At 37.0% G+C, this 576716-nt stretch overlaps 11 protein-coding genes and 3 long non-coding RNA genes across 26 annotated transcripts in view; 7 read left to right on the plus strand and 7 right to left on the minus strand.

The window, feature by feature from the left end:
- Window positions 1–28852: 28852 nt before the first annotated feature.
- On the minus strand, window positions 28853–86259 carry tgfb2 (transforming growth factor, beta 2). Its single transcript, XM_088624866.1, has 7 exons — window positions 85061–86259; window positions 48864–49027; window positions 36912–37044; window positions 34515–34625; window positions 32415–32559; window positions 30187–30340; window positions 28853–29468 (listed from the first exon to the last, which is right to left on the minus strand). The coding sequence occupies exons 1-7, from the start codon at window positions 85404–85406 to the stop codon at window positions 29310–29312; spliced, it is 1212 nt and encodes a 403-aa protein (XP_088480992.1). The 5' UTR covers window positions 85407–86259; the 3' UTR covers window positions 28853–29309.
- Window positions 86260–93532: 7273 nt separating this feature from the next.
- Window positions 93533–109234, minus strand: rrp15 (ribosomal RNA processing 15 homolog). The gene is made up of 5 exons (XM_088624868.1): window positions 109150–109234; window positions 103414–103673; window positions 102258–102355; window positions 101495–101690; window positions 93533–94869 (listed from the first exon to the last, which is right to left on the minus strand). Exons 1-5 carry the CDS (start codon window positions 109199–109201, stop codon window positions 94762–94764), a joined length of 714 nt encoding a protein of 237 aa, XP_088480994.1. The 5' UTR covers window positions 109202–109234; the 3' UTR covers window positions 93533–94761.
- cnih3 (cornichon family AMPA receptor auxiliary protein 3) lies at window positions 107492–163930 on the plus strand. 5 transcript variants are annotated; one of them, XM_088624869.1, is made up of 6 exons: window positions 107511–107843; window positions 127173–127241; window positions 132376–132423; window positions 156810–156922; window positions 159114–159257; window positions 162847–163007. In XM_088624869.1, exons 1-6 carry the CDS (start codon window positions 107760–107762, stop codon window positions 162872–162874), a joined length of 486 nt encoding a protein of 161 aa, XP_088480995.1. In that variant the 5' UTR covers window positions 107511–107759; the 3' UTR covers window positions 162875–163007. The 5 variants fall into 5 exon arrangements, with proteins under 5 accessions (XP_088480997.1, XP_088480995.1, XP_088480999.1 ...); XM_088624870.1 differs by lacking the exon at window positions 107511–107843 and adding an exon at window positions 113033–114380; XM_088624873.1 differs by lacking the exons at window positions 107511–107843; window positions 159114–159257 and adding an exon at window positions 113029–114380.
- LOC148674595 (uncharacterized) lies at window positions 152896–153525 on the minus strand. The gene is made up of 2 exons (XR_015935583.1): window positions 153416–153525; window positions 152896–153347 (listed from the first exon to the last, which is right to left on the minus strand). It is a non-coding gene; the product is annotated as an uncharacterized LOC148674595 (long non-coding RNA).
- A 38760-nt stretch (window positions 163931–202690) lies between the features above and the next one.
- Window positions 202691–329097, plus strand: LOC148674596 (dynein axonemal heavy chain 6-like). 5 transcript variants are annotated; one of them, XM_088624874.1, is made up of 87 exons: window positions 202691–202894; window positions 207140–207340; window positions 208024–208157; window positions 209103–209278; window positions 219625–219780; window positions 220876–220997; window positions 221380–221544; window positions 222794–222897; window positions 223911–223973; window positions 224952–225090; window positions 225599–225730; window positions 226116–226369; window positions 226808–226937; window positions 228430–228613; window positions 229089–229164; window positions 229456–229553; window positions 229652–229824; window positions 230929–231276; window positions 232740–233081; window positions 233325–233727; window positions 234669–234859; window positions 235354–235599; window positions 236683–236804; window positions 242195–242366; window positions 242766–242870; window positions 243567–243685; window positions 244633–244707; window positions 245458–245545; window positions 247165–247415; window positions 248226–248457; window positions 250064–250117; window positions 250682–250827; window positions 251199–251267; window positions 251777–251963; window positions 253128–253207; window positions 257793–257955; window positions 259014–259103; window positions 263514–263642; window positions 266107–266325; window positions 267445–267508; window positions 268018–268235; window positions 269226–269475; window positions 270422–270551; window positions 270917–271140; window positions 271819–271935; window positions 273428–273601; window positions 274574–274706; window positions 278818–278873; window positions 279385–279593; window positions 280225–280353; window positions 281073–281213; window positions 281451–281618; window positions 282208–282378; window positions 284551–284718; window positions 286305–286391; window positions 286964–287161; window positions 287634–287804; window positions 288315–288509; window positions 289082–289263; window positions 289952–290060; window positions 290712–290837; window positions 291226–291320; window positions 292008–292167; window positions 293610–293741; window positions 301600–301695; window positions 302945–303085; window positions 304092–304307; window positions 306645–306875; window positions 308172–308293; window positions 310328–310572; window positions 311016–311455; window positions 312142–312343; window positions 313654–313863; window positions 314523–314659; window positions 315890–316046; window positions 317225–317435; window positions 317764–317866; window positions 319155–319370; window positions 322383–322580; window positions 322747–322946; window positions 324008–324159; window positions 324547–324743; window positions 326430–326542; window positions 326895–327001; window positions 327300–327445; window positions 328171–328317; window positions 328666–329097. In XM_088624874.1, exons 1-87 carry the CDS (start codon window positions 202892–202894, stop codon window positions 328876–328878), a joined length of 14148 nt encoding a protein of 4715 aa, XP_088481000.1. In that variant the 5' UTR covers window positions 202691–202891; the 3' UTR covers window positions 328879–329097. The 5 variants fall into 5 exon arrangements, with proteins under 5 accessions (XP_088481000.1, XP_088481001.1, XP_088481004.1 ...); XM_088624875.1 differs by having other exon boundaries at window positions 314526–314659; XM_088624878.1 differs by having other exon boundaries at window positions 209148–209278; window positions 228430–228592.
- On the minus strand, window positions 293786–298365 carry LOC148674597 (uncharacterized). Its single transcript, XM_088624883.1, has 4 exons — window positions 298199–298365; window positions 297499–297697; window positions 296457–297155; window positions 293786–294846 (listed from the first exon to the last, which is right to left on the minus strand). Exons 2-4 carry the CDS (start codon window positions 297680–297682, stop codon window positions 294656–294658), a joined length of 1074 nt encoding a protein of 357 aa, XP_088481009.1. The 5' UTR covers window positions 297683–297697; window positions 298199–298365; the 3' UTR covers window positions 293786–294655.
- Window positions 329047–346787, minus strand: lbr (lamin B receptor). 3 transcript variants are annotated; one of them, XM_088624880.1, is made up of 14 exons: window positions 346637–346787; window positions 343135–343313; window positions 341088–341252; window positions 339381–339458; window positions 338106–338292; window positions 337470–337666; window positions 337081–337135; window positions 336475–336669; window positions 335183–335286; window positions 334552–334677; window positions 333608–333776; window positions 332955–333035; window positions 332752–332874; window positions 329047–331098 (listed from the first exon to the last, which is right to left on the minus strand). In XM_088624880.1, the coding sequence occupies exons 2-14, from the start codon at window positions 343297–343299 to the stop codon at window positions 330938–330940; spliced, it is 1806 nt and encodes a 601-aa protein (XP_088481006.1). In that variant the 5' UTR covers window positions 343300–343313; window positions 346637–346787; the 3' UTR covers window positions 329047–330937. The 3 variants fall into 3 exon arrangements, with proteins under 3 accessions (XP_088481006.1, XP_088481008.1, XP_088481007.1); XM_088624882.1 differs by having other exon boundaries at window positions 343135–343309; window positions 346637–346766; XM_088624881.1 differs by lacking the exon at window positions 346637–346787 and adding an exon at window positions 344196–344218.
- Window positions 346788–346941: 154 nt separating this feature from the next.
- LOC148674599 (uncharacterized) lies at window positions 346942–351363 on the plus strand. Its single transcript, XR_015935346.1, has 3 exons — window positions 346942–347078; window positions 347732–347816; window positions 349806–351363. It is a non-coding gene; the product is annotated as an uncharacterized LOC148674599 (long non-coding RNA).
- Window positions 347827–349523, plus strand: LOC148674600 (uncharacterized). Its single transcript, XR_015935347.1, has 2 exons — window positions 347827–348840; window positions 349356–349523. It is a non-coding gene; the product is annotated as an uncharacterized LOC148674600 (long non-coding RNA).
- A 10274-nt stretch (window positions 351364–361637) lies between the features above and the next one.
- On the minus strand, window positions 361638–477654 carry enah (ENAH actin regulator). Its single transcript, XM_088623448.1, has 13 exons — window positions 477478–477654; window positions 445242–445407; window positions 432332–432509; window positions 406688–406772; window positions 382435–382796; window positions 376487–377305; window positions 372351–372682; window positions 371306–371445; window positions 370870–370924; window positions 370076–370124; window positions 369013–369079; window positions 362932–363016; window positions 361638–361733 (listed from the first exon to the last, which is right to left on the minus strand). Exons 1-13 carry the CDS (start codon window positions 477570–477572, stop codon window positions 361638–361640), a joined length of 2529 nt encoding a protein of 842 aa, XP_088479574.1. The 5' UTR covers window positions 477573–477654.
- A 41830-nt stretch (window positions 477655–519484) lies between these two features.
- Window positions 519485–524324, plus strand: srp9 (signal recognition particle 9). The gene is made up of 3 exons (XM_088624884.1): window positions 519485–519683; window positions 521354–521422; window positions 522566–524324. Exons 1-3 carry the CDS (start codon window positions 519612–519614, stop codon window positions 522683–522685), a joined length of 261 nt encoding a protein of 86 aa, XP_088481010.1. The 5' UTR covers window positions 519485–519611; the 3' UTR covers window positions 522686–524324.
- An 11152-nt stretch (window positions 524325–535476) lies between these two features.
- ephx1 (epoxide hydrolase 1, microsomal (xenobiotic)) lies at window positions 535477–551389 on the plus strand. The gene is made up of 10 exons (XM_088624885.1): window positions 535477–535573; window positions 538722–538755; window positions 540597–540796; window positions 540962–541142; window positions 541976–542194; window positions 543353–543482; window positions 544168–544382; window positions 547965–548073; window positions 549146–549271; window positions 549556–551389. Exons 3-10 carry the CDS (start codon window positions 540608–540610, stop codon window positions 549752–549754), a joined length of 1368 nt encoding a protein of 455 aa, XP_088481011.1. The 5' UTR covers window positions 535477–535573; window positions 538722–538755; window positions 540597–540607; the 3' UTR covers window positions 549755–551389.
- A 1318-nt stretch (window positions 551390–552707) lies between these two features.
- tcf23 (transcription factor 23) lies at window positions 552708–558234 on the plus strand. 2 transcript variants are annotated; one of them, XM_088624889.1, is made up of 3 exons: window positions 552708–553010; window positions 554833–555114; window positions 555891–558234. In XM_088624889.1, exons 1-3 carry the CDS (start codon window positions 552888–552890, stop codon window positions 556029–556031), a joined length of 546 nt encoding a protein of 181 aa, XP_088481015.1. In that variant the 5' UTR covers window positions 552708–552887; the 3' UTR covers window positions 556032–558234. The 2 variants fall into 2 exon arrangements, with proteins under 2 accessions (XP_088481015.1, XP_088481016.1); XM_088624890.1 differs by having other exon boundaries at window positions 552876–553010; window positions 554816–555114.
- A 5530-nt stretch (window positions 558235–563764) lies between these two features.
- The window catches only part of slc5a6a (solute carrier family 5 member 6a), a 33488-nt gene continuing 20536 nt past the window's right edge, over window positions 563765–576716 (minus strand). For both annotated transcript variants that reach the window (XM_088624886.1, XM_088624887.1), the window contains 7 exons: window positions 576571–576683; window positions 574483–574550; window positions 574069–574155; window positions 570887–571071; window positions 569873–569976; window positions 567746–567867; window positions 563765–567174 (listed from right to left, as the gene is read on the minus strand). In XM_088624886.1, coding sequence (XP_088481012.1) covers window positions 567016–567174; window positions 567746–567867; window positions 569873–569976; window positions 570887–571071; window positions 574069–574155; window positions 574483–574550; window positions 576571–576683 — 838 coding nt within the window. In that variant the 3' untranslated portion in view covers window positions 563765–567015. The remainder of the gene's footprint in view (window positions 567175–567745; window positions 567868–569872; window positions 569977–570886; window positions 571072–574068; window positions 574156–574482; window positions 574551–576570; window positions 576684–576716) is intronic.

Genomic DNA, 576716 nt, shown 5'->3' on the forward strand with positions numbered 1-576716 from the left:
TGGAGAAGGCAGAGTCTTGATTAAAGAAGAACAGATCAAGCAAAGATGGCTGGAGTACAAAAATCTGTTAAATGCAGAAAATGAGAGGGAGAACCTAGTGGAGGCAGACGTAGTGTGTGGACCAATCCAAGAAATTTCAGTAAAGGAAGTGACAGAAGCTATCAAAGAGATAAAAGTGGGCAAAGCAACTGGACCATCAGGAATAGAAGCAGAACACTTTAAGAACCTCGATGAAGAGGGGATTCGGTGGCTGACGAGGTTGCTAAACAATATTGCAAAAGAAGAGGGAATTCCAGAAGAATGGACAAAAAGCAGTATGGTTACCATCTACAAGGAGAAAGGAGACCCAATGGAGTGTAAAAACTATAGAGGAATAAAACTTCTGGAACATGGATTGAAAATCCTGGAAAAAATTCTGGACAAGAGACTCAGGAAGATAGTCAGGATCCACAACTTGGATTCTCAGCGGGGCCTGTATGTGGCCTTTCTGGACTTGGAGAAGGCATATGACTGTGTGCCCAGAGAGGTGGTGTATTGGTGCTTGAGGAAGAAAGGAGTACCAGAAAGCATGGTGAAGTTAGTTCAAGCAACCTATAGAGATGCAACTACGAAGATGATAACACAACGGGGAGAGACAAAAGAGTTTGAAATCACAGTTGGAGTACACCAAGGATCAGCACTAAGTCCTTTCCTATTCATAAACATATTGACACACTGACAGAGGAGGTAAGAACAGAAGTGCCTTGGGAACTCATCTTTGTTGATGATTAGGCACTGATGGCAGATTCAGAAGTAGAACTACAGGAGAAAGTGTTCAAATGGCAGAGGAGTCTGGAAAAGGGTGGACTGAAAATGAATGCAGAAAAATCTGAAATAATGGTAATGGAGAGAAGAGGAGATACTATGACCAATGTTGAGAAGACAAATGGAGGAAAACTGAAACAAGTTGATGGCTTTAAATACCTTGGATTAAAACTGGTAAAGGGAGGAGAAACACTGGAGGCAGTAAAACAAAGAGTGAAAGCTGGATGGAACAAGTGGAGAGAAATAACTGGAATAATCTGTGACAGGAAAATGTGCAAAACTGTGATTAGACCTGTACTACTATATGGAGCTGAATGCTTGGCAGTTGGAAAGAGGGAAGAGAACTTGATGAGAACTGAAATGAGGATGTTGAGATGGATTCTGCAGATTTCAATGAAGGATAAGATCAGAAATGAAGAAATCTGTAGAGGATGTAGGGTGGTGGATGTGGTTGAGAAGATGCGAGAGGCGAGGTTACGGTGGTATGGACATATCATGAGGAGGGACGTTGAGGAAGTAACAAAGAGGGTAATGGAATTTGAGGTGGAAGGTAACAGAGGAAGAGGCAGGCCTAGAAAGAGATGGATAGATTGTGTGAGAAAAGATATGGAGGTATGTGAAGTGAGTGAGGAAGATGTGCTCGACAAAGACAAGTGGAGAAGAGCAACCAAAGCAGCTGACCCCAGGACAGTCTGGGACTAAGGCTGTGAAAAAGAAGAAGAGAGTTGGAGCATTCACCCCTTATCTGCACTCTGTTTATTATCCATTAACCTATTGTTAATCCCAACACACACATTACTTTGCATGCCTACCATCTGTAATTGTAGACTAAATCATGACAGACTTTAACAAAAGACTTCAGTTCAATTCAGTTTGTCACATGCACAAGTTTAATGAAATTCTTATTTGCATGCATGCTCCAATACAAAGACATTAAAGAAATAACCAAACCCAAACAGCAGCAGCAACAATATTAAATTACATAACTTAAAAACAGTGCAAGCCACTGGTAGGGGTATAGTTCAGTAAACTGACAGCTTGTGGGGAGAAACTGTCTCTGAATCTGGAAGTTTTTGCTCCTATAACGCTTACCAAAGGGAAGGGGGGAGAAAAGCGAGAAACCAGGAAGACTGGTATTCTTAGGGATACTTCCAGCCTTCCTGAGACAGCGAGTTGTAAAAATGTCCACAATAGGAGAGCTTTACTCCAGTGATGGATTGGGCTGACTTGATCACCTCCTGTAATACCTTCCAGTCAGACAACAAGCTGCTGCCAAACCACGCTCCAATACTACACATGAGCACACTCTCAATAGCACACCTGGAAAATGTGGCAAGGACAGTTGAAGATAGACCAAATTTGTTCAGCTGTCTGAGGAAGTAAAGGCACCATTGTGCTCTTCAGTTTTGCCGATGTTGAGGGTGAGATTTTTGTCATGACACTACTCCACCAGATTCCCAACCTCACTCCTTTTGGCTTGATCACCTGTGTAGGGAAAACCGGTTCAGGGACGCCAAATATGTAATCATAGTGGCTCTCTGAAGGCACCAGTTCTGTAGGGTTTGGGCATTTACTGAGACAACTATTAATTGTAGCAGTAAATCACAAAGTTGATTCTTTTGATGGCTCTAGAATCCAACCATGCGACATAACTCAAACAACGCACACACGCAGGTACTAATACATGAGGATACATTTATTAATACATAGAATATGCATATAAAACTAACAGATCTTATCGAGAGGGTTATCAGAATACAAAAGGTATATATTCAGTCAGTTACGAAGTGTTACGCATATCAAGAGGACATACGTTCAGTATATCATTCATTAAGACCGTTTCGTAAAGTGAACTTGGTTACAACTTCTACATTAGATACTCAAAACAAGTACATAACTCTTAGGAATTAAATTGATATCAACTGGTTGGGATAACAATTGAATTCTCGAGCTGTAATGCATTGAAGTTGAATACTCATCCAATCTTTGGGGATTCAGATCTCCTGCGGGCACAAAGGAACAGTTGCAGGCTGTTGCTGTCCAATCCGCGCTCTCTGGCTCGGTGCCAGGCTGTGCTGTGCGGCTTGCGACGGTGCGCTGCTGATGTTCACTGTTGGCTTTAACTAGCAAAGTTTGTGCACAGGAGAAAAGATGACTGTGGGTCCCAGCAAGTCAGGAAGAGGACCGGTTCATTCCTGATGAAGAGCTGGTTCTGAATAGTGATTCAGCTGTCCACAGTTCCGACCTGTTCACGAGGCCTGCTGCTGGTGCTAACCTCGGGCAACCTCCACTCTAGACTCTTAGAACAAAGGAAAGTTCTGGCACTCGGACACACTGGCCGTTCCGTGGTTGTCCGGGCTGAGTCTCAGGATGGTCAGGAGGCGCGCTGCGAGGATGTCCTGCCCTTGGGAGCCTTCTGCTCCTGGGCCGTCCTGCCCTGGAATTCTCCTTTGAATTCCCTTTAGAACAGTCCACAGAATCCTCTCCAGAATCTTACTGAATCTTGTCGAATCTCACTGAATCTCTCAGGCTCTCTGTGTTGCCTGTTTTTACCTGGAGGAACTTCAGCTCATTGATTGGCTGAAAGTTCCATGGGCATCAGAGTCCCACGTGGGTTACGCGGCCCTACCAGTCCCCGATTGGTTGATCAAGGTGAGATATGAGTCACTTAGTAATGCAGTCCAGATGTCCAACTGGCACTCCCTAGACAGATAGGCGCCAATGGATGACCATTGATCATGATAGCCAGGCTTAGCTAAGTGCATCCCCCTTTGGGAGCTGTCCTTATCAAAAGAAAACATCTTGCATGAATAGTTTCTCTGTGGCTGCACCACAGAGATGAACAGAGAAATGGGGCCTCATTTGGGAAGGCTCAGAACACTTAATTCTTTCTTATTAATAAGCCTCGCCGCTACACCTGTAAGGATTAGGCAGCCTATGATGTGTCAACAGCATATTTGTAGATGGAGTTGGAGCTATGTTTGGCATACAGTCATTGGAAAACAAGGAAAACAGCTGGGGGCTAAGCACACAGCCCTGAGGGGCACCTATAAAAGAAAGCTTTCCATCTACCTTTACAGTCTACCAAAATAATGGTACAATTGCAATGTACAAAAAAAAAGTACTATCCCATGGTAAGTACACAGATTCATTAGGTAAATAAAAATTGAAACAAACTTGGCTGCTGAACTTACACTCCAACTCTAAAAATGTTCTCAATGGCAACAAACCCAAGTAACAATCGTAGCCCTTTAGTCCCATACTTTAGTATCCCCTAATTGACTGTGCAGCTGGGCATGATCTGAAGATAGTACTGTACTTGCTAGTATTCAACTTTGTATGCAGCTCTGCACAACATCAACAAGTTCATTGCAATTGACCCAGCAAGACTAAAAATGTGTAAACAATACATTGGAAAAGTGATAAAGAACCAACAATAGAAATAAACTGAGCTGACTAATGGTGTTAAAATTGGAAGAATAATTGGAAGTTATGAAACAATCAAAGAATGTACTTGTGGAACTTATTTCAGGGAGCCACAAGTAACTAAAATGCAGAATATAAAGTTCCCTTGTTAAATGAAACTAGTTTCCATATCTACACTTTACTTTTTACAGTGCCTCAGTTATTCCACTCATGTCCCATTTTTGACACTACAAATATGCATTTTAAAATAAATATTCTAAAATATTAAATTTTTGGGAGAAAAGTTAGTTGTAATCAAAAACTGACAATTTAAAAACATACTACATAGGTATTCACCACCTCTGCCATGACAACCCTAAGTAAAATCAGGTTTTCAAAATTACACTGACCAATTTACATGAATAACAATGGATCACATACTGTATGCAATATTGAAAATCCCAGCACTATATACTAACTGACCATCAGTTAGATGGTCACTTAAAGTTAAGTGGTCTGTTTGCCTTTTGGACCTCCTCCAGAATCTTTCCTCTGATACTGTAGATTGGTCCTCACACAGGCAAGATTGCATCTTGGATTGGCCAACACCCTTCATTATAGCTTTAATTCTTAGTTCCACTGAAATAATTAACACTTGTCCATCTACCTCTTGATCACCAGGAACTGAAGAATTAAACTCAATGAACTCCTCATCACCATTTGCTTTTACTCAATTTAATCACTTTAGTTCTACTCCCCAATCACTACCTCTTCTGGCTGTGAATATTTGGACAGACACCCCACTGAACTCAAATCTTGCAACCCCTGACAAAGAAAAACAGGCATTTTTTGTCTGAGGAATGTTCATAGATTTCTTACCACTTGTCTACCTGCTAATGTTCAGAGACAAGGAGCTGTCAGAATTCAACTTGCATCATCTAGACCCCTACCTTTTAACTGTGAATGGACAGTCTATTACTATACTGCTAAGCAATGCCCAACTCCTCCAGGTCCCAATGCCTCCCATCAGCCCTGGTTCAACTTGCACACCCTGTTCTTCTGCCATCTTCATCACCCACACCAAGTATAGCAAATTATCAAACCAATGTTAGCCCAACTCCTGTTTTGGTTCATAGTTCACACCTAAACTGTTTTGTCCCTCACATATAACTAGCTCACAGGTCCACAGGCCTATAAGACAGCTCAGTCAATTACATGTACTAGTGTCAGTATAGCTCTCATTCACCCTCTCCTTACAGCCTGGAATCTAGATGCTGCCTGAAACAGCCTTCTTCCTAACCATTCTTATAAGACTCATAATTAGCCCCGAGGAGTAGCTGATTCCATGTAGAGCCAATCACACCAGCTCCTTTCCCTCATGTTGAATTTCCCTCCCTCTGAGCACTTACTTCATTACTTATTCAGAACAGCTGTGTTTCTCATTCCTCCCGGTTCTTTCAATTAACAGCTGGACATCCTGACACCTCAAAACTACATAGGGATAATGGATGGAATGGTCTGACAGACCTAGTGGAATACTTTAGTCCCATATTTGACACCATACTGTCATTTAATTACACATGGTTTTACTTAATTAGTTGTGTAATTAATTATACAGATTTGAAAATTGCTGGTAATCAATAATTCCCAACCAACGTGACAGAGCCTGAGCAATGAGAAAATGGCAAAAATTACACCATCCAGGTGTATAGAGATTTTTCCAAAAGACATTTAGATAAAATTGCTGCCAAAGGTGCTGCAACCAAATTCTGATTCTGGGTGGATGGGTTGGAGGAGGGTCTTTAAAGCTATTGTCCTTTAGAAGACCTACTGTGCATGATAATTATCATGTTTAAACACAGGCTTGATCTTTGTTTGAATTAAGACAACTGCTTCAAGTAGCTTTCTGAGGAATTATCTTTTGATGTCAGTTTATGACATCAAAACATTTGAGTTGTATACATGACTATGTTAACTTTTTTGTTATGCCTACTTTTCAAAGGCATTCATTAGTCTTATTTAATCCTGTACATCTCAGCAACCAATCTACCCATCTATAAAAATGCTGTAATTATTGTTTGATTAAGATTCAGTGAAAGCTTAGAAATGGAAAAAAAGATATAACATCTAAATATAAACATATGTAAATTTCAAAAATTGTATAGTTTTCAATTACAATGAAGGTTTCAAATTAAATGTCCTTCATGTATGTGTAATAATTCACCAGAATTTCTATAAACACTAAAATTATTTGACAGGAGATTTCTAATATTTTCATAGTAGTTAGACTTTTTTGGCATTTCTCAGTGTTGACATCATTCTAACAATGTTTTCCCATGATTTTGTATTGTCTCTAGCCATCTGTTCATGAATCACCAAACTCTGAACTGTTTAACTCACTGATAAAGAAAATCTCTGACAAAAAACTTTCTCGTAACTAAAGCTTCTGCTACAAATGATTATACACTACAAATATTTGTTTCTCTTTTTAAATACAATAATACTGCTTGGTTAAATGCTGAGTGGAGTCAGATGAAAACTTCAAAATGCACGCTGAGAAAATAAGCTTGATCCTGCTGGCCACCCAGTCCGTTTTACTTACCATAAATACTTTACAGCTTTAAACAAAAGTCCCCTTACTCAATCAAGCTGTGTGTGTGGTGTAGGCATGGAAATTGTGGAGCAAACAACATTGACACTTTCTTGCATATTATTCAGATTCTTTCATTTCACATTTGTAGGCCAGACATTAATTGTAATCATTTTTAATTTGATTTAAAAACCAAGCTTCTGTGAAGAAATGTTAACATTATTTAAATGCACAACTTGTAACTAAACTAAAGGCTTGACAAGGAGAAAGAACAAAGTGAAATGAAACAGCAGTGAACAATGCTGCATATTTTAGACCACAGGAATATATTAGACATGTTTGCATTCATATACACTACAGAATATGTTTCCTTGAGAACAAGATAACCCAATTTCTAATCAATAGTTGTTGCCTATGCACTGTGAAACATTTTTACCATCCTGAGGGTCAAATACATTCCACATTCTTGGTTAACCTTTGATGCCTACATGTATGTTCTCTGAGCCATATTCCTCTGAAAGCAATGGGGAAAATGTATCCATCTTCTCATATTTGATCAATTATTTTCCTCCAAAACTGGGAAGCAAAGGTTTCCTAGGACCATTGGCCTCTGCTGTCTAAAAAGATATAGCCTTTGTTATCTACTGCATCAGAGGAAGAAGGGCTATGCAAGTGACTGAATGACAGGCATGTGTGAGGTTTTAGGAAAATCTGAAGTTTTGGAAGAGACTTTGGGTTCTGGTAGGATAAGAGAAGGATAAGTGAAGTGTAGTTCCGTAGAGCTTGAAGAGTTTGTGAATTACCATTTTCTTGTTTGAGGGTGTGATAAAACTTTTAAAATGAAGCCTGGAAATCTCCCCAACCTTAAGAAACAGGTACAGTAAGTGTTCAGATACAGTAGGTTTCTGTCTCCCCGTCCCATTTACCTGAAACTGGAATCTATCAGAAGGTCACCTAGGGACTGCACTGATCAGACTTTGTTCAATTGTATAATTTTATAACACCTAAACCTTCACTGTCAATAAATAATTTATAAATAAATAAACATCATCAACACAACCTTTCAGCCTTCAAGCATGCTATTATGGGGTACAGCACCTTGAGTTGTACTAAAACATACTAAGTCTTGCCCAATGAGTCAAATAAAGACTTTAAAAAGCCTGTGGGAAAACCTATCAGAGACAACATTTTTCACCATCACTGTATTAGAGATTAACAAATATGGGTTAAAATTGCCTTTATTTCTGAAGAAATAATTTAAATCTCCAAAGATAATGTAAATATTTGTGCAAAATTACCATCTAGCACTTTGTGTAAATATGTGTTAATAAATACAGGTTGAAACTAATATAATTTAGAATACGCAGTTAAGTACAGTACTATACAGTAACTCCAGATTTCCTAAAGTGACAAAAGGCAATGAAGACCATCTTCTTTTCTGCACAAATAAATATCCACAGTTTTAGAAATAAGTTAAAAGTCTGCAACTTACTATGGAAGATAATGAGTGCTTTAACTGGTTATTTTTTGTTTTAATGGAGATCAGAGATACTGATGCAGCCTTTATAACAAAGGTAACAGAAATATAGTCCTCTACAGAACAATGACTCATTTCTTTTGTTGTTTTGCATTTGCTGTATGTGTTAAGATAACCATCTGGTTTAACAATCTGTGTCTCAAGACACCACATTTTCTGTTAAATGGGATAAGTACAATTCAAATGGGAGGGAAAAGTTTAGCAATTTTCCCCAAGTACATTTTGACTGAGGATGTGGTTTGTTCAGACAAGATTGAGGATATTATAAGGTAAGTGTTCAATTATCATCAGTGCAATTAATAAGTAAAATATGCTTATTTATTTCTCCCCTAAGCATTTGAAGTATGCCATGCCTTTCCAAGCATACATATTACTGTGACTAAAAGATTAAGGGTAAGAGCACAAATTTGCCTTGTTTGGTTGGTTTTTCCTCATGATCTTAATGAAAATTAATTTAAACACACCATGTCCTATTGTAAAGGCTTACATTATTCAAAATTGTTGCATATATGGCCGTATAGGACACCTCCTGGGATGTTGAATTCTAGATAATGTTCTGTGTAGAAATTAAAGGAACTATTTTAGGATGGATTTAATTGGAATAATGACTTTAAGATACTATACTTACAGTACATTACTGCTAAGATGTGGTGCAACATCCTGTAAAAAAGTTTCAAAAGTTTCCTTATTAAGGCAGCACAAGAAGTTCCTAAGGCCTTGATCTTAAACAAAAACACGTAATTTGACAAGATTGAAATATGTAATAATCATAATTATTTACTCTTCTGAATATTGCAAGTTATGTTTAATTTCTGCTTAAAGCAAGTTTTAAGAGATCCAACCTTTATGTTCTTTTGTAAATGTTTTTTTTCTTTTATTTTACCCCTTACATCCACCTTCAGATAGGATTTTGCCAAACATTTAATCTGACAAAACTACTATTTTGTGTGTTTTATCCAACATATTTTTAATATAGTTTTTATGTCCATATTTTCCATGTGTGCCTTGTTGTTGTCATGCCCTCCACATCTGCTCTATCCTGTTTCTAGTTTCCCTTGCTTTCCTTGTGCTTCCGGTGTGTCTTGTGTCTCTTGGGCTTTATATTTCCAGGTCTCTCCTTCCTCCTTGCTCTGCATTGGGATCGGTTGTCGAGAGGCTCGCCTCACCAGGTCCGCTACCTCAGGGCTCATGTCTCGTTCCAACTCCACCCAATACCTTGAGCCTGGACGAACCCTCTCATTCGCTCCGTTCCAACCGCTTCACATAGGGTCCTACCGTCTTGCCGGTCTCTCTCCACGGCTAGCCCCCGGCTTCCATGACAGAATGCCGAGCCCACACTGGACCCCGTGAGCGGTCTCCTGGCCAACCTGGTTTCTGTTCCTTGTCTCCCTTTACTTCTTTCCCTGGCTTTTGTTTTTCTGGCGGATCTGGCTTCTGGTCCTAGTCTCTCTTGTCCTTTTTCCTGGCCTCTGTTTTTCCGACCGTCCTGGCTTCTGGTTTCCTGGCCTACCCGGCTTCTGGTTCCTTGTCCCCCTGGCTTTGTTATTGTTGTTTGCCCCCCTGTTCACTCAGGGGTTATCTTTTTTGTTGTGTCATTTTGTTTTTTTTTTCGTATTTTGTCCACCCGGGCTCCCACGCCTGTTGTCTTCCCATCCCGGGCTCCCAAACCCACTGTCTCCCTATTTTTTGTCAGTCATTTTTATGTGTTTTTTGTTCCCCTGTTCCATCAGGGCTTATTTTTTGCTTTGTGTGCTTTGTTACATGTTTTGTCTGTTTTTTTGATGTCTCGCTCCCACTGGGCTTTACCCACCCCACCCTTCCTCCACCCACTAAAGGTTTTTACCCTGGAGGAGGGGGTGGCTCTCAGTTGTGGATTCTCGGAGGTTTCCTTTCAGTTAAATGAGGTTTTTCCTCCCCCTAGTGCTGTGCATCTTATTTATTTTTTGGGCATCAGGAGCCGCCCATGGGGGGGGGGGTTACTGTCATGCCCTCCACAGCCGAAGGGCGCTCCTGCTCTGTCCTGTTCCTAGTTTCATTGTGATTTCCTTGTACTCTGGGGCATTATATTTTCGGGTCTTGCCTTCCTCCTCGCTCGCCATTGGGATATTCCTTTACTGGAAAATATAACATTCACTATAATGTTGGCTAAATACTCTGTCATCATAGCTGTGTATCAAAGGTATAGTCTCAGACCTGAGGGGGAAGGGGGGTTGCAATATATTGTGCGATACATTTCCTGAAATATACTATATTATTTTAAGATGCTACAGGATATCAGTCAGGTAATCCATAACCAAACCTTAGATTTTAAAAAATGTCACAAGAAAAGGAAACTCTGCTCTTTTGCAAAATAAAAAGCTCTTCATCTCAGGGCCATAGATACAGTAGAACTTTTTGCACAGATAATGTCCAGATTCATGCCACTTGCTTAGATGTGCCCACCAGCAAACCAGTGTGGTAAATGGGACCTTGTTTGAACCTCAACAATGTATTATAACAAGGGTAACCTGCCTAAATTCATAAATTTATTTTCAAAATTTGCCTTAAGCTGAGTCAACTGTAGATGTTCTCATGAAATCAAGGCATATTTCCTGATTACAGTTTCTATATACCTTCTATCTATGATAGAAATTTATATGCAATCCACCAATACCAGCATACCAGTGGTATCTGAAGCAACTGAATACACAAGGAAGACTGTCAACAAGAGAAAGCTACTGTATGTGACCCAATTTGCTTGACTAGTAGTAGCCCAAGGAATCCATGTAGGGATCACAATCCAAACAATATAAGAGCCAACCAACATAGATTTACAGTAGAAAAGAAGATGTGGTTGACCTTATATAGACAAATGTTTAATTTTCAAATTGAAAGCTATAGGAATCCAAGGTAATATATGTGCATACAGTAGAACTTGTAAACAGTGGTGTCCATGTTTTGTTTCAATGACCTTCCTGACCTACTGTATATCAAGATTCAATTTTGCTATTGTTAAAAGTGAAATTTGTTAATGACAGAAAAATAGGGGGAATAACAACTAAGACAACTGAGGCAAATAAATTAGGTAGCAAATGAAATGTAAAATTTCAAAAAGTATAAAGTGATCTGCACAGGTAATAGGAACATACAGTACATTGCATGAACCTAATGTACATATGAAATGGACTTGTTTGATTATATACTGTACATGCAGATTCTTATATGTCCTCAACAAGACAATGCTTGTGTCACGACCACCAGCCAGCAGAGATCAACGCGTAAGCGAGCTAATCATCACCAGCAGCGGGTAACTATTAACAAGCGCCGCCGCACGAGTTAACACACCTGCAATTGCTCTACCATGCGGCACGCCGGGTTATTTATACTATTCTAACCTACTTGCCGGTGCTCAGTATTGAGTACACTTCTTGTTGCTCTGCCTAGTGTTACTTGCCCTTTTGCCTTCCTGGAAATCTGTCTACACCTTTTGCCTTCGGACTTCGGATCTCGTCTCGCCCCTTGGATCGTTTGCTATCTGTGACTGTTTCAGATTTGACCCTGCCGCTCTCATTTTGACCACGATTCTCACATTTTGGATTGTTCACCACCAGTGCCTTTACCGGATCTCGACCTACCTTACGCCTTTTGGACTACGACTCAGCTCCTGGTTTTGCTCTGTACGCTTACTTACCTCCCATCGACTCCTGCATCTGCATCGGATCCTTTTCACCTCTTCAGAGCAGCGTTACAGAATACCGAGCCTGATTATGGATCCCGCAGACCCACAGACCCTTCGTTCCCTTCTCCCGCAGCATTCCTAAACTATCACCCAGCTTCAATCTTCACTCCAACTGCTCACTAACCAGGTCGCCTGGCTTTTTTCTTCCCCTGTTTCGCCGGCTCCCGCACCGATTCCTGTAACGCCTTTTGTGCCAACACCTGCACCAACCCCCGCGGCCCCGCCCACCACTCCCCCAACCTTACCATTTGTCCTCCCGGAGAAGTATGATGGCAATCCTGCAGGCTGCAGGGGCTTTATTGCTCAGTGCTCCCTGGCTTTTCAGCTGCAGCCTGAGCGTTTTTCTACTTCTCGGGAGCAGATCGGATTCGCCCTTTCCTTGCTCACAGGCAAAGCATTGGATTGGGCAGCAGTATTGCTTGCTAGAGGAGATCAGCTGTTCTCTGACTTTCAGCTTTTTGCGGACCGTCTCCAGGCGCGTTTTTCTCAAAGCAACCCGGATTTGACTTGCCTTCGGCTTTCCTCTCTTCGCCAGGGCAACAGACCACTGCAAGATTATGTGGCTGAATTCCAAGCCCTTGCCACGGAGTCAGCCTGGAACCCTGAAGCTTTGGTTAGCCTCTTCTCTAATGGTCTCTCGGAGGATCTAAAGGACCACCTGGTGCTCAGACCTCTACCCACCTGGTCTCTAGAGGCGGCTATTGCTCAGGTGGTTGAATTGGACACCCGCATTCGGCTTCAGAGAGCGGAGAGACTCCCAGGAAGCAGACCTGTGCGCCCCATGGGTCCTCCCCTCTTGGCGCCCACCTTGCCACATGCACCCCTGTCCTTGGAGGAAAAGGAAAGGCGCCGTCAGGAGGGGCTGTGTCTGTACTGCTCTGCGTCGGGTCACCTGCTCGCTACTTGTCCTTCGAGACCCCCACATCCACCTCGAGCTCCCCCACTGCCTACTGTTAGAGTCAGTAGTGCTGTTTTTTCACAATCCTCTTCTGGGCCTTTATTCCCAGCCGAGATTTCTTGGATGGACACGCACCTTCCCCTTTCGGTTTTGGTGGATTCAGGGGCAGCTGGGAACTTTGTGGATGCCTCTTTTGCTAAGAAGTGGGATATTCCTCTTGCTCTGCTTTCACCCCCTGTCTGCATTCAAACTTTGGATGGATCACCGATCGCTCCTGGACGCATTACCTGGCAGACCATTCCCCTATCCCTTACTGTTGGTGCCACTCACGTGGAGGACATTTCACTCCTTCTCCTGGATTCCCCTGCTTACCCTGTGATCCTGGGCCTTCCCTGGCTCAAGAAGCATGATCCCCACATTTCCTGGGCCAAGAATGAGATCATCGCCTGGAGCCATGCCTGTCGTGACAACTGTTGTCGTCCTCCACTCAAGGTTGCTGCTGCAGTAAACCCCTTGGAAGAGCACTCTATTATTCCCCCCCAATATGCACATCTGAAACAAGCCTTTGACAAACGGAAAGCTCTATCGCTCCCCCCTCACCGCACCTGCGACTGTGCAATAGATTTGCTTCCAGGAACACTCCCACCCAAAGGACTGATCTACCCTCCCACTCAGGCAGAGAACGAAGCCCTGCAGGATTATATCAAGGAGAACTTGAATTCCGGTTTTATTCGTCCCTCCTCGTCCCCAGCCTGTGCTGGGTTTTTCTTCATAGGGAAGAAGGACGGCTCCTTGAGGCCCTGTATTGACTACAGAGGGCTGAACTCCATTACAGTCAAACATCCCTACCCCTTGCCTTTAATCCCAGCCGCTCTGGAGTCCGTACGTGGAGCGTCCATCTTCTCAAAACTAGATCTACGGGGGGCTTATAATTTAATCAGGATCCGTGAAGGGGATGAGTGGAAGACGGCCTTTATGACCACCCACGGCCACTATGAATATCAGGTTATGCCTTTTGGACTCGCTAATGCCCCAGCGGTCTTCCAATCCTTCATGAATTACATCTTTAGGGACATTATTGGAAAATTTGTTTTGGTATACTTGGACGACATCCTCATTTTTTCTGCCGACCCTCAGGAACATGTCCATCACGTCCAGGAGGTCTTGTCCAGACTCATCGACAACCAGCTCTACGCCAAGCTCGAGAAATGTATTTTTCATGCTTCTAAGATTCACTTTCTGGGCTACATTATTTCTCCCCTTGGAGTCGAGATGGACTCGGCTAAGGTCGTGGCTATCATTGATTGGCCTGTGCCTCGCAATTTAAAGCAAATCCAACGCTTTCTAGGTTTTGCCAACTTCTACAGACAATTCATCCGGAACTTTAGCTCCGTTGTGGCACCCATCACGGCTCTGACCCGCAATCGACCCAGCCGGGGTAAATGGAATCCGGAGGCTAACCAGGCATTCCTGCGCTTGAAACAACTCTTCAGCTCCGCTCCTCTCCTACGGCATCCGGATCCCTCCCGGCCTTTCATTGTTGAAGTTGACGCCTCTGCCCATGGGGTTGGTGCAGTCCTCTCCCCTCGAAGAGGATCGCCTTCCTCAGCCATGTGCCTTCTTTTCCAAGAAGCTCTCTCCCGCTGAGGTTAACTACGATGTGGGCAATCGTGAACTCCTAGCTATCAAGCTGGCTCTCGAAGAATGGAGACACTGGCTGGAAGGGGCTCATCACCCCTTTGTCATTATCACGGACCATAAGAACCTGTCCTATATTCAATCTGCCAAGCACCTCAACTCGCGTCAGGCCCGTTGGTCACTTTTCTTCTCTCGTTTCAATTTTGTTATCACCTACACTCCTGGCTCCAAGAATGGGAGGGCTGATGCACTCTCTCAGCTCCATGACCCCCCAGACCTGGACTACACGCCTGAACCAATCATCTCTTCCAACAGAATTGTGGCAGCGATTCATTGCTCCATTGAAGATCAGGTCAGGCATGCCCTCAACGGAACTACAGTTCCTCTGTGCTGCCCCCCGGATAAGCTTTTTGTACCGGACAACTTGTGTTCTGCTGTCTTGCAGTGGGGGCATGACTCCTGGTTTGCCGGCCACCCTGGATGCAGACGCACTCTGGACCTCCTCACCAGGGACTTTTGGTGGCCTTCCATGCGATCTGATGTTGCAGAGTACGTCCGGGCTTGCCTGGTCTGTGCCAGGAGCAAGACTCCACGCTCTAGGAAGGCTGGCCTCCTTCACCCCCTTCCGATCCCACACCGCCCTTGGTCCCACATAGCTGTTCACTTCATTACGGACCTTCCTAACAGTCAGTGTCATACCGTAATCATGGTGGTCTCCGATCGTTTTTCCAAAGCAGCCCATTTTGTCCCCCTCCCAGCATTGCCCACAGCCCAGGAAATGGCGTCTTTGTTTGTGCAACAGGTCTTTAGAATACATGGTTTGCCTGACGATGTTGTCTCGGACAGGGGACCTCAATTTGTCACTGCCTTTTGGAAGGCTTTCTGTCAAGCTCTAGGGACCCATGTGTCTTTGACTTCTGGTTATCATCCTGAGGCCAATGGTCAGGTGGAAAGGATCAACCAAAGCCTCCTTACCTTTTTGAGAGCCTTCACCTCCAGCTCACAGGATGATTGGTCATCACTGCTTCCCTGGGCAGAATATGCCCACAATTCTCTTACCTCCTCCTCCACAGGTCTCTCTCCCTTCCTCTGTTCATTAGGTTATCAGCCCACTCTCATCCCTGTCACACCTCCAGACACGGCAGTGCCGTCAGTGCAACAATATATTTCCAAGCTGCGAAGGACCTGGAGAATGGCGAGGACAGCTCTCATTAAGTTGACCCAGTGCCACGCCAAATTTGCCAACCGACACCGCAGACCAGCCCCTCATTTTCGGAGAGGACAGTTTGTTTGGTTATCTACACAGAACCTACCTCTACATCAGCCTTCCAAAAAGCTTGGGCCTAGGTATATCAGCCCCTTCCGGATTCTCTCCCTGATCATCCCGGTTACCTTCCGCCTTGCTCTCCCCCCTACCCTCAGAATCCACCCCTCATTCCATGTCTCCCTCCTGAAACCCTTTTACCGCTCGCCCCTTGCAGCTCCCCAATGCACCCCACCACCTCCTCGTCGCATTCAGGGGCGCCCGGCATATACGGTCCACAAGATCATCGACTCCAGATGGAACCGTGGTACCCTTCAGTATCTAGTCGACTGGGAGGGTTTTGGCCCCGAAGAGAGATCGTGGGTTCCGGAGAAGGATATTTTGGACCCTACACTAATCACCGACTTTCACAGGGACTATCCTGATCGGCCGTCTTGGGCGTCGGGAGCCGCCCGTGAAGTGGGGGGTACTGTCACAACCACCAGCCAGCAGAGATCAATGCGTAAGCGAGCTAATCAGCACCAGCAGCGGGTTACTATTAACAAGCGCCGCCGCACGAGTTAACACACCTGCAATTGCTCTACCGTGCGGCACGCCGGGTTATTTATACTATTCTAACCTACTTGCCGGTGCTCGGTATTGAGTTCACTTCTTGTTGCTCTGCCTAGCGTTTCTTGCACTTTTGCCTTCTTGGACATCTGTCTACACCTTTTGCCTTCGGACTTCGGATCTCGTCTCGCACCTTGGATCGTTTGCTATCTGTGACTGTTTCGGATTTGACCCTGCCACTCTCATTTCGACCACGATTCTGTCTCACATTTTGGATTGTTCGCCACCAGTGCCTTTACCGGATCTCGACCTACCTTAGGCTTTTGGAATACGACTCAGCTCCTGGTTTTGCTCTGTACACTTACTTACCTCCCATCGACTCCTGCATCTGCATCGGATCCTTTTCACCTCTTCAGAGCAGCGTTACAGCTTGGGTATATAACAGAAAATCTGGGATATGAATTCAAGGAAGTTATACAGTACTCAGGCTTCACAATTCACTAGTAATTGTAATTGTAATTGTGACCACTTGGTCAGCTTTTAAGATCACATGGCCTCAGCTTTCATTTTTACGCTGACGATACTCAAATATACATCCATACCAAACCCGACACTGATGTGGCTGTCTCTATTCTATCTAATTGCATCTCTGACATAAAAATTTGGATGACTCAAAACTTCCTTCATCTTAACTGTGACAAGACTGAAGTCATGCTTATTGGTACCCCCCATCAACTTCCCAAAGCCAGTCCTGTAACCCTGTCTGTAGATGGCTCTGTACTTGAGCTCCAATCAAAATTGAAAAACCTTGGGGTTATATTCGATTCTGGCTTAACATTCGACCCACATGTACAGCATACTGTCAAAACATCTTTTTTTCACCTTAGAAATATCGCAAGACTACGCCCTATGCTATCATTAACTGTGGCTGAAAAGCTGATCAACATATTTGTATTCTCTCGAATTGACTACTGCAATGCTCTGCTCCCTGGGGTATCTAAATCTACTCTGAACAAGCTGCAGTATGTCCAAAATTCAGCAGCCAGAATCCTGACCAGATCTAGTGCAAGTGTTCACATTACTCCTATCCTGGAGTCCTTGCACTGGCTTCCGGTCAAATTCCGCGTAGACTTTAAAATCCTCATGCTCACCTACAAGGCTTTACATGGCTTGGCACCTCAATACCTGTCTGAACTTTTATCGCCCTACTCCCCACCTCGCAACCTCCGCTCTTCAAATTCTGCCCTCCTTACTGTCCCCCAAGCCCGTCTACATTGTATGGGCGACAGGGCCTTCTCCTGCTATGCCCCCAAGCTCTGGAACTCCTTGCCCAAGGATATTAGAGAGTCACCTTCTCTAAACTCCTTCAAATCCAGACTCAAAACCCTCCTTTTCAGAAAAGCCTTTACTTAACTGGTTCCATTCTTCACCCCTCTGCTCTTCTTAATACCATCTTCCACGGTCTCCTCTATTGTTATTGTTGTATTGCCGTAATTATAATTGTGTCCTGTCTTGTGAAATTTTTCTTATTTATTGTTGTAGTCTTCTTATTTATTGTTATTGTCATCCTGTAAAGCGCTTTGAGAAGCCACCTTTAAAGGCGCTATATAAAATAAAGTTTATTATTATTATTATTATTATTATAGTAAGACCTAATTTAGAATATTAAGATTAGTTTTGTTCACTATACAATAAAAAGACATTATAGCCTTAACAAAACGTTTTCAGAAGAGCAACAGAAAATGTCTATGGACTCCATGATGGGTTAATAGTTAATAAGGCTGAATCCATATAGTATGTGTTTCAATGTTAAATCTCTTGAGTTTGGAAAAAGGATATTGAAAGACGATGTAATCCACATACAGTATACATACAATGCTTTTATTGAATTACAAATGATTCATACCTTTAATTATTAAACTGAGAATTTACATTAGTTAAAGAACTTAAATGTGAGTGAAAACTGCAGAGAAAAAAAACAGAAAAACAAATATACAATGTATTGTTTAATAAGAATCCAATAATGCATTTTTCTTTCTTCTGTCTCTGATCTTTTTGGATGATTGATAATATGAGACATTTGAACAAGTTCTTGTGATTACTGCACCATAATGGTCTTACAGATACTCTTTCACAATTGTTTTTAATCACATAAATTAAATAGATTTTTTACATGATTTATGCAGACTGTCTCCATATGAAAGCATGTGTAAAGAGGAAAGGGTTTGGCAATTGTTTACAATATTTTTCCTAATGACTGCAGCAGAATGTCTGTAATATTTGGAAATTCAAAGGCCAAATAATATCAAAACATTTGGAAATACTCAGATGAAGAATGAGAAGGAACAGAGAAGTGTAAATTCTGCCAAACAAAACTTGCATAGAACACAAATAGTGCTCTCATCACCAACTTGTGTGAACTAAATTGGAATATGTTGATCTTTATTTTGCACTACTTGAAAAAGTCAGTCAAGGTAGCTGAACTAAAGTTAGTTGATTTAAATACAGTACTTAATATTTATTACACAGCATGTTTACAGCTGTATTTGAGTTCTGAAGTACAGTAATCAATGAATTATCAATCCATACCTGTAAAGTTATATATAAATATGTTATTCTTTCTGCAGACATGGCAAAGGCAAAGGAGGAGTGCTTTGAAAAATGTCATTAAAATAGCTAAGGGCAGCAGAGTCACAGCTAATAATTGAAAAATATGTACTAGTTATTTACCACAAACCAGCAACATCAAAACCTAATATGGAACAATAAGAGAAGAACAGTTTACAAAAATAAACTTGTATATTTCAGCCGACAAATCAGTGAGTTCCAACCTTTCTTTCGTTTGACACATTCAACCATTTGAAATACGTTTAGCTATGTAGTAAATCCTAGAACCCTCCAAGAAAGCACAAAGATGCTGTTTTGTAGTTATTATTACTACATTAGGACTGTCAAAATCTAGGAATGCCAGGATACAATAAGGATTATTGTAGGCAGCTTTACCTCTTTGTCTCCACATTGGGATGTTACTTCTTTCTGCAGAAATCTAGCAAACTTTTTCTGTAGTGTAAAGTAGGTGGATTTTCTTCCTGCTTCTGTGGGTGGTAATTAACCCATTAATTTAGCTAACAATGAAGTTAACATTCATGACATTGTAAATGAATCCTGATTCATATTGTCATTTCAGACATACTTTCCACAATGCGACTCCAGCATGGCAACATTGTTTGTCTTTTTCAACTATTACCCGACGCAGAGATCAAAAAGATTAATACTCTCTTTTATGATAGTCATAACCACAAAAAAGGGCAAATTTCTGCAGTATATCATAACACAGTTGGAGAGAAATACTATACTGTCTCCAAATTCTACTGGACCGCAACACAAATAAACAATGCTACTGTATCACACAACAAATAATCAACGATTAGGCCACACATACAGTATGGTTTCAGCCCTATTTATGAGCCAAGCAGGGAGTAAAACGGAATCTGAGTTTAACTATTGCCATATGTGGGAAGAAAGGGTGTGCTCCAACCTGTGGTACAGTACCAATGATTTAGATCTTGAGCTTTCTGCACTTTATTCAATGTCTCTTCAATTAGATCATGTTTCACACACATCACTGAAATTACAACGATGTTTACAATTTCAGTTTGCTGTTTTTCATATTTCTGTTCGTCAACTTTTTTAAGAGAAAAAGCAACAACAATGTAATAGCACAAAAAAGAGGGTCAATGTCGTAGACATTTGAAATATATTCATGTCTATGTTAAGTATCTCTCTGATCATATTTGTGTTTTTGAAGAATCTTTTTTTGCTTTAGAGGAAAAGCTTTCATTCGAACTCATGCTATTTAGTTTTCATTTTCCATTGGTTATGCTTGTTTTTCACAGGACCATTATTACCCAAGCCTGACTGTTTGTTCAATGTTAAATGTTTTAAAGCAAAACTTTTTGTCTTCACACAAGACACGTGTTGTAACTGTACAACCCAGGAGCTGGATGGTATTACAAAAACAACATGTTTTTAGTCTTTATTTGCCATGAATATCCTTTGATGTATACTCTTTTATTTATCCAGATGAGTAATTGCATGATATTAGGGTTTTAAAAATAGGAAGTCTCAAATAAAATGCCAAACATTTTTTTATACTTCTTCCTTGTACTACAGTTTGCTCCACTGTGAAAATCTGTTTGACTAATTAACTCAAAACATAGAATACTGTATATCAATTACATCCGTTGGTCAATGACAGCTCCCAAGAATTAGACAGGGTCTCAACATCTGTGAATTTAACATTTGCAATTTGGTTAATTCCAAATTAAAAGTTAAAATTAAAAATTGTAATTATTGGTGGTATTGCAAAAACAACCAATTTTTAGTCTTTATTTGTAATTAATATCCTTTAATATAGGCTCTGTTATTCATTCATTAGTAGCCAAACTGCTGAACTCCTTTTTGGATAAATGCAGAAGGAATGTTCATTTAAGAACAGCACAGATAATTTTTTAAGTGACCATGCCTTGAATATCCAGCATCCAATTTGTTTAATGGTGTAATCAGATATCCTTTTTCTGAAAGAATGAGAAATCAATTAAAAGACAATACAAAACCTTCCTCATTAAAATAGGATCAACGGGGAGATGCTCATTCAGTTATGTAGAGCTGGAGATAACTGAGCAGGCATTCATAAGGACTGATAAAGTATTTTGAAATAATATATAAATGTGCTTGAATTGATCTGGTTTGCTTTGCATTACCTAAGGTAAAATGCCAGTGTACTGTATCTATAGATAAGATTCTGATAGGATTCTGATATCAGATAAGTATGGGGTTACAAGAAGTACTGAAAATGAAGAGGAAACAATGAAATCAGAACACCTCAGAAAGCTGGAGAAGGCTGACAGGAAGAGAGATTATAGAGTACTTTCCATTCAAGGGCAGTGGTAACCAAATCTAATAGTACTGTATGTATACAAGAAGCTAAAATCCATCCATCCATCAATTTTCTAAACATTTCTTCCAATTCAGGATCAAGGTAAGCAATGTTTCACAAGAAGGGTACAACCTGGACAGGACACCAGTCCATCACAGGGCAGACACATACACATTAAACCTAGGTCCAGTTTTTCTGGAAGGCAATTAACCTACCAGTATACAGTATCTTTGAACCATGGGAGGAAACTTGATCACCCAGAGGAAACCCACCACCACAGGGTTGAACATACAAGCTCTATGCACATACAGTAGCAGACCGGCTCCAGATTTGAACCCAGAACCTCTACACTACCAGGCAGCAATGCTAACCACTGTGCCACTATGCAACCCAGTAGTAAAAATATCCAATGTAAATGGCGGGTAATTGTTTTGTAAGGGCAACTCAAAGATCTTGAGTTGTTTACTTTTGATGAGCAAAATAATGTGCTGATGAGAAATAGACTCACAATAGAAATAGACTAGGATCCATAAAGACATTTCTGACAAAAAACTAAAGCAATGAAAATTCCTCAAAAAAAGAAAGACAGCCCATTCCAGTTTTCCAAGAATCGTTGCCACAAATTAACCTCCGCTTTGTTGTTTGATGTGAGGGTTACATGGTAATGTAAGGAGATGGATGAAGTGAGATCTGGAAGAATTGAAATGCAAATTAATGCTCAGCCTTTATTAATTTGCATAGCAATTGTTTAGGTGACTCAACAAGGACAATAGCTTCTTCTTTGTATAAGACTTTGGCATAGAAATGCTGGCTGACAAGTACTGTATGTATGCAATCAAGTTTATAAAGAGACAAGAAGGTGGAGAAATCTTCAGAGGGACTCTGTTTTAAAAATCAACAGAAATTAAGGTAGATGGAGTTTCTGCAGGGGGCACTGGGAAAATCAATTGTAAGAAGATTGTCAAGGAGATGAGGGAGAAAGGAAGTCTGAATTATTTGAAGTCTGAAATTATTTATTAAGGATCCAGCAGAGTTTCGGCTAGAGTCTTGAAATTGTTAGAGTTGTTCCTACAGCCAAAGGTTAAACGAACTGCAAAATATTTTTTTTTCCACCAGTAAATGCCAAAGAGATACCATAAATCGTGGTCGAGAGGCATTATTTTGAAGGCATTGAGAAGAGTTTTGCTGACATTTAACATTGCATGCTTAAAAGTGTTCCTTTTGACCAGTCAGGTTTTGATTTAAACTATTCACTCTAAAAATAATCACATATTTCATTTGTAATCTAAGAAAATGGGACAACAGCCATATCACCCTGCAACTCACAACTGGCAACCCACTGAAGCTAAGCAGGGAGACCTCCTGGGAAGAACTAAGGTTGCTGCTGGAAGAGGCGTTAGTGGGGCCAGCAGGGAGCGCTCACCCTGTGGCTCATGTGGGTCCTAATGCCCCAGTGTAGTGACGGGGACACTATACTGTAAAAATCCCAGGGTGTTTCTCGAAAAGAGTAGGGGTGTAACCCCGGCATCCTGGCCAAATTTCCCCATCGGCCTTTATCAATCATGGCCTCCTAACAATCCCCCTCTGTGAATTGGCTTCATTACTCTGCTCTCCTCCCCACTGATAGCTGATGTGTGGTGAGCATTCTGGCGCACTATGGCTGCCGTCGCATCATCCAGGTGGATGCTGCACATTGGTGGTGGTGGAGGGGAGTCCCCATTACCTGTAAAGCGCTTTGAGTGGAGTGTCCAGAAAAAGCGCTATATAAGTGTAAGCAATTATTAATTATTATTATTAACATTGGAAGGGGGTGAATAATCTTACTGCACTACACAATTCCTTGTTTCCATATTAACGCAGCTATTCTAACCAATAGATTTATTTGGAATGTTAAATCTGACATGAGCTATTTGCATGCATTTCCTTTTTGATTTACAAAAATTACACAAATATGTAACATTTCTGTTTATGATTGTTCTCATAAAGTCTCATATTTGATTTTTTTCTGAGAACACGTGGAGTTCAAATTTGCATGCAAAAGGCAGAAACAAAATGTTTTTAGTGCAACTGTGATGTCTTCAGATGACTAATTATGATGACAATTTTGATGTTACAAAATTCTTAAATGGAAAGTTTATTAGAAGTAAAATTGATCAGCTTTAGTATGAAATTCATTGGAGCTACAGTATATGCTAGATTTATTAGATACATTGTTTGCCATTTCTGCTTGAAATAATTAATTGCGCATGATTTCTGAGGAACAAGTACTTGCAGTTGTAGGTTTGTTTTTCCTATTTTGCATTTTGCATGTATTATGTCTCTTTTTGTTTCAAGATGGATTTTGTCAAGTCAGAGGGACACAATAGTTTCATTTCCGAGATGTCTACTCTTTTTCAATGTCTTACATATCATTTTCCTAGTTCACCAATAAATCTGTCACTATCTGACAGTCTTCTCAAATTCTAGTGTGTTCAATTGCTTGGATTTTTTCAGGATATTTTGTGTTCAGCATAAAATGTTGACATTTGAGTAGTAATAGGCATAATACATTACTAACAAGGATAAGAGTAATGTAACTGCCTTGACTTAAATGTTAAATGTTGATGAATTTCAAATAAATATGCAATCATTAGTTCTGGTTTCAATTACACATGTGAAATAACACCGTGAAATATTAGTACTGTAATTAAAAATAGATGACAATATAAACGTTTTTCAGTACCCTCCATTCAAATAATTTGTCCACTTACATTCTTATAGGAAGCAAAGGAGATTTAAGTACTAAATTGTTTGGAATATGGGGCCCTGTGTGCCACAGAACACTTGACTAAAATGTTTTTCTGTTATTTTTAGCAAAACATATTGTAAATCATGTACAAGGCTCTACTTGGTAAACCTTTGTCATTGTTGTCGAAATGTGGTAACTTTTACATAATCCATGTTCCTGTCATAAATTAACAAGGAAAAAAGGCATCCACCAGATTTATTGAGTGTTTATTTTTTCCATTTCATTTGGCATGCTACAAGAACAAAATGTGTCAGTTAAACACAAAGCTTTTTTACAAAGAGAAAAGACTTGTGTTTGACAGTTGGCAAAATGAATGAAACACTCTCACTTCAGTGAAATGGAAGGATAATTAATTGCTGCAGGAATGGCTTAACACTGCTTTGGGATAATGACTTCAGTAAAATGTTAATTCTCTGCTTTCCAGTATTCACTAACCATTTAAATGTTTATTATTATGTGAATTCATGTAGTGTAAATGCAAAAGTAATAATCCTCCTATCAAATAGACTTTTGCAAATCGTGCATTTTTCTTGGTTTGTTTTATGATAAAGTTTCAGCAAGATGACTAATTAAGTGAAATGTATTACAAAGTTCACATTACCAATTATCAGGACTAGTGTGAAACCATAGTTTGGACAAAAACTATTCCAGTACAATTTTAAGCACTGTTTAATAAACAAGTGACACAAATGTAGTCAATTTAAATAATTTATTTACCACTACAGCACCACAACATTACATGTTACAATATATTGGAAACAAACAAGCATTGTTTTATTTTTACTGGATTGATTCCATGCCCTCCATTTATCTTTCATCTTCATAGCAGGGAATATTGGTTAAGCCCTAAACCTTTTTTTTCTAAGTGCTATTTTTAAGTTTTGTATTTTAACAAGGGGTAAAACAGCAATGAAAAAACAAAACAAAATTAGAAATATATTTTTTAAAGCATTATAAGGAAAAAAGCATGAATGTTCTATCAGTGCAATTTTTGAATCAAACAAACTTATCCCAAATAAGAAAAAAACACAAGGGAAGTCATTAAACAATAGGAGAGAAATGAAAGCACAAAACATTTTGCTGCGCCCAGCGCAATCAAAGAAAATTCTGCATTTTCCATGTTCACCTGAATCTAATAACACAAGCAGTCATGCAATGCTTTGCGTAACCTGGGTTGTGCACATTTGTGCCTTTTTCAGAAGTAACATTCTTTACCGTAAAGTTTTTAATGTACATTGAATTAATCTTTTCATTATTACTTCTGCAAATGTTTGTCCAAGCCTAAAAGAGATGTGTTGACCTTATTTTCCATGCATGCCACAGTAGACTTGCAGCTAAATAAAAACACAATCCACAGAGATGTGAAACACCAGATAAAAAAGACATTTTTTACATCCAAATTGTTTTTAAAAAGACTACACTGACAGTGCAGCACGGAAACCATTATGATACACACATGAAACATCAAACAATGACATTTATTTAATAGATGAGCCAGGTTATTGAATTTTCAGTAAGCAATCTATATGCACTTAATTCTCAGCAGAGAATCTAAAATTTGACATGTTTAATTTACATTTTGTCATGAGGACAAGCAGAAAAGATTATATACAGAACTGCCTGTCCAAAACAAGGCCAATACTACTCATCGCACTATGCTAATCAAACACCTAGCTTACAAAAATAGTTTACGAAATCATTACTAACTTTCCACTTGTAACTAACGTGACTACTTTGTTTACTGTACATACAGCACTATGTTTCTGTAATTATCTGTGCTATGAATGGATTCTTTTAAAAGAGACAACTAAAGAAAGCACATCCTCTGTTATACAGACCTAGGGGCTGATGCCTGAATAGGTGCACTGCAAAAACTGAGGCTGCAAAATCCAGTTTGCCTTGCAGTAAAGCAATCGTTTTAGTGCCCTATGTTGGCCTAATAGCTGTAGTATGCTTAAAGACACAGTTTAGCTGTAAATATGATAATAAAGATCATCTTCAGCATTGCAATATTTAGTAATTGCTTTGACAGTCCAGAGATGTGGTGAAACTGCAGAACAACAGCATTAAGTTTAAAATGAACAAATCAAAAAGCACAGACAAAAGCCTGGGTCCTGTATAGACATACTGTAATTTTACGTGTCTAGGTTTCAAGGGGCACTGAGCCCTGTTACACGTGAGCTCCCATTGCAATAGAAGACATACAGATCCACATAAGTGAAGAGAGCCGAAGCTACCAGGAAGACCATGACACAGGCAATGAACAAATGGCGTGACTTCCAGCACAGCGAAATAGGCAATGTGGCACAGGACAGAAAAATTACGATGATAACTGCTAGTATGTGATAAACACTGTATGTCAGTATTTATCATACTATTACTAATTACCAAAGTAATATCACCTAATGAACAAAACAAATATCAGTCTAAGACAAATAACAGCACTCCAGCAGTCTGAAGGCCTGTGCTTCTACAATAAATTGCATGTTGTAAGGGGAGATTTCAGGAGAGTGTGGAGCTGCTTAAATGCAAGGCAAATTCCTCACATTGCGTTTTCATGTTTGTGCTTCTTACTCTTACAGATTCCTGCCAGAGATACTCTTTATTCTTCATTTAGGCACGATACCTGTACATCTCAATTTGCAGAATTCAATGTTGATAGATTGAATTAAATAAAGGGTACAGAAAGAAATGGTCAACTAATCTTAGCACAAGCTGGATCATCACTAAGATCCTAATTTGTGCAGCTTTAATAGTAAATGCAATATGGCCAGTGTTGCAGCCACAATTCACTTTGTACCTATCCCCACGGTTTAAATTTACAATATGTCTCTTTGTAGATGGCTTATAGTGTACCAAAAGGGGTATGCTTCCAAAAACTTTCCAAGTTAGACTTTTATGATGTCACTTTAAACATGAAGCAACACATTTACATAATTGATATCTTATCTTAACAGATTAAGTTTACACAGCAGAATTGGCATTAATTTTATTTTTAATAGTGCATTCAATACACTCACATAATCAAGTTCTTGGTAACTTACTTTATGTTTAATAGGCTACATGTAAAATCACTGAAAGTTAGTATTACCTATAGTTATTAAGAGATTCAGGTGGGTAGCTGCGTCAGCACGTGTAGGCTGCAAAGGAACAAGCAATAGGTTTATTCCATGCTGAAAAAAAGAAGAAAGAAAACACAATGTTTCGGCCGTGGAGCCTTCTTCAGGTGTGACGAAGGCCTGAAGAAGGCCTTCACCTGAAGAAGGCTCCACGGTCAAAACATTGTGTTTTCGTTCTTCTTTTTTTCAGCATGGAATAAACCTATTACTTGTTCCATTATTAAGAGATGCACAACTGGGTGATCTCTATAGCTATAAAATATATTTTCAAACTAGGAAGCAACAGTATTAACTAAGGCTTTTCATTTTTTTATGTAATGACTTTTATCTTTGTAAAATGTAGCCATTTGCTTTTTAAATCCAAAATTTGATTTTAAAAGTTAAAAAATTGTACTTTGTTTTCAGGACACAGCATGTGACAACATACTGTACCTAAAGGAACAAAAAGGAAAATTCTTGACCCACGCTAATGACATTTTAGTATACAGTGCTGTGTAAGATACTTAGACATTTTTTATTATTCTACTCCTTTCATTTTATGTTTTCTACATGCAGAGATAGAACATTGCAATCTTCTGACATTTTAGCCATATTTTTAAGATACAGTAAGTCCTAAACCACAATACAGCCTTTTAGCTTTATTGACATGAAAAGAAATACAAATGCTATTAATGAAAAGGAACTTCACAATGGAACAAAATTTGATTGGTAAAGGTGATGGGGAAGCTTCACTAAAATCTCAAATCAGCTGCTCATATCTAGTTTTCATTTAATTCTTTACGATTTTGATACTGTTTATTAAAGGATTGCTTAATGAGGATCTTGTTTTTTTTTCCTTAATAAAACTAAATTACAGTAATAACACAGTTCTTATAATAGTAGAACACACAAGTGAAGGCTTTGTGAAAAATGTTGATGCCTATAATATACATAGATTTTATACTGCTATTATGTCAAAGTCCTTTAACAGCAGTGTATACTATATAAGATAAAACATTTTCCTGTATTTTATCTTGTTTTAATATGTCTAATATTAAATATCTAATTAAATAGGAAATCACATTAACACAGACTCCACACAATTCTCCTAATGCAATTCTGACATAAGTTCCCAAGACATGGACAACATATATATCATAATAAATAATCCTTCTCAAGAATAAAAAAAGCATGATTTATGGAGAAGAATTTGACCCCATGACTAGAAACTGATACATAAGAAATGGTGAAACAAAAAATCATTGCAGAAAGGAGTCTGGGAAAACGTAAGTGATGTAAGTTCTTGGTAAGCTTTGTTTGAATTTCAATGCATTCTAGAAACTGAGTGATCACAGTAGCACCCTTGTTTTAATGTTATTTTGCCACAGTTTGAGAGTATTTAAAATTATTTTTATTAATTTAACGTGTTAAATCAACAATGTTACCGGTGTCTTTTTTACATAATTAAATGCTGATAAATCACTTCGAAATAGTCCCCTTTCTTCCTTCCAATTGCCATCAGAAAAAATAATGGTGACAATGCTGTACTGGCTACAAGATGAAATCAGCTCCACTCCACATTGGGCCATTTTCTGCTCTTTCAAAAAAGTATTCTTAAAAAGTATTAGCAAAACGAAGTGCTGTTGAGGAAAATATCAACACTATTCGGTATGAAAAGACAGTCTTTTAAGCAGTGCAACTACTTCTGAGATTTGAAGGCCTTAAAATGTACACTTCCTTTTAAGTACTAAACAAATTGGAAGTGGGTTTTGTTATTTTAAAAGGGTAGCTCTAAAGATGGAAAACAATACAGAGAGAAATTACTGGCACCAGACTAGGACAGTAAAATCAGGGAAATGGAATTCTTATATTTATTTCACATATTGACACTTAAAGATTCTTCCAGTGTTTACAATTATCTCCTTTATCTCACGAACAGAGTAGGTGAAGCAAGGCAGTTAATGCCTTTGAAAAGCATTTCTTCTGTTGGCCTTTAAGATTCGTCCATCCATACTATGGTTCTGTTTTGAAGGTGTCTTTTAACACACTGATATAATCAAACTTCCCAACTACGAAATGTTTTATCTGCATTTGCAAGATTTGACAATCATGTTTGAAAGCTGTTCAATTTTGGGGGTTTTGCCAATGTAATACAAGATGGTAAGAGGCTCTAAATCTTGAGACACACAGCAAGGAGATGCTGAAGCTTCTGGGTTTATTGTGCTGTACAGACCAATTACCTGTAAAACAAACATGTATATGTGAAACAATAAACATCAAAAGTGAAACATTGCAATATTGAGGCCTGTACCCATTAATTGTACCTAATACTAAATTAGGGCACTCTGTATTTAAATGCTGTTTAATATTATTGTCTAATAATGTACTCCCTTTATTATTTACAGTGTGAATGCAATGTTTAAAATCCTCCTTCTCTCCACTTTCACTCCATTTTGTGACAGGAGTGATGATTTGTTTCAGCAGTAAACCAAAATTATCTAGGCTAAATTATCAATACGTATCAAACGCAGGGGTCATTGTGGTGTGGTCCAGTGGCCAAAAGACTATCTAATCAGCAGCATTAAGCTAATCTGGTACTGCATGTAACTAGTTGCAAATGACATGACGCATACTTGGACCAGTGATGTTTGGGTTCACATGTAATCTGCACAGGTGCCTTTTTCAGATGAGCCATTTAAAAGTCCCAGTCTATTTATAATTTAACAGATGAATAAAACATTATTTAACAGATGATTTCAAAATATTATTTGAATACCGAATTATAGGCTACATCCATGTTTAAAAAGAAAACATGTTTTTTTTCCTCCAGTGTATTGTGATAAAAAAAACCTTATTTATATACTATATTTATTAAATTAATTATATGACTTCATATTCTCAATAATGCTGTAGTTTGCTTATGTATTTAAGAAAAGTTCACACATGCAAACCACTCACCTTGCTATTTTGAGTATCTGCACTCCATAAATATGGACAAGCCCCTGCGCAAAAATTTGCATTATATCCCTTTGGTTCATGAATCCATTTCCAGCCAAGATCCCTCTTAAAGTCAATGTATAATGGGCGCAGGCAGCAGTTGTCCTGTACATTCCTGTTATTATATAAAAAAAATATAGCTGAGAAAAACACTTAAAATCACAATTCCTTCTACTTTCAACATTAATATTTTAATTCACCAATGTTAACTTTATTATTTGTTAATATTGAATACGTAAGGAGAGTACACAAAACATTGGTGTGGGTCAAAAGGTGTTTGGGGCTATATAGGTCTTAAGGTTGCATAGAATGGCTAGCATCCCTTGTAAAGCGCGGTGCATATGTATTTCCTTCTTCTTAAGCTTCCCATCGATCAGAGATTCTTGTGCAGACACTTGTTAATGTTAATGACACATAGTTCAGACTATAGGTGACATGTAGGATCCTGAGACAGGTCTCACTGAGCCTTGGACTCAGAGGCTCTGGAACAGGGTGGGAATACACAATGCATCATTATACACGGCCATCTGTATACAGCCAGTTCACAACGGGGAGAGACAAAAGAGTTTGAAATCACAGTTGGAGTACACCAAGGATCAGCACTAAGTCCTTTCCTTTTTATAAACATTATTGACACACTGACAGAGGAGGTAAGAACAGAAGTGCCTTGGGAACTCATCTTTGCTGATGATGTTGCACTGATGGCAGATTCAGAAGTAGAACTACAAGAGAAAGTGTTCAAATGGCAGAGGAGTCTGGAAAAGGGTGGACTGAAAATGAATGCAGAAAAATCTGAAATAATGGTAATGGAGAGAAGAGGAGATACTATGACCAATGTTGAGGAGACAAATGGAGGAAAACTGAAACAGGTTGATGGCTTTAAATACCTTGGATCAAAACTGGTAAAGGGAGGAGAAACACTGGAGGCAGTAAAACAAAAAGTGAAAGCTGGATGGAACAAGTGGAGAGAAATAACTGGAATAATCTGTGACAGGAAAATGTGCAAAACTGTGATTAGACCTGTACTACTATATGGAGCTGAATGCTTGGCAGTTGGAAAGAGGGAAGAGAACTTGATGAGAAGAATTGAAATGAGGATGTTGAGATGGATTCTGCAGATTTCAATGAAGGATAAGATCAGAAATGAAGAAATCCGTAGACGATGTAGGGTGGTGGATGTGGTTGAGAAGATGCGAGAGGCGAGGTTACGGTGGTATGGACATATCATGAGGAGGGACACTGAGGAAGTAACAAAGAGGGTAATGAATTTTGAGGTGGAAGGTAACAGGGGAAGAGGCAGGCCTAGAAAGAGATGGATAGATTGTGTGAGAAAAGATATGGAGGTATGTGAAGTGAGTGAGGAAGATGTGCTCGACAAAGACAAGTGGAGAAGAGCAACCAAAGCAGCTGACCCCAGGACAGTCTGGGACTAAGGCTGTGAAAAAGAAGAATAATAATAAGAAGAAGATCTGTATACAGCCAGTTCATGAACCCCGGGTGGTTAGCTCCGCCCAGACTCAAAGCACCAAAAGGGACACTTCCACCCCCCTAAGAACAAGTCATGAGCCCCTGTTAAGGGTGTTTCAAATAGCCCCAGTGATGAAAACTAAGGAAAATTTTGGGGAAGTCAAAGAAGGACTGAAAAAGTGGGAGATCACAGCTTTGGTCCCAGGTGAGGACTCGGACACCAGGAACTCTAGAAAGCGCAGAGAAGGAAGGCCCAGGCCCTGTTTTCTCCTCTACCAAAAACTGGGCTCAAAGACACACAAGGTAGATGGGGGAGGCACAAAGGACCACACTGATTTGGATTAATATTGATTTTGTTATGTGACATTAATATTGACTATAAAATAGATTGTGTTATATTACAAGGGAAATTTGCAAGCATTTTATTTAGGAATTTTCATTCTTTATGATTTTGAATGCGCATTTTATGAGGAATTTTAATGTGTGAGAAGACAAGTTAACGATAATGTTCTGGTCAGAAAGAATCAAGTATGAGTAGGGGTACAGCAGAGATACTTGTAACAGGGGCCGTCTACACTTCATTACTAATTTAAAAAAATGGGGCATCATTGGAAGAGGGTGAATACTTTTGCAAGGCACTGTATATCACCAGAAAGATTTACAGGAAAAAACAATATAGGTACAACAGAAAAGCCTTTTACAGATTGTATCCACATCCATACCTTGAGCAATATGCAGCATCTAAGGCCCTTTTTTTCCTACGGCTGGTTTGTTGAGACTCAAGTCTGTATGATGGAAGCAGCATCAGCAAAAGGTGAGGACTTCTTTCACTGTCTTTCGAATTACGGGTGTAGATGTCATCAATACCTTGGAAGATATTAAAGTGCTAAATAGCATTTTAACACATTCTTTCCATTTAGCTTAGCAACTGTATTTCCCTTGTTTGGATAATTATGCTTGTTACTCTACTCTACTGCTTCAAATTAAAAAAGAAAATGAGAAGACGACTAATTGGTGAGAATTAAACATCTTGTGATTTTCTGGTGCATGATGGAAACTATCACGCTATGATTCTTTTCACGCAATTTGAAGATCATTAATATAATCATTTAACCATTTCTTTCATCTACCATTGTAGTAGAAAAGTGTTTGTAAATCTTGTCAAATCTAGAATGATTCACATGTGAAGGAAATCAGATATTGTTGAAAAAATGTTCATGAGCAAAAGGCATGGCATGTGACATTCCTAGAAACCTCAGGTATACATTGCCCATTACCTGTTACTGCATATGCAGAGCTGTGTGCATTCTAAACAAATGGGGTTTGGGTGCAGTTTAGAAGCTATGATTGTGTATGGTCTCTTTCAAGCGAAGGACTGTCAACGGTTAAAGATTAAATTACTTGTCCTATATTATTTTATAATAATATGTCATGATATTGTTCTAATAATTGTTATTCTAGTAGTTGTTACAATTGTAACATTCGACACACTATAAAAGAACACATCAGATGTCTTGTAAAAAATGTCCCAACTTTACTTTCTTTTACTATTCCCCAGATTGATACTGAAAAGAAAAATAATACTTAAACCTAAATGATTAGAAAACAATTCAGAAGGATTCATAATCTGTCCTGTGACATCTGGGTCATTTTGTTAGATTTTCCCAGGCCAGCTCAGTACAAGTACTGTGTGCTAACAAGGGTAACTAATATCAATATTAATGAAGTAATCCCTCATTATATAAGCTTAATTCATTCCCCGGAAACTACTTATAAGGTGAAAAAATTGTACAAAAGAAATTCAGTTTCCATTACTTCCTGTGTTATAATCTCCTATTGGTTTCAGAACCCACACTTCACCTTACTATAGTAACGAATAGTACCCAAGTACGAAAACAATAACACTTCTGGTTAATTATTCAAGTGAAACGCCACAAAAACTGATTTTTGGCATTATTAGAGACCCCGCTTATCCAGCTGTGCTCAGTAAATGAAAAAACAGGTAGGAACTGCTGTTTTGTAAACAAAAACTCATATAGCAGTTACTCTCCTACTGTAATCTATTTGTATATTAATTCAAAACATCTTTTCCATGACATCTTTTTCTAGGTGCAAAACATAATTGGATTCACTTAGACAATTCAAATTATGTTAGCACGCTATTTAGATGTTATTCAGTAAATAACCAAGAGTAAATCACATTTACTCACATCTCATGTATCCCTCCTTCACGCCATCTCCACCTTCGTACCTAACCCTTGGTTAACTTCTCATTCTGTATTGGCATCCTAACTTCTAGTCTAGCCTTCACCCTCAGCCAAGATGGTTAAACTAATCTCACTGAACTAAATACTCAGTAAACATCCACAAACACCTAATTCTTGGCGGTTGTTATTCCTTGTGAACCCAGATGTAACCAGGTCTAAACTCTTACAGTAGTCAATTCACAGAAGTACAAATGTTGGTAAAAGCCTACATGTTTTTTAATGTCATAAAAGCACATCACCTTACACATTGCAGTTTTTGCAATTCTTCAACAATGTTGTGCAACAAACAAAAATTCCAGTATAATTGCTATTTAATCATATTTTTATGAAATTTTCCATGGTGAATCTATGAAAGCTAGACAATTTTACAGCACATTTAAAATATAAAATATTATCAAAATAAAGTCCACTTAATATGTCTTATGGATGTCTAAATCTAAGAAAACCACCAGTTATTTAAAATAAAACCATTAGTCCAGTACATTAATTTAAGAAAAGTGCCAAACCAAAACAGTAACAGTTTACTTTGAGAACAAGGACATTTTAGGCAATTACCTGCAAATTTGGTTTCTAGCTCCTCACTCTTATTTGGTATGATGTAATTGTTTGAAGGTACAAATGTACAACATGGGCAGTGCAAACTTATTTTGAATCCATTGTTTCTTTCTGGTAAAAAAAAAAACATTAGAATTTTAAATGTTTTATACAATGATATAGTTATATTTTGTCTTATACAGTACATGTTCACCCCGTATTTAAATCCATAGTGTCAGAATGCATTGCATTCGTAATGTTTTGTGTTGGCCATCTCCACACAATGGTTTCATGACATTATAAGAAGACAAAGACTGTACCTGACATCTCTAAGTGCCCCATTTGCAGCACAGCCCCATTAACTTCATGGCCTGCTAGTATACAACATAATTAGTTGCAAAGCCATAACAGCATAGTCCCATCACTGTGTGGCTCATTGCGTTGCATTAAACTACAATACATTTAAATGACAAAAAAGAGAGGGCTTAGTCCATGACTTTGAGTAAACCGTCTCCTTTTCAAGTCATGATTGTAAAATCATTGTCACGTTTGCTGGATAATGACTATTAAATAATTACATTATTAACTGTTAAATAATAATTTAACAATTAAATAATAAAGTTTCTGGAAGAGGTGTTAGTGGTTACAGTAGGGAGTGCTCACCCTGTTGTCTATGTGAGTCTTGATGCCCCAGTAGAGTGATGGGGAAACTACACTGTAAAAAATGTGCCATCTTTCAGAGGAGATGTAAAACCAAGGTCCTGACTCTCCATGGTCATTAAAAATCTTAGGACATTTCTTGAAAATAGTAGGGGTGTTACCCCAGTGTGCTGGCCAAATTCCACCCCTGGCCTTTACCAGTCATGGCCTCCTAATAATGCCTATCTATGAATTGGGTTCATCATTCTGTTCTCCTCTCCACTGAAAGCTGTGTGGTGAGGGTACTGACGCACTTTTGCTGCCAGGTGGTGCTACAATTAGGTGGTGGTGGAGGGAAGTCCCCACTACCTGTAAAGCGCTTTGAGTGGAGTGTTCAGAAAAGTGCTACATACTGTAAGTGTAAATCATTACTGAAACATTATTAAATAGTTTCTAATAAAGCAGAAATCATTTCTCAAGTGTCCTTTACTAATTAGAAAAAATGTCCTTTCTGAAGAGAGAAACTTCCAACAGCTGTGTTATGTAACCATTCAATGCTATAAGCAATACTACACTTGTAATATAGCAGTGCAACAGAAACTACAGTTAAACAGAAACTGCGCTCTGCAAGGTGTTGAGGCTACTCTGTAATAGTCTTTCACTGTACATAAGTGATGTGGTAATGGGGCTGAGGTGCTGAAAGTTAGTACTTGCTGTAATGACCCGTGTCATACTGCACTCTGCAGAGATGTCGGCATGATCTTTGTCGCATGGCAATCTTATAAAACGTATATAACAACTTGTTTAAATCATGGATCAACACACCTCACACAAACTGCACTTTCATTATTTGTTGTACAACTATCCCAAAACACAATGGGTTTAAGATTTTCAGTGTAACTTAAACTAAAAATGTATTTCAAACAATTTTATGAAGACACATGTGCAAAGATCTATAAATTAAGTATTTTACTTCGTTTTTTAGAAACTAAAGTACTTTGGAAGTACTTTAAAGGAGGGCTGGAGACAAGCACTGGGAGCAAAGCAGGACACCCTGGATTACAGTCCATCACAGGGCACACACGGATACAAACACATGTTCACACTCACACCGGGGCCAATTTATACCAAAGCCAATTAACATACCAGTATGTGGATTTTGGAACTTGGAGCAACCAGAGGAAAACTGTGCAATCACGGGAGAACATACAAACTCCATGCAGCTAGAAAACCCCAGGATCTGAATCCAAGACCCCCGTTTTGCAAGGCAGCAATGCTTACCACTGCACCACTGTGCCATCCAGAACATCAGAAAAGTTAAAAACAAGAGGTGGCCTTTCAGCCTATTTAGCTAATTTATCAGTGACTAGCTGAGTGATATGAGGATCTCATCTAGCATTTTCTTAAAGAAAGAAAAGTGATTGGCTCCAACTACATTCTATTTGTAATTAGAAACAGTGTCATTTCTTGCAGTGTGGTGGCAGAAACCATAAATAAAACCATTAATTTCCCCCAAATAAATTATCAATTGTCTCAACCAATAATTTCTTGAATGTTTGATTACACTATTAAAACGTCTAATTGGGTAGTCTTAAATGTATTTAGTGTTTTTATATGTTGCTGATTAAAATTAAGAATAAAAATAAATTCACGAAAGCAGAACTTTACAAATAGGATAAGCAATATTCAAATTCTGGGCTATTTTAATAATGTCTGCATTTAACAAAACATTGAGATTTTTAAACAAGATTAGTAGAAATTCAATTTTTAAAGTCTTACCTCTGTGAAGAAGCCACTCACTTACAGCTTCTGTAACGTCAAAAGATAACCACTCTCCCTCCATTTTTGTTTTCACTACTTTACTGTCAATGTATCGTTGGGTTGGTGATGTTAGTTCTTTGTGACCAAGGACCTGTAAGATATGAAAGGCAGATCTGTATTGGTACTGTACATTGAAATATAAATGGGTGGGCCATTCCAACATTATCATTATTTTTAGTTGCATTTTGTGATGCCCCAGGGATGTGGACACCACTTTGGACACTGAACAGGTGAGTTCTTATCGATTAAGACCCCTTCACAGTCTGTTAGAGAAACCTTTTCCTTTAATTTTACAGCAGTTTCCTCTGTCACATAGACCCTTCTCCAAGGGTAGTGCTATTACTCAGCCCCCTCGTCAGGATAACTAGGACACGAGGCGAAAACTCACTTGTTTCTTATGCTAATTCCATCCCAGCTAGTCTACTCTCAACATTCACTGAGCCCTTGGCTCATGAACTCTCAGATCTATTCACTTTCACCAGTTTGTCTCTTCTGGGTAGTAGGAAGTGTTGGGTAGTAGGGTAGTGGAACATCCTTGACTCGGTTATTTGGCCAGACCTGCTCTATGGCCATCTTTGCATTACTTGCAGGTGGTCACTGCAACCACCTGCAACTATTCGAGGCAGCTACTCACTGTGAGTCTTCCCTGCACCTCTATGTTTCTTAATTTGTCTAGGAGCCTCTCTGTTCCCTGACTGTTTCCTGTCTAGTCCAGATCTCTCTTGGACCTCTCTCATGTAGCCTCCTCCTCTTTCTCTCATTTGGAGACTCTCGTGCTCCTTGCTCTCTCCCAGAACGTCTCATGCTCCTCACTTTCACTTGAATCTCCTTTGCATACCTGAGTTCACACACTCTCCCATGGACTCTTACTCCCAGAGCCTTCTTCTCCCTGGATGTCTCTCACACAGTGACTGCTGGCTTTCTCACTCTCTGCCAGTCAGTCCACAGACCTAACATCAATGACCGGTGATGGATGCTTATACTTGAGCTACTGTATGAGGCTGAGACTCACAACATACTCAATTTGCTTAATCTCTAGGCTCAGAACATTCACAATAAAACTCATAAGCTCCCAACGCCTCATCCTCACATCCCAGGCTGTGCACTTGCAGCTGCCAGTGCACCTCTCTCTCTCACCCAGACACAACTGCCTTTGCTCACAACACACTCCACATGGCTTCTATGTCACTCTAAATTCACACACATCAGTGGCACCCTCACTTCTGTTGCCACTTCATGACTATCATCAGAGCTCAGCCTCAAAATAAGCTTTATTCATCACTCCATGCCTCAAATTTCCAAAGTGAGGGCCCCTCTACCACCCCTACTCTGTGGCTCACACACTTATTCACATTTATCACACACCAAAATTCCCACTCATTTAAAACCACTTTTGCAGACATCTGTCTACTCAGACAGTCCTGTTCTTTCTCAGAACAGGCTGTTTGCTTTAATGACCAAAGCTCCCTTCTGAACTTTCATTATTACTCACTGCACCTTCTGGGGGCAGAGCTTTCTCCCTCACATAGGCTGTCTTTTTCACTCTCCACTTTAAAACAGCCTTTTGAACTCTTCGATTCTTACATAATCATATGAGTCATTAATCCGCTGCTCACACTGCATCCCTCGTGGGGGGGTATTCACACAATTGCAATTGGAATTATCGCTCTCATCTATTCCCACGTGGGGGTTTTGAACTGAAACCTGCTTTGTTTGTTGCTTCTCTTTTCTAAATCTCACACACACTGCCACAAGCCTTCTGTTTAGTGTTATTTTATAGGTGGTTGTTACTCAAACACTGATTGTCTTATCAGAACAGAGACTGTCCTCAGCTGTGGTCACATAGAAACACAGTGTCGCCATGGAGAAGCTCCACCCCCACAGCATTCCTGCACCCTGGGAGGCATTACAATTTATATAAATTTAAATATTTCTCTCCAAATTTCTCTGGCATTATGTCACCAGGAGCAACTGTCCTTTTTAATCAGATGGGAGTTTTTAGGTCACTTAAATCGCACAAATGTCTGGTACAATTTAATACTCATAAATACATGTATTTTTTCAAACTGTGTAGTTAAAAAATAACTTGGATGAGCTATCTTTTGGAAAAACTTTACTTTTCATATTATTTCATCTACTGAAAGTTTTATATAACACTTTAATGGTTTTATCAACCATAATTACAATGATAACCTGGAGAATACTCATTTATGGTATTGGGTATTTCTTTGGAGCTGTATTCCTTCAAGTAACTTGTCCAAGTGTAAAACAACAGTGTCCTACATGGGATATGAATGCACAGCTCTTTCACAACTCTATGGTCCAGAACCCTAACCACTACTCCACAGTGCTGCAACTAGAAATGGGATTGGTACATCTGCTGCAAGGTAAAATATACACAAGCCCTTTGCCTTTTGCCTCTTATTAGCGAAAAGGATTAGCTTACGTTTGTATAGTGTGTACAGTATTTATTTAAAAACAAAAACCTAGTAATCAGTGCTGGTGTATAGCGTGCATATTGAATTTTCCTTCACTGTAGAGGCCAAAAGAAATTAAGCAACTGGTGATATAAGTCCAATCAACAAATGCTGAATCCCAACCACAGGAAAGTAGCTGCAAAATGGGCGGTATCCCATCACAACAGCCAAGAGCAATAAGAAGCTTGGAGAAGATGACGTAAGCTTTGAAAATGTAAGAAACTCATGCTAGCACAAAACTGAACATTGTCTTATATGTGTCTAAAACAAATCAGTATGATTACCATGCTTTTTATCTTTACAAAATTACATACAGGCTCAGCCTGCATTGCTTCATATAACAATGATACAGATTAGATGGAGTTGCAGATACTATTATAACAGTATACAGTACATTTTACAAGATTTAGACATATAATCAGATCTAGGCAAATAACTGCCAAACAAATACTTAATGCAAGTATCAAGAATGTCCATTTTAAATACCAAACAAACGGTATTAAGCAATACATGAGAAAGGTTACAGGTATTTTTTAATTTACACTGCTGAAATCACAATGCAAAAATTAAGCTCAGATTTCACTGAACACAGAACTGAGTACGCAGTGTACATTGTTTCAAATGTTCTGAACATTTCTGATTGCCTGGATGATCTACAGAATTTCGGAAGATAATTAAAATATCAAGATTCTTCACAGTAACCTATCAAACACTATAATGATGTCGTTATTAATTATTAATTCATATGTGTATTCATCGGAACAGCATCTCATTCTTATATACTGTACAGTAGCAATTATTATAATATTTCTGCCTCACTTGTATGCAGCTTTACACTGCCACTGCTACTGCTACCCCCCTGGAAGATTATTATCAACAGTATGGTTTACATGGTTATACAATACCTCAGCTGTCAATCTACAAACCCTTGTGTACTGTAGGATGGTACTGTTCAGCAAAAGTCCCACAAAAAAACCTCCATTATTTAATTAATGTGACAAATCACTTGGCTATTTCTAACTTGTAATTTTATCTTGCATACAAGTACTGTTTCATTCCTGGTACACAAAATGCTGTTGCTGATGGCTTATCTTACTTTCAATTCCAGGAATTCCATAACCTGTGTCTAGACACTGGTCCAGTGGGTAAGCTGTGTCTGATATTCAACACCATGTCCCTAAGCTAACCTTTTCCCTCTGTCACACTTTCTATACTTATCAAACCGATATATATGCCAATATAAAATCCAGATGCCAAGGTTACAATTTTGCATGACAACAGTTTTGCATTTTTGTTCATCCTGAAATTAACCTTTATTAATCTAATCTATATTAACATATCTATTAAAATATTCAACATCTCTGCCTTCATCATGGATTATTCGGACAACATTATTTATCCCCAATTTCCACTTTCATAGAGCTTACATGTGCAGTACATGTATACTGTCATATGTGATATGATAACATGGTCTAAAATTACCCCACCATCTGTCTATTTATGGTATTTTTACAAATCAAGGCTTTCTTTTTCTGACAGAAAGAAAGGCAATATGTTACAGGACAGTACCCTCCAAAACTATTAAGAACGTGAAGTTTGAACTGAGATTTTCTAAGTATTGTTTATTTATAAAAGAAAATTCAGTTCTTCCCTCTTTAGTTACTAAAAATATCAAGAGTGTTGAAGAAATAGGTGTTTGTTGTTGTGTAATCAGGCATTCATAAAAGACCAATGAGCATTCTATTAACTTGTCTCACTTTGACATAAGTGTGTAGAGTCTATAATCAATAGTCAAAATGAAAACCAAAGAACCTTATGTTAAAGAAAAGCAGGGAATACTGAAAGAAGAGAAGAACTCAATCAGAACCATAATACAGAAATTGGGCATATCAACAGTTTTGCAAGACAATGAAGAAGAGAGAACTTGCAGGTATACTAACCAACCAGGCAAGAATGGTTCAGCCAATAAATAACCTGTACATGACAACTTTTTTGCCATGGAAGGCTTTGATTGATTCCCTTCTCTATAGCCTGTGTTATTTCTCCCCTGCAGAAATGTGATGTTTCTACAACATGATGTGTTACAATGTCTGGTCCAAATGGAATGTCATACTTAAACAGATTAAGGGAACTTTATCTTTTTTAGTTTAGAGCAGAAACAAAAAAAATGAAGGGGCTTTATTCTGGTATTCTCAATCTTGACAGGCACTCAACAAATCAATTCAGAGGAACTAAGATCAACAACAATACAATAACCTAGGAACACAAGTGGAATTAAAGCTTAGAAGCCTTTCAGGTCAGAAGAGAATTGAAAGGTTAAATGCTCAGATTCAATCTTTTGAATCTCATTGAAAGTTAGAAAATAACTCCATAGACAACTCCTTAGTTATTGAAGATGAATGCAAAATTCTTTAAGCTTGTAACAACCAAATACGCAAGATGGATTAATAGGTCTCCTCTCACATGTGACCTTTCAGTATATATTACTTATGAACAGTAAAATTCAAAGTAATAAACTGTATAATTTCACAGAAGTTAGTTTTTTTCATTTTCTGGACATATTCATGTCTGAAGGGCAAGACAAAATAATATTAGTTAACACTAGAATGGCAAACAATGATAATGATATTTGTCTTCACTCTCAGTCTACACCGCTAAACTTCTTATTACTTGAAGTCTCCTCAGTAAAGTTAATTATGGCAACACATTTACCTCAGACCACTATATACTGTACATGATTCCCAACTTAATTAAACAGTCATAATAAAACAAAGTCATATGTCTTGTATATTGACTGTTCAGTCTGAGCATTTAACAGAATGTGTAAGCGAAAGGTGAACAGATACTAAATCTTAAGACTACGGTCAGGTCTCTCTTCCAGGTCATATAAAACAAATTTAGAAACAAAATGTCATAGAATGGTAGCATTAGGATAAATTATTGCAATACAATGATTTGCTGTATAACTTAAACAGGAAGCCAAAAATGGAAGGCAAAAAGAATCCTGAAATATCTACAAAGTCCACTTACTACCTGTACAGGTTAACATTATTAAGCCTGGTACCAAATGCCGAAAAAGAAATTGTACAGAAATTAAGTGATTGTAGCCATAATAATCACACAAGAAGTTAATAAATTAATTAGTAAATATCATGTTGCTGTTTCTTTTTCTGCAAACAAAAATGGGCTGAGTGCTTGTGGTTTGTAGTGTTATAACTCCCTGCTGCCGTGTTTGTATTTACTGTATGGAGGGATGGAGATTGGATGGAGATTGCACCCTTGAAAACCAATTTAGAGGATTACAAAACACCTTTACTTTGTTCATCTCCCAACAATAGTTCACAGATTTCAATACTTCCACATATACCCTATAATGGCCTATTATCGGACATTTCTGAACAGTTTTTTTGCTGATTTGAATGCTGTCCTTAATCCAGGTCTTGATATACTGTGTTTTCAGCACAGCTCCTGTGCACCGATTTACAACTGACCTCAGGCTAGTCAACACAAGGCCAGTGTTTATCCCATCTAATAACGATTTTAATTTTATATTTTATTCTTTGAGATAGAAATCATTTCCATCAACTTGACCTTGTGGACATTGTACCAAGAGTGGATCTCATCAGTGGATCTCAAGATCTTTTCCATCTATTTCTTGAAACAACCCAGGATATTGAATCCAATAACAGAAGTGGGTAACTTACTGAAGACCACAACAATCCTTCTATTTTCTGAGTAAGTCCATACTGTCAAAACCATTGAGGATTTTGAATAAGGTTTGAAACTAAACAGATGTAGCTCACAGTAGGACATTCCTTTGAGCCCTTGACTTAATTTTCATCATAGCAGTTTACCATTGAACATGAAAGGCACTGAAAACAGTTTCTATGTAATCTCTTCACATACACACATACATCTATAATAACACAGATAGTATATTACAGTGTTACACTACATTAATGTTTTCATATATAACATTTCTGATTGTATTCTGTCCTGTTAAAACTGTGCAGATTGATACAAAACTGCAGAAATCTGAGCTACAATAATGCACTCTTTAATCATCTGTAAATTCTGTTACATTTGCCGTAAACTCTGTCAACCAAGCAAGTGTTTTCAGTTTCATGTGCACTCTTGCTAAATCTTAATCATGGAATCTGTGCTTCCAAAGGTTAGCTCATTTGGATTAAACTATGAAAGCATATTACATCTGTTTTTGTTCCATGTCTGGTCTTCAGTTGCTGCACACTTATTCTGAAAATAAAGCATGGTGAAAACTGTTTTCATTTCTGTTACACTTTCTTGTAATTGATGCACTGTGTCTTGAAAAATTATTTATCCGCTGGTGAGATGACCACATTTTAATGCTATTTGAGCTTGCAATCCAAACACTTTCAAATAGCACTTTATATTTGTAATTTTTGCAATGTATTATAAACAAACGGAAAAGCTCAAATTTATTTAAAAATGTAATTAAATCAAAGAAACTCAGAAAAAGATTAGTTGCATAAATATTTAACCCCCCTTGTTAATAATTCTTAATTTATTTCAGGTGCAAAAGAGTAGAATGAAAGGTCCCAAAATTATTATTATGATTTCAGTGTGTAAATAAAGTGATTTCACTTGACTACAAAATAAACGCATCTGTCACTGTTAGTTCTCTAAGACAGATATTACATTTCAAGCCGCAACTCACATGTCATGAATGATTGACCATGAAGCCCAAGGAACTTTTAAAACAAATCAGGGATGAAGTAATAGAGATTCACAGATCAGGAGAAGGTTATGTTCTTCTTTAATTAGGGTGAACTCAAATCATAAATCAAACCATCAAGTAGAATTTGCATCACCCCATCCAGATACTTCCTGAATCAGTCCACCCTTCCAAACTGAGCACCAGAGCATGCAGGTAACTTGATAGAGTAACAATGTGTAATATCTCCAACTTTCTCTGGCTGAAATGGGAATCATTCTATATAAATGAAGCATGTTCAGGCTCAGAGCTGGCCAGTATGATCAACTAGTAACAAGAAAATGTTACTCAAAAACTGATGTCACATGAAAAATAATCTCATACTCAACATCTAGTTACTGCAGACAATAACTGATGTCTATTGCTTTGTTATATTCATTATATACAGTATATACAGTATAAGCAAGAATTGTTTTACTGATCAGGTACTGCTTGAGGTCACTGATAAGGAATAGATTACTGTGGATGTACTGGTCTAGGATTTCAATAATCACTTATCTAAGTTGATCTTAAATATCAAGAGATGATCACGCAACCCAACAGTATCTTATTAATTTTAATTTAATCTTTTCTACATACAGAGCAGAGCTCTCCAAAATATTAGGAGAATGAAGCCTAAAGTGGAATTTGTTAATCTCTGTATGTTGAAAGAGCAAACGTATTGTGACATTAGTTTGCAGTTGACTCTTGTTGTCCAGGTTTTGTCTGTTGTTGGGTAATTAGGCACTCATAAAAGAATTGTAAACATCCTAACAACTTGTCTTGCCTTAACTTTATTGTCTGGGGTCAGTTCTTGAAAATTAAAATGAAAACCGAAGAACTTTCTTTAAACAAAAAGTAGGCAGTTTTGAAGGTGCAAGATAAAAAACAATCAGAAACATAGTACTGAAATTGGGCAAGTGAAAAATAGCAATCTGGTTCATTCAGAAAAAAAAAAACTATGAAGATTATCAATCAGCCAAGACCGGCTTGGCCTAAAAAAATACATCTGCAATTGGCAGAAAAATGATTCAGCTGTTAAAAAATGTTATAGTAATGTGTCCAACAACCTCCAGAGCACAAGTGTAAAGGCCAGTTGTGGGTTGCCAATTGTGAGTTGCAGGGTGATATGGCTGCTGGCTAAAATAAACCTTCCATCATTACAAAGATGAGCTAGGAGACCTTTTACCTATCATAATCTACTGTTTAGTCATGACTGAGACAGCAGAATTAAAAAGGAAGCAGAGCCCAAAATAATAATAATAATAATAATAATAATAATAATAATAATTGCTTACACTTATATAGCACTTTTCTAGACACTCCATTTAAAGCCCTTTACAGGTAATAGGGACTCCCCTCCACCACCACCAATGTGCAGCATCCACCTACAGTAGATGATGCGACTGCAGCCATAGTGCACCAGAACACTCACCACACATCAGCTATTGGTAGGGAGGAGAGCAGAGTGATGAAGCCAGTTCATAGATGGGGATTATTAGGAGGCCATGACTGGTAAGGGCCAATGGGAAATTTGGCCAGAACGCTGGGGTTACACCCCTACTCTTTTCGAGAAACACCCAGGGATTTTTAATGAGCACAGAGAGTCAGGACCTTGGTTTTATGTCTCATCCGAAGGACAGCGCCTTTTTACAGTACAGTGTCCCTGTCACTATACTGGGGCATTAGGACCCACATAACACCTCTTCCAGCAGCATCCATAGTTTTTTCCAGGAGCTCTCCCATCCAGGTACTGACCAGGCTCACACCTGCTTAGCTTCAGTGGGTTGCCAGTTGTGAGTTGCAGGGTGATATGGCTGCTGGCTAAAATAAACCTCCCATCATTACAAAGATGAGCTAGGAGAGTTTTGTAAGTCTTATAGGCAGATGAGACCTTTATAGAAAGATCAGCCATTACCAAAGTGACAGAAAGTAAGGAACTGCACATGCTCCAAAGAACATCTAATCTTTGAAGCATAGTAGAGGCAATGTCATGCCCTGCACATGGCTGCCTCTAGACTAAGTTCACTCATCTTTCTTGAGGATTTCACTAATGGTGGCTGCACCATTGAAGAATTAATTGTGGAATTTACAGCAACATTTTATTTGCATATGTAGAAGAAAATGCTTCCATACTAACTGAGCAGCACCATGCAGTACGATAATGATCCAAAACACACAACAAATCACACGACTAATGCAAGCAATGAGCTCACCAGGAGAAAAAAAATGAAAAAGGCTTAGAGTGGATTGGATTTAAATCCAATAAGGTATGCCTGTTTTGCGAATAATTACACAAAGAGTTTGGTGAGCTCAGTGGGGTGCATAATGCAGATATTGCCACAAATTTACTTAAAGTAATGTGCCCCGATACTTATGATCACCTGAAATTATGATGTTAAACATAAAGTATGTAATCAAATGTATGCATGAAATTACCCCAAAATAAAATGTATATTGTACATTGGTGGTGGTGGAGGGGAGTCCCCATTACCTGTAAAGCGCTTTGAGTGGAGTGCCCAGAAAAGCGCTATATAAGTGTAAGCAATTATTATTATTATTATTACTTATCATTCATAAATAATACAAATTTTAAAATATGAATTGATTGACTATAAAATAAATAATAGAAGTTTTGACTATGCAGTCAAAAGGGTCTAATATGCATGATAAACCTCTATTATTGAATTTAGATTAATTGTTTGGGCCTTCTGGTGGCTAAAGCTGGCCTTACAACTTTTCTTTTCAAATGACTTTAGATGTTTATGGCTACAATTTTGTAAATAAGGTTCTGTCAGCATTTTCCACATCCTACACCACTCTAAAATAGCTTTGCAACCTCCTTGTAAGTTTGGAAACTCTAGTTTGAGAAACGCTGATGCAGCACAAACAAACATGATATATTTAAAATATTGTTCAGCAAAATCATTTACAATTTTTTATGCAACCACAATAAATGTATTGTGATGGGAACTCTCAATTTCCTCAAGGAGAAAGTCCAGAGGTGTTTCAGGAACATCCAAGGTGTTATGAGGTGTTTTGTAATTTATAATGTTTTGCTACTTTGCAAAAGCAAGGCACTGTTGAATGTGAAAATCTAAACATTGCAGTGTCAATATTAACTCTCGTGAAAATGTCAGGTTCTGAAGGTGGTGATTAAATGGCTAATGGTGATGCTCTTCATAAATAACTTACTGCTAGGTATTTCTTTTGTTGTTGTTTTTGGATAGATGTGATGCAGTATTCCACAATTTCGTATAGGCAACTCATACAGGAACCAACTGAAAACATTCCTAAACAGAAATCCTCCACCTACCAGGCTTGTGAAAAATCATTAACTAAGTGTTATGTCTGATCAGCCTTCCTTACTTAAAATTAGCTCTGTAGGAACAACTGTTTAAAACATTATCTTATTTTCTAACTTGACAAATTGTACTAAAACATTTTGCAACTATAATGCAATATAGTATTTTAAGCCTTTAGTTTAAAATTGTTATAAGTCCTAACAGTAATGTATGTATTACATTTTTAAATAATAAATTGTCTTCTGGGAAAACTGACCCTAGTGTGAGTGTGTGATTTGCCTGTGTCTTTGTGTGCCCTGTGATGGACTGGCATTCCGTCCCGGCTGTGCCCTGCCTTGTGCCTGTTGCTGGACGGTATAGAGTTCGGCTTCCCTGTTACCCTGTATTGGAGCGATTCGAAAATGGATGAATGAATCGACTTTATGCATGCATCCAGCTTAGACACAGCTTAGAGGAATCTAAGCTGAAGGGCAATTAAAACAGACCATAGGAGGCAGTTCTTTACATAAAGGACTGTGGAAGTAAGGAACAAGCTGCCCTGTCATGTTGGTGAGCCATCACCCTCACTTCTTAAAAGAAATGTCACAATGCGATCCTCAAATCTATTAGCTACTAACTGCCTAACAGGCTAGATGAGCCACATTGCCATTTGATCTTTTACATAAAAACATAACATTAGTTGTATCTTGTTTAAAAACCACTTACACAGGCATACTCAACATTACACATAGGACAGAAAAAGAAACTTGTACAAAATTAGTGTGTGTCTGTAAATGGAACAAACAATGTATCAGTTTCACTAGAGTTAATTTAAGGTTTACTGGAGCCCTTCAGACACAACATTCTCCAAACGGTCTCCTCTTACAGTAGTTCTCCTTTGAGTTCATACTTTAACTGTACTGTTCAGTGAGAGCTACTAATTTTGCAAAAGTGAATCAATAATTGAGTGTACAGTATGTGAGTCAATACATTTTCATAAAAGCTGTAGCCATGCTCTTTTCACAAGAAGTGCTTCACTACTGTACAAACAGTCTGGAATTGTAGAACTGTGAAACTGCTCACATATTTGGAAAAAAGCATCACTCTTCTGCTTTGCTGTAACAATGTTAAGTAGCATCACTAAGTAGGGAGATACAGTAACTGTTCATAGGTCTTTGTTTAAAAAACAGGAACTTCACTAAGAAATTATTAATGCAAAAACAATACTTTTGGTTTGGAAATACGTTTGGAAAATCAGCAAAGCTTTGTGTATTTCTACATATTCTATGTTTGTACATACACTTTGTTTATAGTTACAGTAGTTTATATATTTTATGAGAAATACAGTAAAACACATTTTATTTTTTTCCACAGGCAGTGATACCTTTACCTTTACTGTATAAAAAAGACAAATTACCTGATAAAGTTCTATTCGCTGCTCAGAAACTCTTGCCTTCGGATTTGGTAATCGAAAAATCCTAAGTTCCGCCTTCACCAAATTTGAGGCATTCTTCTCCATTGGTGAGACATCAAATGTGAGTCGTCTGAAGTAAGGATTATATAGCGTCGAAGAGATGACATCTGGAAAGGATTTGAAGATGTGATAAGGAAAATGTTAAAACGTTTATCCTGAAACACACCTGAAATCTGATAGCCACGGTCGCTCTATTTCTATTCGAATGCTGATAAATTCCAATCCTAACATAATTCAGCACGGTTCTACAGTCGGGCTTTTTTTAAAAAGGAAATGATAAGGCATAAGGATTATAAAGACATATACAGCTTGTAATTTTCATTTTGCAACTACATTATGTTCATATAATATGAATGGGAAACTGATTGCTTGAAACTGTATTGTGAATGGTGTACAGCAGTGATAGGCAACCTTAGCTTGTTTTTTTTGTAGATTTTATTCAGGTAATCATTTTGATAAACATACAATAACTGATTTTACAGTATGTTACCATTGTTGTCATACTTTGGAAATACTTATGGAATTTGTGTAAAAAAGCCAGAAAATAGTAAGTCATACATACAAAGAAGATGTGTAAAATAGTCTCATAAATCTGTATATTTTACCAATTTTACATCAACTAAATGTGTTTTAAGTCTGATCTGGTGATATTCCAATACAGTGGATAATGTTTTAGGCTACTGCCAACAGGAATTGTGGAATGCCATGCCAACACACTTTATAGCAATCATATTTTATTATGAGTAAATAAAACTTTGACAAAATAATTCCTTACTAATATGCTGGGAAGGTTTCAGTTTAAAAAAGCTGTCTTTTGAAATAATCACACTTAGGAACAGTTGACTGGACAATTACAATTCTCATGAAAGCTTTGGAAAGTGTTCAACCCTTCTGTTGCCTTAAGAGCCCACACAATTTCTGAATGTAAAGTAAGGGTTTTGCAGGAATTAAAAATAGAAAATAGGACAGAATCCATTATTTTAAACATTTAACACTTTCTGCATAATCAGAATTCTGGCCAAATCAGCCAGGATTCATCCTCCTACTATCATCAATGCCAATAGGGAAAAGTAGAACAATTAAATAATAAATTTAACCTTACTGTACAGTATAGAATAGTTGCTACGTTTTTATTTGATGTTGTGATCTGCATCAATCCTGGTTGTTTAAATATGGAAAAATATATATTTGACTGTTGTAAGGCACCATGATGGGTAGGGTGCTATCTTATACGAGTATATTTTTAACATAATTGCCTTTGGATCACTTTTCCTCTTTCCATACTACCAGGGAAGGTTTTTTTCCTTCCAGCACAGGCTGCTTCTTCTCATAGTCGACAGTGGTTCAGATCTGGGCTCTGTCATTAGTTAACTGTGACTGTGACTCCAGAAAGAGGATGAACAGGGAAGGAGAGGTTGTAAAGCGGCTTCCCAGGCCACAGCATACCTTGAAACTTGCACTGATAATGGTGAAAGATATGTCTGACCACAATTCTGTGCTTAACCCTATTGTTTGTACTGCTGGCATGCAATGTAAAAAGTGGATAATGACAAACAATTGCCTGAAGAGTACTCATCTGTAGTCTACATTTCTTTCATGGACCACAGTTGTAATTGTATATCACATTGAATAACAGCTGTGGAATACAAAATTCAAGGAAAAAAGAATATATAATTTGTTTACCTAGAAACTATAATGTATTACCATACCAAGTAAGGTGTTGGTGAGATTCATAGAAACAAGAAAGAAAAGGTATATTATTGAGTAAACATAAAGAAATGTAGTCTATAGGCATTTCCAACAGAAGTTCTGGAAAAAAAACAACTTTTCAAGCAGCTTCATGGACGCACACTACAGACCTCACTACAACAACCGACAGCTTGATATTGTGGTGGAAATAAATGCTTGGTTTGAAGATTTTTAAGTAATGAACCATGGAAAGAGCAATTGCAGTCACATTTGTAACCACACATGGTATAGTCCAACCTGCGTGCTCTGTAAAATTGTTTATCCACTTTGTTATGTCGTTGTTGGGTAAGGTTGCTGTATTTGAAGGTGCAAATTGGCATAGGTTCTTAAATCCATGTCATGTTACTTAAACATACTGCCTTGGCAATTTCCACAGCAAAGTAACGGCAAAGTTGCCAATGGATTTTATTGTCATATGGTCTATTAAATGCTTCAATTAAATCCGTTATAAATACTATGTAATGCTACCATTGTTTTAGAAATCACATAACAACCAGCTAAATATCTGCTAATTAACTTTCCTATTCTTTAAAAGTGCTACTAAAATTATACATTTGATATTTTCAGAAATGAAAGAAATACTGTTATGAATCCTGAGATAATCATGATTACAATCTTATTTGAATAGATAAATACTTCTATACCAAATGTCGCAAAGAAAACATGAACAAGGTGAAAATAGGGGAGAGGTACTTTTGTTTGAGAAAGTTAAGTCTGTGACATATAACACATGATCAAAATTCTCCTTTAAAACACTGTATATAGTTCATTTCAAAATGGACACTTTCGCTATGGAAAGAAACAGGGACACAGGGTCACAAGGGCACCCAGTGACTTAGACACAAAGGATAGAGAGAATAGAAAGCACCCCAAAGCGATCTGGAACACTCTATCTAACCAAGACCACATTCTGGAGTCATTCAAGAAGTGGCACAATGAGACTCTGCACTCAACTAGCTACTAAGCATCAAACAAGTCAGACGGGCTGAAAGGTCCCCTTATGTTTCTTACCCTTCTTTCTTAAGAGGAGCCACAAATTCTACAGAGACAGTCCATCTGTCATGGAAAATCGAGCAAAATTGATGTTCCAGTTTCAGACTGCACAAGGAAACCTGGAAGCTGTGCATGGAATGAATGACAAATAAAAGGCAGCTGCAGTTATCCCTTTTTCTCTTTTCTGAGAAACATCAAACAGGCCAACAATAACAGTGCTTTCTTCTTATCAACAAAACAAGCTAGATAAACATTAAAGTCACACTTCAACTTCCTCTCACAGGTCTGGATTTAAAAACACACCAATAAAAACTTTAACACCATGAATGACACCGTTGTGCTAAAACTAACACTGGCTATATTCATCTTATACAAGGATTTTCATTCAGAATACTGCATATCTGCAGAGATGGGACTGGCAGTCATCAGAATTATAATAATAGGAGAGCAATACAGTTTATCGTGATAAACCTAGACCATGATTAAATATATGATAGAGTTATAGAAAAGGGAAAATTATTATTATTCGCTGCCAAGAGATTTTTAGTCATTCAGTTACACAAGCCAAATTTGTTAATACTTTTGTAAGGTCTGTTACAAATGCAAAGTGACAAGGTTTATTTTTTTATTTAACACATGATGTAATCACTTTGGAATTGTAACTTAAAAAAATCACAGTTACAGTTATGAAACATTGCTAAAATTTTGTTTTACTGACAATTCTACTGTAAATCAAAGAATACATCTTTTTATAGATGTCTATTGGGCAACTTCTTGTATTAGAAAAGAGTACATTTACAGTAGGTGATACTCTGTTGGTTACACCCATGGGTGCTCCACTTGTTTCCATTTAAAGGAGTAGAGCTGAAGAGTTTAAAACACGTTTACTGTGCTATACTCAGGTTAACCTGATAGAAATGCAAATTACTGCAATACTACTGTAGTACAAAATCACTAGAGATTCAAAACCCTTGGAGGATGAGTGTGAAAGGTAATCCTACATTTCACCACATAAAGAAAAAGGCTCCACTCAAAACACACCTGCCAAATCACAAATTCAGTTTTTAGACTTTTTTTTGTCAACAATGGCACTATGAAAGATCATCAAAACTGTAATATTGCTCAGATCACACAATACCCTGTGCATACATCAGTGCACTCAAATAACAACCTAATCAATCTCACAGGCAAACAGTACACTACAGCACACTAACTGATGGAAAAGTTTGTAAGACTAACATTCATGTGGCCCTGCACAATTTGTATTTCATGATAATTAAATGAGAATTTGCAGGTGTAGTGTATGATGAAATTAAATCACAGATATCCTAAATAACTATTTCAGTTACTGTTTATCTTTACTTATGAAGAATAAATAAATATGCTAATTGCTACAAATCATATATGGCACAGAAAACTAAGTAGCAGACAAACTAATGCATCACTAGGCTCACACATCACCCAATGGTTTGTAATGAGCTCAGTGAAGTAATTTGCAAAGCACTAGCAGCAGTTAGATTTTTAACAGTCATTTCAAAAATATAAATAATCAAGCAAACTGAAAGACTGCCATCAAAATTCTAATATACACAAAATTGTCTAATATTCTAGAGCAGGGGTGGGGAACATCCGGCCCGCGAAATCATTTGGTCTGGCCCTGCCAAGGCAACCGCAGGCGTAGAGTTGGCGCGATATAATTTTCCTCGATATAATTTTAACAAAAGTTCGATAAATGTTCATGCTTTGTGCATGCGTGTTGCAGACCGGGCAGCTAACAGATTTGTTTAATGTTTCTGCTGTTTGGCAAGTGTTGTGTTCTTATAATAAAGAGTTGTTTAATTTACCAATTAACTGTCTGGTTTCTTCAACTTTCACTCAGGAGAAAAAATCTGCCTTTAAACTTGAAAGAAATAATGATTTGACATTTATCGTGATAATTATCGATATTGACTGATATGAACATTTTTATCGTGATAATGTTTTTGGCCATATCGCCCAGCCCTACGCAGGCGGGACTAGAAATTCAATAAATCTAGGAGCTTTTTTCATAGCAACATAAATTTATATTAAGTGAATCATAATAATAACGTACATTTTGAGGGACAAGCAAGGAACGTCCATTATGGGATAGACAGGACACATACGAGTACATGACGGGACAGACACGCTTGTTTCTCGTCGGCTGTCCGCGGCCTGTCTGCCTGTATTGCGGTGACTCAGAGGACAGTCAGTGCAAGGCAGGCCTGGAGTGTACTCGTTGTGAAAGTGTTAACACACTGTGTTTTACGAACTGGAGGATGAAGTCAAGCAGTTCATGGAGATGAAGGGAAAACTTGTCAGGGAACTCAATGATAGCAAGTGGCTGTTTGATCGACTGCGCTCCAGACTGACCGACACAAACCTGGAAAAGCAGTTGCGAGTAGCAACATCATCAATGCCAGCTAACATCACATGCCTCACCAAAGAGAAGCAGTTCTAGCCATCACATTAGGGGTGAGTTAATTAAATGTTTGACCAAATATAGCAGGCTAATTTTTAAATTGATAATTTTGTATGGCCCGCGAATGATGTTATAAATATCCAAATGGCCCTTGGCAGAAAAAAAGGTTCCCCACCCCTGTTCTAGAGTATATCATTAGGGAAAAAATCTTATTTTTAAAGTAATTCTGTTATTGGTGACAGGAAATACAGTTCTGTAGAGAAGACCTATTCTAGATTTTTCTGAAGAATCTACAAAAAGACAGCACCTGACTCGATTTTCATAAAGGCTCTAATGCGTTTCCCCATATATTGGCTATTAATTAAAAGATGTAGGAATTGAGGGTGAGCCATGTAGATGGATTCAAATCTAGCTCCAGCACATAATCTGAAGAGTAACACAGATAGGAAGCGTCAGTCAGAAGTGGATTCCCACAGGGCTCTGTGCTGTTGCTGCCATTCCTCTTCATATGCAAAAGGTCATATTAATCAAATTGTCAGTAACAAATTAAACCTGGTGATGATACAAAGCTTGGAAAAATGATTAACAATAAAGTAATAATTCAGACAATACAGTAAAATGTTATGGGATTTCTAATTGAGTAGATAGACGTGAAGTGAATGTTTGCAGAGCTTGCAGTTAGGTATGAAAAATCTAGAACATAATTAAACCACAGGAGTTACACAATAAGAAAGCACACAGTGGGAAAGGGACCTAGGGGCTTGTCTAAAGACAACATGATCTCCCATTGAAACAAAGGTAAACCTTTTATTTATGTGGTCTGCTGGCTACTTCTGCTGACAGTACTTTTCTCATTAATCGTCCCTCCCCATGTGCATTTTCCATTCAATAAATTAGAAAAATAAACGGCCTCTCCCCTAGCCACTGCACTCCTCCATCTCACTTTACAGGGGCAATCGGGCACAAAGTCAAGAGAAGCTATGATGACACCACATATTGCAAAAGTTGGACCACACGTCACTTTGACTGACTCATTGATTTAAACAGCTTGAGAAGAGGAGTAGACCCATTGGCAATAGTTAGAGAATTAACTTGCATACATGCATGGCTTTCCACTGATATTCCACTGATCCACTGATATTAAATCATGAATGTGTTTTTACCAAATCAGTTTTAATATAATTTTCAATTTAATTGTTTTTAGCAATTTAACTTCTTGATAAGATTGTATGAATACTTTTTAATGGAAAATTAAAATATGTATATATATATTTAAAATAACAAAATTATTTTTTGAATGTATGACCATTATACCAATTAGTGGCTAATCTGATTTCTCACTGCTATGTTCTTCTGAGGAGCAATAATTTTTCAAATTGAATCCATGGCTCCATGGGGCTACTTAACAGTCTAACAACAGGAAACTCCAAAGGACAAATTGTGTTACAAATTAACTGTGCTTCCTGATGTTAGGAAAAAGAAAACATTCTTGAAGAATCGTACAAGCTGATTCTTCACAGTGCACAACTGCGGCGGAAGTCTCTCTGGCTTCACCCTAATAACAGGGATTAAAAATAATTGCTGGCATGCTTTGATATTTTTCCAGTTTGACTGTTATACTTCCCCTTTGTGCCTTATCCCACAGCTACATTAACTAACTACCACTCAATGAGATAATGCATGGTGAAACTTTTTTATTCTATTTTTGGGTTAAATGTCACTTATTTTCTTTACGTGATATTAGTATATTAGCTGCTTCATTGGAATACTGATATAAGTAGCAAACACCATTCTTTATAATGTCACATATGGTTGAAAAGTAAAAGTAAACTCTTCAGAATGAATTACATAGTACTTACTGTATGATTAAGCTGCATAAATCCTTGAAAATTATCTAATTAGGTCATCACCTCACCATTATCCCTAACAGCAGGGTTTTTGCTTGAAATAATACTGTGCCCAGTGGACTGTCCACATACGACCCCTAGTAAGTATTGTCTCCACTCATATTTTGTCATTGTGGTTCAAGGTAACTGGGTTTTCCAGTCACATGTTCCATAACAAACATTCCAAAGAGATATGCTAACAAACTACATGCTAATAAATATGTTCTTTTCATAATTCTATTTTTCTGAACTTCCAGAGATTTGTGACCAAGACACCAGGTAAGGAGCTCCCACTGTTTAATTTTAATAGTCACTACAAACGTTAGGAAAGTCTTTACATTTATGGTCACCATAAACAGACCCATGATAAACGTGATTAATCAGCTGCTGTGTGGAGAGAGGTCCTAACTCCCTGTCCATAAGAACCAAGGAAACCTTACCTCGGAGACTGCAACACTGGATAAGGTTCATCCCTGTAATGATCTCTTAGGCTCATAATCTCCTGATTGGCTGGAAAATAGTTTCACTCATTGAAAGAATTGTGAAATGAATCAGGAAATGTCTTATAAAACACATTGGCAATTTACATATATTAAATTATTGTGTTCAGCGGGTAGAAGAGAGGATTTTCACCCCACTTTCTTCTGCACAAGAAGTGTGTGGCTACTCCTAAGAATGCCAATCAGAAAGGGAGATATCTTTGCTTAATGTTCTGTCAAGCTGAATTGGAAGGCCTATAACACAACCTGTGTATTATGAACCTTCTAGAAAAGAGTGAAGGAGCAGATTCAAATAAACTTTTACAAAACTCTGCCAATATGGCTTGCCTTGTTGGTTATAACCAGTCCCATAGAAGCTTACTCTTTACTCTTTTTTGCAATGCAACATGGCAGTTCATCCTTCAGATGGCCAGTAAATAAGTTGCACCACTTTGACCTTAAGGAAGCTCTCTTCTGTTTTCATTGGATTACTCTGTCTTCAATGTATAGCACAGAAAATACATCAGACTGATACAAAGTCCATCCAGCAGGTTGGTTTGCCTAGTTATTGTCCTATGTGGTACATCTTAAGACTTACTGTACAAGTCAGCCAATACACTAGTCAACTAGTTATACTGGGAACACTCATCTCAGAGCTCAAAAAAACAAAATATATGGACTAAGCCTGGACTAATCTATCTATGGATTAATTTATGGACTAAGCCTGTTACTTTATTATCAGTTAGTACAGATGATTTTGTATATTTCTGTTTTGAATAATCCTGTTTTTTGCAGTATATTCTTGAATTATAACATATATCAGTGGATCTAATCCAGTGGAACTGGAACTCGTTTAAATTGTAAGGTGTATATTTCTCTCATTTTTTTTTCATTTCACTTAATATTGATTTGCAGAGCTCTATTGACCTTTATTCTGACAGAAAGATAGATTAATTCAGTCATGGTAACTTTTACTGTATATGTTTTGGGTGTGCCTTTTATATACAGTATCACAAAATTTAATACCATTGTTAAAAACTGCATCTCTAAATACATTATATTGGGCTTCTGAACACCATGTTTACCATCCTGATTTGTTTTTGTTTTTTTAATTCAGTATTGCTATGAGTATTTGAACACTGTTATGAGCTGTTTCTGTGTATATTTCTAAGATTGATTTTCCATTTAGTGTTTATTTTGGATGTTGCTATTAACTGTCATTGTACAATATTAAAAATATTTTTTGTTTTATTGCCTGGCCATTTATCATCTGTTTACATAAATGTCTGGATGAGCACACTTCTTTCTCTACTGTGTAGATAACTACTGACTTGCTCAATACTGCTATGAGCGAACCTTCATAATTGTGCTTTACAAAATTTTATCTAGAAACTTGGATTCTCTAATAAAAAATATTAGATTCTCTAAATATTTTGAATAAATATCCACACCATTTGATCTTCAGGAAGCCCATTTCAAGTCTGACAATGTACTGTATAAAGATGTCAAAATAACCAAAATCAAGAGTAATGTTTTGATAAAACATATGAGTTTCTGATAGAGTCTGCCATATACATGATCATAAATGTTTTCAGAATTTGTAGAGATTATAATCCGATTTTTTATCTGTCAACGGTTTTCTCATCACAGGTTATACACAAGTTGTAATTCACCACTTATTTGAACTGTTTTCTATTCATAAACTAATTCTTATTTCAACTGCATATACTTCCCCGAAGCTTACTGCTTGCAACCAGTGAGATCATAAATATATAATTAAAATCATGGTATACCTTATTGTCATATTATAAAGAAAAATGTAAAGTGCTGCTTTAAACAATGAATATAGTGTATGTCCCCATCTTTCAATTAGACAATGTTTTATGTCAGGATATATGACACTATACAAGCCAAAAGAAAATAAATGATACATATTGTATCACACGGGTGGTACAGAATTTAAAATGTCTGTTTGTGACAAACTGTAGTCATAAGTGACCTAATCCAGACACTGTTGAAAATCCATTTTAAAAAGCCAACATAAGGATTTTATTTAAAAATACAGATTATATTACAGATATTTGGTAATTTTCAAATAATATAATGCTCTACTGCAACCACAAAATACGTTCGATTCTGGTTACCACAATACAAAAAACAGATTGCTGCCCTGGAAAGAGGCCATAGCGCGGAGACTGACTTAAAAGAACTGATCTCTTCAGCGAGAAAAAAAGAAGGTGGGCACACAGGTAGAAGCAGCAAGAACCCATCTCATTTGTCAGCTCTTGTGATTTTATTGTTGTGTTCATTTAATTATCAAATTATTATTCTCAAAGTAAAACATATTTTTCCTGTTCACATCAAGCTGGTGACCATTTTTTCCACTCCTGTTAACATACAGTACGTACTTAACCACTCTTTGCAAAAAATCTTGGTATCCTGCTGTTCAAGCCCTTCAGCATATTATCCAGTTGCAAGGAGAGTACTATTTACTGTATGTACTGCTAGATAGGATTTAATTTCATAAAAAAACTTCCTGGCACCAACTGTCAATGCAGTAAAGAGTGATTCTCAACACTGCGTACATACCCTCTCAACATAACCTCTGCCTCAAGCAAGTACAGTATTTGCTGGTTATTGTGAGGGAAACTTGGGTGTGTTGATGGCTACATAAATATTATACTTCGAGTCCATTAAAGTCATAACCAGTTGGATGCCTCGCTAAATGTGGTGGACATTTACTGTAACTTATTTTTTCTTGCTCTTTCTTCCTCTAATTTTAAGGGAATCATTTAGCATCTGTGAAATAACTACTTTTCAGCATATTGTTTTCATCCTATCCAGATTACAGCTGCTTTAAAGGGGACCTGCAGTCCCAATTTCCCAGACCAGACTTTAAATCTCAGTAACAAAAAAAAATTATGTTATAGTAAAAACTTACAAATTTCTAATTAAGCACTACATTGTGAACTTTGTGAAAGTATTGTAAGTCTCCATGTTGTTGCAAACTCACCATCGAGTTCCACGAATTACGACTTGATGTGGCTCTTCCTGCTCACTAGTCTCCATAATGAGTACAGGTTGTGCAGCATATATTTCTCTGCAGAAATGTTCCAACACAATCTGCATGCAGAGTTAACAAGTAAGTTGTATTTGTCAGCAAAACCGCCCCAAAATCTAAAGCAATAGTTCTATTGGATTAAAAGAGAGGTATTCACAAGCCTGTTTGTTTACAATGTCACAGGGCCGCACACGTCACTGGAAGTTTTGTTGCCTCATTCTGAATCGCAGAACATGACGTTGCGCATATCTGGAAATTTATTCTATTTTGTTGTGATATAAATCAGAGGTGTTACAAGTTACAGTGTACATTCTACTTTTATTGTGGTTTAAAATGCGCTCTTTCTTGCAATTCTTTCTAACCTCGAAATATGAAAATAGCATTGCAGTTCCCCTTTAATTATCAGCTTCTTATGAATACCCAAGGTTACAGGTCCCTGACCTCCATTTAGGTCTGCATCAAGCTTCTTGCACTTGCTTATTTTAATATGCACAGAAACAGCATCGGAACAGTTCTTCCTTAGTTAAACTTGATTCCTTGGATTCCTTTGATGTATTTCAAGCCGTAATATTACAATTTGGAATTTGAATTTCACACTCTGGACATAGGCCAGTCTCCTTTTCCTCACCATCTGATTTACATCATGATTTTTTGCACAATCTTGTCACTCTATGGTTTGAAATTCTAAGCAGTTTCCCACCACTGACACAGTGTCACTTTACTTAGAGACTAAATTTTACATGAGACAGAAAGCCCCAAGTGAACAAGTGATAATATATGGCAATGTAGTCCACTGTCTCTACTCATTTCCCTTTTTTGAAAATATTTTTTGTATCAACTATAATGTCACATCACTTTCAATAACTGCTTATCCAATTCAGGATCACAGTGGCTCCAAGCCTATCTTGAAAAGCACAGGGAACAAGTGGATAACTATAATATACAGTAACAGAACAAAAAACAAATACAGAACTACAGCACTTCAGTAATATACTGTACATATTTTCTCCACAATACAGCCTTCTTGCAGTTGAATCAGGCACACACATTACCATCACTGTCACTGTTAATGTCAACCAACAACTCCAAAAACTATATATCCATTTTCTAACTGCTACTGTATATCCAGTTCTTGGTCACAGGGGAGCCAGAGCATATCACAGGCTTCTAAACATTTTTCATTGTCATCAAATTCTGTAGTAAAGAAAAGTGGCTGTAATATGTTTTGCACAGTTGCAGCTTACAATGGTGTATTGAAATCACCATTTCACTATAGAGTAATTCGGTTCACACTATAAAGATGCCTACTGAGTAAATACTGAGTTAATCAGCCAAATGCATTTTTTATAGGCCCTGTTTGCTTTACAGGCCAAGTACAAGTACATTATGATATAGCGTGGGTGTAAAAGTATCACTGTAATCTGTGAAGTGCAAGTTGGAAGCAGGTTTGAGTATTATTAAAACCTGCCAAGTTTTGATTTTAACTGAAACAGAAATTCCCATGACAGGGAAAGCTGTAATTGTAAGAAAAAAACGGTGGTCAGGCAACTGTCTTGGTTTACATAAAAACATTATATTGCCATATTTGAAATGTGGCATTATTAGAGGTTTTGCACAGCAGCGGTCTGTGGTATGGGACACATGTCAACAACAGAACAAAATGGTGGTCAGGCAGCCATCCTAGTGGAAAATACAAGTAGGTATACACTGTATTATAGGTTTTACACTTGCCATTACCACTTTGGAGCATACAGTAGCACCAGCTGTAACAGCCTCTACCTGAGTATGAGTGCAACAGAGAGCATCAGCCTTGAACAGAGGCATTGAAGGCTAAGGTAAATAGGATAATTTATGTAATAAAGAAGTGCTTTAGCTAAATAAAACCACCAATAAAGTTGGAAAAGCTCAACAGAAATCCTAGATCTGAAATTCTGCAAAGATCTCCTGCAGACTCATGGAAATGCACCCAGTGTTTTAAATGCACTCCACTTACCTCACTCTATAAAGAAACAAGTTTCTGTGTCCATCTGCAGTACGGTGACCTACTCTTCTACCTCCTCAAAAGTCTGCGGGACTCCTGTCTCCTACAGTTTGTCCTCTCACTCAGCTGAACCACATTACCACCATATAATGCTGAAGCACTTCCAAACCTTCCAGCAACAATAACACAAGAATTCAAACTGAAACTCTGCTTAGAAAATAAGAATAAATTATATTGGAACTGTATAATACACAACAAGCTTGAATATTATCGGTCACAGCCATGGAAAAGATTTCAATTCAGCCAGGGTTTGCCAGGTTTAGAAATCCAAAACAAAAGACAGTGACAAACCATAGAAATTGCCGAGCACAAAACGAGTGCACATCCAGAAGTGACAGACTGTGTAGTCACTGTAACCTGGGACTAATCAAGATAGAGATTTAATTGCTGCTAACCTTGCCTAAAAATAAAACAAGAAAAAATAGCAGAAACCAACTTACTCAAAATCCTGAGTAGGAAAATATTATTCATAAACCTCTATGATGGTTTGAATAATAAACTACCCATCCTGCTAGGAGAGGATGAGCAAGCTTTGGAGCTGTCAGTACTTGTCTGCCTGTCACAACCTGAGGGACAATGGGTGGATACACTCAGCAGATTCAGACTTAAGAGCTAATACATAATGTAACTGGGGGGGACTACATGTAACACAATAATCCATTGGAAGGGATACTGTACATTATTTCTATCAAATCAAAGAAGTATCTTTATTATTGTTCTGTTTTACACAAATGATTTGGCAATACCTGTGTTACATGTTATGAGAATAAAGTTTCATTAAATTAAATTTAAATTAATTGCATTATTGTAATTGCATTGTGATTTCAGTAATGCCTAGCAGGTTTGGCATTAAGAACAACAGCAAGTGGAAGGGGTTTAATTGGTTGGTAGGTTCTGTGATTTTTAATGTAACAACTGACTTTGAGAGGGAATCTGTCTCAGTTTACTGTATATATACCAAATACTGTTCCAAGTGGATTCAGAGAACAAATTGTTTAAATGTTTAAATGACCTGACAACCTGTTGTAAACAAATCTATATATTGAATATTAGGTAACTTTGTCAAAGATGGTTCAGTTCAGTACTTTAATTGCTTTCAGATAAAAAAAGTTAAACTCAAACTCATAAAGTTAGTACAAATTCTAACACAAGTGACATACCAGCCTCTTTTTTTATCATCTTTAAGCAGAATAACAAAACTAATAATCTGAACAATTACAACAGGCTACCAGCCTGTAAATTGTTTAGCCCCTAAAAATTATAGCCTTCTGCTTTTTGGAACCCTGAATATTCACCTTCAGGCAAATCTTTAAAACTTAAAGTGGACATTACAAGAACATAATAATCCAAATAAGAAACATTTTTTATTTGCAAATGTAATGCCTTCATACAGAATATGATGAAAAGCAAAAAAAATACCATTGTGTTTTTTGGCACTATGTGTCTTGCTCTGAATTTTGGATTCATTACCTTAACAACACATTCCTTGTGCACATCCTGGGAAATGAATTCCATTTAAACAGGAAGCCAATAACTACAGTTACTTGCTGAAAATATTGCCCTTGGTAATACACTACTAGGCAGATGCTAGAAGCTCTTCACATAATGTCTTGGTACCTAAAGTTTTTTTTTAAATTGTAATTGCTATAGCATTACTGGATAACAGTTCTGTGTAATCACTGAAGTGATTTTGTCTCGGCTGATTTGTGTCTTTATAAACCATTTTTAAGTAGGCATGCCTCAAATCTAAGCTACATTGTTCTTTGAGTGTTTCTAATGTAATATACTGTATGTTATCTTATTTTAGAAGGATTTTAAACAGTAAAAAAAAGTTTAGGTAAAACATTGTTTATCCCTGATAGAGATTAAGATGTTCGATTGTTTTTAACATGTCCTGTGTGTTATGAGCAGAAGCCAGTCTTTATTCATTTTTTATTACAATTAAGGCAACTTCCATATCTTTTTCTAATGTGTTAAAATGATTAAAAGGCAAATGGCTACACATAAAGCTTGCATTTCTAGCAGATTAGAAAGGAATTAGATGAATTCCAAGAAGTAGATTAGATACAGAGTAAACAAAATAAATGGTGGCACTACTAAAGGTGTCCAATTTGAAACACAGAACAGACACATTACAGAAGTAAGTAAAAACCACTGCCATGGTGTCTCCTAATCTGGGTTTGTATGAAAATCTAAAGTTCTAAAGTTCCCACTTAATTCAATTACTGAAGCAATTTCTTGGTTTTTGACTTGATCTGCTGCATAATGGGGCAGCTGGCCATCACCCATGTGATTGTGAAAAAGTGCATTGCCTTCTATATAGGAAGTGTATTGTAAAGAAAAGCACTATATTAATGCAATGAATTATTATTCAATCATAAGTTTAGAAAACAGTGACCTTAATATATCAATTAAAAGAACACTTTAGACAAAGAGAACAAATGATGATATCCATTTAAAGTGAACAAAAAAATGAAAGCAAAGGTTATATATACTGTAAAGGAACAAGTAATAGGTTTATTACAAACGATACAAACGATATATCGATGACTGTGTCGGTGCCGCCACATGCTCCAACGATCAGCTTGAATTCTTCCTGCACCATTTCACCAACTTCCACCCGTCCCTCAAATATACGGTTAACATTTCTTCCACCACTCTTCCGTTTCTAGACATCCACTTGTCTATCAACTACCCCCGACTGTCCACTTCAGTTTATTACAAACCCACGGATTCACACAGCTACCTCCTGTACAGCTCATTTCACCCCAACCACACTAAAAACTCTCTTCCTTTTTCACAGTTCCTTAGGTTACGACGATTATGCTGCGACGACATCGACTTCGAAAACCAAGCCCTCGAAATGTACTCATTTTTTATCAACAGAGGATACCCCAGCAGTGTGATTGACAGGGCCCTTGCCCGAGCCAAAAACACCCCCCGGACCATCAACCCGATCAGGAACTCCCGCCGTAACAACCGCATTCCTTTGGTGCTTCCTTACCACCCTAACACACTTCCTATCCCCAGGACCATTAACCAGAACTTTTCCATCCTACAGGATGATCCCTCCATTGGGGCCCTCTTTTCTGATCGCCCTATCATCTCATATCGCCGACCACCTAATCTGCGTAACCTCCTTGTCCACAGCTCCCTTGACCGCCCTCAGCAACCATCCACACCAGGCACTTTCCCTTGCAAAAGAGCTCGCTGTATCACCTGCAAGTACACAGCCACCACCACACTCATTCAAGGCCCCTCAGGACAATTCCGGATCACCCAGACAGCATCTTGTACCTCCAGCAACCTTATTTACTGTATCTCTTGCAGTAAATGCCCAGCCATCTACATTGGGGAAACAGGAAGGAGACTCGGAGACCGCTTCAGAGAACACGTCAGGGCTGTGAAGATTAAAGATCTCTCCAAGCCCATTGTTTCTCATTTCACCTCTGACGGCCACGACCACTCTAATCTCTCCGTCTGTGTTCTCAAAGACGGTTTTCCGAACTCATACATCAGAAAGACCACCGAAACTAAAATTATTCTGCAGCTAGGATCACACATTCTCCCTTCCCTTAACGACAGATTACTGTTCTTTTAAATTTTCTCCATTCATTGGAAGTTTCATTTCACACCTCTCTGCACCCATTCTGACTTCACACCTCTTGATTGGCCTCTCTTTCTGTCCCCTGCTCCCGCCTCTCACTCCTCCTCCCTCTCAACCTTTGTTCTCCCGCTACTTTACCTTTGCCTACTGCCCTGTCTCTCTCACACCTGAAGAAGGCTCCACGGCCGAAACGTTGTGTTCTCTTTCTTCTTTTTTTCAGCATGGAATAAACCTATTACTTGTTCCTTTGCAGCCTACGCATGCTGACGCAGCTACCCACCTGAACTATATATACTGTATATATATATACAGTATATACTATTATAAATACAAAGTATATACCAACAGCCAGAAGATAAATAGAAAAACTTATTGCAATGAGACAAAAAATGTTTTTTAGAAAGACAGAACATTAAGAATGAAATACATTGTCTAGGAAATAGCTAATGCACTGTGAGCATAATGTATTGAGAGCAATAAAATGGCAAGCAGGATGTTAGGATATACAGCTGAAGTGCAGAATATAAATCAAGAATGTTAAAATGTTGGTCACCATATTACAAAAACAGATATGTCTGTAATCAAATCAGATCCAAAAAGTGCAACAAAGAAAAACATCCCATCTTTAAAGAATGCTTTACTGCAACAGGGAAACAGAGAAAGAACTGAATTTGTACAAAAGTACAGTATTATTTGATTAGAATGAAATGCATACAGTATAGCCTTGGTATTTGTGAGGGTTAGGTATCTTGAAGTCTGTGGTTCTGTGGCTTGCAAAACAAGCATTATAGTAGTAATATTTTGTTATAACCGTAAACTATTTCAGAAATAGTGGTAGTATTAATTGCGATGGACTGGTGTCCCATTCTGGGTTTATCCTGTCTTGCAACCATTCCTTGCCGGGCCAGGCTCTGTCTCCCCCATGACCCTGTACTGGATAAAGTGGTTAGAAAACGGATGAATGGGTGATAGCATTTATTGGTATCAAGTATTTTTAATGAACCATAATACTGTCAACTTAAAACAATGCTTTATTTTCCCCTATAATTCTAACAATTGCATATGCAAAAAAAAATTATGATGTTACACTGCAGCTTACCCAACAGTGTATTAGAGGTCTTTTTTTTTTCATTTTTAGTAGAGCATTTTTTTATTTTTTACATCTTGTTATTATTATACAAGCAGCACTGCCGTATTGTAATGAAGTTTATTATAACATAGTAATAACAGACAAGAAAGGAACTTACATTTTCTCAACCAACTGATTCTCCTGTTCCTGCAATTTGTCTAATTCTTCTTCTTCTAATTTATTTTATCCTTTCATGTGAGACTCATGACGACTGTGATAACTTAACGGTTCTTTTATTTAACGATACAATACTCACATACAGGCATTACTCTTATAAAGAACTACACACAACGTACTGTATATGTAACGCTTTCCTGATGGAAACTGAAGAAGTAAAACATAACCCATGATGCACTTCTACATAAACCTTAACTCTTTGTAAACCAGGGTAGGCCATTATTACAGAGACCACTGCAGGCTGAGAAAGCAGATCTGTGAGATGAAGTTATGTGCCTCACATTTACTCTCCTACTGCACAGCCTGCAAATAGGAGCTTTTGGTCTGTGAATGCAGATAAAGGGGTTACTAGTAGTTTTTCATAAATAGACAAAACTGCAAATGTAGTAGTCACAAATATTGAAGTTTAATAGTGCATCATTCTTAGTAAGTTTCTCTGTGTTCATGTACAGTATGTTTCCTCCTTGGGTCCAAAGACATACTGGTAGGTTAAATGGCGTCTGGGCACATGGTTCTGGAGTCAGTGTTTGTGTCTGTATATGTCCTGCAATGGACTGGTGTCCCATCCAGGTTGTATCCCACCTTGTACCCTTTGCTTGTCATGATAGGCTCCAGGTTCCCCCTGACTCTGATGGTTGGATGAAGCAATTTGAAAATGGATGGACTGAAATTGGTAATACTTAAAATATGCAAATACACTTGTATCAGCTGCTACACACACTGCAGGTGCACATAACACTAACTTGCTCACGGACCAGCCTTCAGCTTGAGCATAGCATAGAAGCAAAGTTAATATTGTTAGAAACAAGTGATAGGAAAGTGTATAATTATACTTTTTCTCTTGCTTTAAACAGAAAGGAACCCTGGCACTGCTTAACTCCTTTGAATCAGCTTCTTAAGAATGCAGTGGAGATGGGATTCTGATAAGTAGGATATTCTGGCTCTCTGACACAAACCAGGGCACCATAAATTGTGTGCATTATGACACCTCCAGTGATGAACTGCCCACATCAATGCCTCTTATACTGCAACTCCAAGAGGGAGAAAAATCTGCACTCAAGCCCCAGTTGGAGGTCACCTGTCATAAATCCACTTGACTGGGCTAAAGTATAAGTATCCACCAAATGGGGAACCTATTATGTGGCAAGGCGCCACTATACCTGATCAACACTTATGCTGACACGACTCAAAAGTCTGTGCGCAGTGGTTTGTAATGTCCTCTGAAATCCTGACAACTTCACAGCTAACTAATCTAATTTGCAACTACCCCTGTCCAAACCGCAAGTGGAACTAATTCGGCTGAAAGTAAATGCTGGGATAAGAGACATATACAGTATAAAAGGAAATCTGCCCAAGTGCTTATTTCGAACAAGAGACACTTTGTGACAAGCTTGCAATTACAATTTCACCTGATCAATGAAATAATACTGCTAAAAGTTTGTTGGCATCACTCAATATCAATGATTATTCCTATTATTTTATGTCTTCACCAGCTGTTGTGCTGCCATTTACTGAGGCTTTGTGCATGTTCTACCTGTAAAGCTGTCTTCAGTGCGAGGCTAAGTGGAACTCTCCTCTTTTCCTGTTTGAACCAGATTTTGATACAAAGCCAGCAGAGAAAGGGGGGCTTAAACTGGATCCAGGTTTCCTCCCCTCTTTCGACAAGCAAAAATCCTGTCAGAACTGTGCCTGACCAAGCAACTAATTGTGATGAGTATACTTCCAAAGTTCACATTATATCCCTCAAGAGCTGAACTTCATTCCAATGAGTATATGTTTGACAAAGATTAGTTCTGGGAAATAATGGAATATTTACTTGTCATTTAAGTCTTTAGGAATGTGTATGCATTTGTAAGAAACTAGTATTGATTAGAATTATGTGTTGTTGACTACATTAACGTCTTAAAATGCAATTTTAAAGACTGTCTGTTCAGTTACAGTATAAGTGCATAATGTCCATTCAGTGCTGATGTAAAAAGAAGTACTGTATATAATTAAAGAACAGATATTACCTAGTAGAAGATGCAGTATGCCATTGACAGTTTTTTGGACAGCATATACTGTATTTACTTTCTGGGCTTTGTATCAGAAACACATTTGCAAGCCACAACAGGTACTTTACTTCTGTACACATACTAAAGCCTAGATTGCTTTGCTATGGAAGACCTGAGCCACATGCTTCAAAATATACAATAAAATCAGATTGTTACTGGTAATCACATTAATCACACCAGGGCCAAATGTCCAAAGCCAACTAGCCTATTAGCATGTCCTTAGACTGTTGGGAGGAAACAGGAGCACCAGGAGGAAACCCACGCAAACACAGCAAGAACATACAAATTCCACACAGAAAGCATTCCAGGAACTGAACCAAAGAGCCACACTACAGTGAGGCAGAAATGCTCATCACCACTGTACAATGTTAAAGTAAACTGCTTCCTTGTGATTCACCTTGAGAAAGAACATTATAAAACTGCTTTATTTTAATTAGATTTGTCCAAACTAAAAGCACAAAAAAGAAAATATTGCAATACTGGCAAATAATAACAAATAAAATGTAAATGGAGAGCACTGTGGTAGATCCAACAGTATGCTTTAGTTTTCATGACACAACTGCTTCATACCTAAACAATATGTTAAATAAGTTGGAAACTATATAATCCCAAATCCTCAAAAAAAACCACACACAGCTCTGTAGCCTCTTCTACAAAAGTTGGAAAATCCATATGCTGTGTTTATCCAGCACAGACATACACTCATACCAAGGCCAGTTCTTCCAGAAACCAATAATTAACCTACATGTATGTCTTTGGACCCTGGGCTGCAAACACAGGGAGAAAACACAGCTGATAGCACTCAAGGAACTGAACCAAGTAAACAATGCTAACCACTGCATCTCCCTTCAATGCAACTTCTCTGATTTCATTCATAACTAAAATAACTGACCTAAGTAAATGACAAACTCTGTAGAAAAAAACATTGATTAAATTCTTATTAAAAAGGCACACTTTAGCTTTTGAAAAAACAATATTTAATAAGTGAGATTATATTTTTTTCTTTAATGTTTATATGAGCCAGTACCCTGACTAAATTGCCATTACTAAACATTTTAGACTTTCACAATCTGGCCTTCCCATTAAGTTCTCACTTGATCTGCTATGCAACAGCCCTGCTTTTAAGTTTACTTAATACTTTAGTAGTGGATTAAGTGGGTCTCCTATTATATGTGAAGTACTTTGAGAGCATTTGAGATTAAATGAGAGATATAAATGTAAGCACATAATTTACAGAATAATTGCATTTGTAATGTGGCATCTAGTGGTCTGCGGGTATTACTGCATGACAGAAGCTCAAGAGGTTAATTACGCAATCCCCACCTCAAGGGGGCAGCCTTTACAGGCCTTACAAGAACTGTTCATGTTTCCAGCTCATTAGTTCATCTTCGTTGTAAACTACCCCCACCCTCACTGGAGTTTGTAACCCTAACGTGAGTACATGGAGGAGTGGGTTTGTAACATGTGGCTATGTGAGTGTGGGGGTTTTGTTGCGTTGTAGCGTTGGGTCCATATAAATGGAGCAGTTCTCCCTCTTGTGATCATTTTGAGTCAGAGCAATTTATTCTGAGCAACACTTCCATTCTCCAGACAATTCCACAGAAATACTTGGTGCTACCTTACTATTGATTTTTATAGTTATGCATCCAAAAGCTAAACCCCCAAAATATAACCAAAATATAACTTTGTGATCTTGATAATTCTCAAGACACCATCATTTTTTTCATTTAAAAAATACCACTTTTTGCATTGCACTTTTTAAAACCACTTTAGCATATAAGGGTTTTGTCACAACTCTTTGAGACCTAGATTGCTTTACTTCAATGTTAAGTTATCAGTCTGTAAATTAGACCATGTGCTAGTCAACATGGTGAACATTTAACCCATCTACCAAGGAATTATGTTTAATTCTGACAGCTATAAATTGCTTTCTTGGATCAATTTCATCCTCACATCAAAATTCCTCTTCTCTCAGTTCCATAATGTGTACATTCTGACGTGTTTTATTGGATCACAACACGAAGTACCAAATATTTTCCACTATGCAGAATAGAGTCACACAGTGCTACTTCAGTAGCTTGCATCCAAATCTAATGAAATCCAAGTTGATGAATTTCTAGGTTTTAACTTTGGCTTAGTGAGTGATTTTTTTGACACAATAAAGGGCTTCATCACCAGTACCCATAATATGTTTGCAACTAACCTTAACAAATCTCACTGCATAAAATTAAAGAATTTGATTCTAAGTCAATATATCTCAGTATACTAAAAAGCTTTCTTACTGAAACATACATTGTAACAAGGAAAGAACTTTCGGCTGTTGAAACTTTGTGTTTCCTTTCTTCTCTTTTCAGCAGGAATAAACCTATTACTTGTTCCTTTGCAGCCTACGCATGCTGACGCAGCTACCTACCTGAACTACACAGGCATGTGAACTGAGTTAAATAAAAATAAAAGACAATATGCTACCTCCACAGTAATAGTTTGGAACTACTGTACAGTGTTCTCCAAAGATCTCTATCTCTAAGGGTACTTGTCTTGTCTATGGTACTGACTCTTCCCACTGCTGTTGACTTTTTGTTAGGACCCCACCCACAAGCACAGCCTTTCTGTCACATCTGACCCACATAACATTGGGTCCTTAAACATTATAATAATGTTCCATTAAACATGGAACATTAAAAATAAATCTTGTACTTGATACTGATGATACTATATTGTTTATGTGAACGTTGCTCAATCACTCCCTCTTTTACTCTGTTTTTTCAATGCTCAATCACTCCCTCTCTTGCTCAATTACTCCCTCTCTTACTCTTACTTATTTTAGATATAATATGAACTGGTCTAAGATTCTACATACTGAAGGTTAAGTATTTTAAAAATATCAGTGCCATCACTTCAAAAGACCGTGCTTACTAATTTTAATTTTAAAATCACAGCTAACCTGAGACTTCTCACAATCATGGTTTAGTTTTATGCTATTTCCTCTGCATCTTGGTAACTATAATTCCTTATAGTCTCTCCCTACAGGTTATAAGATTATGTTTAATCTGAAATTTCAGTTTTGTTTCTATTATTTCTTATTTGATCACAGAATGGAGATTGGTGGAAAACACCAAATATAGAGCAAGCGAATGCTGCAGTTGTCAACTGATTCTGTTTTACTTAACAAATAGCAGAAGTTATTTGACTACTCAGACACATTTCCTAAGGGACTCTATGAGGACCAAAGTGTGTTCTGTGCCATTTGGCACCTTCTTTTATATGCACATATATTGTCAAAGCCTTTAAATTTAATTTTAAAACTTTTAATCCAGTGAAACTAACAATAAGCATGAGTGCAAAATATGTTACATGCATACAGTGCCTTGCAAAAGTATTCGGCCCCCTTGAACTTTTCAACCTTTTGCCACATTTCAGGCTTCAAACATAAAGATATAATTTTTTTATTTTATGTGAAGAATCACCAACAAGTGGGACACAATTGTGAAGTGGAACGAAATCTATTGGATTTTTGAAACTTTTTTAACTAATAAAAAAATGAAAAGTGGGGCGTGCAAAATTATTCGGCCCCTTTACTTTCAGTGCAGCAAACTCACTCCAGAAGTTCAGCGAGGATCTCTGAATGATCCAATGTTGTCCTAAATGACTGATGGTGATAAATAGAATCCACCTGTGTGTAATCAAGTCTCTGTATAAATGCACCTGCTCTGTGATAGTCTCAAGGTTCTGTTGAAAGCGCAGAGAGCATCATGAAGACCAAGGAACACACCAGGCAGGTCCGTAATACTGTTGTGGAGAAGTTTAAAGCCGGATTTGGATACAAAAAGATTTCCCAAGCTTCAAACATCCCAAGGAGCACTGTGCAAGCGATCATCTTGAAATGGAAGGAGTATCAGACCACTGCAAATCTACCAAGACCTGGCCGTCCCTCTAAACTTTCAGCTCAGACAAGGAGAAGACTGATCAGAGATGCAGCCAAGAGGCCCATGATCACTCTGGATGAACTGCAGAGAACTACAGCTGAGGTGGGAGAGTCTGTCCATAGGACAACAATCAGTCTTACACTGCACAAATCTGGCCTTTATGGAAGAGTGGCAAGTTGAAAGCCATTTCTCAAAGATATCCATAAAAAGTCTCGTCTAAAGTTTGCCACAAGCCACCTGGGAGACACCCCAAACATGTGGAAGAAGGTGCTCTGGTCAGATGAAACCAAAATCGAACTTTTTGGCCACAATGCAAAACGATATGTTTGGCGTAAAAGCAACACAGCTCATCACCCTCAACACACCATCCCCACTGTCAAACATGGTGGTGGCAGCATCATGGTTTGGGCCTGCTTTTCTTCAGCAGGGACAGGGAAGATGGTTAAAATTGAGGGGAAGATGGATGCAGCCAAATACAGGACCATTCTGGATGAAAACCTGTTGGAGTCTGCAAAAGACCTGAAACTGGGACGGAGATTTATCTTCCAACAAGACAATGATCCCAAACATACAGCAAAATCTACAAAGGAATGGTTCACAAATAAACGTATCCAGGTGTTTGAATGGCCAAGTCAAAGTCCAGACCTGAATCCAATCGAGAATCTGTGGAAAGAGCTGAAAACTGCTGTTCACAAACGCTCTCCATCCAACCTCACTGAGCTCGAGCTGTTTTGCAAGGAAGAATGGGCAAGAATTTCAGTCTCTCGATGTGCAAAACTGATAGAGACATACCCCAAGCGACTTGCAGCTGTAATCGCAGCAAAAGGTGGCTCTACAAAGTATTAACGCAAGGGGGCCGAATAATTTTGCACGCCCCACTTTTCATTTTTTTATTAGTTAAAAAAGTTTCAAAAATCCAATAGATTTCGTTCCACTTCACAATTGTGTCCCACTCGTTGGTGATTCTTCACATAAAATAAAAAATTTATATCTTTATGTTTGAAGCCTGAAATGTGGCAAAAGGTTGAAAAGTTCAAGGGGGCCGAATACTTTCGCAAGGCACTGTATATACATTTCAAGGGGCAGCCACTGAAAGAATCTCTCACGTACTTATACTATAAATAAGTTTTCAACCATTTGTAATTGCGGTTTTAAACTGTTAAGGGGTTTACTCTTCTGGGAGCATAAGGATTGAGAGGATGCCACTCATCCCATACTTGTTAAGTTGCCAGTAGAGACCCAAGAAATACATCCGGTCATTTCTTAATGCCATTCCATAGATTCAGGTTGAACCATGTATCTACTGTAGGAAGTTGGTCCTCTGTCTCTGTTTTCTGTCCTGAGTGTTCCTAAACTCCATTTTGCTCTCGGGTCCTTGTATTATTAATCTTGAAAAAGGCCCTTGATGTGCCTAAGTCACAACCATTCAGATTTCTGAATACCCGAAACAAGTCCCCACATAACTGTCTTTGTTCCTAAGAAGATCAGGCCTGTTGAAAGCTAAAAAGATTAAATTACCTTAATTTGTCTTTGTATAACATTCCCTTCAGACTAGGAATTAGTCTTTTGTGCTCATATTTGCTCTGGAGTATTTGCCAATACCTAATTTGTACTTTTTCACATTTGTACAGTTTTTCAGGTGGTAGAACAAAACAGAACATAATATTAAAATCTGGTTCTAACTAATGTACTACTATAATGTGCTATAATTTTAGCTTTCCCATCATTTTGTTTTCTTTTTTATTTATTATTTGGCCTTTCTCATACATTTCTTCTTTACTACCCTTTCAATATTCAGATCTTTAAGATAATGCTGATTAATTGCCAGGCTTATTTTCCCTTTTATAAGAATGAAATTACCTGCAATTTTGAAATTAGTAGACATAACTCATATTTTGAGTGTTAACTGAATCATCCTAATAAGTAGATAAAATATGGATAAAACATATGGATAAAAATCATCTAGCCCTGAACATGTTTGTCTTTAATTTCCTCTAGAAAATGTAAACATCATCCTTGATTATGCTGAACATTCTTAGAGCTGACGGTGACTGTCTCTTAACATGTACTGTAGCATGTTTTTACTACTAAATGAACATTTGTGCAGACTCATAGAGAACATCTGCCATTCCCTGCTTCTTTTGTAACCTAATTGTGTCTCTTTGTATATTTTTGAGATATTGTATATCTTCTTGTTAATCTTTTGCTGCTGAAATATTGACAGAAAAAAAACCTAGGTATTATTTTTAAACTGAATGGTTATATTTTTTCTATCATATGTCTGTTTTGCTTCGCATTGGTCCTTTTTATGAATAAAAAGCTGTGTGTGAAATACATGTGTTATCTATTGTTTCAGCTACCAATAAAGTGTTACTTTACTGTGCTGAATCTCTTTTGTACCATTGCTTTACTATTAATCTTTTTATAACTCAGTTTGCAAGCAACAAGAGGTTCTCAACTATACATTTGTAAACAGCAACTTTTGGAATTAAACAGCTGAAAGTAATATTTGGAGCTTTGATGTAACAATTTGAATGCTGAAGCATTATTATTATTCACACTGCCTACACAAGAAAGCATTTACTGTGCTTGTAAGTCTAGTTTTTAGAGAAAGTTTCCCCTTGTAATATTTTCCGCATTACATGGAACAAAGATGTTTTCGTCACTGGTGTGATGTTTTTGGTCAAAACTGACCGATAAGATATCCAGTCTGGTATGTGACAGCTGTACAGTATGTGTGACCTGTAAGATACATGTGAGTCTTGCTTATTCCCTGTTTTAATGGTGACATGAACTTTGAAAAAAGTCTATCAAATTTTGAAAAATAAAAATCTATAAAAAACACATGTAATTTGAATGTATATTGTATGTTGTATGTACTGTATATTGATGAGGGACGTTTTCGTAGAAAAGTGGTAAAGGGTAGGGTTCCTTGCTTTGATATTACATTTCTATTACATATTACATTAACAGCTGAATTGCTCAATATATAATTGGTCTATGTCTAAGTTCAGTATGCTAGATACTTTATTGTTGAAGAATACTCATAATGATCCATCCAGTGCGTGGTATGGTGGCACAGTGGTTAGCACTGCTGCCTCCAAAATCATACTAGTAGGTATCACAGTACACACACACACCAGGACCAGTTGTCCAACAAGCAAATTAACCTAGCAGTATGTTTTTGGACTGTGGAGAGAAACCAGAGAGAAGAAACCCATATGAACACAAGGAGAAACAGCACAGGAATTGAACCCAGGGTCCAGCAGTATGAGACCACAATCCTAACCTCTGCACCACCATGCCACCACTCATAATGATCCATGAAAAGAAATTCAGAAAAAGGTTTGATCCACTTCCATATTCATTTAATGATTTATCATTTGGAATTAAATAATTCCAAGTAATTTTGGCAGTTTACATTAAAACATAGAAGTATAAACTGCTGCTAAAACACAGATGCTTAAAGTAAATTAATATCCATTTTACACCCCATAGCCCAGTAATCGGTGCCAGTGAGAATAATCTGTTGATAAGTAATCTGGGTTGATTGGACGTCAAATATTTGTCTTTTGCATCAATATCTAATTTATTACTTGACACAAACCACTAAGTTCTCACCATGATCTAAATACATTGCTATTTCTGGGCACTGAAAAATTGATATGTATACATAAAGTTTGGGAAAGACTTGCTCATAGAAAAAGGCTGATTTGTTTGTTTAGACACTCGTTTCCAATGCGATTTAGCCTTGGCATTAGAAAAACTAGCCCTGTAGTTCATCAGCCCAGTACTGCTTGACTGATAAATATTTATACTGATAAACCTTGAACAACAGTTCAAAATTACAACAAAGTTTATTTAAATTTCTTCTTCTTCTGAATATTTTGGGGATTTTTGCCTTCTCTTGGATTTCCCTTGGACATATTTCTGGATTGTTCGCCTTGGCCACACCTCCCCCGAACACCAGCACACCATGGACACGCCCCCTGTTTTCATTCCCGACTCCCGCATGCTCCTTTGTTTTCCTCACTCTACCCCAGATCATGTCATCTGCATAGGGTCCTGAAAGAACACTTTCATTACACAGACAACACCAATCTTAACATAATTGTTATGTGTGTGAAAATAAAATTAACTTAAAATTACTGTTTAGTGTAATTACGCTACAGTGACACAAAACACAGGTTTAGTTTTCTTGTACTAATTTTTATACACTCTTTGGAGGTAACTATGGGAAGATAAAAGAAACATCTGCAGACTTTGGAAAATATTTATTTTATAATATTTTATATGGATATCTCATATGCATATACTGCACAGTATATTATACTTTTATATAGATATATACTGGAGATAATATATATTTAATATATAAACATGAATTATTTGTCAAGAACGAACCAGAAGCCAGGTCAAGTAGCATTTTTGGCCACCAAGGAATGAATGATTTTGTATAGAATCCAAATGAATTAAAGAAAATAAAACTAATAAAAGTCATGTAGTGTTCTGAAAAATCATACTTTTAAAGAATGCATGGTAATGCCAGTATCACAGTGTTCAACACACTTGCATGCAGCATAGTTAAATTAACAAATAGTTACTCACATTTTTTATATTTTCCTGGACAAAATCAGAGGCATAAAAAAACCTTATGTTTCACTTTATTGTATGTTATGCATATCTGAAAGCTTCCATCGTTTGTAAAATGAAAAGAGCAGTTTGTGAGTCCAGAAACTAAACTGAGTAGGTGTAGGTATTCAATAATTTGCTTCATGACTATAAATGCATACAGTAAATTGGTTCATTCACCACCATCTAAATGTGTAGTGTTTACCAGGACACAATATATTCAATGTTCATTCAGTTTACAATTTTTTCATATAAGGAGACTCTGATGAATCAAATACTGCCATCTATGTAATGTACTGATAAATACTCAGAGACTTTGTCTCTCACACATAACCTTAATTTACTGTATAAAGACAGGATTTGGCTTCATCTCTATTTGTCTGGTAAGTCACCTATTATCATTTTATGGGACTTTGTTGTTAGTAACCTGGATAAAGTAACCTGAATACTTTTACAAAATCTGTTGGCTAGGTTGTATTTGACTTCCTGCTGGTATTTGTGCTAAAGAAATAAAAGAATAACTTTCACAAATGACAATCTAATGCAGGCTTTCCACTTGTTAGACAAGGACTGTAACAAACATCAAATTATCATCAATTTAAATGTTTAAGATTGATGATTTTTCCTTCAGCTCCTGCACTGAAGTTCCTGTACAATTTTATTCAATGCTACTCTATGTATAACAATAACACATCCTTGAATACCTTTTTTGCCAGGTGTACACAGTTCCTTGTACTAAACGGTTGGATCTGATCCTCAGATCAATTAGCTACTATCAGTCAAATATGGTAGTTGGGATGAATTGTCACGATTGTAGTCCCTCCTCCTTAAGGGCGCTCCGGCTCTTGCACTTCGGACCTAATTTTGTGCACCTGCCCCTTGTTCCAGCCTCCTTCCCACCCCCCTTAAAACCCAGACACCCACTCAGTTCGGGGCTCTGCATTGATTCCCATATCGTGTGAGCCCGGGACCTGTAATTGCTTGGCTCCGTTATGTTTTTAAGTTTCTGTTCCTGTTCCCGTTCCGACCCGGTTCCTGTTTTTAACCTGTCTATTCTCGGATGGACCGCCTGGCTTTGGACTTCGCCCATTTTTGGATTCTCCGTTTGGATTACCTCTGGATTGTTTGCCCCAGACTCACCTCCCTGGACACCTGCGCACTTTGAACACGTCCCCCCGTATTCATTCCCGATTCCTGCATGCCTCTTTTCCCCTGTGTTTCTCACTCAAGCCCGGATTGTGTCGTCCACATAGGGTCCGGAAAGAACTGTTCGTTTCATGAATAGTCTCTCATATGCAACAATTCTTATGGCTACCAACAGCTTTTAACTCTAATGGCTACAGGTCTATTTGACCCTATTCTGCTAAACACACACTTTCTAACTGTACAACAAATACATCCTTATATACAGACAAACACTGTGTGCACTTCCCACATCCTTGCAAATACAGAATTAAGTATGCACAATCAAACAAGTCTATGTGTCATTTCATTGGTGACTTGAAGGGACCACTCCATGGTCATTATGGTGTTTTCTATGGCTCCCCAAGGCAAATCCACACCACGATAACTAGAAGCATTCCTTCACCCCTCAGGGCTTACTATTGATGAAAAATAGAAAAATCAAGAATAAACTTCCACATTATCATGTCTTGTCTTTGCATTCTTGGAGATCGCTCTCTCACTGACTTTAGTGATCTATCACCTCCCACCTTGTAATGATTTCATTCATGTGGGGCAGCATGTAAATTTAGCTTGCATGATGGCAGTGGCCTAGACACTAGTGATGTGCGGGTCAGCTTTTTTTTTACCTAAAGATTTTAGATTGGGTCGGGTGGGTGCGGGTTCGTTTCTCACAACTTCCTGAGATGCACTTTTCGCCTACAGCACGTACAAAATACCCCCGGATTAGAATTAGAATCCCAGAATTACACCATCTATTGGTCCTGCTGGGGGAATTAAAAAAACTCAACAGTACAGTACACAGTATCTCCTATCACAGCCTGAGTAACAGGAGAAACAGAGAGTGAGCCTCACAAGTTATAATATTTTACTGTTTTAAAGGTTTATAAATGTTTTGATAATTGCTATTGCTTTGGCAACAATGTAATTCATTGGTAATGGCAATAAAGCACTTTGATTTTTGTTTACTTAAGAAAGACTGTTTCCAGTTCTTAAGTGGAACTGCCTCAGTTTCTTCCCCCACATGCGCTCAGTCAGCTTAACAACAGCACCAGCACCTATATTCTGAGGATCTGAGTGAGAAGTCTTCTAATCGGTAAAGGAGCTGGGGAAGACAACATTTTGAAAATATATACTTCAGGTTAGAGGAAAAAAAAAATCTTCAGCTGTATACAAACCTCAGCCGTTCTGATATACATTCAGCGAGTTCAGGACTGTCAATGGTAAAATAAGATGTTGTCAAAGCCATACTGGAATGGATTGTTCTTGATCTCCATACATTTTGTTATGTAGAATCACATTTATTCAGAAAATGTTACCATAAATTGCATTTTTGATTACTTTAAAACATATACATTATTCTGTCTAGAACACGTGCCTAGTCTGGTGAAATAAATGCTGTTATACAGCATTTAGGCTTCCTTATTTTCCGAGCCACCAGATTTCTATGTTTCCTGACTTTATTTCACATGAATCATGCCTAATGAATTCTGAGATTAGAGTGCCTGCAGGAACAATAGAGCCTAGTTAGAAAGAAATACAGTAGGGTCTCCACATCTGCGAGGGCTCATTGCAGACAACTATCTCGAATAGCCAAATGTGCATGTAACAAAGTCCACACCTAAACTGTCACATAATGTACCGCAGTATATAATATGGAATGTTAAAAGATACCATTAACCCTCATTTCTATGATAATTAAAGCACTAATGTATGGTCTATAAATTAATTTAAATAACACCGAACAAATAAAAGAAACAACAGTAATCACAAACTTCTAATAATCAGTTAAAATGAATAACAAATCCCTCTTTCACTCTCTGCCTCTGTGAATAACACTCTCCACAGTTAGTAAATGGACAATAAAACTACAGGCTCCCTGGCAAAGTCGTCTCCAGCCTGTCTTTCCCCACACAGCCAACACAGAAACCAGGAGCGTTCATTGCAATATAAAAACAGGACCACATTGAGATGCAGATGCTGAGTAGTGGTTACTTGGGACAGGGGGCACAGAGAGGCTCTCTCACCTAGAGAGCGTTGTCACGATCCCAGTCTGTGATGTACTTAATTCAGAAGTTGTGGTTTACAGTTTCAATCTGGTCTGCTCTTCATTTATCCAATAACCTGTCAGCCAGACGCAATGGCTAATAATATTACATTTTCAGATGTCAAGAGCTCACTATAATTATAATGTTTTTTTTAGTCAATTTACAACTATGTTACTTTATTCCATTTCCACAGTATCTTTAATATGAATGGGTTGTATAGACTACAAAAGTGTCCAAACAAATTTTAAGTTTTTAAAGACATAGAATGAAAAACTACGAATGTAAAGGTAACTGGAAAAAAATAGTTTATCAAAACAAAGAAGGACATTTTACAAATTCATATGTTTTTGATTTACAGTACTTACTCATTTGTAGTTTTATGTATTTCCTTATAAAGTGCCTTGAATAAATAACCTTCATTTATTGCTTATGAAAAATGTTTTTAAATAACAATGTAATTTTAGTTTTACATCTTTTCACAAAGATCCTGATCCTGCTGGGTCCAGGATACCAACACAACCCATGCTCAGTCTTTTTGAGCAGCTCAAATCATGAAGTACAATCTGCTTCACACGCAGCTATTAAATTTGATCTGTGGATCTGCACAAAAAATCAGAAGTGGCTTCTTGCAATGACATGCTATTTGATTGACCAAAAGTGGAATTATGTAAAATCTATTGGCTGCACTCCTGCTGATGAGTTGCATACTCATAAGCAGAAGAACATTGCCTCTTTGTGCAAAATGTGCTCGACTCCTTTAACTTAAAGCAACTGGTGTGTGCTGTTACTGGCAGTGAAGCCAGTGCTGTACGTGCCTAGTCTCTTGAAGTTGAAACAGAGCACTCGTCTGGCACAGTTTACACCTCTGCCTACAGCAAATTATTTTTCCTATGACAAAAATGCACACTCCAGTAAAAGAAAGTCTTTGATGATTGAAAGATGTTGATCTATTGTTACCTTCTTTATGAAGCCACCAAGAGCCTGGCATGCTTATGCTAGCATAAGCGCAGCTGACAGAAACTAAACATGAGCCACAGAAAAACACTGTGAGAAAAGTTGGAACTCAAGCTTGCCAGTGCTTGAGAAAGTGGTCTGACAAGCACATAGTATTAAAGGTTGAATCTGTTAAATGGAAGAAACCAGCACTAGACATTACTGCTGAAGAAAAGATGCCACTAAAAGAAGTAGGCAAGATGGTCAACACATTCCAGGGTTCACTAAAACCCACTGAAGCAAAAAACTCCAACCACATCTCTCCTTCTCCCTGCAGAGGTTGGATTTCACAGAAATTAGAAAGCTTAAAAACTAAATCCAATGCAATGAACATGACAGATTAGCATTAACCTTGATCGCCATGTATCAACTTTCTCGATCCACAGTTTAAAAGCTATTTTGTCATCAAGGATCAAAAAGAAGCTGAGATGAAAGGCCTGTCCAGTCAATATGCAATGGATAAAAATGATCGCCTTGCATCCAAGAGAGCAGACAAACACACATCTCTAAGTATCTATGAGCTCTCTGACAGCAGTCCTTAGGATGATGACATGCAAAGATCTGATTTTTGATTTTCACAATGACTTAAAGCTGTATGCAACAAAGCGGAAGCCTTTAGGCTTTTATTGGAAAACACTAAGAGATTAATTGCCTAACTAACAGTTTTAGATTCTTCTGTTTGGCAGCAAAAGCACTTGAAAGTGAAAGACTGTACTCCAAAGCAAGGGATCTAGTCAAAGATCTGGGAACAAGATTAGGCTGCACAAGAGCTGAACAATTCACCCTTATGAGCCATAAACTATGCCTGAGTAAGGAATAAATAATTTCATACTAATCTGAAGTGGAAATCTGTTTATTTTTTCTGTCCGCATTCGTCTACCCACTTTATTTTCCTTCTTCGTTTAATATTTGATTGTTACCCATAATTGTAATATGAGAATGCTTCACTTCGATACCTTAGATTTTTTATTTTGTCTGAATAGTTCATTATGATCTTTTTTTGTAAATAGGATGATTTAACCTTAAAACCTTAAATCTCTTTCTAAAGTTCTTTTAATTTTACCCGTAAGCACATAATCATCTTGGAGTAGTTAATAACAACAGAGTTGTATTCTGCACAGAGCTGGAGAGGTGAGGTGCTGAACCACAGTACAGCAGCTCCAGAACCAGAGAAGGAACCGAACCCCCTCCAGAACCCACAAATCCAGACCACTGCCAATCCTAGTGAACAGAATACACAATACACTAACCGCAATGCTATAGAATGGCACAATTGAATGTGATTCTCCCTGTCAAACTGTCCATACCATTTTAGGCTGATGAAAACAGAACATTTAATTAAGCATAACTGCTACTCAACGGGTTGTAAAAAAAGGCTTCCGTTCCGATCTGATACTTCAGAGGAAATAAATATTATGTAGGATTCCTAGGACTCCAGTAATACAGTACTCATAAATCTAATAAAATATGATTGAAGAATAACATTTTTGTTTGCTGTATTGTAGCATAACCTACATGAAACACACAATTTGAAATATTGACTTTGAATAACATTTTTCATGCTATCTTGCATTGTAACAAACATATACATTTTTACAGGTACAGTATGAATTGTGAATGCAGCAGTTTAGATCCTTTGAATGCAATGCCCATTGCCAGATATGTTTGCAAGCTTTGCTTTAGTTTCTTTCCGAGTGTGGGTTCATTTTGTTTTTATTAGATTTGTTTTTGAAGATGAAGGATCCCACTTGACTTTACTGTGGTGCAGTTGTTTTTTTTTATGGGAATTTGCCACACGGATCACATATTAATGCTATGCTCTCTCTTGCCAGGGCTCCTTCTTGCATACATTTTTTAGTATTAGTTCCAGTGATGTTATACCTCAGGGTGGGCATGTTTGGACTTCTTGGCGCCCTACCAAGTACTGTCGACACCCTCAAATGTACAGTTCTGGTACCTGCCAAACATTCCCATTTTGAAACTACATTGTATTCAGACTGTTTATTATTTATAAAATATAATTGTGCTAATATACACGTTTGTATGTGATTATATTTGAGGTAGATTTAAAAAAAAAACATTCTGCTGTGAGCTTTACCAGCAGTAGTGGCAAAGAAGTCAAGATTAATAATAATAATGTATTTAAAAATAATCTGGTTCTTTCTGTTCATGTTGACATAGTATTATTTATACCCCATAAATGCCTTCCTGACTGAGTTTGGCATGCAGCCAGTTCTACTCATATTATCGGTATTTATACACTAGGCTCAGCCAAGGATAATATTTAATAAAAAATAGACCTTGGGGTATATAAAATAACTTCTTATTTATTTTTACGCAGTTGCGTATGCTTAATTTGAAAAAAAAGAAAGCTAAAAAAATAATGTAAAAATCTTTATAACTCTCATAGTGAAAAAAAACCCGATGAATGGATAGACAAAAACAATTTTAGCTTATTATTTCAAATCTCTTTTGGACTCAATAAGACGTTTATCTCCTTAGTCTTTGCAGGTCAAAAGTTGTTTATGTTATACCCTACTTTTAAAGTATAGTATTTTAATTTAAAAAAATGACTGGAAACTCTACAAATATTAAGGTTTTCATTTCGCTTTGTTCTTTTTTTATTTTTTTTTCCTTTGCTGTGCTGATGTGAAACGAAGGTTCTCCAAGTTGACTTCTGCATCCGGATATTAAAATTGTCATTGCGTATCTCTTTCATTTCCTAATGCCAAACAGCATGAGTTGCCACACTAAAGAAAAAGTCCGCTTGTTAAAAATAGTATTTAGATTTACTCCATCTAGTGGACTGCCTGTGTAAAACCCATTTCCTACAAAATGGTACAAAACGTTTTTCTGAAATTTACTTTATATATGATAGATTAACATTTAGAGGTTTTTTACATACATTCTAAGGTAGAAAGTAATATTAAATCAAGCAAAGAAAACAGCTGCGAATAGAATCTGGTCATTTTAGGAATATGAGTATTCTTGTTTTGCCTCAAGCTGTAAAGAAATGTGCTCATCAAAGACAGCAATCCATTCGCAAAGCAATTCGTGTAGTGTTGGGCTTTACAATACACTTAACCAACATAAACGCACTCATCAAAAATAAACAAGTTATACGCTGGCATCTGCTTCAAGCATTCGGACAACAGCACGCAAGCTTGTGGCAACTTGTTGCCCTAAAAATAACATTTGCAATGAGAAACAAGTGTAAAGTAACAAAGTCATCCTGATATCTGTAGTCTGAATACAGATTCTCCCTGTAGTACCGTGCGCTAAAATGACTTATTATATAAATCGATATTGTTCAATATACTATAAAATTTCAAGACTGGCCTAAAAATAATTTTAAAAGTGCACCTTCAGTAATGTCCATTGCTGTACAAAACGAAATATAGGAATTGTAAAATAATTTTAATTTCCCTGCCGCATGTCGTTTATTCCTCGGATTTAACGAGCTGCTGGTCTTCATTTAAATCTTAAGAAGACAGGTACATTTTGGGGGGGAAAATACAGTATCATTTTACTTGAACATAATGTTTTCGTGTTTTGTTCTGGAAATGAAAATTTGAAACAATGTCTTCTTAATGTATCGTCTTTAAGGACAGTTGCATATTTCTATCAGATTTTAAACTAGTTAGCATGCAGTAGCTATGTATCAATGACATTATGTTAAGGTGTTCTACACGAAACTATCTCATTCGAAGCAACAGCTGTATTAGAGAAGAAGAACAACTTACTTTCAGAAGAGTAAAGAGGTAGCATGTCTATCTTGTAAACTTCTTTCGCATAATACTCCTCTTCACTCCTTTCCCTTTCACAAGTCGCAGCCCTCTCGTTAGCTTTCTGCTGCAGAAGGTCTCTTGTGCTATTATATATAGCGATTATTTCCCTGGAAACTTCTTCAGGTTCAGGGAAGTGTGAAGGTGGGCTAGAGAGCTTCAGCTTGCTCAGTATCTGTCCCTTGATGGCATTAATCCTTTTTTTCATGAATTTATCCATGTCGAGAGTACTGCAAGTAGACAAACTAAGAGCCGAAGTGGCTAAATCCAACGTTAAGAAAATACTCAGAATGTAGCAGTTCATCTTTTTAATGAAGTATCGTTTTCCTTTAAAACGGCGATCGAGGCGTGCATATGTTGTACTGGAGATAATATTTAAAAATTCTGCAACAAAATATGATCAACCTCAACTTTTGTAGTGTTTATGTGGGGAGTCCATGCATTGATTAAATTCCCCCTCAATTCGAACTTACATTAAGTTGTATTTTATCATTCACATACCTAGCAATAAAAGCATAAGAATAAGCTAATGTAGTGCGTTTTCCGATTACAGATGACTCTGCTAGCTCTCAAATATATATAAAAAATAAATATTTTTAAAGATTGTCTTAAAAGCCAAAATTTTGCCACCCAATCATCAAAACGCTTCAAAAAATAAACCAAGCCTAAGTTAGCCCCTGTTTAGCAGAACCGACGTGAGCCCAGCGGATCGCACACACGTCCACCGCATCAGAAACGCTTCTGGAGTTCTTTCCAGCTCTGGTCTCCGCCGCTCACAGCACAAGTCCGCCTTTCAAGCTTAGCAGTTGAATTTCCCCCCTTGAAATTTACATGGACCCTGCATTGCCTCTTTTACCGGACTTTTTTTTTTTTTGCTGGTTATCCAAATTGACCGAAGGCAAATTATTAATAAGAACAAATAGTGAATAAATCTCTACTCCTTTCCACGACTGCAACTGCAAACCGTTATTATATTCCTCCATCCATCCTGTTAAATTCTCGGCCCCCTAGAAAAGTAAGCTTGCCAGCAGATAACATCACCATGTAGCGAGGACAGAGGGACGCTGATATATAAGGGACTCACTTCACCACGTGTTTGCCTCCCAATGAAGTGACGTTGTGGTCATCATATTCAAACAGTGGACTCCTCAGCCTGCGTTACCCGGCTTTATATAAATGTAAGGCTGTAAAGATTGTGCCAGGGAAAATAAGTGGTAAAAAAGAGGATCTGGGTCCTAGCGCCGGCAGGATGCAAAAAAAATGAATATTTTGGAAGCTGAATTTATTGAAAATATATTTGTAAGATTAAATTCAGGTATGTTTTAGGGAAATGTCTGGTATATTCTGTTTCACTGCCTTAAGTATCATTAACAAGTCATAATTGACATTTGAACTTCTATTACCTGTTTTAGACCACGTATACAACCCGACAACCTGCTTATATTATGCAGTCCAATTTGACTTTCTCCAAAACCACGGACTCCAAGGGATGCACTACGTCATATGCGACAGCTGTACCAGAGGTAAAAGCAGGGGGAGCATAATATAAAGTTAAAGCTCACTGAAGAAACAATTTCAAGTAGGTCATAAGAAATCAGGTAGTTCAAGCAGGGGGCTGCGTCAGCATGTGTAACAAGAAGAGGCTTATTCCATGCCGAAAAGAGTTTTGGCTGTGGAGCCTTCTTCAGGTGTTCAGGTGTTTCACTTCTTCTCTTTTCAGCATGGAATAAAACTTTTCTTGTTCTTAAGAAAGCATGTGTCAGTGTTGTGGAGTGTTTGTTAGTCACTAACTTTCCGCATGTTTTCAGCCTATACCTGAGATCTCTTGTCTCCATTAACAGGAGTGTTAATGCTGTGACCCCCCAAGTTATGCTGGCAGTTTAAATGTCATGACAATTCCTATATTACAGTGTGCCCCTGCAGGAAAGAATGAGACCTACTTCTTCATACCCCCACATCTGGTATCAGCTTGACTTGCCTCATATACCTCCCTTCCAATTAGTAATAAGATCCAGTCTTACATGATTTCTGAGATGGATAGTTTGTACTCAATATTTATATCTTTATCTTCAGTCTCTATATACCGTCACTGTATTCTTTCTCCTGTTTTAATATAATCAGAACTCTGCAATGTTATACGGTTATTCATTCCATCCATCCATTTCCTAACTGCCTTATCCAATACTGGGTCACGCGGGTCGAACCTATGCTTGTAAGCAACTGGTGCAAGGCAGGTACACCTTGGATGGGACACAAACACACTCACATGAGAAACCATCTTCCCAGACATCTATTAACCTGCCAGTACATCTTTGATCTGAGGGAGAAAAACAGAGCACCTGGATGCAAACACAGGAAGACCATGTTGACAGCACGGAACTGAAACCAGGATCCCCACACTGCAAGGCAGCAATGATAGCCACTGTGCCATCGGGCTGCCCAAGGTTATCCATTCAGGGAGATAAAACACTTGTTACATTAGCATTAATCTTTGACTTATCCATCTTTTATATCCCCTGACCAAGGGGCTCATCTTAATTCACCACCCAACACTGTCAATGTGTTTTGGATAGTCTTCTTTATCAACCATGGTGACAGTGTGGAGTAATGGCTAGGGGTCTGAACTCTACAGGAGACACATGGGCAGAAATCCTGAGTGCACTGCTTCCATTGTACCCTAGAGCAGCGTACTTCACTTGGACTGCTCCAGTCAATGCCATTCGTTGTAAATGGGCCTCCAGGTTTGTTATTTCAATGAAATGATTCTAATAGAATAATTCAAGCTAGATATAGAATTCAAGATTTCAAGAATTTAAGCTTTGAGAAGGCAGGACTTGAACTTTATTTTTAATTTATGTATACAGCAGGAAGATTTCTTTTTGTTTTTAATGGGAAAGTAACTATTTTCAAAAGCTTGAACAAAAACATAGCTTTGTAAAGAGCTATATTTATTGTTATTTAAAACTAAAAAGTGAAATCCAGTAAGTCACGTCGGTGAATCTAAGTGGTTCCATACAGGACTCTGTATGTAAATATGGTGAATAAATATTCCTTGAGTTATCACGCCCTCTAAAGGTTCATGCTCATTTTTCTCAATGAGTTAGTTTAACAGCAGTATGCACCAATGACAATAGTACCTTCATGAATAGAACAAAAACGGTATTTTGTGTTTATTAAGGGGACTTGATTTTTTATGATTTTTTTAAATGGGGGGGGGGGAATTAAAAGTGGTTAATAGATCAAAATTGGGTCCTAACACCAGCTTGCTATGCAAGCAAAATTATAAAGATTAATGATAGGTTTACCCCCTAAAGTCAGAGAAAACTAAGCAAAACAGCACATGATTTATTTGTACTCTGGCACAGCTTTGAAATCAAGACTAGACATCAAGTTTATTAATACAGACAAATATTATAATAAGATGCACATACATACACAACATTTTACACTATTACTATACAGATATTTACAAATTTGTGAGTATCAGAGTCTTTTACAGGCACACTAAAATACAAACACAAAACAACTCGAAAACAAAATAATTTTGCCCAGGACATATTCTCTCTCCAAAAAATGCTCTTTGAATGAGAACCCATTTACTGTACCTATTCGAAATGAAGGACAGACTCTCTAGCCTGTGTAATCCACAAAATCAGTAACCAGAATTTACACAAACAAGACTGGAAGAGGGTTTTCTTCCAGTCTTCAGATTAACTAAACAGAATCTGGTTTCTCTCGGTCTACCTGAAGTAGGTAAATACTATTGCGGTTCAATTCTCTCCTCTTACTCTAAACGGTCTTACCATATTCTTTCCCTTGAGGTCTATTTTGTCCTATGACACATTCCAATGAAGACTGGCTTAATGACTTCACTAAGAATGATTCGGTCATGTTTAAGGATTTCTATTCTAAGACATGGCTGATTTAAGGTAATTAGATCCAAGTCAATTAGTACTGCTCTTGATTATTTAGACCTTCACTCCTGTTTACTGACTCAAGGACATAGGTCAGTCTTACATTACCACTAAAACCAACACCCACTGTTCTAAATTTACAGAATGAACATGATTTTTCTGTGAACTACAAATGTTAGCTAACTCCCAAACAAGCAACAGTGGTTTGTTATGAAGAGCACACATTTATACTGCAAGTTAGTATTGAATTCTCACAATTAATTTTATTTTGGCAAATACTGCAGTACATGGAACATGTTCAATTACTTTTTTTAATTCACAGCTGCATATTGTATTTATTGTGTCATTTTCTCATCACAGGGCTAAGACTAAGAACAATTACTAAGCAGAAAAGACCTTTTGGCCCATCTAGCCTATTTGATAGTCAGCAGCTAATTAATCCAAGAATTTCATCTAGCCAGTTCTTGAAAGACGTTATGATGTCAGTTTCAACAACATGGCTCGGTAGTTTTTTTTTCCAAGCTCGTACAATCCTTTGGGTAAAGACGTGCCCCCTGTTGTCTATTTTAAATGCACTTTCATGTACTTTTAACTTGTGCCTTCTGGTTCCTAGAATATTCTTTGTTCTGCAGTGTAACTGGTAGCACGTCCCTGGTCTGATTCCAGAGCAGCTACAGTATATGTAGTGACCAAAATTGTGCACAATACTCTCAATGAGCTTTTATAAGTGCATTATTGCACTGCTTCCCCACAAAGATGTAAATGAAGTCTCAACATATTTTTCTCAACAATATTTTTAGAACTTCCTCTTCTATCTTAGTGAGTCCCATTTTGCGTTTCCAGTTTATGTTTTTGCAAACTGCATTCAAAATCCTGCACTTGTGCATCATCTGCCAGGTGTTTTATCTAAACATTTCTGCTTCTACAGTGTTTACCAGTCCTCCTAATTTGGCATTATTTGCAAACCCGACTGATTTGTGACTATTATTAAACATTAGCTTGGTCATGCTATCTGATGGTCAAAGGTGTAAATTCAAGAAATTAATTAAAAGTTATTCAATGACCCAACTTTTTGAGGCTGGCATTACAAAATGGTTAAACCAATGTGAATTCATAACTTATAAGTCCTCCAGAAACAATACGCATACACTTTGTGGAAAGAAAAAAACATTAAAATATTTTAGAGTGTCATCCAACCTGAGGTGGTTATAAGAATAGTAGTAAATACGTATCATAGTAGTAAATATCCTACCTAGCTGACTGGTTGTTCTGTGTATCAATGTTGAAGCAACTAAAATCGTTTTAGTTTGCAAATAGATTCAATTATGTCATTTCAATATACAATCCATTACAAATCCAATTTGTTTTTGATGTCTCCAAAATTTAACTGCCCAATGTTGCAGTTTTAGTGCCAGACAGAATCAACTCAGAATTTCCATTTTTCAATTATAACTCCATTTGCAAATCCAATAATATAGACATCTCCTTGATGGCGGGTATCTGGCATTTTTCAGGATTGTTTTCAACATTATTTTGCAAGCCTGAATCAAAGTTTAAATGCCAAATCTGCACATAATTCAATGTTAATTTGCTAGCCTTTAAAAGAGAATGATCATACATATTACTAAAATTATGTCTGTATTTACACAATTTGTTGCACATCAATAACTTGCTCAAGAAAGTCATTTATGTAATGTTTTGCATATTCAGTAGTCTGGCTTGAGCATTGCATGCTTGAGAGTTATGCCACTGTGTCACAAATTGGGCCTCAGCAATTAAGTAAAATACTGCTAGCCAGTTTCTACATTGAACCACTTAGGTAGCTTGATGCCAGATTTAAGATTAGCATTATATGGGATAAAGAGTGGCTTGCTGTAGAGGCTTTGCCCATCATAATTTCTCTTGTTTTTGTGTTGTATGTCCAACAGCAGAAATGAGATGGGGAACTAGGAATGAACCAAAACCACCACACTGACAATATTCAAAGGGCCTGTCATTTTTAATTACATACAGTAGAAACAGCACTTGTGAAGCCCAGTGATGCAGTCATGATTCTACATTTGTATAGGTACCTTATGAGGAGCCGTAGTAGCTCAGATGGCAAGGGTGTCTAGCTCCTCACCGAAAGGTTCTGGGTTCAATCCCAGGTAGGGGGCAAGTGATGTAGCTTATTCTAATTCCTTCCAGATGGCTCTCAGGTCCACTCAGCCTGCTTTCCAAATGAGTACTGGGGGTTAATCCTTGTGGGGGTAATAGGCTGGCCAGACTTTGATGCTGACCACATTAGCTCCACCTCCAGTGATTGATGATTGAGAAAATTCCCACCATTCCCCCATGGGTGTTTTTGTGACACAAAACCTATAAGTGCCTCATGACTATAGCCATAAGAGATGAAATGCTAAATTAATCCAAATCTGACAATCCTCTTATTCAATCAACATAAATTTGTTGGCTATGTTTGGGTTTCAGTGCCTCGATTCTCAGTAGGTCGACAGTAAGTTAATTGGCTTTCAGTACATTACAATGTTAACATAGGGAGATGCGACCATTCCACTTAGTAATGTTCCCAAAGTGAATTTCCTCACTTTTATTAAGACATGGAATCCTTTCAGCATAGGAACAGGTAAAGGATTATTCCACATGGAAAACAAAAGCTTGGAATAAACCTTTACCAGTTCCTTTGCAGCTTACCTACTTGAAATCCTTTCAGCATGATTAAAAACGGGGGGGAATAATTCTACAAACTGTATATTCTGTAGATCTGCTGTATTGCATATGGCCTTTGAAGTTTAAGAGGTTCATTTAAAGTTGTTGGAGTTCAGTCAGAATACATTTTTTCACTGTAACAATGACATTATCTAATAAAACTCCACAACCAAAACCCCACATCAATGATGGCTTTTAGTGAGTCAAAACACGTTTTCAACACTTTCAACTCAGATTAAGCAGGAAAACAATTGATTTCTATGATACATATTTTCATTTTTGGAAATTTATCATTATAATAGTTATGTTAAATCTAAATGTAAATAAGTCCAAATGCAATTTTTTATCACATACATTATTTACCACAATATAGCAGAAATTTGCACAGCAAAGCAGAATATGAGATAAATTAGTCCTTAAACCACTACTTCATTTGGAAAATAATTTGACAAATGACACTTTGTTGAATTATAAAAATGGCAAAGTTCCTAGCCAAAGTATTGAGATTTTGTGCTCACATAATTTAAAATGAAAAGACAGAGCTAGGACTTACCTCTTCTTTGTTTTTAAGATGCTTTAGACTTTCCAGCAGAGTCCACAGTGAAAGACAGATTGATTTGCATTTGTACTCATCAAAAATTTTAAAACTCTTCATTTGCTGCCAAACAACCATGCATCACACTTGTCAAATTTTCAAAACCCCCTACTTTGAAACTCTCATCTCTATCTTTTTAATTATAAACATATGTTTCCAGCACATCAATATATGTAGTCTGGTGTTTAAATCAAGATTTGAACTGATCATAGTTTTAGCCATACTTTAAGATCAAGAGACTGTCTACTTAAGTCCTTTGAACTTCAGGAATGAAGTACTAACTTTCCATCCACTGTGTACCAGTTTACAGGAAATTAAAAAACATATTTATGATGATGCCAAATTTACCTCTTTTTGGATGACTTCCTTAATCTTATTTAAATGATTAGAAAGTGCAATTATGTAACTGTTTTAGAATTGTGATAATGTGCCGACATAAAATAGTTGAAGAATCAATTTTGATCCCTCTTTTATTGCCATCTTTTGGCTAATAGAAGTATTCTTAAAGTTTTCACTTGAATTCTCTGATCAATATTTTTATTTTGTTTGTGTTACTGTGATCAAACCTAACATGGGTAAGAGAATAACTTTCAGGCTATTTTATTATTAATGAATATAAGCAAAGACCATAACGTGGACTAAACTAGAGGGAAGATTACAATCCCTTTCATGCACCAGTGTATAGTGTATGAATACAGAATATTAACTTTTGCTTTCACTTTTTAAGTTCAGAACTATATAGCTAAAACACTTTCTATTTGTGACTTGCACTGGTTCTAGTTACTTACAAAAAGTACATGGGGAATAATTTCAATAAATGGGTAGGAAATATAAAACTATGGACACAGGAAGTGCATGACGCAAAGAATACGCAGGTTAGGTGAACAGAATACCTTGAAAAGTGGACAGATTATGTGAAAATTCACATCCTGATATTATATCATGACAGATCTTTGGTAATCATATGAGAAAATGATCGTCTATGCTTTGGAGGCAGGTTAGCAAACACCAGCGTGACTGATGGCTTTTTTAAACTGATAAGCTATTTGGCAGCTATATCAATATGGTAAAATGTGGGCCAAACCATGAGAAATTGGAATTCTTATATACAATTGTGGACTTAAAAGAATTCTGACTGAATGCAAATACAGACAACTGTACAGTAATAACAAACAAATGTTACTGTTTTTTCATGAATTACCATACTTTGCACAATTAATTCACCCTGTATAGTAACAACAGGTATTTTATTTGAAGGGATATTACTCTTTTTTATTACATAAAACAAAGTCCTGAAAAAATCAACGGGTCAGCATAGCTTAATTAAGACTCACATTTGGTGAATTAATTGGTTTAACTACCAATTCATTGCCTTATAAAAAAAAATTAAAAGCATTACTATTTCAAGTTACACAGGTGTACAGTTAAGCTGGAAAAAGTACAATGCCTGCAGGGACAATCTTTTTGTTTTTTAAATCATAGCCTTTTCTTTTAGAGCCTGCATATAAATGATAGTGCTCATCAGCAGGTAACTAAGACTGCACATCATGCCATGCAACTCAGATTGTAACTCAGATAGCTCATTCTGGAAAAACAAAAGTTTCCTTGAAGCTGAGTAAGAAGAAAAAAGATACCTTGTATATTGTCAATATGCATTGTTTCATTAAACTTGCCAGACTGTGATTTGAAATTGAGTTATGTTCACCAAAACTGTTTTACTCAGCTCGAAACAGCAAGATTGCAGGGGTAAGGTAAGTTACACAGGAGTCACATAACAGGCAGACATGCTAGTGGATGACACTGTAACAGCTACTAAAAAGTAGATCAGTAAGTAAGAAGTAGAAAAATCTGAAAATGCCATTATCACTGTTTAATGGTAAATGTATTACAACTTTGAGCTGTAAAAATAATAGTGAAAAAATCCCGGGCAAAAATGTTAATTACATCTACAGCAGCCAAAATCAAAACAACTAAGTTACATGGTTCTAAAATAGGTACCGTAAGACAAAAACATTAAACACAAAATAAAACTGTTGCATATTATTGTCAAGTAACTTATATACCGTTAAACAGTGAGCTGGAATCTTGCTGTCATTTAGAGAAAGAAAATCACTATCTTACACTATCTCCTGGGCATTAACAAATTCCCATGTGGACAATCCATGTAAAGGTTCTCTAGAAAGAAAACAAATGGAGAGAAAGAGTGTTTCTCTCTAGAATTTTGACTTGGCAGAACCTGGTAAACCTAACCAGAAGAGTTTGTATTTGCCAAGTTAGAGGTCTTAGTCTTAAATCATTGTGAAGTCCTTATGAAATGAAACCTTCAAAATATTCCAAGAATGTGGCATATACACAAAAGAAGGAAAACCGTGCTCCTTGACAATTTCGTAGGCAAAAAATGTAAAAGCAGTTCGAGTCACTGTCATGATGATCCTTTCAAGCCTTCAGTTCTCTTCCTCACTCTCTTTATCCCAGTCCTTCATGGCTGCACCCATCATGAAATCGTCACGCAATATACTCCAAGATGGCTTGTCTTCTGTTTTTATGCCACTCTATAAAAGATACATTTAAAAAACGTTTTACATTTTACTTTAAATTAAGACATTAGCACATTTCAATATTTAAACAATTGAAAAGCTATTACTTTTGACGGCATTTTGTCATCAATATTTATTGCAACATTTATACTATAGTAGATACTTATGGCAAAGTGACCATGTCTACTATAGTATAAATGTGAGCTACAGCACATTTCGATGCTATCACAGCAGCACGTTCTTAGAACTCTGTTTAAGACAGAGTTGCAACAATGCCATCCATTGAAAGTACACAGACTGTGTATGAAAAGGGCATTTCTAGTTTAATATGTGTATCCCCTTGGACAAATATTTAAATAACCAATGGCTTGCAACATCAGCAAAGAAAACATAGAACTAAATACAGTTCAGCATCTTTATATATCTATCCTGCAGGTAATATTGCTCCACTCCCACCCAATTTACCTAAACATCAACTATATTTTAAACAGGATTAAAATGAACGTCTGGCTCCTTGCATGTAATCTTGCATGTAAAATCAGTAAAGACACGTGAATGTTGTAGGTATAAACACTAAAAATTGCAAAGTAACTCTCCCCTTGAGAAAGAAGTGCCATTTTGATTAAATAAAAATGGTGCATACATGTTTTTAAAGCCAAATATGACTATTTAAACTGCATACCTTAATAAGTGAAAGAAGTTAAATGTCAGCAAAAAAAAGCAAAATAAAAAACAGATTTATTGATTGTATAAGAATATACCCCTGTGAGTCAATACTTGCTCCCCTGGCTTCAATTACAGCAGCGAGGTATTTTGGATAAGTCTTGACCAACAGCAGGCTGGTGCAATATCCCTGCATTGTGCAAAAATGCTCAGGATTGTTGATGACACATATAATAAACTGGATTCAAGTCAGGACTCTGACTTGGCCACTCAAGGACATTTACATTCTTCATTCAAGATAAAATTTCATTTTAGAAATTCAGACAAATCTTGGAGGAAAGGCTGGAGCAGGCTTTTCTCCCAGATTGCCTGTATTTGTTTCCATTTCCCAGTGAATCTTGACAGATTCCCAGTCCCTGTTGATGAGGACAAAGCTGCCACCTCCATACTTGCAGGAAAGAAGGTGGTGACTGGAAGATATACTGTGTTGGGTTAGATACAACTCTCGGCAATGAAAAAGTAACAATTTATCTCATCTGAACATCTACCACATTTAATAAAAGATCCATCTACAGAACACACAAGAGTTTTAACATTTGAAGAACAATTTCCCGGTAAGGCTACACTGCTAGAATGTATCGCTATACTGCTGTCAACTTTATATATATATGTAATATGAGAAATGAGAAATTATAAGAAAGCAACAACAAAATACTTGCAAGATAACAATTTGTCCTGCAAATAAGTATTTTTATTCTAGTTCCAAATGCTAACATCCTGTGACATGATAAAGTGTTAGTATTACGCATTACATTTCTCATTTAATGGGAATAATAATTTAAAGTTAAAGATGTTTACTGTTACAGCACTGTAATATACCAGGTCCTATTGTAATTTGAGAGAAGTATCCCACCTGGGATTTGAGCCCATGACCCTCCAATCCAGAATCCAAAGCCTCCACACTGCCTATTTTTAGGCTAAGTACATTAATGTCAACACTTTTTATGCTGAGTACCAATACAGTACCTCCACATTAACACAAGGATCAGTAGCAATGCTGTATTTAATACAGTGTTAGATTTTAAACAAAAGTAAGAAATCACACAATCTGACTGGTGTACAACTAAAAAAACAGATCCACGCACATCGTTCCACATGGCAGGTCAAGTAAATTTGGCAAATGCACTATCACAGTTAACATTGTAGCTGTCCAAAAACATTCAAACATAAACACTATGATTTAATCAAGATATGAAATAATTACTGCTTGATTGCATTTGGAGAAAACATGAAGTGGTTGTTAGGTAAAAGGTAACAAGAATGGATATACTAGTTGTACTTTTAACTTTTTCATTTTTAAAAACTTGTCATATTCATTTAAGCTATCCTGAAGAAAGAAAGATCTGCTCACAGAAATACTACTGTGCCAACATCTTATTTTAAAATTAAAATTAATCACACAAAGCACACATTCCTTTTTTAAAATCACCTCATATTTCATTATGAAAACTTTCTCAAACTGTTAAAACCCAGAACAAAAAGCTGTTGTGTTGATATCCTTGTACAAAACGGTACAAACTGTTAAAATCTTATTTCCTTTTATCAGGATATTTATCAATTTAATTATTCTTCCAAATAATATCTGAACTAAAACATTTCTAAAAAACTGACATGCTAATCAATCATGTATATAGATCCTGAACAAATACCAAAATAATTATATTTTATTGTGTTTTAAAACACAGCACAAGATACAAAATATAACATTTCCCTTGTAACTGCAAATATAAAACAATCTAAACTAAAAATAATTGTCTGTATCTTGAATAATTAACAGTGAACTAATTAAAACAAAATAAAAATACATTTACTTACTGAAAGTAGTGATATCTCTGTTTTAAATTAATTCATGCAACTTTGATGTTTGAGGTTTACTGTTTTTTAAGTAAACGCATCATTTTGTCTTAACCTTTGACATAACCACTCCTAAAGAAGCCGTGTTGAAGAAACAATGTTATGTTTCTTTTTTCTACTTTTCAGTATGGAATTAACCTTAACTTGTTCTTTATTGGAGTTATATTAAACAATTACCTATATTTCTTCCTTTCGGATCATTGATCCTACACTGCCTTGAAAAATCTGGTACACAGATCACAGCTGGATATGTTTTTTGTTGCGGCAAAAAGGTAAGAAATGAGTGACATCCTCTATTAATCATCAGGAAGAATCTCAAAAAGTTAATGGTTCCCAAACCATTATCTTAAAACATCAGCTTCCAGAGGATCATCTTACATACAACAGCGCAACCTTGTGGACATGTGTAGGCAGTGAAATTTGTTTCAGGGTATATACAAGTGCTGAAATGCCAATAAGGGAATTTCAGAGATTATCTTAGAAATCACTTCTACAATATGTTTTTTTGATGATTTGACCAAACATAAAATGGAAATGCTATTTATAAGAGACATTCCATCGATTGATAATCCACATTTAAGATTCTGGCAGGAAGTAAATTCACTGTGACGTCTTAAAACATTTTCAGAATTTAAACCAACATTCGTAATGTTCTTCCCATGCTTTTTAGAAAGCTTTACAGGACCAAAGTCACAAAAAATGATAAGAAAAGAATAAGCTGCTTGCATAGTAATGCAGCTGCATTGGCAAAACCAAAAAAATGTCATATCCTGCTTATAAAAATAACACTGCAGCATGCTGCAGAGGTGGCACTGTGGCTAAGGATCTGTGCCTGTGGCCGGAAGGATGCCGGTTCAAATCCCGCGGCTGGCAGAGGAATCCTACTCTGTTGGGCCCCTGAGCAAGGCCCTTAACCCCAACTGCTCCAGGTGCTTTATAAATGACTGACCCTGCGCTCTGACCCCAAGCTTGTCTCCCTGTCTGTGTCTCATGGAGAGCATTAATGTTATGGCACTACATTCCAGCTCTGGTTTAAGCCTGATAAACATGAAGTTTTACTCAATGTGTGACTTGAACTATTCCAACAATTTTTAATTATATTATATTAATATAATATTGATTATATTAATATAAGAATACTTTGTTCATATTTTCTTATGAATGTGTTGTTGTTGCCCTACTGCTATTACTGAGGTTCTAGTTGTACTTTTTGTTTCTTACACGGTCACTTTCAAAATCCTGTGAAATCCAAACCTTGGATGAAAACTCAAAACAAAGAACAAAACCTGACAAGATTATAAAGGTCCACAGCACTAGCACCAGAATTAAATGAATGATAGATAATGTGGTTTGGCCACCATGTTGCAATACATAACTTAAGGAATTTCAAAATGTGTTATTCTCTAAAACCAAAGAATATAGAGATCTGAATCTTCCATTTTTTTTCATATGATGTCTTTAGGAGATCAGAGTAGGATTTCTTTAGGAGACATTCAAGCCAACCAGACTGATGCCAAATATTCTTAATTAATTATTTTAACAGAAATACAGATCTGTTAGGGTATTGTTTGTATGTCCTGAAATAATACAGTGTTATTAAAGTAAAAATATATCAATAAAGCAAAGCAGTTACGTTTTTATTGAAGCTCTGTAGTCTGATTTTAACTCTGATCCCTCTGAACATATGTAGGTTCTTAGATTGATAACTAAAATTCTAACACCAAATGAAATAAATCACTATTATTGTAGTTAAAATTAGTTAAAATGTTCTAATCATATTAGATTTTCCCAACTGCAATAATCAGCATCCCAATTCAAATGATAAGAAAATTAAAATTCCTTCTACCAATTCCCAGAAATGCAGAAATCTATCCAACCATCCATTTTCTGACAGCTTTATCCAGGCTTTTAAGTTTTTTTTGTATTCATTTATCAGTAACTAAAAATAAAGCCCACATTTGTTTACATTGTCACCATACTGTATGAATGTAATTTTAAAATATTCAATTGGAATAAACCTGGTGACCATTTAAAAACCATACTGTTTTACCAAAATATTCTGCTATATGCTTTAACTGATTAGCACAATCCCCATGATGAGTCCAATCTGTAGATTTTCCATTCATTTTGAAGACTCACTGTATATATCCTAATTTAGCAAGCTGGATCCTCTTTGAAATCAGAATTTAAAATAATAATGTAACAAAACTAAAAAGATCATATTAACCTATTAAATACTTTTGGTTGTAAATAATCAAAATTATTTGATCAAATTTGATAATTTGTGACATTGCGTAAAAAATGCAACAGAGAGCAACCAGTCTAAGATGCCCGAGAATGGCTAATAATTGGTTTAATCACACCAAACAATGAAAAGTTTGAGTGATCAAAAACACACAAAATGTGTTAGCATGCGCCCACACAAAATCCATCTTATCTCTGTGTGAAAAAGCAAATTCTCGTAATAGGTGTCAAATACCTCACACAAAAGCCAAAGTTGCTGGTAGGTTTCTAGCCCTGACATAATTCATCAATTCAACTACTCAAACTTCAAATCACTGAGACAATGGAACCTCGTATATAATGCATTCAGATGCTAATGCAATGGTACAAAAATGATATTCTTATCTGTTTTCAGAGTTTCTTTCAGTCAAGGATGTCAAACATCTTCAAGGTATGCAATACAGCTATTTTAATTTCCTGTCCTGGTTTTCTGTTTTGCAGGGAAAACATGTCTAAATCCTTCTGTCATGTCAAGATCAGCATTTGCGGCTGATAAATACCAGTAACTGTTGGATACAGCTAATATCCTGTATTTCATTTATAGCAAGGCTAATAAACTAAGAAGAAGAGAATGTATTTTGACATATTCAATATCTCAACATGGTTAAATTAGATAGCTACAGTTTCTGGACTTTTCTTATGCTCTTTTTTTGCCAGGAAAAAAAAATTCTCTCTTTCCTGTGTCTGTGTGTTTCTCAGTCTCTTTTCCCTGAGATCCACCTATTCAAATATCCTGTGACGGCACCCACTTTCCAGATATGTCACAAGCCATTAACACTTCTTCAGGAATGGTAACATCCTGTTTAGCTAGCACAAAGCTCACTCTATGCTGTGTAGCTATCCAGAAACCTTTGCTTAATGGAGGAATCCAAAACACCATCATTGAAATTAAACAGTGGGATGATCACATTTGGAAAAAAGTACTCTTTCACAGATTAATCCAGGTTTGAGTGATTTGATGATAATCAACAAGTTTGTTAAAAGCAAGACTGGAGAGCAGTATAATAGTCATTGCACAACAGCAAACCAATTAATATACATGAGATGTTTTCAGGAGTCAGAAGTGTCAGGACCATGTATAAAACCAAAGGTAATTTGATTGCCAGTCAAAGGTGTTTGCCAGCAGATAGGAGGCAGGTCATGATCTACCATGCCATTCCATCAAGAACCCATCTTATAAACAAGAATTCATCTATTAACATAACAATGACCCCAAACACATACACTATGCAATGACAACATATTTAGAGAATAAAGATTACTTTTCACAAAGTCACAAAATGAACCTATTGAGGCCATACAGTGTCAAATGAGCTTTGGGTGGCAACCAAACAACTTGGATGAAAGTGTTACAGGACATTTCAAACAACATTTTACCTTCTTCACTGATTAAATATAAGGGTACATGAAAACAAGCATTCAAATACATTAATAGGTCCTACAAGACTAGGTACTTTAGCCCCTATATATAATATATTGTTCTTGGGCTATCCTTTGGGATTTCAATGTATTTGTTCATCACATTTTTAAAGGCACAGATTTTATTCAGCACTGACTAGACTGAAATAATTCATCTATATGGCAACTGAATTGTGTGTCATATGTACACGCTGAACTTAAGACTTATATATCACTCTTTTCAAAGTTTTTCAAAGTCAGTTTGAAAAAATTAGAAGATCTTCTATATAGTGATAAAAAGGACAGAAATACATTTTGCTTCAAACACAAGCTTATTAATTCTAGGATGCATATAGCACTTAAGTTCTGAACATAGACCTACCTTTTTGCTCTTCTCTAATTTTGAGACTGTTTGTGATGTCCCTGTTTCAGTCCCTCGAAGAACGTTAATGAAGTCTTTCTTAGAAACTGAAGACAACAGCTTTGCCCGCTTCCTCTCTGAACCCCCAGCCTCCTTCACTTTCTCATCCATATTCTTCTGGTGCTTCCGAACAGCGTTGAAAAGCTGGACTACTCCCCTGAGAGAGGGGAAAAAAGAACAAAGCCGAAAACTTAATATTGTAACAGAACATCCTAAACACTGCAATGCGAATGCAGAAACAGGCAGTCAAATTCTCAAATGTAGTTTTGTCAGCAGAGGTACATGTTAAACAAATATTAACGTTCACTGTGCAGTAGAATCCAGTTAGACATGCATCTTTATGTTAAGAAAACAGGCAGTGCACCTATATCATATCTCTGGCAGTGACAAATTCTCTCATTTAGCTTACAGAAAAAGTGTGACTTTAAAAAACAGCAGGGTATTAGAATTTACCTTCTGCGTTGGTACTGACAATATGCATATGATTGTTATCAATGAACTTCACCGAATGCATCAAATATTAATAATCAGTTTCTGAACTCCAGTGATCAGGACTCTCAATAATCTAGGTTTCAGATACAAACAGCATTAAAAAGCTAAAATCTACAGTTTTTTTTATAACGGGGAAAAATATATTCCTATTTTTAAAGTAAACAACAATATTTTATAAATAAAGCAGTCAAGGGTATTTTCATAGACAATGATGGAGAAAAGAAAATGATACCTTGTGGCAATTCTCTGAAGGTTCCTCTCCGTCTCTCTGTCTCTAACAACATCTGGTTTTACCCTGCACATCATCTCCCAAGCCTTCTTCTTATCAAGCTGAAAGAACAAGCCTGAACTCAAAACACATCTTTCAAACTAAATTACAAAAAGGCTCATACTGTGCTGTACAAAATCAAGAAGAGTTGTCCATGTAGACCCAAAAGCGATAATTCACTGAGAAATAGAATCTATAGCTATTGTTTTACTAGCTGTAGTGATGTGCTGTGCTGGTTGTGGGATTTGTACAGCTCCTCCCCTGATGGGATTGGAGCACTTTCAGGCCGCCACCAGCCCCAAGCTGCACAGCTCCTCAGACAGTGCTGATTTCTTATAGAAACCCAAACCAATGCATCCTTATATATTGTATTTTTTAATCAGCTGCATTTTACTTGTTTTCCTATCTTTATACTTACATGAGAGTATCATTAGAAAACTAAAAGCAATATTACAATACTTCTGTTTTTTTTTTTAATTCACAGGAACATCCAAGTTCTACAAACATTAATGTTTGCAGTTACAGAATGTATTAAACTGCATGTTTGCTTCCATCTTACTCAAGTACAGTAGGCTAAGTCACTGCTGTCATGTATTCAGAATAAGAACACTATAGGTACAGCATTACATGCATTACTTCCTGGTTAGTTCTCAAACATTGTCTTAAAAATCAGCTGGCTGCAGACATAAGTCTGCTTCCATAAAAGAAGTCATAATCAAATTTAAGGCCTCCTTCTGCCTGTGTAAACAGCAAAAAAAAGAGTGAAGAACAATTGGAAACAGTTTTTGACTTATCATATGATTTCTGCCATTATTCTGGACGGCAGTTCATTATAGAAGCAGGTGCTCTGTGATTATGCCATGCTTCTTAATTTAAATCTCTGACAGAGCTAAAATATAGAGAATTATTACACCTTGGTTTTCTTGAACTTTGATTTTATCAAGAACAAACCCTTTTCTTTTACAAGAAAATATTCAATTGAAGCTCATGAACCATTCAAAGAAATTAAAAAATGAAAGATAAAACTGCACAAAAAAGACAAAACTAACTGTACACTAGCTATGTTACGCATTCTGATCATAGCATTTAACATGGGAAGTAAGAGTCACCAAGATCATACCTCTTTTTTCCGTTCTAACTTCTCCTGTTTTTCCTTCTCTTTCATTTTTTCTAACTTTTTATTCTTGGTGAGTATTGTTGGTTTGTTCTCCGGCGTTGTCTTGTGCAAGACTTTGGCCATGGCCTCGGCCCAGCCAGCATTGGGGTTTCCAGACTCTTCCACCTCATCTTCGCTTTCACCTCCCACAGAGCCTTCACCACTGAGACTGCCTCCATCTGCTTCTCCTTCACTGGAACCATAGCTGTCCTCATTTTCAGCAGCTGCAAATCAAATTATTAACACATCAAACGAGATCATCTCAAGCAGCCGTACTGCTTCAGAAACTAAATGAAATAGGACACCAGAAACAGAAACAAATATATATGTCAGGAACTGGTAGGAAAAAAATTATGTCTTCATTGTCCCATTTTCCATGATATTCCCAATTTGTCTCTTCTTACTGTGCAAGTTAAAAACAAAGAAAAGAACTGCAGCTTCATGTTCAGCATTCTAAGATTAAGGTTGATCTCCACAATAATACACAATTTTAATTTTTTAATAATTTATATAAAACAAAAAGGTGCCATACATGGATTAATTAAGGCCCACAGAATGACATTAAATAGCCACACAATGAGTTGAATGACCTCTGTCTGTGGGCATTAATAGTGGTTCACAAGGTTTCAGAAAGAAAAATACATTTCTCTTGTGAGGTTCCTCAGTTAAATAATGAATTTTAAGCAAAGACTTAACCATAAAGACTAAGGAGCTTTCAAAGCAGATCAGGGATAAAATTATTGAAAGCATGAAAATGCTATAAAAATATATAGGCTGAAGTAGTTCAAGTTGCTGCGTCAGCATGCACAGGCTGCAAAAGAACAAGTAAAAGGTTTATTTCATGCTGAACAGAGATGAAAGGAAACAACGTTTCGGCTGTGGAACCTTTTTTTAGCATGGAGTAAACCTTTTACTTGTTCCATAAAAATATATATGTCTCTCTATATAAAATATAAGTCTCTGAATATGCCTATGTAAAGATGCAGCCATTCAAAATGCACGGTACAAACCCGCGGTACGGGAAAGCCACCGCAGGGCACCGCAGTAAGTGATTGGCTGGCCAAAATGACCGACAGGGGCACTCGTGGTGCATTGGTTGGTAGTGGAAAGATTTAATCATTTAATCTCTTTACTGTGCACATTTTAATCCGCTTAGTATTGAATATTTATATGAAATTTTACCACTAAAGGAAATTTTAGTAGCTGAGCATAAAAAGAAGAGGAGCATAATACATCTGAAGGTCATAAAGGATATTAATTTAGGAACATAAACATTACTGTATGTACGTAAACTGTACTGTGTATGGCTGGTCTTGGTAGTTTAAAGAAAAAATACACACCAGTCTTCCATTTCTCCCTAAACATTTTAAGCATGAAAGTTTTATGAAACTGTACCCAAATATGCAATTGCTGTATAGAATGAATTTTAATTTAAAAAAATATTTAACACGAAAATTAAGCTGTTTACATCTTCCGCCTGAGAGCATAGTCACCTGTTGCTACCCAACACAGAAACACAGCCACTAACTAGCAAAGAGAGGACATTAGCTAGCCAATGCACATTTATTTGAACATTTCCATCGATTGTAAAAGCACTTGGAAATGCCCATTTTCCATATAAATAGTTCCCTGGTTCCGCACCCCGCACCAAACAAATTTATGTCTAAATATCACAACATGATCAAATTTAAGTCATTTTAATAACAATGAATAGTCACCTATGCGTTACAATATAAACATTTATATTGATTTAAATCGCGTTTAAATTGCCTTTATTTAAAACCTATAAATAAAGCCGATACTGTTTAGACTTTTAATTATTTAAAACTGTATTACAGCAGCACAATGCACAATGCAACGTAAATCGCTATCTTTGTCTTCTGCGCAATAATGTTCACCTCTCTGTCCAGCAAATTAACAATAATAATAATAATGAACTTTATTGTATATGGCTCCTCAAAGCGCTTTACAGGATAAAAACAATAACAATAGTGTTAGGCTTTTTTTTTATGGAAATACAAAATGAGATATAATGATGTGTTCCGGCTTAGACATTAACGAAGAGCATAACACGTGGGCGGCATAGAGGTCGGCTCTGGCTTTCCCATCTACTGTATACACTGCAAGTATAACCCCCCTCTCTGCGGGAGTGCTGGCTGTGACGAATTAAACCGGTTTCACAGGTATCTTCAAAGTAGAAGGGGGCGAGATTTCCAGTGAAAGACACTTCCCCCCCTCCAAAACCACCCAGTAAGTACAGTACTTACTAGTTAAGAAAGCTAGGCTCCTCAATGAAATTGCTTTAACATGCTAATGCATTGGTGTAACAGTCCGGGCGTGGCAAGCTTCTAATGTCAGCCCGATTACGGCGAAAGGAACCCTTCTTTCATTGGAAGACAATGAACATATTCTAGCCCTAAATTAATTCATAGCAAACATGGTTTACATAAAATATATTTTTCCAAGAAAGTTTAGCATTTGTAACTAATGAAACCACTAAATAAAGACATAAATATAGAAATCTTAAGATTTTTAAAATACATGACTTTGCTAAAATTTATTTAAAAATAAAAACGATTACAAACACCAGCGGAGAGAGAGAACAGGGGAGGGATGTTGGTTATGCATAAGGGGCGGGGCTATGGAAATGAGGTCTATTTGGGAATGTGGAGTTACATGTTCTGGCTGTTTGTGAATTATCATTGTTGAGGTATTGATTTTGTGTAATGCTTTATAATGAAAATTGAGGTGGATTTTGTTTATGATAAAGAGGATAAACTGGGATGGGAGGAGGGTTTGGTTTTGCATAAGGGGCGGGATTATGATAATTGGAGGAATGTGAGAGAGTTTCCAGGCTATTTTTGGTTTGTATAACAAATAATTCGTACAAGATATTGAGATCTGTTGTTGTTTTGTTGAGATTTAACTCCGCAAGTCTGAGTTCTTGTGTCCGTCCTATCTGAGCCCGAAAGTATTACAATATGTATCTTTATAGCAGGTGGTGTACAGCTTTTTAGTATAGATTACACTTATCTAAAATGTATTTAAAAAATAAAAACGATTACAATCTAACCTTTCCACGTTTGATCCCAAGAAAAATAAATCTAAATGGGGAGAAAGCTATGCTGAAAGTTTATTAAGATACTTAGAAGACAAAGATATAAATTTATGTTGCATTTGTCTGATTGTGAATAAAAAAACACATATATTTAAACACGCGTTTGCGATTTAAATCAAAACGTGATTTAAATCAATATAAATGTTTATATTGTAACGCATAGGTGACTATTCATATTAAAATGACTTAAATTCGATCATGTTGTGATATTGAGAAATATAAGAGTCAAATAATTGTCCATAATATTGCTATTCTATTTTTTCAAAGAAATGTCGCAGTACACGAATATAATCATTTCGTTATTAATTTCTTTAGATACGAGATTCCATATTATATTAGCAGAAAAGCTTAAAACTACCACTTTTTTACACGTTATTTCACATGTTAGTCAAAGACTTCGATGCTTAAAATGTTTAGGGAGAAATGGAATACCGGTGTGTATTTTTTCTTTAAAGTACCGATTCCTGGAATCTGACTGGCTGACACCCTTCTGAAGTGGTTCCATAATATCTGGTATACGGAAAAGAAAGCGTTGATTTTATGAAAAATCAATTATGAAATTATGAAATGCTCTGTTAAAAGCAAGTGAGTTTTTATGTCCGTTGCAGTAAAAGAAAATGCCTGACAAAGTAGGGCTTGGACAGATTCCAAGTGCTTGTACAAATGTGCTAAAGAAATTAGCAAAAAAAGTTATTCCTTTATCATTCCTTTATCGTATTGGCTAGCTAACGTCCTGTTTGTCAAAGAAAAAACTAAAAGTATTTTCGTTTAAAATGACAGTTAGAAAGAATGTGGACCAGCGTAATACTTTGAGTTTACAGCTTGTCCAAAGTCATTCATTAATACTATCAGTAATATCTTCGGTAAAGGCTTTGATGCATAAATATTTCTGATAAAGGTAGGTTGTGTACTTTTGTCCAACTGAGCAATCTTGCTTTCATAAAATATACCAGCTTTTTAGTGACTGATGATTAACATGCTGTAATACACAGTTTAAATTTAAAAGCTCAAATGCTGTACATGAGAGGTTAAGCTTTATTGGCTCCTCCTGGCGGTTTTACAAGGTGATTCCGGATACTTTCCAGCATGACGTCAAATGACGCGATATACCGCGTGATACTGCGTTTTGATGCGACACGCCCACCGTGGTATACCGCGAAATACCCCACCCATTTTGAATGGCTGCATCTGAATGTGCACAACCTACTTAATCATCATTAAACTGAAAGTGCATCGTACTACCTTGATACTGCCTAGCTCAGGCACTTATTTCAAGGTAAGGAGAAAACAACAACTAACAATTTTAAAAGAGCTACAGAGTTCAATGAATGAGATGGGAGAAAACGTCTATCAAGCAGCAATTTCCAGAACATTTCACAATAATCGTCTATGTAGCAGGTGGGCAGGAAGGAAGCCATTTCTAGAAATAATCCTGTAAAAACTAAATATTAAAAAACTATTCATTACTCATTTGTGGACAAGTAGGGTAATCACGTTTAGCCTGATTTTAAGATTCCTAGTTACAAGAACCAATGCCTATTTAGACTCTTTAAAATACCTATAATATTCACAGCCTTGAGAACAGTCAAATACAGTATAACACAAAATAAAAACAGCCTTGCCATCTGTGGAACTAGAAACTTAAACATCAAACAATCAGACAAGAAGTACTGCGGGTTCTGGTTTTAAGGAGATGTAATTGCATTCATTTATATTTCTACTTTCTATTTTTGTTTGAGCCACATCCGACACTGCACAAAGACGATACTTTCAATCTATTATCAACAAAAAATCCTTTGTTGCCGAGCGTGACAGCAACGATTTATGGTGAGCTCCACACTATGAAACTATAGGAGCGCTTGGGAAGAAATGTGCCTTAGTTTAGCTGTAAGACTACCCATAGTTTTTTGTTAAACGCTGACAGGAAAACTATACATTTCTAATAAACTGTAATTAAAGCATGTTAAAAGCTGCAGGCTTTTGGTAAAGCATAATAAAATTGTAAAGTATAATATTTTCTGCATTAATTGAATACGAAATGATCTTGTGATTTTAATACAATATCCCTCGTTTATTAACACTGTATCGTAAAGATCACTTCCCAATTTAAGCAGTGTTTGTCCGGAAAATAAACATTTTCAATTTGTTTTTACGAATAACCAAACCCACACGTTTTTATATATCCTGGAGTCTAATAAAACAATTGCTGATTTCCGAATTCGATTTTTATAATTAAAAGTAAACAACGTATATAACACTACATTTTATGTTACCTGTAGAAACGCCTAATTATCCATTAAAAGATGTTGTTTTTGTTGCTAATTTTATCATTTCAAAATTATCTCAATAATTTCAAAATCATTTAATGCAAGCACTCTAATCTTTTAATAATTATGTCATTTGTTAATTCTAACTACAAAGGAGCGCAAACAGTAGCTCAGGCAAAACGAATGTTTCTTTGAAAGTATTGACAAAGGCTAAATAATACGATAAACAAAATCAGTACCTATATATTGAAAATGACTACATCAACATAAAAAAGTGTAAATATTATCATACAAAACTTTTAATGATTATAATACCATTAAATTTCTCCTCAGAGCTCCCATGTGTCATCTCCGTGGACGCAGCCATCTTGCCGGAAGTGATTCTGTTGTGCCACGTTAAAAAATCTATAGAAACAAATGATTCCGTTTTCGAGTTCCTCAACATAAACTGTAAGACGAATATTATTTTTATGTTGCATTTAAAATCTGTTTATATCTATATTGCAATATAATATGTATATAATACTTTATTTTAAAACTAACACAAAACATTGAAAGATATACACATGAAGGACTATGGTATCTACAGAGAGAACAATTTTCGTTACATAAAGTACGCACTTTAACTCTGATTGGCTCTTGATCCCATAGCTAAGTCTTTCCACAATACAGCTAAGATACTTTAAACATTCAATACGCAACATAACTGTTATGTAATTCTTGATTACCAGTATTTTGTGTGCATCAAAACATCTTAAAATTATTTTTAATACAGTATACAGAAACAAATGGAAAAATATGTATTGAACATAGAATTAAAGATATCAAACCCCAATAAATATCCAAAGAAACCAGAAGCTGCATCTCTCACAATTTGCAAAAGTAGGATTTAGTATTGGCACCTTAATATTTTGTAGTGTAATGGCTAGACATTTGAAAAATGTGAAATTTGTGTTTCCGTTTAAAAAAATAAGATAAACATCACTAGAATGCTACTCATAAATATGTAGTAATTATAAATATATTGTGTTACATAACCCATTTTAATATGTCACAGAGGTGACCGTCATTGAAGATTAAGAGATTAAAAAAACACGGTTAATTTTGTTAAAGAGAAGTGACATACAGTACGTCTCATGTTCGTAACTGCTGTGTGAACCATAAATTCAGGGTTTCATGCTGTAGATTAGCACTACATAGCAACATCTTCATAGCAGCAAGATGTGCTGTTTGATTTCAGTATCACCAACTCAAGCGCTTCATTGGAATTTGTCCACAAGAGGGCATAGCCAGCACACTAATGCATTAACAGTTGGCGTTAAAAAGGTTGATTCAGGAAAGCCCGAAACATTTACATTTAAAATTTTCAGTTTATCTGTAGAGGGAAAATGCACACAGAAAGTGAATTTAAGCTTGAATTAGAACTAGAATGTGCACAAGTATCGGTTTTGAAAACATTCATCATTCACAAAGCTTACCTGTTTTCAGTGAGAATATTGTAATTTGAGAAGTAATGAGCTGTATTTGTCAGCAATAGTAAGCAAAGTGCTTAAAAAGCCTAAGGCAGTCTGGGTGTCCCAGCCTGCCGTATCTAGAGCACATTACAGATGTAGGGAAATATAAAGCTTGTATAACTCCAATAAAAGTGCCTCAATAAAAGTTCTATTTTTGTCTTGGAATATTTTTCAATGTGATTTTGAAAAGCATTCTTTTAATTGGGTAATTTTCTCAAACATATAGCTTCAGCATTCATACACTAACAAAAACTCCTATATCTTCTGATGTTACAAATTCCAACAAAAAAAGCTACTTAAATTGCCTGAGAGTATAAATTATGTTAATAACTTTGTTAATTGAAAAAATATTCTAACGATGTATTGGTAAGGTCTACAATTATTTATTTGTAATGAAAATGTTTCATGCTTTGAGTGTATACCTGCAGTTAGGACTATTAGATGCTCATGCTTGATTGTATATGACATGAGACACCCCCCAAGACAGTACATAAGAAGGATGCATACTCTTCCAAGTTAAATATTCTTTCCATGTTGCACTGTCAGTAAAATTAATTCAGAGATAAACTTCAGATTATATTTTACTTGACATGTGGTCTAAAAATATGAAATATGAAATGATATTTTTTAATATTTCATGTATTTATGGTATTATAATTTTCTAGGTGTGCTGATGGAATAGAGACCTTATTCAAATTCATTGTGCTTTCCACATGACTTGATATATCAAATGTGGCACTAGCACATTTTCATTATGCTTTAATGATAGAAAATAAAATAGAATTCCATCTGATATAACACTTTATTGCAGGAGAACTTTCTGATATTCACCTTAGTTACCTTGCATCCAGTTACATACAGTAGAAATGTACTGTACTGTAGAAATTACATGAATTCTGTAGTCACTGTATACTTTATATAAAACAGTATCAGATTGTCCAGTCCTTGTGGGGAGTTTTTGATGTTTCACAGATTAGATTATAACCTGCGAAAGTTATACAATGTGTGTTAAAACACTGTGCATCAGTCCTTTGTCTAGCCTTTATTATAATATTTATCTGAAAGTACTACTTGCAAATTAATTAAGTAGTAATAAGTAATAAGGTAGTAATACAACTCACTTTTGTTAAAGTAGGAGTCATGTACTGTACAGCATTTAGGAAAAATATGTGTGGGTTTGGTTATTAATGTTAAGACAAGCAGTATCACAAACAAGTCGAACAGTCTATATCACAAGCAAGGACCGTGTCACAGCTTTAGGTCAGCATCATGTTGTGTACATGATACAGTCATTGAATTATGTCAGAGGTCAAAGCACTCAGAAAGTTCACCATATAGTCACTTAAGAAAAAATAAACAGGTTTATGGACATTCACAAGCTGCTTGACATTAGCCCTTCCTACAGAGACCTAATAATAATAATAATAATAATAATAATAATAATAATAATAATAATAATAATAATTGCTTACACTTATATAGCGCTTTTCTGGACACTCCTCTCAAAGTGCTTTACAGGTAATGGGGACACCCCTCCACCACCATCAATGTGCAGCATCCACCTGGATGATGCGACGGCAGCCATAGTGCGCCAGAACGCTCACCACACATCAGCTATTAGTGGGGAGGAGAGCAGAGTAATGAAGCCAATTCATAGATGGGGATAATTAGGAGGCCATGATTGGTAAGGGCCAATGGGAAGTTTTGTCCAGGACGCCGGGGTTACACCCCTACTCTTTTCAATAAACGCCCTGGAATTTTAATGACCACAGAGAGTCTGGACCTCAGTTTTACGTCTCATCCGAAGGACGGCGCCTGTTTACAGTATAGTGTCCCCGTCACTATACTGCGGCATTAGGACCCACATGGACTGCAGGATGAGCGCCACCTGCTGGCCCCACTAACACCTCTTCCAGCAGCAACCTTAGTTTTTCCCAGGAGGTCTCCCATCCAGGTACTGACCAGGCTCAGACCTGCTTAGCTTCAGTGGGTTGCCAATAATAAGTAGTCCTAAAAGAGCACACTTTGAAATCAACATCCAAGTTCAACTTGTAGCTATCAGAATACTCTACAGTTCTCATCCTCTGCTGCAGCTGCACTTCATAAAGCCTTCTGTCATAAGGAAAGCATAAAGACAAGAATCCAGATTGCCTGTACTCAGCTTCATGTAATTTTAGGTTAAGTCTGGTAAATAGTGTTGTTAATCCTAATTAAATAAGTACTTCCCTACAGCAAGGGTATAGTTTGAAGAGTTTGTATAAGCTTACCCATACTATAATAAAATATATTTCCTACAAATTCCAGTTTTGTTTTTTCTTGAGGTGTTAGGGGAATGGTTCTCAGTGTCCTCCAATTCTGGTTCAGGTTGACTTCTAGTCTAATTGCTTTCATTTTTCTATGTGAGGAATATGTTGAAAGTTGTTTCCAGATCTTAAAAAAAGGAATGGGATTTGTAATTGGTATTACAACTGTATTTATCAGGGTGTTTTGTTTTTTGTTTCAGCTGAGTTCGGAAGCACAGAAATCAGAATATATTTCTATTTCTATTCTTAAATATTAAAAAGTCATATAGGATTATAATTGCTAACATCCCGGACAGGTGTCGCATCCAATCCAATTTCCTGGAAATCTGTACTGCATTTCAGAGGGAGGGGGGGGGGGGGGTCAGATTTCCTGAGAATACTGAAGTGGATATGACATTAGTACATTTTTCCATGTTTCAGATGGTCCCATATTCAGCTGTGTAATCTCCAATGTAAAACATTTGGACCTCTCAAGAAAGCCTCTTTGTGGTATAGATTGGTAGATTGTCATCACCACCTCTGCTCATAGTAAATTGATCGCAAATTAAGAGCTTCTTAAGGAAAAAAGGTGAGAAAACTCCTAATGAATAATAATAAATTAATTAATTAAATTATGAAGTTAAGGAGGGACCGCAGAAGTGTATTTGGAACCGCACAGCTACCCAACTCATCATCAGCAGAACATTTTGATTTCCCTTGGGCCTCTTCCTCAACACAGCCACACAAACACTGGTGAACAAGGAGACTTGGAGAAGAATTAGGATCATCAGGAAAATCGTTGAAAATGTCTTCAAGGTGTATTACAATGCTTCGCTGTTTAAGTAATCAGTTGATAGAGGATGAGATATACAGTAAGTGTTATTGTCCTGTTTTTTTAAACATTTCAAAACTAGGCATTCAAGTGATAAATTGTTGAAATAAAGACCATTTTCGATCGTGGAAACTGACCATATTGTAATTAGGAAATATTGGTTATTATATGTATTGTATATAATATTGTTCTATGCATCTTGTTGTGTTATGCTTGTGTAAGTGTCTCATTTTATGTCTCTTTAAATGCATTTTATGAACTGGCCCTTTAAATGTACCTGTTGGCAAGCACTGCCTGCGCCTTCTCTATTGTGGAGCGATGGGTTAAATGTGGATTGAGGAAAAAGCTTATTAGGCGTGATGCCGTCTACTTACTGTAGATATGGGGAGCTCTTGATTTAAATTCCTCAGTGACATTACTTTTGCTTTCTTTTAGCAGAATGTGTGTGCTTGTTTTTATTACATCCACTGCCTTTTGGATGTATTGATAATTAAAAGTATTTTATCCTTCAGCAGTTAATTACCTGGATTTTGCCTTGTGGAACCTGCGTTATACATATTTTCTCTTCAGAAACTCCTTTTAAGGCTGCGGAGATTGCCTGAAGATTTTATAAAATGGCAAGGTTTTATATTGGGAATATTTTCTTTTGAGGAAAAAAAAGCTCTTCAAATACGTGCCTCGGAAAGGAAAAACTTGAATTAACAGTTGTGGTCATTTCCACCATTTGTTGCAAACATACAGGAAGGATGCGAGAATTGATTTTGGTGGATGTAAAACCATAGACTTACTTTTCCTGTCTTTGAAGTCTTATTTATATAGAGAGATTTTATTTTCGGAATGATGTTTACTTTCGCTGCCTTTTGCTACATGCTTTCGCTGGTTCTCTGCGCTGCACTGATCTTCTTTGCAATCTGGCATGTAAGTGCAGATTTAAACTTTTCCTTTAAAATCACATAAAAAGACATAATGAAAGAGGAAGAACATAACATGTAGCTATGTGTAAGTTCCATGACAGATTTCTTTAATTTCGCATTTGTGGGTCTTTAATTCTTTGTGGCTGTTGAACACACCAGTAAAAATGGGACACTTGCTTGTTCGTTCATGCTTGCTGTACTGTACATCGGAACAGGAATCACTTAGAAAATGTAGGAATTTAACAACAATTTTAAAATATGTTCACATAAAGAAGCATAATGGTACATAAGGCTTTTATGAATTAACTTGGTATGAAAACAATCATATATTATTAAAAAGTAATTGTAAATGTGCAACCGTTTTTTTTTTACAAGTATAAAGACTTTATTTTTTCTCTTCAGGTAATACTGAAATATAGGCGCAATATACATCATATCTGGAAATTATTATTAACCCTATCAGTCTAATGCCGAATAATGTTTTCATGTGTGACTAGTGATAAAGTAAATTGTATAGTATGATAATTTTAAAACATTGTTCTAATTCAAAGGTGTCATAAAAGTTTAAATGATATTATTGTATTTCAATCAATCATCCTGAAAGTTGTCTATGACTATTTTTGTCTTAATTGCAGACGAACATTCAGCTTTCGTGTTTGATTTAGAATGTTATCTGTTAGAAAAAAGCAAATATTTTTTTTTATTTTAAAAAGAGGATTCTCTTTAAATGGTATTGATTTGCGTGTTTTTGTAGTTAAGAGCCTTCCGTATATAGATATTACCAGCAGTGGTACACTATTGATATCGATGCACATTTTTAGCAAGATGTTACACAATAAAGCGGTCAGAATAATGAATTCTTCATTCTCAGTCAGTATCAGCACGCTTGGGTATCTCAAGGTTTATTGAGAAAGACTGGGCAATACGCCTTAAGTCATTGTAGTCTCATCAGCTGGGGAAACCTGCGCTCTGAACTCGACCATTTGTCTCCTGCCTTTTTACGCAAAGGCAAAGCTAGAGCGCACCTACTATCCCAATAAAAAAACAAAACCACTCTAATCGACGAAACTATAACACTGAAACGAACAAATAGTGTAAAAAATATTACATTATAAATTGTATAAATTAAGACACGGAGTCCTTCATGCTCAGTTTTAGCTGTAATCTATTTTCAAGCACATTATATGTATACCAAGCCACTAAGACGTATTCCATTCACATTTTATTCATATACAGCTACAGTCAATAGTGTATATGTGCATGGTAATAGGAAAGATAAAACACTTTTGCAAAAGCCCCTTCAAAGTCAGTCTGTGGCAGATACTGTACAACCATTAGAAAAATCAAGCAAAATGAACTAAAATATTTTTGAATCAGCTACTGTTTATTATAGACTTTCCTACTATAGTTTTTTGTGATGATTTGCTTTTCTAGTACCTTGTAGGTTTTGATCTGTTTTTTTCTGTTATACAGTATGTTTGAATAACATGCTAACCCTCACTGAACCTGATTTGAATTCAATTCAATTCAATTCAATTAAACTTTATTTGTCATTATACTTACACGGGTGCATAGTATAGTGAAAAGTGTTTCTCATTAGTCATTCAGGTGCAGTATATAAATAGAACAGAAGATAAGACAATAGACAGTAACACAATAACAATTAACAGTGTAATAAAACAAATGTGCAAATACGCAAACAGAGAAAGGTATACAACAGGACAAAACAGTGCAAAAATAATTCAGGGAACAGTGCAAAAATAATACGGTGATTAATAAATATTACAACTGGTACAGTTGTACAGTAAGTACAATTTCAGTTTACATTCAGTTGTCTTGTATGTAGTGGTGTTGGAGTACAGTCATTGTAGGTACAGGAAGAAGTGAGGAGAGATCATAGTATGATGGGAGGGAGTGGGGGCGTCACCACCCTTATGGCTCTGGGGAAGAAGCTATTTTGGAGTCTAGTTGTGTGCGACTGGAGCGTCTGCAACCTTCTGCCAGATGGTAGGAGGACAAGCAAGTTATGACTGTGGTGAGTGGGGTCAGACATAATATTAGTGGCATTTTTTTAAATGTCTGGTGTTGTAGATTTCCTGGATGAATGGTAAGGCACTGCTGATGATGTGCTGGGCAGTTTTGACCACCCGCTGCAGTGCCTTGCGGTCGAATGCGGTGCAGTTGCCATACCAGACTGTGATGCAGCTGGTCTGTATGCTCTCCACCGTACTGTATATCTGTAGAAGTTGGTGAGGATCTGTGGATGCAGACGTATTTTCTTCAGCCTTCTCAGGAAGTACAGCCGCTGTTGTGCCTTCTTGATGAGACTGGAGGTGTTGAGTGCCCATGTGAGGTCCTTAGAGATGTGAACACCGCAGACCCTTCGATGTAGATAGGGGAGTGAACTTTTCCTTGTCTCTTGAAGTCAACGATCAGCTCTTTGGTTTTGCTGATGTTGAGACATAGGTTGTTGGTTCGGGACCTGTCTGCAAGTTGTTTTATCTCCTCCCTGTAGGGAGTCTCATCATTGTCAGTGATCAGTACAGTCGTGGGTGAACAGGGAATAAAGAGTGGGCTGAGCACACAGCCTTGAGGGGCACCGGTGTTAAGGGTGAGTGTGTTGGAGGTGAGGTTGCCAATCCTGACAGTCTGGGGTCTGCTGGTGAGGAAGTCTAGGATCCAGCTACAGAGGGTGGTATCTAGACCTAGAGCCCTGAGTTTGGTAGCAAGTTTTATGGGTATGATGGTGTTAAATGCTGAGCTAAAGTCAATGAACAGCATTCTTGTTCCTTTGATCCTTTGATCCACGTGGGTTAGTGTGGTGTGTAAACCTATAGAGATTGCATCCTCCGTGGAGCAGTTTGTGCGATAGGTGTTTTTGGAATGCTGGCTTTGATGTGTGGAATAAGTAGTTTTCAAAGCATTTCATTATAATGGGGGTGAGTGCAATAGGGGGATAGTCGTTTAGGCATGTGGGTGCTGATTTTTTTGGTACTAGCACGATGGTGGTTGTCTTGAAGCAGCTAGGTACAGTAGCCTGGGCCAAGGACAGGTTGAAGATGTCAGTACAGACATCAGCTACTGTATCTGCCAGGCACATGTTCTAAGTACCAGCCCAGGGATACTATCAGGTCCAGCAGCTATTTGTGTGTTAACTCTACTTAGTGATTTCCAGACATCTAGCTTGGATAGTGTGGGGGGTGGGGTGGCAGTGAAGTCAGTGGTCCAGGTGGCCCAGGTGGCTGGTTCAGGGTTATGAACTTCGAATCGTGCGGAGAAGGTGTTAATCTTGTTTTATAGCACATTAGCATGTAGAGAACAACAAATAACATCCCTTTAAAAAAAGCGTTTCATTTTTTTTTGTCCATATTAAAAAATTCTGATTAAATGTTTATAGACCTTGGGTGTTGTCTGTTTCTCTAGTCACAGTGTTTTTGAATGACCTATTGTAGGCTGACTCGCCTTCCTGGAGATGAGAACTGTTGAGTTCACGTCTTTCACTTTTCAGTGATACAGGTATACTTCAGTCTCATCCTCAAGAAAGACATTTCACCAGGAGAAGTTCGCCTTTTAATGTGCCTTCTGATGTAGTTAGCTGGAGTGCTGTAACTACTGATACATCTTAGCTATAAAATGAAGTAGAAGCTTGAAATTATTTTATTGGTGTCAAATGCAGTTGCCTATGTCTTTCCTTCTGGTTTAGACATTTAAATAGCTCATTGGTTGTTCAATGACTAAGATAACCAGTCAAAACACAGATAATGACCAAAGGGAATAGCTAACATGGCATAAATGTTGAAAATCGGTAGTGTGAAAACATAACAGAACAAGATTCAAGAGCAAGAATGAAGCTTGCAAGAATGAAATACCCATGCTGTATTAAAAAAATTAAGATGCATGTCATCTTACCTTACTTATATCACCTTATCTTACTGCGTGTCACCCAAAGAATACATTTTCTGTGCCTTAAATAATGATTATATTTAAATAATTGTTAGTAAAAGAAAAAAAATAATTGAAGGGCTGCACATAAAAATAATACAATCTTATAAATATACAGTATAGATGAGGAATATCTTGGCAGACTTTCATGATTAATATGGTTATTTGCCAAACCAGTCAACAATTGGTTGTGTCTCAGTCTTTTTTACACATAACCTAACAGGCAACTGACTGCATGCACTTTTGCAATTAAGAGGAATGTGATTGATCTAATATTTTCACACTGTTACAATCTATATGAATTATCTTTAGTAGTTAGGTCTCTAATTTCCCAGTGCATTTCTGATGACTATTAGGTTTGCCATGGTAAGGTGGCAAATGAGAAAGTGTTGAATACTTGCCTTGTGAATTTTCTGCACTATTGATTCCCTGTCGCTATTAAAGGCAAATATTTTTTTGTGCAAAATATTTAAATTGCTTAAAGGCAACAGAAGGATGCCACAGAGGTTCATGAATCCTGAGCTTATAGAAGCATTACACTGGTAGGTCTCTAGCCTAGCAACACCTGATAAATTTGAACTGAGGTTCTGTTCTCTTACTTTTAGCACCATCTCATCATAGATGCCACTGCAACATTACAATAAAGGATGATTCTGTATTTGTTCTTACAAAATTCAAATATACTGTATATGATAAACACACTTATATACACTTATACACAAGATTCACTTATATTAATAACAAAGTTAAAATGACAAATTTACAGACTATAAGCAACAAGATGTGTCAGATGGACTTAAGTTAGTGGCAAGTATTAATATCTGATATGTTAGTATGGCCTGCCCACAGCCACATGCAGTGCTTGATTAAACCTGATGATCAGTATACTGTGTATTGTGAGCAAGTCACAAGTTTAATACCTACAGGGAGCCTATTCTATTTTGTATACTCAGGAGCTAGTGGAAGTTTGGATTTCATTTATAGGCCCAAACTTTATAACAAAAGTATTTTAAGTTAATTCCTTCCCAAAACGATTGTACTTCTATCCCAGACCTTTGCAACATTATGCAAGGAGATGGGGAAGTACCTAGTACAGTGGAGTGTATAAGTTTAGAAAGTGATATGTTTAGCAACATCCATCCATCTACCCATCCAATTTCTAACCGCTTCATCCATTTCAAGGTTGCGGGGGAGCTGGAGCCTATCCCATCAAGCACTGGGGGCAAGGCAGGATACACCCTGGATGGGATGCCATTCCATGGCAGGGCACACAACACACAGACACAAATGCAAACACACTCACACCAGGGCCAATTTTCCCCAAAGCCAATTAACCTACCAGTACCAGTATGTCTTTAGACTGTGGGAGGAAACTAAATTACTTGTTCCACTGCAGATAGTACCCAGGTCCATTGGGGCCCATTGCTGAGGCAGCAATGCTAACTGCTGCTCCACCATGCTGTCCTGTTTAGACACAGGGCAATACAAATAAAGCTTGACTTGAGAACTGTGTAAAAGAACAGGAATTTGTTTTATATCTGTATTGTCAGAAGTATTTTACCTAAATTCAGTTTCATTATCTTAGCTTGGCCCTTTAGACACTCCTGGACAAAACAAATACTGTGAAAAATAGTGAAGCATATTTCTGTGGCATACAGTATGGAACATTTTCCCTAGCACTTGTGCTAGAGTACATTTAGTGTCTAGATGCAAGTTGCAATAGATTTAATGTATTTCAATTTGATTTTTTAAGAAAAAAAATTACAACTTTCATAAATGAAATTTCAAGGGGCAGAATACCCTGAAATAAATTACAAGGGGTTATATGTTTAAGAAAATGTTTCAAAATTTTTGGTATTTTCAAATTGTACACAATGTATTTTAAAATGAAATGATTTAGACTGGGGAGGGGGGGGGGGGTAATTAAAAGGCCATGTATTCAACACATTTAGCAAGTAGTTCCCAAACTTTGTTTCCATCCATCTCTGTATGTCAGTTTTACTTTTTAAAACACTGGGCCAGCAGATGTATAAAACTGTCAGTTCTAGTCATTGGTACTCATAATAATCTTCAGATCTATCTGTCAGTGTGTCCAGTCTTGTCCAGTGAATAGAATTCTCTGTACTACAATAAACTCTTTTGATTGACTCACAATGCTTATTAAGCAATAACTTACAGGAACACATCACTTTGATTGTCACTGTAATTACCCACTGTCTGGCATTCAGCAAGAACTTCAGTTGAGAAGTCTCAAACTTAGGTGGGAAGAGCTCTATCACATTACTATTATGTTTTTTGGTACATTTCACCATAGTTTGCACTAGAATTATAACTTTTACTCCTCTTAGTAGACCTCTCTTCACTGTTCTGATGTGTCAATATCACATTTTATGGAGCCAAACTTTTTTTTAAGGTAAACATTTAATTGATTGACATTTTAGTCAAGGAATCTAAGTGAAACCTTCACGGAAGAGTTTTATAAAATATAGAGTTATCTAAAATATATATTTTAAAACACCCTTACGAGCTTTTTACAACATTGGTACACAATATTTAAACCATTAAATATGAATAAAACTGGTAATAGGTAAGAAGATACAGTACTCTTACAGAAGAAAGATTTGTTCTCTCTCGATAAAAAAATGAATGACAATGATTTTTGTTCCATCTCTTTTTCAGGTCGACAAGTATATCAATGATTAACACCCTGATCAATGACCCTGACAAAGGTCATTACATGTACATTTTAAGCATTTTAAGCTCCTCCATTAAACTAATACTGGGACACTTTCACAGTTGTGCTGAATGTTTTATGTGGCCCATGAAGGTATCATTTACTTAGCCTTGATATAAAGTTACAAGTATTATTGTACTGTAAAGCATACACAACATTTTAGTTAATATAATTTTACTTCTAGTCCTGTTGGTACATAATGATTCATTAAATAAAATCTTTGGAGAGCTTACATTGAAGTCTTCATATGTTGCAATAACACTTTTTAACAGGACCTTTTTTTTTATTTGAAGAACCGGGGGCAGCGAATGATGGCACAGTGATTAGCATTGCTGCCTGTCAGCAGTGGGGGCCCTGGGTTCAGTTCTGGACCCAATGCGGTAACTGTGTGTAGTTCTACCCGTGTTCACGTGGGTTTCTTCTGGGTGCACCAGTTTCCTCCCACAATCCCAATGGCATACTGGTAGTTTCATTGGGTTCTGGATTTAAATGGAAAAACTGGCCCTGGTAGTCTATCTGCCCTGCAGTGGGCTCGAGTCTTGGTGTTCTCTGCCTTGTGCCTTTTGTCTGCTGAAATAGGTTCCTGCCCCCCCACAACTCTCAATTGGATGAAGCAGTTAGAAAATGGATTGATGGATAATGGATATACTGTGTGAAAAATTGGATGAAATATTCTGGAAAAAAAATCTTATATCTAAATTGTTTGTTGTTGTTTTTTAAATATTATTTTTAAATATTTTTAAATATTATGCAACTGATGTTGCAGTGCATTAATACAGGATGCTGTTGCTGTTGGTTGTAAAAAATCAGCAAATTTTCATTCTCTTTTAAGTAAAGTTAGAGCAAATTTGCTTCCAGTGGAAATCATATCATACCAGGCCCTTGATTTTTGCAACACTATTCAGAAATGATTTACTTATATTGTCCAAGGCTACTATAAACAGAATTACTTTACATTCCCTAGAGGCAAACCATAATTCAATGACTCTTCATTCCTCTAAGCACTAGTGAGTAAAAATGGAATAGGTTCAAGACACTGCTTTTTTTTTTTGAACGGGCAGTTTGTCACTACTGTACCTACTGTAGGTACTAAACAGGGAAAACTGAAGAAAGAGATAAAGGTATGTAATGGCTTACAGAAACAAGACAAACAACTAAGGAACTGTATTATTAGCAGCAGGAGGAAAAAGGTGAAAAAAGGTAATAATATATTCTTGATCTTATCCATCCATTTTCTGTCTTCTTCTTCCAATACAAGATTGCAGGGGGAGGCCAAGCCTATCCCAGCAAGCAGCAGACACAAGGCAGGGTACACCCTGGATGGGATGTCAGTCACAGAGCAGACACACTCACAGCAGGCCCAGTTTTCCCAGAAGCCCATCAAAATACTGTACCAATATGTTTGTGGACTGTGGGAGGAAACTACAACACCCAGCGAAAACCCACATGAACCCACAGAGAACATACAACTCCACACAGATAGCACCCCAGGTGTAGGATTTAACTCAGGCCCCTAGCTCTGCAAGGCAGCGATGCTTACCACTGCACCACTTTGCTGTTCGTTTGGTCTTATAATAAAATAAATTTAAAGAACCTATAGTATTATAGTATTGACGTAAACTGCCGTGTAATTAGTTAATGGCATTGCTTTCAAGAGTATAGAAGCAAAAAAATCCAGAATATTCATGAACCGAGGCACAAGCTGACAACTGCTAAACAGACTATATAATGTTTCCTGTTTCTTGAAGAAAGGAACAGATGGAAAGACGTGTGTGATCTAGACAAAATAAGTACATTTAAAAAAGATATTGTGCCCACAAGCTCACCATAGCCAGGTGCTGTTTAGAATGCTGTTCAGAAGCTCAAGCTTTTCTCACCATTGCTGTGAGAACTCATGATGCACAAAACATACATCCTCCTCATTCCATAAGGAGAGTTGCACAGAAATTCAGCAAATCTACAAAGGGCATGTAAATGGCACACTGCCATTTACCACACACCATCTCACAAGGAATATTGCGCATGGGGGATGCTGCAAAAGGTAGATTTCTATAATAAAGTCTCTCACACATACAGTATCTGTAGTTCTCGGCAATAAAGTTTTTTACAAGGCAGTATATGCTCTGTTCTGATCTGACTTGCTCCCCCTCTGTACTAGAACCAAGACTGAAGACTGTTCATGCTCAAGGCATGTTTGTTGTGTGTTGGTTTCATCAGTATGCAGGTCAAATAAAGGTGGAAATGTGCCTGCAAACAATTGAATGTGTGTCTTTTACTCTGCTGCTGAAAGGGTTTTGAAAAGTGTACTGGACAACCTTGTTAGCAAGAGAGCTTATACTTGTGTGTTTTCTGCAGCTGTATTTGAATCCTAACAATTTCTACCAAATGTGGCCCTATTGACCAGAAAAGAACATGTTTCAAGAAAATATGGATGAAGCACAACCCCTTCTGCTCAAACAGAGGAAAAAACATGGTTGCATTTGTCTTTCCTGCTTTTGAGTATAACTAAAAGGTCTGTGCCTGGGAGGATGCTGACAGAAATAAAAGCTTTTGATAATAAGCTAAAAACATGCCTAGTCATTTTTCTGTATTTTTCTGATAAGCAACAGCTTATCTCTCTCCCACACAAGATTTACAAGAACCAGTCCTTGTACTGTATGTCCATTCTTCTTCATTGTCTTTCTCAAGAAGCTAGAATCCATTTCTACATATAACATTATGATAATTACTGTAGTTGATTGGAGTCGTTTTAGTTATCTCATTCATTGCATGTACTGTACATGATATGACAGAAGTTTTGTGGGATATGAAAATGTTACATTACAATAGGGTCAGCAGGTGAACTGGGAGGAATGTTCAAAGGTTTCCTCTAGAGCAGAATGTACTTTTAATTTGCTGAAAGCCTTTGTAAGATTACATAATCAGCAATCAAGATAAACCTAAAATAGGTATGAAAATGAAAAAATAAAATAAAATTGTTACCCCCAAAGCTACAGTAAATGGAGCAAAATTTTCAGTGGAGCTTTCAGTATGTAGTATGTGTGTTTGGCATATTTTTGTTAGCATCTTTGCCTCAGCCTTTTAATTTCACATATCCTTCTTATTCTATTTATTTAAAATAGAAAGTTGTGCACAGCTTTCTGAGAGTCTTCTGGTTTTAATTTAATTTTAGGTATTTTATTTATTAGGTTACATTCTAGAGTTGTTTTCATCAAAAGATAAAAAGCAAGGGAGAGTATCGCTTACATATAGTAGTGAAATTACATTTTTTTCAGTATGCTGGTCAGAGATATTCCAGTTTTGTGATTTTGTGAGTGACAACAATTGTCATTGTTTCTGCGCTCTTAAGTGATAAACACAGATGTTTGCCTGCTGGAGCTTCTCATCCATGAAGAATTGAAGTATTTCATTCCCATGAGTGTGATTTCAGAGAGTTTATAATACAATGTATAGGTTTGGGGAAAAAGTGGAAGGAAATAAAATGAGCTTTCATTTGGATTTACTTGTATCAAATGGTTAAATTTAATGGTTAAAAAATGATTAAATTTAACATTCAACTGTAATCTATAGATGTATTCTGTAATTTTGTAGTTGAGCCTCGTGTCTTTGTAAAATGCTGGCAATTAATACTTAAGTGAAAATTTTCAATAATCCCTTGACATTAATGAGAAAAATGTGACATAAGAGATACAAAAAGAGATTTGAATTTAGAATTTGCATGAGACATACAGTAGTTAAATTATTTGGATAGAACTCTTGTATTTGCTATGCTGGAAAAACATGTCCAAAATGTGCATTTTAAAAGCTTGTTGAGTAATTTGGTTCATTAGCACTGCTTTTCCACCTTTTTAATTCTGTTCTAAAGCATTTCTGTTTTTGCTGAGCTATGTTTTTTTTAATTAGAAAGACCAGTTAAGTTTTTGTAATCCTCTCAATTTGAATTTGAGAATTATGTGTGTGCAGTTGTGTGTTTCCTAATCAAAACTAAGGGTCCTAAGATGAATGAAAATAATTTGCATACATTACTTCTCCATCGTGCTGAGTTCCCCAAAGGTGTCTCTATTGTTTTCTGTTTTCTTTGATATTGTTGCATTTGATTGAACTTGAAATCACAAGCAAGTCAAGTGCGCTTTCATAATCAGATGCCTTTGGGTCTTAGACCATGATCAAGGTTACAAATTAGAGGAGGCCATTTGGCCCATCTTGCTTGTTTGGTTGCTTGTGCATTGTTGATTTGAGTAACCCTTTCAGCAATTTCTCGATGGAAGCCAGGATACTAGATTCAACAATGTGTCTGTGTAGTTTGTTCTTGGCTTCCACAACCCCATATGTAAAGAAGTGCATCCAGTTCTTGAATGTTTTAATTGTCCTTTGTTCAGGGATAAAGAGATTCAGTCCTCTTAAAGCATCTGTGTAAGACATTCTTTGAAGACGGGGAATTATGTTTGCTGACCTTCTCTCAACTGATTCCAAAGCAGCAATGTCTTTTTCAAAATGTGTAGACCCCAATGTTACAGAAGCAGTCACCAATCTAGGTGGTTTTCTAATTTGTTTCTCACTCAATAACTTAATAAGCACCTAATACAATTTGTAGGTTTGGAGGAAATTGACGTGTACAACAAAATCTGACAAAAGCTCTGAAAACATGGCCCAAGCTACTCTGCGTGTTCAAGAAGATCACAGTTCTTAAATTTCTTTTTTAAATTTGAATTTTTATTTTAATCTTCACTGCCTAAAAGTGTCAATACAACACAAAGATAAGAAAAATATACTATTTTAATGGATGGTTTAAGTTCTCCTGTTTAGGCACTGAGCTCTATATATCAGGATAGATTCAAAATTACTAGCTAGAAACACTTTTTTTATGGAGAAAAAATCATTTCTAGGTTTTCTGGTAGTCTAGCTCTTTCTTTTGCTGTCGGTATGTCCCTTGGTCATGCAAGGGGAATGATTTTAATGACATCATTTTTTTAGGTCATTCTAATTACATTCTAATTATATTTGAAGGTTTGATATTGTTTTTTGCAGTATTCACTATCAATATACAGTATATTGCATATACACATTCACTCATACACACATATACTATATGTAGTAGTTCAGGTGGGTAGCTGCGTCAGCATGCGTAGGCTGCAAAGGAACAAGTAATAGGTTTATTCCATGCTGAAAGAAAGAAGAAAGAGAACACAACGTTTCGGCCATGGAGTCTTCTTCAGGTGTGAAAGAGAATGCGTTCAGTGTGAGGACCAATTCTGCAAGGCGTACCAGGGTGTGGGTGGGTGGATCAAGCACTGTGCGTTTGTCCAGCGTGTGCTTGAGGGCTGTAAGGCCATCATTATGGGGAATGACGGTGTACAGAGATGTGATGTCCATGGTAAAAATGTAGCATTCGGTACCCTGAAATTGGAAATCATTAAAAAGTTGGAGCGCGTGGTTGGTGTCTTTGATGTATGAGGGAAGATCTTCAACCAGCGGTCTCATGAGGCTGTCGAGAAAGGCTGAGGTGTAAGTAGTTGGACAGTTACATGCTGATACGATGGGGCGTCCAGGGGTGTCCGGTTTGTGGATTTTGGGGAGGAGGTAAAATTGAGATACCTGTGGATGTTCCATGATGAGCCGGTTTGCCTCCTGGGGGAGCTCATTACTGCTGATAAGAAGAGAAATGGTGGATACCACTTCCTTTTGGTAGTCAGTGGTAGGGTCCTGTTGGAGAGGGAGGTAGGCAGAAGTGTCAGTTAGTTGTCTAGAGGCTTCAAAGATATATAGATCCTTACGCCACACCACAACAGCACCTCCTTTGTCCGCTGGTTTGATGACGATATCTTCTTCACACCTGAAGAAGGCTCCACGGCCGAAACATTGTGTTCTCTTTCTTCTTTTTTTCAGCATGGAATAAACCTATTACTTGTTCCTTTGTATACTATATGTATACTTATGGATTGTCCATCCTGATTATATTCTGCTCTGAGGAAACTGTGTGTTAAAAACTTATTTTTATTAAATTCTGGGATAAATTTATTACGACTGCTAAATTATTCAAAGTAATTCAAATTTTCTTAAAACAGCACATGCAACCTTTGGCATGTCCAACTATCATGATGACTTTCCATTTTCTTTCAGATAACTGCCTTTGATGAGCTCCAAACGGACTTCAAGAACCCAATCGATCAGGGCAATCCCCTTCATGCGGTTTGTAAATTCAAGTATTAGTGCTGTTGCTTTGTTGTGCATCAGGGATATGCGCAGCAAATATGATTGTGGTTCAGGGAACTCTTTGTTCTGTTTATGGAAAAGTCAGTTGCCAGGTGTAATTCCCTAACGTGTCAATATGCCTCCAATGATATGCAGTAGAAGAGAACAGCACATAAATATTTCAGGCTAACTTAAAAGTTGTAGTGTCATGATTAAGTCCTGACATTAAAATGTAGTCATTAATAATGGAGATGCCAGATGTCTGATTCATTTTACTGAAAAGTATTGGTAGACTGGCTTAATTACTTTATAGCTAAAAGGATGCGATGTCCTTTCATTTAAAAAGTGTGAAGGGATAATTATACCCTCAGTCATTGCATTGTGAATTTCATCCCTCGGTGTAATTGTGTTTCTCCATTACTGAGATGCGCTGTTAGTGCCACCATTAAAACAAACATGGAGAATTTTGAAGACCCTGATGACCTTACCTTGTTCTTTCCTGACTTATCCAGGTAGTGTCCAATTAATTCACTGTTTCCCTGAATTACTGCTCATATGAGAGAGAGAGGTAAAGACAATTGTTGACACCCCATCCCACCACCTTCAACTAAATGCATTTCCTTTCCACCTATACAACCTAATCCGCTGATACTGTCCATAGTCTGTTCACAGGAAGCCAGAGTTCACACTACAGGGATGCAGAGAGGCCGGCTATAAACACATTTAGCATAGCACTTCTCTTGCCCATTGGATTCAACTCCCCAAGTGCTTTTTTCCAACTGGTTAATTTTTGTAAAACATATGTTTATGCATTACTTCATGAACCTCGTTTAAATAGTTTTTTTTTTTAGTTTAAGATTCTATTTTACTTCCTATACACCTCCTAGGATATTTTTAGATGGTACATTTTTACAGCCTTAGAGGCCTTGATCAAACCAAGAGTTACAGTATATATATGGCTATAGGCTCTCTTTGTTCGGTGTAATAATCATAGCATTTGGCACTTCTGCATAGATGTTCAGCGAGCAAGCTATTTTAGGATAAGAATATCCTTCAGCAAGTAACATCTCATACACAAATTAAACACAGATGGATTAAATGATAAACATACAAAATGAGGCTTGAAAGATGTGTCAGTATGATGCAGACATTTACAAATCCAGAGGACTGAACTCATGATTAAGATTTTATTCAGTATAAATGATTAGGATAAGACAGTAACTGGTAAATTGTGTCACTTAAGATTTTTTACAGATTTATGTCAGTGAAACCAGGAACAAATTAACCTACTGTAGACTGACCTTTATTGGGAAAATCATATAGTCCAGACAGTATAACCTAAGAGTCCATATTTTGGGTTTTTATTTAAAAAATGTTTGTCTGTTTTTAATATTCATAACAAATTATTTGTTTTGGTATTTTAAATAGAATCACATAATTTATTTTGAAAGCACAGTTGTTTTGCATTTGTACTGTTTTCCATTTTATCTCCATTATATATCTGAAAAATACCATCAGAGAGTAGAGTAGAGCTAATACTAACACTACATTATTTAATTAAACTGAGATAGAAAACCATGTCATATCAATCACATTAATAAAAAATGACATTTGCTTATAACTTCTTCATTTACAAATTATTCACTATCACTTTCCTAGCCAAGGGCCCTGTTCTATGCAAGGAAATATATTGTGATCGCTAGTCATATTGTTGCCAAGTTACTCAAATGCAATTGGTCTGTAAAATAAATAATGGTTCACTAAGTGAACTAATTTCAAGTCCATTACATATGTTTCAAAAACCAATTCAAAGCATATTTAATGATGCATTTCATATTCAATGATGCATTTAATTTCTGCTTACTGCACTTATCACAAGCTTCATCACACTGAAACACGGGTCACAGTGTCTTGCAGTCACTTCTGAGAAGAATATTGCTGAAACTTTCTGTATTTCTGGAAATAGTAAAAACCATTGACATAGCCATGATCCTGTGAACATCAAGTAAATTGGATGAACTGTTGAAATCGTTTGATGTGATTGCACGACTTTATAACCATCTTGTATTCACAGTAGTACCCATTTTAAAATTGACTTTCACACAATGATTGGCATAAGGACTAACTTCTTCCTGCTTTATTCTGCATTCACTTTATTTCTAATTTCATCTAACAGGGGACGTGCATTCTGTACTGCCACATTCGTCATCTTCCATCCACATCCTTAAAAATGATTTTAAATAAGGGAAATGTACTTCAGGAGAGAGAAAAGAAGCTTGTTTTCTTCAAAATAAGACTGAAAACTTTTTAGAAACTGAAATCTGTCTTCAATCTGTACCACAAAGGCTAAGACTAATATATGCAGCGGAGGGTTGTCATGTGTGAGGAACAGAATGTCTTCTGGAGCTGCCTTTGGTTTAATCCAGTCCTCTTAGAAAAGTGCTTTTCTCAGTCTACAATTAAGTGTAATTAAATCTGTCTGCTTAACAATAAGAAAATGGTGAGAGAGAAACAGGGTCCTGTGTTTATAATTAACCTATGAGTCTGAATTCCCATGTGTTGTTCAGACTTTGAAAATTCAAGCTAGCCCATTTAAATACCATAATATTTTTTTCTACCCTCAGTTTGTTTTTTTTTAAATTAACTTTAATATGCTACTTGTCAAGCATATCTCTTGCAAGCTAACGTTTCAAAGGAAAATTAGTCTAATTACATGGCATTAATCAGTCTTGAATGCCTGTGCAGAATCAGCTGGTTATCATGGGTACTACAACTTCATACTGCCTTATTCAAACATAGAAATAGAAAATGAAAAACATACAAGTTGATGAAATATGGGTTAGTCAAACATTTCTACTTAAAACTTGAACATTGCAAGGGTCTAGTTACACAGTACATTTGGAATAACCATATTTCTGGCCATATCTGTTTTATTGGATATTAAGAATGAGCACCTGTACAGTAGCTGAGCTTGGTTGAGTACTTGGCAGTCACTCACAGCCATTTATCTTTTGACATGCTACAAGCCCCACAGTACATGATAGGGCAAATGATGGAGACTGAAGCAGCGGGCACACCTCTTAATGATGTCAAGTTCAAGCCTGCATGCCCCCTGGCCACGTAACACACCCACATCTTGGCAGCAGTCTGTCAATGGAGACCTGCCACTTCCAAATCCTAGTCACAGCTGGTTAGTGGCATGACATGGTTGGGACTAATGATGTTGGGCTATAGTGCTCAATCTAATGCCTTTGCTGGTTGAGCCACTCTGTTGCCCAGGTAAAGGTGTTGTGTCTAAGTAATTAGGCTCAGTTGAAGTAAGAACTCAAAGTGTTGTAGTTCTCCTCTCAACAGCCAAAGGTGCCTGTTCTCTTCCTCAGGTATTCATGACTCATGTATTTTCTTGATGGACTGTCTGTTAAGAATATAAATCATATAGTTTTTGCATTCTAATGATTTTGCATTATGTTTTCGACATTCATATTGTGAGAGGTTTTCAAAAGCTGTATACTGAAATGCATTAGGGTGACATAGTGGCAAAGTGGGCCCTGAGTTGAATTCCAGACCTGGGGTGCTATCTGTGTGGAGTTTGGAAGTTAATAATAATAATAATAATAGCTTAAACTTATATAGCGCTTTTTTGGACACTCCACTAAAAGCACTTTACAAGTAATGGGGACTCTCCTCCACCACCACCAATGTGCAGCATCCACCTCTTCCAGCAGCAACCTTAGTTTTTCCCAGGAAGTCTCCCATCCAGGTACTGACCAGGCTCACACCTGCTTAGCTTCAGTGGATTGCCAGTTGTGAGTTGTGAGTTGCAGAGTGATATGACTACTGATAAACATTGCCAGGTGTGTGAGAGAGTTTCCTCCATGTTCTCTGGTTTCCTCTCACAGTCCAAAAACATACTAATAGGTTAATTAGCTTCTGGGAAAACTGGCCCTGGTCTGTGTTTGCGTCTGTCTGCCCCGTGATGGACTGGTGTCCCATCCGGGGTGTACCTTGCCTTGCGCCCATTGCTTGCCATTGCTGATTCCTCTGCATTTCTGAATTAGAAGAAGCGGATAGAAAATGGATGGATGAAAAACATTAAAAATGTAACACATGCTATTTTTTCAAATACACGTTACTGCCTTTTAAATGCCTTTTAGTACATTATGGATGAAGTTCTGATTGTTTGGTTATTAAAACTCCCATGGCCACATTAGTAATAGTAGTGTGGTTAAACCCCAGTGTCCTGATTAAATTCCTCTAAGGCTTGCACAATGGTATCTACCTAAATCTTTGTTTTTATTCAGTTTGTTGAGCAAACGTCTAACTTGTCTGTCTGATTTAGTGTGTAGTGGGACTGCTGGTGTAAGATGTCTATTACTCATCATCCAGGCAGGTGCTGCTCTTTAGTGAATGAGTGAGTCATGAAGCACAACATACTCTGGGGAAAAAAAATATTGATATAAATGCCAGGAATTGTTCTTCATTTAATCGTTTTTATATTAATACTGTAAGAGTGCAATATTTATTAAAGTGGTATGACAAACCATGACTCTGTTGTTACTAAAACAATACTTCTTGTAGTATACAAGTTTCTATCATTTACATGTTTTTATTCTGTTCAAGAAAAGTAGTTTTGTCCTACGGTCGCTATTAGCTATATTATTTTTTCTGTGGAATCCAGGCTAAGAATAACCTGGCCTGGATTTGCTTCTAAAATAAAAAGCAGTTAACACAGCTGGAAACAAGTACTGTAAATGAACTGTAGGAAATAGTTATCACTTTTGTCAAATCATATCTGATCAGTGTTTTTACAGATTTATGGTTTATGCCAGTGAAAAGGTCATTTATATACTAGACTTCTGAAAAGGCAACGTACACTGGCATTTCTATTTAGTGCTGAGGATGGAACATTTACAACTACAGCAGTTATGACTTTGGTAAAATGCCATGCTCATTCCTTAAGGTTCAATACTCATATCTAGCATCTTTTCCTAATTGCTATGTCAATTATAGCTCTGCATGAAAAGCGTGGGAACAGATGTCTGCTTTGTGGTGATATTTTTCTGAGCTGTTTTTTCTCACCCATGTTGAGTCTTAAGGGATTTAACAAATTATCTTCCCTCCGTTTCCACAGCGCGAAAGGCTCAGAAACATTGAGAGGATATGCTTCCTTCTGAGAAAGGTAATCATGCTTTCCTTTCTTACCATTGCATTAAGTTTGCAAACAAGCTTAAGTCATTTTCGCATTACAATCACATTTCAACACTTCTAATTTTTTTCTGTAGTGTGTAGTTTTTACAAGTGAGATGACATTGTTTGTAAACCTGTATATTGTAAAGTATGGTTGTCCCCTTTTGCAATTTTTGTTGTTGTTCTGAATCATTCAACTCCTTTAATTAGCTGTATATGTCCTTATAAAATATAAATGGCTTAAAAGTACTGTTTTTTAATACACCCACATTACAAATCATTATATGATTGTCCATAAACGTATGGGATTATTTTTCATGGGGCTTAAATTGTTTCTTTAAATGTTTTTGTAAAATTTTCAATTATAGTTTTCTTTTGAAGTAGATGGGTTTTTGTGTGTGTTTTTTTTGTTTTGCTGTTTACTAAAATCATCACCACTCTATAAAATTGTTGTTTCTAAGCAATGACTGCAATGAAGGTTCTTCTTATTATGGAATTCTTTTGGTCAAGTGTAAGAAGCATCGCATCATGATAGTATTCACAATGGAGAGATGAAAGGATACCAGGTATCCTTTGTGAAGGACAGAGTGTGTCATTTGTGCAAAGTGACCTGTTATGAAACACATATCTGAATATTCATAGCAGTGACATGCACAGATCCCACCTATCAAGGGAAAGGCAAGAAAAGGAACTGACCATATGGTTCTATTGGAATTGTTGGTATAAGGTGACATTTAAATTCCTATAGCAGCTGTTTCCTTTGCTTCTAAAAGTGCAGGGGTGGTGGTGGATTTGGACTGGGGATTAAAATCACAGTTTTCAAACTGCATAGTTTAATATGGAAAACATCTGCTCGGCATCACTGCCTTCCCCACACAGGTAAACGGTGTAGAAAACTGCAGTTGCACTAGAACAATCAATCAAATGTTAATGAAATCAAAAGTATATTTCAGGCTTTAAACCCTTTTGCCTGCCATTCAAAAGCATTAAAGCTTATTGCATCTCATGCGTTAAAAACATGCAAATGTCTTGTACTTTCAACAAAACACTATAGTCTTGATTTTTCAACAAGCTAACATTCAGTATACTGTATAGTGAAAGAAGTCCCAGTCTTAGTCTTTACTTTTCTCTCTTCGGGTGGCTCAGGATAGAAAAGCTCAGGCTACTTGGTTTGCCACAAGTTTTCTATCATGTGATCTAGTACCTGTGGTTTTACTATCCTACCTTTCTCTATACAGTCATTGGTCCCCAGGGCTCAAGGTTCTCATTCTATATTTAGACGAACTCATTGCCAGGGGCTCATCAGGCATCCTGTTCCATATCATTGTCTGGGGACTCCACTGTGTCCCGTGGGAGTGGTTTCTGTGACTTTCTTTCTGAAAGGATCTTTTGTAGTCTTCAGGAGTCTGGGGATAAATTATATGACTAATCTCAAAGGGCAGCAATTAAAGTGAAACCCTAACATGGGAAGGAAGAGGGCAGTTTCTGACCTTTTTTGTTTGAAAGGAGAGCACTCACGTTGTCATCTGCTCACAGGTCTTTGGCCCATGGGCTGCATGCTCCCCTTGGAGATGTAAAATGTATACCCAATGGTATTCCCACAATTTGAAAGAAATATCTGCTTTACTAGCGCTTGAGAGAATTTCAAAATGGCTCATCCAATGGCTCATGCTTCTGATTTTGCAATTTCCTGCTAATTGGCCTTTGATGCTGTATTGTATCAGTGACCCTCAGTTTAGGAAGCACTGCTGATTTAGAGTAAGTCGTGAGAATATTGCTCGCAGGTACAATACATCATCTCGATTTAGATAAAAAACGACAGTAAGCTTATACATAGGATTTTAAATAAATCTAGAATTGTTGGTGAAAATTCTCACAGCCATCATATGAATAGGAAGTTTTGAAAGAGCCATCTGTTCTGCTTTAAAATGTGTGACTTATTGTTTATACTCTAAAACTTACATTAAGCGCTCACCACAAAAATCACAGCATCAGTCTGGTGGCTTTTTAATCTATGTGCATACAGAAAATGTTGGATTATCATAAGCAATGATAAGCAAATCTCAGAGGCAGCCCTTTCAATGAGTGAAGACATGAATTTCGGATTGAAAAGAAAAGCACATAACAGCATCATCAAAAACCAATATAACTAAGCACTGATAAGAAATTCTGGCATTACCTAAGCATGATTATTATCCTTGAAGTTGGAAGTGCCTAGCATTTTCACCAGTTAAGTAATCACAGATTATGTAAAATCAGAACCTTTTAAACCTAAACAGAAGCTTTTGAGATTTTTTTTTCTTCTAAACTCAGTGGCAATTGACAGTTCCTACAATGCAGTTCTAATGAATATTAATCATTGGCTATTCAATGTCTTTTTTTTTACTCTTTAAAATCCTGGAGAGATATATTGAACATTTTTTCTGCACTAAGCCCTACCGCTATTAAATTACAATGACAAGTTCTTAAAACTTTACAGTCAGAGTTGACAAAGCTTTGAATGTTTACTTATTATTAACATGAATACAATTTCCAATGTAAAACAGTAACAGAGAAAATGCACCATGGAATAAATTCAATCATCACAGAGCCACGCTATTCCTTCAGTCATTATTTTATATGCTTATTATTAAAATCAGTAAAAGTACACCTAAAACTGTTTTTTTGATTGCTGTGATATGGGAGCTGAAAAGACAGATACATTTTAATCATTTTAAAGCAATGAGCTACACAGTAAGCTAAGTACAAGATGCATTATGTTTGACCATTATAAGCTAATGTAATAATAATAATTGCTTACACTTATATAGCGCTTTTCTGGACACTCCACTCAAAGCGCTTTACAGGTGATGGGGACTCCCCTCCACCACCATCAATGTGCAGCATCCACCTGGATGATGCAACGGCAGCCATAGTGCGCCAGAACGCTCACCACACATCAGCTATCAGTGGGGAGGAGAGCAGAGTAATGAAGCCAATTCATTAATGGGGATTATTAGGAGGCCATGACTGGTAAGGGCCAATGGGAAATTTGGCAAGGACGCCGGGGTTACACCCCTACTCTTTTCGAGAAACGGGATTTTAATGACCACAGAGAGTCAGGACCTTTGTTTTACGTCTCATCCGAAGGACGACGTCTGTTTACAGTATAGTGTCCCCGTCACTATACTAGGGCATTAGGACCCACATGGACAACTCTTCCAGCAGCAACCTTAGTTTTTTCCAGGAGGTTTCCCATCCAGGTACTGACCAGGCTCACACCTGCTTAGCTTCAGTGGGTTGCCAGTTGTGAGTTGCAGAGTGATATGGCATAGTATGTACAGGAATATACAGTATTACAGTAAGATTGAATCCAAGTACATACCAGAACTACGAATGTAGTATTCTATAATAAAATATAATCAAATATACTATAATAAACTGAATCCAATGTGCTTATAATCGGATACTTTTGGACACTGTAGAAAAGTGCTGACATTTGGTTTTGTTTTCAATTTATATAAATACTGTGGGGTGTACAGGTGCTGTTTTAATAACATTTCAAATATTCCATTTTAAAGACCTTCAGAAGACTGACAGAAAGAGTAATTCATGCGGTCAACAAAACTTTTGTCAAAAGTTTAGTGAGTGAGGAACATAGGGGCACAAAAAAGGCAAGAGACAGGTGAACTAATAGAGTGCATTAATAAATATATAATTAAAAGATAAGAAGGAGAAACTAAATGCAGTCAGATCACTAAGGGAAGAGCACAAACTATAGGAGTTGTACAGGAGAACTGTCATGCTCTCTGCAGCCAGAGGGCGCTCCTACTCTGTCCTGTCCCTAGTTTCCTGTGCTTTGCTGTCCTTCCAGTGTCTCTCCCTCTGGGGCTATATATTTCCGGGTCTCTCATTCACCTTCGCTCAGCATTGATGTTCGGATGTCCCAAGACCCACCTAGCACCAGGTCTCCCCATGTCCGCTACCTGAGGGCAAAGGTTTCTATACGGCATTTCCTGAACAGCTGAGCCTGGGCTAACCCCCGTCTCGCCTCTATACATAGGGTCTTTTTTTCGCTCTCCTGCCTCTCCACGGTTCGTCCCTTCCGACATCCGTGACGAGAACAAAAGCAGAGAAAGAAAGCAGATGAATTTTTGATTGGGCAGTCAAGAGTCACACCAATGTCCTCAGAAGCAGGAGAAAGAGAACTAGTAATAAAATCAAGATACATGTGCCCTGTGTTCAATTCCAGACCTGAGGTGCTATCTTCCTGGAGTTTGTATGTTCTCCCTGTGTTTGTCTTCCTATACTGCTGTACTGGAAAATTGACCCAGGTGTGTCTGTGTTCGTGTTTGTGTCTGTGTGTCTGCCCTGTGACAGACTGCCTCTTGTCCTGGATATACCCTGTTTTCTGCCCATTGCAATAGGCTCTGAATTCCCCAGAAAACACTGAATTGGAGGAAATGGATAGAAAATGGATGGATGGAGATAGACAAAGGGAAAAGAGCATCAACAGCATAGTATAAGCCATGGAGGGAGAGATATCGAGAAAGAAGGGACACCAGTACAAATCTATGGGAAGCCTGCAGAGAGAGGAGGAGATGGGAAAAAAACAGCCATAATAATTATAAAAATAATAAGTAAATGATTAAAAACAATTACTGGGGAGAAAGGATGGTGGTGTGGCCAAAGCTGTCAAAACAACAGAGAGAAATATTTAAAAGAGGAGAATATAAATATAAAGTAAATTCATGTGGTGAATTAGCAAGTAGGTTAATTAGGGAGCAAGACAGTTTCTATAGAGTCTGCAGAATGGGAAGGGTCAAGCAGGGAGCATTGGTAATAGATTATTCAGTCAAGAACTTCAGGTAGGAAACAGTGTTAGAGCACTGCTCTTCAAAGGTATTCTCTCTAACTGCAGGAACAACAGGAAAATTTCAATTTCACCTTCATGGCTTTTCTCAGAGGTGCTTTGTTTTCACATTAATTTTGTATAGAGTATATATGCAGTCCTGTTTAGTAAGAGCTTGTTGTTTTGTAATCTGCATGTCAAGGTGAATGTTTCTTAGAGACTTAGCAACCCTAGTTTGATAGAATGGAGCTATTCCCTGTGTTTGTCTTAGACTGTTTCATTTATTCTTCAAACGAGAAGGGTGATATTTGATGTTGCAGTGCAAAAGCATCTACCTTGGTATCACACCATGTCCTTTCACATGACATTTTAAACACATTCATGAAAAACAAACAGAAAAAGGACACTTCCTTTGGAGGTATCTTTGATCCTATCCTAGTGGATCGAGAGATGTCTACAGCTGCCACAGATAAGAGAAGGCTTCAATAAAGTAATGTGTCATTTGTTTGGCCAATGTCACAACACTGCTTCAATGCTATTAAATATGATATGAGGTACAAATGACTTTTTTCAATTTCCCTACTCTAAATTATAATCTTCAGACATTTTCTACAGTAAAGTTCCAAACATGCCTTGCCACCACGGTACCACGGTCTGTATCATGTTTTATGTCTCTCTGTGCTGTGCTGTGCATTTACTAAAATGTCACTGTGCTTTACTGATCTATATAGTACTCTGGTGTCTTGATAACCCAGTGTACCTTATTTTTCCACTGGCTGTCAGCATGAAAACATAAGAGTGAGAAATACTTTGAAACATTCCAGAGAAGTATGCCCACTAAACAATACAAATCACTTTTTACTTTCTATTGATCTCTAAAAGGTGAGGCAGATAACGTAAAGGTCAAACAAAGGAATACAATCCAATGAGAATATGTACTGGTATTCAGCGTATATCCTTGTGGCCAACTTATGATGTTTTTGAGTTTTGAGTGTTGCAAGTAGCCAATAAATAATGTGCTATTGTGCAGATGAGGACTTTAGTGTACCTTGTCTGTAATGTCTGTATATACAGTATACAGTATATTTCCCCAATATAAACGATCACCTGCTGGTTGGACAGAAATGCCACTAATGAAACACCATATTTATTTTTCCACATTTCAGTGATTCAACTCTAACCCCTAAGGAAACAAGGGCACTGATTCTTTTCTACTGTGAGTTTCTTCAGATGACCTTATTTACTTAATAGCAGAGGAGATAGCAAGGCTGCCATAGTGCAAACCTCATTATTAATAGAAATCTGACCTTTCAGGAGGCCACGTCCACACAGCAAATAGCATTTTGTTTCTAGAAGAGCATATTTTTTCACTCCCTCTGCTGAATTTAGGGACACGATAGCAAAATCAGTGAATGCCTTCAAGAAAAATACAGTTGTCTTCCAAAACATAGGACTGAGTGCAGAGGCTGAAACAAAAGCTGCTTTCTGTGTTAGTTGTGTCAAGTATGCTGGCAGTTGTTAAATAGTGCCTTGTGAATATGTATGAGAATTTAAAATAACTGTAAATCAAAGAGTGGTTGAACCTTACTGCTTATTAGATGTTAATGCTAAACTGACATTTCAAAGATGAATCATTAAAAATTAAGTACTCAGTGTCCAATAATTAAATCTTTTCCAGTCAGATGTTCTAAAAATATTATATGCTAATGCACATTTAAAAAAAGAAAAAATACAATCTGCTCTAAAATCCATCTGTATTAACTGCAGTACTCCAAGGGATCCAAGGATTTCTGGTTTTCTTTCCAAATTTAGCTTGCATTTAATTTAATTGATCTATGTGCTCAAGGCAGAATTTTTAGTATTTTTTGGTCTTTTACAATGGATGAATTTGCAGATGCATTTTATTTAGTTTACAGTAGCCTAGAAACTGTTTTGAAGCTGGCTGTGAAGGGTTGAATTTGTCCAAATGCTCACACATAAAAGTCAAATAGCTGGGAGCTCAGGTGCATCAAAAGCTAGAAGATTCAGGAAATGAGTTTGATGCCCCTGTGCTACTCTATAGCTTGTGTAACAAAAATACTTGTAAAGTAATGTAAAATTGTCATTGAAATGTAACTCCCCATTCACTCAAGCATTCAGACTCCTTTCAGAATGGAGCAGCCTTTTGGTGTAGCAGGTTTGGTACTTGCCTATGCTGTGCAGAAGGGGAATTCTACTGTACATGCACATGTGCTGCCTTTCAGTTTAATCCACTGTAAGCCTTTCCAATAATCAGTTTAATCCACTGTAAGCCTTTCCAATAATCAGTTCTAATTAAATATGTAATTAATTAGGATTAATATTTATTTGTATATAATATATATATATATTCAAATAAAACATAATATGGTTAACTCAAAAATTAAATCTGATTAAAATTGATAGGGTCTCTATGACCCAGAGATTCCTACAGTAATTAATATCTGGATTTTGTTTTGACCAAAGTGTGACTGGAGATTCTCAAGTGATTATGTAACATTGGCCAAATGCCGACTGGTTGAGTGCGTTCAAGGTGGGCCAGGTATCCTAGGTTTGTCATGAAACAGTGACCCCAGTACTTTCCACAATTAAAGATAAGAATGCACACCCAAATTTCATGCAGGTGCTGTCAAGGGAAAAGCAATATAAAACCTGTATAAATTGGATGCACACTATATACACTCTAAAATATAATTATTATAACTGTCAATGTTTCAGCCTAAAGCCTTCATCAGAACAAAAATACGAAAAAGATTCCTGATGAAGATACAAGTCCCTATTTGCTTTATAAATAGTGTTACAAGTGGTGAGTTATGAAAATGGAGAAAATCAGGAATTGACTGAACGGATAAAACAATATGTAAAATAAGTAATCAACTCCCAATTTGTTAACATTTTTCCCCAGGAATATACAGTACCTGAGCATCTGGTATAGTTTGAAGCACATAAATTATTTGTTCTCTGGCACAGTCTGGTGAAAAGAGTAATAATACAGTTACACTTGGTTAAACATATTTATTTAAAATCACAATACACACTAAACTACACACAACATAAAGATACAACAAACAAGTTGCACTAAGGACAAATGTACAAATAATGCCTAGAGGCCTAATGTCCTAACCACCCAGAAAAAAACCAGACCGTTATTATTCAAAATTTTATATTATTGTCTACAAAGGTCAAAAATAAATGATAAGCCACCTTGTAAACTAAATAAAATGCAACATATTGGTAAACTCTCTCTGTAAACCCAAATCTCACCAAATGAATGGGAACCTACCTCCCTATTCTAAACATGCACTCAATAACCATTAGAGGTCTTTTTTAATCAAGGGGTTCCCTACACAGGAAATTAGAGTTCCCTAAAAACCACAGAATAGCAAGTTCTCTCAAGTACGTACTGTAGCTCCAATCTGGACCTCCAGGTTGATCTGGGATAAAGATGTTCACCTTTCTCTCTTGTTCCCTCTCCTGTACATGCCTATTAGTTACAGTATATACTGTCTTCCTGGACTTTGATCGACACACAATCATTTAATTGACACTCAATCTCAAACTTAATTATCTAAGCTAAACCAAAGTAAACCTTTTGATTACTTGATAATTGAATCTGGAACCCCCTACTGTACAGGTACATCTCAGCTAAACATCACTTTGCTTTGAAGCTGGAAATGTTGGAACTAGCCAGGTGTTACCCATTGTCTCTAAATTCTTATACACACTTCTTTAGTCACCTATAGTTGTAACAATAAGAACTTAGTGTGTTGGAGGGATGTCAACATTACATTTTCCTATGAGAATTGTAGTCAAACATGCTGTCCCTACTAAACAAAGCACAGCCAGTATGCATTACCATTTGTGTGGTGGCATAACCATCTGGAGGAGAAGGTCAAAGTTGTCAATTACATTGTCAAGCCTGGAAAAAGTTATAGTACAGTCAAATTATTAACAACAGTACTTGCCATTTAGCATGTAAATAAATGTCATATCATTGGCTCTATGAGATACATTGTTCAGTGCTGCATTTTGTTGTACATCAGTATTGTTACGGATGATGTTACAGAGTAGACGCAATAGGATCCTGCGCTGGTTCAGGAGCCGAGACGGCAGCCAAAACAAAGTCGCAATTCCGAAGAAAGATCGTGATCCAAGGAGAGTAGTGAAACGCGAAAGGTTAGGAGCCGTGTAGACTGAGGGAGATCGCCAAAGCAGGTAGGAAGCTCAAAAGAAAGCGCAATACTGAGCAGAGTGGAACAGGTGAGCAGTGTTGAAATACTTTAATAGGGAGAGGGTGTCGGTGATTGAGCAAGGTGGCAGGTTAAGTAATTAACGCCTCTGTCTTTGTCTTGTTCTGGACGTCCGGGTCATAAAAAGTATTCTGTAACCTGCGTTCTTTTGTTGCAGAGCTTTCTCTAGATTTGGTTACAAAGTTTTGTATTTTTGCCAGGGTTGTTCATTCTGTCAGGACGTTCTGTCATGTGTATCAGGTCTCTCTGACTTTTCCTATTCTGCCTCATGTATTCACATAAAGGCTAGTGAGATAGCAATTATATAATTATCTCAATGCAGTGCCAAGAGAAACAACCACTGTTGCCAAATGACTTTATTAAAATGGATGTCTATATTCCAGTTTCACATTATTTTTCACCTGTGTTTGCTATACAATTGCAAACCATACAATGGAAAGAAAAATCAAAAGGTTGTACTTTCCATGAATATTTGGAATCTCTTTTTGAAATGAGGCTTCATGAAATTCTGAAAGCATACATTACATGCATATTTTTTAACAAGATAATTTAAAATCTTTAGAACCTGTAAGCTCGTCATACTTTGACTTTGATCACATTAAGCAAACACTTATTTTCTTATTTCTTAAAAATAGCTTTGTTTTTTCTTTAGTACAGCTTAGATCAAAGGCTGTAGACACATATTCAAATATTACGAAGATTATTGTGAAAGGTGAGTGACTTTGCGAAAGGAACAGTATTTTAACATGACTTCAAAGTCATAGTGAGCTATTAAAGCAATAGATGTGTGGGTTTAAAGAGTTTGTACACGCTGTAGGATGTCTGAACTGTGTCATAGGTCAGGCTCCTATGGGGATGTAAAAAGCAGTAGCTTCAAAGACCTACATTTTGTACATTAAGATCTAAACAAAGTTCCTACTACATGATAGCAGGTGTCTCGAAGAAACAGTCAGATCTGCTAATTGCTTTGCAAAATAAGGAGCTCTGGGAAAAGAAAATAACGCCTGGCATAGGAATTCACATCCCATGACATCTGATATGATGCAGATGCTAAAATATATTGAATTATTTCAAAAGATTATGAAAGCCTCATTGTTGCCATTATTTTATCAAATACAATCCACAATCCAGCTTTTTCAAACACAATCCAATAAAAAAAATCTCTGCCAATCTACTTAACATCGACTCCCCCTCTGTGGTCCTCTCCTCCAAGTCAATACAGAAAATACAGACAGGTACAATGGAATCCCATTGCACACCAAGCCTTCTCTTTCCCTACTGCTGGCACCATGGATAGAACCTTTAGAGGACAGGGGCTCAAAGCTGCCAAAAAAAAGAAAAAATATTCCGACCTAAATATATTAAAAGTGGACATGTGACTAAATTCCTAAACACAAATAATAAGCAACGACAAGAGCAATTTAACTACTGTATATACCTTAATGTTTCTCAATAGTGCATTGTTTTCCTGATGTGTTTCAATTCACTTCATTGCAGAAAACACCTGTAACAGCTAAGGGTCTGGCTGGTATTTATAAACACCAAGGTGCAGTAATATTTAGACAGGGTTTCCAGTTTTTTTTTAATTAGATTGTATTGTATTGCTATTTGGTCAAATCTCTTGCAGTTTACTAAACCAATGAAACTCAAATTTCCCAAATTACTGACCTCTACATATTTACACTATGGGAATCAGGGAATCATTGGCTGATATCCTCAGATTAGCTAGCTACTAACTACCACAATGGTACCTCATTTAATTTGTTTCCTTATACAGTACTTACTGTATGTTCTTAGATCATTCTATTTTCTGTTTTATAAACCAGAGAATGCAAATGATTACTGTACAAATGTGTGGCTAACGTCTAATTATAAAGTGCCTGCTTGCATCATTCCACCAAGAGCCTAGCTCCTAGTGGGACAGATAGCAATTGGCTTTTTTTTAAAAAACAAATTTCTTTTACTTTTTTGTGGTGTTCAATATTTAACTTCCATTTTCCATTTGGAGCTGAATCTATTTGTATGGTTTTGAGTGGTACAGGTACAGTACTGTATAACTATTTTCTAATGTTTAAATCAGAGTAATATCCAGTTTATGTCCACAGTGTTATCTTTAGGAAATAGTAAGCACAAAAAGTAGAAAGGTCAGATTCTGTTAGAACATGAATCTCTTTGTCACTCTTATTTGAGAAAAGAAAGGATAATTCTCTAAGGAGATTATAAAAATAAGAAATTAGGCACGGCATATATTCTATTTAGGGGTCAAAAAATCTTATGATATCAAAATGTGAAAGAAAAATAAATAATAATAAGAGTAAATCTAAATACCAAGGTGCTGGGAGTATTTGACTAGTAAGCGGTTGGCCAGCTTTACCACTGCAGAATTCAATAACAGCAACATAAATCAGAGTAGAATATAAGTTAACCTTATACCCTGAAAGAACCCTGAAAAAAAAATAATTGGCAAATGAGGTAAGCATTGGGAGACATTTTCTATATGTAACATTATAATCTGCTAAGAGCAATATACAGTGTCGAGTACTATTAACGGTAATAAAAGTAGAAGTACAGTAGTACATTGATCAAAAGATTCAAAGGCAAGGCAAAGAGTAAAGATAAAAGTGGAAACCCTCAAGAGTGTCCCTAGATATAGCAATCTGGGAAGAACATTTGTTGCTATAGCTGAAGAATAAACATATTTTAACACTAAGACTTTATTATACTGTAACACTAAGACTTTAACTATATGAATGAAACCTGTTTCTACATACTGTATAACACAGAAGCAACCAGAAATATTACCTTTGATAATAACCTTGCTCAATTACCACATGTATCATATTCCAAAAAGACATAATTGCAGCTAAAATGCCAGATATAATTCCACATAGATACTATCAATGTTGGGAGATGCCCTCTTTGTAATTTTCTGAATTGCATGGGATCTAGAGATACAGGTATTTTATTTCGTTGTCTCTGCAGAAGAAAGAAATTAAGTGACTGGATGTAAATGAAGTGATTTGAGAATCTTCATACTCTTTCACCGATGAAATAGGATGTCTGGACTATATAATTTAAAGTAAACCAAGCAAAATGCAGAGTTTATCAGTTATTCCCTCTGTTCCAAAAATACCTGCAAAAAGTTATTTTCTGTGGAGCCAGACAACTTGTAAATGGCTTAGACAATTGCCATTTCTTCTTTGAAGATCTTAGACAATAATACATTTTCTTATATCTTCATATAACACATTCAGAACAATGTCTAAGCAGTGAATTCAATTATTTTCTTTAACAAGGTTAAATTGCAGTGCAGTAGCCTCAGAATAAAATAAATTGTTGAATACAGTATGTTCTAGAAAATCCAACTTAATTTTCCTAAGGAATGACTTTTGCAGTTGTAAGGCAAGTACAGTAGAAGTATTTTTAATGAAGCCTTTGATTGCATCTCACAGAACATGAGAGATGTCACTCGAGCTACAGCCACAGTTAAAGTTTCCTTGAAAGTTGAGAGTTCTTCCAATTTGGCTTGAAACCGTGTCCAAAACTTCCTGCTTTGTGAGGTATTAAACCACCAGTGGTGTACACATGGGGATGTATTAATTACAAAAAAATCTACAGAAATTGGCATGGTGAATTGATATGGATCTGCATTAAGTACAACATAAAAAAGAGCTTGTGTGGCAATAATATAATTGATTTTGGAATCTGACTTATACTGTAGTATCATATACTACTGTAGCATGGAAATATCTATATTTCTCCTTTGTCAAATAACTCTAAACAGTTATCATATTTATTGGGACAATTTACCTTCAGACAAAATATTTCTCACATATATTAAAAGCCAAATCCAATGTCAAAGAAGAAATAATGCCTTGAATGTATAATAAATGTCTAGACCACCCAGATCTGTCCCACTCAAGCCCATCACCCAGCTGGCATCGCACCCGGACCCCATCCTTCAGCTTACAGGTGGTCAGTCCACATGACAGCTCCATATACAGTAGCTATTGTCTTTGACACTGGCAGAGTTATCTCATTTCTTAATGGAACCATTATGGAAGTCTAGTTTGTGTCTAGTCTTTCTCTGGCCCCTCACCTTAGACAAATTTGCCAAGTGTAACCCTACCAGAGGTAAGGAGTTTAAGTACCTCAGGGTCTTATTCATGAGTGAGGGTTGTGGGGATCAGGAGGACTGGTGCACCAGCAGACTTGTGCTGCAGTAATGTGGATACTGTACCAAACCATGGTGGTGAATTGGGAGCTTATTTTTCACACAAAGCTCTTGGTTTTCCCTTTGGTATATGTCTGCATCCTCACCTATAGTGACAAGTTTGAGCTGTGACTGAAAGAATGAGATCCAGGGAACAAGCACCGGAAATAAGGTTCCTCTAGAGGGCTGCTTACTCTCCATGACAGTGTGAGGAGCTTGCCAATCCAGGAGGACCTTGGAGTATAGTTGCTGCTCTTTTGGATCAGGGTGGTTCGGGCATCTGGTGAGGATGCCCCCAGGCGCCCCCTGCTAGATGTGTATCAGCACCGCCCACTGGGCAGAGACCCCAAGGCAGTTCCAGGACATGCTGGAGCAATATCTCTCAGCAAGCCTGGGAGCACCTAGAAGAACTCTTTATCCTTTTCAGCCTCTTATCGCCATAATCTTCACCAGGAGTAAGCGGTTAGAAAACATATGGATGGAATATATAATATTTATATTCATAAATAGAACAAGATGAAGAGTCTCCCCCAGAGCGATACAGTAACATCAAGGGACAAGAGGGGAACCCAAATGGGAACCTCTTTCCATTTCATTCCCTCCTTTTCATCGGTGACACTAATTCCATCACGCTCCATCCATGGCCTGTAGACATAGGTTTCCATATGGCATTACTGAGATTAACTACTGAGATCAGTTACAGTAACACCTGTCCCACCGCTACGCATAGGATTTTTTTTCCGATATCCTGCCATTTCACGATTTGTCCCTTCCGACATCCGTGACATAATGCTGAGCCATCTCCTGACCCCGCGAGCGGCGCCTTTTTGTCTTCCCGCAGGTTTTTTTCTCTGGGCTTTTTTTCCAGTTCTCCTATTCTAATCGCGGGATGCTACTCCTGACTTCCGTGTCTGTGAGCGGGTCATTCAGTGGTATGCCATTCCGACATCTGCTTACGAATACCTGGCTTTCCTCGGGTTGTCTCTCCCAGCATCCGTGATTGAATGTTAAGCTGGCTCTCCTATCCTCATTGCTGGATATCACTCTCAGCTGTGGACTCCCAGAGGTTTCCTTTCAGTTAAATTAGGTTTTTCCTCCCCCCAGTGCAGTGCAGCTCATTTATTTGTTGGGCGTCAGGATCTACCCATGAAGGGGGGCTCCTACTTTGTTTTGTCCCTAGTTTCCTGTGCTTTGCTGACCTTCCGGTGTCTTCTTTGTCTGGGGATATATATTTCTGGGTCACTCATTCCTCTTCGCTCAACATTGACGTTCGGATGTCCTGAGACCTGCCTAGCATCAAGTTGCTGCTCTGTCCGTGGCCTGTGGGCATAGGTTTCTATACTGCATTTCCTGAACTACTGAGCCCAGGCTAATGCCGTCCTGCCGCTACGCATAGGGTCTTTTTCCGCTCTCCTGCCATTCCACGGTTTGTCCCTTCTGACATCCGTGACAGCCTGGAACAGTGCCTACCTCAGTGATCTCCTCACACCCCTGATGCACAAAGTTGCCTCTCTGCTGCACTGAAATCCAAATAGAGTTGCTGCACAGGTCCCTTTGTGCCCTCCATGAACAGGGCCGGACTCACAGCTTTTTTTTCAAATAGAGTGTCATGGCATCTAGCAGAGAGATATCCATATAACCTATGTGATTAAATGCTTCTCATTGTTTCAGATTTTAGAATTATTTGATCTTCACCTGCCTTGCAGCTCAATTACAATGTAGCAATGTAGACTTTCAAGCTTTTCGGTTGATGTATGCTGTATCTTCTTTTGTGCCTGTTGCTCATCCAAGATATAGCACAGGAATGTCATTCTTTATAGCAGTCATGTGATTTCTATTTTGAAGACTTAGTGGAAGAATTATAGGAAAGATCAGGATAAGAGAATCTGCAATTCATTTTACATTAAAGATTCTTCAATAAATTTAAAGTTAAATGATTTCATACTTATAAAACAAAGTAAATTGAGTAATGTATAATTGTATTTTGTATTCTGTGGAGCATACACAGATCTTAGACCCTAAACAATATGCAATATAATCCATGTTCTGGATTACTTTAAATTTATTATGCAACTGTACTGTTAATAAAAGGATGGAGATATACTGTATATTTATTTATTTCTTCTTAATTTAAAAATATATGAAACATGCAAGTTACTATTATTTCTTATTTTCATTAATTGATCTCAGATAGCTTTGGAAATGCAGGCTGGGATGCTTTTAATTTTAATAAGGCTCTTGAAAAATGTTTCACTTTATGACTGTCCATGAGGCTTAAGTCTGCTTTAAAAGAAAATAATTCCAAAAATGTATTACTCTTGATATAGGTTGGGATTTGTGTAAAATACATGGTAGCTAGAGACTAGAGGTTCTCTTTGATCTAAAATTGAAGCAAAAGAAAATCCTTGCTGGTAAGATATAAAATATCAAAATGAGTTATGGTTAAAATGATATGACAGGGTGGAGAACATTATTCTGCAAAATCTGTGTTTCAGGATGTTTTAAAGAATTAGATTGCAGTGTTGTGATATACTTCTGTCTGCCTAAATCTACTGGTTCTGCTGGAATTGACACACTGTACAGAGGGATATACACAAGCTCTGTGACTTTCCTTTACTCTACCGATTCTGAACTTGTTAAATAGCCATTTCAAAATTAACTGCTTGCTGTAGGGTATTGCCTTAATATTTACATACAGTAATATCTTCGCTTAGTTATTTCTTGTCTAACATAAATGCGATTGTGATGGGTTGCGGTAGGGGGGAATAATTATAAATAAGGAAATCTATCAAATTAATTAAAAGGTCCTGACACAAGGAAATATATTGATTTTTAATTGATTTTTTAATGTAGAAAATTGAGCAATTATACCTCTGTATAATAATAACTGATAACTCAGCATCATGTGGCAGATGTTTTCTTTGTTCTCCTGCAAACATGGTAACAAAGGAATAGCTAGGTAGCAAACATAAAAGGGACAAACATTTATTAATTATAGTACAAGACAGAACATTTCGACTACTGCTTTGTACAGATAACTGTGCACACTGTGATCATCAAAGTCCTACTTTTTACATACACGGAAACATAGAACTCTACCCAGCAACTGAGAAACAGTTGCCATATAATGGGAAAGAGAACTGGAGCCTTATGAAATAAAAGGTTCTACTGTGGTTTTAATAATCATGATCTAAAACGGATGTTTGGACAAATGAGAACCTGCTACTAAAGGAAATAATTATTTTAGCCTAGTGGATACCACGAATAGGAAATCAGTTTTTCAAAAAATATATAACAATACAGTAAGTCCCTTACCTGAGGTCCAAAGTTGATCTTTCTAGTACTCAAATTACCTGCAAGTTCTGTAGTCACATCTATAGTATGAGTAAGGAAACTTTCTCACATCCAGGTTGCTTCTAATCTTGCTTCTTTTTTCTGTCTGTGTGTCTTTTTATCCTCTCTTCTCTTTTGATGCATTCATAAGAATTTAATTTATTGCAACTGGTTTAGTCCTAATTAAAATGAGTAAAGATGTTTGTCCATGTTAGTTGCTTCAGACATAGAGAAACGGCTCTGCATATATTCCTTGAATTGCCCATTGTTTTGACTTAAAAGAGTAATGTATTTTGAAGTGACATTTAAATATTGGGAAATCCATTTTTACATAATACAATACATCTAGAAACAAATGAGAAATGTTCGGAAATATTAATTAAATCAAAAGGAATGCAGTGTACGATCTAAAATAATAACACTCCAGTGTCACAAGACAGAAAACCTGCTTATTAATGCAAAGAACTAAGACATCACATAACAACAGCAAATAAAAGTTCTATTAATCAAAGAAAGGAGGTAAATATTGGAAACATGCATTTGACTTGTCAATAACTTCAATTCCTTTCAATTCAACTTTGTTTTCCCTGCTTACGACTACTAAAAGGATTACTACTTTTTTGAAAAAAATATTTAGTTGAATAACTGACCCTTCTGCACAGAACAACATCTGCTTATCACAGATTTCACAGACTATAATTATATAATTAGTATGAAGTTTTTAGACCAATGCATTCACCTCAGACTCAGCAGAAAGATCTGACTGCTTGCACTTCAGAATGTCCCTTTGAATGGGGGACATTCAAGACAGTTATACAAAGCAGAGAGCACAAGTGGAAATTAATTAAAAGTGCATGTGAAACTAGGGTCACTTCTTTGCCTAGAGAGTTGTGGGACCAAGCTAACCACCCATTTTGTTGAATTCATATCACCAACATGACTTCTTTCAGGAAACGGCTGTATAATGTCCATTGATCAATGAACTACTAACTACCAAATGGTTGAGTTGGGTCAACTTGCCTCCCCTTGTTTGTAACCATTCTTATATCCTTAAAGTTTACAGCCCTGCACTAATTTAGCATAAAGTTTTATAAATTAATTATTTAAAATTAATTTATCTAATTTTGCATTGCAATTTATTTTACAGAAATATTTCAAAACAATTTTGCTTTCAGTTAACATTGCCAATACTGTCAAATTGCTTCTCTGAGTCGATCTGCAGTTTATACTACAGCATGTCATGTCACAGCGGCACTTTTTGTTACGCATTCCACTCGCGCCGCTCTTCCTTCTTGCATTCCCACACGCACACCCTGTAAAACAAGCTCACGCTGCAAGTAAACGCCAATCACCTTTCTCTCCCATCTCTATTTTAGTTCTCCTTTTTCCTCACTTCCCCGCTCACTATTGCGGATTCTCTTCGAATCTCTTCCCTAGTGCGCGGCTACCTCTTGCGTCTCTCCGGTTTTCGATCTCCTAGTCTGCCTCTCGTTTTCAGTTTCGTCTTGTGATTTGGATTGCTGCTTCCTCGTTTGTGCTTCCGTGTTCTGATCTTCTCGCCTGCTTCCTGGATTCGATTTTGCCTAGTGTTTTTGAATTGTTGCTTCCTGCTTGTCTCTCTGTGTGCCGACCTACTCGCCTGCCTCCTGGTTTTCGTTTTTGCCTAGCGTATCTGCTTAGTGTCATTCTCTTGTCTTGAGTCCTGCATAGGATCCTATTGCCCAAGCAGCCCTATCTTACAGAATAGTGAGCCTACATGGATCCAGCGGACCAGATCTCCACCACCACCTTTTTGCAACAGCAGTCCCAGGCTCTTCTGCAACTGACCTCTGCAGTTCAACGCCTAGTGGACCACACCACCCGGCCACCACCCCCTCCAGTGGCTCCCGTGCCTGTCCCTCCCCTGGCTGCTGCTGCTTGCCCCTTGCCCCCTCCCACCCTGGAGAAATTTGAGGGTGACCCAGCAAAGCTTCAGAATGTTTTAACCCAGTGCTGGATGGCCTTCCACCTTCGACCAGACTGTTTTCCCTCTGACAGAGAGAAGATTGCCTTCATGGTCTCCCACCTCTCCAGTCGAGCCCTGGACTGGGCTACCTCCCTCCTCGCTCGGAATCTCCCCGTGACTGCTGATGTCAACCGGTTCGCTGCTGCCATGCAGTCCATTTTTGGTCAGCTCCACTCCCACCATATTGCCATCTCCCGACTCACCTCTCTCACCCAGGGTTCCCGTTCTTTTCAAGATAATGCCATGGAATTCTGCCTCCTGGCCTCCCAAGTCCCCTGGAAGAGGCTCTTATCCACCAGCTTTGCCAGGGCTTGTCTTCTGCTTTCCAGGGCCACCTCACATATCTCCCATTGGACTTTCCCTCCTTGGAGCACCTCAACCCCCGCCAGGCTAGGTGGTCCCTTTTCTTCTCCAGGTTCCGTTTTTTCATTACCTATACTCCAGGCTCCAAGAATATCAAAGCTGATGCCCTTTCCCGCATTCACGACCCCATGGACTCCGAAGACCCTCCAGTGCCCATCGTGCCGCCTGACAGGTTCCTCGCAGCTGTACATTGGGACATCGAAGACAAGGTGAGACGGGCTCTCTGGAACCTCACAGTTCCTCCCCAGTGCCCCCCAGACCGACTCTTTGTTCCTGATTCAGTGCGCTCCGCAGTTCTTCAATAGGGCCATGACTCCCGCTTCGCTGCTCACTCTGGCACCCGTCGTTCCATCGAATTCATTTCCAGGGACTTCTGGTGGCCTTCCCTAAAGTCTGATGTAACAGAATACGTACGAGCCTGCCCCACCTGTGCTAGGAGCAAGACCCCTCGGCAGAAGAGGGCTGGTCTCTTACAACCTCTTCCCATTCCTTCACGGCCATGGTCTCATCTCTCGGTCGACTTCCTGACGGATCTCCCGAAAAGCCATGGTAAAACTACAATCATGGTGGTCATCGACCGTTTCTCTAAAGCTGCGCATTTTGTTCCTCTTCCAGCTCTCCCATCAGCCCGGGAGATGGCAGACCTTTTTGTCCAACATGTTTTCCGCCTCCATGGCATTCCAAAGGATATTGTTTCTGACAGGGGTCCGCAGTTTATATCTAAATTTTGGAAGGCTTTCTGCCAGACCTTAGGAGCATCCTCCTCCCTCACTTCTGGTTACCACCCCGAAGCCAATGGTCAGGCGGAGAGGATTAACCAGGACCTGCTGACTTACCTCAGGTCCTATGTCTCTGCTGCCCATGATAACTGGGCTTCCCTTCTCCCCTGGGCTGAATATGCCCACAATTCTCTATATACCTCCTCCACTAATATGTCTCCGTTCCTCTGTTCACTGGGCTATCAACCCTCGCTCTTCCCCGACACTATTCCCGACTCTGATGTCCCTGCTGTTCGGGCATATTTTTCTTCCCTCCCGGAACCCTGGAAGAAGGCCAGGACTGCTCTGCTTTAGACCTCCAGGAGACAGAAAACTTCTGCTGATAGACTCCGACGCCCCTTTCCCCGTTTACGTCGAGGCCAATTCGTCTGGTTGTCATCCAAGAATATTCCACTCCAGCAACCTTCCCGTAAGCTGGGTCCTCGCTTCATTGGCCCTTTCAGAATTCTATCCCGTGTTACCCCTGTTTCTTACCGCCTAATCCCTCCCCCCCACCCTCAGGATTCACCCCAACAGAATACGTACGAGCCTGCTTCCATGTTTTCCTCTTGAAGCCTTACCACAGATCCCCACTTTCTGCTCGGCAACCTTGCCCACCTCCTCCCCAACTGATGGATGGCTTTCCCACCTATACTGTGCATAAGATCTTGGACACCCGATGGCGTAGAGGTATCCGCCAGTTTTTGATTGACTGGGAGGGTTATGGTCCAGAGGAACGTTCCTGGGTTTCTGAAGTGGATATCCTGGACCAAAACCTTATTCGAGACTTCCTTCACACCCATCCCGTGCCGGCTATCCGGTCGTCAGGAGCCGACCCTGTGGGGGGGGGTACTGTTACGCATTCCACTCGCGCCGCTCTTCCTTCTTGCATTCCCACGCGCACACCCTGTAAAACAAGCTCACGCCGCAAGTAAACGCCAATCACCTTTCTCTCCCGTCTCTATTTTAGTTCTCCTTTTTCCTCACTTCCCCGCTCACTATTGCGGATTCTCTTCAAGCTCCCTAGTGCGCGGTTACCTCTTGCGTCTCTCCGGTTTTCGATCTCCTAGTCTGCCTCTCTTAGTCTTCGGTTTCGTCTTGTGATTTGGATTGCTGCTTCCTCGTTTGTGCTTCCGTGTTCTGATCTTCTCGCCTGCTTCCTGGATTCGATTTTGCCTAGTGTTGCTTCCTGCTTGTCTCTCTGTGTGCCGACCTACTCGCCTGCCTCCTGGTTTTTGTTTTTGCCTAGCGTATCTGCTTAGTGTCATTCTCTTGTCTTGAGTCCTGCATAGGATCCTATTGCCCAAGCAGCCCTATCTTACACTTTTAGAGGGTAAAATAAAAACAGAACTGAGTCATCACTGAAAAAATGAAAATCAATGAAAAAATACAAAAGAAGTATATTTTCACTTCTTTAGCAAAGGCAAAATTTCTTTATTGGCATAATGTCTGCTCCGATTAAATGTTTTTGGTATTTTAACATAATTCTTTTATATATAATTTTCTATACAGAATATGTTGATGTTCTTTCATCAACTATTCGGATTACTAAATTGAATAGTGATTAAAATTTCCTTATGGATAAAATATTATTTTTGTTTTTGCATTTTTCTTTCTGTTTATATGTTTTTCAGAAAGGGACAAACTTGTATGGCATCAGTTTGCATTTTACAAGAGAAGTCCCAGACGTCCTCACAACTCCTCTGTAATGTTCCCGTATTGAATGTCCCAAATGAATGCTATATAATTAAAGCAAAGTGGCAGTAATTGGGGACTGTAATATGTGAGATGTCTAAGAAAAAGAAAGAAGCTGCCTGCGAATAATAGCCATTAGTCAGAAGGAGGAGGAGAAGATGCATAGAATTAAATGTGCTGCAGTGAGCTAAACTAGTGCTCTCAGTAGATAATAAAATATTTAAAGGTTCCACAGAGCATATTCTCCAGCTAGATGAGGCTTAAATGTCACAATTTAAATCAATTGTAACCTATTAAACCTTTTGATGTCTCATTGAAGCCCGTTAATGGCCAAAATAACTCTGTTATTATTGTTCCTTGACCAGCCTTAAGCTATGACCTTAATAGGTCTTGTAATAAGGCATTTCACTATTTTAGCCCAACAATGGTGCCCACCCCTTTTGCTAAATTTATGGATGCAACTTGTAACTTTTATTTATTGGTAATGAAGAACGACGAGTTAAGCATAGATGTATTCTGGAAAACTAACAAAGATATACTGGTTATATTTAATAACACCTCTCACATAACCCTTATCTTCCCCTTTTTACATTTTAGTATACAAAGTCTGAAAAATTACCCAGTGAATCACCTTGGTATTTTTGTAGTGATGGACCTCTTATTATGTTCTTATTATGTTATTACAGTATGTGAAAATATTTCTCTGGGCCGGCCAAACAGCTGGCAAATGAAATAAAAAGTGGGCAAGTTCCGAGTGTAGGTAGTAAGAATACCCATTATTGTATGTATTTATATTTTATATATATATGCTTTTTGATCGGGGAATAGTAATTGACAATGTTACTAAATTATGGTGTTTACTGTCTTCATCTTCATGGTGAAGCAATAAAAGGCAAATGTTGGGATATATTTATACGATTTCCAGTTTTAGGTGTTGTTTTTAACTATATCTCCTTTTAAACCCCGATTAAAACTTTGAAAAAATGGAAACATGGAAAAAGTTGCCCAGCCATGTTGTTGAAGATGTTACCCTGGCCTTTTTCAAGGTAATACTACTAATTTACACCTACAACTACAAATAAACAACACTATTTTGATCAATACATGAAATTATCTAATCTTGTTCTGTAATGACCAGACATACAGTAGGTTGTTTTAATTAATGAAACATTTTATTTCTGCCCTTTTTAAAGCTGAAGTGAGCATGGCTTTCCTTAACTATGTTAATGCTATCATACAGTGATAACCAGGGGGAAAGTTGGTCTTCAATGTCAGACTTTCCCATTCTCATATGGGTCTGTCAGAAGGGGGTGGTGATGTTGCAGACGAATCTAATTTTGTTCTGAGAGATTCTCTTTGAGCTACAGGGTCATGTTAAAAATAATGTAAAAAGCCTATGGCCCTGAGTTACTTAGATTGAGAGTACCCCTCAGGTTATACAATCAATTATGGCTCATTTCTGGCAGTCATCCCAGAAACCTTCCAGTTTATGAATATGGCTTTACAACCGCTAAATGGATTTAATAAGACAATCTGAGACATCTGTTTAAAATTATAAACGCACAATCAAACCTAATCTCCTAACCTAATGATTATTTTCACTATTTGAGGTTTCTAATCACCCTTTGAACAAAGGCTATGTCTTTCAAAATAAATATTTTAGTAATGTTTTGTTTCTGTATTTACATGTTAAAAGTAATGCCAAGGCTGAAATGCCAAAGCAAATTATTTAATGTATTTGTTATTGTTAAAGGAATTAAATCAAACATGGTGAAAAAAGTCCCATTGAAAATTATCTACAGCCTCATATGCAGTACTCCTATGATGTAGTCTAGCTGTCTTAGAAAAGATAAGATTAATTTTATTTTTATGGTTAATGAAAATGGAGTTTTAGTCCATTATCTAGAATTACTGAAGCTTGTTTTAGCAGAAATGTTAATGGGAACTGAAAAAAAGACTGGTTTTGCAATTATCTGTCTTGATGTTTGGTTCTGCTGTTTTTGTCTGTGTGTGAAGTAATTTAACAATACCATTATGAGAGCACAACAAGCCCTTATATAATTTAATTTACTTAGAGGGACATGCAAATAACTACCCATATTCAAAAGTATATCAAGTAAAACAAACAACTGCTGCCCAATGCCCAATGCAAACACATCCTGATAAGAGCAAAACAGCAAAAAAACATCAAAACATTATACACCACTCTTACTTCTAATTTTACTGTGTACTGTAGTAGGTCATTTTATTACTTCTAGACACCTTCATTTGACTTCTAAGAAACTGTGTCACAATGTCATCCTGCACTCTGACCCCAAGCTTCTCTCTCCCCATCTGTGTGCCTGTGTGTCTCATGGAGAGCAAGCTGGGGAATGTGAAAAGACAAATTCCAAGTGCAAGAAATTGTATATGGCTAATAAAATGCTCTTATGCCAGTCCATTCTGGTAATCCCTTTGTTAAGCTCAGAGTGATGGGGAAAAATGTGCATCTGACCCTGGTCTATGGAAATCCCATTACAACTCGTGGTCGACCTTAAGGAAGTCATTTTCAAACAGGGTGCCAACCTGTTTTGACCCTTCAGTTTTCCATTTAGTTTTATACATTCCTCAGTCTGGAAAACCTAAAGCATTCACATGCTTTTTCATTTTTGTTATGACTGGAATATGTTGAAATATAATACATACAGTACTTTGCATGTAAGGGTACATTAACTCAAGCTATAGTACATGAACTGATTTTATGTAATTTTATATAAACCTCAAAAATGAATGTGCTTTAAGACAGACTGGTGTCCTTACAGAGTACCTGTGAAGATACGCAATGTACTAAAATCAGAAAATAAAGTATTATAGAAACGTATGCATTCATGTCACTTTGAAACATAATAGTTGTGTCTCTTTCTTCTCCCTAGCTGGTGCTGCCAGAATATTCTATCCATGGCCTATTCTGTATCATGTTCCTGTGTGCTCAGGAATGGTTGACTGTAGGCTTGAACATTCCCCTTCTCTTCTACAATACATGGAGGTAGGAACTACACAAATATGCTGTGCCATCATCATTCAGTCAAAGATATTTTTTACAAGAGTGCTTCAGAACATTTTCAATGCATGTTTAGATCAGGCAGGGCCACATAAAATAATCAGAGTATTAATTGGAACATTTTTCAGCTGAAGAACCAATTTCTAGTTCGGATGAGTTGTGTCCTTCAGTTTGTTGCAACAATTCTCGCACTTTCAGCTCTAGATGTTGCTTACTGCAGCCTTGTATGCCTTAAAAGACAGGAAACAAAAACATGATATGATGTTAACTGAGGTAACAGACAAGGCAAATGCACACCAAACTCAAAGTTTCTGGTTATGTAAAGTTTAACTTATAAACTCAGAACTTTTACATCACTTAGGCCACTGGTGAATATAATAATGTGAGTATAAAATTGTACACCTTACACAAAATGGTTTATTGCACTAGTATTAAAGTACGGTTTTCACTTTAAATGCAAAAAAAATCAATTTCAACTTTAACTTTTAACCTTGTACAGGACTGCTAATATATACCCTGTACATCACCTGACCCCTTTGACTAATACATAGACACTGCATGATGCTGAGAAATAGTATTTGGATTTAATACCTGGATGCTCGTATGAACTTGAATAAGATATACTATACGTAAGACAACACAAGAAGTACAGAGCTGGTCATTCCATGTACAGTATGAGGTGTCTTTAACTTATGTTCAAGTGGAGCCCAGGGCTAACATCTTAAGGTGATTTTAGAATTCATATTCCACTGCAGTCTATTTTATACATGACAATACTTATCAAGTGCTATATAATCTTTTTTCAGCTCAACAGTATGAGAGTTTTCATACAGTATATCATTATACTGTAGATATGAATCAATTACAAGACCAAGCAAGGCCACACATTACTAATATAATGTTAAAATCATTAGTCCTTACATTAAAACCTTACATTTCACAAGGGAACATGAAGTGTTTCAGGAACACTTAAAAAAGAAAAAAAATATATGAAAATAAAATACTTAAGCAAAATCTGGAATTCCAATCAGGAACAGCAAAAGGACAAAACCTGAATTGTTGTGAGCTTTTAAAATAAAAAACATAAAACCTTTAAATGTTGATAAAATATTGCAGTGAATGCTTTATTTTTTTACTGTCAATCTTTTGAAAATTAACTAGATAATTTTTGCAAGGTTCTAATGAGATATTTTTTTAAATGTCTATGTCTCTGGGTCTCATATATAAAGTCATAGTATTAATCTCAGATTGCCAGTTTCAATTTTCAAGAGTTAGGGTTCTCAAAAATACTTAGTTGAAGTGTTCTGCCATGTCAATATGACGCATAAACACAGGCAAAGTTAAAGGCCATGTTTCAGTAGCACTATGTGGTAGAAAGCAATAAGGAGAGACTAGAATTCTAGACAAAGTAACAATGTGGACAGAATGAAAATGACTTTTTCTCAAAATACTAGTTTGTCACCATCACACCTTTGAAAAAAAAATAGATCCATCTCCCAGTCTCTTTTTGTCAGTATGTTTTCCTAACGTACTGACTGGATTTGTTTCTCAATCAATTATTGTTCTCATTTACTTGTGTCAGAGTCCTGAAACCATTGTGAGAGGATGCATACAGAAAGATGTGAAAAGATCATGGGCTTTAGAGACCATCTTTCTGTATCACCGATGTAAATGGCTGGGCATTTTCTGCATGAGATGCAGTAAATGAGGTTGCTGGATATACATGATGTCCTCTGGGTGACAGGGAATTGTCCAGAGGGGCTTTGAATGTGCATTGTATTGGATATACTGTATATTTGCAGATGATGCAGCAGATTCTGTTGAAGCGGAAAGTGTCTGGTCTAGATGGTTGCTGTGAGGTTAAGCGAGATTTATTACTAATATTATTATTAAAAATAAACATAAATATATAAACACCAATTTACAATCCTGTATAACTGTGAAAATCCACTAGGATGTAGAGGGTAAATAAATGCTCGTAGTTACCAACAGTGTTGTTAAATAGAAGGATTATGTAATGATGACTCATTATAGGACTTGATCACAAGGCTGTGGTGACATCTTGAGATTGGCATGCAGAATTACATTTTAAAAACAGGTAATAAAAAACACATATGAAACCCAAACAAATACCTTTAGATAACCTTCCCTCCACTGTCCTGATGCTTTCTGGCAGGTACTTTCACAGCCCCACAGACAGTCCTGAGTTATTATACGATCCTGCTTCAGTGATGAATGGGGATACACTGAAGTTTTGTCAAAAAGAAGCCTGGTGCAAGATGGCTTTTTATGTGCTTTCCTTCTTCTACTATCTGTACTGGTAGGTTTATTCTGTACTACTTGATTCCTATCACATGACCAATGTGCAATTTAATTTTTCCTGTTTCTAAATATATATATATTTTTATTCTGAATTGTGTTGCATGTCTGTGAATGTTGGGTTAGTGGCGGAGTCTAAAACAAAGACAAAGAGGCATCTGATACTGAACAATTCAAAATTAAATGAATGATTCATGGTATTTATCTCAAAAAGGATTCAGAAAACTTACTTTAGATTTAAATTTTGATTTACAGTGATTTTAGGGCTTGTTGTGTTGTACTTAGTGTAGCTAAATCTGATTATGTTTGCTGAAATGTATAATCTTATCCATGTAGTTGCTAGGAGCATGTCATGTCAAACATGCTTGACTCATACTTCATTCTTCAGGTGTGTGCGTAAACAATTGTGATTTTAAAAGTAATTTTTCTGTCCTATGCAGCTCTTGTTTTGAAGGATGTTTCATTTTTGTCTTGTTTCATACAAAAGGACTTACAGAAAAAAAGCGCTCTTGTGAAATCCGCAACTCTTAAATATAGTAATAATTGCTTACACTTTTTGGACTCCACTCAAAGCGCTTTACAAGTAATGGGGACTCCCCTCCACCACCACCAATGTGCAGCATCCACCTAAATATACAGTACATGGGTTGTCTGCGCCCATTTTATTGTCCGCTCTATTGTCTATTGTCTGCTCCAATTTTAATTGGAGATTTAAAATCTTGTAGATGTGGAACATTAATCATGTAGACATTTTACAAGACATAATTGGACTTCTAAACAAACAGGGAATTTAAAATTGTAGAGACTTCACACTGCTTTTACTATTTTTCATTTCTGTTTATCTACATTTTGGGTTTTTTTAACTCTGAATGCAAGGATATTTGCTTTCAACAACAAAGTAATTGTAAGTTATTGTTAAAAACCTGCTGCTGAGAGCAAACGAACATGATCAACTTTCTCACAGGTTCAGTAACTACAAGAGAAATATAAAATGTATACAAAGGTAAATGTTTTGTGCAGAGTACATGGCAAACACAACCTACCTTTTTTTACTTCACAATCAGGGAACTTTTTTTTTGCTTTTCATTATCAAGCATTGCTGTTTTGTAACAATGGGAATCACTCATTGATATGGCCAAAAATATCGCTTCATTTTAAATTGAACGGAGCCTGACATCAGTTTACAATTTATTTGACAGTAGTTTCTCCTGTAATATCAAAGTATGTGTAAATCTCCAGTGTAGACCTCATTAAAAAACAGCACAAGATATTTTTCTATGCATCCATTGGCAAAAAACAAGAGTATTTATTATATTATCTTAGCACTTTGAAGATGTAAAATACTCTCCCGGGGGGAGTTTTTTTAAGATGACCTTTATGCTTCTTCAGTGTCTGTTTGGCGCTTTTGTCGCAAGAAATCTTGTCGCCTCAGTGGTTTCAAAACATTTGAATGAAGCTGTTGAACTTTTTATAAATTACTCCTCCTTTAAATAGGCCATGGGAGTGAATATGATCTGAAAATATATCCTACACTGGTATTACTCAGTTGTCCATGCATTTTCTACATTGTTGATTATTATTTACCAGACCTACTGGTATACGCCAGAATGAAAACAAACAGTCCTTGATGAAACAAGAAGAAGCTGGCAAGTTCAATTTAGATACATGTGCTGCAGGGTGTGCTTGCAAATTGTTTAACGAAAGTGAAGATTAGTGTTTTTATTCTGCCCCAAAGACCAAGGTTAGACAGCTTTGAATGTCTTAGTTTAAAACTTAGCAGGTACAGTATATTGGCATACACTTGATACTGGGCATAGAGAAGTATTCAGTGCCAGTGGACACTGACAAATACTGTAGCTTGTCAGAATTGGGCAGGGCTTCAGCTGGCTACTTTACATACTGTACAACTTGTTATTTTCATAATCATTTAATCATTCTGTATAAAGCAAGGTTATGTGTAGTCTGTACATAATAGATCTCGCATGGCTACAGAATGTGTATTAAATCTGTGATTTGACTTTTTCTCATTAATCATCAGCATATAGATAAAACCTTCTAAATAGTGGCTTTAGTTTTGAATAAATCGAAGACATATTTGCTCTTCAGCAGTCTAAATACAGGTCCTGGATATACAGTATGTCCGGCACAATGATTGTAAAGTTGTTATGGTGAAGAATATGTAAGATGTAATTTAGGCTCTAGTTTCTGTCTGAAAAGCCACATCAGCGTGTTCATGTTTTCTGTGTAAGAGCATTTGGTGTAGATGGTCAATAAATGTGGAAGAAACTGCATCATGTCAGACCTGCAGCTGTACCAGCTGTAATTTTCTGATTTTGAAGCTAACTACAATCTATTAATAGAGACATCAGCATTGTCTGAATATGTTTTGTTGTTTTCATCTGATGTCTAGAAATCTTCACCCACAGAGGGGAACAAAGGAAGAATGAAGATTAATGGCAATAGTCTAATGGCAAACTGTTCTTGGCACCATATGTGGTAGTGCAGTAAAAAACACTAATTAAGTTGTATTTCTATTGTTTATGAAGGCAACATAAGCCTTCAGACTCATTAGCTCATCCTCAGTGGCAGGCTCTAATTTTCTTCTGTCAAATCCCTGTATAATAATCTTGGCAAAAGCAATATTACAGACTCTAGTTCTAGATGTGTGAGCATCTGCATTACAGAGTTAATGATATTCACTTTTCTTTTTATTCCTTAACACTGCTAACCAGGGTAGTCTCATTTATAGTATAATGCAAGTTCTAGTGAGTCTGTGAGAATCTGCCAGAGCTACTGTAGGCCTATCAGTGTTTTTCACACAGTGTTAAAAACATACCAGCATATGTCTATTATCTTAATGATTTATCAAGCATTAGAACAAGCATAAACTCAACATACAATGTTTAGTTCTTGTATTAATATGAATATCCCACCTCTTCAAATGTTCCAATAATGATTTTTTTAAATGGCATTATTTCATTCAGTGATTGACAATGCGCACAATTAAATGAGTACGGTCAGCATCGTGTGGGCTTGAGTTAGACTGGGTGTCTTCAGCTTGATATGCAACAACAACATCAAGTCTGTCAGACATCCGTGAGCTTGCAATGAAGCACATTCACACAAATAACACTGCAATCATCATTTCCATTCAATTACTAGCAGGAATAAAAGCATTGTTAGAGCAGGATTGGAGGAGAGCATTCACAATCGTCTTCCTCCATCTGCTAGCACAAGGGTTGATAGCAGATATATAAACAGTTATCAGATGCAATTTGGGAAACTTAAAATGTATTCGGAAAAAGCACAATCCTACAACAATGTATTGCTGGTGATCTATTCATAATGGTGTAAAATGTCATTAATTCTAGTTTAGTGGTGTCATAATTACCACATACTGTACATAACACATAAGAAATAATGCCAATCTGTTTTTCTTGTAAAACAGATGTGTTCATAAATGTGTATTGAAGTTATCAGAGTTTATTCAAAAGGCTTCTAAACAACTTTTCAATTATGTCTTCATTTAAGCCATTTGCAAATATTGTGGACTTACAGATATTTGTTTTTCTTTGTCTCTCCCCATCCAGTATGATCTACACTTTGGTAAGTTCATAACCGGTCGCAGCATCGAGGAGAAGAATTTTAAATCAGAGAATTCCCCAGGACAAAGAAATAGAAACTGTTTTCTGGAATGCCAAGAGAGAATCACATGCAAGGACCAAGAACACTTGTGGGTGCTATCTGGCTTAGCCAGAGAAATAGGCATCCTTCATTGAGAGAAAATGGTCAATGGCATTGAACAGCTATGGCATTCCAGCTTGTATCTACTTCTGTCTTTCATTCTGGACTGATGTTTTAATATAATACATCTCCACCACAGAGCCATACATACTGTATGTTACAGAATTGCACATCAATGACTCAGGCATATGATTAGGAGTCTGTATGTACAGTATGTGTTTTCCTGTAAGAATTTCATTTTCTCTGAGTTAATAGTTACAAAACCCAGAGGATCAAACAGAATCCAGGGTTTCAAACCACATGAAAAGCCTTCAATCTTGCCAGCATTATATTTTACACATGGTACATCTGATTTTTTAATGTTGAATGTTACATTTTTATCTAATTTGTATCTAGTTTATACGTTTATGCACAACCACAGGTAATCATCTTGTGAAATGTAGATCCACATATCTCTTTCTATACATATTGAAGCTCTAGTGTGCACCTTTGAAATAAAGCAGAAGGATGAGTTTGTCCAGGTTTTGTACACAGGAAGTGTTAAAAAGGAAAACGGAAATATATGGCTGATATTATCTTCTGAGAGTACAAAAAGCCACAGCATTATTATTGTCATGATCATTGTCATCATGATTCTTCTTATTCATGTAATTAAACATGCTCTCCATTTCTGTTATAAAGTAATACATTTATATCATTACCTGTTTTGTACAATGGTGTTTCTCTTTTCCGTTATGTTCACAATGAAAATATACTACTTTTCTGATTAACAATAGTTATGCAGTATTCTGTATGAAACCACCACAAAGGTTTTGGTTTACAATAATACATGTACTGTAGGTGTTCCTACTGTTTGCGGTATTTCTGTAACAACTGATTTTCTGTTGTTACATGTTTCATGGAACATCAATAAAAAATCTAATTTGAGAATTGGTTGCAATGATTTAATGCAACATGTAATATGATCTTCCAGGTTTCCTGTGATAACTAGAAAGTACTGTATTCCCTATTCTGTCCATGTTAAATAATTATTCTGTTCTTAGAATACTAGAAAAAGGTAAGTAAGTAATATTTCTGTCTATAGAATTCACTATTTGTATGGTGAAAATATAGAAAGTAAAAAAAGAGACATGGATTTGTGAACCTCGATATTTATATATTTCCCTATATTCTTTCAATGTCTACACTAAGAATTGCTTTACATATACAGTATCTTTAACTTACCTCATTTTAGATATTTGAATATTCTGATTATATAAACAGCGCATGGTCACGCTGTCAATTCTAGAAAATAGACATGAACATCAGACTGGGAATGCACGTCTTCTGCTATGTGAATAATATTAATATTTTAGCACGTTTAATAAGGTGTAGCTTTTAAGTGTGAGAATGATCAGCAGCCTCATCCTTAACCCTTATTCAAGCCCTAGCCCTACACCTAACTCCTGCACTAATCCAAACTTTCCCAGGAGGACACCACCAAAAAAGCAGACTTCAATTAAGTGGTTGAAATACTAATGCTTTTTTACATTTAGCTGAAGAAGTACAACAGCCAGTCCAAAACAATTACATGAAAATGCCCAATACTTCCACTTTCAAAGCATGCTTGATGTCATGATTTACTGTAGATGGGTCAGAAGTACATAGCTGTAACATCCCATAATGTCAAGTATATTTTGAGTATTTCATCAGGCAGGATATGGTGCCTTGCAAAAGTATTTTATACCCAATGCTGTACCTTTTTGATGAATGATAAATGAGGTATTTACATTTTCAAAAGTGAATATTTTCAATAAAAATGAGAATGGTCAAACTAGTCATTTACAGGTGAAAAATGTAAAGGCCAACAAAAATTAAAATTTTATCACCTAATAATTACTATATTAACCCTTTGAGTCAGTGGTGAAAAATCTTTGGCAGCAGTTGCAGCAGTGAGTCCTCTTGGTTAAGTCTCTACCACCTTTGCCCACTGAGATGGTGTAATTTTCAGCTGTTCTTCACTGCAAACGTACTCAACCTCTGTCAAGTTGGCTTGGGATCTTTAATAGACAGAAATTTTTAAGTGTTGGCCCAGCTTTGACCCAGCTGGGTTCAATTCCGGACCCGTGGTGCTATCTATGTGGAGTTTGTATATTCTTGCCATGTTCACGTGTGCTCCAGTTTCATCTGGGTGTTTCCAGTTTTAACGAAGAGACATACCGGTAGCTTAATTGGCTTGTTGTAAAATTGCCCATGGTGTGAGTGTGTGTTTGTGTCTGTCCTGTGACGAATGATCCCATCCAGGGTGTGCCCTGCCTTGTGCCTGTTGCTTGCTGAGATCCCCCCCGACCCTGAGTTTGATTAATCAATTAGGTCATTGATAGATAGATACTGGCCACCTTTGTGGAGAAATTGGGATATTGTTGACTCAGGGACATTTTTTCACCATTACACCTCTGTAGCTTTATCAGAGTTGGGTTGGCCTAACAGTGGCAACCCTAACACGTTTCCTCCTTGCCTGGTTGCTGAGTTTGGAGAGTCAGCCTGATCTAGGTAGTGTCTTGGTGGCACAATTCACCTTTCACTTCTTAATAATGGACTTCACCATGCTCAAAAGGATATTCAGTGTCTTTGAAACTGTTTTATAAACATCCTCATGTCTGCCTTACTTTAGCTTATTCCCTGAATAAAGATGTTTAGAAAGCTCCTTGTTCTTCATTGTTAAATCTTAGCTTGAAATTCAGTACCTGACTGAGGAATCTTACAGAGACTGGTGTATTTATTCCACAATCTAAAAATAGTAGATCACCATCTGATCTACTACTTTTGTGCATAGAAGCCATTTAACAAATTGGGTAACTTTTCAAAGTAATTTTGTGTGCCTGAGGTAATTTAGATTTACTTTAGTAGAGTGAAAACATCACGCTCTCGATATATTTAGTTTTTGAGTTTTCTTTGTATTTTTTGACATTATATTACCCATAGTAAATACATTTTAAAGTGTTCAGGCTGAGCACTCAAGGTTTGATTAGAAATATTGACTTAAAATGTCACTAAATTTACATGTGGAAATCCATGACTAACATTTACAATCTATGTTTAAAATTTTGTCTAAATAATTTCTTATGTTAGTTTTGTAGTTTGTTTCTTACATTACTGTAATTATCTTAAAGGTTCCTGTTCCTACTTAATGCCTCCTACTTATAACTTGCAGAATTGTTTGTACAGATGATTGTGATGAGAAAAGGCCTCCCTTAGCTGTCTTTTTTAAAATGCTAAATCAAGACACAAATGGACTTAATGCAATCATAAACATCACTTCATGCTGAAATAGTCTTCAGCCCATGCTTCCAAAGCTGAGACAACCACTGTGGTTATCTCTAGTGTAGTTACCCTGCCCAAAATGTGGTTCTACTTTTGCATTGTTCTGCAAATAACGGTTTGCTACTAATTTGAACTTGATAACTAACCATAGGTTTGTCCTAGACTTTGTGTTTTGTGTAGTTTCCTGAATTTGGCTCTATGTGTAAAATAATAGTTTTGTGATTGACATTTATTGAAAAAATATGTTAATACGATTTTATGTAAAGCTGAATTATTACAGTCTACTTAGAAAATATACTTTTGCATGCAAAGATAGGGCAAACAGCTTCAGAAATTAACCTTGATTTTCTTTAGAAATGACTACTAAAGGGTGATAAATGATTAACTGTAACACTTTAGTTGCGTGTGAATGTTTTATTTCATAGTAAATTATCCTAATTATAATTCTAGTATTTATTAGGGATATGTGGTAATTCAGTACTCCTTAACAATAAATCTTAGATATTGACTACCAATATAGTAATGATTTTCTTTTACATTCAGTTGTCAAAAAGACATAAGAGACCTGTAAAGACTTGGTTTATAGTTTATTTATAGTTCATGCTAACAATTGACGATGAGTTGTGCCTTACGTATTAAACTGTCTCCATGGTAAACCCTATCAATACCCTAATTAACCCTAATTAATACAGAGGTCACAAAAAATATTCATTTTCTGGAGGAAACAGCTTGTAGTGATTTTCAAAGCATGCAACGCAGTATGATGTTGTCTCAGATTTTAATTTTGATTTTATGGATATCCTTTTTTGTATTTATTTTACTAACTTTGTAACTTGTGTCATTTTATTTATGTCTGAACTTCTTTTTTATTTTTGCTTTTAAATGCACAAACCATTTGACTTAAATGTTCTAACCTGTAATAGAATTATATTTTTAATGTCTCTGTTGTTTTGTGAGGATCCATTGAGGGAAAATAACTGTTTAACAAAATACCTTTTTAACAAAAGCGTCAAAAAATAATTATTTTAAAAGCTGCTGGGCTCCTATTAGATCAAGATCTAAAATAAGGTGTAAGGGATCCAAGTGATGAGGTATGAGGATCCCATGCAGATGAAGGAGAATGTACAGTGCCTTGCGAAAGTATTCGGCCCCCTTGAACTTTTCAACCTTTTGCCACATTTCAGGCTTCAAACATAAAGATATAAATTTTATTTTTTTATTTTATGTGAAGAATCACCAACAAGTGGGACACAATTGTGAAGTGGAACGAAATCTATTGGATTTTTGAAACTTTTTTAACTAATAAAAAAATGAAAAGTGGGGCGTGCAAAATTATTCGGCCCCTTTACTTTCAGTGCAGCAAACTCACTCCAGAAGTTCAGCGAGGATCTCTGAATGATCCAATGTTGTCCTAAATGACTGATGGGGATAAATAGAATCCACCTGTGTGTAATCAAGTCTCTGTATAAATGCACCTGCTCTGTGATAGTCTCAAGGTTCTGTTGAAAGCGCAGAGAGCATCATGAAGACCAAGGAACACACCAGGCAGGTCCGTAATACTGTTGTGGAGAAGTTTAAAGCCGGATTTGGATACAAAAAGATTTCCCAAGCTTCAAACATCCCAAGGAGCACTGTGCAAGCGATCATCTTGAAATGGAAGGAGTATCAGACCACTGCAAATCTACCAAGACCTGGCCGTCCCTCTAAACTTTCAGCTCAGACAAGGAGAAGACTGATCAGAGATGCAGCCAAGAGGCCCATGATCACTCTGGATGAACTGCAGAGAACTACAGCTGAGGTGGGAGAGTCTGTCCATAGGACAACAATCAGTCTTACACTGCACAAATCTGGCCTTTATGGAAGAGTGGGAAGAAGAAAGCCATTTCTCAAAGATATCCATAAAAAGTCTCGTCTAAAGTTTGCCACAAGCCACCTGGGAGACACCCCAAACATGTGGAAGAAGGTGCTCTGGTCAGATGAAACCAAAATCGAACTTTTTGGCCACAATGCAAAACGATATGTTTGGCGTAAAAGCAACACAGCTCATCACCCTCAACACACCATCCCCACTGTCAAACATGGTGGTGGCAGCATCATGGTTTGGGCCTGCTTTTCTTCAGCAGGGACAGGGAAGATGGTTAAAATTGAGGGGAAGATGGATGCAGCCAAATACAGGACCATTCTGGATGAAAACCTGTTGGAGTCTGCAAAAGACCTGAAACTGGGATGGAGATTTATCTTCCAACAAGACAATGATCCCAAACATACAGCAAAATCTACAAAGGAATGGTTCACAAATAAACGTATCCAGGTGTTTGAATGGCCAAGTCAAAGTCCAGACCTGAATCCAATCGAGAATCTGTGGAAAGAGCTGAAAACTGCTGTTCACAAACGCTCTCCATCCAACCTCACTGAGCTCGAGCTGTTTTGCAAGGAAGAATGGGCAAGAATTTCAGTCTCTCGATGTGCAAAACTGATAGAGACATACCCCAAGCGACTTGCAGCTGTAATCGCAGCAAAAGGTGGCTCTACAAAGTATTACCGCAAGGGGGCCGAATGATTTTGCACGCCCCACTTTTCATTTTTTTATTAGTTAAAAAAGTTTCAAAAATCCAATAGATTTCGTTCCACTTCACAATTGTGTCCCACTTGTTGGTGATTCTTCACATAAAATAAAAAATTTATATCTTTATGTTTGAAGCCTGAAATGTGGCAAAAGGTTGAAAAGTTCAAGGGGGCCGAATACTTTCGCAAGGCACTGTAGATACTGAAACAGGTGTCCAATCCAAAACGTTAGACGAGCTCGTGGTCAAAAAGCAAAAGGAAGTCCAAAAGCCGAACGATACCGAGACAAGTGTCCAATCCAAAACGATAGGCAAGTTCATGGTCAAAAAGCAAAAAGGAGTTCTGTAACTAAAAGAAGTATAGCAAGAGGGTTTCAAACAAAGGCGAGGTAGGAGCTCTCTAGGAGAGGAATCAATACCGAGCAGCGAGAAGTGAGTTAGGATGGTTTAACCCGCTGCTGGCACTGGTTAGCTCTTTTATGGGTTGATCTCTGCTGGCTGGTGGTCATGACATAAGGTTTCATTCATGTTTCTGTCTTATCCTAGATGTTTGGAATAACTTTATAATTGAACTTCATACAGTATATTATTTTCTATTGTTTGAAGACCTTTTTCAGATCTCCTTCAGCTACTGTCTGTAGGGACCATATTGACGGATATAACGTGGGTTAGATCATTTAGATGTATCATTATATCATACGTTTCTCAGCCCTAGAAAAAGGTTGTTATTCTTCTCTGGACTTTTTCTATAGAGTTTTGTTTTTATTATTTTTATAGTGTGGTGATATGACTGATATATTGTATGTCAGATGCATTGTACAAATTCTCTCTGGATTTGGATTGGGCTCTTTGCTATGGACTCAAGTATAATATTAGTCCTCTGAATATCCTCTCCAGGATGTTAGTTGATGACAATGATTGTTCCTTTGCATGACTTAATTTCTGTGCCATTTGGGTTCTTCTGGGTCTTTTCAGAGACCAAATTTACAGTTCCGGTAAACAGCAAAAGGCATTTGATATGTAATTAATCTTTACTTTTCTTCAAAATATTCTAAAGTGGCAATTGTTATGCTAATACTGATTCATGATTTTGTGTTAACTCTAAGGATAGGAAAATGTACAGATAAGGATTGAATGTTCAATTTGGGATGTTGTAATTAGCAGTGTAGCATGAGGAATGTGTTGGGAACACAGCTGTTCCTGATTTGCGTAAATAGTTAGGTACAGTTAGTAAACTACTTTGATTCATGAACAATGCCAAAATAAGAGTATACTGTACCGCATACTACGGAAAATGTAAAGGAAATACAAAAATACTTAGGACAAACAACTGAAAGATTGCATTTAATCTTGACAAGAATATGGTGTAACATTTTTAGTAGCAGAATCAAACTATTGATATAAGATGGAAAATACTGAGCTTTGAAGACGATACCTAAAAAAGGTTTAGGTGTCTATGTTTTTAATCTTTAAAATCAACATTTTAATCTTCTGGACAACATGGGAAAGCAAACAAAAAAGTCAAAAGGAATTTTAGCATATATATTTAAAACTGTAAGAATTCAATCAGTGCCATGTTAAAAATATGTAGTACATTGCAGCTCATTTAGAATATTGCATTCAACTTGAGCCCCCCACTACAAAAAGTATATTGTGATTCTAGAATTGGTTCAAGCAAGAATAACCAGATACATTAGCATGTATTCATTCCTCTAGACTAAGTTGGAGCATTTTTAGTCCTAAATAGACAAATATACAGTATGAAATAATTTCATCCAAGTATTCAGAGTATTCAGATAAAAGTCAACGTATTGAACTTCAGAACCAAGAGTGAAACTCAAACCAGAGGATAGAAAATACTAGGAAATACATTTAACACTATTCAATGAGATCCATAGGTCTCTTAGCTGCTTATAATCAGATGAGCTAGATGAGTAAAAAGGCCTCCTCTCTTTTGTCACCTTTCTTATATTCTATAAGCTATATTTGCTTTATGGTAAACGGATGACATATGTAAGGTGATGTTTTTCAGTGCTTTGCTTTGTGTTTCTGTTGCCTTTAAATATTGAAATGGATCATAGTCCACAATGATCCAGATCTTGATATTGAACATTAATTATATAAAGTGTAAATCCCTGATACACAGAAGTGTCAATCACTTACAGTATAACAAATTATATTTTGAATTAAGCTTACGTCGGTCATGGTGTGATTCTCTTAGCACCAATTTATTATTTCACTGTTGTGGTATTTAAAATAAGTCAGTATAAGATAATCAGTTGTACACATCTTGTCTTTTTTCGGATGCAGACAATAACTGATTACATGTAATTGAGTGAATGTCTTCAAACTCAAAAGTTAGGCATGTGATCCCTCATAAACTAACCTGTGTTGAAGAGATTAATATTATGGTCTGCAAGTTCTATATTGGTATTTTGTTCTGTTTCCCTGTATATATTTGCAAAAAATAAAATGCACCGGTGTCTCTATATACAGTATGTATGTTTCTTTCCATTTTTTACTTACATTATTGTAAAACTTCCATTTCCATAAATCAGATACTGTTTTTCCAAGAACATACTCCAAACAGTGTGGAAGCAATCCACAGAGGTTGACTATTAAGAAACCTTGAAGGGTAACATCTGCATTTCTACCCAGGGTACCAGAGCTACAATATGATAATAACCTTACATTCCCTTTCAGACAAGGTAATTGGGTATAAAGACTACTCAATCCGTCACGCAACAGGAGAGTGAACAGCCAACAGGAGATTGTGGTGATGGAGAGCCAGCAAATGACTCAGAAGCTGGCCATTACTTTTGACAAACATGGAAGAAGAAGCCCATGTTGCAACTAAGATGTGGTATTCAATTGATGGGATGGATCCAGAAAGCTAAACAGGTGAGCCTAAAGGCCACCACGAGTTTGGAGACCTCTATTGTCCACCTAGCCTGCTGGTACCTGCACATGGCACCTGACCCCTGAAAGGCACAAAAAGTTGCTTTGGTAGTATGAACAGCATGGAGGCACTGACCTACAGAGTAATTTTCCCCTGTTGTAATGGCCAGGAGGAAGGCTGTCTTCAGTGAGAGGAAGCACACATCCACACACTAAAGAGGCTAAAAATGAGGTTGCAACAGGTCTTCCAAGACCACCAAGATATTCCCACGGTGGCACTGCAACACTGCACAGTGGGTCAACCTCCATTGCCTTTCAGAGGAATTAGGAGAACAAGTGCTTAAAACCTCTGTTCTCCATCTTGAAACAGGCGGATATGGTCTGATATGGCATACCCAGAGAGGGGACACAGCCTTCCCATTTTCAAGCACCTCCTGGGAAATACAAAAAGGACAGTTGACAATGGGAAGTAAACAGGATCCCAGTCCCAGTCGCACTTTCTCCATGTATAGGAATATTGTTGCCTGGAAAAATTCTGTGCAAGTATCACCACTGCACCTCAAAGGCCAAGACCAATCAAACACCACTATTCAAAAGCCAAATCCATAACTGTAGAATGAGACAAAGACCTTGACAGATAGATAATAAGCGCACCAAACATTACCACACCACTCAATACAGCATTAGCCCATAACTGAGCCCCATCACTGCATGGAGCACACATTTTGTTCTAGTATTTGCTTTTGAGATGCTGACTAACTTCATAAAGCACCAAGAGCTTGATTACCACAGCACTTTAAGGTTTCACTTCTTCATCTTGGACCTGTTCCTTTATACTGTTTCAACAAAGATTATTTAAGGAAAAGTTGCTGTTGGAGGATTTTAGATCATGTGTCATTATTTAGTAAACAAAAAAAGTGTTTATGTCTTTAGAACTCTATTTTTTTACCTGGAAATTAAATAAAAGTCACAATGTCTGAGATTAAAATGTATTTTTAGGCTCAGAATTAATCCAATGTTTGAGACACCTGTGAAATAAAAAAAAGACTCTTTGTTGCTTGTTTCCATTAATTTTCAATAGCAAAATATCCACTCAATATGCACTCATTTAATAGTTATTTTGTATTGCTGGGAAAATCTGCTCCCAAGAAAAGAGCAGACTGGTACAGAAAGTGAATTAAACAAAAATGCAATCCCACAGATACAGTAATATTACTTCTCTGACATGTTTAAATAAAAGGAATATAAAGAACTTGCAGAAAGACAATTCAATTGTCCTTAAATTGAATTAGCAAAAAGCTAAGAAAGCACTATTAATTGTAGTTCAAGCAGGTAGCTGCGTCAGCATGCGTAGGCTGCAAAGGAACAGGTAATGGGTTTATTCCATGCTGAAAACAAAAGAAAGTAAACACAATGTTTCGGCCGTGGAGCATTCTTCAGGTGTGAACTATTAATTATTAATTAATTTACATGATTAATTGTAGATTGAAAATAGCCCTTGAGTCACTGAAGCAAATGTCATTAGCTATCAGTGAAATTCTGTATTTCAAAGAATCCAAGGAGTCATATCATAAATATAATATTTCAGTTTTTTTTTAAATGAAAGAAGTTGAGAACAACCAGATTAATGAAAACAGTAGCACCCACAATGTAGCATTGGATTCCTTTCTGTCTCTTTTACTGAAGAACAGTCTTCATACTGTACATGTACCTCAATAAAATGGTCACTTTTAAAGCTATAATTTCTGATTAGACTTACCATTAAAGTTTCACCAATACAAAACAGTTATAATTAATAAGTGAATATCAATCACAGGGTTATCCCCAATGATACGTTAAACAGAAGCCTGCATTCAGAGTGCAGAACTGATCTTCACCTACAGTATTGGTAACGTTGGTGAGTTCTTAAGGCAAATTAATATAATTGAACTTTTCTATTAAAAAACAGCCCTTAATGTACTTTTTCTAATTAGCTGAAATTTAAGTTGCTACCTCTCATGAAATGTTGCCAAGGTAGCTTTCAACAGCTTTTTGTTTAATTTCTTTACCATGGATTCCCATGACGTATGTCACACATTTCCACATTTCTCTGTGATTTACCATGTTTTCTTGGTATCTCGTAGGACTTTACTTTAACTATAGCATATAGCAATACAATGTCATGAACCCCTGCCTCTCTTGCTTTTTCTAACGGTGTGAGTCAATGTCCTTACTCCCAGATATCCTACCTTGGGAAAAGCTGCCAAACATTATGAGGTCAGAAAACTGTGGTCGCAACCTCCCAGCGGCCGAGAGGGAACCTGTCAGATTACCACTCTATCCTCAGTACAGCAGACATCCATCTTGTCAACTTGCATTATCCATACTTCCACCAGAGTGGGATTTCACTAGCTCTTATTTCTCGCTTCTTTTCCTGATGTTAAGTGCATCTGGCTTTTTTTTCCCTACTGCGGCTCTTTTTTATGAGACATTCCTATTGCTGGTGGGTTTTCTTTGCTTGTTTTGTCACTGACCTATTTACATTTCATTCCTATAGCATTCGAATACTCATTACCCCTGCAAAGAGCCCTCAGTGATCATTCTGGACTGCTCGAAGAAAGTTTAAATTGTTTCCAAAGCATACTGCAAATGGCAAAGGCCTAGCACAGCTGGAATTATTCTTCAAGTGACATGTTCACAGAGGCTTTTAGATAATAAGTGCCAATGTTCACAATGCATTAGTTCAGCAGACCTTCTCCTTTTTCTGGTAACACTAATTAAAGCTATTTAGAGTCTAGCTCAATCTGAAATTAATGTTTTGTCTTGCTGAAGCTGCATTACAATTCTGCTGTTTGTTCTCAGGATATCCCCACACAGATGTACAGAACTGTAGGTAGAATGAAGCAGAGTCAATGCAGCAAGCCCCATGACAGAATGCAACATACAGTAATGCACAAAACCTTTACCTTTTACACAGTACCCTGCTGAGTGCTTTACATTATTTTGTTGTTATCTGTACAAAGCCATAAAAGTATCATTTAACTAAATAAATTCGTTACTGCCTCTCCCCTCTTAAAAACAGTGACTATGCACTTCACTTGCACATTTATCTTGCATCTGTTCCATATGACCAAAATATTAATTAAAATGTTATTAAAAGCAGGACGTAGAGGTGATTGTGGCTTTTTTTTTAATTTAAAAGTCTTGAACTCATTTTTATTTTTTTATTTGTTGTCTTTTGCCAACATTTTTCCTCTGTAGCATTTACTCTGAACTGTGAAAGGTACCAGTACGTCATACATTTCTCTTTCATTACTTACTTTGGAATTTGAGAGGAGCTGGAGTAAACGTTTGGCACACTATGTGTGGCAGAAAACAATTACTCTTTAAAACTCTTTAAAATGGAGATAATTTCCTTGTCTCCATTGTCACATAACATTATGATCACTTCTCATGAGATGTTTTTCCAAAGGTTTTAAAGAGTTCACTTTAGACTTCAGCCAGTGCTGATCCAGCACTGATCCCAAGGCAACACTGGTTTCAAGTGCACTGCAATGTCCTCTATAGTCTGTACGTATGCCCTCCAGATCACTTTTCTTTTATCAGAGACAGAATAACCTGAGCAAACAATGGCTTCTCAGAGAAAGATAAAGGGAAAAAGTACTCGTCTTTTCATCCCTAGTGGCTGGAAGTGTGACATGTTTATGCATGATTTCTTCTCTAAGGTTTATAATTACCAAAAGTGATCTAGGATTAAACTTTGCTATTATGTTAATATCAACTTATCTTGTCTTCAAGTACATACTGTGTTAATATGCTAAAATGCTATAAACAATTCTCCAGGACTCAAGTGTTTGAAAACATTTTATTTTTTTTATCTAACAGTAGAAATCTCTATCATTTATTTTTTTTTCAATGTAAGCTAGTCAGAAGTCCACTGTTAGCTCCTTTTTCAGATCACTTTTATTCACTTCTGTTCTCATAGTGATGAGCAATATTTGGCTTCACCTCTCTAATGTGTCTTATGTGTAACACTATAACACTTCTGTAATATAAATTTGTGCTAATAAGAAAAGGGTTCCTACTTTATTTATATATCCAGGAATTGTATTAATTGCAGTTTTGTTCCTTCAGCTGACATAAATTGAACCATTGAGGAGAATCACTGTAGACAGGCCTTAATGGACTTAAAATGAAGAGCACAATTCTCACTGAAAACACCAGTGTCTGTAACATCAAGCACTAGCCCTCTTAAGTTTTTTGTTCCGGAGCAAAAAGTAATTGTATATTTAAAGGTATGCATCCAGCATGAGCCAAATTAGGGGTGGAAAAGCAAAAGAGAGACTTTAGATGAAAAAAACAACACATTTTACAATGGCTTAAAACACTGTCCCCCTGTCACTTCTTTTGACGCTTGTTTTACTGCAGGGAGAAGAAAAGACCTGCAGCAAATTCCTAAGGACTTTCAGACGCTGTGCTGATTCATGAAAGGTAAAGATGCTGCTGAACATCTCATCTATCATTAACAAAGAATTTAAAGGCTCATCTTGAAAGAATCTTCCTCCCAATCCTACATCTTTAGTTAATATTTAGGAACAAATCAGCTTTGTACTGTATACCAAAGTAAAAAAGCCATTTTCATTTGGTAATAAAATGAATCTCTTGATTAGAAATGGAAAACTAAAAACTATTGTGCTGAACAATAAATCCTATCCTACACTACCGATTCAACAGACTTGCAGAACTTTTACTTAAACATAATTTGACAATTATAGTCTGAAAGCATTCATCACGGTAAAGCATAAGGCAAATAAAAATGTAGCAGGTGAACTTTCAATCAATGTGATTACCACTGAAGTCATAACGTCTTTTGCAACACAACTATTTAAAAAAAGTTATACTATAACATGGCCAAATCAATGTACAATGAAGAATAAAATGTGCTTCTTTTTATCTGTAAGTAAATATAGTTGTTTAAAAATGTCAACAATCAAGAGACAGAGTGTGAAAAGCATAAACATTTTTTTCATTTTCCTTTTTCCTTTATTCTGAATTTCCTGACTTAAAATGGAGCACACATTGAACTAGAGTCTAAAGCTTTGAAAGCTATACTTGTTTCTTTTTACTTGGACCTTAAGAAACCTTAGAAATAAAACTTATTAATGGATTCAAATTCTGACAATACCCCATAGCCACAAAATTCATATTTTTGTGGAAAAAAATTAATATTATCAGTCCAGCTCAGTAATTAAACCACAACATACTACATTTTGCTTAAGGAAACATATTCTGAAACTGAAGCTGAGACTTTAGGAAACTTCCTCTAAATCAGTAAGAAATATACTGTAAATCAAGAGAAATAAAAAGGTATTTTTGATTGGTACAATCATGTCACATTATGTGATGTTTCCATTTATAAACACATAAAAAGTAGGATAATAATTAAAATATTATGTATAAAACTAGGTTATTCACTAATTCATGTGTAATAAATATTGTTTTTAAGCTATATTTACCCAAATGGATTCCTCAGGTATTTTCCTAGAACACACATGCTGTCAAGTTGTAAATCTGCAGTGAATGGATTCATTTAATATGCAATTGTCACAGGCTCCGCACAAAGCTTCTCTTCTGTTTAGCCTGGAAGTTCATCATTAAAAACCCTCACTGGGTTCTTGGAAAAGAGAAGTCCTGATTAAGACTGTCAATGCCACACACAAAATAAATACTGTAAATACTGAACCAGCAATTCACAGCAATATACTGTACTGTATGCAGCATGTCAATAGGGAACCAGAAGTTCTTCCTCTCTGGAGCTCAGTCTTACACCTGTCATACGAGAAACTGGAGTTTCTTAAAGGTCCACTTACATAATAACCAACCCAGATGTTGTCTTGTGAGTTGGATCATTTGACTTTGCAGTAACATGTGTTTGTCTTGTCCCTAAGACAAAGGTTCAGACCAAGGCAAAGGCCTGCTCAGCTATGTTATGATGTTAGCAACATCATAAAAAACTCCAAGGGGTAGAACACATTGGTCCTAAAAGACATGACAGACTATCCAATGAGTGCCCAAGTATACTAACTTGTTTATTGTATTTTGTTCATGTCTCAAGATGCCGTCAAGTTGAATGTGTTTTATAAAATCTGCATGAAGAATAGTATAAAAATGTCAAGTAAGAAAAAATGCACAGAGAAGAAGTAAAAAGAACACAGAGGAGGATTTTTAATATTGGCAGGAGGATTTCAGCACATCAGCTTACTCTCTAGTGTGTCCTGCATTATACTTTGAAGTAAATTCCTCTTGACAACACCGTAACAGAAAATCTGGAAAAGGTCAATCAATGACAAACACGAAGGTATACAGTATACTGTATTTTGGCAATTTTATTGATTAGATCATGAATCAATATAGAACCTCACAGTGCCTTCTTCCTTTCTTTCTTTCTTACCAAAAACCCAAACACACATTGAAAATCTACCTCTACCATACATGTCAAAAGCTCACTCCCCATAATTTCTATCCCTTTATTTTATTCTGTTGATGCATATTTTTGCACCTAACCTATTACCTTTTTGTTGTTTTGCACATTGCCTGTTGTTGTTTTTTGCACATTGCCTGTTGTTGTTTTTTTGCACATTGCCTGTTGTTGTTTTTTTGCGCATCGTCTGTTGTTGTTTTTTGCACACTGCCTGTTGTCTGTCTTTCTTTTGCTACACAATTGTATTGTTGTTGTTTTTTTTCTCTTTGTACTACTTATGTCCGAGAGCTAGCTAAATAGCATTTCGTTAAACCATATACCATGTATATGAGTGTAATGACAATAAACTTGAACTTGAACTTGAACTTGAATGAAGAAATGTGCTGATGATCATTTGAATTTTAAAGCTAAAAAATATATATATATATATTAATTTGTTATGGGAAGACAGCCCCATATTTTGGCAGAACACGAGCAAGAAATCATGAGAGTTAAGCACGTTATTTCCCAAGGTGAGATTCAGACTGTGATTCAGCTGATAAAGCATCCATACATGACAGTCATTGCTGAAGTTAGTGGGGAAGTCACAAAATTAAAAATGTCATTTCCGCACCTGACATCATTTAGACAAGCAGGGTTTAAACAGCAAGAGCGACATTTTACCATGAATGATCTGTTCATGATTTTTTTTTTCCCCCAGAAGATCAATGAACAAAATGGAAACACGTTCGTCCCGATGTGAAAATTCTGCAGAAATCCAGGTGGAAGTGGAGTTTGTGAGCAGCAAAGGGGAGGTATGTTCCTTGTGTGAAAGTACTGTAAGTGGAGCAATACAAACAGAACACTGGACTATTCATTCAAAGCATTAACATTAAATAACTGACAATTTATTTTTGCCAACTGCATTTGCACTGCATTTCAGGGAGCCTGGATTATCCCTAGAGCAATTCACTTTGCTAAGGAAGTCCAGGAGAATGAGAATGAGATGAGATCACCAAGGGATGCAGAGGGGACAATAAAGATGGGGTGGTGCCTTTGAGCCTTCTCTGGTCAAAGTAGATGATGTCACTCTCTGACAGTGAATTCTCAGAGCTCTTAACAACAGGCTGTCCACCAGGCAGCATACCCCCACAGCCCCAAGACAGAGGGCATCATGGGAAGCAGAGGCAAATTGCTGAAACACATGTAATAAGCTTATTGTCTGGGGCCACCTGGAAAGCATGAGTGTCAATGCTGTCATCTATTGTACAGCACCCAGGGAACTGGTACCGGGAGTATGGTCAAGCTTTGCCTATTCTGCTTCTGCTAGGCCCATGCTGGGAGTGGCTTGCGTCCTGCCACACTGCTAGTGGTAAGCAGCACATTCGCACATGGATGCAACCAGTCATAAACTTTGTACAAACTAGGTCAGGAGGCTTATCAATTAAGTCTAATATCTTACAATCAGGCAGCCAATCTACCAGGCAATCATCCTATTACGAGGGATACTTAAGGCAGGTTTCTCTGCTTGGCTGGTGCTCCGAGATTAGTGCTCCTGTGTTAACTACTGCTGATGCGTCACCTTCTCACAGTTTCTTGTCTGCTTAGAATCAAATGAACTATCTGATTTATTCAAGGCGAATCTTCCACTTTCCACTGACAACAATCTGTATCTTAGTCAGTCACCTAGTCTGCTTCGTACTTTGTTTCTGCCTCATTTCTCTCTGTCTCCCCATCTCTCCAGGATCATCTAGAACCCTGGCTTGGGCCTCAACCTGTCACCTGCTGCAGCGCTTTATCTGGTGCCTGCAACAGCTTCTACACAATAATGGAAGGTGAATCAGGTGAGAACTGTGGGTTCTCAATGTAATGCAGATGGTACATTATTACATATGAATATATTGTCATTTTAAAAGCTACATTCAGACAGATACAGTTGTTGCAATTGTAGTACTTCACAAAGATCTCCTCTGAACAGCAACACGAAGGGCTTTTGGAATTTTTACCGGCAAATGCATCTCTTAGGAATGAAGCAGAGACACAGCTGAAGGCACAAAGAGACTCAAAGTTAATTTTCAATTCAAGCATAATTAATGCTGGCAGGACTGCCCAGACCATGTCTGTCTCACTATGTTTAGTCTATCAGACTACCCAGAAGCCACTTCTGAAGGCAGCCCAGGAGGGAAAGCTTTCAACAAGGTGCACTGAGATACAAATCACTGAGCAGCCCCTTAAATTCATTTTCTAAAGAAGGGTATATACTCATAAACAAATTTATTGGCAACAAACCCAAAGTTAGAACAGATAAGGGTGTTCTATACAAAATATTCCTGTGTGTTCAAATAAATGATTGTGTACGTGGTGTAAAAATACCATTGTTTCAATGTTTATGTCATACACCTGTTGATTTAGGAGAGCAAACCTAACATCTTCTTTTTTCTATTGCCTGTTATGCATTATTTAGACTTTTCTGTTAGTATTAGCTGTTTTGTTAGGACTTTTACACAACGTAAAGGAATTACTCCAGATGATGTTCACAGATTGTGAGAAATAGTTAAATATTTTATGAGAATGGAACGGCATAGGTTTAATATTCATACAAATCAGTGGGATATCAGCTAACAATCACATTAGTCATAATTATACTCTTTTCCTGTACTCCTAGTCATATGGACCCCTCAGGTCTTGAGCCATTTCAAACATAATAGGTTATCAAAACTTTTCTGACTCATAAGTCTTGTAATTAGTGAAGGACTTTCATGTAATTAGACATGCTCTGTTACACCTCCTCATCTCTAGATTAAATAATTCAGATATTATCTTAGCTTCAAATATTCCAAATGTATAATATTTTAGTTTGTTTAGATTATTTTCATATTATTTCAATTAAATCTGTATTCCAGAATTCTATTTAGAATTCTCCTTAGATCTTAAACACATTAACAGACCCATTTCTTACTGTGTGTAACACAGTTATAATTTACTTAAGCTCGAAAAAATTAGATATACTATCAGTGGGTCTGTTAAGTAATTGTTGTGCAATGTGCTAGTTAGAAGTTAGAATAATTTGGGACAGTTTCTAATACCAAACTAGAATAAAATATTTCAAGTAGGTAGCTGCGTCAGCATGCGTAGGCTGCAAAAGAACAAGTAAAGGTTTATTCCATGCTGAACAGAGAAAAAAAGAAACGTGCTCTAGGGATAGTCCAGGCTCCCTGAAATGCAGTGCAAATGCAGTTGGCAATGCTTACGGCCTACTTTATCCTCTCTGGGAGGCGTAGGTTAACCAGGCCTCGTTAACCCATCACCACGCCTCCCCTTCATCCTATTTAAACCCAGCTGTCGGTTTCCTCCTTGCTTGGTATTGGCTTGTACTTCTTGAGATACACTTCAGAGCCTTTTTTGTTTGGTGGCTAGACTGCTTCCTGGGATTTCTTGATTGCCCACTTGACCCTGGTATTGAAGGTTTGTTCGTTTTCTGTTTTTTTTTGGACCTTGCACTACTCCTTTGACTATGATTCCGGATAACTTCTTCTACGGCTTTCTTATCTCCTCGCCAGCATAGGGTCCATCATTTAACACTGGCTGATATCCAGCCTTTACATGTGGAGCCTTCTTTGGGTATGAATAGAATCAAATACAGTATATTGCCTGTGGAACCATTCCGAAGAAGTTCTAAATCATACACAAATAAGAGAACTTAAGTATATTAAGGGGAAGGGCATTTAAAATTTAAAAACTGGAGGCCTTTTACACAAAGGGTTGTGAGAGTATGAAACAAGCTACCCAGGTGCATTATTGAGGCTGGTACAGTATTTTTCAAGAAACAACTGGATGGGTTCCTCAAGCCAGTTGCCTTCCAGCAATCGAATTGGATAGATGGGCAAATATGCATCTTTTCCTTTACTAGTTCTGAGTCTTATAATTCTGTGGTATTGAAGCAACTTATTCATTGTTTTGACAACACCATGCCAATATTCTCTTTATCTGCTGTGTAAAAGAATCAAATGTATTCAGGGTTTAAGCACTTTTGTTTCTTTTTTTTGCTTCATTTAAAATTAATCTGTGCCTTACAAAAATACTTTCTTTTGATCTGCTTCCAGCTTAGAGGAGTGAGAATGTCATGCATACTTAATACTTGTAACATTTTTTACACAAAAAGATGAGTTTCTCACTAATACTTGAGAGTTGAAACCTAGTTGTGCCTGTTTTGATCAAGATTCCTGCATATAACATATTTTTTCATGTAGTTGAGGGAATTTAAATTCATGTTCAGTCATGCAGAACAGGAACATTTTATTGTACATAATGATCTGTGAAATTTGAAAAGAGTAACATAATATGTGTTATGACTATGCCAGTATGGCTTTGCCTTAATCCTTTAAATCATGATCCAGTATGAGCTCTTTTCATGCATGTCAAACTGTATATAAACATTTCTGAGTGAGTGTTCTTATGTCATGTGTAATAGCACTATAACTGATCCCCATAACCATTGAAATTGTAATACTTGACAATATTACAAATTCACATTTTCACCATTTTGTCAACTTATTTGCTTTAATTGTAATCAATGTTTATTGAATAAGGTGTGGCACATTGGAGCCAAAGGTTTATTCCATGCTGTCCAGTCCCTGCTGATGAGAAGCAGGCCCGTAATGTACAGTAATTCTGCCACCACCTTGCTTGGCAATAGGGATAGTGTTGACTACAGTAGGTAATGTACTGTGTTTAGGTTTGCACCAAATGTGACACTTTGCATTTAGACTAAAAATCCATGCTCCTTATAGATTCCATCTCTAGAAACTTTTGTGTACTGTTTTCCTTATCTGTGCCTTTGTAATGCAAAATGCATTACAAATTGACCTGTTCCATTGTGATTGCTGTTTTATTAGTACTATTTCTATTAGTGGTGATGTTAATGTTTGTGTGTACATATTTACTAAATGGCCAGCAATCAGCATGAGCGAGACCAAGCATGTGCACCTTATTATTTTTTTTAAAGATGCATTCTAACAAAAATCATTGCACTGTGGTGAAACCCAAACCATTATTCTTTGTAAATTACCTAAAACCCTAAATGTGTTGTACATGGATGGGTACTTCATTTCATTCTTGAAGCGCAACAATTTTGGTGAGCCAGCCAGGAGAAGTATGTTGTACAGAAAAGACTTCTAGTGCTTACACAGAGATGAACCGAGACCGGGATTTATTGGAGGAGCTATTTTAAAAGAAGTCCACTGCGAACGAGATGAGGTGAGTGCAACTCTGCTACAACTAGAAAAGGCTCATCTTGTTGAGGTCTGTCAATATTTAAAATGCTATGGGATTTTGCCTTTTAAAACAAGACAAACTCTAATTAGAATGGCAGAGAATGCATTGGAGGAGATGGAGGGTAGTTGGGGGGAGAGTGATTTGTGAGAGTTTCTTAAACACCTCCTGTCTTTTATTGGAGAAATAAAGTAAAGTGCCTCAAATTTGAAATAATCTCAAGTTGAACTACTATTTATCAATGATCTAAAAGAGAAATACCTCCAATTTCAGTAGTGACAAGAGGAAGCCCATAAGATTTTAGAAGAGAAAAATAAGTGGTTAAAAGGGATCAAATAACAACACTGAGAGAAAAGGGGAGGAAATAAGTTTGCCCACTCTAGTGCCTGAAGTGACCCTCTGAAGACAACTCAGAATCTGTGGACAGATTGGAGAAGGAGGGCAAAAGGATAAACTTTCCTATACAAGTCTGGTCCACCAGATTGAAGCAGGGACACTAAGAAATTGAAATTATCGAGAACATGTAGAGAGAAGGGGGGAGAGAAGTGCTCGTGGGAATGTAGGAGCGCTTGCATGCCTGCTTGCGATTCGTGACAGTACCGCCCTGGCAAGTGCAACAATGATGCCAATGGAGATAGACAGCTGTACAGTATGAGCCAGTGCACTGAGAAAATACACCAAGAGGTCATTAGTACTTCAATGCTCGAAGTATCAGTAAACCAGGAGAAGCCATCACAAGGAACCCAAACATTCTTTGCAAATCCACTGGAGATGGTGCAAGACAGGCAGTTCCACAGTCTCAGTTGACCTTTGACTGCAGGAGAGCTCAGAAAATGACCCCAGTATTGGAGTGATTTTGAAATACAAAATAAGGAATCAATTGCCCCCCAAAGGAATACAACAAGTAGAAAATCCTGATAATGTGCTGTTGAAGCAGTGAGCTAAGTTATATGTGGACAAAGAAGGAGTTTTACACAGGAAAATGTCTGTACAAGATCAGCTAATTCTACCAAAAGAATACCATCCAGTTCTATTGGCCTCAGATGCAAAATGATGTTGAACACGTCGTGACAAAGTAGCATGACAAAAGAAGCCAAATAAACCAGTACTGTAAGTAAGACTTGTAAACAGGGATATGAATACATCTTGGCGATGGATCATTATACTAGGTTCACACAAGCATACAGTACTAAAAACAACTGCCAAGAGTGTAGCAGACAAGATTTTTAACGACTTTGTTCTCAAATTCGGGTTTCCAAATAAGGTTCACCATGACATGAGGAAGGAGTTTGAGAATCAGATGTTCTAATGGTTGAAAGAACTATGTGTTATCTATGGTTCCCACACAACTTCATCACCTTCAACACCTTTCTACAACTTCAGTTATTCTGAAAACTCCTGTCTTTATGGTGCTTCATTGTAATACATTTAGTGTTTAATCAAAACTTTCACAAAAATTATTGCATTTAATACTTTTGGTGTTATTTAACAAATTCGGAAGAGAGTCAAATTCGAATCTGGTAATTCTGCTCTACTAGGTATTAATACTCTCAGGCTGCACACAATTCTTTTCTAGCTTCCCAGTTTCACCCGTGGAGCATCCTCCCTGGTTCATTCTTCATAAGTGAAGGGGTTGTGACAGTGCTTTCATTTCCTGAGCTTCAATACACTGAAGTATTAAGTTCACTATCCCTTTACATTCATCAGTTAGTTTTGGCATTATTAGAATTTGACATGGATGTGTTTTTCAGCTCTTTGTGACCTCGTTAAATCTAGGAGAAGAAATAGGAAGAAGGTGAAGAAATGTGAAATGTACAGTATGTGAAGCATGTCTGATTGTCCATCCATTTTCTAGCCGCTCAATCCAATACAGGATCGAAGGAGAGCCAGAGCCTATCCTGTCAAGCAAGGGGAGCAAAAGGCAGGATACACATTGGATGGGACACCAGTCCAACGCAGAGCACAGATACAAACACACACACACATCTTTGGCCAATTTTCCCAAGAGCCAATATGTTAGTGTTAATGGAAGAAGTATTAGTCACACAATGTAAAGTTCTTAATTCAATCAATGTAAAATACTTAAGTAAATTATTTTTTGAAAAGTCTTATGCTTTAGGGGAAGTGGTGACCACAATATTATACACATTAGTTTGTTTTGTTTGTTTTTTTGTTTGTAGCAGACCTTAATCCCTTGGAGTGTCATTCTCAGTTTCAATTGTCAAAGGAAGACACCACCAGTTTAATAGGATCACATCTAAATATAGATTCATTCTCAAATACTTTTAAAATCCATTTCAAGACCTCACACCTGCCAAAGCTCATAGGAAGTGAGAATTGCTGCTTCTTGTGAGGTTACATTTATAAAGATGAGGCACAAGTGTTGCTAGAGGAAATGTGTTTCAAGGATGATGGCACTGGGATGCATGTTGCTTGGAAATGTCAGTGTTGTCTGTACATTTTTAACTGAAAAATATTTTTCAGCACCTACTGTATACTTTAGAATACAATAGCTTCAACTGTATTTTCTTTTTCTTTCAATGGCAAAGGCTTCCAAGAGTTTGAGTAACCTGAGACATGACTTAGACTTCTATATTGTACCGTACTGTATGTGCTCACTAAATTATTCTTGTCCTTTATACCTTCATTAATCTGATCAGATCTTTTAATTTGCTAATTAGCTTCGATTAATAATCGATTTTATTTTCAGTACTGCTATAATGCATTTCTCTTTGGTCGGTACTGTTTGTACGGTCATCTGCTCTCTGAGGTTAGAGATCCATCAATACCATTTGTCACTTAGTTATTATCTTCCAAGGAAATGTTAGCTTTGGCTCTTGTAACAACAAGAAAAGGGAAAAGGGGTTTTGTGTAGGATAGAGAGGCTTCAATATTCTGAAGTTGTAAGAAACATTAACTACACATTTGTTAGCTATATAAACCATTCATTCAATTCACAATGAATGTTATAAAATATTACTTGTGCACAAATCTTTCTCTGCACTTTTTACTTTTATAATGACCACTGTATGTATTGTAATTGAATTTGCTTTACAAATTTGAACAGCTGGATTTTGAACTGAACCACTGGTACTCCACTAATTACATCACCACAATTAATCACTCCTTAACCGTACACTTTGTTTCCTGTGGGTTAACCAGTTCTTCTTCCAAATACTGTATGTGTATTGACTTGAATGCCTACTGTCTGCAGTTTGAGAATTGTTTAAAAAGAGTTTTACTACAACATTTCTGAACATCTAAATACACCATTTTATACTTTTAAATTATATCATATACTCTGTTTGTACCTGACCTGATTTAGGAGAGTTTCCTCCAAAAGGAGACTAAATGAGACTCTTTGTTCCTGGAATTTCAAGAAACCAAGGTACAGTATAGTCTGAGAGTCTGCTGTATCTGGGATGACCTGTGTTTCTAAATGGTTATGAATTCTATGTATTGTGAATCAGCCTCTACATGTCTTAAAATTTCTTTTTAAATCTTTATTATAAACTTCAAGGTCATTTATTTTTTGCCTAATCTGCATACTACAACAATTACTTTGTCATTATGCATTTCATTTGTATTTCACGTAATAGATTGTAATAGGAAGCTATTACAGTATAGAATGCTATTAACATTTGTTGCAAGATTAACATGTTGAAGAAGTTTTTAATGTTCTAATGATTAACATTATCCTATGTAATTGTTTTGCTTTTGACCTGGATTTAGTTAGGTTTTTGATCTTGTTTTGATTTTGATATGTACTTAGAAGCTAAAATGAGGTCTGTGATGTTTGCTCAGATGCAAAATAAATTGCCTCATATTTCATAGGCATAATATGCTGTAGTTTATATGTAGTTAGCATTGCTGCCTCAGTTTTACAGCCTGACTATGAATTAGAAGAAATGGTTAAAAAATTAGTGGATGGATTGGTTTTCACAGTTCCATTAATTCTATCAGAATGTTTTTATACAGTATTTATGTTAAAAATGAATCCTAAGGTTTTTAGACCCTGTGAAAAAGTATCAATATAACATTCTGATGCATGGGAATCTAGCATCATATAATTATTTTTTTAAAAAGATTGTCTTCAATTTAAAGTCTAGTGCCATTTATCTGAATAAAGATGTGGGAAAATTATTTGTTTCTTTGAAGTCAGAGAACGGTTTCTAGGAAAAAGTGAGTGTGTCTGATCGGAGGATACACTGTATTGTGCCATTGCTTGCTGGGACTGACTCTGGCTCTCCTGCAACCCTGAATTGGAAGAAACGGTTACAAAATGGATGCACAAAATATAGCTTTCAGTTTGAAAAACTTGCTTTTGGTGTCCCAGTGAACATACTGTAATCTTCTGTATCTGTTTACCTGCAAACCTGAATGTACAAGAGTCATGTTATTCCCATTACATTATTTCAGTAGTTTCTAATTCTAATAATGACACAACAAGCTCACAAATACCATATAAAGGGATAAAGTCCTAAAATATTTTGGCAATAACTTGTCTGGTTGAGGAAATGACAGTGTTGGCCTAAGATCAGCGCTGCCACAAACCCACACTTACGCTGGAAGGCATCCTGGAGGGGTTATTACAGATTATTGTATAGGACAAGCCTTCTAATTTGACATTTATAGTTTTCATTTATGCTGTGTTTAATTTCTGTTTCTTTTAAGTACAAATAATCAATAGGTAATCACCAAAACCTGAATATTTTGAGTCTTATATCTGTGGTTAGCTAGATTTATAATATTTTTTGTATAAGTGGTTGCATTTGTACTATCTTTTTACCATGTTGCAACATAACTCTGTGTGAAATACTTTGATATGGTGCTTATCATAAAAGAGCAGAAAAAATCTATTTAGTGCTGTTGAAATGCGAAATATTTCAATATTGAAAGCCTGTTACAATCAAAGCCCAGTTTGTGATGTTAATGTGCACACTGGTGAAAGGCTTAAACCATTCATTTTGACCTTACTGCTATTGATTCAAAAAGGTTACAATTACCTTCAAAATGACCCCAAATTCCAGGTTCCATTAGGCTTTACATAGATTTCTTATAAAAGAAGGGGCAGTGTCTGACCTTCAACATGTATGGAAAACAATTGCATGTTCTCTATAAGATAGCTGTTGGTTAAAGGAAACAGTCAAATCCAGTCATGTAAACATGGTATTGGTAAATACTGGCATTCAATTAACAAAATACCTCATATGACAGCCTTGCTTTTTTATTCCATTATGTCTATATATACATTCGGGATAAGATTTGCAGTGTGTTGTGCTTTGGTAAAATTATCTGTTGCCCTTTTTTGCTTCTAAGCTGTGAAATTATCATGGTGCTGGCAAATTATGAGTATGGACAAGCTTATTGTTGTGTTAGTCTATACTGACACTTGATAACTTGATTGTTTCATTACGTGAGGCCAAAAGAATATTTAATTCAACAGACCCTCTGAGCTTCTGCATGTTAAAAAAAAGATAAAGATATTTTATTCATTTTGCTCACCTTTTCCTTTGTTCTTGCTGCTGTACAGTGAGTACACATGGAGACCATTGAAAAGATTAATTTATTTTTTGCCGTTTGTTTCTATGTATGTTTTTAATTGCATCTTCATACAATAATCAATGTTCTAGTCTCCTAGAAAATATATCAGTTTTTTTCATCATTCAGATGCACACTGTAAAAAAATCCATATTTGCCTTCCTTGCTGTTTCTTTAATAAGCTTTCATTTTTGCTGGCAACAGTCTGGGGTTCACTTCATCAGCCTCCTCCTTTCCGAGAGCGAAACTTCAAAGAATGTCTCATCTCTCCGCTGTCTTTGTTGTTGGCACATTTGGGTGTCCTCTTGTTTCCTTCACTTTTTGTTCTTTTTTGATTTTCTGTCATTGCCTTTTTCTTTTTCGCCTATCTACAAAATGATTTTATCTACAATATCGATGACCTAACCTCTTGAATTTATTTAACACTTCTTTTACTTATTAACATCTTCAAATTGTGATGATGGTATTTAAGAAATATAGTGAAAGCAATAGTTTATATTCTACTCTTAGTATTCTGCTTCTTTTTTCCATCATCTCATCTTTCCACCAATTCCAGCCCTCTTATCCAATTGCAGGTTACAGCTGTAGCAATAATAATAGTAATGTGACAAATAGGGTACATTATTAAATATAAAAGTTGCATTGATTTAACATGTATATGCTTCCCTCTGCCCTTTGGGTTTTTGGTTAGATTGTGAAATTGGGTAGGTTTTGTGTGGAGTCTGCATGTTCTCTTAGTATGCACATAGATTTTTACTGAATGTCCTGCTTTCCTCACACTTTCCAAAATACATACTTTTTTCTTGAATTTTCCATTTTCACTTGGGTATAAAGGAATTTTTCTCTAAAAAAAGCTCATCCTAGTTAATGCTTGACTCATCTTGATTCCATATTCTTTCCAAATAAAAAGTCAGCCCATGTAGTCCAAACTCCCACGCAACATGTGACTTTTAACACCGACACTGGAGTGTTTGGGTTTTTTTGCCATTTTAGCTCCTCAGAAATTAGGAGAAAATGTTCCACTTCAATTATTTTAAAAATAGAAACCATCTGCTGGAGGGGGTTGCTTTCCCTGAGAAAAGGGAATCACTTTTAATTTAACTCTCCCTTAAATCAGTCAGTGCAGTGTAGAAAGTTTCGAATAAGAACCACTGAAGCTGCAAGTTCCTTTCCACACATTGTGCTGAGAAAAGTATTCCAGCTAAGAAAAAAAAGTAGATTTTATGCTACTTGAATATTTGTCTGTTTAGTACTCACCATATTAATTATGGTTTCCCAACAAACTATGATTGTTAATGATCTTGCTCGACACCAGAGCTACCACCTTGTAACCTGATCCAATTGATTCTCAAAAATTAAGGAAGGCTGTGTTTGTACAGTACTGGAAACCTCCAGATAAAACCAAGTTGCTGCTTGCATGGGTGGACCATGTGGCAACACTGTTCCCAGTGAATTTCTGAGTATTTTAGGGCTGTGACTTTAATTCTCCACTACTGTGTTATTGGAATTAACTGTATGAATGGAATTAACTGAGCTGTGTGAAAATCCTTTCTTATGTTTGGACAATAGGGATGTGTTGATGTAATTAATTTCCCGGTTTAAAGTAGATAAACATTTAGCTTAAGATTAGCCAAGAAGCATGTGTGGTTCAACAATCAAAGCTACTGTACACATTTTCCTAATACATTTGATCCACAATCTATTTGGAAGTAAATTTCTATTTCTATCAAAGGTTTAAAGCATAGACCCACTTTTAATCATGCGTATAATAAGATGTTGCTAAATTAGGTAAATGCTAAAGAGTCATACATTAATAATTTTCTTCAATGTTTATTTTTTGCACCACAAACAATTTGAACTGATTGGATCAAATGTATTACAATATCTCTAAATACATTAGAATTTGGAGATAGGGCTTCTATAATTGACTCCTGTTCATTTTTAAGATATCTCTATATTAAGATAAGTCAGGCTCATTTTGAGATTGGATTTCCTATTTGTTTTGAATTACATAAAACCCGGGAAAATGTTTTATATCAACACCTCCCTTATGTCTCAAAACATAAGAAAGAACTTCACATAGCTCAGCTAAGTTCATTCATACAGTTACAAGTAAACATATTGCTTCATAAATCAGCATTTATGGATGTATATTAAATATCAACAATTTGTGCTTGTCCTGCATCAGTTTTCTAATTTCTGTCTTATGTTGTTACCATTGCAGTAAAGAGATTAAGCCTACACCCACTAGTCATTTGTTTTCGGTACAACAAACTAGGGATTAAAAGTTACGGCATATGTACTGTGCATGACATACAGTATGCATGTTTTTTGCAAGGTATAACACCCCAAATAACAAGCATGTTACATAAAATACAGCTAAACACAATATTTTGTATGTAGAAATATACATATTAATGAGATGCAAACCCTTTGTTATCACACAGACCACAAGGTTCAAATGTTTAAACCAAACCACTGTTTAAAATTTAAACACTATGAAATCATTGATAATTAGTTATGATATATCATAATGAAAGAAACAGTGAAAGAAAATAATGAAAGAAAATAATAAAGACTGAACATCCATTCAAATCACCATTTATCTTCTGGTACTAAAAGTCTGCTAGTTTCACATTTTTCTTTCGATTACACTGTAACGGAATAATAGTGTACTGTCTGCTGCTAACCACTATCAATAAATAGGAAGCAGCTAACTGGGGAGATTGTCTCAGCATCGTATTTATCTTAGCAGACGTTTGGTCAAATGCATGAAACTATAACACCTTTGTTCAGAGACCAAAAAAAGTTTGAGAACATGCCCTTTTCAACAGGATGTTTTTTTGAGCTTCTGTATATCTGTATAAAAATTCTGTATATCTGCACATAATTTAAAGATATCAAAATACTGGAGATGATCTCCAGGCTCTACTGATTCTTTGAGATTTTGGAACCTTGGCACTGGGTTAAAAAAAGACTTAAGGACTTAGTGTAGGGCACTGAAAAGAAGATGTACCAAATTCAGAATGATTGAATGAGGTTTCATTTTTCAAAATTCATAATCTCATATCCAAGATGTGTATAGAAAGCTAAAACAGAAGTAAACGGAATGTTTTCTTCAATAGAAAACAATGACATATTTGAACAAAAGAGCTGTTGAAAGCCGTTTCTTTTTGTAATAGCAAACACTCAGCACCAGTACAGTGAAGAGAATTAGTAATATGTTATCATTTGCATAATTATATAGTTGCTTTAATGTCTTTTGGTTTCCAAGATTTTAGGCTTGGCATGTCTCTTGTTTATGTCAGATTGCAAATACTTGTGTCAACAACTTTACATAAAAAACTATCATTTTACCCAGCAGCGATAATGTATTTCTATTGCTTGCTTTCTAGTATTAACAAAAGAGCCAGTAGCATATCTGACATGGTAATTGAGAAACACTAGACTTGTGTGCTATGGAAGTATGATAAAAAGCTCCCCGCTGACCTCATTACCAGAGAATGAGTCCAAGGGTCTGTTTCATGTTGAGTAAATGACCTTATTATTGCCTTAAATATTGTAACTCTGCACAAATAGCAACAGCCTAGAGAACCATTAAATATTAATGTGTTCACCAGGGACATCGGCTCATTCAGGATATTTTATTTAATTGATTTGAGTGCTTAAAATCCTTTTCAGGCAAAAACAAAACAATGCTATTAACTCTTGTTATTAACTACCACTTTTCTTAATAAATAATTTAGTAATTCTAAAAGAAACTCCTTTTAGAACTGTAGTTCCAAATTGGAAGTTTGTAGTTTTACATTGGAATTAACAGTTTGAAACTGTTAATTGGTAATTGTGTTGATAATTGTGTTTTCAAAATTAATCATTACTTGTAAGGTGTATCTATTGAAATAACACTGTTTTTATCGGTGTGTAGGGCGAACATAATTATTCAAACAATCACATGGTTATTCTGATTGTCACAGTGGATTTGTAAGTAAAAATATTAATTTTGCTAAAGTATAAGAGGTAATGTCCTGTGCAATAAAAAGAAGTGTGTTCAGCAACTCATAATTTTCTAAATTTGTTTTGATTAAGGATAATTGAATGTGCTTTATTTTTTAACATTTGTGCAGAACATTTTTTTTATTGATAGTGTCATGGTTTGGGTGATCCCGAAAGAGAGTTTGCGTGTCCCAAGAGAATGTACAGTAGTCTAACAGTTCCATCTGATATGTAATTCCTTTGGTGGTTATTAGGCATCGTCTTCAGTCCTGGGTATCCTGAACAATGTTTACCTGATGTTCTTTACCCTATTTGTCTCCAAGTCCAGTTCTGTAGACAAGGAAGAAAGATTATGCTGTGGCCTTCATCCTCTGCTCTCAGAGACCAGATTTCCAGGTGTTGTGGAGCACCGTCACTCCTGTTTCTTTTCCTGCCCCACTTCTCCCAAGGTCACGTCCAAATTGGCTCAGCTTCACCAGACACTTCCAAGTGAAGGTGTGGAAATCAAGGAAACATGTTCCTGCATCCTTGCTAATTGCCTTCTGCCCCACTGTCTGCCTTGACAGGTTTGATTATGCGGAGGAAACAAACACTCATGAAAAGGACAAACACTCCATTACAGACACAATTACTGGCCACTACATGCAAATTCAATTAATCACAGCCCATCAGTCTTTTCCCCTCTTCATTGTTGGCACAATGTGACAAAAGCACTTAAAATGTAAAACTTAAGTGCTAAACAAAGGTCCATTATTTCTTGGAATTTTTTTTAAATTAATTTCTTTATCATTTTGAATGATCTAGCTGTGTTTATAGCATACTCCACAAATGTTTAAATTCGCAACCTCAGTTGGAAGATAAATATTATACAGGACAAAGTAAGAGCAGTATGCATTGTCAGAGTATGGTCAGTAAACCTCCAAAAAAGTCATTACTCATTTACTTTAAGTGTTAGAGAACAGTCGGAAACTGTATATAATGTACTGTAACTGCTTTTAAACAGCAGGAGTTAATGCTAGTCTATCAACAACAAAGAAAATGGTCAAACAACTACACTGGTTTATGCAGGTAATCCATTTTCACATATATTCACCCTGTTGGTACTAGTACTACATAAATAATGTTTGGATTAAAGTGGCCATACTGTTTCTGTAGAAGAGCTTCAGTAAATATAAGGGGCACGTTTCACCAAGCACCTGATGACCTGCTTCAGGCATACAAAGTATTGTAACTTCTAAAGTAGAAGCAGGCCAGGGTGAAATGAAGCCTGAGAAGATTTAAGCCTATCAGCCATATTGGATTTTTTTTTCTAGAATGATGCGTACTAGATTTGCAGATAAATGATAATTGGCCAGCAGGCATATCACTCTGCAACTCACAACTGGCAACCCACTGAAGCTAAGCAGGAGTGAGCCTGGTCAGTACCTGGATGGGAGACCTCCTGGGAAAAACTAAGGTTGCTGCTGGAAGAGGTGTTAGTGGACCCATGTGGGTCCTAATGCCCCAGTATAATGACGGGGACACTATACTGTAAACAGGCGCTGTCCTTCGGATGAGACATAAAACCGAGGTCCTCTCTGTGGTCATTAAAAATCCCAGGGCATCTCTCGAAAAGAGTAGTGCTGTAACCATGGTGTCCTGGCCAACTTTACCATTGGCCCTTACCAATCATGGCCTCCTAATAATCCTCATCTATGAATTGGCTTCATCACTCTGCTCTCCTCCCCACTGATGTGATAGCTGATGTGTGGTGAACGTACTGGAGCACTATGGCTGCCGTTGCAACATAAAGGTTGGGGCTGCATATTGGTGGTGGTGGTGGTGGAGGGGAGTCCCCATTACCTGTAAAGCGCTTTGAGTGGAGTGTCCAGAAAAGCTCTATTTAAGTGTAAGCTATTATTATTATAATTGAACATTGGAGTTTGTGTAAGAGGTTTGTGTAATACTTCACAAAGTATTTGATGATCTGCTGTTGGAGGGGAATTTACTACTTATTCACTATTATTGCTGGCATAAAACTGAATACAGCAATTTCTCAGGTATAAACATTCTTTTGATTGTTGATGAAGCCCGCAAAGTTCCCTTTCAATCAATGTGGCAGTTAATAATGTAACGCAACGGGGGCTCAGGCGGGCGCCCTTGCCGCATTAGGTCGGCCCCCCACCGTCGGGGGCTCGAACCCAGGACTCCTGCGTCACTCAGCAGGGACCCAGCCCGGTGAGCCAAAGAGAGATCTCTCCACAGCCTAGGGGCTGTGGTCCTGCTATTACTGGGAAGGGCGGTGACGTCACCTGCTCTGGTACGCCGGCTCTTACACAGTACCTGTCGGCTGTAAGCGCTACAATAACATCTTGGTAGAGTTTTTAAATACATCACCTTGTCTGACACAGAACCTACAGTACATTTGTGTCACACTTTCAATGGCTTTTCTGTCCCAGTATACTACTCTAGTATGATGTTCCCTAGCAGCTTGGCTTTGAAAACCAGCAGCTTCTAAAATTGAAGACCGAAAGTCCTTACAGTACCAAAAGGCTTCAGGTCACTGCCAGGAGACCTACTGTAAATATAAATAAAAATCCTAATAATCACAGTAGGCTTCCAGTCAGAGTCTGAAAGCCTACAGTAATTAGAAAGAGTCAAGACTTAGCAGATGTTAACTTACCTAGACTCCCTTGAGCCTTAGGTGAAGATCCCTTTCAGTATTTCTGAAAGCTGGCTGCTTTCCTAGATTGGCCCAGTATAGGAACCCAAGAAATGTTTGTCACTTTAAAGCACTTAGGTGAAACACCTAGACATATGATGTTCCCAAAGTATCTTATTTCAGTGAAAAGTCAATTAAAGTTGCTCAGGATTCTCAGTTCATGAGCTAATATCGATGTTTGGAGAATAAATGGGCATTTAGTTTATTGCATAAGAAATTACAGTTTGGATAATATTAATACATTGATCCACCCCTCATGTTCTACAGTATATTGGTGTTGTATGAATATATAATAATGGCAAACATCTGTACACTCTTTAATGTTTTACTTTCTGTTAATCTTATCATTTATGAAACTTAGATGGTAACGTTTTTCATCAATAAGAATATTCAGTTTTATGACTAAAACATTTTCTTTAAAAATATATTCATATGGGACATCATTGGAAGGAGATTAATACATCTTTATCTCTAATTTGTTGTTAAAGTCTGACATTTTGTCCAGAATAGAAGGATTTGAATTTTAACTCAACAGTGGCATCCAGTTCCACAAATGTATATCTAATATCAATATTTCACTAGTACTGAACACAATATACTGTATGTGCTTAATTCTATTTCTAACAGCAATATTCTTTGCATGGCATTTCACTGTCAGTCCTTCTGATAGTATAAATGGTGATGCAGGCATAGTTATGCTCAGTTCAGCTGTATTCTGTGTCTTACAGTTAAATCAGAAACAACCCTTATCTTGTAATAATGTTTGCTATGCTATTGTGTGAGCAATTTTCTCAGCTAATGAGGACTTCAGGTGTATAAGATAACTGCAGATGCAGAGAAGAATTTCCTTACTGTATATCATGAATATGCTTCATTTTCCAAATTACTGTGTGAGGAGATATAGTTTGTTAATACAACACGCAATGTTACACAGTCAGATATTAGATTTGGTTGATGTTATTGTTGTTTTACTTTTGTTATTCTCTTTGTCTCTGTTTCTCCAGAAAACAATACAGTTCTGTAGTCTACATTTCAGAAATCATCACTTTCCTGACAGTTCCAAATAGCTTGTACCATAAATGTACCATATAGCTTGGCGTAACTGCTATTGTCCTCTTGCCACAGGAAAATAGCTAATCAGAGTTCCATTTGCAGTCTGTTCAATATCTTAAGTGGTGATGCAGCAATGTTAATCTTAACTGCTTACTTATTCAAAAGAAGCCCTTAGATTGTATACATCAATTTGTATACTATGCTGTCAGCAATGTTTCCAGCTAATTCTTAACTGATCTGCACATTGAAAATGAGAAATACTGTATATTGACAAATGTAATCATTAGGATATGAAGATCCAATAGGCAGTTATTGTTAACACAGGGAACAGAATCATTGTTTAAACAAATAATGCATTGCAATTTAGCACCATGACTTCTGCAATGCCTAAAGTTTAATTTAACATTTGCATTAAATTAAGAAATAGACGTCATATACTGTAATTGAAAATCTAAACTTAACTGTCTAGTGGGATGATATTGTACTACATCTTATTGATATTATACTTATCCAAAAATATCAGTTTCTGTTTTACAGGATGTTCTTTCGTTAGATTGGAAACAAAGAAAAGAACAAGAAGCAAACGTCTGTCTAGTGAGAAGGCAAAGTACTGTATGTTCTGATATTAGACTAAGGCAGTAATATAACAAAACATATCTGGGCCATTGTAATTGGAGTTGCATATTATTATTACTATTACTATTACTATTACTATTACTATTACTATTATTATTATTACTATTACTATTGATAATAAATTGAATGAATTGATTAATTTACCATAGCTGAGAACAAAAGAAAAAACACCAAAAGACAAGGTGTACGAAGATGAATATCACAGAATAACAGGAGAGTATAATGTACATCATTGAGCATATCTATGATTTATTCCAAATAGGATCTAGATCTCCATTTCAGGTCCTCCTTGTCATCCTATGGCAATCAATATCTCTTGGGAAATTCAGCTTCCTTTATTGATTTTTTTTACTTCAAAGGTTAATTACGTCCCAATAAACACCATACCGTAGGTCAAACAGTTCAATTCTTTTCACAGCTAGAGGTTACTTACTCACAAGGCTAGAATGGGAAAAACAAGCCTTATGGGTCTCTTAATTCAAGTAAAGGTACAGTACATGCTACATGCATCCAAATATGCAGTACATTACTAGTCTGTAAAACCACCAAATATTCATGCAATACAAAAGAAAGGCAATAAATAGCACAATAGCTAAAAACAGGCCACAGAGGTCACAAACAGAATTCTAATAGGAACAGAGTGAACGATGTGACTCTTAAAAATAACATTCATAGGAATGTGTGTTATCTGGATTCTTACTAAGGAATTAAAAATTCCAATGTGCATTGTAATTTGATTATTTCAGCTTCTTTTATTGATTTTCAGTGGGTAATAACAAACATGGCCTAATGACTTAAATTAAGGAATGGTTTGCCATCACTGTTAGACTAAAATAGGTTTTAGTGTTATATTCCAATATTGTCTGATTCTGATTGAAATGAACAAATAATTGAAAAATGTAGTCTGTACTGCCAAGTGCAGAGAACACACTAAAATTCTATGACAGGAGTGTAAACGGGAACATTTACAATTAAACATAACTGGAAGGTTGTGCGATCAAATCCTAGGTGTGGCATGGTTGTTGTTTTCTTGTATTCCATTCAAATTGCTTTATTAATATACATTCATTGGCTGTCCCTTGCAAGTGAGGATAATTATCTACCTTGAACCCCAATGTGTCTTATCAGGCCAACACAAGATCACTAAACACCCTCACAGATTGAGAATGTGTTGTCTTTGAGGATATGTGTCCAGGAGTTTGACATCTGGATGACATGACTAAACCAATAGAGGAGATGCAGATGGTATTTGATCATAGCTTCAATGCCTGTTGGGGCTGTATGGTATGATATTTGTGAATCCGTCCTCTAAAGTGGTACATAAATTCCAGGACTGAAATTTGAATTAAAAAATGTGACTGGGAAGCTCAAAACTCAAGATAACCTAGATGCAACAAAGTAGTCAATCTTAGAGAAAAACCAACTTCAGACTTAGTCTCAGTACTTACTTTCCTTATGCTCCCAGATGGGAAATTTCCTTTGCACACAGGTAAAAATGTATGCACAATACAAAATGCATTCAACACAACATGAATCCATCAACAAATAAAAAAACAGTCGTGCATAAGAGAAAAAAAAACAAGCCAGAAGTTTTAAATGATTCTCACAGTCCAAAACAGATAAATAAAAAGGTGGATCATCAGTAAGTGAAATAGATACCAATCAAACATACATGATGAAAATAAAATACAATATAACAATTAATCAATTACGTAATGAGTACAAATCGAGCAGGTTAATAGATGTGAGAATTAAAGATAATTTAGTTCTGGTGGACTTATTGTAAACCAGTCATTAATTTTACTGTGCAAGGGTGGCCATAACAATCAATTATTACATTGGCTTTCTTCACTTCTTCTTTTAATAGATGTCTGCTGGCTGTAGATATTGTATATCAATAACTTTACTGGCTACCTTCACTATCCTACTAAGTCTGTTTTTATTGCATGTTTTGAAGTTACCAAACCAAGATACCACAGTGAATGTTAAAACAGATTCAATAAAGGTTCAATAAAAGAGCTAAAACTAGGACTCAAATTCATCTTTCAACAAGACGATGATCTCAAGTACAAGACCAAATCTACGCTATAGTGGTTTAAGAATAAGAAAGTGAAGACAATACAAGATAAGAGGCCCAGTTAAAGTCCTGAATTGTATCCAATAGAATAGATTATCTGTGGCATGACGTGAAAATTCCTGCCTACCAACAATCCCCAAACAACCTAATGGACATTGAGCAAGTCTGCAAAGAAAACTGGGCAAAGATTGCACCATGTCAGTGTACAGTACCTAATAAGACCTGCAGTTATGCATCTCTTTTTCGCTGACATTTATATAACATATAATACCCTCAGAAGTCTTCAGTTTGACCATTCAGTTTTTAAATACAAATTTAAATAAAAAATGTGAATGTACGATTTTGTGATTTGACAAAATAGAACAGTCTAAAAAGAGTCAGACTATTTCTGGAAGGAACTGTATTTTCAGCATTTTCAGGTCTTTGTAGTTGGTATGGACTTTCAAAGGTTTTTACCTGTCACGCCTCAGCTTGAGGTCAAATTCCCAAGTATTGAAGCTTTGTGCAATTAATGTCCAGAGGATGACCGACTCAACAAGATATCTTCCCATTTTTAAATAGGGACTCCAGTGCTCCAATGCTGAATACTGTATATTTAGTCCACCTTTGTCTCTGCAGTTGTATGTCTTCCATCTTTCTTATTTAAATGCTACAAAGTGAAGTAAATAGCAAATAGCGACAAAGTCTTTATACACAGTGAGCTGCTGACATATGCTAGGAAGCAGAGAAAATTACATTTTGTTAAAGCTTTGTTTCATGCTAAGGTGTCTGTCACTTATTTCATGCGGCTCTGCCTGAGTTGGGGTTCTTTTCTACTTAGGTTGCTAGGAGACACAAAGGGAGAAGGAGCTCAACTGGCTAGCAACTTTGAGAAAGACAGCTGACCACTGAGACCTGAGAGCCACCAGCACACGACCTGTCTCACCCAGATGACTATGCTCGACTATTCTAAAATTACTGCCATCCTGATTGATTTAGTAAGCAGAAGCTCAAAGTCAGTCTGTTAGGTGTTCCTCCATTCAGGCTGTATAATTCTTACTGTATCCTTTTGCCTTGCTGAGAGTATTTGTCACACCTGACATCCCTCCCTAGTGGGCACTCCACTGCTCCAATTATTGTCCATGTGATTAAGCTCTCCAGGTGTACCCTTTTAGCGTTATTTAAAGACCAGCTCCTCCAGTCCTCGGGGCTCATCATTAGGGTAAGATGTCGTGAGGCCCGCCTAGCACCAGGAAACCCTACGTCCGTCTCCTGAGGGCATAGGCCTCATCTCCGACACCTCCCGCTTCCTGAGCCCGGGGTCTGGAGGATCTCGCCCGTCACCCTTGGACCTCCATGTTTTGTTTGTCTGTGTGCTCCCCCCTCCCGGGGATTTTAACTTTGTCGCGTCCCAGGATGGATTTCCTATTTATGGACTCTCGGACTGTGCTTTGACCTGCCCTTGGACCCGTTTGCATTTGGATGCCGTTTTGTCTTCCCCGTACACTGTCTCACGGATTGTCACAATTATTTTGTGCACTATTAAACCTCTGTGTGTTCCTTTTTACCATGCCTCCTGTTTTCTCCAGGTCTTACCGCACCGCATAGGGTCTTCTACAAGATCTGACACGGATTTCAGTCCGTGTTCGTGACAATATTCTCTGGTCGATGGCCAGAGAGACGAAGGTCTCCCAGAGCATCGTGAAGAAAATAAAGCAGATCTACTTTGCACACCGACCTCTACCTGGTTTAATTGTGATTTGCATGTGTAAGTTATCTCATTTGTTAAAGTTATCTATATGGTAGCCTGGGTCTCTTTTCCTCACCTTTAAGAGTAAGCAAACATTTTGTTGTTTTTCAGTCCAAATTCTGACCCTTTTTTGTGAGGTAATGACTCATTACTTGCAGTCATACTGTATATTTCCTTCAACTTGTTTCTTTCTTATTAAGAAAGTGGCAGTGAGTGGGTCATTCCACTTCACTGCACAGGCTTTGCTGGTTGAACTGATCTGCCATCTAAAGTCTGTTACAAAAGCCAAGGGGACATGAGGTGAAATAAACCACATACAGTGTAGCAATTTTTTTGAAGAACAGCAGGCTAATGCATGAGCAAGAACAGTAAGAGCAGAATAATTGTTTCTCAGAACCCAATGACAGATGCCATATTTAGCAGTCAGAAACGCTCTTCAAGCAGTTTTCTGTATGACAGGTTTAAACAAAAGCTATCCATTAATCTATTTCCTAACCTCTTTATCCAGGATCGCAGGGAAGCTGGAGCCTATTCTGGCAAGCAACTTGCTCAATGCAGGGTACACCATGGATAGGAAGTCAGTCCATCTCAGGGCACACACAGACATAAACATACACACCTTCAAACCAGTGTAAATTTTCCCGGAAGAAAGTTTAACCTACAGTACCAGTATACCTTTGGAATGTACAGAAAACAGAGCACCCAAAAGAAACCCATACAAACTGGCTGAAAACATACAGTACAAACTCCACATAGACAGCACCTCAGGAATTGATATCAGATCTCCAGCACTGCAAGGCAAACTGCAAGGCCTCCCAAGCAAAGGTTAGATTTTTATTTATTAGATATAATATATGAAATTGCTTTTTTTGTTGTTCTTTACAGCAACCTCAGAAAACATATTTAGCAATATAATACCTAACCATGTTACCTTGAAAATAAAAAAGCACTTTTTTAGGAAAAAAATGAAATACTATTTTTAATTGGTTAACTATTACTTTTCTATTGACACTTTCCCAGATTGGAATATGCAGTTTTCTGCTATGATGCCCTTCCCTGTCCAGGATATGAAACTGTTCAATGCTCATTGACGAAATACAATGTTAAAATAAGAATCGACAACATTAATCCTTACTTAGTATCATATTTTCCATGTCAGTTATGTCTGTTATAGTTAAACATTTTATGTTTAAATTAATATATGGTTGAGTTTATCAAGCAATTTAATTAATGTTTCAAAACACGATAGGTTTCTTTTACTGTGTCTGTGTGCTCAATGCCTTAGGTTACAATTACCTAACAGTTACATTGTGTACATTTGACAGTTGTACTTTTAGAAATAAGTTAAAGGTTTTCCTTAAGGCTATCACTGTATGAGCAGTATATGCCTCTGTTTTGGCAACTAGTCCTGTTCTGGAGGCTCTTCTGTGGTGAAGCTGCTATATTCGTTTCCGCGGTTTCCATAGTGACTATTTGACGCTGAAAGAGTGAGCACTTTACTCTAACTCGTGTTTTACGTTGGGAACAAAAATAGAATAGGGCAAACAGACATGACATAGCAAAATTCACGAAGGCGTGCTGCTTGTCATAAATTAAAAGGATACTAAGAGCATAACTTTTTCTACTGACTACTACAGTGAATGTTCACTCCGTCTTCCTGGCCCAACAAAAGTTAGTTTTCTCGACATGGTGAGTAAACTACTTTAAACGCATGCATATGTTTCGCCTCTTTCTGTTTTATAAATTATTTTGTTAGGCTGAAATTATCCAACATACAGTACGTGTAGTTACACCACAATTATTAGTAGCAGGTTTAAGTTATTGTGAAATGCTAAATATTGCGAAATTTAAAATTTCAAATAGAAGACAAAAAACACTTTATCACCGCGTTTTCTCCATGACTATTATTGCTTATACTAAGTGCTTCTGCTCGAGTATATGAATCATATTATAAGTAATTCGTCTGCTCAAAACATTTGTTTATCCCTTCCTAAACGATGCTGTAATGGAAATAACCATTGTTACCATATACAAAAGGTAACGTAACTCTAGTACTGTATCTATGGAAAGTTAGTAAACATTTGAAACAAAGAAACAAAGTAGCAGAGTGCATTAAAAAAACGAGCGCTTGAACACTTTTATAATGAGTATCTATAGGAAGTTAGTAAACATTTGAAACAAAGTAGCAGAGTGCATTAAAAAAACAAGAGTGTTTGAACAATTTTATAATGACGACGCAGTCTACGTTTCTCTTTTAAAGTATCATACAGTGTGTAGAACGAATGTTTTATTTTAAATTTGTCATAGACTATATACTGTAGTTTTGGTTTAAAGTTTTGTTTTCCCTTAGCATAAAACTCTTATTCGAATAACATATCAATCAGTGTGACTGCTTCACAGCTCATGGGACAGAACTTAAATTCTGGGTTTTGGGCACCATCCATGTGGAGTTTACATGGTCTCTTGTAATACAAAAGTATTTTCATTATATTTAAAATGAAGAGACACTGAAAAGAAATCCTTTCATTTCAGTCCAGACGTTCCTGCTCTTTTATTTCTGCTCCCCTTAGGCCCTGCAGTAGTTTTTGGATTCATGTTGTATTTCATTAACCTCCTCTTGAGGCTTTCTGTCTTAGTGTATAACACTGGGACAGTTTAAGACAGAATATTTTACTGTGTAGTGCAATAGTACAGTAGATAACATACAGTAGGAGAGAAAACACTTTCTGACTTTTAGTATAGTTATGACTTTCAGTATAACTTTACAAAAATCTTACATGAATGAATGTGTAATTGTTTTTATTTCTACAGTAGAAATTCAACCTTTTGTCTGGGAGTGGAGCTGGAACCCCTCCCCTTCACCACCCCACTCCCAGTTCATATTTACAATTTTGTACAGTTTCCAATTTAATCTAAACATTATGTTATTAATAATGTACTGTTTATACATAAAAACAAATTATTAATATGTTGTTGTTGCTACGAAAACAAGGTTAGGAAATAGCAATTGTCCTTCCCCTCCATGTACTGCAGTGCAACATTAACAATTATAAAAGCATCAATTTTATAATTTTGCCTTTTTTACTGCAGACCAAGTTAATTGTCACTCTTTGGCATTTGTGTCTGTTTTTTTTTAATTAGTATTAAAATGTATGTTTTTTAGTACTGTTTTTATTACAGGTGTAAAATAATATATAATTAATTTGAAAAGATCTGTAGTAAAATCTGTAGTAGTAATCTAATAAATATTTTTTAGTCTTTTATTGAGGTACTTTGACTTTGACTAAGACATATAAATAATACACTTAATGTACAGTATGCATCATAGGGCTTACATACAGTATTTGTACTGTATATACAGTTCTATTTTTCCAGTATAAAATGTTTAGCCTATGTTATACTGTAGTTTGTTGCTTTGAACCCTAATTTATGTCTTACAATACAGTATTTTCAGAACTGAAAACAATTTGTCAACATTTGTCCTTGACATAAACATGACATGTTATTTGTACAGATTGCATCAGTTTATTTCATGGCATTTTGATAGTTATTACACAGAACTTTGTTTTGTTTTCCAGTGGTTTTTAAAGCATTCGTTGGTGGATGCTGTATTCCTGTTATTGACCTTTACCAAGGGGCAGTTAACCATGTTAAATGGTTACACACGGTGTTTCTCTAAGTCTTTGCTCTTGCTTATCTAATTTTCAATTATTAAACTAATCTGCAACACCTTGGTTATTTTAGCAATTACAAATTAATTCAGTACTTAACTTATTGGAATGTTCCAAGTCCTGTAACGGCATAAAATCCAGGTTCTAAAATGAACTACTCCTGGAACATAGCAATACAGTAATTCTACAGTATTCTTTGTATAATCAAAATAAGCACTATTTATTATATCTATTATTTATTTTAGTGCAGGGCCATAAATAAAATTTGTTTCTAGGCATGACGCAGTAGTTAGCATTACTGCCTTGCCATCCTTGGACCCTGGGTTTAATTCCTGAGGTCATACAGTATGTTCTCCCTGTGTTCCTGTGGGTTTCCTCCAGGCATTCCAGTTACTTCCCACAATCCAAAGATGTAGTGGTAGATTTATTGTCTTCTGTAAAACAAATTGACCTTAGTGTCAGTGTGTGTGTCTGTGTGTGCCCTACGATGGATTGGCATCCCATCCAGGGTGTATCCCACCTTTCCAGGTTATGCTCTGGCATACCCCAGTATTGGATAAAAAATGGATGGATACTGTATGTTTCCACATACCCTGTACAGATCACTTAATTCCATTGAAATCATTAAAATTAATCCTAAGGTTTTAACTTTAAAGGCCATGATAAAGAATCATTGTAACATAATTTTATGGTGCATGGGAATCTAGAAACTTATAATTAGCTTTTTTTCGCTGAGATTGTCATCAATTTATAATCAAGTGTTATTTGTCTGAGTAAAGCTGTGAGAAAATTCTTTGTTTCTTTGAAGTCAGATGACAGTAAAAGTTAGCCTTCAAAATTTGCCTACATTCAAAGCATGAATAACAATGAAAGATAATAGCCTACATGCTCATGAATATTTCAAAATACATACACTTTTTATCCATACAGTAGTCCAGGATGACAGATTTCAGAAACAGTAATCCTCTATGGAGCACATGCATGATTCATAACTGAGCAAGTGTCTGGAAATCATTAGTAGCATTACATCTTATATGCAACAATTAATATAACTATAGTATAATAAATAGCTGATATAGAGGGCCCCCATTTTGTCTCCCTGCTTTTGTGCTACTGACTGTTTGTGACTGTGGATGTAAAAATTCCCTGACAAAAAATGACACATTTCTAGTCAAATTATTGTACCATTTCTGTGTAATATATGAAAAAACATATACTGTAGCTATAGATTATTACTGTATTATTGTAACTGTATGTGTTTGAGATATTTATGTAATTTTTCTATGTCCTAACTTTACATTTTCCAAACACAAGGTGCCTTAAAAAAGATGTTCAGAGAATCTTTGAGAAGAGCAAAAAAAGTTGCTATTGTAGATAAGTTCAAATTTGAATACTTTTATTCTATGTACAGTATAGTACTAGATGCCCTTAGTTTTATTATGCTGTACATAAGATTCTAATTTAAAATGTTGCGGTGTGTTACTTTTAGTTTTGTATGTACTGTGGGTACGCAATACACTATGCAAGCTTGAGTATCTCCCATTGCTTTGTCTCCAGGTGTTGTGCATGACGCATCTTACCTTGATTATTCTAGAGCATCTGCAGAATGAGTGCTGAACATGAATGTTTTGCTTTTAAGCAGAAAATGTGCTAAAACAAACACTGATCTTCCACAATGTACTGTGGGAAAAATACGTTTGTTACTCTGCAATGGATTGGAATCCCTATTAAGGGGATGAACACCCAAATATATTGTTTTGTGTTTCTACAGTATGATTGGCTTTGAACTATTCTCACCATGATAAGCAGTTTAATGATAATGGATGAGTGGACCTCTTAAATTCCTTTTGTTTTTGTTCAATACACATTTTTTCTTGTGAATTTTTTTAAGGTTAAGGTAAGGCTAAAGTAAATCTGAAAACTTTTCCTTAACAGCCAACAGTTGTATTGTTTATTATTTAACAACTTGGATGGGCTCATTGTTGTGCTAACATCTATAGCTGCATCAAGGAAACCAGCAAGGTTAGAGATCATTTCAGTAAATAGAATGTCTTGGTTTTGCTCTCCACTTGTTTGTGTAAATCATGAAAGTGTTTCCAGTTCCAGAAGACTGCCAGAAGGCAAGTCCACATCATGACTGAAACCCAGTCATAAAAATATTATGTCTTCTTCTGTTATATCCCCAAGTGTTTTGAAAAAAAGATCATTTTAAAGATCTGATGAGGCCTGTTTATCATATTTTGTGTCTGTTTTATTGTCTCAGAAAAAGGTGCACAATTGTTTCTATTTTAACCAGGATGGAAACCAGCTGAGTAAAGAGCATGAAAGGTGTAGAATGAAACAAAAGGATCACCTCTCATCCCAACTGTTTGCTAAGCCTGAGACCTCTGAGATGCTTCAGATGGTTCAGGGTCAGAGGAGAATGCATCCCATTAATAATCATCATTTGAGTCAAGTTCCAAAGGTAGGTATTCTAAGAATAGCTATCTGAATAAGTTAATAAATCATTTTTAAAAGGGAAATTTACACAAACTGATAATTACTTTCATGTGACTGTGGTGGAATTGTCCATCTGATTTAGTAACTAAAAAGTGAGGGATTTCCACAGTTTGCTCAAAGAGAAAATGTAGGGCTATGGCAAATGTCCAGAAACATTTGTTTGTTAGGTTTAGGGCCTCACTAGAACAAATAGTGTGGATGTGGATATGCGAAATTAAGAAGGGAAGGGAAGAAGGGACTGAGCTTAAAAGTTTTTTTTGTTATTATTTCTTTACACAAAGACAAATCTTATTTGTTTTTTGAAAAAGTTGTATGTTATGTTACATACATAAGTTGTATGTAGCATTCACTGAATCTGTTGAAAAAAAAATAAAAATTAAAAATGCAATAATAATAATAATGGTTTCCAATTGACTTTTGCTTCTGATCCATTAAAGATAAAAAATACTGTCCTGTACCAAGAGTCATATACTATATAATTAAAAGCATCATTGAATTAAAACAAGAAAACTGTCTAGTGAAAAGACTTAGCCCCCAGCTTTACTAAATAACCATGTATTAAGACTTCAATTAATACAATATTTATATGCAATTAATTCTAAAAATTGTAAGCTTTTATTAACATAGTTTCAACTATTTTGTGACTAGAACCATTCATCCTATTCAGCACGACAAAGACAGACAGATGAAAAGACCTTGGACAAGATTCATACTGTAATGCACAGGAAAGATGTGAGGTGGAAACAAAATCAAGAGGAAAATAATACAACTTATTTTTATCTGTAAGTTATGATCTTAATTATTTCAAGGTTGGTGACTCATCGTTCCTTACTGAGAATGAAAGGGTATTATTTTCAGTTTAGATGAGCTGTTTGCAATGTATATTGTATATATTTTGATAAGCACTGAAATATGGTATATTTGATTAGAATTAAGCTTTTTTATTCTTTATCTATAGCCAAATCATCGTGCATTTCACAACTTAAAGAACATATAGTACCCAGGTCTGTTTTACTAAATGTGCACACAACTTTTTTGGGGTTTTGCAAAAATAGATGTGTGTGAAAGTGGACCCACTGTAACTGGCCTTTGTGCTGTATCATTTTTTTTTGTCCAACATTGTCCACATGGGTGGAATTAGTGGGGATTAGTGTTGCCTATTATAATTTTAATTATTAGGAAGCATGACTGTCACGATCGCTAACCCCTCCTCTTAAGGGAGCTCCAGCCCTTCCTCGTTCCTTCCCATTGTCTGCACCTGTTCCCTATTCCCGTTCCCCCTTAAAAGCCAGACGCTGACCTCACTCCTGGCTTCTCATTGATTTCCGTGTCGTGAGAGCCCGGGGTCCTGCTGCGTCTGGCTCCGTTATGGTTTTAGTTTCCTGGTCCTGATTCCCTGCCCCGCCGGTCCCGACCCGGTTCTGGTTTTAACTACGGATGGATCCCCTGGTCTTGGACTAAACCTCTCGTCTTGGATTCCTCCTCTGGATTTACCTTTGGATTGTTCGCCCTGGATTCACTCCCCCCAGACACTAGCACTGCATGGACACGCCCCCCTGTCTCCTGACCGACTCCTGCATGATATTTTTCCCCTTGTGTCTTCACTATTCTGGATTGCGTCGTCCGCATAGGGCCCGGAAAGAACTGTTCGTGACAATGACACAATAAGGCAAATTTTGATTTTTTTATTTTCGATTTTGAGGAGATGATTTTATTTTCTTTCTTAGAAAACAGGGATGTAAAAATGATTCCAAAATGTTTAACTCACTGAGGTCTCATGGAAGTAAAGTAAACAAACTGCTGGATGAAAACCCAGTATCGGAGAAGACTTTTCATGACAAACATTTATTGCCAAAATTGATGTCACATGCTCAGCTGCAATCTTCCACTAATCTACAGGAATGTAAGTTCACTTTTTATAATGGACTGCTCTTTAAAGTTAAAAATTTAATTTGTTTAGATATCTCTAGCACCAAATAACCTTAAAACAGAGACTAATTATATGTCCAAATTCTTTAAATTATAAGAACTTACTTAATTTTGTCCTGTTAATAGCCTACATATTGGCTATAGTATAGCCATATAGTGTTTAACCTCTTTGGTTAATTTGAAGCTTAAGATTGATAAACCTTTTAATGTGTAACTGCAAGCCTATGCAGCCTATCTGACATCAGAATGTCTCGGACAGCCCAATTCCATGTCTAAATATAAGGGTTTTTTAACTCTTTTAATATTAAAACATAAATGTACTATTATAATGAATAGTTCAGGTGGGTAGCTGCGTCAGCATGTGTAGGCTGCAAAGGAACAAGTAATAGGTTTATTCCATGCTGAAAAGAGAAGAAAACACAACGTTTCAGCCGTGGAGCATTACGCTGTGTTTTCTTTCTTCTCTTTTCAGCATGGAATAAACCTATTACTTGTTCTATTATAATGAATAACATGTTGGAGTCACAATAGTGATAGTTATTACTGTAATACAGTATGTGAATACTAATCTCAATATAAAGACTGCTACAGATGCAGCCATTCAAAGTGAGTGGTACAGACGCGTACCGGAGGTAATTGGCTGCGGCGTCGCGCATCATGACGCAAGATGACGCGGGGTACCGCGGTACGTGATTGGTTGACCGGCAAGGGCACTCGTGGTCCATTGGTCTGTCGTAGAAAGATTTACAGTACAGTAAACGTCTTTACTGTGCCCGTTGTAGATATTGAATTTTACCACTGAAGGGAAATCTTAGTAGCTGAGCATAAAAAGAATAGAAGCATACTGTAACGCGTGTGAAGGCCATAAACGATATTAATTTTGGAACATAAACATATAATCATAACGATATGATTATATTCGTGTACTGCGACAGGGCTGTGTAGGGCTGTTTCACCTCCCTCTTCATGCAACTTCCCCTGTAGCCTACTGGTCTACATGCCCGACTACCAACTCACGGGTTGTGTGTTCAAATCCAGCTGGTGCTGGACTTTTCTTTTAACAAACATTTCTTCGAAAAAATAGAAAGCGATATTATGGACAATCAATTGACTTTTATATTTCAAAATATCACAACATGATCGATTCTAAGTCATTTTTGATAACAATGAATAGTCACCTTCTTCCCTTCTGACAACGGTCCCTGCTTCTGCTTCCTGCTTCTATTGTGTGTGTGTGTGTGCAATAGAGTAAATTTTTATAGAGAAATGGAGGCTGGACAGTATGCGTTACAATATAAACATTTATATTGATTTAAATCGCAAACGCGTGTTTAATTATATGTGTTTTTTAATCATAATCAGGCTAATGCAACATAAATTGATACAGTATCTTTGTCTTCTAAGTATCTTAATAAACTTTCAGCATACAGTGCCTTGCGAAAGTATTCGGCCCCCTTGAACTTTTCAACCTTTTGCCACATTTCAGGCTTCAAACATAAAGATATACATTTTTTATTTTATGTGAAGAATCACCAACAAGTGGGACACAATTGTGAAGTGGAACGAAATCTATTGGATTTTTGAAACTTTTTTAACTAATAAAAAAATGAAAAGTGGGGCGTGCAAAATTATTCGGCCCCTTTACTTTCAGTGCAGCAAACTCACTCCAGAAGTTCAGCGAGGATCTCTGAATGATCCAATGTTGTCCTAAATGACTGATGGTGATAAATAGAATCCACCTGTGTGTAATCAAGTCTCTGTATAAATGCACCTGCTCTGTGATAGTCTCAAGGTTCTGTTGAAAGCGCAGAGAGCATCATGAAGACCAAGGAACACACCAGGCAGGTCCGTAATACTGTTGTGGAGAAGTTTAAAGCCGGATTTGGATACAAAAAGATTTCCCAAGCTTCAAACATCCCAAGGAGCACTGTGCAAGCGATCATCTTGAAATGGAAGGAGTATCAGACCACTGCAAATCTACCAAGACCTGGCCGTCCCTCTAAACTTTCAGCTCAGACAAGGAGAAGACTGATCAGAGATGCAGCCAAGAGGCCCATGATCACTCTGGATGAACTGCAGAGAACTACAGCTGAGGTGGGAGAGTCTGTCCATAGGACAACAATCAGTCTTACACTGCACAAATCTGGCCTTTATGGAAGAGTGGCAAGAAGAAAGCCATTTCTCAAAGATATCCATAAAAAGTCTCGTCTAAAGTTTGCCACAAGCCACCTGGGAGACACCCCAAACATGTGGAAGAAGGTGCTCTGGTCAGATGAAACCAAAATCGAACTTTTTGGCCACAATGCAAAACGATATGTTTGGCGTAAAAGCAACACAGCTCATCACCCTCAACACACCATCCCCACTGTCAAACATGGTGGTGGCAGCATCATGGTTTGGGCCTGCTTTTCTTCAGCAGGGACAGGGAAGATGGTTAAAATTGAGGGGAAGATGGATGCAGCCAAATACAGGACCATTCTGGATGAAAACCTGTTGGAGTCTGCAAAAGACCTGAAACTGGGACGGAGATTTATCTTCCAACAAGACAATGATCCCAAACATACAGCAAAATCTACAAAGGAATGGTTCACAAATAAACGTATCCAGGTGTTTGAATGGCCAAGTCAAAGTCCAGACCTGAATCCAATCGAGAATCTGTGGAAAGAGCTGAAAACTGCTGTTCACAAACGCTCTCCATCCAACCTCACTGAGCTCGAGCTGTTTTGCAAGGAAGAATGGGCAAGATTTTCAGTCTCTCGATGTGCAAAACTGATAGAGACATACCCCAAGCGACTTGCAGCTGTAATCGCAGCAAAAGGTGGCTCTACAAAGTATTAACGCAAGGGGGCCGAATAATTTTGCACGCCCCACTTTTCATTTTTTTATTAGTTAAAAAAGTTTCAAAAATCCAATAGATTTCGTTCCACTTCACAATTGTGTCCCACTTGTTGGTGATTCTTCACATAAAATAAAAAATTTATATCTTTTAATGTTTGAAGCCTGAAATGTGGCAAAAGGTTGAAAAGTTCAAGGGGGCCGAATACTTTCGCAAGGCACTGTAGCTTTCTACCCATTTAGATTTATATTTCTTGGGATTTTGGGATCAAATGTGGAAGGATTAGATTGTAATCGTTTTTATTTTTCAAATACGTGATTGTATTTCTGAATGTTATGTTACACCTACAGTAGTTCACTGCTTTAAATACATCGAATTAAGAAAGTTACGTGTAGCACTTTAGATCTTTTTTTTCTGAACCAGGGAAAATCTGATCATGTTTCTCTATAACAATAATAAAAACTTTATTTTACATATCACCTTTAAAAGTAGCATCTCAAAGCAATACAGTAGATCGAAAAACAGTTAAAAGGGACCAAAGTAAATACCAGACAAACGCAAGCGCATTTTTAATAAAATGCTTTTATTCATTCAGCAGAGTGTGAGAGGGACATCCAGCAGAGAGAGACACACACACTATTTCCATTGACAAATTTTTTTTTCAATTCCTCTTGTCTAAAAGGAATGTTTTGTTGTGGACAGACTGTTAGACTAGAGGAAAAGAGCGCCTCCTTCTACGAAGCATTTCATTGATTCGATCACGAATTATTTTCCAGTCGCACGAAGTAAGGGTTGTAAAGCACGAAGTTAAAGCGCTGATTCTTATGGAATGTGTTCCGCCGGGGATTCAAAAAAAATTTTTTTTTTAATCGCGTATCTAAGGAAAATTGCATTATAACTTTGTTCATGCACATCATTATACAGTATCTCATTTTGTATTTCGATTAAAAAAAATCGTTTGCCCAGCCACTATTGTTGTTATTGTTTTTATCCTGTAAAGCGCTTTGGGGAGTACAGCTTTCTCACCACTTTCTCACCTTCTCACCACACCATCCTTACACAAAGCAGAAACTGATTGTATTTTCCGATAACATACAAGTGCAAAGATGACAGATTTTAATCGTCTTTTTTCTGAACCAGGGAAAATCTGATCATGTTTCTCTATAACAATAATAAAAAACTTTATTTTACATATCACCTTTAAAAGTGGCGTCTCAAAGCAATACTGTAGACCGAAAAACAGTTAAAAGGGACCAAAGTAAATACCAGACAATCGCAAACGCGTTTTTAATAAAATGCTTTTATTCATTCAGCAGAGAGTGAGAGGGACATCCAGCAGAGAGAGACACACACACCGGTTTTCATTGACAAAAAGTCATTGTTTTTTTTTTACATTTTTTTACGTTTTGTTTGTGGACAGACTGTCCACAAATGTGAGACTGTCTTTCTCAGACTTACATTCCCGAATGTCCCCCGCCCCGGTCAACAATCCTAGGAAGAACACGAATCAGCCTGTTAATAGAATTGTTACAATTTTGTTCGGTCAGTTCTTCCTCCCAGAATTTATAGATCGCATCGATCAGTTCCTGCTTTGTGACGGGCTTAGCAGTTTTCCGAAGGTAGTCTTTCAACGAATGCCAAACCATCTCTATCGGATTTAGATCTGGGGATTCGGCTGGAGTTTTCACCCAGTTCACTCCTTCTGCTATAAGCCTCGCCCTTGCTGCTGTGTGTTTCGGATCGTTGTCTTGAAAGAGACGGTGCCTTGATCCAAACTGCTCCCTGATATATGGGGCAGCATGCTGTGTGACCACGACTTCCTCGAAGAATACACGGTCCATAATTCCTTTGAAAATAAGAAGTGGTCCCGGGCCTCTTCTAGATATACCCCCCCAGACTTTGGCTTGTCCACATATCTCCCCTTTTTGCAAAATGCCATTGAAAAATGTTCCAGAGCCACTGTTTCGTCGGTAAAAAGTACATCCTGAAATGCCTCCCCCTGTTCAATCCATTGGAGCGCTTGCTTGAGTCTTTCCTCTTTGTTTTTTAGCCTTATCATGGGGCATGTGTTGGTTTTTCTGTATCTCCATCCAAGCCTCCTGCGTACTCTTCTTATCGATGTCGGGCTAATGTTCTCACCGAGGTCAGCCCATAGCCGTCTTTGGACTTGCATTGCCGGTAGCTCATCATTTTCATCAGTCAGTTTGTCGATAGCTCGCACAATAGGACTTGAAAAAAAAGAGATCAACAGTTAGTTTTAAAAATAATGTGCGTAGTTGTATTTACATGCAAGAAAGGTATTTTTAGAAATTTATTTACCTTTGAATCGTCCTCGGTTTAGATTCTCTTTGCCTCCTCTCCCCTTTATAATGCCGTCTCACTGTGCTTTCAGAAACGAAGATGTCCATCGAAGCCAGCTGCTGTACAATGTCACGTGTTGACTTCCCATTTCTTTTCATCTTCATTATTTGGTGTGAGAGAGTCTTCGTGATTTTGGTCATTGTCCGTCTCCTTACCAAAGCGATACAGTGGTACAGCTTGAATTCTGTACCTATATACTGTATGGTATGGTACAGATAAAACTTACACCATACCGATGAGCTAATACCAGGGAAAGACACTACTATTTTATTTAAAACACAATACGCCAGGAAATGTCTGATGCATTAGCAAGTTAAAACAATTGGGTCGAAAACCTGGGCGTAACACCATTTCCTTTTTCTGATCACTCGCTTTCTGGATACACATCTCACCTGTCCTGTTCTTTGTTTTCCTGGTTTGCTGATTATGCCTGCTGCGGTCCACTCCTACCCTCACACCTAAAGAATACTATTTTAAATTTCTTGGCGCAGTTCATTAACCCTTGTATGTGCTGTCCGCGCCCAAAATGCAATTTAAAAAAAGTCAAAAACCGTGCTCAAAATGCAATTTAGAGCTTTCTGGCAAGAGGAGACACCCAAATCAATGTAACATGCCACAGTTTGTGCATGAACAGGGTTATAGTGCCTATTCCCTTCGATACCCGATTTAAAAAAAATTAATAATCCATATGAATCAAGTAACAGGTTTATTCCATGCTGAAAAAAAGAAGAAAGAAAACGCATTCCATAAGAATTGACTGAACTCCGCTCTGTACCACGCAATGATCCCCCCGGAGTCTCTGCCCTGGGTTATTTGGGTTTTTAGACAGAGGGTAAAAAACTCTCTCTCTGGCTTGACCTCCCCCTCCATGGGTATTGTCTGTTTTTTTTTGTTAACAAGGCTCGCCAGCTAATGTGAATCGAAACCTGTCTTTCTAGCTTTTAAAGTCGTGCGATGTGTAAACCACAATTCAAATAGAGAAAAAAGACCTGACTGACAAGATTTAAGATGTGGCTGTCAATGTTGGATTAAAAAAAACACATTGCCCGACGTTTGTTGCATTGCTTGAAAAATAACTTTATTTCGTGAGACTGGATAAGTGTTTTTTTTAACTTCCTGAAAAACAACTAATAATTTAACTATATGTGCAAACGTTTTATGATATGTAGCTGTTGTGAATGTCTGTGGACATGTGCTGGCTGGACAGGAGGCTCCACTGTACACAGAGAGGGGCGGGAGGAGGGGACAAGCCGATACATACTCTTAGAGTTTGATTAATAGGGAATATAATACAAAAATATAGTACTAAAAATAAGATCTCTACAGACTCTACAGACTACAGACATTCACAACGGCGACTGTCAGAAGGTAGGACACAGCGGCTCAGGCACCCGCTGAATGGAAAAGGGGCACTTTAATGTTCTGTATGGCTAATACTAAAGCCAATACTGGCTCAATACCCTCAATGGGCTTTGACGTGCTAATGCGTTGGTTTAACAGTCCGGGTGTGGCAAGCCTCTAATGTCTCCCGACTTCGGCAAAAGGCACCGCCTTTCATTGGGAGACAATGAACATTCTAGCCGTACATGTGAATATAGCATAAATACACCAAGGGATTGGGTGAGCTCCCATCACAAAAAAAAACTGCGAACCTGCACTACAGCGACCACAGTACAGTATGGAGACCAAGACCTTTTACGGGAAGAGACAGGGTGCTTCTGCCGCCCCAGCTTCCAAAGAGCGAAGGGTAAGCAAATACAGCAGACTTCATCTGAAATACGCGATTTCAGCGCATATTACAAGGTATTATTGCCGTTTTTAATTTTAAATTCAATTATAATTATTTCTTCGTAGCCTGTTCTTCAAGAAAACACCGCACGGGCGAAACGATCTTCGAAATCTACCACCAGGACAGTAAAAAAGAAAGCGGTAAGACGGAAAAAAAGAAACGTTTATTTTGACGTCTGTTCCGCGACTGATGAATACTACTGTGTGACTTTATTTCTTACATGAATTATGTTATTTTGCCACAGGCCGTGGGTCTCTGCTCTCGGCCACTGGCCAGGGTGCCAACCTGTAGAAGCAGCACCTGTGTGGAGACATTTCGGCAGCACCGGGAGCAGTACGATGCATTACTGGGGAGGATTGGGAGGCTAGAGACACTCCTGAAAATGCAGAGGAAGGAGACAGTATGTTCCTGCAGTCAAACAGTTGAGCAGCTGTCTCCAGAAAAGTGCCTCTCCCCGCCGCGCAGGTTGCAATGCCTGGCGGAAGCTCTGCCCCCCACAGAGCACACAGCGCCTCAGGACACTCCATCCCGGCCTCTCCGTTCACCACCGCGCAGGAATTTGTTGATGCTGTCCCCGCCGTCTATCTCCCCCCAGGAAGCACAGCGGAATTCACAGACGCCAGTGGGACGAATAATTCTCCCAGATGTCCAACTGTCCAACACTCAGGAGATGGAGGGGGGGTTGTACTTGCAGTGCATCGGCATAGACGGGAAAGCAAGAGCCGACCGCTACGCCGCCCTCGTGTTTCGAAATCTTGTGACTTTTGAAATTTACTGGGGGTGGACCACGTCTGTAAATTTCGATGGGTCCAGAGGCAAAAGTGCCTTGCCTTGCAATCTCCTGGAAACCATTAGTAGCATGGTGAATCGGAGATTCTCAACCCTTACTGCGTGCGACTGGAAAAGAATTTGTGATTGGATCAACGAAATGCTTCGTAGAAAGAGGCGCTCTTTTCCTCTAGTCTAACAGTCTGTCCACAAACAAAACATTCCTGTTAGACAAGAGGAATTGGAAAAAAAAAACAATTTTGTCAATGGAAACCGGTGTGTGTCTCTCTCTCTGCTGGAAGTCCCTCTCACTCTCTGCTGAATGAATAAAAGCATTTTATTAAAAACGCGTTTGCGTTTGTCTGGTATTTACTTTGGTCCCTTTTAACTGTTTTTCAATCTACTGTATTGCTTTGAGATGCCACTTTTAAAGGTGATATGTAAAATAAAGTTTTTATTATTGTTATAGAGAAACATGATCAGATTTTCCCTGGTTCAGAAAAAAAGATCTAAAGTGCTACACATAACTTTCTTAATTCGATGTATTTAAAGCAGTGAACTACTGTAGGTGTAACATAACATTCAGAAATACAATCACGTATTTGAAAAATAAAAACGATTACAATCTAATCCTTCCACGTTTGATCCCAAAATCCCAAGAAATATAAATCTAAATGGGTAGAAAGCTATGCTGAAAGTTTATTAAGATACTTAGAAGACAAAGATACTGTATCAATTTATGTTGCATTAGCCTGATTATGATTAAAAAACACATATAATTAAACACGCGTTTGCGATTTAAATCAGAACACGATTTAAATCAATATAAATGTTTATATTGTAACGCATACTGTCCAGCCTCCATTTCTCTATAAAAATTTACTCTATTGCACACACACACACAATAGAAGCAGGAAGCAGAAGCAGGGACCGTTGTCAGAAGGGAAGAAGGTGACTATTCATTGTTATCAAAAATGACTTAGAATCGATCATGTTGTGATATTTTGAAATATAAAAGTCAATTGATTGTCCATAATATCGCTATTCTATTTTTTCGAAGAAATGTTTGTTAAAAGAAAAGTCCAGCACCAGCTGGATTTGAACACACAACCTGTGAGTTGGTAGTCGGGCACGTAGACCAATAGGCTACAGGGGAAGTCACATGAAGAGGGAGGCGAAACAGCCCTACACAGCCCTGTCGCAGTACACGAATATAATCATATCGTTATTAAATTCTTTAGATACGCGATTCCATATTACATTAGCAGAAAAGCTTAAAACTACCACTTTTTCACACGCTATTTCACATGCTAGTTAAATACTTCTATGCTTAAAATCGTTAAGGAGAAATGGAATACCGGTGTGTATTTTTCCTTTAAAGTACCGATTCCTGGAATCTGACTGGCTGACACCCTTCTGAAGTGGTTCCATAAAATCTGGTATACGGAAAAGAAAGCGTTGATACATACAAGTATCTTTTAATACAGTCTTTGCTGTGCTCTTGAGGATCCTTGTGATATTTTGAGCTCTAGTTGAATGATAAGTGTCGCATTTTAAATCATTTTCGTAGTTAGAAATTATGAAACGCCCTGTTAAAAGCAAGGAAGTTTTTATGCCCGTTGAAGTAAAACAAAATGCCTGACAAAGTATGGCTTGGAAAGATTCCAAGTGCTTGTACAAATGTGCTAAAGAAATTATACTTTGAGTATACAGCTTGTCCAAAGTCATCCATTATTAATACTATTAGTAATATCTTCGGTAAAGGCTTTGATGCATAAATATTTCTGATAAAGGTAGGTTGTGTACTTTTGTCCAACTGAGCAATCTTGCTTTCATAAAATATACCAACATTTTAATGACTGATGATTAACATGCTGTAATACACAGTTCAAAATTAAAAGCTCAAATGCTGTACATGAGAGGTTATGCTCCCCCTGGCGGTTTTACAAGGTGACGCCGGATAGTTTCCGGCATGACGTCAAATGACGCGCGATTAACCACGTGATACTGCGTGATACTCTGTGACACCGCGTGACACCGCGTGATACCGCGACACGCCCACCGGGGTATGCAGCGAAATACCGCACCCATTTTGAATGGCTACATCTGTATGAATATGAAATAAAATTTCATTACTTTGATGTGTGGTCTTTATACATATAGTGCTTAGCACACTGTTTACCCTCGAACGTTATTTGCCTTGAAAATTAGTTTAGCATATTATCTTTATGTAAAATGCAGTCAGCTCTTGATACAGTATGCATTACATTAATACTGAAAAAACCTCTAAAAAGCCTTCAATATTAATTTGTTTGAGAACAAGTGCTATTGGTTCCAATACTCATTTGTTTTGTTTATAATGCCTCTAAATGCATGTGTGTATAGAACACAGATTGGCATCGTTATGAAAAGGATGCTTTTAAACCAAGACAAAAATAATACATTTTTTCCAAAAAGTGGAGATTTTTTAAGTAAGTAAACATTTAATTGGCAGTATTATTTAAGATATAAAAGTAGAAATAATACCCAACAAAGCAGAAATTTAACAATGCCTTGATTATTGCAGGTAATAGTAACTGTAGTTTGAAGCAAGCTCATGGACAGTCACTTGATGCAGAGAAGACTGTTCTGCCAAAAAAACAGATTCATCAAGCCTCCTTAAAACAACCAACATGGAATTATAAGGGAGACATGGTCAAAGATGTATGGTATGATGAAACAGGTATAGTAGTTACAGTATATACTGTAATATGTCTGTATTACAATTTGAAAATTGGGCAAAATGATGGTGCAGTGGTTAGACCAGGGATGCTGTTTCTGTGGAGTTTGTGTGTTCTCCCCGTGTTTGTGTCGATTTCCTCCAGGTGCTCTGGTTTCCTCACCAAAAACATACTAGTTGGCTTCAGGGAAAATTGGCCCTGGTGTGAGTATGTTTATGTCTGTGTTTGTGTCTGTCTGCCCTATGGACTCTGATGGACAGGGGCCCCATCTCGGATTTTAACCTGCTTTGTAGCGGTTTCTTACCAGATAGCCTCCAGCTATGCCATGACCCCAAATTGGAAGAAGTGGCTAGGAAATTGATGGATTTGCATTTGCAACTATTAAAAATAAATAATTTTTATTTTTAGCTTCAGTATTAATAAGGGACTGTAGCAAGTTCTTGATTATTAAAGTTATCTGTTTGATCTTTGGAAATGTTATCGTAATTTTGTTCAGCATTTAGCATTCTTTTTATAAGTGGAAGTGCATTTACAACAGAGAAGAAGAGACATTTGCTTTCACAAAGAGGTTGTAGGAGTATGGAACAACCTACCCAGCCATGATGGTAAAAGTAATGGAATAGCTTTTTGAAAAGAAAATACTGGATTATACAGTATGTTTAAATCAATTAGTTGCTACAAAATAAAGGGAGTGGCTTCATTTCATTTTCAGTTTTTTATGTTGTAACAACAACAGGCAAGATCCCAGTGGGCAAAAGGATGACAAAGGATTGTGTGGAAAGGGAGACTCACAGTGTCAAATACTCAGTGTCATGTTAAGAAGTGGAAATTTAGTGTACAATAATGAACTTATTTATTTGTCAACTACATTGCATTGCAAATTTTCACATACAGTACTTTCCTTTTGTTGTGAAACATTTCACTTGTGATTTTCCAGTTTTAAACTTGTTTATACCCCTGCTGAATGTTTCCGTTTTTGTTTAGCAGAGAAATACAAAAAAAGAGATACTAAAACTTACTGAAAAGTGCTTGTTTCCTATTGTATTATTTATACATTTTTTATTATTTGTTTTTTTTTTCAATTCTTGTGTTAATAGAACCAGAGGACGACTGTGTTCTGAACTGTATTTTAAAGCTCAGAGAAAAGCTAGGCTGGTGCACTGAGTTTCTTGAAAAGAACAGTTCAGGGGCATCAACAGACTCAAAAAATGCAAATGAGGTGTGTTTTGTTCTTATTCATTTTTTTGTGTTAAGTAGTTTTTTCATGTGTAATCAAGTGAATTACATGGTCTCATAATTCACAAATAAGGTTGAAAAGGCATTACATGTAATGCATTTGATTATGTGTAATAAATAAAGAAATATGTAGACACTATAATAATAATAATAATAATAATTGCTTACATTTATATAGCGCTTTTCTGGACACTCCACTCAAAGCGCTTTACAGGCAATGGGGACTCCCCTCCACCACCACCAATGTGCAGCATCCACCTGGATGATGCGACGGCAGCCATAGTGCGCCAGAACGCTCACCACACATCAGCTAGAAATACTGTAGGTCTTAAGTAAAACTATTCAAAATTTGTATTCTTCAAAAGAAAGAACAGAAGACGGATGACAAAGGGGAATATGTATACTGCCTGCTGAGAAACCGAAATGATCCAAAGGCTCGATATAATCCATATGACCTCCAGGTTGTTTCTGCTCATACAGCCAAGCAGAGCATGCAGTACTGGACTGTAAGTGCCTCTTACATTTTCAAGGTAAGTGCTACATGATATTAGGTTCATAGAACTGCTACTCACATTGAAGTTGCATCAAAGTTTTGATGTGTAAATCAAGCCTGATCTTACTAGACCTATTAACTCATAATTCACAAAGCCACTAGAGAGGCACAAAGGCCTTCAAAGGAAAATGTAAATACAATCTATTCCAGTAACTTTCACCTTCCTTTATGACCTGTTTAAATCAGTATATTATTTTTAGACTGGCATAAAATGCAATTATATTTACTATATATATAATATTGTATCTTAACATCCAAATTAAATTCCTGAAAGTATTAGTTTTTGTTGTTCTTTTCATTTTTTATTTTGTTTGATGTTCGATGAATTCCCTAATTCTGTAATTAGAATGCTTGCATAAACATAGTTCTTTATGATAGCAAGGAGCAGGACTGAAATAAACTGACCTGGAATCTTAGAAATGTAAATAAATGTAATGATAAATGATGTAATGAATATAATGATTTACAGTAATTCCTTGAAAACATCAAATGATCACTTGGAATCCATAAGATTTTTTTTTTATTCCCTTCTGTTATACTTTTGTTAATTAAGAGCACCTTATAACTTAAATGGATATATGCTCCAATGAACAAAGCCATTTTCAGTATCACTCTTCTATGGACATTTGTCAGAACAGACACAGTTATTTTAGAAGATAATATTAATGTATTGTTAAATTCAAATCTGCATAGTGCTGTAAACACTAAACATTTAAATGTAAGCATTTAGAAGGATATGAGTATTAATTATACTGTGCACTGGTATGGCTACTAGATGAAAGTAATCTGAAAATAGCATTAGGCAAGGATTTTTAAATCATAGATACACACTTATGTTTATTTGTATTGAACAACCCTTCTTTAACCAGTATGGGGTTACAGAGAAGCTGGAATAACAGGTTTAAGATGGGATGCACCCTGGACAGGATGCCAGTTCATCACAGGGAACATACAGGCATAAACACACATACTCTTGCACCAGGGCCAATTTGACAATTTTAAGCTGATTTACCTACCAGTAGCTCTTTGGACTGTGGCATGAGACTGGAGAAAACCCATGCAAACACAAGGAGAAAATAAGAACTCCACATAGATTGCGCTCTAGCTCTGCAAGACAGCAATACCAACCACTTCACCACCATCCTACCCTTTGAATTAAACACTAAATGATAAATAAGATATTAATAAAACGGTCAAATTACCAGTGCAATTGTTTTGTTTTTTAGGTGTCAGCCTTAGAAAAGTGTGAAATTACACCTGTGTTGGAATGGCTGTCTGAGAGAAAGATATTCAACAAGATCTTCCAATTACCATTATTTACAAAGTTCAGGTTGGTTGAAAGCAATGTCACAAAGTATACTGTATGTATTTACAGTATACAGTACATTGTAACTATGGGTTGAGCACCAGTCAGTGATGATAATAAGCTGACTTCGAAAGCTTTGACTGGTATGCAACAACCTTTCATAATGTCATACTTCAAAAGGATGAACAATTAGCATTGCATAATTAATATTCTAAGTGAAGAAATAATTATGAATTATTTGCACACAAGAGAGATCAAACGAAGGAGTGGTGAATTGTTGTTTTCAGGGTAGGATCTTGCTAGATATCTCTTAATACTACTGAGGGGTCTATTTGTTAAATATAGTATCTGTAGCAAATTAAATTTAAATGATTAAGAATAAACATGCATTGTATTAACAACAGACCTCTTGTTGATTTTAGTTTTGTGAAACGCTCTTCACATTTGAATTATAATTAATATGTTAATAAGCAAACAGAAATAAATAGTAAAAAATTGAACCTCCCACATATTTCTGATTGCAATCTTTACAGGTTAATACAGAAGGACTGTCTCAGTGTCTCAATAATGCTGTTTAAAATGTGGGCTATATCTTTGCCTGAGTTACAGTACCTGTAAGAGAGGTGAAATATTGAAGCATCACTGTGGCAGCTGGCTAGGATATTATTTCCTCTTTACTTTATAAGGTTGTAGTGATGAACAGGGTTGATTAACTATGGTAATTCCTACAGTATTTATGGTTTTCAGGGAGATAGACAAAAATGCAGCTAAATGAAAATTAGACTTATTTAAAAAACAATGAAATCCTATGGAGTACAATAAAAGGCACACTACTTTTGTTTCTTTCAGTTCTTTTGATGCAAACGTTTGCTCTTTGGTTGCTGTTTATTTAAGTGTGTGTTGTATATTGTATATTGTATATTTGCTAAATTTCTTATTTCTGAACAGGATCTGTGGTTATTCTTTGACTTATTTAACCTTGACCTTTTAGAAGATCTAGATCTTATTTCTTTAATCATACGTCTGCTCTTCTTCAGAATCTGGAAAGCTTTTTCAGCCTGGAAAATCAATGTTCGGAAATCCAAAGCAAGCAGTTACAAGTAAGTTGTGTAACATATTTAACATTTTAATAGTAATGTGCTTTACTGGAATTTAAGATTAAATCAATTGCAACTTAAGTTAAACAAATTGTGTGACTGACAATCATTTTATTTACTTTGATGACACTGCATGTGTGCATTTGAAACCTTATTCCTTATCATTGAATTTATTTAGTTTTTTGTATTTGATTTATTAATCACTTAAGCAAATTCACAACAAAAATGTGCATTAATCTTCAGTACATACTGTATTGTGAATTCTAAGACACTTGGCATTGCGTAGAAAAAGTAGAAAAAGTTAGTGAACCCCAAGCATTTTGCTGCTCAGGAGTGTGCCACCATTACTTGGTCTAAAGGTTCATATAATGTGGTTTGCCACACATGCTTATTGAATTTTGCAGCATTTAGGGTTAAATAAATGTCGGTCATGTTTTGTGTCATGTTTCATTAAGTTAACTATAATTATTAGGACTTAGATTGAGATCTAATAACATTTTAGGTTTCAAATATGTGAAAATCCTAAGGTGTTCACAAACATTTTCTCAGCACTGTAAATCACTTTACAATATTAGTTTTAAAGTTATTTTAAAAGTTTTGTGCTAAGTTGTTAACTAATGTATATGTGTCACAGAAGAAATGAACTGACCATTTGTTCCTTGTTATATAATCCATTTCCAAATCTAAGTTAAAGTACAATAGTATGTCCTGTTGTATTCAACCACATGTTTATCTTGGAAAATGTGGTGTATTATTAACTTCTGTTCTCAGTTTTAAATACACTTCCCTGGATTTTTAATATGTTCAATAATTGTTCCCAAGCTCAGTGTTCATACAGACATTTATACAGTACATGATGTATTTTTAATTAAGATCTTTTAATCATTAATGAAAAATATCAGCCACAGACTTATATACAATTATATGTTCTTGTTCTTGACATTAGTTACATTAGTTTGAAGTTGATGTTAACTTTTTTAGGAAACTGTTGACCAAAGAACTGTTTTTTGCCGATGAAATTCTTCAGAGGTGTTTGATCGACATAAAAGAATTATGTGAGGCTGCCAGCAGCAGTAGTGGAGGGCTTGGATATAAAGACAAAGTCATTGTATTTGTAAAGGCAAGTGCACAGTATTTTGTATTGTATACTTCCATAAAGAGAACCTTGGACATAACAGAGAGGGAAAAAAACTGTTTTGATTTTGTCATAGTGTAGTAAATTTCAATTTTTTGCAATTGAACATTATTCATATCAAATGTACCCTTTTTCAGCTAAATTCAGGATTCCCTCTATTGTTCTCATGCAGTATGTCAAATTATTCAAAGGCAAATAATGATCACTAATGCTGATGCACAATTAACAACACACTGTTGTTTCCTAAATTCATTAAATGTATGCATTTATTTAAAATATTTTCTCACTATTAATAAAAGCCACCATGAATCTAACATTTTCACATAATGAAGTGTCATAAATCAAACAAAATGAAATGCATTAAAAAGGTTTGCCAGCTTTTAATCAATATCATTGAAACTGAACAATACAAAAGCAGTTGAAAGTATGTTGCGTACAGTCTGTCTGCAGTTTTACACTCTATTCACTGACAACTTTTGTTTATTCATTGTAGCTGGATAGATCATGTACATATTCCCTTCAGAAGTTTTGTGAAGTGCAGGCTCTTCAGCGTAAATATGCACTCAGTCAGCTTGAAAGTCTTCATGACAAAGTTACTGAACTGATTAGACTGTCTTTCCTGAAGGTAATGTTCTTTTCTTTTGACAATACTTTACCTTAAATAAACTCCCAAAGAGAATAGCTGCCGTTTGACTTTTCAAAACCTCCTTTTTTCAATGAAAGCAATATTTAATTGACATGTTGTTCAGGTGGGTAGCTGCGTCAGCATGCATAGGCTGCAAAGGAACAAGTAATAGGTTTATTCCATGAAGAAAAAAGAAGAGAGAAAACACAACGTTTTACTACAATTTTATACAGTATTTACAGTGAGTTATTTTATAAAGGCCCTTTTATACTGTATGTATAATAACTATTATCTTGGAACACCTGCTGTAGCTTTTTTGTGGTATGGAATGTTAGTTCTGAAAATCTTTGCATGTTTCTTTTTAATTTTCTTTTTATTCTGGAAGGTGGCAGAAATAAAAGATGCCGAGAGGCTGTTTCTGCCTGTGTCCATGGACCCAGAGGATAGACCCTTGTATGCAAAGATCGCTGAGTGGCGCAGTATTCTAAATAGGTTTGACAGGTTCCTGAAACTGGTGGATAAGATCTTTGAGGAGATGCTTTGTCGTTTAGTGAAAACAGCAGTTCACCTTCTTTTAGATTTTCTCAGTGCCTCTTACAATAATGAACTAGCAGACGGCAAACGAAAAAAAGACTCAGGGTAAGAGTGTTATGTATTTCAAATTATAGACAGATAGTATTTAGACTTTATACATTATTTCATTTTCAGGAGTTGCCATTATAGAAAACATCCATTTTAGGATGTATGCATACTCATCCATTGTCACTAATTGTTATGTACGCATTTTAACAATTGCCTTATGAAAATATTTTCAGTTTGAGAAAGTTAGCTTTGTGAGAAGATGTTACCATAAGTGTCTTCCTTTGCAAAATTCCTGTCATTTTAAATTTTAGCATTTATTACTTGTGGATGGCTACCATTTAATTATGTGTTTTATGTAAATAAAATATTTGTGAAAATCTAAAAATGAGACTGCAGTGTCAGTGATATTAGAAGTTTCCTGAAAATGTATCTGTCCGATGTTTGTTACACATTTGTTGTGAACGTTTTAAATTGTTGAATCTCTTTTCTTGGCAGGAAAACAAATGCCAACATTTCAAGTCAAGATCTAGAAATGGGTAACAATGGCAAAGAGCTATGTACTCATTTGGATGCACCACCTAAAATACAGTCAAGTGAACCAAAAACTTTTAATCATATTGATGAGGTAATTACTTACACTGCATAATTTAAATTGCTGTACATAACACATTGCAAATGTTTGAGACCATTATAGATCATATAATGAAATTATTGTACCAAAAACATTAGTAAAAATTGTCATTATTTGGATATTTTTGTGACTTCCTGAACTGTAAAAGGCTCTTGTCAAATGAAGTATTTAATGATTTGGAAGTGCTAACGGAAAACTTACTATAAGAGGTTTCAATGCTGCCTCTAGATGTCTTTAAATATGAGATGCCTGATTTTCAGAATATTTTAAAATTATTTTAAAATTATTCAGGCTGTTTAATAAATCTGTCTGGAAGCAGTAATTTCCTGATATGACTTCTGTTTTTCATTTGGGTTTTCCAGTTATTTATACACAGTATACTCCTGAAATTTGGAATTAGCATTTGTTGGCCAACTCAGGAGGGATCATCTGGAGAAGTATTTAGATTTTCCTCTGAATCATACACTCTCCAAGGCCTCTCCTATGTTTTCAAAGTGTAAGCCTCATAATTCCCTAGATACATAGATTGATGAAGTGATGAGATAACAGGCACAAAGAAAGTCAGAGGGGCTGTGTTACGACCAGCGGAGATCAACCACACGAGAACTAATCAGCACCAGCAGTGGGTTAATGATAACAAGCGCCGCCACACATGTTAATTAATCAGCACATGCTCTACTGTGCGGCACGCAGCACTATTTAAACCATCCAGACCCGCTTCCCGCTGCTCGGTAATTGAGTCTTCTCTTAGAGAGCTCTACCCTGCCTTTGTTTGTACCTCGCTTTCTATACTTCTCCCGGTTACTGAACTACCCTTTTGTCCCTCGACTTTGTACCTTGCACCTTGCCTACTGATTTGGATTGTACGCCTCTCTTCGCATCTCCTGGATTTTGAGCTACCTCCCACCTTTCGACCACAATCTCGCCTGATATTTTGGATTGTACACCTGTTTCGATATCTACAGTACCTGCTCCTGCGTCTGCATAGGATCTGTATACCTCTTCATTAGGGATTCCTTACAGGCTGTTGCTTTGCTGCTGACTAAATCTACACTGCCTGACCTCAGCACTCTCAACCAATTGTGATCTTTAACTTTTGGAATTCCAGTCACAGAGGGCAATTGACAAAGCCAGTCTAAACTCTTTATCCTGAAAATATAGTTCAGTGTTGAACTGTGCAGTATTATAGGTGCAAGCCTTTGCTGCTTGAGTTGCAAAATTCAGAATGATTTTTGTGCAAGGCTGATGTACAGAACATAATATTGAGCATACAGTACCATGTGATACGCACTTAAAAGTAACTTTAACAAATTCAGAAACATGGCAAAAAGTTAGCACTGTTTTATCTCCATCTGTTATCCTAACCATAGAATTAAAATTGTGTAGGAAATCATCTCTCTGCTGTTACATTTACTAGAGTATTAATAAACAATTCCAACATTTATACAGTTTGACTGTCTGATTTTAATGTCTATATTGTCTATAGGTTTTGGCAGATATTAAGAAAAATCAGCAGCTGGAGCTGGTATCTGAGGCAGTCTTTGAAGTTAATCTTGTGCTCACCATCCTCAGTGAGACTGAAGTCCATAAAGATGACCACAACCTGCATACAAAAGTCTCAGCTACTGTATTACCTGATGGTTCTATTGGTAAACCATATAAAACTGAAAGTATGTCTTCTGAAAAATGACAAAACAGCAGTAGTGAAAAGATGGAAATGTGATTTTTAATTGAACATTTAAATATTTGGCTTTGTGTGAGAAAGTGCTAGCAAAATATATCTGAAAATCATAAATATACTGAAATCTATTCAATTTTTATAAGAAAGTAGAATAGTTTTATTGTTCTTGAGTTTTTATGGTTAACAATCTGCAAATAGTTAAATAGTTAAAAAGTTAAACAAGTAAATACCATATTTATTCAATCCTTTTTAATCTCTTAAGATAGTCATGCTGTGATTCAAATGAATATGTATAATTCCAATGGGATTGTTCTTTGACGTTAAATGTTCTGAAGCATTGTTTTAAAATATTTCCTAAGGTAAAAGTATCAATTTAGCAATCAGCAATATGTATCATAAAGGGAATGTAAGAACAGTGATAGACATGCCATGAATAACACTGGTATCAACAATTTCTCAATTAGATTTGAATGGTCTTGAAAATTCTGAAGAAACAGGTGATGAAGAACGGGAAGATATTGAAGAGTGTATTACAAGATGGTATGTACTCTATATACTTTTGATAATTTAATAAGCACAGGTTTCACCAAATGCGTTTCCTTGTATGTGAAGCTCTTAATGTACAGTACATCCTTCTGTGTATAATTTTCTTGAAGCCATATACTCTCTTAGTTTTAGTCATTAAAAGTATTTTTTGTCATGTTTCTTTTCAGAAGTCTTGTAATAAACATTGATCTCATTGTTGTAGAATAATAGATTCTGACATTCTGTAAAATACAATTTATTGCAACTGTTTTCTAAGAGCAGTTTTTGTATGTGTCTTTTTTTCAGCGCTCAAAGACCAATGGTAACTATGTCTGTTCAGCCCTCCCTTGGTGACTTTTCTCTAAAAATACAAGAATTACTCCATGAATTAGAACAAACAATAGGTAAGAAAGCACAGAAATAAGTTACAAAAATTGAAACAAATTCCTAATTAATATGTAACAGTAAGATGTGTAATTTCAGTTTCCCTTTTCTGAATCAGTCAAGCTGACATCCTTCGGTAAGGACCCTCAGCTGCTGCCCTTCCACTCCAAACCCATTTATGACCTGAAGCTCTCAGTAGACAAGGAGCAAGACCTGGAGCAACAGCAAAACCTAAGACCATGGCCAAATTTAGAACTACTGCTAGGGACTGATTCCTCCTACCATTCTGATGTAAGTATGCAAACATGGGTAAATGAATTCGTTGGTCAAGAGAAGATCTACTGTGTATGTTACAAGCTGGCAGATGGTATGGTCAGAATTAGAAGTAATACAAGCTGTACTGTACATCTGAGCTTGTATTATAACAGCTTGCAGGTGATGTCTTGTGGAATTCTTTCCCATTCCTCACAGATAGCTTGGATAAGTATGAACCTTTTCCCTGAGTCACAGATGTTACATTTTTTCCCAGCCCATCTTACATTGGGCTTCAGTTATGGCGAGTAGGACACCCAAGACATACAGTAACTGTCACATTCTTACCTTGCAAGAAAGTTATTGTTAATAAAGCAGTACGTGAAAATATGTTGCTGAATTAGAAGTTCATTACATCAGGATGAGCCTACGGGAAAGGCAGCATATGAGGTCCCAGGATTTGATCAAAATAGTGCTGTCACATCAGGCAACAGTACCTCAGTGGTGTTCTGTAGTGAGAAAACTCTTCTGCCCTACAATTAGGTCCATTACAGTTCGTTAAAATCTGTCTTAACTAAAAGTCATGATACAGTATGTGGTCTACCAGATGACCTATCACTGATGGACACTCAATACAGCATTGAAATTGCTGAACTTGAAATTGTTCTCTTATTAATGCTGGACATTTTAGTAAATTTATACACAGTTATACACTTCATTACTTGTGTCCAATCACCTGCTTACGCAACAAAGTAACTCATGTGTATCAAAAGTATACAGTACACAGAAGCATATAAATAAAGTTCAGAATGTGCCACACTTTGTGTGGAATATTTAGTGCCCAATATTAAACGTGTAATTTCAAGCATTTTTAAATGAAATATAATTCATTTTTATTAAGGTTCATTATTTTATCATAAGTTTAATAGTATGTACTGTGTATAGTAATGTACTATAGTATTGTAATCTGTCCACTTATTTGAAAGTCAATATGTAGCAATCAGATAAATTTCATTTTTTGCAGTAATCTGTTCATTGCAGGAATATCTTCTTCTGTAGTGGTAAACAGTAGAATGTCAAATACTTTACAATACATCCCAGTAAGTGCTTAAGTAAAAAGCTAATAAACTCATACATTTTTAGATTACAGATTCCTTGAAGAAGATGGAAATGGGGATGAAAGCTGTTGCAGCTTACAGCCAGAGGTTTCAGATGTTCTGTGGAATGGTAGAAAAAGCCATGCTGACTGATGTAAACGCATTTATGGCAAGAGAACATTGGGCACCCCTCGATTTGAGGTCTATTTTGGCTTTACACACAGAGCATGTTCAGCAGATAAAAAGGATGAATACTGAAAAGCGAATAAATATGATGATGGTAATGACTCACCAATACCAAAAAGACTGTTTACTGCATCCAGAGGCTGTGGTCTCCACCATTCACTCTTTGCTGCCTGTTTTTGCCAAGGAGAGAAATCTGGAACTGATGGAGGTACAGTACTTGCTGATGAAAATATTTTGCTTTCATTTGGTTTTTAATATAAAACTACAACAAAAGATAATAAACAGCAATTGTAATGGTGACCCAGTTCCTTAGACTATTATTCCTTAGACCAACTATTTTGAAAGAGAAGAAAAATACATTTCAATATACTAGTTTGCAGTTACTGTATAATATACAGTACATTACATGTCTTAGAGTTGTAGTATTTTAACATAAATGCAATGCCATTTTCTGTCTACATCTTGCAATTTTGAAAGGTTTTTGAAAGGTTCTATAAGAATATTATATAAGGATAGCTGTTTTTCTTCATGAAGATTCCCTGTTAATTCAGTTCAGAATTTTCTTGGTCCAGCATTGATGCTTTTTTCTTTTTCTAGTGAATATGTTGTTAACATTTAGTACTGAATGATACTGATAATTACATCATTTTCTGTTCCGTCATTCTTGATAAATTTTGATAAAAAGCTAGACCTTGTTTTGCATGTGCCAAATTTTATGAACCCTCATGTCTATCTGGTCGATGTCCCATGCATCAGTTCCAACTCCTTCTAACATACAGTATATTAAGTGGGCATCAGTTGAAAGCTCACTCTTCTCCAGCTTCATCAAGTGATTCATGAAGTCCCCCAGCAGAACCATAGAGTTGGTAGGTTAAAACATATCAAGCACTGACAGTTTACCCACTGGCTCCAAGAATGTTAAATACTCTGAACTACTGTACTTTAAGGCACATGGGTGCGAAAAAAAGTTACTTTTCCTCTCTGACACTCAGTTTCATCGATATGAACCTTGTCCTGTCAGGATAAACTCCAACTATACAGCACCCAGCTGGGGGCTTTTGGGAATCCTCAAACCCATGTGTAGAACCATTCCACAACAGGAAAGAGACCACCCTTGTCTGAGAAGTTTGGTTCAAGAGCTACTGATATGTGTACAGTACCTGTGAGACTATAAGTAGTTAGTTCCTCTCCACCTCTTACACTAGCTCCAAATTCTTACCCACCAGTGTATTCCTACATCCCAAAAGCTGGTCACCAGTACCAAGAGCCAGGCTATTGTGATCTGTCTCTCTCTGTCATATTGGCATTGCATCCAAACATTTAGTCTTTACCTCATGTTTGGTAAGCCCAGAAGACAGCTGCATTTATTTCAGGTTGTGTCCAATTGTGTTACATGATTTACCCAGCCACCAGGCACTCACAAATAAACACCACCCCTAAGTCTGGCTCCAAGGGTCAGTGCTTGTATTCCTGTTCTTGTTGAGGTTCTCAGAGATTTTGTTAGAACTGTTATGAGGAGTGGATGGTTTTTGTCTGGGATCTCAACTATCAAGAGAGATTTTACCAGGAGCACTAGGCTGTGTTAATTTAAATTCAAAACCCATGCACAACTGCAAGGTAGCTATTCTCAGGGAACCAGAAAAATTAAACATATTTTTGTTTTTCTGTCAGGTTATTACAGGAGCTTTGAAAAAGCTGGATAAAGAAATTGAAAATGTAGAAGAGTTTGTGGATCACCTAACCTTCCTGGGGCGTATCACTCTGGAAATGCCTGCTTTGGAAAGGCAGTATGATTTTGTCACCCAGTTATATACCATTGCTAAAGATTACAGAATCCCCATTTCTCCAGAGGAACTGGCCTTGTACCAGATCCTAGTCCCCAGCTTCCAGCACCTTAAATCTACTGTCCTCATCTGTGAAACTAACAGAGATGACAACGTTGTTAGGTTTAGTGGTGATTTGGGAGTGTACCTAAACCATCTCCGATATGAACTCATACATGTAAAGACAAAGGTAAGCTAAACCAACATGGCTTTTAACACAAAAAATAATAGAAATTAAGTAATGGACACATTCTTGTGAAATATTCCGTATATATAGTACAGTACATACAAATGATAGATCCACAAGCATATACAGTCTAAAATGATTTAAAAAAATATATACATACCTACTGATACCTAGTCAAAATAATTACATGAATTTACATGATATTGGAATTAAATTACTTTTTACCTTTCATTGTTTCATTATTAGGTGAATAATCCAGTCCTCCTTCATTCTGAAACGTCTCCAAATGTTGCCAAAGAAATCATCCAGTCTTTAACAGAGGAAGTTGAAATATTTTCCCAAAAAGCCCACAGTTACTCAAGTTACAGGGAGCTTTTGGGGAGTTCCATTTCAACTAAGAAATCATTCACAGCTCTATCGGAGAAGGGGCAAGCAAGTCAAGCAAGTGGTGCCAGTGCCATGGCAGTAGAAGCTGAGTTGTCTGATATTGACTATCACTTGACTTTACGAAAGCTTTTATGGGAAATGCAGGAGGAGTGGGACAGGCTGTACAGGCAGTGGAAGGACACCAACTTTGATCATCTCAACGTGGATGAACTTCAGAAAGATGTTAACAGGATCACACAGACTATTTACATGTTAGAGAAAGGTAAAGTATTCAGACAAGAACATTCACCCACTACTTTATCCAATTCAGGGTCACGGAGGAATCAGAAATTATCCTGGCAAGCAGCAGGGTCATTGCTGTGTACACCCTGGATAGGATGCCAGTCCATCTCATGGCAAACACAGAAACACACACACACACCAGGGCCAATTTTCCTACAAACCGATTAACCTACCTGTGTCTTTGTACTGTGGGAGGAAACTAGAGCACCCAGAAGAAACCCATGCGAACATGTGACATCACATGTGACATCACACACTGAAGAAACGACTTCCTTATTAATACCTGTGATAATTTTTTAAAGGGAATTAACTTTTTTTCTGGTGCAAAAATGTTAATAATTCAACAATCAGAGAAAAGAATAAATTTATTTTCTGTTCCAGAGCCTTTAGAGTAATTATAAGAAACTGTGTCCAGAGAAATCATTGCATGTAAAATGAAAGTTTCCTTAAGTTAACAGACAACACAAATATCTGTTCAATCTGTATAGTTTTCCTAGTTCAGACAGGGCACATTGGGTTGACATAACACTAAGATATATCAATAATGTAATATGTCTTAAAAGATAAGATGTTTGTTTAAGGATGCAAAATTCAAGGGATTACAATGGAAAAAAAATATTGATCTCACTGTGCACTTGTTAATACATATTGTTAAAAAATGAATTAAACTGAATTAAACTATATTGAAAACAAATCAAGTTATGTCATTTTGCTCCAATATTATGTTGTTTTCTCTAAATATTACCTTAATGTTATACTTTCCTTTGTACATTTATTATGTAGAATATTGTCTCTAACAGTTATATAAAAAGCATATTAAAAGATCCAGAATATTTATAGGAAATAAATAATTAATTCAGTTATTATTGAAAGCACATTTGCAATATCTGTAAATTTTATCTTTTATTTTTTCCCATTTAGGTTTGCCAGAAAATAATATTGTTCCACATCTAAAGCAAAGAGTGATGGATTTCAAACTCTGTTTACCTATAATCGTGGCACTTAGAAACCCCTGTCTCCGTCCCAGGCATTGGGAAGACATTCAGTACAAAATGGGAAGATCCTTTATTAAAGAGGAAAATTTCACATTGGGAAACTTGCTGGAATTAAGGGTAACTGATATCTGAGCTATAAGAAGAATATGTGCTACTTTTCACAATAATATATGAAAGCCTACAGGTTTCCATATATTATTGTGGTATTATGCATTACATTATGTAATGGTCTGCTCACTGTAAATGCAAAAGGCAAGCATTTGATGATTTCACAAAAAAAAATTTAGCAAGCCCTTCTCAATTTTTATCCTCTACAAATGACTCTTCATTCAGCTTTTCTATTGTCTGTTAAATACAGTTTTTTGGCACTTTAGGAAAATTAATTTATACAAATAGCACTTTGGATACATATACTGTATAATTAAAATATTCAGAGATATATAGTGGAAAAGCTTGAAGATTTATATCAGTAGACAGTTGATTTCTACCATTATAAAAAAAACAGTTTGGTTTTGGTTATATACAGTAATGTTCATTTCTATTGTCAAATGGCAAATGTCCATTGTACTGTACATACAAAGCTTACAACATTTTTTTCTTAAATAATGTAGGTATTTCAATACCAAAATATGATTGGAGACATATCCAGCACTGCTACAAATGAGGCCACACTAGAAGCTATTTTACATAAGGTTATTGACTTGTGGAAAAGCACAGATTTCCGACTCATCAGCCACCAGACTGACACCTCAGCTGTCAAGGTCATAGCTTCAGCTGAAGATGTTATGACACAGCTAGAGGAGAGTCAGGCTACCATCTTGACACTCAAGTCATCACTTTATGCAAATCCAATTAAGGTATGTAGGTACTGTATATTTATTCAACATGAAATGATCTTTTTATCTATAACGAGTAGTTATTTTGAGCTCATGTAAATACTTTTACTAAGTTAAATGTGTCAGCAGATGAGGTTTTTCTCAAATCATGATAATTATGCATATTTGTTAATAGAAATGGTCTTCATCTGTGGCCTGAATGAGTGTGTGGTGATGGTCAGCATTACCGAGAATGTCAACTGAATCAAGATATTGTGTAAATAGAGTATTATGCAGAACAACTGCATTTTGTAGGAAAAAATGTTACTTTTGTTCACAAAGCAGTCCCAGTGAGAAAATGTACAGGAGATGTATAAAATTTAGTTTTCTTTTACAAACATGAAATTACACAAAAACAAACAGTTCAAAGTATAGCACTGTCCAGAACAAAAGTATTAGATGGGCACTAAGTCTGCCAGAGTCATAACCTTTTATAAAAGAGTAAAATCATATAGTTGGATCCTACTATTAACTGACAGCTTGGACTATTATCCTATTTCACAGGTACAGTAAGTATGTTATTTCCTTTTCAATTGTTGTTCACATTTTAGTTATAAAGCTTTGTGAAGGGAACCACTAGACAAAGTAAATGCTAAATATTTACGTTGTCCTTTATAGTCGGTGAATGTACAGTATTATTACACTAGATAAGGAGTGGTATACAATATAAATAGATTTAATTGTACTTAGATGCCCAATGTTTTCATTTGCAGCTTCTGATACAAATATGGCCTTTGCTATAAGCTGAAAGTGTTTGCTATTTATACTTAAAGCTAACATTTACATTTGTGTTATAGTAGTGTGCACATATTCAGAAGGGGGCAGTTTCTTTGTAAAATACCAACTTGAATACTTCACATCCAACTAGATTCTTGTGAAAGAGGCCAAATTTTGTGTATTTTTTAGGCAGCAGTAAGACTAGTGAGGGTATGATATCCTCACTAGAATTTAATTTGCTGTTACCTATTGTTGATGATAATAATAATAATAATAATAATAATAATAATAATAATAATAATAATAATAATAATAATAGTTTGTTCTTTTCTTTACTGTACCCTGTAGCAACAGATAGATGAGTGGGAGCGTAAACTGAATCTATTTGCTCATACATTAGAGGAGTGGATAATGTGCCAGAAAAGGTGGTTATACCTACAGCCAATCTTCTCTGCCAAAGACATCCAAAGGTATGTTCAGAAGAATTATCAATTTAGCAAAAACATTTAGTTTGTGACACTTCTAAGCCAGAAAGTTTGACATTATGGCTTCAGATTCACTTCTGTGAAAAACACTAGGGCTTGAAATTTATAACTGAAAATAACGTTTAAAGTTTCCAGGAGATCTGCAGTCAATGGCAATTAAATTGGAAATAATCGAATGCATACCTGTACAATAAAATTCTAATCTTTTAGAATTGTACTGTACATGAGCCTTGTTTAGCTTTGTAATTGTGCATACTGTAAGTCATGAATCAAAATGGTCCAATTCTTTATTTATGATTATAAACATGGTCCAATTATTTATATACAATATACTTATATGTATCTAAATGCATATTGTATATAATAATAATTGCATACACTTACATAGTGCTTTCCTGCACACTCCACTCAAAGCACTTTACAAGTAATGGGGACTCCCCTCCACCACCACCAATGTGCAGCATCCACCTGGATGATGCGACAGCAGTCATAGTGCGCCAGAACGCTCACCACACATCAGCTATTAGTGGGGAGGAGAACAGAGTAATGAAGCCAATTAATAGATGGGGATTATAAGAAGGCCATGATTGGTAAGGGCAAATGGGAAATTTGGCCAGGACACCAGGGTTACACCACGCTTTTTGAGAAACTCCAGTTTCAGTGATCACAGAGAGTCAGGACCTCAGTTTTACACCTCATCCGAAGGACAGTGCCTTTTTACACTATAGTGTCCCAATCACAATACTGGGTCATTAGGACCCACAAAGACCGCAGGGTGAGCTCCCCCTGCTGGCCCCATTAACACCTCTTCCAGCAGCATCCTTAGTTTTTCCCAGTAGTTCTCCTATCCAAGGTACTGACCAGGCTCACACCTTTGTATCTTCAGTGGGTTGCCAGTTGTGAGTTTCAGGGTGATATGGCTGCTGGATATACATACATGTACTGTATGCATAGATTATAAACACAAATACTGTACTTTCATATATACCATTGTGAATAATTATTCGTATGTATGGTATCGGTATTCATTTTTTTGCTGGTGACACTCACATTTGTTTGCATGAATCCTGACATTATTAAAGCAAAATTGTCTTTCTTTCCTTGCTTAAATGGCTTTAAAAAATAGATACAATATTTTTATACTGGGTTGGCTATCCTTATCATCTCCACATTTGTATTAACTGTGATTAGATTACTGATTGTGTTTGAATTGGTCCAAGTACTTAGGTTAAACGTTGATGTCATCTTTGATCTTACATAAGTCTTGCAGTAGAGACTCACATTTACAATGTTGTGAAGGTTTTTTCAATTTCATAGCAACGTTTGTGTTTGATAACATTTTTCTTTAATTCAGAGAAGCTAATGAATGTATTTATATATATGAAAGTATAGTATTTGTGTTTATAATCTATGCATACAGTACCTGTATGTATATCCAGCAGCCATATCACCCTGAAACTCACAACTGAGTTGAACAACACCATCATGAACAACGCCTCTCATCCGCTTCATGGGACTGTTACTGGGCAGCGGAGCACATTTAGCAATAGACTGCTCCAGCTACGGTGTTCAAGGGAACGTCTTCCCAGGTCTTTCCTCCCGGCGGCTGTCAGGGTGTATAACGCTGCCCTAGGCTAGGACTGTTAGCCCTTCATCTGCTCGTCTATGGACAGCATGTTTACTCCATTGTACTTTTTGGACAATCAGTCTTTATAAACCTATGCACATATTTTATTGTTTTTACAGTGACTATGATCAGCACATTTTGCACACACCTATGTATTTATTTTTATTTATTTTGTTGTCTTTTGTTTTATAACTATTCTGATGTCAGTTTTGCTTGTCTTGGGCTTGACTGCTGTAACACATCAATTTCCCTACGGGATTAATAAAGTATTATCTATCTATCTATATTTCAAACACACAGATTGTTAAGAACTTGTATTGTACAGTATATGCATGTCTTGTTTGAACTAGTTTGCACTGGCTCAGAAACCTAAAACATTGCAATTAACTTTGAATGGTGTGGCTTCATAATCCTTTATTATGTTACATTAAGATTAGCTATTGGATTAGATTTTAAGGTTTAGCTTTCTAAAAATGGATATACTTAAAATAACTGTTACAAAGAGACAAATTTCTGCTGACTAGTTTCCTGAAAAAACAAATACTAAAAAGGTGAATCATAAGTAGTGAAAGTGTGATTGCTATAAAATCCTATAGCAGTGGTTACTACTATGAGTGGATTTAATCCCTCATAAACAATATTATATGAAGTAATGTCCTAGTCTGAGCAGGAGGAATTTTCAGGTACTGTACCTTGTTACTCACATTTTGGGTGTGTCTTTGAAATTTTTAGAAAAAGACCTCCACTTTTTTGTCCGTTATTCTAAAAAGGGGTATTCCCTTGTATCATTTTGTACTCTTGCTAGATTACAGCTCTAATCAGGGCCGCTTATAGCTGCAGAAACAGATCTGGTTAACTGGTTAAATAGATGTTTGCTGTGTGTTAGGAGCATTCACTCTCCTCATATCATTGGATCTAGGTCTATCTTGGTTTTTATGTGACGCTTTCTACTGCTAAGGTCCATGATTTGAGGGAAGGCGTGCGTGGCAGCTTGACATGCTGCTGTTGATCTTCACGTGGGGCAGGGATCAATGCTCTTTTAGGCGCGGAGCGGTGGCTCTGTGGCTGGAAGGTTGTCGGTTCAAATCCTGTGACTGGCAGAGGAATCCTACTCCATTGGGCCCCTGAGCAAGGCCCTTAACCCCAAGTGCTCCAGGGGTGCTGTACAATGGCTGACCCTGTGCTCTGACCCCAAGCTTCTCTCTGTCTGTGTCTCTCATGGAGAGCAAGCTGGGGTGTGTGAAAAGACAAATTCCTAATGCAAGAAATTGTCTATGTCTAATAAAGTGATCTTATATGGTCAAAGCCCTGTTGTGTGATGCTTCTATCACAACTGTCCAATCTGTTTTTTTGAGATTCTAGGGTTGGTAACTTGGAGAAAGGTATTGCCATGCCATGGGACATTCTTGTCTGTGTTCCTTTTTCTTAATTAGTTCTTGGTGATTGTTTAATATTCATAATAACCCCTTCATAAAATAAAACAAGGGTATGAAATTATTTTTGTAGTTGAAGAAAACCTCAAATCTTAGGTTTGTCTAGTAATTCAGTTCAATTAATTGTAAAATTGTAGAAAAAAACTGCAAAACATTTCATTTGGAATCTCTTGCTGAATGTACCGGAATATCTTTGAGTATTAGAGAAGTCAAAAAGGAATTTAAAACATTATATTTTCTATGTTTATAGAGAAAGCTGCAGTAACAGAGAAATTAGACAGCCAGTAATTCCTCATTTCACAGGTTACGTACATGTTACAAGTTCGGTAATAGGGACCGAACCAGTGAGTGAACCCACTTGCAGGAGCGAACAAAGCCAAGTCGTAATCCGAAAGCAAACCGTAATCGTAGGAACGAGCCGAGAGTCCAGGGGAAGCAGGATATCCGAAAGGGAACGTGTACCGAAGCCGAAGCGTGATCCGAAGTCGTAGTCCGTAGAGCAATCCGAGAATCCAGAGGTAGCCAGTAATCCAAAACAGAACGAAAGTACCAATCCAAGCCGAGATCCGAAAAGCCGAAGTCCAAAGGGAAAAACCGTAAACCGAAATCCAAGACAAACACAGAGTAGAAGAAGCGCAACCAGGAAGCTCGAAAGGGAAAACCAATACTGAGCAACGAGGTATGGAAGGACAGGTGTTTAAGTAGGATGAGACGGGGGTGTGGTGGTGAATGGGAAAACTGATAGGTGAACTGATGGATAGGGACTACGCCTATTTCTGCCTCCTCCGTTGCCGAGAGGCAGGGATCGTAACAGTACATGGATTCCTTCTCAGTGGTTTCAAAACAGAATGTACATACAGTACTGTAAGATAGCTACCAGTTTTAATAAGGACACTCTTTGGGGATTCTGTACATGCAGCCCCTAAGGTCAACTTCTGTTCTGTTATATCCTACACTCCTATTTAAATATTTTCTGTATCTGTGTAAAAAGCATGACATCTGCGCCCCCATCTGAGACTGAAATCTGTCACAAGCATATGCTAGAAAATATGGTGATCTGTAAGTAGTATTTATGCTATGACCATGTGTGATCAGCTGCCTGGACTACTGTCAGTAGCTTTTAAAAAATGAACTGTAGTTCAAGCTGTCGCGTATAGGTTCTATTTCAGTTTATCTGAAGTGATACAAATGTGTGGATCAAGTTACAACTGAACTATGTTTCATACCTTGTAACACATACTGTACACTACAGCCTAAACACTATACACACTTTTTGGCAGTAGCTCAGAAGGGACATGCTGCCATTCATTAATTCACTGATTTAGAATTCATAGGAAACTAGAGAGTACATAAGGGTTTACTAAGAAATTATTTACAAGATTATCTAAAAAAAGATTATTCACTCTCTTCACAATTAAACATTTAACTGGGAAAACATGCAAATAAAACAACTTTGAAGTTTTTAGAAAAAATGCCAGCTTTCAAATGTCAAGTTTCCTGTTTTTAAATAATGAGAGAAGCTAGTGTTCCAAATGGTTTTATTTCATGCATCTCAAACAGCATTCAGGTTGCATATGTTATTGAAGATGTTTTGTGCATTGACAAGATTCAAGTGCTTGTTATCTTATTAAGAATAAACAATTAACAATGCAAAATATGTAGTTCATACAAGCAATATGTAATGCATGGAAAAAGAAAGTAACTGCAGATGCTCTAAAGAACACTAACGTATCTGTTAACTATGGACAGTTATTTGTCTTTGATGATGATGGAACTGCTGATGGCAGCATCGGAATGAATTCTGAAGTTTTCCCTGTGTAAAAGAAAGTGCTTCCAACACTCTGCAGCACTTCAATATGCAACATGACAATAACCCAAAACATATAGCCAATACCACCAAGGACTTCATAAGAAGAGAAAAGAAGAAAGTCTTAGACTTTCTTAAATTGAACTCACATGCCGAAGAAAATCTTAGAATGACTTGTCAGGATAAAGGACAAGAGGAGACCATGTAGGCACACAAGCACCTGCTTTTATTCTCTTTTTCAAAAGCCAAAAACCAACCCCAGAATTTACACGCAGATTAGGGGACAGACAGAACACACACACAGATTTAGGGCGGCAACTCTTTAAGAGAATCTACACACTTAACTTTTGGGACACTAAGCTTCAGAGATAACACAGGTCGATGACATGAGCAAAGTCAGTTGCTGGTCATCTACGGACCCCCGGACTCCCCCCATTTACAAATGTTTTGATTGCATTAATTTAAAAATGTACTAGTATAATCTTAAATGTTAACACATTTTGCACAGACAGCTTCCAGCTGAAGCAAAGCTATTTTTAAAAGTGGATCAGACTTGGAAGGATATAATGCAGAGGACTGAAGAAAGACCCAATGCTCTAAAGGCTGCCACTAGTCCTGGAGTTTTGGAAATACTGCAAGCTAGCAACATGCACTTGGACAAGATACAGAGATGTCTCGAGGTGATTTTGTGTTATTTGAAATGGTAATTCAGAACCTAGTGTTCAATAATAACAGCAATCTTTTCTGTTTTCAATTTTACTGGTACATGTATTAACTAAGATAGATCAGGAATTAAATGCATAATTTTGGATCTAACTTTCCAAATGTGTTGTACAACTATGACTCCTGGTTCTTACAGCTTAGTAAGAATCTTTGGTAGAATATCTGATAAACTCCCCCTTTTCCAATTAAAATAGAGGGGTCTAAGACAAAATCTCTTTACCACAACAAAAAAATATTTTTAAATGGTATGTAACATTAGTTTTAGATTGTTATATGCCTTGGTAATAACCATCAAAAAGCTAAGGGTAAAAATCATGAAGTGCTTGATTGAGTAAATTATGTGATTATTTCTGCAGGACTACCTGGAATCAAAGAGAATGGTTTTCCCAAGGTTTTACTTCCTTAGCAGTGAAGACCTGTTGGATATTTTATCTCAAAGTAAAAACCCAAACGCTATTCAGGTACCACATGAGAAGGAAAATGAAAATATGTGATATACAGTGTGTCATATACTCTAGAAAAGTGTGTGTAAAGGCGAAGTCTGAATTTCTGCAATAAGTAGCAATTGTTTCTCTGTATGTGATTATTAAAATATATAGTAAGGTTGCAATTGGTTTTCTAATGAATAAATCGTATAATTAATTTAAAAATAAGAGCTTTTGAAGTTGCAAAAGGGTGCTGACAATGGAATGGTAGGATTTTACAGACCTATCCATGCTGCTTTATTATTTATATCTTATACTACAATTTAAGGAGGTAAACTTGTGTTCTTGTATAGTGTGGTATAGTGTGAATAATATATATAGTGACATTTTATTTAAAATCATAATCTAAACAACATTTTTAATCTGTACAAAACAGAAGAATTCAAGTGATTTTCTTAAGTGTATTTTCTAGTTTTACTCATATAATTAAAATGATTGCTTTTTAAAATACATTTATAAGTACTACTATGTTTAAAAACCATAAACCACAAATCACACTCCATATTAAATTATTAATACTTAAATCACATTAAATAATTTTAAATACATTTTATGTTGACACATGATTATTTAGTAGACATACAGTACATACAGTATCTGCTCTAATACAGTACTTATTATTATTTCAGATTTGTACATGATTCTGTTTGTGTTTTATTTCTTCTTTTTCAGCCACACTTGGCAAAATGCTTTGACAATGTCCATTCGCTGGACATCCAGGATCAAGCTAAAATTCATCCAGTTGTAGCAATGCTAAGGTCTGCAGAGAATGAAACAATACCCATGCCAAAGTATGTACTCTATAAACGGCATATAAGATTGCAAAATACAAGTGTAGAGAGTTTTCAATGGAACTGAAATCATGCTTATTGCATATATTTGTTCTTAGTTTTGGAAGATTGAAAGATACAGATGTTTTAATCTCTACAGGTTTTGCATGAAGGGAGACTTCTGAGACCTTCAGAATGATAGTATTATACAGTATAATGGTTATTGTAAAGGCCATCCAAAATGAATTTTTGGTACACTTTGGACCAGTGTACAGCAGTATTTTAAAATGTAACAACTAAAATTCAACAACTAAAACAAGGTGGTCCAATAAAAAACTAGTTTTGCACATTCCTCCAATGTCTAATGTGGAACAAATACTGTACATAAGTTCATTAAGGAAACTATTTTATAGCCTACTATAAAGGTAAATGTGCATTCTTGCAACCTTTTTTAGACAGGTGCCATGCCTGACATAGCTCAATGTATTTATAAAATCAAATGAATTATTAATAATTAAAAAACTAAGTTCAATAAGATCAATTAGTAGTAATACAATACTTTTTGTATGTGTGTATATACAGTATGCATACACAATTAAAAATGCAACAAATGCTGTTGGTTCCAATACTGATGTATTGAATACAGTGTATATTAATTTATAATTACTTTCAAAAGCTATTATGAACGAAATGCTTGGTCAGTTGTTTGAGAGAGAAATACATCCACCAAGTGGACCACTGTTGTTTACTGTTAGGATTCCTTCACATGAGCAAATGTTGATGGTTTAAATTGCTTGTTCTGCTTCAAGACTATCTTAGGCTGATTAAATATAGATAAAGTTCAAAAATAAAAGTTCAGGAAATATTTGTCAGTACAATACAGAAGATAAAAGAGTTTAAAAATGTTTCCTAAAAATGACTACCAATAAATCTGTAAAGCATTGGTCCCTTTTAAATTTGTGTTCCAGGAATGTTCAAGTACGTGGACCTGTGGAACAATGGCTAGGAAATGTGGAAACAGCAATGTTCAACACAATAAAAAGGTTTTTTTTTGTGTGATATTGGTTATATATAGTACTGAGTATAGGCTAAGGATCTGTGCCTGTGACTGAAAGGTTGCCGGCTCAAATCCCGCAGACAGCAGAGAAATCCTACTCCATTGGGCCCCTGAGCAAGGCCCTTAACCCCAACTGCTCCTGGGGAGCTGTACAATGGCTGACCCTGGGCTCTGACCCCCAGCTTCTCTCCCTGTCTGTGTGTCTGTGTCTCATGGAGAGCAAGCTGGGGTATGTGAAAAGACGAATTCCTAATGCAAGAAACTGTATAGGGCTAATAAAGCAACATTATCAAATTATTATCATTATTACTATTGTAATTACTCATACAGTATAACTTTGCTACATAATATGTTATTGTCCTTCTATAGAGCATGTAATTCATTTAAGGAAATAGATACCAAAGTCTGACAGATCTCCTGTTTCTTATTCTGAAACTTTTGTTGAAATGAATGTGGTCAATAATTTTTTTATTAACACCCTTTAATAAAAAAAACTTGACACCCTTTGGCTTCTGCGAACAAATATGCTTACACATTGTGTGCATGAGATCAGCAGTATTACAGCACTAAACCCCATTTCTGGCACAAAATCTGTATGGAGTGCATCTACTATTTGTTTACATGAATGCTTTTGCAGATTCTTTACTTGCTCAGTGTGATTCTTCACTGGCAGCCAAATGTGAAATAAAACAGCAGCCAAATAAAACTATTAAATGCATTTCATAATATATTTTAGGCATTTGAAGTCTGGAGTAATGGAATGGAACCCATCAGAATTTAAAAAATGGGTACTGTCTCACCCTGGACAAGTTGTCCTTACTGTGGTAAGTATAGTAAAAGGAACAAATTGAACAATTAAATAAACATACAGTATAGACTGTCATGGGTTCCCCTCTGGTGTTCTGAGATCCAATTCTATGAAAAATAAATTTCCATTATTGACCATTTAAATTAATTTGTAAGTTTTTGCTGTATATTAACTAAATGTTATCCAGCATTTAGCAAAAAATGTCAATAATAAGGACATTCTGAAAATTCAATAAATATGCAAAATTATGTTAATAAATGTAATAATGCCTTAACAATAAATTTTAAACACATAATCAAAAGCAAGTTATTTTATAGAGAAACAGAGAAATAACAGTTCTCTAGTATAATAATAAGAAAAAGGCAGTACACGGTTTTTGAGCAAGAAGGGTTAGGAGTTGTCTTGGGGCAAACTGGTCTTTCAAGGAACTGTAATAACGGCCAACTTGCCACTTGAAGCTGTAAAAAGCCTCAATCAATAATAAATAGTTTCACTGCATGCATAAGTTAAGTATATTTGGTACAGTACATTACATATGAGTGTTACTTAGTAATGTGTTTATGTAGATACTGAGCTTTCATCATATTAGCAGAAGTTTGATTTTAGGAATAAGTCAGGAAAACTGTTGTAAGAATTAAGTAGTGGAAAGAAGGGGATTACAGTAGAGTCTTTATGTGTGTAAAACCTGTAAAACTCACCGATGAGATCTCCTGCAACCTACTCCTTTGATCCCCGTGAGTTTTTTAATGTGTTAGCTAAGGGTGGGGTCCATCCAAGATGTGATAGTAGATGCTAAATGGAATCATTTTTGGTTAGTGTTTTTTTGCTGTGAATAAATCTGTGTTTAATTTTTTTTGTTATCCTGTGGACATATAGATGGGGATGTGGGAAATAAAACTGAATGGTACTATTATACAGTGAATACAGACATAACTATAGGCTAAATATATCAAATGGAAAGCTGTAGTTTACAAAAAAATCAACAACGGGCTCACACTGCAGACGACAGACCTGTTAGCACACAACAAACATCTCTCTGTTCATAATGTTGTTTGTCACATTTTCAATCCCAATGAGACCTTAGTGTGGGTGGAAGTGTGAAAGACAGATAATTAACTGTTGACTAAACGAACTGGCATCATGCAGGGTTCAATATGAACACAGTGTTATTATAGCAAGCTTTAATAGAGTAGGTAAAAAGATGTGCTGTTCCAGCAGTGTTCAGTAATTGAATGAGGGTGAGAAATATCACAGACTGCACCACATTTTATTAAAAACAAAAAAGAAGGGCTTCTAAGTCTCAAACTTAAAAAATGAAAATGTAATTAGAATGAAGGATTGTGCTGTTAAAATTAAATATAAAGGTCATTTATGTACACAGTAAAAAAATCTTCAGTTTGTCTTTGGTAAATATTTTGGTCTGTTTTTCTGCTTCAGTCACTAAGACATTATACATTAGCTCTACACGACTGATATGACTGACTGTTCCCCTGACCAAAGCAAATGTAATCAGTTTTTCAGAGATACAGTATGTGAGGATAGATAATGTCTTTCTTAATGGTACAAATCCACACTGAGATATTTAAAGTTGATACACCTACAGTATGTTTATTTAATTTGTATTTTATTTTACAGACCCAGATAATGTTTTACAAGGAATGTGAGCGTTCCTTCACTGGCACAAATCAGAGCATGAGTCTGCTAGAGGTCTTCCAAAACCTGGTGCATCGTCTTGAGCAGCTGACTGACCTGGCATCAAACCTCCTTGCTCCACACCAGCAAGGCACTGTAGTGGCACTTCTGACAATTCTTGTTCATTGCAGAGATGTCCTGACACACCTCATCCAACAAAACATATCTAAGCCTGATGACTTCGAATGGACAAGGTACAGTATATTAAATATTTTTTAGGCACTTCACCACCTAATAAAGTACCCTGTTTCTGATTTTTGTGCAAGTAAACTGTATAGAAAAACAAAACAAACATCTACAGATCAAATATTTCACTTGTCCTTTAAGCTGTGCAGTGAAGGCATTGGTGCCCATTTTACTATTATTATTGTTGTCTGATGTGTGTATAATAAATTTCATTTTTTTGGTCTACTGTATATAAGCTTAAGAATCCATACAAATATAATCAGAATTGCACCAGGAATTGAAAGTTCTGGGCAATAGCAACCCATTTCCACTTCATGGAATATAATGTGATAATGCAGTGCACATCCATCTCATTGATATCCTTGTGGCTTTTTAGAGAATAAACATTAGAAATATGGTATGTTAAAAAAATTAAAAACTTACAAAATAGTATGCTTTAAATATGCTGTGTATTAAGAAAGATAAGCTGACCAACTTCATAACCCCTGCTATTGTTTTTTTGTAATTTAGTAAATTAGTAATTTAAAAAATCAATTTTAAAGATATTTAATCTTTTTTGCTTCAAGATACAGTACAATTTTAAATAGACTGGAAATCAAAATCATAAAAAATCATAAGCTACCACACTGCTAATTAATTTTACTCACGTAATGTTTCTTAAAAAGTAGAGCGAAGGGTTTTTAAAATAAAAACCTCTATATCCATGTCCATTTAATATTACACAATAAGCCATTACTAGAAGTTTAATAAATACATTATCCCAGCTGGAGCTTTATTCACTAAGAAAAGAAGCTTTTCTTTTCTTCTTTTCTTTCTAGGCAGCTACATTATGAGTGGAATGAGCAAAATTCAATGTGTTACGTAGTTCAGGCAAATGCCTCCTTCGTATATGGATATGAATATTTAGGCTGCTCCCATCGACTGGTCATCACACCACTTACTGACCGCTGCTGGCTGACACTTACTGGGGCTCTGAACCTCCATCTCGGAGGAGCTGCTGCTGGACCTGCTGGAACAGGCAAAACTGAAACTGTCAAGGACTTGGCTAAGGTATTTGAGCTATAATGACACCGGAGATGTTTATTGGACCTCTATACAATAGTAAAGTAGAAGTGAGGTTATAGCTATTAATGAAAATATAGAACAAAATATTATTTACTGGGACATGTTAAAATAATGGTTTTAATGATAATCACTTCAGATGTTATTATTATTGGTATGGTCAGGGATGCAGTAACTGTACCACTGTTATCCATGTTTTTATAAGTTGAGCAGGAAAAAACAGGTACATTATAGTTTAAGTTTAGAACAAAGAGAATAAGGAAGTAATTAAAAACAAATATTATGAGCTGTTGTTTTCAGTTATTTGTTTCAATGGGGGAATAATTGTTGAAGTTTACTGCCTGCTTCAAAAATATTGCAGGGTACAGAAAGAGGGCTTTTAATTTACTTGCAGTTGTTGGTACAGTAGCTCTCGTTTTCGTTACCACTAACTTACTCTGCAGATGGTTATTTTTTTATCATCATACAGTATATCATATACTGTAATACTGTCATCACAATTGATAGCTGCTTCATTTGGGAGAATTTGATCTTTACTGTCTTGGCCGAAAAACATCAGAATTTCATCCATTAACTTTTCCTTTAAGCTATACAATGTACACCAAATATGTAACCATAAGACTGAATAAGAACATGAGGAACAGGAGTCATACTTCTCTTATTTAGAAATAATCCTAATAATGTTAAGCATTGACTTAATATTTTAGGTCATTCTTAACATTTAGAAATTCAAACATATTACTCCAATAAATAATTTAAAAATATATAAATATATTGAATAATGTATATTTTGTTGGGTCTTTTGAAGTATTATTAATGGTTCTAATTAAAATAATGACTGTTGCTGCTGGCATCATGGTCATGCATAAATGTTCTTTTTATACCCACTCTGCCACTCTTATAGGAAAACAGTATGCCATTAGACAGTTTAGCAATCTTATCATTGGAGAAATATACTATAAATCCACTCAAATTTTAAATCTGAGTCATGGAATTCCATTTCAAGCTTTCATTATGGCAAAGCATTGTGCTGTAATATTAAGCCCATGAGATATGAGAATCATTTGCAATGGAACTGGGCATTGTTGTACAATTAATAACACAAACGACATTCTAGCAGTTGATAGGAAGATCAATGGTGTTAAAAGTGATACTGAAGGCTGTTTTCTGCCAAATATCGGTGACACTTAACAGGTGTGCTTATTTTGCTAAACTGTGCTTATCACCCATTTATGCACACAGTTTAATCCAAAGATATGATTCTGGACTACATAAAGCCTAGACTTTTAGAATTTCTAGATTTTGCTATAATCTCCTTACTGTAGGAGAAGGCACTCCCTTCCCACTGTATCTACATTTTCCAATTAATTTTAAGATAAAATGACATTAAAATACAAAATGATAATACTCTTTAACTTATATTTATACAGTACTATACCTTTATTATTATTAGGTTACATAATGTTATTGTTATAAAATCCAATGGAAGTGAAAAATAACAGATATTTGGTGTGATCTACAGCTCTAGTTTTGCTGTGTTTTAAGGGATTGTTGTTATACAGTATATCTGTAAAGATTTTCTTTTTCCTTTCAGGCTCTTGGAAAATTCTGTATGGTCTTCAACTGCTTTGAAAGTTTAGACTACAAGGTACCAATTCAATATACAATATACAGTGCTTTACTGCATACAGTAAATCACTTACTGTACTGTAACTTGTTTTTCTTACCGAAACATGATTTTTACTTAATTTCTTTGTTTAAGGATGTCTGTGCTACTGAAACAGGCTGTAATGTTATGCAGTATGTGGTGTGCAGTCAGTTCCCTAATATTCCATCATTTATAATTGTAAAATTCAAAACAAAAAAAAATCATGTGCCTGTTAAAACATTGTAGTAGGTCTAATAAATAAAGAAATTCTATTGTGATTTCACCCATATTTACTAACTTAATTTACATCTATTTTAGAATAATATCCATTATGCTGCAGTTTAGTTTATTGCTACTTTCTGCTTTGTTCCACTGCAATGTTGGCCCTAGAAGACATCTAAGTGTTACAGTAGTGTTACTTTTATTTTATCAACACACAGCAATTTATAATGGATTTTAAATCTTGATGGCTCTTAGTATCATTCTTTGTTTTTTCTTTGAAATGGAGGCTTCTCTTTGCTTTTAATACCCTTCATAACAATCTCAATCCTTGTCTTTTATTAGATAATGGGCAGACTTTTCTCTGGTGTGGTACAGTCTGGAGCCTGGTGCTGCTTTGATGAATTTAATCGTATCGATGTGGAGGTTTTGTCTGTAATTGCATCACAGCTTCAAGCTATCAAGGCTGCAAAAGATAGCCAAGTTTTGAGGTACCTATTGTTTTCAAGCTACCTATTTTCTATTCGTAGTTGGAAAGTCTCATATTGACACAATAAATATTTTATTAATTAAAGTTCTTAAGACTATTACAATAAAGAAAATGGAAAAGTGATGGCATATTAATTCTACCACATTCAGGCTGTTCAAACTGGATATAAAGTAAAAGAGATTTTATTGTATGTAAAGAAGATATATATTTATGATTTTAAGATCAGCATATAAAGTTATGTAGCAATATTGAGGGTGCTTGTTATTGATAGTTATCACCTACTATAGTCAAAATTATACTCTATAGCCTGTAATAATATGCATGTGTAAAAGAGCATCAAAATCAATCTAATCAAATCTTATTCAATTGCAGGTTTGTTTTTGAGGGTAGGGACATACGTCTCAATGCTTCTTGTGGAGTATTTATTACCATGAACCCAAGGTATAGTAAATTAATTTATAATACTTCATGTAAGTGGCTTGCTCCTTATTTTTAGTTTCTTTACAGCTTCTGTAACGAACTTTTAAAGACTGAAAGAAAGCTATGAAACAATATTGTTTAAGTTTAAAAGTTCTTTAATCACTTTGCAAGTGACAGGCAAGCAAATGTCTGATGGCTCAAAGACATGATAAAAAAACATGTCCTTAAATGCAATGTTGAAATGAAATGTATAGAATATTCATGTTGTATTTTATGGGACAGAATTTACTAGATATCAGTCTGAGACCGGTTTGCTTCTTACAGTACATCTCAATGCATTCAAATAGCAATTTCTTTTTTTCAGTATAGCAGTATTTTAAGTTCACTGTTAAGCTTTTAAAATGTTTCTTTTTTTTACCATGGAGGAAACTGCAGATAGGACTGAGATCCAAAGTGAAATAGCTTTAGACAAATATGTTTCACCTTAGGGATAAAATAATTCAACCCTGTCCTCTCTTCCTTTCTTTCAGTTACAAAGGAAGAGTAGATCTTCCAGACAACCTTAAATGTCTTTTCAGGCCTGTGGCAATGATGGTGCCTGATTATGGACTCATTGCTGAAATTATGCTGTTTTCAGAGGGATTCAAGTCTGCAAAGCCATTATCAAGGAAAATAGTCAATCTTTACCAGCTGGCCAGCACACAACTGTCACAACAGGTATGTTTATATATAACACTGTAGAGTATACAGTATGTTTTCACATCAATATTACCAAGGTATTATATATATACAGTATATACTACAGTTAAGTATCTTCTTCTTAGTACTAATCATTCATTATGTATTGCTGAAGGATTAACCTCTCTGTGTATCGTACTGTGTAGAAAAAAAGGTGGAGCTCACATTTGGTTTCTAAACTTACCATCTGAATTTGAAGTAAAACGTGTGATTGCAAACACATGGGTTTGCTAGTTCTAATCACTCTGTAATGAAGGTAAGGCTTCATAAAAAATAGGAATGTAATTTGTAGGATTATTAAATAGATCTTTTCATATATGAGATTCATATAAGATGACAAGAAGCACCTATAAACAATCCATACCTGGCCAGACTGGATCCTCAGATTCAGACAGAGTACCTGAAGGGTAATGTATGCATACTGTATAGCAGCTGTGGCCGCTAGCACAATTTTGTATCATGTAAAACATAAACCCAAAAACAGTGGTGTCAGTTGTATGCAACACCATGACTCAGTGTCAGCAGGTCTCACTTCTTCTCAGTTCAAACAATCTTAAAATTATTTTATTGAGTCCCTACATACTGTAGCTTAGTGTGCCTCCACAGCCCTTTGCTTTTGAGGGTCAGAATGGTGGAATTTACTTCATAAGACCTTTGAGGACCAGGGTCTGTTTGTGTTTTTAAAACGGTTAAAAACACATTTTTTTTTACTACAGTTGCTTTCAGTTTTCCAGAGTATGTTGGTCTTACATTTCTCAGTTTTTTTTTCTTTTTCATTCCACACCTCTGTATATTACTATGAAAGATAAATGTATGTTTTCTCATTCTACTTGTTTTACCCTCCATGTCAAATAGCCTTGACAGAACTGTAAACATTGATTGTCTACTCAACTATCACTTTCTCTTTAATGTACACAATGTTTTTTTTATCCACCAGACAACGTCCTTACATTTCCTTGTGAAGTTTGCAAGTGCTTGTAAATACAGACTTTAAGGGACATCTACTGTACCAAAAAAAAACAGAATCTCTATTGAAATCTGATTGTGATTGTGTTTTATAAATCAGGGAATAAAACATTGTGCTATGTTATTGAGATATAAAATTACTACAACACGTTACCAGTACTGTTTTTGATTTTGCAGGATCATTATGATTTTGGTATGAGAGCAATAAAGTCAGTATTAGTTATGGCTGGACAAAGGAGAAGAGCTTCAGTAGAAACGTAAGTACCACTGTAACAAGCCTACTGTCACAGGTGTCAGAAGGGACATACCCTGGAATGGCAGGAGAGCAGAAAAAGACCCTATGCATAGCGGCGGAACGGGGGATTAGCTCGGGCTCAGCAGTTCAGGAGTCGTATAGAAATCAATGCCCTCAGGCAGCGGACGAGGGGCGACCTGGTGCTAGGTCTCAGGACATCCGAACGTAAATGCTGAGTAAAGGTGAATGAGTGACCCGGAAATATATAAACCCAGAGAGAGAAACACCGGAAGGAAAGCAAAACACAGGAAACTAGGGACAGGACAGAGTAGGAGCGCCCTCTGGCTGCAGAAGGCGTGACAATACCCCCCTTCATGGGTGGCTCCTGATGCCCATACAAATAAGTGAGCTGCTCAGCACTGAGAGGAGAAAGAACCTCACTTAACTGAAAGGAAACCTCCGGGAGTCCACGGCTGAGACCTGCCACCTCCTCCAGGGTATAAACCTTTATTGGGTAGAGGAAGGGGGGGGGTCAGGTAGAGCTCCAGAGACTTAAAACAAAAAAGACAAGTACACAAGCACAAACCACAACAAAGATAAACCTGAGAGACCAGGGAAATTAAACCACAAAAAAACAGATAAGAGCCAAAAGTTCCAAGACACATGGGACAGGGGGACCAGAGAGAAGGGGAAACCAGGAAGTGAAAAATCAAAACACCAAGCAAAAAACAAGAATAAAAACACCAAAACCCGTGAAAAATACCGCAGACTGGGCAATAGGCAAGTTCACATTCTATCACTGATATCGAGTGGACAACCTGAGGAAAAACAGCCACAGGACCGCTCACAGGCACAGATCAACAGAGTGATATCGAGTAATGAGGAAAGGAGGGCCAGCTCAACATTCAATCATGGATGCCGGAATGACAACCCGAGGAAAGCCAGGCCGCAGCCCGCTCACAGGCACAGGAGTTGGAAAAAGGATCCCGCAATTAGAGTAGGAGAGCTGAGAGAAAAAAAAGCCCAGAGAAAAAAAAGTGCTGAAAAACAAAAAACCGCCGCTCGCAGGGTCTGTAGGAGGCTCGGCATTCTGTCACGGATGTCGGAAGGGACAAACCGTGTAATGGCAGGAGTGCGGAAAAAGACCCATATGCGTAGCGGTGAACTGGGGATTATCCCAGGTTTAGCAGTTCAGGAGTCGTATAGAAACCAATGCCCTCAGGCAGCGGACGGGTTTCAGGACATCCGAACATCAATGCTGAGCAAAGGTAAATGAGTGACCCGGAAATATATAGCCCCAGAGAGAGAGACACCGGAAGGACAGCAAAGCACAGGAAACTAGGGACAGGACAAAGTAGGAGCACCCTCCGGCTGCAGAGGGCGTGACACCTACAGTACCTCTCAGCAGATCACTTGTGAGACCTGAGCACATGGAAAAACTCAGAATGGCAAAATTATGGTGCAAGGAGATTTTAAATAACAAAATATATATCCCGAAGAAATAATTATTCTAACAACCCAACACCAACTACCACCAGAAATTCCTTTATGTATCAAAATGTCTTAATTAAACCAATATGAGAATGTGACTCTCAGGCCTTCACTAAATTAATCAACCAACTCACTACATATTTACAAGTAGTAGAGGCCTGAATGACCTCTAACGGCAAGTCAGCTGAAATTACTGTATTATCCTAATCCTGATCCGCCACAAATACTTGACCTTGCTGGGAGCTTTCTCTTTATGACTGTATAGTTGTACAGTACTTATACAGACATGTCTAGTCACACACTTTAATTTGATTTGGTGATTATATACAGTAGGTGCTAGCAGTCAAAGCCATGTCTTGTCTTTTTATGTTGTATTGGAACTCTGCCACATACCCCAGATCCATGAGGTCAGTCTCAAATGGCAGTCTTGGATACATTGTATCCTGATGATGCCAAAGGTTTTGTTGCTTTTTGGGTGAGATTCAGTCTCCCATATTTGAGTTAAACATTCTCATGTCTTCTTCTTGGTTGGCTAGCAACCATCATAGTAGCCTTGAACATCTTAATGACAAACACTGCTGTCAAAAGTAGTTTGTCTTTTGTATTTTTTACAGCCATTACTAAATTAGGTCACTAATTTACCTTAGATATCTGAATAGTTCTCTGACTTCCCCATGATGATGTGATACTGAGTACTCTGCTTTAGCCTCCTTTAACATTTTGTGGCAATAAAGCAGACTTCAAAGAGGTTGTACAAACTTTCTGAGTAAAACTACCAATCTAAATACAATTGAGGGTAAATGTTTACAGGACATGAACATTTGAACATTGTGTTTTTGTTACTATTTTTAAAGTTAAGCTATTTAGTACAATCTTAATGATTACCTACATTTTTTTCTAAATCAGCTTTTCTTAAGGGAATGAATGTATATGAGAGGGATACCTAGACATATTAAAATTTTAGATAAATCTTTGCTTTTATTAGACTATAAATCTGTTATCTGTTATTACAATGAGAACTACCTGTTAATACCACATCAACAGAAGTTACTGCATCAAAGCTACAGCATCACCTAGTGGCATGTTCTAATTTTATACAAAATAATTATTATTAAAATATACAGTATGTATAGGATTACAGTTTTAAGAAAACCTCCTCAGTGTAATAGTGCTACAGTAAATGCTTAAGAGAACATGTGACCATTTGTTTCATTTTGGTGTAATTATTAATTGGACTTGGATTAATTAGGACATGAAAATGGCTTTTAATGGATTCTAACAGTATCATAAGACTATCTTCCCCTTTTCAGTTATTCTGCATCCTTGTTTTATACCTTTGTTTTTTTTTCCATCCATCCTACTTCTAACCTCTTCACACAGTTTAGGGTTACAGGAGAGCCAGAGACTATCCCCACAAGCAACATGCACATGCCAGGGCATCGCAGGTCACATACTGTACAGACACACACACCAGCATCAATTTTCTCAAATGGGAATTAACTTACCGCTACAGTATATCTTTGGACTGTGAGCGGAAAACTAGAGTAACTGGCAGAAACCTACATGGGGAGAACATGAGGAGAATGTACAAACCCCACGCAAATAGCACCACAGATCTGAAATTTAACCCATGGCCCCAGTGCTCTGAGGCAGCAAATGCTAAACACTGTGCCACGGTGCCACCCCACCATTGTTTTTTATAATATTAAAAAAATCTTTAAACTGTTTTATAAAGAATCAGTTATTTTATTTTCAAAAATAGATTAAGTGTAGTTAAAATATTAAATGTATTAAGATAACATTAGGTTCAGACTGCAGAAAACAAGCCAAGGATTAATTTCCTGAAACAAACAATTTTTGCCTTTTGCAAAAAAAACTCCAATCCTAAAATGTATTAATAGCGTTGGCATAAAGTGCTGACAATCAAACAAGAAGGTACACTATATATTTAATTTAGGATTTAGTCATGGTTGCCTAAAAAACTACAATGCTAAATTTTAAAAGTTGTTTCCATTGGCCAATTGAAAGGTTACAGGCTATATGAGCAGCAGCATCACCAACTGGTTTATCCAAAAGGTCAAGTAACAATACTCTTCATCTTGGACATCCCTCTTTTAATTACTAAGTAAATAAAATGACTCCAAAACCACTGTGACGTAACCTACAGACATATAGTTTAAATGCATTATGAAAAGACAAACCTGTGTTTCTAGCACCTGTTGCTTGTTTTGTTATCTGCATCTTGTTTTGTAATGCTTTAATTTTGAGCTTTATTGTTTTATATGAAAGCAAATCTAAAGAACTTTAAATTGTGATCTTGAGGATAAGAGTTTGCAAATCAAAGCAGCAACTTTAACCTTCAGAGATAATGTTTTTAATATTTTAGAGGTTTTGATTAATTCTGTTGAGTTACAGACCTTGATTATTCTCCGATAGTTTAGGAGATACTTAGAGAATCATGGAAAGATATAAATTAGGCCACCTTAAAGTCTGGTAGCACCATCGTTTTATGGAAGCAGCAGCACTAACTGCTATGTGAGAAATCTGGATGTCTGCAGAACTATTTCACATGCTCAGCAGAAAGTTAGAAATGTCTGGGCTGTCAAGCAGACACTAATCATCATTTCATACAGTATAAAAATATGACACAAAAGATACTGTATAACAGAAGCATACATTTGTTGAAACGGAAAAATGTCACCTAATATCATAATTGCAAGGATTACATTTTTCAAATAAATACGATGTGTGCTCAGTTTTTAATACTACTAACTAATGGGTAATGCGTTATTTGCATAGAATTGTGGGGCAACCACTGTGGGGTGTTCTCAAGCACACAGCAGTAATAAAAGACATAAACAAAACAAAAAGACATAAATGAATCCTTGTTCATTTTTTAAAAGATTGGGGTTACCTATCTGGTACCTGTCAACCCTAATTAGTGTATTCCCAGTGACTTTAACACCTAGACTGTCTTTGTTCCCCAGATTAGATGGCACTACACTGTCATTTTATTTTTCATTCATTAGCTGTGTGTAATGTCTGTATGCCTGAGTAACATTTTAATAAATAACAATTGTTTGAGATTATTAATAATCACCTTGTACAATTCGCAGATTAGTACTGACTGCTGAAGAGGAATCTTCCATTCTAATTGGTGCTTTACAAGATGCCAACCTGCCCAAGCTTGTGCCCGAAGATGTTCCTCTCTTTAAAAGCATCATGGGGGACCTTTTTTCCAGGGTCATTACTCCTAAATCATTTAATCCCAATCTTGAGGTAATGACATTTTAAAGAATTCTGAATTCTGAAAATTTTAAGCATGTTGCCAAGAGAGACTTACAATTACTGTTTCATTGTGTATAATTTATTAATATGTTCCTAATATTATACTGAATGTATTTGTATTTATGTTTTAATAATATGTAATATACCTGTAATTTGTCCAGTCACTATGTAATAAGAAAATCTAAACACAACCGATTACTTCTGTTTGACACGGATGTTTCTCCATAATGCAAAGTGATAGGGTTTGAATTAAACACAAGCTGAAGCTGAAAAATATGTCAAGTATTATGGATTTTTGATTGGAAAATCATATTTATGGATGAATGGATATTAATTTGTGCTAATGTTTTGTCTGATGTCACTCTGATGTCACTATAAACATGAAAATGAAAATATACTAGGTAAGAAATCTCAATAACAAATAAGTACTGTACCTTTTCCTTTTCTTTTTGTTGTAATGTGCTGAATTGACCCAAGGCACAACTTTTTAAATTAAATGGTTAGCTTGTTGATGTTGAAGTTGATGTATTTTAACTATGGTTATATAGTTTTTAAAAGACCTTCTTCATAACACCGATTTTACTACTCAGAAGCAGTATACTGTTATGCATGGTCAGGACCAGGAAAGTACTTGAACCTCTAAGAAATACTAAGCTATTTTGTCACTAAAGATCCCCTTTCACTATTCCTAAGAGAAGGGCTGTATTCCACATTTCATTGTCTAAATTCCACGCTGAGCTTGTGCATCTGGCCTCCACAAATTTCCTCCATACGTTTAAAAGTGAACTAATTTCTCTGCCTGATCAGTTGTGTAGTGATCACACAGCTGAAACGTTGTGTTTCTTTTCTTCTCTTTTCAGCATGGAATAAACCTTTACTTTTCCTTTGCAGCTTTGCTGACGCAGCTACCTTCTTGACTAATGAATTATTATTATTATTATTATTATTATTATTATTATTATTATTATTATTATTATTATTGTTGTTGTTGTTATTGCAGTTCTTGTTGCTATATTGTATTGTAATTGTATTCCTTGTTTTTTCCCCAGAAAGCTATAGCTATTGCTACAAAATTACTTGGACTGCAGCAATGGCCTAACCAAGCAGAAAAAGTCATACAGCTCTATGGTCAAATATTGGTTTGTATTATAAGCTGTCTTTATCCTTTTTGAAGAAGAACTGTATTCATTGCCAGGTGTTATTGGCTCTATTTTTGATGGATACCCATGAGGTACTCGATAGTAAGGAGTAAGGTACTGCACAGGAGTGTAAACTGGCTGTTATTTGTGAGAGCAATGGGCACATTTAGCAGAATCAACTGAATACTAGTATCACAAAATATCTTAATGTGAAAGAAAGATTGCAAATCCAGATTCACATTTCATATTGCACATTTCAGAATTTCAGGATTTAAAGAATGCCAATTTTGGTGGGACAATTCTGCCATTGAAACATTTTGGTGTAAGCAGGTTATTATCACTCTCTTAAAAAATGTTTCATTTTATTAATTCAAGGGGAGAAGCAGGGGTTAGTAAAGTAGAGAAAAATAGCACCCGGGGAACCCAAGTGGTGAGGGTGGGTTGGCATGAAAATGAAATGGGTTGAGAATGAAAAGAAAGCCGCTTGACAAGGAAGTAAAAGAAGTCCCCTGACTCGCTGAGAGTCGCTTCTGAGGCACTGCCTCGCAACTGGACTAGGCCCGCAGGGGACAGAGAGGAGAAGAAATAGTAGGTTCGAGCTACTGAGAACAATGTGGCCGGGGGTCCCCTCTGGCTCATGCTGTGAGAACCTCCCCAGGAGGGGTCAAGGTGGCGTGGCCAACCTGAGGTCAGGGACATGAGCTTTACTTACCCCCCAGAGGGAACCTGGATGCAAAGGCAACACGAAAGAAAGAGGAGGAGAAGGGAATTTAAAACTTTAGATGTTTGTGTTAGCGTAGTTGGGATTTAAATATGAAAGAGAAAATTCAATGCTAGATGAAGAGGCGGAGCAACCCCAGCTTCTCCTCTCAAACCTTCATCTGTCGGTTTCTATTAATAATAATTTCTTGTGCTTTTCTGGACACTCCAATTAAACACTTTACAAGTAATGGGGACTTCCCTCCACCACCACTAATGTGTAGCACCCACCTGGATAATGTGATGGCAGCCAAAGTGTGACAGAAAGCTCACCACACAGTAGCTATCAGTGGGAAGGAGAACAGAGTTATGAAGCCAATTCATAGATGGGGATTATTATGATTTACTAAAAGACAGGGGGATAGTTGGCCAGGACATTGGGGTTAACACCCCTTCTCTTTTTAAGAAAACGCCTGGGATTGACCACAGAGAGTCAGGTCCTCAGTTTTACATCTCATTCGAAGTTCTGCGCCTTTTTTATACCATATAGTGTCCTCATTAATATACTGGGACATTAGGACCCACACAGTGCACAGTGGGCACTCCACACTGGTCCCACTAACACCTCTTCCAGCAGCAACCTTAGCTTTCCCAGGAGGTCTCCTATCCAGGTACTAGCCAGGCTCACACCTGCTTAGCTTCAGTGTGTTGCAGTTTTATATAGTTGCTAGCAATTGTTGTTATTTTATATTTCATATTTGCTAAGATTCTCGAAATGTTTTAAATACACAGAATGCAACTGTAAAAATACATTGTATACAGTACATATCAGTCCATCCTCTTATTGCACTGAACTTTTATATTTACAACATTTTAACTGTCATTTATTAAAATATAAATTTATATTCTACAAATGATGTACTTAATCACACTATTTTCTAATTAGTCATCACTATATCTATATATACAGTATATTATATCATAAAAAAACATTAAAAAGTGAAGAAGAATTTGCAAAATCTTGCAAAGCACATGTTGACAGTATTAATTTATTTATTTTTAAATAAAAGGTTATTGTGGTATATCAAAGTCTAGTACAAAATGCTCTTCTCCTTTCCTTCTGTTATTACAAAAACAAAGTAGCTTTATTAAGTGGCTGAAGCTGAGAAAATTTAAAATGGCACATTTAATCAGTTTCAGTCTGAAATGTCTACTCCTTTTTATTTTTGGTCTAACATATCTAAAGCTTTAATTCCTTACATCTGCATATATTACTTAACTGTATTTGTCACCTGCAGGGTCTTGATTTATTAAGTTCCAGGCATAATGAAGAACTGCTTCTAAAATCACTGTTACCCTTTTGATCCAACATTTATTGAGCTTGAGTTGAGATATGGTATAGTACCTGTTAATTCAGTAAAAGCTGCACAGGCAAATAAGTGTATTAAATCTGGTGCACAGTAAGGCTAACTGTAGAGTACAGTCCGCTTTAGGTCCACACCCAAGTGATTGAAAAGTATAGCCCTTCTTCTTCATTACATGAACTAAAAAACAAACATGCTTAATTCAGGCTTAAGCACCTCTATCCCTTAACTCCTGAGTGAATGCATTTCAATTCTGCAAATGTGCCATTCATTTCTATTTTCCCCCATTTTCAGAAATGTTTTTGCTCTTTTTTGGAATATCTATATGTACAAATAGAAGGGCAGATTTCCCTCATACACAAAACTGTTGGCACATTACAAACCAACTTAATTTTGTATGGAGTGGACAAATCTCCCACAATTTATTTTACATTCAGTGAAATCAAGGACCATTGAAACTTTCTTGAAACACAATATTTATGGATTATTTTATTAAGAAAAACATTTGGCGATATAGCAGGATACCTCCTTTTGCATAAAGCAAAATCCTCTGAAATACATTTTGGAATCCCTCTGTTCTCTTGACATCTGTATTATTACATGCCTTTACACACTGTTGCTATTTTTTACAGTTGCATCAAATGTCTGTTTTCTTACCATCTTATTCTTTTTGAAAAACAGCAACTTAATCAAATACTTGCAGTCAGGCTCATGGAGATTTATTTTAGAATTTTAAGTCAAGCTGTTGAGTGTGGCTTACAGTAGATCTGACACCTGGAGAGAAGAGCTTTGAGTGGTAGCAATACCAGTGAATTAAGGGCATACATAATTAAGAACTTTATATCCTGAGACCTATTCCAAGACAGCTAGTTTGATAAGTGATAAGTGATTCGTATGTGACTCGGTCCTGACTATAAGTAAGATGAAAAGCAAAGCAATGAGCTGAAGCTGTCAGGCCTTCTTAAAGAGATAAGAGTTATGTAATACAGATGTAAGACTTAAGTCATTGAGCCATCTGTTATAAATTCCGTCCAATTTAACAAATATTTTCTGTATTAAAGAATGGGTAATATTTTAGCATGAAATTATTAATTTCATATTTCCAGTGATATTTTTGGTTTATACAACTTATGTTGATGTATTTTACTTAATACTTAATATGTTTTAACAGTTCTAAAACAAGACACAGCTGTCTATAAAAATACCCTTTTACTATTTCATTTTTCCCATACCATTTAAATCATAGTGAATTGATTCAAAGATATTCTTAAGGGGCTTGTGAATGTGAATCTGAGTTTGATGCCTCATGGAAAAGTTCTAAATTAAGCACATATTATTATCATACAGTATATTGCCTCTACTTACAAAACATTAGTTTTTTTTTTTTTTTATAATCCACATATCACCTTTTTGACTCATACTGTACTAATGTTGTATTATTTTTTATTTATTTTTATTTTATTAATTTTTGGAGCTTATATAATTTTGTGTGTCAATTAGGTAAGTACCAAAACATGCCACTATATTATTACATTGGGTTAAAACATTTCCATTTTTTCACTTTTCTTAACTGTGAGATTTTCATAAAGCATTATCCTTGATCCACTTAATTCAACATTTCTCTGATCATTAACAGTGCTTAATGCATAACCTTCTGTGAAGTTATATTATTTCAATATAATTTTGGAAATCCAACACAAAACAAAAAATCAATTTTACCAAAACTTACCAAATACCAATATTATACCAAATGTACAATTACACATTTTAATTTACACTTATAGCTTTGTCAGAGACAGCTGTACACTGTTTAACAATATGGAAAATTGGTTTCCAATGATTGAAGCTGCTTTTGAGCCATTGGTCTAGCCCACAGGTGGTGTTTCTTCACAGATGTTTTAATGTATCAATGGATGGGGGAGGCATCTTTTTTGGCTCAGGATTTTCTTTAAGTGGCGTGTTGTTTAAGATTGTCATGGTGGTATTACTGAGATGTTCTGGAAGATACAGATCTCATACAGTGGCAAACTGTACTGTATGTTCCAAACTGCATTTTCGGTAGAGTTTGTCTGCTTTTGGTTTCATATTTGATTTCTTCTTAAAAGGGTCAGTTAGATAACTGTTCCAAACTTATTTTCTCTAAACTACATAATCAGCACAGAAACCCTTAGGAATCCTAAGGATCAACAAAAGGTCACAACATAAAATAATCATGCATAGTTTATTATCTAGTGAGCCAGTCTTTTTGGAAATTTTGTCTGTTGTTTTTAATATTAATGGTTAATATTAGCTTCTGTCCAAAGCTTCACATTTGGCATGACATCAATTTTTCTCAAAATTGATTTAGGCCCGGCATGGAGTGATGTTAGTTGGTCCCACTGGAGGAGGGAAAACAGCTGTTAGAAGACTCTTGCAGAATGCCCTTCCCTTCCTGCCAGCTCTTACATCAGCCTGCAATGAAGAAACTTCCATGCAGGTAAACAAAATGAGAGAATTTTAACCTTACCAGCTTTGTAACAAAGGAGAGGCAGGTGCACCATGTGACTTTGGAGTGCTGCAGAATAAGTAAGCAACATTAAAAATAAAATATAAAAAATGTTTTGCTTGGAAATGAACTATGATTTATACATTATAGAATCAGAATCAGAAGGGCTGTTTTGTTATTCAAAAGCAGATCTGTAAAATCATACCTGTGAGTTTTATATTACAATCTCTACATGGTTTAGAACTATAATCTTACCACAGATAATTGTAGACCTATGATACTTCTTTTTTATTCAGTAGACACTTTTTAATGTTCTTTTGCATGCCCAAGAATCTTTTTTGCATGCCCGGTACCCCAGGGTTCTTCATCAGTATTGCACTGCTTGACATCTACAACAGCAGCACCTTTCTGCAATTTCATATTTTACTGTGAATATTTTAGTCATGGACAGAACAGAGGTGAAATGGTTATAATTTCCTGATTCTAAATTACAATGGCCATACTGTATCGCTCTGCAACTCACAACTGGCAACCCACTGAAGCTAAGCAGGTGTGAGCCTAGTCAGTACCTGGATGCGAGACCTCCTGGGAAAAACAAAGGTTGCTGCTGGAAGAGGTGTTAGTGGGGCTGAGGTTTTACTGACTCTCTGTGGTCATTAAAAATCCCAGGGCGTTTCTCGAAAAGAATAGGGGTGTAACCTGGCCAAATTTCCCATTGGCCCTTACCAATCATGGCCTCCTAATAATCCCTATCTATGAATTGGCTTCATTAATCTGCTGTCCTCCTCACTGATAGCTGGTGTATGGTGAGTGTTCTGGCGCACTATGGCTGCCGTCGCATCATTCAGGTGGATGCTACAGGTGGTGGAAGGGAGTCCTCATTACCTGTAAAGCGCTTTGAGTGGAGTGTCCAGAAAAGCACTATATAAGTGTAAGTGTAATAATTATTCACAATGCTGGGGCCCTGGGTTCAATTCCAGAGGTGGGATGATATCTGCATGGAGTTTGTATGTTCTCCCTTGTGTTCACTTTGGTTTTCTGTGGGTGCTCTTGTTTCCTCCAACAGTCCAAAGACATACTGGTACAGTATGTTAATTAGCTTCTGAGAAAATTGTCCCTGGTGTGAGCATGTGCATATTTTTGTCTGCCCTGCAATGGACTGGCATCCCATCCCATAAAGCGTGTACCCTGCCTTGCGCCTGTTGCTTGCTCAGATAGTATGTAAGGATATGTGTACAGCAGTGATCAGTTTTAAGCCTGTTGCTCTTCCTGATCAATGATTTAGACTTTGAAATAGTTAGCAAATGTAATGGAATTTGTAGATTAAATAAAAACATAGGGATTGTCAAACACAAAAGGTTATAAAACAAAACCAGGAAGTAATGATTAAGTACTGTACAACAAAAACTGGAATTCAAATGCATAAATTAAGTGAAGTGCTGAAGTTTCACAATGCACCAATAATACAAAACTCAAAATATTGTTTTGATTTAAAGTTCAGTAAAGAATAAGAATGGTTACAGGAACTGTTTTATTCGGCCAGGTTAAGAGAGCTAATTCTCTTCACTCTAGAACAAAAAAGATTGAAAGGAGGTTAGATGTAAATCCTAAGTACCTAGAATTATCCAAAAGGACTATTTCAAATTAAAAAGCAAACTAGAACACTGGTTCATACTTAGAAACTAAAAGGGAATTAATTTAGGACAGAGAATAGAACACTTCTTTACACAAAGTGTTGTGGATGTCTGAAACAGGCCTCCTGGCAGATCGTGGAAGTCCACATTCTGTTCACTTTTAGAAAAGTGTGGACAAAAATCTCACCTTTCAAACTACCAAATGACATTCTGAATTATTTCCTCTAATTTGCACCCTTAAGAAAGTTTACAAAGGAGAAGATGCCATTCAGTCCATCTAACCTGTTTGGTAGTCAGAAGCTACAGTAATTGATCCAAGGATCTAATCCAGCCATTCCTTGATAGACTGATCTGTGCTTCTACAGCCCTTTGAATAAAGGAGCCTTTTTAAGGAGTGCACTTCATTTTAAATGCACTTCCACAAGGTTTCCACTTCCATCCTCTGGTTCACGTTTCACTGTTCACTCTAAAGTCTGCTGGGTTGAAATACTGTAATAAACATTATTGAGAAATGAGACTTTATCAGTGCTTTATAGAATGCTTTATAGAATTTAACATCATCCTATGATTTAATTTCTTTTGACATTACTGTACATTCTAATAATTTCCCATTTGTACTGCTCCTCCACATTCTCTAAAGTATGAAAAAGATGTCAACACCTAAGTCTTTTTCATAAGTAGTCTCTTCTATCTCAGTGTTTCCCCTTTTGTATTTATAGTATAAATTATACTGTAGCTTAGGTTTTTGCTACCTGCATCTACCTTATGTTCTTATATTATTTTAATGACACCTTTATTCAATGTGTTTTATTGTAATTTAGACACCAGCAGTTAAGAAGATTAAAGTGAAGTCTTTTTCAATCAACCCAAAGTGTGTCACCCTTGGTGAGCTGTATGGACAGGTAGATCCCAACACCCTAGAGTGGTCAGATGGGCTGCTAGCATCTGCAGTGAGGACTTTTTCTAAAGAACTGAGTGAAAAGGTGGATGCAGAAAAGCAATGTAGTGAGGAAAATGTATCAGTCCCAGCTTCTTATAGTGTAAGTATAACTATTTATATTTATACTAAAATTAGGTTTACTTTTATTTATATTACAAATACTTAGGATTGGATGGCATTGAGGTGTGCTTTCATTGTTGAATTTCCCTGTTCTCCTTGTACTGGTGTCCCATACATTGCCATCCATTCTTCCACCCTGTTATTGAACAATAGATTTTTCCATAAGATGTGATCTAGATTGTGATCTAGATTGTAAAACTACATTTCCTGAATAAATACTGAAACAATGTGAGAAATGTGAATTTCTTTCCGTAAATACACTTTGTGTGTTTCTTAATAATTAATTCTAGCAGAGACTGCAGTTGTAACACACTGACCAAAAAAATTAATATAATAGCTACAAGTCCCTATAAAGTTATGTTAAATAAACCCATAGAAAAGAGGTATGCCAAATATATAAAGGGAGTGTGTAAATGATACTAAAGTAGTTCAAAGTTTATATTTTCATTTGCCATGAAAGGAGGGAAACAAACAACACCACAGTTGTGCTGAGTGAGAAGCGGTAGCGGAAAACCTAATTAGACGTCTGAAAAAAGAACAAAATATACCAAAACAAGGCCTAACAAATTAAAATAAAATGTTATGTCTACAAATTATGTTGGGTTTTTTTGCTTGTTTTTCATTTTTCTTGGTCTCTTGGGGTCTTTTTCCATAAAGCAGGTATTTGGGGGATTTGCCTACATATATTTTTTTTAAATTAAAGCATATTCCTAATTGCAAGAAAGGCAAAAATAAAGTAATATAATTTTCTTTTGTTCTTATTACTAAGCAAAAAAGATTGCATTGTGACCAACCTTACCCTTGTGTAAGTAATGTATATGAATTAAGCTAAGTTCTGATTTGTTTGTGCTATTTTTAAAGGTTTTACATTTACATTTCTGTTTAATTTTTCAAATGCAACCTGTTTAATCAGGCTAGGTAACATTTAAAGGACTCGAATATCTTGAAATGAAAGTTTTCCTTATTTTATGTTATTGTTTTGTTTTATTTTTGCTGATATATCTAAGTACAGTATGAGCAGTATATTTAAAATTATTGTAATGTAAAACATGTAGTGTCTATAATATCTGTTTCTGTCCTGGTAATGATATTTTTACAGGATAATCAAATAAATGTATCCTCTATTCCTATAAATGAGGAAAGACATTCTACCCTACATCATGGTAAGTTAATGTTTAATATATTCAAGTTTTTTGCTTAATATTATTAATATAGAAAAGTGTGTCAGAGGACAATCTTCTATGATTTGGCAAGGGATATAATAGAATGGAAAGCCGAAGACTAGGCTGGCAAACAGACAAAGATGATAAGTATGGATGGACCAACGAAGGACCAAAATATAACTAGTTTCTTTCAGGAAACGAAAGTAGAGTTTTTGTGTTCTTCTCATGTTTGTGCAGGTTTCCTCTGGGAGAAAATTTGCTCTGGTGTCTGTCATTGTGTCTGTATTTGTATAGGCTCTAGCTCTCCCATGACCCTTAATTGGTTAGAAAATGGATGGATGGTTGCTTAATGCGGGAAGGCAAATATTTATTTATTTAACTTCATGCTTTCTCTAGGCTTTCTTGTGTTCACAAATTAAATGCAACACCATACAAGTTGACACTGTAATAATATTGAATAATATTCAATTCTTTATTTCTGCTTTTCTTTTGTTTCTCTTTCTATTAAGACATTATCATTGATAACTGGCGCTGGATTATTTTGGATGGCCCAGTAGATACATTGTGGGTTGAGAATTTGAACTCTGTGTTAGATGACACTAAAACTATGTGTCTGGTGAATGGAGAACGAATCAACTTGCCTGCAGGAATGAGATTCATATTTGAGGTGGACACACTATCCCAAGCCAGCCCAGCCACAATTAGTCGATGCGCAATGGTTTATATGGTAATGACCTATGTTAATCTATGTCTATGTTAATCCATATTATGTTCTTTTAAAGGTGTTTTCAGTTAATATTAGATAAGAGTTTATTGCCAGTAGATTTGATTTACATTGTACAGTTTATAGATTTACCATAATGGCAGTCATTCTACTGTAGGCTTTCATTATCTAGTGTAAACAAATATATACACAGAATCTTGTCTTCACATTTATTTGATACCATAATATTTTATAAACAAGAGTAGGTTTTGAGAGGGACAGTTAAGCACCTAAAGGTACCACCTAAGCAGTGTCTCTAGTTGAGAAATCCTGAAGTTCATTTCCCATTTGTATGAAAACATAATAGAGAGTCTACAGAGAATGTAACAAGTAGGCAAAAAAGGGAGTATGGATCCTGTGCAGGGCTCAGGAGAGAGAGAACACCAAGAGTTCAAATTCAAATCAAAAGGCTAAGACATAAACCAGGAAACAAGCATGAAAGTCCGATAGCGACAAGACAGTAAGAGAGTAACAATCCGTCTCACAAGACTAGATCGTAAACGAGGGGACAAGCAAGAAGGTCTGATAGCACTAGGGAGTTTAAGGAGAATCTGTAATAAAAATGGGGAACTAAAATAGTGACAGGAGTGAACGGTGATATAGTAGATAAATTAGTTGCAACGTGAGCGTTTGTTAAACACGGTGCGCGTGGAAATGTGAGAACGGTCTGGGACGCGTGCGGAATGCGTAACACATAAATTAAAGACAACACTTATAAATCTTTGAAATCACAATTGAATCTACTCTTTGGTCATTTCAAAATGGGGAAAAGTATGACCTGAGTTGAAGTAAAACAGTTAATTAAAAATACTTATTTTACAAACTGAAGAGGTAATGTCTAATTTTAAAATGTGTCCCTTATCATAAGATATAACCAAAAACTGTTTCATATATATATATAGAATGTTTACAGTATCGTCTTCATATTGTCAGCATGAAATTGTCTGTTAATAGGACCCAGTTGACCTTGGTTGGATGCCCTATGTTAGAAGCTGGCTCTCCCACCTACCTAACGAACTGGGGGTTGCTGGCCAAACCTGTCTGCAGAATTTCTTTGATAAAAGCATATCAGAGGGTCTGCGTTTTGTGAAGAAGAATCAGAAGTTGCAGACCTTTCCTGTTCCAGAAATTGCAATTGTAATGACTCTGTGCAGCATTCTTGGTGCCTTCATTGACTTCCTTGGTAAAAATGGAGGCCTGGCAGGTAAGTTCAGACTTACAATAATTAAGGCCTTTTATTATTTTAATACTATTTTTAATATTTTTGGAAAGGTTTGACCATTCTGCCAAACAGAATGACAATGCCTTTTAACATTAAAATCTGTAGTACATAATAACCAGAAAGTTCAGGCACAATTCTTTAACTGGTAACATTTACTGTACAAGCTACAGTAGTTATACTGCAAAATCTGCTTTGCCTACTCACCATTGCACAAATATGTGAAATGTTTTTAAAGTTTAAGCAGTAAAAGAAGCTGCTGTTACTTACTGTTGATATTGAAACGCATTTCTGACTCTCTACAGTATCTGTGATGTACAGTATTATCAATATTTAATTCTTAGCTTTGTGATGTTTGGCACAGCTAGTTGTATTTGAAATAATTGTCAAGATGTATATTCCTTTTTTGTTTACATAGAATGACTAGAATTCTTCCAGACCATCTTCTTTAATTGTAACCCTTTATCGGTGACTGGGTTTAAAACCATTCATCTTCTCTATTATAAAACAATTTGGTACAAAGTATACATGAGTACTGAGTATGAGTAACAGCCCAACAACAAAAATACACTCTCACTTTAGCAATTTGTCTTCTGAATTTAATGTAAGATAAAACTACTTTGCTCAGACAAGTAGACTATACTAGCCATTCAGGTTAGTTTTACAATACAGACACAATGAGAAGCTTAGCCAAAACCAAAGCAGAATATGAAGGATGTGCTAGAAAATTTTTAAACAGAGCTGACCACTTCAAAGTCAACTTTCAACCCTTTCTTTGCTCTTTTCATATGCGACTGTTTTGAATGTTTTGCAGATTTAATATTATATTTTAGGGATGTTACAGTGTGTTTATGAAAAATTTCCATTAATTCTTCCACAGTATAATGTAAAGCTGTTACTCCATGTTTAACAAAACCTTCTTTCTTGTAAGGAGAAGCTTCTGATATAGAGAGAAATGGCGAAGAAGCAAGAGATTTGCAGACCAAAACAAATAATTCAAATTCCATTGGGGCATTTTCTCTGGAAATTAGCCCCAGTGTAATTGCATCATCTAAAAACAGGTAATTGTGAAATCAAGAAAGATAAATGTACTTCATCACTACTAAACCACTTGTTCATATTTGTCATAAATAATACAAGCTGTAAACATCTGCTCAAATGATGCTCTTAATGCTCTCTAATTCTGTTTTAACAAGAGTTAGATGCTTTAAGAAAACCTTTTAAGTGTCAAAAACACTAATGCGTTCTCTGCAAATAAAAAGATTGGAGTGATTTCAGCATTGAAAAATAATACAAGAACATACATTTTTGCGGTTGATGTTAAGAAGAAACTAATATTGTTGCTGTACTAATCCAGTGATTTAAAGTTGTTTGAATCACTTGAAGCACTTTAATCATGCAGAGATTTTTTTTTTCTTTTTAACAGGGAAGATTATAAGTGGTTTCTTCAAAAGAATCCTGGAAAACTTACTACTTTTCTAGGGAAGCTCTTTGTCTTTGCATTTACCTGGGCAGTTGGGGGAGTTTTAAACCTCACCGACAATTATGATGACTTTCCAGTTTCTAAAGACAAAGATGAGACGTGGTCAGATGTAGCACATGACTTCCAAAACCTGGTGCAGGAGTTATTTGAAGGAAATTCATCATATGGTAAGTTTACTTTTGTTCATTGCTCACAACAAAGGTGCTAGAAAATATTGCATTTAGTTAGATGTAAAGACTATAGTAATGTAGTGCTATATGACAAAATATCCCGATAAGTTACTATATGTTGCTTTAATAGCCTTTGAATTCTTTCATATAATTTTACATTGTTTTCCTTTGTTTTTAAAACATAATTCTAATATTCAAACCCCAATAGCTAGGATCTGTAACTGAGTAACATTTTTACTAGCATTCTGTTTAGTCAACATGAGCATTTGAGATGGCTTTGACCGCAATGTGAAGCATTTTATGACATTCGCATTCTGCTTGTAATGTGTGTGTGTGTATATATATATACATTGTAGGCATGTATTAAAATATGCAATTGATGCATAAAACATTTTAAGTTTTCATTGTGTTCAGTTTGAAGCACATTTTGGAAATTAAAGACCCTCATTGGCAGTGAAAGATTCTTATGATTTTTAAACATGTATGTTTTTCTTGTAGTAGAATAGTGTTACTTAAAAACTAATGATGGATCACAAAAAATTAGGAAGGCTTAATACATGGCACACCTTGCAAAATACACAGTGTTGTAGGTGCTGACAGGCATGTATGAAGGAAAGGTGATCTTACTTTAACAAAAGCAAAAATGGTCAGAAAACTGTTTATTTCAATGTCCAGGAATTCAGTTTCCTTCTGGAAATAGGATGATCTTCAGTTATTTTGTGGATCTACAGACCGGTGCATTTGTGCCCTGGGAAGATTTGATTCCTTCTACTGAAATGCTTATTCGTAAGAGTAAGTACTCTTAATTATTTTACTAAAAACAATTGGTGATATTTTGATTTAGTTTAATAAAATAATTGAAAATCTGATCATGCAGTCAGTCATAAAGCTTTTCAGTGGCACCAGCATTTGGTGGACAAGATCAGAAAATGAAATTATTATAGAGGATTAAAATGGGCAGCATGTCATGATAAATTGTTTTAGTTCACAATATACAGTTATTCCATCATTGTAAAATTATGGACGGTACATGCACTATTTTTTCTTTTGCATTCAGAAAAATTCTTTTCTCATTCAAACGGACTCTTTATTTTTATTTAGGATTATTTCTGAGAAATCCATTTTTAGAATTTTAAAACTACAACAAAATGCTGATTTTATCAATTCAATCTAGTTTCTAAGTATAAACAGTGGTAATGAATGCCCCTTGCCCAATGCTCATTGTTTCTCTCTATCTACTCATTACCCTTCAGCAACTCCATGACTCATTCCACCTAATGGGAGGGTTCCAACAGCCTGATTTTCTCTTTCTTAAACCCAACACTGTATCTTGCGTTCCTCAAGACGTAAGCCACTGAATACTAGTGATAATCTGAAAGCAAATTTTTGTTGTTGCCAGAAGTAAACCAACACCATATCCTTGTTTATAGCTCTATTTACAGGAATGAATAAGTTCTTCTAATAACCTGGTAGAAAAAGAAACTTCTGATACATTGCAATCTTTGTAACAATGTTGCACTCCTTGTTTCGATGTTATTATTCTATTGTTGAGACCCCTGTGTGTCCTAGCAGACTGGTACTCCTTACCCCACAAAAGTTTACCTATTGTCAAAAATCACACACAGGCATCACCACATACCCATGCGCACTCTGCACCACACAGTTCATTCCACACTCCTTCCTATTTAAACCCTCTCCCCCTCAATCTGTCCTCACTCACCCTTGAGACTTTTTCTCTGCTAGAGCTACACAACCCTTCAATCCAGATTTCTAATTCTCTCTCGACCTTTGCTTTACATCCAAGACTCCTCTTGACAAACGATTTTGATTATTTTGCTTTGTTTTGGATTTCTTTCAACCACCTCTCTGGTCACGCACAGGGTCCAGCTATAGTAATTAACCTAAGTTTGGGCATTACTGACACCTATGTGTTTCTACACCAGTATCAAATGTTTATAATAGTGGTAAGACATTTTGGAAAATTACCTCCGACCTGAAGTACTGTAAAACGAGACAAAGAATTGGAACAGATGTAACACAATGACGATGTCAGTGTTCAGGAACAGTCACAGTACTAAGATTCATTTATATTCTGATAGACATTCATGAATTCAAAACAGTAGGGGCCTTATTCTTCAAAGTAGTACTCTATTCCAGAGTATTAGTCTTTTGATGTTATACTTTAGCTTAGGACATAGCGGGTAGTCTCTTGTAAACTACACCTTTCAAATATTTCTCTATAATTGCAGACAGAAAATTACTAATAAAATTTTGTGCTTTTCAGGACTGAACATATCTTCCTTCTCTGGATCACTCATGTCGGCAGGGTTCAACAAAAAAGTAAACCTAGTAGAAAGTGCAGATCCAAGAAGCAACCTTATATGCACTGCAGATACAGTCCGGTATTCCTTTTTAACTAGCTTACTTTTACTCAGCAAACAGCCAGTACTGTTGACAGGTAACTGATATTCTGCATCAAATGCTTTTAATACTTTAATAGAACTACAGTAATACTCTTATTTAAATGTCCTTTATTTCTGATGATACAGTATATCTTAGCTGTAGCAAAACTCTTAAAGTCGGGATATACAGTAGTAACCCCTACTTGTAGGGTATACGAATTCTTGTTTTTGATAAATTGTGATGGTAAGATTTTTACAATAAGCATTACCTGGGCATGTATAATGTTGGAAATTCATCATTTTCTTTGTGCTGTAAATGTCTCTGAAAAAATTACTATTCTCATCACATTCTAAAATTATCCAAATCTGCCCTTTAATTTAAGCAGTCCAATAGCTAAAGTATAGCAATATAGAATTTAGCAAATTCTTCAAATAATACTTTTATTAAATTATATTATTATATAAGAGACACCACTGGACATTCATGCAAAAGGGTGATGCACCCATCAACTCCTACATCCCTGGATTGCTTTGACCAAGAAACAACCTGTTTTTAAAAACAGAGCTACTACAAAGTTATAATAGAAATTTGGGAGAAACGTTGGATCCTAATCTCACACCCTTTCACTCATTTGTGCATATAAGTCTCACACCTAGGACTTCCCATAGCTCATTCCTCCCATACCAAACCAGCTACCCCTTCTACACACCTGCACCAACTTCCTAACTTAGTCCTTAAATCTGAGGAGCAGCCTGGGCAGCCTTGTCCTTAGAGAGGCTGACAATACCTCAGCCAGCCAAGCTACACCAAATATACTCTGCACATTTTGTTAGCATCTGACCAAACTGCTGAAATTACAACTATTACTTGGACTAGGGTTAACCTCTGATTTCATATGAATGGTATGATTGACAACATGAGGTTTATAACTAAAAGACTGGTACTTTTGGTCCTGGCGCATAAAGCCAGACATAATTTACATTACTCTCGTGAATATGTGAAAACTAGCTGAGTTTTCTTTTTTCAGGCGATTCAGGTGTTGGCAAATCTATGTTGATTCACAGCATGCTTCAAATGCTTCAGAAAGAAGGAGGGCATTTGGTCAAGCCAGGTACTATTCTTGGGCAAGTGTTTCTGCACAATCAAGCAAAAACTGCAAGGTAATGCACAAAAATATGAAATACACCATATACAGTACAAAACTAAACTGTATATTAAAATGCTCTGCATAAGAAGGCCTTTACTTATATTAAAAGATTAGATGAACAAATTAAGCATTTAGGGGTTCATGCTTCTTTTTTTTTTAATTAAAACTTCACCCCACCCCTACCCCTCACCCCCTTCCATCACTTATCTCTTGTTTGATGTCAACCAGAGCTTGACATCAAATTGCCTGGAGCTAAATAGTCACAAAACAGAAATTTTACTAGTGGGCAGCAAATGTCAGCTGGGAAAGCAGAAGTCCACAGTAATTATGGATGGCTTCCCCATTCACACGTCGGCTGTAGTCAGGGATCTGGGAGTCACACTTCATCCTTTCCTGTCTTCTGAGCTTAACATGAAAAATGTGAATGAGACATTTTTTTTCACCTTACAAATATTGGCCACAAGGCAATTTCTGTCAATGTCCAATGCTGCTGAGTGCCTTATTCATGGCTTTATAACATCCAGATTGATTTCTTGAATTCTTTACTAGGAATGGAACTCTTCCTAACATTTCTTCAGTAAGCATACTGTATCATTCATCCACTTAAATCTGTATATTAGTTGCCTATAAAGTCAAATATTCAATACAAGATCTTGTTACTGACATTTAAGGCTTTAAATCTGTCTCATCTCACATCTCTGAGCTCCTACAGAGTTAAACAGTAAGTGCTTGCAAACTGTTTTCTCTACAACAAATGTTATTTGGCAAACTATCCTCTTAAAAAATTCAATTTTCAAGGAAGCTTGACCTTCTTAGCAGATAAATATTTTTTTTAACATTTTGGAATCTATCCATCCCTCAGTTCTGACAAGGGCACCAGAATGACCAGGATGTGAAAGAACTCCAAAAATAGACTGATTCATTCATACTTTACAGAAGGAATTGCATTCTTCCCATCAGGAATATTACCATATCTGCACTAAATAGGTTCATGTACATAACCAAAAACAATTTGTTTTATTAAACATTTCGTATCATCCTGATTGACTTGGGGTTTGCCATGGATCTCTGCCACAAACCTGTGATCCATGAGATCAGCTTCAAATAGCAGTCTGCAAATGCTGTGTCCTGTTGATGCCATAGGTTTTTTGGAGGTTCCCGATTTATCTCCTTTAATGTTTGTCTAAAACCACTTTTCTGACTATATGTTGGATAAAAGTTCCTTTCTTCCTCTTTTTGGAAGACAAGAAGCCATCCTATTTGACTTTAACTTGAGCTTTGTTTTAATGTCAGATCTTCACCCATCTCCCTGACTTTCCACATGAAAATGTGGTACTGAGTATTTTGTTTCTGTGTGACACTGCCTTTTCTACCCATGATGATTACCAGGAGCTGTGAGAAACTAAAGACCATAAAGACCATAAAGTGAATTATTAAAGCATTTATTTTTCATAGTTTCACAGCAAGGTGGCACAATGGTGTAGTAGTTAGCATTTCTGCCTTGCAGTGCTGGGGATCTGGATTCCCAATATGGGGTCTTATCTGTGTTGAATCAGTATGTTAGCCCTGTGTTCATGTGAATTTCCTACAGGTACTCCGGTTTCCCCCCACAGTCCAAAACCATATTGGTTAAGTTAATTGGCTTCTGGGAAAATTTGCCTTAGGTATGAGTTTCTATGTGTCTGTGTTTGCCCTGAAATGAACCGGCATCCCATTTATAGTAGGTGTACTCTGTCTTGTGCCCATTGCTTGTCAGGAAAGACTCTGGCTCCAGCACAACCCCGAATTGGAAAAAGTTGTTAGAAAATGTATGGATCTACATATGAAAATTTTTTTGGGCAGAGTTTTGCTATATAAAGTATATATTGTAGTATTACAACTGTCCATGTTTTCATTCTGTAATTTGACAAATACAGAATCTGCGCTTGCATTGTTTTTACTAAAACAGCCTGAATAGATCTGGAGCTAACTGTATCGCCTTCCTCACATTGCTCTCTCATTGTGCTCAGGAGGGGTTAAGTACTTTACATACATCGCTGCAGAAATATTTTATTGAATTAATTGTTTTTCAAAGTTCTGTTTCCTCACATAAGTAAGGTTCATTCTTAAGGTTATGTGAAAGGCTTGGCTGCATGGCCCATTCAGTGTTAGATTTGAATACTTATCTGTAGTTTAAATTCCAACCAAGTATTAAAATGTTTTAAAAGTAAATGGTATGAACATGAAACTTAAGCAAAAAAACCTTTGGTTTTGTACTCTTATGATGACAGCTGTTTCTATGTCAGTCTTTACAGACGTTTTTTTAAGCTTTCCTGTGGAACATACTGTAAACTGCACAATTAATCTTATAAAACCTTTCAGATTTATGTATTGGAAAGAATTGAGAATACCATTGTGAAATGTTAGCAAAAGTAATAAAAAAGGTGTGTCATGGTGATTTAGCTTATAAGGACAAAATGCATTGCATAGTAATACCATTGAATCCAAACTTCAACTCCCTCATTAAAGGAAGTTGAATCAGACTTTAGTTCCTACTGTAAAATAACCCCAATGTAAACTTTTTGTACCATGTTATTTTAGCTGACTTTACTAAAATGCAATGGAAAGAACAAGAAACAAAACCACATAAAATAAAATTATCTGAACATTTAAGTTAGACAACATTAGTTATGAATAATACTGTGGATAACATGGAAAGATAATACTTTATCAAAACCTTTTTTTAACCTTGCTTTTAAAAATGTATTTGTATCACTGTCTTTTATGCTTCAAAGTTTTTGTTTACCAACTTTCATTGTATTTTAATTTATTTAAATTGTTTCCTTCAGATTACTTTCCTCTTTCATCCTAAAATGTTTTCTGTATGCATATATATATATACATGCACAGTATATGGAGAGTGATTAATTCCAACTGTTTGTGACCCATAGATCAAAACTTCATTGTTTTGAGTATTCTGAATCATAAAATTATGGAGCAGTTGATTAAACCCAGTTAACATATTTATTTACTACTGCAGAACCTTCTATTTAGTTTTATTGGATTTTGTTCCCAGTTCACCTAGCATTTAAGTTTTTTAAATTAATTATGTAGGCCTTTCATTATCATAATTCAAAACTTGTGATAAAAATAAATAAAGCATCACATGAAGGTTCTCATAAATTGGTTATGATTCAACATCCCAGGCCAGTATAAGTTTGTACTTATCATCATGGAATTAAGTAAAAAGGTTTGGCTCAGGGTTGTTTTCTGATTTTTCGGTTCTTTCTATTGTATAGCAATATTTTTCAAGAGGAAACATGGAATGTTTAGTAAGGTGTCTGCTATTCCAACTAGACTAATGACATGGGGAAACTTAATGCCAACTAGGAGTTTGTCAAACGTAACTCACTGCACATTCTTAGTATAATCCATTAAATCTTCCTCATAATGCTCTTCCACCCACTTCATGGGTTCCTCAAAATTTCCTACTTCAACCTGGTATGAATAATATGAATTTGTTCGCAGTCTCCAGATATTTATCCAATGGAATATCTGACTAATTTGGTGTATATGTACATAAACACAGTATAAACAGCAATCAAATACTATTCCTTTACAGGTTAAATGGAGAATTATCTCTTTGCTCCATTGCATTCTTTTTCCCAATCCATACCATATTTGCATATGCATTTTATGATCCCTATGACTTAAGATTTGAAAACACATTTAGAATGTATTAAGTTATCCATCTATTTCTAACAGCTTTATCCAAGTCAGGGTCACAGGGGAGTTGGAGCCTTCTCACCAAGAAGCATGCCCAAGGCAGGATACACCTTAGATGGGATACCAGTCCATTAAAGGGCACACACTGACACAAACGCACACTCACTTTCCAGAAGTCACTTAACCTACCACTATGTCTTTGAACTGTAAAAAGAAACCAGAGCACCCAAAGGAAACCCAGGGAGAACATACAAACTGTACACAGTGGCATCCCAGGTCCGGAATTGAACCCAGGTGGCAATGCTCACCACTGCACCGCCATACTGCCTCTTATTAAATTATACTGTATCTCACAAAGTTACAGAATAAATCTCTTTTTTGACTTCTGAAGCATGTTTTCATGTTTATGTTTGTAACAGTTTGCTGGAGGATGTTAATTCACTGACTGCTGGCTTTCTGGGCGATGCAAAAAAAGGTAAGCCATATTAGATCTGACGATGATCAATGTTACCCTGGTAGAGATGGGGGAAAAAAATAAGACATTACAGAAACATTTTGTAGAGAGCAGGCCACTATATGGAAGTTATTAACTGAAGTTCAGGAGGGATTACAATGACCCCTTGATTCACTCTGTCAGAATCGGGTTCAAGCCTCCTCATCTTATGGCCAGGAGGCTATCCTAACAAAGCATTAAAACCTTGGATGTTGTTGCGACAGTGAACAGGGCTGCTCCTTATTTTAAAAAAATAAATTGTGTGTTTGTTATTTTTTTTCGTAATATCTTAGGTTACTGTATGTGCTCGTGTAAGTAGTTAGCTTACCCACTAAAAGTTTTTTTTTCAAACCCTGGGCTATGGTAAATTACAAGTACAATAAAAGAAAAGTATATTTTTAAAGATTTCTGTCCACTCATCAAATAAAATTAAGATATTTACTTTGGTGTTTGCAAGTTTGTTTTTTTTCTGTTTTTGTGATGGTACCTTCAGATGCTATGTTGAGAAGCACATCTGTCGAGGAGCTCATTAGGATAAGAAGTGTGAGGGGGAATCCTTATGAAGACGCTCGGCGCTCTGGCATAACTGCTTTCATTATGCAGTGTACTGCTCGCAGCAGCACCACCCAGTTACAGGCTCACATCTTAAAGAAACTTGTCAGGAAGGGCAAAGACACTCTCGGAGCTCCCACAAACAAAAGAGTAAGAAATTAATATTAAACCTTTTTTTATGTGTGTTAATAAATCAAACATAATTTTTTAAGCTTATATCTGAAGCTTTTTTTTCATTGAAGACCTCTGTATAGGGTGGCACATTTGTTACCATTGCTGCTTCACAGATAAGATGCAATTCCAGACCTGGAGTGCTATCTGTGTTGAGTTTGTATGTTCTCCCTGTGTCTGTGTTTTTTTTGCTGGGTTCTCTGGTTTCTTCCCACAATCTAAATACTGTACTGTCAGGTTAATTGGCTTCTGGGAAAAATTGGCTCTGGTATGAGTGTCTGTATGTATTCTGTGATGAACTGGTCTTCCATTCAGGAAGGTACAGTATCTTGCCTTGAGCCCATTCCTTGCCACATAACATCTAGAAAAAATGCCAGCAGTGTCTCTATGTATCTGAGATAATGTATACTAAGTTAATCTTATTCTAAATATGTATTTTTTCTACAGTTCACTGTTGTCACAATGTGATATGCAGTGTATAAATCCCTCTTTCTTTCTTGTAGGAAAACTTTCCAATTCCATTGTATTTTATTTTTAATAAGTTGACAGCATTTCATGATAACTGGTGCCAATTCATATTTCTGAATACATCTGATTATTTTCTTTCAAGGCTTTGATCTTTGTAGATGATCTGAACATGCCAACCCCAGATGAGTATGGAGCTCAGCCTCCACTGGAGCTTATTTTACAATTTCTGGAGCTTCGAGGACTCTTTGATACCAAAACACTTGCCTGGAAGGTAATGCATTTATCTAATATTTCAGATGTCAGCATATGGCTGACTAATTGTAAGACTAACATCTGACATTTCTATTTTCTTGTGAAATCATTTCTCAAAAATAAGTTTATTTATATTTTTTAAGACCATAAGAAAAGTTTCAAACAAAAAGAGGCTAGCCTTGTTGGTTGTTAGTAGTTAATTTATTCAAGGATCTCATCCATCCATTTCTTAGTAGAAACCACAGTGCCAGCTTCAAGTACTGTGCAAGGTAGCTCCTTCCATTCTCCCAAACCATTTGCCATCTGTTCTTAGTTTTAAATTCACTTTCACACACTGTAGTTTGCATTTATGTCCTCTGATGTGTGTTTAGGGGTTATTCTGAAAATGTTTACTTGATCAGGTCCCCTTGTAGTCTTCTCTTTTCAAGACAAAAAGGGTCACTTCCTTCAGTCTGACAGCACAGGATTTTGCTTTAAGCACCAGAAAATACTTTGCTCCTGTTATACTGTTTTGCTTCTTTTCTCTAGACTGATTCCAGAGCAGGAATATCTTTTTATTATGAGTACCAAAACTGTAAAAAAAAACATTATTACATAACATAAATTACTCTGGAATTTTTATATATATATGTGTGTGTGTGTTTAAATAAGGTAGCAACCTGCTTTGAATTTTTGTCTTCAGTAAATTCAATCACTGAGAAGCACCCTCCTTCTATTTTTAAATCTCTTGTTTTCAAGAGCATCCAGGATGTCACATTATTTGCAGCATGTGCACCTCCTTGCGGTGGGCGGAATGGAATCAGCACTCGTCTTCTGAGACATTTCTCTGTGTTTGTTCTTCCACATCCATCTCAACAGTCACTGCAGCATATTTTCCAGGTAATGTTGCCGTCTGCTGTGGTCTTGGAGGCACATGACGCTACTAATGTGCATGCCTTGATGTGCGCTCAGCAATATAAATTCTGTTTGTTTAATACAAATCCGTGGATTAATTACTATTCCTTAGGCTTAGAATGGTGATGTTCATTAATGCATTACAAATTAAACTATTCTATTTTTTTTAATGTTCATGCATCTAGAATCCCTTCTCTAAAACTGACTCATCATCTCTAACAGGTCCAGCTTGGAAGATTCCTGGGAAGCCGAGATTTTATAGCTGAGGTCCAGAAATGCAGAGCTCCACTAGTATCTGCTTCTATTGCCATCTATTATGAGATGTGTCAAAGGATGCTACCCACTCCAGCCAAATATCACTATACATTCAACCTGAGAGACCTGTCAAAGGTAAGCTAGATTGTGCTTCAGGCCCATTGTTTTAGATCGTTGTATGTATAAAAAGTAGAATAACAAAATGTATTAAATGTATACGTTTTGTCCCTTTTTCTAAATGAGTGCATTGCTGTACTCTTAGGCAGATGAATATGTTCTACAGAAATTTTAAAAAATTGTGTCTTTAGTTAACTTTGTATAGTAACAAAAGGTTAACTTAATATAGTGAACATTTTAAGATCTGGAATGCTCCTTTTTAATTTGGTGTTCTATACAGCTTATCACTTTATCCTGAGGGTCACATTGATTATTTCTGATTCTCAAATTGTCTTTTAGTTTCATAAAAACTCCTTTTCATTATTTCAGTACATTGATTTTTACAGTCAGGATCAATCCAGGCCTCCCAGTAAGCTTTAATATCTTTCTTGAATGAGAATTTAAACTTCTACATTGTATTCATTGTATTTATTCACCATTTAGTTTGTTCATCCATTTAAATTCTGTTTAAAGTTTTGTGACCATTTTATTTTTTAAAAATGCAAGGATAATGTTAATTCTACCGCTTATTTCTGTAGGATCTCACGTTGTTATTTGGTCTTTCCAGGTCATTCAGGGTTTGCAACAAGCCCACGAGTCAGAGCTGGTGTCCAATGAGGCTGTTGCCCTGCTGTTTGCACATGAGGTCACTCGTGTGTTCCATGATCGTCTGGTGAATAATCAGGACAGAGAACAGTTTCATAGGATTTTATCCAATGAACTGCGTAACCACTTCAAGGTAATTCTTCATCTTATATATATGTGCTATATATATACTGTACATATATACTTGACAACATATGAAGGTCCAGTGTTATTTTACCTATTTTACCTATATACTGTATGTTGAATTATTTTCTTTACTTAATATTATTTTTACCTTAAATATACAGTATTTCCAAGATCTAGATAAATCAGAAATGAAATGCTCTATGTGCAGTTTCAGTGTGCATGATGGATAATGATGGTATTACAAGCATTAGTATTAATCTCATTGTTTCCCTAATAATATCTGATGGATAACAAAGAGGGTAACAAAAATATAAATTTAAATTAGAGGGGCATAGTGGCAGTCTAGGTTCTTCTAACAGCATACTGTATCTGGTTGATAAAGATAGAAATGGGATAGAATCAAAAGGTATACTGTATATTTAAAGTAATTAACATAGATCATGTAAAATTAATGCATATACCTGAGAGCTTGCAAACTCATAAAATGTTCAGTTTACAAATCAGAGACATTGTGCATTGTTTTTTAGAGAAAATCTGTGTAGTTTCACTGGTAAACTGTAGATTTCCACAGAATATGCAATGAAATATTTAACAGGTTGTGATAACTATCTAGCCTCCATGACATTTAGAATGCTCTGATCTTCATTTCACTATAAATTACAGTATGTTCAGTAACAAAAATTTAATCAAATTATTTCAGGAAAAATAATCTATCCAAACACCTGCTAACCACTATCAAACTATAAACCTTCTTAACTAAAACTGTGCTTAAAACATATGTACCTATGTACATCTCACAAAATATTCAGTTATTTATAGGATTTTATAATACTGTACATTGGCAGTTAGCCAGTTTATTCTGTCCTCTTTCACATCTACTTGTTTATTTTGTACCTGCACATACTGTCACGCCCTCTGCAGCCAGAGGGCGCTCCTTCTCTGTCTTGTCCCTAGTTTCCGGTCTGCTGTCCTTCCTGTCCCTCTCTTTCCCTTGGGCTATATATTTCCGGGTCTTGCACTCTGTCCTCGCTTAGCATTGACGTTCAGATGTCCTGAGACCCGCCTAGCACCAGGGCGCCCCACGTCCGCTCCCTGAGGGCATAGGTTTCTATACGGCATTCCTGAACTCTTTGCACTAATGAGCCCGGGCCTTTTTCCCGTCTCGCCGCTACGCATATGGGTCTTTTTCCGCTCTCCTGTTCCCCACGGTTAGTCCCTTTGGACGTCCGTGACACATACTGTATCAACACACTGCTTCACTACAGATAATGTTAAAGGAGTCAGCTTCTAAACAGACTACAACCCAACACTGATGTCTTTTGGAGATTTGAAGAAAGATCTAATGACTGTTGAAAATGTGTGCAAATAACAGTGAATTTTCTAAATAAACTGCATTACATTGTTGTTGGCACAGAATTGCAGACAAATACTTAATACGTTTAATAAATTAGACAGTATAGTTGTTTGTCAATAGTACCGTATATCTTTAAAAAATCTTGAACACATATTCATTCAAGATATCACATAAGAATTATTGCAAATGATAAGTGACAGTTAAGCCCATATTAAACCATCCAAGTAAATCATTATGAGAAGATACATTGCACATATTCGCAGTTATGCAACAGTATTTTTTACATTTTTAGATATACGGTACACTGAAAAAATGAAAAGAAATATCAGATAAAAGTAGCTGAAGTAGCTTTATCAATTCATCAGTTTATCAATGCACTTAAATATTTTTTAATGCTGAAGTCTGATGCACAGATGTTGGTTTTCTTTACTCACTAGGTTTAGGATATTAAAATGGCAAGACAAGTCTACAGGTATATTGTTGAACTGCATTAATATTAAGAATTTCTACTGAGTTATGAGATTTATGAACAAACTTTTAAGGGTAAAGAAATGACTTCTACCATTATAGTAAGTTAACTGCATGAAGTTAACATGAAGAAGTTGCAGTTTTCTTCTGGAACATCCAATGACATTAGAATGATTTATCGTGAAGTTACAGTACAAAACTATTCAGTAATTCAAGATCAACATAAAAACTTAAATTCAAGTTGTTTAAGAAATACAGTATAACAAGCTTTAACTTTAGATTTTAAAGTTCCAGAATAAAAAGTGTATTATAAATGTTAGTGAATATAAATAAGTGTCCCTTTTTTACATTTTTAAGGTCTCTTGGCCAGCTGAAAAGCTGATGAAGGAACCAATTACATTTGGAGATTTCCTAGACATGAACATCCCAGTACCATTTAGAAAATACAAAAACATTGCGGATCATAAGAAGCTACAGGCAGTCTTAGAAGAATATGATATCAGAAGTGGCAATAGAAGTTCACAGGTATTTATAAAGAACATACTGGAAGGGTAAATGTGTCTTATTCTGGTATCTGAAAAGGTAAAGGAAAAATTGATCACTGTAAGGTAGGTAAAACCAGATGTACAGTACAAGACATAAAGTGGCATATTCAGAAATAGTCATTGTTATTTAAATTGTATTTAGGAATCCCTCTCTCATTCAACTCTCAGACTTTCCCACTCTGTATATATACAGTATTTCTCTCTCTCAATTTCTGTAAGTACTATGTACAGTACATAAATGCACATGTATATGTAAAGTGAGAGATGCATACAGTATGTGTTTATTAGCGTCTAGATGTTTTACAGAAGTTTCAAGTAACACATCTCAATCTAAATATTAATTGCTGATTTTTAAGCAGATTATGTCTCCTAATTTGTAAGAATACTGTATATAATGCCACATTTACAAATCATTTAGATTTTGAACATGGCTATATAATGCTGAAATACTTTTTGACAGTATACTGTATTTCTTGTACAACATAGCCAGATCAAATACATACTCAAGGCAAATTTAGGCTACAAGAAAAATGAAATGTAAGATAAGCAAATTCTAGGATGGGTGATCAACTTCAAATCTCAGCTTTGCTATTAAGAGTAAGATGAAAAATAGCTCTCTCAAGACAAAGACTTATCAAGCGTTCCACAAAAGCTTTTCATTTTCTTCTTAGCCATACAATTTCTTGCATTTGCAATTTGTCTTTTTGGCATACCCCAGCTTGCTCTCCATGAGACACACAGGCACACAGACGGGAAGAGAGAAGAGGTTACGGGCAGTTGGGGTTAAATGATTGCAATGATTTACATTTCGTCATATGCCCTGAATTATCTGTTAGCACTAGGCACCACCAAATTTAGGAAATGGCATAGCAAAACATTAAGCCCTAATATACTCAGTACTCATTAAATTTGATTCAAATATGAGGGAGGGAAAATGACTGGGTACATCAGCCACACACGTACAGCTACAAAACTACCAAAACAGAAGTCTGGGACTAAAATATCTTTATTGTAATTTTGTATGTCTAGTCTATCATTTGAAGTACTGCTATGTTATAACCATTCTTATAATAGCTTTTCAGTCTGAAGGAGTAGTGTAATAAAATTTAGTATGTCAGTATTCATTGTAATATTTTCTTTTACTATGAATCACTTGGAGTTTTAAAGTATTTCTGTTTATTAATCATTTTGTTTGAACTTTAGTCTTCTCTGGTTTCTCTTACACAGTTGCATTGATTACATTTGGGAAAATGGGAGGATCTGCAATATATTAAATAAGATAATGATTTTGTGAAACATCAAGAGGAACAGCAATATCCTTTAACTGAAATTAATGCCTGCTATTGTACATCTATTCAGATAACATGTCAAACTGTGAATGCTTTATTGATTAAACTCATTGTAGTGTATACTATTATTTGCATCCTTTGAATTAAAGGCAGAATTATATGTAATGATATGTTTTTCACTATATGACAGATCTTAAGCTTTCTATTCTCTGCTCAGTACAGGGTATATATAAATTAACTTTTAAAGGTGCTAACATTTAATTCCTCTTATGTACAGTCTCCTATGGTGTTCTTCAAGGAAGCTGTGGAGCACATCACAAGAGCTGCCAGAGTGTTCAGACAACCAGGAGGACATATGATGCTGGTACAGAGAAACCTTTGTCAAAACCAGTATCATTCTTTATCATTGACAAATTCAACCCCAAATTCAACCCCCTCTTCAAATAAAACAGCAAAAAATGAAGCAGACACAAGGGGAAAAAAGGCACTTGTTTAGGCAAAGGGTTTTGGCAGTATAGAACAAGCTGCCCAAGCCATGTTGAGGAAGCCAGAACCCTGGCTTCTTTCAGCTACTAACTGGCAATCAGGCTACATGGACCAGAAGCCACTTCTCATTCATAACCTTCCTTATGTTCTTGTCTATATGCTACCGGCATCAGATGAGATTGAATCAAATGGTGGATTGCTTGTCTTTATTTTTTGTCTTGTGGGATAATTAAAGACTGTGATTCTTATTTATCTTTAAAAAATAAGTATTTGGCCAATTGTTCAAACAGAAGGAATATATTCTGATTTTTGGTGATTAATTATTTTTAAATTTAATTGGACGTTTTGATGCACAGTGTCAGTGTGGTGTTCCATTGGGATTTATATTTGTAATCAATTATTTAATGATAATTATCTCAGCATTGACTTTTTACTTTCTTCTCTGCTCAGATTGGGCTAGATGGCACAGGAAAGGCTACCTGTGCATCCTTGGCTTGCTACATTTCAGGCTGCCAGCTGTACAGGCTGGCAGTATCTCGCACCTACAGCCATTCTGACTTCTGTGAGGATCTAAAAAAGGTCTACAGACAAACAGGACTTAACAAAAAAAACACTGTGCTTCTCATCAAAGATTCAGATATAGTTAAGGTATGGGTAAATTATGAATAATAAAGCAGAAAATAGTCTTTTAATTATTAGTGGTTTTGACAATGTAGTTTTATATCCTGTGGCATATTAACAAAAGTATTGTGCTCTGTTTTTCAGATTTAATACAAGTTTCAATTAGAAACACCTACCTACAAGGAGCATGACATAAGCGCAAGCATTTAGTTAAATAGCACTCATCTGTCTTAAATCCCTGAAGAAAAGTCACAATTGATTAATGAATTAGTGTTATACTTTTTACATAAATATTTTCTGTCATATAGAAGCTTTCAAGTACCAGTTCCATTCTGTAATTTTTTTAGAAAGACTGATCTGCTGGTATATTAGATATTCCCAAGTTTTAAATGTTTCATATCAAACATTCCTAACACTAATTGTGCCTCCCTATCTTAAGACTTTTTGTTTTGTTTGATGTTTGCAACTATCTGTCAAATTAATATTATTATCTCCAAAGGATTCTTTCCTTGAAGACATAAACTGCATTCTGAACTCTGGTGAGGTTCCAGGCTTGTTTGACAAGGAAGAAATTGATGGTATTGCAGTTGAGCTGAAATCAGTTATAGAAAGATCTCTCAATGACAATAAGGAGGACAGCAGAGAAGAAATGTATTCATTATTCATAAAGGTATGGCCTTTACAGGATATCTGTCAGGTTGTAGGCAAAAGCAGTCTTTCAAGTAAGAGATATGAAAATTTGTTAAATTCTGTGGACTTGTCCAGTCCTTTACAAAGTATAACAAAACTGAGATACCCAACAATATTTTGCATATAAGTCTCATCCCAATTTCTTTTTTAGTTAACTTAGTAGGTTACTAAGAAAGCTTCTTTTTTAATTGAGGGTTGCAGCAACCTAATTGCATCTAGATACTATCCCAAAAGCATAAGGTTAAGGGCAGACTTACTTCAAGTGTCTTAAATTTCTTCAATTCTGTCAACATCATTTTAACAGCAAATATTTTATCATGCCCAATACTGATTGCTAGCATAATGGACAGAGGCAAGAGAAAATGGCATCATAATGTGACAAACAACAGAAGGTGTCCTGTCCAGTTATTAATTTCTTTATCTGGGTGTACCATGTTGTTGCTGTGCAGTGTTTGCTATGAATAATGAGTATTTAAAACAACTATTTCAGCAAGTGCATCAGAGGCTTCACATTGTTTTGGCATGCAGCCCTGTGGGGTCGTCTCTACGCCAGCACTCCCGCACGCACCCAGCTCTGCTCAGCTGCTGCACTATTGACTGGTACAGCGAATGGACAAAAGAAGCCTTACTCAGGGTTGCAGACATCTTCATTGACTCTATGGAGTTTGAAGAAAAAGAACTCAAGGTATAATAAATAGGCCTTAATATTTTAATAATAGCAGTCCACGCTTGTAGGATAATTTAATATGGCCCATCATGTATAAAGATCCATCTCAGATCTCCATATTCACCTAGTCAATTAATCTAACTGTGCAATAAAAACAATTCCTTTGTAGAATTACATGCCCTCTATTAAGCGTCCCTCCAGGTACTTTTCCATGTTGACCCTTCTGTTAGAAAACAAGTTGGTATAAAACCTCAGGTTACTTAAGGTAAGTCTTATCTCCAGTCCTTTTTTAAATTAAAGTCAGTACTCATACCATTCAGCCTGCTTTCCAAATGAGTACGGGGGGTTAATCCTTCTTGGGGTAATAGGCCGGCCGGAGCATGATGCTGACCACATCACCTCCACCTCCAGTGTCGGATGGTCAAGAAAATGGTGGCCCTTGCCCCCCATTCCCCCATGGGCCTTTAGAGCCTGAAAAGGGGACCTACCTACTCATACCATTAAGGTATTTTTAATTATTTTTTTACTCCAGAAAACCAGATTGGTATGTACATTCCTGTTGTAAATTCAAGGTCTCCCTGCCTTTTCAGGTTCTGCATGCTAATGTTGCTCAAGTCTGTGTGGATGTCCACTACAGTGTATCTCTGACAGCTGTGCAGTACTGGAATGAAATGAGGAGGTCTTATTACATAACGCCAAGCAGCTTTCTGGAGTTCCTAGATACATTCTCCAAAATGACTCATCTCCAAAAAAAGAAAATTCAGGGCGTAAGGTCTGTAACCAAATGTATTTATTTTCAACACTGAAATCCTTAAGCTCATATTAAAAAGATAAAAACAAAACAAGACTTATTTGAAATGCGTTAAAAACACAAAATGGATCTGATTGCCTGATTGAATTGTTGATTTGACACAGACAAATATTTAATGTTAAATGTACATTATACAGTTCAAGTATTCCTTACAGGTATTTTGAGTCTTGACTGTATTTTGCTGGAGTGACAGTATTGATTTGGAAAAACTACCACTTTATGAAAAGTCCATAGCCAGGGGGCTCATCCTGGATTTTATAGGACTAATAAATTGTGACTCCATAATGGATGGGGTATTAGCCCAGAACTGTGTTTGTTCTCAGCAAAGTAGCTATTACTTATTGCGAGTGGTTGAATGGAAGCAATAAAGAAAAAAAACCTTCCTCATGGATGCATCAGTGCCCATATGTATTGAAATGTAAAGACAATTGGATTTTTCATTAACTGTACAGTGTGGAGGCAAATTACATTATTCCTGTGCATATTTCTCTATTCATTCTCTCAAAGAAAGTCCTGCTTAATACAAACTTGCAATTATTTAAAGCCTAGTACTATAAACTATACAAAGTCTATTTTATTACAATTACATTTTGCAATTCAAATACAAATTTTCCTGTATAGACCCATGAAATTCCTTGTGTTCAAACAGGGATCGGTTTAACAATGGGTTGTCCAAGTTATCCGAGGCAACATCATTGGTCAGGGTAATGCAAGATGAGCTGGTGGCATTGGGCCCAAAAATTGAAGAAATGTCTAAGGTGAGTGTCACTGTTTACTTCACAGCGAACAGATCAGCAGAATAAATATTTAATTGTTAGCTATTATTTCACATATAAAATCTATTTCATATTTAAATATTTTAAAGCAGGTAAGTAAACCATAGGATACCATATTGCATATTCAAATAAATGTATGCTATATTTTTCCCGTTATCAGGGGCTAGATTTCATTTAAATTACCATATCTTCCATTTTATCTCAAGAAAACTAAATTATTATTAGTTTATAATAATGGGTTCTTATAAAAATATTAAAAATCAAAATATACATTCTCGGCCTTATATTAAAAATGCTTACTATGGAGCTATAAGCAACTAAAGTGTTTTAAATGTAAGGATCTGTTTTATATTTAATTATAATCTAAGAAGAAAAGGGTATTTTTCCAAATGCAAATTAAAATTCTAACAAATCCAATTAGCTTTTTTCATTTGATCTTTTTATTGTTTTATCTTGTACTGTTTGTTCTTAAAGTTACAAAACAGAAATAATATAGTACTTTTAACAAAGGAGTCAGAACAATTTATAAAAAAACATGTATACAAAAAGCATACTCTTTTAAGATGACAGAGTGCAAGTACTGTACAGTCCTGTTACCCAGGACTAATCAAACACTTTGTACTTTCCTAACAGGATATAGAAATCCTGATGGAAAAACTGCAAAAAGATTCCGAGGCAGTGGAGCAGGTCCGGGAGATTGTGAAAATGGAAGAAAAAATTATGGCAGAAGAAACCAGCATTGTTCAGGAATATGCCGAGGTGATGTTTTTTCTGATCTGGATATTCATACAACATAATAAGCCTTAACAGTCTAGCCATCCAGTACTACCCTAATAATATTTTTTCTTCTTAATGGCATCATTTTTGATGAGAATTTTTATAAATGTAACATTGTAATACGTCTTGTAGAACATACAAATGTGATTCAGTATTACGCTGAATTCAAAAAGCTAAAAAAGCATATAAAAACATTAATTATTACAATTAGCAAATCACACTTCCATAATTCAGTCATTATAATGATGTGTTAATTTATGTATTAAGGGTTATAAGACTGGAAGTCAATATATAATGTGTAATGTAATTCCTAAATAAAATGTCCTTTTTGTACAACTGAAACAAACAAGAAGGTCTGTTTGTTGTATAGCAAGCTGCCACTGATTTAAATGCAGCACTGCCTCTGCTGCAAAAGGCAATCTCCGCTCTGGATGCCCTGGAAAAATCGGACATCTCCGAAATCAGGTGAGTTTGTCAGAGCTGTATAGCATCGTTATGAGATATGTAGATCTTCTGCTTGAAAGCTACATGTGGAATGTTGAAGTGGACTGATCATTTGGATATTTTTCTCGCTGTAAGAATTTATGTACCATTTTAGTCGTTTAGAACTGAAAGCCTACCACAGATGATATGGAGAAGTTTTTACTAGTTTTACCATAAACTTTATGTATACATACAGACAGTCTGTTTACACTAAATGTATAAAGTTCAAACATTTGGGTAATATTTAAGACAACAGATCAATAGGATTTCTTAAATAATGAGCTGCTTTGACATCTTGTTTCTAATTAAACATTATTAAAATATGTATCGCACTAATTAATGCTGAACCAACTGTGACTCAATGTGTCAATTTTCTGTCTGTGATTAGTCTTTGGCATGTTCTACTGACAAGCTGTGATTATTTCAATTACTGTACTTCTTACGCTCACATAATATTCACATGGTGATGAGTTTCAATTAATAGTGATCGGTTTATTAATATTAAAACAACATTCATGCTGTTAATCGTATCAAATGTACTGTCATCAGAATGAATGGCAGACAGTGAAATCTGAAGAATGCATGAATACAACAATTCATTGTCTATTTTCAGTTAAGAAGGTAATTTCTGCCACAGTGCGATATACTGTATGTACTTTCTTTACCCAGAGTCTACACAAACCCCCCCGATCTGGTATTAACTGTAATGCATGCAGTTTGTATACTGCTACAGCAGAAACCTGACTGGAGCACAGCAAAGCAGCTACTGGGAGACCCAGGATTCCTTAAGCGACTTGTTACACTTGACAAGGACAGCTTGTCTGAGAAGGTAATAGAGTGAAGGTTGCAAATGAGAAGAGGTTATCTGGTCATGGTCCAGGCTCCTGATTTCTGTTCTTTGTGACTGTGAAGTTTGTGATTGTGACATTTGTGACTACGTGTTTTGTTATCCAGGCTGAAGACAGTTCTTTCAACTTCTCAATGTGTGACACGATTATTCTGGTCAAAATAAATTAAATACATTTTAAAAATTACCTTTATAGATCTGAATTCAATGCTTTTTCAACACTAACAGTATAAATGTGCTGTTGACTTTCATTATTGCTTATAAAAACATAAGAAAGTTTGCAAATGAAAGGAGACAATGCAGTTTGTTTAATCAAAGGCATAGCAGATGTGATTGATCTAAGGATCTCTTCTGACCATTTCTGTAAAAATGTATTGGCTGCAACATGAAAATGTCGGATCCGGACTCTGCTAATCTTTTCTGTAAAGAGGTGCTTCCTCATCTTAATTTTAAATACACTTCTTCTGATTGTTTTAAACTGGCAACTAACAAGTCAACATAAACATCTCAGTTCTTTTCTTAGGTTGCCTCTTCCAGGGTTATCATATCCTATTCCATTATCTACATAGACTAAATTAATATTGTTTACTTTGAATTTATCTTGCCATAAAACTGCCATTTTTGGATGCCTTGTGAATTATTACAGATAATTTGTGTGCTATACTGTCTACTTTTTATTCTCCCTTGAATTAGCAGGTTCACCAGTTACCAGTCTCTACTGTTACACATGCGTTATTTTGGCCATTTTTTTTCTCTGCTTATAAATATGTTGTTTTTTGGAAGAAGTAATAGGTTTATTCCATGCTGAAAAGAGAAGAAAGAAAACGCAACATTTTGGCTGTGGAGCCTTCTTCGGGTGTAAGAAAGATAGGGCAGTCAGCAAAGATAATATATTCATTTGTCGGTTTCATTTCACACCTCTCCTCACCTCTCTCGACTTCGCTCCACAGCCGAAACGTTGTGTTTTCTTTCTTTTCTTTTCAGCATGGAATAAACCTATTACTTGTTCCTTGGCAGCCTAGGCATGCTGACGCAGCTACAGTACCTACCTACACTACTTATGTAAATTTTTGTTATTGACCAGCATCTATTATACTTGTGTATATAATAGGGCTCAGTGCCAATTAGTCTGTTAATGAAGATCACCTGATGTCACAACCTTGGAACTTAGATTACTTTAAATTCTGTTTTTTTAAAGTGGGGTGATTGGTCTTTTAATGTTGTGGAATTTTTCCTTGTCTGTGGAGTGTTGCTGTTTGGCTCTAAAGCCAAAGTCTTTCATCAGGAGGCATGATCATCACTGGTACAGACTTAATGTTTGAGGAGAAAGATGTTTGAGACCATAGCTAGAAATATGTATGTCCAGAAATTCTAATAAAATTAAGAAATGTTCATTTTTTTCTTACTATTTGAATCTGTTTTAGGTGTTTTTGAAGTTACGCAGATATTCCAAACATCCAGACTTCACCCCAGAAAAGGTTGGCTTGGTGTCTGTAGCTTGCCGCTCCATGTGCCTTTGGGTTTTGGCTCTGGAACATTATCACGAGGTGCATAAGGTATGTCTAGCAGGAAATGTAATGAGTATCCATGAACAGCTAACCAATCCTTATCAGGAATAAGAGACAGAGGAGTTTATTTGCATATGTTCATTAACATTGGGCTTCTTATTCTTGCCTTTCTAATGCACAGCACATTAGAAAACAGTAAATAATGTCACAGCCAACCATCATGTACAACATACTGTAGCAAAACAACATACAACAGCTAGTACAGAGTAAGTGGCTTTCTGATAATGGATGGATAAATATTTCTGCAGTGACCAAGTATTTAAGTGTATTTTGGTGAAATGTATTGTTTAAAATGTGAATGAAACTGCTGGTTATACTTAAGAAGACTACTGCTTTCCGATCTAAATTTGCTTACACTTATCAATGCAAGGTGTATTTCTGCTTAAGTGGAAGTCTAACAGCAGAAACTCAAACTGTACCATAGCATCACCTATAGGTTTAAATGTAATGTCTGTGATGCCTCGCTGTTGAGAAATTGATTATTCTGCCATTAAGGAATAATATGAGGTTAACTCTGATTCAGGAATGCATTCAGCCAGTAGATCTGACTCATGAGTTCATTGGTTCGTGGTTTGTTTTTGTTAGTCATTAAAAATTACTCTTTCATTGCTTTGATATTTGTTATATACATACAATACATGAGTAATTTCAATGGTTTGTTGTAGCAATTAAAAAGTTGTCTCAGTTTCTCTGGATTGAATTCCATAAAACTGATCTATTGAATTGACAGTTTGTGCATTTTATCATTTGTTTTGGGGCAAAATTTCAACTTGTAGCATTTTAAATTATACTTTCACCCCTTAAAAGCTTTTTTGAAATTTCATTTTGTACTCAAATATAGGTGTTCCAATCTGTGCTGTAGTTATATGATTTGGAAAGTTTACATATTTCAGGGACACATTTTAAATTTTGCACTTTAAATCTTCCACTTGAAGTTTGTTGAGGGTTTTGTCCTTTTGTTCTGAGGGAGTTGTGCACTTTAGAGCTTCAAGGGGTGATAGATTGACAGTTGTCTTTGACATCCAGTGAACTAAAGACTTCATGTTGCAGTCACATGCCCAGGGGTTATCATGCATATAAACTTCCTTAAGAGCTGAAAAGATAAACAAGATAGAAGGAACCACATTATTAATCCAAACACAAAGTCTGATTTTAAAAGTCTTTTTTTACTTTAGAGATGCTTTATGGAATAGTCATAAAAATCATGAAAAGTATAACTTCTTTTACTAGTCACACTGTGTTGTAGTCAATTAACCTTATTATTACTTGTGCCTCTCTATAAATGAACAAGTGATAATGTCATCATTTCAAACATCATTAATTCCAAGGGTATTCAGAAAATATGAGCAATATATTATCATTTTTATATTAAAGCAAAGTACTTCTATGTCTATGGTTATTCCCATCAAGAAGGTTCTTATAACACTTTGCATTTTTTGCATACTGTACTTTCATAGATAGGTGACCAACCACTGAAGTGCAGCACCTACTGTACGTGGGTGATGTTAGTCTGACTGTTTAACTTGAAAATAAGTGAAAAATATTATACTTAAGTCTGAGTTTAGACACATAACCACATGGCTTCTGAGTTACAGACGTACTGTATAACCACATGGCTAGGATCACAAAGCACTGAGACCCTTGGTCACTAGGTCAGTCTGGATATTGAACACATTGCTCACCTAGAACAGTAGAAGTCATCATCTCCAGCAGGTACACAACAAAATGTATTTTAATTTTTCTGTTGCATTTAGAAATCAGATATTTGGTTGGTTTATTTTACATATGTAATTCAGTTTTTATAAATTGAGAAGATTTGTGAACAAGGAATTCTTGAAACAAAGACAGCAAACATAATTATGAGCTGCACAAACTAAGAAAAGTATGAAAATCTGGCCAACTTTCTCTTTAAAACATACCTAATTCATAATATTGGTACCTTTTTTGCCTTCTTCTTTCCTCCCAATATCTCCTTTAAAATGCACAGGTTTCTGAACTATTTTGTGATAATTTAAAATCACATTAAACTACTATTCTATTCCATTTTCATTTAAATATCATTTAGGCAATTAGTGACTGAATAATTCAGTTAAAGTGTTTGTCCAATAGACTGTTTTTGTTAATCATTCCATTAATGGTAATTTATTTGCTTCTTAGCACAATAGATTTTATTTGTGAAACTGCTGTTTCATTTGTGTAATTGAACCATGTTCTAATAAAAATGAGGTTGATATGACATTTTTCATCTACAATAGACTAACTAGTATTCACTTAGACTGCCTTAATTTGGAAATATGCTCTTCCTCATCCTTGTTCTTGAAAAGACATTTTGTTTTTCAATGATAATACATTTTACTAGTTTTAGAAAAGTCTATTTTACCATGTTTTGTTTTTGCAGCAGGTGCTGCTTATTTTACTTAAACATGTCTGCCTTAAACTTAAAACTACATTTAAAACAATTACTTTAACTTATTAAATGCATCAATCAGTTACCACTAAAATGTTTACTAGAAATTAGTTTTCAATGAAAAAAGAGCTGAAGCACCCTTTAAATGAAACCGTTGTTTTAGTATTATAGACAATTATAAAGTTCAGTTTCTAAATCATATTAATATTAATATATATTTATTTACATCAGGCAAAGGCCTTTTTAAAAGTTGCTTAACGGTGTGAAGGTTCTCTGATCAAAAGAAATATTCTTACCAGGCAGCTGAGTAAGTAAGTTGCCATCAATAGTCTTCAGTCTGTTTCCACTTAAGGCAAGCTGTGTTAGCTTAGGAATGTGTTTGAACACATCTTCAGGTAGTCTATTAATCTCATTATTCCTCATGTACAGTTCCTGCAACTCAGGCAGACCCTCAAACATTGAGGCTGTTAGAGCTCTAATGAAGTTATTGTCTAATACTAGCATTTCCAGCTTAGATGTGGGCTTGAAGGTTCCACTGGGAATGTTCTTAATTTTGTTGCTATCCAGGTTGAGAAACTGGAGCTCTCCCAGACCAACAAAAGATTTTGGGGAAATCTTTTGTATCTTGTTGACTGCCAGATCCAGAACCTTTAAAGCAGTGAGAGATCTGAATCCATTGGGAGGAAGGGATGTAATAGAATTTAATGGTAGATCCAAATCAGACAAGTTCCTAAGACCAACAAAAATTTCAGGCTTGATTGTTGTAATATGGTTCTGTCCCATTATAAGGAAACGTAGGCTGATGAGATCTTGAAAGCCTTTTAATGGGAGTTTGGAAATCTGGTTTCCATGCAAGTTCAACAGCATTAGATTTCTGGCTCCTAAAAAGGCTTGGGGATGAATGGATTTGATTTCATTACGTTCTAGGTTTATACTTTCAATTTTTGGAACTGCTTTCAAGGCATTTGCTGGAAGTTCTTGTAAGAGATTTTCACCTTAACAAAAAAAAGAACAGACTTAAAATCACAGAACAACACCATATGTGTATAAACTTGTACAAACTAAAAGTAATGTTGAAAGTATGAAATACAATTTTGACAAGAATGTTTTTTAAAATAAAGGTCTTTGAGATATATATATATATTTAGCTTTTGACAATGAATTATAGGATAATAAATAAGGTACATGAGAACATTAGGTAAGTAAAGCTTGGTTTAACAAAAAAGTGTACCAGAAATGTTTAGTAAATATCAAACTTTGTTTCAGTACATTCATCTTCAAGAATTTTGTCCCCAATTAAAAGGTTACTCCTTATTTAGTGTTACATAAAAGGCTTACCCATTTTGAGAATCCATGCATCTTGGGGTAATGTGGGTGGGATGGATCTCAGATCTTTCTTTTGGCAGTCTACCTCCGTTCGTTCAACACTTGCTCTTTGAGAGCATTCACAAACATCTGGGCATCTTTCTGCTGCCTCCAATACCCAAACTGCCCCCATCACCATCCAAATGAAAAACAACATATTTATTTGCAAACCCTGGGGAACATTGAAGAACATTAAGATAGATTAACATATTTCAGTCTATTTTCTTGAACAACTTAATATTATATTGGCTATGGGTGCATGCAATACAGTTTTGTCTAAAAGTTTGCACACTACACGTCGTGAGCTGGGAATCAGCAAGGAATAAATCGAAGGAGTTCTGCAAGAGATGACGGGTCTCCTACAGTCCAGCTCCCCTTTAAATGCATACTGACACACTGAGAAGGTAGTTATTCCAGAAATATAATATCTAATATATTCTCCTTTTTTCTAAAAACATTGGTACAACCAGAAAGGAGCATATGCATACTGTTTAAGGAATGTATGTACTGTATATTAATGTTTAAAGCAATGCAACTTCTCAAACATTTTTCATTCCCTCCTTCTCATCTTATCACAATAAAGATACGGACACACATTAATTAGCACACCATATTTGTCTGTATAATTAATTTAAAAATAAAAATTAAAAAGGTGCATGTTAATAATACTTACTGTGAAAGTCTGTAAAGTATACTGAAGAGTTTGGCTTAGCTGCTTCACCGGGGATTTATTATTGCTCCAGATATAAAGCCCTTGCTTTTTGGGCACTGTACTGTTTAGCTGCCTTGCATCTACATGTGAGTCTCAACAAATCAGCCAAACAGACCAGCCTACCAAAGAGGCAGTACAAATATAAAATTCAACATATCAGCATTACATCTATGTAACAGCTTTTGGAGAAAAGTGACATAATCAGATAACGGATCCACTGAATATAATGTGCGAATGACTTGGTTTTCCTAGTTTGTTACACTATACTAATCTACTTGTTTTGTATTCAGTTCCATTTGTGAATGTAAAAGAAAAGATTATAAATACTGTAGCTGCTTAAATCTAGGTAAAGCTATTTGACTTGAAAGAGTTTTTAAAAGATAAATTGATGCTCTTCACTCAAGTCATGTTGGTTGCTGATAGGTTATGTCTGTGAATTTAACAAAGACAACATAGTTCAATTAGCAAAGACTCTTATCGATGAAATTGACCATCTCATTTGCACCACACACAAACAGTGGCCTACTGAAGCTTCATCAATGCACTATTTGAGCAGATGTCTTTATGGCACACTCACTAAGCATTAGTGTTTGTTTCATTATTATGCAAATGTTCAGTAAAGAAATGCTTAAGGATAAATAAAAACATTTAAAATAGGGAGGCATAGCAACATACCACTATTTTTAAACTTGAAGTCTGTTCTTCTGTTCTCCTCTGCATAATGTGTTTCACATATGTTTTCTTAAATGCAAGTGTGATGAGCTGTAAATATAAAATACAGTAGTAAGGCCATAAGTGGGTGAAAATACTGATTACCAACCAGAAGACACTAATTTTGAAATGAATAATACCACATTCTGGATAGATGAGCCAAGGAAAATTCTTACAGTGACTAGGGATACAAAAATAATTTGATCCTTGTGTAATACAGAACCATGACCTTTCTAAAGCCGTGACTTTTTGTCTCGTCTTCTTACTGCTGATACTGTAAACAGCAATATTTATATTTGAAACTCTTGCACTGATGTGCCTTTGCATAATGATATACTGTCCAACAACAGCTTTCCAGCACAAGAGCTTGACAGTTATCCATTTAATGACCTCCGCAGCCATCAGATGTTATCCTCTATATATATTTATCCAGGAGCTGTGGATATAGTTAAATATGTATAATTTCTAATAATATCATTCTGCCTAATGATAACCCATGAAAAGATCAAGGTGATTGGTATCCATGAAAACAATTATTGAAAAAGAACACCTTTATCATAAAAGTAAAAGTCTTGCCATAATTTCTTTCCTGCTGTTTTAACTTGTGATTAAATACAGCTTTTATTAAACAACCCTCTTGTGGTGAAATGAGTGTCCAAGGTGTTCTTCTCACACATCGTTCTTTATATACTTTTGTATTATTATTCATAATCTTCCAGTTTGTTAAGTAGTACATGATTCCCTCTGAAAGCTATAAATGTATAGTTATATGATACCAAATCTGTACTTATCTATAGTACAGACAAACATTTCTTAAATTAAACATTAAAATGATTTCACCCATTTCAATGCTGTTCAAAAAGGCCTAATATTTTAGAGTCCAAAATAACTTAATATTAATATTAGAATTAATTGTGTTAGCATCAAAGCATATGGCACACAAGTGCATATTTTTTAGAGTTCACGGCATGCACATTGACCTAAATTGGAGCAATCTTTTGTTGCTCCAGGCAGTGAACTGTTTTATCTGACCATGGGGTCAATGGGATCACATTAAAAGTTAACATTTTATTACATTAAAATACATTGTTTAGAATTAATTAAACACAAATTAACTTTTTGGTGAGCTTTTGAAATGCCAGCTTACTAAGATAGAGTTCACACCATTATAAGTAGTGCAACTAATGTGCATTTTATCTAGAAAATTAATGGTTGTATCCCTTTTCATGGGACGTGCAAGGAAATATTTTATTAGCTGTATTATAACAACAGATAAATACCTTGTTACTTGGAGAGCTCTGGACTCCACTTTGGTTTAAGTGCAGCATAACCAATATTATTTAATCTAATTCATCATTTACTATCCTTTTCATATGTCTATGCAGTTTAGGTCTTCTTTAATAACTTTTCCTTGAAGTAAAATTATAAAGGTATAAAAACACCATCAGGAGTATCTTTAGCATAAACTAGTCTTGAAAATTGACAGTGCGTCTTACAAGATGGTGAACCAAAGAAACCACATTTGTTTTTAGACATGCTGCCTTGACATAGCCTGACTCAGGAAATTGACAGGACATTGAAACAGAACTTAATAAGCTGAAGATATGATGATTACTACATAAGCCGCTATTATCTTTGTCATTGTAATACTAATGCAACTTGGAAAAACTAAGGCTGCTGCTGGAAGAGGTGTTAGTGGGGCCGACAAGGGCACTCACCCTGCAGTCCATGTGAGTCCTAATGCCCCAGTATAGTGACAGGGACACTATTCTATAAAATGGCGCCGTCCTTGGAATAAGACGTAGAACTGAGGTCCTGACTCTCTGTGGTCATTAAAAATGACAGGGTGTTTTTAATTTAAAAGAGTAGGGATGTAACCCTAATCATGGCCTCCTTATAATCCCCATCTATGAATTGGCTTCATTACTCTGTTCTCCTCTCCACTAATAGCTGATGTGTGGTAAGCGTTCTGGTGCACTATGGCTGCTGTCGCATCATCCAGGTTGGTGCTGCACATTGGTGGTGGTGGAGGGGAGTCCCCATTACCTGTAAAGCGCTTTGAATGGAGTGTCCACTTGCTTTATCACTCCAGTACTCTTGCTGCTTTAAAACAGCCTTTCTCACACTGGAGCAATCTAAGACTCACTATCCATCTGCCTGCACCAGCTCTCTCCAGTTAACACTCTCAAAACCACTCTCTGCCTCTCTGGAAAAACCCGATGTACGGTAACTCCCTGAGATATGCACTTCGGCTTCAGCCAATCACAGTATTACAGCTCTGTCCAACAGTAGCAACCAAACAGAAAAGTACTTCCTATAGGGCATTTACACAGTGATTCATGAACAAGCAAAATTTCAAAACCATAGTAGTCCCTGAAATATGATGGTTTTGGCTAGATTGCTGTTTTGGTCTTTCAAAATCTAATGATTCAACTTAATGAATCATTAGTGCATAATGAACTCAGTTCTTTTTCTAAATTTGATGTGGTATTTTCTAAACTGTAGGTCAATTTGTAACATTTTAGCTGTTGTTCCAGCTAAACAGCTATTTTATTCTGTTCTTTCAGAAGTTTACCTTAACAGGAGACCAAATTAACAGAACAACTAAAGAGCACTTAAACTTGTTCTGTGTTTCTTTTCCATTCTTTTAGATGATTGATCCAAAACAGAAAAAGGTTGAAGTGGCACAAGAAGCACTTGCAAAAGCCCAACGGAAGCTAAAAGAAAAACAGAAAAATCTGGCAAAGGTAAGATTGAAGGCTAACCAGAAAAGTTTGTGAAGCCCATAGGTTGGTCAGCGTTTTCATTCGTTCTCAGGCCTAAAATGTAATTACTGTAAATCTTCATGAAAGTCTTAATGAAAATGAAGATAACCTGATAACATATATAACTCAAGGACATAAGATATATCTCCATTATTTAATTAACAAAATGATCAAGCAGTAAATAACAGTGTTGAATAAATATGCAAACCCCTAGCTTCGGTAACTGGTAGTACTGTAGCAATGACTTCAACATCAGTGAGTTTTGGACCTTGGATTTTTCCTTATAGTGTTGCTTTCAGATGGTGACATTTGAGGGTTTCCTTGTTAGAACAGCTTGCTTCAGTGCCTGCCATAACATTTGTTGCATAACGCATTTGTATTTGCCTGGACACAAACCCAAACCGTATGTGTGGTAATCGTGATGGGAATGTAACATGCAAACATTCCCCTTTTTACAGTAACAGGAAACAAATAATTTATTGTCTAAGGGAAGGAGACATTCCCTACAATACTGAACTTTAAACATGATCCTAGAATGTGTTTGAGTTTTTATTATACCAAAAACTATACAATTTGCTTTATTGAGTCAGCTTCATGATTTTAAAATCCTATTATATTCAAGGATAAGATCTAAAGATCCAGTTCCTAATCTAAAGTAGGCCATTGTTTTGTTTTTTGTAATTGACAAGAATATCTCCCCTGGAACAGACATGTTTAGAGCCTTGCATCACTATATTTTGAACCTCATGATGATTGGTAGGCAATATTTTAGACTGGCTGTAGGGTAAACTGTAAGTTTCCTCGGTTCAGTAACATGACATAGCACTTGCTCAGGACTCCAAAAGCTACACATTTCAGTTTTATTGCTTTTTGAAGGCACTGAGCCTTTTCTTAGTTTTCTATATAATTCTATATATGATCTAAAGTACTACTAAACAGTAAATGATATATACTGTATCTACAAGAAATCTCCCAGTGATATTCATCAAGTTCAATTTAAAAAATAACTTAACAAAACACTACATTCCCCTGCCTCTCTGTCTCCACCCTGTCATCTGCTAGCAGTTGTCATTTTGGATTGAAATCATTGAGGTGTTTGACAGAACAAAGATTCTTTCTTGTGCAACACTTCAAACAAACTAACACAATAAAAGCCAGAGCTTTGGGAGACTCTTTGTCAGCAGTATATGTGCCTTTCATTTCTTTCACTGTTGACTGTACTGTTTTACAGATTGAGGAGCACCGTCTTTCTGTAGAACAGAACTACAATGCAAGTGTCACTGAAAAGGAAGAGCTGGGGAAAAGAAAAGCACTAACCACACTACGTTTGCAAAGGGCCTCCATTTTAGTTTCTGCACTCGCAGATGAAAAGGTAAAGCCATGAGTCATACAAATTAATAATTGAAAATGTTATTTAGAGTTTAAGATATACTGTAAAAAATGCAAAACAATAAAATAAGCCCTTTTAAATATGCTATATTTTTTATTTTCTTTAAAACAGTGTGAGGTTTAATACAATTTATGCATAAAATGGAGTGGGTGTTTTGTTTTGTAGATTAAAAACTTTGCAAACAACAATACACAGAACATTTTTGGTGTGACTGATCAATAAGGTGTCATCTCACCTAAAAAAACATTCTATTACTTAATAATAGTAATATTAGTTTCCATACACATTTTTCTGTCTGCCTCGTACAGCAAGTATTACACCTTATGTTAGTCAGCTAAGATTAAGTTTTTTACAAGTTGTAAATTTCAGTAAAAACAGTAGCAGTAATCCCACAGCTCACCTCTACAGTGAAGGACACAAGACAATACCGCAGGCAGGATGAGATACCAGTCTGTTGCAGAGCACACACAAACACACAAACAATTTAGAAACATCAGTTTACTTAATGAGCACATTTAAAAAGGTGGGAGGACACCAGAACACACCGAAAATGAGTAAAAACAGGGAGAACTTGTAATCTCCACATACAGTAGTAGCAACCCCAGGTTGAAAGTGAGCCCAGGACCCAAGAGCTGTTAGGTAGCAGGTTTAGCTGCCATAAATAATTCATACACATTTATCAATGATTCAGAACCTACTGTACATTCTAAACATGTGTGATACTGGCCAATCTGGACTTGAAAGAAGATAAGACTGAAGGAATATTTTCATTTTGGGAGGGACTTCTATAATCAACTTAAAAACGTAATACATTCTCTTTGTAAATTGTAAAATGCATGAGAATAATGAAAAAATGTAAAATTTCTGGCCTGACCTGGAAAAACTTTTTTTCAAAATAATACAGAAAAACATGGGATGCTTTAATCAAAGGTAATGAGGTATTTAAAATAATAAGAAAGACGTGCTTAACAATAATTTTGTTTTTCAGGATCGCTGGAAGGACTCTGTCAGTGAGCTGGAGAATAAGCTGCAGGACATAGTTGGTGATGTCATGGTCTCAGCTGCATGTGTGACATACTGTGGAGCCTTCACTGCAGGGTATCGCAGGACGATGGTGGAAAAGTGGCTAGGATTCTGCACTGCAGTGGCCATACCTGTGTCTCCTGAATATACACTTACAACAGCCATGGCTGAGAAAAATCAGGTAGCTTTCTGCATAGTGTGTTAAAGGGGAAATCTGGTGCAGGTGGAAAACATACAAACGCCATGCAGATAGCACCCCAGGGCCAGAATTGAATACAGGTCCCCAGTGCAGCGAGGTGGCAATGATAACCACTGCTAACGTGCCCCCTTCATATTATTATAATTGCTTACACTTATATAGCGCTTTTCTGGACACTCCATTCAAAGTGCTTTACAGGTAATGGGGACTCCCCTCCACCACCACCAATGTAAAGCATCCACCTGAATGATGCAACAGCAGCCATAGTGCACCAGAACACTCACCACACATCAGCTATCAGTGAGGAGGAGAGCAGAGTAATGAAGCCAATTGATAGATGGGGATTATTAGGAGGCCATGATTGGTAAGGGACACCGGGGTTACACCCCTACTCTTTTCGAGAAACGCCCTGGGATTTTTAATGACCGCAGAGAGTCAGGACCTCGGTTTTACGTCTCATCAAAGGACGGCACCTGTTTATAGTATAGTGTCCCCATCACTATACTGGGGCATTAGGACCCACGTGGACTGTAGGGTGAGCACCCCCTGCTGGCCCCACTAACACTTCTTCCAACAGCAACCTTAGATTTTCCCAGGAGGTCTCCCATCCAGGTACTGACCAGGCTCACACCTGCTTAGCTTCAGTGGGTTGCCAGTTGTGAGTTGCAGGGTGATATGGCTGCTGGCTTAATAGATTAATGGATTAATGGATTCATACTGTTAAATCAGCAGTTAAAACATTCCAGGACGGAGGAGCCAATATTTGTGAATGAGCACTATTTTTAACTAGTTCTGAGATCACTTTTGCCTTACTGTTTTTCACCATCCAGCTAGTGTTTCGATGTGGACCTTTCATTAAGTCCACAGACACTGCATGCATGCACATCATAAGTTGTGGTACGTACTGAAGGTATCTGTATGTACTAAGACAATAGATTGTTGAAGTTGGCAGTGGGGCATGAAAATGAAATCTGGAACATACCAAGACATTACAATCTAATATATTTCAAATTGCAGCTTGGTAAAGTTCTTAGTTTACCACCTAATTTCATTGATTAGGATGCAAGAAAACTCAATGTTGATTCTGAGTCCCTATCAGAAAGCTGCCTATTCCTGCTTAGGCTTTAGGCAACCTAGAGCTGGGTAGCATTGGAGGTATGGTAGGACTGCCTTGCCAGTACACTGGTCCATTGCAAACACACAAACACAGGGCACAGTTTAACCTAATCAGCATTTCATTGATAGGTGGTAGGAAAATGCAGCATGAGAATACTAAAAGTATAAATTCACTGTGAGCAGCTAAACTGGTGTGATAATCAAGGGGTCACCCACACGGGAACTTTCTTTAAAATATTTGACTTAAAGGCAATTTCTTGTTACTGTGCATAATAGACTGTCTTATCTATCCTTGTCTGTACCTCCTGTTTGGTTTTTGATGACAGAAAGGAAGACTAACTGCCCATGGCTTGTCACTTTTTGGCCTCCCTGCTTTGACAGAATTCATTTGCATGCAGGGACAAGAACAAGGTTCAAGGAAAGATTAAATAAATGCATAATGTACAGTAGCAATGTATCATTGCTTTAACATTTTACTTTTGCTCCTAACATTCCAGGTTTTCCATGGACTGCACAAGTAAAGTATGATTGTATGCATGCAATAGGTTCCTTGTGTCATTTAAGGGACAACAGTCAAATTAATTGACACCGCTTATCATTCTAGTACTGGTATTGGTGGTTCTGTAAAGGGAAGCTTTAGAAGTGGTATTTATTCAATGTACTGTATATTCTGCAGTAGTTCTGATACTGCAAAATAGGAAATTAATATTAATGTTGAACTACACCTTTGACTGCATTGTTTATATGAATTCACAAAGGTTAATCTATGCCGTTTAACATTCATGTATTTGCATTATATAATAACACACATGGGAATTAGGATCTGTTCTTCTATGTGCTTCAGTGCAAGTTTTGAGACCCTTGGTATTACACTGTACATTTGCTTTTAGTGTTCAAGATAAAAACTTTGAAAATAAGCAGTATATAGTAAATATATGAAACCCTCTAATGAGAAATCAAAATGCTGACACTATGGCTAATCATTTGAAAACTTGTTTTTTTTTCCCAGGGACATAAACAATATCTCAAATCAATCTTGCACAGGCTTTCCATTCCACGTGATACACTAAAAGATAACTATCTTGCCTAATGGTTTTTAATTCAGTTTCACAATTTTAAGAATGCCTTGCTCTTCTGTTTAAAGTTGTCATTGAAGTATCACAATTTAGAAGTCATTGTCTCTGTTGTCATTGTTATAATCAGGTTAGAGACTGGCAGAACAAAGGATTGCCTCCTGACCAGAACTCCACAGAGAATGCTATCATAATGCAGAATGGGACCCGCTGGCCCCTCCTTATTGATCCTCAAGGCCAAGCCAAGAAATGGATCTGCTGCACTGAGGGAGACAAGCTGCAAAAAGTATTTGCTTCTGACTCCAACTACATGAAAACTGTAGAGAATGCAATTCAATTAGGTGAACCTGTTCTTATACAGGTAAGGTAATTTGTTAGTTGGACTTAATATTGCTTCCCATCACGGTGGCAAAAAAGGTGCAACAAAAACCATAAAAACTGAGTTTTAATCTTTGAACACAATGAAAAAACATATAAATATGTTTTGAACTTCACCATTTCAAATGAAAGCACTTTCCACTCTATACAACCCCACGGGAAATGGAATATTCCATTTTCTCTTGAGCATTATGCAAATTCTACACAGGTCACTAGCAGCATATCCTGGGGGAAGAAGCAAGAATACTATAGTTTTAAGTATAACATTTTTTTAAAGCTGAGTATAATGTGTAAAAATGAGTAAAAACTTACTAAGCTGAGTATAATGTGTTATTTCATAAATCTTAAAAGGTCGTACTGCTTATTGCATAACTTACAATAGACTGCTTCAGCCACACTTTCTAAACTGTTGTGATGAAGAATCAGCAAAAAACATCCAGTCATCCAAGCACCTGTACAAAAGGGTTTAATTTATCCTGAATTGTTTATTTTATTTTTTTTTATGAATTATGTGCTGCAGTCTTATCAATTGACTGTACTAAATACGGTAGAAGAATAATTAAGCCTATCGCCACTATTCCAAAATGATTGTTTTAATATTTAATTTTTACAATACCATGCAAATAGTATTTTGTTGTGGTTACTATGGTTAGTAGAGGACATTTTGATTTAATTTAAAAAACATCTGCAATGTGCAAATGCACTGACCATAATGCACTGACACTTCATTGTCCTAATTAAACTTCAGATCTTAAATACCAGCACATCTAGTTCATTTGTGTTGTGTGATTGTAGCTAATTGATCTGATGCCTGTTTCAACATGGCTGAGTAACTTGTTCTAGGCTCCCTAACTTCAAATTTGGTCAATGACACTTGATTAAATAAGCTTACATGTCCCTGTGAATTGGATTTGCCTTCAGAGAGCATGAACCTGACTATCAGGATTTAAACATTGTTTCATCATCAAAAGACAGGTCAACTCATTGAATCTGATTGCAGTGGATATGTCATTTGCTAAAACTGGATGTGAGTTTGAATACGACTAGAAGTGGAATCTGTCATTGAACAGGCTGACAATGATGAATTTCCATCTCGGATAGGTACCATTTGATTTGTGAATTATTTACACACTTTCTAACATAATAATCAAAAATCTACCTTCAGGCTTCCAGAGTTTTAGATACAATACCAATAAACTAATTTAAGGAGCTAGTTGGAAGATCAAAATAACAATAGAATGTCATAATAGAGCATATGTTTCTCTATTTGTTTTCCAAGGATATAGGTGAAGTACTTGACCCTGGTCTTCAACCAGTGCTAATGAAGAACATAATATCACGAGGAGGACAAGACTTTATTAAGATCGGAGACACTGAAATTGAGTACAACCACAGTTTCAGGTAATCCAAAAGCAAAAGGTTTTTTTGTTTTTTTTTTTTTACAGCAAAGGTTTTTTTGTTTTGTTGTTTGTCACAGCAGAGCTCTCAGTCACCTACTATACATAACACCTGCATTAAAGCAATAGTCTGCTGAAAATTAATAGTTTGTTGACAGAATAATAAAATGTTGTTAAGCAAACTAAGGTCAAATTTAACTAACACATCTGGGCTGCGCATCCTACTGGCTTATGTTACAACATTTATAATCAGCAAGATGAATATAACAGTTTGGTTAGTGGTCAAGTAAGGTGTAGCTATGTACTGTATAAATTACAATTTCTTGTTATTTGTCATGCCGCAAGATCTCTTCAACTTGTAATTTGCTTTATAAATATATGAACATTATATCAAAAATACATTCTATGATCAGCAAATTTGTTAAATAAGAAATTTCAGAACTGTAGAACACTACCATTTTTTATTATTCATATTTAAGATGAGGGATGGTGTAAAATATTAATTTGTAATTAACCTAATTACTGCCCTGAACTTCACTGTGATATAATAAATAGATTTTGAGGAACATATCTTGTCTTTCCCTTGTATAATGATACACTTTATTGCTATTGCTTTGACTATAGTTATCTCTTTTCCAGATGTTATTTTTCTACAGAAAAATACAGCTGTAAATGTATTATAATATTTTATCGAGTAAATATATAACATTTTTATAGAACTGTTAAAAATCAAATTATAAATAAAAGATTTTAGTGGATTAACTCAAGTGAATGCACATTTAATCCCAAGTAATAAATTGCTTCAGTTTATACACAGCTCTCTTTAGGTCCCACCACAGCACCTTAATGAGGTTGAGGCCTGGATTTTGAGTTGGCCTTTCCAAAATCCCGATTCTTTTCTTTTTCATTCATTGAGTTGTAGATTAACTGGTGTGTTTGGAACATTGTCCTGTTGCATTATCCACTTTCGGCTAGGCTTTACCTGTTAGACAGATGGTCTCACATTTTCCTCTAGAACGCACTGGTATACAGATTAATTCATGGCGGACTCAATGATTGTGAGGTGTCCAAGTCCTGTGGCTGCAAAGCAGGCCCAAATCATTACCCCTCCAGCACCATGCTTCACAGTTGGTATGAGGTACTTGTGGTGATACGTAGTGTTTGCTTTTCGCTTAACATGTTTTGCATTACAATATGTCCAAGCAACTCCACTTTGGTCTCATCAGTCCAGAGGACATTGTTCCAGAAGTCTCATGGTTCATTTGGGTGCTGATTTGTAAACCTAAGTCCTGCAGCAATGTTCTTGTTTAGTCTTTTCTCATGAACCCTATTAACAGAGTCCTGTATATCCCTCAATGTAGCTTTATGGTTCTTTGCAATTTCTAGGAGCATCATACAGTCTGATCAGGGGGTGAATTTGCTGGGACGCCCCACTTCTGGGTAGATTGGCAACCATCTTGAACTTTCTCCATTTGTAAAATATCCTTCTCACTTTGTAAGGATGGACGACTTAATATTGTTTGGAAATGGCTTTATAACACTTCCCATACTGAGGAGCAGCAACAGCTCTTACTCTGTATATCTTTATCTGTATACTGTATATCTTTTGACCTAGGCATGAATGCTCCAGACCAAACTGACAAAGTTTCTGATTTTATATATAGGTGGAAAGCACTTCCTGATGATCAACTACTGTAATTATGTGCACATGTTTAGCAGCACCTGATTCTAATTACCTTCTTAACTGATATGGAAACAGTAAGGGTAACTTACTCTTGCACATAAGGCTTCTGAATGTTGGCTGATTTTTTAATTAACAAATAATAAAGTAAATTTTGTGTGTTATTTGTCATATTAGGTTAGATTTATCTGCTGTTAGGATTAGGTAGGGACTAGGTGAGTCAGGTATGTCTTAATATGTAAAACCATGTATATATTCTCATAATCCCTTTTAGCATCTTTTATATCATTTTTATCTGTGCACATCTTCAGAAATTACAGGAATTGTAAAGTTGGTGCATCTCTTTTTATGTCACAGGCTATATCTGACCACTCAGGTGCCAAATCCTCATTTCCTGCCTGCTGTGTGCATTATCGTCAAGCTCATTAACTTCTCAGTGGCATTCGAAGGTCTGCAGGAGCAGCTCCTTTCCAGTGTGGTCTCCCTGCAGAGTCCTGAGCTAGAGCAGCAGCACTGCCAGCTCCTTCAGACCATCACCGCTGACCTTTTCCTTCTGCATGAGCTGGAGAACAGGTCTCTGCTCCTACTGCAGAGGACAGAAGGTAAAGACTCAGAAAGCTGGCTGAGAGAGTGGCTTTATAATAACAGCAGTTATCTCCATGGGTATCAAGTACTGTCATATAACCCAAGTATATTTTAAGGTCAATTTAGTACTTCTAAAACAAAATCATGAACAAATTTTTAACTGCAACCTTAAAAACTGGAACTATACATAATAAAATGCCAATAATTACAATTTTATACGAACTACACTATTTTTTATTCTCTATGAATCCTGCATGTACATGTATTATTTGTTATGAATTCATTATATGAATGAAAACTTCAAGTATTTGCAAAATAGTGGTTATATCAACTTCTTAGAATGCTGAAAAACTACAAATAAATAATTAGCACAAGAAACATCAGCTCTAAGAAAAAACAACAATAAAAGTACAATTGATTAATAGATAACAATATGAAGTATAAGCCTCTACTTTTTCAGGACACATCCTAGATGACCAGGACCTGATTGAAAATCTGCAGAACTCAAAAGTCACATCAAAGGAAATTTTAAATCGGATACAAATTGCAGAAGAAACAGAGAAGGAAATAGATAAGGCACGGAAAAAGTACCTTCCTGTAGCCAAGAGGGGGGCAATTCTTTACTTTTTGTTAGCAGATTTGATTCAGATCAATTACATGTATCAGTTTTCTTTGGACTGGTTCAATGAAATGTTCATAAAAGCAATCCAGGATGCTACCCAAGGTCAAGAGTGTCTTATCCATGACCCCTCTGAGCCAGTATCTGGCACCCTGCGCCCTCTCAATGCCCAGAACATGAGGAAACCAGCAATCCAGTCTGAAAGAAGAATGCCTAATAGCAAGGACCTAAATCTACAGCTCTTGATGATGATCGACACATTAACTGAAAATATATACAAGGTAAACTTTAAAGATTTCAGAAGATATCTTCTTTAAAGAAAAAAAATCATTCATTTATACTGAGGATAGTAAGTGAATACTCAAATATACTCAGATTATCAGTGGGTAATCTGGACAGTCATATTCACAATCTCCTTTACTGCAAATCTCCTTTTTAGAAACTCCCGAGAGCACATTCTCAAGGTTTTTTGGTGCAATTATTTTTGCTTGCAAGTCTTATATTTTCAGAAGTGACATGTCATGTAATTTGCCAAACCATTTTATACCATACGGAGTCTTGGGAAGCCGAAGCCTACCCAGCAAGCAACAAGTGCAAGGCAGGGCAAAAAGGGGACCTTCTTCATCCACCTCTGAAATGGAGCACACAACTGTATAGCAGACGTTATGTGCCTGCAGCTGCAATACAAAAGGGGTCAATTGGAGGAGTGAAAAATTAATGCCAATTGAATTGAGGGAGAAATTAGGGAAGCCAAACTATGCAAGTTAAAAGTGTCATTTAGGCAAGATAACACCTCTAATCTTCTAAACAGTACCATGAAATCTTCAATAATCAAGAAGATAGGGTGTAATGTCTGGAAAAAGCCTGAAAAGACTATATTTCTCAGAAAGTCTAAGAAATGCACAAGGAAGTGCACATGATATGCAAGGCTAAAGTACGATGATGTGTTGTTGTTTTTTTTGCACAGGAGGTGTCTCTTGCACTGTTTGCAGATCACCAGCTCTGTTTCTCTTTCATGATGTGTTCCAACATCATGCGGACAAATCACAATGACACCAAGCTGGCGGAGAGCCTGGAATATCTGCCAGAGAATGAATGGAAGATTTTCTTACATTCAGCTGTCCTAGCAGACATGATGGATACTCCAAAACAAATGGGACACAGTGATGGTAAGGTGGACCAGCAATTGATTCTTTATAAAACTTGCAAATACCCATTTAAATAAAGCTGATTGGATTACTTTGGAATAAAATAACATAAAGTTGCAATTGCAGACAGCATGAGTCAAAGCATATAAATTATAAAACTGAACATTTTTATAATCCTAATAGTTGGATAATTTACAGTTGTGTTATTATTCATAACAGTAAGTTTTTTTGCATTAAGATGATTTGCATAAATTAAAGTAGTTGTTTTTCTGCGACAGTTTTGGCTTTTGAAATGATGGTTTTACCTTCAAAACCTCCAGTTTTTTACTTATCACCTTTGCAAGTATACTGAACTATCTTAACCATAGTATACTTCTGACACCTGGTGCTCAAGGGTAGTAATTACAGTTGGAAAAAAGTTTTAGAAAATGTTAGTAATGGTAATTATAGGTAATACATTTTGAAAAAGTAATTAAAAACAATAAAAATACTAATAACCAAAACATAATACCCTAAACTACTTTTATGAATATTTACAATACCATTTATCTCCAAAGCACAAAAAATGCTATTACAAACTTTGGAATTTAAAAATTTAAAAGAAAAATCCATCTTGTGTTTTAGTGATAATACTAAATTATTAATATAACCAGTGTACAATAATCACTAAACTTTTCTAAAGATATTTTGGAATTGTGAGAACGTTTTCTTAGTAACCTCCCCTAATATCTTTCACAGTTTCTGTAGCTGTAACAACTTTCCTAATTAGTACAGCATAACACAGAATAGATAAAGGTGCACAATGTTGTCTTTGAAATGATCACAGGGGTTAGCACAGCTTAGATTTCAACCAGGCTATAGGGCAAATAATGTTTTTTTACTGGATGAGCTGCTTAGAAGCTTTTCGTTTTCAGAATAAGATCATGCTTATTGGATTTTGGCAGACAGCAAATGCTAACATTAACATAATTTTTTTTCAACTTTTATTGTTTTATTCTTATTTAAAAAATACTGTTGGCAGTCCAACAGCTATAAATACACAACTAACCTTACACTAGAGTGTTAGAAATCCTTTGGAACAACACTTAACATAATTGTTTTATAAATGTAAATATGTCGAAAATGAATGTTACGTTACTGCAATGGGCTGGTGTCCCATCCAGGCTGTATCTTGGCTTACATCCGTTGCTTGCTGAGATAGGCTTCAGCTCTCCATGACCCTGAATTGGATAAAGTGGTTAGAAAAAAGTTGGATGAATTGTTATATTAAGGTTGCTTGAGTAAAATAATGCCATATTAGCTACTACTGTGACTGTCTTTTTTATCTTTAGGTATGGATTTCAAGGTCTGTGCCCCTGGTGCCTGGCTTACAGATAGCATGTGGAAGCAGTGTCAGTACATCAGTGGTCAGCTCCAAGCATTCACCTCTCTTTGTGAATCTCTCTTAAGTAATAAGCATCAATGGACGTCTTTCTTAAAAGCCGGCAATCTGTATCGGTTTCTGAGCAATCCCTATACTAACAATAGCACTTCTCAACCAAGTGAGTTTTATGTTAATTCTTTAGTCATGAGCTTCAAAATTGCGATCATACTAGATGAAGCTGTCTGAAATTTTAAATCTTTTTCTTACCATAACACATAAATCTCTCTTATATTGGCTCACTGACTCAGCCTGTAGTCCTTTCCATTCCATTTTCTGAGCCACAGGTTAATATAAAAACTGGCAGTTTGTAGGTGAGAGTATGGCATTTGAATATAATAAAATATACTCAAAATAGATTTTTAAGTTACATCAAAATTACATTAAAGAAAAAAATCAATTTGCCCAAAAGGGCATTAAGATTTTAAATATATTTGTGGTTTGTATGAAACCACGTAGTATAAACCTACTTGTAGTGTGTTCATTGTGTAATTCTGCTTAGCATTTACAAAATACATGTTATCACAAATAAATGACACAAACTTTAAAGAACCATGCAGATAACACTCACTGAAAATCTATTTCCTTACATGTACTTTCACTTTTTAAAATCCAGCCCTTTGCTTTTTTTATTTACTTTGGTACTAGACAGAGATTAACCAATGTTTTTTTCTTTTTTAGAATGTGATATAATTAATCAGCACAAATTAAAATGCATAGACTCCATAACAATATAATACAGAGATTGCTAATATTTGTTTTAACTTTCTTTTAACTCAGAAGCTTCAGTAGCCATTCAGATAGTGCCAGGTAATTATGTACAAGTACCTGGTCATGAGGAGTCTGAGGAGAGTCAGAATCTGTGTGGCACTGTTTTTCCCTGGGAGACCCTCTCTGGATTTCAAAAACTCATTCTGGTTAGTTCTGATTTGCAAGAGTCTACATTCACTTCACTTCACTTATTTAAAAAACATTTCAATTCTCAAGTTTGGGTTTCAAACATTTTCTTACGTTTTTTTATTCTCTTACAATGAATCGTTTAAGTGTAACTAGGTTTAATATACATAAAATTACATTCTTAAAAATCCTTCTCATGGTACTGTGGCTCTTTCTGGAAACAGAGAAGAGTCCTAAAAGTTTATTAAATGTATGTAAATTCAGATACAAATGTACGTTCTGGTTATTTCTGTAATGTCTCATTTTGGAAATTAAGTGGACTTTGGAAGGAAGGTTAGATTCCTAATCTCACATACTTCTGTTCACCTACACAGTTTGGCTGCTATTCCCACAGATAGGCATGACAGACCAAATATACAGACCATATTTCATCCCTCTATTGCATTCTTTAGGATCTATCTGAACAACCACAATCTACAAAACCATTTTCTACTATGAGCAGTCTCAAGATTATTGTTTTCCAAAGTATGTCTTATCAAAGAATAGGTACAACACTTTTGGAAGTATATATATATACACAGTATGTTAGAACAAAAAATAGATGGAAAGTCACAATTGTGCTCAGTTTTTAATGACATCTCTGAAGAGATCATTAGAAAAAGAACCATGTAAACATGTCACTAAAAATCTACAAAACTGAAGAATATTTATATTTCTACTGTAAGCCTTCTTTAAGCCTTGTCAGACTGGAGCGGCATAATAGTTGCTGAAGAACCTGAATTTATTCAGGAGATCACACAACCAGAAATTCTGTTATTATTAAGTTTCATTTTTTAAGGTCAGTTTTAATATAACTGTTTTTAACCTGTTGTAAACTGTTAGCAGAGAACAGAAATTGTGAAAAAAACATTACATTTATAATTGAACATTTATATTTATACATTTATAAACATTACCCATTTTGTAAAGTCAAACATACAGTGTGAGCTAAAGGTATGACATTACCATTTTATGAAAAAGTAACCACCCAATGTAGCGATGGATTTTAAGTTGCAGAGACAGGCTACATGCCTTTAGTTTTATAAATATTGTATTTTAATAATTTGAATCTTTCAACCCATTAACATTAAATGACTTGAATCTTTCAACCTATTAACAAAGGTTAAACATACATTCAGTGACAAAGGAATTTCAGTTAATTTATAAATGCAGATCTGTCTTGTATTCTCTTCTCATACTTTTTATCTTAGATTAAAATTCTAAAGCCAGAAAGTTTGACAGCAGCAGTAAAAGACTTTGTTTCAGAGAAGATTGGCTCTAAATACCTACAGAGTGGGAAGATGACCTTGAGAGAGGTGTATGAAAAATCTAATGCAATCACACCTCTCGTATTTCTTCTGTCTCCGGGTAAGAGAAACACTTGTCAGTTCCACTTGACTTTATGGCAGGTTAACCACAGTAACTAAAACAATAACGTCCGTCACTGTCACACAGTAAACTGAAGAAGAAATAAATATTTATATTAATAAAATATTAATGTTTTCAAATAGGTGTGCAAGCACAGTATTTTTCTGCTGTTTTGAGGATTGAGGTAGAAGTAAATTAACATTACTGTAAAATAGTAAAGTTATGTAACAGTGTTGATTAGAAAAGAGAAATGTAGTGAAAATTTTCATTTTAAATACAAACACATTTGCACTTGCATTGAATCTATAGCTGTGGAATGATTATACTGTATGTAAGAAGTGCAGTATATGTGAAATATGGTTTCACACTGCTTTTGTTTCCCATAGCACAGGGCCTGCAGTTGCAAACATACTTATTGCAACATTCACACTCTCAAAACTGAGATGAACCGAAAAGATGAAAATCAGTTGAGATGCATAAATGATGTAACCAACTCCCCACCAGGAAATGAAAAGCCATAGATCAACAATTATAGCATACTATACTTGGCTATATTGGCTAGTCAGTAACAAGGCACCACCCTCAAACATTTCCAGGTCAAAACCATGTTGCCTGGAGGTTTCAGATCACTTTCTGGCTTCCATTTAAAGTTCAGGCAGTTAAAATGTTTTTGTGAACCCCTTTCACTACTTAAGTAGAGCAGTTCTAATAGCAATATCCTTTGCTATTAACAATATCGATTGGCTAGTACCAATACATATTATTGTATTAAATCACATTTTTAAATCAAATGAAAAACAAGTAAGGATGATATTATTTTATTCTTGTGAAATCGGAATATACAGTATAAATACTTAAATTTAGAACTAAGGAAGAAAAAGAATGCCAATGAAGTATTGATCCGATATATATGAACACCAACACTAAATGCATTGTCCGTGAATTTAACTAACAGAAGCTTAGCTAGCCTAGCAAACCATAGGAAAAATAAAACAATTTGCTGCAGAATCATCCAAAAAGGACTGAAAGTGAAACGGTGAAGAACTGGAAAATATTGGTAAATACTGTACTGGCCAGCATGACTACGTGGCCTTATGCTACTCAGGAAGATTTGAGGATGAGTGGTAATTTAGATGCTTTTGTGTAATGAAATAGCCCTTGTTCATGTCTTGCTGCAGGAATGGATCCAGCTTCACAACTAGCACGGTTGGCCCAGGAGGTGCGTGGTGGAACACTGCATCTGGACATGGTCTCCTTGGGGCAGGGCCAGGGTCCCAGGGCCAAGGAGCTTATCAACAAGGCACAGGTCCTCAAGGGACGCTGGGTCTTCCTGCAGAACTGCCATCTGGCCGCATCTTTCATGCCCAGGCTCCAGTCCATCATCAACTCGTGAGTACTGCACATTACTCTTCCAAACTTCATAACATAGGCCTTTTTATTTAGACAGCATGTGAAGCACCCTTTAGATCTAGGAAAATCCAATTCAAGCTGATACAAAATGAGCTCTTTTCTCCATGGATTGCTCAAGGTTTGTGATTAGCTCATAAGTGTCCAGTGTTCCTAGCTGTTTTAACACTACAACAATTAATAAACAAAAACGTCTCTTTTTGAACAACCAAAATCATTTCACTCACACCCTTTTCGTGATTTCAGCTCCAGAGCTTCTGTCTGCCTTTAATTCAAGTCTCTTACAGAACTAAATTCTTTGTCTTTTCAGGTTGAAATATAAGGGTACCAATATTGATCCTCAGTTTCGGCTTTGGTTATCCTCTAAACCAGACTCCATATTTCCTGCCTCTATTTTGCAAAAAGGGATCAAGGTAAACTCACAAATGAAAATATATTTTTATCATCTTTTTAAATAGTATAACAGTAGTAGTATAACAAAATACATTACATATACCTTAATTCTTTAATTTATATGCTTTATAACCCAACACAGGATACACATCATTTAGATAGGAACCTGGATTTCCTATTAGCTGCAGAGTAAATTAAAGTCAGAGTTATGTACGGCATAGTCCTTTGGTTGAGACATTACACTGAAGTCCTGATTACATAGTTATCTGGGATTTCCATTTGATCTGCTGTGATTTGGGCACATTTGTCTGCACCTCTCAACTTCATATCCAAGTTTAAAATGTTTCTTATTGACATCTAAGGTTATAATTTCATTAATGATGTTTGGCAATTATATTTTATTAATTACACATTTTCCATTAATTCATGCCAAACCTATTCTTCAAATTGTGCCACTTACAGAAATAATTAGATTTTTGCTACATTTTGGTACATTACTTTAGAGTATCATAAACTTACAATTGCAACAAATAACAATGAATTATCAAGAAATTACAATCAATTTCATAGAAGGTGATCTGACAATTGTGTGAACAGACACAATAGGAAAGCTTAGCGTGAAAATTGGTCCAAATCAAGAACAAAGTTTTATATGTAATTTTAAGGTTTCAGCAGTTACAGTACCAGTGCTAGTCCACAGACAGGGAGATGAGAAGAGGAATCTAAATGACACTGAGTCATTTAATCAATATCCATAAAGTGTATATTCATCTTAAACCAGACATGCTGAAATACAGTAGAGTAATAAGTTTGACTATAAGTTTGTGTTTGTTTTTTAAATAAATATATTAATAATCAAGAAATTATTTTTGTTAACATTTTTATTGTTTAATAGCATACCTACAAACAGAGAATAACAACATCATCTAATAATACAATTTTAAAAACAAAGAAAAAATCAGTGTTACAATCAGTTACAGTGACTTGGATGTAGACTGACTATTCCATTAATAATATTATTTAATAAATCATAAATAGATAAATAATGTAATAGACAATAAATGTGCATCAATGTAAAAAATAAAGCCTAATCCCAAGCTTTCCTTGCAGGGAGAGGAGTCAAGGTTATTTCAGGATTGTCTTTCTTCCAACATTATCCGTTTGGGTCCACTAATATAAACATCTAAACTTTTTAGGATGAGCAGCAGCATTGTTTTTTGAAAGTCAGTGTGTAAGACATGGTATGTTTTGGCATAAAATACACCACCACAAAAAATGAGCATGAATAAATTAATTACTCCCTTTTAGATTGCAGTTGAGCCCCCACAGGGCCTGAAGAAAAAGTTACTTCATACATTCAGCACGGAAGTGACAGAGAGTACCTTCACAATGCCTGGCTGTAGCCCGGTCTGGAAGACTCTGCTCTTCAGTCTGTGCTTCTTTAATGCTGTCGTTCAGGAGAGAAAGAAGTATGGCCCCTTAGGGTGGAACATTCCCTATACATTTACATCATCAGATCTAGAGGTGAGCAGTCTACACTCTTTGGACTAGACTTGTGACATTTTTGATCATTCGTTTTGTGAAAAACAAAAACAAACTTCCCACTGTAAATCATACATCTGAATTACATTCGTATGTAGCATATCTTCAGTATGTTTTCTATCCTAAATTAGCATGAACAGTTTTTGAATGTTTTGTTTTACTATTGTACACTGTTGTTCTACAGTAGTTCACTATGTTTTAACATATTTGAAGTAAAATGCTAATTGACATTCAGAAAATTAATATAAATATTACACCAGGCCAGGAAGGTGCTGAATTTAAATTATGTAAATAACTTAAATCTTATTTTTGTACATTAAATCATAATTGTTAAACTTCATAATTCAGTGGAAATATGAAATATTTTCAGTGCCCCTATTGTATGTTACGGCTCTCTTTTTGTGGATTGTGACTTTGGGAAGATTCTATGGGTCTATGAAGGAACTATGTTCTTCCAAACACATGATGATTCTCCTCCTTGTGGATGCCAATGACAATAATAAGAAATGATAAATGAGCTGAGGGGAACTCTGAACAAACAAAAATATTGCATGTTTGCAACATTTTTGCAATTTCTGGAAAATATTTTCTGAATACACTCCTGCAGACCTGAAATTCTTTACTTTTCCACATATGTATCTAATTTTCTAATGAAAAGAATGCTACCACAAAATATATGAACTACTTCAATTTCATTTACATGAAATATTTTATTACTATAATAAGTAATAATATATTTACTATAAACTATTTGGTAGAAAGTATTTTAACTGCACATATTATTATTAGATATCATTATATATTGATACTTAAATTAACAGGAAACTACATACAAAATACATAGAAATATTTTATGCAAAATGCGTTTTACCAACCTTTGAGAGAGATATATTTAATATTCATGCAAAATCAAAGGACAAAGCAAATCATGTACAATCATATGTACTGTAGCCCAAAACGTCCATCACCAATGCAAATGGACGCTTCAGAAATAAAAGGGGCAGTTTGTAAAAATATCTTGTGCATATTATATAATATGCATAATATTAAAAAGTGGATGTCCTCATTCACACAAAGTAGAAAAGAAATTAAAAATGGCATTAGAATGCTTTGAGAGTAAGAAAAATAGAATAAAATTAGGTCAATGTTGGCAATGCTATAACTGTGAGAAAAGCATATTCAGCGCCATGAATAGTATTTTGCCCCCAATCTGATTTTATGCATATTTGCACATTTCTCACAGTGCTTTTGGTCAGAATCTTTTAATGGGTTGAAACAGTATACTGAGGAGAGCCTGATAGAAAAAATGGCACCAATGTTTGGTGCTTCTTTCATTTGTTTGGTATGCAAGGGAATCAAACATGCAATCTTCAGGTGAGAAAAAGTTATTGCCCTCCCCCCCCCCCCAGCGAAATCAACCTATTTAAAAGGATGATTAGGGTCAGCTGTTTGAATACTTTGGTTAACAATAAGGCCTGAATTAGGCCAGCCCTGCCCATCAAGGTGAAGCACACAGGATCTAGAGTCACATCATGCCATAATCAAAATAAATTCCTGAAAACCTCCATTGTTGATGTCTATCAATCTGGAAAGGGTTACAAAGCCATTTCAAAGGCTCTGGGGCTTCACAGAACTACAATAGGAGGATTATTGTCCAAATTTGGCCGTGCTGCCAAAACCTCTCCAAGAGCAAGGTGTAAAATTGTCCAGGAAGTCACAAATAACCCTAGAATGATATATACTGTATATGGATCTGCAGGCCTCTCTCACCTTGGCCAAGGTCAGTGTTCATGACTCCACCATCAGAAAGACACTAGGCAAAAACAAGACGGAACCACTGCTCACTAAGAAGCATATGAGTACTTACCTCACCTGTTCTGGATCAATGTTCTATTGACAGATGAGTCAAAAGTAGAACATTTTGGCTGACATGGGCCCTGTTATGTCTGGCAAAAACTAAACACTACATTCCACGGTAAGAACCTCATACCAACAGTCACGCACGGTGGTGGTAGTGTCATGGTTTGGGGATGCTTTGCTGTATCAGGACCTAGACAACTTGCCATCACTCAGGAACCATTCATTCAGCTCTGGATCAGAGAATTCTACAGGCTATCCATCTGTTAGCTGAAGTTGAAGCATAGTTGGGTCATACTAAGACAATGATCTGAAACATACAAACAAATCTACATTAGAATGGTTAAAGAACAAGAAATTCAGAGTTTTTGAATGGCCTAATCAAAGTCCAGACCTAAACCCCATTGAGATGTTGTGACAGGACCTGAAATAATCAGTTCATTTTCAAAAACCCACCAATGTTACCGAGTTGAAGCAGTGCTGCATGTAGGAGTGGGACAGAATTCCTCCACTGCTCTAAAAGACTGATCAATAACTACAGGAAATGTCTGGTTGCAGTTACAGCTGCTATATGTGGCGTACCCAGTTCTTGAGTCTACAGGGCCCTTTACTTTTTTCACACAGGGCATTGGGTGTTGCATTACTTTCTTTTAATAAATGAAATAAATAACACAAAAGTTTTATACTAATTCACCTCAGGGTCCCTTTAATCTAATATTGGGCTTTGGTTGAAGTTCTGATAATATTCACTGTGACAAATACGTAACAATGCAGAAAATCAGATGGGGTGAAAATTTGTTTTCATAGCACTGTAACAACATTTAGAGTTACAGTATGCTGCTTGCACTGCTCTGTGGAATATCTCTGGGTATTTAGCTATTTCATTCCTTTCTTAACCGTCAACTGCAAAGAAATTCTTGTTTGCAATGGCATTCTGGAGGATGCCAATTTATACCCACCTGTCCATAATCCTGCCCAGTATATACAAAATAAAAAGGCATTCTAATTTAAAAAAAAAACATCCAAATAAGCACCAGTGAATTTTTACACATCATTCATGAATTCAAGACCACTGTTCCTAAACTGTGTTCACTGTGATATTGCAACAGCTTTTCTTCTTGCTTTCTCCTTTGGTAGGTGTCTATACTGAACTTAGAGATGTTACTGGTGGGAGGATCAGACGTGCCTTGGCCCACACTGCGGTATCTCACAGGGGAGGTGGTGTATGGTGGCCGTGTGACAGATCCCTGGGATCGCCGGTGTCTACTCAGCACCCTACACAACTTCTACAAACCCAGCGTCCTGCAGCAAGGCCACACATACAGCTCTGATGGGGTAGGCTTTACAAAAAGTAGGAATTGTAAATAAATAAAATATTTGATTTAAAACCAATAATAATTTCTGTCAAATAAAAAGACTGAGTAAATCTTCAGTAAATCTAATAGTTTTTACCTTTGAGGTGTACTGATGAAAAAATTACAACTGACCTTTTCTGAAACAGGTGTACCGGCCTATCTCTGGAGAGCCCAGCTTGTCAGACTGCAGAGTCTATATTGAAAGTCTGCCTGACAAAGATGCCCCTGAGGTGTTTGGAATGGACAGAAATGCAGAGAACTTCTTTCTGCAGAGCCAAGCACAGCAGCTGGTCAACACTATCATTAGCATGCAGCCCAGACTTGGAGATAGCAGCCTCATTGCCAGGTGTGCTTTGACATCTCTTTCCTTCCTTCACTGTCAAAGTGAGTTGTCTCGAGGGTACTGGACAACAGAAATTTGTTGGTTTCTATATTAAACAAAGACTAATTGACTAATGAACAAGGTGTCTTGAGTGGAAGATCCCTAAGCCAAGCAATAAAGACACCAGCTCAATGCACAGGTACAGCCTCATGCCCCTTATATCACCAGTTCCAGTTCGGTCCATGTTACTACCTGAATGTGACTGGGATAGTCCAGCAGTGGTGAAGAATAACCATGATCTAAGGAAAGATCTAAGAAAGATTTAGCTATATGACAAAATAAGTAGTGAATCCAGATGGAAGAATAGCTTTAACAAGATTATAGAGCTACAATTTCTGTTAAGTATATGTGCAATAATGTGGGGGTATGTGTTGTGGTAGGCTTTTTGATCATTTCAAGTATGCAAATATTATGCACCTCCTTAAAATGGGAAATTGATCATTTAACCTATTTGTACAAAGCAAATCTACTGTAATTCGATATATGGGATCAGAACCACCTATTCTTTGTATTGTGAAATCAAAGTATAGTTACATAGTCTTATTAAAAGGAATTAAACCACATATGTTACATATAGTAACATTGCAATCTCTGAAATATATCAATTATAGTCATTGGAAACTTTGTTCTAAACTAAAAGGTGTTATGAACATAAAGTAAAAACAAAAGGAAGGTTATTTGTTCCAATAGTACATTGAAATTGCCTCAGCAATCACCAGACAAGAACCTCAAGCACTTGTGATCTGTCTTTGGCTGAGCCAAAGAGTATAGTAAATGCACTTTTGATGATGCTGTTCTATGGAGTCTATTCCATTTCTGGCATATGCCCTGCATCCCTCTATTAGAAGAAATTCCCAGAGAAGAGACTTAAACACAAACTCTCAGGATGCCCATGGTTGTCAAATCTAAATTTAACTACAATGAACAGTAATCAAAAACTTTAGGAACATCATATGAACTTTTTGCAAAATGCTTCAAAATTCAGCTTGTCTATTTTTGTCTTAAAGCCATTTTCTTCTTGACAGTGATGGGCAGACTCAGGATGAAGTAATCTTAAAATTGGCTACTGACATTCTGAAGACCCTTCCAGAAACTGTGGAACAGCCCAGACAGGCAGCTGGACAAATACCTACCCTTAGAGATCTCATGACAGAAGCTAACACCACTTCTGATAAAGGCAAACTCCTATGACACAATAGAAAAATGTTCATTGAGTAAATTCTCTAACTATAAAGTTTGATTGGCTACAGTAGACATTGCTCTTATTGAATGAAATGTTTTTAGTTTCTTAGTTCATTATCATACTAAAAACTGTAAGTAAATGACTTGAGGTTAATAAAGACCAAATGACATTCATACTACAAAATCTGATTCGTAGCCCTCAAATGCTTCAGAACGTTTTAAACTACACATGAATCATTCACAAACCGAGAAACAATCTGGGTTTATGCGATTTACCTTCTAATTAATTTATTCCTCACTATGTACTACTTCTTTGCCAATTAACACTATCAGTTAACACACGTGATGTCCTATTGAAAACTTTGTCTTGTGTTTTGGGAAGGTTTTGACCCTTTGGTACACTCTACTTTGCTTATCGTCTTGCGTCAAGAGATCGATTGCTTCAACCAGTTGCTACTGGTCACACGCTCCTCACTGCAGTCATTATGCTGTGCTGTGAAGGGAGAAATCCTCATGACTGAGATGCTAGAGGAAATCTACAACTCCCTCCTTATAATGAAGGTCCCATCCATGTGGGAGGTAAAACAAGATTATTTGTTAATTTTTTGTGTTATAAAGAAACTGTTCACTACAGATGTAGATATCATTGATTTTTTCAATATATCAATTACTTTCCATTTGTATTATCTACCCAGTCCCAAATTGGACTCCCCAATTGTAGATTTCAGTTTTTTGCCCCCAGTTATGAGCCCTGCAACCATACATGGGAAGGATTAAATACAGTCCCTGACCAGCCCTGCTTTAACACATCGGAGACTACAAAGCCCCATTCCAGGTGTTCCTCACCAACAGCAGCACAAGTGCCTAGACTTAGTTGGCCTGGAACCGTCTTGCCAACTAATGCCAATATCCCCACTGGTGCTACTCAGCTAACTGCACTGATTGAGGCATCCTAGTCACAACTGGCTAGTGTCACATCATGGAGTTCAAAGTGCACTTGAATGAGCACCAATATTTTTTTAGTCTCTCAAAAGCCCTCTAGCTCTCTAATATCTTTTGTAGAAGCCCAATCTGTTGTAATCTGACATTAACCATCTAAAAAATTGACTGGAATTTCAAGTATAAGATAGATATGTAATTATAGTTATATACTTTTTAGCATATGTAAACTACTCAACTATAATATATGGGTTGCCTTTTTATCTCTATGACATTGGGTACAATTAAAATAATAATTATAATAATAATTGCTTAGCCACACATCGGCTATCCGTGGGGAGGAGAGCAGAGTAATGTAGCCAATTCATAGAGGGGGATTATTAGGAGGGCATGATTGGTAAGGGCCAATGGGAAATTTGGCCAGGACACCGGGGTTACACCCCTACTCTTTTCGAGAAATGCCCTGGGATTTTTAATGACCGCAGAGTCAGGACCTCGGTTTTACGTCTCATCCGAAGGACGGCACCTGTTTTTACAGTACAGTGTCCCCGTCACTATACTGGGGCATTAGGACCCACATGGACTGCAGGGTGAGCGCCCCCTGCTGGCCCCACTAACACCTCTTCCAGCAGCAACCTTAGTTTTTCACAGGAGGTCTCCCATCGAGGTACTAACCAGGCTCACACCTGCTTAGCTTCAGTGGATTGCCAGTTGTGAGTCACAGGGTGATATGGCTGCTGGAATGTCGCTTACCCATTCATGAGCAGTTTGTAATGCACTCACAATTTATTTTAGCTTGTTGGAATTCTGTTACAAACAGGTTTAACTGTTATTCTGAGATGTTCTGATTTCTAGCAATCAATTCACATGAAAGGTGAGAGAGCAAGTACAGTGAAAAAACAAGTATTAGAACCAATTATTGATTTCAGTTTCCTTTTTGTAAATTGGAGCATTGATAATATTGGAACAGTCAAGTAACCTGAAAAAAGAAAAAGTGCTTATTTTCTGTTAGTGTTTGAAGCAATGCGGGTACTGCTCTGTGTATGGCCCTTGACCAATACAAGTGTGCAGCAGTCACACAACACAGATCTTCAGCAAGTGGGGTTCCCTCTACACCATTGCCACCAGCCCTGGAAGGGGGGAATTGATGGGGGCAGGCTACTCATCTTCAGGGATGCTGGGGGGGAAGAACCCAGTGTTAAAATAATCTTGTACAAGAATTTGTTATCTTCCGATATCCAATTTCTTCAATAACTGTTGAGCGCAAGAGTACACGGTTTTGTCACAAAATACAAAGCCGACGCTCTTTTGTTTATATTTAAACAGAGGTGTTCTTACGAGTCTTGCAAGTCTCTGGGCTCCTGGATAGAAGACCTTAATCAGAGAGTGCATTTCTTCCGGGTTTGGGGAGAGAAAGAGAAAATATCTCTCATGGAAAGGTAAAAGGATCGCACTTAGGAGTGGAGATCTTGAGTTATCCATTCTAAACTCTTCATTATCCACTATTAGTTCTTATCAGGGTCTTATTAGGGCTTACTAATCTTTAACTCATTAAGCTGAAAAGAATATTATCTCACTTACCTTTTTCACTAAAAACAAATGTAAATAAGTCATATGAATTTCTGTTTTTCAAGGTTAGAGTATAACTGTGACACTCCTAATGACAAGATAGTCCTAAAAGGCTCATTAGATTACAAATGCGTATCAAGGTCCTGTAGAATTCATACTAGGAAATTTAACTTGGTTAAATAAAGGTGGATGGCAGATGTACTTTTATTTTTCTTTGTTTAGGGTTGCTTCACAGACTGAGGGTATAAAGCCTACAACAGAGCCACAATTTCCCACCACCTGCAAGCAACCTCGTAGCTTCTGGTTGTCTGGATTCTTTTTCCCTCAAGGTAAGGAGAATGACTATTATGACAGGAAGGAGGGGGCAAAAGATTGTGTTGTACGCCAATGGAAATCCATGAGACTTCAGTCTCAGGATATTAGACAATAACTAACTTCAGTGTCAGAAAACATTCTTAGGACCAGAGATGTCTTTTAAAGAAGTTTAACTGTACCGATATATATATTCCATTCTGAAAAGATGTTTTGAAATGTTTCTTTTCAGCATGGAATAAACCTTTACTTGTTCCTTTGCAGCCTATGCATGCTGACACAGTTACCCGCCTGAACTGATTATATATATTGCAGGTTTTCTGACTGCAGTTCTGCAGAATTCTGCTCGTCTAAAAGGTGTTCCAATCGACTCTCTTGCTTTCACCTATCATGTGCAACCCACAGAGCAGGGTCTCAACAATTGGAGTGGAAGAGTAGATAAAACAGCATTTGCCTTTGAGGTAAGTGCTGATATTTTGCCATATATTTAAAGACTGTAGTACACAAGATCTTTCATACAGTATATGCATGTAGGAGGCCATTTGGCCCATCTAACCCCTTTGGTAGTAGCAAATTCATCCCAGAATATCATCCAGCTGTTTATTGAAAGAAACCAGTGAATGAGCTTCAAGAACAGCTAGGAAGCATGTTCTGTTCCACACAATCTGTTGGGTAAGAACGTACCTGCTGCTATGAGCTGCAAACACACTTCCAAATCGATTCCACTGTGGTTCAGTCTCTAGTCAGGAGAATGCAATATCTATAGCTGTGATTGGCTATGTCATTCTATTTATTAAAACCTTAACATTCAAGTTATTCAACTTGTATATGTGATACTTGCAACTCTGAAAGTGTTACCTATTAAACTAACATTTAAAATAAGAAAATTAACAGAATATATTGGGATTATGTGAAGATTACATCATGCAAGATTCAGTTTAATTTTTTGTTGATAACCTGTGTGAAATATGTCATTTATAAGATTATTCAAACGGCACAAACAGGTCCAAAAAAGGGAGAAATTTATTTTCAGTTCTTAGCAAGTTATATCTAAAAGCTTATATTTAAGCAACATTCTTCTGCTGAGCTATACAATTCACAGATAAGAACAGGTATTATTCTTCATTTTAAGAGCTCTAAAAATTTAAACAAGCAATTCAAACTGCAGATGCTATATTCTTCACAGGGCCTTCCACCCCCTAAGGAAGGTGTTCTGGTGTATGGGTTGTTCTTGGAAAGTGCAAGCTGGGACCCCCTTTCTCAGGCATTAGAGGATTCATTACCTAATTATCAACACTGCCCAATGCCCGAGATACACTTCTTACCACAGCAGGTAACTGCTAGTATTTTTGTGTCCAATGTGAATTTGTGAAACTATCCTTTTTTCAGTATTAATATTGTTATGCAATGACTGGAAACTGACTACATAAAACTAAGTTGTTACACATACCATAACAGAAAGCCTAACTTACCAGGAATACAGTAGATATGTTTTAGCCACTGCTGATACTGACTAACTGATAGAAATCCATTTTAATAAAAAACAAACCAAGGACACAATTCAATTCAATTAAATAAAGAATATTAATTACAATTAACTAGATACAGAAATTATATTCATTTACACATTTTCTTACTATTTAGATGCATGGAAACTGAATGCATTTTTCTTCATGTTCAGATTTCAGATGAAGACGCACCCATCGAGACCGATACAGCTGATGTACTTCTGTACTATGACTGCCCATTATATCGTACACAAAAAAGGGCTGGCTCTCGGTCTTCATCAGGACTCTCAACTAATTTCATCACTGCAATCTCTCTGCCAACAACGGTTTCACCTAATCACTGGGTCATAAGGGGGACAGCCCTTCTAAGCCAAGTGAATGAATAAAGGCTTTCAGAATCAAGCAGTTAATTAAAAAAAAAAATTCCAAGCAAAGTAAAGTGGGTGTCTTGTAATTCTTGTACTTCAAAAATTGCACTTTCTTAATAATGAATCTTTGGAGAACTCTTCTTAGACTTTCTAAAACATACATTTAAATATCCAGAAACACAATGAGACCTTTTACTGTAAACCTTTATTTTTAAACAAAAAAAAGTACAATAAAAGCTTTCCATCTAGTGGACAAGAATGTCTGTCAGCTTTAACATCATTTCCCACTAGATCCAATACTTGAAAATACGTTCTCCCCTGCATTAAAGTGCAATGCCTTCATAAGCATTTTATGCTATTTATTTTTAGCTTTGGATTTTCATCCTGAATATCAAATAAGGTAATATGAGTAGCCTTTCTTAACCCATATGAAAAGGCATAGACAAAGACAAAATAAAAGGTCCTAGTGCACCAGAAAAGCTGTCTATAACAGGAAGGAATACACTTTATCAAATCAGATACAAATTTAAAATAACTATTATAGAAATGAGACTTTCTGAAGGGAAGAACAGATTTTCAACTACCAATCTGTAATGGCTTTTTCTGGAAACAAATTCACTGTTATTGCAGTTTCATAGCACAAAGGCAGGTTCAATGCAAATCTTAATTGGCTACAGTAGAAATTAAGCTGAATGTATTGAAGCATTGCTAAAATATCCACTACAAAATGTAATATATACTACAAATACTGTTCTTCATATTTTTAAATCACAACAAAAAAAACTTTCATGATAAAAACAGGCAAGCTATACTATTTACATTTCATGTCACTTGTTCACACATTTGCCTTTAATTGCTACAAAGCTAAATATCTACAGTGTTTTAAGAGCACGATTCAATGGGCCTTTTGAATTCTAACAAAAGACGTATAATGGCTTCTTCACCATTCTTCACAGTATCAGTAACTTAAGAATTACAATGTTAGACTCCAATCCACAAGTGGAAAACTTAAGTACTTTTTAAGAACAATTTTATAAATTAAAAGTCATGCTTGCATTTCAGATTAAAACTACAAATACTAAAACATTAAAATCCAAATTTGTCGTTTATTTCAAAGGCATATCAAATTTGTTTTAAATAGCTCACAATTTTGTTTTTCAAATAAAGGTTTCTGTTACCCATATATTTTATGTGAACTCGCCACTTATGGATGTAACCTGTCCAATTCCTTTTATTGTTTTTTGCCTTCCCAAACAACTTTAAGCCATTATTTCAGAGTCAAATATCACGATTTCAGTAAAGAAAATAAATTTCATAATTTGTGAACGTGAGGTAGAAAAGCCAAATTACAAAAACTTTGGATAATGCAATCTCTCCTATAACACTACTTCAAATTACTACACTACATTTATGTAAGAAACATTGTACAAAAATATTTAAAAATACAGATTATGCCAATTGCTCCTTTTCTACAATTTTCTGGTCCTGAGGGAAAAGTACTATAGTCACTGTACAGATAAAAAAAGAGCATTTAATTCTCCCAAAAAATACAATATACACAAGCAATATACCAAATGGTATATTTACAAGCAAAGCAACAAACTGCTAGAATTTGAGTAAAACCTTATGAAAACTGACTAATATATTGTTATCATGGGTATGTAGAAAAACAATAATGTATGTACATGACTATACATTTGGTGAGATTTGCCCCAACTGTGGCTGCTATTTTGATTTCTCAAAATGTGCTAACAAAAACGGACGGAGAGCTTTTTAAGCACTGCTCTTGGACCAAAATGAGTTAATTTCCTTTGCTTCTAATGCTAACACTTGAATGATGAAATGTTTCGTAAAGGGGAATCATGACTAAAACACCTTCCTAAATTAATAAAAAGACTTAAGATGAGCTAGCCTCCTCTTAAGACATTTTTCCTCTGTGAAATATATACATCCTTATATTTTTTGCAGTCCACTGCTAACATTTTCCTTTGAAGAAAAATACATTAAACAAAAACGGAGGTATATCACTTAAAAACTAAGCTGCAATTTTTAGTTTACGCATTTGGTTTCCAATTGCTCAGTAAATCCCAGGGAAGATACGGTAACGCACTTGTCGACAGTATTCATCCCACGCTGATCCATATTTCTTTCGGCACTGGTGCTCATCACGAGCTTCACGGTGAATCAATAAGCAGGTGAAATAAATGATGTAGAAGTATGGCAAAATGTGGTTAAATCCTAACAAAGAAAAATAATTTAGTGCATTCCATTGGTGTTACTTTGTAATTTTTAAAATGCTTATCAAAAATAATAATACACTTTATAATAATAATAAACTATTTTATATAGCGCCTTTAAAGGTGGCTTCTCAAAGCGCTTAAATCAAACAGTTTTGATATTCCCATGAACAAATTCTTGGCAGTTCCTATTATTTTCCCAGTTCAGTCCAAATTTACCAGAATTAAAATCTTTCTTCAGACACATCTCTATGAATCATGCAGTGTCATTAATCAAACGTCAAAACTGGACTTTTATTTGAATGAACTTCCCGATGATGGAAAAACTATAACCAAAGCTGGCCAGACAGTGTGGATTTCTACTCCACAGTCTCAAAATAAAGGCATCATTTTAGCAATTACTCTGAAATGCTGGAAAAACTGATTACTTATTTTGTTTTTGAAGTTAAACTGATTAAACTGTGATGATTTGAAAATTAGAAATTGATTAAGTGTCTTGCATTTGTTCACTGACCTTATTTTTAACTGAATGTTTCTTATTAAAATATTTCAGATTGTAGACAAAAATAATCACATTTGACTTGGTGATTATTCTGTGCATAACATGTTTTGAACTTAGTTATTCCTAAATCTGTTTCAAAATCAATTTACTAATAATGTGTAAGAATTACATGTTGTAATTAATCTTATTATTCAGAATTCTTTGTGCTTTTGATCTTTTAATTTGAGTGTATGGACACAGCAGGGACCACTCTAAATAAACTTTTAAGTTACCCTAATATACAAGTCACATTCTTAAAACCTGTAACATTTAACAGCTATACTTTTACTTCCTTCACACACATGCAATAATGCACAAATAAATCCTGAGATGATCAGATTTAAAAATTATCTGAAGCACAGACAGACAGATAAATACTACATTCTGCCAAGTCAGCACCCACATGTAAGCATCCGCCCACCCCTTATTTTGACCCAAGTCATAATTTCACTATGCATGAATACTATACATGTGCATGAAACTAAATTTGGGTCAAAATACCATGGCTCGGCAAAGATGGTTCTTCTACCACAGTGCATGCGTTTACTTTACTGTTAAGACTTAAACTGATAACAATATCCATAAAAGAAAGTAGAATGATAATCATGCACTGTTTTATGGATATGTTTGTTAGGTAAGATCAGATTTCTAATATCTGATATAAGACATTAATTGACTGAGTTGGTACGAAGGTCCCCCCATGTTTATTTCCAATTTTTAACAATATGCCTGAGGGAAAAACTCTGAAAAGGCCTGGGTTTTCTGATTAATCAAGGTTTTCAATACATTTAATTTGGCATTTAAAGCCATGCTGTGGTGCACAAAGATCTGATTTATTAGTCAAGACTTTGGAGGCATTCACACTGCTTACAGCACCCATGTCACTGTCGCGGCATGCTATGCCCCTGTCAAAGCCCATTACATCTCTTTCTCGACATAACCATACAGGGTTGATCATTAGATAGAGGCACACTCACTATATTTTTATATTTGTCCTCAGAATTCAAATTCAAATATGGTTGAGAAACAAGAAAATTCATTCATGGAGAACTTTAACATTTACAGGAGTCCATTTCAACTGCACACACTACTAAGAATTCGCCAGATACTCACCACAAGGTAGAGACCAAGCCAGTGCCATGATAATGTCACCAAGGTAGTTTGGATGACGGACAAAACCCCATAAACCAGAGACTAACAGACTCTTTCCTGTTGCCGTTCGAATGGTGCGCAGATCTGAAGAGAAAATAATGAGAATCAGCAACAATCCCCCATTGGAAAAAAAAATTAGTGAGTATCAATAATTTTTTACTTACGTGACAATTCTGGAGCATAAGGATTTCTTCTGAATGCATTCTTCTGGGAGTTGGCTTTACGGAACACAAGGTACCCAAATGCTAAAGAAAATACAGATTTTTTTTAACAAAAGAATTTGTGGCTTGTCTCCACTATTTCATTTCACCTGAAATTTGGTTTGAGGGTAATTCACTAAGGTAACAGTGATCAGACACCAAATAACATTGCACGCAACAATACAGTTGTACAATTTTAAACATTCTTTAAAATTAGTCATTCTCTTTGCATTCCTACTTGACAATTATATCTTTGTATATATCCAAGCCCGCAACAACAATCAGAAGGTAGAATCTGCTTAAATTAGGTAGATCTACTAATGTTTTATTCATTTTTCTCATTCAGTGACTACTTAAAGAGACATGGAGGATCCAAGATTAAATTGACCAAATAATGGACAAGACCAATGTTCATTTACATTACTCAGAAGACTACTATAAGAAGTACGATTCATGAATCTCCAGGCCACTAACTATGGCATTTCATAAGGGCATTATACTACTTCATCATAAACTTCTGATATTGCGCAGTACAGTGAACAGAAAAATACTGTTAATTATTTCTAATATACAGTGCGGAATTTTAATTTTAACAGCACAAACATGATCTTACTTACAGTTAAGGATAATGATAACTGCTACCAGTGGCCACGACAGGTCATTAGGATGCTTCACCAAGTAATATGCCTGCAAGCTGTATGTAAATGGCACCCAAACCAAATCTCCAAAAGCCAGCATGAAACCAAAGCCATCATGAACGATGTCCATTGTGGTTAAAATAGCTTCCTACAAAGAACAGATTCATTTTCTGAAAAAAGTTTATCTTTTTAAAATTCCTGCCATGTGCAAATGTTATAATTCAGTAAATCAATCATTTGATTTATTTTGATGAATTTTGAATATGTAGAGCTGAATTTTTAGTTGTAAGACAATTACTTTGAAGTATTTCTTTGGTTAAGTCAAATAACACATTTTATTGAGAGAAAATTTGATAACCACATGTCAAATGGTCACTTTTTCATATAAAAAGTTTAATATAAACTCAAGAGTTAAATGTAAAAGTGTAGTCTGTCACTCTTTTCCACTCCTACAGGTGCTTAGACAGACTCCTAACGCTTGTCCTCCTGGCTGCAAATATACATCAGATTTACAACCCACGGGAGTGACCAATTACCCACAGAGCCAATCATACATAGTCTTTTCTACCTGGAGAATTTCATTTGCTGTGGATGCCAATTATTCAATTATACCAGGTGTGGGTAATTTTCACTTCAACAGGGTGGATATAAAAAAGCCACTAAATTCATTATCACCCAAGGACAAGACAAATGTATATTTAAAACAACTGTTTCGCCCATAACCATGACATCTTTGACAAGCAAAATGGACCAAGAAATTGAATGAGGCCTATGTATTATTACAACTGAGGTAATAAAAGGTATTGAAAAGAAAACAAATTCCAAAATGATTACAAGAGACTTTAATCAGCATAAAAGAAAACATTTTACTATTAACAAAAGTATTTAAATAAAGCTTTTTTAGATGTTAAAGCTTCTCTTACCTCATGCCAAAGAGCATCCAAAACATATAAAAGTTGGAAGCTATTAACCAATATCATAGCCACAGATGGATAATCCAACTTGTGAAGTTTCATTTCGGCAACCAGCATTGCCAAGTTAATCACAACCTGGAATTAAAATGAAACAAAAAAAAATGCTACTGTGTCCAAAGGTTTCTAGATTCTGCCCAGCCAAAATACTGTTTAAAGGTATTCATTTAAGTCTTCTTAAAAAATATTATATGTACACCGAAAAACTTATTTGTAAAGATATTAAGCTTGTCAATTCAGTATCAAAACAACGTCCTTGTGTAGTATATACCTTTATATAGTTTATGCATGGCATATAATGTGTGCTTTGTTGTTGTTTTCAAAACTTACTTTCCATGTGACCCTCAGAAGTTGACTAAAATAAGTATTTCCTTTTGACCACTAGATGGTAGTGTACACAGACGAAACGAATATTATTTTAATTCAGCAGTTGCCCACACTTATGCAGGTAACAGACAATTCACTATAAATTAGAAGTGGCACAGACCCTTTATGTAAAAAGGAAAAGCAATAGAAATATAGTTGGGACACCTGAAGATCACATTAATCTAGAAAAGCATATAAAAAAATGTTTACTACTCACCCAACCAATTAAACCTGGACGCAGCTCACAGAAGTATTTGAGATCAAAGTTTTTAATTCGTGGATTAAGTTCATGCCCAATGAAAAAATCATAAATTATGTTACCTAAAGATAAAGGACAAAATAAATTTCCAGATAAGAAATAAACATTTACTAATGAATCTAAGCGTGTTCTATTTTCCAATAATTATTCAAGAGGAATAGTGTTTTGTTTTCCAAATAATAATAATAATAATAATAAATAATAATAATAAACTATTTTATATAGCGCCTTTAAAGGTGGCTTCTCAAAGCGGTTTACAGGATGACAATAACAATAAATAAGAAGACTACAACAATAAATAAGAAGATTTCACAAGATAGGACACAATTATAATTACAACAATACAACAATAACAATAGAGGAGACCGTGGAAGGTGGTATTAAGAAGAGCAGAGGGGTGAAGAATGGAACCAGTTAAGTAAAGGCTTTTCTGAAGAAGAAGGTTTTGACTCTGGATTTGAAGGAATTTAGAGAAGGTGACTCTCTGATATCCTTGGGCAAAGAGTTCCAGAGCTTGGGGGCATAGCAGGAGAAGGCCCTGTCGCCCATACAATGTAGACGGGCTTGGGGGACAGTAAGGAGGGCAGAATTTGAAGAGCGGAGGTTGCGAGGTGGGGAGTAGGGCGATAAAAGTTCAGAAAGGTATTGAGGTGCCAAGCCATGTAAAGCCTTATAGGTGAGCATGAGGATTTTACGAAGACGAGAAAGTCTACGCGGAATTTGACCGGAAGCCAGTGCAAGGACTCCAGGATAGGAGTAATGTGAACACTTACACTAGACCTGGTCAGGATTCTGGCTGCTGAATTTTGGACATACTGCAGCTTGTTCAGAGTAGATTTAGATACCCCAGGGAGTAGAGCGTTGCAGTAGTCAATTCAAGAGAATACAAATATGTTGATCAGCTTTTCAGCCACAGTTAATGATAGCATAGGGCGTAGTCTTGCGATATTTCTAAGGTGAAAAAAAGATGTTTTGACAGTATGCTGTACATGTGGGTCGAATGTTAAGCCAGAATCGAATATAACCCCAAGGTTTTTCAATTTTGATTGAAGCTCAAGTACAGAGCCATCTACAGACAGGGTTACAGGACTGGCTTTACGAAGTTGATGGGGGGTACCAATAAGCATGACTTCAGTCTTGTCACAGTTAAGATGAAGGAAGTTTTGAGTCATCCAAATTTTTATGTCAGAGATGCAATTAGCTAGAAATAAAAACTTGGAACAGTGTTTACCCTCAGCACGAACACTCACCAGAATTTCCACCAGGTGCAAGATCATCATTAGGTGCCCAGCGTGAGCGTACATAGAGGTAAACACTCAGGAAAAGAGAAAAGAGCATTGCAGAGACTGCAAACTGAAGAAAATGCTCGTGAATGTAGCTCAAGTCCACCTGTTGATATACAGCTGTTCCTAGCACTGCTGCGCTAAGGATGACTGAATAAAACCCTGAAGGGAGGGCGAACAAAAAGACACAGATTTAATACTTCACATACAATGCTATTACAAACATCAAAGAAGATACAATTAAAAAGGTGAATGGAGATGTTTAATATGTGAGCCAAGTATAAACAATTCACAGGTAAAAGCCTGTCTTTCTACATTGACCTGATAAGTCCAAAATCCAAGCCGGGGAACCAATTCATTTTCTACCCTAAAGTAAAGACTGCTAAGGCAAGACGAATGCTCCGTCGACCTTGACTGTGGGTTTCTAACAATTGTGAGCTTTAACTGTTTACCTTCTTCCAATAAGGTACTTTGATTTTTTAGTATCAAACCTGAAAATACGTATTTGCACTTTTGTGTTCATAAATGATTTTAAAGTAAAAGAACAGTACAAATACCAAAGGGAGAACTTACCATTTATTCTGTATTTTAACTTTTTTCCACTGCTGAGAGGCAATCCCTCGACAACCTTAAATTAAAAAAATACACGTAAATAGTTCTTTCAAATTTAATCAATTTCGTAATCCAAATTCTAAAATCACAGAACAGCTCTAATTAAAGGAACAATAGCAAAAGTCTTAATAATCAACAGAACATAACATAATCCTTATGTTACCATAAGGATTATATTACTTCACAATAGGAAATAGATATTGTGAAGCATATAAGTATTAATAAGACATTTGTGCCAATCATTTAATTAAACAGACATTTTAGTCCATCACCAAAACAAGTACAAGTCATGAGTAACATTTAACCATTAACAATTCAAAAAGCAGAGATGGATTCATACTGTTCTTTACCTTCCCAATCGGCAAGAGGTACAGGAATGCCTGAAAGAGGAACCAGAGCACTACAATACCAAAAACTTCGAAGTCCCACAGCGTTTCAATAGCAGGCAAGGCGGGAGGGAAGTTCAGGACACTGGGATCATCCAGGTTGCACATTAGCAGGAGAGAAAAGACAACGGCCGGGAGAAGTAACACCATGAAGAAAGCCCCTAAAATAGAGAAGTCAGATGAATCTTAAGAACAGATCAACCTTATACTCAGGATAATGACTTTAAGTGAAGTATGCCATGGGGTCAGATTTAAAAAGCTACCACCTTTCTACGATGAAAATGAATATTTTGGGACTATTATGGCAGAAATAATTTTAAAAAAGTTCAATGATTACTTGTACTTGTTAACAATAAATTTCTTATAAGAGCCTCGTCATGCTAAGTGAGAAAGTGAGTTTTAAAATGTCATGGTTATGGATTCAAACACTGCGTTTACTTTCACTTGATTTTACATGTACCAACTACAGATGAGTCACTTTTTAACATATCACTGCCATTTTGGATCATGATGGTGCTGTAATCTTGTTTACTCACTTTAATGTAATTCAACATGTGTAGTGGCCATTAAGACAGGCAGTTTGTGTTGCTCTTGACTTACCTATCTTTCCTCCAAATTCCAGTTCAGTTGTCTTAGGCACTATGGATTTCTGAGACTTTAAAAGCACTTTCTCCTCTCTCTCCACCTCTTCTGGTTGGGCAGTTTTGGTAGTGGCTTCTTCCCTCCGGGGTCGCAGGTTGTAACGTACCTCCATGCGGTTCTTCTCCACTTCAGACTCAACCTTTTGCTGTAAAAAATCATTGACATTTCAACACCCAAGAGCAAACAATGAAATGATTCTAAAAAGAAAGAGCTAGACGTCTATAATACCAATATATCAATTAATTACTTTCAAACAAAATTACACGGTAACAATAAAATGCAATTGAAGAAATTCTGAAAAAAAGTTATGTTAAGTTATGACAAAAATACTTTTGCAAAGCTAACCCATTAGCCATTGCTATTAACTCACACCTTGCTTTATGGAGAGAAGCATTTAGTAAGTTAATCGGGGGCTTTAAGGCTACACTTATCGTTAGCTTTGAAGCTCCCGGACTGCACACATTACAATTAAACAATGCAAGAAGGAATTTTCATGAGAAGGGTATGTGATGTAGCAGCTCATTTTTAGTCTGTGCTAGGTTATTTGATTTATATTGTTCAAAATAAGTACTGTATTATAGAAATCAAGGTTTTAAGAAGGAACAAGAAGGAAGTAAAACTTTCAAATTCTTATAAATTGAAACAGTAAGTTAATACTATACTTTGGTAATGTTTAAAATGTAACAAGCCCACAAATGTGCTGTTGTTTTATTCATATTCATCATTTTGAGTCATTCTGTGTATTTTAATTGACTTTTGCTGATAAAAACAATCAGAAATGGACAGAGCTTTAGCCAAAAATAATAATGTAATTATCAACCCTAGAATTACTGAAATTGATCATGTTATTCGTATTAGGATTCATGCATCCTAGTCCAATAATGTCAGTTGCACCATATTAGTCAAGCAGAAAGGCTTTTCAAACAACTTAATGTTTGAAGTTAATGTAAAAACGATGCACTCGGACAAATCCTCTCCAGCGATTTTCTTTCAGCGATACAAACTACTGAATAAGCAGTGAATAAAAATAAATTCAACAGTAGTCTACTGAGTACAGAATCTCAATTTTTACTTGACCTTTTACATTAACCATTCATGTCTTACACTAGAATGAAGGAAACTGCATTTGGAATAGTTTGGGCTCTTACAAATAACTGGAATATTTTTACTGAGGTTTCCTGAAAATGTTGCAGACATCTCAGTGACATTTCCATTTAATTCCTCGCCTCTCACCTCAATGACGTTATGGGCAGTGTCATTCTCCTCTTTCTTTTCTTGCTGATTGTTGGTACTGTTCACAACAGGCTTTGCCTGGGACAAAAAAAAGTTGATACCATAAAAAAACAGAAATTTAAAGAGATAAGGCTTGAAAATATACAGGGAAAAATAGTGTCACTGCTCCAGAAATAATGATAAAAAACAAATGCAAATATGTTGAAAATGCTGTTTAACAGATCACTGCAAGGGCCAAAGAGCAAAACCAAACTGGAGTCTCCAGAGGATCAGAAAGAATTCTAACTGATGTATGGTTCAATTAATATCATTGTCTAGAGGTAGACTTCATTCCAATGGTGTGAATAGTGACCTGTATACAAGAGGAGGTTAAATTCACACAAGGAAGCAAGCCATTTGTTTCTACTCTGCTGAAGTACAACTGTCTTCTGGGATTTGATGGTGGAGTCTGCTGATTTAAAAAAAAAAATCTTATGCTTGTATAAATAAGACTATAAACGACATAAAAGGGATAACAAAAATAACCTGTGTAATTCCTAGTGTAAATTATGATACAAAGCATAGTATGAAGGTACAAAGCAACTGTTTACTAAGCAAGTAGCAAGTAACTGTCCTCCAACATGTCCAACGTCATAGACGTCTATTAAACAGTATAAATGTTATGCCAAATAGCTTTGCCACTTCCATCCCAATGAGAAATATTCTAGTATTATAAAGAACAAACATACAAAGAATATATTCCCATTAATGCCACAGAAGCTAGCTCGTTGCATGGCTAATCATGGTGAAGCTATTAAGAAAAACAGACCTTCCACTGTGGCAATCCAGAGGCCCTTGTGACCTAAATCCAGAGTAAGGGTATCACAACTCAGACACACTTGGTCAGTCATAGGAGGTGAATTGCAACGAACCTGTAAGCTAGTTTTCTCTGTAGATTTTGTGGCAGGAATGTGTCCAAGTCCCCCAGACGGGAATTTCTGATGACAGCCACACCTACGTTATTCACTGCCATGTTATAAACAAGTATCTCTTCAAAACACGAACTTCTTATGAATGTAAAAAACTGTACCAAAGCATTTGGTCCAAGTCCAACAGACTACGGAACAGCTTCTACCTCCAGGCAATAAGACTGCTAAACAGCCAACCTGCAGCTCCTTTAGCAAATCACCTGTAATGGCTACATGGACCCACAGTTTTCACTGTATTCAGCACAATTGCACTACTTGTATATATTGCATACACCATGGACACATAGCAGCTCTACTCATAGTGAGTTTTATTCTGTTTCTATTACATCTACTATTATGTAACCTTAATTTTGTGATTTTTGTGTTTTTGCTATTCTTGTGAGCTTGCAGAAAAGACATTTCATTGCCAGCAACTACTGCTGCACGCTGTATTGTTGTGCATTTGATAAATACACTTTGATTTGATATTGCAATGTTCTTTCCTTCTCTTCGCGGTTTTCTCCTCTGTTCAAGTTGTTTATACACCTCTTGGCCAGATCATCTTTGTTCTGTACCGACTTGTCTAGTTAAATAAAGGATTATCATTATTCAATCATTGTGCTCCGTTTGCTTAAGTCAGGCATATGTACATGGGAAGCACAGCATCTTTCTTGGACACATCCTGACGTACGTGTTGTCTATGTCATAAAGCACTCAAGACATTCAGTGAAGAGTGAACTATAGAAAGTCGTTTTCCTACCACAGGAGACAGCTTGACTTCCAGGACCTCCTGGATCTTGGTCTCCTTGCGCACATCTCTGCTTCGCGAGGACGAGCGGCGTGCAGGCCTGCCAGGGGAACGGGAGCGACTTCGCCGCCGGGATGGAGAGTTGGAGCGGCCTCTTCGCCGAAACCCCGAGATCCGCTGGACATGTCGAAAAAAAAAGGCCCTTTACACGTACTAATAACACACATTTGGGGAATCACAGAACAGACCCATCAAGAACGGCTCCAAGACTGTCAGTGTACAAGCAGGTACAGGCTTGTGACGAACTTCACAGCAACTGTAATTCATAACTGGGTGCTAGCTGCAGATGTTCAAAGTGGAAGCAACCAAAAAATGTATCTGGAAATACACAGGTGTCACTCCATCACAGAAATTAAAAACGGATAGCACAAAATATACTGTTGCTCTCTAAAGTATAGATGGACTTGGCTTTTCCAGGGTGATTCTGTTTCATTATTCTTTAAAAAACGTAATAAACAGTAAATGAGTGCTCTTCTCCCTACACTATTGAGTATTGAGGAGTTTATTGAGTTTTAAATGAACTACAAGCACAGGTAAAAGGAAATTAGAACAGTCAAGAGAGAGAAAATAATATTGCAAAGTTTGGAGAATGTTTTCGATAAGTGAATATTTCACTGAAGTGTATACCAAGAGAGAAAACAGCTGATCAAAGAAAGTTATAACGCTAGTATAGAAGAGTGACTTATTACAGGCAATAGAAGAAAACATGACCTGGTTGTATGCTAACCAGCTGTAAAAAAGGAAATGAAGGAGACCTTCCTGAGATCATGCAACAGCAGTAAAGGATGCAAAAAGCTAACAATATGGCATATTTACATTTTCAGAAGGTTTTATGATTAAGTTAATCACAGAAGATTAATTCTCAAATTGCTGACAGTGGGCAATCACAGCAGTACAGGTGCTTGGACAAAGAACTGGTTGATAGATAGGAGAGGAGTACAGAAAGGTGTAACTGCTCAAACCAGAATAACACATACAAAGATTGTAGATAAGAGCTTGAAGACACCTCTGAAAAAGACTGATGTGCTTCTTAAGAATGTTTTATCTTGAAGACAATACAAAAATGGATTATGGATGCAATAAAAAGCCAAGTAAAATATCTGTATATATAGTCAGGAGTGCAGAATTAGGATTAAAGTTTTAAGCATACTATGTTAAAATTGTACAAAGCACTAGTAAAACCATATTACATAAATAAAGAAACATAAATGTACAACCCTAGTCACCATATTACAAGAAATATATTATTGCTATGAAATCTGTCCAGTAGAGAGCAACCAGTTACACAAAGGGTTTAAAGGAGTCTCCTACACTGACAGATTAAAAGAAGAGATCTTTATTAAAGCTGAACAGAGATGAGATTACTATGAGGGGACTTGATTCAAGTATCCAAACAAATCTTAAAAGGCTTTCACAAAGTCAGTCCAAAGGATTTTTTCCAGAATCAAGTTAAAAACAAACCAGAGGACACGCGGTGACGCTGTGTTTAAGTGCATTCGAACCTGAGAACAGGGGGGCACATCTCTATACAAAGAGTGGTGGAAGTATGGAGCAGCCTTGCTGCACTGCTGTCAAATATGATACCCTGACTTGTTTCAAAAAACATTTGAACTGCTTAGGTGACCTAGCTACTAGCCATCAAATGAACTAGATGAGCCTTCTCTCATTTGTAACTTTCTAACTTATGTTCTTAAGTTGGATTTACATAATCAATAAGAAAAACCTTTGTACGTAAACATTTGGGCACCACTGTAGCTTGGATCTTTTTGAATAGTTAGCAATGTGCCTTTTTTCAAGCCTGGGTGCTCATGTCCAGAGATCAAGACTTTGCACTAATTCAGATTCATTTTAAGAACAAAACCTTGTAATTGTGGCATATTATGGCCTTATCTAAACCCCCTCACTCGTACAAAGTACTTTAAGCAATGTTTTTAGAGAATGGGCTTTAGAGAAGCAATGCTTTTAGAGAACGGGCTTTAGAGAACACAGGACATCTTACCCGAATATCAGATTCCTTCAGTTCCAGTTCAGTGCCATCCTTGTACTTCACCGTGTAGAGCTCAGTGGGAGCATCAAAATTCATCACCTTCACCTCATAATAGAGGCTGCTACCAGGCCAGCGCCCCATCACCATCTCCCCACTCTGAAACTTGCTGCTCGGCATTGTCTAAAACCTACCTAGAAGCAAACAATTTAAAAATAAAAAAAAAGTAATTTAAGGCGCACAGCTGGAAATGGGAAAATAGGAAGAACTCCTATTTTGCATATATTTTGCATGGGAAATTATGAATATAACAGCCTCCTTCTATCTGGATACTCTAAGGAAGATTAGGTCACAAAACAGTAAGCAATTTATAAGGATTTGTGCAATTAATGTTACAATGAACTAATCCTAACACTCAACAGTGTGTTGCAATAACTTTCCCATCCAGTGTGAAATACAACTTATTTCATACTTTAACCACATGGCAATAAATTTGAAGGAAAATGACAACGGCTGTTTAAGGATTGTACATTTCTGACATCTAATAACCAAGTCTAAAAGTATGAATATGGTAGAACTTGTGATTCTGAAGTATGATTCAGCTGCTGAGCCTTTTTCAAGTGAGCTACACATCAACACAGCTTCCCACTCAAACATAATGCAGACTTCTTATGAACCCACAAAATCCTTTTCAGACCCGGACTTTCTTGTACTGCATGTATTTATCTTTTACTTTGACATAAAATTCACAGGAACAGTATTTTTCAAGTTCATTAACATGCCAGAAGAAACAGTAAAGAGGCATTGTACTCATACAGTAGTAACAAATACTAAAGCTGGGATGTAAGTAGTTTTGTGAGCAATGTGCTTTTCACCGAACTGCTGACAACAATTCCCAGCGTGGTTACTCTGAAGGTTTGAAAACAGACAGTTCAATACTGCTTCTTTTGTTCACTTTGTCAATAGCCATTGTACAAAGCAATCAGCAACATACAGATACTTACTGAAAGCCCTTTATCAGACCCCCCTGAATTATCCATACAAAAACACAACTCTGTTCCTTGGTATGTAGTTACCTTGTACACAAGGGGGTGTGTAATGGGATGTGTAATTATGTTCCTTGATTTTTTAATGTTTGCAGCAGTAATGCCTCTTTTGTTGATGTTTCTTTTTAGGTTAAACAGACCATAAGTGAACAGAAGAAAAGAAAAATCAGCAATTTAAAAGTGCTGATGCACACACCAGGAGAAGACAGAAGCAGATCTGTTTATATTTCACTCCACTACAGCCAGTCATTCTAAATATGTAAATATTAATAGAAATCACATTAGTAAGTCACACAGTTACTAAATTTCTTTAGTAGAATAGACAAATAATATAAATTTAAATGTTTAAAACTCAAAACTAAAAGATTCCATAGAATAACTAATAAATGTATAACTACTGTACTCCAGTATGACAGCACTGGAATTTCAGGAGCTGGATGCACCAGTAAGAAAACGAGATCCAGTACTTTATTTCATTGCAAGGGACAGTCCAACAGCAGGTCAGATGTGGAAACTGACAGAGCCACAAGCAGCACTGCTGTCACATTTCAAGAGGGAAAGCTGGTATCGCAACGGTGTTACATACGTAATATAGAAAACCTTATCCTACAATAAATAATACCAGGAACAGTAAAAAAAATCATAAGGTTGCCTTGGCGAGTTTTAGTACGGTACATGTCAATCTATCCCTTAAATGATACTCATCTCAGTGGCCCAGTTTGCAGGCTTATTAGCTTTGAACATGATCTAAGGGTGTCCGAGTCTTTTGTTCCCTTTCCTCCGTGATCATTATTATTCTTATTTATTGTTGTTGTCATCCTGTAAAGCGCTTTGAGAAGCCACCTTTAAAGGCGCTATATAAAATAACGTTCGGCAGCCGGGAAAACCTCTCGCCCTGGCCTGGGAATAAGGGAGCCTAAGAGGCGGGGCTTCGCACTACATTACTTTAACCCAGTCTCTTCTGGGCGGCTTAAGGATTTCACATTTTAACGACCTGAGAGAAATTCAGGCTGCACCGACAGAAGTGAAGTTTATTTATATGAAAGTAAACGCATAGGCGGTCCTCTGGAGGTTAGTGGTCGCAGACTCTTCTTCTCCACTCGGCCAGACTACTGAACACTGAAAGCGGCCAAAACTTTAAAAGTCCGCCACGTTGTTCCAATAAAAGCAAGAGACGGCAAAATGTTGTTAGACGTACAGCACAGAGGCCCGAGCAGCGCCGCAGAATTTCGCTTAAAACAGGAAATGTGGCCTCGCAGTGTCCTGGTATCTCTCTGTACATTTAAGCAAAATGAAACCTCGCATTGCCGCGCTGAGAGAGATGCCCCGGTGGTGTTTAAAGGCAAGAAATGAAAATGCGTCACCAACGTAATTCCGGTTTAGCGCCGCTCTTTCTCAAATCTGCTGTAGCGGGTTCAACTGAAGTGAACATGAGCCGAACAACTAACCTCTGACATAAAAACAGCCTAAAAAGAGCTGCACCCCGATTTTACAGAGACGTTTGGTTGTGGATACGTACAGCAACATAAAACGGCAATAATTACGGCTTGGTTTTTGTTTTACTAAACGCAACATTGTCATCTTGTATAAAAAGACAAGATCGAATGACTTTAAATGAGTTACAGTACAAAAGCGTCTGCATTATAAATTATGCAGGCCACTTGGTAAATATATATAAATTAAAGGTGGAAGACGGGCACGGCCTCTCGTTTCAGTTTCACCAAGTAACAGGTAACAGAGAACGGCAACAATATTCAGAAATTAAAGTCTCCACCGTTGGGAGAAAACAAGTCCCGAAACAGTATCGGCTCCTTTAACAAACAACAAACCGGGTGACACCGGAGTGGAGGGAAAACGTCACGATTCAAACATTGCTGGCGTTTAAACCCAATCTTAAAGCGTGTGGTGCAGCGCCGAGCGCCAGGAAACGATGCAAGAACAATCTGAGCAGGTGCGAGTCGCCCCCCAGTTACTGAACATGAACTGGCGCCAGAGTCAAATCAAAAACTGGAAAAGGCAGAAAAAAACAACGAGAAGACAGACACGTTATTAGGCCTTTCGCGCGGAATGAGAGAAACAACGCCCTTAAGACCACGTTTACCAAAAAAAAAAATACCGACCGATCCCTGTGGTTATTATTACGACTCTAATGGTTATTATAAACCACAAAAGGCACCTTATTGCCACAATCCAGGGATTAAAATAGGGAGAACCGCCACCAAAGCGGCGGAAAGTAAAGAAGTCACCAGGTTAAACCCAGCACATGTAAAATTCGCCCTTAAGGGTTAACTTTGAAGGGTTTTTCGCGATCTCTGGTTCGAGTTTTGCGCCTTCGCTCCAGTTTTCACTTCACGGATCCCGAGGCAGAAGAGGCGACCACAAAACAACATCGGCGTGTAATTTACACCCAAAAGTTACTACTGCAATCCAGAGCCTGCTAACCAAGTGAAAACAAAATGAAGTGTGCTTACCTTGGAGCTACGTACACCGAAATCAGCGATGACCCAATATTTGATGTAATTAGTTTAAAAACGGTTAATAATTATAAGTCTAAACAGTACGTTCCACCTCCCTCTCACAGGCAAGCCCCTGGCGTCGGTGATAGCGCGAAGGCTACTGATTGGGCCGTCAGAAGGAGTTTGAAAATTTCAAGCGACGCTGATTGGCGAGGCGGGGATCACGGGTCGACAATGATTGGAGCTAAGGCGAAGTCAAACAAACCGGCTTGTCCTGCAGCTCTTTGAGTCTTGTAGGTGAGTGACAAAATGGCTGCGGTAGAGAGTGGTGTTTGGAGCGCGGAAGCGGAGAGGCTTTTGCTACCTCTGTTAAAGAGCATGATCACCGAGTGAATAAACCGTGCGGACTTACTGTGATTTTGTGATATCCACTGAAATAAAAGTTTCGTTTAAAAAGGTATACGTAAATTAACCGTTGCACATTTTGTATATCTGTATTTTATTGTTTTTACAGTGACTATGAGCATATTTTGCACACACCTATTTATTTCGTATTACTGTACGTATTTTAATTTTTCGCCAATTCATACGTCTGTTTTTGCTTGTTTTGGGCTAGGCTGCTGTAAAACCTCAATTTCCATTCGGGATCAATAAAGTCTTATTCATCTCTTGTGTTCCGTAGTCTGTTGCGACACACTCAGGAAACCAACGGGAAATCCTATTATTTTAAACTGAGGTGCTCAATACTTAACATTTTAGCATTTGTGCATTTCCATTTGTAGCTAAAACTAACGTACACAGTAAGGTAGCTCTGATATAACTTTGCTCTGCTGATAGGCAACGTCAGTTAATACGCACTTGAGCATTACGCTAAAATTGATTTATTGTTTCTGTTAATTTCGCTATGATTTGGTCTAGGCAAATATCCCATTTATAAAAAAGTTAATCTGTATGTATTAGCTTGCCTTATAAAATCACTAACAGCATTAAATAAAGATAAAAATGGACAACGAAGGAGTGAAAAGGGGGCATTCCGTTACTTGAGATTTTTAAACCCGGCTTTTGCAGCAAAAGTCAGATGCGAGTTTAAAAAATCAATTTTTTTTTCAGATCTCATCACCATCAACTCTTAATGGAATTATTTAGATTCTGTCTTAGTAATCAATATCTCCGTTTTGTCTTCAGCACATTCACAGTAAAAAATCATCTATAGTTCTATGACAATCAATGATTTATGATTTGTCTATTTTGGCATAGGATTTGGAATGTAATGCAGTTTCCTTCCAGGTTTCGTTGTTAATACCATTTTATTTTCTCAGTTTGTCAAAAAGAATTTAATGTAAAAACGTATTGTTTTTCACAGAATACAGTCCCTTCCTCTGCCAAAAACAATACAACACATCTTGATACCAGACATTGCAGATTTGTTGTCGTGTTTCAGCAATAGATCAATGATAGACCCAACCTAGTGTGATCACATGATACTGGTAAACATAAAAGGGTCTGTTTTCCGACCTGTTTAGGTGAATACATCAATATGCACAGACTATAGTGGGCTTATCAGGAGCTGAATCAGCTTGGAAAACGATAATTGGAGCGGTTAAAAACACAGTACTACACAAAGGGGATGTGTCCAATCAAATTAAAGAATGGAGCATGAGGTATGCATCAGCTCTGACATTCTTAAAAAAACTGTAAAGAAGGCAGATATAATATAGGTATGTAACCTTCTACTGTGCAGTCAAGTCACAGCTGTTACAGTTAGGAGGAACATGTGAAGAAATAAACCATTGAAAGTGCTGCCATGTCATTCATGCCTCAGTGCACTACTTCCTAATCTCAACTCAAGATTAACAGTTAAATTAAGGACAATGTCCAATGTGGGTGTTGTAAAATGCTACCGATATGTGTCTAAAATGCACGTTTTAGTTCAGTGTCAGAAATATACAGTATAAGGAAATTGTGTGAGAAAAAAAGCTTAAGTTTAAGAAAATATTTTTATTGGAACTTCTTTGTCACCTGATTGTGGAGAATCTGGGCAGCATGGTGGTGCAGACTTAGTTTGCTATCTGTTTGGAGTTTGGATTTTGTCCCCATGTTTGTGTAGAATTTCTCTGGGTGCTCTGCTTATCCAAAAAAAAACAACATCCCGGTAAGTTAACCGGCTTCTGGGAAAATTGGCCCTAGGTGTGAGTGTGTCTGTCTTGTGATGGCCTAATGTCCTTAATATATACAGTATAGAAAACAGCATTGTATTATACTAGTTCAGGTGGGTAGCTGCGTCAGCATGCGAAGGCTGCAAAGGAACAAGTAATAGGTTTTATTCCATGCTTTAAAAAAGAGAAGAAAGATCACACAAGGTTTTGGTCATGGCCCAAATGTTGTGTTTTCTTTCTTCTCTTTTCAGCATGGAATAAACCTATTACTTGTTCCATTGTATAATACTTACCTGTTAAATACCATCCAGTCCAAGGAACTGTTAATACAGTATGTATTCTACATAATACTGTTGTGTCCCAGTTTTGTCTGAAGTTCCATCTACATGTTGATTGTTTAGATGCCTATTTGCTCAATAATGTGTTTTAAGAGGATATTCTCAAAACAGACTGTGAGGAAGTGCTTAAGGAATCTCTCAAGAGGAATCCATTGCTGAAGCCCCTAGATTTTCCACTAAGAAACACCCCCCCCCCCCCCCAATGCACTTTTCTGGCTCAACTTTGAGAAGTTTCCTGAGAAACATGTTTTATGAAAGCACATGTCAAAAAGAAAGAATTTAATATCAGCTGTTGCCCTTTACCTGTTGTATCAAGCTTCAGCTATATTGCAAAGCTTAACTTGTTGGAAAGCAGATTATTTTGAAAAAATATGTGAATATACTGTAGAGACGCAATTGAAACAGCAATTATGTCTTGTGTTAATTAATGTTAAGCCTGCACAAAAAATGTGAAGAAAACAGATCTCACTTCCTTGCACAAGGCTATGATTGGATTTTAAATATATAATGCTGGTTATTGTAGAGCATGAATTTAGAACACCTGTTGAACAAACGGATGCTTCTACAGCAGAGCGTTCATGAACAGTGCTTTTGTTTATTTCCTGATTAAGGCGCAACCGTTGAAATATAACAGCTGCATATTATATTTCTCGATTTCTTGCCTCATTGGCTTGTGCTTACATTTTTCAGATACCACTGTTACCATTGTTAAATGGCAATAAGAGTACAGCACATTATTCCAGGAAAGTCTTCTGGATTTCCTTCACACCAGTCACATCTGAAATCACATTACTCACAGACCCCCTGAAGCACTCTGTAACAGGACATTGTCAAAACATGTCTGTCACAGGCAGGTAGGTATGGGCTGAGAACCTGTCAGGAAGAGGAAGAAATTTATTCCAAATTGGTGAAAAGTCCTGACATTTCTTGGGGGCAGCCAAAAGTGTATTTTTCTCCGAATGCCCAGTGATTTTGCAATCGGGTCTATTTCAAGTAGAAAATACATGTACATTTCTGGAATCTGGCTTAATTAAAGCTTATGCAATTGAGAACCATACAGCAGATTTCCAATGAGAGATTACAGTATTTATAGTTTCAGGTGCTAAGCAGTTGCAACCTTCAAGTTGTTCATATGCTTGTATAATTCATAAATTGAAATATCTACCCATCTAAGACCTGAAAACAATGAAACGTTTCCTGTTAAACAAATTATTAGTTCACGTAATAATTAAGTTAAACCAACATCTCGGCTACCATGACACTGTGGCATTAAACCTAGGATTAGGAAACCCTTCTTTAAAGGTTTGTTTGTGTAGGTTCCCTCTGGACGCTCCAGTTTTCTCCCACAGTCCAAACACATAGCGCTGGTTCAATTGGCCCTGGGGTGAGTGTTTGTGCCTTGCGAGTGACTGGCATCCCATCCAGGGTGTATCCTGCCAGTTGCTTGTCGGCATAGGCTCCGACTCCCCTGTTGACCCTGAATTGGATGAAGGGGGTGGATGGATGGATGGGATGCAAAACATTGATCAAGTCCATCATTTGCAGCCCATGCTGACGTGAACATTCCAACAAGACAAAGGACGTCCTCATGCAGCTCATCTAAACAACAGCTTTCATGCACAATGAGAATGTGACAGCTCTGCTGTGCATGCCCTACACACTAGATTTGAGCCCATTGAATGTCCATGGGCTGAGATGAGATGATGTGTCATCTACGTCCCAGAGGCAAGAGAACAGCTATTTAATGACAATGTTAATATAGCAAGGCATTGAGGCTCCATTTGTGTATTCATTTAAGTTTAAAAGCAACCCGAAAATACAAAGTGTCCAATTAATCTTGAGCCAATTGGCTAAGCTTCTTACAGCATGCAGTGACTCCGTTAGCTAACTGAATATCTGTAAGATGCTTTTAGAATTAAAAATGATTTTTATCTCTTACCTTAATAGTACAATGTCTGTAAAAATCTTAATGTTCAAAGGCTGCTCTGTAATTTTATGTTAAGTTTCAAAAGTTTTTAAACAAGTATTAATTAATTTAAAATTATTTAAATCATAACACTTGTACATGTACATTGGAACAAGTAATAGATTTATTCCATGCTGAAAAGAGAAGAAAGAAAACACAACGTTTCGGCTGTGGAGCCTTCTTTGGGTGTGCCTTTTTACCGCTAGAGGGCTTTAACTAAAATCATCTAAAGACTGATCCTCAAAATAAATCCTCATTTATTTACTGATCCTCATCTGATAACAGGAAGATATATTATCTTCAGTTACAGCCAGTAATCTCAGAATGACATTACCTTATAAATTACACAAAATGCCAGTGAAGGCATTTGAAATAAAATGGTTGGTTTTAATCAATAAGCTGCAAATCAATGACCAATTCTTCTACTACAGACAAACCTGAACACTTTAGGGAATAGGCAATTATAGCTAAAAAATGTTTTGAATCCCGTCAGGGGAAGGAGACCTGTTTGTTATTTGAAAGTGGTCAAAAGTGCAGTCTAATAATTTCCTGTAAATCAGATTGGTTTAGCTGTATATATTTGTAAAAGAGTTAACATAACCTGGGTGGCCAGTGGTTAGCATTGCTGTCTCACAGCATTGGGGCCCTGGGTTCAATTCCTGAACTGCTACCAGTGTGGAGTTTGCATGTTCTCACTGTTTGTGTGGGGTTCCTCCAGGTGCTCAGGTTTCCTCCTACATTCCAAAGACACACTGGTTGTTTAACTGGGTTCTGGGAAAAAGAAGCCCTAATGTGAGTGTGTACATACATTTTTTTGTCTGAGTGTGCCCTGCAATGAATTGGTGTCCTGTCAAGAGTATCAATATCTTGCGCCCATTGCTCGTCAGGATAAACTCCAACTTCCCCACAATCCTATTGGATAAAGCCGTTAAAATGGATGGATGGATAGAACTAACTTGAAAGAGGTCATCACCAATGGCCCTCAAAATGAATCTGAAGTTAGTTATTGACTAGAAGATTACTTGAAAACATTTTTTGCCTTATTCTGTAACACAGCATTTATGCAGTATACATTCTTTACCATACAGTACCTCATATCTACTTGTAAATTACAACCATGACATAGGTTCATAGACTCTGATTAGCAATAGTCCTGTACTATTTTGATAAAAACAGAATCAGGCAGTCCAGGATCAGTGAGAGCTATGGTCTGTGATACCACCATCATATGCATTTGTAAGTTTGATCATTAGATCAGGCTTAGGTTTTATAATTCTTCATTCTTCAGAAGATGTATAGTTTAACATATCTACAGATAAAAACTGTACCAGGGAGAAATCCTCACAAAAACATTGCTATTGTGTTATAAGTCATTTAAATACCTGTTTAATTGAAAGCATAAAGACTGCAAATTTTGTTTTGGTTCTGTCCACAGAAAAATACAGAATAAGTATAAGAACTAGAAAAGGATGATTATCTAGTGAGCCTCATTCCCTAGGTGGGAACTGAATAGGATAGGAGTCTGTTGTACTGTACTTCTTACGTAATTAAAATAAACGAGAATGTGTTGTCAGACTCTTACATGTGGTTCAATTACTCCCAGTGTCCATTTTTTCATGGTGTTCTGCAAACTTCATTTGTTTTAACTTGCTTTGCTGGCCTTTCATTAAGACCTGTGGCAACCACCAATTCTAGAAGTGCCAGAGAGGCGATCTTGATATTTACAGCATTCTCAGTCAAAAAAATATTGTTAGACTTACTGTAGATTTGACAGGTTCAGAGACCATGAATGCTAGCCTTGCTCTTGGGGTTATTTTGCACATCTTTTATTGAGTTTTTGTCTTTTATGGTTTGTTTTTTTTAAACAATGAATTGTGTTCTCGGTCATCTCCACCATCAAGGAACCCACTGGTCCTGTGAACCGTACTGTGATGGCATTTGGAATTTATTTGGTGTTTGTAAACCAAACGCAAATTTTAAATTTAATTAGAATGGTTGTTTTTTTTATTCGAATGCCAAAAGTAAGTGAACAACGCCACACAGCTCCAAGATGCTGGGTTGATTTGGACTTGGAGTGTCCGTGTGGAGTGTGCATGTTCTCACTGTATTCATGTGGGGCTTTACCAAGCACCCTATTGATGTCCTGGTTTCCAAAGACATACAGGTTCAATTTCATAGCCCCATTCTAACTGAGGAAGCTGACTGAACATGGCATGTCTTCTGCTCATGCAGAAATTTCCAAATGTACCTGATAGAACTTAACATTGTAGTAATATTCACACTAAGTTATCTTTTGTTCCCATGCTATAACCCTACTTAAATTGGACAGCTGACTATTATTTTACTTGTATATATATTTTCTCATCATACATGTACTGTATGTCTCTTATTTGTTAAGGGGTTCATGCTGTGTTAAATGAATTCTGTATTGTTCTATGTCTTTTATTCACCTGCAAAGTTAATTTCCCATCTGGGACAACAAAATAAGTCAGAAATAGAGAGGTGTATTTCAAGAATGAGGCAGTAGTTTAATTATTTTTTGAAAAAATTGATATACAACTCAGCAATAAACTTTCTTTCACTCCACCGTCCACTATCCCATTTCATCAGTTATAGAGACATGTTGCTGGACGCATCGTACTTAAGGTACGTTTATAGAGTATGTGCACATTTCACCATTACCACATGAAAGTGAAAGCAAGATATGAACCTTATTTAGTAAAACTGCAACAGTAGCGCAGCTTGAAACTCTCCAATCGTGGTGCAGAAGTGTGTGTTATCCAAATGAAGAGCAGTATTTAAATGGGGGTGTGTCTGTTCAGCCCACTAGTTTTCTGCGGCTATGACACAGCAGCTGCAGCTGCTTAGCCTTCCTGTCTTGCAGCAGTTCTGCTGCACAATGTATCAATTTCCGACTTAACTAGCAGCACGACTAGATTTCCTCTTTGTAAGAAAATACAAAAAAAAGTCCAGGAAATTATACACTCCAGAAATAATCAATATGGAAGAAACACTTCATCCTTTGGCACTTTGGCAACGTTTTTGGAGACGTCATAAAAGACCTGGTACATTGAACTGAATAACACTGGATTTAAAAGAGCATAATTTCTCAAAGACAGCATCTGCTTAGTTCATTTAACAAAACTGATCTTAAACTGCTAAGTGATTGGATTATCCTGCTATGATGGGTTTATTCATGGATTTTTCCTCCAGTTGTTTCATCTGTTACTCAGCCAGGTACTTAAAATACAAGAAAAAATGTTCAGTGAGAGGGGATGGATTTCACTTTATCAACCTATTTTCGGTAATAAGCAATTCAAATGGTACAAAAAGTACCAATGGGTGCCATATATACAAATATGTGAATTTCCATGTTCTAAAATATTTATACCTGCTCTTCTTGTCCTACTCTGTGTTGAATAAAGAATTCTATAATTTTGTTTCATTAGTCCCTTTTAAAATTTTCAGTCTTTCAATCAACTACATTGTAGCATAGCATTTTTAGTTACAGGCTACAGCAGATTCATCCTGTTTCTATATAAATTGGCGATTTTTGGGGGGGATCAATCTACATGTATGTTACCAGCTCTGGACTCTTTCCAGAACAGCTGTATGCTTTTCAGTGGTGACAGCTAATACAGAATGAAATATTGCAGAATTGTACAGTATGAAAGCACATTGCGTCCCTCTGATGTAAAATTCAACAATTTACACTTTTTATGCAAGGAAATTCTTATTACAGATTAACTGTCCATATTCTCAAGGTATTGTTTAAAAACAAAAACATCCTATTCAAAGGTTGTCAGTTCAAGTTCATTACTGTTTACTACATATTTACTGTGTTCTTTTATCCATTGACTCCTTTTAACAATTTAATTTTATTTGCGTCATACTGAATCCCATGTGAAAGCAGCATGGTGGTGCTCTGGTTAGGATTGCTACCTCACAGCACTGAGGCCCTGGGTGCAATTCTGGAGTCGGGACGCTATCTGTGTTGAGTTTCTATGTTCTCTCTCTGTTCACATGGGTTTCCTCCGGGTGTTCCTGTTTCCTCCCACAATCCAAAGGCATACTGGTAGGTTAATTGGCTTCTGGAAAAACCTGGGCCCATGTGAGTGTGTGCGTGTCTGTGATGGATTGGTGTCCTATCCAGGGTGTACCCTGCCTTGCACGTCAGTTGTTGGGATAGGCTCCAGCTCCTCCGTGACCCTGTAGTGGATGAATTGGTTAAAAGATTGATGGATGCATGAATTGCAAGTGGGAGTCAGAGAGATCTGGGTGTTAGCCCTGCCTCCTCAGAGCTCTGGCTTTTGGGCTCAGAAATGTACTCCCGAAACCTTCTGTGTGGATTTTTATGGTCTCTCTGAATGTTATCAGGTTTTCTCAGTAGTTTCATCAAAACTCACTGGTTTCATCATAACTCCTGAAGACATGCGGGTTTGGCTGGCTGGTGTCTTTAAATTGTATGAACACCCTACGATGGACTGGTGTCCTGTCCAGGGTGCAGTTGCACCTTGTCCTATGATCCTTACAGTTAAGGCTGCAAGCTGCCACAACCATTACCAGTATAAAAATGGGCTTGCTGATAAAGGATGGATTAATCTGTTGCATCACTAATTTCAATGCCCTAGGGATCCTTTCACATTAAACCAAAATTCAGAAAGCAAAGATTTTTGGGGGTAGATAATAGTTTTAGATGAACACTCATAAATTCTTAAAATTGTTTTTCTTTAAATACATACTAAGGGAACAGAAAAACATTTTATTGTACATGTTCCAGCAATCAAAAGCAGATCAGTAAAATGAAGAGCCCACTGATAAGCAGTTTCTACTCCCACATTGTTAGGAAACAAGATACCTTGGTATAATAGATATTAAAAGAGCAATTTAAATAAATTTAAATAAAGCTGTATACAATACATACCAACTTCAAAGTACTGTACACTTTTCAAATGAGAATGTACAAAAGATTGTGTGGTTTCTTACAGGAGTAGTACAGTAAGTACTGAACTTACAGAATAAGGACTTTCAAGTGACCGGGTGACTTTGTTCACAAAGTGAGCACACACAACTCGGCTCACCGCATATAGTGTCTTCAAACAGTTTCCGCTCCATCGCTCCTACTGCTCTCTGTTTGGTGCATCACTTCCTGTTCTTCTTCCTCTAATTACCACAGTTGAACAGTGTTCCCTGTGTGAAACAATAGTACCTACAACACAAAAGGTATGACATTTCTTTTAAAATGCTTTACTGGAGAAACACTACAGTTGAGTGATACAGTAAATAACCTATTTGATATATCACTAATCAGTTCAGTTATATACAAACATCTAAAACTAACACTAATATACATGATTGGGTTCTGGGCCGCTACACCAAAAAGTTTTTGATAATTTTAATTTGTAGAAGCTTACTTCCTCAGATGTGGGAATTCTGGGACTAATGTGAAATCTCTCTAGTCTGCAAGTAAGATCACCAACACTTAATGTCTCTAGAAATATGGTTCAGCTCTCACAGAAAGAGCGTAAACAGCATAAACTTAAAGGTTCAGCCAATGTAAAATAACTTCCCAAAGATAAACTGACCTATTATTAGAACCTAATGAAAATAATTTAGTTGAAGCTAGGAAAGCAAGGATTTCTTTGCTTTTAGTCATATATTAGTCAGGCATTCTTTAGGCCTCATCTAAAAGCTGGTAATTTTGATGTAAGAGTTAATGACAGACATAAGAAAAATAATTTCACACACAAACATCACTCAATAAAATCCTGATTTTGGAATTTGTCAAACCAGTTTTACTTGGGAATACAAAGTGTTTGAAAAGTGAAAAAAAAAAAGTTGTTTTCTAAGATTCGTTGTAAGTCTCAGGGTGGGTGTCGCCATTTCCTGCAGGAACACAGAACTATTTCCTCCTTTTTGCTTGATGTTTGAGTTCACGCAGATTAGACAGATTGCCTTCCACCTTCATAAAATGAAAACATTCCCAAAAGTAAATGCATTTAGTCTCGAGTCTGGCGTTTGGAACAGGTTCATTTGCCCGTTACATAACATTTGCAATTTGCAAAATTGCACAGCAGTTCAACAAACTTATGCAAGTTTAAAGAAACGTTGTGTATTTTACTTGAACTAAAAGATCCCTGCAAGTACAAACACATGCCCTCCTAATTACTGTGAGTGGGAGACACTGAGTGTGCCAATGGAATGTGGCTTAAGTCTTGCCTCCACGCACCTTCAACCTCTCCTCTTGTCTGCAACATACAGGACACTGCAAGCAATGTCCACCACTGTAAAGTGGATAGCAGGTGTTCATTTCAAGGCAGGATGTTTTAAAAAGGCCTTCTCATTAAAAGATTAAGACAATTCCACAAGTCTGTCAAGGAGTGAAAATCTATAAAAATGGAACTGTAAAAGTTAAGAAGTCTGCCAGGGCTCAAAATGTAAGTCAGTGGGGAATCTTTTAAAGCTAGTCAATTCAGACTGGGAAAACCACTTGTGCTGATCTAAGCACTAATTCTATTCTCCGCTTGGTACAAGAATTACAAATACACAGTACTACATATTAAAACCAATATAACTGGGCAACTAAGGGCATGCTGAATAATTTCAGTCAGTGCTGATATACAGTTTTAGGGCAAAATAGTCTTAGTTAAGATAGTTAAGAGAAGACATTAGTAATGAAGGACCAAAGGCTATCTCTCACCTGACACCAATATTTTTACCAGTATTTCTAACATCTCATGGGTAGATACAAAATAAAAGAGACAGGGAGTTAATGTATTGCAATTTTATTTCATTCGCTCAAACAATGTTAGCATGTAAGAAATTTAAAATGTAACATCAGGAACAGTATGGTACAATGTGAATGATAAAAGACTCAAAAAAAGTAATAAAAGGAAACACATTGATGATTTTCAGTTAGATTCAGTTCCATTTCTCTGGCATTCACTTGAGGGTCCGCTTATGCCAGCCAATTTTCTGAAAAGGTTTTACAATCGTAATGTGGGGAGAAGTGTTTAGAACCAGCATTTTGATTTTAACATTCAATCGACTTGACTGCAGAAAAATTTATGAGACAACCATTCAGACTCTCCCACAGCCTCTGAACCTATTACTGGAACATCAATCTGCCAAAAATGTCATTACATGGGGTGCTGAGAAAAACAAATACAGCAAACAGAATTCTGATGAAGAAAGCATTCTTTTTCTAAAACAAACATTAACCTCAGATCTCCCTTTTTTAAATACCTATAGCAGAATGCAAAAAACAATCATTTACAAAGTTATGACAGCTTCTAGAATTAACATTTTCTTCTTCAACATATTAAAACAACTTCAGAACAAGGCACAAACCTATAAGGATCACAAACAGGTTCATCCATTAATAGATGTATTTCACCTTGATCAAAATATTTTAGCTCCCAAAGCACACACCTGATGATATGATGAACGTTTTTGTTGCTATTTTCTTGTTCATACAGGTAGTCACAGATGGCAAAACGTGGCATTACATAGAATGGGGGGAATTATTGGTAACTTTGGTGAAATTGCCACACTGTCACAATGAGGCATTGGCCACTATCATGTCAACAGAAACAGTATGAATCCAAATGGGTTTTAAAGTGCAATCAATGCTATAAACAGTCAACACTGCACAAATGTTCAACATCTTGGTTCTACAACATATGGCTGAGCAGTTGAAATGAAACAATAAGACAACAGAAACTCCTGCAGCAGCTCTCTTGTCTATACTGTGTCTTAATGAGCTGACGAAAACCTATTTTGTTGTTACACTGAGAAATAAAAGTGTTAAAATGTGTCCTATTGCTTCATCACTAGTTTTGCCTTTTATAACCTTAGCCATTTTGGATGATATCACAGATGGCAGAAATGTAACAATTCATTGAAAAAACAAGGCTACCTTGTCATTAACAATGCAGGCTGAACTGGCAAACAAATGAAATCAAACATAGAAAGGACGAGAGGGCAAGGGTTTGGGTTATTCAAAATAGTGTTTTTTGGAGTTTGGGGGTTTTCAGTTTCCTAAAACACCAACCATTGTTTGTAGGAAACATGTTTAGTGATACATTACTCAAATGCAAACAGGTCCTTATTTTTTTCCTGTAGGGCCAAGGGCACAATACTTGGAAAATGAATTAGATCAACAATCTGCCCAGTTTGTCCACCAGGAAAACTGAGCCTGAGAGTCTCTTTCACACTTTTCAGTTTTGAGACTTTTTGTTTGCCATTTTGTTCGCACACTGAAATGTTTTATTTATTGTGGAATACGTTTGCAAATGAATTCAGTACTACCAAGAATAAAGTTACATTTGTAATACAAAGTAAATTACAGCCCTCACAAGGTGGAGAAGGAATTTCCAGACAGTTAATTAAAAAATTGACGTAGTAAAAGTTGCAAATCTGGCAAAAATAAAAGGTTTCTGCTGTTAAGTCAAATCATCATTTTCTCCTTCTGCTTAAACATTCTTATTCAGTGAAAGCCTTATGTCTGAAGCTGAGAGGCATTGAACCTAGAATACAGCAGCAATTAGCAAACTAATTTAGCTTTCTAGAATCCAAAATGAAATACATGTAATTAAATTTACCATGGCTATAATTTCATAGACTATCCAATAGTAACCCATCCCTTGCGCTGTCTCAATTTTATTGATTCCTAAGCATTTATAAAATGGAAGTAATTAAACAAAATATCTGGATAAGAAAAGAGACATGGTGAAAAAAAATTGAGGCCCTAAAATTAAAAATCAAGGAGAGCCTCAACTTAAAAAAGGCAATTGAATGGTGATGTTACACTTATTGCTTATAAACTGATTAACAAAATCCTTGGTGGTTGAGTGGACTTTACAAAATCTGACATGCACTAAATTGGATGAAAATATTAAATCTTCAAATAAAACAAAGGAAAAGGAAAACTAAACAGCTCTATCTACAGATGTTTTTTTAATGATGTACAATATTGACGGATGATTTTGAATGAAAGGAGGAGACTGAGATTTGGTAAGGAGCTACAGTGCCTTGGGAAGGCATCTACTTTCGTGATCACCTAACCAACCCGCGACAAATGGAAATAAGATGTAGGCTCATTAGAGTTAGGCTTCTGAGCATTCATTTCTGAAAAAAAAAAGGTCTCAGAATATTAAGTCGAAAAGACCTAGAGACTGGCCATCCCATGACAATCCCATAAAGCTACCTGATATGGCCATGGTTGACATTAGAACAGACATGAAGAAACAACTTGCAGAGATTTTAAATGTACATATTCGGGTACAAGAGTATTTCAGGAAGACGAGCTTTACGGAGTCCTGCAGCAGTAGACTACCACCAGTCATTTAGTCCTTAATCCAGAAAGATAAGCTTTTCTCTACAGCCCACAAGACTTCATTCCCAAACCTGCCACCCCAGCCCCCCTTTCTCCCCTGCCCTCCCCATTCACATACACACCTCCAAATGTGCCTTTTTCAATGAATTCACAAATATGTGCAAACCTTCCATATTCAGAATGTGAATGATTTCTTTTATCACACTGTGATTTTTTTATTTTCCTTTTTTTGTGTTCTCTACAAAGAGTCATCTTTGCATAATTACAGTTACTCTTCTCTCTTAAGACTCAGTCCTGCGCTCTGGGAAGGTCTTCAGAATAAGAGGAGCAGCAAACTCTAAGGGAGGAAACTCAAAGCACTTCACTGTTGCTTGTCTCACACTTCCCAGGTTATAATAGTGTTCAATGCTATTCCGGCTTGCACGAATGTCTCACTTTTTGTTGTTGCCTTTTTTTTCCTTCATCATTTCTTCTAAATGTTTGTTGTAATTGTAGTAGACCTTGAGGTTCAGGCCAAGAGGTTAATGTAAAGGAAGATCGACTCCTATGCAGTGTTGGACTTGCCCAGTTCCTGCCTGATCGCTGTAAAACAAATTGTCACAGGTCACAGGTCACTCAGCTGTGCAGTACGTTTATCACTAGACAGACTGCAACACCCCATGATTTTCGGATTGCCATAGTAAAATGAATAAATGTGCAAATTCTAAATTCAACATCTGCCAAGGCGGGTATCATTGCTTCATTACCAAGCAGCAAGCAAGTCATGCTTTCTATTAGTGCCACCAAATGTACAGCTAATCAGTATGATGTAAGTGATTTGATCTAGAAAAGGCAGTGCAAATTAAGGTAATTTCTTTTTAATACACTGAAGATAAAATGCATACGTTGCATAAATTACTCAAATTTCTAAGTATTATTTTTAATTACCATGCCCTTTATGACATTAGCTGAAGGTATGGTAATTTACATAATTTCCGTAGGGCAACTTTAAAGTATCCATCTCAAATATGAATTTGGGGTCAAATGGTCACTCTGTATATGTTCCACACTCAGCTTGTGATGCAAGTCTGGCACATCTAAGGTTATCTGTCCCCCAAGTGTAGACACTTGACTGTGTTCAGTAATTCTTTGAATTCCACAATTCAAAGAATTCAAAGAATTCTTGTCATTTATTCAAAGAATTCTTTGAGGCAGGTTCCAAAATAAAGCCATCCTTCAGTTATCTAAAGTAAAGATAAATGAAAGCTTTCAACTTGCCATCAATGAGTTCTTCTTTCAGTTTTGTCAGTTCCTTCCGCATTTCATCTAATATGTCCTACAATAAAGAAATGGGAAACAAAAGAAAATTTTAGGGAAATCCTGTACAGTATGTTGAACACATATGAACAGCTATTGCTTTGCTCTTTTTGATGCTAAAAACGAAACTAAGAAGCAATCCATGTTTTCTGCAGCACGACCAGCTCCATATACCACCGTTAAGCACGATAAATGCCAAACAAACACAATACACATTTATCAGGTTTTATGAATTGATGTAAAAAAAATAATATTTTTGTAAAATCTGTGTTATAAGCGTCACCTGTGCATACCAACACCTGCTTTATCTTCAGCAACTCAGTTCACAGGAAGCAAACAGTACATGATCCATATCGAACTATAACAGTAGAAATAATTCTTACATCCTCGACTTTATACCATTTTTAAGACTCTGGAATTTGGTATTTCCTCACCTTTGACTTCAAATCAGTATCTTTTGATCAATTCCATTTTACTTCATTGCTTTTGACATCACTCGATCTTCAGAGAATTATTAATCTTTTACCCTTTCCACAACAGTTGTAAAGAAACTGTGCAGCAGGGCTGTGGAACAGGCAATTTAGCCAAATTTGACCACAGTGAGAACTTTTCATGCATACTCCAATTATATTGCCCCACAGGTGTGTGAATTATTCTTTGTTAGTAGAACAGCATAAATTCAGTGATTATTATATCGAATAACCCTGTATTCTAAAATTTAGGGGTCACAACCGGTCTTTCGGCTCACTTGTGTTTTTTTTTACCTGCCTATGTGATGTGTGGGTTCAAGAGCCTAACACTAGGATGTAAAAGGAAGTTTTGTTTTGTTTTTTAAAAACAATTAATCTTCTCAGCATGAAGACACCTCCATAAACAGTGGATATAAAACGTCTACACACCCTTATTGAAATTGCAGGTTTTTGTGATGTAAAGCCAGAAATCAAGATAAATCATGTCAGACATTTTTCCATCTTTAATGTGACCTTGCAACCAATAAAATTCAAAAGAAACGCAATTAGATAATTAGACCTACAATACCCTGTTAGCCTTACATCCTGAGAGACTTTTGAACAGTTTTCCATGCACAATAACTACATGTAAAGCTTAATGCCTTTAAGCCCCCTCATTTTCCAAAGGAGAACGCTGTTTTTGAGGCATAGTTCCCAGAAATGATGCACGATGCTCTGACCTACGTCAGCACCTTTTTTTCTCTTTACCTGTTTCAGCCTGTCATAGTCTAGACCTTCTGTTGGCATCCCATTGGCACTTAGGGATCCAGTTGGCGTAGGTGTGGACTTCGGCCTGTGTAAGAGAACCACACGCACTTAAGAGTACTCTTTAGAATCTCTGATCCATCACAATGCAACTTTCTCTTGTCATAAACTGCATAACGTACAAGACACAGCAATTTAAGCAAGGCTTTTGACAGTGCATTTGAATTAATTTATTAACATAGCCATACCTTTCTCAAAAAAAGCCCAATTTGGTGCAAAAGCAAACAGGCTGAAATTAGATACAATAAGTTGCAGAACTATTTACAAGGGAAATGCGGTGAATATTAAGTAGTCTTCAGATTTTGATTCTATTCCAAAATATGTTTCCTCTACGGCACATTGCTCTAATGCACAGTCTCTTGTCTGTAGTTGCTAAAATCTGAAATCTCAATTGAAAGATCCCCTTTTGTTCGAGAGCATTGCTGAAAATACCCTATCTCTACACTCCAGGATTTGCTTCCATAACGTACATACAATAGCACAAGAAATAAAGCTTGGTTTTAATGGAGGTAATGACAAATGTTTGGTGGTCACTTGGAATTTCCAGGCCCTTTCTGAGATTAAAAGTGAAGAAAAGTAGATTTCAAAATGAAACTGCCAAAGGCTGACCAATTTCTAATATTTACATTTTCCGTTTTCGTTTATAGTGATTAAAACAACTTTAAATTCAACTGAAAGTCTCTTCTTCTGATTTCATGACAAAATAACAGACTAGAAAGTGTTAGTCTTTTCATAAAGTGTACTTTCTAAATCCTTAAAACTTGTGCTCTGAAGTGATTAATCTTTAGAGTGGAAAATTTAAATTAAATGAAACCACAAGAATTGAAATGTTCTTATCCACACACCTTTAAAATTAATGTCCATCAGCCACTAGACATCTGCCACTATTCTTTCACCTCTTGCTACTTTTTGAGCAATAAGAAATCCTTCACAGGTTGTGAGACATTGACCTTGTGAGCAACAGTTCACAATCATGTCCTGTGTTATCAGAATTGTTGGGTTTACCTTATCTAACTCCCAATAGGCCCAAAGAATTATTGTTATTGTTGGACAATAATAAGGCAAATTCAAAATACATTTGGGAAAATTTATACATTACATGTTCATGCACGTAGACGCACAGTGCCTTGCAAAAGTATTCAGACTCTTCCTATTGTGTCACCTTTTGTAGAATTAAAAAATGATGCGTACAGGTAAGGTAAGTTATAGTAAAGGTCAGCAAAAACTAAAAAGTTAACATTGAGATGTTGATTGCATAAGTAATCAGACCTGTGAAATCAACATTTGGTAAACTACATTTGGCACAAAGTCTTTTTGATATGTCTCTACTGACTTTGCACCCTGTCATGGTGCAATTCTCGAGTTGCTTGAGGATCACTTAGGGACTGTCTTTTAGTCTTCTCATAGATTCTCACTAGGACTGCAGTCAGGACACTGAGTGGGCCACAGAAGTACAGTACATTTACATTACATTCTTAAGTCACTCCATCATAATAATAATAATAATAATAATAATAATAATAATAATAATAATAATAATAATATTTGTACAGGTGCCATTTTACAGTATATTTTCCACATGATTATACTTGGGCATTAGGACCCACACAGACTGGAGGATGAGCACTACCTACTGGCCCCACTAACACCCCCTCCAGCAGCAACCTTAACTTTCCCAGGGGGTCTCAAATCCAGGTACTGACCATGCTCACACCTGCTGAGCTTCAGTGGGTTGCCAGCTGCGTGTTGCAGGATGAAAAGGCTGCTGGCTTATAGCTTTGTACTTGCTGAAATGTCAGATTCTTCCAAGTTTTAGGACATTTTCCTTTAAAATGTGCATGTAATTTGCTCCATTCATTTCCCTCTCAGTATGGACAACTTTCTCCCTCCTGAATAGCAGCAGTCCCCAAAAATTAAATGCTACAACAAGCATTAATGCTTGACAGTAAGGAAGGCGTCAACTAAGAGGAAAAAAGGTGGAAAAAAAGATTTTATTTCAGAAATGGCTTCCTTCTTGGGTGGTGGAGAGATACAGTGGTTAGCATTGCTGCCTTACAGCACTGGTCCCCTGAACTCAATTCCTGGGGTACTATCTGTATGGAGTTTATATGTTTTCCCTCTGTTTGCACAGATTTCCTCCCCATAGTTATAAAACATTCTAGATGGAAAAATTGGGAATACTGGCCCTGGAGTGAGTGTATGCATGAACCTGTCTGCGACTGGCATCCTGTAAATGATGTACCCTGCCTTGCGCCTGTTGCTTGCTGGGATAGTCTTCAGCACCCCTGCAACCCTAAATTGGATAAAGTGATTACAAATCGGATGGATGGCTTTCCTTCTCGTCATTCTGCCTTACAGGCCACGGTTGACTCATTCGGACTTATTTTGCCCATCTCAGCTATTAATCTCTGTGGCTTTTTGAAAGTTACAGTTGGCCTCATCTTGGCATCCCTAACCAGTTTCCTCTTTGCTCAGCTGCTCAATTTGGAGGGATGGCCTTATCTAGGCGCTGTCCAGAGAGTACAATATACCTTTCACTTTGAAATCACCACGCTGCCATATGCAGATATTCTTTTAAATATTTTTTATATCTTTCTCTTGGTATGGACCAATCTACAACTTCTAATAAATTTGAATGAAAAATCCATAGTTGAAATTCAAAACCTGACTGAAGGACCTTACAGAGACATACCTGTATACATGTTTCTGACATTTCTTCTGTAATCATGTGAACCACTATTACTGCACACAGAGGCCACGGAACTAACAGTGTGGTATCTAAATTAGTTTGCCACAAAAAAGAGTTTGAATGCCATCATGATTTTCCCACATTTTCTTTTAAAATAACTACTTTTTTTTTTGCTATGAATGTGTTAAGGGGGTTGTGTGTATAACAAATAGTTACTTCAATGCTTTAAAGCAACAAAATGTGAAAACTGTGAAAGAGTGAATATTTTTGTAAGGCACTATGTAACAAATGCAACAGAATAAGATCTGCAGTGTTATAAAATTAACTATAATCCTGTTTGGCCAGTGTTTGTCATTTTATCTGACTGAAAAAGTTAAACACTGGGAAGAACTGTATTCATAACTATGTTATAATTATGGAACGGTTTTGGAGCCACATTTCATACTTGAAAAGTAACTTAGCAACAAAGCAATCTGATGTACCTTTTTTAATTATGACTTCAACTTGTTGACAACTTTCAATTTAAACACACCCTTTAGTTTAATTCCATAAAGTGCCCATGTAGATTACTACAGCAGGATCACAATATCTGGACACCGCAACGACCTTTAATTACAGTATAACGGTACCGTCCTGTTCTTCAACATCACCAGGCACATGTAAGAGGGAGAGGAAGGGAGGTAGGAGGGAGATATACTGAATACTGCAGGAAGCTCAGGGGTCTGTATAATGAAGTCAGACATGCAGACATGTACGGAAGCATCACACACACATGCACCTCTGTCACTGAATCGGTTGAAATGAAGAAAAAAAAATCCCAACAAGGTAATCACCAAAAAAAAAAAAAAAGAAATGTTCTGATTTGGACATGGGCTGTGAATGACAGGTTTACCTTTTCTGGAGAGACGAGATAAAGAACGTGGGATCACCAGAACTTCTCTAAATAACTTTAACTGTATGTCAATCTGAGGCCTAGGAGGAAATAGCGAGCTATCCTTCACTATGGTGCCAATCTAAATAGGTACACTTGATAACTTCACAAAAGGAAGCTGTGGTTAATAGAAAAAAAATCACAGTGGATCAATGACACAAGACCCCATCAATTATCCACAGTGGCTTGCTTTGCTTTAAAATATGCACAGGTGTTGTTAAATGAAAAGTGAAAGTAAACCTCTCTTCAATGCCAGGACTTGCACAACTCAGCACAGTTCCTATGATGCAACACTGAGGCCACTGGTCTCCACTTCTTTAAGCACTAACTAAACCGAGCTGAAGAGTAAGAGCATACACATCAATGTTTTGAGAATTAAGAACATGACAGCCGCACTGCTGATAAGAAAAGCCACAATTCATGCACTGTACAGGGACTGTCTACTTTGTTGCAGCATGCAATCAGATATGACCGCCCACCAGTAGCTCAATTTAACTACTGTAGGTAAAACATATTTATAATCTCTTGTCCTAACTACCTAAGAAAAAATAATTACTAATGTTGTTAATCATTTAATTACATCATTTTACGGCAAGTGTTACAAACACCAGATTGCAAGGTTTTCTTGTACTGTATGTCATTCAAATTATGTAACAGTCTCTGGAAAGAAATTATAGAAAATCAAAACACTCTCACACGGTTGCACTGCGTTTAATGTATGGTTCAGTACTGCTCATTAAGACTTATAATTCTTGATTCTGGCTTTTAGAATCCAATTGAAACATACAGAATATGCAGTTGATTGCCCAATAAGTCTGTATTAGCAAATAATAGTAATCAAACTGTTTAACATGCATCTGTGGCTATTTTTATGTGTACCTTTGTATTCTGCAGATGAGTAGTTTTCTGTTGAACACCAGAAACTAGTTTCAGAAAGTAGAACTCAGGGAAATCTTAAGTTTATCTTCTAAAATACAATTTCTATTTAGAAAAATCATATAAGCTGGTTTGTATGAAAAAGGAAATCCAATACACTAAAACACTCTCAAATACAAAACACAGACTTTCCTATCTTGCTAGTAATAACTCATTTGTGTGCCTGAACAGCAAAATAATGTTCATAATTCACACAAGTAAAACACACCCATACGTACAGAAGTCAGAGTGGAATGTTATCTTAGACTCCTGCTGTTCTGTAGCTGTCAGGCAGTTTATACCAACACTTGAAAGCCTTGATAATGTTACAGTCATTATGTGCAGCTGGGTGGAGCCTACTGCTTATATCACTATCATTTTTAATGTTTTAGTTGTGAATGGACAAGACTTAATGTTAATGCAGCCCTACAATTTTAAAAGAGGCTTGTAACTTGTAATGTTCCCTGTTGCCATGATCAGTTCAGCCTTCATCCTAGCAACCTGGTGATTACCTTGTTAGAACAAAAAAAAATCCCCAACAGAACACTTCCACACAGCAGAAATAATAAATTTCTCAAAACTGCACAGGTTTGTATACCTGTTTAATGAATCAAAGAACCTGTTGTCAGAAACCATCTGATTTCTCCATGGTGAATCCCGTCTGTGAGAGTAAAAAGACTAGCTTTTAAAAAGCCAGGCCTGGAGCCCACAAACGAATGCTCATCAGCTCCAGTCAGGCCATAAGAGTGTTTCACTTTCAAAGTGAGACTTCAAATAGGGCAAATGGGTAAATATCACTGTGCTTTCTCTTCAAATGTCCAAGAAGGAAAAAGAAATAGTAGGACTAAATTAAAGCTACAGATATCTGACTTCAGGTACAACTAAGGACAGCAAAAAAAAATAAAGCTCACTCTTTGCAATTATATCTCATACAAAACAATTGGCAGCCTCATGTATGTTTCTATATTTTACCTCATGTGCCAGTTTGAATTTTTATTAGTTTTTGAATATTCTTTTGTTTGGTGGTGGTAATGATTTAAAATGTATTACTTAACTGTAGGTACAATATGTACAGTATATTATGATCATAGAGGACCATCTTTAAAAACCCCTAAGCTACAACAGAAACAAGAGCTGAGAAGTAAGCAAAGACAATTAGCTTTAGTAATGTTTAGTGATTTTTCAGGCAAAAACTAACAATAAGCCATGCTATCCTCAAGAAATTGGTCTCAGAATATTACATTTTCAGCAGTCAGAATATTTAACAATTAAACCAAGAAATTGATATAGGAGGGCTATGATAGTACATTTTGTTTTTCAATTTTAGATCTTAGTCTTACCAATTGTCATTATAGACTTTTAATCAAAATGTCTTGACACCAAAGACATGCTTGCCAAAGCAAATTCATCTAAAAATATTTTTTATAATTGAATATTCTAATTTTCTTGTATAGATGTTTTACTGGAGTGATTTCCATTTTGTAATTACCTTGAAATAACCGGTGATTTGTTACCATTCATCGTATTTGTCCGTTCCCATGGCTTTCTAGCCATATCTAAAAGGAAGAAAACATTAATAAATTAATAAAAAGCTAAAAACAAATCTTATTGAAAGAAGGCATTCAGCTAGAAAGATCAGAATCGCTAAAACAATATTCACTCCTCACACAGAAGCACAGAATTTTCTCAGAAATACCAACAGGCATCATGGAAACATTAAATAGGTTGGAAAGGGGGCCTTTCATACATAAAATCAACCTACATATTGTAAAATGCTTTATTTAAAAAACAAAAACAAATTGTGAATTTGTTTTTTTACCCTCGCAGTTTGTAATTGCTAATTGTGTTTGTCATGTCTCTCTTCACAGCTACAAATCCTGCAACCGCACACAGGGGAGAGTGAGACTCAGGAAAAATGCAACCCTGCACTGGAGGTTCAGCGCCAACAGGAGGTGTCCATTACTAACAACACTGCAAGCACTCAGGAGATCATGGTTTCTCTCCATCACTGGGAGCCAGAGAAAGCTCCGCCCGAAAAAACTCCATCCTTTCCACTCCATTCTGAGGCTGCACTCCAAGGTAGGCAAAGTGCAGGTCTTCTGCTTGCATTGGACTAGAGCCTAGCATGCACACCTGTGCCTCAAAGCCATGCAACTCCTGGATCACAGCTCTCTCAATCTGTGCTCTTTTCCAGGTGGGCCAATCAGGAGCCCCTGTCATTGTTTCTCACATTTCTCAACAATCATGTTCAGTGAGGTATTCGGCAAATTAAATATCTAAATAATTCAAAGGCAGTTCAAAGTAGGAACAGATTTAAAATGTATATTACTTAAGTTTTAGACTTTTACAAATATGTCATCAACATCCAACCTTTTGTTTTAATTATGGTGCATGCAAACAAGTTAATAAAGCTGTCTAACATGACTTAAACATGAACATGTTTAAGTTAACCAGGCTCATTAATTTAGTAGTTCATTGTGTTAGATTGAGTCTGACCTTGGTAACAGTCTTTGTGTAAGGCTTTGTAAGTACAGTATGCATCCACGCCTCACCTGGTGTGCCTGATGAAGACACTTTTGGAGCCGACGGTTCCGGTTCATCCTGTTCACAGAGAAATAACTGGTAAGATCCAGGAATAAAAAGAAATTCAGTACGAACAAGCACTTCATTGTATACGATTATAGAGATGTGTTACTGCTATTCATCAACCAGCAATGAGTCAACTCACTCTCAAATATAACTTTGATACTTTGCTGGTAAAAAGTGGACATGTTGATGGAGTAAAAGTTCACAAAACCCCATTGTAGGCCAACACAATGTGTAGAAATGTATTCGTATCTAGTGGTCTTCATGCAAGTGCATTTTACAGAGCACTGTACAAAATTAAAAACAAAACATACATCCACAAATCTAGTTACCATCAATTAAATAAATGGATTGGGAGGTACTTCCAGAAATAGGGGGTAGGGATTGAAAGGGTGTACCTCCAGATTTCACATTGTACGTATAGAACAAGGAGCCCTGAAAGACGGGAAAGTCCTGAACCTGAACAACTTAACATAAAACCCCTTAATAAGCCTCACTGGCAGCCAGTGGACTTTATATCCACTAGGTGGAGCGCTTCAGAGAAGAGTGCAAATCAACTTGCTGGCACCAGTGCACTGAACAAGCTGGAACATTCTGAGCATGGGCATGCCACAAACAAAACTTTTGGCTTTCTAAAACTCTGTAGCTTAAAAATCGGTTTCTTTTTAGTGATTGCCGTTTACAGTAGAAACCTCTGCCTAAAAAAGAAATCAAGAGCAAAGAAAAACCCCAATCTTTGTCTGCTCAGCTCTGTACTCACAGCTTTGTCTTTCTGCTCGGGTTCAGGTGTTGATCCCTTTTCAGCAATTCTTCTCCTGTAAAAAAAACAGGAAAAAAAATAAAGCCTTAAACATTCACACACTCAAAGACCTTTCTGCCATACTGATACAGAGTTAAGATAATGTTAGCCATAGCTCTTTTAAAGCTATATTAGAGAATGCTACTAAGACTTAAAAAAGGCAGGCTGGTAAGATGGACTGCTAGGGTCAAAATGCCTGGTTTAGGAACAATGTGGGCATACTGTATATACATAGACTTGTCAGCCCCAGCCTTTCAGAATAAAACAAGGCTTCTGTCCGAAACGCCTTGCTAAATTTCCTTTTCATCTTAGGTTATATTATCACAACCCGCAAAGCCTCCACTTTTCATTTTTAAGCCAATCAACTCCTCTCAAGTTCAGCACAATGTAATGTCACCTCCTGGCCAGCAGGGCACTCATCTCTTCCATCAGCCCTCCCCCACCAACAGAGAGAGGCCCATTGCCACGAGAGGACTCTGCCTTAGTGGCAGCAGAGCCCATGGCACCTCCAGGGGCAGCGTTTGGCGCCTCGTCATTCTGCAGGGAGATCACAGATACATCGATAATTTGGAATGTTTTTAATTTGACATAACAACTAGTGCAAAACATAAGTGCAGGGAGAAAAAAAACACTATAGCTACAAACTGGGTATCACTAAGCAAGAAGAGGCTACTTATGAAAAATGGTTTGGGTGTTTTAACATTCATCTTCAATAAACAGCAAACAAAATGTCAGGGATACAAAGTTACAACCAAGGGATGAATGTTTAAATTGTAAAATTCAGTAGTAAGACTTTAGATCTTAGTGGTCAGTTTTGGTCACCATGTTATAAAAAAATATTTTGATTCTCCAGAATCAGTCTAGAGAGGAGTAATCAGATACATTCTGAAACTTAAGAGAAATGTTCCACATTGCTGGCTGAAACAACTGAACATGTTTCATCTTGAGTAGAAAACTACAAAAGGAACAAATTCAAGTTTTCAAGATCCTTGAAAGCATTGAAAAGGTCAATTCAGCACATTTCTCCAGAATCAACAGTGAAACAAACCAGAGGAAATGTGCAGTGTTCAAACAAGTGCAGTTTAAAACAAAGAACAGGCGACACTTTTCTTACATGAATTGTTGTGGGAGCATGGAACTAGCTACTCAGCCATGATGTTGGAGCCGATAGCATGGATTCTTTCAAGAAAGGGTAGGATGAGGCCCTTGAATCAATTAACTTCTCAATACCAAATGAATAGATGGACTTCCTCTGGTTTGTGACTTTTCTTATGTTCCAAAAGAAAAGTAACAGCTAAAATCGCATAGTCATGAAAATCATCCAAATCATTATGGATCTGTTCATTACAAAAAAAAAAAACATTTTCCAACTTGGCCCAGAACATTTCGGAAAGAACACATTCCCAGTACACCAGCCGCGGATGCCTGGTGTTTCCTCTCACCCTTGGCACTTTCCGAAGTTTGGCTCCAGCGAGGGCAGCAGCCAGGCCAGCGAGGGGGCGGTTCTCCTCCGAGGCCTGAGAGAAGCCGCCAGGGGGAAGGGGTGGGGCTGGGGGTGGGGGCGGGGCCGGTGGCGGTGCTTGTCCAGGAGGAGGGGGAGGAGGGCAGGGAGGGGGAGGCGGTCCTGAAGTTGGGAGAGAGGGGGGCAGAGGGGGAGGAGGAGGGGGGCCAGGAGGGGGTGGAGGCCCAGCAAGTGGGGTCACAGTGGAACCGGGAGGGAGGGGGGGTGGGGGAGGAGGAGGAGGAGGAGGAACAGGCAGCCCCTGCACAGCATCTGTTTTGGAAAAAGAGAAGATTAAACTGTTAGTGTCGAATTTATGTTCCCTTTGAGAAACAGCTGTGTCAGGGCTTTTCCACTCCATTGTCTGAGGGATGGAGGCCAGGATTTTATAATTTAGCAGTCTGAAGCACAATCAATGACTAAGCTTTGGAAGCAGCCTTTTCTTTAAAAAAAAAACAGTATTATTTTTACCCTACACCTATATGCTTTTGGAAACGTGCAGAAAAAAAATAGCAAAAAATAAACCCATTTGAATAGGTTTTTTTTCCATTTTAACTCTGAGCTACTCTTCCAGTGACCACTAAATTATAGAGAGATTAGCATACAGTCCTGGTGTGGATTCCATAGACTTTTTATAGTCTCTACTTTACAAAGCTGGAGAATCTCCTAAGCAGATCCATCAGAAGGTCACAAATATATATTTATAGAACCTGGGTACTTTGCTTCGACTCCTAAAAATGCTATAGCAAGTGCACAAAATGGTCAGAATTTCCTCCTCCTCTTGCATGTATAATTTATTGTGCTCCAATATTTCCCACAATCACACAGGAGAGTCATTTAACAGCTGGGTGTACCACAGCGAGGAGAAAAGTACCTATAAAGAAACGGGCACCATTTTCTTAATAGGGTGCACATTAAAAGAAAATGAGAAATTCAAAATACATCGGGAGAGATGTTTCTAAAAATAAACACCTTCTAAAGAATATCATTCCTAACTCACCCTAATGCCTCTGCTGAGACTAAACAAAAAGATAGTGAGTAAAAATGCTAACTAAATCATAAAGCAAAAGCCTTATTAAAGGTCGGGTTCCTTCAGGTGCTATTCCCTCATAATCACAGTAATGAAAAAAGAACTTGTCACAGCTGCAAGGCTTTGGACAGATTATAATAATTCCAGAAGTTATTTTCCAGTGATGTCTTTCTGCCCCATTTGTCTTATTACATGTAAGAAACAGGTATAGGCAGAGGTTATTGTATACTTTTATCCACATAAAGAAGTAATGCCATTTTTAGGTGGCACACTGGTGAAGGCAAGTACCTGAATCTGCCCCAAACCACTAAACTATCAATTTAGCGGATACGGTGACACAAAGAAATGAAAATTTCACACTGAAGGAATGTAATCTGTTAGTTCAAGACTTACTTTTCAACATTTTGTTGAGAAAACAAACCAGAAAAAAGGATATGAATGCTGAAATGCACAAATAGCATTTCGGGAAACTGGAAAGCTACATCAGAAAGTTACATAAGTGAACACAAAGTCCTTCTATTATAAAGAATGTAAAAATTAAACCATGTCTTGCTAGACCAGGCAATCAGTTTTACTGGTGATGGTAATTTCTTTGTCCTTGGTAAATGTAAAACCTTGATATCATCATGGTTAGGGCTAGAACTTAACTGGAAGTTTAACAGGAGACAGAAGTTAAGGCAACACCACTACCAGCAGTGTGGGTTCAAAGCTGACCATGTAATCACTGCTGGATGACTTAATAAAAAGGTCTCCTACTGACATCATAGCAAGGTTCTAACTAGACAGACAATCAATATGAAGACTTTTCTGCTTTAAAATTAAATAAAAAAACACACTGTGTACCCCAAAGAGATTTTCCAATAAACCTAACTATTCCTAACCCAATTGTAATAATTTCATTGCTTCACATTCTTGCCATAATAATATCAGTGGTTCTACAGGTAGTGAACAAAAAATTGGAGATATCTGTGTAAATGAGGGACAGAGAAAATTGAAATCAAGAGCTTCCACACTGGTGTGGCTCATGAGTTAATTGAACAAATAACCTCTCAGCATGCTTAGTGTCAAGTATAGAGATGGACAGGCCTGGATGTCTACAATTATGGTTGGCATCACTGAAAGAGGGGTTATTCTTGGGATGCGCTTAGCAGGAGCTAAGTCACCAAGACAGCTCAACTTATGTTTCATGAGCATCAGTGTCTAAGATGTCAGCAAGGAAGTCTGAGGGAAAGACATGGACAGCAAAGGGCAACAGAGGGTGGAGATGAAAACTCCCGGATCATTACATCTGTGCATTAATTCAAAGTGTAAAGTAAAGCAGGTGAGCAACTGGAGACTGCAAATTATAATCTGGGGCACAAGCAGCCAGTTTCATAAAAAATTCACTATTAATTCCACAGAGTGGGATAATGTGACCATGTCTGAGCACACAAACCTCTCAAAGTTTTGTAAGTCCACTGGTGCAAAGAGCACAGGCAGAGGACAAATGCGATATGGTCACATGAATCATCCTTCCTCATGCTTGACAAACAGAGGAAAGGACATGTGGCGACAAACTAAAGAACTCAACAGCCCTGAGTACTTGCTTCCAAAACCTGAGGTTTCTGGTAGTTTTTTTTAAAGTACATAGGGCACATTTTTCCCCAACACTGCTTGGATGCTCTTATTCCCTTAGAAGGCAAGGTCAATGCTAGTCGTTCCTAAATGGCACTGAGAGATCATCTTCAACCCATTTCTCTCCTGCTAGGAGGGGTGTCTTCCAGGGTGACTATGATTCCATCCAGAGAGCCCAGTGGTTCGATGATCTTAACACTGAAGTTATCCATATGTCATGGCTTTCACACTCCACAGATCTAAAGCCAACTGAACATTAATGGATACTACATTTTCCAACTCCTTTAACCAGGCGTGAGTTGATTGACTTCATATTGGAAGAATGGTATAGGCCGTACTGGCCAAAATGGTAGCATACTTCCCCATTAAGTGACTTTACATTGGCATTTCCATTTTTTTGTTCACTACCTGTACATTAGTATTAAACCCTTATTAAAGGTTAAAGTTGAACTGCATAAAATTAAACAGTCTCCCGCTCTGGTCTTAGAGAGCCCAATCCAGCCTTATACAGTAGGTCACCCAAAATCACTTATCAACTGTACAAGCAATGCTTCAATGAAGGGAACGCTGGTCCTTGAGAGCTGAAGGATGTTCTAATAATAATGTGTTCAATTGATTATAGTTAAATTATTCGAGGCCTTCAGAAATTCACGATTTAAAAGATATCTCCAAAAGCTGCTTAATCTAGGGCTGTTCAGGCTGGAGACCCCTGAAGTAGATCATTAGAATTAGTTGTCCTATTTGAGCTATTGTTCCACATGGATAAACTGTTCAATTCCAGTGACAACTGCTTTACCATACTTTGGTGATGCACAAATATCATGTAATAAGATTTTTTCAATGAAGAATAAGATACCCTTTCACAGAGACACAGACTTACATATGGCTTAAAAGCAACTCAGACCATTATAGAAAGCTATTAAAAGCCCTCACTGCCTAATCATGACTTACTGGTCAGAACAGCAAATACTATGTGATTGGTAGTAGTTTGATTAAAAATTGTTAAACATTTCAAGAGTTCTCATACTTTTTGGAATCATTAAAATGCAGCATTAACTTCTTTCATAAATCTATGTGCAATATATGAATAGTAGTAGCAAAAGCAGCAAAAACGCTATTGCAGAGATAACAATAAGGCAATATCTAAAGGGTTATAGCTTTAAGAATATCACTTTTTTCCCTAAAACATAACGAAGACAGTTTAACCTTATCATGAGATAAATGCAACAACTTTATGGTACAATGACAATGACCTAAGAAATGTACGTATACTTGGACAATGAATTTATCATGAAGGACAACCTAACCCCCAGCCACCTTTTCTGTGAAGTTTACTTCAAACTGCACATGACCTGCTGCTTTGCTGAATCTGGCTACTCTCCAGCTGATTAGTCCATTAGTAAGAGGAGGTGGAGAGACAGAAAAGGCCTTACCCGGCAGGGTGTGAGGTTCAGCAGGCTGAGAGGCCACCGGCTCTGGAGCAGAGGAGCAGGAGTCTCCCAGCACAGAGTTTAGAGAGTGTTCAGCGGAGGCAGGGGAAGCTGCGGAAGGAGAAGGGAGAACAGCAGGCTGGGATGAAGGCGAGGACACAAGGGGAGAGATAGGGGAAGTAGGAGACACCTGAGAGGAGGACGAGAGGGACAGAGGAGGAAGGGGTGGAGGTGGAGGAGGGGGCGGCAAGGGTGGAGGCTGGGCAGAGACGGGGGACAACGCGGGCGGCTGAAGGGATTCCGGGGGTCCATTAGGGGCAGAGGCAGGGGGGGGGAGAGGGGCGAGGGCAGGGGGGGAGGGCGACAGGGCCTTCTGAGAAAGGGGGCTGGGGGCGGGGATGGGGAGGACAGGGCGTGGGCCAGCCGCTTTCCCCGGGGGGCTGCTGATCATGACGGGAGGGGACGGGGGGAGGGGGCTGAAGTTGGTAGCCGACCACACCATGGATTTGGTGGAAGGGGGGGCGGGGGGAAGCGGTGCCGGGGCAGGAGGAGCGGCGGGGTGCTTGTTGAGAGGCCGGGGGATGGTGGCATAGTGGGGCAGCACAGGGTGGAAGGCCGAGCCCAGGGAGGTGGCAAAGCGGGAGGCGGAGTGGCGCAGGGGTGGGGTGGGCGGAGCAGCAGGGGAGGGAGAAGCGGTGTAGTCGGGGCTGGAGGATGACAGGGGAGTGGCGATGGCTTTAGCGTACGAAGGCGGGGGGGCAGCGGGGGGCAGGCAGCTGGAGTACTCCGGAGGAGGAGTGGTGTAGAGGGTGCTTTCGAATGCTGAACATGCCAGACGACAGGACAGGAGGTAGGAGATGCAGCAGCCGTGCAGAAGGAAAGAACACAGGAGAGAAAAAAAAAGAAGAGAAAAAGGGGGCAAATGAAGCAAGAAAACCAGCAAAGAGACTATCTTTTCAAATAACACTACAGTTAGTAAGAAAAAGGTTAGGCTTTGATAAGAAAGGAGAAACAAGAATCGTATGTACACAAATTGAATAACCAACAATATACAGCATACAGTGAGTGATATACAGTAGTTCTAACTATAGCTTTGACTGATTTCAGAGGATTGTTTGTTTTAATGTTCTCACTAACTATACACCACAGTTTGGTAACTGTCAGGCATATACTGTCCACAGGATCCTGTTGTTGCAACAGTTTCTTTCAAAAATGTTTCATGAACGTTCTTCATTTCATGCTTTTTTTTCTCCTTTACCTGGTGTTATGTCAGTGGTTTAATTAAAACCACTTTAGCTGAATTGTTAGCTCTTCAACTTGTGTACTTTTCACACAAACTTTGGACGAGCACATCTCTTTTTCATTTTTTCCATAATTTATCTTAAATTATAAAAAGCTGGTGGCAAGCGACAAGCTATGCAAAAAACCTAAATCAGTCCTTTGCATGTTATTTTCCCTCAAACTTTGTTTCACCGCAAAAAAGATGTGCTGCACAAGTGTGACATTCCTTAATGGAAGCATGCTTCACCGAAGCCAAACCAGTGACTCGCTGCATTCAAACATCATTCCTTCTCCAGTGAAAAAGTTTCAGACGTAGTTTGCTTAAACAAATTGCTGCAACTCAGCTGCTCCATTTCCTGACTGGATTCACATTACCTAATAACAGCGTACATGTTCAGAATGGTAACATTCCCCATATACAACTCCTCCCTTTTCATAAGAGCATTCTGATCAACAACCAGTTTCTCTTCAGTGTACAGCTGTTTCCTTACATCACCTCACTCGTTTCCTTTTCAACCCAAGACATAACATGAGATTTATTGACAGGACATACTGCCCATGTACAAGTATAAGAAACTGTAAGATAGCAAAAAACAATCCAAAAGACAAATCACTTCACCTAAACAGTAGGATGCTACTACAGTATATCATACTGTCTTTTTGATCTTACATTAGCATTCATTAATTTTGTTCCATTCTGGTGAGTAATATGTGTAAATGTTTCCAGAATATTATCTATTTTAAAAGAAAAAAAAGGGGGAAAATATCAATCGCCAAGCACAAACAAGAAAGCCGCAATAAGGACCGATGGAAGCAAAGAAGATTCACTTCACCTCAAGCAGGGTTCTCTTAGTACTGAGTTCTGCACACAGAAGTCGATAAGTTACTCTATAAAACCCCAAAACCAGGATTTTTTGGTTTTCACCTTTTTGATTTTTGCTCATAACATTGTAAATGATTCAGCTTAACTCATGCAAACCCACATCAGAGTAAGAAGAACTGAAGAGCAATCTCTGTCTCTTCCCCACCACACCTTAAGAACTTCATCTATAAGAGTATCATTGAACATCCCAAATGGTGGAACACCTTCCTGACACCAGTCTCCTCAGTCAAGCCATTTTCCCAGGACACATTTTGCAAAACACAATAGCAAAACACTATCGCATTGCATAAGCCACAGATTCAGCTAGTGCATCCCTCAGATTGTTATTGTGATGGAGGAAAAGTGCTCATACTGTATATGTTCCCTTGATGAAGGATTTTTTCCGGCAACAAAAGGAATTTAGAATTTTAGATTTTGATCAATCATCACATATGGTTCTTTCTGTGGGAAAAGAAGGGAGATTCTTGATTATAGCTAATACGTTAATACATCCCCAGTGCTGATACAAAATTATGCACAGTACATGACAATGACATAGCTGCAATTTTACTAATCTTATGCTCGCAATCCATCCTCTACACCCTCAGGCAATTCACATGTAACATGAATTATACCTCAGCACGTGATCCAGATGGCAAAAGATTGTGCTAAATTCCAACCACATTGCAATCCCACAACTTCTTACGCATTAAACTCATGTTCGGTGCCTACAACAAAGATTTCATTTATGGAAAATGAGACGTTTCTTAAAGAAGGGCCAGGAACAAGAACCCCAGTATAAAATTTGCCTGCACGCAAGCTTTGAGTGTGTCAATGTAAATAAGAAAGCTCTATTCTGAACATCTGGGATGTCCTGCTTCCATTGTAAAATGGAGAGAAAAAAAACATTTAGACTGTTAATCACTCTTTAAGAGTGACAGTCTCAACAGCTAAAAGTTTTCTGTTTTTGTACTTTCACCATGGAATTAAACTCTACTTACTCCTTTGTAGCCTGTATACTGACACCGCTACCCACTTAGTTTAAAGAAAGTAAAGACTGGAGTCTGTACACAACAAAGTATATAAACTAACATGCTGCAATTTTCTTCAGCTCCCCACCGCCCATCAAGGGTGTCACAGAACACAAACCCCTTGTCGTTTTTAATGTAGAACAAAAGGGAATCTTCAAAGTTATAGAGGAGACGACTACATTGTATCACTGTCATATGTTGAAAGCATGTCTCCATGCTTCAGATTTTCATTTTTCATCAGCACTGTAGGTCTGGCTGTACAGGAGATTGGTCCCTCAGTGTCTTTCCCACTGCTCCCTTTGAAAAGTGCTGACACACAGCAGTTTGAAGCCTCAGCAGGAACTCCCACAGCTGATGCCTGACCAAGGCCTGGATACACATTTCAAAACCCACTAGCACAGCTGGAGTGTGTTCATTACTTCCAACTTTTGCACAGCCTTATAATACTTGTAATGCTAGCAAACCATCAGATTTTGGCTAATTTTTAAAAAGTATTATTAGTAATTTAGTATAAAATAAATGTTATAGGTCTTGTACAGACTCATCAAGTGAGGACCTGTTTGATGTTAACTACTGTATCAATTTCACTTAACTGCTCAGCATAAACTGTATGTCTATACAGTGAACAACGAGCAGGGAACATCACCCAAAACACTAAGTTTTCTTAAACCAGCTTCTGTAGCTCTGACACTTTTAATGATTGGGAAGTTTGTTCTTTCTTCAAAAAATTCCCTTTAATAAAATTAGTAGAAATTCTTTTGAAAAAACTAAAAGCCTACAGAATACAGTGCAACAAAATGACTACTATAGTCCTGGCTGAACCTGAAATGAAAATGGTAAAATCATGAATGCAGCTCTAAAATATTTTTTAAGAATCTTAAATGAAGAAAAGCTGAATATTTTTAGGTTGTAAAATTGGTTGAAAACATCTGGTCCATGTTATGAAGAATTGTGTTATCCAGAGTAAATTGTCATTTTGCAAAAAGTAACTGCTAGTTATAGCAAGATATCAGACCTTGCAACACAAATGTAATAGAAAAATGAAGTACAGGTTGAGCAACAAATCCCATTTTACTGTATATATCATAATATCAATATCAGTAACAGAGTCAGTTGTCCTCAGCTGTTGCCATTCAGAATGAAACCAGCCCAAATCACCATGTTTCATATCTACTACAAGCACTGCATCGCATACAGTAAGTGCATGGATAGTTACTGTATAAGTGTAAGCAATTATTATTATTATAGTTCATTTTATACAAGAACACAGTGAGGGAATCCCAGTGCATTGTGGGAGGAATTTTACAATAACCCAATATTTGGCACTGGAAAGGCGAGTAGTTTCAAGCTTAAACGAACTGTATCTTTACTAACACATTCAATATCTTGTCTTGAAGCCTGGGTGATTTTAAAATGAAAGACATTATAGAACTGCTGTTACTGAGCCTACTGAGCATACTTCTACTGAGTGAGCCTACTGAGTATCCTGGGTAAGATGGCAAAGAGCACTGCAAAGTCTCGCTTCACTTGCTCTTGGCTTGAAGCACTGGTTCACATCGACGAGTTCAATGAGAAGACCTAAACTCCAACAAACAGTAACGTTGTACTGTGCACTTTTGTTCAATTTCAATATAGACATGTTTAGTAGATACGATTTCATTCTTCACTGGGAAGTAAACATGGGAATAACTTGACATTTAAAAAAAGAACCTTGACAACAGAAACAAGGCTTACATAGCTTCATAATATGCAATGACAAATGAGCGGTATCTACTAACCACAGCCTCAGCAATCGCTCTAACTCGAGGTGCAGCTGGCAACAAAATACCCAATTCCCATTTATACAAACACTAATTCTCATCAGACTGTCATCACACACCTACCCTTCCATGATACAGTTAGTTTTTCTGCAAAATACTTAACCATTCACCATATTTTAAGATGTAACTCAATTCTCTAATTGGAATTGTAAATATACCTATAGTACTTACCACTGAAAGCTATATTACTAATATTTATCATACATGTTATCCTAAGCTATTTTTAGAGACTAGGGGCATCACTGCTATTGGAGAGGCACATACAAAATGCTTCCCTGGTGTCAATAGGATCTTGTTTTGTTTTTGGTATGATCCTTACGATCCTTGCGGTTCAACTTATTCACAATAACACGGCAAGTCACTGGCTGAACAGGGGCTTGAAACCGCCATGTTAAACGCCTTCTACTGCGAGACTAACTCTACCCCACAGACCACTTAAGTCCTTTCAATTCCATGATTCCAACCAAGAAATCCACGTTTACAAGGCTTCAAACACACCGCTCAGTCTCAGTGTGTTGCACTAATTCCAATTCCTGCTTGAGACCTGATATTGTCCACACCTTCAGCTCAAACACATTCGGAGAACAGCCTGTGTATGGGGGGCTCTTGTTAATTTGCCCAGGGAACCGGCAGAGCCTCTTTCAGCTTCCCCATTACTCAAGCTGTGTGCTAATGAGCCTCCATTTGCAACCAGATGGGAGCAAACCAAAGAAGCCAAAATGAAATTATGCTAATGACGGGTGTGATAGCACTGAAATAACACGTTGCCAGTCTTGTTTTTTTTTTGTTTATGCAGAGTTGACGCTTGATTTGCTGAAACGGTATAGTTACAGGTGACCTCCCATCTGTACAAATCCGGCAACTGAACTGTTCTCACTAGCCGCACGTCTGACTGAGGCGGATCGATGGAATTAAAAAAAAAATGGCCAGAAGTCCAGGAGTATAAAAGATGCCTACCAGCGTTGGACATCCGCCGCTCTCTCTCCCACTCCATCTGCTCCCTGTCAAGCTGCTCATGGTGCTCTCGCTCCAGCCTCTCCCTCTCCAGCTTCTCCCTCTCCAGTTGCTCCTGCTCCAGCCGTTCCCTCTCCAGCCTCTCTCTTTCCAGCCGTTCCCTCTCCAGCCTCTCTCTTTCCAGCCGTTCCCTCTCCAGTCGCTCTCTTTCCAGCCTGTCCCTCTCCAGTCGCTCCCTCTCCAGCCTCTCCCTCTCCAGTCGCTCCCTCTCCAGTCGCTCCCTCTCCAGCCGCTCCCTTTCTATCCTCTCCCGCTCCATCCTCTCCCGCTCCAGTTCCTTCAGTCGCTGCTGCTCCTGCAGCTGCCTGGAAAACAAGAAGGACAAAATAAATTCAAACACAAGAACAACAGTATTTTGAGATACAGAGGCACAAAAGTTGATTTCTTTTTTCAGCACAGTGTCACTTTTAAAATTTAAAGCATTGAGCACAAAGTACTTCCAGGTCAAGGTCACCAAGGCTTAGGGTCCAGTTTCTGTGTCTGTAAGTCATTTCAGAAACCGTGATTATATTTCACTATCTCAACTGCTCCAGGCCCAGAATCAGGGCTATGCTGAAAAGAGCTTGTTTGGCTCAATTTTCTTTTTTTGTTAAGGAACCAAGACAGAATGCCACCCCCCTTAGAGTGCCAGTTTTCAAATTGATGCCAGACGCTTTTCACACCTCCATTACATTCAATTCATTGTGCTTTTCTGACTTGCCTAAAAAAAATACTCATTGTGGATGTTTAGTGCAACAGGCTATGACTAATGCACAGCTTCAGTGGATAAGGCATTGGCGAAGCGGTGGCACTGTGGCTAAGGATCTGCGCCTGTGGCTGGAAGGTTGCCGGTTCAAATCCTGCGGCCAGTAAAGGAATCCTACTCCATTGGGCCCTCGAACAAGTCTCTATAATCCCAGTTGCTCCAGGGGCACCATATAAATGGCTGACCTAGGCTCTGACCCCAAGCTTCTCTCCCTGTCTGTGTGCCTGTGTGTCTCATGGAGAGCAAGAAAAAGACAAATTCCTAATGCAAGAAATTGTATATGGCTAATAAAATGATCTGATATTATCTAGTAACCCATTATAACAACCCAGAATTACTTATCTTAACTTTCATGAGCAACTTCAAAACTGAGAACTTTCCTAGTGTTAGATTATTCAATTAATAAAAGCCTGTTCATAACTAAAGCTGTTGCCTTTATTATAGTTACAGTTATAGGAGACTAGAAGCATCTCTAAGAATTTAGAGAAAGTGTGTAACACCTGGCAGTGTAAACATTTCCAGCTTCAGAGCAGAGGGAAAGTTTGCTGAGATATAGGGGGTCCCGGATTCCTGAGATCAAAAGCCATCATAAAGTGTACCTTGGTTTACCTAGTTAATCAAGTTCTGGATAAATGATTGTCAATCAGCAGCTCAGAAACACACCATATAAGACCACATTAAGACCACAGACAGCAAAAGAAGACAAAAAGGTCAGACCATGAGAGAGAGAGGAGTAAGGAGGAGGTGGACCTTGAAGCTTGTGCCAGGTGAGACCCCTACTTCATGATAATCTACACAAAACCCCATTGGAGCCAAGTATTTAAACCTTGCTAGAGAGAGCTTGCTTTTCTGTGTTTTTATGGAACTTTGATTTCCTTAGTCAATAATACCTTGGTTAGAGATGTCTTTCCTGTTTAGGGGTATAAACATTATAAATGGAATAAATGGTGCATTTTTAGATTAGGGAGGTAGACTCCCAATTATTTTGTGGCATCTGAGATTGCAGGAGAGAGATCTAACTGCAGGTTGTACTGCATTCTGTTTTATTTAGAAGGCAACATATTTCTTCTGTGGCCTCTGTAGGTGTTATTAAAGAGTTGAATACTTAGTAGAAGTTGGGGTTTTCTGTGTGATTCGAATCTTAGGCCCCTAATTTGTGTGTTGTATGTTTTGTTGTTCAGTGTAGTGTTTGCATTGTCATTAATAATATTTATTTAACAAAGTATGCCCAAATTACATTTTTCACCAAAGCTGTGCCAGCAAACAAAGCACTCACATGCCTCTCTATATACGAAAAGCTTGGGTACATTCTGGATAAATCATTTACAAGCTGGGGGTTATGAATATTTGTTTTGCTAACCATCTAAACCCCTCAGTTAATTCCTGATACTCACCATTTTCGTAACCCCCCCATTTTTAACAACATACGCTCTCAAACATTTTATTGCGTGCAAAGAAACTGTTTTATGCAGTGAACAAGAGAACCAGTCCAGTGTTATAATTTATCATTTTTGAGTATTCAACTCAAAAACTGATGCAAACTGCACATTCTTATTTGAGTACACTTATACTTAGAGAGTATTTGTCTCTTAATTGAAAACTTGTCCCATACAGTTAATTCTATTTCATGGGACACTTGTTACACAAAAAAACATGTTCTTTGTCTTTACTAATGTAATAATGAAACAATAGGGCCCTTGTTGTACATTGTAAAAGATGGACAGTCATGAAAAGGAGAAAAAGCAGTTCTCAATCCAGAACAGGTACCAGGATAGCTGAAAGGTAACTTTTGACCAGAAGAGGGCAGCAGGAACCTACAGCAAATATACAGCTCTACCTGAAAAGGAAAGATAAAAGCTTTATTGGTCCCTAGTATCTGAAAGTGATTTCAAAACCATAAAAGGTGCCAAGGCCACATAGCTATGCAAGATAAAAGTATTCACATGAAGGATAGCACAATTTCTAAAATTACGACTGTATAAGCATTCTGTAAACACATCATTGATCAGTGATGACTCAAGGTGCTGTACAGAATCCAAATCCTCTGCTCTTTTACTTCTCTGTACATTATCTCTTTCCTTAAAGTGAACGAATGATTCCAAATTAAGATTAAAATCACCATTCCTATTACTCTTTATACAGATGACGTTTTGGTGAAGACTATTTTTTTAATCTTCAAAGTTAGTAAAGAATCACAGATTACAGGTACTTTATCTACTTTAAGCAAGACATGGGGGCATACAGTATGTTACCACAGTAACTGTTAAACAGTGATAATCCACAATATATACCAACGGGGGAGCACCTATCAAGTCACTGTCAAAAAAACTTAAGCATAAAGAACATCCTTTTGCACAATATTAAATATTTAGAAATTTCAGAAATAAATCCAATTGTGTTTTGCATACATACTTTGTACCTGGCCTTCACATCACTACACTTGATACATCCACATCTAAGCTTCTAAAATCATTTCTATTCAACAGGAAGGTGACAGAACAGGCCCAAATGGATTCCCAAAGCTTTTAAAGGAAATAGCACCGAGTTCAAATGTGTTCGAAACAGTTGGAGTATCCTGTTGTAAATCACACAAAGCACTAAAACAGCAGTGGAATCTTAAGCCTGCTATGCAAAATCTGCCAACTCAATCCCCCTTCACTGAGCTGGAACACTATTTGTCTCTTATTGAAGAATGCCTATCTGGTACACAGTAATTGAAAGTTTACAAAATGCAGTATTCAACAATCCTCTATTAGATCATCTCAAAGCTTTCCACACAGGGACATGAATAAAGGCAGCCCATCAAGCAGGGACTGGGGCTTGACTCAAAGCCCTAGATTTAGATATTGTCCAACCTATTCCCCGTTCATAATGCCACATTCAATTTTTGACTCAGCAGGCAGCCCACGCATGGCAAGATCACGGTAGAGTCCTAAACGTCAATTAATCTTGCTCGCGTCATAATCATGACTGCCTTCCTGCTCTACCATCTGGCTAGACCCTATTTACACCTGGTGAGCTAATCAGCAGATTGAGTTTTCAAATCAAAGCAAGCTGAAATCCCAGTAGCCTAACCTCACCAAGAATCTAATCACGAGGACTGCTGCTGTACATGAAGAATCAACAGAGTCACCCCTGTGAATCCAAGAAACCCCAAGACCAGTTAGGCACATCCTTAGCAGAAAGTAGCAACTTGGCAAAGATGAGCCTGAAGCCCATAATCACCTTCATATCCCAGAAAGTTGATTCTTGCCATAATTCTCTCAAAGATGTCTGTCCCATGAGCCTTCAGAGCTCACAAATCAGACAGGAGGGGCTACACAAAAAGCACCAGTAAGGAAAAACTTCTAAAGCTACTGCAATACAGTAGTTCAATTGTTGGCCATTTTGTTGTGCCTCTATCCACTGCAACTGTCCCTTTACTGTACAAATCTTTCTGTAATTTGTAAACAGATATGTAATACATTTTTTATCTACTGTTAGGTAAATGTATTTTTTGGCATTTTAAAATTATAGACTAGAACATGTGCTTCTTTTTGGAGCTTACATATAACCTCTATGTTTTACTAGTAGAGGTTAATTCCATGCTGAAAAACAAAGAAAGGAGGAGGAAAAAAAAACATTTCAGCTGTGAAGCTGTGTACCCAGGCTTTTGAAATGTTGTATTTTTTCATCTGGCTTCTTTCACCTTTTTAGGCTACATTTCACCTCTATTTGTTTCTTTACATAACCTGGCAGACAACACCAGCCTATAATGACAGCAATAACAGGAGGAAATAACGCGACTGGATTCCTGCCAGTCTTGTGTCCAGTGTTCTGATTATCTGTATAAAGTGGACAAAAGTTCAAAAGACACCCGCCTATTAAAAGGATGAGTTGTGTTGCAAACCACGTGATTTGCCCTCCTTGTAAAGAGACAAACTTTTGATTCACATGAGAGCACAATGAGAAGTGACATTTTTTGAGTCCCCAGAGTTAGCGAAACAGACAGCAAGCCAAGAGGGGCTATCAATTGGTACAGGACGTCCCACACAGGCTGGTCTCAGCCCTCATAAAACCCCAGTACTGATCAAATAGACACGACACAGCATGGTATACCATCAGCAAGGTAAAAAAAAATTGTGAAACTACGAACTGTTACCATGGTATTTTCTTGTGTCTGCCCTTAGTCAAAAAGAGCGGAAAGGTAAAGGGTCTAGATTCCCCTTAATCCATATACTGTATATATCAAGAAGTCTAAAAATAAGTTGCCCACAAAATGCTTTTGCAATGACAAGCAAGCACTTCAAACTGTCTCTACACTCCACTCATTATTTAACGCGGCAAAGACATTCCTTTTTGTTCTTTCCCCGAGGACGCTTCTCATTCTCTATGACTTCATTACAGAAGACACGGCTGTGCAAGAGACAATTTCGCTGCTCTGCTGGGTATTAAGTAACAGCCAGTGCCCACATCCGCTGAAATCCCAAACGGCATGATTAAGTTGCAAAGAAAAGTTAATTAAAAGGCCAAAGGATCTCCATAACATTCATAACCTAATTTTTGGAAGAAAAGTAAAGGAAAATGTGCCAATGGCATGAAAAAGCTTGCGCCAGTGATATCCTGCAGTGGGGATTCCCCCCAGCCTGGTGTTACACTGAGGTGGAGAAAAGATTTATTATCTTTTATTATTTACAGGGCCATGCAAAAAAGGAGGATATAGTCTCGAGAGATGAATGTGTAATGTAGCACAGATGTGATTGAACTAGGGACTTTGGCGACAGAGAGGGTATTTCACAGCATGACTGTGGGTAGCATACACAAAAAACCTTTGGAGCCATGTCAAGTTACAATCTGAAATGGCCATACCTGAATACTCTGAATCACCCAAATGTTTTTAGAAGGAGACACTATTTCTATCTTAGTGGACTATTAGAGTGTAATGTTATCTGACACAAACACATTCGCTGGCAGACCAGATGACAATACTCCTAAGTAACAAGCACCTCAATGACTTAAAATTAGCATCAGCTGTATCCCTGTCAATCCAAACAACTGCAACCTGACAACACTTTGCAGTATCCGTTAATGCAGGTCTTAGTCCTGATACTGGAGGCCCACACACCTGCTGGTTTTTGTTCCTGCCAAGCTCTCATTTGCACAACTGAACCGTTTACTGACTTAATATTTGAATAAATTTGAACTGTTTGGCTAATTTCATCATAAAAAGGTTTAACTCCAAACGCTTGAGTAGAAAATCTAGCAAATGTTCCGATGAAGCACATTACTTAATTGCTGCATTAATTGAACTTATAATCTCGGCTGGAATGAAACCAGCCCCAATCCTAACCTTTCAAATCAAAGAAATTGTACACACAACTGTTGGCATAGAACAGGAATGCATATTTTCCCTTCCCTACTACTTCAGTGGCATAAATATGCTTCTCTACCACATAATGTTCCAATCCCCAATATATTGTGAAGTACTACAAGGCAGTAATTGGTACACATTAGTTCTTGTCAAATATATGCTAGTGTCTTTAATTGTTTAATTGAACTGTTATCAATAATATCTGCGGTCGTGAAGTATATATTTTTTTAGTTTTGTAGAAGTGTTTTCCAGCAACATTTTTTCCTAATCAACAAATCTGAATATAGAATCTAGGTAAGACAATCTGCACTGGAAAAAGGCCCTCCAAATAAAAAGCTGACCCAAGAATAAAATGAGGTACACTGTCATCCAAGTTCACTGACTTTCCTTTTCCAAAAAATCTATGCAGTCTGCCAGGAAAATCAAAATGTAGAGATATTCAATGTTTATGTGGAAAAAAACAGAAAATTGCTTAGGTATTGTTTCAAGAGAAAAATGTATGCAGTGTGGATTTATCACACAAAGGTTTCCAGTGTAAATGAACAGCACTACCGGTATACCCCTTTATTTACTCTATTTTTTCAAGCAATTTTTAAAAACAGAATTTATAAATCAAGTATGATGCCAATGACCTTATACAGTATCACACTATAATTATCAAACTACCTCATCACCAAAATGTCTAAACAGTCCAAAATCCTTTTTTGTTTCCAAGGCTAAGATACTGAAATGTAAATTACAACATAATAAGAAAATCAAATTAAGTAGCATTACCCTTCTCAATGATATGGTATATGCAGCTTATTTATTACTGACTTTTAGGTCTTTAAAGCTAAAGACTATCCACCTTTTTATATAATACAGCCCTGCCTATCAACACCAAAGAGAGATGGGGTATTTTTGTAACAGCACAAACAATGGTTACTTTTGTAATAGATCACCTATTTAATATAGACGTACTGTATAATTCTGCCTGATGAGCCAGTTGTGTTAAGAATGAACAAAAATTTAGAATCTTAAACAGAACCTTGTCAGAAACACACAAAACCACCCTTGTTAAATTGAGCTTCCATGTTACTTAGATTTAAACAAAATTAAAAACTCAATATTCAAGAAAAGTTTAAAAAATCCTACAAAAACAAAACATTTACATATAAATACTGGGTAACATATAGCACATTGAAACTGTGAACATTCAGTTGTCTAAATTGAACTTTTCAAGAAAAAAATACATACAAAGCTTATCTGGATTAATATTAATGCCAGCAACAAGATTTCAGGTTTTATCTAATATTAGCTACATGTACAACCAATAGTATTCTTTTGCTGTGAACACTTACTGCAAAAGTCTGCCAACATCAGGCCCACTGCTCCTAGACAACACAACATAAGGTCCCAGAAACTTCATTGTAGTATCCACTCCAACAGGGTAGAGTCCTGAATGACCAGTCGATGCTTCATTCATCTTTCTTATTCTTCAACCTTATAGCAGCATGACTCTGACAGTCTTATTTAAGGCTTCTCGCCCACTCTTACAGCAATCCTCCTCTTCTCAGAATGATCTTAACATGACCCAGTGATGTATTCGACATACTTAGCAGATGTGATCAACAAGTAACCCCCCAAACCTACCATCTTTAAAAACAAACAACAGTGTAAGATTACAAACTTTATAATTAAATATACCGTAAATTCTTATGGCAGCTTAAGCTTAGATTTTGTTTACCATTTGAGCAACTTGAGGCAAATTGCCCACTTTACTGTAAATGACTCTGGCAATTTCTCCATAAGCAAACATAGGCCCTAGGGTCATGTTCAACTAAGTATAAATGATCTCATAAGCAAAGCCTATTTTTAAATAACTGATGTGTTCATGGAGTGAACATGATTAAACTGATGAAGAAAGCAATTCCAATGCTTTGCGACACTGTGGACCTCAGCTGTCACCATTGTACAGACAGATGGTCACATTTAGCCTTCTGCAACACCTGTACAGTGTCGTAATTTCACTCCAAAGAGTTTCAGTAAACACCAATATCGGCAGTTGGCAGCTACAAAATTCCAAATGGGGAAAAAATAATAATTTGAGCAACATATGCAGGCTTTATTTTTAAGTGAGCTTAAAACTGGGTAATTTAAATCTGATTCTACTCAATAGTGAGCTACAGTTAAGAAATGTGAAGGACTGTGCTGATGTCCACATTTCCTCAAGGCTTTGGAAGGTGGCTTGAAAAAACCAACCACTGTGTTGAAAACGCGTTCGAGTTGAGATTTCCTGCCCTTTTCTAAATTTCCAGAATATGCAGCAGGTACCATGAAAACATCTCCTCATAGTCCGTCAAGTACATCACTTTCAGATCTATGTCCACATTTCTTCAACACATGTCTTTGATAAGTGTGGACTTAACTGAATTGTGCCACAAGGTGCTCACCCAAGCAACAGATAAGCTCTATGACCACGGGTTCAAGCCTAGAAGTCATGTCACAATCCAACCCTGACAGATTCTCCAATCCACTGTCGACCAGTGGTAGGGTGGAATTCGCTGGCTAGGGTTCTCAAGTGTTAGCAACACCTGCGTTCCTGTGGCCTGCTGGTTACATGCAGGCATGCGGTACAGGCAGTGTCAGCTCTTCTCTGATCGGTGCTGAACCTCCTGCACAGGCTGCAGCCTTGAGATGTGAAAAGACACAGGGTACGAAGCCGGGGAGGTCAGCTGAATCTGCAAGGTCCCTTGAATGTGGCTGAGGCGTTTGTAGCTGCAAGCTGAGGTGTAAAAAACACAAAATTGGCATTCCAGATCAGGCTGGAAAAATTGACAGTTCTACATTTACTGAAAGCAGCCGATCACATAGCTCTAACCATGTGGGGTGAAGCATGCTCTTATACATCAAAGCAGACGGATATATCTTTGTAAACCTTCTATGATTAAATAAAAAGCTATCATCTAAGCTTGGCTAGTCTTAGCAAGAATTCTATAAACTAGACATTAAATTAACTCCAAGTACTACTCAACACTATAAACAAGCGTGACAGTATATTTCACTACCTGGTTTTTTTTCTGTCCTACATAACATGCTGGAGGTAAAAATTAAAACTAGTTATAATCATATGACTTGATTCATAGGATTTCCTCAAAATGACGTTCAGGCACATACAAACATCCAAATATTAAATTCCAAACATTCACAATTTAAAATTGTGAATTCCAATTATTCAGATTATCTTTAATTTTTGTTTTGGTGTTCTTCTGATGCAATGAAAAAGGCTGTTTTTTTCACTGGCTTCTTGTTTTCGGTCTTCCGTTACTAAGGGAACAGTTGCTAGGGGAATGAGGAATTAAAGGCGCCTTCCAATAACTAGCACAGATTCAAGGATGAATACAAAAATGTAAGGCTTTTTTTTTACAATGAGAGTAAAAGCCTGATGTTCATGCTGATATCTGAAAATTGAACCATTTTAAAAGATTACAAAGCAGACCTCAGCACTTTATTTGTACAGGTTCTAATATACAGCAGTAAAAATAAATAGAGACATTTTCATACATGACATAAGGTCAAGAAGCTTCTTAAAACTGCTGAACGACAAGGAAACCATAAGTGTCCAAAAACAGCACCAAGGACACTTTCCTGTGGCTGACAATCCATGCATAACAGTACAGTCAAGAGCTTTAGAGCAGGCTTATGCTGGAGAGCTCTACATAGTGTAATGAGAAACAGATTGACTACATTGTGAACTTAGTATTTTACATTTTGCTTTAATTGAATCCACCCACCACAGTTTGTAACACTGACATATTGGTTTTCTAGCAAAATAAAGTTCGACTTTGTTAAAAATCCTAGATTAAAATAGTTCACAGAACTAGCAGATCCCTGCAGTGATAATGCATCCTGAAAAAACAGTTTTTGAGGTCTTGTGGGCACACTACCACTGAAGTTATCCATGGCACTTCACAACTTTCAGCTTCCTCATTAGCACTTAGCATCAAGCACATGCAGCGTGTAATGCTACAACTTGTGCTAAAAAAAGCTCAACAACTGAAATTAGCGCAATAGTTAAAATTATGTTAAAAATCTGCAGTTTAAATTATCCTAAGAAAGGTTACAAACAAGAGGAGGCCATTCGGCTCACCTATAGTTAATAATAATAATAATAATATAATAATAATAATAATAATTGCTTACACTTATATAGCGCTTTTCTGGACACTCCACTCAAAGCGCTTTACAGGTAATGGGGACAGGTAATGGGCGCTTACAGGTACTCCACCACCACCAATCCGCAGCATCCACCTGGATGATGTGACGGCAGCCATAGTGCACCAGAACGCTCACCACACATCAGCTATCAGTGGGGAGGAGAGCAGAGTAATTTTGGCTATTATTCTACTTTTGAAATACAACAGTTAAAGCTACAACATGTTCAGAAGGTGGAACAAAAACACCAGAACAGTTCAAATTAGTCTTAAGTCAATGAACGGTTTGATTGTGTAACTGGGGACTTGGCTGTAACAAAAAGCAACAGGTGTGTGGGTCACCAAGACCCATTATTAATGTAGGAAACCATTATTATATAGCATTCTTTTTAAGCTCAGGAATGTGCCTGATTATTGTTCTCAAGACTGAGAATACTCCCTTTTTCCAAACACGCTGCCTAAATTTAAACACATCTTTCTACATCAGGTTTTACTTGTGCTCTTTACAATTTTAACAATCTTATATTCTTAATTTTTAACTATCCAGCACCTTGTGAAAGTAGTTACCCCCTTCAAGTGATGACTTATTTTGTTGAATTACACATGTACACATTTTTTGACAGAAATATTATAGTCAATACTTAAATGTGCATACACTGGAATGCCTAGCTAAAATTAATGAAAATTATAACAAGCAAAAAATGCTAAGAAAAATTAAACACAAATATGCTGAATGCATAAATATTCACACGAGTCGATATTTGGTGACTCGGCACCTTTGGGAGCAATTTAAGCTGTTAGCCTTTTTGGATAAGTCTTTACCAGCATGGTACACTTGGATAGTGCAATTTACAGGTATGCCTACTCTTAAACTTGATCAAATTGGTAGGCAGTAATTTTCAAGTCTTGCAACACATCAGATTCAAGCCAGGACTTTTGACTGCACCACTGAAAGACTTTTACTTTCTTCTTGTTAAGCCACTCTAGTGCAGCACTGGCCTTGTCTTTTGGATTAAGTTGCAAAAAAGTCCCAGTTTAAAATCTGTTCCAGACTGAACTCAGATTGCAAATTGGTCTTTTCTGACCACCAAAAGTTTTGCTACAAGTTTGCGCAAATCCTTTGTTATCCAACTCCACAGGGGATTTTTTTTTTCAGTAATGCTTTCTTTATTGTCACTCTGTCATAAATAACAGAGTAGGCATTTTCACCCATCTCAGCTGTGAGTGTTGTAGGTTTTTCAAGTGCACTACTGTGAGGCCAACAGTATCCCTAACAAGTTTCCTCCTTGCCCAGCTACTGAGTCTGGCGAGAGAGCAGATCCAGGCAGTTTCTGGGTGGTACAGTACTCTTTCTAGTTCTTAATTACAAACTTCAGCATGCTCAAATGGATATTTACACCGTTTGAAATCATTACATACAGTAGGCTCATCGCAGAATGAGAGTTTCTCCTTAATATAAGTTTATCTCTTGAGTTGTTTTGAAAGCTCCTTGATTTTCATGGCTGAATTGTTGCTTGAAATTCACTATCTGACTGAGGGACCACATAGACACGTGTATTTATTCTGAAATCAAGCAAATCACTATTATTGCACATTTACAGTAACTAACTGTGTGAGTTGTCATAGTAAGTGCATCAATAATTTAGGGTTATCGCAGCAAAGGGAGTGAACTCTTACACAATCAAAATTTTAAATTTTCGCAGCAGGCATTTACATTTCACCCACAGACGTGTTCAGTTCGTGGTTTAAGATTATGATTAAAAATATTCACTTTAAAAATTATTTGAAAGTAAACCAAATGGGACATCACTGAAGGGTTTAAATAATTTTGGAAAGCACTTTATATCCCATGTATCCCCTCTGCATAGAAGATGTAAATAATGCAATTTAATTCTAGTTCAGCTAATAAACTGTCCTTGTCCACAGTAAATATGTGCCAGATCTTTGTCTAATTTTGTTCCAAGTTGTTTTGAACATCCTATTGCCACATGTGCACTATGTACATATTCTGCTATTTTAACATGTTATTTTGACTGGTTTACTAAGCATACCAGGTAGTAGATCATTTACACAAATAAGGAATTGGTTCTCGTACAGAACCCTGTGGTACTCCACTAACTACATCACCCCAATTGGAGCTCCACCCTTTAACTTGTACTCTTTTCTATCTATTCTATCCATTAACCAGTTCTCAATCCAAAAATTGGCATTACCTTGAATGGCTTATCACCCTAATTGGAGAATTATGTGATTATTTTATGAGGAACTATTAAATTTGCACCAATATAAATTAATTTACAAACAGTACTTAAAATAGACAAGAAATAAACTGTATATGTATCATTGGACACTGCCATTGTGCAAACTCCTAAGTCACAAGCTCATGTTTTGCACCTTACAGTACATTAGGCTGTCATTCCTGCTCAGATTTTAACTGTTGTAACAGTCCGCATCATTATTTGACTAATTATAATTTTGAAATTTACAATTAAATCAAATAACAAGTGAAGCAATGTGGTTTCCCTTTAATGCCAATGTTAAAATGGATATGTTGTTACAACATCATGACAATTCAAATCTGATTTCCAACTGTATCAAAAAGTGCTATCAGAAGACATCTCCAATATATAACATTTCACAGGAAGAAATCAATGTAGAAATAGTTTAACATGTACAAGTATTGACACACTGTACACCTACTGACCCTGAATCAAAGTGTTTTTGACATTTTGGGAATTTTAACAAAATCTCTTCAAGATTATCTCCTTGAACTTTCTATTAGATTTTATTATAACCAAATTAAGTGGATAAAGTGTTACGGATGAAGTGTCATAGTACAGAAGTGTTTCTGAAATAATTTAAAATGTTTATTGTTTATTTTTTATAAGAGAATTGTATTTTTATGAAAAATTTTATTTTACTCCCCAGCCAAATACTGGAAAAAGGTACTATTGAATAATGTCTTACTCTATTTAAGCTCTGTTTTGTTGTGGTAATAAGCACTAATGATGGTCTTTATGTCCAAACACGATCAGTCGGCTGTACTTACTCGTCTTTTCCAGTGCTTATAGTTTTAAAGATCGCTCAGAAATTAAAGTCATTGTTGAATAATTTTCTATTAAGCACAACCTCAGTTGTTTCAAATTTCAGTATCATGAATTCTGGAGTCTGCACACTTGATAGCTTTGGAGAACAAGGACTTTGGGAGTTTGTGAGTCAGCACAAGGGTAATTATTGGATTTTGATATCATCCACTGTGAGACTGAGTTACATTGCACGATGAAGTTTAATATTAGCGCTGTTTCTTCATTTAACTCTCTCCCTCAAGACTCTTTAGCAAACACATAAATGTATTTGTTTGTTACAGACCTCACAAGTGCATGATAAAATTTATCAAGAGATATTTCAACGTGGTTTACCAAGAATCCACTCCAAACTTGCCTCCCTTTTCTCATATCCTACTGCTTTGATAGAATGGGATCCAACATCTTTACATCCTCTGTCTTGTACAATTAGAAGATGGAATTCATTGATATTATCCAGTAATTCCTGCCATTCCTATCATCTGGATCAATGGTCATTATTGAGCAATGACCTAAGCTCAAGTATTAGTGGTTTCCTGGCAGCCATCAGCATCCATTACAGTTGCTGTAGGAATGAGTCAGCAGCACTGGCTGGCCATGGCTAAGCATGCCTCTCTTGTAGGCCCTTGGGAGTTCATTAAGATATTTAGGCAGAGTAAACGCTGCGACACTGATGAAGCACAGGAGCTGCGAAAGCGTGCTGGCAGCACACACAGACGAATGACTCAGACATTCTCGGAGACTGTACTACTGACATGGCACGAGTGAGGTCAGCAGAAAAGACTGCCAGAAAAAAAAACAGACTAAAGCTAAATAAATGGAAGGTCATTGTATAGTATGAATAAGCTATTTAATTGTGCAAATCATTTAAAAATTGAAATGTGACTGCTTTATCTGTATTAGGGGATACTACAGTTAAATAAAAGCACCCACAGTGAAAGATACTTAATCTTAAATATAAAAAGCCAGTAGTGGAATATGGATATTGATAGTCTTGAATAACGCAGCCATTTTTATCAGAATGTCCACTCATAACAGCACCAATTTTTCACCAGGGAGTAATCATACTGGTAGTTTTTCACCCACATTTTAGGCACCTTGAAGATCACCCACAGTTCAGATGTAATCAAGCTCAACATGATTAACAGGTTTATGTCTTAACAGGTTTGCAAGTTAAAATGATGTTTAACGCCTTTTATCGCATTCAATCTTAGAGCACTATAGCAGCCCAAACACCTTACTGGCAGACAGAATTCCAGTTATTGTAAGTACAGGGTACAAATTAACAAGGACCTAGTAACAATACAAACCTTGCATCGTTCGAGGGTCCTACTTTAAGCAAGTTAGACATTCCTAAGTACGATTAGTAATCGGCAGTAATCAGCAAAAACATACTTCAGCAAATACTTAAAGCACTTAATTATATATGAAACTATATCTGCAAAATCACTTATTTAATGACCAAGGCACACTGATCTGTTATTCATCTACAATTAATATCAAATTGGCCTTCTAAGATGCAATTGCTTTATCAATGTGTTAAGAAGGAATATCACCAGATAGAAATGACCAGTTCAACTGTACTGCTGTGAAAAACATTTTGCATGAAGCCTAGTACAAAACTTTTCTTACTTTTCTGCCTCGGGTAATTGAATACAATTCCCTACATTTCATTTGACTCACAATAAAATGTTAAACTCGGTGAGAAACTCCAGGATCCCTGTAGTAGTTAAAATGTCAGTATCCTATCCATGCAGAAAGGAACAAAGCTTTGTGATGGAAACTTAGGACATGCTCTTTTCAAGCTTAAGCAACTGGCAACCATTCCCTTCTGCTAAATCTCTGCCACAAAGGCAGTAACGAGCCAGAAGTGTATTGAATTCATATCAGTGGATGACATCAACCATAAAATATTCCACTTTCATTGACTGCTATAGCTAAATATGGATGTAGGCTGGAGGAGTAACTGTGAGTAGAGGGCTTACTGCCAATTCCATTACATTTACAAAACATACTTTTGAAAAGAAATCACAGCCCTGTATTAAAGCAGATAATGGCAGATTTGGACTGATATCCTTATAAGGAACAAGCGCACCACAGACTGCATCATACAACAAAAAAAGTTACACCGTAATGCTAAATCTGTACACTGCCTTAAAAAGCTTGTGTTGGTAAAACATCCTCTGGTCCAGATCTACTGTATTCGTGGGGCCCTTGCCACAGGAAATTACTTTTCCCACCTGTGATTCCACCCACGTTTAAAGAGAAATTATTTTGCTGACCTCTGTATGTCCTCGTGAAGAATTTGATTTACACCACATAATTCATCTGTCAAGAAGATCAACACTGGGAGATGCTTATGCTGAACTGATTAGGAAATGTGTAGCAGGTGTCCCTTCCCCTTGAATTTATCACCAATAAACTTGCAAAGCTTAACCGATAATGCGTTACATATTCTGAAGTTCAGTGGGTCCGATACAGTACATGGGACCACACAAACTACATCAAAGGTAACAGAATAAACTCCTGAATAACATTGTGATTGATGCTGAATTAACAAATCATCCACCACATGTGATTAGATCGACCTCCACCACGTTCCAATATATTGTTGGTGAATTTTAATTTTGAATAACGTCTTAAAAGCAGGTCCCTTTCCTTTAGCTTTTAGACAAGGTTCAGCATTAGCTGCTGTCCTGATAACTTTTATTTCAGGATTGGGAATCAGGACTGTGGTTAATGACAGATGAACACCTGTGTCTGAATTAAGCTGCTCGGGTTCTGGAATCTTGGTATACTCAAAGCTGTTGCCAGACTGAGGAGCAATTATAAAATCAATGGTTTGCACAAGATCCAGTGAGTAGTTGTCAATAGTACTGCAAGTGGACTCAAGGGTCAGGATGAGTAGGTGACAGCTGCATAATGCAACAATCACATTTATTTTATTAGCATGATCATCAGCATTGTTCCATCGTTTTATTTTACTGTGTCTTGAGAAAAAACATAAAAAAAGAAGCAGGTAGAAGTCAATTAAATTTAAAGCTACAGTATAAAAGTGAGTTTTGAGGTGGACAATGGAAGATCTGATATGGGCTGGAGATCATTCTAGGGTCTTGAAGCAGCAGAACGGACAGGGTACTCTCCCAGTGCTCGGATCCTATTATTGGGAATAGAAAGAAGGCCTGTCTAAAATCAAGAACATGAGGTTCATTGATGTAGCCAGGAAGCAAACTGTTCAAGCCCTTCAAGGTGAGCAACAGTATTCTGAATCATATTCTGAAATGTGGGAGCTCTGCAGAGACACTATAACAGATTATATGTACTTGTGCTTTTGAGCTTTGGTTAAAATCTGAGAAACTGAGTTGCAGCATGTTGCAGAAGTTAAGAATATCAAGAAATCAAGATTATGAAGAATCACTCTGATCACCATCTGCCATCGAAATGGCAGCTAAGACTGCCATTCACTGATGAATCAAGATTAAACATATCCAACAATTACTAATGTGCTTGCATATGGAAAAGCCAAGCAAGTTCCATTGCTCAATTCAAAATCAAGAACAAGGAAAGGTTATTTGAGGGTTATAGCTGGCCATGGGGTTTTGTTTGTGCCAGCCATTGCCATACTACTCAAATGGATTTGCAGGAGTGTGAAACTACAGAGGTTATAGGCTTAGTTAAAAGTGCTAACCATCAATCCTTAATGGCACATTTGACTCCTTCAAGGTCACACTGGTAATCATACACATGAGAATAAAAAAAGCTTTATTTTGGAGGTGATGAGCCACTGGACATTATCCTTCAAGCCTGATTAAAAGACTTCCCCATACAGAAATTACACCCATGTGGACCAAACATCTAATACATCTCATTCAGAGAGATAGATGTAATCAAACTCAAATAATGTCAGTTTTTATAGTTTTTGATTCGATGTTATGAAAGCATTATGGAAAATCTGGATCACCAAGGTGCCTGTATAACATTGCATCTAACAGCCATTTTTGTAGGTTTTAAAGGGAATGCAGGGGCACAGAGCTATCCACACAGGCACACAGGTTCATTCCACAAAGTGCAGTACCTCAATAAATAAAAAAACAACAACAATTATATTTATAAAGCTCTTAAAGTTACTTGACTCCAGTCTCTTTAAAGAACTGGTAATACCATAAGCTTTTGTTTTCTCCATATGGCAGTTTATGATTCAATACGGTTAGAGGAGTCAACACAAAGTCAACAAAAAGACATATTAAAGATAACACACAGGGAGAGCCTTTCTGCTTGCTTGAGTTTTTGCTGGGCTGTGGAATCTTCACAATTACTGAAGCATAGATGTCCTATTTCCAGGTAGATGCGGACAATGTCTGCAATCCTTATATATTTATGGGTGCAAAACGTGTCTTTCTACCAAGCACATCAGAATGTACTGTAGAATATTTATCAGAATATAAGTGCACACTTATGTCCTTACAGATCAGATTCCCCTTTTCTTCCTCTTTCCCTGGATCAAAACATGTGATGCACGTTGTGCAAATGGGTGCAAGAATTAGCCCCGGTTTACAGACCTCTAATCCATAACACAAAAGTACAGCATGTAGCCATTTCTAGAAGGAATAGCCACCCATGAACTGAGTAGAGTGGCAGCTATTTTCAGATCTAATACACCAGCTCTCAACTTCCATAAGTGCTTTACATTATTTCTTTACAGAGAAGGTTGAAGTAGTCCTTCAGACTGACTCTGTCAATACCTCTGAGAATTTCTTAACACTTACATCAAATCCTATTACAATCTCCTCTCCTCAAGACAAAATAAGTTTTGTTTCTTTAAACTGTCTGTGGAAGATTACTTTTGAGCCTGGGATTTATTCTGGTCTCACTTCTTTAAAGCTCTTTCAGGGGCAGAAATCTGGTTTTCGCAAAAAGGATGCCCAAATCCAAACAACTGAGTGAAGTCAACCCAATGCACTTGAACAATTATATCATTAGCGGTTTTCAAACTCAGTACCACCCATTAGAACCAAAAAAGCCAGCATGTATGACATCATCAAAATGACACAGAGACACTTCAGAGAAAGTATGGACCTATAACCGTAACATGTGAAGAACTACTGTATGTCTGATCATGAAAAAAAGTAATTTTTGTATTTCATTTCCTGCTGTAAAGTGTTTTCTGCAGTTTATACCCTATTTCTAACTGTTTCTAGCTCCTTTTAAACTTTTCTCTGCTGCTTTAAGATTAATCTGTAATGAGAGGGGATGTTTCTACAGCCTCAACATGTTATTTAGCTTCTTTTTGAACACTTGGGTAAAAAAAACATCTTAAGTCTGGCTCACACACAAATTTCAGTGTGTAAACCACCTCTTCTTACTGGTATTATAAAAAAAAGTACAGCACAAAACTGCATTTGTGTCAGTGTACACCAACCATAATTATTTTAAAAAGCCAAAGGGATTCCAGACCAAACTATCAACACAATGTTATCAATGCAACAAACATGCACAAAACAAAAAAAAAAGATGTGCTTCATCTTTGCTGGAGAAATAAACACGGATGTTTTTATTGCGGTTTTTCATCTTCACTTAGATCTTGTTAGGTTTACAAACAGTACCAAAATCCTGGGGCTTCAAGGTGGCTGTACATCTTGCATTTTACCGCAAGGGTTTTGCTCAAGATCAAGAATCTCCACTGCCTGGCAGATACAGAAATGAGCCCAACACGTGCACCTTTTCCTGTGCTTTCTTCTGGAGTCATGACTTGTATGGATGTCTATTAAGCTACACCCACTACAGCACTTCACTATAGGCATGACTCTTCACACAAGCTGCGCTGACATGTCTACACCCCCTCTCAACTGTCTCACAAAGCAGTTCAGGCTGCTTATAAAATATACACAGACTGTGCTACTGAACACTAGTCACACAATGCAACATGTAGCTTCAGTGCTGCTTTGGGGCCTTGCAAACGTCTTCCTTTGTTGTTTGCTCTCAAAGAACTAGAAAACACTTATCCGTCACAGATATATTGACATCAATATTTTGACGAGTGGTTTCTTGACCTGGCATCATTTTTCACTAGGTTTCAATTTGTATGCTCTACAGCTGGGTTTCATTCACCTTTTATTATTTGCTAGAGTAAACAATAAAGGCTGCCATTTTTAAGACCTTTATTTTCTTTATCCTTTAGAGCGATTTTGAATGACAGACACCCCCTATATAGCTTTTTCAGTGTTACCATTCATTCTCTGAGTTTTTTCATACTGTTTTGTGTTGGGGTATTCTAGTTATACCAATATGGAATGTGAAATAGCCAATTAACATCCAGTACCATTTAGCCAATACTGTCCAGGAAACAAAGAGGGCAGCTTGCTAAGGCCACCTGCTTAGTGACCCCCTATGTGTGGAAAGCTATGCAGCTTGTAGTGCCGTAGGTCAGGTTGAGGGACTGTGTAGTGACCACTGCATCTATCCAAAAATAGGAAGGCTGTTGCTGACAAAGACTGCAGCCTTTAAATGGCTTACGAGGTCAGATGCCAGAAAAAGAAAATGGGTGAAGACCATTCCTAAGCCAAAATCCCAAATCTCATCTTTTGGAAAGCGAGGTACAATTATGCAGAAACCTCTGTGGAACATACCCAAACCAAGCTACAAGATAGCAAGCTAAGAGGTGGAAAGACTAGCTTACTACAGCAGAAGCAGGGTTGGCAACAAACGTTACTCAGATCTTTCACATCCACTGGAGGGAAAAAGACACTGTAGGCAGGTTCCACCATCCTATAGATCCAAAGCACCAGCAACTCTACTGTTTGAGGACTGAACTATAACAAGTATTTGCTAAGAACAGTAGAGACTGGAAGTAAATTAAGGCAGAGGGTTGTATTTTTTATATTTAAGTAAAGATTAGTTTTTTGGGTCAGTCAAGCAGAGCTTGTATCTATGGAATGCCTATATCCTGTATGTTGTTTAGAGAAACAGTTCACACAAATTGGCATCAGTTTTAGAGAGCAGACTGGCCTCTGGGGGCTTTCTGATTGTACAGGAAGGTGATGCTGGTTCCTAAGATGCTTATGTGTACAAAGGTTGGTCCATACTTGAGAGGATAAGTGAGGGTTTCAACTTTAATTGTAAAAGGCCTGGAATCAGGGACTCGCAGGCTTATACATAATTTGAAAATAGTGTTTGTAATAAAATAAAGATTTTTTTAAAACCATGACTACACTGAACCCCTCAGTGTAACAGTGTCCACGAGACTGAGTACGAATGGTATATGGTGGTGCAGTAGTGTTTGAGACAATATTGTAAGAGTTACCACAGAATTTGGTGGACTGCGAATGACCACTCAGTTTTCCCTTTTTTCCCTTTGACAGATCCATTGATCTTTTTCATGGATATTCAAATCAGCATTTGACAGTCCCATATTGGAGAATTGTTTGATGTGTTTAGATTAAGAACTTGCTAATGGATTAAAAACAGTGTACTAAGAGATCAAATGATCAAAATGGTGGTGAAATGACTACCAGAATACCACAGGGATTTGAACTGAAACTCCCGGATTTTTTTCTCAATGATTTAGATTTTGGTACAATTACCAAACTAGTCATGTTTAGTAGAATGATAACAGGTGTAATTGGAAACGCTGGTGACATTTCACGGTATGTTTTAAAAAATCAAATAGGTTAAAAAGCAAAAGGATTAAATACCAGAGAAAACCTCTAACACTGCTAAATGTAGATGAGTGTAGAGTGTAACATGAGAGTGTAGAGTGTACCTGAAAACAAGTTAAAAATATAAAATGGCAAACAGTGAGCTTGAAGAAGCTGCTCATGAAAAAGAAAATACATCATGATCTTGATAATAAAATATTATACAGAATATTTTATTATCAATATTTATTATCATGCTATTCTTGTTATTCTGTAAATATTATACAGAATAACAAGAATAGCATTAAATATTGAAAACAAGGAATTTTATATTAAAACTGTGTTACTAAGACCTCTTTCAGAGAATTGGGTATGACTTTACTCAAGCCAATACAAAATAGATGTTGCTGTTCTGCAGTCCAAAGAAGAAAAACCAGATCCATTTCTGGTCTTAAAGGAATATCCTTCTCTGATGTTAAACTTTTTTTTAGTCTTCAAAAAAGTTAAGACTATGAGAGCACCTGATTCAAGCACTGTCTTCAAAATCCTCAAAGGTGCCAAGAAACTCAAGCCTTCTTCAGAATCGGTGAAAAACAAACCAAAGGATTCAAGTGGAAACTAGAGGGGTGTGTTATTAAAAATTAGAATGCAACTATTTTTATGCAAAGGGTTATGGAATAAAAACTCCACCAAATGCTTCCCAGCAATGTTGCCAAAGGTGATATCATTGCTTTTTTAAAGAAATGTCAGAAAGAGAACCTCGAATCAATTAGCTACAAGTTACCCACTCAATTTCTGTTTTCATGCATGACCCACACTGTCTAAATCCGAACTAACTAACCCAGTCAAAAATGACCAATGATGTTGCACAGACTTAAATTAGTGTCATAGAAATCAGGAGGTTCAAACCGTGTTTCGCATTTTTACTGACCGAGCTATGTAGCAGGCCCAAGACCCCTCCTCTTTCAGTTTTAATTAATAAGATTCACCTTATGAACTTCTTTGCATGTAGATCAATGTTCATGTGCAGCAATTAATAAAAAATGTTGCTGCACCATAATTCAGTCGACAGTCAAAAAGCATTCACATATTAGTCTAATGGGAACCATGACACACTTAAATGGGTAGTGTATTTAACCACAGTTCAAATTATAACTAATCAAAAAGGTCAGTCACACCACTACAGGATGTAATTTCAGTTACAAATTTATTTAATTGAAACTATTGCACCTAATTTGGAGCTCAACATATGGAACCGTTGCTCTACTCATATAATAAGTGTCCGTTGGATTAAAAGGTCACTCGTCACTGGAACATTAATAGAAAATGCTGCAACTACACACAACAGATACCTCCAGAAATGGCGTTTTGTTTTCTTTCTGATTGGCGTGTCCTTTACAAACCTTTCCAGAAAGATCATTAGTGATTTAAATGCCGGTTTTTAATTTCATGTTCTGAACAATAAATTAAAGAGACGGGAATTAATCGCATTAGTCACTGCTTTCTCATATCTGATCAAGGCCTGAAGGACTATCCAAACTCCTACAGGTGGCTGGTTCCCTGCTCTCTTTGCTGTTCAGCTCACTTTGCTGCAATAAGGAGCTATAAGCAGTACCCATATAGGGAACGTATGCCACCGTACCCAAAAATGTACTTCCAGGTTCAACTAGATACCAGGGGGTGGAAGAGTCTGGTAGCCTGCGTTCTTGTATCTTAATAGTCACCTTATCATTAAACAAAGATAATAAAACACACTTTCGAAGACTGTAATGTTTCACTTTTATATAGGCACATTTTTATGCTTAAATAAATTAAAATTTGGGATCCTGTGTTTGGATCTGATAGACCCAATTTGACTACAGGTAAAATTTACTGAACTGAACTTTACTAAGTGATGGGGCGTTGCAACATGCTTGAACCTAAGTGAACATGAAATCAATTGCAGGAAATTCTCAAATTCCACCATTTTTCTATTCACAGAGACGGGACATATAGCAAGGTGGAAGGACTGAGTTGTATTTGTGCTTGATTAAGAATAATATGGCATTGTGACAAGGACAGCAGTGAACTCATCATTAGCGTAATATAAATGCTAAAAAATTCACAAAGCCATGGAATGTGCTAATCACACAAATTACTATAGTGTAATGCAGTATAGCACTTTAAAAGAGGCATGTAATTCAGTGCCCTAATCAATCTTATCAGTACCAGTAACCTCTCAAGATGCATAGTACATTTTATCTTCTGGTCTCCTGAGATCTCAGGCAGACAAAATTAGAATAATTCCACCATTTAAATTGCAATGATGCATCCTGTACGTTGCAGACGGTAAGCGCACAAACAGCCTAAAGACCCTGTACATAACCTTGTACTCTGCAAAAGGCACCCTGTCATTTTCATATTTTCTGATTTAAATACGACTCGAAATTAAAAGAAGTCTTGTTCAAGGATACAAAACAGCTTTTGAAAAATGTCCTTTGAAATGCCTCACTGTATTGTAAAATGTAAGAGGAAGAGGTAATTAAAAACAATAAATCAGACTGTTTTTCTTTACTGGTGTCATCAGCCTGGTTAAACTGAAGATTTAGCCTCATAGCCGCATAATCTATTAGATAAGGATAGGTATTTCATTATTATATTAAAAATACTGGAATCAATTTTCATTTTAGAACTGCCAATTATCAATATGCCTCAGTACTACAATTGAGCACAGAAGACACGACATGCAATCCCCTATAGAAAAAAGCAGTCATCAACTACTTCTTGCTCTAAAAATGAAAGAATATACAAACATGTACCATATGGTCTCAAGTAGTTTTCTTGGAGTCTATACTTGACAGTGGGAAAAGAATCCATAAATATTCATCAATAACATTAACCGATGACTAGGAGCACTGTATGGCTCCCAATAATATTACTCATGGGTGTCACATAGCGTTACAAAATCTCATTTGCAGCTTATTTTCTACAACTGCCATCAGAAATTCATGAAATTACATTCAAAATTCCTGAGAGGTGTTTAAGTACAGTACAGGTTCACTACATAATCACTTTTCTAAAGTCAGTCACCATACATAAATCAAAGCCAAGTTTAGGGATACCAACAATTTTAGATCATGTCAATGTTCATGTGAATTTAACTCTGATCCTGATTAACTCTGATCCTGGGGATTTTCGAACTTGGAGCTTACCTTCTTTGAATTTCCAGCTCCTCCTGCGTCGGCCCATTTTGAACTTGAGGGGACAACTGAGGGTTCTGTCTTGGCAATGTGGGACCTACGGACAAACAAAAGATCTTTTCAAGCTTCTTTTAACTGAAAGATTTATTTATACAGGAAATGACATGAACCAGTCACATTGTAACAAAACACTATGAACATTTCCTTTTAGTTCACAGCTCACATACAGCTTTTATGTTGTTTGTAGAAGTCCGAAGCACCTGTTTTGAAAGTTCCAGTTCAATAATTTCTTTACAATTAAATTACAGGATGGAATAAGCATTACTGAAATATAAGATTCCTGAATAAATTATGTTGGAAAATTCTCCCTAAAGGCATTAATGAGACACAGGAAAAAATAACTTTGTGATTTAATTAAATCACTGTGTTCCTTGTAAAATGAATTACTCTTTAACCACTTCCCGACTTTTGGACAACAAAGCCTACAGTACTCGTCTCTATTTCCACTACCACTTTAGAGCCTATAAAATGTGTCCGCATTAGAAAAGTGGTTTCTAAGAAATAGCTAAAAATGATAAAAGACAGAGTACAATTATAAAGGCCAGGGTGGAGTCACTTAATACATAGCTGACATCTAAGTTTTCTTATCAATGTCATCACCACTTTTTTTTCCCTCACTTAAACTACACAAACCCAAACCAGTTCTTAACTGGAAAATTGGAAAAATAAATCTCATGCATCAGAAATTGAGACTGGGGCCCTTTTGATACTAACTATTTTTACGTTCAAAATCTCCACATTTGTAAGCACATGCAAGGAAAAGCACAGGTAATTAACTTCATTATACAGTTTACGTTTTATGTACATGTACCTGTATATATGGCTATTGTTTGGGGAGTGGTTTCAGGAATACAGTTGATACTGTTGGGGTGAGGCTACAGAAGAGTAATATTCCCATGTTTGCCATGGTATACAACAGTGATTCCAACAACGACTCTTCCGTTTTATAAACTTCAAACGTAGCATTATTTTGGCACTTAAGTAAGAAAGTAACAGTGGGACACTCAATTATAAAGTATTTTGAGAATTGTGAAGTCTCAGTAAATATCGGGGTTAGGCTGTCTGAGAAAGTAACCTGTCTTCCTAGGCTTCTAACAGAGGAAAAATAAGATTGATTCGTCTATAGAAATGCCTAACATCTTAAATTGAGAGTACATCTGCGATATTGGAGAGTGATGAAGGCAAAAAAACAAACAAAAGGGCAGCTTGCATCAGGGGGTGTAAAAACCCAGTTTGTCACAGCAGACCAACCGATCAGATGGTGTTCTTCTGAATAAGAAACAAAGCCATACCAGGCTCCAGTCTGCATTTAAGTAAACTGAAAAATCTGGACTGGAATTCCACTAGTACAAAACAAATGAGCGCATGATTGAGAAAATTATTTACAGCAGTGCTCAGGACATGCTTAACACTTGAATGGAGAGAAATATGAAGAAATGTTTTGTCTAGGTTGTGATATTTGATGTAATATTTTTCCATTACCGATATGAAGTGCCTCTATTATTGACTTTCAGTTTCTGTAATCCATATGTACATCTGGCTCTTGTAACCTTATCAGCTGGCATAGCTTGGCAAATTACTCCAAATGTTAACCATTAGGTGTCCTTGTATCCTAGTGTCTTAGTAGATTACAATAAATCTATGTAAACTTAATCCTGTTACAGTGTTCTTCCAAGTTCAGACTGTAATACTATCCTAACGGCTAGGGCCAACTTTATTCACAAAGTTCAATATTCTGTTAAAATGTGGTTTTTATTTTGTTCTGGAATTGTGCATTTACTGTACATCACTGGTGCAAGACATCAAATGGCCATTTCGCCCATTAAGAGAGCCTGAGCACACATACAGTGTAAAACAGATTTATGGTGCAATGTACTGTAAGACAATTTAACAAACTGATCAATGATCCTCAAAGTGGTATGAACATTTCAATGGTGCAAATTCAAATCTTCATGTTCCATCTTCAAAATCAAATGCCAAAATGAATTAGGGAAACATGCTGAGTCTAGTGGATATTTTTTTCAATTTTTACAGAACACATCTTCAGCAAGTTTAAACTAGTAATCTTTTTTGCTATGCAGGATAATGGCCCTCAGCTTTTGAAAGGACAAGAACACATTCTGAAAGTCATTTTGGATCATTTACAGTACAAGAACACATGCTCTTGTAAAGAGATTCCAGGAAACACACTGTGTGCACTGAAGGACGGCTTCTGACAGTAAAAGCTAGTTTGACAGCAAAGAATGACGCTTTCTGACAGCGTCCAATATGAGACGTGATGAAGGCGATGCTGACTGGCCATTTGGAATACACAAAGGATCTCAGCTTTACTGGAAAGTAAGAACAAGAATCGCAGCCAAACTCTTCTCTAATTCCTAAAACCTGTACATGCATTTGTATTTTGTGATTGTTTTCCTCACATTTGATTCAATGAAAATTTCCCGGAAAGTATGTTAGTTACCCACAGTACTTCAAACATTTCTCTATTATTCTGATGCATTCCATACACCCGCCCAAATTATTTCCTCATGCCCCATAACCAGTACACAAATTGATAAAGCAAAACAAGGGAATCAGGAGTGATCATTCTTCACTGGAGGAGAGTGAGGCTTGTTCGTGGAGTCCTTTTAATGATTCGTTCTTCCAGTTGAGAGAACATGTCAAGCACTAAACGTTCGTGTCCTACAAGGGGTGGTTTTAGACATTTTATTACTTTATTACTCTTTTTCTCCTCCCCACCAATAGCTGATGTCTAATAACTTTGTACTTTAATGTAATGGTTTCTATATGTTATGCTTTAATGTTATGGTTTCTCAAAGTTGACTTGTTTTGAACAAAGCTGAAATAAATATGACATGGAAAAAGGGATAATGAGATCCTTATGCCAAGAGAGAAACTAACTGAAATCATGTGTGAGGGAGTCAAAGCTTTTGTTTTTCCAAATGTAATTAAAGGAAAACCTTACAACTTGAAGCTTAAGGTTCTGAAAAAAGAGCAGAAGGATGTACATCTTAATATATATGGCACACACCCTCAAAGTTTCAGTTTCAGCACTTTTTGATTCAAAATCATATTGGGAAGGTTTTCAGTTCCACCCTGAATACACATACACACTATTTTCCTACTCTACAGTAATCAAGACAGGATTTACCAATTACAGCCTCATCTACACATTTTGTAACACATGATACAAATGTTGCAAGAAAGTCAGACATGCACATAAAAACAGACCAAGTGTCATGCACACTACCTCAAAACCTAGGAGTGCAGTCCAGTCTTCAAATGATGCAACATTTGCAAGATTACATAAGGCAAGGGACTTCAGTAGACCAAAACATTTGTTTTCCATGTAAACAGCAATACAGTATAACGCACATGATAATCCCAGTAGCATTCTACCGGAAAGACTCCGGAACTTAACAGCAGAACAGTCTGTGTTGCGTAACTGTTCAGGCTTTACAATACTCAGAAAACCTTCACTTAGCAGTATTATACACAACAGTAAAGTTGGGAGATGTATTTGCTATAAACTAAAATCTGCTACCCAATTTATTTTAATCCAATATGTATATATATAGCCTATAGTTCAATATAGCCTGAAAAATATTTTTTTTCTTCATTTAATGATCGATACTTTTAACTGCAATGAAAAATAATCCTTCACTTTTGCTTTTGAAAAACACATTCATATTACACTGCTGTGAGCCATAAAACAGTTTTGAAGGGCTTCCTTATTTCACCACAGCACAAAACTGATACCACAAACAGAATAGCTAGCTAGGAGAGCATTACCTCCTGCTAATGGTTTCCAAATGTGGGACACTTAATGTTCTTCTACTTCTTGATTTAAGTGCAGCCTAAGATGCTGTCAATAATGGGATTTTAATGGGTCTCATGGAAAACTATATTACTGCTTATCCACCTTGGTTTGGTTCCTATTTGGCTCGTGGAAAGTACAGTGACTTGTATATTTTGACGGGTTTGAATCTGATGATGTCCCAGCTACTGAGGGTGATCCGAAGGGTTCTTTGCCAAGATCTTTACATGTTGCCACATGGAAAGATTATGCACAATCACAGACTTTGGTTTTACTGTTATGCAAATAACACATAAGAGTTATTTACACATTCGTTACTGTAGAACTTTTCTTGAACGTTCAAGAAACATGGTGCAAAATTGTGGCCCAGATTGTGAATCCTTTTTTGACCATTCAAATCATGTTTTGACTTTTTGACATGTACAACTTGCAAGCTTATGACCTACACAGATGCTGTTGGCAATGGCCTAGGTTGCATCAGATCCCAGAGCATCAGGAGAAAGTACAAGCATTTGTCTATCCCAATACAACAAGTCCCACACTCGGCAAGAACGTCTAGCTGTTGTCTATGGTGTGACTACATTGAGGGTAGGTCTTTAAATGGTGCTGACTGACCATTTGTCACCACAGTTTTAACACCACAACCTAATTCAGACAGGCATTACACCTGTAGGAATTCAGTTTCACTGTTGCATTTTGGAAAGGCAAGGCAAATGAATCTCCAGATGCTTTGCCATAACAGCTTTTGGTGGCATCTGAAAATATGCCTGTAGGTGTTGAAAAGGAGGCTAATGTAAAAATACCCAAGAAACACTAATTCAGCATCAAATATTTTGTAAGTAAATTAGAAAGATGAGGATCCAGAAGAAGTCTATTACAGATTTTTTGGAGGAAATTCAAGCTGGTACTATATCTTCATGTCAGCAGAAATCAACACACACCATTATGAAGGATAAACTCTACAGATTGGTGCAGAAGCCTAATACCCTCCACTAGAATATTTTTGCTGTTTTGTGAAGGGAATTTTTACATGTTTACAATCACCACCCATTGAGAAACATTTAGAAAGATACATAACACTACATTTTTTCTACAGAGTACTTATGGGCTTGGCAACTGGAAGGACGTGGCTAGATACTGTATGCGCACGCGGTTTGGCTTGTCAAACAGTGAAACTAGTATATATTCTACTTGAGAGACCAATTCAATAATGACCATTGCTCAGCCTTAGGAGAAGGTAGGGGAAGACCTGAAGAGACCACTTCCCACCAGTTCCTAAAATAAATACATGCGTGCTGGTTTCCTTTTAACCTCGTTTCTCTGTCTTCCGTAGCGTTTATGTTGGCTATGGGAAATGTCATAGAGAGTTTGGAGTAATCAGGCTGGAGGGCGATTAATTAGATCCTAGTTCAAGTCCTAACAATGTGCGTCTGTTACAATAAAGCTTAAATTTAGAATTATAGTGTTCGACTTCAAGGGCTGTGCTTTCCCTGGCATTCCTGCGATTGATGTGGTTACATGTTTAAGCACTGATTTTCCAGCTAGTAGTTATTTTATTGCAATTATACAAATCAGACAGAACTACTGTTTGAATTAAAAGGTTCTGCATATGGTTGGATACACAGTTTTTCACCAGCTTAATCAATTTCTTTCATTTCTTCTCACAGGGTGCTGATTATTCAATATAAATTCAATACTAATGCAAACTGCTTCAAGTACCATTCACTTCAGTGTCATTCTAACCCACTTTCACAGAATGCTAGTTTAATAATCAAGTCATCATTACATGCTGTTCTGCTATAATGGGTATTTAGTCTAGAATATGCAGTGTACGCGCTTTTAGATGCATACGTTCAAATGCTACAACATCCCTGAAACATTTTGAGAAATTGTAACAAAAAATAGGTGTCGCACCAAATTTCTGCAGCCTTCTGTGTTAATTTATGAAACTCAATGTACAGTATGACACCAACTCACCAAAATGTTGACAAGCACAATGCAAATATCAAAATCCTTTATCCTGTCTGCTAATGAGTTAAAATGGGAATATCATATGCATTATATAATAATATAACTGCCAGTTTGTACAGCAAATCTGAATGGAAATATAAATCCAGATAGGAGTAGTTATAACTAAAAAAAGAGGCATGAAACCACATAAATTATATAGCTCTTACAATAGTAACACTTGGGGAAGAAAATGAAAGGGAGGAAAAAGGTCCAAAAAATAATTAGAACCTTCTACAATACCACACAACAGTATAAGGGATAAAACAATAGAAAACTTACTGATATTCATAGCTATAACTACCCAAGTATTAAAAAACCCCACCATGGAGAAGAAAATCTAAACACTCTGTAGGATAAACAAACGGCAAAAGAAACTCCATCTCCCATCAAAAGCAAAAGAAAACCTGTGATAAGAAAAACTAATATAGTGTGACCTTGCATTACTGCAAGCAAGACATGCGTTAGATATACAAGAGCAGATGAAAGCAGGCCCTCTTAATACATTCTCTCATGCAATATTAGACAGAAATTGAAGAAAACAGCGATAACACCTACATGAGAGGAGAGAGACATGAAAGCGCCTCTGGCAGCAGATATACCGCCACAGTCCACTGGTGCCTTCTTTGGGCGGGGCACCAATCACCCCTTCTACTGGGTCCTGGGAGCTCAAGTACATTACTCTCCCGTCTCACATTCTAGAGCCGGGACACGGCCCACTTGTCCCCCCACACGCACAGCCAGCTCCCCAACACGACCAAGAGACGGAGGTCCAGCTCTCCAGCGACTGCAGATTCTCCAGGCTCCCGGTGCTGTGCACAGTCGAGCAGGTGGGAACAGTGCCCTTGGTTATTGTTTACAGAACATATTCCTGCAGAGCTGAACAAACTCCTGCCTGCAACATGCACTTCTTGGCCACGATCAATTATTCATGCTGTGATTTGCGAAGGGCACAGCATTGCTGCCCTTCAGATTCCGAAAGGTCTGTCAGCGGGAGAGCCGAGCATTTCTCTTTGTTCAGCGTTAACTCTTCTCCTCCTGGAAAACGCCCTCTAAGCAGGCAGACAGGAACGAGAGCTCACCTGAACAGTATCAACTCCTGCGTGTTCTTTTCCGCAGGTACAGTAGGCAAGTTTCTACCTAAAAAAAACCTCCCTTCAAAACCTAAATATTTTTTTAGAACAATAGGAGCCCAGGTTTACCACACCATGTCATTTAATGTTCAAGACATAAATCGAATTATTGATTTTTGATTTTTTAATGCAGAACTTGCATTTACCCCTTCAAAGCATGATTCAAGCATGCATCAGCTCTAAAGGGGATTTACCTCACTGCTATCTATTTATAGATATATTCTGCTGAAGGACTAATTTTCTCTTTCAAGCAGTTTCTACAATCAGGTAGGTGAGTGTTAATAGGGTGTAGAAACGATTGCTGTGTTCCACCCCAGACAGGGCTATACTCCAGTGCACAGTTACATGCATGGCTAAGGCTTCAGGGAATATCGCTTGGGGATTCTGAGCTTTTCTTTGCCTTTTAATCACGTCTCGACAATGCCAACAAGCTTACCATGACAACTACGAAAGGTACAAAGTCAGTGTAAACAGCTAGTGCTGTTGCTTTAAATACATTCTAGCAAATCAACATTTTTTACCTTTTAATATTCCAGAAACCTCTCAGTTTTTTTCTGATTCAGGGAAAAAAAAAAAGATTAATTGTATTTCTTTCAAGCTGTTATCACAAGCCATTCTTTTTAGCTCGGGGAAAAAAAGCATTTCTGCCCTAGTCTGGACCTTTTCAAAGGCATCAGCGCTTAGACGGACATCTCTCAATGTAATATCCATTGTGGAGGCTAAACCAGAGAACTGCACAGCTTCTTCAGAAATTCCCCAGGGTATTTCAACTAGTTAAAAGCCATATCTTTTAATTTATGACTTTTCAATCACTTCTCCATAATGTGACAAATCTTCTTAAACTTAAAGGATGCTTCAAACTGTGCTACACTTGCAAACTAACCTGTTATGTGTGAAGATTTGTTATATTTTGCCTGTCTACAGTATATACAAACATAGATTTTTGGATCTCTTCATGGAGCATTTATAATGGTACTTCTAGTGGGATGTTTATTTCCACACACTCGATTTATCGTATCTGTTGGAACAAATGAGCTGAGGGCTTTAGATACATTTAAATTTGATAAGGGTATCGTATTGAGTCCAGACGCAGTATCCATCTTGCACATCTCCTTTCTATATTATTCTCCTGTTCTTGATTTTAATGGCATTTTCAAAAATACAAAATACAAGGCACAGATTAATACTAACAAACCAGAAAACCTTTGGAATTTAAATGTAGCACATGTCAGCTGGCTCTCATTTTCAGAGAATCCAATAATTTATTAAAAAAATTATTAACTCACAGACGCGTTTCGTCAACAGAAATGTTTGACTAAAACCTTTAACTTGCAGGGTGCAAAAGATTCCAAAAGTGTTTCCTGCAAACTGATTTTTGTCAGTTTTTGCAAAGTCGTTGTGTGAAAAATGAACAAAAGGCAACATTATTTAAGGCCACATAGGGCCAAATGGCTTTCTCCTCTTTGAAACCTTTCTTAAAAGTGATCCAATGCACAGAAATGGTAATCTGATATGTCCCATTTGCACAGCACTTCTAGAAAACTGATATGATGGGTTCCCCTTAGAATTCAGTGCAACACATTCATCAATGACTTGTGCATCTTTATGGACAAAAGTGGCAATTATCTCTGTTCAAAATTATATTAAAATATAAACAAACCAAACATGAATAATCTACCAAGAACACATTACAAAAGAAAGAAAGACATAGCATACTTGACTGTTCTTTTCATTAAAGGTCTAATTATCAGTGATTAACTACATTAAAAAGTTCTAATTGTTCACATGACATCAAATCATATCTGACAATCCAGACTTTTATAATGCCACATATCGTGCAATTGTACACTCTTTTTAACAGCAGGTACTGGACTATAGGCAAGGAACAGGTAAAAGTTAATTCTATGCTGAAAAATAAAGAAAAACGTTTTGTCCATACAGCCTTCTTCAGGTGTGACACACCTGAAGCCTCTAGTAAAAACACAGGTTCTCCATTTTTCCCCACTGTGAAAGACCCCCACTATAGGCACCTACAACTATAGGCACCGTATTGCATTTTTTTTTTTTACAATGCACAATGATGAAATTAAATTTAGGTAAGAAATATTGATTAGCCAAGATTTAATTGACACTGTACACCCTTATGAAAGCAGCAAATGCAATTAGAGAAAAGAAAAACAGTAATACACTTCAGTTCCAGCCACTGCATGGCCAAAGAACTCCGATGTCATATTTAGGGATACCTCACTGAAAGATTTCTTTTGCCTTGGTATAGGGATCTGTAGGCTAATTTACCAAGACCAATCACCTCTCACGTCCGGCATGCATGTTGTTGTGCTCGAAATAAACGAAGACGTCAGTGATTTGAATTTTGAACTCTGTCTGTACCGTATCATAGATTAAAAAGGTAATAAGCAAAACTAATGGATTTTCTCAATTTCACTTGCAGATGTTTTGTAGTCCTGTTCAAAAAGGAGGTCAGTTCACAAACCTTTTATACCTCACCACACTGCCGACTTGTAATTTCAGCGTCTCAAGACAAGAGATCAAAAACTGAACTGGCAAGGATACTCTCCTAAAGCAACATTCTCTATATGGATTAAACATCATCAGGAATAACAGTTTTAGGTATTACGTGTGTGATAAAGCCCTTGTATGCAATTAAAAGGGGGTAAAAATAGAGGAAAAAAGTGGAAAATGTTTTATGAAAGAAGCTAGGGACTCTCTACAAACATAGCTCCTCCTGCTCCTCAGGCATGCTGCTTTTTCTGGAGTGCAGGGGAGACGCACAGTCTAGCCACTGTCAACAAGAGGGTGAACTCTTCCACAGGTCACTGCCGTTCTGTCAGAGCAGGCGGCAAAATTAAACCCTGGAACACTAAACAGCATCACATGATCCTCAAAGAGGAACAGGGACTTGGTTGGAGGTGGGAGCGTGTGATCTCCGATAAATACCCATGACGAGCTGTGAATGGGAGAAGATTTTACACATCACCTAATAAAAGCAGCCCTGCATAGAAACAGTCAGCCGGAAAGGACAAAGGACAAAAAAAGAACATAAACATTTTATTTTAAGAGCAGAGCCAATCAGAAGCTCTTCAGCTCATCTGCCTGCCTGTCAGTGAGGAATGAGGATGAGCTCAGAAAAGATATTTTAAAATTTCAGTTCCAGCTGTGGAACATGCCAGCTGGCTCTGCAACACTAAGACCACAGAAAACTGCTCACCTAAAATGAGCTTGGTATTAGCAATATCAGACAATTTGCAAGAGTACTATATGAAAGAATAAGAAACCCTGAACTATTATTGTCTCTCCTCCAGATAAAGCAGTCAAAATACAGAGAGATTTACTCCCCTGAGCTCATCACAAAAACAGGCAGGAGCATGATCTCTTCTTTCAGGCTATTTCCGCACCCTGACGGACTCAAGAACATTCTTTGGGCTGAGCACAGAAAGCAGGAAGAGCAAGACAAACAAACAAAAATGAATAACTAAATCCTACGCTTATCCTTGGCTCTGAAATTGATCCAGACAGCTGGTATCGTACTGTATATATGATTTAGATACACAGTATCAGTAAGGGTGAAACAATGTAGGAATATACTGTATTGCTCAATTACTATTCATAGTCAAGACTTTTTTGGGTGCGTAAAAAGATGAAGTCTAACAAATTGACTCCAATTTTAAAGACTTCCAGTTGCTTTCAATTCTGACACATGTACCTCAGTGTGTGATTGACAATCTGTTGTCTGTGTTCCAGTACATATAAACCAGTGTCATTTAATGTTTGTCTATATTAACAACAATGTGCCCCAAGCTCTACATCTGTTACTGTGTTGTTGCTGATTTGATTAGCCATTTAAAAGCCAATAAACAGATGCAAAATCTTCCTTGGAAAACACTATACCAAAGGTATAGAACTACAGAACTAAAGGTAAAACACCAACAAACCTTTACCTTTTAAACAGGTAATAAAGCAGCACATGCTTGCGTAAGAGTTGGGGTAGAGCTATGAGGACTGAGAACCAGTAGGCAGCTCTGTAATTCATTTTATACAATGCTGGAAATGCAATTACTCGATTAAACTATAGGAAACCTACTGTACATCATGCACATAAATGGATATGTGCCGTACTTGGTAAACCAGGTGCTCTATTGAAGCTTGCTATTTTTATTCAAACCGAAGAGAAAACATCATTTCACTTCCCAGCAATATTTTTTCCTAGCACTAAGTGAAGTCTTGTTCCTGCAGTGATGTTCCCCTTTGAACTCTCATACTGCCAAACTCCAGATTTACGGCATTAGAAAGGTACAGTGACAGGTACAGATGCTGCATGGCAGGAATTTAAATACATAACAAATGCTTTTAACCTGTTTTGTTACACATGTATTATTGAATTTAAGCAAATACATGCTACTGATACTATGTTTTTGTAATTATGGTACACTGCATTTACTGTCAACAGTAATTCATTGTTCTCTGTTGCTTACCAGTTATAGACACTTTTCAATAAAATACAACTATTCTCTCTACCTAATTATATACCTTAATGTGCATAAAGTTTAATAGGATTTACATTTGATTTATTTTCTAAACGGAGGTTAAATTAAAAAAAAGATCAACCAGATAACTGGTTTTGACCAGACAAGCAACATTCTGCATATTCTAATGCAGCAGATCACCTAAACAGGCAAACAGGGCTAAGATATACATAAACCAGTTAATCAAGAGCCTTTAAAATGACCACTTAAAAAGCAAGCCAAATGTACCATGACTGAAAGCATGAGCACTAACTTGAATAATTAAACCATACTCACTCCTTAGGACAATATTGGCTTTGCTGACCCTCTGTGGAGGATACCGACCATCCTGGAGAGCTGGCATTGAATACAATAGAGACCCACCTAAATGTTAGCAATCAAACAACTTGGTCTCCCCACCAGAAATAGAAAAAATTATATTAAGAAATTTAAAAATGCTGCAGCTGTCTTTTAGTCTACTATGGGTTCTCAAAAACTAAACCATCCAATTTTCTCCACTTAATGAGGTGGCAATTCACAAATAGACCTCAGAAGAGAAGAAAGATCAAAGAAAAAGGCTTTCTCCTTTTCTTGGTGGCTAAGTGTCAGGATTTTGATTAAAACCAAACAAAGCTGCTGAAAGCCCAGCTGCCAGAGAGAGGAGGATCTGATCCACAGAAAGCAGCGGTGAGCTTAAGATGTTCTCTGCCTATCAGAAGAAGAGCAGTTTTTAAACGGGGTGTTGATGCACTCAGTTTGACACATGGTGTCACACATCCTGATACCAACACATGCCATATGACTGGGGATTCCTCTTCATGACTGGACAAACAAGCTCCCTGCTGGCACAGACATGCCTTTTTCTCTCACAGCTGCTCAGAGCGAAGCCCTCCAAGATGCAGAGTGTGACCGACTCGGCTGTGAAAAGACTGCATGCAAACCTGCCACACTGCCGAGACTCACAATACAGACAAGCACACATTTAGACAGCTCTGAGCTCAGACGCACCGGGGGAGGATGAGGAACTGGTGCCTGTCAGACTGGGGCACTTTTATTTGAGAGATGATGTCATACGATCACTAAGAGATTTCTGTTAAAAATATACCATGGGCTAAAAAAAATATATATTTTCAGACTTAGACGTACAAAAACCTCAGGCATCCCACCCCTATTCATGAGATAAGTGAGATTTTTTTTCCTCTTCCTGCCTACATCTTCCGCTACATGTAGAGTATTCAGAAAAGCACTGAAGTGCAAGAAGCAAAAACAGCAATTGACAAAAAAAGAAGTTCAACAAAAAAAGGGATTAAAGGAACTCAGGGACTCAGGAAGGGATTAAAAATAATTGTTGAACGGCAATAGGGTTGCCATTTATCAGAACTGAAGAAACTAAGTTTACAAAAGCAGTATAATCAGCGCACTCATTAAACTTAGTATACCTACCTGCTGTGTTTAATGACTGTACTGACTATCTCCTGTTTGCTGGGTGCTGCTGGTGCTGACAGTTTTAGGAAGCCATTATAAGTGCACATGTCCTGTGATTGGACGGATCCCACCTTGTGCCCTTTGCCCCTGGATAAACTCCAGCTTGCCCTTGTACATGCCAGGAATAAGTGGCTCTCTGATAATGGATGGATGAATGTGCTGGAAGGGCGGGGAAGCTATACAAATCCATTGCCCTCACTGCTGAATGCCTCTGACAACTGGCTCAGCTCCTGGCGGCTGTGTGGCAGTGGGAGAGACAGCAGATGAAATCTGTCTACCCCAAAGTGTTCAGCTGTCACCAAGTCAACTGCCAAATCTGGGACATAGAAAACATTTTCTATTAATTACAAGTTAAATTTTAAAAATAAAATACTAAAAGAAAAGCAGGGCATTCAGCTGATAAAGCTTTTTACTGCATATTCCAGTTAAACAAGTTGATGTGCATAAACACTGGAACGCTTGCACAAAAAGTGACCATTTTTTTAAACTTTTGTTTTTCAAACTGTATTCAGCAATTTAATCCTTTTCTCCCTGTCTAATGGCTATCCATTAGAATGAAGCTCTCCTGTCCAATCTTGTATGTTGTCTGTTTTCTTTTAGGGTGTGTTTTTATCCTAAAAACACATCTTGTACCATGGACTGGGAGAACACAAAAAACATTCAAATGGAAGTTGTGACTGGATGAAGAGCTCATTAGTGTTCATACTCAAAATTAATTTATATTCCACTGGCAAACAAAGCTATTTTGGGCTCAATTTCCCCTAAACCCTCTAAGGCAACACTGACAAACTACACTTCAAATGAGAGAACTAGAGGTTTAAAAAAAAACATTTTATGATGACAGTTACAAAACCTTTGTCATTAAAAATAAGAAACTACTGTACCACTCCAGACAGACAAATCATTTACTGATAATGTTTATTTGTATACACTTATTTAGAGTAAACTGTTTTGAAGTTAAATACACCTCTGTAGTAACCATATTAATAAGTAATAATAATAATTGCTTACACTTATATAGCACTTTTCTGGACACTCCACTCAAAGCGCTTACAGGTACTCCACCACCACCAATGTGCAGCATCCACCTGGATGATGCAACGGCAGCCATAGTGCGCCAGAATGCTCACCACACATCAGCTATTAGTGGGGAGGAGAGCAGAGTAATGAAGCCACCTGTATTCACTGGTCGAAGATGTTTACTGTACATTGTTAATATCGTCATTAAAGGGCTACATTTAATTAGTGGTTACTGCATCTGTTGTACTGTACTTATATCCACTAAATGACCACATTTAGAAAGTGAAGTAATAACTAAGTCCACATCCTTAAAGGATATTCATGTTTCTAGCTGGCCATGTAAGTGTGCAACTATAACAAGTTTTTTTAATAACAGCACAAAGCGGAGTTCAGCTCATTTCAGGAACCACTACATTCTTCTCGGGCCCTACAAAAGATTTTTCTTAAAACCACAACCACAAAATAAAGAGGAATTATTTTAGACATGTTAACATTAGTTTCAGAAGGATCAAATGGAGTAGAGTGAGAACTGCAAAACGGAATAAAATGTGGCATCGGGAATTGGGCATGAGCAAACTCTGAAAGTCCAGAAAGAGAGATTCTGGTCTAACACTTTTTTTTACTTGTGTCGCCACAATACAAAATAGAAGAAACTAGGAGATAAACAGATTTGCTGTAGATGACAAAAAGACTAACTGGCTCAAAGTCTAGTGCTATAGGCTTTTTTGACCTCCAGACTTAAGCCTTGGTGGAATGTAGTAGAAGTTATCACTTAAAACCCCACATGTCTTTACTTTCACTGTTAGGTAGAGCGCTTCACCATTAGCAGCAAACGCCTCTGGCATATGGGGAAAAACCCTGCACCTGAGGGGTACGCAGTCCGTACTTTCCATTCTCCTCAGAAATAATTCCTCCTTTTAAAGTAAATCTGGCACACCAGCCTGACAAAAGATACATTTCATGAAATAAAAAAAAGCTTAACTATCAATGTGCACTTAAAATATAATTTTACTTGTACTGCAATCTTCAATGTTACCTTGACTAACCACGTAGTTTTATTTTTTAGCCTTCATTTAACCACATTTGGTTATACATTTAATCTAATTTTCAATGACAACTTGGAAAGTTCCATTTATACAGCAATACATTTACTGGAGCAATCCAAGTCTACTATCCTGCCTTTGCTCGAGGGTAGTATTGACATCTGGTATCTGAACCCAGAACTGACACAAAGCAAACCTATTACCACTTGATGTTTCATGTGTCATTACCTCTTCAACATCGGCATATTACCCACCGCCCACAAACACCTGATAACACATATTGCAACTGTAGGCTCTACACAGGGCATGCTAACCTCACACATACCTTACTTCACAGAGTAGAATCGAAGCACAACATTTATTAAAAAGTTTCTGATAGATCTCTGCTTAATGCCACAATACAAAACAGCACAGTCATGTCCACTAATGGCAAAACTATTGTTGAGTACTACATTATTGACTTTTGAGTAAATCCACAGCTTTGAAAATAATTAGCCTCACAGTTAACTTGTTTAATAGCACACACACAAAAAATCTCCAAAGTCTCCAAACCAAGCTCCCTAATGTCAGAGTATAAGTGTCTGTATTGAATTGTGCTGCAACAGCAATTACCCTCAAAAACAGCCTAGTATGGATTGAAGAAATCTAGATGGAAGACATTTGGCAAGTCACAGCCTTGGAGGATAAAAACAACTTCAATGCCAAAATATTAATCTGTCCTCTTAGGATGGAAAGGTACACTACACTAATTTACAATTTAGGATTAATCAGATCAAGATAAACCATAATGCTGAGGATTAGCATGAGGAAAAGCACAAACAGAAGTAAAATATCCCTTGATCACAAGTGTACAAGTGTTAAAATAGAGATTTTCATTTTATTTACTTCCATGGACTACCCGTGGACCACCTACCCTTTTCTCATTTTAGGTCTCTAAGGCACTTAAACAGAAATATAAGTAGTAAAAAAGAGAAAACATTTCAAAATTATTTTGTTAAGCTTTTGGTGTTGACAGGCAGGGCTGTAACAGAGTAATAAAAAGGCCTCCAGAAGTTCCTTCTATATAATTCTGAAAATCTTAGTACCACATCTACATCTGTGGTCCTTCTGTTGCAATACTGCACAAACCCCAAAGGGGGAGCAGTAGAGCAGCATTTGAATCTTCAACACCAAAGAATGTAACAAATCAGTTTAAAATACACCCACTGATTTATAAATACTTCCAAGTGCAGTAACTAGTTGTGTTCACAGTAATGTATTAACTGCTTAAAAAGTCTATTTTGGGATGTTTTGTGGGATTCAATTAATTCAATAAATTACTCCAGTTGTTCATTGTACTCTACAAGCTTCCTCAAGAGTAGAAGCCATTCTGAAAGTCCTGACAATGCTGTTTTAAAATCAAGATATTGCAAAGGCACATTTAATAAAGATGTACACTTTATTGAAGCCAAAACGTTAATTTGGAAAGGGAATTTGTAAAGAAATGGGAAATCGAAAAATAATGCATATTAAGGAAAAGACTTTTTGAATTAAATAACCTGAATTAAATTTCAAAAGTGTAATTGACATCTGTTCAATTACTACTTATGAGCTCTTCCTATAAAATGCCAAACAAAGTCACGATAAAAAGTACTAAATATCACGTATATTTTCTGTGAGCTACAGTGTAAGGAATACAATCGTATCCTCATCACTAAGAGACAGTGATAATTAATACACACTGCTCAAGAGGCAGAGAGATCAGGAGCTAAAGACAATGGATTATCGTGTGACAAAACAAGCAGATCCTTGGGAGTAAAATTTGTCCAGACTTGACCTCACCTAAAACAGTATTTCTGTCCTTTTAAGCAGATCTCAAAGACCTGACAAATCCAAGGAAGAAAAATTCAAGTGCTGCAAGTTATAACGAAATAAGTTGATAGATACATTTTTAGTTTTATTGCTAAAAAATGAAAAGAGGAATTGCATAGGTACCCTTTACGAAAAAGGTTCAACACTGAAAACAAAGGAAATGACAAAATAGGACCACCATGCCCCTCCACCTCGCTAGACGTATGAAGAAACTCCTCAATATAGCAAAGAGTAAAGATTAACGTCACCAGAACCCCATTACAGCAGTACAAATAAAAAATCTTTAGATTACTTGTGAAATTCCCTTAATTCTTCTCTTAGCTATCTTAATCACAATAATGCTGATTGATTCTCCATATCATATCCACAACTATGTTAACTTTAGTTGGACTCTTTGATGGTATTGGAATCAAGCCAGAAAACACTTTTTACCTCATTGTGGCATAGCAATCTCACATTCACAATGTTGCAACACTTTGTAACATCACCCCTGTCTGTTCTTTTCTCTCCCAGATGGATGCAGAAAAGCTGCTGCATACTTCTATCTTTCCCAGGCTGGATCATTGCAATGTAGTGTTTGGTAGCATATCCAAACATTAAGTTGCAGCTTGCTCAGAGCTCAGCTGATCAGGTCTTAACTAAAACCAAAGGAGTTGAGCATATACCTCCTGTTTTCGTTTCCTAGCACTGGCTCCCTTTGGATTTCAGAAAAAAATGAAAAAAGCTGCTCATCTTTTAAGGGCTTGAATGGTTTGATTCCTGACTACATCAGCGAATTGATAATTCCCAATACACCTACTGCACATATTGTCTGCACTCTTTGGACTCTGGCCTTCTTTCAGCTTCTAAACTGAGGCTTTGAACCCTGAAAGATTGTGTTTTGTTCTTTTTCTCCAAGGCTGTGGAATAATCTCATAGTCCATATCAGATTTTACAAGACAGGCAGTCCTTTAAATGCCTACTGAAAGCTCACTTTTGGATACTAGCTTAAAAAAATATTTTACTTTTTCATGTATGCATACCTGCCTCTGTTGTGTGTTCCTCTGTCTTATTGTCATGTGCCTTGAAATGTCATGAAAGGCATTATATACAGTATAAGACCTTACATACAAAGACTATGTCCATCACTGCACCTGACACAAAGACCTCATTGAAAGTCTTTATGATTCTCTACATTGACATCGACATTTATTTTTCCAAGAGTTTCATACCCCTTGCAAAATTATATTCATATTTGACTTTTTGGAAAAATGACCTGACAGTGATAAGTTCAATTCACTGAGCAATTCACTGGATCTTGCATTTCAAAAGAGGAGCCTGATAAGAAGTCTTTGTTTTATCACAAGTATTTTGACGTATATTCAAGTTTCACCACAATTTAAACCCAACAGACCATTTCACCTTGGTAGAACCATTTAGCCTGTGTGGGGAACTCCTTAGTATAAACTTAATTTCTTCAAAAAATTAAAAATTAAAAATTGTTTCCAACAGCTAATATGTAAAACCCTAGGTACATGAAAAAGAAACAGATTAAAGGATACTGCAAAACAGTATTCAAAGTCAACCACCTCATTGAGAATAGATTGCAGTTATTGACCACCACCTTCTCAGGATCATACAAATTCAATGTATCAGTTGAAAAAGGAAGATAAAGAAAAAGCTAAAGAAAATGAGTACAATGAACTAGAAGCACAGGTAAAAAAAACAGTTATTAGAGGACAAGAGAGAAATTTAAAATATTGTAATGAAGGTTAAAATAATGTATTTGAAATTAATATTAATATATTAAATAGAAATGTATTAATGTTTTTCTTATTCCAACAGCACAAACATTAAGAAAGAAGTAAATATCCAGGATAAAAGGAAACGTGTAGAAAACGAAAGGGAAATGGCTGATGAACTAAATGAGTAATTAATTTAGGTGTTCACCATGGAGGTTTGTGCAAAAGCTTTGGACTAAAACATTTTATTACTGCAATACAATTTTTTGTATTTTTGTGATTCTACTTATAAATGGGGAAATGATGCAGCTCAAACATTATGGCTAATTTCTTTCTGTTTTGGGATAAAAGCAGTAAGAAGCACTCACTGTATATACTGTGTAAACTATTATTCGCATCTAGCTTTCTGGAAAATGGTCGGTGTCCAATACAGTTCTGCAGTTTCACTATCAATCTCAGTGAAACAAGTCCCTTCCTTCTCTTTGTACCCAGATTTCTATGGGTGGGAGTTTCACAACCTGACAGTGCATAAGTGGTTATGAAGAACCACTGACTTGAGCAACAAGGTATAAGACGACTTCCAAAGGCCAAATAGCCTGTTTGAATTATTAAAGATTCTGAGCAAAGTTTCACAGGAGTTAACATTACTGTAGTATGATAAAGAGCTGGCTTAACCAGCTCAGTAAAGAAAGTCTGTCAGACAGCCAGTCATGATAAATAACCTTTATTCTACATGACCTAGCCTACTGCAAACCTGATCAGACTAGTCTGACGTGCATAATATATTTACATTCAAAGACAAGAAAAGTACATAAAAATTACACTTCCCAGATTTAAAAAAGTTTGAATGCCTCTTAACCAGATATTACAGAGGTCATGTTGAAGGTTAAATCATAAACAAAAGTAACCAGTTTTGCCCAACTTGCTAATTCAACTGCTAGTAACAAAGTAGTGTTGGTGTTATTTTTTCAGTCCTTAGCTACTCTTATGTGAATAACAGCATGGCAGTACAGAACTCCCAGGGACAGAATTCAATATTGTACACAGAAACTAAATATGTAATTGTACTGTATATACGAGCGGTTAATATACCACTCAAACGTCACTGTTCATCACCATCAAAGTTTACAAAAAGTCTTCAGAAGGTTAGCTTCATCAGCTCACCTGAATAAGAAGTACAGCTCTCATGTTATAAACAAAATGAAACACAAAGTTAACCTTTTCTATTCCCATACCACCAAACACAAGTTCATCAAAAGAAATCACAAATATTAAAAGATAGAACTACTGTGAACAGACAATGCAATACCTCTGGTCTTTAATTCTGATAAAGCAGTGGTTCCCAAACTGTTACACAAATCACAAATGAATGAAATACGCTAAAAAAAATCAACTGAATCTGCGTGCGTCATCCTCTACGTGTGAAGCAAAATACAGAAAGACAGGATGTATATGAAAACCTACAAAGTGACAAAAACACACTGAAACTGAATTTACTTGAACTTCTGCCATTGGTTTGTCTCAGCCACAGTATGTGTTACATGATTAAGTGCTTTCAAACAGCAGTTTAAAACCACCTTTTGTGCAGACTCTAGGTAAGGAAACTTCTAGGTAAGAAGTACAAAGACAAACCCCAAGATTTTTTTTGAACTGATATTGTCAGAGAATCAGCAAGAAAGGAAAAACTGCCTTCTACAAAGGACAATAAAGACTTCTACAGCATTATACTTTAACTTTTAGAATGGCAAGGTAAAAAAAAGCCTCATACGATAACCAAGGGAAAAAAAAACAATGCCAGCAGTACACCCGGTTGGCACCATGCTTGGTGATAAAGCTAAAAAAGCAATTCACGTGGTGCCATTATCAAACAGCAGTCTCACATCTCACCGACATGGCTGACGGTGTTCTGAGTCAGTTAGTAAAGCAAATGCTCAGCAGCAATTATTTTGCCCTACAATGGGTCTACAAGACTACAGTCAAACCCTACTCCTTGAATGTGTAGAGGATTTATGAAGGTCCCACTCAAAAGGATATTTTGGAAACCTCTACATTTCCGAACAGCTGAGGCGATTTTTCTGATGCTTAACTTTATCAACGGTTAAGGAATTACATGGTCAAGATGTGTTTTTTGTACTTATAACGGGGAAGCACAGCAGAAGGGACACATGTTAAATCAGATGCTGTAAATGCAATTGTGGTGCAGTATAGCGTAAACAGGTAGACACTTGCCACAAAAAAACATGCCTGCCAATTTAAGGGACATACTGGACAATTAGTAAAAACTGTCAATTTAAAGCCCATCATCAGAAAACCCACTTATTTTGAAATGCATAATAAAATGGGAGGCAAACATGTAAATCTATCACCCTATATGGAGGTTGACTACTTCACATGGGTCAAGTTAGACCAATATTTTTAAATGCCCACATAGATCACCATTTCCCTCATTAAATATCTGCATGATTCCGTTTGAATCTTGCTCTTGGGCTATCTGTATGAAGGCGTTTCCTCTAACCTTCAAAGAGTTGGATGCAAGACAGTTTAGAACAAAATGATTCACAGGATGGATGTCTGGGCTTCATTCATGAGGAAAAACAACACATTTTTCAAGTCTGCAAAAATTCCAGAAACTGAATGAAGACAATTGTAGGACAACATTAAACAAGTCATTACATGATTTTTCTCCCCCAAGTGGAGAACACAATGAGCTGCATTCACTGCCCTCTTTCAAATTTTCCTGCTTCTCTCATGCCACACAACCCTCCGATAAATTAGCACAAGAGCATCACCACCATAACTATTGTCAGCGTCCTCAAGAATGAGATCAGTAATGGCAACTGCTAGTTATGGGTGCAGTTATGGGTCAATCAAGGTTTTAATGCTACTCACTAAGCATACATTTGAGAAAGTGTAATTTTGGAGCTCACTGGGATGAAATCAAGGATCGTCACTGTCTGTGTGGTGAAAAGAGTGGGTAAAACCATCAACTCGCTTTCCCAAATACAAACATTTATGTATCCTGAAACGGGTTCACCCATAAATGGTGACTTTTTTTATATTAGTGCTTTTATGTGTAAGTGTGACTACAAACTTGTTTACAAAATGTGTGACCATCAAAGAGGGTTTAAATACAAAACTTTCCTTTTTGGGAAAAGGACAACTAAAGTAAGGAACAAAACTGTTTTCTAAAAATTGTAGTAAAAAAACTTAACTACAATTGATAATGAGAGAATAAAAAATGGGGTGCAATGAATTTTATAGTTGTTCAAATAAAGAGAGATTATCAAGTAAAAGGTGAATATCATTGTATTCCACAATAAAATGCAGTTATTAGAGCAAGGTTATGCAATCTACTTTGGCTTAGAAAATGCCGTCTTTGAGGATTGTGTTGCCCAAAAATGCATCGTCTAAGATTTTGGAATGAATCACATCTAAAAATAACATCTTTTGAACAATGATTCATCTGTTTTCAGTAAAGAAAAGTTAAACTAAATGTTAAAATTATAGCCTGGCTGGAACAGCACGCTCTATGCCCAGCACAGTTCACAGCTCTAACCCCCAGTAGCATGCCTGAGTTATCAGTCACAGCCACAATGCCCAAAAACCTTAATGTATCCAATGCTGTCCAAGATGCTGATGTCAGCTGCTGATTTTCACAATGGGTGGGGTAAATGCTTTAACCACTGGAACAGAACATCGCCTTGTTAATTGTGTTATGCAAATACATCTAAAACATTTTAGTCAAAATCAAATGTATTAATAATAACTTTATCAGAGGAACAAGAATAATGTAAACTGTACCTATGTACTGTAGAAAGCAACAGTCAGCAGATTTTTCCATTTATTTGGAACTCTGACGCAAGATGCCTCAAATTCCTTTAGTACTATATTAGTGGTAGCACTGCAGCATTATGCTGGAAAAACATTGCAACCACTTTTTAAGGCAGACTAGTTTTCTTCAAAATCTTGGCATTCCTCAGAAACATGCAAAGTTAATTTTAAAACTGTCCCCTACAGTGCCTACAGCAAACTTAGCATTAACAGAAACCATGCAGCTCTTGCCAACCTAAAGCCCAGTTAATCCCTGTGGAGTTCAACCAATTGAATACTGCAATTCAGGGAAACGCTGTCACAACCGGCTAGTGACAGTACAGACTTGTGACAGCGAAGCCTAAACTACAGAACTCAATCTGCACTTTACTGGTTAAACTGGGCTGTCCTGTCCATTAAAATCTAATGCTCTGCATACAATTCAACCTCAATCCCACTATTCAAACTCAGGTTCACATGAGAAATGTCACCTGCGATTTCTCAGATTCAATAACACTGATGTAGGTCAGGACGTAGAGGAAAATAACAGAATCAGGAGTTGTTGGGGAACAAAATCAACAATGTGGTAACCAGCTGATACAGCCAAGAATGAAAGAGAAAAACAAAATGACTTCTGATTGTGAACAAAGGATCCTGAAGACTGTCTTGTTCAACATGGAGAACACTTTTTTGCATTTTGAACTTATCCATTCACAGTCAGCATTATGCAACCGCCAAGGTATTTGCACAACACAACTGAAAGGATCTTCAGGTTTCCCAACCTTTTAGAACAACATACAGGACGGTTGCATATCAGCAAATAGCTGCAAGGTCACTACTATCAACAATCACATTTTAACTACTGCATGTGCTTGGGACTGCATCATTAAAAGTCACATTTTCAGTAGTCAGGAATTAAAAAAATTCTCAATGTGCTAGTTTGAAAAACATTCCGATCGATTAATATCAGCTCACTTCTTCATGCTTTTCCAAACATGTGACTAGGTTCTATCACATTGCCTTCAATGACCCAAGAAATACAAGAGGAAGCCAAAGACATTATTCAATAAGGAAAGCTGTCTTTAATATTTGTTATTTCAGTAAGGGGATCACAGCTTGTACTTGTAAAAGTATAAGCCTGGAATTTTTTCTGTTAATGTGAGTGAGTTCACATATTTCCGTTTTTTTTTTCTAAACAACCAGTAAGTGGCCTACAACATTTTCACAGGGGCTGTATTCTATAGATAAAATAAGTTCCCATTTTCAGCTGTTCAGATTCCACTGGAAGACTCAAAAAGGACTGATTTAGTTAAGCGGGTCAGTATGAGTGGTAACTGGATCAGTGAAAGTAGTCCTTATATCACCGTAGAACTATGAGGTTTATTATTCACAGGATATAGAGATAACTGTTGTGTCCAAACAGGGAATACTCTTTAAATAAAAGTTATCAAGCGTATTACTTCTAGCTCCTACTTTAAACATCTGAAACACACTGCAATGAAATACGAAATCCAAAACATATAGGAGGGATCTACTGTACAAGCGCATCACATTATATGTCTGGACAAACAGGTAACTGCCAAAATAAAGGTAAATGAGGGATAAAAAGTATATTGAAAGCAGGTGCTTCCACACCGGTTCTTGAGTTAATTAAGCAAATAACATCCCGTCATGCTTAGTGTCATGTATAAAAATGTTGGTCAGGCCCAGTCACGGCCTCCATTTGGGAAGAAGAAGAAATCTCAGTGATTTTGAGAGAGGGGTGATTGTTGGGGGCAGGTTTGGCAGGAGGGACAAAGACTGCTCAACACGCTGATGTTTCATGAGGAACAGTGGCTAAGGTGATGTTGGCAAGGACATCTGAAGGAAAGCCGTCATCAACTAGGAGCAATTGTGAACGAAAGCACTCCTTGACCATGATGCCTGTGCAGTGGGTCAAGATGCAAGGCAAAAAAGACACGCAACTCTGAATGACTTGACCTGCAGATGTCAATCTAAGGTGTGAGCAAGGAGTTTAATCAAATACAGTCCATCGAGATCTTCACAGAGAGGAATATCATGGTGGCGTTGCAGATAATAAACCCCTTATTACATCTAAAAATGTTACATCACTCCACCCCTTACAGGGCAAAATAAATGCCAATGAATACAAAGCCAATCTGAGTGATCATGTTCATCTTCTGGTGAAACATTTTTATTGTGATGGGAATGGAATCTTCCAAGATAACAATATCCCCATCCACAGGGCATGGGTGGTCATCGAATGGCTTGATGAGTATGAAAACAAAGTCAACCATATGCCATAGCTGCCCCAGTCACCAGATTCCAACCCAACTGAACACTATGAACACTGAACACCAAATGATGAACTTTCTTGTAGAAGAATTGTGTTACATCCCCCCAATCACTTGAGGTACAATCACTTGTAAAATCTATGCCTAAGGCATACTGAAGCTGTTCTGGCAGCTGGTGGTGGCCCAGTGCCTTATTAAGACACTTTATGTTGCTTCATTTAATGTTCAGTTGACACTGGAAGCCCTTAATATGTTTGGCTTGCATTTTGATACTTTTTATGATGTCATCGTGATCACCTGCTACACAGGAATGTCACTTTATCCTTGTAGAACACTAACAAATTTCTCAGTTTTACCAGCACTAAGGTGTAACTCCATACCTCCTCACATCTACATTTTCTTTTTCAAACAAGGGCAGTCCCTGGTACTCCGGGGTAACAGTAATATGGGCATTTTAGAAATTATATCTTCATTCAAATAATTTCACAAATATGGTAAAGATTAATCTATCTTGTAGCAATGTTGTGCACAGCTGGCAGTGACTACATTTATTATCTCCCATCTCTTTTGTTTCATTCGTAAAACATGAAGCAAAGCATTTCATTCAGAAAGTATTTTAAAGTAATCTAGCCAAAAGCCTCTTGAAAGCATGTAAAGGCAGCAGCCCTTTCCAAAAACTTCTCTTAAGACACTATTGCTCAGGTTGGAAGTAGACAGGAACAAAACCACTTCGTTGATTATGGACCAGGCACTCAAGGCTGGAGTTGCGCACTTATGGACTAGACAAGAGCAACAAGGAAACCAGGCCTAGCACAAAACAAAAAAGTGATGTTGCTCTAGTGGGGTTTTCTTCAGCGATCTTCAGTATAAACTCCTTTGCAACTCGGTCCCATACCTGTATCTTGAGAGTTTAATACTTCCAAGGCATGCATCATGGCACTGGCAAAAACATTGGCATCCTCTTTGCTTCCAAAGTTCAGACCGTACACCTGCCGGGCATCACGCCACTGGTGGAAGGTCTGTGTGGCCTGGTTGTATTTCAGCCCCTTGGGAATGGCGCAGTTTATTACCACCTGCAAAGATAAAGGGTATCTCTCAGGAAAGGACTAAATCGGGCAAAGGCTAGATACAACAATTGATTTGGAACATGGAGTAAAATGGGCAAAATTAAGCACGAAGCAAAAAAACACACAGGCAAACAAACTCCCATCAATACTTAATTCACTTATAGTTTTGAGGTTTATATTTTTTCTTACAAAGCAATATAATGAAACAATTTTACAGATGTGTCTATGCACTTTTTTTTTTTACAAATAAGGTGATAAACATCTAACACCCATTGTTGGCATCTACAAATTTCTGTAGGTGTTATAAATGGACACTGATTATGGTCTTAGCTGTTTCCAACACGTGTATGTCGCAACAGATCAAGCTGATGAAGATTCAAGTCATGCTCTAAATTAAAAATTATTTTAAATGATTATAAAAGCTGACAAAACCTGTATTAATCACATTCAATGGCTTTTGTTCTCATTTTTGGCAGCAGAAAGTGCTAAAATATTAATGTTAAAAAAAATAATCCCTGAACTGCAATTAAATGTCGAACTAATTGTTTTGACAGTAAAAATGAAAGCAAATTAAAACTAAAAGGAATAACCATACATTCAATGTCAAAGAGAGGAGAAATATAATTTCACTTAGAAATAAGAAGACTTAGAAGAATAAGTCAGCGAAAGGATCCACATTTTAGCTACTAAAATTAGACCCTTAACTATACACATTTTTCCAGACTGGACAACCATTTATAGCTCATTTTCACAAGTTTACTCTACTACTGTAGTGAGAAGTAAACAAATGAAAAACAATGATTCCAAGAAAACAAAGCAGCAGAAAATAGATACTTTCTACTTCATAGCTACACAAATCTGTTGCTCAGGTATGCGTTACATTAATATCGCATTACTAATAGGAGGCTTGTTAATACATTGGGTTTTCAGTAGGTGTGCAGCTTATTATATTCCCTCAACGTTTTCGCATGAACAGTTAGGCCGGCTTATTGAAAAACGCATGACAGGAATAGAAGTGAAATGTAGGAAGTTTTCACTTTTCCGATTAAATGCAACATTCAGTATTAGTGTCAGAATAATTAAAAGGGTACAGTAAAACAAGTTTTACCTTTATCATTTTTTCTTCAGATCATCTTAATAATAAAATGCTTTGAAGAAATCCCAAGAAATGGCTCAGGAATGGAAAGCACTTTCAGAGAACAGATCAATCCAAATAGACCAGACACTGCTGGCTGGAACTTCAATTACTTGTATATAATTAAGATACCAAGATTTCCCAAGGAATGTAATAACTGACCAATTAGACTTAATGGTACTGAACTGGCCCAGAGTATGGTCAGCTTGTCATACAACAATGATCAATCTTTCTGGATGCTTATGCGCTTGCACTGTTGTCATAAACTGGTGTCATTGTTCGATGAACTTGTCTCCAAAGAGCTATGGATCACAGATTTGGTCCCAATAACAAGTGATTCCAATAGCAGGCATGGACTGAAGAGAGTGGCCATGATTCTGCATTCCTCTGTCCCATGCTGGTGCAAAAAATGTCTGAGATGATGGAGAATTGCGAGTTCCATCATGGAAGAGTACAATTTAACCACCCACTCAAACCAATATCAATCTTTATTAAATGATCTGAAATCTCTTTGCTAGTCACCTTATTGTACTTCCCCAGTATAGTATACCACTGATATACTGTATATCCCTTTCCAGCCCACTCTGAAAAGCTACAGTATTTCCTGGAAGCAGTTAATGATTATGCTGTAGGAAATCTGAGTACCAAACGAAGGACACTGAGTCATTCAAAACAGAGGACAATAAGAACAAATGAAATAATAGGTTTCTTGGAGTAGTTCTCTTAAAGGCTGCAACATTTTACTCAGATGATCAATCGAGATATAATAATGTTGTGGTTTAATATACTTCCTACTACACTGGAAGATTGTCTTCTTATCAACTTCTGTATCAACATTCTTCTTTAATTTGCAATTAGATTTAAACAATTAGAAATCCTGTTCAGTGCAGAAAAATGGGAAAGGGAATTTTGTGGTAAGCAACTTCTTACGTAATCACAGGTATTTCAGAAAGTACTTTATTGTCATGGGATGGAATATGCAACTGCACCAGCGATGCTTAAAACGTAACACTCCTAAAATTAAGTCTCTTTAGATTGTTTTATGCTATTTATCCAACCAAGGTTTAATTTGTCTTGCTGTCTCTGATTATTAACACTTTTTCTAACCATAAGCCGTTTCTGTATCAGAATTCATCATATCATCACTAAAAATCCCCATTCCTGGAGCTTTTTCTAAATTTCCCATAAAATACAAAAAAGTAGTTGTGAAGAAAAACAAAAGATATTGCAAAGCAATTTTACTGTAGCAATTTGTAAGTAACTCTGGGTGGGAGACCAACTTAAGTTTTGAATGCACTGTTTTGCTTTTTGTAATTGACAAATTCGCTACATAGCCTACTTTCCAGCAGATATTTTCTTTTAAAGTCCCATCCCATCTCAGAACTGAATGTAGCTGCTCGTATTCAATATAATATCACAGAGTGTGCATAGTAAAACTGCTTATTATGAAAATTTATCAGAGTGGGACTTTTGCTGCAAGTCTGAAGACTTTTCTGCAGGGTGTATGGTACCTTTAAAAGTTAGGATCTCAAAAACAGCTTCCTTGATATTCATGTTGGAGAACTGGATTGTTCACCCCCATCTCACTAGACCAAGTGATGTTCACTCTTTGGTGAAACCTGTACCAGACAGATCAAGCATCAAATCAAAAGTGATTGCACATTTCTATTCTATAAAAGGAGGTTTCTCTCTCATGATCCAATCACTTTTCGTCTAGTCTTCCTCTCTCCTTTGAGGTGATTTCTATTCTCCCTGTTTACTGTACTATTTACACTGACATGAGACCTACTTTCCCTATTTATTTGAACACTGGCTTAATGACCATACTTGGGATGCTCCAGTCACTGTTGAATATTGATGTTCTGTAATGACTGACTTAATGATTAAAAGTTACTTGAGCATGAGTTGTCCAATGGTACCACTATTTGCTCACCATTTTGACCATCATGATGAGTTCATGTGAGCCAATCAGATACACAATCTATGCAAATATTCAGAGAATGCCCTTGATATAGGGTACTTTTCTTGGGAACCTCAAACATTCTGCTAATCCCCAAACTACAACAATTTAAAAAAAAAACTAAAACATTGATACTACTATCAATGTTTTATTGATAAATTGCCCTGATTGTTCCACTGTACAGACTGTTCTGTATTAACTTATTATTATCATAAAACTAATTGCTTACACTTATATATCTCTTTTCTGGACACTCCACTCAAAGCGCTTTACAGGTAATAACCACCACCAATGTGCAGCATCCATCTGGATGATGCGACGGCAGCCATAATGCACCAGAATGGTCACCCCACATCAGCTATTAGTGGGGAGGAGAATAGAGTGATGAAGCCAGTTCAGAGATGGGGGTTATTAGGAGACCATGATTGGTAAGGACCAATGGGAAATTTGGTCAGGATGCCGTGGTTACACCCCTACTCTTTTCCAGAAACACCCTGGGATTTTTAATGACCACAGAGAGTCAGGACCTCGGTTTTACGTGTCATCCGAAAGACGGCGCCTTTTTACAGTATAGTGTCCCCGTCACTATACTGGCGTATTAGGACCCACACAGACCGCTGGATGAGATCCCCCTGCTGGCCCCACTAACACCTCTTCCAGCAGCAACCTTAGTTTTTCCCAGTAGTTCTCCCATCCAGGTACTGACCAGGCTCACACCTGCTTAGCTTCAGTGGGTTGCCAGTAGTGAGTTGCAGGGTGATATTAATAATATTACTGCAAGGGATGTAGTTGACAAAATATTTAGAACAGGAGGAAAAATTAACAAAGCTACAAAACTTTCTTCAATGGTAGACACGTTTTTTTTAAATGACTTGGTTATTCTTTCAGTGATAGCTTCAAGCCTTTCCATACAATTGACTGTGGCTTTAAGGGCAAGTAAATTGCATTTCCTTGTCAGAAAAAGTAATACATGTACTTCTCATTCTTGAGGCAAAACACTGAACTCTTCCTGAAAAGACTCAACACCTTGATGGACTTGATGCACAGTATACTGCCCCACCATTCAGTTAGTGGAACAAAAAAAAGCAAAAGAAATGTTACAACTCAACTAGCTTTGTGTACAGATCAATGCTCTGTTCTCTTACTTTCATTAAGCATGTTTTTCCTTGCAGAGGTCGCAAGATTTTCCTCCAGAACGTCAGTTTTTGCAACACAATCTGATTACATCACTTGCAAACATGACACGTAAAGGTTTTTAATATAACATTAATGAGTTTAAATAAACACTTGAATGTAACAACTCATTACACAGCTGAATGAATACAGGAAAGAAGGAGAAAGCGTTGATGTCGCACCAAAAACAGAAATAAAGCTGAGAAAGAGAAAAGGGAATCCACTGCCTTAGGTTCTACAGTGCCAGACACACATGGCCGTCACATTGCACATCAGTAACTGGATTTTTACTGCTCTTGAATACCTGCAGTTTGGCTATAAACTAAATGGACATCTAGAAAAATATACAGAAGAACTAAGGGGAGGGGGGGGGGGGGGGTCACACCAATTCCCAATGTTTTTAAAAGTCTTTCACCACCTTGAGAATGAGATGGTTAGAAAAAAAATTCTCAGTCATTTCTCAGTCAATAGAGGAATGTAGAATCTTCCAACCACTGCCTCAAACGAACACTTTCCAGTCCTCAGTCCACTATCGGCCTAAAGCTCATTATGCACTGATTCTGTAGCAACAGCTCCTAACTACTAAAGCTTATGCTGTACTTCTTTCCCAAAATTAAATTATCAAGTGCTTACGGCAGATGTTTAGCGACCGAACCAGAAAGGAAAACAACTTGAATCGGTAAGTTCAGTGAAACATGATTTACAAACAATTGATTAAAGAACACTGGGAAAATGCTGATGCAATGCATGCCTATGATGGAATTCACTGGGAGAGGAAGGGGGAGGGCATCTGGATGAATCTTCCTGACACCTCAGCCCAATGGACAAACCAGCCTTTGTTAGACAGATGACTACAAACACATTTCCTGACCTCATGCATCTACCACTTGTTTCTCATTAATCAAAAGTCATTGTAGTCTAAGCCCGATGAAACTGAAAGGACTTGCAGTGCTTTGGAGACACTAGGGAGGATTAGCGATTATAAAAAGCTTTAGCAGCTCATGATTTTCTTATTAGGAAAAAACATATTAAAAGATCATTAGAAAGACACTAATGTGCGGGGTGGTTTACAGCATTCTATTGCAGGAGTGGAAGAATTCCGTTTTGTAAAAAAGCTTATTTTGCTTTCTAATCCATCAAGATTTTCTTTGCAGTGGATGGAAAAAAATGTACCATGTAATAATCTTAAATAAGCTCAAATTCCAATTATTCAAGCCTTTTCCCCCCCAAAGTAAACAGTTTCTTAAAAAACAACAAGCACTATTCAGCATGGTTACTGGTAATAGTCACTGCTATTCTTTCCATATTAAATTGTCTTTTCTAGACAGGCCAAGCTTTCAATGATTTCAAAAGTAGGGTGATCACTCAGTGGTTGCCTGACATAACACTTTGTTATATCTACCCACACTAAAATCTGCACCCTTTGTAGTTGATTTTCAATATTAAGCTATTAATCTTAAAGACAAGCTTTAAAGGGGGGGGGGGGAGCCTTTAAAGTGGACAATTCTTTATTCTTCTTGCAACTATGGCATTATGGATTTGAGAAAAATTACAAATCTGGCAGGAACAAAAATCAATCTATTGATTTAGCTTTGGAGAGCCAGATTTTGGAATAGGAGGGTTACTGATAATGGGGCTCCTCTGTTCTTATAAGGCAGCCATAAACCTTCCAATTTTTGTAATAAGTTGTCTCCTTTAAAATCCCCTTGTGAGTAATCAGTTATTTTTATGTTCATGTTTCAATAACTGCAGTCTCCACTAAGGATTATTTTCATCTCATCTTCTGCCTCCTGAATTATTAAAAGCTTTGTGTAAAAGAGAAGCCTCATACAAAGCCTCACACCGGTGATGATCTCACTGTTGCCTGTCCATACCTACAATATACTTGGCTTCTTCACCATCCTTAAACCTCTGTGGTGTTTATCTTTCCTGCAATCAGTGAGTATGGATCCACATTCAGTACGTAAGTCAAATTTCCTTACACGGCCATAACAAATCCAGTCACTGTTCTGAATGGAAAACTCAGATTAACAAATGAAGTATATTTAATTTGCTGCATCAACATTCCACAAGCATATTTTGAAACTTAAAAGAACAGCAAACAGAACATGCAATTCCACTGCTGAGGCGGCAGCTCATGTTCTGTACTTACACAGTAACCTTGAATGTTTTTAGTCGTCCAGTAAATGTTTGAATTTTGAAGTGATTATTAATGTTTCATTAGCCATGGTTTTTCAATTCACCGGGTTATTCAAATACACTTTACCAACATTTACCTCTTCACTTGCACTGTTACAGGTATGCAGTGAATGCAAGTATAGCCACAAAACTTCAGTAACAGTGTACACTTACATATGACTCAAGTCAACTCAGTCCTTCCACAGTGGCATATTTTGGACTGCTTTTGTATGGATTCTTGGATGGAACAGTTTGTTAAAGATGACTATTATTAAATCACATTGCACTCATCACTCAACGCTGACAGCACTATTTCAATACAAATTCTCAATCCCAAAACACCTAATGACACCTGCCTTCAACCCTTGACTCCACGTACTCACCTTGAAAAAACATCTACACAGGATGCAGTGTAATATGACCTTATACTGCACCACAATGCTGTCAGCTGCCTCAGCACTACACATAGTTTCACTGCTTAGTGCAAGTTTTCACACAGTCATTCATTAAATTTGTTCAAGGAGACTTAGAAGGTTGCCAATTGAAGAAAATTACTGCAGTCTTTAAGTAAAATGCTGCACTCTGAAAATCTCAGAACCAGTTAGGCAGTTAAGCTTCTGAATAGTAATTTTGCCTCTTCAAAAAAACTTCAGTTAATAAATGAGACAAAAACATACCATGAATTATGCATGTTCATTCAGGTGTGTGAAAAGGCAGGTACAATAGAACATATGCACTGCATGAGAACAGTATAAATCATGCATAACTCATGTTACAGACAGCTTTCCATTGTCTGTTTACACTATAAGTGAAGGGAAAAAGTATTTAAAAAATCATTCATTCGAATTTCAGAGCAGGAGATTTTGGTGATGTCAGCAAATCTACATATTCTGTTTGACATAGATGTATTGGAATATGTATAAATTATTCAAAAACAGAGCTTCAACATGTAAAGAAATAATCTTAAAAACCCCAAGAAACAGATGAGTGATATTAAATTATTTATACAGCTTTGGAGGAACACTCATGAGACCTTAAAAAGGAATCCATTTTGACAAGAGGAGCTTAACCAAGACTACAGCTTCCACAATGCCATGCCAATAAGCAAAGGAAACAAAACTCTGAAAGGCTACTCCAAACAAGATTAGAGGGATTCTTTGCTGAAATGTAGTTGAAATCAAAGCCACAAAACAAGACTGATTACTCTCATTTAACAAAGTTTCTAGTTAAAACAGAAAATTCATGATCAGTCTTTAAATATGAATTTCTATGAATTGGCTACATTACTCTGCTCTCCTCCCCACCAATAGCTGATGTGTGGTGAATGTTCTGGCGCACTAAGGCTGCTGTCACATCATCCAGGTGGATGTTGCACATTGGTGGTGGTGGAGGGGAGTCCCCATTACCTGTAAAGCGCTTTGAGTGGAGTGTCCAGAAAAGCGCTATACAAGTGTAAGAAATTATTATTAATTCTTATTATTATTATTATAAATAAGAGTTTCAAAGTTAGCACAAGTCAAAAGTGTTTGCTAATTAAATCTTCGATGTCTCCTCAGCAATAAAACTACCCTGTATCTGGAACTATAGTACCATTTAATAATGCCTCTTACTCATGCTCTTCCAGTAATACTAAAATCAGTCCATCACTATGTCGGGCTGTATGTTGGTACACCAACTGAAAATGAGCCCCTTTCCCCCCCCACTTTTCTCATCATTCCACAAAGCTGGATTTACAGCTTGAAGTTCTCTTCAATACAACTGTATCAAGCCATCATAACTGCTTGTGAAGCAGACTTCTCCTTTCAAGTTGAATGCAACTACAAACCAACTATTTTTAAATTGGTTTCCAGTTATGGTATCCATACACTGAGAAAAATAAAACCGGATGTTCAGCACTCATAAATACTAGATTTAAGTTGGGACTTCCCTCTTGCCAAAACAGCTGCTACACAGCTCAACCTTCTGTCTCCAATATGTCTTCAAACATTCTTAAGACAAACACTTAAAAATGCCGGGTAATGCACACAGTTCTTTAAACACACCACTATTTGCGAACACTGACAATTGTTTCCCTGATAAATTTGGCTCAAGTAATAATAATCTACTTATTTTACAAAATAACTATGATAAGCATTTATTTTGTGAACCAGCTTACATTAGCTCTAAATTTTCAAAAACAGATCACTAAATTCTTCCCCCTCCCTCCATGTCGCCAAAGAAAAACTCTAAAAACAGCTCCTAAATAAGAATCAGAAAGCTATGCACTACAAGCCTCCACCACCCCCCCCGTAGTAGAAACATACAAATGACAGGAAAGGATTTAGGGGGCGTTGCAGCCAGCACCACGGAGGCGGACCCCACAAGACGCGTGTCCCACCTCTGTAAATTAATGAATGTGCAATTTGCAGCATGACATGAGGCAAGTTAAAGGGGAACTGTAGTCTCAATTTCTCGGGCTGGTTATTAAACCTCGGTAACAAAATCAATTCATTGACATTACAGAAACAAATACTAATTTCAAAATAAGCACAAAATCATGTCTAGTGAAACTACTGTAAGTTGCTGTGTTGTCTCCAACGTGAAAAAAGTTCCCACAAATTCCGACAACATGCTGCCCTTCCTGCTCACTAGTCATTGTAATGACTAATGTAATATAATGTACAAGTGAATAAATAAAGGTTTTGCAACAGACATTTCAAAGCACAAATGTTCCAATATAATCTGCATGCAGAGTTACTAGTGTAGTGTAGTAGTGTTTGTCTACAAAATAGTCAAAATCAAACAATATTTCCATTGGATTAAAATAGATGTATCCACAAGTAGTGCTGGACGATAATTCGATAACGATAATTATCGCGATATAATTTTCCTCGATATAATTTTAACAAAAGTTCAATAAATGTTCGATATATATATGTTTATGCTTTGCACATGATATGCGCATGTGCACAAAATACTGAGCGAGTGAGCGTGCGTGTTGCAGACCGGGCAGCTAACGTGGTGTTGTTTACCCACACGGTGGTGGCTGACAAGATTGTAGTTAGAATGGAGAGATGAGCGACACTGAAGCAAATGTAGTGCTGCCAATGACCAGCTCAAAGAGTTGTTTAATTTACCAATTAACTGTCTGGTTTCTTCAACTTTCACTCAGGAGAAAAAATCTGTCTTTAAACTTGAAAGAAATAATGATTTGACATTTATCGTGATAAATATCGATATCGACTGATGAAAATTTTTATCGTGATAATGTTTTTGGCCATATTGCCCAGCCCTATACACAAGCCTGCTTGTTTACAATGTCAAAGGGCTGCACACAGCACTGAATTAGAGAACATGACACTGCACAAACAGGATACCTGGAAATGTAATCTATTTTGTGATGTAAATTGGAGGTTTGAGAAGTTACTATGTACATTTTACTTTTATTGCAGTTTGAAATGCACTCAAAGACTATTCTTTCCTACCCCAAAATAAGGAAATAGCATTGCGGTTCCCCTTTATACAGTACGTAAAATAGCTATCCTTTTCACCAGATATCACTCATCTAGAAAGTCTGTCTCTCATTTGAGGTTCATTTGAGGCAGCTGTAATTTTAAAAAAGGCAGTTTTCCTGCATTCAGCAAGTCTAAAAATCCCATTAAATATTTCTGGCAAAACCTAAGACATCAGAATAACTCCATCATGTGACAACATGAGAGAGGCTTTGAGAATCCCGTTTACAAACCAAAGTTAAGCAATCACTGCTTGCTTGGTTTAACATTTTCTTTGTCTTGTTATATCAGGATATCATTTCAAAGCCAACAAGACAGAGGTGCTGCCATCCACATGAGTCCCCTAATACAGTACAGAACCACCTACAGAAACAGCCTGACAATTTGTATTATATCTAGAGTTTGTGCTACAAACTGAAACAGCACTGCTCAGCTGCTGAAACCTCATGAGCCTGGGATTCGAGGTGACACAGCTGCAAATCTATGGTCTGGGGATGCAAGGCCTCTAGTAGACCTGGTTACCTGCTGGGTTTACCACAAGAGTTGCAAAACATTGGCGACGTACCTCATAGTAGCTCAAAAGAAGCTGATATCAAACAGTTTTGTAACCCACTATGCCCAAGATTCTAAGGATATACACCTAAAACCTTAAGTAAAAGCCCTAACACTAGAATCTGTCTCAAAAACCTGGTGTGTACCCTATTAAACACACATGGGGTTACTTTAATAAAATCAGTGCTTCCTTCTACCCTGCTAAAAACCACATACACGGGATACAATAGCAAGAAGCCTGTAACGACATAACCCATTTCATTCACTAAATACATTAAAGAAGGCCTGGCAAAATACTCTTTTAACATAAATATTAAATGCAGACAGTTTTTGAAAAACAAAGTTTAGGATGTGAATAATGTTGTCTTTGAAATACTTGGATAGTAGCAATAATGCTTAATTTTAAATTGCTGTTCTCAAGCAATTATTTACTGCAAGTGCAAAGAGTCTCCAATATTGTGATATTATTCAGAAAGACAAATCTCACAATGGAATTCAAAATGTACCATGCAAACTCCGGCCTTTCTCACCCATAAAATTATAAGATGTTGAACTGCTTTTTTCAAATCAGCTCCTGAATGTTCATAGAATTTTCAGTTCAATCTGTGACTTACCTCTTTAAAATAAAAAAAAAATATGCCCACAGTGATGGGAGATAGTTTGAATGCTATAGGCAGAATTTTTTCCAATATTTTTTCTCCAAATTCATCTCATTGTGCTTATTTTTGTGTGTTGATGGACGATCTCATCCAGAGTGTATCACGTATACCACGCATCAAAAGAAACTTATCAGTTAGAATGACTAAATTCAAGACATTATCATCAGGAAAATGGCAATCTTTTATAGCAGCTGCACTAACATTTTCATCAATCAGACATGACAAATAAGGACATAGCTGTTGCAAATGAAAAGGGGTACTTTCAGCCCGTCTAGCCTGTTTGTTAGTAGCTAATTGATTCAGGGACCTCTCCAGCCATTTTTAAAGGAGCCAGAGTACTGAACTCAATAACACTGCTGGTTGGCTTGTATAATACTCCCACAACTCATTGTGTACAGAAGTGCCTCCTGTTCTGAGTTTTAAAATCTCCACATGTTGTATTATATTTCACAGTTTATTCTGAGGAAATCCAGCGGCTTGACTCTATTAACGCCTTGGAGAATTTTATATACTTGCATCGGGTCCATTCATAGTCTTCTCTGTTCAAGAATAAAAAGGAAACTTTAGGCTGTAAGTGTAGTAATATATGTAGGTAAATTATGTTGATTAACATCTGTCATTAACCTAGATGCTCAACAGGGACTTTACTGAGGAAGTCACAGCTACAGTAAATAGACTGTGGCCATCTTAGAAATTAGCACAAGCTGTACATTAGCAATATGTTTTACACCAAGTTGCTGTTTTGGAGATCTTGAACAGGCGTGTTTCTGTTCACTGGCCTTTTAACTCCAGAAGCTACTCTGTGTCCTAGCTCACCTGATAAATAAACAATGCATCCATGGTGAAACCATCATTCTCATTTCACAAAAAAAGTCATTGCTCCAAGAGCAGCACGACAACATCAGCTAACCTGCTGGGATACTGGCATGACAGGATGAGACTACAGGCATGGCAGCAGGAGACATTGGAACTAGATCAATGTAGCTCTGTGCAGTCAGATCACCATCAGGAAGAAGTTGTGCAACAACTAGACATTTCTGTGAGAACATCACATCTAGACCAATTGATATGTCTGTAGTACATGCAGTAATATCACACTTGCTGAGGCCTACACAAAACTTTAATTCTTCAATAAAATGGATTTGACTCCACTGTGGGCAGGAACCCCACTGAGGCAATGCTCCAACATAGCAGTGACACAAAAGCACTGCTCTCAAGTTATGCAATGAAGCAAAGAAGAGTTTTTTTTTTCTTCTCTTGATTTTCACCCGGCTTGACATAAGACATATTAATATGCTTCATAATCATTATAATCATTAATGATAGCATTTAGTGTTTATTTAACAACCACAACTTCAACTAACTCACCAACTGATCAAAAGAGTGCCCAAAACATTGACCCAAGTGCTGTATCCTTTTTGGCAATTATTAATAAAAATATATATTTTGATCATCAGTATATTTCTTGGTCCACAACAAATGGAAATCCCCATTACCGGAAACCCTGCAGACGTCACACTGGAGAATTTAATCACATATAGCAGGTGATCCATCTGCAGTTCTTATTCTCGGCCCAGGCCGGTCTCTCACCTGATGGTCCTGGATCTTGCGTCCCACCACTCGGAATGCATTGTTCCCTGTGTGATGGTAGATGTGGACTCTGCTGAACCCTGTAGAGCCGCCGGCTGGCACCCATTTCTTGTTGGCGTCATCATACACCATGACAGCAGCTCGGGCTTGACAAATACTCTGTTCGCTGCAGAAGAAGCACAAGAGCACGTGGGTTAAATGAAAGAATTGACTTCTTGCACCGACAGGTAGTTTCCTTTTGAATTTTCATCGTAAGTAGGAGACCTACTGCAGTGAGGTCATTAAGAACACCCATCCATTATCAGAAAGCTGCTTACATCAGGTAAGAGCTACCCAGAGTATACGGTGCAAGATGGGACTATACCCCTGGACAGGACACTCGTCTATTGCAGGGCACACAGACAAGTTAGAGATGCCAAACATGCTTGCTAGCGTGTCTCTGCTAGGTGAGAAGAAACAAGAGCATGCAGAGAACATGAATGTGAAAATACAATAAAAGTAAAAATGGGTTTCTCTCTGGTTGATAAAGGATTTAGTGCAGAACAGGCCATGACAAACACTACCAAAACGGAAGGAACATTTACCAATGTTAAAGGACTTAAATGCAATCTACAGTGCATTTTAAGAGGAAAACAATCTACTTAAAAACTGAGATGACAGATTACAATATTAACAGAAGGGATTTCACTTTTAAAAAAAACAACACAACAAATGGTGCAAATCCTATTTAAAAGGCCTAGTAAATCCCAAAGCCCTGTGGAGCTTGACATCTGCTGCAGCTTTTGAAGCAGTAACAGGGTGTGGCTAACATTTTCCCACAACCCCTGGCTCACAGTTAAATTCTGTTGCAAAGTTGTTAATGTGTTATGGTATTTTCCCCAAATGCAAAAATAAACATGTAGGCCATTTCAAACTGGGTACTGTTATATTATTTAGAGACTAGTTCTGTCAATGACTCCTTTGTTACAGTATATGCCCTACTGTACATACTGTAGGAGCACACAAGTAAGAGGAGGCCATTTTGTCCATCTAGCTCATTTTAGGGTAGTACATTTATCCTAGTGTCTCATTTTGTGAAAGAAGCTAGAGTATAGGCTTCTAGGTAGTTCGTTTTCCTACTCCCACAGCCCTTTGGGTAGAGAATGGCTTATTCGTCTGGGTTTTAAAGGCTCTTCTACTTAGTTTCCAGTTGTGTCCTCTGATTTGTGCATGTTGATTCTAAAGAAATCAGCTGGGTTGATTTTAATCAAACTTTTTTTAGGATTTGGAATACTCTACAAGCATTGTTGACTGTTATTAATATACAGTATGATATTGGAGTTTCCAGATCTTTGCCTCAACGCTGGTCATCTTGGTTTCAACAAGGAGGATGGCTTTTATATTGAAGGTTTACTACTTAACGCACAGATCCTTTTGTTATAATTAATTATTTTCTGAATACAAAGTCCCCGTTATATGTCACCCTACTATACGCTGTTTCACACTTATGTCGTTGATGAACTGAGAAACTCAATGTAAAAATTCTTTACAACTTTCAGAAAACACCATGAAATTTTTAAACTTGTGTACTGTACAGCATGCTCAGCGTAGCTTCTAGGTCTGCAATCTTACATCGCGACTGTCACAAACTGTCCATTATTTCAACTTTGTGTTATATCTTTGCAATTCCTTAACTGTGAGTAGTAAGAAAATTGCTAGTGTAGTTTGTACATGAAGAGAAACATTATGCTGGATGTTAAATTTGATGGCCTAAGTCATAAACTGTATAATTGTTGCTGATGATGATGGAGTTGCAAGTGGACTACCAACTACCAAATGATTAATACTTTCAGTCTCCTCATCAACATCTTCCACCACCACAAGCACAATTCTACCACTCGAGGTATAAAAAAAATGTTTACATATCCATGCTTTTTTACAGTAAAAAAGGCTTCCATACATGTCATTGCATGTCAAACAACAACAGCTTAGGCAAGAAATCACAATTTACTGTAGAGCTCAAAATGAGTCTTGAAAGAAACAATAACTCGGACACCACACCAGGCTACCAAGCATGGAAAAGAACTTAAAAGCTGTTAAAAGTTCATAATATAAAAATATTTATATGATATAAAGGAAAATTAACCAAACAAATGGTAAATCTCTGACTATTCGTACAGGAGAAAGAACTAATCTCATGGTCCCTAACCCCCAGTAATTACACATCATGTTCTGGGGGAAAATTCTCCCCATATACTGTATGTTGTTTTACTTAAAGTTGGTACTTTTCAGTTCCTGACTGACATAACAGGGACCTTCTGTATTTCTGAATATTCAGAACTGAATATTTAATATTCAGTGGAGTATTATTTCATGCACCTACCAGGAAACCGGCTGTCCAGACCCATCTTGTCTTCCCATCACGACCTCCATTGATGAACCAGAGGCTAACAATCATATAAGGACTAAGCAATTATTTCCTCATCCAATGTTCATCACCCTTACTTGAAGGAAGAGGCCAACAACAATCCCTGCAGCCCTCTTTTCAAGTAATCTGGATCCATGAAACAAAAATAACCCAAGGATAAGACAAATGTATCTAAACGTCTCTACCTTCCAGAACCACCTAACAGATTAGTCAAGAGTCTAAGCTCATAACCATATCCATAGCAGACGTTTCTTTTTGCATTAAGGAGTCACCAACAATGACTTTAATAGCTGTACTATCAAGCATCCCTCAAAACAGAAAACATGTTCTGAGATACACATGTATCTACATCTTGAGGTATTTGCAAGTGAAATGTTGGTATCAAAACTTGACTTCTGGCAACTGTAAACTTATCAGAGGTGCTGTATTTTTAACACATGTTCTTGCCTCAGACTGAAAATACTTCAGCAAGAATTTCTTTCCATGGTCCTTTTAGGAAAACGAGTGAATGAAAAGTACTTCAACGGTATTTAATTTATGATTCTTAGTGGTAACTGCACTCGGAGAAAAAAGAGAATGACTCCAAGATCAACACTCTGAGAAAGAACAGGCAAATCTTTTAGAGTGGTGTGCACACCTTTTAAATGTACATATATCATAGCAAAATCTCTTTCAACAATATTGTAGATTGAACATTTTGATAAATATTCCCTTATTGCTTACCATAGAGAAATGGTAAGCAAAATGGTGTTTGATAATGAAGGATTACAGGTCTCATGCATTGCTTTTCTGAACACTACCAAAACGTTAGTGTAAGGAGAAATGACCTTTGCAACAAATGTTAAGACTAACAAAGAAACATTATAAGATATACCTATTACACATACTGTAGATAGATTTTAGAAATTCTTACCGAGAATATCTACAGTATGTTGTACATTGCATTTTGGACAATATTAAAATAGATTGACACAATGCAGAGAAACCATAAGTATTAAAGGAAGAACAGAATATGGCCATAAATGTTGAAAATGAAGATACAAACATAAAAATGATTCCTGGTACATCAGTGCTGAATGCTGGGAACAAAGATGTAGATTATGAAACTGGGCACAGAAACAAAAAGTATAAAGTGGGAAAGGAATGCAATTTTTTGTTAAGGCTACTCAAATTACTTGAGTAACTGATTTCAACTGATTTCAGCTCTTCTGGAATTATTTTGGACTTCTTTTAAACTTTAAGGAGTAATAGTGAGATGTGAAGGGCCTGCATTTCAGGGCATGGTGTTAAAAGGCAATAGAGATCTCTGGAAACAACCAAGCATTTAATTAGCAGGAAAGAGTTATAGTTATCAAGCTCGGCTACAACAAAAATGGGAACAAAAGCGATATTCCAAAGAAGGTAACATTTTTAATGCAAGGTAAAATAGCTCAATTTTAAACTGAGTAAAGCAAGAAAAACAGGTATTTTGTGGCTTTTTAAACACTTAAGACAACTGTGAATATAGCCATTAAAATAACTTATGAGGAACTGTGGTAAACTGCATTTAAATGATCCCAAGGATATAAACAAATGAGTGGAGCACATACAGCAAATATTTTATTCAGTTGCTGGTACTTTATCAATCTCAGCATTTTTATTCAGGTAGAAAGTCTAGTGTTTTTATTCAGGTAGTGGGTGCTAAAAGTACAAACTCAACAACAAAAGCAAGCCTATGTGAAACGGTCTGAGTATTATTAACATCAATGTACAGTACACCTGTGATTGAGTTGTTTCAAATGTTCCAAGCACTTGTAACTGTACAGCAGCTCACATTAAAGAAAGCTGTATTGCACATTTCTCCAAAGGATTTCATAAATAGCAGCAGATGAATTTACCTCTCCATTTGTCAAATTAGTGGCACTACAGAGTTATACCTTAGATGTCACTTTAAAAAGAACCGCAAGCTGTCTATCTTAACATTACATGAGTAATTACAGCATAATTTAATGTAAGCTGTACCGCATTGCAAGACTGTTAACATCAATGTTTGCAAGCAATGTCAGTATGAGATATCATATCAGGAAAAGACCCAATGTCAATAGAAGCTACATCACTGCATAACTTATGTTATGGCTTTACTGCCATCTCATTTAATGATATACAAATGATTAACACCCACAGAGTGAAATTTACATTTCACAATTTCAGCACTATTTTATAAACTTTAATACTATATTGTATATATTTTAAATCAAAGTTACCCTATGTTTATAGGAACTTGCAAAAGTTCTTACATATAATTGCAATTTGTTATTATTTCGACAAGACACACAGAAATGGCATTGATAAGATAAATCTGACAAGATTGCTGTGTCAAGGTAACAGCTGAGATCATTTGTTTATTTTTAATATCACTGGTTAGAAAAAGTTTACTGTATGACCTAGCTCAGCAAACTGAACAGTAAAAGAAACTTCAGGCAAGTTACAGTCATTAATCACACAAGAACTGTTATACATATCAAAATTAGGGAGGTGTACTGTTGACAAAGGTACTATATGATTTAAAACAATAAACCTGATGGCACTCCTAAAGTGTAGGAGTTGGTTTTAAGAAAAAAGTGCCATTGGTGTATTCCTTACAAAATTTGATTAATTTCTGGACTTTGAAAAAAATGAACTTTAAGTTGCAATAATACAACAGTCAATGGGTATACATTACTACAGTATTTAAAAATATACAGTAGTCAATCTCATCACTAAAAGGCTAAGGCTGTTTCACAAGATGCACTGCTAGATCTTATCATTAAAAGGCAAAAAAACAGATTGCCAAAAAGAGATGTAAATAATACAGTGCATCTGGTATTTAGGCCATTTTCTGGAAGAAGGAAACTGCATTGCCAAGCCTGATGATTTTTAAACCTCAGCAATGATGTGATCCATTAAGGATTTAGCAGCAGTTTGCCAGGGCCATAGGAGAAAACCACACCAGTTAAGGGCAGCATTCAAGACTGTTCCTGCTAGCAGCTTCTTTGGTCACTAACACAAAACTGCAACCACAAGTGTTCAGCTTAGAGGAATCCAAACTTGAGGCAAAGTCCAGAGACTGCAGCTCTCCTTCATGTCAGAGTGCTCTCCATCTTCATGTACAAACAGAGCAGGCCTTGACTAAATCATCAAATCCTATTCATGAAATCACCAGCTGAGTAATACGGCAACTCTGCTCAGCTGCTACACCTCTGTATGTAAACACCTTTATCACACTGCCAACTCTAAATAAAATGTAGCCTGCGATTTGGAAGCAGGATCATTACAGGCTTTCACATTTGCTTTTAAAGTTGTGTTTTATAATATCGGGACCAAAATGTTAACTTGCTCACTGGGATGTAGCTAGAATGTATCTGCAACATTATCTAGTGCACAATACATACGTACAATAGCAAGGACTTAACTTCAGTTCAGTTTGACAATCAGTTTAAATGTGCTGGCCTGAGCTCAAATGTAGCAGAAGAGTAGCCTTTGCATTCTCAGGAACCAGGAAAAGTTAGTCATTTTTGTGTATGTCTTCATTTCCATTAAGGCAGCATGGCAGGTTACAGCATATGACTGAACACTGCAAATTAAGCTAAATCAAATGGAAGAACACTGTAAAGTGAATTTCAATAAATCAAATCTTAAACTGTAATCAATATCACAGATTACCCTAGTTGTCAATGTTATCCAGAATTTAGTTATGTCCACTCAACCTGCAGTAATTTCCATTTTATTAAAAAATGCTTATGAACATCCAATTAACACTCCCTGATGTCTTTTTAGCTTGCCTGAGGACTCACAGGCTAACTTCTCTGTATGTTAATCCTGTCTGGGTATACTCATCAGCATTTGGAGGTAAAATAGAAGCTTCTGCCCAGAAAGAGAACAGCCTTCAATTTTCAAGGCAATTACAAATGAGATGAGGCCATTCAACCAATTAGCTCATTTGGTTGTTAGCCAATGGATCCAAAGGTCTAATCCAACCACTTCTTTAAAGAAACTAGGACATGGGCTCCAACAACATTGCTGGGTAGCTTGTTCCATACTCCCTCAACCCTTAGGGTGAAGACGTGCCTCCTATGCTCAATTTTAAATATGCCTCCAAGAAGTTTCCACTGCTAACCTCAGGTTTGAGTTGCAATCCATCACAATCAAGCACAACTGTAGACTCGTCAGGGAAAAGTAATATAAGTAAGTGCTTGGTTAAGATAAATGTTTAAAATGTCACCTAAAATGACTTAACATTAAAACGACTGGTAAATCAAGATAACAGTGGTAGTGTATAAATGGTTTAAAAAATTCACGTTTACATGCATTATTATTGGTTACTTACAAGTGAAACAATCTAACGTATGGTCCCTAAACCTATTCTATTTAATTAATTATCATGGGAAAAGCCTTCCCTTTAAGTCAAATGGGCAAAAGGTACACTCTTATAGCCCTTTATCCCATATATTTACATTATTATGGAGAAAATTTAGCCTGTTTACATTGCTTTGTTACAAATTGTGACTTTCTGGTCCCTAACCCTAATGTATATTGCGAACCCCCATATTGCACAGTATGTTAGTGAAATCCTGAATTTGAGAGTTAGAAAAGAAAGTCAACATGAATTGAGCTAGACCACGAGAGAGCTTAAACAAATATTCCCAAGAAGATCTCAGAATAATGGAAAACTGCAGCCTTTCGTATCCTGTGGGGAAAAAAATATTGCAACATTGAAAAGTCACAGAATTATGACAAACATGCAACCTTTTTGACTTTACTACATAGAAAGAAATGTAGACCGCTCTAGGCCATAATTGAAGTACGATGAAGGACATACAATGAGATTATATTTCAATTACACTCGACAATTCATTATCCACTCTCCTAATACCAACAGGACTGCCCTTTCTGAGAAGGACACGCATATTATCAGAAGAAATGCTTTTGTTAAGTGTGTGAAATGCAGTACATGGAGTGTTTTTCCCCCAAAATGATTACAAATGATTGAAGAGAGCGTGAACATTTTTTTCCAAGATACATTGGAAAAAAAATCCTAATTTTCTCATTAAGTGTTCATGCAAAACTAACATCAAAGTCTTTAATCGCAACAGAGTATGCTTACGTCAAGTACATGCTGTAAGATTAATGTCCAACGGGGAAACCCGTATGAAATGAGGCCTTTTCATTAAGTACAGTCAGTGACATCTCTGAAGTTGAATTTTCTTCCCTTAATTTAAAAAATGTCCATTTCATTTTTTGCAACAAAAATGTCAAGAGCTTCAGCTGATTAATAAACTATTTTTAATCAAGTCCTTCAGAAAACCATCCAAGCCTTTGCAGAAGCCAAGACTGTACTAGACTAAAAGCTCCATTTTATTTCCCCAAAAAGAATATCAGATTTCAAGACCTCCCTTTTTTTAAAAAAAGGTCATCACTCACAGCATGAACTAAAGTAAGTCAATGAAGTTGCACATGGTACATCAGACTTAATGCATCTTGTTTAAAAGCAATTACGTACACATGACGCCTGTGTTTGACACTGCACGCAAAGGTTGGAAATAACTTGGTAGAACATCACACGGCTTTGAAGCGCATCCCAACAGTCTCAATAAGGTCTGACGAAAAAGATAGCCAGTCAATTAACATTTATACGTGTAGCAAAGCGAGTCACCCTGAAGGCCCTTCGTACACAATTGTAACATTGTTCCCCACGTGAAGACTATACTCCAGGTCCTTCTGGTCTCATCGAAACTGGTCCTCAGCCTAGCTCAAGACAGGCATTCCCTTCTAGGTCTACTTCATGAGCTGATGTGATGCATTTTGTCGGGGGCTCCCAGCAGCAATCATCCAAACTGATCCACTGTGACTCCACAGCAGATCAAAGAGAGCTTCCTCAGCAAACAAATCAAATTATAGCCTTGAAAAATATATCAAGCAATGTATTTTCAGTAAAGTCACATTAAAAGCAGCCAAATAATTCCCTTAGTCATGTGTCAAGACTTCTAAATTAACAAAAGACTAGGATATGTAGTACCAGAAAAAATGCCTGAACCACTGGCTGCTGCAGGTCTTTAACCCGCTTATTACAAGATAATTACAATCAATCAACTATACTAAAGAAAACAATATATTAATTTGGTTTCAGACTCCACTTGCAGAACAGAATGCCAAATTCAAGTGAAAACTGCCATTCACTTAATTAAATGCCTTTAAATTACAGTACTTGTTTTGGATCCCATTGTTTATAAAATCACAAACATCCCCACAAACACAAGACTTTCACAAGTTTTCACAACGTATTTAAGGAATCCAAATCTGCACAACTAAAATGTTATCAGCCAAGGACTGTCAAGAACATAAAATCCTAAAACTGTTCTTTCAAAAACAACTGCTTAAAACGCTAATATAAAGTAATATCAGCAAAATGTTATTTCAACTTTCCTGTCCACAGATGTTGCTGGACATAATAAGGTTTGACATGCTCTCTAAGGCCCAAAATTGGCTGAGTCATAACGGTGACTTCATGCTGCGATAAAGACACAAGACATGGAATCATAAAAAGCTGGCATTTTTAACAGCAAATTTCTAAATGAGAACCTTACAAAACTTACCTTTATCTATTTCTTTACCACTTTATCCAATACAGGGTCATGGAGGGAGTCATGGGGAGAACATACAAACTCTACAGAGATCGAACCCCAAGTCTGGAACCCAGGACCCCACTGCTACAAGGCAGCAATGCTAACCACCGTGACACCTCATCACCCAGTTTAGATTTATCTCAATCCCAATGTTATGCTTATGATAGTTTAATACAAAAAGGTTATTTCTACCTTTTTTTTATATTCCTTCCACTAAGAAACTTTACAATTGCTTGAAGACTCTTCACGAAGAACAGACATCAGAAATATAACCACTTGAATTATGAAGTAGTTAATTCAAAACCTATCAATGGCTAAGTACTCTTGTCATATTTATAAACAAGCCTTGCATGCAATTACTTTTTCTTTGAAAAAAACATTAATTCAGTCTTTTGACTGTATATGACATTTTGGTGTTTCTTTCACAGTAGTACTTTTTTCTCTAATTTCATTGTACAAGGAAAGTAAATCAGTACATTTTGCAAAAATGACCTTCACAAACTTCACACAAAGCAGATTAGTGAGACATTTTAGATATTGTTTTACATTAAAAGTCAGCAAATAAGATGTAGCATCATGGGCGGCTTTGTAGTTACACTATCTTTGGTGTATAACCTTACGTCTAACAAACCATATACCTAAAAGTCATTGAGACAACAACAAATTGGGACAGAGTAATGTCTTTGATTTAAACATAGCTTATGGACTTCACCCTGATACAAAAAAAAACTAATCAGGAGAGGAGAGAAAAGCAATGCATTAATATATTGAAATGTAAATATCAACTGCTACTGCTTTGTAACTGGCATGCCACACATACCGACCGCACTTGAAGGAAAAACCGAGACAACCTTAGTCACCCCCCCCACACACCCTTAATTTCACCAAATTCATATACGGTACATTGAAATGCTCCCTTAGCAAGCACTACACTATTCAACACAGTCATTTACCAGTGACGTCTTTATGCAGTTGTCGGAAACAAGAGTTGGTAAGTCTCTCAGTAAAAATGCTATCAAGTATAGGCTTTTGAAGTTTTAAAAAATTGTATTGGCTTCATATGCTCACAACAAGCCCCTTAGGCTTGTGAGCTTGAAGAGAATACCCATAGTGCCTTTCTTCTACTCCACACCGGAGGTGTGAGAATGCTGTGTACTATTTAAAAACTCCCAGTAAGGTTTTAATTTACTCGTAATTGTGGAAGACTGTATATAGTAACACTGGTTTTAAAAGGGGAAGTAGGTGGTGCAAAGCACAAGAAAAAAAAAATTAAATGCAACAGCATGTGAAAGAATCTTCCCTTAAAGAAAAAGGGCTTTAGCACAAGAGACCAAGATCACCATGCTGTTTTGGAATGATTTTGCAAGCTTATAGAAATGTAAATGTGCAATCTGTGATCAACAGAAAATGCGCTTTTGAAAACAGTGCAGGCTGTCAGCTGATTAAGGCGGCTTTAAAGAGCTAAACCTATTAAAAGGTATAGGGGTTTCATGAGAATGCCTTTGTGTAAATTGTAGCACAGGTATCGACTCATGGATAGCCATTAACAAAACATTTAAAAGCTACCAATTTAACATTAAGTATACAAAGTTCTTTTTGGGCGTGTGGAGGTCCTCTAAACTCTACTGCACTAATTAAATCAACATGCTACTTGAAAACAAATGAACAAGGGGAGTATTATATTTGAAAACAGCACTAAATCCCTATAACAGGAAATGCTGGCATGTTTGGCTGCAAGCAAAGTGACTCAGTCTAAAAATACATCTAGCCCAAGCTGTTTCTCTCATAAGAGTGTACCATGGCCCACTGAGATACTGACAGTGATGTCCCAGACAGGCTTCTCTTTGCAATTTGGCGGACTGTGATGCTGCTCTCTAAGCCTGCCTGAATCACTGCTACTTTTGGGGGTGATAGTGAGCAGCACAAGGCTTCCTCTGCATTAAAAACTACTGTAATATTTACCAAGCATGGAAAAAAATAAGCAGTGCACACTTTTCTCCTCGCACATAAATAGCATTTGCCATCCTGCACAGATTAAGGAACAGGAATATTAAGTGAAATATTCATATCCACAAATCAAAATCTTATGACATGTAAAAAGAGGACATTTAACAACCCCCCTCCGACCCATTCCCAACACACAAGTCAATAGCATATTTCTGCTTTCTTCAGATCTTTTTATAGGCTGTGAAATTACCGCGATCACCGTAGCAACACTGTGTGCGTGGGTGGGTTTTATGTATATCCCTTCCCTGATACAGAGAGAGGATAGGGGGGCTAAAGGGGGGATGAAGCAGCAGAACCCCCCCCCCCCCCCCCCAGACAACCAGGCTTTCAGCACAATCTGCAGCAGCAGCTGCTGGACATCTCTTCCAGAGCTCCTTCCGAAACTGATCAGCTTTTGCTGCAGTGGGTATTTTTTTTTAATGATCAGTTTCTAAACAATCACCAAAAAGTCAAGCCACCCTGGCAAAAACTGCCAATTTGAGATGAGAAAAAAACGACGGCACAGCTCATATGGAGGCCAAGGGCTTCTTAAGAAAAAAAAATCTCTTATCGCCACAACACATCTGTATTATTCCTGCTGTTGTGAAGCTGGCATCATTCAAATGAATTTTCACATCAAAAAGCACATCATCACATACCAGAGGCCGTGACAAAGAGGTCAGCAACACTGGCATTCATCAACTTCTTTCAAGTGTTTTATGAATTTAAATTACATGCAGGATTACAAACCTTTTCTTCTCTGATGCAGGAGATAATTCCACGTTCATCAGAGATCCAATTTATCATCTTCCCCCCATTGTGATTTGGAATTTTAATGAGGTGGCACATTTCTCCTTAACGCTGTATACTGTACTGGGATCTCACACATGAATAGGATTGTTTTTAGATGCACAGGAAAGAACTTTTGGTGAATTTCCTGCATTTTAGAAATAGTCAAATTACTTCATCAATAAGTCCTATGAGGAGTTATAAAACTATCAAATCAGAAAATGTGTGTAGCCAAGCCAAAAAGATTTGTTAGTCTTCATCATCAATAGTGAAGGAAAGACTGGTGTGCTCGCAACCATTAGAATTCTGAAAAGACTATGAGCAGATTTCCAATTAAAACAAGTAGAGACCTACGACAAAAAGCCAGACTCTTTGGAAGCCCTCTCATGGCTCACAAAACTAGACATTTAACTTCTGAACACATTGCCATAAGTACAATGAAAATAACTATTAAAATGACCACTTATCCAAGGTCAAAATACTACAAATTCATTTTCAGAACTCCAATATTCTAGGACTCTTAAATAAAGGAAGTTCCGAACGTCCAAAAAGCTTAAACAGTTAAGTGTGGCAACAAATGATTATAGCAAACTGAAGCACGTATTTTAGAATATTCCTGAAAAATGCAAACCGTTTCTCTACCAACGATTGCAAAAACCAGTTCAGATTTTTTTATGGAAACCAAGCAACGTAAAATGAAAAACATGTCAGACATCCAACAAAGGGAGAGGGAGGGAGCTCTCCTAAAATAAATCCCTGAATGTTACTGTTCTCCTTAGAACACCTTAGAACACTATCAGCCAAGGATGGTGGAAAACAACTGTCCAAACTCCATAAGAAAACACAAACCAACATATGTGATTCTGTATAAAAAGCTCTTCCAGAGATTTCTTTTAAACTAACAGTGCTTTCTAACAGCCAGCTGGGCAGCAGCTGAGTTTTGGGTGCATTATCATCTTCCAATTAAACTACATCAGCCTTGAAAGGTCATGACTGCAGACACTACAACACAGGACTAGAAAATGAGAAATTAAACTCAGGAATGCAAGGTGGCTTTCCTATTACAGGCATCAGTGACAGGCATGCAAAGCACTGACAAAGTCAAGCCAGAGGATGTCTTCAGAACGAAGAATGAAATGTGGCTCAGAGGGCACAAGTGGAAGCTACGTGGAAGTGCATTTAAAACTAAGAGCAGGAAGCACTTCTTCACCCAGAGGGTTGGGGGAATTATGAGAATAACTACAGTACCAAGCCATGTTGTGGAAACCACACCCATGACTGGTGCACAGCAAACCTGACTGGTTCAAACCCATCAAGTGGCGTCATTGAGGTAACTACCTTCTCGGGGAATCCCAGTTACTGTACTTCATTTTGACAAACCACAACAACGACATGCTATCCTTACTGCAAGTATTCAGATAGATGGTGGACACGACATGGCAAAAGAGAATAAAATGTGATTAAATGTAACCTGTTAAAACATAAAAAAACAAGTATAGTACATATAATCCTCTCAGTTTTCAGTGCCAGGAACTGGGAAGAGGAAGACTTCTCTTCATCTGCCTCCATCCCTGCCCCTAGATTCTATTCTGTTAATACTAAGTCCTCACAGTCTGTGGAATGCCTTGCAGATTTATAAAAGGCATGGAAGTGCAGAGTGTGCCCACGGCTGCCAACGCATCGCCTCCACTCTGACAACCGCGCCAGCACGGAAGCAGTTCTGAGAGGCTCAGAAATACATTTCCCATTTAAGCCCATGAGTCACACTCAGTACGAGAGTTTGTGGAACCACGCATTCATTCATGCTGAACTTCACAGCACAATGTGCAAAACCCTTATTGTAAAAGCAGTAAGGGGGGCACCATGAGATCCTCAGCGAGATGCATATTTGCAGCAGTTCTGCCAACCATCTGAGAAGTACTGCCATGTTTTAAACACAAACATCACAGATTCTGACCTTTGTATCTCTGCTGTTAAGGCTTGCTTGGAAAAAGGTCACTGAAGTGTTAATTAAAATATTAACCTGAATTATTTGGTGAAATAATTCATGAAATTCAGCCTCCCAAGTTTTTTAGTAGCTAAGACGCAACTACTTGTGTTTATAGGAGAAAATACAGCAGATCCTAGCTTTGGCTCTGAAGAGGCTACAATGAAAAGGACTTCTATCCACGCCTACTTGGCAGCAGAGATGTCAGAAGGAGTGGGACAGAATATTGTGGTTAAGTCTACAAAATAAGAAAACTGTCAACATGGGAGATACCATAATTGGAATTACATCATTACCAGCATATGCACCTGGACTGAAATGTTGACTGATTTTATCCAATAAAACATCACAACCTCAATCAAGTACATCAGAAAAGGATGTTGCCCATTTCTTACCAGCAACAAAGGGATAACATTACCAGCCTGGAAATATTTTGCTAACAGAAAGCAAGACAAAGCTAAAAAATGGTCATTGTACAAGCTACAGACCTTAAATCTTTTTTGCCACCTCCAGGACATTCAAAGGAACGTCAGTAAGGATAACTTAAAAATCAAGTTAGTGAGTGAAAGGGGTGCTTTTAAGCCTTATTAAAAGCTTGTAGATATGTGTCACAGCGAGTGGTGTCACAAGCTGAGAAATAATTGCAACAGGTTCAGTGCAGCCTTCACAGGATGGATTTGTGCTTTAATAAGCCTTGACTCAGGAGCAAATAAAGCCAATCATGTCTTTTTTGTTGCAGCACACCAGTAGCAGGTAGGAAGCAGAATGGGCACTATCTGGAGCTCCTGCCTGCTGTCTTTCATTCCGACTTACTAACTTTCAAACAGACTTAAAAAAAAATGAACTCCCCCATCCATCAGAGTACACCCCCTTTAAGCTCACAACACCAGACTTTTCCCTTACTACCCTCATAAAACTCCCAGTGTTCTCCCTTCTTTGACAATTACAGACAAAACAAGCAAGGCACCATCCTGCAGAATCATTCGTATTACTAATAGTTCAAATTAACTCCATCCTGCCATTGGGCAAATTAAAAAATGTTTTTCCCTTCATGACTACCACTATTGCTGATAGAGCAGGATTTTTGTTACATTTCACAGGTATTCCTAATGTATTTAACCTTTTTCAGTTTATGAAAATGTAGTATTGTCTGGTTGTCCTTCTCCTGTCACAGTAAGATAGCTCATCAGCACCAAGGCAGAGAGGAGAAACAGTTCCACACCAATATGCAGTGTTTATTCTTATAAGTGGCACGTAACAAAACAACAACAGCTAAGTCACAGACAGAAGACACTTTGCCCATGAAAGAAGAAGATTTTCGTAAGAAATTCAGCTCACAAACCGTTTTTTTTTTCACACCTACACACCAGAAGTGTTCCCCTGTTGTTTTGGCCAGACAGAACAATAACGCCTTACATAATAAACCTTTACAGATTTGTAAAAATCCTAGAAACTGAAAGGATAAATGACTGTGAAACAGAAAATAATGGAATAGATTTGCAACCAGATACTGTACTTGCATGCCTTGCCTGAAATTTTATTTTCCAGCATGCATCACGGTTATTTAGACCCAAAGATACAAATGTTACTTTCAATTCCCTGATGCAGACAAATCGGTGCAGAAGAGTTTGCATTTCTGAACCTTTTACTGGATTTCTGAAGAGGTCTTGTTCATTGAAATCTATACACAGGACATTTTTGTGCAGCACTCCCTGACAGTTAAACAAATGCAAGTCTCTTCTGTGCAATCCATACAGACACAGGCTCAACACGAGTTTGAAACAGCACAAGGACCTAATTGTGCCCTTGAAGAGGAAGATATCAGGATGTCTAGATGCTATTGACAGCAATTAACTACAATTTATTATTAACTTGTATGACCAGAAAAGCAATGTCTATGAGACTTGTATGACTAAAATAATGTTTTCTTTTCTAATCACATTTTAATCAGTACAAAATCAGAAACATGCATCACATTCACATCTCATTCACCCTTAGAATTGGGAGTCATGTTTGTCTGAGAATCCTTGCCTCCAGTAGAAAGATCTTTCATTAACAAAAGACTGCTGAGTTTCAGAGGCTGCTTCGGAAGACAACCTGCCTCCCTCTCTGGAAATCAAAAACAGTGTCTAACACGACACAGCACTTCTATCTGTACAGACAACAAAAACTACAGGGAAGCCATTTTGAGCCAATATATAACAAACCAGCTAGACTACTGTATAAGAACACACACCATGTAATCTACTCTGGCCTTTTACCTATTAACTGCTCTGTACTGGTGCTAGCCCATTGGCACGTACAAAGCAATGTATTTGCGTTAAAATATTACTCCCTCTACTACTGTATGTTAACTGCATTGTAATACATTTTGCAATTTAAAACAGTAACACTGCATTCATTCATTTCTCTTTCCACCCTCCTTATATGCATGTGTTGGAAGAGGTGTGTTGGGGGTAGGTTATGTGACCTTAAATGTTACAATAGGTAGGAGTTTCATTATAACAAATAAAACATCGCCTCATGTAATTTAACAACAGCCAGTGAGCGCGCATAAAGCTGCTAACTGATATTGCACAAATTAGCCTTTATTAGTCTTTATCCTTGATCTAAAACAAAGCACATTACCAAAGTGCTTGCATCTATCTAATAATCTGTGTTATTGGGTGTTTTAGATGCACCCACATACTACAGGGTGGAGCCTTTCTGGTTTTATCCCACTTAAATCTGAAGCATTTAAAGAAGAGAAATATCTAGTATTTCTTTAGCCTGTATCTACCCAGCTCTCTTGGAAATGTAATGCCCATTTGGACTTTAAAATTAAAGTGACATATGCACAAATTTTAAAATGTTTGGCAAAGGGATTTAGTACGCAGTGCTGTTTTGTTCATGAAAGTGTGGATCGTTTATCAACAGGTAAAAATCTAAAAGAGTAAAAAAAGACAAAAGCCAACAACTAGTGGTCTTCCAACAGCTCCATTCAGCTTCCGGTATTTTCCGTTCACAAAACTGATAACTAAAAGGAATTAGACAACATTATAATCGGAGTGTATGTGACGAGTGCAGGTCTGCGGTGCCCCTGCTGGTAGTGGGGGGTGCTGGGGGTTAGAGTATACCCAGCTCCACTTCCTACTACGCTAAAAGGATGGGTTTTCCACCCCAGGAGAAATTACAGTCTAGATTTCAAGGGGGTGACTTCACTTCTGTAACAAATCTCAGTGTGACTGAGCTCTGTTACATCTGCAAGTGGAATGGTTTCTTATTTTTTTCCCCAGAGTCTGAAAGAACCACCAACCTCTTTATTCTGATATACAATCTGCACGTGAGGAGGGTATTCTTGGGGTGATGCACTTTTTAAACTTCAGACTAAAGTCCTCAAATGAACTGTCATGGTTTTGTTCCCAGGTAAAATCTGGTTCACATTTTGCAACTGGAAACTCAATATTTTTCTTAAATAAGTGTTTTCCCTATATCCACACTGCCTGTGATCTCAATACCTGCTGAATGGACATATTTTTTTGTTCATTCAGTGAGTCAACATCTCATTTGAAGGTGCTTCTCAATATACAATTTAGAGAGGTATATTAACATAAAAAGCTTGTATATATTGTAAAAATACTGTGAGACTGTAGTATTTAATTGCTATTGCATTAAGTACAGCTTACAAAAAGGGACAGGAATGCAACAATAGTATTGTGATTTACAGGAATGAAATAGCCAAAATATCCACTAAAAGATAAGGTAGCACAAAGCAAACAAAAACTATAAACCTTTCAGGTCTTTCACTTCTCTAAGGAATCGATTTGGATTTTATGCAACCTAGTTTGCATGTGGCATTTACAGTATAATGGTCCGAATATAATGTTCATAAAAAAAGATGCAACAGTTGCTTCCATTTTGATAACAGTACCTGTAAAATAGTTACAGCACAGACCTTAAAAATAAAAAAAATTGCTCTGTGAGCAGTTACCTACCGGCAGTTTTCCATTTTTGAAGGCAAGACGCATCTCTCATTTAGAATGAAGGTGGATGCTTTGCACCGCGTTGAAGAATGCAGAAGCATGGCTTTGCAGCTATTGTCATTCCTGAGAAATCCTAGGAAGCAGGCGCTCTATAATGCTTTCGTACTCATTTTCTTTCCCTACTTACATGCCTTAGTAATTCATTATTTAATGATCGTTATAACTCAATGGTGTTTCTCCAAGCTCCTGGTAGAGGATCAGGATTCTCACAGTCCTGCTCTAGAAGGTAACCTGGCAACAGTCATCGAGTCTTTGCAGTTGTTAAGGAAGATCACGTTTAGAAAGATGAAATCACAGCACAGTGTCATGATTAAAGCTCAAACAGTGCAACATTTCTCATTCTTTTCACCCCCATAGCCTCCTTTCATTAGGCTGCCCACATCTGACTGTATGTCTGCTATGTTTTTATTAAGGTTTACTTGGATTTGTAGAGTGATAAAATAAAAAAAATGTCTTTGTAAAATGCAGCAGAAAAAAATCCTTGAAGGGGAATATTCCTGAGCTACCAAATGAATTGCATTTTGATTTCCGAAATACAGTAGAATACTATGAAGGCATTACTACAAATTATGCTAAATTACAAGATACCAAATAAGGCTCCATTTTACATGAAGTAATTATAGACCTACAGGATATACTTTAAACAGTAGAACACCTTTTACTTTACATTTAAATCATTAAAAGACCTCAACATATGCATGTTTAATTGTCTTAAGGGCTTCTGAAATAACATTGTGGTCAGCAGCATTTTAGTATTAAAAAATGCTCTTTCCCTTTTTCTTTTCTAGAGAGGATGTGGAAAATCATTGTGACAAAAATGCATATTCAGCAGAATATGTGCATCTAATGAAATCTTAATAGTAACAAGTGCGTAATTGCACAAATTCTTGTCTAAGAGATAAAATATGGCCCAATGTACACTAATCAAAATATTTTTCACAGGATTTGCTAGAAACTGCAAACTACAAATGTAAAATGACTTTTGGGTGAAGTATAAGCACAGTTGCACTCAGAAATTGTGCTTATCAGCAGCTTTTTTTTTTTACACGGTTAGCAAATACAAGCTGCCAATGACAACCCAGGACAGAAGCCACTTCAAACCCTTGGTGATAATCTGTCAGGCCACTTTCCAAGTGCCCTCAAGGACTCTGACCTTTCCAAATTCCTGCTCCCAAACGTGACAAGCTAATACAGGGCATTATCAAGTCTCTGGATGAGGTGGCTGCAACAGGATGTTAGGAGACCTGGGTAACGAGAGAGGTAAATTCCAAAGTGCCGGGTGTCAAAAGCGGTTTCCGTGCAATAACAATATGGACACAGAGTTTTAATGGATCGGCAGCAACAGAACCATGATCCGGAAATCACTGCTGGTGTACTCAATGTGTGAAGAGAGGAGGGCCTCAGTATCCTGAATCCCAAAAGGAGAAAAATGCAATGCAGGGAATAACTAAAGCGGCCGCTAAACAAATGTCAATCTTTACAGCGTATTATGTTTGAAAGTCATTTAAACGTTTTAGAAGAGGAGGCCATGAAGGCAAGAGAACTGCACGATTAAGAAAGGCTGATTTCATGAGTTTAATACAATGTAAATGTTACGGTAACAACAACTGATGCGCTGATTTAATGGAATCCATACATATTAAAACTGTTAAGCAACTCTGGCCCCTGCAGCCACAGTAGAAACTGCTATTTACGACACTGATGATGCACAGATCTTAACATAAGGTTTACATCATAAACTTTCTCATGTTTTTAACATTACTGGCTTACAAACTATGGACTTTGGACTAGGTTTGAAATCATCATCACCTAAGTCAGAGCTCTGCAATACAGATATGAAAAGCCTTGAGTATGATGGAGCACTCTTTGCGTATTTATTACATTGAAGGTCAGCGAGACTATTTTAACATGAGTTCAGCGTTTTCATTAACATTCAGGCCAAACGTTGTCCTGACTGTACTATGCGCCAAGCGCCAAATGATTACTAATGAAACCAATCCATATGATTGTTTTTATGTTAAAGAATAAAAATACCGTAACACACGATTTGATCACGTGACCGCACAAATAATTCCAACTAGTGGACTAATAGGACTCGGGTGATTTGGAAGAAGAAAAGAAATAACTGATTCCTAATTCTAAAGGGGTGACAAGCAAGGGCAACTGCATCTAGTATGTCATTTTTTTCCCCCTGACATAACGCACAGTTTGAAGAGAAGCTGCTGAAACTCCTGAGGTAGAGAGGTAGGATTTCAATTTCAGGATTATGAAGGAAAGGGCATTATGACCAGCTCCAAAATATAACTGCAGGCAAGTGACTTCTACATTCCGTTCCCACTGTAAAATTTTTCATATGTAAGGAAGCATTCATCACTGGGAATGTGGTCTCCTCCACTGTGCTGATAAGACAGTGATCATGGCAGAATTTCATTTGAGAAATTCATGCTTGGCAAAATCAGATTTGCACTTCACAGATTCCTATATATTATTCTGCTTTCTGCAAAGAGGTGTGTAAACTATTTTTAATCTCACTGAAGAGCGTCTCCAGATCAATTGATCAAGTTGTGCCGAAAAATGCTGCAATATATACTACAGCCCCAACAACCACTGACCAGGAAGATAAACCATAAGATGTAACATTAAGGATTACAGCCACAAGTGTTAAGCAGCACTGAGATCTTTGACTCCCTGACTTCTATATAATTTGTATTTGTAGCAGTCCAAAACTGAAAACCAAGATTTGTAACTGCATATTTTTAATGCTTTTGCTCACAAGCCAGTGCTATACACAAAATAGCACATTATGATACTGGTATGTACAGGAACCATCTATAAAGTGTAATATCATAGCAGGGATTGTGTGCAATTACAATGCACATACAGTACACAAACTTAATGAAACAGGACTGTTGAAGTGTATGCATCATCACTTAACACCTAAGGACAATCAGCTATCATAATGCTTTCAGCAGTCCTTTTCTTCAATAAAATACATAATACAGTACAATACACAATGCTGATAAAAATCTTTGCATTATTGATTGTTTATTGCAAACTATTACGACTATTAACCATCTGCCATCTGTATTTTGTATTTATATCATGACTATTCTCAGGTTTAAGCATGGGACTCCACCGGCTAGGGATAGCATAATTACTGAAGATGGGAGAGCATCTGAGATCATGACCTCACTCAGAAATGCATCTCCTGATTGTGGGGTTATATTTGGTGGTGCTTAAGTACAGGCCCTTCCAATTATGATTTTACTACTAAAAGCCAGTCTATTTTCAAAAAGTGAAAAGGCAAGTGAGCTGATTTGAACAAGTCACAAGAAAGAAAAAGCAGAATTGAAAACAAAAACTTGATACTGTAAATACTAACTAGTACATACACTAAGAACTCTGAAGTGTAAGATTGTAAGGAAAAGTTCTGAAGCACAAATAAGAACTGCTGATAGAAAGCACAACTTTCACTCAGAAAAAGTCAAGCTTTTACTTGCCATTTTAAATAAAGATTTCTGAAACCCATCATCTCTGATAATGAGATTAATGAGGTAATGAGATACACATTTTTTTTTTGCCACTCTTCAGAAACAAGGGACATTCCAGGAAAAAACCCTTATCTGAAACCTACCAATGTACTGTAGAGACAGAAATAATCAACAAAGATACAACAGAATCAAATAACTCTCCATTTTGTATTAAGCTCTTTAACTCGGCAATACGTCAATACTTAGTTATAGACAATGTAATTGCATAACATTTGAATTGTTTATCCACAGAATGGTAAAGTGAAAAAATAAGTCACCAGTATCTGGATTTTTACTGAACTAAAATGTATACTGTGAAAATTGTGCATTTAAAAAGTCAAATCTGAAGCAAGGAAAAAAAAATCAGACTGTTTTTGGCTGTTATGTCAGAGTAAAACTTGAATTGAGCTAAACAATGGGGGGGGGGGGGGTACTGGTTTTGCATATCTTAAATGTCATGTAGCAGTTGAAGTTTCACTTCTGACATGGTTTAGGTGGAAAAATATGACGAATACAAGCAACATGCAGACGAGAAGAATTTGCCTTATACTTAACATTCCCAGTAGTAATAGTTAAAAATAAAGTATAATTATAGCTTTTTAATTTTTTTCACAAGGTTTAATTAATTGAATGTTATAATTACAGTAACCTAGTACTTGTTTTCTTCACAGAACATCTGTAAGAATAACGTGCACAGTGGTAATTACAGAATTCAGTAACATGGATCTGCAGTGGTCTGGGACAGTGACAAAGTGAACACAGTGATTTCAATGTGTTGCAGTACCCTAATGCAGAGTGCCTGTTAAAGTTGTCTGGCTAATGTTTCAAGCTACTGTGCATCTTCAAACATGAAAATGCTATTAGATCAGCTGATTTTCAGTATCTATTTTAATATTCTGAAATTATAATTTACGAGTGCTTTAAAACCTACAGTATTTTGTCTTGCACTGGTGCCTACTGTAATGTTTTCCTACCCAAAACACAGACGAGGCTGAGCCGAACCTTTTCAACTTCAAGAAAAAAAAAATCAGAATTTAAGCGTGGCCAAATTTCCCATTGGCCCTTACCAATCATGGCCTCCTAATAGTCCCCATCTATGAACTGGCTTCATTACTCTGTTCTTCTCCCCACTGAAGTGGTGAAGTTCTATACTAGTGCACTATGGCTGCCATCGCATCATCCAGGTGGATGCTGCACATTGGTGGTGGTGGAGGGGAGTTCCCATTACCTGTAAAGTGCTTTGAGTGGAGTGTCCAGAAACACACTGTATACAGTAAGTGTAAACTATTATTATAAACAATGGGGGTGCTGAAATGAAAGGGTTCAAACATGGTATTAATAGATCATCTCGTGTTTTTGCATCTAAAGACACGGAAACCATTAAAGATAAAGTCCTCATGTTCCAGTCACCTGTCTTAAGTACATTTCCCGCTATGTGCCCATTGCTTGCCGGGAGAGGCTCAGGCTCTGCCGCAACCCTGAACTGGATGAAGCAGTCAGAGAAATGGATGGATGAAAGTTTGGTCGGCGGTCACTTTCACCACGCCTGAAGTGTACAGTAGGAGACTTAATTTACCAACCTTAAAGAATAATTAGGGAAAATGACCCATCCAAATTTCTTCTCTTGAAAACTGATATAGATCCCTAAGTTGCTGAAAGAGATGGTTTCCTCAGAAACTGTGCTAACCAAAAGTATCATACACCCAGTCTCCTTATTCACAGGGGATAGGTTTCCAAGCTCGCCGTGGATAAAGTATACGTGCTCGCATAAAGGGCTCTTCTATATCTTCCATCATATACATACTATGGGTATATCCAAGACACTATGAATCAACAATGAGAAGTTTTACAAAAAACATCATAAAGCATGTGTGTACACACTTCCTGAGTGCAGTTATCCTCATGAAACATGAGGATACCAATGGGTAAAGAGGAGGACAACACAAGCAAATAATGAATTGAGCCTTGGAGACAGTCTGGGAAGCTTGAGGCTTCTGAGAATATTCTAGAATGTCTCTCCGGCCAAGTGAGACCAGGAGTAACCTCTGATGAAGGAGCATATACTGTATATGGTACTATAACCCTCCCAGCTCCCCATTAGGCTGACTACTTATCATTTATTTTTAACAAAAGTAAAATAAACTGGACATGATTTTATGACTTTCCTTTGAAAGAAAACTAGATTACATTAGGTTTTGTATGAAGGAACAGCACAGTAGTCCAGTGGTTGGCATTGCTGCCTCACAGCAGTGGAACCCCGAGTTCAATTCCTGGACTACTATCTGTGTGAAGCTTGTATGTTTTTCCCATGTTCATGTGGGTTTCTTCCAGGTGCTCCGGTTTCCTCCATAAGACGTACTGGGAGGTCAACTGGCATCTGGGAAAATTGGCCCTGGTGCGAGTATGTATGCGTCTGTGGTTGTGCCTGTGTGTGCTCTGCGGCGTCCTGTCTATGGTGTATCCCCTGCCTTGTGCCAGTGGCTTACCAGGATAGTCTGCAGCTCTACAGCAACCCTGTATTGGATAAAGGAGTTGGAAAATGGATGGATAACGTTTCATGTAAAAGGTAACCAGGTTAATCTGGCCAACCAGAAACACAAACGGAGTTGAAAACATTTGCAAAGCTACTTACTATCTTTAAACTTTGGGGGAAAAAAAATGTTTTGTGTCCTTGACTGCCATGTGCAGCATTTTCTCAGCTTTACAATTACATTCAGGATCAAAATTATTTATTGAACACAACACAAAGCTAATAGCATCAGTGTTTTTGAAAGCCTGCATTTGTGCCTTAGGGCTCAGGGACTATTTTAATGTTCAGAAATGGAGACAGGCCTTTAAGTGGCCCTTTTACACAGGCAGGGAAGACTTAAATTCAGTCAAAGGCGCTAGTTGTTGTTTTTTTATTTCAGACAATGTCGCTGTAATGTTATTTTGTAATGCTCAGGTCACAGTTTGCAAAAGCAGCTTTAGCAATCAAACTATTCAAGGACTAAAAGAACTCTGAAGCAGACAAAACCCTCTGAAGCTCATAAATTGCACCTCCCCCAAAAGATCACCGTCTTAAAAATAACTTGATAGAATTATATTATCTATTATAATTCAATGCGTCAGCGTGCCTGAACTCATGGAGAGCACAAAAAAATACAGAAAACAGATTTAATATTACTCTTTCATGAAGAAAAGTCTGTCACCATTTATGTTTTACAGCATCATTAAAATCTGACAACCTACACAAACATACACTAGTTAAGCATATTTTATATGCAATGTAGTTATTTCTAGGGTTCCAGAGGCCAGAGATATCCAACTATTAAGGAATATTTTGGAGGCAGCCTCAAGAATTTCACAAATACACATTTCTCGAATGCTAATTATAGAGGCCTGTGAGATTTTTTAATTACCAGCTACAAGCAGCAAATCAAATACCTGGAATGTAAGTAGGTATACAAAGACAACACTCGGTGTCCATCTGAGGAGGAGATCTGATATCTATGATCTGAGGCACACCAGTTCCACCAAAAGTAATGACAAGTGATGCGTCCAAATAAGTAACAATGATCTACTGTAATACCAGACACAGCGTCGGCACTCTCTTAACGGCAAATATTTCCCCGAACACTGAGCACTATTTGCAGACCTACTTAAATTAGCTTAGTAAATCGTGATTAATGTTACCACTAAATGTCTGCGCTGTCAGATCACTAAATCAAACTGGAGGGAGCCACAGAGGCTCAGCTTTAAATGGTGGCTACCACGCCAATATGTGTAAGTGATACCACTACGAACATTATAGCTGTCATGGCCCCAGACAGTGGTAATGGATAGACTCCACATGGAAAATGCACATTCTTTAGGAAGATGACTTTTGCAGAAGTGCAGATCAGTATTTTTCATCCTTTCCATTTCCGAAGCTTAAAGGGAGAATAATGTCTTTTTGATAGTAAACAAGATGGCACCTTTTCTCTGGAATGCAGCTGAGTTTTCTTTTTATGAAGCGAAAAAAATTGAAATGTTCTTGCCCTGTGAGAAGAACAAAAAGCAGCAACCCAGAGCATTCATTTTCACGTGTCTCAAAAGACTCATCTGGTAGCTGCTCTTTCAGACAGCTGAATCTTGACCAGCTGCATCTCAGGATTGTTCCAAGTGAAATAGCAAATATTTGAAACGTTTTGACTATACAGCTAGTTTATCAGGTAAACTTGTTCATACAGTACATGCAGCACTCTGATTGTAACCTGAACTCAACCACTGATTTTTCAGTATAAAACAGATTCAAACCACTTGTTAAATACACTAATAGGAGTGGATGTGGGTTGTGGACATTTTTATTTACATTATGCTCATTTTCTGAAGGTGTTTGATAATTCCATGATCATACAATTCCAATTAGAAGTCAGGTCCCTTTAATGCTTTATACCTTGGTTTTCCAAATCAAGGTTTTCTCAAACTTCATCTGTGGAGCCATTAAAACACTGACCTTCACTGTATGGGTTAGAGTTATAGTTAACGGTTTTAAATTTCAAGCTACTGCTCCTCACATTACAAAGATTTTGCATCATCTTCACAGTGAAGAGAAAACTGAAACAGTTAGCCTTACCTGGTCATATCAATACTCAGCCTGACAGCTTATATCTCACCCCTTCTAAGCAAAAAAAAAAAAAAGATATAGATGTAAACCAACAGAATGAACCAAACTTATGCAGAGGTGTTAAAACATGTAAGCTGGCACTGGAAGAAACCCGTTTATCAAGTGTAATACTGTTTGAAGGTGCAGCTGTATACAATGTAGCCTCTTGGTTTCTCTGCATTCCTACTAAAAAAATAAATCCCTCTATTAGTCGCGGAGGAGTTTTATCCAAGAACACAGTACGTCTCGATCAATGTTCTTTACTAATGCAAAAACAGAAAGGTAAGAAAAATAAAATACAAAAAACCTTCACAAGTTATATTAAGCCTGCCACTCAGAATAACAATACTGAAAAGTATGTCACTTTGTCTTTTGTTACCTTTGCAAATTTACACCTACTGGACAACAATATGAAATAATTAATTAAAAGATATGTTTAACTTTAAATGGCTGCCCTCAAACAGCAACACACAACTGCTGATACCACAGACAGGATTTCCATCCATTAATGCTGCTGGTACAAAGACCATCATGGACCCAGAAATTTAAAACTTGGTAAAACTAAATCTTTAGTACTTTGTTTGCAGATAGTTTTAGATTGCATTTAATTTCACTTTCACACACAGTAAACTGGTTTTACAGACTTCGCTTTGACAAACAAAATCTGCAGAAGGGGAATTTTATCTGTTAAATCAGAAATACTGGAATTGTCTACAATAACAGGGAAATGAACAAATAATAGACCAAGGCATAACAAATACTACAGAAGTTTAAAATTCTGGAATAACAACGTTGCCTTAAAGATGTGGGTCAACTACTTACACCAAAAAATAAGTCAAAGGATCCAAAAATCATATACTGTATATAGTATGTATGGTATTTCTCATAAAATAAAGTTTTGGGGATGAAAAAATGTCATTTGTGATTTAAGGGATCTTTGGCAATAACTGACACATCTTCCTCCTATTAGTCCTGCAAACTGTGGGGTTCCTAAATGGCGAGCACCATACAAAATACACACTATACCAGAAAGTACATCAGAACACTTGAACAGTCCCACACATTTATGTCATATTGTTTAATAGTTGAATGCTTTTAGCATTAAAGAGCTGAAGACCTAGATGTTGAGCCTTTTCACACCACCACCATGACTCAGCCACAGACTGTTGGCTATGTTAGAGGATTGCATTACTGTGGGAGCAGACAGCAAGTTAAATTCTTTTGAAGCACCTTGTTCTAATTAGCAGGTAGAACAGTGAAAACATGTACTTAGAGTAATTACAAACTAAATATTGTAAATTCACAAACAAGCTATGTTTGAATCTGCCTTTTTCCTCTCAGCATGTTATGCTCTGACTGGCTGGTCTCACCACAGAGAGCATCTTCCCATTTATATTGAGAAACATTTGACACTTTAAATACTTTTACCCCCAATAGAATGCATAAAACTGTAATGCATGATAACTGCCACGTTTTCATACCAATACCTTTTGTCTAAGAACTTTAAGAAATATCAAAAGACTTGTACTCATGTAAGTTTCCAGCAATACATTTCACATAAAAACAGGCTGTATGGAAAGCACTTCTGATTATCTCTTCTTGTGCCATTACTTTTTAAACATCAATAATACTCTACATTCTTCATAATAATAAGCATCATGCTCATGGAAGCTCGAACAAAAAGTTAATCTCGTCCAAATTGCTGTAAATTCCCTGCGACTACTAAAGAATCCCTGTACAGTTTACTGGACAAAGGTTGATTAAAAGAGAGGAACCCAGGGAAACGTGCAAATGGATCAAGACCTGGTTAATGGACATGAAACAGCAGAGGCACAGCTTTAATTTGGGTAAATGGAAGCACAAGTGTGCAACGTGGATCCATTTTGGGCCTACTGCTCTTACTGATTTAGATTAATGATTTGGATCCCGAGCTAACTAAATTTGAAGATAAATAATAATGGCTAGGGTACTGCAATGAGTGGGCAGACATATCACGAATTAAATCGGTAAAGGCAAAGTGATCTATACAGTTAGCCGAAACGATCTTATTGACGATTTGAAAAAGGAAGATGCACACAAAAAGGATCTGGGTGTTTGTTTCGATACAGACATGAAAGGATAAAAGCAAACAATGCTTGTGTACACAGCTAAAGGTGTGGAATTTAAATACACTATAGGAGCACAAGACAATAGTTAAACCATAGAATATTTTGTTCAACTCTGGTCAATATACTACAAAAGAAAAGTTCTAAGAAGAAGATTCTCGGCCACAGAGAACTGTCATATACTGTACAGACAGGTTTAAAGTGCTATATCTCTTCAATCTTCTAGAAAAATTAAGAGATCAGATTCAAGTATATTATAAAAGGTTTTAGGTTACACGCAATACATGCTAATGCTTACTATTAATAAATAGTAGAATATTAACTTGGGTTGCACTTGAAAATAAAACCCTGATCTCATACCCTTAATTTCTGTTTTAAACTCGGGGAGGCAGGGCTACAAAGTAACATCATGAGCCTTTTTCTGTAGGGGAAATGTCTTGGTAAGGCATTATGACAACTTCAGTTTCCATCTTAACCTTAAGGCTATGTTCATAGAAAAACCATATACAAATATTGGTCATCCAATTATCGGCTGTGTCTGAAGAACTGTGTTTTTCAATTGAAGTCTATCTTTGTCAGTGTTTGTCAAGTTCTGTCAGTCTGTTCCCCACTACACAACAATTTGGCCAACACTTACTGTAGCAACACAAAGCGCCATTCATTTATATGGATTTTTATTGAAAGGTCTTTAACAGGATACATCAGCATTGTCTTACCCAGAATGTGTACCCACAACCTTCCTGTTACCTAACCAATTCTGCTGGTCCAAAGGTGACTCGATATCTTTCAACCTCCGATTCCTCATTTTAGTGATGCAGTCAGCAATGTTGTGATCCTTCCAGCACACCCTATCAGTCTAGCATTTCATCATATTCCAACACCCTGAATTTCAAGAAGTTTCATGTAGTGTAGTAAGTTTTAAAGCTAGCATTGCACCCAGGCTTGATGAGGTTGAGCATGGTCATAGAATAAGCCCTTCTACATCTGGATGGACAAATGCCAAGACTTGTTTGTGGGCTGTCAAGATGTTAGCACTTAGCTGGACAGTCCTTAGGTGTGTAAGTTATTTTTCTCCCTCTCAGAAGATAAAACAGATGTGGAACCAGTATAAAAACAGTTAGACTGCCAAAAACGGAAAGCTCCATTTATCGTTGCTTTCTGGGTTAATCACACAACAGATTTTACGTTGCGGTCATAATTAGCACAGAGAATAAAGGTTAGCTTCAGCCTGGTCCTTTTGAAGTCTGATGTTTTCTCTCCTTTGGAAAGCTATGCTTTTCAGCATCCATTTCAAAACAAGTCTGTTCTGTCCATACTGAAAATGTTTTCCGGCTTGTTCCCCCTCAATTTTAAGATGTAGTAGCTTATACACTCATCCCTCATTATACCAGCACAACTGGGTCCAAGATTTCAAAAGCAAACCCAAAATTTACACTAAAATATTGTTATTGATTTTTAATTTACAGTAAAACATAGAAGAATTTGCATTCCAAGTGTTCATAACCGGACACAAACCATCTGAGGTACTTTTTCTGATACATTGATACCGATACTGTGGACCTATGAATTGCTATGCATGTGAAAACAAGTAGAATTTCCCACTTTTTTATGGCAGTTGTAACGTTTAAATGTATTAGGAGCAGTTATGGGGAGAAATACAATTTGCATGATCTCTATAGTATACCAACAATATAAAATGAACTAATCTATATTTCTTACTAAACAAAAATTTTCAAATGAATTAAATTTGTGTAGAGACAAAAACCCATTACTTGCAGACTGTGAGAAAGCATTGAAGATCGTGGGAGAGGTGACATCAGGAGAGAAATGCGCATCAGTTGTGCAGACAGCCAAGAGGAGCAAAAAATGGAAAAGACGAACAAGCTACACTCTCAGAGCTTATATTAGCAGGGAAAAATCACTCATCTTACAAAAACAGATATGCGCATTTGCCTTTTTTAGCAAGTACTTGTAAATGCAGTGCTCGTTTAATGAGGGATGAGTGCATATATATTATATATAGTACTGTAATGAAGTATCATGTGTGTACAGTAACTGTCATCATGCTGTGTTGGGAGAGAGTGTTGGCTGGCATGGCACACCACAAATATCTAAAATGATGAATCTGCCAAGTGAAAGGATAACATTAGGCAGGTTAAACATACTAAATCTCTTGGGAAAAAATAAGGAAATACGACCAAGATATTCAAAATCTATTAAAATCCCCACAGAGAACCTAAATTACTACTTCAAGACCTAGATGAAACCAGAACAAGGGGAAATTTTGAAATTACTCCAATGCAGACAGAGGATTAAGAATACAAAACAATTAAGAATAATATGGATGCATGACAAAAAAATCACCAGGGCTCTTGAAGAATCAGCTTTGTTGAATCTCTCCAAGTAAACCTAAGCAAACTTTCAAACCCACCATGCAAGTTCACAGTCTGTCTTTAAATCTGGTTCTGGTATCTTATTACAACTTGGAGGCCTGCTTGAACCCAGTTATTTTGTACATCTGTTAAAATAATGGGATATATTCATGAAGCATTTCCTGCTACATAACTTTCCAGAAAGGGGTAAAAAGTCCTCGTGTGACAAAATCTGAGACTCCTTAACCAGCATGCTTCCACATTTATGTGACAACTGACAACCTCATTAAGTATTTTTAAGAGAAAAATAAATGTTAATATAGCGTTACTATAAATTATATAGTCCTGTGTTCAGTTAGTCTGCCAACAAACAGTACAAGGCAGGAATTGTCTATACATTTCTTGATGCATTAATCAGAAATTGTGGCAGTGCAAATTTCTAGTACACATCTTGAACCTTTTTTCCCTTCAGGACCCATCTTCCATTCCCACAGCAGCACAACAAAAATTTGAGAAAGAAAGCAAGCCTTACTGCTATCTCTGTCCTGAAAAGAATGTACAGCTGGCTGTATCCGGCAAATTCCTAGAGATGGCTCTCTGAGTAAACAGAAATTCAGCTTACCTCACTGGGCTATAGAAACTTATTACTATAATACAGAAACTCAAGTATCCCACAGTTCCCCAAGTATCAAGTGTATCATATCCAAGTGTACCCTAACAATCTTAGGGTACAGTGTTGTAGTGCAAGAGAAATAAGTCATCCAATTCAAATGGCAGCTCTCAAGCAAAGACTGAAAACAGTGATAAGTGTGGTGTTTTTATGTTTGTTTCTGATTTAAACACAGCAGCCTGAGAAAAGTTTAAAACCTAAACAGAGATGTGCTGACAAAAACAGCTCTCCAGTTTCAAAAGCAGATAAAGGGAAGGTTATGGTTTGCACATGGATCTTGAAAAAAAGACAACCTATGTAAAACCTACTAGCAGAACAGCTAAATATGCGCATATAAAAAAAGATGCTGATGAAAAAGCAAAAACTACCTCTACTTTGGGAAGACAGCACAAAACTGTTTTTTTAGAACCATACTATCCACTTAAATGTGGCTATAAGAATGAAGTACACAGAACTGTGGATCAAGTTCCATTAATTTTCAAAGCCTTGGGAGGCCACAGATTAGTGGGGCAAAAATAAACACCATATATTCACTAGAATAAATAAAAAAAATGATCCGGCATCACACCACTTTCTGCGACCTCCCATATGTGTGCACGGTGGGATTTAACAGAAGATAAACAAACAGGCTTCACCGACACTGTGCTCCCATACTTCATATACTGTACACATTTCGGATTTTGTTTCACGAAAAACTCCAGCAATTGGCGGATTTCTAAAGATGAAGAGACAAAAATGAAAGTGATGTGGTTCCTATAAATATAACCACTGCCACACCAAGAAGAGGGTCTAATTCTACATCAGCCTATTAATGGATTAGTGCAGCACTGGCCTGTGATAGCAGGCTAGTCATGAGTTATTTAAGTCCCACTTCAAATCTGATCACAGCTCATATGCTGTATCCAGTATGTTATCCGAGCACCTACTGTAGGTACAGTCCTACCGAACAAAACATTAAGGAAACATGACGGAAATATAACCAACCACATGACACTAAAATACTACACATATACAAGAGATTACTTTCCCCATCTCATTCCCCTTGTCAACAATAGCACCATATGGAGATATGACATCATTTCAATGAAAACAAAACTTACACAGCAATAGACATCTCAGTCATGAGGAGAGTGGGCGTGTCCAGCACTTTTACAGCCACTTGGTCCTGAGTATTCACCACATGAAGGAACCTCATGGTTAGAGTCTTTCTTCCTCGCTCGACTGAACCCAGCCTCAGACTGAAGCTCCTCTCCTGCCCATCTGGCCAGCAAAGAGAACCCCTCCTTCTGCGCTAATTCTGTAGGGATGGGCAGCCCTTAAAGAATGTCCCTGCTCCCTAGAATAAACTTGCTGACTGAAGAGAGCCGTGTGTATTTTATTTTCCAGCTAAAGCCTTCCTCCCCCACAAAAACCATCTTTTCAGACGGGGAGCCACAGAGCCCTTACACTGCAGAGGACGTTTTCTCTGTTCTCTAAAAAAGCCATACTGCCAGATTCCAAGAGAAACAAAGCAGAGTCAGAGATTGAAAAAATAACAGTCAAATGTGACACTTTAAAAGGTATATTCCATGCTGAAAAAAAGAAGAAAGAAAACACAACGTTTCGCCGTGGGGCCTCCTTCAGGTGTGTGGCCCCACACCGAAACGTTGTGTTTTCTTTCTTCTTTTTTTCAGCATGGAATAAACCTATTACTTTTTCCTTTGCAGCCTATGCATGCTGACGCAGCTACCCACCTGAACCCCTTTAAAAGGTATGCATGAAATAACGTAAAGCTAATCTTAATATATTAATAAATATTAATCCTAATACTTCTGTGAATATAGGTGCTACTCCCTTAATTGCAGTGCATCAACGAAACGATGCGTGGTTGCTGCCAAGCCCACTGTATTTCTTGTACTTTCCTAGTAAATGCCCAGTGGTCCTGATGATAAAAAGAGCCCAAGAGCACAAAAGAAAAACCGATTGTTCACATTCTTCTCAAAGAAAAATGCCTTATGAGTAAACGGGAAGCTAATTACTGTAGCCAGGCTATAATTACTGCATTACAAAAAGAAAACATATATAACCAACCACAGAAAACAAAGAAAACAAAAATTAAAACACTTCGCAGCAAAACAACAAATGCAAAGGACAGTCTGCATCTCATTCCAACATTCAGTCGTCCTTCAGCGTTAGACTCCTTAATTATTTATTCTTTTTCATTATTTAGCACACCACCTTGTCACACTTATACTTTCAAGTTGCGGAAGAACAGATGGACATTGATTTTCTGGAAGGGTCGCTGCTGGGCTCAAGACCCTGAATTCCATGTTCACAAGCTGACGATATTTACCCATTCAATAAAGCGTTATCTGCCATGCAAGATGTGCAGACAGGAGGCTGTCAAAGTGAGCTATGATGGGAAGCAGCTGCAAGGGCACTGCTGCTTTGACTTGTGGTTGTTCCAAGGCCAGTGTGGCATAATGCTGCTATAAAAGGAAAGTACAGAATCCAGAACACACAGAAATATACGGGATGGAGAAAGTAAATGCAACAGTGCTGAACTCCAGAAAGAAAACCCCTGTAATAAAAAGCCAGGCATTCCCTCTACTCTTCATTCGTTCATTCACTAGGAACGTAGTACTAATTTGCTTGATTTCTGAGTGGTTTGTTAGTTTGTCCAAATTAAAAATCAGTTTTAACTTTTATTATGCCCATCCTTTAGAAACACAGGGCATTTTACTTTACTTCCTAGTCGATGAGAGTCAGCACAACTTTGATGAAGCAGCAGTAAAGGCAGGGGAGAAAATTAATATCAGAGCCACACAAAAACTGACAATCCACTTTCACCAACACAAAAAGCCAAAATCCCAAAACAAACTGGATTTGTACCCTGAAATGCAATTTTTTTTTTCTCTGAACTGCTCATATTTTCCTTCTAGAAATATAAAACGAGAAAACAGAGATTTCTAAAATAACCACTGTCATTAAAATAGGTTTCCCGGAATGTACATTATGTGTTTTAAGGACAATATGTACTAATTAGAAACTCAAAATCCTTAACCCTTTGAGATACACCACAAAGTTTATATTTTATGACAATCTGTAAAATACTACAGTATATTAAACAAGCAGCAATTATTTTTGAGTCTTTCTTAGTACTGGGTCATACCTGTTTTTCTACAGTAGTTTATACCGCCATTTACTATCTCCGATAAATTTGTGGGGGTTTTTTGTTCTATAAAGCAGTTTGAAAAGCCACTTTCAAAGACACTATAAAATAAATAAAAGGTTTATATTTAAAAAAAACACAGCCACACTGCCAGCAAAACGCAGAACGAGTCCTTGGCTACTTACACTTGAGCTTGAACCGATGAAGTTATCCTGAACTGACTGGTGCAGAAAGTGCTTGGTGATGTATTTCCAATCTGTCTGGAGTCATACATTAAGCCTAATTTTTTTTTTTTTTGCCTTGACATAGAAATGCTGGTGGGACAGATTTGATCGCAGAAAGGATTTTGTGGGGAAAAGCACTACCAGGCAAATGGGAAGAGTACAACACGTCTGTCACCACTGGCCACCCCCACCTGCCACTCCATCTCAACAGCCATGACCACACAGCAAAACCATAAGGAAACACTGTATTGATTTAAATGCACCCAGGCCAAGAAACAAGGTTAGTATACATAGTAAACCTTACAAGCATTCAACACCTAATGCTTTCCTTCTGCTGGGCCTCTTTAAGCTCTGTATCCTTAATTAATGTAAAATTATTTATTTAAAATAATCATTACATATACCATAGGCTCACCCTAGTCTAAAACTAGTTCACCTCAATAGAGAAGGCCCAGTAATTCCCACATACAGTAGGATTCTTTTCTCCATCTAAAAGAAAGTCTTAAACAACCTTATACAGTATGGAACCTTAGAATTTAGCATTGTAAGACAGCACTAGGATTTAAGGTAAAATCAATCAGGTTCCACCTTCAAAAACTTTTTAATCAGACATTTGATTTGGCCTTTAATGCTTAACTATTGGGAAAAGCTTAAAGTCTGTGTAAAGCTTTTTAAAAATATAATTCTTTTAGTACAATCTTCATTGCTAGTAACATGTACAGAGTGTCTTTGTATTTACTAATTGCAAATAAACAGGAATGGGAATTAAATTTAGCAGTAAAGGGTGTTGTTAATATTAAGTAAAAAGGGTTATGTACTTTATCAAAACATTCCTAACTTTTCCTCTTAAAAACAGCCCAGATTTATGTAGTACTGAATGGAGGTGGTGATCTGACACTCCTAATTTGCCCTTTGCTCTATATAAACCAGTCTTGGTAGTGTCAAATGCTTCAAATGCCTTTTGTGCCTTAAGTGAAAGAAACTCTGTAGATGTCTTAACTTAACTGGCCATGTGAGATTCCAACACCAGCCCCCATAGGTCCTTTTTTATGTATGAGTAGATCTGATACATAAGAAAAGCAACATTCTGCCAGTACCGTGGGCAATAACCAAGAGCATGCCGGTCAATAAATTATCTGGTAAAAAAAATCTCGGCAGATTCAAATATTCTGAGTAACTGCCAAAATGTCCTCTTTTCCCATCATTAAAAAAAGCTTTCTGATATGCAATATGCTTCCTTTGAACAGACTACCTCCTGGCCATCACCAAATACATCTAAATAGCCTCAAAGAAAGGTCCACAAGGAACTATTTTTCACTGCACTTTTTTTTTCCTTTTTTTTGTGCAAAAAGCATACTGGAAGGTTTAGTATGTGTTTGAGTTCTGGTCTATGTGAATAATTTAAAAAGAACAAAGTCCTATTTTCTCCTCCAACGGTATTTATCGTTTGTGAAAAGAATGAAAAGGGAAAACTTAAGCAAAGTTGGTCCAAGTTGGTGCAAGAGATGCACTGAAACGTACATGAATCTGAACAGCAGCTTTTAGGAAATCAGTACAGGAACCACTTTTACATTAAACACCACTCAATTTAATGATCTCACTTAGAACAAGGTTCTAACTGCAGCCCGCAGAGGTTTCATTTTGGCACAATATAAGAACAAAAGTATTACATTACCGGTTTGTGAAAAATTCTCTATACCATTCTCGCTCGTGGTAGAAAGGAGTATCAAACGGCCAACGTTCATGGCCAAAATGAGAGGGCATATTTTCTGGAAGCATGCATGAATAGGAACAGAAGCCATTTTAATATTTCAGTATTGTCAGCTTGAAACAGACTTGCAGGGAATCAAGATACTGAAAATGCCAAGCTATCATCAAAAAAAGATTAGCCCACACTGCCACTATACAGATGCAATATTAGCATGAGCCTTATTATATTATATTAATTAAGCAACACTCAAGGCTGCAAACTCCAATTTCTCGCACACAGGCTAGAGGAAATGCAATATGGTCTGAAATGGTATAACCCTGCATCACTGGACACTTCATGTCTATAGAGCTCTGGATCCCGACCAAGTTTGTGAAACTCCGAGATAAAATCATATACAACAGTTCTCAGAAAAACACTTAAATCTATGTTGTATTTGGTGACTGGTAGTTCAAACTGTATGTTCATTCTTTACACAGTAGGTCCCTACCAGAAAAGATTTACTGGAACGTTTTACAAGCCATGCTTTAACGGATGTATTCTTAGTCAGGCAAAAATTGCTGAGGTTTTGATTGGAATGCAGAGCGACGTTGCCATCAAGTTCTTCATCAACCAAATGAATGTGCATGTGCTCATGTACCAAAGTTGCCCAATTACAGAACTTCAAACACCTTTCTGGAAAACGTATGAGGTTGACAGCAGTCACCCACTGGAACAAAAGTCTGCCAATCTCCTCGTCTCGGGATAGAACATCCTTTCCAAGGCATTCATCAAGAGACATTTGAGTGACAGTTGTGCATAACCCTTCCCATTCAGTAGCAAACAATGCACAAGGTAATGATATCTGAGAGCTACCACCTGTGTGTTTGAGGCTTCTTCAATGGAGGTCAATGCTGATTAGCATCTGCTGCATCATCAAGTTTCATTTATATTAAATAAACACCGATTTTATCCTGTATTTCAGTATCACCCTACTGTCCACAAAACCACATGGTTAAAATACTGAAACGGTCAGTGTTAACAAAATTTTATATTTTTGGTCTATTGAAGTCTAACTTTAAATTACCAATACTCAAATCTTTACTCTCAACACCAGCAACGACACCAGTATATACAGTATTGTTCTGCCGCTCACCTTTGCAAGCCGACTGGCACCAGAGAAAACCAACAGAGCCTTTACTTTCTCCCAAATCCAAGGAGCCAGAAACACCAGGATGCCAAATGCTTCCTACATCAATCTGCTTGGCCACCAGATTCTGCCGACAAGCTGGACATAGTGCACTGCAACGCTCGGATGATAATCCATAAATCTTTTAATATCATGTCTGAACAGTTCAACAGCACTACTGATTTTTTAACAGATTTATTCAGACCACAGAGAGGACTCTCATGCACCATAGAACAACAAGGCATTTCCTGGAAACATTTATTCCACATTCACATGGAACACAAGCTTTTATAAAAACAATTAACACTGAAAGTCTACATTGCCCACTCCTCAGTTTCTCCTGTTGAACTGTGCTCAGGCAACACTCAATCTCTGGTATACAAAGTAACATGAAGCACAAGCCTTTATTTCTGCCTCTTAAAGCACCACATTGCTCAAGGGCAAGAGAAAACCTCAACTAACTTTACAGTTATTAAAACTGTCATTTTACAGCAACAGTATTGCAGGTTACACAGCAATTAAGAATGACGAGCACACTCAAAAACAGTAGGGAGACCCTCTGTGCCCGATTTTCCAAAACACTTAACTGCGACAGAACTAAATGAGGTTGGCAGATATCACAATAAGTAGTGAAATACTTCAGACATTCAATGTTCAAGATAAATGCCAAAAACAAAGCTATAAAAAAGTCTCTATAGTAAATAGAAACCAGGCGGTTTCAAGCAGACAGTACAGCATTTGAAAGCAATAGACCAGACAGATTGACTGGAAACATGACCCCAATAAAACTACAATACCAGTTTACATTAATTAAATTTGGCAACCTTTTTTGTTTTGTAAATAGTCTATCCCTAAACAGGGTCGAGAACAATTTCCACTATTCCTCAAATTTTATACAATAAAGTATACATTCTAGTGACAGTTTAAATTTCTTTAATTTCTAGTTTGAACTAAAGTATTTAGACTATGCTATGTATACTATGTATATATCACAAATTACCACTACTTGTGGTGCATGTTCTTCAGAAGAATGTGGTTATACACATTTTGGATATTGATTACATGTTTCTGTTTTTTCATTAACAAACAGACTACACTCAAGTGACCGACTTGCATAAGCACTAAATCACCACATTAGTAATAGAGCTGTTTGTGCATAGGTGATGAGATTTTTACCAGCTGAACACTGAGCCTGATGAAAAATCAGTTTATCAAGAAAACCACACCCTCATGCCTGCAAAATCTTGGTTTCTCGATGAATTCATCGGAGAGGGATCAGCCAGAAGTGGAACCAAGTCTACTTCAACAAAAAATGTTTCGTGTAGACTACCCTGATGGACCATGTATAGCAAAGTAGCACAAAAAAAACGCCAGTAACACTTAATAGCCAATAACAAACACATCAAATGTGAGTTCTAAGTGGACAGGTGTTGTCTAGTCAATACTATAAAGTATGACTCGTGATTGGTACATGGATTACCAGTAGCATAACATGTCTGATCCCATATACTGTACAGTACTTTGTGCCAAATGCGCCATGAGCTGAAGTTCATGGGGTTGTTAAGAAGAAAAATCATAGCTGTGATTATGGAAGTTCACTGGGGCCTACATTAACAGAAACGCAGACAATAGATGAGAATGAAATTATGCCATTGTTGCCCAACTCCAGACTTGAGCCCCATTGAACATTTGCAGGATGCGCTGTGTTAAATGCAGTACTCTTAGTGAGGGATATAACGCTCCTCCAGCTGACACTGAACCTCTGCTACAGGGTTGTGGTGCCTGTGTGATGCATTAAAAGACAACTGGCTCAAAGGCATCTGCCGACTGTTTCTCATTCTCCCCATGTGTGGTCACTTGGTTTGTAGCTGTGAGCTGAGACAGAAAAAACACTATCAGTTATTCCAAAAAACCAGCACATGAGCATAATAAAAATAACAGACCATTCTATTTTCTAAAAAGAATTTCAGTTTACTTAGAATAAAATGCCATGGGAATGAAATGCTAAAGCATTAAAATAAGTCAAATGTAATTATCCAACTAGAAGAATGAGTATGTGTTTTGGGGGTTTTGAAGAGTTGTTCTCTAAAGGAGTTGATTATTGAAGCTCTTTTCCTTTGCTCTTCCTAAGATTAGCCAAATCCCAAGTCATCTGTGGAGAATGCTGCTGTTATACTTAGGTAATAAAGCTCAGGACCGACGCAAATGTAAAGGAATGGTACTACAAGTGACTAACTTGGACTAGCATGTTAATGTCTTCACCGCAGTATCTGTGGATACCAAACTTGGGAACCCCTTTGCGATGATTCACACACTACAGGATTTTAACCCTTATAGGGAGCTCCATGCTTTTTATTCTGAAATTCCTCACTGACAGATACTCCTAGTCTCTACATTCTAGATAGAACACAGAAATACCAAACAAGTCAAAATAATTATATCACCATGTATCCATAGCTTACCCCAACTATTAATCATTATATACCAAGATATAAATCATGTTTTCCTGTTACAAACGTGTTATACACATACACCTTTGATGAAACTGAATAGCAAGCTGGCTCTCCAGTTTCCATTTTCTATTTGAAAAATGTGTCAATGTGCACAGTGGAAAATGACAACAGTAAGTTGCTTGTCTTTTGCATAGAGTAAAGAAGTATAAGTATGACTTTGTAATGAAATATAATTTAGTATTATATAAAATGCCAGAAAACATGCCAGCTTTGTGGATTCGCTGCCTCACTTGAATGATATGTGCAATCACAACAACCGAACAACCCCTGGGAGATCTGCAGATGTTAACAGTCAAACATGAGCATCAGTACAGCAGTTTGTCAGAAGCCTTTCTTCTTGATCTACCGTGGTTGACTGTCGTGTCCACACAACAGAAGGATGAAGCTTGTACATCTCCTCTACCTGGAGGGACAAATTGGATTTTTGCATAAGCGCCAAAAATTAACAGTTAGTATTGAGGATATTTACTATAGCTACTGCATGACAGAACTACTGTACATAACAGCTGTACCCTATAACATGAACACAAGCTTATATCAAAACAATGGTGTTTACCTGGCTAACGCTCTTAAATGCAAGGAACAGAAAACCACCAAAAAAAGAAGTTTAGGGTCTTGCTCTTTGATCTGCTAGTTCAGGGAGTCTGCTGCCACTTTCTATTAAAAAATTCACTGGGGCACAGAGAAACAGGGTATGCTTCTGAAAGGCTCCAGAGTTGTGCAGCATTGCGAACAGCGCTTAAAACCATTTATATTTGCCCTTGACTACCGTAGAAACTGACTGGTCCACGTGTGGCGAAAACTAAGCATTAAGGATGACAAGTTCCTTGCCGTTTGTGTTGTTAAAAACACAAATGGCATTTCTGCACAGTGTTCTCCTCGTCCTCCCCCAGCAATATTCCTGTGTTTTAATTAAGCTTAGCTTTCAATTCGTGTAAGCTATTCTTTTGTGCTGTGCAGAAATTCCCCCAGAAAGCAAGACGAGTGAGAGAGAGGGGGGAGAAAAAAAGGGAAATTCTTTACATTTTCAAACAAGGCTGGAAGGCTGCCATGAGAATCCTCTTGAGGGCTTTTCACCAGGCAGCCAGCATGAACCTTGCCTTGTTAAAATTCTGACAGGGCTACCAAGATGGGGGCCTTCACTCCAGCACAAACATTTTAGCCTACTGTCAGATTACCAGCAGTCCTTGTGCCCTTCGTATCACAGTCAGCAGGAAACTATACTCCAGAACAAACTCAAAACAAATGACAAAGTAATGAAGCCCCAAAAAATGGTGTTATTTTTGGTCTATCTTTTTTATTCTACTTTAAGCCTTTGTTCTATCAATTCCTTAATTTCAATGAGCAAAAGCAGGTCAAGTAAGTGACTAACTTGTTAAAACGCAAGCCTGTGCCAAGGGGGCACAAAGCATATACCCATCTTGAGGTCAACATCCCAGTACGTTGCACATATATGCAGTGCTCCCATAAATACGACAAAGATAAGGGTTGCCCAATTAAAAAGAAGCTAGTTATATATTCAATGATGACTTAGTGTAGAGCAGTGCAAGTGTTCCTGAATGTTTGTGCGGGAATACAAAAAGCCTTGAAGGAACATTCAAGATGTCCACACGGAAAAGAACTGAGCCTGTGAGAGAAAGGTACTGTGTCCGTACCTTTAGGAACGTGCAACTGTGTTAAACAGGTGAGCTTAAGTCCAATGGTCACTAGTCATATATGCCATTTCAAAGTTTACTTTCATGAACCACAGTTGCCCTGCTCAAGCTAGGGTCATTAACTTCTCAAATTGTAAGTTCACATCTTTGGGAACGGGTCCATCATGCAGCCACAATGCCATCATCACATCATCTCCAAAAACCACGTGTGGAGGTAAGGAGAACCAGCTCAGTCCATCCCTTCCATTCTACTGTAAGTCTTTGTTCTACCAATTATTTAGTTTCAGCGAGCTAAAGCAGGTCAATTAAGTGGAAAAATAATAAAACACCATCCTGTAACTCTATAAACCTTACACAATACCACATAGTGCTAGTAATTCAATGGCACAACATCACAAAAAGGTTGCATATAGCTGATGCAGAGCAACTGACGGTGAGGATAATATAGGAAGGTAAACATTCAATTCTCTTGAGCTATAAATATGCTGGCATACATGAAGCATCTCTGCTTATACTATGTAAATTAATGAAATAAAGATTAAAAGTTGTAATTGTCAATTTAGAAACATTATGACTAAGGTAGTAGCAGTATTGTTTAACAGATACGTTTCTTTTATACAGTATGTAGAACCTCTATTATAAAAAAATAAGCAGTGCTCAACAATCTCTTAAAAAAATATATTTTTATCTTTATCATCAGGGGTGAAAGTTAGCTGCAGCCCACCTGCTATTTAGTGTGACAGCAAACAGCTGTCCCTTTGGCAGAAGTCAGCAGCACATTAACCTGATGAAGAATTAAACTAACACATTTTAAAGTGTGAATTAGCCAGCAAACTCAACTCCAGTATCTCTATGAATAAGAACATTTAACACTGAATTATAAAGAACACCTATTGTTAGAACAATTCTAAAACATTTTCCTAAATATCTTTAGTGCATTCTTGTTCCACTCTGTAAATTTGCAACTTGCAGAGCTGGGACAGAAAGATACAGTAGTATTGCCATGGCCCTTGCATGCTTTAATTTTTCTATTTCTTATAAACATCATTCTGTAAATCATACTGTAGTTTACAGCCTTCTAACAAGACAGGGAGAGAAACTAATTTCAGGTAACTGAGGAAACCTGAAATTAACTAAAAAGTCTGCCTAAATTTTGGTAAACTGCTTGTCAGGAAAGTGAACATGAAGTCCAACATTATTGGTCCTAAACTTCATTTAGTATTGCTATTTTGTACCATCTCATTTGCATGCTTTGACTAGTTTACTCACCACTGTGCCCTCAAAGCTTTATCTTGGGTTTTACTCCTAGCTTTCTCTTTCAAACTGTTTGATTCTGACAAAAAGTCAGCAACTAAAACCTGTTAAGTAACAATCAAGCTTTTTGGATAAGGCATTTGTTTCTCAACTGGAGGCTCAGAACAATCACAACAAACTAAATGAAATGTCCATTTTGCTTAGTAAACGAGATATAATAGTGCCAATGTTTAATACTGCTGGTTCTATGTTATATTACATAGGTCTACTATCTAACAACATATACAATTGTTAAAGGATTTTGTAAGCATTACTCCATGGTGGATAATACCCATCTTACACAGCTTCACAGATATACTGTACATTCCATAAAAATGCAATTACTGATGGTAAACCTGATATCACCCAATAGCCATGTACATGAAATAAAATCAATGTTTCTTTATGTGACCCAATCACAATTCAAAAAGATAAAAATGCACAGGGATTGTATCGGGAATGTCAAACTTTAGACATACAGTAAATACTGCAAATACTTGTGGAAGGGAAATTTTTGAGGCAAGAGCAGGAGCCAGTTTTTACAGCCAATATACATATAATTGCACTCTAAACATGGCAGGGGATAACCAATCGGGGATTTCACAATGTACAGGGATCTGGAAATTACGAGTCTCACAGGAATACATCTGTTTGAAAAGGAAAGGTTTTAATTTAGTTGTAATATAAGCAGTTTGTCACGACCAATCAATGACAATTTTAAATTAATTCTATTGAACAGAATTTAGAACACCTTATCAAAGTATATAACTTATATAACATTTCTTTCACTAGTTTAAAATTACACAACATATGAAAAGGTACAAATGAGAGGCAATTAGATACATCTAGCCCTAAAACTAATCTGTAAGTACATCTGTTTCAAATAAATTACTGATGTTGTTAATTTAGTGCTGTTTACCATCAAAATGCAACAGTGCCTTTGCATCCATATTATGCTTGTTTGGGAGTGACTTTGTACCTGCTCATTCCCAATGCTAATATAATTAAACAAAAAATAGCCTAATCATATATATTGTACATTAGGCCGGCACTGGTCCTGAAAATGTATCAAAAAGGTGTCTTAATTAGTTTGGCCCCGAGTTGCCCTTTCATTTTGGAAGCATGTACATGTGAGAAAAAGCAGACCCAAAGCAGCCCAGCTTTTTCTTAAAGGAGAATGAGAGGCTAGATTACTGTATATCGGTATTATCATTCTTTTCTTCGTGAAGCTTGATTCTTTGCACACTTAAAGGCATTTTTCTCCCTAACAGACCCATCCAAAGGATAGCTTGTGATAAAGGAAATGACACTGATAAAACTGTTCAGTCTTAAATCAGCACTACACAAACATAGGCATGTACTGTACGTACGAGTCTGAAATTAGGCAACATTCTAATAAAGGAATAGTTCTAGTGCAGCTCCTGCCACATTTCCAAATAATACAAGAATTAGTGTTGTAATCATACATGAATGATAGTCCACACTGGCTGCAACAATGGAATGAAAACCTCTTTGTATCATGAAGAACAAGAGTGCCATTGTTGACATGAGAACAGGTGTGGTTCTGGTGAAGCCCCATTGCACATCACAGCACTCCTGGCCAAAGAAAAAAAAGTTTAAAACTTTGGTCCCAGGAAACCGCAACATGACCCTGTGCAGTGGAATAGTAAAAATACAGACTCCACATGGTGCAGCTGTTCCTGGGGACAGATGGGAAAACAACACCACCTGCTCTAGTTCCCCTCAAGCAAGGCGACATCTTGACTCAGGGGAAAGGCATTAAGGCTTTCTGGGGTCTTTCAAAAGCAGAAGGAAAAACACTTTGGTCATGACATAAATAAACAGGATTACATGCTGACAAACATTTAGTCTGGCTTCAACCCTAAATCAAGTGGCTAACCTAAGATATAAGCCTTGACAACAGCAACTTCATTTTTTCTAACAGAATACAGAAAAGATCAGATCTTTGCTTAGTTTTTCTGGAGTCGCAGGATATTTCCAAGGGGTGACAACCAAATTAACAACTGTCAACAAAATGGTCAAACATCAGAATTGTAGATTGCTTTTCCAGGACTGCAAACAAAATTCAGACCTTTTGTTTTCTAAGCCTGGCATCCTGGCCAAATTTCCCCCTGGCCTTCACCAATCATGGCCTCCTAATAATCCCCATCTATAAAACGGCTTCATTACTCTGTTCTCCTCCCCAATAATAGCTGATGTGTGGTGAGCGTTCTGGCGCACTATGGCTGCCGTTGCATGATCCAGGTGGATGCTACACATTGGTGGTGGTGGAGGGGAGTCCCCAATACCCGTAAAGCGCTTTGAGTGGAGTGTCCAGAAAAGTGCTATATTAGTGTAAGCAATTATGATTATTAAGCCATTAACATGTTACTTGGTAAAATGTCAGTAAAGGACATTTCTGAATAATCACAGGAAAGGAAAAAAGCTTTCCTTTAGTGTGTATGATACTTTTATAATAATATAAGACAATGCAAGTATAATGCACGGTAAAGCCTGTTTAAAGAAAATTGAAATATATTACGGACACAGAATATTAGTCAAATCTACCCCCTTTTTTACTGAAGGGTTACAGCACAAAAACACTGCACAACAGTCTGATTCATTTCAGGTTTCGTGAGCTGCAAGCACATATCAGGACCTTGAAAAATTTGCTTCATCAATTTTAAACCTTTTGCACCACACTTTGTGTAATACTCACATCTGTATATAGTATTTAAGAGTGTTTCTCATTTCTTTCATTTGTACCATTTGGACTCGAAGCCTAAGAGGGATCAAAATGCTATATAAGCAGAGTCTTATCAGTTTCTATGCATTCTCACGACTCCTACACTGTCTTCAAAAACCATAATACTAAAATTCTAAGCTTTTATCATCATTTGATGTGCAGCCATGGAAAAGGAGACATTCCTATCAACAGCTACAGCATCTTGAAAGCCACTTTTATAAATCTTAATGAGCAACTAGGTTTCTAATTTGCAATACCTTTGTACAGCAGTATTCATCCTAAAGAATCTCAAAGCTCTTTAAATATAGGAGGAGAACCAACTACTACATCAGTCCTGGATGTGCTGTACCCACCAGTGTGGTGTGCAGGAGCCATTATGTCCCAACAGCCTCATTAGCACAGTAGAGCTGGAGGAGACATGAGGGAGGCTATATTGTGCAAGTCCAGAGTTTACTTTAGCCAGGAAACCAAGGACAGCACTTACAAACCATGGCATTTTAAATTCCTCTCAGTCAGAACCAAACAGTTTAAACAGTGTGCACTGTAAAACATTCAGAAGCATATTAGATACTTAGGCCCCAAGCACAAAGTCTAGTATTTTTATCAAGCCTGATTCCCTCAGTGAAGAAAAACACCCAAAACAGGAAATATATTATGGAAAGCTCTTTCCAAGGAGCTCCTTATAAAATAAAGCTGCAAAATTATAATCAACACAATTACACACAAAACAGGAAAATTGAGTTATTCTTCCATGTAACAGCCTCTGGGCAATGTACAGTGCCAATTACCGTACAATGACGTATTCAAAGTCATTGCATTAACCAGCTGAAACATCCTGGGGCTCTTGCATTACACAGTAATGTTAGTGATCACAGTAGCATAGCACAGAATGAATCCAAACTAATATAAGTCATTTGAAGGCATGGTAGATGTTTCTTTTTGGCATGTGGTCTGTATCATGCAACATCGTATTAAATAATACTGAATGAAATCAGATCTGGCAACATTCTTCTAAACGATAATTACAAACCATCCAGGTAATAACTTTAACATTTACAATAATTCAATACCTTAGAGACGGTAGGTAAGAACGGCCTAAGAGGCTAATTGATTGTTAAGTTCATTCACTTCTCCTTTTTAAGACTTAAAAATTTATTTCTTAGGCACTGAAAACCAACATAAGTAGTAACCAGAAAATTCCAAGACCCTATGAAGGAAAAGAATACATCTAAAGATCACTCAATGGAATACTACATAGTACACAAAATGCAGTGATATTATTTCACAGTGACGGTGTTACAGTATCATGTGCATGTGCCCTTGCATCACAGAGCTGGACAGCACAGAAGACCGTGAGACTCCAATTTCAAAGCCTGAGCAACCCATTGCACAATCCTGTCTAGTTGATAAGTTCATTTAAACTGCTGGGAAAAGCAAGCAACAAGAACAGACTTAAACAGGCTTCTCTGCAGCGCAGAAGTGCCTGGACTGGGGTTCTTCTAACCTCTGCTTCTTTCATTGCTGCTTAAAAGACATGTCATACAAAACTACTCCAAGAACAGGATAAATCTTCAGCAAAAGTTCCAGCGGTATCACTTAGACATGATTTACAATAAAGTGCAAGCCTGTGATTAGGTTTATCCACTTCAGAATGCAGTTAATTGATCGTCTGCCCTTGTGACCCCTCATGTAGAATTAAACGGAATAATGCCCCTCATGTTTGCTACATCACAGGGATTAAGGGATAGCCCAGAATTACAAGCCAAATGATAAAACAAAAAAAATCAGGAGAGCATCTGGTTCAGAAGTAGCAAAAAATGGAACATTGCAGCGGAGACATGAAACAAACAGACGGAGTCATAAATTTTGACAATCTCTCTGAATATCACTGAAGGCCTTAGATGAAACTCTAAGCAATACAGACATCTTTAAACTTGTTTTTTTTTCCCCCCCATGTCCACTAGCTGTTTTGAGTCTTCATCAGTATTTTGGACAGCTTGAAAGAGAGATGGCTAACGGGAAGAAAAATGAGCTAATGGACCATGTAAGAAAATAAAAGGTGAGACGGGAGGCAACGTGAGCATTTCTGTTTTAAATTATTTATAAATGGTATATAGGTCTTTACCACTTACACTAACCATGGTCTAAGACTCTATTATCTAAATCGGACATCACTACTAGAACAGTCTGAAATAAGCCATGATTGGTAGCTTTAACACACAGCAACACTGTATTCAATACAGTCCATACATTCTCGCAACAAGGTTGAAGGACTGATTTTATCCTACAGCATCACCGGTTTACATTTTGGCAGCTTTCAAAAAAATGGTCCGGCTTATTTCTGACAAATTATATTTCATATAATATCTACCTGTTGTACTACCTAAACGATCTGAAAGGGTCTTTTGACAAACCTGAAACTGAAAGGAGCCAGGGCATTAACCAGAAAAGGAATAAAAAAAAAAATTTTGTTTTCATTTCCAGTTTATGTAATCTCATACAACAGGTTTTACTGTCCATTGCAGTTTCTGAACACAAGAGATGATTCTTTCCAAAGCGACATATTTCAGCAAACATATCAGCCTTCAAGTGGGACTGCTAACAAGTAAGATGAACCTGGAGCCCCAAGTAACTCCCTTCTGCACAGCAGTTGCAGGGTTTTGTGCATACGCCACTAACAAAGCAGAAGAGCATTACAATTTTATCTCACAAATATATTCAAATATATTCAAAACAATGAATAGTATACATGCTTACCCTCTCATGACCTGTTGGGATTTGAAAGTCCCACCAGTAGAAAGTCAGAGAACTCTGAATCTGGGCTTCAGAGAGGAAGAAGGGAAGATTTTCTATGAACAGTAACTGGCTGGAGAATTGAGGTGGGGACAAATCAGTGTCCGTTTCACACAAAGCCAGATGTGAATAGTGGCCTATACTTTTACATTAAAAAAAACTAGGCCATAAAAAGTTAAACGATGTAGCCCATACCACTGTTACATAAGAATCGGCAGCTCATAAAACCTAAAATGGATCAAACAGCTGTGCAATAGGATTCTTAATCCCACTGGTGTATACAACTTCTCAACTCATCTCAATTGTCTTTTTAGCCTTGGAAGCAGCCTTTGACATAATACCCCGGCTTTTTTATGCATCTCAATTAATCTGAGCAGAAAAAACAACAAATTCAGCTGCTGCTCGGATATGCAGAGTAAAAAGGCAAGGTTAACCATTTACTACTTCAGCAAATGGCTATACAGGTTTCTAGTTTTTGCCCATCAAGAAAATAAGGCATGTTTAAGTAAGCTAAAGGTTAAGTGATGCCCTACCTTAGTTTACCTTGAACCAGATTTTAGGGGATGTGCTATTGTACATATCCGTCTTTGCTCTTGATGTTCTAACCTTATAGAAGGATAAAGTTGCATACTGCTGATGAGCAAACCTCTTGACATGAAGTCACATAAACCTGACCATTTCCAAGCCTTGTGTTCTGGAGAATGTGGGCAACAGAAATGTCAAACAAGGTTTATAAAGACTCACATTAGCAAAGTTCTTATTTAAGTGGTTTTAACCACAGAATACTGTTCTACTCATGCCAGTGTGCCATGTTCTTAACTAGAGCACTAGGCGCTCACAGCAGCTTTTCTATGTGGATTCAGAAATGCAAAACAATTTGACAAAGATTTGCATTAAATTGCACAGCACTCAAGCAGGGGTGCTTTTATTCTTGTAAAAAAAATGTAAATGCTGTTGAAAAAATCATACATCGTGTACAAACCAAATACAGCTGAAAATAACTGGGTGAGTACAGCCCCTTCCATTTTTCCTTTGATATGCTTCACTATCTCTTAGATAACAGAGGCAGCAGTTTTTCAGCAAACGCTTCAAGAAGAGCCTTGCAGAGTAAAGAAAAGCAAAGGAAAATAGAAAACATAATGCCCAACCATTTTACAGTGTGGCAAAATTTGAGTCTGGAGGTATGTGGAGGATGACAGTCTAACTATTGCAGGTTTATTAGTTTCAGTTGTTTGTCAAACAGTAGTAAAACCAGCAGTAAAACCAAGTCACCAACTGCTTTGCAACAGCCCTCTGACCTCCAAGCAGGAATAAAGGAAGTGCCATAGACTACACATTTCTCACTCCCAAAGATTGTAGGAAAATAAGAAACCTCTCCAGTGTCCATTCAGAAAGGAGCATAACATCCTGTTTAGTCAGAATGAAACACAAAGACTATGCCTGCACATGCCTTCACCTTGAAAACCCAGAAAAAGAGCTGTTCCAATATGATAGAGTTCAGTTCTAACCACTAACACTGCACTAAGGTCATATGTCGTTCAAACCATAAGTCATTTACCAACGAGAAGCAGCCATTTGGCCTGTCAAGCTCAGTCAGCGGTTAGTATCCCAAGAGTCCAAGGATCTCATCCAGTCTGATCTTGACACAGTAAATGAAGGGACGGTATAAATATCTTGATCGAGATCCACAACTTCAACAACGTAGCTGAGGAGCTTGTTCCCAACTTCCACAGCCCTTTGTGTAAAAAAAAAACACCTCCCGTTCTTGGTTTTAAAAACACTTCCCAGGTGCCAAGGTAACACTCCTACAAATGAGAACAAGAACATGGGCCTCCAAAAAAGCATCCACACTTGTATCTTTACTGATTCCACCAATAACGAACCAACTCAAGGAGACTGCAAAGCAGTCTCTGGTTCAGTGAGAGGATAGACTGTTTAAAATTCCCTGGCCGAGGCACAAGCCCTCATCCTTAAAGGCCTCCGCACAGGTGCTGGGATAACTGATCACATTAAGAGCTGTGTGTGCGAGCACAGTGCTCGCACAATTCGACATCTGCTATCTTATAATTTAATTAGACACACCCCTAGGGGGCTGAGATGGAGGATGCTAAAAAGACAAAAGTACAAAACCTCATTACCAGGTATTCTGGGTATCTTTCTTGTTAATTTCAGCTTGCCTAGCCAAGCCTGCAGTTTTGAAAGGCAAATGTATTTAGAAAGCAGCAGCTGGCCAACCACTGCCAAATTTCAGAGCAATGGACATATTTCACATTTGGGTATTGCCTAGTTCACAGACCGCTAACAACTGCCAATTGTGATATCTTTGGCATGGAAACAAAGCACTACATTTTGATACAACAAGGAAGAAAACTAGAAACAAATGATTTTACACAAAAAACAACAGCACAGAAGAAAACTGTACCCAGCTGAACCCAAAATGCAAATTTTCAAACACTCTTCTGTTGACCTATCCATCCACCCATTAATTTTCTGTAACAGCTTTTTGATTTTTGAAGCTCAAGCGAGTGAGCCTTAAGTAGCAGGCATTGGGAAAAAGACTTCACCCTGGATAAGTTGCCAGTCCATCACACAAACAAATATAGACCACAATTGAGAGACTGCAATTAACCTAGACAGTGCATCTCTGGACAGAGGGAGGAAACCAGTGCACATGATGAAAACCCACAAAGATGGCATGGGGTTATCTGGACATTAAGGAAAATATGTTGAGGAATGACAATGGATAAAGCACAGCATTATCGCAGCACTTTAGAGACATGGAGTCCATATTCTGCAGTGTAGGTACTGTATTACATTTTTTTTTAAATGCTCCATTTTCAATCCACGTAAAGCCTGTCTGTTTCGAGTTAGGTTAAAAGTGCAGTGTTCTACTGTTGCAGGTGAATTATGTGTACCTTTACTCATGACATGACTTCATTATTGCCTCTTTACTGAGGTGTACATGGTATGCTGGCTATATGTATTATGCCCACAAAGTATCCCTATATTCCATCAAAGGGTTACTTTGTCAACTCTTACTGCTTCTTCAGCAATTGGCAACAAATTTCAGATCTTTATTTACATTTTTATTCCAGGTAAAATGTTGTTTTGCTTTAATTAGTCTTTTCTGCATATTAATTTCAATGGTTGTCTCCAAATAAATATTTGGGCTCAGTTACCCAATTTAGGAAAATCACCTTGTTAGATCAATCGATGACGTCAGTACAAAACAAAAGTCAGTTTTACCACCAATACAAATGGCAGGATTTCGCAATTAAAACTTACAAAATAAGTATTGCAATAACTCACCCTCCTTCAAAGCCTTGTCTATAGTACATCATAAAATATGTGGCAGTACTAGATATTATCAAAGCCACACATTTCAATAAATTCATTAACGATAAGAAATTACCTGCAGCAAAGATACATAGATATGATGTAGATAATCTATAGGCATCACTAATTCATAGAACAAAGTTCCAACACTATGTTGATGAAGACTGCAGCCCATTCCTTACACAGAACCCATAAGAGGAAGCTCTGGCTATATTTATTTAGATGCTTTTGAGTGCCCACATATGCTCAATGAGACTCATGGGTGGCGTGTGGCCAGATCAGAGCAGACTGTTGCCATTCTTCCATCTTTGTTGTGCATGGGGAGAATGAAAAATTTAGGTCACCATCTTCAATAAAATAGTTCCCCTTCCTGTAAAGATTATCACTTACCAGACTGCCAGTAACTCTTTGGAGGTATCTTAATTTTCAAATGGTTTACAGTTTTTTTTTTAATGTGGAACAGTAGTGGCTCCACATCACTCCCCAAAGGAACATTCTGGAAATGCTTGATCTGCAATGGGCTTGTCAGCAACTGGAAATGCACCTCTGAATCACGAGTATGTTTCCTGACTCATTCCTATAATGTTCTTCCCAGGAATCCAGGGTTCTAAGACCTGCACATAAAGATGCTGTGTCAGGAATTAGTTTTTTTGTATGCACAATAAGCATTATCTTAAAAAATGGCTATGCTTTCAATATCAGTGTTAAGCTGCAATGTTTTCAGCATACTATACCCCTATTATAGTGGTATAGTATTTGTTTATATCTGTAAAGTTGTGGCTACATCGTGGTAAATACTGCTGTTCCACTGGTCAATAGGGAGAAAAAGCATTTTATTATTGAAAAGTAAAAAGCAAAACTAGACTGAATTCTGACAGACTTCTGACAGAGCATGCCAGGTTACAGTTTTAAATGAACACAAAAGCAATATTTTCTTTGGCACCGAGAGTTTAAAAGTTACTGTCAAATTATTCTTTCACTGTCCATGCCATTGTTACGCAAAGAAAAGCAGATGTTTATTCAAGCTAGTTTATTATCAGGGGCGCTAGACACTCAAAATGAAATGCCTTCTCGTTGCCTCACAACCTTTAAAGCTTTTATCACTGGTTCTTCCCCGGCTACATTTTTGTTACTGAACAGTAAAGTGTTACAGAATTCAGATTTTCCCTTATTTTTGTTGCCTTGGTAACCTCTTTACAGTCAAGAAATATGCAGCTTTTATTGTTCAGTGAGCCCTGCACTGTGGATAACAGACTAGGCTGGTTTGGTTTGTAAGAAAGTGTGGCATGCCACAAAAAGCTGCCTTTCTGATTCTGGGTGTGATAAAGGAATAAAGAAGTCTGCGTAGAAGTAATTGATACAACTATAAAAATGAATATAGGAAAGAATTTCAATGCTCAGTGTAAGGCAAAGGGGGGTGAGTTACTTTTATTAATCTATATTGGCTGAACATGCCTAATTATAGTTTATGAAAGAGACAAATGCAGACATTTAGGCCCAACAAGTTATACAAGTTATATTCCAAAACAGATTTAGAAATAAATATTGCAAGGTTCTTGTCAAATTGTGTTTATCATTTCACTTCAATAATTAAAAAATGCAACAGTATCAGCAGATCTGGCTGCAAAACAGAAGAGTAAAAAGGGATGACAGGTGAAGTGGAAGAAAGTTTATGAAGGAAGGAGAAAATGTTGGCAGTGGCCAACAACCCCTACCTGAATGTTGTGACAAAAGATAGTCAGGTATCCATAATGTAATTACTGAATCAAAAACTTTCACAAAAGCTTTTGAGCAGGCCATGGAAAAGTTTTCAGCATTACTCTCTTTGAACATTTGTGCTACGCTGCCCACGTTATAACTTGGTGTAGTACAGATGTAGAGACCTTTTGTTCACATTGACATTACAGGGCTGTGATGCCCTCACAAGAAGCAACAAATACAAGATCGTTGACTATTATTGGCTAATTCTCCCAAGTATTAAATACATGGACAGAAGAGTGTTAATCCCTCAAAAAGTGGAGTAACTGGCAGTTAATTGCATTTGAGATTTTACCGCAACTATTCAGATACTGTGGTCTTATCAGAAAACCTGTGATATATAATTTGCTTATGTGCAACCAATATAGCAGGGATAGAGGGGATGAGTTTTCAGTCTGACTGAATTGTGCTAGACCACCATCAGCCATTCTAACAGCTTTATCCAGTACAGGGGCATGGTGTAAGGCAGGATAGACTATTAAAAAGGATGCCCATCCATCGACAGTAGCATGGCTCATTTTCCAAGAACTCAGTTAACCTCCCAGTATGTTTTTGGACTCTGGGAGGAAACCAGAGGAAAGCCATACAAACATCTTGAGAACATACAAACTCCACACAAACAGCACACAACAACAAATTCTACAGTGAGCTGAGGTTTAGCAAACGCTCTTCGTGGAGGGTGCAGAAGGCACCGTTACCTGAAGAGCAATGTAGAAAAAAAAACCTGAGAATGGGGAAAAAGGTTCTGCTTTCACCTGTTTATCACAGTGGACCTTCTCATGATACCAATACCCAAACCCAATTCATTACGCAAGAGACTTATACAGTTTTCTAGGAAAAGAGAATCCAAATGAAATTAAGAAAAAAACATTGCATAAAGTAAACCAAGATAAAAACAACATTTCCTTGCATCAGACTTCACAACCACTTGCGAAAACACAGCAAAAACCAAAAGATATAAACCACATGTTGTCCTTCATTCACCACAATTTATAACTAATTTTAATTTAACAGTCAGATAACACTCATTCATTAAGAACATTAATTATGTTTCGGAGGTGGAGCCTTATGCCTAAAGCTCCACAGCCAAAATTTAGTATTTCTTCTCTTTTCTTTACCTTTCAGCATGGAACAAAGCTGACGCAGTTACCTTGAACGTCTAAGAACATTCATGATTAGTGCACAAAATATATTGTGAACTCCCAAGTTAATAACAGAGGCTTACCGAATTGCAAAATATTCCCTGTACAAAATGTAAATTTAAGTTTATGCAATTTTCTCAGAATTCAGTCATTTAGGTTCTGGATAAATGAACATCATACGTTACAGTAATGTCTGGCATAGCTCATTTGCATACTCAATCTACGACGCAAACTATCTGCTTTTGCACAATTTCCAAATTGTTCTATATTCTTTTCCATTTCAAAACACAGGTAACTCTCAGAAATCTGAGGTACAGGCTAAACAAGAATGCAAAAAAGAGTTCTTGTATATTCAACAACTAAAGTTTGGTTTGTACAGTATCCCATATACTGGACAGATATTTGATAGGGCATGAAAGTTTCACATGTACGTTACATGTTTCTAGGAAAGTTTTTAAAGTTAATTTCCTTATTATAAACAACCAGTGTACTTATCAAAACTCACTTTCAATTGCTAACTTATTTAGCATCCGAATTATCTTCCTTAAAGATAAATTTAGGTTTAAACCAGCATCTTATTCAAGATTTACCTCTTCAATTTCACACCAAAACCCTGAAAACTTGTTTTCAGCTCTGCCTTCCACAAGGTACAAGTATGTATCAGGCAGACATCCCCAAGTTGAAGATGTCATTTTCATTAAAAGGTACTAGGCCACACAGTAGTCTTTATCCTCAAGTTCTAAAGTCAATTCCAAAGCAATTTAAACTACAATTAATTCAACATCCTTCTGGAAAGAAGTTAACTGTTACAAAACGTGTACATTGAGCAATGAATTTAATGCCTCCACATAAAATTCTATTAAATTTGCTCTTGCTGTAGGCTAACTCTTATCAGGCTATGCAAAAAAAATAAAAATATTCACAGCCCAGAAAAGCTACTAGACAATTTGTATAGAAAATTCAGTCCAAAGAAGAGGTAAACCTGCATGAATAAAAACAGTCGGTAGATTCAGGGCATATCAAGAAAACACTGCAATTTCCTAGAAGCACTGAGCAAATCGCACAGATTAATTGGGCATAAGCAGCTGGTACGATAAAATATCGCACTGGTTTGATGCAAAAAAGCCAGTTGACCTGCCAAAAGGGATCGACTCGGATAAATTCTCTGTCACTGCACATCCTATAAGTGTACATCCAGTAAAAGGAGCAAGAGCCAGGTCCATCCATTCTGTGCATAAATGGGGGGTCTGATTCTACTGACATTTTGATAGGTCAACTGAATTAGAAAAGGAAAAAACATTAAAACTAGTTCACAAAAGCACAAAAGGCCCCCTGGGTGAATAAAACAGTTAAGGAGCACAAGACCAAGACTAAGACTGTGGTACAAACAACTCTGGTGTGAGCCTGGGCTGTTTCATTAGCGGACTGTTCCCAAGATTCCCCAAAGAGCAGTGCTTGCCTGGGCTGGATGGGTTTGAGTCAAAATCACCTCGGCTTTTGTTGAAACCACAACTGGTGGGTCCTGCAAGATGCCGACAGGTGCTGCGAGACAAAAGCAATAATGTTGCTAATGACCACTGTGGTGCTGCAAAGGCATCAAATGACAAATGTCTATAACCAATGGAAATTCTGGAAGGGTACATCATTAAGCTCACCTCCTCCTTCCCATGTAATACAGGGGCAATACTCTTGCACAGCTACATCAAAAATAAAACAGAAAATCACATGTGTCCAAGTTTCAGAATAAAAACGCCTGAAACAGCACCTTTTCAAAATAGATGTTGTTTGGAAGAACACCTTTTAAAGAAAAATCACATTTTGCAAGCTAAGCTGTTTGCTGGTTTTAATGTTAAAAACTGAAGCTGTCTCATTTATAAGAAGGAGATGAAAACATTCAAAAGAATCCTTAAATCTGCAACACTTTAGTATTTTAGGAATAAAAAGTGCACAGTTTGCAAAGTGATGCACGCAGCTGGAAGGTCAGGCTGAGGGCCCACAGGAGCACTTTGTTAGCTTCTAACATTTTTCAGGCAACCCTCTAATAACTAAAATTGAAACAAAAACCACCAGGTACAAAAGAAAACAGCATTATCAGAGGCAACAGGTTATCCGGCTATCCTGAATCAAGCACTGAAAGTGACTGTGGTCACACAGACAAAAATTAGAATGAACAGGAGGCAGTAGCACTGGGGAAAGGGAAGGAATGAATATTAACATTCCAGCTGAAGAGAGAAGTGAGAAGAGAAACATTTGCAACCCTTTACAGCTGGTATATAAAAAAGCTTTTCTTCTTAACGGCAGGACACCAGCTTTTGGGGGCACTGTGTCAACCTACAGCTTATGTCCACCTCAAAGAATCTCCGGCACAAAGAAACCCCTCAAGGGAGTAACTTCTACAAACACAAAAGGAAATCCAGTTTGATCTCCCCTCTCACATCGTCCTGTTGTAATTAAAGAGACAAAATAACTTGAATCTTACAAGATTACAGATAGACACTACAGCACGTCTAAAACTAACTCTTTAAGTTATTCTTTGCTGAATTTGATATTTTTTTAATGAAAATGTGTTTGTAATCACAAAAAGTGGCCTCTTTTTAAATTCCATAATTGGTATGAACCATCAAAAGAAGCACTGGTTTAAATTAGAAAATATAGAAACTGGACATATAGATCTATTTGCTGTCCATCATTTACATATCACAATGGAAATCTGTCATTTTTATGAATTTTCAGGAAGTTTATATCAAAGATCTTTCCATTTTGTTTCACAGCTGAAAAGTTACCATAAAAATTTTTCTAGCAAATTTACAAATTGCCAAACACTCATTGCCTTCAATAATATGATTATCTACAAGGTTCTACAATTTTTTAAGTATAATACAGATCGCAAAACCTAATTTCCTAATAGCCTAGAAAAGTTGCTATGGGAGGCAAACATTCTTTAGTGAATAAATTAAGGTGCTGTTTAATTTCCCAAATGTCAGCTTCAAGTAGTGCTGGGTGATATTTCGCTAAAACAATTATCGCAATATAATTTTCCTCTATATAATTTTAACAAAAGTTCGATAAATGTTCGATATATATGTTTATGCTTTGCACATGATGTGCGTATGCACACAAAATACTGCGCGAGTGCGCGTGCGTGTTGCAGACCGGGCAGCTAACGTGGTGTTGTTTACCCGCACGGTGGTGGCTGAGTGGAGAATTGAGCGACACCGAAGCAAATGTAGTGCTCCCAACAACCAGCTCGAAGGACAATGACATCGTCGACAGAAAAGGTCATTCAACTTCGGTAATTTGGAGATATTTTGGCTTTTTACGATCAGACATAAAACAGAGCACTTTAAACTTTGCAGTCTGTCTGAGCCATCTTCTATGTGTGTTTTATCACAATGCAGTATTTAATTTTTCTATTAAGATATTTTGTAAATTTTAATCGTGCATATTTTGACATAAAAAAATACTTGAATACTCTACCTCAGATTTGTTTAATGTTTCTGCTGTTTGGCAAGTGTTTGTTGTGTTCTTAAAATAAAGAGTTGTTTAATTTACCAACTAGCTGACTGGTTTCTTCAACTTTCACTCAAGAGAAAAAATCTGCCTTTAAACTTGAAAGAAATAATGATTTGACATTTATTGTGATAATTATCGATATCGACTGATATGAAATGTTTTATCGCGATAATGTTTTCGGCCATATCGCCCAGCCCTAGCTTCAAGGTGAACGTAAAGAGCTATTTGAAAACCAAAAGCAAAAAAAAAAAGAATGAGACTAGGACATAAATTAGACTAAGCCACAAAACTTCTAAGTATCTGGGTATCTCAATTACAAGTATTTTTTCAAAAAAGTACAGGATTTATCATTCAACCACAATGCTGTCATGGTTTGTAAGAAAGCCTGTTTTACCAAGGAGTACAGTAAATGACAGATTGTAACTGGATTTTTTACAAAGCAAATGTGTGGTTAAAAATATTCTCTACATGGTCTAAGTGCTTTTCCCACTGAACACAAATAAGGCAACTCAACACAGGTGAGCAAAGTCTCAAAAACCTTCTGTAAAACACAGAAGTTCAAAATGTGATGAATTAATTGCAAAATACTTAAATCTACAATACTAAAGTCTTAAGAAGAGAACATATACAGTACTGAACATGCTTTAAGTCAAGCAGTAAGAAAACCTGACCAAAAGCATTGTCACCATAGTGTCTGTGGCTCCGTGGGGTGACGTGACCAATCAGGCGATGCCTAGCAACACACACCGAGCCCTGGCCTTAAACATTCTGTGCGATCAAATATTCAAACATTGTAGAGAGTTTCCTTCTTCCATCTTACTCTTCCATTGCTCACACTTTTTCTTCTTGCACAAGACATTTTAGTATGACTGTTATCAGATTAACAGTTTTTAGTGGGAGTGTCAATGGTTGGGAGTTTAACTCATTTGCCTGACCTTTGCAAATATAGCATGCAAACAATTAGTAGACACCTACTCCAAGAGCTTAACCTCAAGCAAGGTCAGGGGTTTACTGACCCCAGGGTATAAGGAACTAGGGCATCTAAACCTTTGGTAACTGAATCACCCATAATATTATTAAGAAATAGCATTATTAATGTGTTGTTCATCTTTAAAGATCCCATGGCACCATCCTGGGTGAAGCACAGCAGCGTTCCTACACTGCAAATCACAAGCAGAAGTGAGAAATTACTTCGCCACTTAAAGCAGGAACATAGTATTAAGGGCAGCATTAACCCTTTTCATTGGAAACAGAACTTGAGACACATTCTGAAGTATGTAAGCAAATGTGTGAATGCCCTGACCAACTGCTGACTGGGTCAGCAATTCCACATGGAACATCACTGGGGAGACCCACATGACACTGGTTCTAGCTGTAATGACCATCTCCATAGCAAAAAAGAACCAGGACCTGCGTGTTTCGTTCCCAGGAATGATCTCAATGCCTAAAGAACAGCTCTTCTTTAACACCTTGGAGTACATGGAGGACATATGTGAGATCCATGCCTGCTCATTAAGTTCAAGTTCATTTCTGCAAAAGCTCTGTTCAGACCAGAAATGTCCCAAAACTACTTCATAACATAACATCACTTTATCAGCCCTATACAATTTCTTGCATTAGGAATTCGTCTTTTCGCATACCCCAGCTTGCTCTCCATGAGACACAGACAGGGAGAGAGAAGCTTGGGGTCAGAGCGCAGGGTCAGCCATTGTACAGCGCCCCTGAAGCAGTTGGGATTAAGGGCCTTGCTCAGGGGCCCAACGGAGTAGGATTCCTCTGCCAGCTACGGGATTTGAACTGGCAACCTTCCAGCCACAAGCGCAGATCCTTAGACACAGAGCCACCACTCCGCCAATTCACCAAATGAGATGGTGCATGCCAGCGAATTATCAGGTTGCCACCTGGCTGATTAGTTAAACATTCCCATTGGTCCACTACTCATTACAACAGCAAGCTCTGACACGCCGAATGTACAGTACTGAACAGATAAATGGCAGTACTGTAGACTCTAAAAGCTCATGGCCATTATGACTTTGGCCACAAAGTGTTACTTGGCCTTAGGCACAGATTTAACATTGGCGCAGTGAAATTAGGCCAGTGAGAAATCTTTTGTGCTTTTTGAGGCAGTGTGTTAATTTTTTCAAAATTTCTAAACTTTCAATTAGAAAGGCCTATGTGCACATAAAATGCATGATCACCACTGGGGTTCTCCATTAATCCCTCAATTCACAAACTAGCACACCAACTACTCCCCCGTTTTAAAAACACTTCCTTTACTACAGTAAATTTGTTATGTAATCAAAAATATTAACACACAAAAGGCTGGGGCATATAATGGATAAAGCATATTTCTCTCTATGGAGGGAATCTGATGAAACTCCTGCTGAGGTATAGGAGAATATAACAGTGCAATGTCCAAGTATCACCTTGAGAGACAATACTGCTCAATTGTGTATTATATTCAGTATGTAAAGAACACATTAATTGCTAGGTGTCATTAGATAAAGAAAAGAGGGATTTAAATCAGGTTGTATAAACATCTGCAAATATCACATACAAAAACATACATATAGAAATCAATACACAAAATGGGAGAATTATTTCCACTCTAAACATTTACACAGGACAGATTATGGGGATTTACAGAAGAACAGGTATATCCACATTTACAACTTGAATAAAAAAAGCTAATCTCAGCAAAAACCAAATTAGGGCTTTAAAGAAACAAGCAGATTGGGGAACAATGGTTATAGCTCAAGAATACAATAAAGCAAGGCAAATATTTTCAAGGCTGCAAGATGAAAAACATTAATATTGTCAGTTTCATATATGTACAGAATTTGAGAGGAAGAGTACACAGAAGCAGAAAGAATATAAGTCTTTTTGTTTCCTGATAAACTGAGGCAGTTGAGCTTATTTTTGGTTTGGATTCTCTTCAGGAAAAAAAAAAGCCTTCACCTCTTGTCTGACGCACCAGCAGTTGAATTTGGAACTTCTTTTGTATGCCTTATGTTTGCTTTGCTGCTTGAGGCTGAAAAAAGACTAGGGTGTCTTTCTTTACAGAAACAACCTATGAAGCTGTGCATTAGAAGACAACACAATGAGATCCTTCAAATAATAGCCACATCAACAGTAGTAGAGCACATCGATTATGTATGCACAGCGTTAATTTTTAATAAACGGCTGATGGTGTATTTAGATCAGAATGCCACCAGCAAAGAGAACCGAACATGCAGGATAACCAGACTGGCCTCCTTTCTTCTGTGCACTGGCTCGTTTTTAAACATTTGCAAAAATGAAGCTCCACATGAGGTTTTTATATTCTATGCACAAACTAATGCAGTTCTGCTTGAGGCCACCACAAATGTTTACAGCAATATAGTTAAGTCTGACTCTTAATGGCAAACTAGTTTGAGAAACTATTACAAAGACGATGGAAGTAGGGTGACCACAGTACGAGTCATATTTTAATGCAATTCTGCTCGGGACAATGCACTGTAATTTTTACACAGTGCATTTTGACACATTTGGTATTGGAGAGCTCAGTCTAATAAAAATTTGATTATCATTCATGTCTAGGTACATGTTGCTCATCCTCACCAATGTAGTTTGAGGTTTGAGTCCAAAGTGGTTTTGGTGACAATTCTAAAACATACAGGGATGAAGATAATGTGCACCTTTCTCTGAAACGTGCCTTCTTACAAGCACTTGTTTTTTTATACACTGCAGGACCAACCACAGACCTAGCATCACTTGGAGGAGCCGATACAGTTTGCAGACACCAGGCTAATCACAGTGGCCACTACTGCACTGCAGTCCAAATATAGCCTGATCAAGTCAAGCCCACCCAGTGTGAGCAGTGCTCAGTTGATTGCACATCACTGCTTTGGGAATACTGGTAGCAGCACTGAACCGAGCAGGCCATAGCTGAACAGCAAGGCTGAAGCTGCTCTTTCAATGAGCTTCTTTGTCCACTGAGCCACTCAGAAACCAGAAATTCAACATTTCAATGGGCCAAAGGAGCTCTCTCTGTTGGTATGTAACTCATGTATAACTTCAATAATAATAAAACTTATTTCCTGTTAATGAACAATACAGATAAAGAATGTTTTTTTGCCATATTTCAGGTTTGTTAAGCATTCAAGGCACAGGGTCATGTAACTTAATAAGTAATTATGAAAACTTTTTGAGCTAGCATGGACTCAAATTTGGGCTCATTTCTGGCGACCAAAATTTACAAATCTTGTAATTAACTAGTAAATTTCCACATGTACGAGAAGGAATCCTGTCACACTAAAACCAGATATCAAGCAGCAGATTTGTAATCTGGTATTCTATTATTCTAGAATCTTCACAGTATTGTCTTAATATTACTCAATGAGTGAATATACTAGACTCTGATGTAGAAGACAACCAGAAAGTGGAAAAACAAATACATGAGAAACACTGTAATGGAGATTTCATTCTTACTCTGGGGACATCTACAAGTTCAGAGATTGTCAAAAGGGTACCCAGAAACCTAAACCTTTATGCCCAAGTACTCAATGCTTTTTATTTCAACTGGTGGTCCTTATCAACATGACTGCAGACATTCTCCGCAACAACAGAAAACTCAGATAACTGTTCTCATACTGTAGGACCTGCTGCTACACAAGAAACCACCTCAAAATTTCTCAATTTCATGGCAGTAAATTACAAAAAAGAAAGGCACAGATAAAGAAGAACTTTAGATTTGAAGTTCAAAACAGCAAATAAAGTCAATAAGTTTCGTGTGGCAAATAACTTTGAAATATGGCTGCCTTCATATTGAAATTTCTGTACAGACCTGAATGAAACTGGCTTGAAATTCAAAACAAAAGAGAAAAGATGTCAGTTTATCTTTCACAAGACCTCCCGTTTTCAGACTTGCTAAGTCAACCACTTTCAAGTTTATTTTGGCGATTCTTTCACCATCAAAGATGTCTATCAACATACAGTACAGACTTACAATTTCTTGTCTGAAATGATGTACCGCACATTATGCCTTCCTTACAGGAAGTGCCAATTCTATACACAAATATGTGCACCATTGAAGCCTGCCAATTTTGAGAACTAACTACCTGACATTTCCATTCTGTGAGAATGCAAAGTTCTTGTGTTTGTTTTCAGTTTTTAAAGGATTTTGTAGAACAGACTTTAAAAAATCCTGTTAATTACACCAAAGATTTTATTAATGTTGCTCAAAGACGTCTCCTGATCTCGCCGTATTTGGATCTCCTTGCATTTAAAAACTCATACTCAAGTACTGAGGATTTAATCCTGCATTTACGAAAAGGTGCATTGTAAAGGATGCTGAGCTAGGACAACACAGAAAGAACACTACACTTCCTTAAAGACTAGGAATTTCACGAACTGAAGACGACAAAGGTGTGGATGTCTATAAATTGCTTATTTGTCAATAACCATGATAATTAAGACCTGTCCAACACTAGTATTTCACCAAACACCTGACTCACTGATAGTGAAAAAGCCTTTGTAAAATCTACTACATTGTTGAATAAGTGTTGAATATCCAAAGCAGGAACAAAGAATTACAAAGATTAGAGATGGTTTGTCATGGAGACAAAAACAGTCTGTTGTAAAGGGAGGAAGGAGGTTGTTTTGATTGGGAATTCCAACACTGTCTTAAAGACATAGTCCCTCTCAAATCCCATGGTAAACATTTTTCATGTCACATTCATAAAACTGACTGGGGTCCCACCAGGAGTAACACAACAAGTTGACCAGGCTACCCTTGGTTTACTTGCTGCCTGTAAGGATTCGGCATCATCAGTTCATCCTTTGATTTCAACACACTGTGGAGTGTAGGGGAGCATGTTGCTTGGTTTGGAAAAAAGCATGTATCTTTGTTCCCCCTACTGGACCAAGCCTTCCAAAGCCTAGGGTATATGAAAGGAACAAGAATGTTAATTCCACATTCTATCAGAAGATAAAACACTAGGGAGTGTAAATTGGTAAATATGGAACCAACAAAAGTACATCAGTTCTACTTTGCTTGCATTGAGCACCCTCACAAAATGTTTTAAATCAATCCACCCATTTTTGAACCACTGTATCGAGGAGCAGGGAAGCCAAAAACGACCAGCAAAGGGCAAAAGGTGGGGAACACCCTGGATAGGATGCCTGTCCGTCACAAGACGGACACACAGCCACACACACCAGGGCTCCTACCCACAACATTTTCCCCGAATCCGATTAACCCGCCAGAATGTCTTTAGACTGTGGGTGGAAACTGAAGCTCCTGGAAGAAACCCCATGCAAAAATGGGGTGAAAGTACAAACTCCATGCAGACAGCACCCCAAGTTCGGAATTTAACCTAAGGCCCCAGCACTGCGAGGCAGCAATGCTAACATTTGTGCTACCCCGCCAAACCGTCCCTCACAGGAGAAGGAAACTAAAAGAAAGGGAAAGACCCACCAGGCCAGAAGCCAGGAGTTCATAGACGGCCCACCAGACCATAAAGGGTTATCCTCTTCTTTCAGCAATCTGAAGTGCTTTTTCACTTTTCTGTGGACACTTAGTATGTTTTCTATGTTGCAAAGAAAAAAACAATTTGGGATACTAGTAGTATATCTTCTACTTTTTCCATTGCAGGAGATGTGGTAGGAAGTGTTAGGTGCAACAGTACATATGAATATGTTCTCATACTTTAATGAGTGAAGATCTTGCTCCTTATAAAATTATTTAAGCCTAAATTTATCCTTTGGAGACTCCACAGAAATCAACAGACTCCATGCTTGATGTCACTAAGTCTGTAGCGCTACTGATCTGGTGAAAAAACTCCCTTTTCCCCCTTTTGCCCTTTTTCACCATTTACCTACCATAGGGTGTTCAAAATCAGGTCCCAGGGAATCAGGCACTGGAGATTTTAAAAGTTCCCTTAAATCCACCACCTGCTACAGATCACAGTAGGATGGTACTGTGGTAAATAAAACAGTTCCTAATATCTCATAGTAGATAAATAATCAGAACAACTACAGCCCTTTGGGACCAATCTCTGAATGCACTTTGCTTCCTAGAAATGAAATACTCCTCCACTACCCTTATAACTTCTAAAACATTTTAGTCACTGTAGAGTATCTTCCTTCCTGTGAGTTTGCTTTTAAATCTTGTATTTTAGGGAACTGCTGCTAAGAGCACCGCCTTTTTTGTGATTTTGGCTCCTCTCCCCTCCCCTCCCAACACATACACACACACATCTGCCCTTCTTTAGGTTAGCCTGGTGTTTTTCCACTCAGTTCACCTGCTTCAGTCTAGTTTACAGTAAATGCTTTTGTATCTCCATGCATGACCCCACTTCATGTACATTCATTCATTAAGCAGGAAAATATATTGCCTTTTGGTTTTAAACACTGTAGTGGAAGTGTTTTCTTCCACAAGATATCCCTCTTCCTCTAATGAGCTCTCTGGCCAGCTAGAGAATTCCTTCCTACTGTTCATTTGGGAATAGTCTGGGGATAAAAAAAGTTATTCTGTCTGGAAATCCAGAATGTTACTTGCAGCCATAACTTAATATTCCAAACTTTTCTTTTTTTAAAGAAAGCAAATGAACTAACGATATAGCATTGTCTTATTTGTCTAATGGAGTCTGGAGTCCTGAATCTGGGGTATGACTTGTATTGATTTTACTAATGATTCATCACCCCTCTGGGCAAGACCTATAGTTGGACTGTATTGTAACCAAACCTAAAATAACAATACAAACACTAACTCTTCCCACATCTATGTTTGACAATCTTCAGGCAGAGCAGATAGAAAAAAAACTATCAAATAACTTTTTTACATACTGTAAGAATTATACCCTAAGCTTTCAAGCTAATAAGGAGGTTGGGAGGGTAAAGATGTATTTAAATAAACTACATTTTAAAAAAACACGAAATCTAAATATATAAAAACTTGAGTGTTAAAAGGCATTCCATATTCCACAAAAAGAGATTTGGTTGCAAGGAAAACCGAAAACGTTTTAGTTCTATTCACTCATTTACTCCAAACAAGAGGGGGCGCTATCTAGAGAGGGGAGACTGAAGGATCCATTGACATTAGAAGTCATTATTAGGAGGGCTAAAGGCTTTCAATCACGTAAATTTAGTTTTGAACTTATTCGACTCTGAATCTAAACTTAGGAGCCACGTTTTCGCGTCCATAAGGATATCCGTCTACTGTCGCCTCTCAACTATGTTCGCCTACCGGTTAAAGAGCTGGAAACCTTTGAAAACAATGTAATGTGAATCACACTCTGCTTATGCTTTAAAGCAATACTTTTAACATGTCACGAATTCTAGAAGTTCTATAGAAGACGGTACCCCCTCAATCATTTTGTGAAAAACGGCGTAAACCAATCACAGCAGGCTTTGCTAATCAACTGCATTCCTAGCGCTTCACCCAGAGACTGGAAAACATCTGTAAATTCGGAGAGTGAATTAACAAATGATCCGAAAATTTAAACAACTACTGTGTAAGCAGGCCCATCATCAAATTACTCAGCGAAACCTTTCAATTTACAAAGGTTCTCAGTTATTACATTTTAACATTTTGCGTGCTAATGACAATGATTAGACGTTTTTTCTTGATTTGGGGATACATAGAAAATAGTACTAATGCACTTCGCAATAACCCAAGTGTAATTAAATTCAAGTCAAAGTACACGGTATTGAAAAGGCAGAGGAAAATAAAGCAGCACAGTGGATTCTCCACACCCACTACAGTAAACGCTGCCTGAAATGAAAGACTTGAAATTTTTATTAATTATAAAAAATCGTTTTTATCATGTTTCTAAATAGGTTTTCAAGCTTTGGTTATGTTGCACTGGCAAGTGTTTTTTTTTTTTACTGCGAATGATATCAACCCTACAAAGACAAAGATGCACCGCTCAACAAAATCTCAAATCACTGCAGATTAACGCATTATTTTTAAGTAGTACTAGAAATGATTTGAAATGGTTCTAAGTATAAAACACTAAAGTCATTTATTTCATAAGATTTAAACAAAATAATGTGATATCCGAGATGGAACTGAATACAAGTGGATTACCCATTGTGTTACATGACATGCTAGATATATGATCAAATAACGGCATTTTGCTAACCATATTCTTGCAGGTACTAGAATCTTTTCCATTCAGAATACAACAATTCTGAAATAAGAATTAGAAATCAGTTTTTTTAGTTTGTTTTGTTATTCCTTAACTTATTGGAACAGATGTCGCAAACATCAAAACTTCAATCGTTTATGTGTGGGTGTATTTTAGCAACGTTTACAGAAAGAGAATGCATCGGTTTCTTATACCAACGACCAAATATTTTTTAACGATAAAACTAGAAGCAAGAGCAGAAAAAGAGACGCTTTAGTTCAATGTACTTCAAAGTGGATCAAACCGGACCAAAAAATGCGACCAAAATTAAAATTGCTTGGAAGAATTAAAATCCTTAACACGTAAAACACCCTGTAGCTCAAATACAAGAATTCCAAAAAAGGGAGAACCAACTAAATAGCATTAGGATTACAACAAGATTACAAGTACATCCATAATAATTAGATGGATTCGATTTCGTTGCAGAGGGATTATTTTATTAAACGGGTATCAATTCGCTCTCTTGCTTATCGATTCCACTGGAAAGAGTACTGCATTGCAACAACCGAATAACGTTGTGGTAGCTACTGTGTAACTACAGCTACACATTAGTTACTAGAGGCACTCAAGAACACGCAGTCTACGAACGGTTTTATTTTGCATTTTTTACACGAGTGTTAAGAAAGAAAAAAAACGAGTGGCTATTAGCGCACACAGTTCCATTCTCACGGGTATGGTGGGACTCCAATCCCCCTCCACTGGCTTAACCATGTTATTGTTAGCTACATCTTGCAGTCAAATTTACTTTAGTTGCAAAAACAACATTTTGGGTGCAGTGCATACATGTAATTAATAATGCATTACACAATTTAAAAAACATCTTGAAATACAAACAGAAAATCACACAAATGTTATGTAAACCACAAGTCGAAATCACAAAACATACACAAAGAATTTTCTTCGGTAATCCAATTTGTTGCATGCTTTGATTAAATCGGTAGGGAGGACACAAAATCTAATTCCTTACCTCATGGTGGTGGTGGTGGTGTTTTCCACGTTTTAAAAGCTATTCCACCTTCTAAAACCTTATTTCAATCAATGCTCTATTATTCCTTTTCCTAGATTCAGTAAGTCCGTACTTAAGCAAATTTAGCCGCAAAAAAGTACCAATGGATAACCGCAGGGACCAAAAACCACAGAAAAGTAAAAAAAAAAAGAAAAAAGAAAAAGAAAAATCGCTTTCCTGTACGGTCTATATCATCCCGCTAAGGTTTATGCTTGTTAAAGAATGAAAGAAAAAAATGCAACTGAAATTCTTTTCTCCGTTCTCTCGCTCGTATCGCCTCAACCACTAGCAGCGGCAACGTGCCGCCGGGATCCCCTTCTCCAGAAACTGCACTGACGCACAGCTTCTCTCAGCAGCGTCGGAGACGCAAGAGACGTACAGCAGGAGAGCTCCATTCTCCTCTCCACGAGACACGCCCCCCTCCTGCCAGCTGGCAGCTGTGTTCCCCGGTCAACAACTACATTGGAATAGGCGACGAAACCCTACAGTTAGATGAGACGTAGTGGATTACAGCGGCTTTCAGGCGCCGCAATGTGGTCATGCTGTTCGTTAATGGGTGTTTCTCCTTAAATGTATAATTCAGCTTTAGAACGGTGATTCAAAGCTAATTGTTTAGAGAACCCCTGAGATTTTTATAGACAGTCCAAGGGGCGCTCCTGAAAATAGGAGACACTTCTTTACACAAAGAATAGTGGGAGTATTGAACAAGCTACCCAGCCACGTTGTTGAAGTCGAGATCCTGGGGTCTTTCAGCAAACAGCAAACAGCCAAATGAGATCCTCAAAGAAACAACCAAATGAACCTTTTCTTCTTTGTAACTTCTCTTGTGCTTCGTAATCACAGTTAAAATTTCTGACACAAAGACTCTGGTACATATATGCTCAGCTTCACATCAGTAATAGATCTATAACTGATGAGGGCGGATACAATCGTCTTTTCAGATATTTTTTTCAACATTTGTACGTTCTGGCTCACTAAATTTAGGGGGATGTGTTAGTCCAGCACAGATGCTTCAAAACTCACCATGAAAAGATCCGAAACTTTTATTTTAAAAGTTTCTTATTGTTGCTCATCAATGTGTGCCATTGTATTATAAAATCTTAAGTGCATTGCTTATTTTCCACTCACACAACAACACAAAAATCACAAAGGCCTAATGGCATTTTTCTTATTGTACTAAAACTAAGGAATGATATTCACAGACAAGCATTATTCAACAGCCACTCAATGTGTATCCACAACTGTCCAATACAGTACACAATTAAGACAAGTAACCATAGGTCATTGATTTCTACCATCCAATACAATAATTATGATGTTAGGGAGGCATAAGTAACTAAAATAATTAAATTATTTATATGCTAAAAGTTTGCACTATAAAATATTTAGATTGCCCAAAGGTATTTGTTAAACATCCACAATAAAAGTAAAACGTAAATTGAAAGCTGTAGCTATCAAAGGTGATGTATGTGAGTGAGCTGCAAACTAATTAACACAGAAAACAGAGAGCACCATAACTAGAGTAATGTTTATGGTGGAGTAGTTTCCAGAGGTCAAATGTACTTGAATGAGGAATGTTACTCCTCCTTATTTACATCAAGAGTTTTGACTCTGACATAGCCTGTCTGCAAATATCACAAAAATAGGTGGCAAAAACTCAATGATGTAGAAACAGAAAAAGGACAAAAAAAACATGATAAAATTGTTAAGACTGGATAGTCTTGACAGATTACATTTAATTTACACTCGCGCAAAGTGTAACATGCAAGTAGTAAGTAGTAAAGTATGTGCATGTTGTTCATCAGATTAAAGGGAACTGAATGTAAGGAAGCTGGCTCTGAATGGGATTTCGAAGTTGGTATTGACTCCACTGTGGGGAAGTGATAAAAAGGCCAGCACATTGCTAGTGCAGACAGTGAAATGTGTAGACTTGAAATCAAAGGAAGTTATTTTAAGGGTATACAATGCACTATTTAGAGCTCACTTGGAATGATCTGTATAAGATATTCTTTCATTCTAAAAGGGTTGTGTCTGCTACAGAAAGAGCAGAAAAAGGAGTGTCAACAATAATGTGACTCGACTTGATTCCTCTTTGCAATGTCCCGAAACAGACCAATGTAACAAACCCAATGGTTTGCTTAATGCTCAGGAATGATACAAACAATGCAGAGGCACAGTAAAACAAAGAAAGTAAAACAAAGTATGAGCTTGTAGAAAACAAATATCAATGTTTATAAATGTAAATATACAAATATAAATACATATAAAAGAACTAGGCTGTAGTCCCTTAAAACACAACAAGTGATCTTGTCCATATGTACAGTCAGTATGTTAATGCCCTTTTCAATTGCATGAGATGTCCTTTTAAAGTATATACAGTGGCCCACAAAAGCATTTAGGCTTATTTGCGTATTTAGGCTACATCATACGACAAATACCAACTACACAGTTCTCCCCATATCAAATTATTAAACTGCAAGATCTCTAAGCAAATGAATTAGAAAACTGGTATAATTGTTACCAACAGGACTTTTTGCACTATACAAAATGATCTAATGTTCATGGACAATAATGTGAATGACATTAGGGCCCAAACACTATTCTCTGTTATCATTAGTTGTTGTATACCGCTATATATGTTATATATCACTCTTTACACTGTAAACTCTTAGAAATGGATACAGGACAATAAATTGAACCTACACATGAAAACACATACAACCTACACACATGAAACGCATAAATTCACATCATATACACATTTCTTTAGGCTGGCCAAGGTCTGACTCTAGTTAATGTCTGGAGCAGAGGTAAATGACAGGTTGCATAAAGGAGTGGAAAATGTTGGTCAGTCAGATAGAATAAATATCTCTTCTTTAGTCATGGAGATATGACAATGAAACCGGACATCACTGGAATGAGAAAGCAAAGGGGATTATTGGACCACTGAAATTTGAACTGACAGTTGATAATGAATTAAACTCAGTGTTGCAACCCACATATCACTGTGTAATGGATAAGTGTTAGGTATTATTTCCCAAAACTGCCCTGTTACATGCAGAGGTTTTTCACAGGAAAGGGTCAATAAGCTTATTCAAGAAGACATTGAAAATGGTTCCAACTGGAATTGTATCATTACTCAGAAGAGCACCCCTGGACTCGAAGGCAATTGGCATACATCTATGTCAGACTGTCTGTGCTAGTAAAATAGTGGCTGCTTTCAGGATTTCATGATCTGTAAACATAGTACACTTACGTTGTGCCTTCAGAAATCAGAACAAACAGTAGTGTCAGGTCTGGATTGTAGGGGGAGCATTCCAACTGATTGAAGTCACCTTTGTGGATGGTATCATGAGCAACTCATACTTGGACACTGAAGCATCAGTACATCTTTGGTCAACACCTGCTTCCTCTTCTGTTTAGAGCCTTGTGAAAATGTTGGCTTGTTAATTGTTTCAGCATTGTTCTGGAATTTGAAAACATGAATCACATCCACTTGCAATCTGTTCTCTTCAAGACCAAAGCAACTCCATTCCTTTGATGTGTATATACTGTATATACTGTATGACTTGTTTTCAAGGCCATGAAATAATTTGATTACTTTTTAAATCATAGCAGCACAGCATATACATTTAGTTTTTTTTGTCACTTGCAGAATGTATAGTTTTACTGCTGTTACTGTACATTTCATTTGTATCTATGTATCTTTTTAATTTAGTTTCTTGTGTATTATGTCTAGATTTTCAAGAACTGCAACCTAAAGAAATACCTTTAAGACTATAAAGTTTTATAGCAAAGTGCTCAACCCTGAATCCTGGAGAACCCATATCTAGGTTTTGTAAGTCACGATATTAAATCACCAATTTCTAAAAATGGACAAAATTCCATTGTAGTCAATAAACTGTGTATTAAGTAAAAATAGATCATTACGGACTAAATCTAAGTACTCTTCAGCCCTCAATGATCAGAATTTCCTTAATTTAACTGATTACTTGCTTGATTAATACAGTATCTTACACATATGGTAAACATTTAAAAACAGGTGATCTGCTGTATAAGATGGATAGAGGCTTTCTGGAACCAGGGCTGTAGACCCCTGAATTATAGAGAAATTAAACAACAATTAACACAATTATAGAGAGGTACAGCTGTGCAGTGGTTAGCACTGCTGCCTCGCAGTGCCGGGGCACTGGGTTCAGTTCCTGGGGTGCTATCTGTATGGAATTTGAATGTTGTCCCCTTGTTTGCATAGGTTTCATTGGGATTCTCCAGTTTCCACCCACCATCCAAAGATATACTGGTAAGTTAATTGGTTTCTGGGAAAATTGTTCCTTATGTGAGTGTGTGTGTTCGTGTCTTTGTGTGCCCTGCGATGAACTGGCATCCCATCCAGGTTGTACCCTGTCTTGCACCTGTTGGGATAGGGTCTAGCTCACCCATGAGTCTGTTTTGGATAAAGTATGGATAAATAGAACACCGTTATTGAAGGCTGGAAATAAATTACAAGGGAACAAGCATGTTTACCTTAAGGTATCCACATCTGTTAGCTCCATGGTTGCAGAAGATTAAGAATCACACCTGACGAAGGCTCCACGGCAGAAACATTGTGTTTTCAGCATGGAATAAACCTATTACTTGTTCCTTCAAAGATTTAGAATGGCAATGTTATGCCAAAACAAAAATCACTGGAATTGTAATAATTATTTCAGAACAGCACATTTAATAAGTTTTTAAGCACAGCATCCTGTTGGGAATAAATGAAAAACCAGCTAGTGCAGAGATAAGGATGCAGGTTTAGTAACACATAAGTCATGAAGTACGAAAGTACGAAACAAAGCAGACAAGATATATTGCAAATTGGCTGTTTTATAAGCCTAATCATATTTTATTTGGTGCTATTACACAAATCATCCAAATTAATAATAATTAAAGAAAATTACAAAGTCTTTTTGTATTCTTTTTACAAGAGGATACAGTAAATGTAGAAAATAAGTACAAAAATATACTGTACAGAAGGAACTCTGGTATCAATCTGGTACAGTATGTGTTAAAATGTTTTGAGTTACTCTCTCATAAAATCCAAAAGCAGCACTGTGTAACTGTGTACGAGGTGCTTTCAGAGCTTCAGAGCTGGTGCTGACAGAAGCCAGAGCCTGAATGTATGAATTGCTAGCACAGGTGGCCAAGTCAATGTGATTGTCTGCAGTATCCCAGTAGGAAAGGGAGCTCCTGTCAGGACCACTTATTCTTCCCTAGCTATGGACTATAAATGCCATAATTTCTGGCAGGCTATATATGACGGGATAGCTAAACTGTGATGACAATGGTGAACGTGACAGGGTTTCATCTAGATTAGGGAATGTGCCAAAAATAAGAATATGAAGGCATTTACAAAACGGAAAATTCCATTAAATGACATTTGGGGGGGGGGGGGGGGGGAGTCTGTCATCCGCAGTAAAACACCAACCCTTTTTTTAAATTTATTTCTCTTGTAGTCAAAGTTTAATCAGAATGCAGCCTAACTGTTCCAGAGGTTCAAGCATTCTATAAAACCTCAGCAATTTCATTGACGTCTGGAAGAAGACTATTTTCATTGTTTTATATCCCACTGACATACCTACTCCCACTGACATAAGTCATCTTTGAGTTGAGTCAGTATGTTATGGGTTTTCATCCCACCTGAAAACATATAAATAATTTCACTTAATTTGATTACTGATATAATGATGTTTTGCAAATCTTTAGATACTGAGGAATTTTATTTTGTATTAGGGTACAGTGACTCTCCAAGACCAGCCTGAGTGCTGCATTAAATTGCCCCCCAGGCCAGTAGATGGCGCGGCCTGAAAGAAAACCCTCTATTGAAACAGAGAGGCACTGTGAAATATAGAACGCTGTGATTGGTCAGGTCGAAATCCGACCAATGCCGAAAGAGCTTTTATATGGACTTCTACCATCTTTTTCTAGCTTGTAGTGCTGATGTGTGTTTAAAATTTTGTTTTTGGAGGGTATAAGCTATCTTTTTTTGTGTTTATTCTTTATTCGGTTGTTTTCCAGTATGCCTTATTATCAGACCTGGGAAGAATTTTCGAGAGCTGCAGAGAAGCTGTATTTGACAGATCCAATGAAGGTAAGACATTCCCAAGAACTTAATAATGGGCAGTAATTTGCCCAGCTGTGGTCAATGCTGTACACTGTTTGCTTTCAATGTTTAGGCCTATATGATCTTTCTCGAGATAAGCTTTTCAGTAACGACCATCAATGTACACATAAAACGCAAACGAAGCCTGGAATGATTATGAACAATTTTACTGTAATCGCTGCAGGTCAACAGATCCATGCTAAACACAATCTGAGTAGATCTGTTGTGTAGGAGAGTTACAAAGAATTTATACATATGAGGGAGAAGTGCCCTTTTGTCTCTGTGGAACCCTCGATTGTTTCTGAGACCCCCTTTCCTCCGTGTAAAAAATCTCTGTTGGACACTCCTACGATTCCTCACACAGAATGTTTGTCTTCTATGCTTTTCATTGAGAGTTAAGTATTTGAAAAGGTAAGAACCTAGTGATTACATTACTTTAGTTATGAGCCCGATTCTGTCTTAGTCGATTTTCTTTGTGCAAAATATCGGCTAATTCCCTTATTAGTGTTACATGTAGTAACAAAACACCCAACTGCAGTGCATAGCTACAGCTTCTCTATGCATTTTAAACTGGAACCCGTAATCAGAGGCTTAATTTTATTAAGTATCTTATATTTCCTTCCTTTATTTATGAGAAAAATATAATGCTGTTAATTATGTATTTCAAAGATATTGTGAAATCACTTTCAGGGTTTTGTAGTCCTGCTTGGTGAACGTTAATTGGAAAGAAAAAATACATGAGTACAGAGGCAAGATGTTGGTAATTTCCTAACACTGTGGATAGTAGAACAAGATCACTTTATTGGCCATACACAATTTCTTGCATTAGGAATTTGACTTTTCGCATAATCCAGCTTGCTCTCCATGAGACACGCAGGCGGGGAGAGAGAAGCTTGGGGTCAGAGTGCAGGGTTAGCCATTTATACGCTGCCCGTGAAGCACCTGGGGTTCAGGGCCTTGCTCAGGGGCCCAACGGAGTAGGATTCCTCTGCCGGCTGTGGGATTTGAACCAACAGCCTTCTAGCCACGGGCGCAGACCCTTAGCCACAGAGCCACTGCACTGCACAGGATGTATGCCTGGAAGTTATGTTTGTGGTGCTGTCCTGTGCCTTATGCAAGATGGCAGTGATGATCTCATCTTGCAAGATCCTGAAACAGAATCCTAAGGAAACCTAGAGTATTGGGTTTATTTACTTCTGCATAGTTCATCCTAATAATGTCTTCATAGGCTCCTTGTGTTTGGTGACTGGTCAGTAGCGAGAGTGACTTCACTTGATCTGTCATTTCATTTGCATTTCATTTCCATCTAAATCATGGCTATCAAGGAATGTTTATCTAATGTTCTGGTCAAAAATGGCCTTTAATCTGCCTCAGCTGAGACTACCAGGGAAAGTAACAATGTTAGTAATGTATCAAAAACTAATTATGTGAGCAAGTGAGCTGGCCATACTGAAATCTGGTGTTCTTGACATCCCCATATGGAAAGTCAAGCTTGTCTAAGGTTAATTTCTAGTTAGGATCTTCAGGGTTGTTCTAGGCATTTAGAGCATTGTTTGACAGGTTTTAGATCAGTGTGATGCGGTTACCTTTTTTTCTCTTTTATGGTTTAATACATGATCATGTTCTTTTGGACACTAACCCAGCCTGTTGTGTTTTAGGTTCGAGTGGTTCTCAAATATCGACATTGTGATGGCAATCTGTGTATGAAAGTGACAGATGATGCAGTGGTAAGTATGTGCACAACCCTCAGAAATCACGAATACAAGATGATCCAATTCCACAAGTGTACTGAGAATCAGAATTCTGTAGTTAAATGTATAGCCATGCTTAAGGCCTGTTACAGTGTGTCACAGAGCACTGATGGCAGTGGTGGGCTGCTGTGCAGGAAGCCCAGTTGCAGAGTGATGCAGTAATTGAGCTGTACAGTCATAATATGGAGAATAAATAAAGTAATCCAGTTTCTGAATGAATACATATGCATATTGACTGGACAGAAATGTGCTGACTAAGGAGTTTGCACAAAGCTTGTCTTGGAACTTTTCACCTGTACATCATGAGAGATGGACAGTCAATCATCTGAAACTTCACAACAAGCCTTGAAGAACAGTCATTGAATGAATAATTCCTACTACCCATGTTGTCAGTTATAAACCCAGTGATGTTAAAATCCTTCTAGAATGTATATGTAGATGTTTGCTTCCGATATAGAAATAGCCTCCCTCGTCCACTTTTTGTAGTAAATCCTAAACATTAATTTTCTGTTGCAGTTTTTCAGTGGGTACATCAATTACATCATGGCTGTTATGTACTGGTACACGGGATATACAAGTCAACACAGGAAATGAAATCTGAACTTGGCAGTGACCTGCCAAATTCATTTCTACACTGCTGATACGACTAAAATATAAAAGCTGATTATAAGATTGGAATATGAAGGATGAATAAATTAAAGCTCAACTAAGCAGATCTTGAAAAGATTTTTGGTGGGTTTACAGCTTAATATAATGTTAAATGAGGTTGGTGGGTTTACAGCTTAATATAATGTTAAATGAGATGTAACCACTGCAGAAATTTCTATTTTTTCCAATTAAAATTGACAGTTTAGCATGGTTTGTTGTCCTAAAACAAGGTGCTTGTTGGTCAGGATTTTCCTTTTATGAAAGGAGAGAATCAGTTTAGGTAGGTGTACAGTCAGTGAATAAAGATGATGGTATATATTTGAGGAAAATAAGGAAACTGGCTTCTAAATAGGAATAATTTATGGATATTTTCTTTAGTTAATTTTCTAATCCTTTATTCCCCTCGTGATGTACTTTGTATTGTTTTCTTTCTTGCCTTCTGTTAATGGGTGTTGTGCCTTGTTGTTTCAGTGTCTGCAGTACAAGACTGACCAGGCTCAAGACGTCAAGAAGATTGAAAAATTGCACGGAAAACTGATGAGATTTATGGTGTCTAAGGAATCCCGCAGTGTTTCCATGGAAACGGACTGAGTGCTTAGCTCTGTATTGAAGCCAAAATATGGGTGGTTTTTGTGACTTCACAAAAAATGGCAGAACAAGGGAGCAAAAGACTTTTTGAGGAAGTTTCTGTATGGGGGAGGGGGGGACGGGGAGAGGAACTGGGTAAGAAAAAAGGAATGCCTGTTTTGGGGAGGGGGACCTCTGGCTCTTTGGTAGAATCTTGGAAGAAGTCTGTCAAAGCTCCCAATAGACAGCCAGTATTTATTTTTTGTTTAAAGCAGGACAAAACATTGTAAAATGATTAACTGTTCACTTATTGATAAATGTTTAGATTTGACTTTCATTTTGGAAGTCTCTTTGTGAAGAAATATTTGCCTTCAAAAAAACAGTTCCAGAAGAAGCGGACATCGTGATCTCCTGCTCAGAACAATATAGAGACATGGCCTTTAGTTATAATTTACTCAGCCACCCTCTTATCTGAATGTGCATGTTTTTGTTTTTTTTTGCACATAATAAATGTTAGTGTACTAACTTGTTTTAATAATTCCACAAATTCAAATCCATTTTCTCTCTTCCTCCGGCATTTCTTTTTACATGATGTAGTTGCATTATCTTATGTTTTATCCCATGCCACTTATGTCCGTAATTAATGGTACTTTAAATAACTTCAATATGACTGTAATCTGCATATTCCAAGGTCCTGAGACTGTTTAGTATAAAGTGCAGGACACATCCAGAATTTTTCTAAGGTGCAAGATTTAAAATAAACTTTTGGAAAGAATGATGTGCAAACTTATGTACTCCAAAAATTTACTTTCACATTGCACATGCTAAAATGCTGTCAGCTTTTTGATCCAAATAGAAGTGAATTTAAAAAGATTAAAAGCTGTCCATCAGGATCGATAGTACAGGTAACTGCTATTTAAGCTTATTCAAAGGGGAACTACAGTCCCAATTTCTCAGACCATTTATTAAATCACAGTAAAAAAATAATCATTTTTATATAGGGAAATATTATTCCAATTAAGCACAAAATTGTTAACTTTGTGAAAGTACTGTAAGTTGTCACAAACCCCTGGATTCTTCGCAGGCGAGAGTAAGAATTCCCATGAATTGTGACGTGAAACAGCCCTTCTGCTCACTAATCACTGTAATAACTAATGTAATGTGATCTAAGAGTGAATTAAGTACAAGTTGTGCAGAAGATATTTCACTGCAGAAAGTTTCCAATGTGATCTGCATGCAGAGTTAAGTAAATTCTGTTTATTGGCAAAACAGTCTTAAAGATGAGAGCAATATTTCTATTGGATTAAAAGAGATGTATTCACAAGACTGCTTCTTCACAGTGTAATGGGATTGCTTCATATCACCAGACGTTTTATTGCCTTGCTCTGCTGCGCATACCAGGAAAGTGTCTGTTTTGTGTTGTTATTTGGAGGTTTTACAAGTACAACTGTTGCATTTTACTTTTCTTGTGGTTTGAAATGCACTCATCAATGCTAATTCTTTCTAACACCAAAATATAAAAATAGTGTTGCAATTCTCTTTTAAAAACTATGCATTAAATACAGATGAAGGTCATGTACATTAATGGTCAGAAAATCCAAAGACGTGTCGACTACAGTAGATTCACAGCATGAATATTAAATGCGATCTGTTCCCTGTTTAATTGTTTTCAATACTTGTGTCCAGTAGACCCGTTGATACTGTCTTGTCATTCATCTATATTTAATCAGTCCTTTGAACAAAATAGAGTATGTGTGCAGCTAAATACATTTTGCTCAGTCTGTTTAGATCGTCGATGTTAGAAATAATTAACTGCATCACTATGAAAATCGGTTAACATTTAAGCCTTTAGCACCCAACCAAAATTTGCTCAATTGTTTCATGAATATGTTGGAAATGCAAAAATAAGGTATAGTGGAAGAATGTGTTTTCTGTTTAAACTTTAATAAGAAATTCTCTTGGGATTTTGCATGGAGAGTAGAAACGTGGTTATAATACAAATTTATCATATAAATGTCAAGAAAAGCTATCTAATGTGACAAGTGTGCTGTTCGGGTCAGTGTGAATCTTCCAACTGTTTAAGGTAGGGGAAAGAAACTGGTTAATGGAGACATCAATGCAAACCCTGACACCCTCCGGTTTATTGCTACATCTTTTAAATGCTTAATTCGTTGACTCTTGATTCATGACCATTTAGCATATTTTTTCTTTAATTGAGTTTAATAGACTGATTTCTGTAAAGAAAATGAAAATTTCAGGTTTGTGTATTGCAGGATAGACAAAATATACTTTTAAGATCCTTTTCCAGTCAAACAGAATAGTGTTATTGAAGCCAATATTTTACATCTTCTATAGGAAATGGGGAAAAGTGATCATTTTCTTCAGGTTTGTTTCTTTAGAGTATTTTGTTCTAAGTTAAACCATATTGGTTCATCTCCTTATTTATTATAGTCTCTGTATCTTTGAAGTACCTGCATTGTTGACCTTTAAAGTTTTTTTCCAACTTTCATACATTGAGAGCCCTTTTTTAGCTTTGGCTCAGTGTAAAACTGTAGTAGCAAATCACTAAGCACCTTGCAGCCTTTGTTGAACAATAATTTTGTTACCAGAAAAGATTAAACATCTTGTAGACAAAAATATAACCCTTAAATCTAGATGTGGTTCTGATGTTTTTAGAAATAATAAATGTGATAGGTACTAATATCCAGGCAAGGATATACAACATGCTTTACATGAATAAAGAGTTCTGCTGTTTTTCATCTGCTCAGTTAAGCAGCATGCAATCCATGAATGGCTGGAATCTGAGTTTCCGTGTTTTTTTTTACATCCCGTTTACACAGAAAATGACTTTGAGAATAGCAGCTATACCTGCAGGCTTATGTGATGCACATGCTATAGACCTGCCCTCAAATGATTCATCTAAAGTGTGTAAATATTTAATTTAATTTGATTTGATCATGACAGTGTGTGTACAGTACTTGCTGTACTTACAGTAACTTATTGTCCAGTTGGACCCCTAGTTGGGGATGGGAAGTGATGATCTTGTGTTTACCTGAGTGTTTTCAATAGATTAAATCTCTCTTGAAGGCTGCAGCCATATTTGGACTGAACAGGACTGAAAATTGTAGTGATTCCCTTAGTAGTCTGTAAGATCTATTATGTAGCTAACTGTGACAAGCGGCCGGTTCTCTTTCTGTGTTCTTGTTCTGCAAGTTGACTAGAAAACTCATTCAGATAAAATGTTGCTGCAACAGAAAACTAGCTGAATTAAGATTTCCTGGGGAAACAGTGCCAGACATTTATGTCTCATTATGCTTATGCAGATATTCAGCAATCAAAGTGAGGGTTGTGAAAACCTGCTTGGGAAACTACTAGCATGAGCTTAGTTGCCACAACCAAGAGTCGGCAGAGCCACAAAACATCAACAGCTTTCTAACTTGCGTTTCTTGTTAGTGCAGTAGGTGATGTCCTTCTGACAGTGCATGAGTTGGATCCCACAATCATCTCTGCAGCTGTGACTTCTGTGTAAAACACAAGAGATTCAAATTTACAGTAGAAATTAGTCCCGGTGAGCCACTATTGTGAGTTCACAATGAAATTAGTGAACAAAATACAACAATTTAGTATTTTAGTGGATACCTCTGTCACCAAAGATTGGGAAACCAAATGAGATTAAAAGTGAAATATAACAAAACTTGGTACAGTAGATATTTTAAGGTTAGGGTTGGGAGGGCTCTGATGAGCAATTGTTGGCAGTCATTGTCTGTTTTGCTGCTGGCTCTTAGTTTGCCTACAGTGTCAGTGAGAGGGTTCTGGCTGAGTCTGCATAGTGCTCTGCTGAGGTCAGCTTTCACTGCAGTTTAATGTATTCGTAGCTGGATGTCTTTCCTTTGGATGCACGCCACTGTGGGACTTTCATTTTATTTCAGTTATCCTGCTTTGATGAAAGAGTGCAGTCTGGCTGTTCCTTAATGGGATGAGAGAACTACAAATGCAGCTGAAGGTGGTGCTGGTGGACAAAAAGGTGATACTCTTCCCTCCAGATCAGAAATTATAAACCAGTACCCCAGCATGGACAGGGGGCACCATACTGTAGAAGGTACCATGGTACTATCCTTCAGATGAAGTTTTAAAACAAGGTCCTGACTACTTGGTCATTAAAGATCCAATGGCAGCTTTAGAAAGTGCACTTTTTCCTTTTACTGTTTGTCCTTGCTAATTTCCTCTCTGCCCAAGCACAGTCTATGGTACCATGGTGATGCAGTGGCTGGCATTGTTTCCTCACAGCACTGTGGCCCTGGCTGTGATTTCTCAGGGAATTCCTGGGGTGCTATGTGTGTGGCGTTTGCATGTTCTCACCCTTTTTTTTGTGTGGGTTTCCTTCGAGTGTCCAAAACATACGGGTAGGTTAATGATATTCTGGAAAAACTGGCTCTGGTGTGAGTATGTTCACATCTCTGTATGTATTGCCCTGTGATGGACTAGCTACTAATTCAGGGTCTAAACTTCCTTGCCCCCTTTCTTTGCCAGGATAGACTCTGGGTCTCCTGTGACCCAGTATTACATTACCCCCACCCAAGTGTTCCCTTTAATTAAATTGTTCTCACTTCTCTACCTGATCTGTTGTGTAGTGGGACTATATCTGGCCTAATATTGCTCCCACACATCATCCATATGGTTCTTACACTTCAGTGCTAGATGATGTGGATCTTCTCCTATACTGTATGTGAAATGCTTTGTGAGCCTTTGCAATGACATATATAAAGGCAAGAAACTATTGTAATGATTATTCATGTGCATCATTCTGAACTACAATGAATTGAGGCCTGGGAAAGAACCGAATATGACATTGCCAAACCTTTTTGGTTTCCTATTATTTTGATAGATGTAATTTTTGTCAAGCTTTTGATGATATGGCTGAAATGATATGAGGATAACTGAAAAGTTGATGCATACTTGAAAAGACTCAGCATTTCTTTTAGAGTTAAAAGAATTGTGCAATGAGATACACATACAATTTCTTGTATTAGGAATTTGTCTTTTCAAATACCCCAACTTGCTCTCCATGCAACACAGACAGGGAGAGAAACTTGGGGTCAGAGGGAAGGGTCACCCATTAATACAAAAAACCCTGGAGCAGTTGGGGTTAAGGGCCTTGGTCAGGGGCCCTAAGGAGTAGGATTCCTCTGCCAGCCACGGGATATGAACCGGCAGCCTTTCAGCCACAAGCCACAGAGCCTTAGCCACAGGGCCACTGCACTGGCCTATGAATAGGTTTTCTATGTTAAAATTATATACTGCTGACGTCTTATTTGGTCACATTCTATAATTATGGACTTTGGGGAAAACATTCAACAGCCAGCATGTACGCTATAGTAAGTATAGTTTATAATACTTAGACTCACATTTAGACATCACATTTAAAAAGTATGCAACCACAAAGTATGCATTTTAAGGACCTGTAAATGGATGCTTTTTGTTCCTTTGCTTCATGTATCTTAAACTTTTAATCTCCTTGTGATTTACTAGGAGTTTAGTGCAGGGATTGTCAATATGTATTTGGGAATTGTGAAATACATTTTTCCACAGTGCTGCTGATCTGTAAGAGTAAATGACACAAAGTACATTTTGCTCTTTGTGTTGCTGTAAAAATAACTTAAGAAATGTTTCAACACCAATTCATATCGTCTAACATTGTGTTGGTTAAATCTCATCAGGAATGATAAGGAATTCATTTTACATTCATAAAATCATTTTTAGAGTGAAACATTTTTGACATTCTGTAGAGCAGTGTATTCTTTTAACCCCTGATGCAATATTCACTAAGGCTACATTCAGTGTGAAAAAATCAGAACTTCTGCTCCTTGCTCTCACAGAACATCAAAACGTGCCGAGCCGCTGAATTAAAGATGAGGTGAGCCTGGAAGCCTTTTGTATAATTTAAATGTCCAATGTGTCTCTGAGGGCTTTAAAATATCTTTGAATTTCTGTCATCTGCTTTCATACTTAATGCGTATTTCTTGCAGGCTGCTTTGAATCTTGCATACCAGGGTATGTAACATGGTTTCCGTTGCTAAGAGTCTTGGTAAAATAGCAGTGCTACTTCATGTCATTAATGTGTTTAGTGATGGTCCTATTCCTTTACTCTCTTACTGATGAAAAGAGAAAGTAATAAAAATAATGTATTTTTTTATGTTTCTCCGTGTGGGGTGAAATGTTTTCAATTAATTTTGTTATCTGATAACAGACCAAATAATTTGTAAGACAAATGATTTTTTTTTAATTAGTTTTAATATTTTTTACTATACTGCGAAAAATAACGTCACAAGACTGACTAGATGGAGTTATTACGATTCGGAAAGAAATGAACTGCAGCTTTAATAATGCACCATGTTTTTTAAGTGTGGGTAAACTGTGATGATTTATTTTACATTATTCTCATTGTGTGCAATTAACTGAATCTCATTTACAAAATCTTATGATAAAAAAGTATTCATCCGCAGTCAAAGTAATCGAACTGTGTTCAGAATCATCACAGGATAAGTCAGGACAGTGATTTTAACCTTCTGACCTCGACTGTATTTCTGCCTGTTTCACTTTGGATTCAAATCAATCGTATGGCTGGATCCTAATCAGAAAACTAAGAAAAGTTGTTCTTGTTGTTGTAACTTAGATGCTGGGAATGACCACGTGACATTTAGTTCCAACATAAAAGATCATGATTATTTTTTTTTTCGAGAACCAACTCGCACCAGTTCATGCGTCTTTCTCGTGGATTTTAGTGCTTCTACGGAACAATGTAGAAGAACTATACTCTACTGCCCTCTAGTTACACCAACATTAAATCTAGTGTACTACAAGTGTCTTTCTTGGTAAGCGTTATACTGTAGTGTACTGTATACTCTTATAAGTTATCAAAAATCGGACCACAATTTCAGTCTTTACTGACAGGGGAGCCTGTCTATCGGGTCTGACATTTGGCGTGAGCTGTGCTTTTAGCCCTTCAAGCTCCTTATTGATCGTTTAACATCACTAGTTGCGAATGCACACTAATGTAATGACTGTACAACCTGCTGATATAGTATAGTTTTCTATACATTTTAAAGTATTGCCTGCTGACCAATTGCTTGCTTTCGATTTCTTCACATACTCTACAGAAGGATCAAACAACTGTGAAATCTAACCATATCAAGAAATGAAAATACTCTGCGAGATCTGCTAGAAAGAAGTGAAGCACCTTTTGCTGATTAACCCAGGTCATCTGGACCTGTTCAAAGTGTGTCTAAGTGGGACTTTTTGGGTAGAATGTTGTAACATTTGTGTTTTAATTTTTTTGGATCTATTTTAACTTTATTCTTTCAAACTCCCACCAAACCACAAAATTGTACAGAATTTGTAGGACTGCTTATTATTACTTCTGTTTAAGTATATGGTGCCCTCTCATGGCTTCTTAGCATATTACTCAAGTAAAATCCAACCACATTTACATTAAGTTTAAAATTCAAAAGAGTAAAGAGATTGTGAATTTGATTCTATAATCTAAACAAACTGGCTATTTGTCACACTATAGTATTTTGTTTTTCAAATCGAATCTTATGTGCTTAAAAGGATTTTAAACCCATTTGTATATCTTTAGAGGGCCCTTTCTGAATATGAGAAATTCGATGATGGACTTTCCATACAGAACATAAATGAATTCCTTTTTTTGCTACTGGATAATAAAAAGCTAAAGGTTTCCAACAGTATTTAGAGAAGAATATCACTAGAAATGTTTTTTCTGAAATACAATTAGAAGCTGTCAGCTTTTATTGTCTGTCTAGATAGATAGTCTTTAATGGGCTACTGTAAATGGGTTGAAGGGCATCTTCTAAAAAATACAAAAGCCTTAGTCTAAGTTCATGCAGTGAAGGGATAATGTTTATGTTTATGGACCCGTGGTTCATGGTTCCATGAATGTTTATGCCACTGATTTTCTTGTTCATTTAAATTGATTTTTCCTTTTGTATTCCAGACAATACATTTAAAAACTTGAAAATGATTTCATGTTATATTCCCTGGATTGTCTTTGTTTTTGGAATATGGATTGTATATGGGAAATAAAAGTAATGAGATAAAACAAAATGGCCTGAAAGGTAGAGAAATGGGTCAGTTACAGATCTGTGATCTGTAATTACGATTTTACTCAAGTACAGTACAGTATATACCGTTCTTACCAATGTAATGTATTGAATAAAAATGCACATTACAGTTACCAAACTGTATCTCAGGAGCATCTGTAAAAAAAGATCATAGTACATGGACATGTAAGCAAAAAAACAAAGCAGAACTTTAAAATATTAGTGAATACACAACCAAATCCCAGGTGACAGAAAAGATGGAAGAGGATGAGCAGTACCACACATGAAAAGTGTATTCAGAACAGTGACTTAACACAGAGGAGCCAAGGGACCGAGAATCAACAGGGGTCATATTTATAAAAAACAAAGGGTATAGCATTAGCAATATCCTACAGGTCAACATATTCATCTATAAATCATGATGCCGTTTGCGATATGACAAAATCAGGAATGTACATTTAAAGGAAGAAGTGGTTTTCATGGGAGATTGTAATTTTTTCCAAATAGATTACTGTAGGAAAAAACAGTAGGAAGGTCAGCAAATGCAACTGAAATGGTACACAGACCTAACAATGGCTTTCATATTCAGTTTATCACAGCACATGCTACAGGGAATGCCTTCAGTTATTACTAGTATTGATCCAGTCTTTTTAAATAATCAAGATGGAGTAAGGAAAATAGAAATAAAAAAACGTCACAGAACTGTGAACATTATATGTAGGTTGTGAAGTGTACTTTGAAACTGTACAGGTAGAGACAGGAACAAAGATGGAGAATTTCAGTCAAATCCAATCAAGAGAAATGGAATGAGACAGCATACATATGGAATCAATAGAGTCACAACAGTTGAGAGACGTTCCGCTTGAAGCACAAAATTAATCCATCCCTTATCTTACGGCACATTAGATATTTTTATCCCACAAGTAATTAAATTAGACAGCAAAGCAGTGGCCCAAATCTATTAAGTAGTTAAGGTTAAAGAAATAGGTTAACAAAAAAGAGAATCCAGTTAACAAGGCAGTATAATGAACTCCACACACATGTTAAAACCACATTAGAAAGGCCAAGACATTAATAGAAAGGAATATTACAATGGAGGATAAAATCTGTAAAGTTTTTTTTCAGTATTACAAAAGCAAACAAACAGCAAACTATGATTTAAACTGTCTCAGAGATAGGGGGAATGACAAGTATTAAATGAAGTAACCCTACAGCAGAATAAACTGTAATGTGAATTTGTAAGGAAGAAAATAGATTAATAAGCAACACTTAAGAAAAACACAGTGTTTCTTCAGTTTAATAGATATAATGAACTGGTAAAGAATACATAAGGACTACCAAAACATGACAGATTTTTAGTCATTATTTATTAATAAAAGACTAACCATTATAGACCATTAAATATAGATTATTAATAAACATATGCAGAAATATATGGATCCATTTTCCAACTACTTCATCCAGTTCAGGGTTCCAAGAGTCTATCCCAGCAAGCAACAGGCATAAGGCTGGATACACCCTGAATGAGACACCAGTCCATCACAGGTCACCCACACTCACACCGGGGCCAAATATTCCCTTCAAGCCTAGCAGTTTGTCTTTGGACTGTGGGAGGAAATCCACACAAACACAGTAAGAACATACAAACTCCACACAGATAACACCCCAGCACCGCAAGGGCACAATGTCAACCAGCATACCACCATGCCAGCTTGCAGAAATATAGTCCTTATTAATCATAAGAAATAAAAAAAATTCTCATATCTCTGCTACATGTTTTTGTTAGGAGACAGAAAATGAATAATTCACTCAGGTGTTTGGGAAAGATGAAATACACCTTGCCTCAGGCTGAGCAGCAACAAAGTCCTATGTTAAGGGATATTAACAATGAAGATACAAAATAATATTCTAGCAATTGTAAAGAAACAAGAGAGGTGTTTAAAAGTTTCTAACTGGAAAATTGCTGATTTAAAGTGAAGGTCATCCATTAAGTCTAAATGGATTTAGAAATGAAAAAGTCTAAATGGATTTAAAAAGAATAAGTCTTGGTTAGCTAACTTATGAAGATTTATACAAACAGTGTATATGACACATCTTATTTAGTCAGGAGGTTGTTAATTAAATTATTCATAAAAACACAAATTTTCAGTTTGCAGGTGTAGACATTTAATCTGTGTGCTTGGCTTCAGAATTGATTAATGGGAAAAATAGTACAGTTAAGGGGTGAATGCTTAAATGTAGGCAATGTTATTAGGAGAATACCATAATAAACAAGTTCAAGATCACTGGTCTTCCTGATTTATATCAAATATCTAAATCACACCTATTGAACTTGTTTCTCCTACAATCTGCTCCAGTAAACAATTTTTCAATAATCAGCTCCAATCAAAACTAGTTTTGCTATTGAACTTGTTTCTCCTACAATCTGCTCCAGTAAACAATTTTTCAATAATCAGCTCCAATCAAAACTAGTTTTGCTATAACCTGTTAATGATTACACGGATAATCAGAAAGATCAATATAGCAATAAAGGAGCTGGTTACATCAAAGTACAGGAATAGAGAGGATTGGGTGGGGTGAGATGACTAGCCCTGATCTAGATTCTGGTTGGCAAAATAGGTATGTTCAGAGATTATACCAAACTAGGAGGACTAGTAAACTGTAGAACCTGCAAAACATATTGAAAAATATGACTAGGTAAAACCCGGCAGGTGACAATTACATGGCCAGCAGTCATATCACCCTGCAACTCACAACTGGTAACCCACTGAAGCTAAGCAGGTGTGAGCCTGGTCAGTACCTGGATGGGAGACCTCCTGGGAAAAACTAAGGCTGCTACTGGAAGAGGTGTAAGTGGGGCCAGCAGGGGGTGCTCACCCTGCGGTCCATGTGGGTCCTAATGTCCTAGTATAGTGATGGAGACACTATACTGTAAACAGGCGCTGTCCTTCGGATGAGATATAAAACCAAGGTCCTGACTCTCTGTGGTCATTAAAAATCCCAGGGTGTTTCTTGAAAAGAGTAGGGGTGTAACCCTGGCGTCCTGGCCAAATTTCCCATTGGCCCTTACCAATCATGACCTCCTTATAATCCTCCTCTATGAATAGGCTACATTACTCTGCTCTCCTCCCCACTAATAGCTGATGTGTGGTGAGTGTTCTGGTGCACTATGGCTGGATGCTGCACATTGGTGGTGGTGGAGGGGAGTCCCCATTACCTGTAAAGTGCTTTGAGTGGAGTGTCCAGAAAAGTGCTATATAAGTGTAAGCAATTATTATTATTAATTATGTGCAAGAGACTATAGATAATGCTAATGGGAAACACTGAACCTAAAGGGACTGTTTAGGAAAAAGTCTTACAGATGCAGATCCATTATTTTACTCTTCTAGATCAAGGGTAATCAACTGTTGGTTTTAATGGTCACCTTTAAATTACGAATTTCTAAAGCCTCAGAACAGAACTTGCTCAGATCATGGAAGAGGAGGAGCTCAATTAAGCAGTTTAGATACTGAGCATCCACCTTCCATTCCCTAACCACTTCTTCCGATTCAGAGTCGAGGGGGAGTGGGAGCCTATCTCAACAAGCAACGGGCGCAAGGCCAGGTATACACTTGACATGATATCAGTCCATCGCAGGGCACAGTTTAAATAGCATTTGAAATCCAAATTACAACACCCTGTAGCTCTCACGGATAACATTCCTGATTAAATTGATCACATTAACCAGCTAATTACTGATTTAAGAGGGATCTAAAACCTGCTGGATTGTGGCTTTCCAGAATGAAGATTACTGTAGCTATTCCTGTTCTAGAAACTGTGGGGAAGAATAAAATAGGCAAAAAGAATGTTAACATATATCTGTGTTAATATATAAAGTATATTGAAATTGCAGCATGTATATCAAGGGAGGTTATATTAAAATTGTACAATGCCCTGTGTTCAGTTTTGGTCATGGAAATACCAATGACAAAAATATTGATGCTCTAGAATCCATTAAAAAAACAGTAACCAGATACATTTCCAGGCTTAAAAGGAATGTCCAATGCTTTCAAACACTAAAGAGCTGAATATTTTTCATCTTGATCTGAAAAAAACCTGATTCAAGTGTTCAAAATCTTGCAAGGCAAAGACAAAGTTAACCCAATTGACTTCTTCAAAATCATCACTGAAACATGACCTCAAATTAATTTTTTAGAACAGCTTAGGTAAATGTCTCCTGTAGCTTGTCTGTAAGGATACGCAACACAGTCATGTTTACATTTAAGGCTTGTGCTTGCAAATAAGCTTTAATCATTGCTGAATATCAAATGCTTTACATGTACTCTGGTTGTGAATGTTCATTTTTTGGCAATAAACTAAAGCGTTGCTATTTTTTCAAATTCCTGCATTTTCAATTGTCGGAATAAAGAATTCTCCTGCGTTTTATTGCTTTTTCAGCACTGGAATTTGGTTAAGGGCCCAATAGGTCTGCTGCAATTTTATTACAAATTTTGTATATTATTTTGTCGATTATTATAAGGCCTTGAATACTTATTGAATATTGAAACTGTCTACTGTATGTTTATCCTTTTTTCGCAATAAGTCAATACGTAACCAGATAAGAAGCACTACACGAAACCCTTATATTTGTAAACTTCTAATACATTTTCTAAAAGTCTTTATTTCAATCAAATTGACGGCGTTGGGTGCAGAGTTTAAAAACCACATTTCCCAGAAACCATTACACTAAGGTTCTATGCATTTGTATTAGGCAAGTTTGGGAGCGGAAGAATCAGTGCAACTGTCGTGTTGTCAGGTAGGGATAAGTTTTTCACTCCAGTGTTTGCTTTTTGTATCCGAATTTTCACTCCAGTGTTTGCTTTTTGTATCCGAATTTCCCCAAAATCTAAATTTAAGGAAACAAACAACAGTGTTATTTGTATCTGCTTTAAGCGTTAAAAAAACTAATAGAATGTTACTTAGTATAATCCTTGCTATGAATAACGACTGACGAAGATCTTGTTTAATATTTTGCTGAATTCTTTATTTAGGATTGGTCAGAAAAGGCTAAATCGGGCCTGCGGCTGATAAGTGTTTTTTAAATGGCAACGTTTTGCATTCCCTTACGGTCATTACTCGCGATCTTTGGTTTCTCGAAACTAAAAACAAGCAATGAGTCCTTACTGATGAGAAAATATCGAGTAAACAATTCAATAAAGCTATCAAAGATAGAGTTATTTTTTAACCCTGTCGTACAGTGTGCAAACAAATTGTGTTGATTGTTCGGCTTTTAAATGTTACAAACTCAGTAATTATGTTGTGCACCGTACTACTTTTTGAAATAAACAGCTTAGGAGAGATCTGAAACATTAAAACTATTTTTATAAACAATTCAATAAAGTTTGTGCAAACAAATTGTGTTGATTGTTCGGCTTTTAAATGTTACAAATTCAGTAATTATGTTGTGCACCGTACTACTTTTTGAAATAAACAGCTTAGGAGAGATCGGAAACATTAAACCTATTTTTTAACGCTGTCCAACAAGCACATAGTTCAATTAAAAAGCGCTGTGTTAGTAATTATGTAATTAAGCACTTAGTTGCAGTAAAACGGGTCCCCTAGAATGGGAGTATAGAAATTCTATGTTCCTCAGGTTATCCTGACTCTGAAGCCACAGTACTGAACATACTGTACTTAGAAATGGTGTAAAATGTTTTATAGTTTGACTAGCGAGTAGCATACCACATTTCCCTGCTTGCTTTCATCAGGTGGTTTTTGACTAGTCTGACCCAACCCTTTTGAATAATTTCGCAAGTGATAACGTTGCCCTGTTGCCTGCCTTCACAGTCAATTGGTAAATGGGTCAGTTCATGTAAAACTGACCTGAATTTGGAATGACCATCTCAACCTTTCCTGAAATTCACCACATTTGGTCCATGGTAGAAGGATTGGAAGGAACATTTCACTTTTCTCTCAAATATGTTTTTGAAATATGGTCATTTAAAAGTGGCCATTTTGGGGTGTTTTTGTAATTACCCAGGTTTGTCAACTGGTAACACAGAGGTTAATGAAAAGCTTGTGAGGGGGAAGGGGATTAAATTGTGATTTTTACCCCATATGTATTTTGGGAAGTGCAACTTGAGTTCCTAGGGTCTCACCTGAGAGGGATTTGAAACGGGGAAAGGGGGAACAATTTTGGCTGAAGGGGATCCAAGTAAGGAGATGCTATAGAAAGGAAGCTCTCTTTGCCACCCTCCTCAACTATTTTGTGCAATGCTGTGCCTGCAGCTGTCCTGTACTTTAGTTAATGTTCTGAAAGGTGAAATAAGTTATTGAGGAATGTGCAGTGATTACTTACCGAAAGTGTTTTGGTAAATATCGAGTATAGCACAGTCAGAGGGAGGCATATGTATGTTCAAAATACAAAATAAAATGTGTGTTTCACTGTGTTACTCTCCAGAATAAACATTTGAGTTGAAAATCAGTTTTCTATGAGCAGATATTCATCAATGGCCATTTTCATTGCTGGATCCCCCACCACATTTCTCTACAGGTTCTCTATCTGGTATACCAATTTTTCCTTCAATTCTGAAAGTAGAGTTTTTTGTCAGAATTGACTGCCAATCTTTAAAATGTAATGAGCAATTATGCTTTGGAAGAGACAAAAGAGACAAAAAATCGAAATTCTAAATTAAATATAAAGAAGGGGCTCTACAGAAATTTAAGCATGCCTTTTTCAGAAAGTAGTTCAGATGACAACCAGTACTCTTGAGTTTATTAGTCCAACTTGACCCCCATTTCAGTTGCTGCAATAGTAATCTTTTCCTTTTTTCCAAGGATCATCAGATTACTGCAAATGGCCCTCAGCCTTTATCTTGTGTGTAAACAACATTTAGGTTAAGGGTCATGAGAGCAAATGTCTGTTTTCCTTTCATTTCTTTTCCCAGTTCATGAGAACTGCTACTTTTCATTTTCATAACAACGTGGATGCAAAAATTGTTCCAGACTTTGTTTACTTTTAGCACAGTTTTGCAATTCTCGTTTTCCAGTTCACTGCTTTAGTTCAACTTCAACTTTTTCAGGAGAGATTTTGCCAGGCCTGTTTTCCCTGGCAGCCGTCTTTCTTGATTACTTAGCAACCTGTGAGCAGCTGTGCAGCTCTTCTTATTTTGTTATAATGTATTTTGTTTGGAATGTTTTAATTCCATTTGATCTATAGATATCCATACGATCTGTAGGCAAGAGCATGATCAGATATAATGCAAATCATAAAAAACCAAAAGATATTAAATTTTTGAACATGTCATGAAAACGTTAGTTTTTATATAATTTTTTTTGAAATTTCAACATTTCAATTTTCAATTTCAAATGTCAATTTTGTATTTTGAAAAGTGAAAGTTTACTGTAGCTGTAACAACATTGTTGCTGTAAATTAAGGTTAGGACTGTTGGTCAATACACAGAAATCCACTTTGAAATTGCTTTATGTCTTTATTTAATTGTGTTGTGTTACGATAAACAGAGATGTATTTAAACAGCATGCCAATTACTTCATAAATGCTGTAGGTTAAATCTCCTTGGATTGTTAGAAAACGGTTGAGACAAATAAGATATTGTTTTTATTCTTGACTACAGCAAAGCAGATCCTCAGGAAGTGATTTGCATTTCCTTGTGATATACACTTATAGTGAGTAAAGGAACAAGTAATGGGTTTATTCCTGAGCTTCACACCTGAAGAAGGCTCCATGGCCTCAACATTCTGTTTTCTTCTATTTTCAGCATGGAATAAACTTATTACTTGTTCCCGTGAGTATAAAATTGTGTGTGGGTACCTGAAGAAGGCTCCAGAGCCAAAACATTGTATCTCTTTTCCTTTCAGCATGGAATGAACCTTTTCCTGTTCCTTTGTTTCTAATGTTATTATGCGTTTCTTATTCACATTTTATTTTTCTTGCAATTCTCCAGGGGGAACTCTTTCACTCCACTCTCTGAAGGCTAGGTCAGTAAAAGCTGCAGGGAGTGGTTATCTGTGGGGGAGAATGTTTACAGAACGTTTTGTAATGGAAAGTACAGGTACTTCCCAAAATAAAGGAAACCCCAACATAAGAGTGTCTTCATAAGGCACTGGGGCACCAAGCCTCATACAGCTTGGGGGTGCCTTGGCATAGATTCTACAAATGTCTGGAACTCCACTGTAGGAATGTGACACCACGAGATCTTCCATAGGAAGATCTTCCATCTTTAGAGATTTGGTGACTGGGATGGCCAGGACATATAGCTTCCACCGTTTTCATGCTCACACAACCATTCAGTACCCACACGTGGCCTGTCAATAGGGGGGGGCATTGTCATCTATGATTCCACTCCCATCAGGAAAAAAACGCTTCACTGTAGGATAATTGTGATGACTCAGCATGGCGTTTTATACTGTATATTGACATTTATCTTGCCCTCTAACGGGTGGAGTGGACCTAAACCATACCTGGAAAATGGACCCTACAGCAGAACAGAGCCAGCAGACCCCTTCTACTGTGGGGAAACAGGCACATGAGCCTTTAAACCTTTTTGGCACATGTACACGTACACCAAACCATAGTATCTCTCTCTGTGAAGTCTGACGGACTGTGACTTGATGAAGCTGCCTGCTTGCGCCGTAGATTGATACTTGCAGTCAACGGTACTCATCTGGACATCACTGCCAAGGAGTATGTGCTTTCATCCACAGTTGCCCCTAGCTGATGATGGGTTTCCCTCAGACTTCCATGTCAATATCACCTTAGCCACTCTTCCTCTTGAAACATCGGCATGTTGAGCTGATTTCGCCATTGAAGCTCCTGGCAAATGTGCCCCAACTATCACCCCTCTCTAGGAATTACTTAGATCTCTTCTTCTAGCCATGGTATCAAGAATATTAGGAAACTGGGCCTATTCAGCATTTTTATATGTGATCCTTAGCATGATGGGATGTTACCTGCTTAATTAATTCAAGAACCACACCTTTGTGGAAGCACCTGCTTTGAATATATTTTGTATCCCTCATTTACTTGAGTGTTTTCTTTATTTTGGCAGTTACCTGCCAGCAGTCTACTGTACTTTCAGTGTCTTTTAAATATACTTTCAAATACAGTGCATACCAATGGACGGTTTTTGTCATTCAGTGTGCCATGTAGAAGTAAAAAGGTGAGACTTAAATTAAAGCGTTAATTTGAAAGAAGAAAAATTCATTGTCTTGAGGGAGCTCAAGGGCTCTGCTATTTCATACGCTAATCCCTTTTGCTGTTCATGGAAGTTGTTGTGCAACTTTAATAGGCCTTCACAGTGTTTGTAACAAGCCAGTCAGGCTTTCATTCTGAAGTACAGAATAGCAAAGATTTGACCACTTTCTGCATTTTGCAGATTACAAGTTTATCTAAAACGCTATTAAACATACAATATTAAAATATTCTCAATATTTTGGGGAATAGCCACCTGTCTTTTCAGTTCCACTCGTATCGTGAGTTTTCACACTTTCAAAATAAAGTTACAGGTCTTTGTGCAAGAAAGTATACAGTAACACCCCCTGTATTCACATACATTTGCACACAAGGGGTGGCCAATTTAAGTGGGGATGGATGGATGGATGGATGGAGGTAGGGGGTTAAAGTTATGAGGTGGTCAGGGGAAGAATGGGGTTGTTTTAGTCCAATTACTGATTTACTGTTTTTTTTCCCCCAAAGTGTTTTGTCTGCAAAAATGAAGAATATTATAAAATCTATTAAAAAAATACACACCCAGTGTGTTCAGTCTGCCCATGCTCGGTGCTCAAGAAAATGGATGACTCTCTGCTTTCTGTGTCTGTAGCATCGGGCACTATGCTTTTGGAGGTGGCAGCAGCTGTGGCCCTGGGAGTAGTGGTCTGTCTGCTGGTGTTCAGAAAGAAGAAGGTGGAGGAGACACTGGAGGCTGAGGATGGCTGGTGGGGAGCGGGCCAGTGGCCTGAGTCTGCGGAGGACGAGACCATTCATCCTTTCAGAGTGCAGACGTCCACTGAGGAGATTCAGGTGGGGTCATGAGGATGCGAGAAGTTTGTTTCAGGACAGATGAAGGGAAGTGATCTGCCCTTGAGGGTTCTTTTTGTAGCACTCTTGTATAATTGAAAATGGCAGCTTATGAGGGTGATTGCTCACATCTGTAAAAGAACCAAAATATTTCATTCTGTGTTTCAGGATTTATACAGACGCATTGATCAGACACGACCTGTTCCCTCTCTGGAGGAAAGCCGGTTCCATTACGGATTTAACTCCACATACTTGCAAAAAGTGGTGTCCTACTGGAGGAACGAGTTTGACTGGGAAAAGCAAGTCGCGAAACTAAATAAATATCCACATTTTAAAACCAAAATTGACGGTGAGGTTCAGTTTTTTATTTGGAATCCTTATTTTGAAAGTTATTTTTATTATACTCGCCCGATCTGGGATACCCAGTTATGTTTTTTTCTTGGGTATCGGCGACGATACCCATGACGGCACACAAGGGAGAGTATGGAAGTGCCTGCACACATTCTGACCTTTAAGCCACATGTTGCAGGGAAAACAGCCCTGTTTTGGAGGTTGAGCCCTCACTGAAAGGCTATCAGCACCACAAACCTAGGGAGATCTGCGCAAGCACTGACCCACTGACCCCATCTCATGTGTTCTGCTGCATGGGCAATCTCATTCAGAGAGCTAGCAACATGAAACACACTACACCCGTGATCATAGAGGTCACCCTATGCTTGGGCAAGCACCTTTGCTGATTTAGCCATTTGGGAGGTCCCAGTACTTTTTAATGACCTTCAACTTATTTTCCTAAAACGGGCCTGTTTGAGGTTGGTTCTCAGTACTTCTTTATATTGGCAGTCTCTTAAAGTGAACTTTAAAGGAGTCATTTTCAAACTTTAATCTATTTGTTTCCAGAACACACATTACAACATTCCAAATATTTGCCAGAACAAATTTGCCAATGAAAACTATTTTAAGAGATGTTTGGCAAATTTTACCTGGATTAGCGTCACCTTTGTTTTTATGCTTTGGATCAGACTGGTATTTAAAGACACTTTTTGAAAAGCCAGGATTTGGAATCCAAACAATATTAAAAGAAAGATCAGTAAGCAATAAATGTTTCTGCATTTGTATGTTCTCAGTTCTGGTGCAGCGTTTAAATACAGTTGCAGTTCTAACAGTTCGTGTCTGTGCATTCAGGGCTTGACATTCACTTTATCCATGTGCGTCCTCCTCACCTCCCTGAGGGAAAAACTGCCATTCCTCTGCTCATGGTACATGGCTGGCCTAGCTCCTTCTTTGAATTCTACGGAATCCTGCCTCTCCTGACCGAGCCCGCCAACCCTGACGACATTGTATTCCAAGTCATCTGTCCCTCCATTCCAGGTTATGGTTTCTCTGAGGCACCTCATAAACAAGGTAAGGTAATGGAGTGAGCTGAGGAGAAGGGTCATATGTATTTACAGGTAATGGGGACTCCCCTCAAATACTACCAATGTGCAATGATGCAACGGCAGCCATAGTGCGCTAGAACCACACATCAGCTATTAGTGGGGAGAAGAACAGAGTGATGAAGCCATGATTGGTAAGGGCCAATGGGGAAATTTGGCCAGGACACCGGGGTTACACCCCTACTCTTTTTGAGAAACGCCTTGGGATTTTTAATGACCACAGAGAGTCAGGGCCTCGGTTTTACATCTCATCCTAAGGATGGCGCCTGTTTACAGAATAGTGTCCCCGTCACTATACTGGGGCATTAGGACCCACAAAGACTGCAGGGTGAGTGCCCACTACTGGCCCCACTAACACCTCTTCCAGCAGCAACCTTAGTTTTTCCCTTGAGGTCTACTCCATCCAGGTACTTACCAGGCTCACACCTGCTTAGCCAGTTGTGAGTTGCAAGGTGATATGGCTGCTGGTGAATTTAAAGACATTCAAGTGATCGAGACAGTGCAGATAGTCATTAAATGCTTGTGTCTGTCACTGTTTATTTGTTAAAGGGTGCTGTTGCAGCTCACAATGCAGTGTTATAAAGTAGGCTGTACTGTACCACCATGCTGATGTTCCTTTTAGTTATGAAGTATATCAGGGCCTTTTTTGCTTTCTTCTGTTAAAGTAGAGCATTTTGCCGCCGGAGCTCTGAGGTGATGGTGTCAATGCTGTTTGTCTTTTGGCAAAGCTCATGCAAACGTTTTTACCATTGGGGGGAAAAACTCCAGCCATTCTTCAGCCATGTGAAAAAAAACACATCTTTGCACAGGAAACTCATCCATTTCGACACAGCTACTGCCATTTTGTAATTCAAGTTTTACTCATGAGAAAGGAAAAATGCCCTGTTAATTTAAGTGGCTTCTTGGAATATTTTGCATGCATGCGTGAATTTGTGTCTGTGTCTGCCCTGCTATAGACTAGCGTCCTGTCCAGGGTGTACCCTGCCATGCTCCTGCTGCCTGCTGGGATAGGCTCCAGCTCCCTCTGTGACTCTGAATGAGAATAAGTGGGTAGAAAACGGATGGGTGGTTTTGAAGGGTGGCTGTGTGTACAAATACATGAAGCTGTGATCAATGTCCCTGGCAGGCTTTGACTCAGTGTGTGCTGCTCACATATTCTACAAGCTCATGAAGAGACTTGGCTTCAACGAGTTCTATGCTCAAGGAAGTGACTGGGGATGTCTCATCTGTACGAATATAGCCCAGCTGCAGCCCAGGTAAAAGATCAAAAATGGGGGTGGGGGATGGGTTAATTCCTGCCTTTGTTCAATTCTGTGCTTTTAAAATTAATTGCACTAAATTGGAATTCAGGCTAACTGGAGGATTTTTCAATCTATTTGAATGGTTGATATGGTTTTTGCTGAACAGACCTTTAAAGGTTACTGAAAGTTTGGAACTGAGAAATGTAAAAATATCCATACATTCAAATGTTTATTTTATAAGAATGGTGGATGTATGCATTAGAAACACAAAAACTAACAGTTGTAATAAACTTTAAAGTCATTACAGTCATCAGGTACAGTATGATATATTTTAGCTGTACCATGTACAGTAGTCTAAGAGTAACGAATCATAGGGTTTATGGCTGGAACCAGAGACCAACCATTTAATTCACTTTGTGTGCTTAAAACAGGTTACAGTGGTTACAGCTGTGATTTCTTTACAGTTCAAGGGAGACTGGCAGTGAGGCTGCTTTTCACATAACCTCTCAAGTCTATTAAAGGATACAGGCATACAAAACTTTTAATTGACTGATCTGTGCTAAATTTATTAAATTATTATTTGTTAAAGTAAATATGCCTTTTACTTTCACCTATGAGGGTTCCCCTTTCCTCTTTTACAAGGTGAACCACATGGCTTCCTGTCCTTTGTATAACCATATTCTTGTGTCCCTTACTTTAGTCGTGTTAAAGGCCTGCACCTCAGCTTTTTGTCGGTGGCCAATCCTGGCTTGATTGCGGGGCTGTCTCTACTTTTTGGGCGGCGTTTTCCCGGGCTGTTTGAGCTCAAGGATCACGACGTCAAGCGTCTCTTTCCCTTCATGAAGAAGGTGGTCGTGGAATTGCTGAAGGAGTCAGGGTACATGCACATTCAGGCCACCAAGCCTGACACTGCAGGTGAGTGAGGCAGCCAAGGCTAGGTTAGGGGGTGTTAATGTCATCAGGCATTGAATTACCTTTTCAGTTTGAAACGTCAGGCGATGTTAGCTTTGGTGTGCTTAGGTGAACACTCAGCCTTAATGCAGTTTTTATTAGTTGTTATCACTGCCCTATATTGTGATATCAGTGCCTTTATTTCTGTGTTATGATGCTATATTAATGATAGTGATGTACTTCACACAAAGCTTTGATTTGATTCCTGTTATCTGTTTCCCATTTTTATGGTTGTAGAAAATATGTGATTGAACATTCAGTATTTCTTGCACGAGTAAGCAAAAGCATGGAAATGGTAACACTTCCTGTACTGGAGTTTGCAACAAAAACAGTTTCACATCATAGTAAGCAGTATTTTGTTGGTCTTCCTTTAGATGGGATAATACAGAGAAGGTACTTCCTGTAGCCTTTTAATACGTTCATTCACATTTCAGTAGGGATTTTGGCTCATTTTGTATGGAATTTTTAATCCTTCTAGTCCTTTAGTACTTCTCCAGCTCCTTCAGATTGTACTTGTAAAGTATTTTCATTAGTTCATACCATAGATGTTCTGTTGAATTGAGGTCTGGAGATTGTGATGGGCAGCTGAGCACCTTAATTTTACGCTACTTTAACCATGTGGTAGTAAATCTGGAGATGCGCTTCAAGTTCAAATTAATATTTGTTGGAATCCATCTGACCCTCACTTCTAACAAGGACTCCAGAGGTTATGAAATGGAGCCATTTCTGTACTTCATAGAAAATATCCAGTTTTTGTCCCTAGTATAAATTATCCTCTCAAACTACATTTCTGACTGCACATCAGGGTAAAACTTTGAACACAAAAAATATTTTTTGTGTTCTCTTCCTGTTGGGGTAGCAATTATTACATTAACCTAGAATATGTGAATGGTGAAAATCACAGTCAACTCTGGGATGTCTTATGGTTATTTTAAAGTCATCATTAGAGATACTGAGGTCCATGATCTTTCACCTCATATCTTTGGACAATTATTTTGACTGGCCCCATGATGAAGTGGTTCTGAGTATTTAGCTTCTGTGTATGACCTTATCGATTACCTGGTGGCTTTGTAATAATTGACTCATTGAGGCTTCTGAGGCTTTGTGAAATCAGATGATTATTTGTCAAAGTTTATTTTTGCCATTAACAGAGTGGTAATGAATGTGAACATTGCATGTTTAGACAAATGTGGTTAATGTGGAAAGATGCTTTTACAAAATCCATTATTGTCTTACAGTAATGTCTTTGCGTTTTTTGAATTTAGAGCCAACTGTGCCGATTCTAATAAAAATAATTTATTCTCACTGCAGAATCTGTGATTTGCAATAACAATCACATAACTTTGTTTTCTACCAGTTGTCCTTTTTGAATCCTATAACACAGTGGTTCTCAAACTTTTTGGACCAAGTACCACCCCTAATCCAACCAAAGCATCCATGTACCACCTACAAGTCATCTTCTCATAGGAACCCCAGAAATTTTCAATGACCAACACGAGCGTGCGTGCACACACTCACATACATATAATAAATATTATAATAATAAACTTAATTTGATATAGCGCCTTTAAAGGTGGCTTCTCAAAGTGTTTTACAGAAAAAAAAAACATTAACAACAACTAATAAAAAAGCACCATTTCAGTGAGAGGGGTGAGCCTGTTAAGTTGAGCAAAGCAGATGTGAATTAATTTTTCGAGCCTTGATACAATTCACAACAGAGTCTCACAGATATTAAATCGTCAGGCATTTTCTTGACGGCAAAGATCTCGCGGTGGATGTTGTAACGCGTACATTAGTTTCTGGAGCAACCTATCTAATTCGTGCAACTGCACCGTTATGTCGGCTTGTCATTGCTCTAGCACCGTCTGTACAAACTCAGACGCATTTTATCCAGTCGAGGCCATTCTCTTCGATAAATTCATTCAGAAGCTGAAATATGTGCTCTCCTGTAGTTCCTGTTGGTAGCGGTTTACAGATCAGAAAGTCTTCATGGAACATGCCCTCAAACTCGTATCTAACGTAAACGAGCAAATTGGCCAAATCGACTACAGACTCATCTAATTGCAGTGAAAAACATTTTTCATGCTCATCTTAACGCGCTCTATCAGTGTACTTTTGATATAATCCTTCATTTCAATAATTCTATGAATGACTGTGTCTTTCAGGGGGGCAGCAGGTCGAGCTGTTTAGCAGCTTTTTCTCTACACATAATACGTGTCAGCTCTTTTGCCAACGGTTAATAAGGTTCTTCAAAAATAGTGTAGCTTACCTGCTTTAGCAATCCGCAAGCTTGCATTTTTCCGCGTTTCCGTTTTTATTTCCGTATTTATTTAAAGTTTTTATTTCATGCGCATGGGAGCGAAACACAGAGACGCTCGGTGTATTTTTCTCAAATTAGAACAGTTCTTAAATATTTTTCTGTTATCACGCTTTCGTGTGCTCACAAGATTACCTGCGTTCGTAGCACGTATTTCTATGCATTCCTGTGTTTACAACGTTAGCATTGTTCCAAAATCACGCACATTCTCCTTTCTCCCTATTTGCTGGAGATACAGTAGCTTTTTTAAATACAATTGGTCATTTGCATCCGTAGCACGCATTCCTATAGAGTGGTATAGAATTACAGAGTATCTCTTGTGTCCACTGAACTATTAGCGCGCACTGTATCGAAGTACGTAGGCTGCGTATTCAACACGTATTAAAATACAAAATATGAAAACCCGTCCCGATTTTTCAGCGCACACTACACAGTTCCAGGGTCATTTGGCGTACCACTTGGCGGCACTCCACGTACCACTGCCGGTACGCGTACCGCAGTTTGAGAACCACTGCTATAACATATCTAGGATAGATACCGTGTGTTATACATGCAGCTGCCTCTTTTTTGACTGAAGTTTCTTTATAATTGAAGGTTTAAGCTAAGTCTGCCTTTTCTTTACTTTACTTTTGTGTTGCTTTTATATGAATATTTTAAAAATCCCTATACATGTATGTTTTCAGTGGGAGGGCTTTAGTAAAGATATTTTTTCAAGCAAGTATATGAAAGGGATTTATACTTTATCTCTTCAGAATATTTTCTCCTAAAGTTTATGGATATCTTGTTGTTTTTCCTGGCTTGGGCTCTCCAGAGAATCTCAGGTCTTATCATATTATGAGTTATTGGTAGGCATCTCATTTCTTGTTTCAAAAGATCTGAAGTTAATATTCCTGAAGACAACTAAGAGGTCTTTGTCATTGGCAAAGTATATTTGTTTAGACATTTCTAAAGTCATTGTTTTCTCACATTCACCAACCAAGTGGACAGCACCAAGCCAAAGTATACAGTGTTAACACTGTTATTTTAAGCATGTGTGCTTTCCTCAATTTAAGATCAACAGTGTACCCTCCACATAAAGGATGCTTTAAAAAGGATAAGTCCATATCTCTGTGGAGGGCAAAAAAACAAAAAGTACCCCAATGTCAGTGATGCACTTTATTTTCCTTGATATCCCAAACATTTATACAGGCAGTTTGATATGTACTGTATATTGTGTTTGCATTCTGCAGGTCGTGCACTGAATGACTCTCCTGTTGGCCTGGCTGTATACATCTTGGAGAAGTTTTCTACATGGACTGATCCAGAGTTCAGGAACCTGGAAGACGGAGGATTGGAGAGGTACTGTATCTGCTAGACACTGTCTTTTTTTCCTGAATGTCTTTTTATCAAAGGTATTTAATCCTTTATTTAAATTCTTTAAAATTATTTAAATACTTTGGTAGCCATTTGAAAGAGAATATTGTCCTTGGGCTATCAAAGTTTTAAATTCCTAAAAACTAAGTAAATTATAAATGAACAAGTGACATTGCAGAACTTCTAGAGTGGCACAGTGAAGTGAAAATTTACAGTAGACATGCATATGATCATAGTTCATCAGGCAGAATTGTACACATGTATAAAACCTTATTGACTGCACAAATGTTTGTAAAGGCAGTACAGAGCAACACCCTTAGAAACTGTTGTGTTAGAAACTGTTGTGACATTCATATTAAGACGACACAGTTTGACTCTACAATCCAGCATTTTGTGTACAGTATGTGATCATTAATATAATGTAAATGACAAATCCAATATATAATATACATTTTATATTTGGATAATTAATGAATAGCTTTAATCATAATAAAAATAAGCTTTGTGTTGAACTCACTTGTTGTTATTGCCTTAAAGGGATATGCAACCAAATACTAACTTTTACACTCTGTAATTCACTTAAAGTGAATTTGTCCCAATTCTTATGATAACTTAAAGTAATTGGGTTGAACACAGAGTTTTTTTTTTATGATATGATCAAATGTATATTTGGAATGACTCAAAAATAAAATAGATTATATGGTAGTTAATATGAATAATAACCACAGTGTCACAAAAACAAATTACTTGACTGCAGAGAATTTCAAAATTGTTTTTGCTGGCACAATACTTTTGGAGGGCACTACATGGGGACATGTACTGTATTTCCATATGCTGTGGTTTTCAAGCCATTTAAAGCCGTGTGTGGGTCACAAAACTTGTTACAAAAAACAGCCATTTTTATTATGTCACACACCTTGAAGAAGAAATTTAAAGCTGTTCAGTTTGTTAATAGTTCATTATAACTTAACTTATTTACCTGATTGCTGTCACCTTATTTATAATTTGTGGTTTCACTTGAACACTCTTTTCAGTCCCTAACTTGTTCAATTTTCAGGAAATATTCCATAGATGACCTCCTGACTAACGTGATGATTTACTGGGTGACGGGTTCTATTATTTCCTCAATGCGCCTCTACAAGGAAATCTTTGGGAGAGGAGTCGGCACTCAAAAACATGACAAGTGAGTTTGTAAAGATGTAGGAACCTTAAGAGCAGAATTCCAGTTTTGGTAAGCCCACTCTGCTAACTATAACATTTCACTTGGCAGAGGAAAAAATTGATTCGATTTCAGGGAAACTTCATTGAAGTTTTTTTCTTTCTATTAATGAATTGAACAAAAAGCAAAAAGATTCAGACTTGGTATTCTGTGATATTATGGGAGAATCAATACTAAAACATACAGGCCAGAGGCTCCCCACTGTTCTGACAGTTACCTTCTCTCTTACCTTCTCTCTGGTCTTCCAGAGTACCTGTGCGAGTTCCCACTGCCGTCGCCTGCTTTCCCAATGAGCTGGTGCACTTGCCGAAAATCTGGGCGAAGCAGAAGTACCCGAACGTGGTGTCTTTCAACTACTTGCCCCGTGGGGGACACTTTGGGGCTTTCGAGGAGCCAGAGCTGCTGGCGGCAGACATCCAGAGCTTTGTTAAAAAAGTGAACAAGTAAACTACAGGCCCATGCTCCTTCACTGAGCACATAGGCACTTAGCTACCTTTTTTTTTAAATGCCAGATCAGAAGCGATAGTGATTGGCATTATAAGATCAGCCTCTTTAAGATGAATTCATTATCTTTCAGCTTGTTGTTCTGACTGACGCAGCAGAATTTTGCCTTTGAGCATCAATGCCTTTTTGACAGTTAGTTGTACAGAGATGGCATGCCTTGAGCTTGTTAAAATAATTCTCTAAGCGAGTCAAGGGAAATGGAAGGATTTCCTATTCTTCCTGACTGAATAGGATGCGCAAGGTTTCAGTCCACGTTTTAAGAGGTAGATGTTTTCAGTGAACTGTTAAGACCAGGAAATGAACAGAGCAACACTCAGAAGACAAAAATAATGTTATGAAAGCTTAGTTGAAAAGCATAAAAAACAGTCACAACACGCAAATAATTAAGTATACATTAATTACCAAGATGCTTAATTCAGGTGATTACTTAATACTGATAATTACCAGGAATCGTGAATCAAATTGCTTTAAATTACATTCATCAGCTATTGTGTGGTGAAAAGCAAAAACGAGTATCTCCCATTAATGATGCATTAATGTCTTACACATTATAGAAATAAGGATACCTGAATATTAACTTCTGAGTGTGTAAATGGGAAAGAATTAAGGCATGAAGGGATGGAGTTACAAATACACAGTAACAATAACACTTTAGAGTCAGAATTCAAAAATGAGATTATTTTATGAATATCTGAACAAGAGTTGTCTTACTTTTCTGTTCTGAGAATTAGTTAAAAAACTTACTACAACTCTTGCATTGTTAGTGAAACACTCTCATTTGTATTCATAAGATGTGCATTGCAAACCATTAATCAATAACAGTATGATAGTTAATCACCAGTGTTAGTATGTCGCCAAGTGCACAGCAGTTTATTATCAAGTTTGTAACCAGCAACATGTTTGTAATATGTATTAGAATTAAAATGTTGTTGATACTGTTTGTATTCTGCAGTGTTAAACTGCAGTTTAGAGTTCATTATGGCGCTGTCTTTGCTCACATTTTCTTGAACATGGTAAAAACAGTTGATTATTTGGTTTGGTCTAAGAAGAATGTAAACTTCATTCCAAATTATATTTGATTATATTTAGCATTTACAATTACACAGGTATTGCAGTATTATTGGAACAATTAGAAAATCATAGAGGTTTATTTCCAATGTTTATAAATGTCACAAGCCATTAGTGGATGCAATTGGAGAGTATGGTCTTGACTGCTGAACTTTTGAAGACTATAAGCATAAACAGTAAAAAGCATTTGTTATCCAGATTGTGGTCAAAGATAATCAGATTGAATGTGTTATGATCTCCTACAGTACTAGTTTGGGGACAGTAGAGAATAATCACTACGTTCTTTTCAAAGTGTTAACCAACAACAGTGATGTCTGTTTGGCCTTGAAGTACCATAGTTCTAAGTTTTTTAGGTCTCTTCTCCAAGTCCTCAATAATGTCTGAAGAACTAGAACTGACTTTGATTGTTACACATTGTGCTTTTCTTTTGCCTTGTGTTTCTTTTCTGGATCTTGATTGGTGTTCTACACTACACTTCCAAATAAAAAAACACTTTGTAATTCACAAAAATGTTTGTTTTTTATAACTGCTTAAAATGTGATGGTAACTAGGCACTGCTTAAGAATTGTAAAAACTGGGCTGTTCTACTGTTTTTTCTTTTTCTCACAAAGAAATAGGATACTCACCAATCCCTCGCACATTGGTAACACATGCATCACCTGCATTTTCCTCATGTTGGTGTGTAAAGAAATTCTTCAGTCACATTCTCCACAGAACTAGCTTCATTCTGTATTTAGTTCCAACACGGGTACAAACTCTGGGAAGAGCTATGACCAACCCAGGACATATGCATTTCTGAACTTAATTTATAAATTGTTTGAATTAATGCTTCCAGAACCAAGACCTTTCTGCCAGCAGGTAGGACCATGGCATTATTTTCTCGCAATTGTGCAGCTGTTGAGGAACCCAGAGTTGTGCATCACTTAGTGTGATAAACCTTTAACTAACCTGTATGTCACATGCCATCACATTTCAGGAATGTCCAAGATAGAAAAAGAGATCACCCCACAGGAGCATCATAATTTGGTATTAACTACCTTTCACTAAATCTTGGTTTTTGTTATTATTAGTATGTCTGAATCTGGAGAAAATATTTTGTAAAAGCATATTGTATGAAACAGTAGACACAATCTATCTAGGGTCAGTGTGAGGTGAAATCAATTTGCAGGAAAGGACAAACCACTTTGTCTGCAAGAAAGGCATTCCTCAACATTTTAGGAATTAAATTGAAATTCATGGTCATTTTTCTGAGAGTAAGATGTTAAAGTGATGGAGTAGGACTTCTGACCACAAGAAGCGAGGACTGCCACTGCTTTTACTAAACTGGTATCACTTGAAACAATTGTCTGTCAAGTTACACTCTGATCACAAACCTTAAAAAAATCAAAGAAGTATTTCTCACACGATGCTAAAGCAATAAATCACGATAAAAGCACTATATTGAGAACTGGGTTTCCTACATGATTGGTCAGGCCCAAATCACCTGTTAAATATCACATGCACAGAAGGAGAAGGGGTAGACTCTTGGTTTATAAGTGCATTTAAATTATGTGAGTATGCAAGATAATGGAAAAGAGAGGTTGGGTGTCCAGTTAACACTTATTGTCCTTTTTGCTATTAAAGCTGAAAAGGCTGTGATCACCGTTTAAATGAATGTCAACGAGTGGTAAGAGGCTCCAGCTGCTGGTCCCGTCAGCCTCCTGTTTTTCCCAAGCTCCATATCCTGCCTCTGGATGGTCCGCAATTCCCTCGAGGCAGCTCCCTTGGCAGAGAGAGCCCGGGGGAGGGAGAGAGGGGGTGGCTCAGGAGATAAGGGTTGCTTGAAGATCCCCTCATTACCTCACCAGATAAGGCAAGGGAGGGAAAGGAACGGCTCACACAGCATCACGAGCAGTGGAATGAAGCTGTTTCATTAGGGAGGGGTCCCAGGCTTTGCTGTGCGCCGTGGTTGTGATCTGTTTTTATTCGGCCTTGCTGGCCTGAAGTCTTGGAGGTTCAAGAGGTACCTATGGCTGAGAGGCTGAGTGGTATGACCCAGACAGCTTGGAAAGAGCTGGGCACAGACGAGCTGCCCGGTAACAAGGGACTGCAGCACAGACACAGACTTCCTCAAAGGTACCCAGCAAAATGGGTGAGTTAACTCCTGGCAAATCAGGATCTTGGCTGCACTGAGAGGTTTCAGCCAGAAAAATTGAAGGCAGTTGGATTATGTGGAGAGAGGTGGGAGACTGTAAGGATGCCTAGATGATAGGTTTCAGTTAAAAGGATGGGAAAAGTGGATGAGAGAAGTTACAGTTCAAATGAAACCAGAAGCACAATCTGTTACTTATGTCTTACCTTCTATTCCTGGCATGCTCTTTTGAAGCAGGTGTAACCTGTTTTATTCATTCATATATATACATTCAAAGATTTTGTGGGTATCTCGGGACACTTTCATAACCTGGAGAGTAGTTTCATTATATATGGAGAACTAATCCTTCTTCTTTTATATTCGTTTACATCACAATTGAGCAAAGATGCTGTGCGATTAAAACGTAGCCTTTTTCAATCTTTGTTCTGTCATACATTTTTAATTGTATCCATTAGTTAAACCATTGTGCACTTTTTTTTACTATTATTCTGTTGTTGTTTCAGCAGAGTTTCATTTCATTAAAATGTCACTTTTCTATTGTGTGTCCTTTATATATTCATTTTATACTCATTTATAATGTTTTTCAAGTGCCTGCAGTTCTTATCAGGTATGCATCCTTTGCCAAAATGAGAACACAAGAACTTTTTGAAATTATTTTTTCCATCTGATTTGTCCTCAAGGATGATAATTTCTTACATTTAACATTCCTTACTGTTCCTTGTGGTCCTCCTGTCCACTCTGAATGTAAATCAGTTTCTTTGCCATGTAATTGGAAGGGTGAGGATAATACAGTATCTCATGAAAAGAAGTCTGTCCACTATACTGTATGTCTTCCACAGCTGCTGAGAAGGACTGACTGTAGATCCTGGTATCTCAATGGGCACACCCCTGATTATATCTTTGAAAAGCTATACACGATGGAAAACAAGTATTTGCCACAGCTGTTTCTTAGGTATTAAATGATATTTACTGACAGCCTCAGGTTGCTATGGACTCTATAGCTGTGGATGACAGGGAAGCTTATGTCCATATTCTTCTGAGGTATCTTCAGATAACATAGAGCAGGAATAGAATTGCAGAATTTTCTGCAGTTGTGTGTTGCAAATGTGAAAGTAAATGTGCTGTTGTGTCACACAACAGGGTCCTGTATAAGGGTGTCATCTCTCAGTTAATCAGAACATGGGAAAGACTTTAGTACTGCCTGCCTCTGGAAATGTGCATACACTGTATAGACCCACAGTGGAAGAGAAATATTACTCAGGCAGTGTGTGCAAGGGCAAACTGCCTCTTGTACTCTGCCTAAATAGCGGCATTACAGATTCTTCCGTCTGACACTATTAAACCAGACCATGGTAAACTGGTTCTCTATTTTCTTTTGAAATGGAGAATGACTTTTAACATACTCAGCAAAAGACTTATCACTTATACTGTACCTTCCTCAGATTCACAGTTATTATCAAATTTTTTTGAACAGACATAACATAAGTAAAATTCATTATGATTATTAAGTGGTTGATCAACAGGGAGTCTACTATGAAAGTCACCAGCAGGTTGAAGGCTCAACTGCTGGCAAGCCTACCTCAGGTATCTTAGTTAAGCCTCCAGAAGGAACAAATATGTCTGTATACTGTATATGCTTCACCAATTATGACATTCTAATATCCTGAATGTGAAAAAATTCAGGATGACTGATCATTCATCTGCACATTAAAAGAAAAATGTTTATTCCTGGTAAGGGTCACAACGATGATCATGATCATTCGATCGTTTTGTCATAAAATAGAGTCAAACCTCTTTTTTTCAAGGTCTGTTATTTCTGCAGGTTCAGCATAGGTTTGAGCCCCAGGAAAAACTGAGCAGGCCTCAGCACTCTCCTGAGAATGCTGCTCGGGAGAGAAGCAGGGTGCGAAACCTTCGCCAGGCCTTTCACAGCCTGCAGGCCGCCCTGCCTGCAGTCCCGCCCGACACCAAACTCTCTAAACTGGACATCCTGGTTTTGGCCACTAACTACATTGCCCATTTGACTCAGACTCTGGATCAGGGAAGAATTCCTACAGAGCAGCATCTACCCCCAAGAGCACAAGGATATCTTCATCCAGTCAAGGTCAGTCAAAGCTTGAGTGTATACGAACTATGAGTTTCTAGACGACCTCAAGAGAAGTTTTATTTGCTTCCCAATTGAGTATCTGCACACTTGTTTTGCTTTCTCACCATTTTCAAATCAATTCAAGTTCAAGCAAATAATAAAATAAAAGATGACAATGAAATAATGAAATGAGATGATAATGAAATTATCGTACATTTAATAGTGAAATTGCAGAGGGGATAATACACCAGAACAGATGTAGACAATACTACAACAAATGGAAGTAGTGCCAATTCAAAGTGGAGGGGGTGTGACACCCCCATAATAGTGCTGGTCTTCTTTAGAAACCTCTGAGAATACATTTGGCTTGATCTGATTGGCCTCAATGATTTTGTTTCTTATGTCATATATACACTATTTTTCTCAACCAGACCCACATTTTCTTAACTACTGTACATTAATATTTTTCCACATGTGACATTTCTATCTTATTCAACCTTTGTGCGGAATGTGAGTAGTGTGAAGTAGTGAGTGTTTAAGTTTCCAACTATATCTTCAGAAACTTTAGTTGTTCAGATGTTTCTCTCATTTTCATGCAGGCATGTGGTCACCTGGATTTTAGTTTTATTTGGAGTATGTTGCCGTGCTCATAACATTACACTCGGGGAAAGTCTCTTAACTTCTTCTTTGCTGTTCTGTTAGCTGAATACAGCATGAAACCAATCTGTTTTTTGCTAAAGACTCATTTCATGTTCATGTAAAGAAATTATCATCTGGTGCTTTTCGCTTTGCAGAAGTGGCCCATGAGGTCTCTCCTGTACTGTGGGAGCATGGAAGAATTATTGACGGTGGTCCAAACAAGTCAGAAGGAGTGCTCTGGAGAAGAAGATGTTTGCTTACAACTCCCTGACCCTGGGTCACATCCTATACCATAAGCAATCTTTTTGACTATCTGGCTTTGATGAAGACATCTTCATATTATAATCACAGTATTTATACCCGCTTTATTTTTTGGAATTATTCAGAAAGACTGTGCCGAGCTAGTAACAGCATTTGGTGCATTTTTTGTCAGCTGCTTCTTTTTAATTTCTGAAACAAATATTTCTCCTCACATTTTTATAAACAAGAATATAAAAAGGTTATAAACAGGAGCCTATCAGTCATGAACCTTCGTGCTGGTGATTTATTGACCTAAGGATCTCATCCAGCCATTAACTGACAGTTCAGCAATATGTTTCAGTCTTATATATACTCTTCCTCCACGGTGTATTTAAACCAAACCAATGGATTATTTTATGGTCAGCAGTGAACACAAGGGCACAATTAGAAGTTAGTTAATGTAGAGTAATCCATTGGATTAAGTTTGTGAATACCATTGAAGATTTAAAATACTTTTATCACATTCCTCCCTAATTTCAGCACAAGAATGAAGAGATTGTGTTCTTTTTGCCTGTTTTTGAGATTTCTGTTACTTCCAGAATGATGACACAAAAGGATAGGTCACTAAAAATTTGAGAAGTGTATGAGTTGCCATGTAAATAAGTGTGGAGTCATATGTAAATAAATATGGGGCTGGAGTATTAATACCTATTTAGTAAGGATTTTAGAAAAAGGTATTCATGCTGTTCTAAGCACACTTGGCACCGAATAATCCATTTACAATGCTTTTTTAAGTTTGCAACAAAAACAATCTTAGCTAATCCTTTTGAATATCTTCAAGTACCCAGCTGTAATCGACATGAATTAACAATGCAGATTAATGGCTTAATTAAAATTAACTGACCAGACATTGAAGTCATAACTAAAGTGGTGTGTCTCCCGATTTTGTGTTCTTGTCACCCTTTGTGCTCCAGACGGATTGCAATGGGAGGCGCAGGGGTGGGGCATGTCACTCTGCTGCCTTGTAAATCCTGGAGCTGAGGTTTGATTCCAGACTAGGCCATTTGCATGCTCTCACATGGGCTCTCTTCAGGTCCTCATGCTTCCCCCCCACAAGAAATGCAGATTAGGTTCATTTGAAATTGGCCTGGTAATTTCAATGGATGTTGTCCCACTCATAGTTTGGGACTGGTTCCACTTTTGGGTCCAGTACCTCCTGGATAAATTCCAGATATAAGCTGTTCACCTTGCCAGGAAGAAGCAGGTTTCCGATGATGGATAGATGGTAATGATTAATGCAGTAATTGGTTCTTTGATTGGGATTCCTTTCTTTGCCCTCTATAGAGAACTCTTTTAGATCCTGCTCTTTCCTAGACCCAGGTGGGCAGAAGTCATTCCAGGGCATGAGCTGGTTACATGTGTTTACTAATACTGCTGGCAAAATATGCGAAACCTGAGGGTTACTTGAGTAAAGTTCCAATTATGTGTTCAGCGTTTGGCCAAAAGACGAGTTTCCTGCTCTCTTGTAGTTTCTTTCTCCATTTCCTTAAATGAGCAGTAGATGATTGGACATGGAGTCCTCCATTACAAAGAAAACTTAGTTTAGGAGGTTAAGGATATGCTGTACATACCAACTTCACATGTATTGTGAAATACATCTTGATGAAACGGTGATGAGGGTAGTATTTTTCAGAGTAGAAATGCACTCATGATATGATAAAAATACTGACTGTACTTTTGGTTTGTGTTGCTCTTCAGTATGTTATTCGTTTACTGGCTTGTTGTCGGCCACTGAGTTATAAACATGCTGTATAATTAAAACCAAAAGTTTTCTGTTTGGCCAATTTTTGTTGAATCTTTATCAAGAGTATATTTCGCTTGTGTTTGGATGCTCTGGTTTTAGACTCTACAACCATAAATCTTTTCAAAGATAAATGCGTAGGGAGGCATGTTATGTGTACTTTTGGCACACTTTTCTCTCTGTAATAAGCAGTTTTGCCGAAGGTTAAAGAATCCTGATTTTTTTTTAAGACCTATGCCTCGCTGGACAGATTTGTGCACTTTGAAAGTACTGTTTTATTAACAAGACATTCTAGTTTCTCTGTTTTCTTCATTTCATTAAGTGCCTTGCTTTGTGAAAAGAAGAAATGCATTTCTGAATATTGCCTAAGCAAAATCTCAGCCTTTGAAATTAATATAACACCCTTATGCTCATGTTACTGAAAAGAAAGCCATACAGTAAAATAACTAATGAAATGTTATTTTTGTCTCACTTGGTTTCTTGGAAAACTAGGGAAATGTTTCTTGTGCGAAATGTACATTTTAGTGTTGGTTATTTATTTATGAAAAAATTATGTTTTTAAAAGAAGACAATGAAAACATGATACTGATACTGGTAAATAACAATACTGGCAACTTGTATTTAAAATATTTAAAATCTTTTCAGCCGTGAAAGAATTTGACAAAACAGAGGTCTGTCTTTGGCACATTAAATAATGATTTTAAAAAGACATTAACAATACTAAGCTGAACACAAGGTCAAAAACTAAATAAACAATTAAGAGTTCCATTTTGAATTGAATACTATGACAGCTCTTAAAGCCATACCATATGTGATAAAATGTTAGCTTCTTTTGTTAGATTATTTTGTGTGACAGGAAAATGTATGAATACGTGGGACAGAGTGTTTAAAAACATACAGCTCTTAATGTGTATTAATAACTTAATCAAATAAAATGTTAACACAAATTGTGAAGCACAAAATCCAGTCAGACTGGGAGGTCTGTGTCAATGATAATAACTGGTAAAAGGGCTGAATCCTGCTCCACAAGTCAAGTGAGAGCACCTGTGTACAGGCAGTGGGAAAGACAGCTTCTTTGGCAGGACACACTGTGGGGTTAAGCCATGTGACCTAACGGCTGCTATTTTTCTCCAGTTTGAGCAACATGGGCTCTGCTCCATAGTGAAATGTACTGCACTCAAGGCTAACTCCATAAATCTGTCTGGCAGCCTGATAAGCATGCCTGTTCTTATTTTTTTAAAAAGAGACCTCTAAGGGCATTACTGCTAATACAGAGGTTACTAAGGGAAAATACATGGATTTAGAAAACTGGTCTTTAGTTTAAGCAATGCTTAAATAGAGTTGATGAGTCTTGACAAGCAATTCTTGCACTTAATATCAGTTGAAGAGGGTGTGATTGATAATAGTGACTAAACTGGAATACTGATCATTTTGACTCCCTGTAAATGCACAGTTAAGGATAGTTAATGAAACAAACAAGATTGCCAACCTTTTCCTGTGGTACCAGACATAGATCAGACCCTACACTTGGTGTTATTAATACCATTAATAACTATTTCATCATTGGTGCTATTAATAACCCAACTGAGGAACACAGTAAACAAATTATCAGAACAGTGTCTAGAATGTCTAGAGTGTATTTCAATAAGGCCCTGAGAAATTCTCAAGTGAGTGACACTGGGGGACTAACCTGATTCTCAGCTGGAAACAGCAATGTTATTCAAGCCTCTCCAATAAGAAGGATTTGAAGAATACACTGTAAGTATTTTTTAGCCAGTAAATATATCTCCAAATATATAAGGGGTACTTAGAACTTATTTTATTATTTTTGTAATTCCAGAAAGAAAGTTATGTAATATTACTGTATATCACCACTCACAATTAATAGGAAAAAAGCACACTAATCTTTCCCTAAAAAACAGAATTCCTCATGAAGTAAATCAGTTCCTCAGCAGTCATCTGTGTTTAGCTCTTCTTTTGCTACAACTTGTATTCAATAAGTTTAACAACTCCATAATGTTGATCAACTACAGGGGAGTGGCATTGTCCAAATGGAAATTATATCAGAATATTTGCACTTGGGTTGACTTCCCTGGAAAACATTTCTCAGATAAACACAAATGCAAAACAAGCTCTTCAAAATGAGAGCAATTGGAAGGGATAATTACATGTATCTGGGTTTTTTCCCCAGATCCAAACACTGATCTGTACTGGGAAAGCCTCAAATGAGCTCTAAGTATGGTCTATCTTAGTTTTGGCCCAGTGTCCTAGGCCTAGTATTCAGTAACTATTACTAAGTTCACTTACTGGCCAAATATCAGAACTTGGGTTTCTTGCCGTTTTTGCCTACATAGTCCGTGCCCTCAGCTGACATTGCAACTGGAAGAAAAGTTGAAATAAAAAAAAGATTTCCCTTATCATACATGGATTTAATCACTTCTGCCAGTAAGTCTGGTTTTTCCTTTATTTAGAATTCAAGAAACTTTTTGTGTCTTCAACTCATTATATTCTTTGTTTGGACACTATCCAATTCATTTAAATCTTACTGAAGCAACAGCTTCGCTCCTAGTTTTAAAGGGTGTGTGAGGACAAACAGGACAGGCTGGGGAGGCACAGATGGAGGATGAGGACAGGAAATGCCACCCAGAATTGTGACCCCTAAATGCAGGGGCTACTTTTGTGTTTTACATGACTACAACACCTAGAAGTTATCACGGGTGCTACGAGCCTTCTTCACCCACCACAGGTTCTATTCAACTCCCAGAATCACACACTAGCTTTGGGTAAGTGCCCTGTTTGTTTTCTAGTGAATACAGCATTTCACTTGTTTGCTGTGCTTAAACAGTAACTGAAGACAAACTGGCTAAGAGGGATCTGCTTTAGAAGTTGAGAAATGAAAACGTAAAAGTCAGTAAAGGCCCAGGAACTGAGGGATTGGCAAGCCTCTGAAACACTATAACTACAGATGGTATTTGGGGTGGTTTGAGATTGGTGCTGATATCATAAGTCCCGATTCTCTGTGGTCATCAGAAATCACAGGGTGTTTCTCAAAAATAGTAGGGGAGTTACCCAAACATCCTGGCCAAATTTCCCCTTGGCATTCCTAAAAATCCCCATCTATGAATTGGCTTCATTACTCTGTTCTCCTACCCACTAATAGCTGATGTGTGGTAAGCGTTCTGGCGCACTATGGCTGCCATTGCATCATCCAGGTGGTGATGGAGGGGAGTCCCCATTACTGGAAAGCACTTTGAGTGGAGTGTCCAGAAAAATGCTATAAAAGTGTTAGGAATTATTATTATTAGACTTGCAATAATATCTTTACTGATGTGGCTGGTTTTTTTTTTGCCAGAGGCTTTACATTACTTTGAAGTGACCTTTTTTTATCATGAAGTCAGGTACACTCATTCGCTTCCCTTGACTCTGAGCTTTACAATGCACTCACACATTCTTTTGGTTGAAGTGCACAGATCTGTAAGTGTTAAATAAATGGACAGAAGTCTTCACTGTTTCTTTGCTTAAGGAGGCACGCTAAGTTACTGACCAGAACAGGTTCTGGAGAATAATAGTGCTGGACTGTTCCTCTGTCGCATCTGGGTTTGGTAACTTGGCTCCAATGGGGTACTTGTGCTGGCCAGGTGTCCTTTGGAGTTTTTGTATAATGTGCTCTGGATGTTGGGTAGTGTTAAATGTTGTAATCATTAGAAAATAAAAAGGGCACTTGAACAATACTAGTGTGTGTTTTTGGGAGCTGAATAGAACTTGTGGTGAGGGAAGAAGGCTCTTAGTACACAAATACACAAAACAATAGGTCATCAAAAATACTGCTTTAGTAGTTTTAGAGTTAAAATAAAGGCATTATACTTGTTAAACTGACCACCAATGATGCCAGACTGTGCTGTTGATAAAGGAGTACAGTGTGTCTCAGTGACTGGAGCCAAGAGTCCTGAAGATGGCCAAGGGAATGGAGGAGCAGCATGACCTGGCTGTAACTGTTTGGGAAAAAAACCCACAAAGACCCAGAAAGGGATCATGTGTTTGCCGGTGCTGATAAACGTCTTCCCAGGGGAGTATAAAGACAGAGAGATGAGTTATGGATGAAAAAATGGAATAGGGAGAACATGGGGAATGGTGACGGAAAGGTTTCCAGAAAAATCCCACCCACTTCCCTGTGTCGTAGCTTCTTGTAATTCCTTGCTCAGTAAAAAGGAATCCTTGACTACTGTCGCCAATGGTTTGTCGAGGTTTGCAAAACCTTGCATTTCATTCTTCAGCCTCCACATCCTTTATCAATTAGCGAGTAATTCTTTTAAAAATAGTCGTCAATGATATGAACTAGGAAATGAGTGTCTGAAGAAGTTAAAGCTTCCATCTTTTTCAGAATATTCCAACATGGACTTTTCAGTGGTGCTCTACTTATGTCGGCCAATCTGACTACATAAAACCATTTCAATTTACAGATGGAAATATTGAGGTACCATAAGGCTTGGCATAAAATCAACACCACAAACATATCTAAAGCTTCTTGGTTTTGGAAGAGCAGACCAGAATTGTCTGAGCAGTGAGGGAGCTGTAACTAAGTACTTTGTGATATGCAACAGTTAGGAAAAGTCATCTGTGAAAGTTATTGAAGCACTTCTCATCAAATCTTGATGCAAATTTCAAAGGATATCATGTTATACAGCAAATAGCGTTTGTCCTGTTGAATACCAATTTATTTTCTCGCTGTGCTGTAAATACTCTAAACTGAATATTTATATAGGTACTAATATCTATTTTTTTATTTGGCTCATGCTTTTATCCAAAGCAAATTATATTTGCCTCCATGTATGCAGTATTTTACTGGAGCAATGAGGAGGAAGTACCTTGCTCAAAGGTACAACAACAGTGTCTCACCTGGCACTTGAACTCTTTACTTCCTAGTTATGGATACAGAACCCTAACCGCTGCTCCACTTTGCTTCTCTCTACTCTACAACAATATCAAGAATGATTCCTTAAACTGTAGGGCCAATACAAAAAAAATACATGAACAAAAAGTGATGTACTTTGACACAGAAACTTTTAAAAGTGTTCGGATAAAGCACCATTAAAAACTGTCATTACCTTTTTCCTAGTTTTCTTCCAGGCTTTGTCACAGCTTGGTCTAATAATAGCCAGTGATATGACAAACTAGATCTATGGGTATTGAAACTCGCTGGAATAGAGAGGAGAGTAAAAACTGATACTATACATCTCAGGCTGGAGAACTGGACTTCCAATGCATTCTGAATTTAAACTGTGGCCATAAATTGATGATGTTCAATAAATACCCAAGGTGTGACTAAATGAACTGCAGTATTTGTGCTGCCACATTGCTGTACTTCTATATTCACACCTGAAGAAGGCTCCACGGCCGAAACGTTGTGTTCTCTTTCTTCTTTTTTTCAGCATGGAATAAACCTATTACTTGTTCCTTTCTTCTATATACATGTTCTTTATTCAATACACAAGGCAATTATTAAGTTGGTTGGCACCAGTACTATAAAATCTGTGCACTGTGATGCATTTAAATTTGGTGCACATGCAGTTGGAAACATGGTGGTAGGCTCTGATGGGTGATGATAGTACACATCATTTGGTGGAACAACAGCTCAGTGTGATCATCATTTGTGTCCAATGTAGCTTGTATGCATTCTTGGGTGGTCATTGGTGATGTCTATGTTCTGTGGTGTATATTATCAAAGGTCATGTCCTTGGGAACCAAGCTTAGGTCATCTAACTTTAGAAGCACCTTCAATACCTAACACAGAATGCCATGACACAAGGTCCTTACTTTGTGTTTCCTTGTCACACACTACTTACCAAACAGACTAGTTGTAAGAAACAGAATGTACGTTTGTTGTCCAACATGTGAGTTGAGCTGTACACGAAGTTGGGGGTACATTGTGTAAAGAGATGCAGTGAAATGGAACTGAAAATTGAATCGAACAGTAACATAACCCAAAGCCAAGATATTTAAACACTTTATTTTGAAAGCACTATCAGACAAAATCTTGAAGCAATTTATACACTGCTTTTTTGTTTGTTTTGAAAAGCACTCCTTTTGCCTTACAGGTAAAATGACCCAAGACCATCTGTGGATTTCTGTACATCAGATTTAGCCATGTGACCTAGTCAGGTCAACATTTTAGGGCCATCATCGCTGTTCGGGTATTTACTAGCCAATTCAATAAGATGTAACACTCTAAATATAGACGCACAGATCAATTACAAAGACGTCAGCTGACCCACAGTGTCTAGAAAACTGCTCTGGCTGTGCCACCGTTATGAAGTCCAATTTTGAAGATTGGACTTTGGACAGAGCACAAAGCCCAGCACACATTGTTGTGGACTCTAAGGAACCATGCCTCCTGAAAATAAATAAATTTAATAATTTGGCTAAATTTCAGTAACATTTCTTTTGAGTGGCTCCAAAACTACAAAACAAGCAAAAAGTCAAACAAAGGCACTTTTTCATAGAATGGAGAAATGCTAGATAAAACAACTAGCATTTGTTTGGAATGTTAAGTAGGGCAACATCACATATTATTTAACTCCATATCATTTGCAACAAATCACTGATTACTAACCAGTAAATTCCATTTTTGATTAACCAAGAAAAAAAAGTTTTAGGCAGGTTTCTCACCACAGCATCATCCTCCTAATTCATTTACACCACTCATGATATACCAAATATGACATTTTTATTTTTAAATTACACACTTTCTCTATCTTTTGACTAATTCAAGTATCCAGCACTGATTTACTGATTTGGTTCTGCATTAGTGATTTGCAGCACAAGATGATCTGGTTTAATTTCTCTTTTCTTGACAGGAAAAATCCCCTTACCCTTCATAGTGTTTTTATAAGTGCAAATATCACAATGCCTTTACAACAATTTCCTTTTTTTCTAAATAAGAGTTTTTTTACTTCTTTAAAAAAAGTATACACGTTTACTCTAAATCTTCAGTTAAGCCAGCAGACTCTTTCAAGTTCTCCAGGCAGTTAAATAGACCACCTTACATTTTCAAGTAATCTCAGGTACAAAAGAAAAGAAAAATGAACTGGTCCTTTTTTCTAGCACATAATACTTAGTCTACTGTATGTAATAAAAACATAAACTGGATACAAGCTGTTGTCACAAAAGATCTCTCTCAAAATGATTAGATTTTCATTCTTTCATGAATGAATTTCATATAGAAGGAAACCTGAAGTCAAGATTTAGAAATGCTCACTTTGTTGCTTTAGATAAATGTTTGTTTTTTCCATGGAGGCAAATCTTGCCAACACAATACATAGCACAGAGCACCAACATAGACACGCAGAATTACACTGACCAATCAAAAGCAGTAGAGATACTGAAACATCACTAAAATCTTCTGTCTATAGTATGGAAGCACACAAACCACTAACAGGAAGCAAGACAACAAATGTCTCAATTAGTCTATAATGTTGGTGGAAAACCTAGACACATTCCAAGAATGTAAATCTCCAGGAATAATTCTATAATGAATGAATATTCATGGTATGGCTAGTGATGAAAATTGCATGCAGAAGAAATGCACATAATCTGCAGTGTGCAAGTGATATCCTGGCTATGCAAGGATACTAAAACATGCTTTCAGCAAAAACATGGAAATCACACCTGTATAGAGGCTGTTGAGTGATACAGAAGTACCAAGTACAAGTGATTAAGAAGATTGTCTTAACAGGATGCAACTGCTAGATCTTACTTTTGTGAAAATTGTGACATTTCGTGAAAATGTCAAAACCTGTCAGTTTTGTTCAAGGAAGAGGTAACAGAAACTAAATTTGTTTCATTTTCACTTCTGTAAATGGACAGACATGTACTAGAAATGAGAGGCACTTTTTTACACAGTATTTGGAACAAGCCGTATTATAGAAGCAGATTCAAAAGTATTTTCTAAGATACACCAAGTTATGAAATATGAAGTTTCCCGCTTAAGAAGCTACCAGAAATAGACTAAGAACATTGGCCACCTTATCCAGTTGGATATTTTAAAGCACATTACGTGACAGTCTGAAACTGGTGTTTCCATAGGCAATATAAAATTTCATTGAAAAAAACATTCTCTTGAAAAACACTAATTTGTTCAAGTGTTATATGGCAATTCAGGAAGACCTGAACAATTCAATTAGTTTAACTTCATCATTTGGCACAGCAAAAGAACCATGTTCATGGTTTATCATAAAGAAAATGTGGATCTATATTTGTGTTACAGATAAAAAACCCATAATGAAGGGCCTTTGGAATTAAAACATTTACCGTGGGAATGACACTGACATTTGGTAATAATCATGACAGAAATACATGGAGTAGTATATGCAGTATTGTTTTAACTAGTTTTCACCTATTAGCTCTGAATAGTAAGGTGCAGTAATGAGAAGCTGGTATGCTTTAAAAAGACACAGTCCCTCAGTGCCAGATAATGGCATGAAAGAGGTTTAATAGTACCTCAAGCATCCCTGGCTCTTGATGATTTTCTCACAGTGAAAAAAGACATTCCATGCACACCATAACACAGAACACCATTACTCAGCTGTCTCCTATCTACAGATGTGTTGCAGACCACTACGCCTACCTGTACACATAAGTGATGGTTTTGTTTTTGAAGCTGGAAGCAATTCAAGCTATTGCCATATCATCTCTGAAAGGGGGTGTAGGATCTCTGTCTTCAGATCTCATTTCTACTGCTTCATTAATTACACCCTCCTAAGATGGGGACATTGCTTGTTGTGCTTTCTTGTTCAGTGGACAATGCCACTGCAGCAGCATTTAGCATTACCGACCGCGAAGCTAGAAAAGGAAAATTGTAGTTGCTATTTCTTTCAAGCTATTCTTCTTTCATCTTTGCGCCATACACCCAGACTCATCAAAAGAAATGTAAAACACTACACTGAAAAGGAAGGGCCAGATGCCTCATACTGAATTGTTTTTCAAGCACGGTAAGAATAATGGCTCAGCCACTTCTGATTAAGAAGTCCTTCTCACCTCAGGTACAGTATATGGGAATCTCTATTCCAGCATTCCCCTTTAGACAGTATTTGATATCTCCCAGAAAGGAGAAAGTTGAAAGTATGTAAAAGGTGGACAAGATCTTCTTGTAGCATTCCACCCTGCAGCTCTGTCCTTTCTGGGCTCACAGTAGAGTTTTCATTCAAAGAGCTCCCTGCAAGACAGTGAGTGCCTGGCCAGCCTCATAGGGCAGTCTCATGCACGATATAAGTGTAGTGACACACTGGCCCCAAGCGCCTCTCCAGGTCTTCGTCCTCGGCCTTGTCTTCCTCGGTACAGAACGCATTGCCATTGCTCGTCTTCTGTGTCATCAGCTGCTGCTGGGCGCTGGGCTCACTGGCCTGCAGCACAGAAAAACAAACCACAGATGTGTCTGGTTTCCTAAAACGCAGCTCTATGTGATTTCTCAATAGCTGATTCCCAGAGAGGGCTTTCTTAGTGACAACTGACAGAATATGTACAAAAGCAGCTTATACACAAATGTCTGCACAATGTGTGTGAGGATAATGCATAATGGAGACTCCTGAAAAGAAAGGTTGCTCAGGTATGTTTGAATAACTAAAACCACTCAAATTGTTAATATTCAAGACACATTTTTGAAACAAGGAATTTTCAAATCTTGTAATCTTGTTAAGCTACTTATTCTTCCTGGCATGCTTTTAACTTTGTGTAGTTAAACACAACAAAATTAATGATTAAGTGGTAATGTGTGTAAATGCTGCATCAAAAAGGTAGAAAAGAACTCATTTGCCGATAACGGTGTCCACACAGCTCATAAGTATATTTGAACAGGCTGAGAATAGAAGTTTTCTTGGAAAATCAGGGGAATCAGGACCAGGATTGGGAGCCTGAAAGTGAGTTTCTGATAAAACACACCGCTCACCCTCCTGCAGTCACTTCCCAGAGCCCTACCCTTCGTTCCAGCGTGGTAACACAGCACAGCTTCTCTCTGTACCGCTCCGGTAAGAAGAACAGTAGGGTGCCCAACACTGGGTATATCGTGCCAGGGGTCACATCTTTCTCCTTCATGGGACCTGCATGCAAGGACATGAGCCAGGCAATTATATAATGTTAACTTAAATCTGGCAAATTTTTAAAGATCAGATATTGTGAACAGTTTTTAGCAGTAATCCTGGAATGTGTGGTGTCCCTCCATTATGGGATGGCAGTTTTTAAATAAGTCACTATAAATGAATGATTAACAAGAAAAATAATATGAATTAATGTGGAATATCATGAATACATGCATACTCATGTACTATTAGTATGAACTCTGATGCCAGATCCCTCCTGAACTACATTTCCCAGGAGGCTGTAGTCAAGGACCTGCCACCCACAGTCTTCTAATTGGAGGATGACAACTGGATCAAAGACAAGTGGTTTCTAGTGGCCGTTGACCTCAGCTAACTAGGATGGGAGCAGAGCCTTTGTTATGCTGTGCGCTGGAGGGAGAAGGGAGCATAACAATAACTGACAAATGAACTGTGGATAGTTTTTAGTTTTAGTTGCAGTAAGCAGCTTATCTGTCCAGTTATGTCTAGAGAGGTTAAGAGAAAAAGAACTTTAGAGTTCAAAGAGGAGCTCGAGTTTTGGTTTGCTTTGTTTGGAGATTCGCCACACAATAAACAAAGATTAATGTCCCTTCTTTACGTTTACACCTATTAAAAGATACCTCCTACTTTACCATCTCACCAGCAGTGTCACAACTTGGTAAGAAACTACATGTGTATAATTATTACAGGGATACATATTCACTGAAACTATGTCAGTATTTTAGCACTGTCAGCGCTCATATTTCACAAATTAGACTTTAATTATCATAGTCGCTCATTAAACAAGAGAGAAGAGTTGAACAACAAATGTGCCAAACAGTAGCATACACCTATTTTCTTGCAAGCCTTTAAAAACTGGAGGAATTGGAACTGCCTTTCAGTGATATCCTTGTCAAGGAATCCCATCTTTGGTACTAAATGTCTAAGCAACCATCTACAGTAGATCATTTCAAACAGTTTCACCACTTACGAAGAAGCAAAAGCCCAAATTCACACTTTAAGTATTGGCTGTCCTGGCAGTAACACTAATATACCTAATAATTTGAACACAATGACAGTAATTATTATTGATGCTACATTTTTACCATGGATGTCTAAGATTCCATAACTTCAAGAGAAGTCTGTACATTCTTAAACAAATCCAGTATAAATCATTTTTGTTCCCTTACAAATCTGCTGTGCCACTGTAAAAAAAACTTTTTCAGAATTGAAAAAAAAAGGATCTGGTGATTCTCATAACACACTTATATTGTGAGCTTCTGTGATCCTAATCTCTAATTCTGAGGACACCTTTGGCCTGCCTGACATTTTTCGGTCCTCATGAGTGCCAGTTTCTTCATATCATTTGATAGTTTTGGCCACAGCATTTACTGACACTTGCAAAGTTCTTGCAATTTGTCTTAAAGATTGACCTTCATTTCTTAAAGTACTGTAAGTATAGACTGTCTTTTTTCCCTTCCTATCTGAGCAAATTTTGCCATGTACATTCAGGAATGACAAACTTTTGCCCATGCTCCCTACATTTTTAGTAATCGTGGACCCTCACCTGTTTACCAATAATTGGTGACAAAAGGTAAATGAGGAAGCATGCTTTGTTAACTGTGAGAAGATCTAACAAAGACAATTTTAAACTTCTTTAAGTGTTCTAACACCATGTTATACACCTTTCTGACTTTTAACTAACCTGGGCTTCAGGCTGAAATCCACTTGCTTTGGGTGTTCATTTTATTGAAAATGAAAAATTAACATTTTCAATACAGTTCACTTAAGATTATAAGTACATATATCATGTAATTAAATATTAAGTGTTCATAGACAGTTTAAGTTTATACAGTTTAAAGCACAGATAATCATGAAAAACATGGTTTCAAGGAGGTGTACTCAAACTTTTGACTGGTACTGTATATTGACTAAATGTGGCCTTTAACAACAAATTCCTGTGTTCAGAGTGTGTGGCTAGACACAAGTCATAGCAAACAGCACTCACCTGTGAGGAAACTGACCAGCAGCCCCACTATTACCACTGTGGTGGAGTTGTGCGCACTGTACCACATGTAAGACAGAGAATAGAAGTGCTGAAGTCCCGTCGGTCTGCAGAAAGACAGGCGAATATTTCAGATGGAACACAAATTCTGAGTCCTGTTCATTGCTTAACACATTACATTACAACAGTAAGTAAAATGACTTCTCATTATGGCTTGAATTAATCAACTGTAACATTTCCTTCACAAGGAGCAAAAAAAAAAGTGAAAGTAGTAGATACAATTTTAATTTTGATTTTCACCTTCTGTGACCTGATTCCTTTCCTACTGTATCCCCTAACCAATTTGGTCATGACCTAATCACAAACAGGATCTTCTCTAAAGTACTTTTACAGGGAACTATAATCTGACCTAGATAGTTTAAAGAGAGCTATATCTTAGGGGCAATGTGATTTCTAACTGGCTCAAGGTCCTTAACTCCTAAACAATGTTTAAAACACTTTAAAGGAATATGTATCAGCTATCACAACTTTACATTGTTATTGGAATACTAGTGCACTGTTTCTTCAAAAAACGAACACAAAACCTATTATTCTGTTTTACAAAGAAACACTCCTTCTCACTCAGGTAGTTATACATTTAGTGATGCCAAAATATCAGCTAACTATCTTATACTGAAGGTATCAATAAGGAGGTTATACCTCAATAGCAGACCATCTGTTTTCTTTTTTCAAGGAAAGCTGTAGCTACAGATACAGTATAGAATATCATCACTCCGATAACATTTTACTTTTAACTTTCAAGGTCTTGCCTCAAACTCAGACTATGGCACTGAAATCATAATAACCTCTATGTCTACAAAGTTTACTTTGTAGCAACAGGGGAATATTTTGTCCCTTTATACTTCTTATATTTCAAAACTAAGCTTTAAGTAATCATTAAGATAAAGTGTATGTTTTATTAATTATCATTAGTGGGAAAGCCAGGCCTCATCTTATGTAACTTTATGCTCCTCTTGCCTTGCTTTGTTGGCGACGGCAGACACCAGTGTAGTCATGGCAACGGTGGTCATATTCCCAGTGTCTGGGAGGGCTGTGGTGTTGAGTGGAGGGAGGGGGTCAGAGCCAACAGTCTGAGACACAAAGCTCCCGATGCCAATCCAGAAGGCCATGACCAGGCCGGCCACCAAGCCAGTGACAGCACCCTGGAGAAGAGACAGGAAAGGTGTTTACTGTCAACATTGCAGAATCAACTGAAAGTACTTATTATAAACTGAAAAATGAACAGAAATGGATGGACAAATTAACACAGTCATAAATTCATGTGTGAGTGCTTACTACAGGGTGACATTCAAGAGGAAATTGAATGCTTTAAGTCCTTTCAAAGATGTCTCTGTTCAGATCCTGCTGATGTAGTAGGCAGGGCTGGCTCACATGTGTAAGATCCCCACTTTAGAATGGCCTTTTGGAGATTTTTGCACATGAATGGCTAAATTACCTAGCTTTATGATGATGGAAGCAAATAAACAAAACCTAGTCATCTCTGACTCTCTTACAGAACCATGAGAAAATACCCTGTCAGCTGCAGTGGGTAGGCTACCTCCATCCACTTTCACCTGGCCTACTCAATCCAAATAAAGGGCAAACACCTCCTACTTAAAAATACAATCCCATGTGAAAATTCCCAAATTTCAAGCAGTTGCAATTAACACTGTAGTGCAAATTAACGATCTGTTAAGTATGTTTTACAGACTAACTAAATCTATTCAGTATAACTGCCACTTTGCCAGACTCAATGACAACTCTGACCTGGGTGGTGTGGTGGCTCTGTGGCTAAGGATTTGCACCTGTGGCTGGAAGGTTGCTGGTTTGTATTTCGTGGCCGGCAGAGGAATCCTACTCCGTTGGGCCCCTGGGCAAGCACTTTAACCCCAATTGCACCAGGGGTGCTGTATAAACGGCTGACCCTGTGCTCGGACCCCAAGCTTATCTCCCTGTCTGTGTGTCTCATGGAGAGCAAGTTGGGGTATGTGAAAAGACACATTCCTAATACAAGAAATTGTATATGGCCAATAAAGTGATCGTATCATTCAAATAAAATAAAATCAAAATCAAATCAAAGTTTATTTATCAAATGCACAACAATACAGCATGCAGCAGTAGTTGGTGGCATTGAAATGTCTTTTACCGCGAGCTCACAAAAATCACAAGAATCACAAGAATCACAAAAATCACAAAAATCACAAAACTGAGGTTATGAAAATAAGGTTACATAATAGTAGATGTAATAGAAATTGAATAAAACTCAATATGAGTAGAGCTGCTATGTGTCCATGGTGTATGCAGTATATACAAGTAGTGCAGTTATGCTGAATACAGTGACATCTGTGGGTCCATGTAGCCATTACAGGTGATTTGCTAAAGGAGCTGCAGGTTGGCTGTTTAGCAGTCTTATTGCCTGCAACTCAATTGGTTGTTTGACTTGTACTCTAAAACTCCTCCTAAATGTAAAGTGCTTTAGAATTAGATGAAAGTGCAAGGAATTATTACTATTATGAACACCCTCTTTTTTCATAATGGACTAGTCTACTGTTTATTATACTGAGAGGCATTCAACTGCAACATATTAGTATTGGTACCAATAGCATTTGTTGCAATTTGATTGACTCAGTTACTGTATATTTTCTACAGAGTATGTCCAGAAGTCCAGAAAAACAAACTACAGAGTATATCAAATCTGATAAACTGAATAATTCAAGTAGCTTTCATTGGGTAGTTTGACCAATGCATTCTCTTCCAAACTTTGCAAAATGCTGACAGTGCAAGCTGTCAGACAATGAAGTGTTCAGAAAGTGTGGAATTTAAATCCTGGGAAGTGCATGAACTCCACAATAGAATAATAAAAATGTGTATACAGTAGTTCGGTATACTGTGTTCAGTTTTGGTCACTATGCCACTGAAAAAACGATATGTCTCTATAAAGAGTAAAAAGAAGAGAAACAAAAATGACCCCAGCTCTCAGGGAATTGTCATATATGAACAGTTTGAGGGAACTACATGTCTTCAATCTAGAACAGATGAGACTGAGAGGAGAATTCATCCTTTTATTTAAATTCCTAAGGTTTATAGATAGGTTCAACCCATGGGACTGTTTCATACTCAGCAGCGAGGGGACATGAGGTCACACTTGGAAAAAGGAGGATCTAGGATGAACAGGAAACATTTCTTTCCTCAAACTGCAGGAGGTATCAAGAACAGGCTTCCTGGCCAGGTTGTTGAGGCCCAATCTCTGGACCCCTTTAAGAAATGGCAGGATGAAATTGCAGATCCACTCAGCTACCAAACCACTACACGGGCAAGATGGTCCGAATTGTTCCCTATCATTTGCAGACCGTTCTTACGTTCTGTCTATCAGATCTATTTAAGACCATATATAAGATCTCAAGTGGAACTATATTTTCTTATGTAGCAATACTGTCAGTTGAGGAAAGCTTTTTGGTGTATGCAATGGTTTCTTTATCAGATATTGCAACTTTTACATTACCTATGATCATCACACAATCAGCGTTTGGCTTCTCTGCGTGTGTTCCCTGCTGTGAGTAATAATAATAATAATAATAATAATAATAATAATAATAATAATAATAATAATAATAATAATAATTTTATATAGTGCCTTTCAGGATATCCCAAAGCACTTTACAATAAAGTGACACCACATATGCAGAAAAGATACATCAAGACAGAAAAAACAGCATTTCTGTAATGAAACATAGAAAGTGCTAGCTATAGCAGCTATAGCACTATAGAGAATAGCAGTCAAGAGAGCCACAGTTGAGGTTTATTTCTGTCTTACTACCTTACCAACCGGTGTGTGGCATCTTGTTATGGGGATACATGGCAAGCCATAAATTAAAGAGTAGAGCTTTCAAAATAGAGCATAATAGTTTTGGAGGTCAGGAGAATAAATATGAAGTAAATCCAATACAACGGTGGGAGCTAGTGCAGGGAGGCTGGAACAGGAGTAATACTCATGTGGGACTGTGGCTGGTTATGTTTATAGTAGCCGAGATCTGAAAAACTGAATAGTGAGATTAGAAGCTCCAACAAGTTGTATGTTATAGCAATCTCATCTAGAGCCATAATTCTTTTTAACATAGAAAAGAAAAAGTTAATATAGTGACACATGTTCTGGTACTTACAGTGGGGTTAGCCCAGGGGAAGAACATTCCAAGACAGAACAGTCCAAGGAGAGGACCCCCAATCATCCCAAAGATACTGAGTGATGCCTTGAAGGAAAGGGAATTGAGAATCGGTCAGTACAACCACCAAATTCTGAGATCACAACTGGAATTCAAAATTTACATTCAATCATGGGAAACTATCTCACGTGAGGTACGTACAGAAAGTCTTTATAAAGAAACCTAATCCAAGCCTTCCTTTATATTTAGAAAATTCTAACAACATTTGATGTTCAAAAATTGCACTTTTTCCTACACTATAAACAGTAAAATTACATTTTAGATTATATTCTTCAATCATGCAACATTTTGATCGCATCTGCTTTACATTACTAATATAAACTCTGCTATTCACAACTTTAATGTGAACCTTACCTGCAACACAGACCCCATCTGGGATGCAATATAGGCCATTCCTAAACAAATGAGCCCATACCCTAGTGCTGAAAAAAGAGAAACAGACAACTTTAAGAAGATATATAATGACTTGTGCAGTCGGCAACCCAGTAGCTCAGAGGGGACAGGTCTGTGTAAAGTAAACTGGAAGGCTGTGCAATAACTTAAATAAAGCCCCTAGGAATCTGCAGTTTGACCCTGTGGACCAAGAGTGTCTCACCCTGAGGATGAGGAGTGTCTCACCCTTAGGTGCTGGCTATTCCAGTACTGCTGGAAACATGTTTTAAATTTGCTTAATGAAGCCCAGAAGGACCTGCTTTCCCACTTCTCTTGTACCCTCTGACAACGTTCAGTTCCTTCTACACTATGTGGTGTTAGCAAACATCTTGATATCTCTTCATATTAAAAATAATTCAAAATATAGCTGAAGAATAGGAGAAATAAACATTTGATTGACATGAAAATAAACAGTGACAGTGAAAGATGCAATTATACCTTTTCTACTATATATTTTTAGAAATGTCACTATATTTTGGTATAATTTGTCATTAATATACAGTTTGATCCAAGTGGCTTCTTTATTTATAAGAACATAAAACGTTCCAAAACAAGATGAGGCCAAATGTCCACATGGGCAACTTGATAGGTAATTTCTGTATTGGAGCCACAATGGCTCATTGTACAGTATTTATTCTGGTTCCCAAAACAGTAAGTGAAGAGTGAGTATGTGACATGCCCTCTGGATGGGTCATCAGTCTATGAAAGTCTCTATTCTACAGCTGGGTGGACTGGAACAATCAGGGTAAAGTACCAAACTCAGGGTGCGGTAGCAGAATATGACTCTCAGTTATGAATTCACAACCCACATTAAGTCAAGAGACTTACCCACTAGTCTAGTCAGTGGGTCACCATTACGATGCTAGGACCTAATTGTTCTGTGAATCTAATCCAGCCTATTTTCTAAATAATCCTTAATACAGCTCTTTGAACAAAACATTGGCCTCAAAAACATAGCTAGATAAACTCCCATAACTTCTGTAAAAGTGTGTGCAGTTCTCAGGTTTAAATGCACTTCAGAATGTAGTGCATTAAAGATGATGTTCTAGCACATGTAAAATGTATTTCCTAAGAGGGTATCTTCTGGTGTACAACTTTTTGCTTTCTACATTGTTTATTGCAATTAACCAATGACAGTTGGGAAAACCATAGGTACACAAAACCAATGTGTAAAAATAAAATTGGAACGCAAGAGAAATGCAATGGACAACTCCCAGAAGGTTGGCCCTGTTGCAGAAATTGTAGTTTTCATTGCAAAATGTCCTGTTTTATTTTAAATTGTTGAAATAATGCTAAACCTGGACAAATGATCAACTTAAACTTTCTTGTACTTGAGAGACAGTGGAGTTTAAGTAGTCCTAGTAGTCCTCTAGGCCGAGCCCAGTACACAGAGGCACTTTGCTTCTCTTCATCTAGTGTCATTTTTGGAATGTAGTGGGTTCCTGTGACACACTTTAGCCATGCCCCACTTTGTGTCTAGAAAAGTTGTGTTCAGATTGTTTCAAGAAAGATTCACCCTGGCCAACAGCAATGAACCTTAGTGTGACATTCATCATCTGGTTTTCTTACCAGTTCCAGCAGTATCCTGAAATTGAATCTTGATATCCTGAAGCACTGTTAAATTCTTGGTCAGATGCAGTCCTTCGAGGAATAATACTCTCTCTGCTCCTTTTCTTTTAATTTCCCAAGAACCCACATTCTTCTCTTTCACTTTCAGCATAAGAAACCTAATAGTTTCTTACTCCTTCTGTTTTGATGTCACAGTTGCAGATTTGTGGTTAGATTAAAAAGCAAAAACATTGAAGGCATATTTTGGTTAAGCTAAAAGAAATAGCTTGCTTAGAGGTTTTCCTTTGGAAAGGGAACTGAAGCTTGGGATCTGATGTACTAGTGGGGTAATGTCAAATGTGCCTAATAAGTGGACACTACAGTATATACTTGTGTGCTCCAGGACTAGAAAAAAACACAAAAAATTCTCAAAATTCCAGGCATCTCCCAGCAGACACTCACCAAGGCTTTTAGACAGCAATGTGGCCCTGTATTCTGTCATGTCAGGGAAATGGGGCTTAATCAAGTCCTCCATTGTCACCGTGGCCAGAGAGTTAAAGGCTGAGGAAATGGTACTGGAAAGAAAAGGTGATACTGCTTTTTAATAA

Source organism: Lepisosteus platostomus, chromosome 3 (assembly GCF_059453375.1).
Source record: "Lepisosteus platostomus isolate fLepPlt1 chromosome 3, fLepPlt1.hap1, whole genome shotgun sequence".
Taxonomy (NCBI): Eukaryota; Metazoa; Chordata; class Actinopteri; order Semionotiformes; family Lepisosteidae; genus Lepisosteus; species Lepisosteus platostomus.

Bases quoted from the DNA above. Each gene is read 5' to 3' on its own strand.
- lbr (XM_088624880.1), bottom strand. From the start codon at position 343,299: ATGCCGAGCAGCAAGTTTCAGAGTGGGGAGATGGTGATGGGGCGCTGG. The intron at 338,293-339,380 runs GTGAGAGGCGAG...GATTTTTTACAG, and splicing joins CTGCCCATAACGTCATTGAG to CAAAAGGTTGAGTCTGAAGT. The intron at 333,777-334,551 runs GTAAGAGAAGCT...TGTTCTTTGTAG, and splicing joins TGGATGCTCTTTGGCATGAG to GAAGCTATTTTAACCACAAT.
- enah (XM_088623448.1), bottom strand. From the start codon at position 477,572: ATGAGGTTCCTTCATGTGGTGAATACTCAGGACCAAGTGGCTGTAAAA. The intron at 432,510-445,241 runs GTGAGAGACCGG...TTATCTTTGCAG, and splicing joins GCAAGATCCAGGACCATCAG to GTGGTAATAAACTGCGCCAT. The intron at 363,017-369,012 runs GTAATTACAAAA...TCTCTTACACAG, and splicing joins AAATCACCGGTTATTTCAAG to GCCGAAGTCCACACCTACGC.
- ephx1 (XM_088624885.1), top strand. From the start codon at position 540,608: ATGCTTTTGGAGGTGGCAGCAGCTGTGGCCCTGGGAGTAGTGGTCTGT. The intron at 540,797-540,961 runs GTGGGGTCATGA...TCTGTGTTTCAG, and splicing joins CGTCCACTGAGGAGATTCAG to GATTTATACAGACGCATTGA. The intron at 542,195-543,352 runs GTAAGGTAATGG...TGTCCCTGGCAG, and splicing joins TGAGGCACCTCATAAACAAG to GCTTTGACTCAGTGTGTGCT.
- cnih3 (XM_088624869.1), top strand. From the start codon at position 107,760: ATGTGCACAACCTACTTAATCATCATTAAACTGAAAGTGCATCGTACT. The intron at 107,844-127,172 runs GTAAGGAGAAAA...ATTTTCTTTCAG, and splicing joins GCTCAGGCACTTATTTCAAG to ATAACTGCCTTTGATGAGCT. The intron at 159,258-162,846 runs GTAGGTTTATTC...CTCCCCATCCAG, and splicing joins TTCTTCTACTATCTGTACTG to TATGATCTACACTTTGGTAA.
- srp9 (XM_088624884.1), top strand. From the start codon at position 519,612: ATGCCTTATTATCAGACCTGGGAAGAATTTTCGAGAGCTGCAGAGAAG. The intron at 519,684-521,353 runs GTAAGACATTCC...GTTGTGTTTTAG, and splicing joins ATTTGACAGATCCAATGAAG to GTTCGAGTGGTTCTCAAATA. The intron at 521,423-522,565 runs GTAAGTATGTGC...TTGTTGTTTCAG, and splicing joins AAGTGACAGATGATGCAGTG to TGTCTGCAGTACAAGACTGA.
- LOC148674597 (XM_088624883.1), bottom strand. From the start codon at position 297,682: ATGTTGTTTTTCATTTGGATGGTGATGGGGGCAGTTTGGGTATTGGAG. The intron at 297,156-297,498 runs GTAAGCCTTTTA...TTTTTTGTTAAG, and splicing joins TGCATGGATTCTCAAAATGG to GTGAAAATCTCTTACAAGAA. The intron at 294,847-296,456 runs GTAAGAATATTT...TTATCTTTTCAG, and splicing joins CTTACTTACTCAGCTGCCTG to CTCTTAAGGAAGTTTATATG.
- tcf23 (XM_088624889.1), top strand. From the start codon at position 552,888: ATGGCTGAGAGGCTGAGTGGTATGACCCAGACAGCTTGGAAAGAGCTG. The intron at 553,011-554,832 runs GTGAGTTAACTC...TTATTTCTGCAG, and splicing joins AAAGGTACCCAGCAAAATGG to GTTCAGCATAGGTTTGAGCC. The intron at 555,115-555,890 runs GTCAGTCAAAGC...TTCGCTTTGCAG, and splicing joins GATATCTTCATCCAGTCAAG to AAGTGGCCCATGAGGTCTCT.
- rrp15 (XM_088624868.1), bottom strand. From the start codon at position 109,201: ATGGCTGCGTCCACGGAGATGACACATGGGAGCTCTGAGGAGAAATTT. The intron at 102,356-103,413 runs GTATGATCTTGG...TTGTTCTTTCAG, and splicing joins AGTTAGAACGGAAAAAAGAG to CTTGATAAGAAGAAGGCTTG. The intron at 101,691-102,257 runs GTATCATTTTCT...CCCCTCTCTCAG, and splicing joins CTTCAGAGAATTGCCACAAG to GGGAGTAGTCCAGCTTTTCA.
- tgfb2 (XM_088624866.1), bottom strand. From the start codon at position 85,406: ATGAACTGCTACATTCTGAGTATTTTCTTAACGTTGGATTTAGCCACT. The intron at 49,028-85,060 runs GTAAGTTGTTCT...AATCCTTTCCAG, and splicing joins ACCTCTTTACTCTTCTGAAA to ATGTCATCTCTTCGACGCTA. The intron at 34,626-36,911 runs GTAAGACTTTAA...TTTTTTTACCAG, and splicing joins TGAGTGGCTTCTTCACAGAG to AAAGAAACAATGGATTCAAA.
- LOC148674596 (XM_088624874.1), top strand. The intron at 273,602-274,573 runs GTAACTGATATT...TTCTTTTTTCAG, and splicing joins ACAGCCAGTACTGTTGACAG to GCGATTCAGGTGTTGGCAAA. The intron at 326,543-326,894 runs GTAAAAGGATCG...TTCTTTGTTTAG, and splicing joins AAAATATCTCTCATGGAAAG to GGTTGCTTCACAGACTGAGG.